This window comes from Dermacentor variabilis, chromosome 2 (genome assembly GCF_050947875.1).
Source record: "Dermacentor variabilis isolate Ectoservices chromosome 2, ASM5094787v1, whole genome shotgun sequence".
Taxonomy (NCBI): Eukaryota; Metazoa; Arthropoda; class Arachnida; order Ixodida; family Ixodidae; genus Dermacentor; species Dermacentor variabilis.
Window position 1 is genome coordinate 90,268,169 of NC_134569.1, and position 412,116 is coordinate 90,680,284.

The following is a 412,116-nucleotide window of genomic DNA, read 5'->3' on the forward strand; positions in this document are numbered from 1 at the left end:
AGGAGACGGCGGCAGCCGAAGCCGAACGCAGAAAGCGGTTCGAGATGAGGCGAGCGGGCGTTTGTTATACGTGCCAGAAGCCGGGTCACTTTTCGGCGCAGTGTCCGGAAACAACACCAAAAGTTGTGTTTTTTTCAATAGGCAGCACTGACGAGAACATGAAGCTTCTCGAGCCTTACATGCGAGACCTCCTCGTGAACGGGAAAGAGTGCCGAGTGCTTCGCGATTCCGCAGCTACGATGGATGTAGTTCACCCGTCTTACGTAGAACCCCATATGTTCACGGGCGAGTGCGCGTGGATCAAGCAAGCCGTGGAAGCTCATAGCGTGTGTCTGCCGGTAGCAAAAGTGCTTATTGAAGGACCTTTCGGAGCGCTTGAGACGGAGGCGGCAGTGTCATCTATGCTGCCCCCCCAGTACCCGTACCTATTTTCAAACAGGTCCGATCACCTCCTGCGCGAGAAGGGGCTTTTGTTTGGTGAAGCTAGTGTTCAGGCCTTAACCAGATCGAAGGTTCGGGAGCTCGCTGCAAAGGCGGTAGTTGCGGGGCCGACGTTATCAAACAACGAAAAAGGGTCAGAGGCGCAGCAAGCTGATATTCCGAGCACGCCCGAACTGAATAAACTTGAGTCTGTAACGTTAAAGGCGCCAGATACTGGAGAGGAAACGCCCGACGCGGGAAAGTTAGAAGAGCTATCTACTGATTTGCTCATCGCGCCTACGTCAGACGGACTTGATAGGTTGCTAAAAGTCAGCCGGACGGCTTTGATAGCCGAGCAAAAAAAAGATGGCAGCCTGGAAAACGTGCGCTGCAATGTCAAAGAAGGTATCGCCAGGAAAACTGCGCGTTTTGTGGAAAGAGGTGGAGTCCTGTACCGGAAGTATCTAGACCGCAGAGGAGTGGAGTTCGATCAGCTGATCGTGCCTCAATGCTATCGTCAGGATCTGTTGCGCTTGTCACACGGGGGTTCGTGGTCCGGACACCTTGGAGTTAAGAAAACTAAGGACCGTCTCTTGCAAGAGTACTATTGGCCAGGGTGTTTTCGGGACGCAGACCATTTCGTGAGGACATGTGACACTTGTCAGCGGGTGGGCAAACCAGGGGACAAATCGAGGGCGCCGTTGAAATTGGTACCTATCATTACGGAGCCTTTTAGACGGCTCGTTATTGATACTGTGGGACCTCTGCCGGTAACAGCCACGGGGTACAGACACATTTTGACTGTGATCTGCCCAGCGACAAAGTTCCCTGAAGCAGTGCCGCTTAAAGAACTCAGCTCAGTTGAGATAGTTAATGCACTACTGTCCATATTTGCGCGAGTTGGTTTCCCTGCGGAAATCCAATCAGATCAGGGCACAGTGTTTACTAGCGCTTTGACGACAACTTTTCTCGAAAGGTGTGGGGTAAAGCTGTTACACAGCTCAGTGTACCACCCACAGTCGAATTCCGTTGAGAAGCTCCACTCCGTCATGAAGCGCGTGTTGAGAGCGTTGTGTTTTGAACATCGAACTGACTGGGAGCTGTGTCTGCCTGGGGTGATGTTTGCTTTAAGGACCGCGCCGCATGCAGCTACGGGGTTTTCGCCAGCTGAACTGGTGTACGGTCGCTCGCTTCGATCTCCGCTTCGCATGCTTCGAGAATCGTGGGAAGGTAAGGGCGACGACCCAGTCGTGGTGGAGTACGTGCTTAAGCTCCTCGAACGCTTAAGAAGGGCACAGGAGTTGTCAGGTGAAGCAATGACAAAGGCCCAGCAGAGGGCCAAGGTTTATTATGATCGGACAGCCAGGGCCCGTCGTTTTGAGGTTGGCGATGAGGTCATGATATTGCGCACATCGCTAAACAACAAACTAGACGTGCAGTGGGAGGGCCCAGCACGAATTGTTCAGAAACTGTCGGACGTTAACTACGTGGTAAGTCTGCCAGGAAAGCGGAAAGCACAGCAAGTTTACCACTGTAATCTGCTCAAACCTTATAGACAAAGGGAAGCAGTGGTGTGCATGATGGTAAACGTTCCTGAAGAGCTTCCGGTCGAGCTTCCGGGACTAGGCTCAGTGACGAACAGGGAAGACACCGGTCAAGTCATTAGTGACCTTATCAGTAAAGCACCGCTGTCGCCCGAGCAGAAAACCGAACTACACCAGCTATTACAAGAGTTTCAAGGTCTGTTCTCTGAGCGGCCTGGTAGGACTTCTGTACTTACTCATGATATAGAACTTACCTCCACAGAGCCAGTACGATCCAAGGCGTATCGGGTGTCACCCCGCCAGAGCGATATTATGGAGGCTGAGGTAAAGAAAATGCTACAGCTCGGTGTTATTGAGGCAGGTGAGAGTGATTATACCTCCCCTTTGATTTTAGTTGAGGTACCGGGCAAGGAACCTCGTCCTTGCGTCGACTACCGCAGGCTTAATTCCATCACTAAGGATCAAATTTATCCGATCCCTAACATCGAGGAGCGCCTTGAGAAAGTTAGTAGCGCTCAGTTTATTTCCACCCTAGATCTTGTCAGGGGTTATTGGCAGGTTCCACTTACAGAAGAGGCTAGTAGGTATGCGGCGTTCATTTCACCAATGGGAACATTCCGTCCTAAAGTGTTGAGTTTTGGTTTGAAGAACGCGCCATACTGTTTTTCAAGCCTCATGGATAAAGTGTTGCGGGGACAGCAAGAATTCGCTTTACCGTATCTAGACGACGTAGCGATATTCTCCGCATCCTGGTCTGAGCATATGGCACACTTGCGGGCAGTGCTAACCCGCCTGCGCGAAGCGGGCTTGACAGTAAAGGCTCCTAAGTGCCAGTTAGCACAGGCCGAGGTTGTCTACCTCGGTCACGTGATTGGTCAGGGTCGTCGCCGCCCCTCTGAAATAAAAGTGGCCGCTGTGCGAGACTTTCCGCAACCGCGCACCAAGACCGATATTCGGTCGTTCTTGGGTGTCGCCGGCTACTATCAGAGGTACATCCCTAGGTACTCTGATATCGCGGCTCCCCTGACGGATGCTCTAAGAAAAACAGAGCCTCAAACAGTCGTCTGGGACGAGACAAAGGAAAGAGCTTTTAGCGCCCTAAAGAGTGCCCTAACAAGCCAGCCTGTGCTACGATCGCCAGACTATACAAAAGGGTTCGTTGTTCAGTGCGATGCTAGTGAGCGAGGCATGGGCGTTGTACTGTGCCAACGGGAAAATGGAGAAGTAGAACACCCCGTCCTGTATGCTAGTCGTAAGCTGACCAGTCGTGAGCAGGCGTATAGCGCCACCGAGAAAGAGTGTGCGTGTCTCGTGTGGGCCGTTCAGAAATTGTCATGCTATCTAGCCGGCTCAGGGTTTATCATTGAGACGGATCACTGCCCTCTCCAATGGCTGCAGACCATCTCTCCCAAAAATGGCCGCCTCCTGCGCTGGAGCCTCGCTTTACAACAATATTCCTTTGAGGTGCGTTACAAAAAGGGGAGTCTCAACGGTAACGCCGATGGCTTAAGTCGAAGCCCCTAAACGTAGGAATCAGCCTCAAAATTGTTTGTTACTGATGTTTTTCTTCCTGAGGCAGGATTTTTTTTAACATATTGCTTTTGTTTAGTGTTTCAAAGTGATGATATGCTTTCTAGTGCAATTTTTCAATTTGTGGACGCGTTCTGAGTGATGCTAGACTACTGTAAGGAACTAGGCAGTGGTATAAAAAGGGGAAAGAGCCTGGCAGGGCTTAGTGAGGGTTGTGCCGTGCTTGCTGACTGAGCGGTTGAGTTTCAGCGTAGTTCTAACGCTTGCCGGGAACGAGAACAAAAATGTGAACTCTCCCGAAGTCACTTTGCAGTGTCCCGTGCGAACCTGAACGAGAGAACGAGGCCTTCTCTGTGCGCTGCGCTCAAGAAACGTCGAGGGACGCCCGACTTCGGTTATGAGCATCATCGAGCGACATCCCTCCGGACAGCGGATGCAGTCCCCTGTCCATCGGGATCTCCTTCCCCCGGCGGGGCGGTCTGTTGCGTTTCGCCTGCGACACGTGGTTTTGCCGGCGCGACTGCGGCGGGGCGGCAGACATTTTGGCCCGATCGTCGTCGCCGCAACGCTCATCGGCAGGTGTTTCCAGGCGCGACTGCGGCGATGCGACCGCAAAGGATCACCCTCTCATTCCAGTCATTGTGCCCGAACCAGGCGATGCGAAAGCAGGGATCATCCCCTCATTACAGTCATTGTGCCCGACCGGCAGCGCTACAACAGGGTGCTACGATATCGTGCTCGACATGGTGCTACGGCAGCGCTACGACAGGGTGCTACGAGATCGTGCTCGACATGGTGCTACGGCAGCGCTACGACAGGGTGCTACGAGATCGTGCTCGACATGGTGCTACGGCAGCGCTACGACAGTGTGCGTCACCATTAGCCCATTGTACATTCACGTGCTCGTCTTTTGAGGGGTTCCTTCTTGCCCTCAACTGCGAGAGTATAAAAACAGCTGCCCCCGGACGCCAAAAGGAGGGCTCCGATTTCTTCTGTTGAGTGAAGTGCTCTCCCGTCTCTCTACTTCGGTCAACCTGACCGCCAACTCTTTGCGATGTTAAAATAAACAAGTTGTTTTGTTGTTACCAGTCGACTCATGCTTTGCCGGGACCTTCGGATGCTTCCAGTTGTACCCCAGGCCGCCAGGCCAACGCTACCCTTGGGGCTTGCGACCCAGGTACAACCACGGGCGTCAGCGCCGAGTTCCCAACAGGTCGTACCATCGGTGCGATCCCAAACACATTATATGCTTGAATTTACTCATCTGTTCTCAAACTCCATCGCTTACTGGGATTTTCGTTTTCTTAATGCACGCGCGAGATGACACCATGTATATAACTTAATTTGCCTGACCAGGCACTGCGTACGTAAGCCCTCGTGCATAATCATAGCCAGTGTCGTAATACTTCACATGTTTTTGAGGATAACTTAGTATATATGATAAAAAATGCTTTCTTTTTGTTCCTGCGTGGGGAAGGCGTAACTTTCTCTCACTTCTTTATTTACCAGTTTGAAGGTTGCACCCGTTTTTGCACATATAGGCGTTACATACACTATTTCAAACACGAGGAATTAGGTCAAACTTTGAGAATTCCTCTCTCTCTCTCATTAACGACTGTTACGTCCATACGGTTGAACCGAGAGCTCCGCCATCTATTGGGTGGCAACACGAATCTATAGTAAATAAGCGAAGTTTTCTCGCCTGTCGTTATATATCAATAATGGAAAATGAAAACTAAAGAAGTAAGCTTCCTTACAAACTTCACAAAGGGAGGATAAAATTGAAGCCTGCTTATAGTACAAAATGCGATAACAGAGAACGGCCGGTTCGTCTATTCGAGAGTGCAAACACACTCGAGTAAAAACCTCGATCGCTAGCTATATATATATATATATATATATATATATATATATATATATATATATATATATATATATATATATATATATATATATCAGGGGCAGCTCGATATTTGTCTTTGCTTCATTCACTTCAGCAAGAGCGCTAAGCTCAAAGACGTGTTGTATTTTCTGAACCTTTTGCTTTGTACTTCGGTATAGTAATCTGCTTGAAATCTCCCGTATATATATAAGAACGAAAAAAAAGGCATTCGCCGCTTCCGGCTCTGTGTTCTCTGTCTGTGGAAGCCATAAAATTAAGAAACGCGTGCAGCGCAGTCCTCCAACGAAGTGCACATCTTGTTCCGCGCCAAGTCGAGCGCAATATCCCGGCTATATGGAGCGCCGAGCAGAAATCGATATGGTTGCAGCGCATGCGCAATCGCAAGCGGCAGAAGCGCTGTTCCGATTCTATCGATCGCGCTCCTTGGCAGAAGGAAACAAAAGGAAGACTACGCGCATTAGTCCATGATGGAACCCAGGACAAGAACGAAATATATATAAGATAACGTGGAATAGGGCAGCTTCAACGCGGGAACGACGCCATCGGGCGCCGCTCTGGCAAACAAGTGCAGCGGCGGCAGTGGTTAAAGCCCGCAGGGCTAGGCGCAAGACGGGAGAGGTGTGTTAGGCCTAATCTGGAGGAGTAGTTGGTAAGGCGGCGAAGGAACGAGCCGAGAAAAGTGCGCGGCGAACTACCGCCGCGTATGGGCGTAAAGAGGAGGAAGCGTAATTGAAGGGTGAGGATGTAATTCCGACTCCCGCGGCCGTCTCCTCTTCTTCAACGCTCCCCCACCAACGCCCGCCTCCCCTTGGAAAGGCTATCTTCGAAGCGCTTGCAAAAGCGCGGTAGAGAAAGAAAAGACGCACATAACGGTGCGCGGCTCCGACGAGCCCGACACGATCGAGTATCGCCCGCTGGGGCATCCCGTGCGCTGGCAGCGTACGCACGCGCGGAAACCGCAGCAAAACCAAATAAAGAGAAAGGCGCAACAAAACGGAGCCATCGTTCGGGCACGCCGCCAGACCTTCCTCCGCCCATTGGACGGCTCCAGATATGGGGCCACCATGGCAACGTCGTCTCTGCTCGCGCCGCACGATGACGGCTGCTGCCGAGCATTGCTTCCTTCCTGCTCGGCGGCCGATCGATTGCGGTCTGCGCACAGCTCAATCAGGCCGCCTTCGAGCCGTTTGGTTTCGCCTCGATTATCAATGGTGTTTCTTTTTTTTTTTTTTTCGCCGTTGCCGCACGCGCGCACATGCAGTCAAGAGAAAGGCCTCCCGACTTCCGTGGAGCTGGCATTCTGGGCTAATTTAATTCGAAGGCGGAAGCGTTATTCGTGCCTGTCGAAAGTGTTCTTCCACGGTACTTAGGCCGCAGTTACGACAATGTTGAGAGGGAACGAGCGCGCTTACTGTGCTGACACGATTTTTGAGCTGCTCGACGCTTCATCAGGTGCAATAACTTGAGAGGTGACTTTTCCTGTATGTCCGCGTAGACAGCCTTCGATATGATTGTCATGCTACCGCGCACTATGATTGGTCGCTATACTTGTCTTGCGGGAATGCTAATGAAGGTGGCCAGCATCAAAAGCGGAAGAGTAGAGTCAGAGGGGCACAATTACAGGAGGAGCCCACCGCATACTTTTTGAGACGCTGACTCTCTGGGCTGTCATTCTAGCGAGTGAGTAAAAAAGTAATCTTGGCCAACTTGCCCACAACGCAATGTACCGGACAACTCTAGTGACATTCCATGTTTGTCAGTTTTCTAAGTTATGATATCAAGTTCCGTTTTCGTAAGTTCTTTCATTATAAGAAGTCGTTCGAGAGTATTACGTAAAACTAAGTAAAGTTGCTAAAGGTGTTGGAGTTACAGTGATCAGTACAATAATATCAGACGCTTTCTCCAATACCAGCAATTCAAAAAAATGGTAGCGGGCTGGTCGAGGACAAGAACATACTGAAAAGAAAAATTAATGACCACTTCAACTGAGGTACATGCAAGGCACAAAAGCAACTCTGAACAATCGTGCAACCCCATTCGGCTGAAGTGACGACGACGAAAGCCACCGCTCCTATAAAAAAGAACAAAAATGAAAGAAAGATAGAAAAAGAAGGAAAAAAAAACCAGCGACGAGGGGAACAATAACATAAAAACAAAGAGAACACGGACAACCAAGCAGAACCGAAGCGTGACCCGCTTGTGCAAATGACAGGCTAACGCTACTGGTGGCGCCATCTAGAAGAAGGCGCCACAACTCAGAGCATTTTTTTCATTTCATCGCTTTGCAGGTTTGTGCTTGCACTGCGCGCACGACGCAAACAAGGCGAGCAGGAGGAGGGGGATCGCGAGTTAGTTGGGGGTTGCATGTTGTGCCGCTGTCCTAGCGGGGTTCCTCCAGTTCGGGTTAGCTAGCTGCACGGTCGGTCGTTGCGATGTATGCGTGGTGCCTAGTACAAACAACGAGGGCCGAAGCGGAATGAGAAAGCGGTGTCGAGAGGTCAGGGGGTTGGGGGGCTTGGTAGTGCAGGGCAGAAGCTGAGAGGAATTCGCAAGCCGTGCGAAGCCCGATGGTAAGAGGATCCCGCTGGGGGTGTTTCGGGAGCCTCACAAAAGCCCCGGCGAAGAACGGCGGCGGTAGCCCGAGTGCAGTAAAGCCTAAAAGGAGGGGAGGGGGGGAGGGAGGTGTACCGATCCTTTAGCGGTTGCCCCGATGGGGGGGGGACGGGGAGCGTGGAACACGCCTTCTTTGAAGAGTGCCGAGGTGCGCCTTTTGCTTGCTGCTCCCGGCGTGGTGGTGGTGGTGGTGGTGGTGGTGCTTTCGCCCACATAAGTAGGGTGCCCCCCCTTGTGCCACTGTGCTGGGCGCACATTGGAGCCCGGGGGGAGGACGCCGCCGTCGGTGGCGGGGTGGCCGCGCCTCGCGGCGGCAGTTGAAGAGCCCCATTTGACAACACTTTATGACCGCGCGAGGGGAGAAGAAAAGCACATGGGAGAATTAGCGGGGCGAGTCATCCCGACCGTCCGCCGGCAATAACTCACCACTCAATCGGCGTACAGTGCGCACGGCGCTTCGGCGGTGGCACCCGAGAGCACACAACGCAAAAGGATGTGGGAGGTGAGTAAAAGGCGGTCTGTCTGCTCAACCTGCTTCGCGACTTCTCCGTCCCCATCGTTCTTCGCTGGAGAAAGGGGTGCCCGTGCGTTAAATAGGACTGTTTCAACGTAGAAGAACGCTTACTGAAACGGCCAAGACCAGCGGGTCGTTCGTGTAAGGGATCGTGGTGAGACGATGGTAGCCTTTGTTCGACTGGCCCTGCTGGCGGCGCCGTTATCTTGGTCGGGAAGTCGTTCACGATCTTTGAACGTGGTCTTGTGTAGATAACGCTGCGTACATGAAACACACACAACCTACGATCGCGCGCGTAGGTTTTAGATTTTGTAAATATGCATACCAACACAGGAGTTTAATCTTTCTCTACAGACGTCAAAAACCTACATTTCTGCCACAAACTAATTACTTGCGTTCAAGACAGCATTGATTAATTCGGTGCGCTTCTATTTCAAAACAAAAGCAGCAATTTCTGTGTAGGGCTTTTTAATGCTTCTCAGATTTTATTTCTCATCAACCTTTGTACCCCGTATCTACTGAAGAATCGTGTGTGTACTGGGGCTTTGCTAGCTCCGCTTATGAATTTGTTCTTGACCATGTAGCACATATACCTTGATGAATGGTTAAAGATCTCGAAAGCTCTTGAAGGGTGCCTGCAACACATTTTCTTCGAAACTGAAAACACATTTGAATGAGTGCGATACTTTCTATGAATACATTCCAAAGGAAAGTTCTGAAGAAGCATCTAGTATGATTACTTTAACCCTCTGTCCCCCGGCCAACACACAGTTTTCTCTATGTGGGTCAACACATTGAGGAAACTAGATGATCGTCCTCTTAGTGAACAGACCATATTAGAGCACCGTCCCGACCGATCATCGGCTCAGAAGGCAGTGAAGGCACTTTTGTGTTTTCTCAGAACTTCTGGTTTGCTCGAGCGACTCTAACTGAAGTGCTGTCCGTACACGTATCTACACCTTCTCTCTCCCTTCTTTCTCTTCCCCTTCTCCCATCCCCCAGTGTAGGGTAGCCAACCAGACTATTGACTGGTTAACATCCCTGCCTTTCCTGAACTCTCCTCTCTCTCTCTCTCTCTCTCTCTCTCTCTCTATGTGGGTCATCGCCGATATCAGTGCCCTACATACTGCTCCTTTCTTACTTTTAAATGCGTAAGCATTTCTTGCTTACCCAACGAGGAAAAGTGTCCGTCCCTCCCCCGGTCCATCACGTAAGACGATCGCTTTCAAGATAGCGCCCGCAGCAGCAAGCGAATTCGCGTTCGTGCTGTCTCTCGTTTCAACGCGAACTCAGCGGCGAGAACACAGCACTCAAGGTTCCAGCATTGGCCACACTTTTCCCCCATTGTAGGTCGCTTTCAACGTAGAACCCGCGCGGTGTTGCAAATGGGTCGCAAGCCCCAAGGGTAGCGTTGGCCTGGCGGCCTGGGCCACAGCTGGAAGCATCCGAAGGTCCTGGCAAAGGATGAGTCGAATGCTAACAGAACAACTTGTTTATTCTAGCATCGCAAAAGAGTGGCCGGTCAGGTCGACCGAAGTGGAGAAACGGGAGACCACGTTACTCGACTGAATAAATCGAAGCTTCTCTCTTGGCGTCCGGGGGCAGCTGCTTTTTATACTCTCGGAGTCGAGGGCAAGAAGGAACGGCTTGGAAGAGGCGCACGTGACGGCGGCGCACGGACACGTTGTGACAAGAAGTGACGTATCCGCCGGGCCGGCGCCGTTCAGACCTCCTCGCTTCACAGTTGGGGAGCTCCTCTCCCCGGCTGCCGCGCTTTGACAAGCGTAGGCACACACACACACACACACACACACGCGCGCGCGCGCGCGCACGCACACACACACACACACACACACACACACACACACACACACACACACACACACACACACACACACACACACACACACACACACACACACGAAGACACGTGGCATTGAAACATGCCTGGACGTGCTTAGCAGGAGGCGTTGGGACAGCGCTGAACTGGCCAAAATGTCCGCCGCTGTGAACGAAGCCCCGGCGTCCGTTGCATCCGCGCCGGCTATACCGCACGTCGGAGGCGAAACGTAACAGCGGCCGTGCCATACGCACGCAGCCGCCGTCGGAGTACGGTTCAACGCGGTTGATAATGTTTCGACGTGGATGGGCAAGGCGCTAAAAAGTGATAATGACTTATAATGATCGGAACGTCATCAGCGCGCCTGGCGCCGCCACCGAAAGTACTTTGCTTCCGTCATCGATTCACCTTGCACCGCCATCCGCAGCAGTTCGTGTCGCCGCAGCACTGTCGGTCATGCTGGTCGAATCAAGTTTCATAACATTGATAACGACACCGGACTGCGTGGAGACGAGCAAGTGGTGCAATGCTTACGCATATATTCAGACAACTCCCAGAGAGTTTCTGTGCGAATTTTATTCTTCTTTTCGCGATGCACTTCCTTTCGAAGTTGGTGTCTGACAGAGGTACCAGAAGGCGACAATAGAAGAGGTTGCAGGCCGGTCGAGACCCCTTAACAACCGCATCTTCTCCATACATGCTAGAAGACCGGAAAAGTATGCAATGGTGCGCGCGAGGCTTCTCTCGGATATACTCGTTGTCATGAACAATTGCTCAATGGCTGGCGTATATGAGCAGTTGTGCAGTCCACGATGTCATTGACCGTGGTAAATAGAGAAGGCCTCAAAAGTCGCAGGAGAGAGCGAGCACTCCTTTATGCGAGATTTCGAGCTCCCTGTTTCAGGCGTCGGGATAATAGTTGGCTCGAACGTTCGTGGCAGTATATTGTCATACAGATCACGTTTTCCATACGTTTAGAAGACGTTCGTAAATTGCAACAAGTAACTACTCAAACAAAAATGATGACAACAGCACAAACGTGCGTACAATAAGAGCTTAAACGATAAAAAAAGGCATGTTTTACAATGTCACCTGTGAACACATCTTCAAAGCACAATGATACAAATGAAAACATAGAATACAGCTTTTGCAAGTGGTAGAAAGAAATTTGGGCGCATGCAGAGGTATATATATATATACGTGTTCTCATTTCGCGATATATTGACTGGCGCGGACAATCTGTCTCGTGCGGCACGTTGCAAACGGAGCGATGTGTGGCGCGATCCTCGCTAATCGGAAGATCGCGAGAGGCGGTTCGTGGGCGACACGTGTGGGCAATTTAGAGCGGCAAGCGCAAACAGACCTCCGCTCATGCAGCGCTTTGTTTCTATGTAGGCGGCGCGCGCTACTATATGGCGCCATTCCGTAGCCATCGCCGCCGCAAAATCCCTCTCGCACGGCACTAAGCTTTTCTCGCGCTTTCGCCATGCCCTCTTCATCCTCTTTATTCCGCCTCATGGTTCCGTTGCACCCTCCGCCTCCGCTTTCCTCCTCGCGCTCTCTTCGCTATCGCATGCTGCAGTCATCCCCTGCTCCGCATTCGCTTTCCTCCTTCGCTGTGTTCGTTCGCTCGGTTACGACAACGCCGACGCTCGCCGCAGGATCGGGCGCCTATATAGCTGCGCTCTAAAAATACGGCAAAACTCACCTCACTATTGTTCTTGAGGGTAATGCAAATAGCAATTGAGCAACTAGCGACAGACCATATGCCTGAAGTCACGTTTATCTAACACGTGTATAGTGGTATATGTTCGGAGACTTTCGTTGCTGCGGCTATATTGGCGGCGAGGAGTTACGGAGTCGCCATCTATCGGAAGCGCCTCGCTGGCGTAGTATGAGGGATCATGCGGCGCGCTCCTCATAGGTTTTGCTGTCAGCGCTCACTGAAAACACCACGCGCGAGCTCTCCCGCACATTTCTATAAGTACTTTCGAAACGAGAGAAGTTTCTTACTGTTTAAATAATAATCTTGGGCAAACTGAAAACACACAATCGTTTACAGGCGCTATCTCCTTACCGAATACGTACAGTGAACGCCACTGCGCGCGGTCGCCGCGATGGAGTCTCCCGAACCGGCTTCTTGCGTGAAAGGTAGTGTTGCGTTTCGCCTGCGACACGTGGTTTTGCCGGCGCGACTGCGGCGGGGCGGCAGACATTTTGGCCCGATCGTCGTCGCCGCAACACTCATCGCCAGGTGTTTCCAGGCGCGACTGCGGCGATGCGACCGCATAGGGATCATCCTCGCATTCCAGTCATTGTGCCCGAAACAGGCGATGCCAAAGCAGGGACCATCCTCTCATTCCAGTCATTGTGCCCGAAACAGGCGATGCCAAAGCAGGGACCATCCTCTCATTCCAGTCATTGTGCCCGAAACAGGCGATGCCAAAGCAGGGACCATCCTCTCATTCCAGTCATTGTGCCCGAAACAGGCGATGCCAAAGCAGGGACCATCCTCTCATTCCAGTCATTGTGCCCGAAACAGGCGATGCCAAAGCAGGGACCATCCTCTCATTACAGTCATTGTGCCCGACCGGCAGCGCTACAACAGGGTGCTACGAGATCGTGCTCGACAGGGTGCTACGAGATCGTGCTCGTCATGGTGCTACGGCATCGCTACGACAGTGTGCGTCACCATTAGCCCATTGTACATTCACGTGCTCGTCTTTTGAGGGGTTCCTTCTTGCCCTCAACTGCGAGAGTATAAAAACAGCTGCCCCCGGACGCAAAAGGGAGGGCTCCGATTTCTTCTGTTGAGTGAAGTGCTCTCCCGTCTCTCTACTTCGGTCAACCTGACCGCCAACTCTTTGCGATGTTAAAATAAACAAGTTGTTTTGTTGTTACCAGTCGACTCATGCTTTGCCGGGACCTTCGGATGCTTCCAGTTGTACCCCAGGCCGCCAGGCCAACGCTACCCTTGGGGCTTGCGACCCAGGTACAACCACGGGCGTCAGCGCCGAGTTCCCAACAGATCGTACCAGCAGTCCGATCCAAACAACTGGTGGCAGCGGTGGGATCGCCTCCGACTTCAAACAACTGTCTGCCAGCGGTGGGATCGCGACAACGGAGGCCAGCAGCGAAGAGATGCAGTTGACTGTATGCTGAGCAGCTCAACGACGATCCGGGAGCAGTGCAACGAGCCCTGTGTGATGACTGGTTGCCTGCAGCGGAACGACTGCGCTGGACTCTTGGCTGCGAGGTTTGGTGAGTGCGGGACTTTCTTCTTCTGAGCTTTGCCAGGCTTTTTGTTAGTGTCAGAAACAGAGCTGGTAATTGTGGTTGTCGTTGCTGCCGGGTTAGTTTGCGGCAAGACAATAGTAAGCAGTAGAGAAAGCAGCATTCAGAGCAGCCATGGATTTGAAGTCGTTGCGCAAACCGAAATTGTTGGAGCTTGCAAGAGAGTTGGGTCTGGATGTCTCGGACAAACTCAGAAAACCAGAACTGATAAAGGCTATTCTTGAGTTAGAGGCTGAGGATGACGAGCTGTCGGAATGCCTTGAGACCATTGAAGAGAGAGAGACTGCAAAAAGACAGGAGCGCGAACTTAAAGAGCAAAAAGAAAAAGAAGAGCGCGAACGTAAAGAACAGAAAGAGCGAGAGCAACAAGAGAAAAAAGAAGAGCGTGACCGTCAACACGCTTTGGAAATGAAGCGTCTCGAGATAGAGATGGAACGCGCTCGTAATGGAAGTCAGGCACACGGTGCAGGAGAACGAGTATTGTTCAAAATGACTGACCTGATGCGGCCGTTTAAGCTTGGAGAGGACATTGGTTTGTTCCTGGTTAACTTTGAGCGAACGTGCGAGAAGCAGGGGTTCTCTCGGGAAACGTGGCCACAGCGCTTGCTCACTTTGTTACCCGGCGAGGCGGCCGACGTAGTCGCTCGCTTGGATAGAGAGGAAGCAGAGGATTTCGACAAAGTAAAATCGAGTCTGCTAAAAAAGTACCGGCTGTCTGCGGAGGCGTTCCGTCGGAAGTTTCGGGAAAATGAGAAAGGCAAAAGTGAGTCATATACAGAGTTTGCGTATAGGCTTATGTCGAACATGCAGGAGTGGCTCAAAGAAGAGAAAGCGTTTGGTGACCACGATAAAGTTCTGCAGTGCTTCGGGCTAGAACAGTTTTATAGTCGGTTACCGGAGAACGTGCGATACTGGGTCTTGGATAGGCCAGACGTTTGTACGGTGGCTAAAGCCGCTGAGCTAGCCGAGGAGTTTGTGACGCGTCGGGCTCGCGGAGCTAAGGACGGTCAAAAGGGTGAATTTGGCTCGAAGTTCGAGAGGCCGAAGTTCACACCCATGAGAGCAAAGGGGAACACGCGTAGTGCGAATGCGAGTGGAAGCAGTGCGACCGAACCTAAGGAGACGGCGGCAGCCGAAGCCGAACGCAGAAAGCGGTTCGAGATGAGGCGAGCGGGCGTTTGTTATACGTGCCAGAAGCCGGGTCACTTTTCGGCGCAGTGTCCGGAAACAACACCAAAAGTTGTGTTTTTTTCAATAGGCAGCACTGACGAGAACATGAAGCTTCTCGAGCCTTACATGCGAGACCTCCTCGTGAACGGGAAAGAGTGCCGAGTGCTTCGCGATTCCGCAGCTACGATGGATGTAGTTCACCCATCTTACGTAGAACCCCATATGTTCACGGGCGAGTGCGCGTGGATCAAGCAAGCCGTGGAAGCTCATAGCGTGTGTCTGCCAGTAGCAAAGGTGCTTATTGAAGGACCTTTCGGAGCGCTTGAGACAGAGGCGGCAGTGTCATCTATGCTGCCACCCCAGTACCCGTACCTATTTTCAAACAGGTCCGATCACCTCCTGCGCGAGAAGGGGCTTTTGTTTGGTGAAGCTAGTGTTCAGGCCTTAACCAGATCGAAGGTTCGGGAGCTCGCTGCAAAGGCGGTAGTTGCGGGGCCGACGTTATCAAACAACGAAAAAGGGTCAGAGGCGCAGCAAGCTGATATGCCGAGCACGCCCGAACTGAATAAACTAGAGTCTGTAACGTTAAAGGCGCCAGATACTGGAGAGGAAACGCCCGACGCGGGAAAGTTAGAAGAGCTATCTACTGATTTGCTCATCGCGCCTACGTCAGACGGACTTGATAGGTTGCTAAAAGTCAGCCGGACGGCTTTGATAGCCGAGCAAAAAAAGGATGGCAGCCTGGAAAACGTGCGCTGCAATGTCAAAGAAGGTATCGCCAGGAAAACTGCGCGTTTTGTGGAAAGGGGTGGAGTCCTGTACCGGAAGTATCTAGACCGCCGAGGAGTGGAGTTCGATCAGCTGGTCGTGCCTCAATGCTATCGTCAGGATCTGTTGCGCTTGTCACACGGGGGTTCGTGGTCCGGACACCTAGGAGTTAAGAAAACTAAGGACCGTCTCTTGCAAGAGTACTATTGGCCAGGGTGTTTTCGGGACGCAGACCATTTCGTGAGGACATGTGACACTTGTCAGCGGGTGGGCAAACCAGGGGACAAATCGAGGGCGCCGTTGAAATTGGTACCTATCATTACGGAGCCTTTTAGACGGCTCGTTATTGATACTGTGGGACCTCTGCCGGTAACAGCCACGGGGTACAGACACATTTTGACTGTGATCTGCCCAGCGACAAAGTTCCCTGAAGCAGTGCCGCTTAAAGAACTCAGCTCAGTTGAGATAGTTAATGCACTACTGTCCATATTTGCGCGAGTTGGTTTTCCTGCAGAAATTCAATCAGATCAGGGCACAGTGTTTACTAGCGCTTTGACGACAACTTTTCTCGAAAGGTGTGGGGTAAAGCTGCTACACAGCTCAGTGTACCACCCACAGTCGAATTCCGTTGAGAAGCTCCACTCCGTCATGAAGCGCGTGTTGAGAGCGTTGTGTTTTGAACATCGAACTGACTGGGAGCTGTGTTTGCCTGGGGTGATGTTTGCGTTAAGAACCGCGCCGCATGCGGCTACGGGGTTTTCGCCAGCTGAACTGGTGTACGGTCGCTCGCTTCGATCTCCGCTTCGCATGCTTCGAGAATCGTGGGAAGGTAGGGGCGACGACCCAGTCGTGGTGGAGTACGTGCTTAAGCTCCTCGAACGCTTAAGAAGGGCACAGGAGTTGTCAGGTGAAGCAATGACAAAGGCCCAGCAGAGGGCCAAGGTTTATTATGATCGGACAGCCAGGGCCCGTCGTTTTGAGGTTGGCGATGAGGTCATGATATTGCGCACATCGCTAAACAACAAACTAGACGTGCAGTGGGAGGGCCCAGCACGAATTGTTCAGAAACTGTCGGACGTTAACTACGTGGTAAGTCTGCCAGGAAAGCGGAAAGCACAGCAAGTTTACCACTGTAATCTGCTCAAACCTTATAGACAAAGGGAAGCAGTGGTGTGCATGATGATAAACGTTCCTGAAGAGCTTCCGGTCGAGCTTCCAGGATTAGGCTCAGTGACGAACAGGGAAGACACCGGTCAAGTCATTAGTGACCTTATCAGTAAAGCACCGCTGTCGCCCGAGCAGAAAACCGAACTACACCAGCTATTACAAGAGTTTCAAGGTCTGTTCTCTGAGAGGCCTGGTAGGACTTCTGTACTTACTCATGATATAGAACTTACCTCCCCAGAGCCAGTACGATCCAAGGCGTATCGGGTGTCACCCCGCCAGAGCGATATTATGGAGGCTGAGGTAAAGAAAATGCTACAGCTCGGTGTTATTGAGGCAGGTGAGAGTGATTATACCTCCCCTTTGATTTTAGTTGAGGTACCGGGCAAGGAACCTCGTCCTTGCGTCGACTACCGCAGGCTTAATTCCATCACTAAGGATCAAATTTATCCGATCCCTAACATCGAGGAGCGCCTTGAGAAAGTTAGTAGCGCTCAGTTTATTTCCACCCTAGATCTTGTCAGGGGTTATTGGCAGGTTCCACTTACAGAAGAGGCTAGTAGGTATGCGGCGTTCATTTCACCAATGGGAACATTCCGTCCTAAAGTGTTGAGTTTTGGTTTGAAGAACGCGCCATACTGTTTTTCAAGTCTCATGGATAAAGTGTTGCGGGGACAGCAAGAATTCGCTTTACCGTATCTAGACGACGTAGCGATATTCTCCGCATCCTGGTCTGAGCATATGGCACACTTGCGGGCAGTGCTAACCCGCCTGCGCGAAGCGGGCTTGACAGTAAAGGCTCCTAAGTGCCAGTTAGCACAGGCCGAGGTTGTCTACCTCGGTCACGTGATTGGTCAGGGTCGTCGCCGCCCCTCTGAAATAAAAGTGGCCGCTGTGCGAGACTTTCCGCAACCGCGCACAAAGACCGATATTCGGTCGTTCTTGGGTGTCGCCGGCTACTATCAGAGGTACATCCCTAGGTACTCTGATATCGCGGCTCCCCTGACGGATGCTCTAAGAAAGACAGAGCCTCAAACAGTCGTCTGGGACGAGACAAAGGAAAGAGCTTTTAGCGCCCTAAAGAGTGCCCTAACAAGCCAGCCTGGGCTACGATCGCCAGACTATACAAAAGGGTTCATTGTTCAGTGCGATGCTAGTGAGCGAGGCATGGGCGTTGTACTGTGCCAACGGGAAAATGGAGAAGTAGAACACCCCGTCCTGTATGCTAGTCGTAAGCTGACCAGTCGTGAGCAGGCGTATAGCGCCACCGAGAAAGAGTGTGCGTGTCTCGTGTGGGCCGTTCAGAAATTGTCATGCTATCTAGCCGGCTCGAGGTTTATCATTGAGACGGATCACTGCCCTCTCCAATGGCTGCAGACCATCTCTTCCAAAAATGGCCGCCTCCTGCGCTGGAGCCTCGCTTTACAACAATATTCCTTTGAGGTGCGTTACAAAAAGGGGAGTCTCAACGGTAACGCCGATGGCTTAAGTCGAAGCCCCTAACGTAGGAATCAGCCTCAAAATTGTTGGTTACTGATGTTTTTCTTCCTGAGGCAGGATTTTTTTTAACATATTGCTTTTGTTTAGTGTTTCAAAGTGATGATATGCTTTCTGGTGCAATTTTTCAATTTGTGGACGCGTTCTGAGTGATGCTAGACTACTGTAAGGAACTAGGCAGTGGTATAAAAAGGGGAAAGAGCCTGGCAGGGCTTAGTGAGGGTTGTGCCGTGCTTGCTGACTGAGCGGTTGAGTTTCAGCGTAGTTCTAACGCTTGCCGGGAACGAGAACAAAAATGTGAACTCTCCCGAAGTCACTTTGCAGTGTCCCGTGCGAACCTGAACTAGAGAACGAGGCCTTCTCTGTGCGCTGCGCTCGAGAAACGTCGAGGGACGCCCGACTTCGGTTATGAGCATCATCGAGCGACTTCCCTCCGGACAGCGGATGCAGTCCCCTGTCCATCGGGATCTCCTTCCCCCGGCGGGGCGGTCTGTTGCGTTTCGCCTGCGACACGTGGTTTTGCCGGCGCGACTGCGGCGGGGCGGCAGACATTTTGGCCCGATCGTCGTCGCCGCAACACTCATCGCCAGGTGTTTCCAGGCGCGACTGCGGCGATGCGACCGCATAGGGATCATCCTCGCATTCCAGTCATTGTGCCCGAAACGGGCGATGCCAAAGCAGGGACCATCCTCTCATTCCAGTCATTGTGCCCGAAACAGGCGATGCCAAAGCAGGGACCATCCTCTCATTCCAGTCATTGTGCCCGAAACAGGCGATGCCAAAGCAGGGACCATCCTCTCATTCCAGTCATTGTGCCCGAAACAGGCGATGCCAAAGCAGGGACCATCCTCTCATTCCAGTCATTGTGCCCGAAACAGGCGATGCCAAAGCAGGGACCATCATCTCATTACAGTCATTGTGCCCGACCGGCAGCGCTACAACAGGGTGCTACGAGATCGTGCTCGACAGGGTGCTACGAGATCGTGCTCGTCATGGTGCTACGGCCTCGCTACGACAGTGTGCGTCACCATTAGCCCATTGTACATTCACGTGCTCGTCTTTTGAGGGGTTCCTTCTTGCCCTCAACTGCGAGAGTATAAAAACAGCTGCCCCCGGACGCAAAAGGGAGGGCTCCGATTTCTTCTGTTGAGTGAAGTGCTCTCCCGTCTCTCTACTTCGGTCAACCTGACCGCCAACTCTTTGCGATGTTAAAATAAACAAGTTGTTTTGTTGTTACCAGTCGACTCATGCTTTGCCGGGACCTTCGGATGCTTCCAGTTGTACCCCAGGCCGCCAGGCCAACGCTACCCTTGGGGCTTGCGACCCAGGTACAACCACGGGCGTCAGCGCCGAGTTCCCAACAGATCGTACCAGCAGTCCGATCCAAACAGTAGGTAAATGCTGAGAGCAAACTATGTGAAATATGTTCTTATAGTGTTTGTATAACTAAATGGAGCGTAATAGAACGAAGCCTCAATGCAGCGATCGCGCAGATTCGCAGCGACCGACTGCGCGTCTGCATGCTTGTCCGCGCACTATTTCGCTTTCTCCGCGCGCGCGTTTAGGCCGCAGAGTATGAGCATTTGACAGTATACAAGCAACCATTGTTGCGTGGGCGCTATCAGAGCTGTTCAAAAATAATTTCATTGTAGAGACTTCGACGCCTACGGGGACTGTGATGTCCCGTAGCGACGATTCAATCTTTTTTTTTCTTCTAAATTCTTTGACCTTTCAATATTATTTCTCGAGTTGCGTCGCACTGTATGTTTATCGGTGTTCTCAGCGTGCAATTACCCGCTGCTCCTTTTTTGTAATCCAGTGCATTAATTCATAACACACGCATGACCATATGCCATGCTTTTTTTAAATGTGCTTCTTACCGCTGCCTTTCCACTCCACTGAACTTGCGAGTATCTATAGTATCGACAAGTTCATAGACCAAACCGTCATGACATTAGTCGGGCAGCGGACTCGGGCGAGCGTCACAGTGCGCGTTTTCAGAACATCGCAAACCGGGCGACGTAGCAGAAATCTTCCTCGCGTCTGTGCTTCCTGCATACCCGAGTTGTAGCCGATGACTGTTTGCCGGTTTTATGTTTCGCGAGCCAAGCTTCACGCAGCTTCTTGTCCTGCGGCTAGGCTGACACCGGCCTCCGTTACGTGCGTCCAGCCCTGCGGAACCGAGCAGTAGCCTACCATGTTGCGCGCCTTCAAAGGCAGCCACTACCTATTGTAGTGCTTTGAAGCGTTGTAAAGGAGACGCTCGAAGCGGGAAAATTTCGCCACTAAATGAGGACCGCATCGTACGAGGGAATTTAAACTCGTTTTCAGCTCGCTTCGGCGCGCCCGAAGCAGCCGACGCGGCCGCCACTAAATGAGGACCGCATCGTACGAGGGAATTTAAACTCGTTTTCAGCTCGCTTCGGCGCGCCCGAAGCAGCCGACGCGGCCGCTATGTCCACGTGATCCCTCCTAGCACGTCACGCCGACGGTGGCGCCAGCTTTTCCAGTGGTGTATCTCGAGGCCAATATGCCACATACTCCAATATCGTCCCAGTTTGCTGTGCCACTCTGCAGTGTACCCGCCGTGGTAGCTCAGTGGTTGTGATGTAGGGCTGCTAAGCACGAGGTGGCGAGCTCGAATCCAGGCTACGGTGGTCACGTCTCGATGGGGGCGAAATGCGAACACACCCGCGGTGCTTAGGTTTAGCGGCACGTTAAAGAACCCCAGGAGGCCCACATTATTTCGGAGTCGCCCACTATGGCGTGCCTTATAATCAGATCGCGGCTTCGGCACGTAAAACCCCATAGTTTAATTAATTTTTATTACACTCTGTCACAAAAGTTGCATTACTTCTTAAGTCTGCACGTCTTCACCTCCTATAGTTATACACACCTATTAAGCATCACTCCTCTGGAATGGAATGGACCGCAAGCGTATACGTGCACCGCCTTTGCGTGTATAGAAAGTATGGAACGTGACATTATTTGGCGTCCGTGACAGGACTTCCGGCGCAAAGTATAGCCCCGTTGAACGGGTGAAGAGCCTTGGCGAATGATTTTTTCGGAGAATAATTTATTGTTAAAAAAACACGAGATGAAGAAGCTTCCCAGCAGAGTTCTTTTTTAAACGCTTGTTTGCAGACGTTTGCAGACGCTTGTTTGCAGAAGATTCTTTTAACCATGAAGTTAGAAAAGCTGTTATCGATCGGCAGTCAATTCGGTCTGTCAGGAACGGAGCTGAGGAAGTGGATAGAGGAGGAGCAGGCGAAAGAACTGGAGGAAAGGGCTTTGTCACGAGAGACAGCAGAAAGAGAAGGAGAAGCAGCGGGAGAGAATATACCGCACCACTTAAAGCAAGCGAGCGCGAGGTGGAAGCGTCGCGTCTGAAACTGGAGCTTCATAAGCTGGAGAGGGAGAATACAGGTAATGTTATAGCAGCACTGAAGAGAGGGACGCTGACATCGGTTCGAGACTGAATGTGAGCAAGCTTCTTATCGCACTCGGCGAAAGAAAAGATCTTGATGCACAATACACCGTTTTGAGGAAATCGGCAAGAGCCAAAAGTGACCGCAGGAGCAGTATATGATCTTGAGCACATGTCTGAGCAGAGAAGCGCTAAGTGTTTTTGGAAGATTGTCACCGGAAGACGCGTCAAGCTGCCCAAAGTCAAGGCCGCTGCCTTCCCTTCGCGAGATTTTAAGGAACAATATCTTAGCACCTGCCACCCAAGCCTGTCGCTTTACTTTAAACAGAGGAAAGCTAAGTCATCTGATGAAACTGGCCGATCGATTTCTCGAAGCACAAGGAGGCGCTAACCTGGGAAAGGCGAAGAAACATTGACGAGAAGGCGGGGGGTATTGAAAATCACGACGGGAGAGTCAGCCTTCGCGGTATAGGAAAGGGCACCATGCCGCTCAGTGCAAGAGCAATTTTTGCGGGCGGATATGGACCTGTTTGCATTAAATGTGGGAGGAAACGCCACAAGGCAGATACTTGCCAACAGAGATGGAAGGAAAACACTCACGCTTCATGTGTTTATGCACCTGGCAAGGCAGACAACCAGGAATGCATCCGCGACGGATATATTGAGTTAAAGAATGACAACAAAATTCCCGTTGTAAAGGCGGCTGTGATGACACGGCCATGATTCTTATGTACAGTTGAGGAAACGCTTGTTGTTGCTGGCACTCTGACTGTCACTGCATACTATGCGATACGGGAAGCAATATAGTCAGAAGAAGTCTGCTCAACGACGGCCAACTCACAGGGGAAAGCAGTCCAGTCTATTTGTAAGAGTATAAATGGCACCGTGAAGATGCTACCTGAAGCCCGAATTCACGTCGAGACTCCCTACTTCTGCGCCAACACCACGGCCCTTTGTATGCAGGAGCCTCTATACGACGTAATACTAGGAAACATAGAGGGAGGTAGAACACCTAACGACCCGTATAGAGCCAGGCAGGAAAACAGACGGATGATTTACCGGCAGGGGATAAGGCGACCACGCTCTACAATGATGCCATAAGAGCCCCTGCAGCGAAGAGCACAGGAAATAAATTTGAGACGCTGTAAACGCCCGACGCGAGAGCTGACCCTGGAACGACGGGCGCAAACGCTGCGCGATGCCCAAGAAAGGGGCGATATGCGACACTGCTTCTTGCAAATCGGCAAAAGGCTAACCTCCGTGTGGTAAAGAGAGCAAGATTGGAGTTTCAGCAAGAAAACGGCCTTCTGCATCGCACTAACACAGAGCCAAATAGAAGGAAGGAAAAAGTGGAGAAGGAAAGGCAGGGAGGTTAACCAGTTTAGCTTAACCGGTTTGCTACCCTACACATGGGAGCGGGATGGGGGGGATGAAAGATAGGGGAAAGGAGAGAGAGAGAGCACATAGCACAGCACACACATCGTCCGTTAGAGTCCATCACTCTTGCGTGGTACGTGATGTCACTGTCACAGCCGCTTGTCCAACCCCGGAGCCAAATAGAAAGTACGTGCAGCAGCTATATATAGCTGCTTTAGACTATATACTATCTTGCTGAAGGAACATAGAGAAACATTACTAAAAATGGTCCATGATTGGATCATGTCCGGGCATCTAGGGGCTCAGAAAACGAAAGACCGCATCTTGAAAGAATTTTTTTCTTTTTTTCTTTTTTTTTAAGCCAGGGCTTACTGCTGACGCGAAGATCGAGGTTTGTGACCTCTTGCGATATCTTTCAGCGTGCGACACCTAAGAGAAGAGTATACCTCATGCGCTACTGGGGAGGGCATCGACCATAGAAACCGCATTTAAACGGGTATACGTGGCAACTATTCAGCCACCATCCAGAAGCGAGAATCGTTATATGTTGACCCTAATTGACCACGCGACAAGATATCCAGATGCTTTTCGCACCACCGAGCGTCGAGACAGATTGGGTAGCTGAAGCCTCGATGGGAGTGTTCTGCGGCATGGGAGTGCCTAATGAAGTACTTAGCGGTCGCGGAACTAACTTTACATCAGTACCGATGAAAGATGTTTCTTCACTTTCTTCAACTATGAGGCTTTCCTTTCAAAGAACCCGTATGGGTTTCCTTTGTAGCAATTGCTACGAACGGGTGGATGTCTGATTTTCCCTTTATTCATTACTTCTCTCCACCTTGCGGGTTTCCGCAGAACTACTACGTCAAAGATGTTGCCAGTTTCTTATCGGTCCGATACTTGCACACAACCCCGTACCATCATGCCAACGGCCCGGCGGAGCAACTTAACGGGACTCTGCAGCTCATGTCGAAAAGAAAGTGGGCAGAGAAGTCGAGAGGCTGGCACCTTTATCGGGCGCTTTTATAGGGCACATTTGCTTCTTTTTTTTGCACACAAGGAAGTACCCCATGCAAGCCAGCCTTGGGTTTTTCTCCCTTCGAGTTCCTGTGTGGTCGCCACATCAGGGAGACCCTATAGCCATTCTAAAGGAGGTTTGGACGAACCACGACCTCGATGAAGAAGCAAAGACCACATACCATGGAGCGCGTGATCCACGTTCGCAATCGCTTGGAAGAAACCTGCTTATTGGCACACGAGCAACTCGAGAAGGCCGGGGCCCGCTGCGCCAAGAAGTACAACATGCGGCAAATCAAAGCAAATATCGTTTCAATCGGGAGACAAGGTCCTGTGTCCTCATATACTAACGAACAAAACAAACAAACACACTTCCAATTCGAAATATCCCGTGACCGAGACTGCGGGAGAGTCCAAGGTATTTCATGACAACGTTTTAAAAAGAAAGATATGAGGATAGAGATGGCACACAACCGGCAAAACATAGTAACGCAATATTAAGCGTCACAGAAGAAGAGGATGGAAAAGGCATCCCAGTGCCGGAATTTCTGAAGAATGAATCCGTTAAAAACGTCATGCCCGTGTCTCGCCTGCCTGTGTCACAACGAAAGGAACTTCAAGACGAAATGGAACAGCGTGCTTTCATTTTCTCTAATGTTGCAGGAAAGACAGATTGGACAGTATGAAATGGCATATATATACGGTCGGGGCTTCTAAGTACACTTAGAAACGCCGACCACGGCCCTAAACGTCAAACATCCGCTGCCGCTTTACGCGTGAAGATGTAGAGGAAGAGGTGAAGCAAATGGAAACGCTCGGAATAATCGAAAAATCAGAATCGCCTTACAATTTGCCTGTGCTGCTGGTAAGGAAGCCGCGGACCAAACATTATGCATATATTTCCGCTGCTTGAATGATGTTTTAGTGGCAGATTCCGAGCCCATGAGGGCTGGCGCTGTAGTATTCGTCACAGCAGGAGGCAAAAAGTATATTTCTCAAAAATAGGCTTTACGAAAGAATACTGGCAAATTCCTCATATAAAGGAGGACTCGAAACCCAAGATGGAATTCTTTAAAACAACAGGGCTTTATCGGTTTAGTTTCATACATTTTCGGTATAATGACCGCACCCGCCGTTTTCGCCAAATTGATGCATCGAGTCGTGGAGGAGAGTTCATGGCGTGGAGTATTATTACGACGGTGTGCTTGTCGCTGTCGCAACGTGGGGAGACCACCTTGCCGCGATGAGCCAATTTTTCGACTGGATCCAGGCAGCCGGTCTGACAGTATATATATACGCCCGAGTAAGTGCGAATTTGGCTTGGAGGAGATTGATTTCCTGCGGAAACCGAGCTGGAGCAGAAAAACTGGAACCACTGGGGAAAACTTTAAACGTGATATATATGCAGCTTCTCAGCCAAAGATTGAAGAGGCAGGTGCGCGCTTTCCTTGGACTGACTGGCTACTGCAGCGACTTTATCTCTGTTTACGCATAATCAGCGCACCGCTTACGGAGCTATATATAGCCAAGAATGGGTGAGAAAAACTGAATACATTGGACACGCATACACGAGAACTGAGGCATCACTATGGCGGTGTGACAACGACTGTATGACAACTGTATGACGACGACGGTATGGCGAGTGTCGGATGCAGGGGCGTAGCCAGAAATCTATTTCGATGGGGCGCTCTCCGCCGACAATTAGCAGTCCTCCACCTCTCTCTCTCTCTCTCTCTCTATATATATATATATATATATATATATATATATATATATATATATATATATATATATATAAACGAGAAGAAAGGGGTTAACAGAGAGGCCCGGTTTTTATTAAGGAGAGAGCACTTGGTGCTTAGTAAATGAAATCAAGAAACGATAAATTAATGGAAGTTAAAGTGGATGAAAAAACACCTTGTCGCAGGTGGGTGCCGAACCCACAACCTTCGCATTTCGCGTGCGATGCTCTACCAATTGAGCTATCACGGCGATGTCTCCCCATCCACTGTCTTGTGTACTTATGTGTCATAGTAGAACCCTGGGAGTGTTAAGCCAGCGCCACCACTCACAGACCTTGGCAGCGGACGTGGAACGTCCTTTTTGCCGTAGGCGTCACGAGAACGTGATCTTTTTGGGTGAAGGCAACTGGTCAAAAAACCCACACAGTCTACCTGAAGGCATCAATATTGCCGGATTCGAGACCCTCGTTCACGTTGACAACAAGCAGGAGCAATCGCTTTAGTCCTGGAAGAGGTTATTAGGTCATGCAGATTCCTATATCGACGATATACCACTCTTGGCGAACGTGTGTTTAAAGCGGTCGCTGGGGGTTAATTGAGATGGATGAGATAAAGATGGGGGTTCATTGAGGGACCCGATATTTATGAATCCCAGGAAGTGGATGGGAAGACGACGCCGCGGTAGCTCAATTGGTAGAGCATCACACGCGTAATGCGAAGGTGTGGGTGTCACGACTCAGCGTCGATGCGTTAGCTCCTCCTGAGTAGTGGCATAAGGGGGTGGAGTCTGGTGCCTGGCTTTCGCCAATTACCGTCGTGAACGAGACAAAGGCCTGATGAAATCAAGCAAAAGGCGGTGGTTTAATGCGATTGCTCAGCAACAAAAGAAACTGGCGTTATTAAGTATAGTGGATATCAATATGTTAGACGGAAACAGTATAAAGTTACAATTCCAAAGAACAGGCTTAACCAATTTAAACAATTACTATGTGCAATCGCAACATGAACAATGAACATCAGTTCTAACTAGATTACTAAACAGTAATCGAGAAGGCAAATATTTGGAGTCCACAGTCCACAGAATCAAAAGCGACATACAGCCAACCGGGCGCTCCGGCAGTCCGTCCCAACCGATGTAAGTGACCCTCGAAGTCGGCGCCTCGACGTCGGCGGCTGGCTTTCACGGTGGCTGGCGGTGTTCGGTGTCGGTGCGTGATGTCGGCAGCTTATTTGCCCGGGAGTTGCTCAGCGTTCGTTTATCGTCGCCGTTGCAGTCTGGTGAAGTGTAGGATCGGCGCGCTTTTATAAACCTCTCGAGGCCCCGGCGTTCACCTCTTGTCGTCCAGACATGGATCACACACGCGCACACCGCATGGTTCTCGCCGTAGTTCAGACTCCACTGGCGGTCATCTTCACCGGCAGTCAATTTAATCACACACAAAACAATAGCTGCGGGCGAAGACGGCTTCACGTAGGCCGGGCTTGCTTCCACCGTTGTTTAGACTCTGCTTGCGGTCACCTTCACTGGCAAGCAATTTAATAACACGCAAAACAACAGCCACGGATTCACCCGGCCTCACGTAGCCCGGGTGTGTAGCCACCAAGGTTTCAACCCTACCAGCGGTCACCTTCTCCGGCGAACACATTAATCCCACACATTACAGCAGTCACGAACGCACATAGCTCCACGTGCTCTGGATGCACCCAAGATCACGTACTCCACCGTTTGCGAAACTGTGCGGCACGTAGGCTTGCGGCCCACTCTTAAAGAAGCGATGCTTAATAGGCGTGTATACATAGGATGCGGGGGGCCGAGAATTGAAGAAATAACGCGACTTTTGTGACAGTGGGATCGTTCCCCACCTGCGTCAAGTTGTTTTTACAGCGAAGTTATATATGGCTCCGTGCATTTTTGTTTTCCGTGAACAAAAACCATCATCACCAATGGCTCATACGCCCGTAAGCATTCCTACTCTCGCAAGCCATCAAATGCAAATGTCCAGGCGAGTTGGCTGCTACTGGACGACAGCCCGCCGGCACCGCCTTGGGAAAGCCACCTCGCCAGGCTGTGCCTCCTGTGGTGAACCAGAGACTCTGGAACAGCTCCTGCTGGCCTGCCCTGCTCACCTGCAGCACCGCGGTCGACTTCTGCAAGAGTTCCACTGCCTGGGGCTCCCATGTTCACGACAGGAAGGAAGATATCCTCTTTTCCTGTCATAATCAGCTACCAGCCTTCCTAAGTGTCGTCGAGTACTTCGACTCGTCGGGGCTCTCGGCGAGACTATAGGACATTTCTACAAAGACGGATGGCCTAACGGCCATCCCACCACCTCGGGCTTCCTGATCGGCCACTACTTCGCTTCCATCTCTACGACCCTCTACCTTTCTCCCTCCTACCCTCTCTCTCTTTTAACCCCATCCCCTCCACCATACTGGCGCTGAGCCGTGCTCCCGCATGGGTTGCAGAAAATAGCGCTAGCCTTTTCTCCTTCCGCTCAAGAACCACTTGTCCAGGCAAATTAAGTTATACATATACACGGTGTCATCTTGCGCGTGTATTAAGAAAATGAAAATACCAGTCAGCGATGGAGTTTGAGTATGGATGATTAATTTCAAGCATATAACGACTATATACACAGCTACATCTTGATGAACGGGCATGCGAAATACTTTCAGAATATATGCACAGCGTTCGCATAAAGTGTGTATACAGAAGAGCCTATAGCATGACGCCCATTGATTATAGCTATATTTATGGGGAACCAGCGCTGGCCGGGAACTATAGGCGCTACGGCATTTTGAGTGCATGTGCATGCATCTGAAATATGCTGAAACCATCAGATAGGGAGGCCACGAAAATGGTACGACATTTTGGACGATAACAGACGCGTGCCTGCATATATCAACGTTTGCTTTATATCTATGCGACCAGCCAAGCTCTGGCCGTACCAATGCGTGTTGCAGGACCGCACGCATACACACGTTCTGGCACGCCGCTTCTCAGTCAGGCCAGAATCCGGACACATGTTCCTCAAGATGAGCGCTGTGAAATGGTTGACGTGAAATCACAGCACTGTGCCAGCATGCATTTTCTATATAAATGCTTGCCCTGAGAGCACACTTTTTGTGAGTACATTGGCCCTTTGAATGACATTGTTCTTGAAACCACTACTTACAAAAGAATTTCTGAATATCTTATTTACCGATATGTCTATCATAATTAACGAAATGTTTAATTGATATTTAATTAAAGTGCTAACAGACACATGTGTGTACTGTTATTCCATTAATTTTTTGCCGCTAATGTGTATTTCCACGTCATCTTGTTTCTTTTTTCACTTTCTTTTGTCGGCGTGAAACACATCACGGACTCGTATCTCAATTTTATTTTTTCTTACTAATCCTGTATTCTTGCTTGTATTATGCTGAGCTTTGTGTCGTTGCTGTCAAACTCTATGTGAATGTTTATAGTTTACTCATATTTTGCCTGACTTCATGTGGCTGAGCAATGCACGCAGCGAAAGTCTCATACACTGTGTGCGCGGCTTTGTCAGGCTGTCGAGAGATAGCTTTTACCGGGGGACCCTCGGCTAACGTGTTGATGTTTTGGCGAAATAAATTGAATTGAATTTAGCTGAATTTATTTATTACTGCGAAGCCGTATATGTCTAGGGTGCCATGCATTTTTGTTTTCCGTAAACAAAAACTATCATCACCAATGGTTCGTATACCCCCGTACGCATTCATGCTCCCGTAAGCAAGCAAGAAATGCAATGGCTCATAGCCCCGTACGGCAGAGGCTTCAAGCACTCAGCAAAGTGAAGCGAACAGATGCTTAAATTCTTTCTAATCACGTGTACAACATACAGAACAGCATGTCGAAAGCTGTCATCATCAATGGCTCATACCCCCGTGAGCAATTTTTATTATTATTTGTTTTGAACACATGTACACAGTTAACAGGAAAGGGAAGGTGAGGAGCAGGCTGGCAACTGCCACCGGAAGGGGCACAACGCCGGCCTACTCTTCAGAAGGGAGGTGATAATTCTCTCTGTTTGGTTGACCAACATGAAAGATCCATCTGCACGTTTGGCACGCTGGAGCTTACGGCTTCAAGAGTACGACATGACAGTGGTCTATAAATCGGGAAAGCAGCACTTAGACGCAGACTGCCTTTCCAGATCGCCGATCGAGTCCTCAGGCAGAGATGATGACGAATGCGCAGGCTTTTTATGAGTTGTTGATGCGACCACCATCTCTCAACAACAGCAAGAGGACCAGGAGCTCGCGTCACTAATAGATTTCTTAGAAGGCCGCACCACAAACAAGCCCAGATTGTTCTCAAGGCATCTGTCATCATTCTGCCTACGCAACAGTGTTCCCTTTAGGAGGAACTTCAACAGGGAATAGATATCTACTAGTCGTCCTTAAAACTCTCCGCAATGAAATTTTGCAGGCCTGTCACGATGAAGCTACCTCAGGTCACTTAGGCTACACAAGAACATTATCACGGATCAAAGAGAAGTATTGCTGGCCACGGCTCGCAGCACAGGTGAAACACTACGTTCGAACGTGCCTTGACTGTCAGCGACGAAAAGTGCCACCTACGAAACCTGCCGGACTATTACATCCCGTTGCAGTGCCGGAAACACCGTTTGCACAAATTGGGTGGACCTTTCGGGCCCATTCCAAATATCTGCTGCCGGAAATAAGTGGATCATAGTCGCGACAGATTACCCCACGCGATATGCTGAAACCAAGGCACTTCCTAGTAGCACAGCAGCCGAGGCCGCACAGTTCTTCATCGAAAACGTCGTCCCGAGGCACGGTGCTCCAGCGGTCATCGTAACCGACAGGGGAACCGCGTTCACGGCTGAACTTTTGCGAACTGTACTCACCCTCAGTGGCACGGCACACAGAAGGACGACAGCCTATCACCCGCAAAGCAGTGGACTTACGGAGCGCCTCAGCAAGACTCTCGCTGACATGCCGTGCATGTATGTCGATGTGGAATACAAGAACTGGGACCAAATATTACCCTACGTAACGTTTGCTTGTAATACGGCTCGGCAAGAAACAACAAGAATGACGCCATTCAGTCTCCTCCACGGTCGAGAAGCGACTACAATGCTGGATGCTATGCTTCCTCATGATTCCAGCGATTCAGAGACTGACGCCGCAGATTTTACAGAGCGCGCCGAAGAAGCAGGACAGCTCGCGCGCGTTCGCATAGCTAGCCAGCAAGACCGTGATGCCCGACGTTACAATCAACACCATCGATGCGTCCGTCGTCTACCAGCCCGGCCAAAGAGTCTGGGTTTGGGCTCCAGCACGCCGCCGAGGCCTCGCGGAGAAACTTATGCCCCGATACTTCGTACCGTACAAGGTTCTACGACGCCTATAGCGACGTCAACTATGAAGTCGTTCCTGACAGCCCATCCTGCTCGAGGTGCCGTCAGGACCTGCCTGAGACTGTGCACGTGGTGCGCATGAAACCTTATTTTTCTGAGTGACATGGACACACTCTCGTTTGCTGGACACCGGATGCTACCCGCCGGGCATCGGGACGATGCTCGTTCTGGAGGGGGACAAATGCCGCGACGCCATCTGTGCTCAACCATGTTGACGATGAAGACGACGACCTTGTGTGTGCAGGCGCCACCACAGAAGAAGAAGCCTGGACTGAGCGCTTTCCCTAATTCTCTCAATTAAATACCGCTCTCTCTCTCTCTCTCTCTCTCTCTCTCTCTCTCTCTCTATATATATATATATATATATATATATATATATATATATATATATATATATATATATATATATATATATAGCTATATAGCTATATAGCTATATATATATATATAAGGCTGGTCCACCAGCCGAAAACGTTAAGTAAAAGAAGTCTTCCAAAAAGTTCGTCGTCTCTTTCCTGCGTATGTTACGTCGGGTCCTGCGTGCTGAACTTTGAAGAAAACCCCTATATATATATATATATATATATATATATATATATATATATATATATATATATATATATATATATATATATATATATGTTTGTGTGTGTGTGTGTGTGTGTGTGTGTGTGTGTGTGTGTGTGTGTGTGTGTTTGCCGCATTTCGATGGGGGTGTAGTGCAAAAATCCGCATGTCCTGTGCACTGGGGGCACATTAAAAATCCCCTGCTGGCCAAACCAATCCGGAGCCTCAACTACGGCGTGCTCCATAAACAAATCAAGGCCTTGATACGTAAAACCCCAGAATTTATTCCTTCCTACATCTTTATTTTTGCACTTTGACACCCCCTAATGCTAACGCATTGATATCATTGTCGTGGTGCCCAAGGTAACTGAAAACAGTTGTTGATTTACAAGCTCCTGAACATTCATTTGCGCATATGCATGTATAAAAAGAAATGTGTCTTTTTTTTTTTTTTGCTGCTCTATCTCTAAAGAGGCTCTAGAGGCGTACGACCAAAAATTGCAATTGATGCTCTGACAGAAGTTGATGATGTGACAAATGGGTATAAGAAGTTATAACACTGGAATCGGCATATACACTTGTAACATCACGCTTGAAGCCTCGGACATGTAAATAATAATAATAATAATAATAATAATAATAATAATAATAATAATAATAATAATAATCTGGTCGTTAAGTGGATTCGAACAACGAACCTCATGGTTATCGCTTTGATGCTTGTGTCCCGTGCACTGGGTAACCCCATGTGGTCGAAATTAATCACCATGCCACCCCGCACAAGGGCGAAAAGAAAAAAAAATGAGTCACTCCACTCTGTGGAGGTAGATGACAGCGAAGCTCTTTAGCGCATGACACGTACAGAGGTACGAACTAATTTATTGTCGTGATCTGTGGTCATCGTGGTGATATAGGTACGCACACACATTCGCGTATCAGCTCTTATTAAATGTGTCCGTCACGTAAGACAATGAATGGCTCATACTCCCGTAAACGCGGCCTCCCCATTACGACGGCAGAGAGAGAAAAACTTTATTGATCGGTTAATAGGAGTTATGGCAGGCCTGGGTGGGGCCCTCAGTCCAGCGCTCCACTGGCTCTTGCGGCTCGCTGAGCTTGGTCCAGGAGGGCCAATTGGCTCCCCTGACCCTCACTTGGTCCGCGACCTTTAGAAAAGGTGAGTTGACGTCGCTTGGCCGAGCTGTACATTCGCACGTTACCTGTGCCAGCGTGGGTTTTGCGCCGCACCACGGGCAGGTGTCTGTGGAATATATCGGGTGCTTCTTGTGTAAGAGGTTTATGTGTGGGTATGAATTGGTTTGTATGCGACGCCAGTCTTGGGGTTGTCTTCTATTTAGTTTGGAGTGCGGAGGGCCGTAGGTCCCTCTCTTCCTCCCCTGATTCTCTAATATGTAGCGCACTGCGGATAGAGGTTCCTCTAGGGTTCTGGCCGCTTCTCGGTCGTTGCTTCCTCGAGCTAGGCGGTCTGCCCTTTCGTTCCCGTCCAGTCCGGAGGGCCACCACGTAATGCCATGGTCCAGGTCCAGGCGTGAGAAGAGTATTCCTTGGGCCCTGCGCGATAGCATTCCCCGCATGAAGTGTCGATACGCTTCTTGCGAGTCTGTAAGCGCGTGAGCCGACTGACCCTTGAAGTCGGCGTCTCGTATCGCCAGCGCTGTTGCCGCTGCCTCTGCTGTGCATAACGAGGTAGTCTTAACCGTATAGTGGTCATCGTGGCGACTCTTTTGGTTGCCGCGATCGCGTAGAAGCCCCTCCGAGTGGTTGCACTCGCGTCCGTACAGTATAGACGGCCGGATCCTTGTCGAATCGCTTCTGCAGAGTCCTTGTCCTGTCTGCGGCCTGCGTGGTACCTGGCACTCATATTTCTTGGTATGGGTGAGACATGGACATGCTCCCTCAAATCTCGTGACAAGTCTGTTTCGTCTCCGCAGAACAGTAGTCGGGCGTTGTACCCCAGTCTTCGGAGAATAGAGCGGCCCTGGGGCGCAGAGCTCAGCCTTCCTCTTTGCGATGTCAGCAGAACTGCAGTGGCATGTTCTTCACATTTGTTGCAAATATCCAACCGCTCCAGGCGCTCCGTGCTGACTGTGTTCGGGAGTCCCAGAGCAGATTTGTATGCCGTTCTGATAAGAGTGTCCACCCTCTTCATTTCAGTTTGGTTAAGTTTTTGGAACGGCAGGCCGTAAGTGATGCGGCTAATCGCAAATGCTTGCAAATAGTTTCTTCTTCCGCGAGCCCGTTGCGGCTGCGTCCAACTCACCTTATCATACGTGCCACACTCTTAACGGTTGGTTTTAAGCTCCGAATTGTGGCATTGACGTTGCCGTTCTCTTGGATAAGTAAGCCAAGCACTCTCATTTGGGTGACTTCACGAATGGCCTGACCGTCGAGATGTAGGTCTATCCTCTTGGTGTGGCAGCTTTCTTATGACGTTTGCTGCGTACTCGCATGAACTCTGATTTTTCGGGTGCGCACGTCATACCCGCGTGCTTGGTGAAGTTTACTACCTTGTCTATGGCCTCCTGTAATAGGTCTTGTTTTTCTCCATAGGAACCCCGGTGTGCTCACAACGTTATGTCATCGGCGTAGGTAGTCCATCCGAGATCCCGTGCTTGCTCGTGTTCTAGGGCCAGTCGCCTCATCCCGACGTTGAAAAGAACTGGTGACAAGATTGAGCCCTGTGGAGTTCCTCGTTTGGGCATCGCAAGGACGTCAGAGCGCGTACTGCCCAACGCAATCGTTGGCTTCCTGTCGCAAAGGAAGGTAAGGACGTAGCGAAGCACCCTTCTTCCGCAACCTATGTCTCCCAGACCTTCGAGGATTGCTTCGTGAGAGATGGTGTCAAACGCTTTTTTTTTTTTTTAATCGAGCGCCACAACTACCCTGGCTTCTTTGCTTCGTGGCGGGTCCAAAACTTCGTCGCGAAGCATAAGGCGTCCTGTGCCGACACGTGTGGCCTGAAGCCGAGCATAATGTATGGTCCGACGACGGGGCACTGCCAGAAGAATGGAAAGAGGCTACTATCATACTCATACCGAAACCGGCTAAACCCAGAGATCTGCAAAACTTGAGACCAATATCGCTCACGTCGTGTGCAGGGAAGCTTTTTGAGAAGGTGACCCAAACTCGACTGAGCAACTACATCGAGCGAAATTAACATTGCGACGACAGAAGTGAAATTCTACGCTGGAATCACGAGCGGCAACAGAGCCAGCTGTGCAAGAAGACGACGACGACGAACGCGCGAGCAGTGGCACTAGCGTTCTTTTATTCTGCTACTCCCCCCCCCCCCCCCGTTTTCTTCTTCTTTTTTTCTCGTACAGAGAAGCTGTCTATGGCTAGGATCTAGAAAGTAATGTGACCGCGGTGTTGACAAAAACAAATCATGTGGGCCGGTCCACTTGACAGTGCAGAAAGGGTCCAAGCTCAATGGCACATACACCTGTGGGCTCGGGGACCTGTAACGCGTCCTTGAACTACCCTTGGCATACGTGGGACCCAAAGAGGTCCCAGGCACAGGGGCAAGAGTAAATGTTTTTGTAAAAAGAATCTTTTGTACATTTTTCAAAAACGACTGCGTCATCAACGGTGTACGGGGTACATCGTTTCCCGAAAGCAGCAGGCAATGCGCACCGGCGAGCGGCATGTATAAGAAACTTGCGGATTTGAAAAAAAGCTGGCTGCCGCTATGCTGGTGTGTTCGAAACACTTGACTCGGGACGATTTCATCGTTCCAGGCGAGAGCGAAATATAAAATTTGAGTTCGGCTTCACTGGCTCTTACTCGACGCGAAGTTTTGCGAACGAGCCCTGAAATCTTGCTTTGTCCGTAAAGCTGTGAATATTTTAATTTACAACTCGGCATGATGTTTTATGACCGAGTCACGGCATCGTGTTCTTGACCGCAACGGCTGCGTTTAGTTGGAAGATACATCAAAGAATGATTGTTTGTTGGTCAGCTGCCAACTGCAACGAAATTTTGCGCCACGTAAGTGGATGTGTCACGAACGTCTCTCAGAAGTAGGCATTTCCAGTACCTTAAGTTCTAAACTGAGAAAAACAGGAGAAGAAAGAAATAAGACGCCACCTTTAGCACTCAGCGGAAGTGACGCATGGCTTAGATCACGCGACTCCTCGGCACGACCTCCGAGATTAGCCGCTCGCGGCGCGATAAAAGATCTCGGAGGCTACAGGCTGGGAGTTATGTCATAGCCGCAAGTTAACCACTAGGTGCATGCAACGTTGGCTTAAGCGTTATTAAGCGACTGCGAACACAAAATTAAATGAGGCAGTTACCAGACCTGCAACTTTGCTAAGGTTGGTTCAGTAGTATTCAGAATCAGTCTATTCTTGTGTCCACTGCAGCACGAAGGCTTATCCCAGTGATCTACAATTACCCCTGTTACACTTTCTCGGTTTACGTCGTCCTCAATCATTTCTTGCAATTCATCTCCAGTGTTGCTGAACAGGACAATGTCACCTGCAAACCGAAGGTTGAGATATTTGCCATTGATTCTCACTCCTAAGCCTTCCCAGTCTAATAGTGTGAATACTTTTTCTAGGAATGCAGTGAGTAGCATTGCAGAGATATAAGATAATATAATAATCAGTAGCGTATAATACTCATTAACAGTTTAGCCAAAGTGAAAGTTCATTGCAGTCAGCCTTTAATATGCACTGCTTGACTATACCTTCATTTCACATACATTCCAACATATTTGTTGGATTTGCATATTTTTCGTTTGTGTGTGTGAATGTGTCTTGCCACTTAACGGAGGGGAGCAAATGCCAGTAATCTCGCTCGCCCTCAATTGTGCTAGCAGTTTGCACGAATTCACTAGAGGTGACTTCACCTATGTAAATACCCTAGGATGGCTCCTTGCATTTCCTGTCTTCTATTTCTCTCTCTTTCACTTCAGGCTGGTGCATTAAGGTGATGGCCTAAAACATCATCCCTCTTTACACAATTTTGAGATAGAAAAATGACGCAATGCATTAATTTTTCATTCATGTCAAAACAGCCTCTGCTGTCAACATGGCAAAGAAGCTGACTAGCTGGTGCTGAGGCATCATTTGTGTGAAGGGAAATCAATTACAGCCAAAACCACGTACCAACATAAGGTGCAGGTTTAACAAGGAATATATTTTCAATGCTTAGAATGCCCACTGAGATTTGGGTGTCCAAGTTCAGTTAGTTGTGCCAGAAGGATCAGCTAAAGCTACCCCAGTCCACTTGTTACTGCTACATATTTTTTATGTAGTACAAGAACATTTTACTATTCAAATGCCTAATATTCACATATTAAAGTGCCTTTGCAAGCAAATGAACTGCAATGTTTATATGTGTACATGTCTATGTAGAAAACACAGCGAAATGATGTTTTCATCTTCTTATGATGTGTCACATAGCTAAGGCTAGTTGAAAACCACATATCTTTTCTCTGGCCCAAGCAAAGTTATCCCCGTAACCCTTTAAAATAAACATCTGGCTACACAATGTTTTGTTGTATTACTAGCATGCACTAAAATCCTGATGGGCTAAAACAAATGAAGACATCTTACATGAGAGTTCATGGAAGCATAATATGGTGTCATTGTAGAAACAGTTGTTAGACAGCCTCTAGTAGGAAAATTTCATGCCTCAGCCTGCACGATATCACTGTAGCAATTACCGATGGTAATTGAAATGCAACAGACAATGACCTTGTTTATGGTTGCCAATTTATGCGATCAGTGTAGGCCAGGATCAGAGTAGGCCAAGAGGCCATGTCTGCATGCATTAAATGACAGTTGTATCAAGCAGTGAACCAAGAAATCTGACTGATTTAATAAAATGCACACAAGAAGCACCTGCATAGCGTGGAATGATGGTAGCAAGATAAGAACTTTACAAACATTATGAATGGCACTACATACATATCACCAATATTCCAGACTTAAACTTTCCAAGTTTTGCACATACAGTTTTAAATATTCAACATAGAGGAATTATATTCTAAACAATAAAGATCAACATAGACGCTTCGCATGTTTACAGGAGCTTGAGAAACGATCTCACCTTACAAAGCATACACAAGACATGCCTGATGATGTTTCTGCTTCATTCAGGCCAAACTTGCGAGGTTGTAAGAATTACGAAATATGACTTAGATATTTATACAACGCTGCTTGTGCACAATCGTGTGGGTCAGATACTACTTGGAATATACAAAAAGATATGTTGCTCGTCTAGTGCATGGGATCAAGGGCTGCACAGTTACACAAATGCACAACAGTTGCAGAATCAGTATATCTGTGCCTGTGTATCAAGTCAAAAATGTATGCATGTAGTTTATTGAGTGCAGTAGAAATGGCAGTAGGAAACCTGCCTAATGTATTAAAACACAGAAAATAATATTAAAGAAATGACACGTGACATGGCATAATGTTGCAAATGAGTCGGGTGAAATTAACATTCACCTTTCGTACTTTTTTATACGCGCGACATATCTGTAAGTTCGACCAAATGAGTAGACTTAAAACGATAATGCAAAAAAGTGCGCACTGAGGAGAAATGCCACCTGGTCCGTCAAACACAATAAAAGCGCTCGTCAAAAGCATATTAGGCTTGTATTTACTGAGCTATACCTATTGCATGTCCGGTCGTAAATAAACTAAAAAAGGAGAAATCGATGCAGGAACATGGCAGTCAACTTAAACACTGGGCTTTCGCAAGGGGGTATATTTCATACGCGCTTTCTTCACGACCGGTGGTTTCGTAGCCTCCGCCTGCTGTGGAACGGTCTCAGGACTCGGCCTTTTCAGGCTCTCCACAGGCGTGCTGCTTTCTTGTCCAGGTTCCTCTCCTTTCGTAACACTCGGACCAGGATTCGAGGCTGTCTCGTTACCCTTGTCGCCGCCTTGGAGCTCCTGCCTTTTAGACTGCTTGTCCACGAGAGAGGAAATAACCTCAAGTTCAGAGAGAGTCCGGTCTATCAAACTGCCGATCATGTTTGCAAATTCTGGCGACTGGTTCTGGTTCTGGAGTGATTCAATCGCACTGGGCCACTGCTCCAACGCGTACAGGGACTTGCGGAAGGAACTGTTGGTGATCTGTTGGGGTTTGGTCGCAGATGCTTCGCCCTCTGCCATGGTGACGCCGTGTGGCTTACAAATCCCTTCAGCTTCTGCAGCGAGAATTGGATTGATCCCGGTTTGCTGCAGCCACTGTTCGGGGCGTTTTTCACAGGATTTCGTCGTCTTGACACACGGAAACCATTATAGGCAACAAAACAACAACAGCCACAACATACACAGCGTTTCCTTTAGTGTAGTTTTCTTTTCGGGGCGACTTCGGCTGGCCAGAGGATTGGCTTCGTTTGACTTCAGTTTCATCTGGAATTGTTATAATGATGTTGTTGTCGATAGCAGTCGATAGGCTGAATAAAGGCTTACACTAAGATCAAAAGCGTTAATAAACAAATATTAAATAAGTTAAAATATAATTATAATTGACAAATATTTTAATTAACATTTTGTCATACTAATGCCGACTATTTTTGTGTTTGCGAAAACGAGAACAATCCACGAGGGGGCTTCTTACTGGCCTTCTGCTTCAGATTTGTTAACATTAATTATAAACAACTGCGCCTCGCATATGTTTGTATTACATACGCGAAGGTTAGAGCTTCTATTCTTCCTAAAGCACCGCCACTTGCTAAATGACGGCTTTTCATCTGTTTAACTGTGACGCCGTATGACCCAGCTTTAGTAGGTGTAAGCAGCCATTTTATCATCGGGGTGTTTTCCTTTTTCGCGGAAAGTTGGTCACCGCCGACTCATCGCGGCCGAAATGACATAACGATAAGGTAAGTTGCCTTCCTATACAAACACTCCTGCGTCACTTGATCTAAGAAATACTTCAAGAAGCAGTTTCGGTGTCTGTACATAGTTTTAACTGTAACAGAAACCGTAAACACGCGCGGACCAGTTCCCGTGCGCACCCAATGGGTTGAGCGTCGAGTTTTCAAAACCTACTGAGAGATTCGGAATCGTCACTGCTTCACATCAAGCCATATTCGTTCAAACGTTTTGAAGAGTTCGTTGACGCTCGTAGTGACGTGAGAAAACGTTCGCCGCTAGCAGTGAGCTCAGGAAATGCGTACGGCTTCGCTTGCCGGATGTAAATACGTGACATCTTTTCGTGCTCTGTGCGGCGTGAAGGGTCAGTTCGGCCTAAAAGCGCGAAATCGCAAGTGCGTAACAAATTCTTTATTGGAATGTTGACGCATAGGCAGCCGCTTGGAGACATCGATCATCTGTCAAAGCTTCGTTTTGTGGGCGGCCACGGTTGGGTAACGTGTTCACAGGTGATCCTGTTAATCGCGCGTCATCTTTCGTTTCCTGCTTTTTATTTTCGCCCGTGCGGTGACGTAAAGTAAAGTGATAGTGGTGATAGCGCCAGCGCCCAGCAAGTACTGCAGTCCTGCTGTTATCCGCTTGAAGTTAGCGACGGAAGGGGCAATGACGGCGAGTAAACATAGCTGCGGCAACACTCCCTGTATGTCCTCGCAGATCGCCTCCGTGAGCGTTTCACATCGCTTCCGGATATGCAGGCCTTCTTCTGTATGGTATGATTAGTTGCAAGAAGTATTGTCGCCGGAACGCATTGGCTCCGCTATTTTAGATAATGTTTTGGTTCCGACGATGGTTCTGCGGCCTTGAGCGTTACTGTGTTTTTCGATCGAGGGTGAAACATCTTCACTTGCGAAAGGAATCAAGTATCGAAGTGTCTTCGGCGATTCAGCGCAGTGCTTGACTGGTTGTGGCGTACGTTATCAGTCAGGATACTGAGTTCTGGAAGCATATTGGCCTCGTGTAACTTCGTTAGGATAATGTAGTACACGGTGCTTCATTATGAAAATAAGCACCAGATTTGCGTTTAAAAGATCGGTAATTTTCTTCGCGCTTGCACTGCAATCAAGAACACTGCAAATAAAGAACGTTTATTAAGGCAGATTCCTTAACATGAGAACTGCATAGAAGGTAACAGCAAGTAAGTTTCAAACTTGCAAGTCTGCAGGAATTGTTTGAACTCGGGTCAAGTTTAGTGTTACCTTTCATACTGTGTACCTCTTACGTACGATGTTCAGTGCATATTTACCTAACTATCTTCTGATTGGTGGTTTATAATGTGCAGTACGGTAAAATAGAACGTCTGATTAGCATTTACCTCAAGCTGTGCCGAAAGAAAATGCTTGATGCCGCATGTTAAGTAGATCTCTAAATGCAAAAAAATTATTGCTGAGGCCGTCTCTTCAAAACTAAGCTGCAGCCAGACTTGAAAACTAATTTGATGCTCAATTTCAAGAGTGGACCGTACTAAACATTCAGCTGATCATGTGGCATGGGTGCAATAATTGCATGAAAGGTGGTGTTGGCATTCCACATTTTGTGGTAGCATAACATTTGATTTGTTATTGTAGCTACCACGTGCCATTAGGTGTAATTTTCTCATACCATTCTGAGGCATTGCATAAACTTGACTAAGATTTTTTTCCAGTTTTCTGTAGGGTTGGCACTTATACTGCAATGGCCAAAGGATGTACTAGGATGGTTTATCATCAATTTTGACACATGGACACTGGATAAATAACAGAAGCAGAACTTCTATGGTGTAAATGTCAACTTCTTGCGAAACGAAATGCAGTAGTTGGAAAAAACTGACTAAATGATAACTCACCACGCAAAAGAGCTTATGGCCCCCTTAAGAGCAGCATTTCCGACAAATTATTCCAATAGCAAGAGAGCCAGGTTCAATGTTTTTCTCACCTAGTGTACAAATCCACTCCAAAACTACTGGGAAAGGTGAGCAAACTATATGTGTGCGTGTAACAAACACATGCAATAAACTGGACACTGAATAATCTTCCCGAGATATGCTCGTACACTCTGTGTCACTTAACACATAATCTGGCTCCCTCGTGACCCTCTTCATTGTGAAGAAGGGACCTGTAATGGCCCCAAAATGTCAATTATATTTGTCTGTCAACCTTAAGCCCTTTTATTTTGACCATATGTATGGTGGGTGTATGGGCAGTGGCATTTGGAAAATATGTGCTGGAAGGATTGGCAATATACACTGCACACTCAACAATGAGAGCGGTAATTACATTTTGTTGTGTTCTTTTTCACTGAAGCTGTTGTCTGTGTACAGGCAATTTGCAGACTGAATGCACTGGATGTGCAGGAGCTTGCATGTTCTTCTCACTATCTTTGTAATGTGCAGCTACCTTTGCAACGAATTTTTAGCAATTTGTGCATGTTTAAAACACTGCAGTGTGATAACATGCGAAACAGAATTCCGATATAGTTTCTGCCAACTTAGCGGAGTCTTGGAAGTGCCCAGCTCACCTCTGTCTCTAAAGCTAGTCTAATGTCAGAAGCCTTCTACCGCTAAGAGCAGTGTTTATCTAGGCTCTGCTGTTGAGAGGTTGAACTACTGAAGGTGTGTTCAGTGCTGGCCTGGTCCCAACTATTGAAACTATTCACCATTCATGGTGTAAATAATACTACATACACAAATTGCCATGACCATGAAAGGACATTGATTACATCTAATGGGGAGTCTGCATTTTTCTTTAAAGAGGTAGTCTTTGTTTCAGTGGATTTAGCTGACAGGTAATTCGACTGGAAACACATTACTATTTTGCCATTGAGCCTTCAGTCAAACTGAATGTGACGTCAGTGTTGGAAGTGTGCATTGCATGTTGTGATGTAAACACACATAATGTGCCAAGAATAGGCATGCAATATGTAGCTGAACTATGTGCTGAACCAAACAGACTACAGTCTGACGGTTTTAGTCTTCAAGCTTTGCTGTCATCTATCCTCATATGCATTGAGTTCAGGGGTTAGAGCAGAAGTATCATCAACTTGGCATTAATAAGGTGTCACAGCTTCTTTGCTATGTCAAGTGGTATAAATGAAAGCTTATTCCTAGTGCTTGTTCTTGCATTCTCTTCCTTGCACAAGCCAAGTGTAAAATCAGTTTTAGGAAGGACGTCGTACATTGGTCCCTCTTTTTACAGGGAACCTAGATATGTGCCACACTTTGATTGCCAGTAATCCTCTCTCTGTCCCAAAGCATTTTACACAAAGACCAAGCTTTTGTTGTTAAAGCTCAAGAAGTTAGCATAATCCATGGCATGCCACTGTGCATGGTGCTACTGTAACCCAACACTGGTAAAGAAGTCAAACAACACTAGTTGTTGTTTGCTGTGTATTATGTTTAGCTTCTGAATGTCGCACAGATCTCTGGAATTTGTTTTTGTTTTCTGTGGACAGTGCAAAGTCTGTTTACTTACTTATTGTATTTTTACTTTCAGGGGCACACACATTAGTTAGTACAAGTTTTTAGTTACGCAACTGCTACCATAGGAGCGACAAGCTGCTGTCGCCGTCAGCACGATGCCTCCGCCACCACCTCCCCCGCCCCCGATGGGGGGACAGGGGCCGCCTAAGCTTGGGAACACGATGGCTACACCAGACCGGTCTGCCCTACTGTCACAGATTCGTGGTGGCGCCATGTTAAAAAAAGCAGTCACCAATGATCGCAGCGCACCTATAATTGATGGTAAGGCATCTACATTCCTGCCGCATGTGCACCTGCCTCGCTCATTTACAGCTGTAACTGTTCATACTGACCCTGCCAAAAAAAGAAAGAAATGAAAACATGGCAGACAAAGTTGTGAGAAATATCAGCAGTCGACTGACTTGTAATGACATGGCTGCATGGCCGCTTCCATCAATTTTTGAAATTCAGTATCTGTAATGACAGTCATCTACACCAATGCAGAGCTAGGTTCGAAAAAAGTTATTGGATTTAAAGAATTTTGCATTTTTAATTTTGCAGACAACTAGCTCTCGTTCTGCAATGCCCAAGATGTTTTGTAACCCAAGGTCAGCAACATTTGAACCCCCATCGTTGTCATCATTGCCATTGTCAGACTTACTAAAGGTGTCTTGGGTGGCCTTTCAGGCCTTCCCTTAAGTGGTCCTGTACAGTCTTTTCTAATTGTTTCTGCAGTTGCCTTCAGGCAGCCATATATGTATGCCACTGCTGCCAACGTAATGAATTTTTTCACCCTAGATCTAGGGATTATCAGCATTGTCTACAGAGGAAGCGAATGTCTTTGGAATCTAAAAAAAATTTTGAAAACTCCTCATCAGCAAAGGTTATTGACCTCATTTCAAGTTGCCTTGTGAAGTGCATCCATTGAAAATGTGGCTTGACGCAAGGCACAATGCCGTTACTAAAACCCTCTGGTGTTAACCTGGCCTGTCTGCACAGCTTCTGCCTGCAGCCTGTGCTGTTGCAGTTTTTCATTGAAGCCAAAAGCCATACCCTTGCAAAATTTACATAAAAGAACTGGCATATGGAAAGGCTGGAGGCATGAAGTATTGGAAAGGCATGGCTGCATGGAGCGAGAAAGATTACATGCTGGCCATACTCCGCTGTCTGGCCATATTGTGTTGGAGCATGTTTTATTGGACATCCATTCTGAAGACTCGAGCATCTAATGAAGTCAAAATGATAGACATTTGGTGCTTGCTGTGTGGCTGAGTTACTGCTTCTATCAATTCCAAACTTTTGGGAATGAGGTAAAAATTTTCTTAAAGGGGATCTTACAAACATTTGCTCAAATAAAACATTGCACTAGAGAGTTTTACGTGTGCATAGTGCACCAACTTATGCATGGATACATTTTCAACCTAAGATAATTCATAGGGCTGTGAAGATTTCTGAAAAAAATTATTTTAACCTTGCCACTCAAAAGACAAATTTCTCCAAATGTCTTAAATATTCGTGTTGCATCTTTATGCAAGAGAACTGAATTTATTGAACTGTCTTGTCCATCTCATCTCACTTCTTGATTAAAAGATGACAACTATGTTGATTTATGTGAGACATGGGATTCCACTACGTCCAGGCTAGATTCCACTGTTTCCTGATCTATAGGGCACACATCCTCCCTTTTACTGTGCCGACACTGCTGTCTTCACAACATTGTGATCTGCCCCACTTTGGCACCTCTCACAGACATAAAGTTGGAATACAAGGTGGCACACACCTGCATTTCTCTGCATAGAAAAGTGCAGGCACCAATACCCTATTCTGCAGTGAAACTGACAATCTGACAATATTGTTTGGCTCATTTCCTAAGAGGAGGGCAGGCTGCAGGTGCTGTGAAATGATTGGTGTCAGCTTGTCACAGTAGGTATGTTTTCTCACGAGCTCTGGCCACAGGCTCACACCATGAAAACGGAACACTCTCATGTAGCACACACACTGATTAGGGTATGTGGCAAGCATGTGTGAATTTAGTTGCTTCAATATAGTCATATTTATAGTGAGGGTAAAGAACCGAACACCGCGAAAAGTGCAAGTTAACGACTCTAGATTTTTATTGGGCGACTTTGTTCCCAGAAATACAATCATCACTCAAATCAAAACATATTAGGTTGTCAAACCTGATAACACGAATTGAGTTGGTTGCTATTTATACATTTCTCACCGTGTATTCCAGATTAATTACTTGTGCTCACGTACATTCCAAAATGTGCAATTGCATTCATTAGGAGCTGCAACAAGCAACCACTTTGGCACGTGCTTTCGCATTGCAACTCATATTGAATGCCACTGTACAACACTACTTACATTGCAAGTGCAGCCTGATTGGACAAGTTCCATTCGCTTTACAAATTGGCAACAACATTAAAGAAATTTTGGTTACGTGAAGTATGTCTTGCACTGAGAGCTAACTTCATATCAGTGATAACCTGGATGGAAATTGGTCACGGCATAAAGTGCAACAATGTGTGCCTGGCAATATGCTCCCTAAGCTCTGCATTTGGTTATTTGAAAACCTGCCATAGAAATTCTCAAGGTGAAACTATAAACTGTAACTTAAAGCACACATTTGTTTAGGACTCCACGTGCTACTGTACTCTTTCATTAACTACAGTCGGGTACACTTTAGAAAAAAGGGGCGTTTACTCCTCCAAGGCGAATGCACATGAGCCTCCACCAATGGGTACGCACTCTAAACTGATGTCATGAACCAGACAGCCAGTGAACCCGCTGACGGAGAAGATGGCCACCCGCGCTTTGAACTGGGCCGAGTTGCGTCAGTCGTGTGCATCTGCCCCTTGTCAGAGTGAATCCCCAAACTGTTTGTGGTGGTCTATCATGACAGAAATATTATTGTGAGCCTATGATGCACCATTTGGGCTGCGTACGTTTATTCTGAGCTGTGATCCAGCAAAGAAAGATTGCAGCGTATATCGCTGACGCTGCGTTATGCTTCGTCTGAAAACAGGATCCCGCGGTGACACACTGCTACAAATAAACATCCTGCATGTTTGTTCCAGAGTGTAGTAGTAGTAAATGTGCCGTGTACATGTAAACCGGCGCGAAAGCCATGCAGAGCTGCTCTTTCTACATTTATCCCTTGCAATGAAGCTAAAAAGCAGATGACGCACAGCATTTAAGAAGGCATGGGGTTATTTTTCTCTTGCAATGTGGCATGTGCTGTGGCATTCCAACCACGAGAGCTCTACCAAACCAGGCATCAAAATACAAAAGTCTTTATTTGGGCCGAATTTCGTGCTTTGGAAGCATGGCTTTCTGAGCGGGACTATTTTGGCACGGAGGCAAACGGCTGTCGCACTTCGGTCATCTTTGCGGGGCCTCTCCCCCATCTCCTTGTCTTCCAAGGTTGCACCTGACTATACACAGTGCCACTTGCCCCTTTCTCGTTTGGCTTTGCTGTCAAGGGAATCTGGTCACTTCATCATAGAGCTCCTCTTGGATACTTATGCAACGTTTTACAGCAGAGCTGTTAAAAAGGTAGTTTCCTGTTTTTATTCGGTGAAAGCCAGTGTGCAATAATGTGTAGGTATCAGCCAGCAACATAACCTGCATCAGAGTCCTGAATTCTTGCTTTGAAACGGAACTACCTAATAATTCTAAAATAGAAGTTGCCTTGTGTACACTTTCCTGAAATAGACAGCAGCTTATTTGCTGCATTTTCTTGAAGAGTAATTCGTAATTATTTTTCCTTGCCTTGTGTTTTACCGGCGCCATGTTGGAGGTAGCAACACAGCTTGCACGGGAGCCCTGTGGGAGTATGACCAGAGTGTTGCATTGCTAAGAACAGCCAGCAAATAGGACCCTAGCACTTAGAACTCATTTATACAGCTTCACTGTCTGATGTATTGGTTGCTTAGATTGTTGTACACGTGCGAAGCATTTTTGTTGTGTCTCTACCACAGGTACGAAAAAGGGAGGCTCCTCGGCATCATCAAACAGCTCTGGAAAGCTGGCTGCTCCTCCTGGGTTGGCAGGGCTGTTTGCTGGAGGCATGCCAAGGTTACGACCCACGGGAAGTGGAGTATCTGGTGAGCCCATTTGTTAGTTCGGCAGTGGTTCTGTGACACTGCCCTGATGTGCAGGGATTCACTTTTCTTGCACTCATATTCTTTTTCCTGAGTTGAAATTGTGTTTTCTGCACCTGATATTTATTTATTTTGTAAAGGGAATTATTACTATTAATCATAGTTAAAAAGGCAGTGCAGCAACAGCAGTCTTTTTACCAACAGCTCTCAATCAATCGTCATGCCCTAGCAATGACAATGTTTCCGGTGCTGCTTTCATCTTCTTCATTACAATTTATTTATTTATTTAATAACCTATTTACTTACTAGCTTACTTGAAAACACTTTACGTGTGCTATTTAGGGCATTGAGTAAGCGTTGCATAACGGAATCAATACCAGTGCAAATAAAAGAACTAGAAAGTGTTTTAGAAGGAGTGTAAATAAGCAATCAAACATTACATTCAAATATACCAGCACAATTATTAAAGCAAGGCACAGAAGTACAAGGTAAATGATCTTGCTGCATTGCTGCCATTAACTCTTCTTAAAGGCCTGTATGTTTGCACTTAACCTATTCGACCGAAAGTTCAAGAAATCAATCTATAAGTGCAAAATAACCCTACATAATGCAGAAATTTTCAGAGATACAATCTGATCCAAGATATATTCAAGGGTGTATTTTTTTCTTTGTGCCTTTCATGCTCCAATAACTTCATTGGACAGATAAAGGTTGGTTTGTAAACATATAAACCTGCCATGGTTGCCTAGTGGCTATGGTGTTAGGCTACTAAGCGCAAGGCCGTGAAATCTAATCCTGGCCACAGCAGCCGCATTTTGATGGGGGCGAAATTGTTTGTAAGTTTTTTTTTTCATTGTGAAGTGATGGACAGAAAGGAAGTCACAAAAAAAAATAAAATACACAATTGACAGTAAGCAAAACGAGAACAAAATGAAAATGGGAGCCAACGTTTCGCCAAGTGGACTTGTCTTCTTCAACGCCACGAAAAAGACAAGTCCACTTGTTGAAACGTTGGCTCCCGCTTTTACCATGTTCTCATTTTGCTCATTGTCTTAATTTCCATCTCCTACCTTCCACGTGCTTTCCCAAAATTGGTAGTGCATATTTTAGTATTCACAAGAGCTTTGAAATGCACTGCACAGAAACCAGATGTTCTCTTTTTCTTGTACCAAAGGGCCACCACAATTGGTGCCATCACATTATTGAGGGAATAATTCACATAGGCCTTTTCAATTGTTTAGGCGCCTACAACCGTGGGAAGTATATAGAGTTAAACCTTGATATAAAGAAGTTCTACATAACGAAATTCTCTATATAAGGAAGTATTGAACTTTTCATAACCTCTTGTCCATAAAACGCCATGTAATTAGAACCTCAATATAATAAAGTGTGTGATTTAAATATAACGAAATTTCGCTTCCACAGGAAAAAATGCCGAGGCAATAAACGGAAACTTCCACGGACTCGGATGGTCAAATGATTGAATTACAAGCGCCTGCTTGCAAATGCACCTTTCAAATTGTGTGAGGCGCGACAAGAGTGACCGCCGTAGTGTTGCCGCATCATGTTCCGTATAAAGCACAAGTGCGATAAAATCCTATCGCGCCTCATGCACTTAGTGCTTTAGGTGGGAGTGAAAGTGTGCGAGGGTGAGAAAGAAAGATGGTGGCTTCACGCACGAGTGCCGCCTACCTGCGTAAGCAAAGGGAAAGAGGGGGAGGGGAAATAGCTCGCGATAATGTGATCACGCGTGCGTGAGGGGTGGGGGGATAAGTTGGCGCGCATCACGATATTTGGCGAGCTTCTGGTCTTGACCGCGTATGGCTGTAAGCATGGCTGAGTGCATGCGCAGCTACGCACCCTGTTTTAGAAGTAATCTGCTGCGTGTGCAAAGAGTGGGCGTGCCGAGATGGCATGGTATCATTCTTCCCGCGCATTAAGTATTGAAGGTTGTGTAATCTCGACTTTTGGTGACCCCTTGGAGCGAGAGGCAGACAAAGCATTCGCTCCCCGTTGCCGGCGCTTTTCATGATAATGTCGTCCCAGTGCGGGCGACGCTATCAGGTACGGGGGTGGAATGCATGCAAAAGCGTGGCTGGCTTCGCTTAATTTGTACCGTCAATGTGAAAATCTCGTCGACGTGGCATGAAACCGTACCATTCGTCGCCGACTCCCAAATTCATCAAAATTAATTGTTTTCTCATTCAGATTTGCTTTTTGCAATTGCCCGATAATTTGCAAAATTCTGTGGCCCCTCTCCATGTAAGAAAAATTGATTGGCGACTGTACTTGTTTGCATAAAAGGTCAAATTTTAATACAACGAAATGGCGATATAATGAAGCAAATTACCGATTTTACCTACTTCGTTGTATCGAGCTTTAACTGTATTCGCTGTGGATCTCAAAGGGTTAATATGCATGAGGAGTCTGGTGCGCTTGCACAACAGCCTGCACGCTGAGAGCAAGTTGCCTAAGTCTAATTCAAAGTGCAATGCTTTGTAGCACTGTCTTGCTTGCAATGTGAACTGACTGTTCTCATGGCTTCTCATAGGTCAGTGAGGTCAGTGGAGACATTTGTGCGCACTCATTCCCGTTTGTAAGACCTGTTATTGCTAGCAGACTTGAAATACAATGTTCACAGGTATGAAACAAAAAATGAGAGCTACTATTGACAGGTCTTTATCAGCGGAGTAATGGAACATGTAGATTGTTTTATCACTAAGAAAGTTAGTAACTGCCCAGCATGGCTGTGCTTCACTGGTGCTTTAAGAACGGATAGAAAGCTGCACCTACAAAGAAACAAGTACTTCGATGAAGCTGCTGCACAGCACCTAGGGATGTGGAGCAGCTGGGAACGTTACTTGGTCTCGTTCATTCCTTCTGCTGGGATTGAGCCTCCATTTTGTACATATATATGGCACATTCCATTGGTCACTTCAGAGCACTCCTATAGTGCTGTGATAGCCATCTAAAGTAATGAAGCAGCTTTATTACACAGACAAAGAATCATTATGGCTCTGTTAGCCATAATGTTAGCACTATAGGAACATATTTACTGTCTCAATAAAGCTTAGTAGCACTGTTCAATAGCTCTTGAACCTTTCCAGAAGTGCTCAGAAAGGGCCAGCGTAATGTGCCATTGGTGTTCACTGTAATGTAATCCATCACGCTTGCATCTGTGATGCAGGGACAGGACAGCTACAAGCAACCAGTGCACCTTCTTCTGGACCTCGACAGCCCCTTTCTTCTTCTAGTCCTGCCTTGAGTAGCTCGCACAAGCACTCTGTACAGCCACCGCTGCCCAGCGAAACCCCGCCTGTGCGCCGTGCGGCGCCCTCGCCCTTCCCCGCTGACGTGAGCCCTCGTGGTCCACCTCCTGCTCCTCCCCCGTCAAGCCACAAACCCAACGTAGGTGCCGTGGCCACCGCATCAGACGCTGCCCCGGCGGCTGGCCGTAGCAGGACGGGCCCTCCGCTCCCGAGCAAGCCCCCGGGGGTGACAAGGTCCGCCTCCCAGTCGAGCCTCGGGGGAGGCGCCAAGCAGCGGCCGCTGAGGGCACCCGCTGTCAAGCCCCCGCCACCGCCCAAGAGCCCTGCAGTGGTCACTACAGCGGTGACTGCTGCGGCTTCCAAGTTTGGCACCATGGGACCGTCGCATCACAGCAGTCGGCTGGCGGTACCTGGTGCCGCCCCTCCCTTGGCCCGTAGGCAGAGCTTCGGTGCTCCGGACTCGCGGGACGGTGATGTTCCGGGGCCCCAGCTCAAGCCAACGGGTCCTCCACCCCCTCCACGCAATGTCAGCGTGCCTAGCAATCTTCACCAGGTGCACAAGGTACTTTGCATCGTCCATGTCTCTAGCAGTGGAGCTAGCCTTCATTTCATCTGGATTGATCCAAGTTATTTAGCCAGGAGACTAGGGACTACAGACAGCATCTGATCTTTCAGACCCCCTGGGGCCTGCAAGAACATCAGAAAATTGGGGAAGTCTGAAAAAATGAATGCATGCCATTTTACTGCTCCTATGTGCTCAAATCGCCACAGGCAGGTCAAATAGCTCTGAAGGCATGCTATTATACTTATTAAATATATTGGTGCTTGTTCTGTGACAAGAGATTGCGAGTGCTCCGTGTGCTGCAACAGTGGCCTCCTTCCTCTCTTAATGTGCTTCTCCGCAATACATTGCGTGTGCTTCACCGCGTAACACTGCCGTACTGCGGCGAAGCTCACTTTTGGGAACTGGTTTTATGCATTGTTTGACTCTTGCCATGCTTTCTGCGCTTCGGAGCCATCGACGAGGATGACAAAGGTTGCTATTGCTGACAGCAGCGAATTTATTCAAAGATCAACACAGCAACAAACAGCATGAAGCTTGGTAGTGAGTGTCGAAGCAGCTAGCTAGGCCTAGCATTGGCGTGGTGGTCGCTACGGCTGCTAGTGGATCAGTGTGTGAGAGCACTGGTTAAAATCTGCGAGCTAGTCAAAATGGCGGTGGTGGTGTCTTCAATCAATGTAATTTTGATACCTGCATCCACGACATAAAGTCCAGAAAATAGGTCAACGAAAGTTTTGAGCATCCAAAATATACATTGGTGCTATGGGGTTAGTTGTCCAAATTATCAACCATATCCGAAAATTCGGTCATTGGCTGTATTAAACATAAAGTGTCACTGAGTTCAGCAATGTAGTATGTTTAATTTGGCAAGCACATTCACTTTGCCTCATCTATAGCTGAGGTTTAGCTTTGCGGCAGTAAAGACAGTATGATTGGGTCCAGCTAGTTTGGCCAGTCATTCAATCGCTAACTTCTGAAGATACTTTGGTTTGTATCGCCAAACGGCAAGAGGTTCAGAGACAGACGTAGTAGTTCTGCGGAAACCCGCAAGGTGGAGAGAAGCAATGAATAAAGGGAAAATGAGACATCCACCCGTTTTGTAGCAATTGCTACAAAGGAAACCCATACGGGTTCCTCGAAAGAAAAGCCTCATAGTTGAAGAAAAATTCGTCCTGGTCCGGGACTCTAACCCGGGACCACCGCCTTTCCGGGGCAGCCGCTCTACCATCTGAGCTAACCAGGCGGCTAGCAGATGGTAGGGCGAAGTCGAATTTGTCGACAACACGAAGCAAAGGCAAGAGTTTGACGTAGTAGTTCTGCGGAAACCCGCAAGGTGGAGAGAAGCAATGAATAAAGGGAAAATGAGACATCCACCCGTTTTGTAGCAATTGCTACAAAGGAAACCCATACGGGTTCCTCGAAAGAAAAGCCTCATAGTTGAAGAAAAATTCGTCCTGGTCCGGGACTCAAACCCGGGACCACCGCCTTTCCGGGGCAGCCGCTCTACCATCTGAGCTAACCAGGCGGCTAGCAGATGGTAGGGCGAAGTCGAATTTGTCGACAACACGAAGCAAAGGCAAGAGTTTGACGTAGTAGTTCTGCGGAAACCCGCAAGGTGGAGAGAAGCAATGAATAAAGGGAAAATGAGACATCCACCCGTTTTGTAGCAATTGCTACAAAGGAAACCCATACGGGTTCCTCGAAAGAAAAGCCTTATAGTTGAAGAAAAATTCGTCCTGGTCCGGGACTCGAACCCGGGACCACCGCCTTTCCGGGGCAGCCGCTCTACCATCTGAGCTAACCAGGCGGCTAGCAGATGGTAGGGCGAAGTCGAATTTGTCGACAACACGAAGCAAAGGCAAGAGTTTGACGTAGTAGTTCTGCGGAAACCCGCAAGGTGGAGAGACATCCACCCTTTGTAGCAATTGCTACAAAACGGGTGGATGTCTCATTTTCCCTTTATTCATTGCTTCTCTCCACCTTGCGGGTTTCCGCAGAACTACTACGTCAAACTCTTGCCTTTGCTTCGTGTTGTCGACAAATTCGACTTCGCCCTACCATCTGCTAGCCGCCTGGTTAGCTCAGATGGTAGAGCGGCTGCCCCGGAAAGGCGGTGGTCCCGGGTTCGAGTCCCGGACCAGGACGAATTTTTCTTCAACTATGAGGCTTTTCTTTCGAGGAACCCGTATGGGTTTCCTTTGTAGCAATTGCTACAAAACGGGTGGATGTCTCATTTTCCCTTTATTCAGGTTCAGAGACAGTGTGGCTTCAGGGAACGCTGCCAGTTTCTAAATAGTGGTATTGAGTAGCAACTTACTAGCACAGATGTGTGGTGATCCTGCAGCTATCAAGCTAGGTACCATTCTCTAGAAACAGCGCATTGATGGGAAAACAACCTCATATGCTTTAACCTCAATTCGTTTGTCCTGTTATTTGAATATAGGGGCACTAAATAACTGGCCGTTCCATATAAGTAATTTTATTGTGTTTTTTTCTTAGCTGAGACAAAAATTCGCAGGACGCTTAAGCTTCACCTTTTAGAGTGGAATGCGATAGCATTTAAGGACCCCTGACTGCTTTTCATGCTTCCCGGCAACTGCAGCTTATGTAACCATAACGTTTACCGGGAAATGCTGGTGGCAAATGCTATGCATGAAGGCAAGCTTTCTCGTAGAAATCTCCTGTTATTGTTTCACACTTTTAATATTTCAGTCTGAGAAGAGCGAACGTAAAAGATGTGCTCTGTCGGTATTTTTTTCCCATTGCATTTGTTTCTGGGCTGCTGTTCTCAGAATTCCGAGGAATAAGTTTGTAAGGAATGAAAGGCTGAACTTTGCAACTTTGGAATGAAGGAATGAACTTTGCTGGTAGAAGAGTGGTTGGGCATGCCTGGTTTGGAATTTGGTACAAAATTCTTTTTGCCAAAGCGATGTCTGATGCTGGACGTCGGATTTTCTGTGACACGGGACCCTTAGCGCTATCGTGTTAAATATTGGCACTTGTCTATAAAGGCACCGGTCTAGTGTTGGCACTCCTATGTGCATGTGTGTGAAGTGCTCAAAAGCATGGTTGTCCCATGCTGCCTTTATTACGTCATTATACCCACAATCATCATTTGTTCACATCAAGAGTCCACCAAATCTACAGATCGGCTCAGTTCCCCCGTAAGCTCCCACAAGTTCACGTCTTCTGCCACTTTTTTCCTGACCATTTCCATGACCATGAATTAAATGCATCCAGAACGGGTGTCAGCAATATGCTGAGCTGGCAATGGCATACGTCCTTGCCAAGGCTGTGAGAGAGCAAGTGCCATGTGCAGAGCTTTCGTTAAATTGAAACTGGTTTTTCAAGTGCCTGATTTTTTTACCAGTGTGATAACAGTAGAACCTCATTCACACATTTTGGAAAAAAGAATGCAAGAAAAACATACTAACCGGGAAAACATGGGATCCAAAGTCAGTAAAAGATTCGGCAGACTCTGCTGTAATTTAAATTTACGTTATGCAAAGCGTTGAGCCGATCTGGTGCGGCCTAAAACGTGCATTGATGTTTTTGTGGTTTCAGCATGCTTACGTTCACGTTGCTTGAATTTGGCCTTGGTAAGCAGCTTCATTTGGCGGAGCATTTTGCCGGGACATCTTGATGTGCTCACTCGGCAAAAATCGTTGTGGCACGAGATGCTAACGCGCATTGAGCTCATGGGACCAGAGCGACCCAAGATCTTATGCGTAAATCTGGTATGGTCAGAGACATGCGTTGACATTTTCGTGGTTTCAGCAAGCTTACATTCGTGCTCCTCCAATTCAGCATGCGCCAGCAGCTTCTTTGGACGGAGCATTTTAGCAGGTAGTTTTGATGTGCCCACTTGACGAAAATCGGTGTGACACAAGCTGCCAATGCCCATCAAGCTCGTGGGGCCTGAGCGATCCGAGACATACATTGTCATTTTAAGATAGCGATGGGAAACCAAAACGAAATCGAGCTGGTTGGCAACACTAGAACATGGTGCCACAATGCCTCCAAAGCAAAAGGTGATGCTCACTTGACATTGCCTGTACCAAGAAACAGCAGCGCATTTGGGTTACTGCTTATTACAAGCGTGCATTATGTTTTTCAATGCCACATGTACGCGCTGTGAAGCAGTTAAGTGAAGATGCCTATCGCAATTGGTTGGCGGCGATAACTGCTAATGGCAAAATGCAATGATCCACGAGCAGGTTTGCTGGTATCAGAATAGGAAACCAAGTGTGGTGGCATTTTCACGTGACATGGGCAGACAAGTAGTGTGGAGAAGCTGCCATTGTGGGTTCGTACTGTTCTTGATCGTGTGTGCCTCTAACCATTTCTTGTTTACATGAGATCTAGCGGCCGGAAAATGCATCATACAATTGCACTTTGGTGATATACCGAACGTTGGTGCTGAAAAATGGTGAATTTCGGGAACTTATCCAGCAATAAAAGAATATCCAGATCCCACATACCGTGGGTATAGATGTCAGCGAAGCTTTCTGTGCTGTTTGCATTCATTGACGATTTTAGGCAGTGATGCTGATAGCATATGACAGTCGTGATGGGATGTTAAATGTTATCTTGCCTGCACTACTTGTGTTTGTCCATGCAGTGCACAGAGCACAGATAGATGTGTCGTTTATTCACTCATTTCTTTACTTAAAGAGACACTAAAGGTTACTATGAAGTCAAGTTAAAGTGATAAATCAATGCTCTAGAACGTCTAAGACGTCAATATAATCGCAAACAGAGCTTTAGTAACCGAGAAATTCAGGTAAATGCATGACATGATTTGACACCCTCCAGCGACATTCCGGTACTAGCCCGATGACGAAGGCACTCCTCATCATAATTTATGTCACTAGTACTCAACTACCGTATAATGCGGAATATAGGTCGAGGTGGAATATAGGTCGACCCCCTTACATTGAAGCAAAGAAGTCAACATAAAAATTATAAGGCACAAAACTTCGTTTTATTTAGTGGTGCCGCCAGACTCGTCACCTGCTCATTCGTTTGAGCTGTCTGAACTCTCGTCCGAAGACGACTGCTTTTCACTGGCTGCATCCCACAACATGTCATCCTCGGTGCCGTCCAAGGAGTTGCTAATGTAACACTTCTTGAATGCCTGCACCGCCATATCGTCGGGCAGCGAGCGACACCCTGTGGCCACAGTGGCGAGAGGCGGCCTGCGCAGCCGGTCGGTTAGGGTCGTCGGGTTGTCGCCGGCCATCTACTGATTATATTGTTCACGGACACGGTCTTTAAAGGGCTTGTTGAGCACGATGTCCAGTGGCTGAAGTGTTGACGTCGTGCCTCCCGGAATGACGGCGAGTTCCGACCTCCCGTCGCGGAGTGCCTGCTTCACACCTGCGGTCAAGTGCCCGCGAAAGGCATCCAAGACGAGCATGCTCGGACACCGCAGGAGTGCGCCGGGTCGCCGATTCCAGACGGTCTTGATCCAATTGAGCATGAGGGCCTCGTCCATAAGCCCTTTTCATTCACACAAACGACATCCCGCGGGAAAGCCTCTTTAGGCAGCGTCTTCCTCTTGAATATTATGTATGGGGGCAGCTTTCTGCCGTCTGCAGCACACGCGAGCATCACCGTGAAGCGCGAATGCTCGTTCCCCGTAGAAAGAAGCTTGACTTCTTTTGCACCGTGTTCGCACACGACGGCATGTCGAACCACACCGGCGTTTCATCAGCGTTGCCGATCTGTCCCAACATGTAGCCATGCTGCTGCCGGAGACGGATAACATAGCTCTAGAATTCGACCAGCTTGTCCTCGTATGCCTCTGGCAGCTTCTGGCAGATTGATGTGCGCCGTCGAAGTGCGAATCCCTTGCGTCGCATGAAGCGACGAACCCAATAAATGGAGCCCTTGAATTGTTCTTTGGGCAGTCCGGATTCTCGGGCAATCTCAATAGCTTTGATGCGGATGAGTTCTGCTGTCACTGGCAAAGATCTGGCTTTATGCTTGCGGACGAAATCCGCCACCCTGTCTTTGAGCTCCGGGTGCACCGCGCCATAGAATAAAGAACCGTGTGGCGCCCGTGAGTTGGGCCGCGTCGGTCACCAAGGAGATGATAACGATTCGGATGCCGAAAGGTCTGCGCTCCTACATGTTGCCAGACGACTATTCATGTTGTGCCAAGGGCCAGTATATAAGTCGAGGGGTGAACTTTTAGTGATATCTTTTGGCAAAAACCTCAACCTATATTCCGTACTATACGGTACTCGTATTAAAAAAAATAATTTCATTAGGTTATAAGACTGAAGAAAATGTTACTTGTCTACTTCTGTTCGATTCTAAAAAAAATAACATTTTGACGTTACCTTTCAGTAGTAGTATGGGTGGTCGAAAGGTTTCGTTTTCGCTCGACTCTGCGCTGTGCGCGCTTTGGAGTTTCAGTTGTTTCGTTATCGCATCATGCTGCACTGGTTCTGCTGGCTCGCGAAACTTGCATTTGGAACAAGCAGCGAGAATGCCACGTCCATGTGATGTCGTGGGATGCGCGAACGGTCTGCGGAACTTGGCCAAGGGCAGTTGCAGCAGGGAATGCAAAGTTACTTACCACTGTGTGCCAACGAGTGAACCTCTCCGTTCGCAGTGGTTAAGTGCCATACCTCTGCCACAGCGCGTTGGCAAAGAGCCGAAAAATAGCATAGTGTGCTCGCAGCACTTTCGTCCAGAGGATTAAGAGTTCAATGCCGACTTACTGAAGTAGTGTGGAGTGCCTTTCAAAGCAATGCTTTCCCGTAGTGCTGTTCCGTCGGTCTTGCCTGCATTCTCCGAAGCGCAAGAACAACTGCAGGTCGGAGACGGGCCGGTGAGTGCGGCATTTGGTTTTCACAAAGGAAACGCTACAAATGCGCGAATATGTACAGCCACGACATACAGTTGCCGTCGTAATAGTACGCAACAACGCCGGCAGCGGGAGCCCTCAGCAGCAGGTCACGTTCATCAGTGCTAAAATCACTGAAGTCGAGCCGAGCATCGCGAGCTAATGTGTCGTTGTCAGGGTCATCCATTGCAACGAGCGTCAATGTTGGCGTCATAAAATAAAGAACCAGCTTATCGTCGTGCGCTTTCCCTTCCGCTAGCCACCATATAGTTCCGCTTTCGCACTGCTGTCGGCTCTGTCTTGGCTCTGTTTCTGGCCGTGCATTTGCGTTTTGTGCAGAAAAGCCGTTGCGCCGTCTGCGGGCGCCGTTTTACTCACCGACGGCGCTTTGTCACTATGAGACCATGACGCCACCACTCCTCGATCGGAGCGTGGGCGATTTGAACTGCGCTAGAGGTACGCGGACGCTTCAGAACGCATTTTCTCTTAAAATAAGTCTCTTCTTCGCATGAAACAAGCATTTCAAGGTTTCTGGGATGGTATTTCAACAGTTCACATTGACTTAATGTTAACCTTTAGTGTCCCTTTAAGAGAGGGCAAATGGGTAATGCTTTCCGACGACGCATTTTCTTTCTCCCGCATCATGTTAGGTGAACTGCCACACGCGCAGAGGGGTAAGGTTAATCAGCTGTTTCCAGACCGCATCAGTACGAAATCTGGTTGTACCCATTTCCTGCCTCCTCAATCTCTACTCCCTCTCTAACATTTTCCCTACCTCCACTGTCGTTCCTGTTGCATGTGAGCATGGAGGCAAGTGTGGCAGCTCCTCCGATGCTTTTGTGGGGAGTCACACCTAATTACGGTGCCAAAAGTGCATTGTTGCATTCCCCAGGCCTCATCAGAGGGCATTGTGGCGCCGCTCTACTGAAACGTCTTTGATGTCGCCTATCTCATCTCCCGCACACCTGCTTTAAGCTCTCAACCACCCTCCAATGTGGCATGCAAGGCAGCAGCAGTAGTAGAAAAGAAGGAACAGGCAAAGAAAACTTCACTTTAAAATAAGTGTAACTGTACTGGGTCATTTCTTGCATTCACAATTGTGAACATTGACGCTGGAAAATCATACGAAGCAAGATCGTATCACTGAAGTTCTACTATATTTGTACTTTCCCGCGGCACCACCGCCTACTCCTAGAAACAAAGGAAAATTTCAGATGCTGCAGAATGTACCGCTAAAATTTTCAGACATAATCTGTGCAGACGATTCTGCAAACATGGTGACGGGCAACGAAATTGCTGTCCTGTCAACTAGGCATCAGATAGCAATTTTGGTTGCCAATGAAGCAGTGCGGGTTAAGACTAGTGGGCTTGGCAGTATGGCTGTAACAATAATTTGCTGACAACCAGTGGAGTGTGTGGTGACAAGTCATCACAGAAACCTTGCTGTGAATATGTTGGCACTATTAGACCTCATAACACTGTGCGGGTAGCAGATTTCAGGTCTTCATTCAACCTGCTTCATGTGCAAAAAATCATTTAATGACTGTGTTAAGTAAGGGCAACTTGAAATAGCACATTCTGGATGTGCATGTGCATTTTGGCAAGCGGCTTGGATTGGTTGGACCACAGCCATCAAGCCAATATGCCGATCCTGTGTGATCAGTGATTGCACGGTTGCACATTAGTGACTGTTCAAAATGTGTGTGTAATTTATTGCTGTTCCTATGCCATGCCATGTATCAGCACCCAGCAGGCTGCTCAAAATATGCAAGCCATGAGAATTGGCAGAAGGCCTGACTTCTCTTCTTCTCCTCTCCCCCCCTCTCCCTTTTTTTTGCCGATATCAGCAATGATGTATATAATGAATATTGTATATAAACAAGGCATTTTCGTGTTGGATGTGGCTTGCTTGTAATGATATTCGACTACGAGGAAGGCATTCCAGGGGAAGGAAGAAGCTTTGATGGTTTTAAAGCTTCATTAAATGAAAATTTGATAAAGGGACGCTTGAGTCTTCCTTGTGGCAAATACAAGTGGTATGGAAGTTCCAATTGCAGTTGAGAGTTGCAGTACGTTCCAGTTGTTGATTCTGTGCTTTCACAGTGAAACAAGCAGGGATCTGCTGCAAGGCGTGTTGATGTAAAGTGGCTAGTGAAAAGACCTGAACCTGTTCCAGATCTATAGTGAAATTCACTGTTAGCTTTTTCGCATTTATGGAGGCATGTGTAGCTTAGTGCACCGAACCAACTGTTAGAATTGTTTACTTGCATTGTACTTAGCTCTTGTTGCTTTTCATGGTTGAAACCTGCTGTATTTACTCATGCAAGTCCAGCTGTGAAGTGAAGTACCCGTGCTCTACTTTGGAGCTCAAGAAACTTAGAAAATAAGGTTGATTGAAGCTCTCCGAGTCTCACATTATTGCACACGCCAGTGTAGGCTGAACTCATTGACACTCAGTGAAAGCGGAGAAAATGCGCTAGTGGGTCATCTCTGTAATGGTTTTGCCGTAGTAAGCAGTGTCAGCAGTTATCCTGACTTGTTTAAGAAACTGCCCTGCATAGATTATGAAAAATATGTGTAAGTATTGGACAAGTAGGTTGTAGTTAAGACGACAAGAGTTCACTATAGAAGGCTGGCTTTGGTGTGAAGTTTATGTAAAGAGTAGTTGAAAATTGTCAGAGCAATAGTGAACTGTATGAAATTTGGTTTTAGAATTACCTCTTTTTTTTTTTTCTTCTCTGCTTGTGTTTGTGGAATTATCATTACTCGACGCTGGGAGTTGAAACTGTTTCATGCTAAGCTTCTCAACAAAAAAATTTCATTCAGTATGTGCACTGTGCAACTGAACACACATGAAAAGAAAATAGTCGCCATTTGCATCCATTGAGGTTCTGGCATTTTAAAGATTATGTTGGGTTTCTTTCGTAGTGTGGAAAGCAAAGTAAATGCATAGGTTTCGTAAGAGTTGGCACTTGCATTTGCTGTGATGAGAGTTTTGCTCTATGCAGAGGTTCTGAACTTAATGGTTGCTGTTAGTTGACGCTCTCTGGTTCTTTTCTCAATTGACCACCAGGCCCGTGCGGTCCCTCCTGCACCCCCTGCGCGGGGCCAGGCGCCTGTCGGGCGCCCACCACCTCCTCCAAGGGGCCGAGAGCCACCTCCTCTGCCAACCAGTGCGCCTCCCCCTTTGCCTAGCAGTGGGCCTCCTCCCTTGCCGACCAGCATCCCACCCCCTCTGCCTACTAGTGCACCACCTCAGCTGCCCCAAAGAGGTGCCCCTCCCCAGCCACCCCACCAGACAGCAAAGCCCACAGCCATGGTGGCCCCCACGCGGCCATCACCCACACCCCCACAGAGGAGCTCCTCAGTCAGGAACCCTGCCTCGGCCTCCTCTTCAGGTGAATGCAAAGGCTGTGCCATATTGTTTGTGGAGTTGACCACCTTATAAGCAAAGTGTGAGTGTGTGGAGTGTGACCACCTTATAAACTGCAATCCCCATTTTACAATTGCCATCGAAGTGTAGCACAAGTCCACCATGCCAGACCTTGCTCATTTAAGTCATGGAAACAGCATGAAAGCACGAAAAAATTTTGTAGGTCCCACTCACTGTGGGAACCAATGTTCTGGGAAGGATTTTGCAAGTAGCTGACTATCCAGTATCATTTGTGGTTCTGTAAAGCATCACCAGCTGGACCAAATGCAAGTCCTGGCGAGCCCTCATGCATTTCTATGGGCCCAAGCTTTCGTTATTTTGATCCTAGATTTGGCCTTTGCCGTATAATTCGAACCTGACCAGTCAGCATACATGTACACAACTCCTATGGTGACCCCAGCAGCAACCCTTTAGTGGCAGCATGTTTCGGCAGAGCTTAGGGGACAGTGAAATTGTTGAGCATGATTTGTCTATTGAAAACACCTATTTTCGACCTGCCCTAGGAAGGTTTTCAAGCAATAACGATAGCTCACAATGTCTGATTGTGGTATTTACTTGATTCTAATGTGCACCGTTTTTTTCCTCAAGAAAATAATTCGAAAATTGCCTGGGCAGTGCAGTCAGATATGAAACCAAAATCGCTTTCACAGTGTTCGTATGCTTTACCGCATAACATGATTGTATAGAAGTTAACCTTACTTGAAGAAACTGTTTGGCAGAGTTGATTTTAGGAAACCACTGGCTGCCATTGTGCAACACATATTAGATCCTTGCTCATTTTTCATGCTAAAAAATAGGGTGCGCGTCGGATACTTACTTCGTTTAGGAAGTTTAATGTCATTTCTATGTTAGTTTTCTACTTTGTACATATAGAAAGCAGGCGTGTTTGCTTCAGGCTGTGTTACAATTGGGCAAATACTGTGAAATGAATCGAGAGTGTGTCTTGGCGTTTTTTCTGTGTCTGGTTTAATTCAATAAATTTTGTCACTCCCGTCAAGGTTGAATTAACGGAAGTTGACTGTACTTGCAATCCTCTTTGTGATTACTTTCACTGTTCATAGGGCATCAGCGGCCACAGCTTCTGCGGTAACCTACTTTAGTTCAGAAATCAAATATAGTCGACTTGCGTTAATGCGATCCTGTCAGGACCGACGAGTTGGTCCAAATATCGGGCCAGTTGAGTAATACAAGAGGCAGAAAAAAAAAATCCGATATACACTCATTTATTCAGCAATACAGTTAAACCTCAATATAACGAACTTCAGTAGAGCGAAATTCTCAATATAATGAAGTATTTAACTTTTCATAACCTCTTGTCCATAGAACACCATGTATTTAGAACCTCAATATAACAAAGTGTGTTTGTATGAGATTTCAATACTATAACGAAATTTTACTGCCACCGCAAAGGAATGCTGAGACATATGCAAACTTCCGCGGATGCAGATGGTCAAGTGATTGAATCTCAAGCGGCTGCTTGCAAACGCACCTCTCAAATCGCACACCTGTGACAAGAGCGACCGCCAAAATGGAGCCGCGTCATGTTCCGTATAAAGTACAAGTGCAATAAGATCCTGTTGCGCCCCACACACTTGTGTGCTTTAGGTGCGAGTGAAAGTGTACCAGGGTGAGACAAGAAATGTGGCAGCTTCACGAGTGGTGCCTTTCCACGTGAGCAAAGAGAAAAAGGGGGAGGGGAGCGAGTACACAGTAACACAATGGAGCGGGCAGGATGCAGAGTGGGGGGTAAGTTGATGCACATCTCAACCATGGCTGGGCACGGCTGTAAGTGCGGCTAAGTGCATACGCAGCCGTGCACCCTGCTTTGCAGGTAATCTGCCGCGCATGCACAGTGGCCATGCCGAGACAGCATGGCACCATGTAAGCTGACTTACCGCGTGTTTAGTATTGGAGGTTGCGTAATCTCGAGTTTCAGTGACGCGTTAGAGCGAGATGCAGAAGAAGCATTCACTCCCCACTGCCGGCGCTTTTCCCAATAGCGTCGTCCCAGTGTGGACGACACTATCAACCGTAGTGGCTGAGTGCACGCGAACGTGGCTGGCTTCACTTAATTCGTAGTGCCGAGAAGATATCGCCAACATACGTGGCATGCAACTGTATCATTCGTTAAATAAATTGTTTTCTCACTCAAATTTGCTTTTTGCGATTGCCTGATAATTTCGAAAATTCTACGGCCCCTTTCCATGTAAGAGAAATCGATCGGCGGCTGTACTTATTTGAATAAAAGGTTGAATTTCTATACAATAAAATTTCAGTATAATACAGCAAATTGCTGATTTTACTGACTTCGTTCTATTGAGGTTTAGCTGTATATGCTATAATATAAACACATCTCCAAATCAAATGTGTACCCACTTTTTATGAATTAAAAGTAGAGAACTAATGTAGAAATGACGTTAGAGAATCTAAATAACGTAGAAATCAAACGTGCACCTGATGTTTTAGCAAGAAAAACCTAGCATGCCTCTCATTCTGGCATCGAGAAAAGGAGAAAACAAATGGACTTTACCTTCACAGTATGACAAACGTCTGCTTGATTACAACAGAATGGAAATTTATTTACTTAATGAAGTTAATGTGCATCTTGATCACTCTCAGACAGCACTTTATCGCTTTCTACAATATGTCCTCTGTACGGTCCATAGCGCAAATTATATTCTGCATTTATCGAAGCAACTCCACAACTATCACAAACGGAATGGTGACCCATGCCTAGACTAACCACTACGCCAGTTTGTCCCTCAACGTGTGCAATTCTGCTGAACGCCAAGAACACGTGACACGACTTGCTGCTAGCTTAACGTGTAAAACAACTTATCACTTAATGTGCTTTTGTGATCAGACTGAAAGCAGTTAGTTGTCATCGTGATTCTATGTGAGTACTTGTTTCGCTATCCAAGGTCGCTATTTGTGATGGCACTGGCAGTGACACTGGCTAGGCTGGTCTGAAGGTAGGCTGTTGCGAACGCGGTTTCGGTTTCATATCGAATTACACCATACAAGGCAATATTCAGACGAAATTTCCTGGAAAAAAAATTTGCATTAGAATCGGGTAAATACTGAATTTATTGTGAGCTACTGTTCTTGGTTTAAAATCTTTCTGGGGCAGGCTGGAAACAAGCGTTTTTAATAGGAGTTGACATGTGTGATGAGGCATTCAGTCTACCCTAAGGGCTGTCAAGACAGGGGGCTGCCGCTATTGGGCTCGTCACAGGGGTCACCATTGGGGTCAGGCACGTGCATGCTAACCAGCCAAGGTCAAATTATTTGGCAAGTGCCAATTCTGGGATCAAAACAACACAAGTTTGGGTCATAACGGAATGAATTAAGTGTAGCCGAATAAATGAACGTCTACTGTTGTCTTAATTTTTTTTTTCTTCTGTGTTTCAAGCTTCACGAGCAACTGGGCATTCATCAACATTTCAGTGACCAGTGCTCATTTTGCTATCTGCATTAACTGGTCAAGAAGCATGTGCTCAATTCTAAAGGAGCTGTAGCAAACACACTGGTTTTATATGTGCAAAACATACTTTTTCTTTTCTTTTCAGCATTTGAAAGCCGTTTCAGGTTTAATTCCATTGACCAGATTCCTGCACCTCACTACGTTGCAACAAAAGATAAAAGGTACCCTAGTAAAGGTAAGCAGACCCTCTGTGTCTAGCTGTTATTATTTTGAGTTGCTGTGTATGGCAAGATGCTTCTCAGCAGAAAAGGTGTCTGTGCTAAAAATTGAGTATGACAGGTGTAATTGTTTGTTGGTATTTTCTTAATGTGAAGCATTCTCTGCCTAGTTATTGGCAGTTCATGTTAGGTTGGTACGTTCCTGTTTCACCTCGCTTTAATAAAAAGAAAATAATCTGCAATCGATGATGCAATCGAGCCTCTGCAGCGGAGCACAGCAGCCAGGTGTTTTAAAGCCACTAGGCTACAGTCACACACGTACTTCTATCGTTCGAAATGCAGCCCGCTCTTTGAAAAACTTGACACGTGCACCATGTGCCACTTTCTCGTCTTTCCTCGTGACAGCTCCTGCTTTGAGGCACAGTGTCAGACTGCACTATCCCTGGGACTGGCCCACTTATCTCAGCATTTTCTTCGTGTGTACCAGTTTACGCTACGTAGAAACAGTGTGACGTTCTGCCAACTTCATGATGGCCCAAGTTAACCATGTTTTAACATGTCTTCGCTGGAGTACAAATGCCATCGTCGTTTCAGCATACGCCACATGACATAGCCAAACATACTGTATTTACTCGAATATAGGCCGTCCCCAATTCTAAGCCGACCCCCTAAAGTCCGAAGCCAACAAAAGAATATATATATTACCTCAAATGTAGGCCGAACAAAAAAAGCGAGGACAGCGTTCACAAAAAGCAAACGGCATTTATTGAATCTGAACGTGCAGAGCTCATTCAACGTCATCATCGTTGCTAGACTCGTTGCTGTGTTCCTTCTCACTGTCACCTTCAAACAGTGCACTGTCTTCGGTACTGTCAAGCGCATTAGATATGCTGCACCTTTTAAAGGCGCGCGCGATCAAAGTACCTGGGATGTCGTCCCACACTGTAGCTACCCAGCCCGCCAGCTGCAATAGCAATGCACGTTTGATGCGGCCCGTTGCCATTAGCATGTGGTCTTCGTCAGTCATCCAGTCCACGTAATATGTCCGCAGACGATCCTTGAAAGGTTTGTTAATGCAGACATCAAGTGGCTGCAACTGGCCCGTCATGCCACCCGGTATGACAGTGAGGTCCGTGTTCGCTTGGGTGAGCACAGCCTTCACGTTGTCCGTCAAGTGCCCACGGTAAGAGCCGACGACAAGGAGCGAGTTCTTTGTCAAAACGGCTCCTGGACGCTGTCGCCACACAATCTTAACCCACTCTTCCTCCATCGCACCTGTCATCCACCCGTTCTCATTTACCCGCACAATGATATTTCTTGGGAAAGTTTCTCGAGCAGGCAATGTCTTTTTTTTAAATATCATATAAGGAGGGAGCTTATGCCCATCAGCTGTGCAGCACAGCATCACAGTTGCGCGCTGCTTCTCGTAGCCTGCAGAGCACACCTTCACCTCCTTGGAACCCTTTTCATTCACGGTGTACGCCACTGGCATATCAAAATACACAGCCGTCTGGTCGGCTTTGCCGATTTGCCCGAGGTTGTAGCCTGCCGCTTCTCTCTTTCGCAGCACGTAGCACTGAAAAGCTATCAGCTTTTCTTCGAAATCGCTTCACAGCTTCTGGGTGATTGAAGTCCAACGTCGGAGGCTGAAGCCGAAGCGCTTCATGAATTTCTGAAGCCAGCCTTGGCTGGCGTTGAAATCCTTTGGCGTTAGGCCTCGCTCCCTCAAAAGTTCCCTAGCTTTCGCTTGGAGCACTTCTGTTGTCACTGGAAGGGCAGCTGCTCTCTGCGTCCGAACAAAGTTGGCCAAAACTGTCTCCACTTCGTGGTGACGGCCTTTCTTTGGTCCGCTAAATGCCATCCTCATTGCGGCGCATGTAAAAAGCTACTGTTATTGTCCCCTCCAATGACGGACGTGTTTGTCGTCGACGCCAAAGTCCCGCCCGGCTTGAAGGTTTGATGATGTCTCTGCGGCTATCACAACTTTTCGCTTGAAAGCGGCACTGAAGTGGCATCTCCTGCTTGGTGCCATCGCAATAACACCACGCCGCACACTGATATGGCCGACACGACACAGGTCAAAATGGCGACCTCGCTTGTGTACGGTTGGCTACTGGCACGGCTAGTAGCGGCTGCGATACTGACTTTTCAAGATGGCGCTAGTTATGCACCATATTTAGCAGTTTCAATGAAAAACTGGCATGTTTTTTAAAATCCTCGAATCTAAGCTGACCCTAGAGTTTGGAATATGATTATCTGAAAAAAACTATCGGCCTAGATTAGAATAAATACGGTATGTACAATTGTACAGCACATAGTTGTGACATCACAATCCGTGTTTCTCTCGCTTATACTCGCACTACCCATCCAGAACCCAACAATCATCGTGTCGTAAGCTTGTGTTGAACGGCCGGCATAGATGTCAAGCCTTTGCTGCCATACAATCGTCTTCGACATGGTCGTCATTCTGCTGCTTTCATCATACGCATGTACTCTCATGACCTCAACTACTCAATTGACACAAACACATTCGTTTGCCTGGTAACGGTTTGTGGAACCCCAAACAATGCTGGATAGCCAGATACTTGCAAAATGCTTTGCAAAACATTGATTCCCACAGTGTGTTGGATCTGCACAATTTTTTGTATTGGCAGCATTTATGGTATGCTAAATTCCTGGTTAATTTTTCAGGTGTGCTCAATTCGTTTTCTTGGGACATGGCCATTATGTAATGGTGATCAGAATTTCAACTTAAGTACCATGCGCTGCTGGCAGGGCATATTTTTGTTAGATAACGCCATGATTTCCATTTCTGTATCAGTCATTCCAATTATTCGAAGACCAATAAATTGGACGTGTGATTATACGGACAGAACCGTGGCACCGTCACTAGCCCCATAGAATGCGCGAACTTGCCATGGCCGTCTAGATTTCAGAATCTTTGACTGGTGACAAATCATGTGCTGAACCTGACAATGAAACTTTGCAAACGGCACGTGCTCTTTATCGTCAGTGCTGCTACGTGTGTGAGTGATGATTGAGTCATGTGATGTGCGTTCATTTCGTCTGTCATGCATATTGCCCTTACGATAACCTACCTGCCACTAAGTTGGGACAGCCCTTCTGTATTCTGGAGAAATACTGGAAAAGAAAGCTTTTTATGCAATAAATTACTGATTAATAAATTACTGATTACCTCATTGGTATTCAGTACAAATGAATGTCGCTAATTCATTAGTTTCAGAGGGAAAAAATCACATAATTCTGTTCAATGGAAATTCTATTGATAAGAAAAACATTTTCCAGACGTTCGTTTACTAGAACTGAGCTGATACCAAATCTAGCATACTAATTTAGAGTTCCCTTTAATAAACGTAAACTGTATAACTGTATAGCTTGATTTCTATGTACCTAAGTTAGTGATAGCTTGCCACATTCTTGTTATGCAATTCTAGGAGACTCGCAGGCATGTGCAGCACTGTGTTTTCTTGCCCAAAATTTTCAAGCATTAAATTTTATTAGTTTTTGATATTCAATATTTTATTCAATATTCGTCTTTTTATTTCTTGAATCAATTCAATATTTTATTTGAAATCTATATTTGGTATTCACATAACCCTAATTGTGACCACATTTTAATGTGCACCTAAACGCATGCGCCAGCGTTCTTGCATTTCGCCCCCATCAAATTGTGGCTGCTGTTGACAGGATTGAACACACGACCTTGACACGCCGTGGTTGCTCAGTGGTTATGGTGTTAGGCTGCTGAGCACGAGGTCACGGGATCGAATCCTGGCCACGGTGGCTGCATTTTGATGGGGGCGAAATGCGAAGACACCCGTGTACTTAGATTTAGGTGCACGTTAAAAAAACCCCAGGTGGTCGAAATTTCTGGAGTCCTCCACTACGGCGTGCCTCATAATCAGCAAGTGGTTTTGGCACGTAAAACCCCATTGTTTTCGAACACACGACCTTGAGGTAAGCAGCGCAACACCATAGTCACTAATAGTGAATTCAAATGATGGAGTCGGAACAGTCAACCAACTCCTCAAGCGAGTGCCTCTTTCTGGCCCAGAGCGACGCCTCCAAATCCCAAATCCGTGATTGGAACACAACCCATGCCACCGAAGCACGTAGTGTGCGAGGGGAGGTGAAAGTTATCTGCCAGATTCAGGGTTACCCAGGATACTCTGCGTATTGTCGTCTGCTTCCTCTATTCACTGCCAGTGTCATTTGCCAGTTGCATCGGAACTTGAGGAATCTGAATTGGAGTCCTGACTGTCAAGCATCAAAAGCAATGCAGCATGCTGCAACAAGGCGTTCGTGGTGTCTGCCATTAGCACGCAAGTGATGACTGCCATGGCAACACCGAGCACAGTGAGCAGGAAACAAACAAAAATGCACGCATCAAGGTGATAACAGTCAATCACAGATATATAAAACTCGAATTTGTCGTATTATTGTCTATATGAAACGATTGTGAGATCCCGTTGAAAATCCCACGCAAAGGTATAGCAATGTACCTACTATGCATACGTCGAACTCCCATCTACCACCACATTTGTTATATGAAATGCTGCCCCACGCCACATGCCTGTAGGTCTACTTCTTATGGAGACTCATTGTCTTGTCGCATTGTCGGACAGAATGCTGACAAAATTGAAATGGCACTGTTTTGGCAAATGCTGTGAAACAAAGAGACATTGAATATAGAAGGCAGTACATGCACGTCGTGGGGGCAAGATGAGCAGGGTGCTTTGAGCGTTGCTCGGTCTGCATACCGATTGCTCGTGCAAACTGCGGCCATTCTGCGATGGGAGTGTTAGCGAGCGCCACTTAAGGGGCCCTGAAACACTTTTTGAACATAGTAAGAAAATATTGCCAGTCTGTTTCTGTGAACATGTTAGCCAAATATTATTGCAATGCGTGCAGGAGGGAATTTACAATCTTGTCTCAAAAGCAGTGCAAGATCGCTTGCTCTCGCTTCCTCAGTGTCATTGTGCAGCGTCATCACAAGCAGCTGGAACCACAAGTATGGTTTCGTAATTGGCCCGCATCCCATACCCCTGTATACCCTGAGGCATTTACCCTCACCTTTAAAAAAAAGAAGACAAGAATATTTTCAGTAACACAATTATTGCTCATTTGAGTTAAACAAATGAAAAATACATATTTATGCGATTTCAAACAAAAGAAGAAGAAAAAAAGGAAAACCATTTCATCTTTTAACTGCCATTCTAAACACAACAGTTGTGTGTTACTGCGTCTGCTGTGCATGGCCTCCAAGAAGAAAAGCACAACGTAGATACTGCAGCTGCCATAGGGTGCTGCCACGAGCCGTCTCACTTTCAACCTTTGGGAGGGGCCACCGAGGCATTGCTCCCAGTGCAGCTTCCAGTGCACTAGTAGAAATGAAAAAGAGACAGAAAGCCGCTGTCAAGTCCGATAACTATCTCTAACTTTGCTTGTGTTTTGAAGGATAAAAGAAATTATGGTAGGTGATTCATGAGGTGACATAAGTTAATAGTGATATCATTCTATGATTACCAAGCAAATTCCAAGCAAGCTGTCCTCCCCCTCCCCCCTCCAAGCAAGTCAGTTACTGGCAAAGTGGCGGGGGGGAGGGGTCGCTATTCCGGAACGGCACCAAAATTCAAGATGGCTACCAAAGTTTCCCACCAAAGAAAAAAAAAGCAGAGGGCATAGATTTAAAATTCTGTTTAACATGAGCTTTATTAAGCCAAAGATTTGTTAGTGCTGTTAACTCTCAAAACCATCAAAAGACTCCTCCGAGTCGGTCGCAAGAGTAACTTCACAGCATTCCCCTTGAAGTCTTTGGTCAACTTTTAGCACTAATGAGAGTTCAGATACAAGTCAAGCCCAGCTGCAGTGCGCGGCTACCGACAGAGACAGTGAACCGTGGCTCAGCCATGCTCGCATCGCAGCTGGCGGCACCGTAAATATCAGCATGTTTTTTTCTTTGTGTGAAATTATTGTGATGAGAGGGTAAAGCGGCAACAGCAGTAACAAAACATTGCTGCTTGAGAGCGTTGGTGGTTCATTCTGAAGCGCCATTTGCAATAGATTTGAAGTGAACTGGAAAAGGCCTAGCGACAATATTGGTGGCGAGCGATCAGCGGCGGCGAGGCTGCCCTGATGCCAGAACATAGCTGCAACCACTCCTCTGTTGCTGAGTGGCCACGCTGCAGTGCTGCAGGGAGATCTGTACTGTTTGCCAGCAAGACCGCTGCTGGCCGGCGGTCTGCGAACTGCAAACGGAATGTGGCGAGTTGCCACATCGCTAATGGGGCACACTTACTTACAAGAAAAGAAAAAAAGAGAAAAAAAAATGCAGATCCCACGCACTGTGGGAATCTATGTAACGAAGCTTTCTGTGCTACATGCTTTGATTGACGATAATTAGCAGTGATGTTGACGGCTAAAGCTTAATTTCTTCAACGCTTAGGCTAACATGAGAGTGGTGAGTTGATCTTAAATGTTACCTCGCATGCACCACTGCTGTTTGTCTGCGTAGTACACAGAATACACAGAGAGAGGTGTTTGCTTGAGGCGTTGTTGTGCGCTATATTTTATAACCTCTGAGAGGGTTGAGCGTTGTCATTGCCTCAAATGGCATATCGCATTGTGGCAGAAGTATTAAACTTGAATTGGATTATGGGGCTGTACATGCCAAAAGCACACTCGAATTATGAGGCATGCCGTAGTGGCGGACTCCGGATTAATTTTGACACCATGATGTTCTTTAATGTATCCTGAAATCTAAGTGAACATGCGTTTTCTATTTCGCCCCTGTCAAAATGCGACTGCCGCGATTGGGATCAAATCCACGACCTCTAGCAATGCCATAACCGCAAAGCTGACGCGGCAGGCACAGAAGTGTTGATTTGACGGTCGACTGCTTCCGTAGTGTCTTCTGGACCCTATGGTGTGCTATAATTAATGCGGCTCTGTTTCTGCACACCCTGCATAAGTTGCCCGCTTGACGTATTTGCATGGAGTTTATTTTTCAGAAATAGCAACATACGGTACGGTACCTTGAACTCAAGCTTATCCTGTGTCCCCACAACCTCTGTCGATGGTAGTGGGGTTTCCTTGGCTTCTCACGTCACCTCTCCCCTCTCTTGTATGGGAACTGCCTCTTCTCCTTCCTCTCCTTCTCCTTTTCTCCTCTCTCTAGTTCTAACTGCGTCCCCTCAGGCCTGGCACATTAGTCGAAAGGGAAGCAAAGTGGAAGCGCTGCAGTTTCTGCAATGCTTCTGAGGGTAGTCACGGATTACTACAGCTGTCAAGTGGCTAATGTGGCAATGACCAGGGAGCTCCAGAGGGTATTGTGCACATTTGACACAGTGGGGTAAAAACGCTCTTACTTTTGCCTGTCATCTATATACACCTGGTGCTGGACAGCAGCCTGGCATGTTAGTCGAAAGGGAAGCAAAGTGGAAGCACTGCAGTTTCTGCAATGCTTCTGTGGGTAGTCACGGATAATTACAGCTGTCAGGCGGCTAATGTGGCAACGACCAGGGAGCTCCAGAGAGTATTCTGCACATTCGACGCGGTGGGGTGAAAACGCTCTTACTCGCGTCTGTCATCTATATACAGGTGCCCTGTGCCCCACAGCAGCAGCAGCAGCAGTGGTGGGAAAGTCAAAGGAAGAGGCAAAGAAAGCTTTGCTTTAAAAAGAAAACATGGAAACTTTTTGTGAACTGGATGTAGCAGGCCAGTGTTGCCTGGGTGTGGTGCATGACAAGAGCGTGGATAGGGGGAGGGGGCACACTTTCTTGGAATGGCACAAAAATTTGCAATTAGCAGTAAAGTAGGGGGGGGGGGAGCTTTTGCACAGGTGGGGGTGCTTGCTCAGAATTTTACAGTAGTTAAAAAAGCGTTTCAGGGCCCCTTTAAGACAATGGTGCCATGTATGTGCAACTGGAGCCATCACAAAGTATGTGAACTTATGAACAGGCATGTGCTTGTAACAACACCATCTTTCTGGCTTCATTGCCTTTGGCTTCATGTGGTTTTTATCTGAGCAAGCCTCAGAGATGATCAGTTTGTCCATTTACATGTACATGCTGCTCTGCAGATCAGACTGTTGCATTGATCAAAGAATGTGCTTTCAGGTAATGTCGTGTTTTCTGACTTTTTTTTGGGAAGAGTACATGCAACTTTTAACTTCTGCAACAATGTTGATAGCGGCTTTGATTTAGCTCTTAAAGCATCTACTTTCTTTGGCTCTTTCCCCTGTTCTTCTGGTCACCTTTAAATTTTGCCGCGTGTCCTATGTGTGCATTCTGCTGTCATCACGACATCTTTTTTGTGCCGCCATCATCATAGCATCGTCATCATGCTATCATCATTCAGCTGTCATCATGCCATCTTCATTACACTGTTGTCATGCGGTCATCATCTTCATTGTTGTCATTTCATGTTCATCACACCATCATCGTTGCTCTGTGATCATTTCGTTGTCATCATGCTGTTGTCTCACCATGGTCATTTCCAGCACGTGTAGGCGGCTGCCATGTTTTTGTTATAATGATGTTCAGGAGGACTGTGGAAACGGTCTGCATAGCAGTGAGCCACAGCATGTTTGCGGTTATGTCTCCTGCAGTGCCTGGTTCTGAAAGTGCTGCAGCTGTCTAGTCACTGAATGACAACAAGTGTGTCTTGTTTAAAGCATTTCAGATCACAAAATATACCACAGAGATAATTTTGTGAGAGTACCATGTAGCATTGTCTGCTTCAATGGAGTTGCAGCGTAATCTGCTTCACTGGAGTTGCAATGTCATGCAGTTGGTCAAGCTTTTTTTCTGCAAGATCTGTCTAACTATAGATGTTTTCTAGAACTTGAGGCAACGTATGAAAGATACTAGATGACTTCTAGTGTGCTATATGTTGTTGCTTTGAAGATGAGTATCATATTTGTGCTGTGCGCTATCACCATAAATTGTGCTGAATTTTTGCTCTGCTTTGTCCTCTCGATCGCCTTGTGATATTAGCATACCATGATTGATATGACTACAGTAGTTATTTTATGTTTGGCAAGCTGTACGCAGCCACAGAGAAAACTCTAACTCTCACATGTTTACGTAAAGCTTCGGCATGAAGCAAATATGAGCAGCATTTCACACTGACAACGCACACACTCAGCAACATAACCAGTTAGAGGGCCACTGCAGTGTGCACGAGGTGGGAGCACTAAGTTTTATATTGCGTATGCTGCTAGTTACAAGCGCTTTGTTATTTTCTCCCTCACAGTCAATAGAGAGCACACAATAATTTGTGTATCCATGTACGACATACCAGCTCTGTTAGGAGTGGCTGAACATGCTTCTCGTGTGCCTGAGTGTGAGCATCGCACAATTCTAGTAGCTTAAGCACCCACACAATGTGCGAAATAAATTTTTAGAAAGTCAAGTGAGCCTTTGATGCATTCGCAGCCCTGTTTCTGCATATGTTAGTCATGTATTGCTTTCTAATTTCGTGGTCATGACTACTCGAATGCCACTCATTCATGTGCATGAAAAACACAGGACGTGAAAGCCGTAAAGTTTCGTGCAATCTTGTTTATTTGCCGTAACTGAACAATCACTGCACAAGTTACGAAGTCAACATGCACACCCAGAATCTTTCTGCTTACCTTTCCTGCGTATCTGAAATACATTTTTGGGTCCAGATTGACCTCTGTAAGGCTTCTGTCAGGAAAGTGAGCCAAGCAGACCCAAAATAAAGACCGCCAAAGGTTTAAACAGCACTGTTATGCTTTTATTGCAGGACTGCAGCGAGGGAAGGTAAGATGCATACTATTGCATAGTTTACGACATCGATATGAATACCCACCTGAGCAAGCTTGCTTGGCACGAAGTCTTTTCTATTTAAAGCCACTATTCCTATAGTGTTGTTTCTCAGGAGCCGCAGGAACCTTGTGTGTCTCCACGAACATCAACCGCAGGGCTCTTGCGTGAGCAGCTCCCTCGTTCGCTGATTGTTGGTGCAGTCAACGACAGCATAGTGCTGCTCCGATGAATAACCTTTGTACATCCCGCTCAGAAGATATGGTAAAAACATGTCTAAAGCAAACACCTCAGCAGGTGTGACAAGAACATGTTTAAAAACGCAACAATATGCGAACACACACATCAAGTGCAGCCACTTTCTCCTGTCTCTCGCAGTCCTCGCCAGAAGGCAACATCTGGTGTAGAGACTAGCGGCATGGCTGACACTAGCACAACGAGGCTATAAGAAATCTGCTCTATAGTCTCCACTCTATTATTGTCACACCGTCATTGTTATAACACTGTTGTCAATGCAATGTCGTCGTGAAGTCAGTCTTTGTCCTGCTGGCTGTCAACGCACCGTCATCCTGTCATTATAATCTCCAGTGTCACAGTTCTACCGTTGTCACACCGTCTTGATCACTCCATCATCGTGACCACATTTTCAGTGATGGCATTTATTTCATTTCCATAATGCCATCTTTGTCATGCTGCTGTTGTCACATCGTGACGTGGTTGTCATTCCGTTCTCGTCATGCTGTTGTCACTCCATTGTCGCCATGCTTTCGTTACACCATCGTTGCCATTTCGTCGCCGTGCTGTCACCTTGTCACTGCATATATGCTCATATGCTCACACCACACACAACTGAACATCTCAGCAGTTTTACACCACAAAGCTATCGATTGGTATGGACACTCATCCCCGATGGCTTTTGCCAAATTTTCATATAGAACATTTCTGGGACATGTGAAAGATTCCCCAAATTTGATGTTTCCTGTGGTGTACTTTGTAAGGAAGTAACTTCATTGATGCTTCTTCACCACACAAAGGGCGATAACAGGAGTATCTTCTATTACCTGCCAATCAAATGGCTGATGACATGTTTGCCTGAACATCTTCCCTTGAGATTATGCTTTGACGCTTTTTGTATTATGGAAGTCTGTGGATTCTATAGACGAGAAACTCCACCACTGTCAACTTGGGGTGTTTCATCTGTTGTTAATTGCTTCCTTCTTTGGTCGGAACTGTCACATTGCCACTTCCATTACACTCATGGCGTAAGGCGCAAATCACCGCCGCAGTGGCCACCATCGGACACGCCGTGTTTCCTTGCATTTGATGCAGGCTTACTTGAGTAACTGTTCAGGCATCTGTGTGATGCCGAAAATTGCTGATATTGAGCACTTGTTGCTTGGGAATATAACATGGAGAATTTCTATTCTTATATTTATGCGTTTCCACTATCTTGCATCTTAGCCTATGAGTTGAAAGAATGGTGAAATGAGAATCTTGTTTGTGTTAGCCTGGTACAAAGGAATGCATAAATGTCCAGTAACGATGCTGCTGCTATTTATTTGTACATACTGCAACCCACAGCAGCAGTTGGAAAAAGATGGACAAAATAGCAATATGTATGCTGGGAACACAATAAAAAATTCATCATAATACTGACTGTGTATAGTGCAGAACAGTTGTAAGGGACATTCAGTAATAAGTGTTTCACAAACCAATTCGTACAGCAAAAAAAGTTTTTAAAAAAGTAAATAGTTTAAGAATATGCACTCTAGTGGCTATGGCATTCTGCTGCTCATCATGAGGCCACAGGTGCAATACCCAGCCATGGCAGCTACATTCGAATAGGGGCAGAATGCAAAAGTGCTTCTGTACCATGCTTTTGTTGCACATTGAAGAACCCCACATAGTCAAAATTAATCTGGAGCCCTCCACTGCGGCATCACTCGTAACCCACTGTTTTTGCAAGACGTTGGACCCCCCCCCCCCACAATTTAAGCACCATTGTTCCCGGATATACCGAACTCAAAAGAGATCGCGAAATAGTTTGATATATACCGTATATACTCCGTATAATGGCCGCAGGTCTTTTTCTGAGATTTGGGGTGAAAATCGTGGCTGCAGCCATTACACAGAAGAAAAAAAAATAATTTTTTTTTCATACATATTTTTGGTGGTACGTACTTGCTTTTATTGAACTACAGTACTCGCTTGTACTCGCTGCAACTATTCTGAGCTATTCCCGTAGCACGTCACCTGCCAGTTGGAATAAATGGTGACGCCCAACAGACCAGTGATGGCAGTGTCTCGGAGGCAGCCGCTAAATCCCAAAGGCTGTGCTTTTGCTAACTGGAGGCACCGAAAACTTGGCACGGCTGCCGTGTTTTGCCACCAGTTAAGAAAAACAAAGCTTTGGAATTCTCGCACCACACAACAGGCAACAGTGCCAGCGTTCTCAAAAAATCAAGGGTGCTGTCTATTCACAGGTGCAGCCATTACACGAGTATATATGATAGATAATTCCGAATACAAGATACGCCTATCTGAAGCTCATCTCAAACCTCCACTTGTCTCATACAGTTTTCTTGACCCCGTGAAAAGCGGGAATTTATGGATTTCCTTCTCTAAGGCCTTGTCGAACCTACAAAAGTTCACTTACTTTTTTGTGCACAAAAGTTGAAAGTCGCTTGGACTGCGGACTAGTCTTTGTTATAGACCTTTTGCATCCGCGATGTCGCAGCAGTGCGTTCATGACCCCAGGAAACTTCCGGTCAGCCAACTTCGACAGTCCAGTCAGCCAAGAAAAAAGAAGTATTTTGTCGCATAGTATACTCCAGGCACATATTCTTGGTGTTTTCAGATATAAGGAACGTGCGCTGATCATCAAGCTCATGTAGGGGCTTTTTTTCTTGCACTTAACACTACAATTCACCTGTCAAACGTTCCAACTCTGCAGCAAAATTGGTGCCAGCTGGAGGGTCCAATAAGTTTATAGGCTATTGTAACATATGCCGCTACTGAGGGCTTAACCGGAAGTCTTTTGGGAACTCTGTTTGTAAGCATGAAAAGGGTCTATAGTGATTGCAACGCTGACTGTAAAAGCCTGCGTTGTCCTGCCATGAGACCACGATGCATCTTGTGTGCGTTGAAGTGCTTGTTGCGTGTTTTTTTTCAGAGAAGGTAGAAATGGATGCAGCACGGAAATCAAACCAGCCTGTGTGGATAGGCACTATGTTGCCATCAGCGCACTTGTACTGCGAATAGTGTACAAATGTGCTCAGCCACGTGCCCGCTACAGTGCACCGTTTAAACAACTGGTTGTCATATGTCTGCAACAAGTCTACCAGCCAGACTATATTGTCTGGCTTTTTGTTTCGGAACCGATTTCCTGTTGGAACCAGTCGTCATTGTTTCCCATCCACCCGTCTCTTGCTGCCACTTGGCGTTCTGGCGCCTCCTAGTCCATTCGTTCGTGGCCCTTGCACTCCAACGGCTGCACCAGTGTCTGCCGACACTACATAGGTGCTGTTAGAGTCAAGAGTGTCTTTCAGCTTGAAGAACATCTGAGACCATTCCCATTCATGCATAACCCCGAAATCACAAGTGAAGTGCACTCAATACTGACTGTGGCACTGTAAATTACAGTGATGAGTCTTGCGCATCACTGACCTCGATAGACTCCGTGTTAAATCTAAGCTGTGCTTGGAAAATTTGTCCAAGTTGGGATTGGTGCCGAATTTGTTCTGGCTGCTCATGGAAACCTAAAATTTGCATTTGCGAGAAGCCCTAGTCTACAGGAGGGCAACCCAGTGGCACAGGCATTTCCTGTTCGGCGTGCCAATCCTGCGGAGCCGCACATTAAAAAGATAGTGTCATCCACGCTTTCTCGTGCAACACATATTGCATCGAAAGGCCTTTTTCGTTCTTGAAGCAGAGTGGCGATCTGCTCTTGCCGGTTATGGACAGCTGCAGTTTGCGCTAGCCATCCATATGTGCAGTGAGTAAAACTGAAACACACACTTTGCTCATTTTTCCTCCAGGACATGTACCGCCTCTCAGATGCAATGTCTTTTTGGCCAGCATCAGCCAAAACAGTGCCGTTTCGAAATTGTTGGCGTTAAATATTTCCGGTGGTGCGAGAAGTGATTGCATACCTATAGGAGAAGCACACTTGCAAAGACGCGGCGCATCGTTCGGTATATAGAATGTGGCGGTGTATGGTAGTTTGATAAATGCTTAGTGCAGCACTATATTTGTGTATGGGATTTTCAAGGGGATATCACAACTGTTTGATATAGGCAATAATTTGATATATCTGAATTTGACGTAACCAGGGTTGACTAAATGCACTATAGGATGAGCTATATAGTTGATAGCTTTTAGATATGCACGATCGCATTATAGCACATGCATGATGCGTACGCTATGTGTACTGACTTATCACTTGTCTTCGGTTACAGTCGCGCAGAAGCAGAACCATCAACGCCAGGCTCCTCTGCCCCCAATGTCGCTGCACGCAAGTGGTTTTGTAGCCCACCAGACCCCTGTCTGACCGCAGGCCAGGGGCCCTGGGCACAACGTGAGTCACAACCACCCAGAGATGGCGTGCAAAATGCAGCTGCCAGGGCAATCCCTTCTTCACCTGTCGGGGGCTCAGGAAGCTCGACGTTACGTTGGTCCCGCTCTGTTGGACGCCACGAGAAGAGGGAATGACAGGGATGTCCAAGAACAAACGCACCCTGCCACAGACAGTGCACACTGCTGGCATTGCCACTTTTTGCTGTGACGCCATCTTTTCCGGTGTTTTTTTTTTTTTTTTTTTTTCTTGAGTGTCATAGCATCGCTGTGTTGTGGTGCCAGGTGCTGCTCTGGCCTTGTCATCTTTATAAGTTGTATGACTCCTCTTTCCTTTCTGCTTTCTTTGATGGTTTGCTTCTGGCCTCTGAGTTGCAGTATCACACTGACAAAGGGAAAAGGATGTTCGTCCTGGTGAGCTGTGGCTGCCATCTGCTTAAAGGAAAAATATTTTGCAAGTGGCGTGCTTGTGTTCAAGCACGTATGACTGTGTTGTTATGCTTATGTATTTCTTTTCATAAGTTTGCTTTGCCGCACCTCTAGAAATGAGGCTTATGCTTAAGAATATTATTATCAGTGTGCCACTGCGAGCTGAAATATTGAGCGAAACATCCTGTATTCAGAACAGCAAGCATTATCCAGCTAAACAGCCGAGAGAAAGAGCTGAGGATTTTGTGTTTTTGGCGTTTTGCACAGGCCTGCCGTTTATACGTGAAATCACTTTTATTATTATTATTATTTTTTTGTAATGCAATAACCAAAGCAGAATATGCACTCTGCCTGACTGCTTTGCCTTTTCATGTAGACATGCTGGACATTTTTACAACACCTTTTGCATAATTTTTATGTCTTACTTTTGCTTTTCCATTCCTTTCAAAGTATACCTGCTCACACTTTCTGCTATTGCAATTTTTAATTTTTGATCTTACCAGCAGATGCGTGGAAACATGTGCTACCTGGAGTTGCCTTTTCAGTTGTACATACAAAATGAATGCTGCTACACAAGCTGTATAGAATCAAAGCACAGGCCTATGATGTACATTTGTCAGCAAAGGTCTGTTTCGTTTCCTTGCTGTACATAATTATGATGCAAAAGAACCGTTGCACTGTTAAAACAGGCTTGTAACGTCTACAAAGAGAGAACGATTAAGAAAGTGCTGCTGTTAGCTGTTGTTTCCTTTATTGCAATTACACACTTGCTTCGATGTTGTTTAGTTTGCATTTTCTTCCAGATGTACCATAGTATCTCGAGCCATCACTCACTCACCCAGCCCTACTCCCTCAAACTTGAAGGAGGTCAGCAAGACTGCCTGACGGCTTAGCTTTTTCACCGTCTTGCGATGCTCGACCAGTCATGAGAAACTATGCTTAAATGCACTTTTTAATTTCCTTTTTTTACCAGCCAGTCCTGTTGAATTGCTTACACAAACCTATTGATGGTAGCTTTATTTATTCAGTGATAGTATAGTGTGCTTCCTTGAGCAAAAGTATACAGACCAGGGATTCTGTTATAAAGCCCATTTCCTTCTCTGCCTATGAGTGTAACTTGAAATTGAAAACTGCTGTCCAAATTTGGCATTGTGAACTTTCGAGTGCACTCATCAATTTCAGTTTACGTGTCAGAATTATAAATAAATTCAGTTTCTTCAGCTTGTGGTTTGTACACTTTTGCTTACAGGTGTTCATTGTGAAACTGTGAGAAAGAAGTGGTATAAGAACTAAGGCACAAAAAAGGGCAAGGAGGGATGTTTAATGGCTCCTTTAATTTGAGAATGGGGAATAGGTAGGGTAAATACAATAAATGTTCATAAGCCTAGTGAAAGGAATCGCCCAAATCTGATGTCCTTTGTATCGCTCACATAGCGTGTGAACACGTGTTGGCAGCGATGCTCGCGTTACTAGCAAACATGTTCTTTTGTACGAGACATTGAGTATAAAATGCTGTTCATAAAATTGCTGCAAGTATGGTGCGATCTGTGCGATTTTTACCAGTATGAGAAATATGTTGTCGCTTACGTCATTGACACCTTAATAGAAAACAATGACGTGCAGGGTGTTGGTGACGGGCGACGACTCGGGCTACTGTGGTAGATTTTTTTTGTTGCCCCTTGCCAAGCCTTTTTATTTTTACACGGACAGCAGCGAAGTTTTGTGCAAGCAACATTCCTTATCATTTGTTTTTGATTAACTGTGTGCTGAAGAAGAGCTCACTGCAAATAGTTTTTTGGGGGCTCTAAGACAGAATCCCTGGAAACCTTTTCCTGTTACTTTGCTTAATGTACTTTAAAAAGAATTTAAATGCACACTATGTTTTCAGCTGCATCCTAGCTGATTTTCATCCTAATTTAGAGTTAATGCATTCTTGCCATTTCATGAGAGGAGCTGGGACACCGTATGGCATCACGCAGATTGTTTTGCATCTAGTTGGTTTTTATGCAATAGGAGTTGACTGCTGCCTTCCTCTGGGCCCTGTGAAAAACTTGGCTTCTCTGCACAGCAATGCTCTTTCCGTTGCCATGGTTACAAAAAAAGTGGAAGGGGAAATTTGCTGCTACAGTGGCTGCATCTAAGCATGACAAAGGTGCATACGTGATTCTACTATTGCACCAAATTTTCTTTCTGTACAGATGTTAGGCATCACAAATAGTTTTTGTTGTTTTCTTTAATGACTGATAAGTCTAGTTTACCAAAGCATTATCTGTCATTTATGTAGCAAGGGGGATCTCCATGGCTGCAGCACTTTCAAGATATGCGCTAGAATGTGAAAAAAAGAAAGAGAGAGAGATAAGGGCTAGGAGATTGCATATTCTTGTGCCTTTCCAACAACACGCCTACAGGACACTTATTGTAACAAGCCCTGTTAAATTGATACAACATCATGCAGATGTCTCGTTCAGATTGAAGCTTGGGTGTCCATTGTTGGCTTCCACCATAGTTTGTGACCGTAAATGCAAAAGCAGCAACGTGAAGAAGTATTTCTTGTGAACTGTGAACTGGAGTGAACTGGAGTGAACTGTGAATGTGAACTGGAGTACACTTTTGCTGAATTGCAGAAGGAAGATCTGAGTTCTTACGAGTGTAATCTTCCTCACAACAGCTCAAGTTCCACACATTAGTGGATCAAAGTTAGCTGCTCCCGCGGCATAATTATGAATACTAGACAGCTCCAGAATCGCCATTTTACTTCTAAACTAACACTTGAGCTGTCTCTGAAGGAGTAAGTATGTGTTTCCGCTATAGGAGCTCTTGTTGAAGACATACAGGCAACTGGCGTTTCGCAGCAAAGGTCTTGCAGAGAAGCTCACTATGGGTGCTTGAATATGACACCGGCAAACCTATGTGCTTCATAGCGGGTATTTATTATCAGCAACATTGTTTTGTAAGAAATTTCTTGAGAGCTGTTCTCCAAATTAAAAAGAAGGGGGGAAATTACCCCAGATATTTGCGGGCTTGTATTGAAGCTCTAAATAAATTTTTTATCTAAAGGGTATGGGCAAGGCGGTGTACATCTCTAGCTCTCCCTCTCTCTGTGCAGGCAACTGGGATGCACTAGATGGGCTGCACCTAAGTTTTGCCTAGATGCTAGGCTGTACCGCCATGCTGAAGCGCTGTGCAGGGAAGCCGTCTTGAGAAAAATTTGCACAGTGTTGGTAGGCCTAACTGTCGAGGAGTGGTTGCGGAATTGAACAGCTTTTCAGTTATGCATGCTGTACAATTGTGCAAACCCTTTCTGAACATGTTAGCTGTGACTCCATTGACTCATGTTGAAAAGATAAGCAGGGGCGATTTACGTTGTAACATATTTTTCCCCACTTTGCATGATGTTGACTGTCCTTGTGTGCATAAATTTTCACTTGCACTGTGCTCACTCCAACAGGTGTGTAAAAAGCTTTCACGCAGTAGCGTCTATAAGAACAGTGAAGTACCTAGGCACATGGTAAACTAGTGAGGGAATTGAGAAGGAAACATTAGTTTGTAAAAACAATTCTTAAGTTCACAATGTACATGTTAAGATACCCAAGGCTGATTGGGGCAGATGCGGAGGCTTCACTTTCAGCACACAAAATATGTGTGCAGTTTTGCAGGTTGTGCATTTCCATGCTTTGTCCTCGCTTAGAAAAACCTCATGCTGGATCACTCATGAATTTCCATTTATTGATACTGCCAGAATTCTACTCTCACAACTGCAATAATAATAATAAAAAAAAATATGTTTAGTCTGCCAAAGCAAAGGAAGTGTCAGCCAATAAATAAAAATAAAAAGTTTAGGCCACACCATTTTCCATAGTGTTAAATCCAGTACAGTAGAGGTCAGCAAGCATGTAAGTGCATGTGTGAAGAATGACAGAATTTGGTTAAGTTTTGTCGCAACCTTCTGAAGAAAGGAAGAAAAATATTCGTTTGACAATGCTGTGGGTTTTTCGGCCACCAGCAGTCAACCAGCCAAAAGTAGTTATCTAGATGCCACAGCTTTTAAAAACAGTTGAATTTGTGGTTTTGTTTTAGACTTTCTGTAAACAATACATGGCTTGTACGAGATCACACACATTATGCTGTTGTGCTTACTTAAGCACCTTCTCAACTTAATTCAAATGATGAGTTACTTTTTCTGTGAGAAACCTGGCAATTTTGATTACTGCCGTTCACCGCAACCAAAACGTACTGATTGGTTTATTTCCATTTTTTTTTTCTTTCTGTGCATTATGCTCTTATTTCAGCTATTTCCAGGGTACAAAGTTTTTTGGGTGCCATGAAAAAAATGTTTTAATTTTGGGGAAGTGATTATGTGGTGTGCTGTGATTCTGAAGACGCGGCGTGGCTTTTCTTTGATATGGGGAAAAAATGTGTAAGCTCATATTTCTCAATTGCGCACATTCTTTTTTGTACTCTTTACCTCAAACTGCAAGTCCTAGATAAGCTTGTGTGGGAGATAATCTGCCGTGAGAATGCCATTACCTGTGTGAGTGTTTTTGAGAGAGTTTTAACTGTAGAGCTTGTGTATATATACTATGTAATAGCACAATGGTATGATACAACAAGGACTGCTGTAAAGAAAGAAAAAAAAAGGGAGGTCTCCTCAATGCAACGTTAAGATGATGTGCCTTTTTGAGAATCGCATGAATTTTTAAAGCCAGGTTGAGATTTCTGCACTTTCCACAACATAGAGAGTATATATACTGCAAGCGCGCGAGTGCATTTATTCCCGACTACTTCCATCGCCACTGCCTGCTGTGAATGCTTATTTAGCAGAACAACCCTCTCCTTCTTATCGTAAGACTGCTGCTGTTGCTATGAAGAAACAAAGTGTGCGCTATTGTGTACTTGTTTCTGTCAGCTGTGACAAGCTGTAGAAATTTGCTTTTGGCATATTTGTTGATTGGCTCAATGCATTGCTTGAAAATGTCATATAGTCTTCCATGATATTGCTAATAGTGCAGTTTATGCAAGTAAACATAAGTGCACAGGACACATGTCACCATTTTTTTTTTTTTGCTTTGCATATCTAGTTCATTGTCCTTGTGAAAATTAAAAAAAAAAGAATTATCACACTCACCTGTAGCAGGGCTTCCTGTTTGCTGCCAAAAAAGAAATTGAAGAAAATCTCCAGTGAGAAGCATGCCTGTGCATTCTAAACCTCTCCTCACCTGAGTTCTCATTTGCCTGTGTAAAGAACAATCTGAACATTTCAACTGTAGATGAAGAGAACACTCACTTTATAAAATGCGTAGCTGTGAACTAATACTGAAGTCTTCAAATGCGTCTCAGCTCAATATGCTGCGTCATGTCAGTTCAGCCGCGCCCTTGATGCAATCTCGTCGAGGGCAGCAGTTGCGTAGACTCTTTCACTCTTTCCACTGCTGCAGGCACGTGCAAGAAAGGACTGCTTTGAAATTTGCACTTATATTTATGCGACAGAATTAATATTCTCAACAAATTATAATTGTCCTATTAGTGGTCACGCTGTTTGTCCTATTACTGGTCGCATGAAATGATTTAGTTGGTTCCACATTTGATCCTTTTTTCTTTATGTGCAGTGACACTTTGCGTCTACTTTCAGGAAAATCTTATGCGTGGAAATAACAATGCTGCTTTGGCATTTCACCTGTATTATGTTTTAAGAGTGCAACTTGCATTGTATGCTCATGCACTATCACACTGGGCTAAACACTGGAAGAGGCTTTCTTTAATCATGATGTTGCCTAGATTCTACATTGGTGTTACTTGACGTGCACACAGTCACTTAACCTGTGTTGGATGAGTGACAAGGATTGAAAAGAAGAATGAACGTTAAGACAAATGTAGTGCAATTCTCTTGACAACTAAATTTCCTCTGTTGCAGCTGTTAGTGGATGTTCAGCGTCGTGCAAGTTGCATGTGATCGTGACTTTGCCCGCTTAGTTCTATTAAACATTTCAGTGAAGAGGTGTTGTCCCTGCTTTATATTATGCATGTGTTCCTTTGTGCTCATGGTGTTACGGGAGTGCACACCCATCACAATTGTTCAGTGCTATTTTCCAGTGAACTGGTGGTTAGTGCTACATGTCTGCTTGCTTGTTTTAAGGCTAATCATTTTGATTGTAAGCCCGCCTTGAGTCTGAATTGAAACTTTTGGCTCCAAAATAAAGATTATTGATTTGTACAGGCTTCAGCAGCAGTGTTTATCGAACTTCTACATACATTTCGTTCAGGGGACATATTTTATAACAATTCTTTCCGTCCGTCATGCTAAGGAGCTGATGGCGACAAAAACAGTGTGAGACTGCACATGTGCCAATGACAGTTACGCCGAGTAGCTGAACTGGATGAGAACAGCATCTGGTGTCCTGTGCAGGCCAATGACAAAGTTGAAAAGAAAATTAATTGGGAGGAGAATCTCTACAATATCTGGCCCCAGCATTCCACTTACAATTGCCTGAGAACATGCCTATTTATCGTGACATGTTTTAAATTGTTTTTATTAGGGCTGCATTAGCAGTAGAATCTCCTATGGGAATCTCTTGTAGAGGTTAGGTTTTGTACAGGTGGCACTTTCGGTATCTGTACTTCCCTGTTTTGACTGGCAGTAACTAAACGTGGCTGCTGTTCATAGCAGTGGCACTTGGAAAGACAAGATGAACATGCCAAGACAGAGTACTGTTGTCTCCAGAAGTGGGCTAATGCTTTAATTTTCTAGGTTCCCTCACCTTGTAACACTTACATGCCCTCCTTTTCCCCCCACTTGCAAAAACGTGCCTTTCCTCACTCACCTGTGTTTTTAAAAAAATCTTGCACCTTCTATGTGTACTGGAACGCTGGTGAGTATGCATACAGTATGACACTGTGTTGTTCAAGAGAAATAATATATTTACTATAGTAGTCCGTATTTGCAGGCAGTGCTACAAAATTTATGCAAATAGTTTGGTCCTTTACTCTGCAAGTTTTGCAATGCAATTGTTTATCTGTGATGCTTTCTATAGAGTAACGATTTTATATACTTCAACAGCAACTTGTGGACATATTGGCACGTAAAATTCCATATCTGTGCACACTTGTGCATCCAGTATATGCCTCGCCATGCTTCTTTCACAAGGGCAAGTGGAGCACTGAGGCCGCTTGGTCATAATCATGTGCCAGTCCAGTCGTTTGGTGGTAAATGGATTCATATAAGCAATGCCTTCCGCATAACAATTGCATCATATTTTGCAACATCAAAGTACAAGACTTAATGTTACGTCAAATTATATGTCAATAGGAGAGTTTGCTGTTGAGCTAGTTCGTACACGATTTCAAGATTTCTTGGCAGTTTCTAAATTTCAGAAGTTGCGTCTCATATGTAATGCACTATTTCTAGGACACAAATGCGGCTAATTGTGTGAGCTTCCAGCGATGTATGAATCTGAGCATAGTGGTTGGTAACTTATATCAAAAATAATTTTTGTGATGTTCCTTATGCATTGCTCTTTAAAGCAAACCATAAAGCAAATGTCTGAGGGATGCAGCCACTGCATGTGAGTGAAGGAGGCAGCAAGAAACTACCATGCTTTTCAGGTGCCAGACTGCATAGGAGCAGACCACATCGCTTTGTTTATCTAATGCCTCTCCATACACATTTTCGCCGACCAGGTTAAGTACTGCCAACCTACCGTCCTCCTCTGTGCTCCTCCCTCATTCACCTCATGAGTTTCTGGCTTCAAGCTGAACTCGTGTAGACCCAGCTTCTAGTTTTAGGCAGAAGCGACATCATTGCTGCATAGGGGTGCGAGCATGCAACAAGTGAAAATTCAGGAACCGGAAATCCCGAAAGCAGAACAACTGGAAACCGAAACCCTGGAAGCGGAACTAGTGTGAGCGACGAATCAGGGAGCAGCGGTGCACATCAAAGTTTCGTGCTACTTAGCAAAAGCTGAAGTGGCGTGCGGATGGAGGGTTTATCTAATACTACAGATACGAGTTCGATATTGTTTTGTGTCCAAGTGAAATGAATAAAGAATGAGCCAGGAATGCATTTCCAAATGAATGGACTTTGAAGTACAAAGCTGCCAAGAATACAACAGTCAGCAGCAACAATAGTGAATTAAATTGCACACCTGCACAAAACTGATCCAACTGTTTATCCCATCCAACCTGATCTCGTCATAACAAACTTCCTAGTCACACGAGGTTGACAAAAAAAGCCTATGTTACAGTGCAGCGTGTGGGAGCGTGCTTTTCTGCCCACTGCTGTTGACCACTCTGTTGGCAACAATCGGCAAGAGCCACTTGACATTGGCAAGACACAAATAGTGCTATTCAACTTTTTGTTGACAGCTGCCCGGCAAAAAACAAGAAGCGAGGAATGCTTTCTGCTTTAGGAACTTAGTCTTGCAAGCGACATCATACTGTGGAATCTTAAATTTCAAGCCTGCCTCTCGGCTATTGTGTTTGAGCGTGTTCACGATTAGTGTTTGTTGTACGTTGTTGTCACGGCATTGTGCATTGGCAGATAATGGGAATGGCACAGTCCATGGCTTCTTTCGTTGCCCTTGCCTCTCAATTGCTGGCCTCCCTTACCTTCGCCAATTTGCCAACACTACTCCTGACTTGACCTTAGATGATGAGAAAGGATGGTGTCCAGGCCCGGCCATTACCCATCCACAGTGCCTCTCCACTGCCCATCTTATACCCATACCACACGGCCAACTGCAATGAAATTTTGTACTGTGTAAGAAGAGTAGTTTCAGGCAGTGGGGATGAACACCCTCTGAGCAAGATTAAACTTTAGTAATATGCATGAATGCATTGTGAAAAGTCAACAGAAATACATATTTTCGATAATGAAACTTTTTAAAAGTGCCACCATTTCAACTATGACACAGAACTCCAAATGTTGAGAACCAGCGTGGTGCATAGGCATGGACCTCCAAGATTAGGCGGCCATCTGAATTGCACTGGCAATCACAAATGCAATGTGCTGGTATCTATATTGCATCCACTAACCATCATGTGCATGCATCGTCTGTTGATGTACTATTTAAAGGTTGTTAATAAGAAAAGAAAATAGACAATTACCAGCCCTGCAACTTTGCAAACATTGCTTCGGTAGTATTTACCATTCAAATAATACAACCAGATTATCCAAAGTGAAATTTTATTTGCAACCATAACTGTTAACACTGGGAGAGAGAATGCATTTGAATGCCAAATGAGTTACGAGAACGCATTAATTCGAATGTTTCATTAAATTATTAAGTATGTCTGTGTGGCACTGTGCAAATGGCATTCAACTCTAAGACATTAAGCAGTTGTGCGCTCGTGGCATGGGTATTAGTGTACAAACTTGCTTCCCGTTAAGGAACCAAAGCAAATAGTAAAACGAAAATATGCAGATACAATGCACATGTTGGAATCTATGTGAAGTATATAAGTGAAACGGTAAATGAAATGCTATACAACTAACCACAATGCGTACACTTTACTTTCATCCTATGCCACATGTAAACTCAGGTAATGTTTACCTTTATGTATTGTCATGTTGACAACTTTAATCTTGCGAAGTGTTTATGCATTACACTGCTCACAAGCTATGCTGAATTGCCAACACCAAATCAGGTGGATGCACACTGCAAGATGTCACAAGGATGAAGGTGACGTACGAAGCTTGTCGAGGGAGAAATGGCATTGACAGGTATATGCAAACAGAAGTACGACACATATCTAGCTACATTTAAGGATTCTGTATGTCTTATGCCACATAACCATTATGGGGGATAGACCAAGTATAAGACAGGCCAAGGATATGCACACACCTAGTGGCACATTAGAATGGTCAAATCAAATATTCAGTTCACTATAATGCGCAATTTCATTAAGAAGTCGATGAGCTTTATGGATACCTAGAGGCTGACGTTGTGTGTTCAACAGGCACTACTTTGCAGATGAGCACACAGGGGTTTGCTGTAGGCCAGTTTGCTGCTACCTACATTTGATGCACTTACATCTTTAATATATACATCCACAAACATTCAAAGCATGCTTGCAAACTATGCCAACTGGAAGCAACCCAGTCCAGTACCTCAACATTTACAACAGGCTACATTCAGAAATATTTGCCTTCTTTTGAATCTTAACTTTGCACAATGAGGGTCGACTTCTGCTGGAATCAATATATTGTTCTATGTGACACAAGATCTGCTTTCTTGCAGGCACTCTTGCTTTTGGTGTGTTGGGACATTCTGCTAGACTTGTCATTACTTCTGCGAAGTCAATATAAAATGAGCTCACAAAACAATCCATATGGGTACAGGCATGCTTGGGGTATACTCAGGCCGCAATACGTATAATGCCTGCGAATTAAAGCAGTGTCAAATGAGATGTGAAGCGTATACGACCCACTAGAAGACGTAGGCCGTGGCAAAGGAGGCACGGCTTCTCTTGCAAGCAGGAGGCCAGAGCGAGCACTGACTAACCACGAATCCTTTATTAGTGCTTCCTTACACGAGCCAATAAGACGTCGCCACCTGCTCAGGCCTTGGCCGCCAGGGATTTGAGGTCAACGATGCACTTTTGCAACGCACTCTCCTCCTGCTGTGGTGTTATGTTCTTGAGGACGTTGTTGACAATCCAGTCGACCATGTGTTTTTGCTGGAGCCTTCGTGTCAAGTTTTGTACCTCGAGATGGTAGTCGAGCCTCTTCTTCACTTCCGTGTACACGGTCATCTGGCGCTGACGGAATTCCGCCTCGAGCTGCAGTGCCACGTTCTCGCGCTTGGCCTCGAAAAGGTAGTGCTGTCCTTGTGCCTGCCACTGGGCGACTTCTTCGTTCTTGATGGACTCCTTGAATGTTTCGATACCGCTCAACCGATAATTGTCGATCTCCTGCTCCTCCTTATCGACTTCTTTCTCCAGGTAGGCCCTCACCCCAGGCCCGAACTTCTTGACGGCATACCACGCCATAAGAGCCAAAGTAAGACCGGAGGCGAACTCGTGTTCCATGATGAGGATTTCCTTGGAGTACAGGTAGACGACCAAGCCGGTGCCGAACAGGTAGGGGCCGGTGACGCCTGTCTTGTTGTAGAACACTTGAAACCATTCGTCCGGAATGAAGCCCATTCGAACTTTGCCCGGGTACAGCGGCCTCTTCAGTCGGGGAAAGTTCACCAGGTCCCTTTCAGGAGGCTCGTTGGGGACGTGAAGGATTTCGCGGCCATCTTTAGTGAAGGTAGGTTGGGTACTCGTCGTGCGTGTTGACGCTGTCGGCAGCGATGCTTTTAGAACGGTAGTCGCAGATAGTCGAGGCAGGTGCCTAAGCGCGGCAAGCTGCATTTTACTGGTGTTTTGAGGTCAAATACGGGCACAAAATCTCCGAAACAGTTGACCCCAAACGTCCTCTGCCAGTGAGGAAACGTGAAGTGATGTCGTTCGCGATGCGGTTGTGACAGCTGACAATACCGCTGAGTGTCGTACGTTGTCAGAAAAGAAAATAATTACTGTAATATATGTTTGGCTTTCACGAGCCAAAATTTGGTGAACTAAAAACAATATAGTAAAAACATTCAATTGAAGACAAGAAAGAACGGTTGAACATCGCCAAACGGAGCGGCAGACGCGCCGGCACATTATAAAATGGTTAGTCATTCAGCGTTATCGTGCGCGCGTTCTTACCGTTGGACGCAAGAAAAAACAAAGTTTCACCAATAAATATGCACCTTTGCCTTTGTTGCATTGCTTGATGTGTTAATCTCAACATGGAATCGCACTTGCAACATGTTCCATTTATTGCTTGTTTGCCAGCGTAAGCATGCACGAAAATGTTGACTGCTTCGTAGCGTTCCGCAGCACGAATTACTCGTAATGGCAAAATGAATGTTTACAGGTATTCGCAGAGTTTATTGCGCAAGCAGACAGCATGCGGGTAGATCAGGGCAGACTGCTCGGTGCGACACACTGCGATGCAAGCATACAAGTACAAGCTCCCTTGAAGGAAAAGTAATCATACAGGAGAAATCACACTTTACTGCATACGCGCTCTACTCGTGCTGCATTCCTTCGGAGCTTCGTTTCCCGGCGTCTTCGTAGCATTTCTGACGCCCAGAGCATTGAAAGCCGATTTTTTTCATCCGTGCCATCTTTCATGTTTGTTCGTTTTGTTGTTCAGCCGGTTCGACGAAAGGGCACATTATTGTGACGTAACCAGTTTCTGCGCTTCCCCAGAGCTCCGGCAGACGTACACAGACGGAGTTACCTTCGCGCCATTCGGACTTCAGCGAACGTAAGTTCACTATTCCTGACACGGAACCGTTTCCTTTCGAAGCGTGATATTCCTCTTAACCCTGCTGCTCCAACCTCGCTAACTCCCCGCCCCAACAGAGGCCGTGTAGCGTGGGCCACCCGAGCGTAAGGACCTCCTCGGTCCCAGCGATATCAACAAATGCTCGCGGTGGTCCAAAGTGTGTGCGTGTGTGCGCGTGCCTTTGTGTGTTTCTGCGCTGTGCGTAGTCTCTGCTAGATCGGTTTCTTCTTTTGGTGTTTCGGGCTCGTCGGAAGAGGCTCTCGGAACCACCGAGTGTCCGCGCGCGAGCATGTGACAGCGTTTTCGCGCCGCATCCTGCCCCTAGGATCGCCTTCGATCCTGCTGCGCACGCCTCATTGAACGGCCAGCACGGAACCTGGGAGTCGCGGAAAGGGGGAAGAGGAGGGTGGGGGGATAATACGTGCTGCTGCGATGGGTCACAGCAGAGCAGCTGGGGTGTGCGGGCCGAAGCGCGCCACCGATGCTGCATACGCGGGTCGCGCTGTGGCATCCGAATGCGCATTTCAGCCGAAAAAAGCAAATAGAAGGAAGCGCATCACACGTATGCAGCAGCTCGTGATTAGCACCACGCACATACTTTATTACAGGTCCAGCGTTAAGAAAAAGAGAGAGCGAAATATGGAAGTGTGGGGCCACTTAGTTTGGCAGGTTGACCACTCCCCGTAGAGCGGACTCGATCACGTTTCGAGGAACCGCTTAGCGGCTGATATAGGCTGATTCACTGTCGATGAGGCGCGGCATTCGGAGTCAATTTGGGGCACATGAACAATCAACCGGTTCTTAGCGCCGGCCCGCCGTACGCGCGCACACGCCGCCGACTCGCCCGATGTTTCCGGGCGATTCCTTTTGCAGACTTCGGACTGCGCCCACTGCTGGACTGGGCATCTGTTTGGTCGCCGGACATTGATTTTGTTCTAATCACATTGCTCTGAATTCCTTAAGGTCAGGAGACCTGTCCTTGGTGATCTTTGTCGCACCCATTTGGCCACTGTGGAGGTTTACTCGTCACTCCGAAATGTAAGCCCTTATCGGCTAACCTTCTCAAACCTTGGATGCCTAACTAGTGTGCATTCTGCCGTGTATACGCGTCGTGTTTCTCTCCGCCGGCTTTAGCCGTCGAGCGCACATCTTTACACCTACACTTCATTTTTCATTGATTGCATTACACACACAAAAAAATAAGCTATACAGAAGGAGAGACACGAGATAATTTTGCTTGAACCAGTGTATCGACCTGCATTGGTCTCTTGAGATTCCTCATGAGAGAGAGAGAGAGCTGTATATTTATTATGAGAGAAAAGCTGAGAGGTCGGCCTGAATCAATGTTCTGATCTGGTACTCGGCGTTGGTGGAAGGGAAAAGGGTGTAGAAAGAAAGGACAGAGAAGACTTTGATTATGAGGATGAAGATGGTGGTGAAAAACTTGCACGGTCCAAGACTCTTCAGTCTTTTGTCCAGTCCTCTCTCATGCAAAAATTTGTTAAGTGCCTTCAGGCTATCAGGCTGATGACGAAGATAAGGCGAAAGTCCCAATAGAACCTTTTCAGTCAGTGGTGCATCGACAAATTTCGACAAGATGTCTACCAGCTATTTTTTGTGTACATCAAATCGCGGGCAGATAGATGCGCAAGAGGTGTTCTGTCGTCTCAGGAACACCGCATTCCTCGCAATTTGGACTGTCCGCCCGGCCGATGAGATGCAGGTAGCGCCGAGTGAAGGCCGCACCTAATCGTAATCTGTGAAGAAATCTTGCATTGCACCTTTTCATGGTGGGTGGTATTCGTATTTTATCTCTCGGTCGAGTTCGTGAAGGCGGCAATGACGATGACCTGGCGAGGCCCACTATACTGCGGTATTATCGCGCAGAAGTCTATACACTAGGGCAGTCTGGTTGTGAAAATGGGATGGACATTGGCGCGGCATTAATGTGGGCCATCTTTGCTTCCACATCGGCGAGCTCTTTTTCCATGTAACCCACAGTGTCCCGGAATCCATTAAAACCTTATGCAATGGCCAGCTTTTAGGGCGACGTCGTGTGATTCGATCACCTCTTGAGCAATGACAAAGTAAGGTCCTCGTCTATGTGCAGAATCGATCACTTGGAGTGCCGACTTGGAATCGCAAAATATAGTCGCAAGTCTGATGTGGCTCCATCGATATGTAACGAATTGCCTCCCGAATGGCAACAATCTCTGCGGCATCTGATGTAGTTTGGTGGTCGAGGAGGAAGCGCTTGCTCGTGTTAATATTTGGTAATGAGTTTCGTACGCGTGCCTATGGCATTGTTTGTTAGGCTAAACTTTTCTGCACAGTGCTAAACGTAGGCTCCATTTGTTGGAGCTTCGAGCCCTTTATCACTGAGCCTGTTTCACCACGCGGCAAAAAAAAAAAAGAAAAAGAAAAGTTAGCTCTTCAAGAAATAAGTGACCTGTTAGAAACTTTCGTTTTTTACGATGGTCTTGTACTTGTGAAAGGGAGAGAATTTTCACTTATAGCTGCAGTTTCTGGAGTAGCAGCTTGGAAATCGACTATGACGAACTGGAAAAGTGATAGGTGCCACGTCGCACAGAACAGCTGCAATTCAAAATGGATCTGCATTTGCAGAACCTGTTTTGTGCAGTTCTACGGTAGAGAGACACCGTAACAAGGTGGATTCAGTGGATGCATGTCATTCATCGCGTACAACTTGTGGGTGGCCGGAGGCACAGGAAGGCGGGGGAGGGGGCCTATACTTTTCTAAATATTCTAAGTGTGCGTTGAGTATGTATAACTCTACTACTCGAAGTAAATCGAAGTTACCAACTCTGGCGTCTTGGTCAGTCGCGGCGGAAATCCGCTTGTTGATGTCGCAGTATACTGTTCTCCGCTGCACGTAGCCACCACGAGTATCAACTTTGGAGCGTGTAACCGAGCCAACCTTTTTGTTATTGGCTTAGACGCAGCAGAGCGGGGAAAAGCGAACGTGAACGGAAAAGATAGCAGTCTATGAAGGCCCCGCTGAGTCGATCAGATCTAATCGGTTACCTGTGGCTCCCGCACTTGCCCGATGATAAGCATGCTTCGTTGCGGAATAACGTATAGCGTCATTTTAGTCTGGCTCCCCTGTCTTGTTCCCGTGATAGTAACGGCGGCGCCTTCTTATCAGCAGGATAAGCCTTGTATCAGTACGAGGCTCACGGATGCGAAATGGTGTTACGAGCGCTGTTAGTTGGTTAGGACTATACGGAGGGAGAATATTGAGGCTCGTTTGGCGTGAGCATCGGATCAAGTTGTGTCGCATATAAATCGCGGTTAAGCCATTGCAGTCGCTTGACGACGTGCCAACGCCTTGGACCCGCGCAAAATAAATGGTGTCTCGTTGCGTATAGTTGGCGGTAGAAGCCAAAATTAAGTTCTATGTGGTTTAATGTACCAAGAGCCAGTGGACCAGGAGCAACTCACCCAAGCACTCCCTTTACTGAGATCTCAGTTTAGAAGTATACAGCGACTCAGCCAGGAGCAGTGAATGCGAGTTATTTTTGGAACCGTGTGTAAAACCGAGCTGTTGCTCGAAAGCTACACGCGAAGTTGGGCACATTGCTGCCACATAAATAAGTAAATAAATAGAGAAACATGGCAACCCGCCAGTGTTTGCCTATATACCTGACGATCTCTTCGAAACCGCGAAGTAGAAACTTCCAAGGTATACCACCACCTGACGGTGTGCGGAACAAAGACACACACAGAGAGAAAGCCATGCTGAACAGCTTGCAGCCGGGACAGGACTGTATATTACAGAAACCACGTGCGCTGTAATTGCGTCTTGCCGTCGGTGTCTTGTCGTCGACGTGGCGTGCGTTCATCGCGAGTGAGCAATGCGCGATCAATCGACCAGACAACGCCATCGGTGCATAGCTGTGGCGTTCCAAGGCTGAGGGCGAAATGCGAAGAACACCCCCGTATGTAATTGGATTTTCTAGCTGGTCGATATTTGTCCGGAAACTACGGCGTATCTCATAACCGTTGCAGCGTTGCGTTGCTGCGTCCAAGTCAAAGCGTGATTGGTTTGTGTAGCTCTGCTAGATTCTGTTGCTCTTGCCAAATTACCCCGACAGGTGAAGCATTGCGCCTATACATAACGGATTCTGCATGTGTGCGTTCGAATCGCACAGTGCAGACTTCGTGCAGGACGGGTGCTTGTGGAAGAGAGAAAGTGCTCGCTCCGTGCGGGATCAAGACGCCGTGCTTGTTCGGCGCGAGTGCACGGAACTGGCACTGAACCGCCTGGAACCAGTTCACCGGCTACAGACAGGCGGACTTGTTCCAGAGTTGGACGATGAACTCTGGTCACGAAATCCGTAAGGTTCCGCATCTCTGCGAGTCCCCCTCCGATGCTAGAAATTTGTGTCTGCCGGGCGTCAAATGGTCGTTGCAGTGTTCCTCGCAGCGGTCTCTCGATCACGGTGGTAGTGTCGACAACTCGCCCGCTTCGCCTTGACAGCGAGAGTTCGCCTTTTAAAGCGTGTGTAACAGCTCCATTGGCGCTTGTCCCCTGCGTTGCTTTTTCACGTGTTGAATGAAAGTTTCACCAAATCTTGGGAATGTGGGCATCTCTTCGCCCAAACGACGCCAGTAAGAAGGATGAATTTAATTTTTGAAAAGGCACATAACGTTGGCCTATTCCCCTTTTCGAATCGCAGAGATAGACGAGAAAATATATTAGGAGGAGCGACGGTGTAGACTGACAGTACTTGGGAACATAGTGTCCGAACCACGCCCACGCCATTCACGAGCGCGATCGATGTGGCCGACAACATCCTCTGGGATTGTGACCAATCGGTGGACGACACTGCTAATGAGTCTTGTGCACATGGGCCGAGATACCTTTTTAGGAAGGTCTGTTCACTGCTACGAGTAGAAGACCCGTGTTTCCGAGTCGTCCGTGCCGTTCTTTTTTTTTTCATCGAATTTTTGACCGGTCATCTGGCCACGTAAGTCGCGCCGAAAAACCAAGAGAGGTTCCGGCGCCCGCTGGGCGCTTCACCGCATAGCGACATTCCTGCGCTCTCCTTGGGGCCCAGCTGCGGGTCACTGGCCGTCACCGGCCGCCCATCAACGCTGCGTGAAACGGGCTTGTCTGTTTCACGGGGGAATCCCCGGCTCGGTTAACCCTAAAGGCGTCGACCCAGACCCCACGTCGTCGGGCGCTTTTTCACAAGAAGGTGCATGTATAACAGTAGTTCCGTCGTGGCATGAACTAGCAGCATGCGCGCCGCCAGGCAAGCCTGCCTGGCATTGTTCCGACACTATAGCGCTTCAAGTTGCGCGTTTGCGTTTAGTGCAGTCGCCGAAACGCAGTCATTGTGGCGCGTATCGAAACTACTGATGGAACGAGAGCGGAAGCGCCTGCACGCGCTCTGTGTGAATCGGTGGGAACTGACTAGCGCGGTCCCGTGACTAAGCCCTTCTGCGAGAGCCGCCTTCGGTGAGTGGATCCGGTTTCATGTCCGAGCTTAGGTACGCGCGGACGTTATTGCGTCTCGAGTGCGATAATCGGCTTGGAGCAGACCGTTGCCAGAACACCTGTAGCATATGCAATTTCTTGTCTTATACTGTATGCAATTTATAAATCCGCGATCTTTTGCTGTAAAGCAAGTGCCATCCTTCCACAGTGAATTAGCGGGCTTATTTGTGAGGTGGAAGAGGAGGCCGCTTTGTGAGCTACGTATGTAGGCTCCGTCTCTCAGCACTGGAGTGGACGTCACGCGCCATGATGAACGCGACTGTGCCCTCGAGGTTAAATGGACGTGGCGCCGAGGAACGCGTTGCGAATATACGGACACGCATGCTAGCTCTCTTGTTTGGTTGACGTCAGCTGTACGTGGCCCAGCGCCCAAGGAGGTTAAAGAAAAACTCCTGGAGTGGAAGTCGCCTATACCAGTGTTCCCGTACATGCCCCCGCGGCGAGCAGAGTTGCGCGTAGGTCCGACATTATGTTCCAGCTATGCAGTGAAGCCACTCCTCGCGCGCGCAGAAGGCGAATGCCGCTCAGTGTTCCATTTGCTTTTTTGTCTGCTGGTCGCGAGCTACATGCGGCATTGTTCGCAAGTGCTTAGCGAAATGACAATCTTTAATGCAGGCTACGCTCGAACCATTGACGTAGCCGGAGGGGAGTAGTGTTCCAATCTTCCGAAATATTTAGTTTGTATGTACATATATACACACACGAACGGGAATGTAGGGCGTAGGACCCCCCCCCCCCCCCTTACATCCCCTCAAATAATATCCCGACTACGCCCATGGCTCGAACAGCTCAAAAGTTCGCGTCCAAACCCGCAGTACACCTTGCAACAAAAAGCGGTGCAATGTTTTTCAGCATGCACATGAAGTTTTCTCGCCGAGGCCGGAAGGCAAGAAATGTTTTAAATGATGTTTAACGAAAACTTCATACACGTACGGTGTAGAATTATGTGAGCGCATTTTGGATACCGAAACCAGCTGATTAATGATCGTCGCCAAGCGAAATATCGTTAGTGCACTTATGTCAGCGATCGTTAATAGAGCGTCATTTATCACTAACCTTACTAACCGTCGTTCACAGTAGCTTTTCTATATATGCGGTACAGACACGTAGATTTAAACGCATTTCAAATGTTCACATACGCACACTTCGTGCATAGCCTATTTTTACTATTAATTCACACCGCAGACTAAATAGCTGCTTCGTATCATCAAATTTGCAAACGGAAAAAGATTCGAGATACAGGAGTTTCTAGGTCAAATTTATTTCGTACGAGGGAATGGACGACCAATGGCTGCTGGCAGCAGGGCAAGAGTACTGGTTCTTCGAGCCTTGGGAGGCAGAATTCAAAGCAACTGGAAAGGCAACAGGCTATTAAGAGTAACAACAGCCTATTTTTATTCTACTAATCACACCAAGATGGCAAACTTGCAAAGCAGTTATTCGCACACTGCAGACTGTAATATGAGAACACATTTTTCTTGATCTGTTCATACTACGCAGGTCAGTTTACTGTAACACAGCGCTTATTAAGCATACAGGCAGAATTTAACAGTCCTCAAGTCGACTAAAGCCGATCGAACAAGCAAGATAATTGCGGGCGGTAAGTGCTGAAGCTATCGCAGCTGCCTAATAAGCGGGAGCGCTCGAGGTTTTCGCTTACTACGCACAAATAAACACTAGCACATCAATCAACGCTACGTGAAAATCATAACGCCTACAAAAAATAAAATAAAGACAGAAGAGAGTAAAACCAGGGTGCAGCGGACAAATTGTACCTGCTAGTATTGAACGCACTGTTCGAGACCGGCACAGTCAGAACAATCGTGCAAGCGACACAGCAAATTGGGCTAGTTTGTAAGTTAACATTCTTAGCGTATGTGTGAAGCGCGACACACACGTGTCGTTCATCCTTCGTCCCGCTTCTGTGTCGCGCTGCACATATGCGCCAAAAATCGTTCAAAAAGTGAACAACCTCTCGTGCCAGGCGTACGCATCTCGGCGTTAAAAGTGGTGTTACTCGGGGTGAATGTTGCTTCGGTGTAAACAAGGCGAACGCACCTCGCGTATGCTGGTCCCTTTCGGAGCCGGCCGGTCTCAGTCCGTACGCAGTAGGCATACGAGTCGCTGGCTCACGTCTGTCCGTTCGCACGGCACCGCGTAAGAAGCTGTGCCACCTTCCGTGCGGTTTGTGCAGTTTGGTGCGCTGCACCCGGTCATACTGGAATACAAGTGTCACTATGATGTGTTTTGTATCACTTCGCCAAGGTCCTTGACTTTAATCTCGTCGCATACCATACCTGCGACCCGCAGCCGATTAATGCAACGCATGAGCACCACAGTTAGCAACGCTCGACGGTCCGCTGATTGTAATGTCGATGGCGCCGACAGAAACGACGGGTAGGCGTCGCGCGCGTAAAGTTGGCTTCGCAGCGGCGCGGTTGAACATTTGACGTCATTTTGCGCCGCGTGATACCGCTCGGCGAATAGCGATGCGAGCGGCGCCGGAAAAGTTATGCGCAACTCTGCTTCCTGCGGGAGCACATACAGCAACACTATATAGGTACCGGCCTACGGGCTCGGGTGAAACCGGCGGCGGCCATCCTACGGAAGGCAAGAAGTGGCTTACCAAGAGCTTCGCAGCGCTGTTCGCCGACTTTTCCGGCCGTTTTTAATTGCTTCACGGATTTTCAAGTTCTAATGCAACACTGTGGGCTATGAGGAGAGTTATATTGTGAAGGTCTCCTGATCGCAGATATCCGAGTACTGGGGCAATTTTTCATTTTATCGGCATCACTATGCAGCTGCCGCCAAGTAGAAAAAAAAAATTCGCGCAGTAATTAGCGTTTATTCACCTTTAATGCAGTGTAGAAATTAATCAATTGTGAGAGCTGTCGCTACAAAAAGAAACAATTAAGAACAAAGCGTGGCATGAGAAATAGCAGTACATGCAACAAACATAAGTGCTCATTATTATCTTCAGTATCATCAGGTGTTACCCGTGCTTTAGCATGCTCATTGAATGGAGAGTCTCGGAACGTTGGTAGCGGCCGTTTCCTTTCAAGCACGAAATATAAATGTTTCCTTTATCCTAGAGCAAGTCAATGCTAATCTGCAACCTTATTTAAACGAGAAGGATAACGCTAACATGTCAGCTACTTGTATGTCATCTACCCTAAAAACACCCGAGCGCGCTATCGCATCTTAGGATCCGCACAGCCCCGCGCACGGCAAGTTACGAAAACACGAAACACACAAGCTGCGGCGACTGGCGTGATTTTGCGCCCCCCCCCTCCCTCCCTCTGCAAGATGGCGACGATGCGGCGGCTTCACTTGACGGGCGCTTCCTCCACTCCAGCAGTTCTTCTTTAACCTCCTCGCCAGCGCCCTATTATTACACTTGACACGTAGTTGACAGAAAATGTGCCGTCGGTGCGAAGAATGGCCGTCTACCATTCGCACACGGAAGTAGGTGTTTCTCCGCTGTGCCGCCGACCTGCGTATCGCCTTTCCAGTCTCCTACGACGCACACAATCATCCGGCGTGCCGCAGGATGTCAGCAGCGCAAGGTCGTATACGTGTTTCGTTGAGAAAACACTGCCGCAGTTGTGCAAGCCCATCTTCCGCTTCGAGCCAAGAAATAAATACCTACAGCAGCCTCGAACGGGGTCAGACACACGCGGTTTCAATGAGAAAGCTCCGTTTTACGGCGAAGCTGTATATGGCTTGGTTCTGGAAAAAAAAAAGATTGCGTGCATATATCGAGCCGCGTAGATCGAGAATTTCTCCCCACACGTGGGGCGATCCCGAAGGTAGTGCAGTACCGGGCCGACCCGCGCGGCGGAGGTGAAGCAGGCTTAAAGAGGGAGCTTTAGCTCGGACCCAACTCCCACGCGGCTTATTCAGATGCATGTAAAACGCTGAAACGCTTTTCTTAGAAGCGGAATTTCTATTTGGGGCCTGAATTTTGGTAAAACTTTTCAAAAATTTGAAAGTTCGAAAGAAAGAATGGAAGCACGAAGTTTACAAAGTGATAGCTCTGCATCAAGAACAAATATCGCGGTTCTGTAAACGGCGTCCATTAGATCATTTAAAGCGGACAAACTCGATATGTCAATTTATACCTTACGTGAATTCGTTACATTGTCTACAAGAGTTCTGCAAAAGCTGCATTTCCATATTACTAAATTTTTTTAGATTCATATGTAACATAATAATTTTGTCCGCTTTAGATGTACTATTAAATGCAATTCACAGAATTGTGATATCACTTTTCATTGCCGAGTTAGAGTTGTAAACTTCATAGTTTCCTGAAAATTTGCGATTCTTGCCAATTTTTAATAAAAAAAATGATGACCGAAATCAGAAATTCGAAACCAACAGTCACTAGATTTTAACTTTTTCGTTTAAATGCAACAAACCTCGTCAAATTTGGTGCAGTGGTTGCCGAGGAAAACGATCTCTCACATTTATTTAGACAGAAGCACCCGAGGTAAAGCTCTCTCTTAATTAAGCACTCCGCCAACTTGCAAAGGTCCGAATGCAAGCCCTATCAGACATTAAGCTGATAAGAACAGATACTACCCGCGTCGGCCACGTCTCCGTTCGCAGCGCCCTCAATTTGTCGGCGTTCCAAGCGATTGCATATCTCCTTTCCTTTCCCTCCGCTCTCCCGTGGTGGCGGTCCCGTAAGCGCGCTGCCCGCCAGAAACGCGAGGCGGAAAGAAATGCGACCCGTCCATGTGGCCCCGATCCCGCAAACATGGAACTTTTCACCGGGGCAACGGCCAGGTTTCAGAGGGAGTTCGTGGGGAAACAAATTTTGTGTGGCCTGTGTTGTGTGTGACCCCTTGGGGTTTTAGAGTGACCTCACAACCATTAGAGCCACGGTGGGCGGATCTGGAACACACCTTTTTTGCCCGATGCCGTCACGTAACACCTGACCTTAGGAGAGCGGGCACGTGGCTAATAAACCCTCGCATGCTACCTGATGACATCAAGGTTGACAGATTCGAGACTCTCGCAATGAATGAACGACAGAAAAAGTAAAACCGAGGGGCTCGATTTTTGTTAGTCGTGAGCATATAAAGCCAACAGACAATGACACCAAGGAAAGCGTCGGGGAAATTAGCTGTAGTTGAAATAGAAATTTAGAAAAATAATAAATAAAGGAAAATGAAAGTGAACGAAAAGATAACGTGTCGCCGGTGGCGGCCGAACCCACAACCGCTGTGAGTTCGGTATTCCGCAAACCCACTGTGTTCCGGTATTCTTTAAACTGTTTCATAGACATGTCTAAAACTCTCGATTCATCTTGTCCGCCCACTTCTTTTCAAGCCTCTGCCCTAGGATCATTCAGGTCAAGCTTGCGCATGCCACCGCTGCAAAGAGTCGCAAAGAAAGGGACCGTGGTGTCGTTTTTTACAGTGCTAGTACTACAGTATTATTCACGTTTTAGCTTGTTCGTATAACCCGAGTCCTTCATGGAAGGACTCTGGTATACCGAAGGACTCTTGTGTAAACATCTTACCATTTGCGGATTACTAGGTCACCGAGACGTGGACGCGTAAACGTGAGTAGCCGGGTTGTTGTAGCCACTCGGTGATGTAAAGCTCAACCCCGGACAAATACAGAGCAGTTATTGCGTGTAACACAAGAACGTTGCTAACGCGTTTTTTTTTTTTTTTTTTTTTTGGACGAAGCGTCGTGAGATGTCGCCACCAGCGTTGTTACTGCCGTCCAGGTCTGCGATAACCCGGTATACACACTAAAACTCTGCAATATCGCAGTGTGGTGGAAACATTGTAACTCTTGTTTTACGGGAGAAAGAGAGAGAAAAAAAGTGAAAGTTCGTTTTGAGGTGCATCTTGTGCTGGGCCAAATTATGTGTCGAAGTATGGCCTCTAGAATACTCATCTAGGGACCATAGTTAAGGCGAAGCTCTCTTAACGAATATTCGCGGCATCTTTCATTTGCATCGCGTCATAAACTCATGCTCATGGCATAACCTGGTCAGTATACTTTCTCGAACACGCAGGCTTTGCATAGGACTATTTGACGAATATCTGCTGCTGATGAACGCCTGACATCGACTGTGACGCCTACACAGGGCCGCGACTCTAACGTGTGTGACGCTCTTCCAGGATCAGGATTTTGTGAGGGCGTACTAAAACACTTCTTAGGGATGAATACGAAGTGAAGTCTTTGGAACAACAAAGAATCTGAAATAACGTTTCGGTCGATGTGCCTCTTCCTGGTATTTGCGCTTCGATCGAGTTGTCGATTAATTCGGCCCCGCTTTGCCATTTGCTAGCCTCTTGCTTAAACACCGTCCGCGGAGAGGCGCTGGTCCCGTGAGTTGGATCCTCGAGCCAAGGCTAATTATTCCTCAACTGCGAAGCTCTCTATCTGAGAAACCAGCACGGGTAGTTTTCCTTTTTTCTTGTAGCTTTGAGCTGATGTCGGGTGGATGATCATTTTTAACCCTTTCATCTATATACGGGCTCCGGCAGAACTGATTTGCCGGTAAGCAAATTCAGGAGGCGCTGCGCTGCCCGAAAAGCGTGAAAGTGCATTCGTGTATACTTATGGCTACACTGCGTAACTGCGTAGCGAAGTATAGCCTCTGCGCCCTTCGATCGCAACCACTATCATTACCAGATTTTGAATGCGGTCACGCACAATAAGACTTCACGTACCTCGCTACAACATAGATTTAAGTTGAATGAATTAACCTAAAATCTCCGCGCGCATATGCATTAAAATTATATTGTGAGGTTTAACGTCCCTACGCAGCACAGTGGCGTATTATAATTATTAGAATTAATTTTGACCGCCCCCTCCCCCCCCGGTGTTCTGTAACGGCGCCTAAATCTAAGTACGCGGACCCGATATATATATATATATATATATATATATATATATATATATATATATATACGGACCCCATCGAACCCGCGCGTGCTCGTGCTCATTAGCACGACGCCATATAGCCACTGCTGTAGGTGGACATGTATACGCTCGACCCAATGTAAACAAAGCAAAAAAAAAAAATTACACCTATATTCTTATGGTTATAGGTGCACGGTCGAGCATTTGAAAGAATTGATGTCAAGTGCAGGTCGTCCTTTGTATACTGTTTGCCCATATCTTGTGGAAAAGTAAACATCGGCCAAACGGGTCTGCGTGTAAACACGAAAAAGTGTTGGAGCACAAAAGCTCACTAGAGGGAAACATTCATTCCCGCACTAAAGGGCATTGCTCAAAACATGGGTGCTGACCTCTTTACAATGACACTACATTTTTATCGCATCATAAGGATCAGCTGACCAGGGAAATAGTGGAAGCTTTTCACATTTACAGGAGAGGAGAGGGTTGTATCAGTCAATCATCTGTTCTTCTGAGCCATCGTGAGGTTGCCTTTTTGGAAGAACACCAGGAAAAAGAAGAGAAAAGAAATTTTGCAGTAAAGAAAGATGTGTTAGGGGTGCAACAAATGGGATGTGATAGCACACCGTGATAGATAGGTTGTCGATCTTTGACGCACGAGTTTGCGCGAGCAAATGAATTTGAAAATGCTTTTAATCTTGCCTTGCTTGCTTATCTTTGACGTCTGAGGATGCGCAGGTATATAAATATGAAGTGTTTGTTCCGAGATAAAGTAGTTGCGAGTGAAGCGAGTGTCGTGATTTCTTGTGCGTCTTCGCTTTGTCCTTGTCAGTGCGCTGCTTCGCCACTAAGGTATGATTAATCACCAACTCGCCCAACTTTTCACATTACTGAGGTGGGGGTGTTTGCGAGTTCGCGAAATGCCGTGAAGACTTGGATGAGAATGAGCGTTCGGGGAGGCCGCATGCGTCGCTGACTGAAGAGTCTGGACCACCCTCCGTACACTCCGGACCTCAACCCTAGTGATTCTCACGTTTTCGGTCCGCCGGAATAAGTTCCTGGCAGTTCGCGTAAAACGATGAAGCCGGGACAGCAGTCCGAGGTTCCACAGTCAGCCGGACGAATTCTACCACAGGGGCATGCCAAGTTTACACTGTGTGGAAAAATATTGTGAGATACGTAGAATAGTACTGTATACGTAATTACCTGTATGTACCTTATTTTGGCCCTCGTCTTTAGATTTTTCGTGCAAGTAATCTCCGCCGCTTCGAGTAATCCAGCTTAATGACTAGAGTCAGGCTATCTGTCCCAGATCATTATTTTTTAATCCTGTATGTTCCGTAAACACACACACACACACACACACACACACACACACACACACACACACACACACACACACACACACACACACACACACACACACACACACACACACACACACACACACACACACACGCACGCACGCACGCACGCACGCACGCACACACACACACACACGCGCACACGCGCACACGCACACACGCACGCACGCACGCACACGCGCACACGCACACACGCACACACACACACACACACACACACACGCGCGCGCAGGCGCGCGAGCGGTATAAGCACGACGGCCACGTCGTTCAGGAAGAAGTGCTGCCGTGCGAGTTGTTTATGGTAAATAGTGCGTGTGTGGAAGCAGCGCGAGCACACTGGATGATATACTTGACAGGAAGGGTGCTCGAGACACCGCGGCAGGTCTTCCCCCGTCTCGCCAGACGGGTGTGAAACGCAGGAGTGCACGACAAGAACACCGAGGAGTTATATATCGGCTGCAGCCCTGTCCTTTGCTTGTGTGTACGTGTCATAATCCTCAGCCATCGCCGTTTGTTATTCCCAGCTGACGTCTTTATCGCAGAGGTGGTAAAGAAAGCGGTAAATTTCGAGCTCGAAAAATTTGCTCTAGCTTTCTTCTCTCCCTCTCTCGTGGCCGTAGGGAGGTGAGGGGAGGGGGAGAGAATCTTTCCTCTTATTAGCAAACTCTAGTCGGCGGGGAATGGTCAAACCTTCGTAAAAAAAAAAAAGAACAATCAGAAAAGAGCAAGGTAGTCGCCCGGCAGCTCTCGTATAGCTCGCGAGAGCCCGTTCCCCTGCTCCTCGAGCCCCATGCAAATCGCCCGAGGAGGTCGACGGCGTCCGTGACCTCGCCAGCTGTCGGCACACGGTCTGTATACGTGTGCGCGCGTCCGCGTCATCATCTTCCGACACTTGTTCGGCGTCGCGGCAGCAAGCTCCGCGAGGTCCTCGTCGTCCAACTTTTCTGTTGCGTCCGTGTCTGCGCTGTTGGCATCGGCGCTCGCGTAGTCGGCGGAGTCCACGCGCCCATGGCGGCATTTTTAGCTGTTTTCCCCTCATCTTCGGTCGGGAGCGATGACAAATTTTCCTTAGTAAGATCGAATTGGTAAATGCGTTGTATATATATACAATCGGGGAAACATTTTGGGAACTATAATTTCTTCGTAAAACCGGGTTTCGTAAAACCGGGGTTCACCGGCGTGCTGGTGAAACTTCAAACTAAAGTCAGTGTACAATTATGCACCGGGATACGGACAGACCAGCACACACATATATATGTACGAACGGTTAACTATGGACAGACAATTCCACACGGATCAATGGAGCCGTAGTATGCTTTAATGAAATGCTTTAACGATACGCATTAATGAAACCATAATATGCGGCGAACCGTGGGGTTAAAGAACATAAATATAAAAGGAATAGTAAAGCAGTTACTGCGTCAGCGTTTTTTCTTTTCTTTTTGCGTTGTGTCAAAGCCTTAGCAGCGCGACAGTTTGTTAATGAGACTTTTTACCAGGCTGCGTGCGCACCGTCGAGTTGTCAGGCTTCCTCGCGCGGTTCAAACCGTTTTGAGCGCGCCTGTACTTGTGCCGCTGCTTGAAAGCGCACTGGACGCTCTCCGGACTGCAGCGACCTGCGCACGCAGCTCTTTTTTTGAAGCGCTTCCGCGTCCTTTGTTGCGAACGCAGCTTGTACGCCTGGCTGTGCCCTGTTGCTGACCGCCGCAGATCTCGGTTGCGTAATGGCCCGGGAGCGCCTATATTGCGCCGTCAAGGTCGAGCGCATAGGCCGACTGCGAAACCGGTGGCCATGCGATGATCGCGCGGAGCATTATGTTTGTTCTTCAGCCTCGCCAGGTCCAGTGTCCGCGCTGGCTCTGGACGGGAAGGAATGAGAAAGCGACTGTTGGACGTAACGGAATTGCTGCTACCAACTTTGGGCAAAAGAGAAAAAATTACATCATTTTTCACTCTTTCTAATGATAAGTAAACGCATACGTCTGTTTATCGGCTTATTTATTTGTTTATTTAGAAACACCTTACAGGTTCTGCATCCAGCAATGAATTAGGGGGCATCGCAACAATAAACAGTAGATGAACGCTCACAGCTAAAGTAAAAGTCAACATCAGCAACGTACAAAAAAAAAAAAAACAAGAAACCACGCGCAATCTCATCTGGTAGTGTGCGTAGGCGGTGTGCCACTTGCTGATCCCTTTGCAGCCCGGTGTCATTACTGACGTTATGAAACCTGATCCGACCAGCACGAACCCTCATCAACCCTTATCGATCGTTCGCTTATCATGTTCGATAGCGAACATGATAAGGCAGGTTTAATTAAGATATAGAGTTCATTACGGCACTCGAACCCACGACCATTGGTGTTAAGGTGAAGTATAATTAGCCACAGTTCATTAAGATAGTTTAATTAAGGAACTCGAACCTTCGACCTTCGGTGGGAGTAGAACCCCCGACCTTTGGTGTTAATTAAGGTGAAATAGGGTTACTTTAGCGAAGCTGTTGCAAAACCACCACTACATTTGCTTAGGGGGGTATGCAATGCTTTATTGATGGTTCGGATGCTTGTCTTGAGCTTGTTCTTTATTGAAACGAATGCTGTTCTGTATGCTGTATGGGTGATTTCAATGAATGTATGCACTATTCGCTTCACTTTTCTGAGCGCTTGTAGCCTCTGCCTTACGTGGGTATGAGCTATTTATTCGTTGTCTTAGTTGACGGACAAATTTCTCGTTGGGGAGGCATAGAAATGCTTACGCATTTAAAAGAAAAAAAAAGGAAAAGAAAAGTTAGCGGAGTACATGAGTTGGCGTACATACTTGCACCGCGAAAGAATAATCGCAGAAAAAGATTTAAGTAAAGAAAATAGTACACAGAAGCGTAAGAGCATAGCATAAACACACAGGGCACATTATGTGAAAAGCGCACACAGGTAATCGCGGAACCTGGCGCCGTCTGTTGTGGAAACAATTTCATCGGGAAGACCATTCCAGTGAGTTATGGCACGAGGCAGAGCAGATAAACTGAAGGCTCATGTCTTACAGAAAGTAAGCTATGCAAGATGGTTTGCCTAAACGTGATTAGAGTTTTAAAACTTAACTAAATTTTGAGACGCGTGAAACAAACCTGATTTCTTTCGTGTTTCCTTCTTCAGAAAAATGCGAAAAGAAAGACAATTGGCGCACAGAGCTATGAAAAACTCGACGCTTTTATTTTTCTAACACCGAAACGAATGTAATTGTTACATTATTGCATCACAAAAGTCCCAGCAGAGCTTCCGGGTTCAAAATCTAAGCGCGATTTCGCGTCCAGGCGTCGATTTCACATCGAAGCGTCGAGACCGACATTTGTGTCAATATGCGTCCGATTCATTTCCGCTTGACGCGTCAATGCTTCGCTGTGCAGCGGACGAAGCCTTCCGGACACCGAGGCTCGAGTGCACGTACGCCAAGTTATTGCACGCGGCACCCTGCGAGCCTGTTGCGTAGCTTGGTGCGCACATTGCCAAACTAGGACCGGTTTCTCTCACATGCTGCAGAACAAGGGGGAATCTGCAGTACGCGACAGGCGAGGGGGCTCAAGGGTTGGTTGAAGCGAAGTCCTTGCCACCACGTGGTTGGATCCAGGTACTTCGCAGACTCCCTAACTCCTTTCATTTTTCTTCTTTTTTTTTTTTTGGGGGGGGGGGCAAATTTTTGAACACGTCGAAAGGAGTCGCATCGCGACAGAAGAATTCGGCGGGGAAGCTCTATTTTTTCTATTTTATCTTGATTGAAAAAAAACAACGAACCACCCCCCCCCCCCCCATCCCCCGTTTCTTTCCGAAATGTTCAATGTTTTTTTTTTTTTTTTCGACCGCTTACACCTCTACTCGTGATGAGGTGCGTCCGGGAGATTCAAGGGGCAGCGGGCATGGCCTATCGGTATCAACGCACTTGTGAAATAGACTCAGCAGAGTGATTGTGCTGGGAGTTTCCAGAGGCTGCAAACAGATATCAAGCTTAATGTGTGTTATACTAGAGTTGCGATCGTTGTGTTTCTGCAAGTGTCCCGGGCCGCTCTATTCTGTACGCATTCGAGCGTGGCAGCCAAGTTATTTTGATATGCCGACCATCATCATCACCGCATCAAGCTTGCACGAGAAGTGATGTATAGAAGGCTACGAGTCTGGGTAAGCTTATACGAAGCAAATACACGAGATAAACGCGCAAGGGGAGCGAGTGGGTAGTAATATTAACATCTAATTGGAAAGTACGGGTTGGAGAGGATAAAATGAGCAATACTTGATTTTTTTTTATTCATGACGTTTATGCGTCCCGAAGCCGCAGCGCTGGGTCTAGGAGATTGATTTCGACCACGTGGGGTTCTTTCTCACGAACTCCGTATATAGCCATTGAGCCGCCGTGGCGGGCGGAACTGCATAATGCTGGACACGCATGGACACCGCCTATCCATCGACTTCACACTATAGAGCTTGCCCTTCCTTCTCTTGTTTGTCTGCATTGCGTGTTCTTCCGCGCCTGTGATTGGTTCTGCTCGCCGCGGTAGCCCATTGCTACACGGCGTTGCCCTTCCGAGCTCGAGGTCGCGGGTTCAATACCGGCCACGACGGCCGTATTTCAATGCGGGGGCGATATGCAGAAAAAAATAAAATAAAGAAAGAAAGCTCGTGTATACTTGCATTTAGGTGAACGTTAAGTGCACCTAAAGAACCTCAGGTGGTCAATTTTTATTTATTTTTTCGTAGTCGGCGTGCCTCGATATCTGGTCGTGATTTTGGCACGTAAGAAACCGCAATTTAATTTATTTTGAATTAGTCTTCTCTCGCTTCTGGGTGTCTCGGAAACGGCGCTCTTTTAGATCGCCCTGGTTGTGTCGATGTGCTTGCTGTTTATACAAAGGCCGGGAGGACGTGTTCTTGACCCACTTAGCCATAGGGCGTTTAGCGTAACAGGAATGCAAGCGCTGCTATTGTTTTTGTCTGCGATCTAGCACGTCGTTTTCCTCTCTACGTCTCTCTCGTTTTCGGTCCGACTTTTTTTGTCTTTATGCGGCAGTTGACTTTGCGCCTTCCGATGTAACCGGTAAGTATGCCGCCCCGTTCTATCTCCTGTTTCCCTGCTTGCGGTTTGTGCGAATTCGCGCAGTTTGTTCTTCAACTCGCTATGGTCGTGATGGAAACGATTGATATAGTGCGCGATGTGCGTGCTTCGCACGAGAATGAACAAATTATTTCTTTGGCACGGATTGACAATTTGCTCTCTTCCGAATGAGTAGTTTTGGGCGCGTTGAGTGAACGCCGTGCTCGCGTATAGGCATTTGACGCCTGTGTGTGCTCTCCTACGAAAAAAAAAAAAAAATTGGAGGACGCTTAAGCTTCGCCTTCAAGAGTGGAACGCGACAGCGTTCCCGTCGACCTGCCAAGGGGTGTAAGACAATGGGCTACGGCGCAGAGACTACGCGCCCCGCATGGGACGCGGTGAGCGTCGAGCAACGCAGCGTTCGGCGCGAGAACGAAATGTGCGCCTGAGCAAGCGACGCACGCCTGAGCCTTAGAAACAGCTCGTTTCTAAGGCAACACCGCGTTCACTAGAGGCGCTTTTGTACCGCTTCGAAGCATCGAACTCGTGGCTCAGTGGTAACGTCTCCGTCTCACACTCCGCAGACCCTGGTTCGATTCCCACCCAGCCCATCTTGGAAATTGCTTTTTATTTATGAAGTGCCTGCTGGGATTTATCGCTCACGGCCAACGCCGCGGACGCCGACGCCGACACCGACGCCGACGACACCGGCTTTTCTGCGACACGAGCTCCTTAACGCTATCGCGTTAAAAACAAAATCGTTATGCGACTCCAAGAAAGCTCTTTCAGTTATCGATGTGCATGAGCGGATTTCGTCGTTCTCGCCATAGCCATCATGATTCTGTACTTTTCCTTTCGTCAATACCTCCCCTTGCCCCACATGATGAGCTGCTGCTAAGCGGTGACGCACTGATACGGGGCCGACCTATCGGCGTTCTCTGCACAATCAATTTTTCACTCTCGCTCTCTCTGCATTTCTGCCAATTCTCCCGAATGTTCTGTCGAATTTAGGCTCGATCGTTTCATGATTTTACGAAGGTTGCGTAAAGCTTTACGAAAAAAATAATTTCCGTATTCGGAAGAAAAGTTCGCTCGTTGGTCTCCAAAGATTCCGCTGAAAGTTTTATTATGGCGAAAGGTCGCTACAGAGGGGCACGTGTTGCTTCGAGCATGTTCCTGAAGTAGGTGAAATCGGCAATAACAAAACTGCTGAAAAAGTCTGTGTGATCTAATGCTGTTCCAAGTTTGTTGCTGCTTGTGTGCTGCACCTATAGGTAAACCATCGTTAATAAAGTGCGTATGTATCCCGAAAAAGACGTATGCTCGGGGCAAGCTTCCTCTCTCCACTATTCCTCTCTCCACTTTCTCCTTGGAGTTCGTGTCCGCGGTATATCTACGAATTTTAATGCTCACAGGTTGGCAGGTATGCGCATCCATCTGTGCGTCCTGTGTGTACACGTGAGTGTGCATGCGTGCGCGGGCTTTGAAACTAAATGTATAACTGTGATAATAATACGATTTACCTTGTTATATATGCTTGCATCTGCTGGCGGTTGATGCTTAACGGATGTCGTACATACGCAACGCCTGTTTAATATAACGGGTTTTGGCTGATAGCGGCTGAGGTTCCCGATTGTCGTCTTCGCCATGCGGGCCGGGAGGCGGAGGTGTCCAGACGGAGCGGGCATCTGTGACGTCATAGTAACGACTCAATTACGGTGCCAGCCGGCCTAAGTAGAGCCGACGGATGGTTATCTGTGTTCTAAAAAGCGCGGCGAACGTCGCTTCGGTCCCTTCTACGCGACTACAGTATTGCCGTCAAGGCCTCGAGCGGTTGGCCTGCGGCCGTATCGGCAACCACCGGATGTCGCATGCACCAGGTATACGCATGCTGCACGGCGCGTGTACATGTGTGCACGTGCGGCGCACACCATTGCAGTAAGCCCAGCGCTGCAGTAACCCAGCAGTTGCAGTAAGCCCAGCGGAACGCTTAACACGGAACGATCTCTTATACATGTTGTGTCGGATCCGCTTACTTAAGGGGACCCTTTGTAGCGAGTTTAGAGAACGCTGTCTGCACCAGTACGGTCAAATTACGAGAAGGCACTGTGAAACCAGTGACGTCGCACTGACGTGTGTGTATTGTTTCGTATAATTTCGGTGTAAGACGCGAGGTAGGCAAGCTCGGTGCATTAATCTTCTTCTGTATCAGTCGACCAATTTTCCCGCCAGATGAATCAACATAAATATGTTTTAAGGGAATATATTACCAGTTGACAGTTATTTAGCGTTTCTCTTTCATAACCATACTGAGTTATTGTGCGGGTGAGTTTTCTGCAGGCCATGCTTTCATCGGAGGCCGTGTTTCCAGTTTGCACGATAGCGGCGAGTTTGCACTTTCCGTGCATGACTCGTAGTTATCGGCCCTAAAATGGAACGCGATTTGTTCGTTAGTCACTTCGTTTTCTTTTTTTCGTCGGTATCTTATATGCCAATGTGTTTTTCGCCTTCACATTGTTCTATATAGCGTGCGGAGGCGCACGCCGCGCGAACATTTTTTTCTTCTTATGCTTCCTTTAATGTCGCACGTATGAGCGCTGCTTCTTCGTTGTGTGGTATTCACGACATGGGAGCAGCGTTTCTCACACGCACGTGCCGCCATTATGCAAACCGTCTTCTCAATAATAATAATATTTGGGGTTTTACGTGCCAAAACCACTTTCTGATTATGAGGCACGCCGTAGTGGAGGACTCCGGAAATTTTGACCACCTGGGGTTCTTTAACGTGCACCTAAATCTAAGCACACGGGTGTTTTCGCATTTCGCCCCCATCGAAATGCGGCCGCCGTGGCCGGGATTCGATCCCGCGACCTCGTGCTCAGCAGCCCAACACCATAGCCACTGAGCAACCACGGCGGGTAACCGTCTTCTCGGAGGCGGCTATATTACACACGAGGCACGTAGTTATAGGCTTCGGCGTTTTGATAACTCCTCGGATACGCGCTATCGACGTCAAACTGACCGTTTGAGTTTTACTGGCTCGTTTCAACTTGGTATCTTACGCCGGGTACTTCTTCCTCTCCTTTTCTTTCGATTTCTCAGGTTCGCGGTGATGCCTTAGCGCGAAGCTGGTTTTAAGCCAGCTTCGCGCCTATGTAATTAAAGCAGTGTTTACACGCCATTCGCGGCTTGACTGGCTTTTTTTTCTTTTGATTTTGCACAAAATGAGGGTCGGTACTCTTTATAAATCCTAGAATATACCGACAATTGCATCAGAGCGCCCTAATTAATTCACTGTAGTACTTGTTCGTACAAGCCAGTTTCGGTTTCTATACCCAGGAGGTGGGTGCATCATGACGTCATGAGTTTTAGTTTGCTCTCAAACTTCTTGCCGTCTTGCTGTTTATCAGAGCCGGGCACGGTAGTTGCGTAAGCAGTAGCGAAGCTAGGGTCGACACAATGTGACGCTTTGTGCGACTGCGATGTGTCAAAAAAAAAAAGAAAAATCCGTCGCGTGATGGTTACCGTTTAAAGAAAATCATTAAATCACTACTCCTTAAAGATTATGTCACTACCAACGCTCTAAACCAGTACTTAAAAAAAAAAAAGACGCGGTAGTTTACTGCATTATCAGCTTTGTGTTCTTTCTGGTTGAACTCTGTGTCATAAGACGTCGCTACCAGCTTTGTAGCAGTAAAGCCCCCTTTATGTTGCATCATTACACATTTCCGGTGAACCGCAAACGTTCAGAGTTCGCGGACACGCTAGAACTCTCTCTCTACTGGCTCGCTGCGTTGCTGCGATTGTCGCGGCTGCCACACGCGAGCGCGCACCCCGGAAAGAAGCGTGCGCAGCGCTATTCGCTATTTTCGGTGAGCGACGCCATCATACCTATAGCTTCATCGCTGCTGCTCGACGTCGGCAAATTGTTCTCCGTGTAACGACGTCGCGATGCATGCTGACGACTCCACGGCGTCCATTTCGAGGCCCGCCTTCAGTATAACAAACAGAAATACCTTACAAGCGTTTCCCGACATTCCTCCTTGGTAAGCAACATTATTTTACACGCGAGAAGCGCGTGGTGTATGTACAAGCCTCTGTAGCTTCGATAAAATATATATATATGCATGTGTCAGTATTTTCTCCCTGCACTGCGACCCGATTACCACCACAACACCATGCGGCCGCTGCGCCGGCGCACGTGACATTCGCTGGCCCAGGCTAAGGTCGAGCGCCAGCCAGTCGCGACATAAGCTGTGCACTATACAACAAGGAAATTCGGGAATGCAGCCTCTCGTGGTTCACACACCACTGGGGCCGCTCTGTAGGTCGGCGCTTTGGGCAAGAGAGAGAGAAAAAGAAAACATTTATTCGGACCATCGAGGTGGTTGCTCTTGAGGTCGAGTGGGTGGTGTCCTCTTTCCAGGACTCCACTGGCCATGGCTGCTCGACGTACTTGCTGGACGAGAGCTTCTTGTCCCGCCAGGGTATCGCCGGTCAGCTGTACCTCCCACCGCTCAAATGACGTGCTAGCAGTCTTTAAGTGTTGAGGTTTGCCCTCGCACCCCCACGAGATGTGAAAGAGTGTAGGGCGTGTGTCGCCGCACCAGGGGCAGATGCCGCGATATGTATGTGGGAACATTTTACTGTATCTGTGTAGGTTTGGAAATGTGTTGGTCTGTATAAGTCGGAGAGCTACGGCATCTTCAGTGCAAGCGTCTGTTCAGTGCGAAAGGAAGACAAAGAGTGGAAGGCTTGCGGGGATATACTGGATACCGCGGAAAGCCATTTACTGTATCTGTGTAGGTTTGGAAATGTGTTGGTCTGTATAAGTCGGAGAGCTACGGCATCTTCAGTGCAAGCGTCTGTTCAGTGCGAAAGGAAGACAAAGAGTGGAAGGCTTGCGGGGATATACTGGATACCGCGGAAAGCCATTTACTGTATCTGTGTAGGTTTGGAAATGTGTTGGTCTGTATAAGTCGGAGAGCTACGGCATCTTCAGTGCAAGCGTCTGTTCAGTGCGAAAGGAAGACAAAGAGTGGAAGGCTTGCGGGGATATACTGGATACCGCGGAAAGCCATTTACTGTATCTGTGTAGGTTTGGAAATGTGTTGGTCTGTATAAGTCGGAGAGCTACGGCATCTTCAGTGCAAGCGTCTGTTCAGTGCGAAAGGAAGACAAAGAGTGGAAGGCTTGCGGGGATATACTGGATACCGCGGAAAGCCATTTACTGTATCTGTGTAGGTTTGGAAACGTGTTGGTCTGTATAAGTCGGAGAGCTACGGCATCTTCAGTGCAAGCGTCTGTTCAGTGCGAAAGGAAGACAAAGAGTGGAAGGCTTGCGGGGATATACTGGATACCGCGGAAAGTCATTTACTGTATCTGTGTAGGTTTGGAAATGTGTTGGTCTGTATAAGTCGGAGAGCTACGGCATCTTCAGTGCAAGCGTCTGTTCAGTGCGAAAGGAAGGGTGGAAGGCTTGCGGGGATATACTGGATACCGCGGAAAGCCATTGTTTGCGCGCTCAGGCGCTGCGGAGTTGCTTTTGTTCTTCCTTCCTTGCCTCCCCCCCCTCTTATTTATTGTTGTTTGGAAGGAGCTTTCTGCTCGCCGACTGTCGATCCCTGTGGCGAGCGCATGCATACGATGGGCGCGGTCGGATATCGTTCTTCGAAACGCACGTTCAGTTTGCGTTCAATTTCGCCTCACGCTATTGGCAACCGTGTGGTAGTCTCTCTAAATATTGAAAATATATATGTCGATGTACTTGCATCCGCTTTCAACAACGTTCCCAACGCCGACCTTGTGAGTTCTATTGCGCTGTCCATGCACCTGTGCGAAAATTTGAAAATATGCAAGTGCCACGTATACAGAATAATCATGGTAATGTTGTTTGCCGTCGCTTGGAGCAAGTTAGACTATTTCTCGTGTTCGCCTAATTACACAATTAATTAATCTACTTCTCAAATATTATGTTCAGAGCAAATGTGTCAATGAGAAAATTGTAGGTCGCGAGGCACTTTTTCGTGTTTCGCAAGCTTTCTTCTAGGTTTGGAAAAAAAAAAAAAGCTTTCATGTAGCACGTATTGAGCAACAGAAATAGATCGGGAAATTTTCAAGATGGTGTACAATTTTCTCATTGACACCTTTGCACTGAATATAATATCTCAGAAGTTGATCAATGAGTAATAACTATGTAATTAAGCGAAACAAAAAAAAAATGGCTTGGCTTGGTCCAAGCGACGACAAACAACCTTGGTTCTGTCCAGCTACGTGGCGCTTGCAAATTTCTCTTAATTTTGGCATAAGTTACGTGAGTTACATGGGTTGCGATCGGAGATCGTTGCTCGAAACGCACGTTCAGTTTCGCCTCACGCGATTGGCCTTGCATATTTTAAAATTTTGCCACAGGTGCAGGGACAGCGCGACAGGACTCACAAGGTTGCTGTTGGGAAGGTTGAAATCGGATGCAAGTATATCGACATATATTTTTCAAGATGTAGAGACTCTGCTACACGGTTGTCGCACATAAAAGGATATCTCTTGTCAAGCGCAAGGGCCGGGAAACACTTATAAATGTGCTTTAATTTGACATGTAAGCTATAGTCCCCAAATGCCGTCTTGGGATCGTCGACATTATCGTGACGTTATAACCAAGAGCAAATACTTGCTGACACGACACCGTTGCTTACAAAAAATATATATACGAGAGTACTGCGCGCTCGGATTCCGAGGTTTTAATGTTCCTCCTGGACGCCTGATTCTACTCGCTACCAGGACGATTTTCGGTATCTTCGAAAACGCTCTCCCAGCCAGAGTCGCTGTTGCGCGCCGGAGGGCTTCGAGGAAGAAATTTGACTTGCATTTATTTTGCATATTTACATGGCAAGTGCCAGAAGAAGTGCCAGAGAAGCAGAAATGCTCTCGAAAAGAACGAAATCGAAATGCGAGTGTCGAAGCCTTCGAGGCCTCAGTTCCTCGGTAGCAGGGAACACAGACCCGTTCACTAGAGACGCACCTCACGAATGAAAGAGCCTTTCCTTTCCGTCGCTTCTCTTGCAGGTGGCATCGGCCTCGCTGTCATGTTGACACCCAGCAAAGTTCCCGTCCGTGGCCATTCCTCCGTAGTTGTCTTCTCCCAAAAGATGGTCGTCGGCTCGCCACCTCGGAGACGGCGTCGCGAAATCCGTTGACAACGGGAGAGGAGTCTGGTTCCCCCACGCCGTCCGTTTACTCTTTTTCGCACCTAGCACGTACGTCTGGTACGCGCACACTTGTTGATGCGACCACGACTATACACACCCTCGTCACGTGGGCACGCGCGCAGGTACGGAGGTAGCCCATTGTGCGCGATGCGTCGGGCCAACAATACAGCCGCCGTGTTGCTCGAAGGCGTCGCCCGTTATAGGTGGCTATTTTTCCTGGAAGAAGCATGAGCAACGTGCGCGTCGTTGGCCGGATCTGCCAGCGGTGTGCGTGGCAACTGGCGAGGCCATTATGCCATGACGTCACGACGCATCCACCTCCGGCGTACCGTACAGTTAAACTATCATCGTCAGCGATCGCTCGAGGACCGTCGTCTTCCACAGCTGGCTCGCTGGCGCCCCTCGGCGCTACCCTACTACCACGATTACTACCTCGCGAACGCGCTCGTGCCACTGTTTCCGCGTTCGTCATCGTCGTCTTCTGCTACAGCTGGCTCCGTTACCGCTCGTCATTCCAGCGTAGAATTTCACTTCTCTTTTGTCGTCGTAATGGGGAGGCTGTGTTTACAGGGGTATCAGCCATTGCTTAGGGGGTATGAGCCATTCATTGTCTTACGTGACGGGCAGATTTAATTTAGAAGCAATTTAATTTTAAAGAAACGCATGCGGCAATGCCGGGCGAATGCTGCTAATAACCACGCCACCGAGCAAGCTCGAGACATCGAACGTAAGCGACAACGGCGGACTGCGGGCACACTGTCACTGACGTCGCGCTCTCCGTCGCCGCCGAAGGTGTGTGTAACCTCATTAAGAAATACAAAGACGTCAATCGTCAAACCAATCCGAGAAATCGTCAAAACGATTGCAGCGCCCGCATCTCCAGTGGTGGGCCTTGCGCCCAACATATACGGAGCTTTCGATTAGTGGTTCCGCACATTCCATCCCAGCTACATCTATGGGAAGACCACGAGGTGGAGCAACTTGCACGCGAAAAAGAAATACAAAAACTTCACATACCTTACTGTATCCTCGGTGTTGCGTAAACTGTTCGTGGGACCATAATCGCTAAATCTGTAACTTCCTCCCCTCCACAACGTCATCGATCCATGGCGTGGTCAACTGTTCGTGGCTGGTGCGCGGCACTTTTATACTCGTCTGAAGCTTCTTATTGAATGTAAAAGGAGCCCAAGTTGGAAGATACTTGTAGCCACCGGGTGAAGTAGCTTCAGCAGCAAGAATAGCGCATAGACGTCACATAGGGCTTGTAGTTACGTACCATGCACGACGTCTACTCGACGGCGATGCGATTGAACCTAGTTGCACTGATAAATAACTGTGCCGCAGCAGTGTTCGCACTGCTTCTTTTCTCGAGCTACGCTTTAAACAAATAAAATTATGGTGTTTTACGTGCCAAAACCACGATATGATTATGAGGCACGCCGTAGTGGGCACACCCAGCAAAGTTCCCGACCGTGGCGAAGTGCCCGTCCGTGCCGGAAATTTTGACCACCTGGAGTTCTTTAACGTCTCTTTATTTAATTTTTTTTTTTTTTTACGTGCCAGAACCAATTTCTGATTATGAGGCATGCCGTAGTGGGGGACTCCGGAAATTTCGACCACCTGGGGTTCTTTAACGTGCACCTAAATCTAAGTACACGGGTGTTTTTGCATTTCGACGGAGGCGAAATGCGACCGCCGTGGCCGCGGGATTCGATCCCGCGACCTCGTGCTTAGCAGCCCAACACCATAGCCACTAAGCAACCACGGCGGGTAAGCTATGCTTTGGCGGACAAAATGGATTCGCGACCGTATAGCACAGTGCCAGATTACGAATAGCACGGTGCCGGAATTTACGAATTCCAGATGACGCGGAGAGTGTGGACAGGAAAATCAAGGAGGCCGACAGAGGCTTATATAGTATAGGTCTGCGACCAAATACCGAAGATTATGAAGAGAAAATTCTTAATATTATTGCGGCGTCAGCCTGAGGCGTCTGGCCACAACATGACAGCGTGGCAAGCACAACACTGCGTTTACGTAACCTTTCTTCTAACATCATAACAAACTGAGTCCCCCACCCCAACCCCTTCTCCAATTTTCCTGAACTGCCAGAGGTGAGGCCCAAAACTGCAGTGCCCCCCCCCCCCCCCAGCGTCCGCCGTAATCTGACACTAGGTGTCCTGTAAAACTTGATCAGACTTCTCAGCTCACTTAGACTGCTAAATGGGGCATAGACACGAACAGAAACGCATAGAAAGGACAGACGAGACTTTACATGTGCGTCTGCTGAAGCCTGCCATCCATTTAGTAGTTTCACCAACCTCAATAAAGTTATTCATCCACCAACTGCAGCCCAGCAAACATTTCCCCTGCCTTAATTCTTAAGTCAGTGCGTCTTATGCACACTTCTCTTTAGCGCGTATAGCAGGATCAGCTTCATCTTAAAGCCATCGTGCAGCGTTGTCTGTCCGCCTTTTTCTCTCCTATCCCGAGTGTATAACTAAACCGGGCGGATGTCTGCATGATTGGCTCCCGTCTTTCTGAAGCGAAATGTGGACGCTCGAATCACGCAGGGCACGTGCCCTCCGTTTGAGCGGTATACACTGTTCCGACGCGAGCCCATTTACATCGCAGCCGATGAACGAGTTGCCGCCACGCGCCACGAAATGAGTTGTCCGGCCTGCGCGAATTGCAGCTCCGCGCCTTTCTAGCACGGTGTACCTGAATCGTCACAATACGCGGGCCGCAATTAACGCAATTATGGGGGTTCTGTTATTTAGTCGGGCGGCGTCTGACCGTCGCGTCAGCGCCCCTCCCCCCTCCCCCGGCCTTGCGTGAACGCAGGTTCGACGCGCGTGGTTCGCCGGGGGAATTTGCGCGTTTATATTTAAGGCGGCGCGTATCGACTTATCGATTGCCGCGGTCGGCCGCGCTCTGTTCGCCCGCCTTCTGTATATACGTGTAATATCGGAAAGCCCTCGTGGCAGCTTCCCTCCCCTCCCATACACCGCGCGCACATATTGTCCCCTCGTATATACACACACCCGCCCGCTGCCTTTTCGCCTTCCTCATCTATCGGACTTTTCTCCTCCCAAGTTCGTTGCTAAGTGAAAAAAAATTTTTTTTCCGTCTTTCGCGGTTGTGTCTATTCGTTATTCTGTACTTCTCCTCGGCGTACTGCAAGAGGGAAACGTGGGTTTCGTCGATGCGTGTGGCGTAGACTTCGCCTGCGGATGCAGTTGCTGCGTATACAGCTAACGTGGGCGCGATCTCGTTCGTGTGTGCATTGACGGCAGGTGGGCGTCCCGCGCCGGGTGACGTTGGCGTCGGGGTTCCGCGAGCAAAGCGGCAGTAGGAGCCCCTACGCCGTGTGTTCCCGTGAACCGGGATAAAGCAACTGCGACGTGTAATGGGCCGCGGCGCCAACTCCGTGTTGCGTGCAGCAGAAGCTGGTGCGACCGCCTACAGCGTGCGGCCTTGTACACGAGAGATCCTACACGGATGATGGATAGCTCGTACAGCGTGACATGAGCCAACACGAGCGTCGCTGAGAGAGAAACGCAGTAGCAGCGGGGCGAGTGAGGTGGTGTCTTCTACGGAGCATGTGAACTGGAATCGCGTCGCTTCTCAGATATTCGATTTTCCAGCTGTTGAACGGGTAAACGAAGCCGCCGTGTTTAACTGTGGCTCAGCGTTGTTTCTTTGATTCCACCTCACCCTCCCCCGTTAAGCTAACTATTCTCACACCTGACCTGCGTCGGTGCGTGTTTCAGTAGCCACCCCTTTGACAGCGTCGAGAAGAACTCATTTTCTAAACTGCCACTAGTTGACCGATGGGCGGGAACTCCTTTTACGCGGGAGACGCTAGCCTGTTGCGACTCTCCTACGTTTCATCCCCAATAGATGTTGCGAAGGTCTCCCCATGCCTCCAATTCGGTCCCTTCCCACCCCCATCACCCACCTCCGCCCCTGTTTTGCTCTTCTTCGCCTACGGCTTTGACTTTTCCGCTCGGAAGCCGTAAAAAAAGCATTCTGTTCGTTGTTTGGAAAACGCTGTTTGCGGACAGCGTCGGTGGCGCGATCCTTTTTCGTTCGTTTCTCTCTCTCTCTTTTGCAATCTTTAGTTTCCCACGCGGTTGCATTTCAAAGCGATGCGCCGCCGTGTCTCGTTGCGCGGCTGTGGCAATTATCGGCTTGTTAGCCCCGAACAGCTCGCTGCCGTCGCAACTGCGGGTTTGCTGCGCCGAAGAAAAGGACGGCGCCGCGGGACAGAGAAGGGAGCGCGCGGGAGATCCGGGGGTAAAAAGGCAGCGCTTATCTCTGCAGCCGCGGCCTTTTCAGATTTCGTGGCCTTGTCGGCGCAGGACGCGGAGTCAGAAAGCTGAGCTGTCCGAGTGACACGACCGCTCACCTCCTCCTGACGAGAAGGCCGTGCGCGCTGTCTATACTCTCTCTCTCTCTCTCCCTCCCTGTGTGCGCACTTGTCCTTCCTCATTTCTCGGTTCAACTCAGTGTGCACTGTCGTCCATTTCCCGAGCCACTCGCAGAAGTGGCACAGGCAGAAACTTCTGTTCCTGTGGCCAGCAAATCATTGACGCGGCCGGTTTCGCTACTGTTGTCAATCTTTCGTCTCCTGCTATCGTATCTCTTTGTACTCCCCCGACCTACCCCCTAGCACCCATTCGTCCCTTTCTCTCTCTTTTTTCCATCGTGCCGGAAGCGTTCTCTCTTCGCGGCCGCCTTTATTGTCAATTTGTGTTCGGAATGTGTGTTGGGCGGGGTAGTTCGTGAGGGGGTCGCGGAGGCTTTGGTGCGGCCTGTGGTGGACAGCAGTGGGCCACCATAAACGAAGGTGTCGGCGGCCATAACCCACGTGACCGAAACGACGTAGCGACACGACCGACTTGGCAGTGTCTTCTCGCGGAGCATCAGCGGCGCTTCGAAGGACGTCACCGTGTTGTTGTGTTCGCGGCGGTGGCCGCACCTTGCGCTTTTTTCGGCCGCCGGACCGTGTGACGCACTGTCTACAGGAAGGAGCTTTCTTTCGGTGCTGTCGCCCGCGCGTCAGGTTGCGCGTGTGGAAAGCCGAATAGCGTACACGGAGGTTTACTACGACGCCCATTCCACCTGGCAATGGTCCTGTCGGACATGTTCGCCTTCAGGTCCTTCAGGCTTTTCGGTGAGTGACTTGACACTTGACTCGTGTTTAGCAGTCGCGCGAGTTTCCATCGCCGGTGACAACAGCTGTGTCGCTCCGTGATTTGTGCGGTTTAGCCACCGGTAGGCGATAGCTAGACCACATAAGAGTGCGCTGGCCTGCGCCTATAGTCGCGTTTTTTTTTTTAATTTTATTGTTTCATTCTTACGTTTGTCTCCGCCTAAATCGCTGCTACAGCGAATCTGGGGAAGATTGAGACGAATTATTTGTTAGTGATTAGGAAAATTGACGGTAACAAGCACGTCGTCAATTTCTACCATTACTGCACGGAATGTTTACCACTGAGTCACGTGACACGCTCGACTCCCGTAGCACAGTGGCGCAGCGGCGTAGTAATTGTTTGCTCGATTACAATGGGAACCTTGGCGCATCACAGCCGTAGTTGCTTTTGCGCCATAAGACTCTACATAACTAACTGAAATGGAAATCTGGAAGGAAGGAAATTCCTGGTGTCCGCATGCGCTGTCTATAGCCTAGCTTCTGACACTTCAACGGCTGCCAGCAGATGGTGTGCGCGATTTGGCGTTAAAGTCGATGGTTCACTGTTATCGACTCCGGTCATGTTGGATGACGTGGAGGTCCTCGCCGCCTATCAAGCGCCGAGTCATCTTCGCTGTCTATTTGTATATGCACCGGCCTCAACCGCGCTGTCTTTGTGTTGGTAGCATTGTCATTTTCTTAAGGGCAAACAAAGGCTGGCGGCTGCGCAGTGATCGCTGTTGTATAGATCGCATACACGGGCACCGTTTCTTGAAAACAAAGTTCTGCAGTGCGGCGCTGAAGACGCCTTCTTTTTCGAATTGCATGCGATGCCGTTCTTGGGAACGTCGGTACATCTGCTCCCTTCAGCTCGAGTGCTCACAGCCTTCCTCCATCCCTGAGGAGAAATATATTCTTATTAACAAGAAAAGCGCAGTAACTGTCTCATTTATGGTAGACACTTCAACTGCACTGAGGAAGATCGAATTGAACGGCGAGGAAGTTACGGGAGACAAGATGTTATTAAATTGCGCAGTAAGAAAAGGTGAACGGGGAAGCTTCGATTGGGAGTGAAAAGTCTTCGTGAGAATACATGGGAGGCCACAGAAAAAAAAAAAGTTTCATAGAGGAGTAAGAAATATTGGAGAGATAAAGTAATACCCGTGTCACCCGGGCGTTTGGAAGACCTTCCAAGCGATAGTCAGTTAACTCAAAGGTCAAGTTCGAGCTGCTACGCAGGCGGTTTCGAAGGCCGCTGAGTCTATAGTCTATCGAGTCAACGGAGCACCCTACAAGTCTATCGAAATCTCGATAGCCTTTGAGCAACGGAAGCGGAAACAGCGCGAACATGCGCTCTCGTTCACAGTGTGCTCGTACTCCCCACTGTTAGAAAGAACAAATGTAACCAAAATGCTCTAAAAATACTATATATGAGTGTTATTAATTATTCAATGAAGTATTTTTGCCACTTGATATGTGCAAACTGCACATACTCTCGGCTACAGCTACGTGCTTGTGTTCATTCCTTCCTCCATGTTGTCTAGTACACTCTCCCTCTACTCCATGTTTTGCCGGCGGCCGTCATACCGCCGCCATAGCGCTTTTAAGTGATTTGAATGTTGTTTTGCTTTTCGTGACATGAAAACGAAAATAAAGATCCGCAGCGCCACACAAGTTTGCGAGAAACGCCTGAACCACTCAACGGCTTTCAAAAGTGCCGTGTAGCAGCGCGACAACTCCTTTGAGTCGATAGAGTTGTGGCGTTCCGAAGGCCGTCGACTGGAAGGCCTTCCAAATGTGCCCGTGTGACACAGGTATAAAATAATTTGCGAGGGAAATGAAATAGGATGCCATCACGATGTGCGGTCGACTCCCGCGTCTGTGGCACGGCGTCTGTGGCAAATATTTTAGAGTGAAAGCTGAACTCCTCGGAAGTACAGCTTCCAAGGTCAATCTCGGCGCGCGTTTAAAGGGACACTAAAGCGAAACAATAAATCAGTTTAGACTAATGAAGCATTGTTTGAGAACTCTGCAGGCAGTCATTTCAAAAAATAGTTTGATTATTAGATGAGAAAATGAAGGTCCAAGTATCAGTATTTGAATTTCGCGCCGGAACCCCCAGCGCCGGTACGTGAGCGTGACGTCAGGGATTCCAAAGTATGTTTTCGCATTTGGACCGCGTTGGCTGAATAAAAGTTCCCGAAACGTGCCATGTTTAGTATTTGGTTCCCTTAGAACACAATGTAGTCAATCTGTACCGCTATATATAATTATTAGGCCCTAGAAGATGCCATCAAAATCCAAGACGTCACAGTCCCCAGGTGCGGGAACCTTAAGTAGGCGTCGCCACCCGTATTTCGTTCTTGCGCTTTTTTTGGCTTACCAAACACGTCTTATCGTTGTAGGAGTGGTGTTTTTGGTGTTGTAGAACGGTAATTTACTGATGCAGAAGGAATCATTTTTCACTTTAGTGTCCCTTTAACCTTCAGCGGCCGGCGCGCAAGTGTCAAGGGTTGACGTCACGTCACGTGATCCGCTGTAGAAAGGCGTCGCAGCTGCGCTCGCTCGAGCCGAACCGCTGTGTACCACGTGACTAGGTGAGGATTTTTTCGCCGGCTCCTGCTGGCTCAGTCTCGCCATAAATGAAGCACGCGCCAGTGCGAGCGCGTCAACTCTTCGCCGCATGCGCCAAGCTGGGTGTGAGCACCCCTGCCGATGTAGCTCGCCGGGAAGAAGCACTGAAGAACCGCATCTAACCACGCTTAACAGAGCCTTCGCTCGAATAACTAGCTTCAAGCCGCGTGGAACCCCAGTCTTTTTTTTTTTTTTAAGAATTTTAGTTGAGCGCGAGGTCTGGAGCTCATGCCCACCGTGTCGTCGCTCCCGTTTCACTATTTCCGATTACCAGATCCGGCCTGTCACATTCTGAAAAAAAAAAGGGGGGGGGGAGCTGCCTATGGTTAGGGGAAGTGGTGTATCAGTATAGACTGAGCTGACCACGAGTTGCGCACAAATGAGAAAAATGGAAATGAAAGCGGGCCAAAAAACGGGAGTTGCCGCAGGTGGGGTCCGCACTCGTATCTTACAAGTGCGGTGCGTTACCAACTTCTCGTTCATTTATGGGTATTTGTGTGTTTCTGTGAAAATGTGGGGAAAGCTGCAAGAGGTACTGAACAGACACTGAATCAGCGTAGCTTCCACATACGGTGATTTCGCATTTGCTTATACGCGGAAGAGAAAAGCAATAAGTGAACTTCAACAGTCATTTGTGCGTTTTGTATTGCTCGTGCGTATGGTAATTTTTATTTATTTATTTACTTGAGTATACAGGGTGTCCAGGGTGTCCCAGCTAACGTAGCCAAGTGCTTACAAGAAAAAAAAAATGAAAAGAAAGGTGTTTACAAAACACGGTGCAAGATACAATGTTCCGTCAACGTACCTTTGGTCAGCGAACACCGCAGGTCTTTTAATTGTATTTTGCGCCTTGTTGATCTAAATCTTTTTTGTTTTCTTTGATCAGCTTGGCTAACGTTAGCCTGGGACACGGTAGATGTAGCCCTGCGCAACTTACGGCGGCAGATGTGGAACATCCTTTCAAGCGCAGGCGTCACGTAGTGCTTGAATTTAGGACATGTTTTAATTTTTTGCATTTATTCAACTTCATTTTTCAACTTATTTTTCATTTCAATGAAAAATAAGTTCGTTTGCCCCGTGGCTCGATCTCTGTTTGCTTCATATGGTTTCTTCTTATTTTTTTGACGAAACCGGCTTTGCCCTTCAGATTCGGAGGCAGAGAGATGATAAAACGATTCTGCAAATAGCTCGTGTGCATTTCAAATAGGTGTAAAAGTAGACGCCTCCCCCCCCCCCCCCCCCCTCCAAAAGAAAAAAAATACTGAGAAAACAGCAGTGGCCTTCTAGCGAGCATTTCCTTCAAGGTTGCCTTGAACTTTATGTTCAGCGAGAGAACAGCTTTGGGCGCGGACACGGTAGGCGCGCGTGCGCCGTGAACTTGGTGAGAGCGGTCTGTTGTTAGCGATTCGAAGAATGTACTCGTATGTCATATGGAAGACAGCACACTCGTGTAGAGCGCGTGTGAGTATTCTGAACTTGTGGAAGTAAAACTCCCGTTCTAGCGCACTGCGTTTCTCTCTCTGCTAGGAAGCGCGAGCACGAAGGTCTCTCCTGCAGAAGTATTTCAAAAGTTTCATGTCACCACTTATTTTCTCCGCAGCCAAAGGAACAGCTAGTACTGTTCCAATTTCTGGAATTTATCATGAAGCGCTGAACCCAGCCCTTGCAGGCGAATTGACAGTTCTCGCTCGGCCCAGCAAACCCCGAACACTGTATTGCGGCCTTACAAGGCGACTCCACGTGACTTTTGTAGGATTCAGGTAAACGTAGCGGCAAGTGGGTATGTGCCCGAATAGACAAGCAGAGTATGAGGTCAAAAAGCAGCGAATATGTGTCGGCGACTAAAGTTGGAGTGTTTGGCTACAGAAGCAGCGGAGTGTGGAAGAAGGGATTGAATGAAGTGAGGGCAATTAAGGTTGCAACGAGTGCGGAAAAGAGACGGGGAGTCCCGAAGGACCGAAGCGTCGAGCCAAACGGCAACTTCGTAACTAATGGCGACTCCCGAGAATATGTAGAAAAAGAAGGTCAATGGATTCCCTTCGTTTTCTGGCACACAAATCGCACACTATACAAAATGACAAGTTCTATTGATCGTTGGTTCATTGATTGTTGGGACGCAGTATTTGTTTTTTTTTTTTAGGGGTGTGGGTATGTTCTTCAGAGAACATGAAAAGAAAAAAACACACACACACTTCGTACGTTACTTTCCAGTCAGTATCATCAGGTATACTTTCACGTCGCTTTAGAAGTACACACAACAAGAATGAAAAAAAAAAAATAGTGAAGGAGAAAACGTTGTGGCACAATTTTGGAATAACATTTTTCTTACTAGTCATTTTCCCGAACATCGTCTCGTCGTCGTGTCGATTGCACGCAGTAAAATCCAATGAGTTTCGGTCACCATAGCCTTGCTTCGGACCTCCAAGCTTAGAAGCAGGGCAGCCCCTGCTGTCATATAGCCGTGACCGTAAATAGCCGAGACCGGGGAAACGCTTGTCTACAATGCTTTCTAGGAAGGCGTCGTCTGCGTGCCTTGAGAGAACGCGGTCTTAAGAGCGGTTGTAGAATCGGCAGCCCGTCATGGGGGGGGGGAGGAGGGGGCGAGGGGGCGAGGGAAAGCGCACCCACATGCGTTCCGATACCGCGGACCGATGCGCATGAACGACACGTGCCATTTATCTTCGTGAATTATTGTTTCTTTGATTTGCTGCATTGTAGAGGTTATCAAACTTGCTAGATAATACCGGACAGTGCCCGCGGACAGGCTTAAAGGACCACTAAACAGGGATGAGGAGTATCGATTTAAACTGTATTAGTAAATTACGCTGCCGCAGTTGCGGTCGCACTTAAGAGAGGTCTTTACAAGAAAAGACGCCAGAACGAAAGGCCGTAGACGGCGTCGCCTCCTGAAGTTCTAGCAGCAGCTCGTCTTGACGCTGTGGATGTTGACAATGTTCTTCGGATAAATAGTTAATTGTTTTACTGGGAAAAGACTCGATTATCTTCTAAACCAACGAACGTTTCAACCTAGCAAGTTTGGGAACAGAAAATGGTACGGCACCCGCCGTGGTTGCTCAGTGGCTATGGTGTTAGGCTGCTGAGCACGAGGTCGCGGGATCGAATCCTGGCCACGGCGGCCGCATTTCGATGGGGGCGAAATGCGAAAACACTTGTGTACTTAGATTTAGGTGCACGTTAAAGAACCCCAGGTGGTCAAAATTTCCGGAGTCCCCCACTACGGCGTGCCTCATAATCAGAAAGTGGTTTTGGCACGTAAAACCCCATATATTAATTAAATTAAAATGGTACATCGAAAACCTGTGACGTCACACTGACGGTAGGTTTTGTCTAGGAAAAAAACGAGCAAAAAAAAGGACGCGCTGAGTAGAAAGTGTCTTCATTTTCTCCTCTAAGTGAATATACATATTTCAAAGCATTCTTTACCAGTCTAGATTGATTTACGTTGATGCTTAAAGCGCCGTGAATACAGTTGGATAAGCATGCCTTCGGCGATGAAACTATTTCAGCAGGCATTCAACCTCAGGGAAGCAGCTTTTTTCTTTTATTGCGATAGCAATTATATGGACACTCTAGGCGAATCTCCGCCGTTGCCGTAATGTTCTGTGTAATGTCCCAAGTGCTTTAAGAAGATCGCGGCCGCGCACTATGTGCTGTAGGTGCGAGAGAGGATCGAGAAGTATAGCGGCTTGCTGCCGCGGCGTCTTGCGCACGCAGGGAGAGGGGGCGAGGCTAATGCGCGCCGTCTCTTCGTGTCTGCGAGGGGAAGGGGAGGAGGCAGGCTGCCGCGCGTTTCCTTTAGTAGGAGGGATGAACACGACAGCGCGCCCCCTATCGTGGAGGTAATCTGCCGAGGGTGCATACAAAGGCTATGCTCGCCGAGGGCTGATGGCTTTGTGCGCGCTGTGTTCTCCCGGGCCTGCTTCGCTCTGCAGCGGGAGGAGGAGGAAAAAACTTTATTTTGCAAAAGAATTTGGGACCTCCCAGGCCACCTGGGTCCCCGCCCGGACCTCACTGCACTCAAACGTTTCATGTTTAACATGTCCATGATGCTGGCAGCCCGGTTGGCGGCGATCTTCTGTCTTGCCGGATCCGTGGAGCGTAGTGAGGTCTCCCAGCGGGAGGCAGCTCGATGGGCAATTTGTTGGCCGAGGCTGCCGCTCTTCATAGTGCCAGTGTTGTTGTCATAGCGAGTGTTCGCGGTCGTCGAGTGAGGTCTGCTTATGTTTGACACGTGACATGATGCTTGGTAACCTAAATAGTACGTTAACGTTCACTGCAATTTATGCGACCAATGAAGTTACGAGCCTTTCTTCGCATTGTGTAATACTTTTCTATCGCAGCCAACGGTTCGCTTTTCGGGCGAAAGGCATGACTGCCGCACCGTCCTCTTCTTCGTTATGATATATATATATATATATATATATATATAATATCTGTGTGTGTGTGTGTGTGTTTGCGTTAAAGGAAGGTCTTAGACTTCTAAACCATAGCAGAAGTACCGGCAAGTCTCGGAGCGCCTATGATAATTTTTATGGATCTTCTACTGCCAGTTTCAGTTTCGTTTCCTAGGAGACTAGTGTGTCGCAGCACTAGCCGATCTTCTAGCGTTTCCGGTCACTGTTCTCGACTTCTGAATTTTCGAACTGAAATAGACATCGCAAAGCAAAATCAATTTTGCAGCACTTCACGGAGTGATTTTCAATAATAACAGCACTTTGCTGTTCTATAGAGGCGCCAGTTCACGTTGCGAAGTGAAAGCGCACCTTCACTTTCCACGTGCGAAGTGCTAACGCCACCGTGGACACAATTTCTTACTGTTTACACTACCAGTGGCGTAACCATATTTTTTTCGGAGGAGGGAGGCCGGGACACGCGGTCGATCGGGGAAGGGTGAGGGGGGAGCATAAGCCTGCGGTATCCTCTCTCCCCCAAGGCTACGCCACTGAGTGTAACAGCTTTCGGCGTGGCGCAGCTGGGCGGCCGTGGTAGTGGTAGAAGATCCGTGTTCGTGTGTTTAGTAAGTCGAATCCCCGACAGCAAGGAATTCTTCGGTGCGATTAGCATTCTAAGCGTAATTGACCACTTTGTCTTGACCATCATTGTCTATCTAGCCTCCTTGTCGGCGTCGCCGTGAGCAGCAGTCTTGGAGCCCCTTCAACCCTGGGCACCGTGTTGCAGCTCGTATTGAACTCGACTGTACGTTTTTAGAGCGCAGCTCTTTGGCGTCCGTTCCTGGGTTTCGCGTCGTCGTCGGCCTCGTAACCAGCTGCGCCCCCCTTTCATCCCCCCAGCGCTAGCAGCGACCGACTGATACCGCTGACGCCGCTAGAGAGTCAAGATAACGTGACTGCATAGAACACCGTCGCCGCCATGCAGAAAGAGGAGGAAAGGGTCCCCCCCCCTGTTCTTGTGTGGCGGATAGGGTGCTCTTCAGTTGCCGACGCGCCGGTTATTTCACGTAGGCCCCGGCACGTCGACGAATACGTGACCACCTTACCACGGCTAGACCTGGTTCTTAGCGCTGCGGAAGCGAGGGTATCATATTGTTTGTGTCGGCATCGGCGGCGTTGTCCCTGAAACCAACTCCGCAGCTGGGGTTGACTCACTATCGGCGTCAGCGGCATCAGTCAGTCGCTGCTATCTCTTCCCTCCTCCCTTTATCGTGTTGTCCGCTTGCTGCGCGCGCTTCTGCCCCCATCGTTTGCCGCTGGGTGTACACGCCGCCCCCCTCCCCCCTCTTCCTGCGAGTCTCCGGTTGTCAAAGCGCCGGCTCGAACTTAATTCCTTTCTTCGCTCCTCCTCCAATGCAACCCCTGTGCGGTGGCAATCAGAGAGCCAGATCGGTGGCGGCGGATCTGTATATGTGCACCGCCCGAGCCGAAATTGCCGCTGCCGTTCGCCCTGTGCGGTGGCAATCAGAGAGCCAGATCGGTGGCGGCGGATCTGTATATGTGCACCGCCCGAGCCGAAATTGCCGCTTTTTGTTAAAGGAATACGTGTGAAAAAAAAAAAAAATTCTGTGATAGCGCATACATGTGTTGCTCGATTTCTTTGCCTCAATCTATCGAAAAGGTGAAACAGCTTATTTGCTGCGCTCAAATTTCGCATTAGGAAGTAACGTAATCGTCGGTAATTTTTTTATCTCGCGGAATTCCTGCTTGCAAAACCAAACTTCACAACCCCACCATAACGTGTCGCACCGTGATCGACGGAGCGGCGCGTTGCCGCTTTGGGATCCCCACCTTCCAGCCCCGGTAACAGCGGCGCCGGTGCGTTAACCCCACTCCTCCTTCCGGCTGCCGCCGAAACGCCGGTGCAGTGCCCGCGCGCGGTGCCTTCGGCGTTTCCTCGGCCCGGGATTCGGCCACTGTCGTCGCACTCGCGCCTGCTGCTGTCGGCGACGCTGGGAGACCGCCGGCGCCGCTCCGCGGCGTAGCTCCAGCCACGCTAAGCCACGCAGCTGTGCTCGGTGCCCTGGCGGCGAGCGGTGGTGGGCGACTGGCTCCCGCGTCCCGCTCTTCGGAAACCGTGGCGGTCGTCGTGGCGCGGCGCTGGCGTTTGCGTGGGTTTACCTTGGCACCATCGGCTCCGCCACTGCCAGCGGCGCGGGGAGGCGTGGCGACGTTGGCCTTGCGTGCGTAGCGGCGGCGGTGCCCGCAACTCCCGCACGCCCTTCCTTTGCTCTGACGTCGGCTCCGGGGTCACTCGAGAGTGCTCACTCACTCCCCCCCCCCCCTTAAATCTGCCCTCTCCTCGCGTTATCCCTTGTTGTGGGGCGCTTCCTCATGGCTTTTTCGGTGGAAGTCTTGTTTTATTTTTATTTATTCTCTTTTTTTTTCTCTTTCGATTGTTGCCGCGATTGGTGCCCCGATATTCGTGTCCTAAGCAGTTTGCACTTTCTTTGTCGAGAGGGGCACCGTATAGCGTTCGCTGCCAACCCGACGCTTGTTACTGTTCAGCAACTTCCAAATCTACTTCTTTCCGATCCCAGTAACTTAAGTGCTTTAGAATGAGCTGAAGTGTGTTGAAGACTGCTGAAACGCATGAAAGAACAAATGCGCGTTCGTTCGCAGAAAAAAAAAGTCCACCGACGATTACGATACTACATTATGCGAAATTTGAGCACAGCTCTGTAGTGTTTTTGTTTCGCGTGTCAATAGTTTGTATTGTGATTATATGGCTACACGGTTCATACCAGGAAGAGAACGCTGTGAGTAGCATGGCTGGCGCTGATATTTGTCTCATGTGGCACATTGCAAACGGAGTGAAGTGTGGTGCGACTGACGCGCTTGTCGGGATATCGCGAGAGGCAGCGCATCGGCGACTTGGCGCGATTCTCGGCAGCCGCCGCAGACAGACCTTCGCTCATGCAACGCTTTGCTTCCATGTATGGTATCGGTAGACGCGCTCGCCGCATGCCTTATCGATGGGTTCATCGGTGAACGGACGACGGCGTGCTACACTGGCGCCATCTCGTAGCGGCCGTCGCCGCAGAGCCCGTCTTGCGCGGCACTACGCTTTTCTTCTCACGCTTTCGCTTCTCCTGGAATGATTACGTAATTTTTTGTGTGTGCGTTTCGTACTGTAGCATTTTTTACACTAAATATCCTATAATTACTCAGTTTGTTTTATACTTTTGTTTGGTTTTAGTTTCGCGTTCTTATATTAGCTGCAACACGCGAGTCGTCGCTGCAACTACGCTCTCGAGAAAAAAAAGTGGAGAGCGTGTGTCTATTTTAGCAATGCGCATACATAACCGCCCTCCCTTGCTTTCCGGCGTCTGCATTTTGCGGAGCGATAATACACTGACCTGCCGAGCAGCTATCGCTCCATCGCGGATAAGAAAAAAAAAATCACCTACGATTACAATACTTCCTGATGCCAAAATTGAGCGCAGCTCTATACGAGTTTTCATTTTGTGATATATTGGCTGGCTCGGACAACCTGTCTCTTGCGGCACGTTCGAAACGGAGCGAAGTGCGGCGCGTCTGCCTCGCTAATCGGGAGATCGCGAGGCAGCGCTTGGTTGACGCGTGGGTGCGATTAACAGCATGGCGTATTTACAATTGCTAGTAGGTACAGCGGGGCGTGGCACTTTCAGAGGCTGCGGACGTTTGCGCGCATGCGCGAGTAGGCCGGGACAACATCCAAGGGGGAGCGTCACATACTTGTAGCCGCTCGCCGTCGCCCCTTGCAGGAGCAGCGATCCCCGTCACACACGCTCGTACCGTGGACTGACCTCAGCAGCTGACGCCGCGGACGAACGTCGCCCCAAGGTCAATTCACATGGTCTCGAAGGCGAGGCTGAAATGCGGTGCGACCTATGGCCGCGCGATTGGCGCTACTACATCACGCGGGGCAAAATACTAGTTCGTAAACGTTATGCATCCGATGTGTCACTAATGGAAACATCTTACAAAAGTACAGACAGTGCGATTAGAATAAGAAAGTGTGAAGTCACAGGCTGTTTTCTTCCTTACGCGAATAATCATGAGTACTAAATTGTGCAGTATTTCTGAAGTTCGCTCGTGGCGATGCGTGCTGAGATGTGCCGAGATTGGAATTTCCGTATTTAACACTGTAATGTCTTCAGAACCCTCTTATGCGTAGCCATAAAAAGTAATGGCAATATATACGGTATTAACCCTATAAGATTTGATCTGTAACTTTACTTTTTAACTGCCTTTTCACTAAATATTATGTTTTAGCTATGTCTTCATAAATAAAAATAACTACAGGTGGCACGCGTGCCGTGCTAGTGAAGATTAAAGTGTTGTTTTCGTGAATGATCTCAATGTAATGTTGATATTATCTTCACTTTTAACACCGAAATAACAGATGTGTGTTGGTGCCAAGGAAACGTGATATACGTACTTAGTTCAAAATGTGGGTGAAGCCATTGCTATGGATTCATGCAAAACTCTCAAGGCTCACCAGTGTAATTTAAATAATTTAATTATGGGGTTTTACGTGCCAAAACCACTTTCTGATTATGAGGCACGCCGTAGTGGAGGACTCCGGAAATTGTGATCACCTGGAGTTCTTTAACTTGCACCTAAATCTAACTACAGGGGTGTTTTCGAATTTCGCTCCCATCGAAATGCGGCCGCTGTGGCCGGGATTCGATCCCGCGACCTCGTGCTCAGCAGCCTAACACCATAGCCACTGAGCAACCACGGCGGGCATCTCAGCAATGTAATGCTTGCCGTTATAGAATGAGGTCTATAAATACAAATGAGTGTATTCAGGTTTTATTGTGACGCGATGTTGTGGCGAATATTCTCACGCTTCATTTTGTACTCTAGTGTGCTCTGTGTATGCGACATGTGAGCTGGCGCAGTAGACGAATGGGCGCAACAAGTCTCGAACGGCAAATTTTTAAATATTTTTTTTTTACTGAGAAGTTGGTCCCGCGAAATGTAGATGGCGCTGCCGGGTATACACTGAATGGAACAAATGAAATCTAGTTTCTCAACGTCGTTGTCTGCGCAGCCGGTCGGGCTCTATGTACAAAAGAGTGGGGTCGGCCCTCTTTACTCTTTCTCTTTTCTTCCTCTTTCTTCTCCTCACCCCCTTTTTTAGACAGCTATATATTTTCTCTGGCTAGGGTGCTTTAAGGCAACCCGCCCATTACAAAGGGACTAGCCACAATTCATCATCATCAAGCTGCCATTGTAGGACGTATGGGCTTCTATATATGGCACCTTCGCTACCATGTGTACATATATACCTTGGCAGCCCTCTTCAACTCAAGGCATCCTGTCCCCAATGCCACCTTCGGAAACGCAGATGAGATCGCCCACGCGGCTGCGGATGCATTGGCCGCCGGCAACTCTGCGCATGCGCAGACCGTCTCCCTTCCGCTTTCCGTATCATGGTTCCGCTGCACCCTCCCTCTGCGCTATCGCCTTTCTTTCATCTCCCGCTGTGCTCCGCGTTCGCTTGGTATACGCCGACGTTTGCCGCAGGAACGGGCGCCTAATAATAATAATAATAAACAAGAGTAGTTGCGAAGCTATTGCAGCGTGCGCCATGACGAAGCAAGCTGCGCTAAGAGCTAAGGACTTAGGGTCTGCGCTGCGAGCCACTGTATATCCCTCCTCCACCCGCCGCTATGGTGTTAGGCTGCTGAGCACGAGGTCACGGGATCGAATCCCGGCTACGGCGGCCGCATTTCGATGGGGGCGAAAACACCCGTGTACTTAGATTTAGGTGCACGTTAATGAACTCCAGGTGGTCATAATTTCCGGAGTCCTCCACTACGGCGTGCCTCATAATCGGGAAGTGGTTTTGGCAAGCGTAAAGCCCCATAATTTTTCATTATCCCTCCGCGAAAAAAGAAAAGCAGGTATACCGTAAAGCACGGTGGTAAGCGAATTTATGCAATGGCGAAACCGTCTCCAGTTCTTTCTCGAGAGTGTAGCTGCGGCCACGGCTCGCGTATGGCAGCTCATATTGAGCGCGATAGGTACATTCGAACGCCTCTACAACGAAATCACCCTTAAAACGAATTTTGTATGTCCCAGTCGATTTTCTATATTTCGCATGTATTATGAACGCCCCTACAGCGAGGACTGCTGCAACAAATTTGCCCATACAAGGAAGGAATTTAGGCCCGCCCGACTGCTAATTTCTTGCTTTACAACAAACGCAGGTATAGAGGCGCCGTCCCTCAACATCACAGCAATGGTCCGGACTTTGCAGTAGCTAAAGTAGGCACTGCCCCCCTCTCTTCTCTCCTCCCCCCCCCATCCCAACGAAAAATAAGTCGGAAATGGAGATCCAACGCGCATGTTAGGAATTATGAAGCGAAGCTTATCGTGAGACATGCTGTAGTGTGTACAACTAAATGTGAAGTCTACAAATGCCTTCATTTTCATTTTATGCAACGTGTATAATCTCATGCAATGTTTATATTTATGCGTCAGGACCATCGCCGTTCACGAGCTATTCTGAGATGCGACCACCAGGTCAGGTGGATGCACATTTTGAGACGTCGCTGATGCTTGATCCTTGTCGGATGAAAAATGATGCGGATAAGTGTATGCAGGGAGAAGAACGACAGATATTTAATGCCCTCTTTGTCACAGTGGTGCATACCCATCTCGGGGGGGATTGGCAAGAACGAGCACATTTACAGTGCAGCCCGAGAACTTAGGGGTAGGCTTGAATCGTAAGACATTTCGAAGGAAGCGTTGAAAATTATGCGCTATTCCATTTCCACGGCTTTGAGCGACGAAACGAGCCGTCGCTCGAACAGATCGCTCGTTCTTCTCGCTCGAACGCTCGTTTCTGGAAATCTACAATTCGTCGCTCGTCGCCCGGAAATGCTACTGTGAGCGACTAGCCAATAGCGCGAAGCCAAAACAGGAAGTACGTCAGTCGAGTACTACCGATTGTCGCTCGAAACGAGCAAGCGACAAAATTTTTATATGCGCAAGGCTAAGAACCTACTGCAACACTTTGAGAAATATTTTATGTTGCTCATTACAGGGGGTAATATACATCATCATAAATAAATAAATAAATAAATAAATAAATAAATAAATAAATCTTCTCAAATGTCTCTTGTTGAGACATTACATGAGAGAGTGGGTGGTTAATGGCAAATAAAGATACTACAAGTTACAATTGAATGTTTTGTGAATTCGAATGCAAGTGGGTCGGTGATAGTGGCAGCTTCGGTGGGCAGGCCTTTCCATACTCTTTCTGTGCGCAGGAAAAAAGAATGATTGCTGAACAGTCACGGTATGGGCTTGTGGGGGATACACTATGTTAGAGTGACTGGTGCTGGCAATGCGACGAGCTCTTCTTATGTACGGTTTCTCAAAAGACAAAGAATGGAAAAAAATTATTAAAAAGGTTAAGACGTACTATTCTACGGCTTGAGGCTAGATCGGGTAAGCTTATTTGGGCTTTTAGTGCTGAGATGCTTGAATTTTACGAATAATTAGACAGAATGAATCGTGTTTCGCGGTTCTGAACCGATTCGAGGGCGTTAATATGGTTATTGTGGGGGGGGGGGGGGGGGTCAAAAATAGCATTGGCATACTCGAGCTTGTTGCGCACAAATGTTTGGAAAGCAAGTTGTTTAATTGAGGAAGGAGCGAGAAAAAGGTTACGGCGTAGATAACTTAGAGCGCGATTAGCAGAATTTATCATGTGGTTAACATGACAGGTCCAAGTTAAGTCACGCGAGATATACAGAGTAAGATGTTTGAATTAATTAGTTGTTGCACTAGCGTATACGAACTGCTGACGGTTAGTTAAGAACCCTCGAATCAAGCTTAGAACACACGGATGAGGGATAACTTGATTAAGAGACGACCATGGGGGACCTTATGGAACGCTTTTCCGAGATCTAAAAAAAATATTGTATCAGTCGGGATGCTGCGATCTAGGTTTAAGTGTAAGTCGTGCAAAAAAAAAAAAAAGAAAGAGCAAGTTGGGTGTCAGAGGAATAATTTTTGCGGAAACCGTGTTGACTTGGGTGAAAAGAATCGACGGATTTTAACATGCGAGTATAAAATATGTTACATTATTTTACAAGATACGCTTGTTATGGAAAGAGGGCGGTAGTTACTCGGTGACGATCGGCTTCCTTCCTTAAAGACTGGGATGACCTTGCCTACCTGCCAGTCATATGGAATTGACGCGCTGTTAAGTGGTTCCTGGAATATGAGAGATAGAAACAGGCTACACACATGTTTTAGCATTTTTAGCGCTTTGGCGTTGATACCGTCTACTGCCGTGGATGACGAGTTCTTCAACGATTAAATTACCTTGGCAATACTGATGGGATCTAATGTGATATTTTGCATAAGCGGATGCGCGATCGAAGTATGGTGGATCGGGCAAGCCGTCACGCCAGTTTCGCGTCGCGCCACTTTCGGCGCGTGTTTGTTGCCGTCAAACCGGCACCACCGGAGAGGCGTCGCTCAACGTGGTCGCTCGCGAGGGGTACGTCGTACTTGTAGGCGACGAGCGAACGCGATAGCGCTCTCCATCGCTTCGCTTGTCGCCGTCGGTCGCGCGAAAGATCGCTTGCATGTGGTTTATACTTTACTGTCTGATTACGCACGGCAGAGGTGCGCGCACTGGCACTATTAACGCGTCAGCGTTAAGGACCCCGTGTCGCCGAAAACCCGGTGTCGGCGTCCGCGGCCGAGAAAATCATCCCGGACCACGCATATTCTATACGGCACTGAAGTAGTTGTTCTACCACTGAAGTTGGTCACACCTTGTTTTACGGTCTTTACAATGTTATTCCTCGGAATTTTGAGAATGGCAGCCCACAAACAAGTGCCATGAAGAAAAAAAAAGAACAACAGCGCACGTCTTTTACGTTAAACAAAACAAAAATTCAGAGCTCTTCCCAATATGGGGGGGGGGGGGTGGGGCATGTGAAGATGGAAGATCAGCGAAGCTGTATTAGTCGATAGCTATATTAAGTTCTATAATGTGGTTATGCTGTATTGGTTGAGTGGCTATGATTTTGGGCTGCTAAGCACGAGGTCGCGGGATCGAATCCCGGCCACGGCGGCCGCATTTCGATGGGGGCGAAGTGCGAAAACACCCGTGTACTTAGATTTAGGTGCACGTTAAAGGACCCAAAATGGTCGAAATTTCCGGAGTCTCCCCCACTACGGCGTGCCTCATAACCAGAAAGGGGCTTTGGCACGTGAAACGCGATAGTTTAAACTTTTATATTGGTTGAATAAAGGCACGAACACGTAACTTCGTTGTTTGTTTCGACCTTTTTTTGTATGATCATGATTACACACACACAGTTTGGATATGATGGCTAGTTTGGGCAACAGCATTCATCGCTCCGGCGCATTGTTTGTTCGGTCTTTCTTTCTTGTTTTTTTTCTTTTCCTTATTTCTTTATTTTCTTTAAATTTCTTCTGTTTCTCATCTTTTTACTTTTATTATTATTATTTTACTTTATGCCTATACGCTAATGTTACGACACGCGTCGTCATAATAGATTCAAGGGCGCGTTACAGGTCCCCGAGCCCACAGGGGTATGCGCCATTGAGCTTGGACCATTTCTGCACTATCACCAGGATCGGCGCTCATGATGATTTGTTTTTGTCAACATCTAGGGGGGGAGGGCACATTTCCCCCGCCCAGATCCTAGCCATATGCAGATTCGCCGTAATAACAGGATATCGGCCCACGCAAGAGGCCGCGTTTCTGCCAGAAAGCTCGCCTTCGTGCGTAGATTTCGCCGCCAGCGTTTCCCGGTAAACATTACGATTACACAAGCTGCAGTTGCCCGGAAGCGTGAGATGGTGTGGGGGGGGGGGGGGCAGTCAGGGATCTTTAAACGATCTCGCGTTCCGCTCTTAAAGGCGACGCTTACGTGTCCTCCAAAAAAAAAAAATTTTTTTTTTTTTTTTTGGAAGTCAACATGCGGCGCCTATGCAGGCCGGTGTTCCAGTTACTGTAGGCCGGTGCGCATGTAATATGTTTGTGTGAGTGTGTATGCCATCCGATTTACCGACAAACGTAAAACCGTGGTGGACTAGAAAGATTCACCCGAACAAATAAATAAAGGATTCATTGGCGATTTAGCGGTGAATGCGAAAAAGCGATGCGTGTAAAACTCCCCAGGAATATTTTTATCTAGTGTGTAGTTTCTTCGCAAATCGTTTTCGACTGCGCGAGATTTCCGTAGACTCCCATACATTTATAACTTGTCAGGCAATTTAAAACGAGCTTTTTTTTTTCTTTTCGCGACGAAAAACAATGTCGCTCATTTCGTGTGAAATCAATTTCGTAGGGACACTTAAATGGTGGCCTTCTTGATAAGTTATTCGTAAAAAAACGACCCTTTCCCGCAGAACTTGCACATGTTTCCGTTCCCGGCCGTTTATGTGAACTAGTTGTTGCTTGCCTTCGCACGTAGTACGTGTTGTCGGAAAATAAGGCTGAACCTGACCCCCTACTGGCCACGACTTATGTTCACATCAAGCGTGTCCACTAGGAGATTTCGTATGAGCTCGGCGACGCTGGTCTGCCGATTCGTCTATACCTGCTTGGGCAACGACCCGACCAGCGTGTCACATCGGTTCCTCCCCGTGTTCGTGGCCCAGGCTTGCACATACTTGCGTCGCAAGCCGAATGGTTGGCCCTGCTTCGGTGTCTGAGCGTTTACGCCGACGCGGGGATAGTCTGATCGCGTGCCTGTGGTTTTCCGGTGGTTCCTCGCTGTGCAACGTCGGAGCACGTGACCTTTGAGCACTCAGCCTTTCTTGCAACAACACACCTAGCTCCTGAGAGAGCATCGTTCTGCCTTGGAGTGGAGTCAGTGCAATGTGTGGCGAGCCGTTTGTGCTTGTTTCCCGGTACGCTTTAATCGCTGCGCACATTTTATCCCGGTATGCCAGCGCAACTTCGGTCGTCAATTGCAGCGTATTCATTTGTATCTTCACTGCAGCGTGCGAATTCGGCATCCGCTTGTGTTGCTGTCGCACCCGTTATCTTTTTCAGAAGAGCGTGCGCTAGCTGAGCGCGGGTGGCGCGAAAAATTACCGTGACGTGGCTGCGCTTTACCTTGGAGCGATGCTTCCGCTCGATTCAACTGTACACTCACTCCACAGCTTCAATTTCATCGCGCTCCCTCCTTTCCTTCACGCTTTTCTTTGCTTTCTTTCTTTTTTTTTTTTTTGAAGTGGATGCAATTGGCGATCATTTCAGTCCGATTGCAACTATCGCGAAACACGAGTTTCTCCGAAGGTGTACGTCGCATGAGAGCGCATCCACACTATGGTGGCTATCCACACCACTGCGGAAAAGGAAGCGCGCAGCGTCCGCGCCGTGATTGTGATTGGTGCATGCGCATCTTTGACTCGAGTGACCGCCTACACGCACTGCGTGCCTGTCGGTTCATCGACCGCCGCCGTTCGGCGTCGTTGATGCCTTCGTGGCAATCTTAGTGTATGATGACCTCGAATCGTTGGACGGCTGAACGATGGCATACACTCTAAAACAAAATAAAATAAAATAAAGTTTCATGGTTATATTGCGCTTAGTCTTACAGTGACGATATTAAGTGAAGGACGTCCAGGACGTGGACGTACGTAGCGCAAGTACGTCCACCTCCTGTCCTTCACTTAATATCGTCTCTGTAAAACTAAGCGCATATAACTATGAACGTTCACCAACTAGCCCCCTTCATTGCTTTACTAAAAAATCAAGTTTGCACCCTTTCGGACATATCTCAATTGTCCCCTAACAATAACCTCCATGCGCGGCGTGCGTGGTATCAGAGAGCGACACATTGCGTTCTTGACAGGAAACAAGAGTGCGCCGAATTAAAAAATAATAATAAAAATAAAAAAAGGAAACGCAACCAAGACGGATGACGATCTTAATATTTGTGGACAAGCTACGCCCCAGAGGGCGTAAATACTTATTGTAGAGTGCGGGGGGAACTGGTCCAGCCAGCGCGGTTAGCGCGGTCAGTGATATACGTACTATGCACGTACCTCATTCAACGATACTCCGCGACTTCCGGTTTACGGCAGCGCCATGTTGGGGAACCTACAAGCCCATAGAGACCTACGCGCGCGCCTTTAGTGTACTAGAATAATTATTCAAGTACACTATACGCGCGCCTGTTGATAAGGTACCCCAAGATGACGGAAGGTAGCGGAAGCAGACGACAGCAGCGGATAGAACGTCACGTGCGTACTATGTATATGCGCCAACAGGCGCCAACGTTGGTCCGTGGTTTTCGCCGCATACGTACTACCTACGTACAAACTCCACTGCTGGTGTCCGACTTGTGTTCGCTATGGGGCAGACCTGGCCGTTGCCCCCTTCGTACGCCCGCCGTAGAGCTACAGGTGACGCGACAGTTCGTGTAGTGAAATTTCAGTTCAGACGTCGCGCCGGTCTTAAATGCGGATCCAAGGTTTGTGAAAGGAGCGCAAGACGTGGACCCTTTCGCGAGAAAGCATAGGGCATGCCCACCCATCGCCAACAACGGCTAATTGGCCTTCACGTTTTTTTTTATTATTATTGTTTGAAGTAGAAACTTCTGTGCCCTTACCTGCACGATGCCCGCGACAGCGTAAGCCCCGGTAAAGCGCCCGCGTGCTGGCCTGGCCTGTCGGGTAACTGAATATCTCGAACTTGCAATTTATCAGTGGTATCTATTACTTCTAGTAACTTGTTCAAGCGTCGCGAAAGGTTCCATAAGTTTGTCCTGTTGAATCCACTGTGTTTTTGTACGTGGCACAATTAAGTGACTATGTCTGAGAAGTGCAGTGTAGATACAGTAACAAAGAAAACGTACTTTTCTATTAAATTAAGTTGAAACTTCAGCAAACTTGAAATTTGTATTATGACTATTCAGCTTTGCATTTGTGCAATACCATTGCCCATAGGAGTCGACTACGGCGGGGCTCTGGGGCCCGAGCCCCCTCCGAACTTTAGCGGGGGGGGGGGGGAGGGTGAGCCCCCCCCTGGCGATGCCGAAGCCTACCCCCTCCCCCCACCTAACGTGTCATTGCCAGAGTTTTGTCAACCACATCATTTCAGGTTACTTTTCACCTGGCTCGACCTTTTCACTTAAAATTTTATTGTGGCTAATAGCTTACTGCATCATTATGCGGGCATGCACAGCTTTTAATTCATACTTTCGCTATATTTCTGCAAATCCTGACAACAGGAGGACACGCACATTAGAAGCACTAGTGGCGGCTGCCTCATCCGTATTTTCTCACTTCAGCATTGTTTTAAATTTCCACTGTAAACAACTTGCACACACGCAATATATTAGATATACACACAGGACAAAGTTTATATTTTTTAAAGAGATGGAGATAGCCACTTAATAATTATTTCTAAAGGTATGGATAGCCTATACCTAGATAATGTATATGTTGCTGTATGTTCACCATGCTTCAAATTGCTTTGCGTGCTTTTTTGACCATGAAAGAAACCTATAGACTTCAGTGACCCAGCAGTCTTCTATCAATGGTGTGTGAAATGCACGTGAATGTTGTGTGTCTCAGTACTGCTTCTCTTTTCAGTAAGCAATGCTAACGACTCGGAAAAAAAAAAACATTTCTAATAATTTACGACATTTATTAGGGATGGAAACATCGTCAGTTGCGTGCAAAGGTCATAAATATATACAGTGTATCCCAATTAACTATCATTCACCAAGATTTAAAAAAAAGAGCGAGGAGTTACTCGGAAGACAACCTAGTGCATATTGTTTACAGTACAGTGCAGTAGCTGCAGGTACTTTTTCGTTGCTGAGATTTAATTAGACAATTGTGATTCATTATCTAACTCTAGACATACTATCCTAATGATCAAAGTGTTAATGAGGCATTTAAAGGCACATCCAAGGGATGTCTTACTGTGGTGTTTTCATAAACTAATTGTACTAATTCTATACTAATTGTTTTTCCGACTGATACATAAACCCCACGAAATATGGAGAATACCACGTGACTGCTGCTCCCACCCTGATCGTAAAACAGTGCCCTCGAACAGGCTCCCTCCGAGTTATCCAGAACGAAATAAAGGAAATAAATAAAAACATTGTGATCAAGCTGGTGCCTTATCTGCCGCACCCCGGCCGAAGTAACATTTCGCCTTTGGTGTTAGTTGGAAACAAGCTGTGATAGCTTTTGTCTTAGCGTAGATAATGTGCACGGATGGTCTTTTTTTTTTTTCCACAAGACCTATCGCCACAAAAGCAAATTGACAACATCAGTGCAAAGTTTTAAAGGTGCATTTTGTTTCGTCCCAGTTGCCATGTGTTTCTCTAATCAGCAGAAGGTAAACATGATCCTTGCCTTGGTATCTGCAAATGGCAACAAGAGGAAGGCCACAAATATATATGTCAGTCATGGAAGTGTGGCGGTAGACCAAACGCATCGACTATCATCAGAAATAATGAAAACCTGAGACAAACCGGCAGCTTCAAGCAATAGCCGGGGAGGACTCCATCTTTGATTCCTAGCCTACGCCTGGATGTTCTAGCATTTATGGCCTAAAACCCTCATGCTAGCGTGCAGGATGTGGCCGCCGAGGTACCGATTTCCAAGTCATCAGTTTGGAGGATTCCAAATGGCGACCTTTCGCCCGTACCACCTTAAGCAGCACCAATCCTTAGAAGAAGATCTGTAGAATCATCTAGGTTTTTCGAATTGGGTCCTCACAAAAATCGATGAGTTGCCGGACTTTTTGAACAACATCACGTGCACAGATGAAGCCAATTTTTGCAGAAACGCCTAGGTAAATTTGCGTAATGCACACTATTGGAGGGACTCCTATCTACAGTGGGTAAAGCGCAATTGGCACCAGTACCACTGGTCACTCAATGTGTGGTTTGGAATTTACGCCGGTGCTACAATCAGTCCAATCTACTTCGATCACACACTGACTGAACAGCGTTATGTGGACGAAATCCTTGAAGGAGTGGTGGATGAGCTTCTCAGCAAAGTCCCGCTGTCACGTCTTCCACTTCTGTGGCATCGGCAAGATGGGGCTCCAGCACACAGCAGCAGCTGGGCACAAAACTGGCTGGACGGGACTTTTCATGCACAATAGATCGGAAGGCACAGGCCTGTAAATTGGCTGGCTCGGTCACCTCTCGCCGCTCGATTTCTTTCTTTGGGGTTATGTGAAAGATTGTGCTTACATAATTGAGACGGACACCAGATTAGTTCAAGGCAAGGATAACGGATGTCTGCCGTAGAATTCTGGCATTGGTCATCAAGAAAGCCACTGAAAATGTGATAAAACTGACACAGTACTGCGTGGCTGCTAAGGGAGATCTATTCAAACATGTCCTCTTGGCTGGTGTTCAGCGGCACTTACAAATTCATAGATAATAAGGGCACACTTAAATCTGTTTTTATGCAAGATTGCCAATTCGGCTCATTTAGAAGTAGTATGCTTACTTGCACCAGTGTTGCCGTTTCTCTCCACATTGGTCGCTTCCCGGTCTGTTTTTTTTCACTTTTATTTTTTTGGCATGAACCTGTTTTAGGAGCACGTATACACTTTCATGAAAAATGAAATGGTCACTTTAATTTGGCCTTGGTCCGAAGCAAGTTTCTGGCTCGAAATATAGCTTTGCATGCACCCTTTTGATACGGTGTGAGGTGTGAGCAATGCCGGGATTTTGAAACATTCTATGCCTATACATTGCTTTTCTCATTTTGTGCATCGTCAGAGCGGCACTTCGACCGTGTTATCAAGGGGCTTTTGTTATCAATGTGATTAGTCACCTTTGAGAGACGGAAAATAAGTGTGACGTAGAAATGAGAGGAAGGAATTGCTGCGAAGCCACGAAACCTGCTGTGGGTGCTTCTTCCATACCATTATCAAGTTGACGCGCCATCTCTTTGGATTTACGAAATGCAATGCATAGTAAAATATTTAGCGTGCACAATTGACAAGGACACACGAGCGCGCTAAATATTTTACTATGAATTCGTAGCTACTCGCCCAACTATCAGTTCTGCTGCAAAGGCAATACAGTTGCTTTCAATCAGCTTATTTGAAGGCGCTGCTTTATCGTGCGGGTGGGGGCGCACTAAATGGTATTTTTCATACTTGAGGTTTCTTTGCCAGTCGGAAAAAATTGTATGCAATTAGTATGTCACTGAAAACACCGCATGTAGATGTCAATTTAGGGTGCCTACAAATGCCTCATTGACACTGAAAATTAAGACAGTACTTCTCGTGTTTGATAATTGCAATTACTGAATTAAATCTCAATAACGAAAGAATTACTGGTGGCTACTCCCCTGTACTGGAAACAGTATGCACTAGGTTTTCTTCGAGCAACGCAACTGCTCTTTCTTCAAGTCTTGGTGCGTGATAATTGGGGGAACACTGTATAATTCACTCAATAACCGAAATGAGGCCAAGCTGGATTCACTTGAAGTCAGAATCAACAGCGGTCATGCGCAGCAGCGCTTCTACTCGAACTCCCAAAAGAAAAGGAGAGAGAGAGAAGCTGCAGCTTCACCGGAAAGGCGAAGCAGTACTGGTGATAGCCAAGTATGTGACAATTACACGACGGAAGATTACACCACGGAGAGGATTCAGGCTGTGACATTGAACTGTCTCCTACTATGAAGTCTTGTATATACTCGTATGACATCGTCACTTCAGTGCTCGATTCTTCGAGGTCACACAAAGTTTCTTCAAGTGCAAGACACACACACACAAATGCACGCACACACACACGCGCACACACGCACACTCACATGGGGTTCGGAAAGCGTGCCCCCCCCCAGATAAATGAAAACTCTCCGCTTATGCCATTGCCCATAGTAAAGTATGACCTGTACAGCACTCACGGAATTAAATGCGACATTGAAGCTTCAAGTAGTACACTCCATATGTGCAATTGCTCAAGCACCCCATGTCATATAAAAATGCATTTGCTCGCTAAATGTGATGCAGACTTTGATGTAAGTGTGCATGCAAAAATTGTGCCGTTGCACACGAACTGCAGATGGTAGAAACATAAGTAAATGCAAGTTAGCCCTAAAGTGATGCACTTCATCCCATGAGCACTGTACAGTAAGCCAAGAATGAAACAGTCAATACCTTGTACTGTATATGCAATTATGAGAATGTAGTGTTTCCGTGTGGTTTTCGTACCTTAGGTGCTTGTGCCCTGCACCTCTCCACACTTGTTTCTCAGTCGACACTGTGATGATCTCGCGAAATTCACTGAGACTAATGATCTCAGATCTCGGGCATATCGGAACTCTCTGAAACCTTTATAATGTTCCTCTGTCAAAATTATAAAACAGTAATCCAGTGAAAATTTACACTGGACAAAGCAAGGTACACAGGACAAATGCCGATATCTGGATTGGCATTTATCCTGTGTATTTCACCATGTCCCTTCTAGTTTGGACAGTAAAACCATGTTTCCTGATACTTGTAACCAACTGGCTCACCTTAATGTCTTGAATTTCCCCTATCGAAAGTTTGTCATGTGCGGCCTTGACGTCGAACACTGCACTTTTGACTTACTGTGTGTGCCACTACATAGTGTGCACTGCTGGTTAACATCGTGTAAATGTGCTCATATCCTCTCCTGTCATTTGCAGAAGTGGGCCCCAACATGGCTACCTGCAAGCGCAGGCTGTCGTGTCCGCAGACAGTGCAGCATCTGTGGGACGCCATCGACTCCATACGACAGCAGAAGCAGGTATGTGGCTCCTTTAGCCTGAGCAGAGGCCTCCAATGCTGTGTGCTATGGAAGAGACAAGGAGTCAATAGGACTGAGGCTCTCCCTCTTTTTGAAACTCGTAAAAAGTTGCCAAGTTCAACTTATGGCCCTTATGATAGGGCCGGAATGCCAGAACACCTGCATGTGAACACTTTGGCACGCATTACAGAGTCCAGCATAGTTGAGATTCATAGGGAGCACATACTCTTCTAATAGAAGACGCCTCTTGCAGACCATGCCTGAATCTTGTATATAAAATCCTAAGGAAGGAATGAAACAATCCATCACTGTCACTCGGTCGCTTCCACAAACGGCCATTGTTTCCAGTCTCTCTCTCCTCTAGCCCCTGTCTATCTTATATAAACTTTCTTTGTGTGTGTGTGTGTGTGTGTGTGTGTTTTTTTTGTCCGTGTAATTACTCTAAGGCTAGTTGGGACTAGCGGAAAATTGAGGAGCATAACACCTTTCCAGAAAGGAAATTTTAAAATATGTAGAAAAAAAGGTCTCTTTAGATAGGGACAATTAATAATGACATCTTGTTTGTGTAATTTTTATACGAAATGCTACAACAAACCATACTCTTCTCTGAGGCACGCCAGAACTTTTGTGTTATAGCAGCGCTCTCCTTTCTTTTACATTGTTGCTGTTTAAACAGCATAGCCAAGTGATGTCCAGGTTGCCTTTAATGTGGGCAGCCTCTCTTGCCCATACTAGCAGGGACAGGCAACCATGAGCACCGCTGGCTCTTGTGCATGTAGGTCACCCTGAAGACTGCATGCAGCCATGCTCATACTTTTCCTTTCAATGCTGGGACCCAGGTGAGCAACCTGGACCGTGTGGCCAACTACATGCGGCGCAAGCACCAGCTAAGCGAAGCTGACACAGAACGCCAGCTTGGGTTTGCCGTACGAGACGGCCTGCTGGCCTCCAAGAAGAAGATGGGCTCCAAGGGTTCTAAAGTGGGCGTCGAGCAGGAGGCCTTTCAGCTCCCTCATGAACCAGTGGTGTGTTCCTTTATCACATTCTTGTTTGTGTGCATGTGTTGCAGCTTCTGGCAGGAAGCATCCTACTCTATTTCAAACTTGCTTGTAGTGCTAAAGAAACTGTTCAGTAAGTAGATAGGAGCCAGGAACAAGTGCATTGACAGACTAGACGAGACCTTCGAGCTTTTCACATACAAGTGAACATTATTGACTTGCCCTTTAAAGTGGTACTCACCGTGTTTGATGCTGCATATTCGTTGTGGTCTAGTTCGGCCTGTTGCAGAAGTTGTTTGTGTTAGATGTCGTCTGGCATAGGATAATTCAGGACATGCATAACTGTGGCTGCGTAACCTACTGTGTATCTTTTCTTATTCTTTCCTGGCTTGCTGTCAGTGCCCCCTGGCATCTGATCAGATGTGGGTGCTGCACCCTTTTTTAAATTATGAGAGTTCTGCAGCTCTTGCACTAAAAGTAGTGTTGTACATGTGCTGGCTAGCTGAAGGTAAATGCTGCTTTAGCAACTATAGACCAATGAAATGTGACACATTGTTATTACGAATTTCTGTTTTAAAATATTTATTATCAAATTGTACTGAAGCTCGTGCTCATGGCACAGGCACTAGAGACTCAAAATATCAAAAGTAGAGAAGGGGCACCATGAAGCGGCAAACCTTATGCTACATGCGCCCCAGTGACACGGGCCAACCACTGACGGCTGAAAACTGCTGCGTCGCCATTATGGAATCTTTATTGGCCTCTATGAATCCCATTTGGACGGCTGCTTTAGCAGCAGTTAGACGGAGAAAAATGCATAGTCTTCCGTATCTAGGCAAACAGATTTTTAGAAGAAAAAGTCCCCAGATTGCTCTCTGGGGACTTTTGGATCGGGCAAACGTGAGAAAGAAGCTCTTGTGGTGTTTTGGGCATGAACCGTACATGCCATGCCGCAAACATTGCAGCCATGACCAAAGTTGCCGCCATGTACTGTAGACTGGCACAAAACCATAACATTGGTTTCTGACAAAGCAGTGCTGGTTAAGCCTAGCGGCAAAACTTAAGCAGTGCCGCCAGCAGAGTTGCCGGTGACAAGCCGTCACGGGAAGCTCACCAGCAATGTATTCTGATTTGTAGGCCTTATTGGTGATTGAGCGTGAGATCAGACATGCACGGGCCATAGTAGCTGAGTGCAGATCCAAGTGCAGTCCCCTCCTTGCCCGAAAAAATCTGCCGGCAGTGTACACATTTTGGTTGTTGGCTTGGCTGAATTAGATTGCATCGGCACACTGATGTGCCGATCCCGCACAATAGCACTGATCGCATGGTTTCGTATTCATGGCGGTGCAGAACACTTGTATGTATGTTGTTGTTCTCATGCCTCGTATCGGCACAGCAAGGTGTTGATGGGCCATCAAAATCCACAGAAGACCCTTGCTGCCCCGTCATAGGCAGGCCACTTGCATTGCTTTCACACAGACCTGATCCCGATTTTTTCTGCAGCAACATCGGCGAATATTTATAACGTTTATCGGATATAACAAAAGTATTTTCACGTCCTACACAACTTCGTTACGACAAGGTTTGACTGTACCACGACTGTAAGTTCCAAATCTCTTTCCATTGTTCAAAATTCTGGCCTGAAAAAACAGGCACGCAAAGCACAACGACAGTGGCAGGCACAGTCATTTATTGCTGGAATCTGATGTCCCAGTCAAGTGCTTCGGCTATTCATACACGATTCATGGTACATTCCAGCATAGTCGTTGGTTCTCACGTACATTCTAGAATGTGCACCACTATTCACATTGTGCACTCAATCAGGTTAGCAAAATTCTTTCGCTACGGGATGGGTGACAACATTCAGGAAAGTTCCGACACATGTAGCTGCGTCTTGCGCCGAGCGATAACATTACAAACAGCGGTTAGCTAGTGAAATATAGTCACTGGAAAGAAGATGCGCAATGTATGCATGTCAATATGCACTAGTTTCTAGTGTTCATTTTGGTGTCAGCACACAGAATGCGAAATTAATTGTGCTAAGCTGTGCTATATATCAATCTTAAAAACATGTTACAGGTGACTGAAGAAAGCCGATAATGATGTGATAACTTTATTTGGAATCTGGCGATTGGAGGCCCGGGCCTGGGGCCGCCTAGATGGCCACTGGGAGCTGCTGCTCCCCGAGCACTGCAACATTTTTCATTGTCAAGTTATGCTGGCCTTTTACAAGTTTGCATAAAAGAATATCTGTTCTGTTGAAAATAAAGGCATGCTTCACACCACACAGGATATAGCTAATCCTGGAAAGCTGGAATGATGAAAGCTGCTGGCTGTCCACTTGAGTCATGAGGAATCATCTGCATTATAGCTGAATTGCTGTACTGAAGAGCTTTTTGAAAGTTTTCTTCTTTAGTTTACTATGTCATTTAAATGCTACATATAAGAGTGTTCGTTATTAACAAACTGGACACTTGTCTGGGTGACCTCCCTGCCTTTCCTCTCCTTGCTTTCTCTCTCAAGTTGAAACATTGTGGTAGCATGCCGAAGTTCTATTATTTCCCCCAAAACATGCCAGATGTTATGGTTAATGTTTGGTTGTCATTTTTCGCTACCATAGTCTTTAGGCCAGTAGTGTGCGTTGCAACTGAAATTGGCTCCTAGAGTCCTCAAGAAAAGTTTCAATAAATACAACTGAAGTAATATTGTATTTTTCTTGCCCTTGGTAGAAGAGAGACGACCACGACTGGTACTGCTTTGAGTGTCACAGGGGTGGTGATGTGCTTCTGTGTACCACGTGCCACCGAGTGTACCACGTAGTGTGCGTCAAGGAAGACCTCTCCAACGAAGACAACTTTGTCTGCACAGTCTGCTGTGTGAGTGGATGACGTCTTATTGCAGCATGGCTGCATGCCGGAGCTATTTATTTTCAGAGATGCTGCTTTTGGCACACGGTTCATTAGCCTAAGGCAATCCAAGTGATAGGACAAGAGTTTTCTGCATGGTCTTTACATGGCTGTTAGATAGACCCTAATGCATTGACAGAGATAACATAGAAGCACTTTTCTCACAGTCTGCATGCAAAATACTGTGATATACTTTCAATTAATTTTTATAAGTTCACTTCAGCTATTTCATTCCATGTCGTAACTTCAGGATTATTCGTGAATAGTATTGCTATATAGCTGTGCTGTGACAGCTGTAGGATAAGAATAAGTTTTACTAAAAAGTTGCGTATGAAACATCCTATTTTTGTGCAAATAAATATTTTTCATAATTGTAAAGCTAGCTTTCCTGTGAAGCAGTTTGCCTAACTTATTACGGAGTAGTCATTCTTGCAAACAGCATGTAGAAACAGTTTGCTTGTATTAAGACTAGGCAAGTGTAGACTTTGTCCTCATTTGAACAATAATCGGTGCTGCATTAGTCAGGCGAATGTGCACTACAGAGAAGCGTGTTTACGAATTACGAATTAGGAAAAGGGCCTATTGTAGATAAATTGTAATAACTGAAAAAGTGAAGTCTTCTATGACAGCAGCATGGCTGTTGTACAATGCAACCAGTAGTAGCAACCAGCAAGGAGTGTTTTCCAAGCTCTGTGAGCCTCCATCATCCAAACTAAAATCTTTTGATCTGATATTATCCTCAAAGTCACTACTACTAAAAGCATCCAAAGAATCGCTCTAAGGCACAGCTGAATCGTGAGAATGACAGTGCTCGCACAAAGATTCAGAGTGGCTGCCATCTTCCCAATCGAACGATGCGTACCGCAGTTCGGGTACTGCCATTAAAGATCGCCACCGCTTGGGTGTGGGTGGGGGGAACAAGCTTTTCAGAAAACAAAACGCTAGTTCTTAGGCAATCCACTGCATGGCGCGGCAAGTGCATAGGAGTGGTCGTAGTTATAAATTTTCGCGCCGTGCATTTTGGTCACCGGTGAACTATGTTCAAAGGGCACGGTAAAAAAAGAGTTAAAGGTTCGTTGCAATGAAATTTCGCTTAGGCTAAATTGGTTATAAATAAGTAGTACACATGATTGAAGTAATCTTGGCTAAGCTGCAGGTCTGTTAGTTGTTTATTTTTTATTAGCAGCCCTTAAATAGCATTTAAACAGACAAAGCATGCACCTATTGATTAGCAAATATGGCATAAATCCTAGCAGTGCCGCCTCTGAACTTTTATTTTATGTGGACACTCCAGGTGCATTTCTGCCATTGCTGTGAGGTTCCGTATAAAGTACAAGGGTGATCAAACTGCTGCGCACCGTGTGCCGTAAGTTTGAGTGAAAGCGTGCAAGGATGAGCCACTGATTGTGGCTCAATCTTACGCATGCAAGGGAGGCAAGCGGGGAGGAAGCAAGCCGCCTTCCATCGCGTGAGGCTCCTGGCAGAGGGGATGGGGCGCTTCCTACTCTGGGCAGCCCGGGCAGCCGCGCACAATAGCAATCGACATAACGAAGGTCAATTCGCTCGCTGCTGCTGCTGCCACAATTCCTCATGCCAGTGTTTTGACAGCGAGTTGCCACAGTCATCGAGTGAGATGTGTTCATGTTTGCTTCTGGACGCGTGACACCATGCTTGTTAATTTAGCTAGTATGCCCATGTTTACAAGGTTATATGACCAATAAAACCACTATCCTTAGTTCGTATAGCTGTCCACTGATTTGCTATCACAATCAATGCTTCGCCTTTTGGGCGAAACTGTGACTTTTTTTTAGCACTCTGCAGGCAACATCTTATATTGGAGGTCAAGCTGAGAAGCCGTGTTGGTTTTAAATGCTCTGGGTCGCGTGCGACTTCTGGTTAGGGGTAGTTGCATCGCTCCCCATCCCTCTTTCCCCAAAATTCGGTATCAAAAACATCAATTTCTGCCAAATTTTTGTGATGGTTTACTTAAACTTCAAACAATATTTTGCGCAGGGGCTGCTCTATATTTATATTATCTAAAACTATACACTTCTTGCGATCCAACATTTCACGTAGATTCGCCTTTAATCTATGGTCCTTTTACAGGAAACAATGTGCCACTTGTTCAACCTTTGCGCTCCCTATTGATTGCTACACTTAAACTTTGCACAATTAATTTTTTATGCTAGCTTCGGTGGGTTAACACTGCCACATTGACCAGTTAGCTCTGTTGTCTTTTTTTCATGTTGCTGAGACAAACCAGAACATTAACATAGCTGTTTGCTTTTCTAGAGTGATAAAAGGTAATGCACTGGATTACGTTTTGTGCTCCTCGTTGCAACCTTCAGTGCTTTCATTAAATATCCCTTAATGCTTCGGGATAAATGCACCTAACATCACTGCACTTTTGATCGTCTCATCTGGTGCACATGGATAAATTTTAGTGCAATTTTGGTACTGGAGACATAGAAGGGCAGAACAAGTGTTAATCCTAGAAGTTCGTGAAACGGAAAGTTCTCATGGCTATATTTGAGCATTTTGTTGAGGGTATGCGAGTTGCTACAGAAATTTTGGCATTCTTCTCAGATACCAGCACACCAGCCTCCTGACTTGCCTACTATTTAATGGGAGCATTGATCACCTTCTAAATTAGGCAGCAAGACTGCCAGAACTGCATTGCCTACCACCTGTCCTGTCCTTCAATCCCTTTCCTGTCCTGTCTGTGCTATCCTTTATTAAATTAGCACTAATTTGCATTATTTCAGTTGTAACCAACTTGCCCAGCACCGATTCCTTCTGAACTTGGAACATTTAGACGGCATTGGTGACCACAACTGAACAGTTCATTGCATCTTGTCTGGTGTATACAGCCTCTTTCTTTGCCTTTGTGCACTGTTGTGGGTGGCATAGGCAGCGGCGACATTGCTTATTTTAAGTTTGATCAAAGAAATCGTACAGTTGCCAGTGCTTTGTTGCCGAGTGGAGAATTTGACAATGGTTTTCTTTCTCCTGCAGCAATTGAAGGAACGGGATCCACTGAAGCTGAAAGTGGATGACATGAATATCCTTCTCAGCTACACATGTCTTCGGCTCAAAGACAAGGTGGGATGATCACTTCCACACGCGTGGTACATTCTTGCATGCCTTCTCATTTTCCTGCAATTTTTTTTTTGTTCTAGGAAATGTCTCGTCTGTTTTCCATCACAGCATGTGCTTTTGTAACATGTGCACCCCAGGAATGCTAGCCTGCAGGGCATTCTGCCTTGAGCCTAGTTTCATGACCTCTGCATAGATGTCATGTAAATTCCTGAGGGATGCTACTGCCAGCTGGGTGGGGGGGGGGTTGGGGGGAAAAGAAAGGCTTTGTATCTGGCCTGAAAAGTTGCATTCACTGAAGCACCAAGCAAGGTATTTGTTAACATAAACACTGGGTAAATGAGCAAGGTGTCTATGCTCAGTATTGGTGTGTAGTAATGTGTTAAAGCATGAAATGCTTTCTGATAGTCATTCCTATTATAATTTGCTGGTATTTTATTGGAGCCCTGGGAGTCCCATGGCAATCTGACTGGCTGTTCGTGAATGGAGATTGTCGGAGCTACCGTATTTACTCTATTCTAACGCGCCCTCGATGGTAACGTGCACTCATTTTCCATGACAAAAAAAAAAAAAGAGTACAATACCGTGCACCTTGTGCTATCATATAGAAATACCATTTTTCTCATTTGGAAAAAACTGATTTATTCCCAATACACTAAAGTTGTGATGAGTAAAAACACAAATGGAAACTGCGTACCTTGCCGCCAAGATTTTTACTGCGCCGGTACAAGCGTGCAGCAATAGATATAGCTCATCGTCATCTCTATCAGACAACTCCTGATCGCTATCAACAGACCAAAGCATTTCATCCTCAGTGCCGTCCATGGCAGACGGGATTGTGCACCATGCATCTTTCACCCATCCAGCAAAGTCCTGCAGCGAGGCATGCTTCATTTTATTGGTGGGCGTGCATTCGTGGCAGCCACTGACAAGCCATTCGGTGTAGAGCCCCCGAATTCTATCTTTCACTGGCTTGTTCAAACAACCATCAAGTGGCTGGAGCTGCCATGTCATGCTGCCCGGTATCACGACAGAGTTGGTGTTGCATGCAGCCAGCTTGTCCTTGATGCGCTGATCAAGATGGCATCTGAACGTGTCAAGCACAAGCATCTCGCGCAGACCCAAACTGCCGCCGGGCCTCTTCCACCAAACATTATCAATCCAGTAAGCGACCAAGTTTATAGCCAGCACTTGCTCGCTTTGAAGTCGCCCCACATTAACCCTTTCTGTAGCGCTAACTGCATCACCCATACTTTGAGCAGATCGGTCGTCACAGGCCGCTGTGCCGCTCGCTGTTCTTGCACATATTCCGTGAACAGCTCTTCTATTTCGGCGAAGCAGCCCTGCTTCGGTCCACTGAAACCCTTCCTTGTTGCTTTGCTGACGAAAATATTCTCCTTCCGTTTGTGCCAGTCCCGCACGCAAGCTTCGGGGACTCCGAACGCCCGTGATGCAGCGCGATTTCCGTCTGTCTCCGTGCACATAACTTTCCTTTTAAATTAGGCATCGTGGTGGACTCCGCGCATCTTTGCAGTCGGTGCTTCCATGCTGATTGAATAAATGCAGAAAATGGGAAGACAGGCAGTAGACTAGGTTACACCACCACCTGGTTACACGTACAACATGGAGGTATGCACATGGAGGAAGCTATGGCAGCTAGGCTAGAAGCCGCGTATGAGGCGGCCATTTTTCGAATGCTGATGGCGATATGGTAATGCGGATTTAGGGTCGTACTCAATTCTAGTGCATGCAATTTTTGGACCAGTCTTATCTGAAAAGAGGTGCACGTTAGATTCGAGTAAATACGGTATTTTTCTAGTCGCATTGCGAAAGTTGGATTTGGGAGATTGTCAAAAATTGCAAAAATGCCAATACGCATTACTTGTGGCATTATCATGAGCCAGAATAGGATGCAAGATAGGAAAGTTGAACCATTTTCCCAAGCCACAATGTATGTTTCACCATTTTGTGCTCCTAGCTCAGATTAATTGCCAAAAGTACTCTATTTACATTTTGGCTTCTGTGCAGAATTCAAGTTCACGGATTGTGAATGGAGGGCCGCATGGAACTCAAAATACTGAAATGTGTAGATTTCACTTTGGTCGTTGGGTTTGCCGCAACTTTTCTCTAACATGCTTTTGCCCTACCAGACAGTGTTCAGTTCAATAAAAACTTATTACATCTCATTTGCATGTTAGCAATATTTCACAGACTTATTGTACCCTTCTAAGTGTGAAATTTAGACTAGAGGCACTGTTAGATTAGAAAGAAGAAAAAAAAAAAAAGCCAATTTTGTTACTGAAAGCAGAAGGCACTTTATTTGACGCATTGAGCTGCATATTCAACCGTCAAACAGGCTATAGATTTGCTGCGGTTTCACATTTCAGTTTCATATTTTACTGAACGGCCGTGCTCATTTAGTGCTGCCATGTTTTTCTGCAGACCTGTTTCTTTGTAGTCAATTGCAGACCCAGTAATCTTAGTATCAAGGCTCATTTCCTTGAACATTGAACAGATCAATAATTCTGTGATAATCTATTGCAACCAGTTCTAAATGTGCCATGTGCAGTGCAGCTTTAGGTACAAAGCAGTCCACGGATTTGCAGAAATTGGAAGTGGTGGTCACATGGTGTAACAAGTCACTGATGTAACATGTCAGTCGGCCAGGCCAAGTTATAGGCCACACCATGGCCGTATTGCCTAAACCTAGGCATGTGACACCGGATCACCACTTTCATCATCCCAAGGGTATTGAAATTAGTTCGGAGTCCCCCACTATAGCATGCTTAATAATCATATTGTGCTTTTAGCACGTAAAACCAGGGAAATGAATTTTTTATGACGTGGGATAAGCTTGGTCCTATGTTGTCATTTCCCTGGGAACTGAAAGAGCGGCTCGTTTTAATTTTGTTGAGGGCTTAGTGTGACCGACTTCCAGTGTTGCAATCACTAAACTGGGCATTACTGGTGAGCGGTGTGGCATGACCAGCAGCTCCGCTTTCTGTAATGTAACCTGCAGGCTCCCTCACGTTCAAAGCCAGGCAGCACTTGGCAAGCACGTTGAATTAGGTCTACAAGGCAATGTCACTATTGTCACAATTTCTTCTTATTTTTATAAGCAACTCCAAAATGGTCAATATTTGAGCTGGTCGCCTTCATCTCTCCCCTGCCCTGATGGACGTGCATCCTGAGGGTGGAAACTTATTTTTCATTATTTTAATAAACTTTTCAACAACGAATTGGGGCTTTGTACCGTAATTGCTCGGCTAACAGTTATCCACAAGAAAAAAGAAAAAGAGAAAGAAACTTCTTGCCATCAGTATAATTTAAACTTGGAAAGTTTGATGGTTTTCTAAATGTAGGAAGTGATATTGGCTCATACTCGCCATAGGACAAGATGGCTAGATTGCATTGTGCAATGTAGCTGACACGAGTGAGATTTAATTTGACATTTGAATCAGTCCAACTTGAGATAAAGGGATGTTCTATCCAGAGCGAGACTATTAGCAGATCTGTTCAGCTTGGCTTTGACTGCATACAGACGTGGTTTGTGTCTGATGTCATTCAAGCATGACAGCAGTGGTCGTAAGTCTGTTCTCTATCCCACTGTGTCAATGGGAAGCCATTTCATGCTTTAATGTTCTGACAGGGGCTATTTTTGGGAACAAAACCTGTGATTGTAACTTAGCATACATGGACTAAACAGAAATACAATTTATTAATGGTGCTTCCAGTAAGAGCAAAGATGACAACTTTTGACATTTTAATACAGTGTGCTTAACTAAGCTGAAGTAGAAATACTATCGGTACTAAGCAAACTGCTAGCAAGTATGGGGTCTTGTTTATTTTTCTAGTTTTCAAGCTATGTTCTGCTATAAACTTTCCATGAGCCATTGTCTTCAGTAACACTGTGTGAGCAAATTCATTTCGTTTTATTTGGAACTGTCACTAGATTTGTATTGTAGCCTAACCAATGCCTGCTTGGTGTTAAGGAAGCCTTCAGTAGAGTCCTTGATCTCGTGTCTATTTTGTGGAAACATCTATGCAGCTTAATTGCTTGCTAACTATTGTGTTACAACAGTCGCTGTATCTCCTCAAAACAAATGTTTTTGGGTGCTCTCTTTGTGTCATCTTGATCTCTAAACCAAAAGTTGTTCTTTTGCTCAAAATGGTTTGTAATCATTTTGTCATGTGCATACATGTGCATGGCACATGAGTGCACTCAGTGAAAGGCAGAATGCCCAGTCAAGCAAGCAGGCTACCTTTCTATGTTTAAGTTTACGTAATTTTCTTTTCGCAGTATGAATTGGGCATAGAGCATAAGCAGTTTGCCATGTATGTATATTTAGCTCGTTCTGCAAGTTTTAAGCTGCGACCACATGCAATGTGTCTGCAACATATTTTTAGCACGGCATCGCCTGGCACCAGTGCATCCATTTCACCTTTCATGAGGACCACACCGTTAGTCCCGGCTCAAACGTGTTCCACCTAGTCACCAATTCGAGTATCTACTTCTGTGGTGCACGTTTTGACCATAGCGAGTGTTTATCATGTGGTGTGAAATGAACACGTTGAGGCCGGGCGACGCCGTGCCAAAAATACTTTTCAGATGTGTTCCACGTAGTTGCTGCTTCATGCAAGCCTCACCGTGAGATAGCTGACATGTGCACTTTTCATGTGGAATTTGATAGATTGCCCCTCAAAGCCCTCATCTGCCACGGCAGGCCCAGGTAAAGGAACCACCTCAATCAAGCATCCTTCCCCAATTCCCCCTTCCGCCACTTATTTTGCTATGCTAGTGCTGCTTGCTTGAATGTGGTTGCTGGCTGGAATGAATGTACTCCTTTGCTATTCAATTTGCTCTAGATGTCTGCTTTTACTTATTTGTGGGCTGTTTCATTCTATTTGCTCAAACATAGTCATTGTTTTTCACGTTCTTAATTTATTTGTGCATGCAGTTTCCTTTTTTCTTTTTTCCTGGTTCATGCTGTCTTCCATGTTAGACAGGGTACCGATTCTTAAAAGTGATGCCTGAACAGTACTGGTTTATATGAGCAGGCTGTTGGCACTGTGTACACTGCTAATACACTACAGTCACCATCGTCATAGAAATTTGTGGGAGGTATAGTATTTATTTGTCTACTATACCTGCTACAGATAGGTTGAACCATTTTTGCAGTATAACCCCACCTATGCGTTCTTTGTTCATATGTATTCTTCCTGGCTCATAATATTACTGATGGCTGTGTGATAATCTAAGTACATTACAGTTTCCTTTGATACAATTTTGGCTGCAACTTCTTTTTCTGTGGACTCATTAAAACTGTGCTTGAGGGGTTCTGCTAGACTTTGTATTGGTAACATCAGTATAACATGGCCCTTCTGCTCAAAACTGAATTACTTAACTTTTTTGAGGCCAGGACGAGTGGATAAACATGCAAACCTTCGTGTACAGTGGCTTATGCCTGGAATGATTGTGTAGAAAAAAAAATATGAAATGGGGGACTATAAAACACTCGGCACATAATTTAGTTGCTACTTGGGATAGGCAATGCTAGAAGCCAGATGGAGTTACGCAGTGTATACCTGCAACTTCCCATTTATTTACAGCCATTTCCTACAGATTGGTAGAGTAATCTCATCTGGAAAAACATGGATCTGTGGCTAGCCTTAAAAGGAGCATTGACCCAGAATGTTGTACTTCGCTCCTTACCCTTTCTTTCTTCAATAGGTAGCTGCCAACATTGTAATCACGGTATCAAGCCTCAGTTGCTGCAGCATGCTACAAAATATGTCCTACGTTAAGTGTAGCCACATCACCACGAGTGCAAATTCTGATTTAACTACCCCCTCCCCCCTCTATTCGTTCAATTTTGGCAGCTTGCTCTTTCCCAGTACTTTTTGTATGTCTTGCGTTCCCCTTAATCTCACTCAAGCAGCATCTTGGGTTGCACAAGTGAAGCAAAAAGGAAGGACCCATATGGCTCAACACTCTCGTTTCAGCTGCATTACAGTGTAGTGGATGCACTACATTGGAATGACTGGCACATCAGTGGTCTGCGATGCCACGTGACTGCCAATTGATGTCATGTGTGACTTGGGATGTTATAGTAAAGGGACACATCTTAATTCATTATTGCGCACAGAAGCAGTTGATATCTTTTCGAAAATCAAAAACGAGGACACATTAATTTCTTATTGTGCACAGAAGCATTTGGTGCCTTTCCAAACTCAAAAACAAGGAAATACAAAAAAGTTTCTCAAGGTACTCCTTTAATAGGTTCATATATTATCTTTTTCATGGCTTTAGGACCTTCTGCTAGTTGATGTTCCACTGTGCCTTTACACATGCCTCACCTTCATGTCCCAGAAAATTTTCTTGCCTTTGTACATGAAGGAGCCTTCCAGTTGCAAGCTTTACTGCAATTTATATTAATATTAACATGGCCAGTATTTAGTAAAGCTTCATCTAATAAGAGAAATATCTGGTTATCATGAAGAAAGGCAAAAGGCATAAAATGAAAACATGTAGGTAATTGCAATTATTTTTTCTTTTTTCTTTTTTGAAATCCGCTCCTGCAATTTACACATATTGTGATTGTCATCAAGGAACGTCATTGTATCCGTTTGATGTGGGCACATTTCACTAAACTGAGCGAGTGAGTGACTAAACTTTTGTTTGGTCCAGCAAAACGCGATCAAACGCGCACTCGGCTAATCTCACGACGGGACTAACAGATCTAGTCTGCCGGCCTGGTCGCGGTCGCGCTGGACGGCCAGGATTTGGTCCTCAAAGACAGGATTTCGCAGGAGAGCGTCCTACTCTTCCTCGGTGAACTTCGGGCCCAGCGACCCGCACTCCCAGAGCATATGAGGCAAAGTAGCAACCTCACCACAGGCCACGCAAGAACAATTTGGATAAATCTTGGGATATATGCTATTATGGGACGCTGTATTTGGGTAGGAGTTCATTTGTAGGAGTCTGAGTGTGACCGCCTGCAGCCTGCTTAGCTTGGAGTGAGGCGGCGGGAAAAACCTTCTCTCGAAGTAGAATTTAGTGATTTCGTTGTGCGTGATAGGAGCGTCTCTGTGTCCGGGGAGAGAGTCGCCCGATCCGAGGGCAGCGCGGTCGGTAAAGCCATGCGCAGCCTCGTGGGCAGACTCGTTAAGGTTCAGAGGAACCCCCGCAATCGCCCCGACATGTGCACGGAACCAAAGAATCGAGTGTATGGAGGTGTTGCCATGTTTGGTGCCTTTCAGAATTTGGAACTACCTGCCGAGCTACCTGGCTTTTCTGGAATGCCCCGACGGTGGCTTTCGAATCGCTGTACACCCTGTCTCTCTGACCGTCTTGCATGGCAAGTGCTATGGCCACTTGCTCGGCCACCTCCGGGTTCGTCGTCCAGATGGAAATACAGTTGATGACTTTGCCCAGTGTGTCCATTAAGGGCATTAAGCTTTTCCCGCTCGGGTCTGAGCCAGTTGTGCATGGCCACCGTGTAGGTGAAGTGACACAGCACAAAGGCGATGAGCCGAAGCACGTTGTCCTCCTTGAGGCCACGATGTCTGTTCGTGACCCTTTGGATGAGGCGAAAAGCATTGTCGGTTTTCGCAATTATCTTGCGTAACGCAGTGCTGTTGCCGCCGCGTGATTCGATGAACATACCCAGAACTCTGATGGTGTCGACCCTGGGTATCTGGTCACCGCTCTGAGTGAACAGGCGAATGTCACTTTCCGAGACCGGTTTCCAGCCCTTGGGCCTGCGGCCATTTTCTTTTCTATTAAGCAGAAGCTCAGATTTGGTCGGGGAGCATCTGAGCCCAGTGGGTAGCAAGTACTGCTCCTTGACGTCTACCACCTCTTGCATGGCGCTTTCCACTTGCCCTTCACTACCGCCGGTGCACCAGATCGTGATGTCATCTGCGTAGATGGTGTGTTTGATACCTTCAACTTGGGCCAGATTCCTCGAGAGGCCGATCATGCAGATGTTGAAGAGAGCAGGCGAAATGACCGAGCCTTGCGGCGTGTCCTGTGGGCCCAGGAGCACCTCGTCGGAGACAACGTCGCCAATCCGCAGCTTCGCTTTGCTCCCCGTCGGGAACGAGCGGACGTAGTTATATAGTCTGGGGCCCAGCTCGAGGTCTGCGACGGAGGCCAAAATGTATTCGTGGAGAATGTTGTCAAATGCTTTCTCGTGGTCGAGTCCGAGCAGGGCCTTGGTGTCTCTGGTACTGCCATCGATAAGTTGATGTTTGATCATCTTCATGGCGTCCTGCGACGAGAGGCCGGCATGGAAGCCAATCATGTTGTGAGTATAGATGTTCTCTTCGAGATAGCTGTTTAGTCTGTTGAGGACGATGTGCTCCGCCACTTTCCCGACGCAGGAGGTGAGAGAGATGGGTTGAAGGTTGTCCACGTTCGGAGCCTTGCCGGGTTTGGGTATCAGGATGACGTTGGCGGTCTTCCATTGCTCTGGGACGCTGCCGTTTTTCCACGTCTCGTTGATCTTCTCGGTGAGGTATCCGACCGAACTGTCGTCATGGTTCTGCAGCATCTTGTTGGTGATTCTGTCGGCACCTGGTGCACACTTCCCCTTGAGCACGAAAATGGCTTGTCCAATTTCCCCCATGGTGAAGCCTTCGTCCAATTCTGGATGGGCTGGGCTGACAAGTAAAAGTATTTTCCGCACACCGTGAATGAATGTGTGGGGTTGCTAGGTGTCAAATAGGGGAGTATAATTTGAAAGTAGAAAGTGATGTTAAGGTTACAGTGTCACTAATGGCAATGTGCGATTTTCGGCACCATAATTTAAAAGAAAAATGTGGTTTCATGCCTTTTCCCATGATATTGCCTACAATGTGTGTACTCTGAGAAAGAGGCTGTTTTTCACTTCAAACCCTTCCAGCTTTGGTCACTGAATTTGCTATGTCATTAGAAAAAAATACTTCCACAGTTATAGTTGTACCACTTCCATTAGACCATGGTAACATTCATAGACCCACAATTCCTTGCATAATCCAAACTTTGGGCATCTTCTGAAAATTTGTAGGTGTAACTACCAGCATGATTTGGGAATAAACAGCTTCAAAAGAGGAAGAGACAGAAGTTGTGTACTGCCTGTGTTCTCTACTTCCTTCTGTCTCTTTTTCATCTTGCACTGTTCATTTTCTAATTAAGTAAAAAAGAATGTGTGCCTGTTGTTTGTTGTTTGCAGCAATCTTTGCGTGTATGCACTCTTTCGTGTGTTCTTCTTGCTGAAATGCCTCTGACTGGAAGCAAAAAGCCAAACGCTACTTGCAGCAATGCTGACTGGCCACATATGTAGCTCTTTAGTGCTTTAAATCTGTGGCCTTTGAGCACCACCACCACTGCACCGCTTGCTTGAACCAGAGCTTGAAAACCCTGCTTCACATGTTCTGTACCACACCATGTTGCAAAAAACCTTGTGCCACCTTTGCTAGAATAGGGTAAGCAAAGTGGCAGCAAAAATAGCAAAAGATTTGGAGAGACAGCAAGTGAAAAAAGAAAAAAGAAACTCCACATTGAATTGATGGCATTTAAACACACAGCCAGTTTGCAATCCTAGTGAACCTTTGCATGAATATACGAGGGTAACCCGGCAACGGGGCATGGTGACAGTCGCCGTACACTGCCATTCACTCAGCATCAATCTCTTTGGAATTGTGTCCTTTGAAATTCAGAAAACAGATCACTATTTGTGCTTCAACCAACTTTCCCAGTGGATGCCTTGTTTTGATGCTCTAGCTGGTGGCGTTCCGTGGTGCCATATATAGAACACAATTTTTATATTCTGCTAAAACTAGAGACGTGTGTTCATTTTGATGCCTATCATGTACATCTGTTCTAAATTTACAGTGCCAATAATACAACCTTTATGAGCGCATCTGATATATTATTATACATTTAAGTGAATCTGAGAAACCGCCAAGTTTGGAGCAAGGAGTTTGTGAGTGCTTATGCCTGTTTCTATGTGCTTCGACAGATGACATTTGTGTCCCATGTGTGTTGGGACATAAAATGTCCTATCATCCTTATCAGGCAAGAGGCATCTTCTAGAGATCTCTAATTACTCCAGTCTTAGAAGAAATGTGGTTATAAAGGAAGTTTTGGTTTTGGGAGTGTCACTGAGATCTCCGCAGGTTAGCTACCCCTCTCAAGCAAAAGTAGAATGTGGAGCATTGCAGCTATCATGTCTTCACCAGTTTCTCCATTAGCTAGTCATCGTCATATTATGCATCATCCGAATGTCGGGGCACCCAACACAACACTCAACTAAGGCGTGGCAGAGTGTACATTTACGGTGTACGCTAGTTCATTTCCCACTCTGCATTCCACATACTCGTGCTGTTTCTCACACCTGACTGGCAACATGTGCGGTGCTCACGAAGTTGCACGGCTTGCTTGTCTCACTGCTTAGACGAAAGACCTACATCGGCTGCTGTTGGCTGAAGGGGATGCTTGGAAGCAGGGCTATCTTATCTACCAGAAAATGGACCTCATCACTATGGAAGAGAAAACGCGAAACAGCGAATATACGAGCCTGGAGGAGTTCCATGCTGATGCCCAGACCATTGTGCACAACGTTGTCATCTATTACGGCAGTATGTATGCAGCTCTGTTTTTTTTTTTTTTTTGTTTTTTCTTCTTTTTCTGTTCTCTTGCATGCTGGTTTCCATTCTTAGAGCAATGGCTCTGTTAGGTACAGTGCTCACAGAATGAAACGTGACACGGAGCATTTAGTGGAACCTTGCATACATGCAAAGTACTCGAGTACCATGTCATGTCGCTAGGAATCTGGTCACCAAAGGTGAAGCGTACTCCGATTTAAGTGTACACGCCATAATTACATTGGTGTGACACGAACTGCAACCAGTGAAAATGAAAGTATGCGCATTAGTTAGCCCTAAATTCACACGTTTCATTCCTTGAGCACTGTACATGCATGTTGGCAGTACACTGAAATCTTGTTATAGTGAAGTGAAAGGGGGAGCTGACATTACTTCGGTATATCTGTTACTTCGTTACATCCATTTATGTCATTTACTGCAATGTATGCACCAATGGGGTGCACAATTGTAAATATGGAAATATGAAGACGGCCTTGCAGCCTGTGGAACCGCTACACAGCCACACATACAACAAAATTTGAATAAAACCACAAAAGAATCTTTGGCGTGTGCTACATGCGACTTGGCACCTGACATGACAGCCTTTAGACAGTTGCCTTCTGTTCCATTGTGATGCTCTTTAGCACCCGCTTTCCACTTGTCTCATCCCGGTCGAGCAGTACATGGCACACAACACAGCACTCCGCTGTGTGATCAAGGAGGCACGTGAACTTTGTTGTGCTGGCTTGGCACAGCCGGCTTGTGGCCTCCGAGATTGCGCTGATGCCAGTGCAATCTCGGAGGCCATTCCAAGCTGCACCTGCCTTTGTGGAGGCATTCCACGCAGTAGAAGTGGATGCACTAATCTTTTGCACCGCCACACGTAGCCGTGCAGTGTGGCATGGCTCACACATCCAGGCATAGGCAAGAGAAAGCGGTTAGTGGAGAAGCGAAAAAGTGAGCTGCTGCTTTTGTGTGCAGGTGCTTGTGCTACACGCGGCAGTGTGAAAGACCACTGTTGCTCGACGACGTATTCGATGCAGGAGTTTTGGAACTACCATGTCTGCCGCATACAGCATGCCTGTGTGGGTGCCTTATCTGGAAAACAATATGTGATGTCGACAAAGTGCACAGAGTGCTGGTAGCTTGGTATGCGCTATGCTTTCGACGCTTAGTTTGCATTGAAGCAAGAGGCAGCACGAAGGTCAATTTGCTCACTGCTGCTGCTGCGCTTCCTCACTCCAGTGTTTTGGCAGCGAGTTTCCACGGTCATCGAGGGAGTTGTGTTCATGTTTACCTGTGTGCGCGTGACACCGTGCTTGTTAATTTAGTTAGTAAGCGGATGTTACAAGTGTATATGGCGATAAAACTGCTATCCTTACTTCATGTAGCTGTCTACTAATTTGCTATCCGAATTGATGCTTCGCCTCTTGGGTGGAACTGCGACATTTTGGAACACACTTCTTTATATTGAGCCTTTAAGGCATTCATGGACATCTAGTTATAAAAACTAATATGATTCATTACTTTGAGGATTTCGTTATGTTGAAGTTCGTTGCACCAAGGTTTTAACTTTATTCCAGTAAACACGTTTGAACTGCATAATCTTTTATGCTGAAATGTAATTGTCTTTTCATTACCATAAGAAACTTGTGCATCTTTTTTTCTCAAGAGCAAGGCATTGAATATAGTAATGCATTGGGTAGGTGGCGCTACCATTATTACATCCAAGGCATTGTTTTTTTCCCCCTCTTTATTATGCAGTACACAGTTGCATGGCCGACATGGCCCGACAGATGTTGCGTGACTGCAGCTACGACTTGAATGAAATGCGGCAGTGCAGCGCCTGTTACCGCATGTCCAACGAGAAGCGTGACAAGTACTGGTTTTGTCAGCCATGCGACCCGCCACACGATCTGGTATTTGCCAAGCAGAAAGGTTTTCCCTACTGGCCAGCCAAGGTCATACGTGTCGACGACCAGTGCTACGACGTCCGCTTTTTTGGTGGCTACCATCAGAGGTTTGTACTGCCTATACACCGGTGTGCATTCGAGATGTCAGCCACAGAGGCCACTCTCAGCTGACATAGAAAGCTTTTTATTAGCTTTGCTTACTGGATACATTGTCCTTAAGGTCAAATGTACAATATAAAGTACATATTCTTCCTAACCCAAGAAAGCAGTTAGTATTGCCAGTCCCTATGTGTGTGTGTTAGCATTACCAATCATCCATGTGAAGGCAACAAAACAATATGTCGGCAAGAACTTGAAAAGATCTTGATAGCGCCAGATCTTTGTGCTGGGCTTGCCAGGTTAGATTGAGACTATATACAGGGTGTCTACCAAACGGGAAAACCGGGAATTGTCAGGGATCTTAAGTAGTCTGGAAAAACTCGGGGAATTTGTGCTTCTATTGAGGGTTATCGTTACCGGGTAACCTTCGATTTTTCCTTCTATCAGGGAAAATTAGCTGTAAATTTATTGAAAGGGAACAAAAGTTGCGCTAATGCTGGCTCGAGTAACAGACAGCAATCATAACTAATTATCTTTGACGGCCTTTCATTGGCTGGAGGAGTTGCCAGTCTGCAGTCAGTGACTGACTTGCTCAATTCCCGATAATTCGGATAGTTTCGTGGCACCACAAAGTTCCCCATAGAGTCACTGTATCAGAACGTCTAAAATTTCGCACGCAAGAACCCTTCGCCGTCTGATTTTCTGGACTTTTTGTTGTGACCACAGGTCCAAAATGGCATTAATCAAAGCCACTACCGCTGCCGTTTTGATTACCTTGCTGGCTCGAACCGGTGCTCTCGCACGCAGATCCTCTGTAAGCTGTAGCCACCACTGTGGCAACGCTAAGCCTAACTGTTTCGGCATTCGCTATTAAGCTTTTTGCCATTGGGCGCCATGTTTTTCATTGAAAGAATCCGGCACTGTCAGCAATGGCATTGACTCCGCCTTTGTGGTCCTCGCGATGGGCTTTGAAACTCTGAAAGCACTGTGCGTTGCATAACGCCGGTTCCCGAAAGTCAGCTTCGCCTTTGTACAGAAAGTTACTTGGTGAGGCGTACACAAAAGTATTGCGGTGAAGCATAATAAGTGTGGAAAGGGGCAATTGCCATGGGACACAGTATGTATTCCTTAATTATACAAACGTGCACCCGGTGTCTCCTGTCGCAGTATGAGCACCAATATGCCTAATGCGTGTACCGACAGGCCTTCAGAGCTTTTTCGAATGTGCCTGTGGTGGTTTGAGCCCTTAAGGGAAGTAAAAGACATGCATTCATTCTTTTCCACCTGGCCGATCTTTCGGACGTTTTTGCGGCCCCTAGATACCAAGAAGATGCTTCAGATGGTCCATGGGGCGAACGAGTGGCAGAAGGAGGACAAGAACAGAAAGGACCTATGCATTGAGGAATGAATGGGAAAGGAAGTGTGCTGCCACCGCTTTGAAGGAGCTTGAGCTCAACAAACAAAGTTTTGGCTCCTTAGTATTCCTTAGTTTTGACTGCTTAGCATTCAAACTGGATTAAGTCATTCTTTTTTAGAGCATCAGGCGACATGGTTTCCCATCTTGACATAAAACATAGTTTTGTGTCGCTCAGGAAAATTTGCAAAGGCACTAGGGGAAAACCTGGAAAACTCGGGGAATTTGGAAATGTCAACTTGGTAGACACCCTGTATCTAAATATTCTAGATTCAAACATACAGCTTTTGAGTTGTAGTCCTGAGAGTACTGTGTTTGTAGTGATAGCCAGAGGAAAGTTAGACTGATGCAGGTTACTCTCGCTGACTAGTAGGTTATTGCTTATCTACTCGTAATAATCCGCCAGTTAATGTACCCCAACATGGGATGAGGAACGCCTCAACCTTTTAAACTGGTGCCTAGCGGAATCTCCCATTACCAATTTGGTAAAGCACAGGCTGATGTGTTGTCCATTTGCTTTTATGTGAAAGATCACTGTTGAGACGTTTTCAGAAGGCTTGGGAAAGCCCATTTCCTTTTTTTCCTTCTTTTTTGCCTATAGAGAAGTTTCAGTAAAATCGCTCTAAATTCGAGTGCTGACATTTTCTGAATTCCGAAGCCATGATCAAAGTTTTCATAGCGCGATCTTAACATATGTGTAAGGAATATTAAACAATAAAGGACTGCCAACAAATATTTTTGAAGTCGTACAAACTAAGGGTGTGCCAATACCAAACACAGTCGACTCCCATTAATTCGACTCTTGACGGGACCAATGAAATAGAGTGAATTATCATGTGGGTCGAATTAAACAAGATGCCGAAAAAATGTCAAGTCACACTGCTGATTCATTTGTCAGTATTTGCCCGATTATAACATGCCCCAAATCAAATGCACGCCCACTTACAATGTGTCCAAAGCCGAAAACTAATGTAGACGTACTGTCAAAGCTCCTAAACAAAGCAGAAATAAACTCTCATGCATTTTTTTTTTTTTTTCAGAAGATGGGCAGGGATACGTGTTGCACATTGGTGGCTGGTTTCCTAAAATCAACTTCACTGCATGCATAATGGGTCAGCTTTGCCACAATACATGCGGAAAAGCATACGATCATTGTGAACACGATCTTCCGTTCAATTTTCTTGCAAAAAAGAAGGGGGGGGGGGGGGGCTTGCATTAAAATCGGGTTATACAGGGATCAGACATTGTGAGCTACCATTATTGCTTGAGAATCGTCCTATGACACAATGAAAATAGGCATTTTTTACTGGCAATAATGTGTGTTCAGTGTATTCAGTGCCCCCCCAGTTTTGAGCCAACAGACTGCCAGTAAAGGGGCCACTATTGGGCTCACCATATGGATCGGGTGCATGCATGCTGACTAGTCAAGTCTGAATTATCAGGCAAAGGCCAATTTTAGGATCAAAATAATGGAAGTTTGGACCCACAAAAATCCATAAGCAACAGCCAGCACTTTTAGTTGGGATTGAATTAACCGAAAAATCCAATTAAACGTAGTCTACTAGTATAGTAGATCTCAAATTCAATGTCAAATAGCCGAAATTCGAATATCGAATAGCTTTATTTATGCTTGCAAATTTTTCAAAAAAATAACACTGCTGTGCATGCTCAGGAGGCTAGTCACATTAGGCAGCAAGAATATTGCTAGTTCTGAGTAACTTAGGCACCTAGTAATAGAGATGTATAGTATACTCTGCTCTTATAAAAGGGAACAATAAATTGATATGCCAACGCTGACAACTGCTCAGTTCGTATCGAAGGTCTGAAAAATATTATTTATCGACAAAACGTCTGTCGAATAGAATCAGGTGTTTTTTCCCTCTGAAGCTAAAGAAATAGAGAAGTTACGTTTTCATGAATACCAATGTTGTTTTCTGTTTAATGGCAGACCTCCATTTCTTATAAAGATTTGCTTTCCAGTTTTCTTCCAGAAAACAGAAAGGCTTTTCCATCTTTATGGCGGGTGATTTCTGTGGATTACTGTCGCCTCGTTAAAGCCAGTCTGCGCTACAGACAAAAGCTGGGACTGCACATCATGTGACTTAGCACCACATCGCCTATTCAACAACGCACAGGTCGACCGTTGTTGGGGCCGGTGATAAAAAGCGGCCGCCTTTTCACTTTCGAGTTCGGTGTTGGTTGCGGCCTGTCTAAGTCCCCCCCCCCCCCCCCCCCCCCCCTTCTTCTGTCTGCATCCATCTGCCGTCCATGTAAATGTGTCTGCCATGGGGGGCCAGCGCACTAGTTGCGTGACATTTCCAAGCCCGCCGCGTAAAGGCATTCGCAACAAGGGGTCACTGTACAGTGTTTCGCAAAGATGGTGGCCATGAACTGCAATGTTCCCACATACTTGCTTTCGTTGGCAAGGTGGTTTGTTGGGTTTTTTGTTGTTTGATCACTGTGAATAGATCTGCATTGGTTCAGTTTGAAACCATAACTTCAGTTGCTGACACCTGACAACACAACTTCGATTAGGCCTAATAGGCTACACGGCAACCTAGTTGTGCCAGACCTAGTTTCATCAACATTACCGTGGCATGACACAGCTGAATTTGCTAGGACATTCCCCATTAAAAAATAGCAAACAAAAGTGCTGGGCACATTTCTTCTAGCTGTGCTCACGAGTGGCAGCCGCACCGATTGCTGGAATCAAGCGAGCCAGCTTTATAATCATGATGTCATGACGCATCCACCTCCTGTGTAACTGAAACCGGTTTAAAGAAGCAACAGACGACATGGGCCCAGTCAAAAGGTCCTGCGTCATCTGTTCTCGTAATTTTCGGTCCCATTATTGTGCGATTTGCTATATGATATCATCATAGCAGCAAGCCCCGGCTACAAACATTTTGCAGCTCCAATGGGGGTGACAGAAAGAGGCCTTGACTTGTTAAAAGCATAGTGATATGACTTTTTCAATTCCTCATTGTTTCCCTTAATCCCGACCTCTTAATCTTTTGTCCCATTTTTTTGCTGTCTGTTGTACAACATTGCAGCTGTCAATCACAGGGTTTTGACTGGTTGCACTTGTTCCAGGGCCCTTGTGGACAAGGCGAGCATCAAGCCAGTCACAACAAGCCTGAAGGTGATCGCAGCCAAGCGCACAACTGCCCTCAACAAAGCATTGGACGAGCTGCGCAGGCATCAGCAGCTCCTCGAGCAGCAGCGGAGAGGCAGCAGTGGCCATGCGGGCGAGGGCACAACGTCAACTAGTGTACCACGAAAGAGGGGCCGACCTCCACGTGTTGTGCAGCCTTCGCCACCTGCACCCACTCGCTCCATTTCCGGCGATGAAGAGGAAGAGAAAGATGAGGATGATGATGAGGAGGAGGAAGAAGACAAGTCTGGTTCTGAGGAACAGGAGGAATCTTCTGAGGAGGAAGCGCCGTCTTCATCCTCACCCATAAAGAGGCTTCGACTGAAGGTTAGCCGTTACTTCTTGTTGGCTGCATGTTCAATGTGGCTAAAAAATATAGCTGGCTTGTTGCCTGAAAAGCTGGCTTAACAAGCCAATGCCTTGTGGATTGCCTAATACTGGGGTCACAAGGCCACTTTCGATCATGACGAGCCCAATCTGGATCAGCATTCTCAACCGCAATGGGCTCCCTCTCACAGGTTGCAAAAGAAGGCGCCAATCGCGACAGAGAAATTAGACCCGAATCATGATCAAAAGTGTTCCATGTGACACTCGTATAACATTTGCGAAAAACTTGCAGGTACATTTATCAGCCTGTTATGCGGTCATAGGTTGTCAAACTTAGTCATAAAAAATGCCCACCTTGATAATAGAAAAATATCAAGTTGGCGTTTGTTACGACTTAGTTTGACAACCTGTCACTTGGCTTCAAAATGACCTAAAACGGCTATTTATAGCTCGCGACACACTATGAACATTCAGAATCAATTCCGTGCCCTGTATGTTGCCGTGCAAGTTAATGTTAATTTGCTAATTAGGCCCTAAATAAAGATCTTGTTTTGGATATCATCAGAAGTATTTATCATAGAAAAAAAATGCATTTTTTGAAATATGCTAGTAAAAATACATTCACAGTGTAAAAAAAAAAAAATTCATTCAAATTGTTTAAATATAGTGCCTAGTCCCCCACTCGGGGGACGAAGTGTCTGTGGGGGACAAAGTGTCTATGGACAAGACTTTGCAAAAGGGGGTTTCACATCATTTTATGTCACATTTGAAAAGGGGAAGATTACAGGCCTGCTCTCATCAGCTGCAACTGTCTGGCCTTAAGTGAGGCTGTCATGGTCCCTCCATTGGAGGAAGTTTCTTGTTATCAGTGATTGGATGATGCAAACAGGTTTAGGAATTGAAGAAGTGAGGGAGCAATGACCATCCAGATTCCAGGAATTATGTTCAAAGCAGACCTTAAAATTGCATTTGGCAGTAGTGCCAATGCATTCCTTTAGTATGGTGCTGTGCTGATAGTACAGTCGAACCTGGTTATAATGAACCTAGAGCAATGATAGAGCAAATTACATTTTATATTGAAAAAAAAAACATATATAGTATCTGTTACGAAAATACATAAAAAAAAATTCCTTATAGCGAACTGTACATCTGGAACTCAGTGTGCTTATGACTACCAACAAAACATGCCAGCCGAACAAAAAGAAAAGAAAAAAAGGCGCATGCTTAAGCTTCGCCTTTAAGAGTAGAAGGCAATAGCATTCAAAGATCCCCAACTGCTTCTCATGCTTTCGGGCAAATGCAGCTTATATACCAATAATGTTTACCGGGAAACGCTGGCAGCGCAATTCATGCACGAAGGCGAGCTTTCTGGTAGAATTGCGGCCTCTTGCGTGGGCCGATCTTCTGTTGTTGTTTCGCACTTCTGTTATTTCACCCTGAGAAGGTTTAACGTAAAAGGCATGCGCTTTCGCTGTTTTGTTTCATGACATTTGTTTGTGGGCTGCTATTTCAAAATTCTGAGAAATAACTTTAAAAGGAATGTAAGGCAGGGTATGAGCAACTTTAGTGCTGTATAAGATATGCATGGTTTGGAATGATTTTTTGCAAGGAGACAGTTGACACAGGACACCGACACCAGATTTTCTGCAACACGGGGTCCTTATCGCTATCGCACTTCTCTCATGGAGCAGGAGGGCAGTTGACCATGAGCACATTGGGCAGAAAGGGCTCGCTTGCGCGCCAATCACGTGAGCCCACACCAAGCCTATCCAGTCCGTGCAACCCTCAACCAGTCTCAGCGCAGCTAGCCCCATGCATATACATAGCACTTTATTCCTTGGGAGTGAAGACTGTGCCAGTCTCTTCCCTCACTGACATACCCTAGTGCAGCCACACATGGTGACATGGCTACTACCAATGTGCCCTCAATGTCACCAAATTATTCCTTGTAAAGTGAACATGTAACAAATGTTTGCTAATTTGTTATATGCGGGTCCAGCTATATCAAGCTATTAGATATACATGTATTGAACTAATTGCAACGCATATTGCAATTTGTTATAACTGGGTTCTACTGTACTTGTGCATATAGTTGAATGCCTTGCAACGAAATGCACGGAACTACCAATATTTTCCGTCAGTGCTTACCATTTCTGTATGCTTTGTTTCTCATTGAACTGCATTGGGAAGCTGTTGTTGTTACAGTGGCATGGCCAAGTCTGGGGCATTCTCCAAGCCTTGTGCTGTGTATACCAAAAGGCTTGACGTTTTTTGCTGTATCTATCATACTGCCATTCTCTAACCTTAGTCGTTGTTTTACTTTAGTCTTTGTGATCTGTCATGTTGTTCTTTCTTACTTCTTTCCTTCCCTTCTTCCCATCTTTTGTTTCTCTATTTCTGTCCCCTCCTGCCTGAAGAGTAGGCAGGCAATGTGCCCCCTTTCGGTCACCATTTGCCAGCCTGCTCCCTACTTTTTTGTCTTTCAATTATGTATGTTTTCAAACTAATAATAATAATGTCTGCCTTGATTGAAGTGGGAATGAAATGACAAATGTTCAGTCAGCTATGCAAGCTATAACTACACTTCATAACAGTGCCATGGCATTTCAGCACGTGTAGCATGACTGTTAAAATGTGCTTCACACAGCACTTGTGCTTACTTTGGCAGTTGAACATATCTAAATATGCATTCACATTTGGTAGATGATGCATCATGCCTTGCTTCAGGCCCTAGAGTTGTGACTGGTGTTCGAAGTAGAGATTTAGGTGAATTTACACATTGAAATGTACCTAGCACTAATCTGCCAATTTTTCTGCACAAAACTTCTGGTGGAGCAATTTTATGTCCCACCATTACAATGTCATTGTTAAGCAGCGGCCGAGCTTTTCTTTCCAGGATGAATCGTCTTCAGAGGACCACAATGTAGTATCATCCTCCTGCCAAGAATCGCCCAGTAGTAGGGTTTCCACATCAACACAAACACACCGAAAGGTTTGTTTACTGCTTTCTTTAAAGAGTGGTTGATTGAGACGAGGTCTTAGTGCTTATTATTTCTTCTCCAATTGCATGCACACAGTAAAACTGAAGCAGGGTGTCTACCAGCGGGGAAAACCGGGAATTCTCGGGGATTTTTAATAGTCTGGAAATACTCAGGAAATTTGTGCTTCTGTCAGGGAAAATTAGCTGTAATTTCATTGAAAGGGAACGAAAGTTACTGTAATGCTGGCTCGTGTAACGGGGGAGGAATCGTAACAAATCGTCTTTGACGCCATAACCTCGGCTTGAGGAGTTGCCAGTGTACAATCAACGACCGACTTTTTGGACGCCCCCTAATTTGGACGGCTTCGCTGTACCACTACGTACCCCATAGAGCCTATGTATAAGAACGTCTGAAGTTCCAGATGCATGAACTCTTCGCCGTCGAATTTTCTGGCCATTTTACTGGGACCGCAGGTCCAAAATGCCATTAATCAAAGCCACCACTGCCTCCATTTTGATTACCTTGCCACCTTGAATCGGCGCTATCACACACACATCCGCTGGCAGCCATAGCCGCCACCGCAGCCACTCTAGGCCTAGCTGCTTCGACGTTCGCTATTAAGCTTCTTGCTGTTTGGTGCCGTGTTTCTTCATTAAAAGATTTCGCAGCTGTCAGCAGTGGCACCAATTCCGGTTTTTTAATCATCACGATTGGTTTCAAATCTCGGAAAGCACGGCACTTTGTATAGTGCCGGTTCTTGAAAGTCAGCTTTACCTTAATACAGAAATGCTACGTGGCAAAACATATGCAACAGTATTGTAGTGAAACATAAGAAGTTGGAAAGAGGCAAATGTAAGGGAAATGGTATGTGCTCCTTCATTGTACAAGTGTGCACCCGCCATCTCCTGTTACAGTACGAGCACCGATATGCCTAATAAGTGTACTGGCAGGCCTTCAGAACTTTTTGGATGTGCCTACGACAAGTTTAAGGGCAGCAAAAGACATTCATTTTTGCTGGCGTTTTTGCGGCTACTAGGCAGTCTGAAAAATAAGACAATGACTGTACAACTGACCAAGAGGATGCTTCGAAAGGTTCGTGGCGCAAATGCACAGCAGAAGGACGAGAACAGAAAGTACCTATGCATTGAGGAATGAACGAGAAAGAAAGTGTGCTGCTACTTCTCTGAAAGAGCTTGAGCTCAAAAACAGTGTTGGCTGATGCCGAGATGTGGGTGTCCCTAATACAAACCAAAATAAACTCCTTAAAGCAGTGAAACGCGACACTGAAGCGCTGCGGGCAGGCTGAGAGTAAGTCAGGACAGTTGTGTTTACTAGCTGTTGAGAGAGAATCTCGCTTGTGACAAAGTTCGGGTCTCGCACCAATGAGCTTGCTATCAGGTGATAGAAGTATCTCATCTTCGAAAATATTTGCTTCTGTATGCATCTCCTTTTTATTCGTATTTGGGAATGTTCGACAATGGATTTTATTCTCTTCGAATATATTTTTTTTGCTGTGTACTTTACTAACCCCTTGCTTCTGTTTTCTTTTTGAATAAGATAAACACTACTCTTTGCTATTCAAACTGGATTAAGTCGTTTTTCATTTTAACATGCTTACTAGAGAGTGACACTATAGGGGACATAGTGTCAGCCCGTCTTGACATGACACAGTTTTGTGTCACTCGGGAAATTTTGCAGAGGCACTCGGGGGAAACCCTGGAAAACGTCAACTTGGTAGACACCCTGTGAGGAAAGTGCAGCTGGCTCTCAGTATAATGCAAATGATGAGCTGCTGATGCATGTGAATGCACGCATACACCAAGATACAAAACAAAGAGAAACTAGAGCAGATTATGTTTAGATGAAGACACTATAAGAAAGCATTTTATTTACAGTCCGTGATTTTACGGCCGCGTACAACACTTTTATGCTTATAAGCGATACCAAGAATTTGGTCTTCAGGCACCAGTCTAACAGCAATGCAAACCACACAGCTCCAAACGTCATCACACCTTCAACCAAAATTTTCTTTGCTGTGAAGCTGCATCGAGCAGCAGTGATGAAATCTGCAATTACTAAGCATACAAAATGGCATCGTTTCTCAAGCTTTGCTTTGGGCCGGCAACGGTGTTGCGTTGCTTTGACAAGTATTTGAATGTTGCCATATGCAGTTATTCGTTCGGTCTGTCTCACACATTCCGTGGGTTTGTAAATTAAAGCATGGGTTAGATACAGGGGCAAGTTATACGCATGAAAACATACTATAAATGCTATGGCACGTTTGTGTTCTTAAGAGGCAACCTGGCTGCTATGCAAACTGTTTATGCAGATGCTTGTGCATGGTGCTTTCGTCTAGGTTTACAAATAAAGCTTCTCTGGAGAACATAAAGCAAAGCAAGTGAAAATGGTGCAGCAGCACTGTACTTACATAGTCAGTCACCGCTTCATCAATTCTGTTACGAGTCACTTGCAACGAACAAGAAAAGTATCTAGTGATAAACTCTGTGGTGTGGATTTTTCTTTTTATACGCGGTTGTGTTCTTGTTCAATTATTTTGAAACATTATTGCATAGAGGCCTACATGATGGTAGCGCATGGATGGATATTCACTGCTGGAAGCTTGGGTCTTCAGTCTGCACTTCCATCATTTTAGTCTGCACTAGCGAAATGGCTGCTGCATGTGCACAGGAGCATAGTTGTTTGGGCACGACGGAAGAGATGGGTCGTCGAGTCTGTAAGGAAATGTTTCTGTGCTTTGTTTCTGGCACATACAGATGCTTGCGGGAGTTAATAAGACGCCAACCTTGGAAGAGCCTCCAGCTAAGTGCGACTGTGATACCAAGTATCGGCAAGCCTTCAGGGAGCTTCGGGAAAAGCTGGAGACCAAGTACAGAGAGGAGAAGGAACACCTTGTGCAGCAGATCCGGGAAGAGGTATGCATCTGCGTACTGCCTCTCTGGTGTTTGAATTGCGAGTAGCACATCACGAGACTTTGCAACAGCAGTGACTTTGGAGTGATGGTGTTTGAAGCATCATATTGGTAGCATTTCTACCCATGTACGTGCAGAACTAGATGTACGTGCAGAACTAGATGCCCCAAATGCCGCCTGCATACTGTGCACGCGATGTCTGTCCGCCATCCTAAGACCAAGTAAATTAAAGCCAAGTAAGACCAAGTAAAGCCAATTAAGCTTTTCAAGCTTAATTGGTTTTCTAGATGGTTTTGCAAGACAAAAACCCATCTATGAAACATGACTTTGTGGCATCATGTCTCCGATTTTGCTGGGGGGAGGGGGAGTTAGGGCATACGGTGTAGAAGCTGCTATTGCACAGCCTCTACATTTGTATTTAAATGTTGATGGTATTGGTTTTACAGAGAAGTTATGGCAAACGAGTTCTGCGGAAATCTGCAATGTGGAGGAAGTATTGCGAAAGGAAAGATTGCCCTCCATTCGAGAGCAGTGTCGTGCTACTCTTGGTGGATGGGAAATTTTTTTTGGCGGAGCAGTCTTACGTCTGCGTCCATAATCTTTTCACCCCTCAAATGTTTGAATTTTTTGCGTGAAATGGGGCCAGAGTAGCTCAGTACACATTCATCTTGCTGTTTAAACTACTGCATAGGGTCCCCAAAACATAGTTATATTAAGCAATGCTTTGGAAAATAAGCAGTGCTTCGGAAATTTTGAGGCTTTATTACTACTCATCGCGAGAAGAATCCACACAGAGCTTCACCCACCGTGGTTGCTTAGTGGCTATGGTGTTGGGCTGCTGAGCATGAGGGTGCAGGCTCGAATCCTGGCCATGGCGTCCGCATTTCGATGGGGGCGAAATGCGAAAGCACCCGTGTGCTTAGATTTAGGTGCATGTAAACGAAACCCAGGTGGTCAAAATTTTCGTAGTCCCCCACTACAGTGTGCCTCATAATCAGATCCTGGTTTTGTCACGTAAAACACCATAATTTAATTTTTTTCCACGCAGAGCTTTAGGAATTATCTGAAATGGTTGTGGAGGAGACCTGACATTGAATGTGATCCCAGCAAGTACTATTGAATGTCACAAGTTTCACTCTCCTCGAACCTGGTTGCCCATTGTCCTGCTGTTTTATCTTGTCTACATGCTTTTTTATTTTTTTATTCAGTAATTTGCAAGACCAATCCTCAGCCATGTTGCTTGTGACACTTGCTATTAGCAGTGTATCGTACGTAAATAGCAAATGATGGCTTTGTATAGTGAGTTCACTTCATCACAGATCACATGAAGAGCACCAAAATATATCAATCATATCCTATTTCAATCAATCATATTTATTTCCTTTGAAAAGTAGGAGTGCAGGACTAAAAGCTCAAACAGCTTGACGAGGTCTCGACCCCTTACAAGTTCGCAGAACAGCAAGATGACGGCCAGTCGTACATTATAATTGCAAAGTGAACAAGCGTTAAGAGTGACAAGTAATACAGAATGAAAGTAACAAAATGGCAAACGATCACAAGGAAAATGGCAGTACAAGGAATCAACAACATGAACAGCAGCAGTGAACAAGAACAGAAAAAAAAAAGGAAGGCGTGTGCTAGTCCTTCAAATAATTAAGCTGGCAAAAACCTTTGATAAGACAGTTTTGTACACAAAGGATTGAAATCTTGTCGGTTCAATATGGTTAGTAGTGAAGGTAGTGTGTAAGACAGATTGTTCATCAGAGGAAGTTCTAGGGGTAGGTACATACCATAGCTCTTTATGTCTGGTCTGACGAACACTTGTATTTACTCGCAGTCTTGCCAGATGAACTGCATCATAAATGCCAAATTTAGCGAAACATTTAATACAACATCAACCTATAATTTTAAAAACAAAACACAGGAAGAGTTTCATAATTAGAAAAATGGGGTTCTCTGGAGTAAGTATAATGTACATCAGTATGGCTCTTTTCTGCAGCAAATCTAGCTTGTGCAAATTTGTCGCACCAGTTGTGCCCCACACCAGGATGCACTACTGCATGATAGATACCACTAGAGCATTATGTAGCATTACCATCACCGTAGTAAGGATAATGCATCACATAGGGGCAATGACACCAATGGCAGATGACAATTTGGACTGAAGGTAATCAACATGCTCATTCCAGGTAACGTGCTCTGAAAGATGTACTCGAAGGATATTAACAGAATCTACCATTTCTAAGTGCTGAGAACCCTGATGCAAATTCATATCAGTGGTCAACGTTTTACCTCTAGGCATGTACAAAATTACTTTCGTTTTCTTAGGGTTGATTTTTAAACAGTTCGTCACAACCCAGCATTCTAAATCGGACAGCGTCTTCTTAGCCTTTAATTCTATATCTGATTCCAAATTGCCTGTAATAAAAATGGTTGTGTCATTGGCATACGAAACAAATATAGCATTGTCTGTGCAGTGTATGATGTCATTTATGTAAGTCAAAAATAAAAGTGGCCCCAAAGTGCTTCCTCGCAGCGTACCAGTGATAAATGGCTTCCTTGAAGATATCACGTTACTAGTATCTATAAATTGTGACCTGTTGGAAAAATAAGAGTTCAGAAGTGAGTGGGTGGTTCCGTACACACTGTACTTTTCTAATTTGTTAAGAAGGATAGAATGATTAATTATATCAAAGGCCTTAGAGAAATCTATATATATGCCTAGTGTCATATGTTTATGGCGGAATGCATCTATAACAATTTCTGTTAGATTTGGGAGGGCTGTTTTTGTAGAACAGTGCTTTCTAAAACCACGTTGAGTCTTCAAGCAAGTTGTAATGGTTAAAATAATGATGGTAATCACATATGCATTATTTTCTCAATACCTTTAGAAAAGACTGGAATTATTGAAATAGGCTGATAATTATTTAGGGTAGTTTTATTACCCCGCTTAGATGGGAACAACATGCGTAATTTGCATTTCCTCGGAAAACGTACTTGTAGACGTAGATATGGGTGATGACTGAGAATAGCGCTTATAATATCGAGCACATACTTTATAGGGCGAATCTGGATGCCGTCGGCATCTAGTAACTTGTTATTGCTTGTAGCGCTGATACAAAAAAAAAAAAAAAAACTTTAGGGGAGTTAGTTGGAGCAAGGAAAAGTGATGCACCATTTCTGTTTACTGGAAGAAACTGCGCGTAATTGTTGAGGTTGTGATCGACGTCCTGGTAGGGCACTAGGGTAAAGACTTCATTAAACACGTATGGTATTGCATCTCTGGAATGTTGCTGCCCATCATGATGCAAAAATATTCTGGAATACCTGAGCTGGAGTTAGGCTGTAACAATGCATTCAATTTACGCCAAAGTACATCAGTATGTTAATAAGCAGGGTCAATGAATAGTGCTAAAAAATCTGCATATTTGGCCCCTCTAAGCTTATTTGTTGGACTGTTTCTATATTTCTTAAACTCTATAAGCAAGGCTTCATCTCTAGATTGCACAAATTTGGCATATAAAGCATGTTTTTGTTTAATCATATCGAGAAGCTCACGAGTCAGCCAAGGTTTCCAAGCTCTAGATGGCCTGGTTATTTTTTTCCTTGGGAAGCGTCTATAATATAACGGTTTGAAAATACTGAGGAAAGCGGAATATGCAGAGTCACTTTCTTGTGCCTGGTAAATGCTGTTCCACGCTTGCTAAGTAATGGCATGGCAAAAGGCCTCAAGATTTGATGACTTAATGGACTGAACATAAACTGGTTGCTTACTTTTCCGAGTCACATGTAGGATATTACTCACTAGCAAAATGATACCTAGATGGTGTCGCTAATATCAGTGTACACAATGTCGGCCTCTAATGACTCAATATTTGTTTGATATGAACACGTCTAATAAGGAGGCACTGTCAAGTCACACATGTCGCTCTTGATATTGTACTTGAAAATTCGCACTTTGTAATTTAAGTCTGGAAATCCTTTTGCAGCTGGGCAGATGAGAGCATGTTTATATCGACATCACCTCCTAAAACAACATTTTTTGTTCTGTTGCATAACCGAAAAGCTTTTCAAGGAATGCAAAAAAGCGGGTTGCATCACTTCATGGTGGCCTGTACACAAAAGAGAACAAGTTTGTACAGTTTTGTACTGTTAAAGGACCCCTCACTAGGTCTGGCCATTATGAGCCGACAAGCACAGAACATACAATCCGCGTTAATGATCGTATTTGCAAATAATTGCATTGCTACGCGCTGCAGAAAGACCTGAAATTTCAAACCGAACACCGTTTTTCCTTCTCGCAGCGACCGCGCTCCAAGCTGGACGGTGAGGCACTCGTGTCCCTGCGCCTACGTGCTTGTCGCCGCAGTGTGACGTCGCTCGTGATGACATGTTACTTCGAGAATTATTCAAGGCAACATCTGTTATTTGTGTGATCTGTTGCTTGAATTGACAAATTGAAGTTTAGGGAAATAATAACACACAAACAGAATGCCTGCATGTTTTTTGTTTTACTTCGCGTCAAAGCAAGAGAGATGTACTTCCGCTTCATCTGCTTGTTCCCACAGACATGCAGGTACCGAAACTGCCATTTTCTACCGTGTTCCAGCACGTGATCACACTCTGCAATCCACTTGTTCTGCCTCAGTATTCATGTAGCACTGAAGTATACCGCTAGTCATGTGTACTTGCGCACAGCGTGCTAAATCGTCCGCTGCGCAAAACGAGTCAACCACAACAGCTTGTGCGCAACGCCATCAGAAGTGTGCAGCACTACAAGAGAAAAAAAAAAATGAAGGCGGGGCCCGTGACGTATGCGTTACACGATCCTTAAGGTCTGGCATGGGAGAACGCAGGGAAGGAATTTCGCTTGCGGAGGCTAGACGGGGAGAGTGTAGAGAGTGTCTCACTGTGCAGTGGAGCTCGCCTCCAGAAATCACGGATTCGCAGCACTGAAATATTTCTATCTCGGCTATTCATGAGCCGATGTGAAAAATTTTTTACGGCGGAACGCTCCCTAGAGGGACACGTAACAGCTTCCAGCATATAACCAAAATTTGCTATGGGGCCTGGTGTGGGGCCCTTTGACGCCTCATAATCGGAAGTTATATCTGTAAAACTGTCGACAGGTTCAGCAACAATATCATCTTTGAGCAAAATCGTAGCATTTCCCCCTTGCTTACCCTGACGACTACAGAAAAAAGATTGATGACCAGAAAGCTGTAACAGATACAATGTGGGCGTTAACCAAGTTTCTGTCAACATTATGACAGTAATCAGTGTTCTGAAGCTGTGGATTAACATGGTCAGTTCATCTGTCCTATTTATGAGAGACCGAACATTTTGATGAAAAAGCTTCACTGCTAGCTTTTTAGCTGATACAAAATCCTTTACTTCAGAAGCCACATAACTCATATTTCAAATAAAGAACCACAAGAAAATGCTCACATTTGTTATTCCTGCGTCATTTCTGGCAAGTCGTCAAGATGGGCAATGGGAACAATTGAGCTGCCTTACGATTTTTGGGGTGAAGATCTTGCCATTACAATACCAACCATATTTCCAGCCAAGTGCTTTATTTTTGCCATTCACCGCTCCAGACAAGCGCTTCCTAGCTGGACATGTTTGTTGATGTAAATCCTAGTGCCGGACTCCAATTCTATATCTTCAGTTGTCAGTATTTTTTTTTTTGTCTAGCTTCCTCTAGAAAACAGTTGCGCTTAGCCCTGTGTGTGTACTGTACTACAATATTAGGGCTATCAGCAGTGCCTGTAGTCCTCACCCAGTGGCAAGCTTCAACATCACCATCCTCAAAGGGTACATCAATTGCATCTGCAAGTTTTCTGGTTGTTTCCCGGGTGTTTTCTTTTGGCTTCAAAGGTGCACCTTTCATTTCTATGTTGAAACGCCTGGTATATCGTACATGTTGCAAGAGTCTTACTTCATTATCCTTGAGGTTTGCGAGCAGGCCATCTCGGTCCTTTTCCAGACCCATCACTGTATTCTTTTAGATCAGTTTTCATTTTCCATCTTACTTGCAGATGTTTTCATTTCCTTGTAGTTCTTGTTTGCAAATTCCAAGAATCCCTGTGCAGCGAGGCACACTTTTCATCAACCGGAAAAGCAACTGATGATTTAGCCGAGTTGAGCTCACCACTGGGCAGGCGGCTAAGGAGATGTCAAGCTAGTGTTCATGAAACAAATGACTGCTTTCTCAGAGTATTTGTTTTAGCACTGGAAAAAACTAAACTTTTCTTCAAGATCTAGGTGTAATTTATGCTATAAAAGCAAGTGGTCTTTTGGATATTGAGAATTCAGCAAAAGTATGCATGTGAACAAAGGTGATGAGAGTATCATTGTTGTCTGCTGGGCTGTTCTTCTAGAAGGCACTTAAATCTCGAATCCTCTGCTTGACATGCCACATGCCTTCTAAGAAGAGGTCTATAAAGACTGTGCACAGTTCCATTCACAGATGGAAAATCTTGTGTAGAGTCTACAACACGTTTCACTTAACAAATTGCACTCTTCCTTGTTTACCCACCGTGATTGCTCAGTGGCTATGGTGTTGGGCTGCTGAGCATGAGGTCATGGGATCAAATCCCGGCCATGGCAGCCACATTTCGATGGGGGTGAAATGCGAAAACACCCGTGTACTTAGATTTAGGTGCACGTTAAAGAACCCCGGGTGGTCGAAATTTCCGGAGTCCTTCACTACGCCGTGCCTCATAATCAGAAAGTAGTTTTGGCACGTAAAACCCCATAATTTTTTTCTTCCTCATTTTTGCTCGCACTTGTTTCTCATGGTTGCACGTATCTGCTTGGCAGTGAATTGCACTGCTAGCTGATATACAGCGGAGACTGCGGTTTGCTGGAGAGGAAACAGGCTAGCTGATGTTGCCCTGTCATTGACATTGTGCACAAATTCTTAACCCTCATTCATTCGTAGTTGCAATCCATTGTACAGTGCTGACCAAGCAGTCGGTACCACTAGTGCTTAAGATTGGAAGAGATGTGTGGAGGTATTCACTAGCAGTGAATAATGCCAGAGCACGTGTTTTCATTTTGCAGGCAAAGCTGGGTTTCATTTTTTTACACTCTTGGCCCTGTTTGAAGCTCTGCTTTTGATTTGATATTTTTGAAATGTTGAGGTTGGGTGAGTTCATAATTCAAAGTAAGGAAATGAAAAAAAAAAATAGAAACCAACGATGTCTTTCTTCACATCATTGTTCCAGTCTCCTATGCTATTTTCCTAAGTCACTTGAAAGTCTCGGTCATGTCTGAAAGCATTGCAAAATGTGCAGATACTTCCCAGTTGTCGCTTGATGAATAACTTGCACCTCTCGGGAGAGGCTGAAACGGTGAAATGAGCATTGAAAGCCTGCATATGTGCGACACAAACGTTTTAGGGGTGCTCAAAATGAAAACATTTCAGCCAGTTCTTTGTCAGAAAGACATCAATTTGACAGATGTGCAACTAATGCAATCGCTTCCCCTCTGCATTTCACCTTTTCCTGAGAGGCACCAGAGGTGTCAGTGAGTGCTTGTGGTGTTAAGTTTTCTCAGTGTCTTCTTCTACTTCTTGTTTTTTTTTGCACTCTTGTAATTTCACTTTATACCATGAACCTAGCACAACAAGCTTTGTCAAAATCAATTTGCACTTGGTGGCATGCAGGTCCAGAAACAGTGTGAAGCAGAGAAGCTGAAGGAAGTGAGCGGAGTTCTGGAACGCATGCGGACAGAACTGGAGCAGCACAAAGCTCGGGACAAAGAGGCCCGCGAACAGGAGATTGTGAAGCTGCAGGAACGGCACCGGCAGGAAATCTCTGAAACCAAGAAGAAGCAGTGGGTGAGTGTCCTGGCCAGCTGTGCGATAGCGTTTACCAAGCAGTCTTAATTTTACATCCTGCCGTTTCACCCCTTTCGACCTTATATCCTTGTCACGTGGGCACCTGCAAACTCCGTTGAACATGAAACTGCCTAATAGAGATTTACAACAAGGGAGTTGTGACTGTGTCACATGGCACAGTACGAACTTTCAAAGGGAGCCGCATGGGACACAAATGGCGCTGTTGCACTTATCTCCGCATGCAAAATTTCACATATGTAGTCTCACTCTTAAAGCAATCTATACATATAGAAAAGCTGGGAAGTACTTAGCGCGAGAAAAATGAATCTATATATAGTTTTTTTTTAACTCTTTCGTTACCACACCTATTGATCACCGATGATTGATGCTTTAGATTGCCAATTTCGACATGTTGGACCCGTATCTTAATTTTTGACGGACCTTTTTGCAAAACAATGAACGTATGTTGTAGCGAAAAGAGGCGTGGCTGGAACCAGATATGCATGGATGCATAATCTTGTAGTTGCCCAGCTGCGCTGAGGGCGATCAGACCTGGAAGAGGCGCATTACTAGATGAACTGGTGAAGTACGTTCTTTGGACTTCTCATCGAACCATCCTCAGGGGGTGCCGAAAAGGCGGAACTGCAAGATGTGTTACGAGGACCGTAAAGTTGAACAAAAACCAGACATACTGTGGGAAAAGTGTGGAGTGCACCTATGCTTCACAAAATCCAGGAACTGCTTCACTGCATGGCATGAGCGATGAACTGGTGTTAGTTTCTTTTTTGTATCTGAAGAACAATGGGGGTACCGAGCTTTTTTTTTTTTTTTTTTTACACACTATTCCCGAGTTAGTTACCTTTGAAATTTATTGTGAATTGCCTTCGATTAAAATGCTTTTGTAGATACTTTTTAAAATATTTTTGTGTTTATCAACTGGCAGCGAAAATGGCGCTTTCTAGAATTTCTATTTTGCCTAATAAATTTTTTTGTTTGGCAACTTACGTTTTTGGAAAGAGCATTCATTATGCACAATATGGTATGTCACAATGTGTGCTGGAATATTATTGTAGTCATAAACCGGTGCGCAACTGACTACAAGTTGTTGCATGCTGTGAAATTGTGGCTGCATAGGGTTACTGCCACTGTGCTCCTCTGATGCTAGTGCGTGCGACAAGGACAGTGAGATGCCGATATCGCTCATTGTGATGTGCAATCACCCGGAGCACACGAACAAACGAAGTGGCAGAACATTTCCCCATGCGGCACATGCTGGTGAAGCATTCTTGTAGAGTGTACAGGCGCCGATTACCTTAAAAACAGATTAAGAACTTCCATTATTTGGTCTGTTAATAACTCAAGAAAAAAAAATGTAGCATAGCTAAAATTTATTAGTGATCTAGTTGTGACAATTTTGTTCGCGCAGTTTTCATTGTAGCTGTAGCTATCTGCAAGCGAGTAGCAGATATTATTTGATAAAGACAACAGAGTTCAAAGGAGTTTGCAGGTGCCTGTGTGACAAGGGTATCAGCACACTATGGAGTTTGTTTAGCATGACAAAATTGCAAATAATTCTTGAATCATTTGCAGCAGTAGCAGTATCGAATGGCAGACAAGGCAAGGTGGTAATAATTCATAATTGTTACAAACATTGCAAACAAACCAAGATGAAAATTAACTTGCAAGTGCAGAGGAATGCGGACAGTTTTCTTCTTCTATACTGTCACCTTTTCTTTGCATTGGAACATGTCTTCCGTCACAACAGCGGAGTGGCCTCCCTCGTCTGAAGCAAGAACATGCAACTTGCTGGTGGCAAGCCAGTCTCTTGAAGGCTCCAGACTCTAGTATCACTCGAGGGGTTAGGTTGCTGGTCCTTGATACCACTTCTACTTACTCCAAGATAAGATGCATTAGGTCCCTACTGCCTCACAAAAATATTTGTTAAAAATTTTTAAAATTAAATTCTGGGGTGTCGTGTGTCTCTACTATGATCTGATTATGAGTCGCATCATAGCGGGGACTCCGGATTAATTTTGACCACCTGGAGTTTCATGCACCTAAAATTAGATACACAAACATTCTTGCATTTCGCACCTAGTGAAATGGCGCCACTGCGGCTGGGATTTGAACGTGCAACCTTGAGCTCAGCAATGCGATGCCATAGCCGCTAAGATACTGTGACAGTAGACATGTTTGTACTTTTTCTGTTATACTTTTATTTCTTTCATTCATCTTCATTGTGCTGTTTTAATTTGTAAACACTTTTGTTGTTTGTTGCCGAAAGTACAAAGTCCATCGTGATGTCCTGTGGTAGTTCTTGAATGGTGCAGGGGCCTTAAGGTGCCCGTGCATTGGATAGCTCATTTGCGATGACTGCCCAACGCTTAGCGTCTAATCTTCTCTACTTGTGCACAGGAAGATCTCGCAGCAACGCCAACCACAGCACATTATTCTGGAGGCTGCAGTAGATGTTGCTTTGTAAAGCTGGCTTGGCTTGAGGAAGAGGGCAATTTTGATGCGTAGTTGATGGCATCAGCACGCACAACAAAATTGAGTACCTTGCAGCACTTTCTAACAAACTTGCAAAGCATCTCGGACATGGCGGGAGCGTCTCCTCAAGCAAGAATTTTCCAAAAGCATTTTGTGTCACTGGAGATAAGTAGAGCTGCAGAGAGCAGCAAGAAGTACTCCTTAACGCTTTCCTCTAGTTTACGTTTGACCTAGCTTGCCGACAAATGCTACATGCTTTTAAATAAATCTGAGGAAGCTTTTTATACCCAGAATTGTTATTAACGTGTTAAACATGGTTGATGTGCATCAGTCTTGGTCACAGCACACCGGTGACCATTTCTGTATGCCTTTTGGCTTTCACAACTCTGCAAGGTTTATTTTAAACATGGCTACATTATAACACGGGTGCTTGCACTTGCATTTAAACACAACTGCAAAAGTGCATTATGTGACTGTCTTGTTTTCGTCATTTCTCTTTTTGTGCATTGCGTGTTTGTTTTTCATGCTGTGTTACTCACCGAATGGCGGCATCTGGTGCTCATGGGCTGGCAATTATTGGTCATGTTGGCGAGTAAAGGAATCTGATTTATTCAGCCTACAACCATTGCCTGTTTCTGTGATGTCATGGTGCCAATCAAGATATGGTGGAAATAAAGTAATTAAAGGCTGCAGAAAAGTACAGGTAATCTTTAGGCAGATATTCCAAGTTCTCTGCCTTGTATAGATAAATTAGATTTGACACAGGTGCTTGCAAACGTTTTCTACTATGGAAGCATGTTTTAGGCATTGGTATAGCATGTCTGAAGGTGGTTGATAGGGGCCATTTCATTCGGTAGCAAAAAATCATACTGTAACCTTGTTACTTATGGATAAACACAGACAAAAGGGACTGTATGCAACGTTATCTACAGGAGCAGGACAGCCAGAGGCCATGATGGAAACCAGCTCGGGCCCAGAGCCCAGATACTCTTCTCCGTTTCTTCTGTCACCGGTCTCTTAAGATTCTGTGGCATCGTAACAATGCATTGTTCCAGTACTCTTTTTATGTAATTGGAGCACATCCATGGCACATCTGTGATTTTGTATTAACCGTAACATTCAGCGAATAAAAAGATAATTATTTTCAAACAAGTGTTTTCAGTGCTCAAATTTAGCATTACTAACGCAGAGTTTGCCTTTGCAGTGCTACAACTGTGAAGCAGAAGCAATCTACCACTGCTGTTGGAACACGTTGTACTGCAGTGTAGAATGCCAGCAAGTTCATTGGCACAAAGAACACAAGCGCTCCTGCCGACGCAAGCAGTGATTGTACAGCAGTCATCATCGTCCCTTCTTCACCATTTGTGAATCTTGCACTGGGACCGCTTCACACCACACCACCATCATGCAGACACCATCTTCCTGTACTTTCCTAAACCAAAAGAAAAAAAATATGGTGTTCTTAAAGCAAATTTTTAGAAAAGTTGACGGTGAAAGTTGTAAAGAATGGGTAACTCACAATTTGTTTTTTAGTGGTGCAATACTAAATTTGACGGCGATGCAAGCATGACTTATTGTCACATCTTGTTGCGGGTTTTGATGCAAAAGTCTGGACGGGTTGAGATTTTGCTGCAAGACTTTGCAGTAGTGGAAGAGGTTCATATACCAACCGAGCCTATGTCGCTGGGTGCATGTTTTTTCGGTCAATGTACATGAAGTGTGGTGTTGAATGTAGAATGCAGGCAAGTGTTGAAGGTTCTCGTTCTTGTAATGCAGTGGAGAAGGCAATGTTCGACTAGCGCCGCACCGCTCCTTGACAGGTGAAGACTTTGAAAGCTTGTTACTATGACAACGTTCATGAAGACCAAACATAGCTTTAGGGCATAGATCCCTCTCCACTTTGTCCGGCCCTTTCTAATGACCTCGAATGAATATCTCGCTAACCTGTACACAGATACGGGTTCGACGAATTTTGATGATGACACGCACACACACTGACATGCGACAGTTTAACACTGTTCGCTACTTTTCCTGTTTTCCTCCCTCCTATGTAAAGCCTAGATACTCGCTTCTTCTTCTTCTTCATTGATGTTTTCCTGACACTTTTGCTATGCTTATATATGTAGAGCAAGGAAAGTGTGTGAAGAGGCACGTAGTGGGTTATGCTAGACTTGAGTTGGTGTGAGCAGTTTGCTGCACATTTAGTAGTACCATGCATAACTTAAGATCGGATGCTGAAGTTTTCCCTAATTGCAGAAAAAATATTTTTTCACCGTGTGAATTAGTGTGTGTGCTATGCTGTTTGGATGTATATAGATCAACCACAACGTGATCTAAAGGAAGGCTGTTTCTGAGGTATCAAGGAAAGCGTAAGATGTTGGAATGTAAAGCATATGCCAGGGGGCTAAGCAAACCATGTCTGAGAGCTCGCAAGAAGCTGATGACATGCACAAATACTTTTGCAATTTTTTTTGTTCATTCTTGGTGCCAAGCTGCTACCTGCTTCCCGAAAGTAACGTACATGGTCTTGCAGATACTGAAATCTGGCCCTCAACATTTGCATTTGTGACCCACTTCTGTGGCATTGGGATGGTTCCATATTGTAGCACACGTCCAGCACAACTTCCCACACCCTCGCCCCTGTGCACATAGACGCATGCAATCTATTGTACATTACTTCTTCAAAAGGGCCCTTATGCAATGTTCTTTAAGTTGGCTTCCCCATAGTCCTGGAGATCATGGCAAAAATGACCAGAGAAAAAAAGCTGGTGCATTCAAAAGTGGAAGTTATGAGCTGGGTTGCCTGGTCTGGTGTAATTGGGGTTGGTCAAAGGATGTCGGCAGACTAGTTGGTTCGGTGTCACGATTATGATGTGCAGTGCGATTGGATGGGGACAGGCAACGGAAATGAGAAAGAAAATCCTGCAGCTTTGCATAGTGCTGCCAAAAGGCGTTTGGTGAGGGTTAGTCGTATATATTGTACCAACCAGTTGAGCGGCATTATCTAAGGCCCCTGCAGATAAATTGAGAAAGGCAGCACTAATGTTTTATTTTCAGTGCTAAGCAATGTGATGACAAGCTGTTTTTCTCCCAGAAGGTCATAGTATGGTGTACCTATGCTTCCCCAAAAACCCTTTTTGTCTCTGGTCGGTGCAAGCTCTGGCATTGTTGCTGCAGTATTTTAAGTATGTAAGGATGCATGCTTTTAAAAAAAATTGAGCTAAAGTAGACCTCATTTTCTCTTCCTCCCTCCACGTCTATTCCCAACTTTGTGTTTAAGCATTCTACTTTAAAAAAATGCAAGGTGTGGTTCACCAAACATAGCAGGATGTGCACATCTGAGCTGTAGAGTGCTCACAGATGACTTGCTTTGTATTTGCATACACACAGCACATTCCTAACGTTACTTTCTTTCTACATACTCGATAAGTTGCGACAACTGATTGCACATGTCATTCGGTAGTTTACGAGCTCTATATGCCTGCACACCTGCAAGGCAATGCATGTTGTATTGCCATCAGCCTTCTGACAGCCTGTTGCAACAAATTTTGTGCTCAGAAAAGGCACTTTAGTCCAGTGCTGTAAATAACAGTGTGACCCCTGAATGTTTTTATGTATGCGTGCTTTTTTTTTAGTGACTGTAGATTTTTATTTGTTGTGGTATTTTTACTTGGCATATGTACAGTTCACTTTTTAGCACTGCAGCAATCCTGGCAAAATACCAGTGACTACAAAAGTATGCTGCTGCACTCTTGAATTTGTGCAACATTGTAGAAACCAGTCTGCCTTCTCCAACCTTCTGTTGTTGTTTCTCAGTGGCTTCGGGGCAAAGTGCTTTTAACTGCGCTGTAGCAGAGGATTTTGAAACGTTGCGAAACCGTGTCATTGTGATGCAGAGCTCATGCCAAGGAAGTTCGTTACATGGCAGGATACAGCTGAAGCATCGTCATCCTAGTCATTTCATGTTGCTCACTAATGTTATAGGAAAATATTGAAATTTTTCTCTCATTTCATTTCTTCTCTTATTTCTTGCTCAGTAAAACTAATTTGGTGGCTTTTTCCCACACGAACTTACTTGTCAAGTGCGTCACTTTAATGCAGTTTTGAACCACAGTGACCCAGAAACCTTTTGCAAACCTTCTTGGTGCTAAAATTTTTCATGGAGATTGCATCCTGTAACCCTCTTCAAGACATGCATTTGATATTGAAACCGTTGTTTTGTAACCTGGCTCTGAGCAAGACCAGTTCCCGTGTCAGAACGTTGGCTCCAGCTATATCCCTTGTTCAACCATAGTTGATTACCTTGTCTTTATCTTCTTGTGAACCTTTGTCTTGTTTGTATTGTTACATACTCGTCGTTTATAGGGGGCGTGCGAATCTTCAAACATTTTGAATAACAAATCTAGTAGTGTGCTATTTGATGCGGTCTGCAAATCGAATAGTTGGTATTCATAAATGCGAATATTTTTTAATACTCTTCAAATATTTCAAAACGTCTGCTGCACCCAATTAAACATAAAATTGAAGCATGACTACGGTAAATTTTCACCCCAGCAGGGTATAGTACAGACATAAAACATGAGAACTTGCGTAATGAAGCAGGTTACGTCGCTTAGGTAGCCATACTTTACAGGCTGTAGAACAACCGTTCTCATTTTCTCAAGTCCTGTGAATGTGTACATACTGTTTGCTTCTAATGGCCCATTTGTGCTTACAGTAAACAACGCTTCACAATCTACTATGTAATGACAGAAACTTTATAACTTTAGGACTACTAGGATGTGAACATCGTTTTATATTGTGATAACGGCTGTTCATTATTAGAAAACTATTCAATATTCAGTTCGATTTTTGTGTGGTGTTGTTCGATTTGCATTCAATTTGGTCTCAAAAATTGCTATTCACCCCTATAGTCATTCATTTGAGGAGACTATACTCTGACCTCGTAAACATGCCGCAGTTCAGAAAACGAAAGCAATGGGTGACGATTCGAGCCAATTGCCAAAGGCAACCGGCTCAGTGACTTGAGGAAAGGAGGAAGGCTGAGCCATCCTGGGCTGCTGGTTCTTCTGCGACCAGTCCATTAAGACAGTTTTGGGCACAAGGGGATTAGTGGCAGACCAGACCAGCCCTTCTAGTTCGCTGTCCTAATTGGTCGATGGAACCAGTAGCATTCTCTGCATTGGTGCACGTGATGTTGGTGAGGTAGTGTATAGGCTGCTTGGCCAGCAGAGTTTGCCCCCTTTTTGGAGACTCCATTTGTGTCGGACAGCATTTTTTTCCCCCTCTCTCGTTGGCACTGGACAAAGTGGGCAGGTACAGATGTTGAACATGTTATTATGCAAGACAGGCTGTAGTGCACAATGTCAGTGTGAACAAGGTTTAATTCTCAACAAGATGTTGGTCAGCAAAAGAGATATTTAAAGGTTACTAGCCATTCACTAGCGAGTGCAGTCTGTGCCTATTCAGGCCTTTTTAAAAAAATTTTGCTGCAAGGCATGGCTACCTAAGACTTCGTATGAGCCTCTGTTTCTTCAAGCCCTTGAAATGTCCATTCCTAATGCTATTTACGATTCTGTTTCTTTTGTTGCGTGCAATATTGTGAATGGATAGAGCTGGCAAGACTGATTTTTTTATCCTTGACAATTGTGCGAAATTTTCCTGACAACCAAGTGGGTGAAGTAACCATTAAAGTGAGGAATTAATTAATACTATGCGGCTGCTGGCTTGTACAACATTGGTTTGAACCAAATGCAAACTGACACATGTTTTAATTTCTTAGCTAATAAGGGGGTGAGAATGAAATTGATTATCGATTTTCTAAGTGTGGACTCCCGGTATAACATAGTATTTCAGTGGTTAGAAATGCCTGTTCAAGAAATGCAACTTTTTTTTTAGTTTGTGTGGTTTAGGGAGCGTTGGTTTCACCTCGGGCACGTGTGTGGATGCAGGGAATTGCAAGGATGCTGGCTAAATATTAATAGGGTCAAGGTGTTTGTTGTCAATATCTGGTTTGTGGTCTGCACTTCTTCTTTTTGTGTGTTTTAGATCAGTTTAACACTCAAGAAAATTCAAATTGTATTCTTAACGTCTTGTTGGCAGGTGCTCCTTAATAGAAGCTAATATGGCTGTGGAAATTGGCTCGGAAAATTGTGAAATCTATATCTGTTTGATTGATAATGCAGTTGTCTCCAAACAGTGAAAGGATGAAGGCAGACTGTACCACAGGAGAGCGAATAATGGTTATCAGGACTTCTTTGTAAAACAAATATGGATGCAGATCTTTCCTGCAACTGCGTACAGCCCGAGTGAAGAGGTGCAACACTATACAAAGGAAACGGGACAGCCATGTGTCTACTTTCCTATCTTGCATTTGTCGCACCTCTTGGCCGAAGATCATAGCATACACCTTGACCAAAAGATGTATGCCAAGATGGTTGCAAACCAGTGAGCTCGGACAACCTCTGTCAATGCAAATCTTTCTCTCTAGGAAGCACCATCTTTTCCCCACAGTTATGCTAAAGTATGCATGTGATTATTAGCACTCCTAATTGGCATAAAGTAGGTTACAGATAATAAAACTGCAAAGAGTGGCGTGTGCTTGTTTATATGCAGTGTCGCAGCATCCTAACCATAAAGCTTTCCACTTATGCAATAGAAAAATGCACGAAGGTAGCCTTAGCTTTGCAACAGAGCCTTTATGTGTCTGCATCGCTTAAGCTATAATTGACCTTGCGTGTTTGTTATTGTAAGTCGCAAAAAGTTCATTGCATCTGTGCTTTCTGCTTCTAAAAAAGTTTTGACAGACATTGTGCTTGTTTGTACTGCAGGAATGTTGGACACCGTGTGCGCTAGGACCGTGTTGGCTATGAGTGCGCGCAGTGTGGTTATCTGAACCGTCGTTGTGCTAGCTTGTGTACTTCCAGACCGTGCTATGGGCACACGTCTTGGAATCGTGCTTGAACGTGCGCATTGGATGCATGCTAGAGATGATTATTTCTTTCAGTGTGAAGTATTTGAACTTGCTTCTAGTGTGCTGGAACTTTGGGTGATCAAGTGCATCCCCTTCAAACTGTTAGTTTCTGTCAGCCTGCTTGACTATTGGCATTGCTTGTTTCTGTAATTGCTACTATGCCAGCATTCTAAAGATGCTTCCTGCCACATGGGTACTCTGTCGGGCCTTGTTGCATCTAACTGGAAGCAAGAGACAAGTTGACAGAGATGGCTAAACTATATGTTAGCAGTGTCACTTATTTTCAGTCTATATATGCTTCATTGTGTGCCACTTCTTCAATCCTGAAAATCTTTGCTACTGAAAAAATGCAGTTTTCATTTATGTGATGCTGGAGACACAGCTGTGCATGAAAACTACTCTGTAGCCTCATATTTAGACCTGGGAGCTGGAAGGAATTGATTACATGTCGCTATCTAGGCAGGTGGACTGACGGCAGACAACATAGTTTTTTCTTAATCCAGGATTGCTTTGTGCTATGCGAGGACCATATGCGCATTGCATTTTTTGTATCTGAATGCGTAGGTTGTAGGTCGAGTAATGGTGCACGAGATGTCTTGACTGAAGTAGCGCATCAACTGATGCAATGGTGTGGGTTACATCAAGCTTTCTGATGACCTCTCATGAGCATAGATGTTTGCTGTGTTACTTTGCATTTTGCACAGCAGGTGTTTGATAAACTGAGCATGCATGGTGGGAACAATTATAATGGTATCTAGTAAAAAGTGCAATGTCGCTTATGTACCCTGCACTGAAGGGTAGGCTATATATATGTGGAATAGTTTGTGTAAGTTCGCATTTTGAATAATGAAGCAGTAGTGAGGTAATATAATGTAGGATTCCTTTTACTCGATTCTATTTCTTCCTTATCATCCACTGTTCATGACCAGCTGATCCTCGATAATGTGCACGGAACACTGCTCCGACCACTTCACAAAGTGTAAAGAAGGTATAGCGTTAAAATAGAATTGTTACATTATACCAGCCCCCGTTTTGATTACTGTTCCTTTGCTATATGCAACTGAATAGGGACCGCATCTTTGAAGAAACTGTTTATCAGGTGCATACATAGGCATTTAAAAAGCAGTAGACCAGTGGATAGTACCTTTACCATAGTGGTTACTTGCCACTTCACGATTTCTTTTCATGCAGTCTTGATTTTGCCACTGGTAGCACTCTGCATGCTAGTTTTGTTTCAAATTTTCGTACGGCTGAATCTCCAATCGCATTGTTGTTTGGAGATTCAAGGTCATGACCCAGCAGCTGTTATCTTGCCGGTAATAAAACATTATCAGGTTGGAAGAGGTAGCACCACCGTGCTTTGGCCAAGGAACAACTTGGAATCGCAGTTGACTGTAATGCCTTCTATTTCTGCTTTGAAAGCTGCCCGGGCAGTAAATTTTATTCTTGTCCATGGTTTCATGTCAATAGTTAAGTCGTGGCTACGCTCTCTTATCAGGTAAATGGGAAAAGGATGCGCAGCATTTGACGGAATTCCTAGTTTGGTTGCATTTTTCAGATTTGCCATCGGAAATGGTACTGAAACCACCACTTGAAGGCTTCTCGTGTGTTGTCGAAGGTCTTCTACATGCTTGGCACTGCTTGGAAAATTTAGATGTATGAGTGGTGGTGTTTGGTGGTACATGCCATAGTCATCATGGGGAACTCGGTGTTACGTATACGGCAAACTCATTTTGTATAAATTATGCACTGGTTTTGTTCTGTACACTTGTTTATTGTGTGTAGGGCATGCTCGCTAGACGTTCATATTATGCCATTATTTGGGCACATAGCATTAGTGCTTGTAAACTGTTATGTAGTGTGTTGTCTAGTGATGTATGCTTTGTCCCCATGTTCTTTTAGACTGTGTGGACAAATTAAGGATGTTTGCTGAATGATGCTATTAAACTGTCTTTTGTGGGATATTTGTTGTTTCCTTTCAATGAGCTATACACACTTGTAAAGCTGGTGCACCTAACGTGAAGACACTTTAAGCACTATCACAGCTTCTTTTCGCAGAACTGCAGTTTTCTGGTAACATGCGCCACCTTGCTAATGCTGCAAGAGTACAGTGGCTAAAACTGCTAAAGTAGCAAATTTTGGCCAGCACAATGGAAAAGGCAACTGTGCAGGACTGGCCCTGCAAAACTGCATGCAGTTCCAACAAATTCGAAAAATCTCACTCGTGCATGTGTCGTCATCAAGGCTCGGAGTGATTGTGCATTTTGAACAGCAAAATATTTTGTTGTATATTGGTTGTTACCCTGCTTATATGATAATGGCTGTCGGCTGCGCTAGATAATGGCATAGGTATACGTGGTGTACATTGTGCTCTCCCGGCATAATCGTGCAATTTCGGCCTGTTTGTCTTTGAAGGTTACCCATTGCCCGTGGCTACGTGAGGAGGCCGCCCAGCTAAGCTTGCTCGGAATAAAAGTGTGTTATGTATAGTGGGCAAAGAGCATTCGCCGAGGGGCAGTCGGCGATTTCTCCGTACATTAAGGAGATAAGTTGGGTTTCAAAGAAAGCGCGCTTGTGTGCAGCATGAGAATACAGAACATGACAGAGATCATTGCGGAGCAGCCACGCGCAAAGGGCTTCTCGTGGAAGCCGCCGTCACATGGGTCGGCAGAGGTGGCATTTTCACAAAGCTCGATGGACGCTGCCCCAAGTTCGAGTCTGGATGGTGACGAAACGCTTTAAACGGAGCAGCTTCGCGAAGCACCCGCGCGCGGCTGCTTCGGGCCAATAGAGCGGACGTCACCGGCGCTTTTAGTAGGTCCGTACGACGTTTTCACCTTCCAGCGGCACTGCTGTGCTAACAACGCGTTGGTTGCCTGAGGGGGCATTCAAGGGCTGATAAGAACTCTGGCGCCGGAGAACCGGCCAGGGACGGGCCTGTTATCACCTCCCACAATTTGCTAATGGCTTTCGGAAGATGCTCAGTGTCACTTTTGCCACATTTACTAGAAAGCAACCGTAAGCAGCCTATCTCTTGAGATAGAGAGAGGAAGAAAGAAAAGCAAAATAATAGAGTGGTATACATCTGGAAAAAGCATGGGAAAAAGTATGCATGATGCCGTGCTTGGAGAATCATTGGTATGCACCACTGCCATCTGCACAGCTAAGTAGCTTTGTGACGTGGTTTGACAGGCTCAACGCCGGACTAAAGCCCATCCCACCAACCCAGTTTAAATTTAAATTAAAAAAAAAAAGAAAAACACTAGCAACCCAAAGCACGATTGATTTACGGCGCCAATGCCTGGATGGCGCTGCCGTCACTTGACGCTTCGCGTGTGTTACAACCCAGGCGGCGCCGCTGCCGCTGCTACCTGTGACAAGGTTCACTAGCAGACGATAAGCGTAACAACCACTTCTATATGTAGTAGCCCTTCCAGCCACCAAAGAGCCTGCAACGTTTCCAATTTGCACTTATCCAACATGCGTACAAAGATCGTGGAATGCGTGCCCAACTTTTCTGAGGGCCAGGACCAAGAGGTAGGTGCTCCTAAATTTCCAAAGGTGTGGTCGGTTTCACAGTTTGCGCATCGCTGGCCCGTGAAGTTGCGTTGGCTCGGTGATTTTGCACACACACGATGTATGTTTAAGTAACTGGCCACATCCTCGCGCGACTACTGTGCTTCAGGTATGCTCAGCACCTCGCGTGGTAAACGTTTGTGCGCAGGTGGGGTTTATATGCATGCTTTCGCGTATACCCTACCGGGTCGAAACCGCGGCTTTTCGAAATTCATCTGAAAGTCAAGTAGATTTCTCCCTACGTGATTAGCTTTAGTTGTTCGCGTGCCCGACAATTTACTTTTGAAAATTGCTAAACATGTGTAGATATGCTTAATCTAGCTCAGTGCCAAAATTATATAGGTCGATCAACATATATATGTCTCGATCATGTCAAACCGACCCATCTCTACAGTGCTCTCAAGAAATTTGGAGTAGTGCGGAGGTTTTAACGAAGAGACGGGAGGAGAGGTCGACCAGAAGATCCGTTGACGAGAGTGCATTTGCTGAATAAACGTATTCAAGAGCACTGCAGTGAAAAGTTGATCAGGTTTCTAGCATATACGTAAATTTAATTGAATGCTGCCTTAATTTATGTCAACAAAGAGCCAGCTTGATGCTTCCCTTAGGATTTGTTGTGCAGGCGCGCTATCTGTGGATTGTCGTTCTGAAAGGCTCCATGTGCGAAGAAGTACTGCAGCATCGTGAAAATAAATTAAGATGGGCAACGGAATATCGGTATCCTCGCTCGACAGCAGAGAGAGAGAGACAAGGCCACCATGGCCAAGGCTATGTTAAAAACAAAGTGGCCAAGCTAACCCAGGCAGGATGGAAGAGATGATAGGATATTTGCTTCATTAACCTTTTTTGCAACTACCAGCAACATTGTAAGCTAGGCAAAGCTTACAAGGCACGTACTGGTAACGAAGCACAATACAATTCATGGAACAAAGGAACTCCAATATCTAGAAGACCCAAGTAGCCAAAATTGAGCTGCTGACATGAGTTTGTATAGTGACAGTAAGGAGACAAGGTTCAATAGAGTCGACTATAGTTTAATTTGCAGTGATGTATGACGAGAAGCAACAAAGCAGCATAGGAACAATAACTGACAATTGATACTGGTGGCAAAAGAAAGGAAGGTCAGCCTAAGAGGAAAGGGTGAAATACCATCCATAAAGGTATACTGCATGAACACCATGAAGTTAACAAAAGATTGAGTGGATAAGTGACAGGGCAAAGCGCAGGTGAACACTTAAAGCAGCAACCCAACATAGCAAGGGACAGAGCTGACGGAGAAAAACCCGGCCATATTGAATCATAAGCATATACCTGAAGGAATAGGCTGGTAGTCTTAAAGTTACAACAGTGCATCGATTAGACCAAAAGTGTAATTTCTGGTGACTTGTTTCTTGTGTGCAGCATGTGTATTTTAGCTTTATCAAGTGCATATCTATGTGCAAAAGTAACAGAGCACACTTGTACCAATATTTTATATGCAATTGCACAGCATGCGACATTGTCACTGTTCTTTATTGCTTATGGTGTAGAGCCGTTCCTAAATATTATAGTAAAAAGGCATCAGTAGAGTTCAGCGATTTCTACAGCTCCGGACTCATTTACCACAATGGCAGGAGGCTCTCACAACAGGACATTGTCACATTCACAAGGACAACTTTGCGATGGGCATGTTATCTTCACCCGCTACGTTATTGCCCGCTGTGGCTCCTGAAATGTACACACAGACATTGCCACTGTCATAGTCTGCGTAGCGCACTGAGCTTTGCAGAAATTGCTAAGATCCAAAGATGCGTGATAGCACAACCATAAGCACATCCAGTTCACAACTTCGCATTGCCCCAAAGGCACGAGTTTGACTCCCAGTGGCAGCAGCAGGCTTTATTGTTTTTCTTTTGCCATATGATCAGGTCGATGCTGAGAATGAGATGGTGACCTGATGATTATGATGACACTATAGATGACAACGGTGTAATGAAAAGTACAGATGAAGAAGGCTAACCCAGTTTCGAGATTTCAACTGCTGTTGCAGTGAAAAACTATAGCAATGGTAATAATTTTGCTGGTTCACTTGATAATTAAATTGGAAATGAGAGATAATGGATTCTTAATGTTTCACGCTGGTGCATAAGAAGATTGAGTGCTGTTGTGCTGTTCTTAAGCGTGGTCAAATGGCGACAAATCGCTAACTGCATCACCCCTTTTGTCAACTTAATTCCAGGTTATTGACGAGATAACAAAAGCCATCAAGTCGACGCAAGGCGTGTCTTTGCTGGGTGTCGATCCAGGTTCTTCAACCAACCGAACTGTGTACACATTTGTGGGCTCACCTGATGCAGTCATCCAGGGAGCACTCAATGCTGCTAGGGTTGCCTACAAACGCATTGATATGACAAAGCATAAAGGTAAAGTAGCTGAGATGTCCACTGATTTACGTGCCAGACTAGTTTTGGGAATATATGCAGAATTTATGATTAACATTAAAACAAAGATTCACCCAACAAAGGCCTAGGATGGTGAACTTCTCCTCTTGCATGAGCTGCCTGCTGCCGGGTGTGCAAGGTATTTGATTTAGGATGACTTCATGAATGACAATAATATTTCAGACAAGAACTGAAATATTCATTCTAAATTTTCTCTGTTGTTTCTTTCACTGTTGTTTTGTAAGACTGCTGAATAAAACTATAAATAGTCTCAATTACTGAGTGAATTTGGCTCTGATAATAGCTGAATTCTCGGATCAGATAATTCATGTTGATATTGGGCAGTGGTTCCACAAGAGCTGTCTTTAGTGGGTTTTCAGCATTGTTTGGGTCTTTGTTAGACTTTGTCTCAGTGACGCTCCCCATACAAAGCAGTGTAGCAAATTTGTATTGGGAACGAGGATGTCACATTGGGGGGGGGGGAGTGGGCATAAACTTACAGCGAGCCACTTTTGGGACGCATAGGCCCTGTGGGAACAAGAAAATGTATTACTTAGGAGTAGTGCCTAACGACATCGTGCGCCAAAATCTTGGCTGTTTACTCTACCACTTGAAGCTGCTCCACAATAGTTACAATTGGCATTTCAGGGTTCTCACTCATCATGGTGTTCAGCTGCTGGAGAAACTCAACCACCAAAAATGGCATATGACCACTGGCAGTGCTTATTTCTCTTTGGCAAATATGACAATTAGCTATAAACTGTTCTCACCCAATAAGTAAAGGATTTGGCGACATTTAATAAGGTCACGATCTCAAAGTCCACTGTAGTCAGCGTATGAGGTGACTAGGACAGTGTACAGCTTTATCCTGTGTATCAAATTGGAGGCTGATATCATGAAGAAAATGTTCTGGTTAGGTCACAAGGGGGTGGCTGAAGACAAAGTTGAATGCCTAGACTGATATAATAGGAATATTACGTCTATGGTGGTTCAAAGCTGTGGCCTCAAATACCTCGCATACACAACATATTAGGCAGAGCTGCAATTTCTTTTGTAACTGTACTTTGTAAATAATCTTCATCATAACTACTGCTTCACTTGCACAACATTGTAGCAATTCCTTGCCAATGCTCACACAAAATTGCAGTACTGGCCCATATGGCTTGTGGCCCATGTAAAAGGGCCAGTTTGTCATAGTCCTTATCAGGGTGACTGTGCTCGTTCTTCAAAACACTCATTGCATTATAAAGCCGCATATGGCATGTCTTTACATCTTATATGAGCAACTTGTACCCTGTATCTTTGTTGCGATGTAGTCAACACTGAAGCATTATTTTCAACTATAAATATAGATCTTTCTGTTTAATGTACCACTGTTTAAGTGCAGCAAGGCAATTACAGTTGCTCTTTGGCAATACTTTATTCCTCCTTGTCTTGTGGGGTCAATATGTTAAATGACCTTTTGATTCTAGCATTGGGTGTTTCAGCTGGAGTACCTTTTCACTATAGCAGCACAGTATGTTATGTTACTTGGCCAGCATGTGTTACAAGTGTTAAGTTAGTTTATTTTTATTGTGCTTATACAGGAGAGCATGCCAGGCTTGGAGCATTAGATGTGTGCCCATTTATTCCTGTTCAAGGCGTTGAGATGGAGGAATGTGTCTATTGTGCCAGAAAGTTTGGAGAGAAGCTTTCAGCAGAACTGAATGTGCCTGGTATGTATCCCTTATGCTGATTTATTGTGCGTGTCCACTTTGCCCAGAAAAGTAACTATATTAGCTGCCCACTTCTTTTCTTGCAGTTTACCTCTATGGCTTTGCAGCACAGCAGGACTACAGGCGTAGTGTGCCACAAATTCGTTCAGGCGAATATGAAGGACTCTGCGAAAAGGTAATAGACTTCTCTGTCGCATACCAAACAAAAATGTTGATGTTTCCAACCTGAGTAAACAGTAGCATGGGAAACCACATGCTACAGGCAAAAATACAAAGAAGAGCTTTGAGGAAGGTCTGTGAAATGGCAGACTGGCACCAATGTAAAGGGTTCCTCAGCATGTTTCGGCTCTGCAAGCAAACAAGTGTATAGCGTGTAAAATATATTGATATAGTCTGCAAAATAGTACACCAAGGTACACTGCAGCAATGGCTGGAAATGCAAACAAAAGCGCGTGCACACCGTTATTTTCAGAGTAGTTAGTTTCCTTGACAGCAGATACGATGTCATAACACTCGCTTACGTGTCTTAGGTCTAACCTGCAGTACACGAATGGCCAGCAGTAACAGGAACTACATGGGGATTGGATTACCATCAAACACAGAGTGCGCAAGACGACCACCAGAAATTCTCAGCACGACAAAATAAGAAGGTTGTGCCCGCCACAATGGCTTAGTGGCTATGGCATTGCCCTGCTGGGTATGCTGGGTTGTGCGTTTCACATGGTCGAAATTAACCCAGGGCGCTCTACTACAGCGTCCCTTATAGTCCACTGCGCAGCTTCAAGATGTTGAACCTGCAGTGTAGGCTAGGGAGAGAGAAAAAAAAATGGGGGGGGGGGGGAGTGAAGTAAATGTCACATGGAAGAAGGCAAGAAAGGAATATCACTTGGAGATGCTGGCCGAAGAAATGGGAAAGAGAGCTTCTGCTGCAGGAAGGCTAACCAGCCTTGATAAAACATTGCCTCATGATGTTTAATTTGGTTTAACTGCCACTGTTACTGAACAATCTGTAATGGTTGGAAGCTCCCTGGACTGTGATTATGATTTTCAATGCAATACCTGGCGAGGGATCCTTTTAGTGCAAATGGTTGGTATTGAAATTTCGCAAATTAATACGAGTAAGAGGCTGCTGGCATACCAACTCTAGTTTTCTCTGAATATGTCGTATTCCTTTTGTGAAAGGTTCAATTTACACAGCTCGAGTGGCATATTGTGATGATTCATTTTGTTTTAAATCATTCGTATCAATATTCATTACGCCATGAGGCCAATCCGACTGATAACTATACACTGTAGTGGCACCCAAGTCAATGAACAAAGGTGAAAAAAAAAATGACAAATGAATTGTGTCATTACAAAATATGGTCTTTTGTGACTTCCTGTCAGTGCATCAGACATTTGTGACCTAATCTTTTGCCTTTGGCTTTGGCTAGGTTAAGTTAGTGAAACATGTTTTGTGGATTTTGAAGGGCCTTTGAAAAAGTAAGCATTAGAGATAGCTGTTACTATTGTAGATGACTTCACTCAGCAAAGCCGAAAATTCAAATTAAGAAAAGTGTGGTGTGTTTTATCAGAATCAAGCTCTGAGCATGCCAACCATGATCACCCGTGTCACATATGTAGACAGTCACAGTTTGTGTGTTCAGCATCATAGCTGAGACACTAAAGCCCTTAGCAGCTGTTTTATAACAAAACATGCAGGAGCGTCAGCTGCAGAATTTAGTAGCAACATTATTTGAAATGCAGCTATCTCGGCACATCTAGTGCATTTTGTAATTGTTGTTGGTTCACACACACTCACAGCACTCTTTGAAACAAGTAGGCAAGGTCATTTTACTCTTTTACTGTGTGCAACATGTTATTGAAGCCATAAGGAGCAAATATTTGAATGCCAAAATAACCTAAAATAAGTGCTCTTAAACTTTAAATGACTTGACAACCACCCATTAATTTGGCTTAGGGGCTATAGACTGCTGTTCCGTAGAATGAGGATTCAGTTCTTTTTCCAGTTACCACATTCTCATTTAGGCATAAAACAAAAATATTTGTGTACTATTGCAGTCCTGGTGCACCTCAGTATCACAGATGTGGATTTTTTAATGTTAAATACAGTCCTGCCAACTTGACAATGTCCCTATACTAGCAGAGATTGCTTAGTGTTTTCCGGGAAAGATCTGCTCCCACATCTCATCACTGCTTTGTTTTGAAAACATGAGTCGTTTGAGAGTTATTTCTTAATGAAAATGAGGCACCATTTGTATGTGGCATGCAGCAACTGCTGAGTTCTATGCTTACACAGATCCTAAAGCCTGAATGGAGACCCGACTATGGACCAGCAGAGTTTGTGCCACAGTGGGGAGCCACCATGTCAGGGGCTCGCAAGTTTCTCATTGCATACAACATCAACATCCTCTCTACCAAAGAGCAGGCACACCGCATTGCACTCGACATACGAGAGGAAGGAAGGGGCAAGGGACAGGTAAGAAAACTGGTAACTAGTAACTTATACACAATTTTAAAAGCATAGGTTTGTTTTTGGAGTTGGATGGATTTTGATGGTGTAAATGGTGGTCGGACAGCATTACTGAAGACGTTAAATTTAGCATGAATATTTATTTGTGCTGTTCAGTGGGTTCAGATGCTGTGGAGAGGAGAGAGTGGGCGATGAGGAGAGGGAGAGATTTTGGTGCAAGCGGTGATGGGCATGCCGGGAGGGGAAGGCACGCTGACAAATGATTGGCACAAGCAATGACTTCTTTAGGCCACCGTGATGGTGTGGATACAGCACGCTTGAAACCCCACAGTGCATGAGATCTGCAAGAAATGCTGTCATATGAGCTGTTGATATAGAAATACTGTAACTATGCTGTCAGGCCACAGTGGTTAGGGCCAGTTTTGAAACAAAGAAATGGTAAGGACACATTTGGCATCTCGGCAAGCATGTTAACTTGGCACCATTGCATGAAAGTTGTAAGGACCTCCTAGTAATGGCACAGCTCTCAAAAACTTAGTTTTCTTTCTTTTCAAAATTTGTTCATCGCTTCCAGACTCATATGTGACCAAACATACCACTTCTCCTTGCAGCCTGGTCTTCTCAAAAGCACACAAGCTGTAGGCTGGTGGCTCGAAGAGAACAACATTGCACAAGTGTCAGTGAATGTCCTGGACCATGACATAACGCCAGTTCATACTGTGTATGAGGAGGTAAGAGCCACTGTTGCATCTTCCAGCAGTTGTCCCATACGCTGAACGTGTCATGACGCACTGCAAGCTTTCGTTTGGGGACTCTAATTTGCAAGTGCGCTAGTGTCATCATAAATTCTCCAGGCTTAGGCATGTACAGGGTTAGTTATTGGTGTAGCATAACCCTCATCACAGTGATACTTTCCCTACAACAATGCCTCCTCTGGATGCTGTTCGCTTCATACTGGCTAGCTGCAAAACCAGCAAATCTCCCAAACAGCAATGCTTTTTAGAATCGTGGCTGGAGGAATTAGGCTCTTGCGCCCACAATTGGGTGTGCTTAAGTGCATGAGCTTATAAGTGCTGCCTGGTCTTCTCAAAAACATACAGACAATGGGCTAGGTATAGCTAGCTTGCAGTCAAACATGACCGTGATGTCCTTATGTTCAGTGCCTGCTATAAGATGGAACTTTAGGATGAAAAGTCTTGCTGTCCTCAGCTCCCATCTTTGTATTATTTTTGAGACATCTAGTGTCCTGACGTTCACTCACGATCAAAATACTGAACCTGTGCACACACATTGTGGAGCAGCTGTTCAAAATTACCTGTTTTTCTTTTTTGAAGGTCACATTAATCTTATGAATACTTGGTTGTGCGAGGCAGGTTTGTGGCAAGCCTATGTCTGTGAGCACTGTTCTCACACTATATGACTTGTCTTGTTGTGTCATGATTTCTTTGCACTCTTTTTCAGATCGCAAGAATTGCAAAGTCGTTAAAGCTAGCAGTCACAGGCTCGCAAATAGTGGGTGTCGTTCCTCTAAAGGCCATATTGGCAGCAGCCGAGTTCTACATGAAGAAGGAGAACCTTTTTGTTCTCGAAGAGGACCAGAAGGTCCACCTGGTGAGCAGCTGTCTCTATAATCGAATGTGAGCAATACATATGTGCTCACATTCATCTTGACATGCACTGCAAAGTATATATGGCTTGTGCTCTTAGTTTTCACAAGCACTTGTTATTGATTTGATGTAATTACTAGACTGCTTCTATAGCATAGAAATTTTGTGAACTTTGACTTAATCATCCTTTTGGTTAGATACGTCTGATTAATTTTGACAAAATGTGTTAGGATGAGCTCATAACTTTTTCGTAATCTGTGCAATCCTTTGTCTAAATAAACAAACGAAAATGAAAAAAATAATGAAGGATGGTACATGGCATGCTATGACAGCATGCACATAGAGAAGTAGGTACAGCACAGAGCATAAAACATACACCATAAAACACAGACCATCCAAATGTCTTTGTGACCAAGCCTTTATGAACTTACACTGTAGCAACTGGAGCTGCCTATTGTACAAATAAGCACAATTATAACCTACATTATTATGATAACAGAAATGTAGGTGCAGTGAGATATTAGAGCACTGACAGCAGTTGTCGTGTGCTGAACTTGCTATTACAAAGTAGTTGGAAGCATGTGTGGAGGGTGAAGCAGACTGATGCCATGCTTCATGCTTCTCTGCATTTTTTTCCTTGGCCACACGTAAATGCTTAGTGCCACAATAGCAGCAATAATGTATATAGGACAGTTAACAGTTTCTTTTACGGCGAAGCCTCAGTAGTGGGACAGTGTAAGCCACAAGGAGAAATACTGGAGAAAATCAGACCACAGAGAAGAGCAACTATTATTTTTTGATAAAGATGGCCTTGAATATTGCAGATCAGTTTTGTAGAAGTCTACAGTGAGGAGGAAAATACAGGTAAGGGAAAATTGGCATGATCCTGAATTCAATCCTGAGACCGGGATGAATTTCTTTACAACTGCAAACATTTCCTCCTGAGAAAGAAGTACGGGTTACCTTCATAGTTTTGTGCTACAGTCGGGTGGATGCCAATTTTCCCCTTTCATCATTTACAAGTGATCTATGGGCCATTCCATTAATCAGATGGCAGTTAGGTTTGTGTCAGTGTCTAATGAAACATAAGCTCAAAAACCTCATAATAAGTATTGGATCTTCTTTTATTGAGCGTACACTTCAGACAAAGCAATTTTCTGCATGCCACTGATAGTTTATTTTTCTAAGCAGCTGGGACTTCTGACAAGAAGAGAGACAGAGGGGAGATGCATTCGAGAGTGAAGAATGAGCAGCAGAATAAGAGAGAGCAAGCTTGCATTGTTTATTCAAGGCATTGTGTACATTTCATGCAGTGTAGAGTGAGAAGCAAAGGGAGATGGGAGAAGAATGTTTAGGCTTTGAGGCGATCCAACGCATGCAGCTCGAGTAACACTACTGCTGGTCAAAGTGATGAGCTGGCACTACAGTTTTAACACTGTTCTTGTGTGCAGCTACAATTATTGCATACTTCTGGTGGTGAAACGGATGTGTTTCTTAACACCAGCTCTACATTCTGTTCATTGTGCAGGCCATCAACCGGCTCGGCCTCAATTCACTTGGCCCATTCGAGCCGTCGGAGCGCATCATTGAATACATGCTGCCTGATGACAGGCTGGGGCCATTGGCGCAGAAAACCTTGTGCCAGTTCATCCACGTAGTCGGAGCCAGGACACCCACACCGGGTGGCGGTTCTGTTGCTGCTGCTGTAGCCTCTCTCGTATGTACTCAGTGACCTATTCGCCTGTATTACTAGATGCAATCTTCCAGAGAAAGCTTGATCTGTGCAGGCTATTTAACACCTTGAGATGGTTGTTTCAGTGCAAAGAGCAGCACTTGAGAAAAAGTAAAGAAAAATGCTACAACTTTGTGTTGTCCTTTCTGTGTCCCCATATTTTGTGCCTTTAAATATCTCATAATTGTCAGCCGCGTTAGCTTTATGACCTACATGTCACAGTGGTTGTAGATGTAGCATTTCAGCTGCTGATAATGAAGTTATGGGTTTGCTTTCCGACTGCTCTGGCTGAATTCCACTAGTAACAGAGTACAGAGTGCACTCAAGGTCTGGTGGTTGGAATTATCGAATTTACTCATATAAGACCTGCATTTTTTACTGAATGTTAAAAGGCCCTTCACCAGGCCCCATAACAATATTTGGTTTTACGCTGGAAGTTGTTAACTATCCTCTAGGGAGCGTTCTGCTGCAAAAAATTTTTCAAACCAGCTCATTAATAGCCGAGATAGAAACATTACAGTGCTGCGAACCCATGATTTCGGGAGGCCAGCTCCAGTGCAAGCGAGGCACTCTCTCCACCCGCACCGTCTAGCCTCGACAAGAGAAATTCCTTGGACCCTACCATGAATTTTAGGCTACCACCGAAAATTAAACGAAGCTGTGCCAGTCTTCTGCACAGACTAAGGCTGGGAGTAGCGTTTACGCGCGGATACGTGCACCTCATGCGATGCACCAAGTCTCCACACTGTGAGGTGTGCAATGTGACTGAGACTATAGGTCAGGTGCTTTGTGACTGCCCTAAGTACGTGGAAGAGCGTGAAAGGTTGGACAACGACCTTACGCATCTCCACAGCGCACCGTTGTTGGAGGACGTTATTTTAGGCCCTTGGCCAGATGCTCAATAGAGTTTCAAGGCCATCCAGGCATTACTGAACTTTTTAAAAATTATGGGCTTGGATTGCAGACTTTGAGCATGCCAAACTGTTTGCCATATGTTCTATATCTTCCTTCTACCGTCATCGTCACCCATCACGCACCTCTTTCTTCCCTCTTTCTTTCCCTCTTCCCTTTCCCCCAATACCGAGTAGCTGGCTAGAGGAATATACCTCAGGCCGACCTCTTGGCATTTCGTATCATTAAACTTCTCTCTCTCTCTCTCCTTCCCTGCATTATCCTATACCGGACCTCAAGGATCGCATGACGCATACATCGCGAGCCCCACCTTCATTTTTTTTTTCCTCCTCATTTCTTTGCGGCACAACACACTTCCAGTGACGGTGTCGCACATGAGCTGTTGTGATTCTCATTTTGTGCAGTGCACGATTTTGCTCATTGTGCACGAGGACGCCTGGCTAGCCATATGTCAGTGCTACACGAATACTGAGGCAGACACAAGCAGGTTGCAGAGCGTAATCACATGCTGGAACACGGTAGAAAATGGCATAGTTTCGGTACCTGTGCGCACGATTGCACGTCCGTGAGAACAAGCGAAGCACACCTCTCTTGCTTCGGTGCAAAGTAGAACAAAAAACACTCAGGCATTGTGTTTGCGTGTCTTATTATTTCTCTAAGCTTTACTTCATCTATTCATGCAACATATTACGCAAATAACAGATGTTGCCTTGAATAATTCTTGAAGTCACGTGTCACCACGAGTGACGTCACAGTGCAAACATGTGTACATAGGCGCACTAGCACGTGTACGTCATCCTCTGGCTTGGAGCGTGGCAGCGGCAAGGCGAAGGGAAAACTGTGTTCGGTTTGAAATTTCAGGTCTTTCTGCGGCACATAGCAATGTAATACTTTGCAGACACAATCGTTATCGTGCAATGTATGCTCTGCGCTTGTCAGCTTAAGATGGCTAGATCTGGTGAGGGGTCTTTAAGTGGTGCAGTGTGCAGCATGACAGAGGAACTCAGAAGTCTCTTTACTGAAGCTTTTACAAGATAGGGTTCTTGTATTACACAAATCAGATTTAGGACTGCTTTCCATCACAGCATGCTTAACTGCTCATGAAAGCTGCTGCACAAAATGTGTAAGCACTGCACGCTGTAGTGATCCACTGTAAAATGTTAATCAAGATTCTCTGCTGGTACAAGTACCTTTCAGCGAAACTACTTTCATTTATAAAATGTTTTAGCTCCAAGATGGGAAGTGTGAGTCTTACATGGCCGTAGGCCTTGCATGAGTCAATACGGTTGTCAACCTTCACAACAGCATCCCTCGTACATTTAGAGCAGCCAATTTTAAAGAATATGAACTCAGATGCCCTAAACTTGTATACCGTAAACAGTATGCCACTAATATCTAAACTGAGGAAATAGTCTTCAGGTAACCTGCAATAAATGCATGGTGTAGGCCATTATTAAATGAGGATCAACCCATTAACCACAGATGCACCATTGGTATTGTGGGGCATGCATTGCACTGATGCTTTAAATCTAGCTAATTGATATTGAGTTGCTACTAGTCACACTTAACGAGAGCTTCGGTAGAGTAGTTGACAAAGAATCACAGGCAGGCTCGTGTGTATTGTAATGTGTGGGTGTGGGTATTTTCACAGACCCTGCTGTTGCACGTGCTTCCGTGTTTACAGGGTTGCAGCTCTGTGAATGTAGAGGGACAGTTCATTCTTCCGCTAACTAATGAACTTTATTCTTCACTTGAGTCTGCTGCTTTCATATTTGTGTTCTTACATTTAGATGGCTACATTATTCTTCAAAAAGTGTGAGTGATGTAGAAACAGAATGTTGGATTTTGTAAGGTTGCAAGTTGAGGAGCAGTGGCATGGGGAATAGGCGATGTCCAAAACCCGATGTCTGTGAAGTGCTTCCGACTCCTTAAAGTGCTTCCACCTAATTCAGCCAGCAAAAGCATAGCCTTTAGGATCCGCATATTAAATTGAGAGGGTGCCACTCTGTGGGGGATAATGGGACTTCTTAAAGGGACACTAAAGGCAAATATTATGTCAAGCTATAGTGATAGATTAGTGTTTGAGAGTCTCTAAGGTGTCAATATTATTACGAACAGAGCCTTCATAATAAAGAAATTGAGATAAATGCAGGACATGATTAGAGACTCCCCCGGGACATTCAAATCCTTGCCCAATGACAAAAGCACTCCCCAGTTAAATTCTGTCACTAGAACTTAACTACTCATTGCAAAAAAACATCCTTGTATTATAGTATAAGATGAAATAAAATGCAACTTGTCCAGTTCTATTCCATTTTTAGAAAAAAGAACTCATTGAAATTATTCTTGACAGCGACGTGGGCAGTCGAAAGGTTTCGTTTTCGCTCGACTCCGTGCCACCCACATTTCGCATTTCAGTAGTTCATTATCGCGTAGTGCTGCGCTGGTCTTGCTGGCTTGTGAAACTTGCACAAATTTCAAGTAGCAGAGAATTCAACTTCTATGTGATGTGACGGGATGCCCGAACATTCTACGCCACCTGTCCTAGAAGCAGCTGCAGCTGCGAATCCACCGCTCTGTCTTGGCTCGGTACCACCATCTGTCGTGCGCTATTTTACTCACCGACGGTAGCAAAGGGTGGTGATGGCGTATGCAACTTCACCACTCCGCCAGTTGGGTAGTGGGAGATTTGAATTTTGAAAAAGGTGTTCAGACCTTTCATATGCAATTTTGGCATAAACTAAGCCTTTTCTTGGCATGAAACAAGCATTGTGAGGTTTCTAGAATGGTGTTTAAACAGTCCATGTCAACTTAGTATTTGCCTTTAGTGTCCATTTAACACATACAGCAGTGAAATCAGTGGCAGGACTTTGCAAGGTTCTGAAAGGCTATGCATTCCAGTTTGATGCTGTGCTGGATTATCCTTACGGCTGCTCATTCTTTCCTAGTGCAGGCATACGTCTCTACAGGTTTAACCTTGCAACTGTCCTTTTTATTTTTGTTTGAACAAACATGTCATGGGGAGGTCTCTTTTGACCACAAGATAATTGCATCGTTTGAACAAACTGTCACACAGCTGTATACACACCCGACCAGGTGGGCTGCCAAGTGCTGTTGCATTTTGGAGCTTCTGTGGCACATCTGTTCGAAGCTGTGGAGCATGAAGGCCAGAAGGCCATGAAGGCTAGCCGTGACTTGGCCTGGTGGCTTAGTGGCTGTGGAGTTCTGCTGCTGAGCAAGAGGTCACAAGCTCAATTCGCAGCCATGGTAGCCACATTCCAACAGGGGTAGGAACACAACAACTCTCATATACTTAAATCTAGGCACATGTGAAATAAACCTAACGGATTGAAATTAATATGGAGTCCCCCATCACGGCATACCTCATAGCCCACATGTTTATTTGGGATGTTAAACCCCACAGTATGATCAGATTTGATTTAACTCTGTGTGCTGGAAAGACAATAAGAGCCCTGCTGCACAACTGGGGCTTAGATTTAGGCATGGTAACTGTGAACTCACATGATGTCTACAACAGATCTCACTTTATGAACCACGCTGACCACGTGTGTTGTTATGTATGGCAGGGTGCTGCTCTGGGAGCCATGGTGGGCAAGATGACTTATGGCAAGCGGCAGTGGGAGCGCTACGACGAGCAGATGCGTCGACTCATTCCCATAATGCATCACACTATGGATGAACTGCTGCCCATGGTAGATGCTGACACAGGGGCATTCAACGACTACATGGTGATCTCATTTAATCCTTACGTACTCTGTTTGGCTGCACCACCATGAATTCACTTCAGTGCTTATGACGCCTAGTTATCGTTATGTATGCTTGCCACGCATGGTTTATTGCACTCGTGATGAGCAGTGGCAAGCAGTGTTGCATGGTTCACATTATTACTACAGTATTGGTAGTCATTATGCTGGAAACTTACAGAGTTGAGCCTGTCTCACACACAGTGACCTCGCACTGTGTTTTTTGTAGCTGCAATTTCCACAAAATTGAACTTCACACAATGTTGTTCTACAAGCCCTGATCATGGCAGCTGTGGTTTCCAAATTTGTGAGCACCTAGTGGAAGAGTGAATTATTTTTGCCGTCAGTCTGCTTCAGTAAAAAATTAAGTAAAACAAACTATAAACCGTTATCATGAAATATTTTTTGTGTTTGAACTTGTTACTCAACCAAAACAAAATATAAGCATGTGAGCCCCCATGACGTGTCGACGATCCACGCTGTTATTGCTAGTTCCCCGCCTATGCCTCAAGTGTTATTTCGCAGAGAGGTTCAGCACTCTGATCTTCGAAAAATGATATGCACAAATAGACTGATGGCATATTTGCTGTGCCTGGGAATTCGCAAGTGAGAAATTACACCATGTGAAACAGGCTTTATATGTTTTGTAATTGGCAAAGCCCAATTGTCATTGTTAGTACATTTCAAATGCATGTTACATTTTACTGCTGAACAAACTGCCACACGGATTGAAATATAGTGCATGAAATATGGTGCACTTATATTGCTTGCTTCTAATGTCATAAGGAACGCATTGTGGTGGCTGATGGGCCAGAGGCCACATACGATAGGCGAGGATGGCGCGTGCTTCTTACAAGTACATTACCAACTTTGATTGACAGAAGGGCTGTCTCCCTCCCAATGACCGACAAAGCCTAGAGCGCCTTTCTAGAGCGCCTTTACTTGTAGTGACCTGACTGGAGCAGCATATTCAGCGTCACATTTATTAATCTAAATAATTGATTAATTATTTGTAACATCAGACTTCATAATTGCAAGCTTTAGCTAAGCTTCTTTATAGCTATTGCAGGAGTGTGCACAAAGTACAATGCCATCTGCGATAGAAACAAAAGAACTGCGTAGAAGCAGATACAGTGGAATATCATTGATACGATTCTGCAGAATGTGTTTTTCGGGAGAAGTTTTTCTTTCCCCTTTTCCCTGCCAACATTCCATAGGAGGAATGCATTTTCATACCATTATTGTGATTGCGTTTTCATTAAAACTCGTAGCTTTATATTCCAGTGTACTAGCTTAAATAACATTCCAACAAACCAAAGAAGAACGTGTTAAGCCCCAGCCACACTGAAGAAAAAATGCACGCAGTGTGCCACCAGGGTCAAATGCTGATGTGGCAATGCCTCCACATGTACTAGCAGTACGCCGCTGCTCAATTGAGTGAGGAAACGGCGGCTTCCTTTTTTAACTTCCAAAAGACATTTTTTGTGGACATTTAAAAGAAGGAAGTTCAGTGCAAAGTGTCGTGCTATTTCATCATTGGTGAATAAAAGTCCCTTTGTTATTGAGTTTGCCAATGCGTACGCCTATTTTCAGACTTCGTGGGGACTGCTTTGGGTAGTACATTATTCGGATGATACGTCTTATTTTCTGGCCCCCATGAAAATCGTATCAACGAGATTTCACAGTAGTATATAAATAAAGTAAACACGGGTTCAAAAGTTATTGTGCCATAACTTAAAAGGATACAGTGTGTACAGTTCTTGATCACATTGCACCTAAAGAAATTTGAAGGAGTTTAAAAATTCTGGCAGGACTGGTTTGAAACCACATTACAATTTTCTCATTATTGATGCAGGTAAGTTTGACTGGTGACATAAAGGCTTACTGCATTTGGTTTGACTGTGTCAACAGACAGACAGATATTCGTGTCAATTTGAATACAGTAATAAATCAGACCTACCAAAACCTCAAAGGGCTTAAGTTGAAGCACCTGGCAGAAGGCAAACAATGACAGAAATGTACAAAAAAGAAAATACAGACGTTATACAGTTAGTAGTTGTACGTTATTGTCATAGCTAGCTTCTGCCGCCTGACGCTTCGTCGTGCTACTGTGCAGGCTGCTCACAAGTTGCCCAAGAACACCCCCGAAGAGGAAGAAGTGTGAGTACCACTGCATTAAGCTTACCTGTCAATTCAAATCATGGATGCATATTCACTGCTGTAGGCCAAGCGGGTCACTTTAACTGGTGTCACCAGCAAATACCATATTTGGATAAATGGAGGTCCTGTAAGGTAAATAAATAAACTCTTGTTTAAAGATCAAGGAAGAAAAATAGAAATTCTAATGTTTCTGTGCTAATAAGTGCCTTGAGTTTTAGAGCATGGAGCATACAACGCTGTGCACAACATTAAGGAGGAAGAGCATGAGCTTGGCACTGAACAGGACATTAGGGACATGGCTGCTTAGCCTTTGTCTTGTAAATAAACTAAATAGATCTCCCTGTTTGCTTCCTTCTTGTGTCACATCAGAGACTGTTGGCTTTGGTTGCTTGTCTTTACTTGGCTGCAGTCTGACAAAAATCGATGGCTACATTCTGGGGCTGTAAACATGGCTGCATTTTGATAGAAATTATATGCAAGAATTCTGGTGTATTTAGACTTGAGCACACTTCTGGAACGAGAAGCTTTGGAGTCAGAACTAATATGTAAGCTTTGTAGTCAGAACTAATATGTAGCCATGCACTACAGTGCTCCTCATAGCAAAGACGAAGCTTTTGGATGTTAAAAGCAACCACTCACTCTGGCTGCTTGCCTTTTTGTGCACCTAATGGGGCCCTTACATTCTAATTCTGAGCTAGTTGAATAATGAAAGTATCAGTTTGGGCAGCCTTTTGTGCCATAGATAGCACATGGGAGCATACCAGTGAGCTAGCGCTGCATGCTCCAGTGACTGTGGACCACGTTGCATCTTTCATGTTCCATAGTAGGACATTTGGTTTCTTGCCTGCTCTGTGGCCCTCGATGGCGAGCGCGTCCCACCTTCATGAGAAGAGAATTCATTTGCTTCTTTTCTATGGTGCAGATTGCAGCCAAACTTGGTGATGAGCTTTTTTCTACATCTATAAATCCAAAATAAACAAATTGGGAAATGTGCTTTTCTGGCGAAAATGAAGATTTTAGCCCCACATCCACTCTTAAGGTCTTTTTATCCAAGAAAATTTTTTAAATGTTACTATTTCCCCCTTCACTTAAAACAACATGACTGCCTTATATTTTTCTTTGGTTCCTTGACACTTTACCTCTTAAATTCAAGTAACATATGGGGACTGAGACGGCCCAGCAATATGCGGCATAATGTCAATCATGAAGTGATCTGTTTTACTTCAGCCACATTCACCCCACAATAGTAATAATAATAATATTTGGGGTTTTACGTGCCAAAACCACTTTCTGATTATGAGGCACGCCGTAGTGGAGGACTCCGGAAATTTTGACCACCTGGGGTTCTTTAACGTGCACCTAAATCTAAGCACACGGGTGTTTTCGCATTTCGCCCCCATCGAAATGCGGCAGCCATGGCCGGGATTCGATCCCGCGACCTCGTGCTCAGCAGCCCAACACCATAGCCACTGAGCAACCACGGCGGGTACCCTACAATAGTCAAAGGAGTCAAAGCAGTTTCATAAGTTCAATTTCTCGCCCTCCTATTTTTACTTTATTGTTTCTTAGTCGTATGCACTCTATGTTAACCATTTTCTTAGCCCCTCCATTTTCCCAGCAGCCTGACACATTAGAAAGAGATCTCTGTCTCTTTTCTGATTACCTAACAATTTCTCTTTACAATGTGTGCATCCCGTTGGCCAATTGCTTAGTCTCTTGGCTGATGTGGCGACTAATTGGGTCACACCATGACTTGTGTCATGTGCAGCCGTGAGGCTGCAATGCAGGCTGGCTTAAAAAAGGCCATTGCTGTCCCACTGGGGGTGGCTCGGTCTGTCAGCAAGCTGTGGGACACCGCCAGGGAGCTGGCCTCCATCATCAACATCGGGGCAAGAGCAGATTTGCAGGTAAGTTACTTTCCCTATGGGCAATGAGCACCGAAAATTCGCATATCAACAGCACCACCATAACACACAGCCTAGAGAGCAGAGGAAACAGTTTTCAGTAGCGCACGGTGTGTTCACATCAGCAATGCTCATGTTAATGTGTCCAGTTCCTGGACTGTCTGGGAACTGACGTGCCAGAACGTAGGAGCACATGCGCTCCTCGTAACGTGCATGGACATGGACAGAGCTTCTGTGCACACTGGGTTAAAGTAAACGTTGAACAGGTGCACATCTGTTATCGTTCAAAGTGTCATACCATTTTCATAGAGTCCTTACTGGATGGCGCCAGCATATTTTAGTTGCACTCTAAAACTGCCGTAGTGCTTCCTGGCCAGTGCTGGTCCCCCACCAGCACTGTGGGCATTGTGGGACTTATAAATTGCAAGTGGCTGCTCTGTGTTCTCAGTCTGTCTCATGGCCAGCTACATGATCAGGCACTCAATGTCCATTCCAGTTTCAATATGCACAATATACGTAAAGTGCTAGCTTTTGTCAAAGTTGGCAGTTTTTGAAAACTTTTGCATCTGGCTGTTCCGGGAAACTAGACTAGTGTTCTTAGCAGGAAGGACAAGCAATCAAAAGCCAGCCAATGGCATTAAATGCCAACTGCAACAAAATCTTGGGATAGCATAAAAAGCCTTTTTTCTTGTAGTCTAGATATGGAGTAGCCTGCGTGAAAAGTTTTGTGTTTGAAATATGAGTGGTTGCATTACAAAAAGCTTGAAACAGTCTATGTTGCTGATTAAAAAAAAATGTTCATTGCCGTTAGCGTGTGCCAGCAATGATGCACAATCCAGTGAGTGAGTGAGTGCAAACTTTATTTAGGTCCCGAGGAGAAAGAATTAAATCAATCTGGCGGTTGTTGTATTCAAGGCCACAGTGTAGGCATTCAGTAGAAAGGTCTGGATTGATCCTGCTTAGTGTCGCTGGTGTGATGTATGTTCTAGTCTGCAACTGTCTGTAAGTGACAGCCTGTGCTTTTTTGAGGTTTGGGTGAGGAGGAGGAAAAATTCTTCGCCCTAACCTATGATTTGAAGTGATTTCGTGGTATGACACAAGCGGGTCTTTGTTTTCTAGGTCCCTCCAGGCTGGGTCAAAGCGAGGGGGCGGGCCGCAGATGCGGAATGCAAGTTCTCGCGCCAGTTAGGGTGCCCACTCGTTCGGATTACAGTCAGGACATCCAGAAATGTTGCCCTTGTGGGCCGGGAACCATGTGATATGTGGGGACATGAGGTTGTAATCTCCCGTTTCTTGGAAGAAGAGTTTGTTGACAACCATAGCTGCTTTCCAAGAGACGCGGGCCACCGAAAAGGTTCTAATGGCTGTTCTTGAGTCCGAGTAAATGACGGAGGCTTCTTTGTAGCTTCGAAGGGCCACTGCGATGGCCATTTCTTCTGCTTAATGAGTGGAGTTGGTAACTATCGTGGCTGCGTTGATGAGTGAGCCATGGGCATCGACCACTGAGACTGCGTAGGCACCTCAATTCTAATATCTGGCCATGTCAACGAAGAGGACTTCCATTTCGTTAGGTTTTATGTTGTCGAGGATTGCCTCGGCTCTTGCTGTTCTCTGCCCTTCGTTGTGAGTCGGGTGTATGTTTCTTGGGATTGGATCAACTTTTATTGCCCTCTTGGTGTTTGTGCATAGTTACGACTTCTCTGGTGGCATAAAGAGAGGCTGTATGCCTGCTTCTAGTAAGAGCTCGGTGCCCGCCTTTTTGAGTGAGAGCCGACTAACTTGGGTTTTTTGCTGTGCCTCATAGAGTTTAGTTGCCATGTTGTGTAGCCCCAGTTGGAGGAGCCGTTCCATGCTAGTGTTGCTAGGGAGGCTTAGGACATTTTTTAATCCTGTTCTAATTAGTGTGTAAATTTCGTTCAGCTCCATCGTCTTCCAGTTGAGGAAGGGGCGGCACAGGTTACGTGGCTGATGAGAAAGGCGTGAAATGCTTTCATGAGGTTGTCGTCTTTCACAGTCCGTCCCTTCTGCTGGCGACCTGTGATATGATCCTGGTGAAATTGAGGATATGATTCCAGGATATGATCCTGGTGTAAGATTGTTACTGTAAGATTGTGTTTGTTTCCATATCTTTGTAAGATCGTTTTTGGCTAATCGAATTTCACCAGGATATGATCCTGGTGAAATTCGATTAGCCAAAAACAATCTTACAAAGTTATGGAAATTTACTCCCAAGATTTATTTTGTTGAAAATGTGTTCATGCCTGACCGTGTTGAAGGCCTTGGTAAAGTCGAGCACCAGGATGCCTTTTACATCCCTGGATTTGTTGTCTGTGACAGCGCTACTGATGAGTAGCATGGTGTCCTGTGTGGATAGTGATTTTCTGAAACCTACGAGATTGTGGCAGAATAGGCAGTTCTCTTCAATGTGCTCTCCAATTCTATTGTGGATGGCATGTCCCGTGACCTTTCCGAGACACGACGTAAGGGAGATGGGTCTCAGATTCTCTGTACGGAGTGGTTTTCCGGGTTTGGGAATGAGGACTACATTGACAGTTCGCCATTCGTGCGACACCCAGCCTTCAGCCTATACTTCATTAATTTTGCTCGTAATGAGTCGTATGGCTTTGTCATCTAGATTTCTGAGTAGTTTGTTTGTGAGTCCATCTGGGCCTGGGGCCGAGCATCCGTTTAGGTTGTGAAGGGTGTGCGCAATCTCTGAAACTTCGAAAGGACAATCCAGCAAGAGTTGAGGTGTCCCCTTGTACTTACATGTCGGGTCATCCCACGGGACAGATTTACGCTCTACTGGAAGGTAGATATCTGCCAGGGCATCAGCAAAGTCCCGCGGACTTTTGCCTTCTTTCGTGTGGAGATGAACAAGCCTTTCGATTGTTAGCTGGGCATTATTCTTGGTCGGTTTGTTGCTGTCGGCGAATAGGTGCTTCAGAAAGCTCCACTTGTTGCCCCTTCTCATTTTACCGTCCGCTTCGTTACACACCTCGTCCCATTTCCCATTGCTGCGAACTCAACTTTTTGGAGTGTTCTTTGATCTCTTTGTTGATTGCTGTTAATTTAGACAGAATCCAGAACCTAAAGAACCGGTGCTCATCACAACCAGGTGCAACAAGGAGACCAAAATGCACCTGGGCACCTAGGTGGGACACTGCAATCAGCACACATGCGCACTTCCAGGAACTGAGTCATGTCTGCTTACTAGCAGGTGTCTACTTCATCTGCTTAGGTCCCAGTTAAAGGCTGTTAACAAAAAAAAATATTTGGTGATTAACAGCCCTGCAGTTTTGGCAAGATTGCTTCAATGATATCTGCTACTACTCATTTGTAACCAACTTAGCCAAAGCAAAATTTTGTTGCAGTTGGCATAGAAGGCCCAAAATTCTGGTGTATTGCTGTGGCTCTTAAATAATATGATAAGGTCTTTTGGGCCATATATCTCTCCAGCCATTCCTGCTCTGTGCCATAGCCGAGTAGTAGTGTACAGTAGTAAGGTTGTAAAAGCCTGCTGCTGACTTCAAACGATTTGTAGGCTTCTAGGCAAGACATGTGTGTGGTGTACGTGGTGAAGATGTACATTGCATAGGGGATATCTCAGCACACATAGCCTATATAAATACAATTGCTACAGGCCTCTGCATGCAGCTGCATAGGCTGATCATCTTGTGATTATGGCAAGCAGGAGAAAAATTATGATCATATGGAAAAGGCAGAAAAGTAGACTAGAACGCTGTAACAGTAACTGTACATTTAGCAAATTTTCACCTAATATAAGCATGAGCATTACCACCCATTGGATGTGCATGCTTTCCATGGCTAAGAGACAGTATAGAAAATGTGGTAAGCGCCTGCAAGTATGTAGTACAGCGAAATGGCACTGTCACAATGCAGCATTACTCGAGTCAGCGAAGCACCGATCAACGGGCGCCAAAAGGTTGTGGGAATAGGAACTGGTGAGCAAGACGGATATTGCCGGCCACTCGGGCAAGAGGCCGAAAAAAGTCGGAGGCATGTTTAGAGATTCTTTTTTTGCCGTTGGCACAACCGTGACGCCCCGACAGCTTTTTGTAGGAACCCCTGCATATTCTCTGCCTCGCACGTGCATTGAGAAGCTTGCTAAAACGGCAGGGGTGCAAATACCCTGCAATATGTGGCGTCTCTGTGCAACCCCGTGTCCATGAATTGCTGACAGTGTATGTGTGTCAGAGGGTTTGGCGCCATATGGCCAGCTGCCATCATTTCTTTCGTGTCACACAGAACGGACAATAGAGGCCTGCTACAGACTCAAGGGTGTGCGTGTGTGGTGCAATGCAAGTGCGCCACCTCTAACAGCAGGGTGGACTTATCCATTCCCTCACCCCTAATTAAAAGGGGCACGGCCAATGCCTTGGGAGGAGCTGTGACACAATTGCATGGACTTGATTTGATCGTCACCAATATGTATCGTTCCCTGACACAGAGAACTAGGGAAAGGAGATGTTATTTAAATGCAGGTTTTAGTCTGAGCTAAGCAGTCCAGAAGCTGAACTTGTGATCTACTGAGAAGCGTCGAGGGGCTAGTGCCGCCCAGTATCGCCTGGGACGCCTAGCCGCGTCTGAACTGCGAGTTACTAGTTGACGTAAGAGACAACAAACCAGTGTCTGCAACCAAGCTCACGGCAGTTCCCCTCATATTAGCTCAACCTGCTCGAGGGACGTCGTCAGATCTAGACTTCCGGGTGACCCAGCACAGCAATCACATAAACTGCAATGAGATTGGCTTGCCTGCGTTCTTCGGGAAAGCTCTGCCATTGACTCCACACTTTATGGACTTTCTGCTGCTGCCCAGCCATGCGTGTGCCATCATTTGTTTTCTTTTGAACTCTGTTTAGTGGACCACCAATAAGTGTATTGTTGTGTAGTGTTAATTTTTATATCCACTGTTAATTGCTCATTATATTTCTTTTGTCGTCATCATTGATCTATATTAAGTGCATGTGTGTTAGGGTTCTTGGGTTTTTGTGTTTCTTTTAATTTGTGTATTGTTGTCAGTCGATAAATTTTTTTTTCCCTCTCTTTCTCTTGACTCTGACTCACCAGAAGGCCACAGCACCTGCCTCTTGTGCCTGCTTGAAACAAAAACCGTGCTCTCACTCCTGAATGTAAATAGTGGCAATGTGTATAAGAAGCACTCAGGACTGGTGACTTGGTTTCACACTAAGTTGCACATTTTCGGTCAAGGTGAAATTTAGTTATCAAAAATTTCATTTTTGCCAAAGCGGTCAGTACGTAATGGCAATATGGTACATGAAAGCAAAACTCACAGCAGCTTTGCCAAGGAAATATGATATGATGAACTTTCATTACATTGAAGCAGTATATGCCTGTTTATAGTGCGTTAGGATGTGCATTCTTGTTTATTACACAGGTCATTTGGTTTTTGTTGGAATGAACAATAAGATAACTTGAACATTTGCTGCATTCAAGGCTAAGTGAGTGTGTTATCATCTGTTTCAACTCTTTTATTTGCATTTTGAGCATATTTTATGACATACTGTCAAACAAGCTCATCATAACTTGTGCAGTGCTCATCACCATAGTTTTAAGTGTGTTCAGTTAAATTGCATGATTTCTGTATGTTATGATTGTATGTGCTTTCTGATGGCATTTTCTGAGCAATGCTATCTGTTAAATAGCTTCAACTGCCTCAATTACCCCTTGTAAAAGCAAACAACTCAGTCACAACTCATTCCAGTGATGTGAGGCATATCTGTGAAAACAGCAGTAATTCATCCATTTATGGGCAGTTACCAAAAAAGCTGCAGGCAATCTTTTCACGCACACACACGCACACACACGCACACACACGCACACACACGCACACACACAGTCACTGAATCCAGGAAAAACAAAAAACACAAACAACAAGCATTGAGACCTAAAAAACACAGTAAACTTTGCCGTGCTCAATTTCAGGTTGGTGCACGCTGCCTTGAAACTGGTGTGTTTGGAGCCTACTGGAATGTCATCCTGAACTGCCAAGGACTACAGGACGAGGCCTACAGAGATGAGGTACCTTGTTTGTATATGTGCCTTTTATGTTCTTTTGTTGTGGATTAGGACAAAGGACAAGAACAGTGTACAGAAGTGCTGCAGCCTGTCACATTTATTCTGAAACAATAAACACAGAAAAGGAAACAAATCACAAGTGATGGAGATCATGCTTCATGTACAAGAAAATCAAAGGGGCAAAAGGCAACAACCAGATTATAGCTCATCACACATTTTATGCATCGATATGCAGTACAACTCGCAACATCTGTAGTTCCCTCACTGATAAGAATACGTAGGGTATGCTGACGCACGTACAGTTGCTAGGTGCCAGTTTTGCCATTTCAGCTATGCAACAGTCTTGTCCCTCGTCCTAATTTATGCTATAAGAACAATGGTGTCTCAAGTACCTCATTTACTCACCTTTCTACGTTATGTGCTTTATTATACTTTGCTTTTTGTGTACAGGAAAGGAGTGTTACTTGTCGTCCTCTTTAAATGTTCAGAGACAATCTTTAGTTTTTTTTTTTTTTTTTTTTTTTTACATAGAACTGGGTTGGACACATGGCCTCAGTAATTCTGTACTTGTGCACTATGTGTTTCTGGGAAGACCTTAAAGAGAAGAATTATTTGAGCTGTATAAGTAAATTAGCCTTCTGCAGTATCAAAAAAAGGCCATTCATACCTTGAGGGGAGGCTCGATAAGCCAGTAACAATGCAAAAGCGAAAGGCAGGTGGTACTACTGCCTTGAATTTTCCACAAATGCTCACCGTGACATCATAGATTTTGACGGATAATGTTTTATCGGTAAGGATGGGCTACATTGTATTATAAATGAGCTAAAGGCTGAACTTGGCAACTTTCAGGATGTTTGACTGAGCCGCAGTGACCTAAATACGAAAACATGCTTTGAAATTTCTGATGTCACGTTGACGCACTGATGCTGGGGTTTCAGCGCAAAATGTTAAAAATGACGCTTTGACCTTCATTTTCTCATTGAGGAATCAACCTATCAACCAAACTCTAAACTGACAAATTTAGTGTTTTAAAAGAATGCTTTAGCACTCTAAACTGATTTAGTGTTTCTCTTTAGTGTATTTTTAAGTGATAATTGGAACACAGTACAGCAGTGATTAAGATAGTTTTTTTGGCAACGCATCGTTTGCAGTGGCACACATCAGGATTTTCATGATAATGTCTGGTAGGTGGATTAAATAACTAGGATTTGTTAATGAACTTAGCAACATTACAGGCCATATTGAAATTGAAAGGTTAAAGGTAACTAATATACAATGTACATATATGCATTACATAAAAGTTCTGTGCCTAGCACCATTTTCAAGAAATGCGTACTAGATTGAGTGGGAAAATGACTTTCTGTTCAGCTCAACACATTTCTAAAGTGTCTTTATTTGCAATACAATACTTCATATTGCAATGTGCCATACTGTCCCTGTACAATATGCTCCTGCAACATATACAGGGACACTATTATGCCATGGATTGCAGCACCATATTGACGCTTTGACCTTCATTTTCTCACTGAGGAATCAACCTATCAACCAAACTCTAAACTGACAAATTTAGTGTTTTGAAAGAATGCTTTAGCAGTCTAAACTGATTTAGTGTTAGTGTTTAGTGTTAGTGTTTAGTGTTAAACTGATTTAGCGAACAACAGAATTAAGTAGTCGGGTGCTCAAACAAGAAAATGGACATTGCTTGTCAATGTACCTTGCCAAAATTGTGGCTTTTGAGGGCCAAGAGGCTTAGAAAAAATCAAGGTACTGGAAATCACCAAACTAATATCAGTTAGCTTCTGTTAGACTCATATAAACAACATTTAAAAAACAGCACAATGTTATTGCTGATACTAACGAGGCAAGATGATGTGAAGGAAAGGCCACTACTGGGGTGGTATTCTTGAAACTGTCATAGTTCCCTATGTCATCAAATTCTCCCATGTTGGCATTTTGATCCAATCAGAGACGGTGTAGCCATTCTGTCAGCTAATCAGAGCTGACGAGATTGAAAATTTGTGAGATTGAATTTTGTGCAGAATAGCAACAGTGGTATTTTGGATGCCTCTGTCCACCAATGTATTATGTAGGGCAGTAAATTGATGCAGTACGACAAGTTGATTGGTATAATGCTGGCAGCTGTCACCTGCTATCTGTTTTCACAACATGTCAGCTGGCTTTGCGTTCCATGCATGTGCAGCGAAGTCCCACTATTTCATTGCATGTTGTGTGGGGCCATTTCATGTTACACTAAAGCTCTCTTTGTCCTATGTTGCAGGTTTTGAAAGAAATTGAACAATACCGGGAAGATGCAATAAAAGGTTGCGCTGATATACTCGGCATTCTAGAGAAGCGTATATCGTAGGTGTGGAGATGCCCACCTACACTACTTAAATCAAAGCATTCCTGAATTTCGCTGTCAACGAGACATACTTTCGTGCATGTCTACATGTGAGAGACAAGTTTGGATCCTGTTTACAGTATGTTTATACATTTATACACTTTTATACCCTGTAGATTTACCCTATACACATGTATTGCATCTTACAAGGCTCCTTGGTCATAAATGGAATCATGTTAATGGATGCTTGAAGTGACAAAACATTTATATTTCCTGGGTATTTTGTGGTGAAAGGCTTGTAAAGTCTCACTTTTGTGATTGCAATGTGAGAGTGAAACTTCTGTTCAGACAAAGTCTAGGATGGACTATATTGATTTTATGTTATCTGCAGGCGTTGTTCCCTAAAGAGCTGTTTTTGCAACATTATAAATGTTGTTTAAAGCATATTATTTCAATCTTATTTTTCTTTAGCATCTTATTTTCTTTATTGCTGTTTCATGACATGTAATTTGCAAGAGTATTGTGTTTCTTAAACATTTGTTTGCATGCTTAAAGGACAAATGCTAATGAAGAATTTCTGCTTGAATCTAAGACATATACATTGGTCTCAGTGCATTTAGTGCTGTTGCAACAAAAATATTGTAGCAGCACAAGTATATTGAATGTTTTGCTCATGGTTTGAAGAAATGGCAGCTTCAAAGAATTCTTATATGTACAATCAGTAAGTGGAGCTCTTCTTGTTGCAATGTGAATGCATCAAAAGCTTAAATTAAAGCTGGTTAACTTAGAATTTCAGATCATTTCTGATGTCTGCACAGAATTGGTGAATATGTATTTAACTATGACATCGAAGTACACAAACTAATTGAACGGAGTGCCGCTTACTGATTGCATTAGCTAAACTAGGAATAAAGTACAAAGCATTTTTACCATGTCTTCATGTTTCTTCTAAGGCACTAAAGCACATCTGAAAGCTGGGCTAATGAATTATCCTGTGAGTTACTTCAGAACTTAAATATTCATCGTTCTAAAGAGGAAGATTAGAAACAAATGTGAACCACTGAACAGAGGCCTTTGACACCTGCTGTGACACCTTGTTGCCAGCTTCAAGAGCTAGGCACATGTTCCACTGCATAAGTGAAAGTGCAGCTGTTAAGATTTTCCATTACATTAGAGAAATGGCGATGGTCTGCTTCTTAGTTCACAGCTTTCACACTACCATAGCTGAGGAGCACAAACATTCCATGTTTGTCAGTCTGTGAGCCATGTGTGCCACTTTGAAGTGGAGCGCATGGTGAAAAAATTCTGGACATGTGGTATGCTTGGGCATTAGGATAACTGATAAACATACCTGTCTGGCATGTCTGGCACAAAGCAGGACTGGCATTTTTATTACCCAGACTATGGTAGTGACAATAACTGGTTCACTGGCAGAGCAGCTAGACTGTGGGCTGGACCAACATGTCCTAGATAAGTTGCCATGCCTGCACATCATTTGAAACGAAGCCGTGAAGGCCCATGTAAACAACAGAACACTACTATAGTGGCATTTTGTTTGGTTCATCTTTACAAAGCATGGTGTGCAGCTGAAGCATTGATCTTCCTAGGGGGCATTGTGTCACATGATGTGCTGGCTAGGTAGTTATCTGAGGTGCTTTGGAAGGGCCTGCTCTCAAATGCCGTTTAGAAGAAATTCTGTGTGCAAAATTTTGAAGGTGAGATCAAGAAGCTGCATGTTCGGGACAACTACTTGGTGCTTGTGTTAATTTCTATAAGCATATTGGTGCCTTAGACAAAGGCATCATGTGTACTGGCATGAACACACCTATGAAATGGTGGAAAAGTACAAGCTTTAGCAAAGAAGTAGCATGGCTTTCCTCTAAATGAATAAATTAGTGACCATGAGTTGTCACATATACACTTTACATGTTACCACAGCTGTAGGTATCCGAGACTATGGAGCTGTAAGCATTTTTTTTACAGCATGCATTTACTGAAATTGCTAAAGTCATACTTTACTGTCTGTTTGTGGTGGTGAATTGTATATTAGGAACATCTCAAGTCTTTCAAGGACATGTCCTGCCCTTCATATGTCATATCACTCCCATGCTCAACAAGTACAATTTGTACCAAATCCACAAGCCACATGGAGACAGGCAGCAGGACTGTAGCAAAGGTGTGGTGAACAGTAATGGCATAATCATGTGGTTGTGAACAAAGTATAGTGCTGTATATCCTGAAAACACACTCCTGGTGATAAAGTATTTTGTCAAGCATGTTCCTATGTGTAGAGTGTCGGTGCTGTATGACCAAAAGGTGTAAGCTGCTTTTCTTGTCACACTGTGTGATCAAATGTAGAAGCAATAAAGCTTTTAAAAAACATAAGCAGCCTATGTGAGTATTATTTGTGCTGTTTCCCACTTCCACCATTGTGCACAAATGTGTCCAGTATGCACGAGTGATTACCCACCATGGTTGCTTAGTGACTATGGTGTTGGGCTGCTAAGTACGAGGTCGTGGGATCGAGTCCCGGCCATGGTGTCCGCATTTTGATGGGGGCAAAATGCAGATACAGCTGTCTACTTAGGTTTAAGTGCACATTAAAGAACCCCAGGTGGACTAAATTTCTGGAGCCCCCCGCTACGGCGTGCCTCATAATCAGATCGTGGTTTTGGCGTGTAAAACACCATAATTTAATTTATGCATGAGTTATTTAGATGAAATATTAAAGCACTATCACAAACTACACAACATACTCGTGAATGGACAGGCGACATGTTGCAATGGTATTTGCGCTCATGTGCACATGAATATTGGTGATGGAGACTCTGTTTTTCACTTATTGCTAGCCAGCAGGTGAACATGCCAGAGAGCACTTCATTTCAAATGTAGCTCACAAGCGCTGTCGTCACTTCCACCCCTCTAGTAAACAGTAGTGCATGCTGTGCAACACCTGTTGTGAGCCCACCTTTTCTTTCCCGTCTCTCCCCTCTTCACATCTTCCATTCATCACGTCTTCTATAAAGATATCCTTAGGGCTTCCACCTCCTAGGCTCCCTGCATAGCCAACTAATGTGCTACACACAGAAGCCAAGAACCTCTGTCGAACCTTGCACATATTCACTGTCGTCTGCAACATTGCTCTAAATTGTGCAGGAAACACAGCCGGTGGTACACGTCGTTATGCATACTACTGCCTCAAGGTGCCTTTAAGATTTGTTGTGGAAGTATGCGTGTTCTATAAGGGCAAATCGGCACATTCTTGATTTCCTCATTCAAGCAAATTCAAGACTCAGAAATTCTCTCGTATAAGACACCCACTGAGCTGGTTCGAATAAAGTCAGTCGCATTTAATAAGATGAGAAGGTAAACATATGGTGGCTATTGGGAGATGATTATTTATCAGGTCTTCAGTGGTGTGCGTGTGCACGCATGTCTACATCTCTCTAAACATTTTCTCAGCCTTTCTTGTGTCCCCTCCTTTTTGTTTTGAATTTGCCTGTCTGCTCGAAAATTGTTACGATTCGAAAAGTTTTACTTCCATATTAGTGCGCAAGTTGTGTTCGCCTCCTGACACAACCGCCTAACAGCGAAGCCACCTTTGCAGGCGAATACAAAGGTTGCGATTGCGCCAAAACAAAAATAAACCACTTTAAAGACCGGCTTAAACTACACCAGCCAAGCCTCAAACGGTTCAATTGCTCCGTTTAGTAACAGTTGAGGCTCGCGGTATGTTCAGTTTCTGTTCATGTTATGTAAATTCGGTCAAACTGAACCTACTGTCAAGGCCCCCCATCTCGATCACTTCATCTGTTCTTTTCTAGCATTTGGAAATTCAAATTTTCCTGTTTGTAGTAACTGAAGTTCATTGGTCTCAGTTATTCAGAACTTCTATCATTATTACACTTGAACGGAACAAGCTCGAGGAATAGAGAAAGCGGAAAAGAATATTAAATGCATAAAGCAGCATAAAACTACAAGTCAACCACAACAGGCAGAACAGTCTTCAGAAAAGAGGTGGGGTTTGACAGGACACAAGACGGGAACGGACCGGACCGTCCAACCAAATTTAAACCGAATCGCCAAAGCATAGCCGCCGAGTCCGGGAGGCGGGTGACAAGTCTGTCTGACCTGATCTAATTTTACTTCTACATAATACACAATTCTTGCAATTCCGCGAACGAGGCTCTCTGCCATATTACGAAGAGCCGCACGTAATAGAAATTTATTCTTCACACAACGTTCAAAATAGTAAAAAAAAATATAATAATAGGCAGAAATCCGGCTTCCTTGTTCGTCGCCGTTATTCGCCCTTCTGACATCACTTCTTGACTTCTTCGGGAGGCAAAAGTACTATTTTGCCCACATTTCTTCTCTCCACTATTTGTTCCATACCCTTGGCAACCTGTTTAAAATAAAAAAAGGCAACATTTAGTTTAGAATTAAGGCTGCCTAAAAAAGTCGCAGTTTCGTCGGAAAGGGGAAGCATTGATAGCGACAGCACTGTATTAGACAACTACACGAAGCACGTAGTTTTATCGGCTGAGTAAAATGCAGTAAACATTCGCGTACTTATTAAATTAAGAAGCATGGTGTCATGCGCGCACAGGAAGACATGAACAGATCTCACTCGATGACCGCGAACACTGTTTCAACGCTGGCGTGACGAAGATCGCCGGAAGCGAGCGAAAGCTTCGTGCCGCCTCTCGCTTCGACGCGTCTCCGAAGTTGGAGGTTACGCTGTCTCCGACACCAGGCGTGCGAGAAGAGAACGTACATGTAACCAACAGCCATCTAGGCTCGGCCAGTCTTTGCACTCACCGCAGACTACCTCCGAGATGGGGCGCGCGGGCCACGTATGCGCTTATAGTCACGCCATGCGCAGCCACGGCCGGGCTGAATGAGACGCACGTTCGCCTGGCCTCTTGGCACGCGTTTGATCCCGTTACCGCGCGCTCACAACGTTCTGCTCCTACGTACGTAACCAGCTTCTGCGTCACGATTTCACGACACGTACACCTCCTGGGAAACGAAACTGGCGCACAGAAAAGCTATCGTAGCAAATTATACTAAATTATATAGGGCGCTCTGAGACTTGCCATGATTTATAGGGTTTCCGGGCCTAAGACGTTAATTTAGATACACAAATTAAAGTCGAAAATATCGTGTTATCACTCATTTAATAGGTGTTGAATATGTTTGTCTGGCTATACGCATATCATGTATTCTATATGATCAGGGTGATGCATGAAATGACGCGCTCATAGTAACAATCACGAGTACACGCAACAACAGGCAACTGAAGTGTCTGGTTCAGGCCATGGTCGCGGTAAATTCTAGGAAAGCAGGTTATCGAATGACCCAGAGACATCGATGCGACCTTGTAGGACTTCGAGCGAGACTAGGCCAGCGAGAGACGACAAAAAAAAAAAAAAAAAAAAGGAGGTGAGGTACCTCGGCAAAGGGCCACTCGGAATCGATGTGCGGCTTGATCTTTCCCTGTTCGTAAAGCTCGGTGAGGTGCTGCATGACGTCGAGCACGCGCTGGGGCTCCCTCTCGGAGACTGTGGCGAGGCTGAGGCCGCACACGGCGTGGCTGTCCTTGGACAGGTGGTACACGTTCACCAGCTTTGTCTGCCACCACGTCTTGAACGTCTTCCACGGCCGGAAGTACTGGCCCCACACCATGCTGCTCACGCCTGCGATCGGCACACGCACAACAGCGAGTGCGCGCGCAATGAGCGTAGCTATAGTCTGAATCGAGGGCCGAACGGAACAGAGCTACCCGTAGCTGCCCCGTTGCTGTTTATTACGGGGTTAAAGCGTGGGAAAACATGCAATGGTTTAAAGCCGGTTATCACAAGATGACTCAATAATGAAACCTCATCAAGGTCGTAACCACGTGCTGCAGCGGAAGCGTTAGGGGGTTCTGACATCCCCCGAAATTATCGCTGCGGCGATGCACTGCTTAGCCTAACTTACATACAGGGTGTCCCAGTTAACGTTAGCTAAACTCTTAAAAATAAAATATGGGATGTACGAGGACGCAACCAATGGTATTCTGTCAGCACTGACGTACCGCACCAGGAGAATCTTTTTTTCATAATTTAACTATCCATAATTAGATGAGAATAATAAATGAACTTTCTAATTACTGTATTGACGGCGCAAATGTTGATATCAGTGTAATAATTGTTTTAAAACACCCGATTCAGTTGTTTTCAGTGTGCTATGTGTCGCCTAATTATTTTTGCCGCGTTATAAAGAAAATGCGCGAAATATGAAAATAGTCGCATGATCACGCGTCCGCGCGCCGCGACATCCAGGCGTTAGTTGGAAGAAATGGCGAGCTTTAGAATAGGGGCCCCAAAAGTTCGGGTTTCCGAAGAGCTTCACGGGTGTTAGCGTTGGGGCACGCAGGAGTGAAGAGTTTTAGAATAGGGCTTCGCGTCTGAGGGAGGGAGGGAGGGATGGATGGATGGATGGATGGATGGATGGATGGATGGATGGATGGATGGATGGATGTTATGAGCGTCCCCTTTGGAACGGGGCGGTGGGTTGCGCCACCAAGCTCTTGCTATTATACTGCCTCATAAAGAATAACGAAATTCAGAAAAAGAAACAAGATAATTTGACACACACACACATGAGAGAGAGAGAGAGAGAGAGATGGTTGACAGCTTCAGGTGCCAAGCCGCGATCCCGCGAATGGCGTGTCTTAATTTCCTCTATGCAACCTCTGTGTCTCTCAGCAGCTTCACCTACAGCAACACGTTACCGGATAAAACCGGTTGTCTCAGGTACTGCAATCTTCTAATATCCTGCAAGGTGATGAACCTTGATTGTTCACTTGCACCTTATAATTGTGTTCCCTTTTACATTTGTTCCACCTGTGCACTCTGGACGGTACAAAATACACACTGGGTCCAATATGTGGGCTCACCCTGGAAGTACGCGAATGTGCAGTGCTCGCGGAATGAAACGCGTCAATTTAGGGATAAGTAATGCGCATACTTTCGTTTCCACCGGCTGCAGTTCGTGTCACAACGACGTAATTCTGGCACATACACCTACGTCGAAGTCCTCGTCACATTCGGTGATCAAATTCCTTGCGACATGACATGGTGCCTCTCGCGTACTTTGCACATTATGCAGGTTTCTACTAAATGCTCCTTTTCGCGTTTCGTTCCGTGAGCACTGTACTCCTAATGCTCTCGCATTCATTAGCACTCGTTGCAAAACGCTCGTGCTGACTAATCGATCACAGACTATCACTTCACAAAAAGCTCAGAAAATACAGAAGGGCTGAACAACCATGGAGTCGCGCGCGGAGCACCGCAAGACACATTCGTCGAAAGCAAAATGTGAAGGCGCCAGTTCACCCATGAAGCTACGGTTACCAGGTAGCTTTGCGAAGCGAATCCTTCTGTATCGCTCTATAGCCTATAAAACAGTATATGCGTGCATGCTTATGAAATCGTGTACGATGCCTTCCCATTGCGGAACGTATGTGTCGCATTCCCACCGTAAGCGGCTACAAGAAAACGAACGCTAACCAATATGGATGGCGCGTCCCATGGGCTTGAGCAGGGCCCTCGCGCGGGTAAACTCTCCGCCGGACAGGCAGTCCATGACGATATCCACGCCTGCAAAGGAACACTGCAAGTCAATCTCGGGGAAACACATTTTAAAGGGAAGACTATATATCTAAGAGGGCACACGTAAAGTTAAACCGCATTGGTAAATTACACTCCTATAAAAAATAAAAGGAAAAAAAGAAGGAAAGGTCGGGCTTACCGTGAGCGGAGGCTCTGTAAGCAAGAAGGGACACAAGAGCGAAAGCTAGCGTGGCGATGCCTGATCAACCTGACGCCCCGTTCAAGTTCCCGCACTATAGCGTCTCGTGACGTCACGGATTGTCGACAAGGAAGGATTACACTGTGTCCTAAATGAACCAATGGCTCAACCCAGCGACTTGGGAATAATATCCTGTGCAGAAACAGCCCGAAAAACAGCCTGAACACGCAAAAATCGTTGGAATCTGTGACCCCGCACTGACACATCAGCGCTGTAGGACTTGGACGCGAAATTCAAAAGGGTGAGCTCTGGCGTCCATTTGCTTCGCTGGTAAACAAACATTTCTCGCAAATAAATGCAAACAGCATCTTGAAAGTATACTTATACCCACCTAAACTGGCTTATTGTTGCTATTCAGCGTCCCTTTAATCTGTCAACGCGAAGTGTACCGTATTTTTGCGTGTTTAACCTGCCTTGCATGCATACAACCCTCAAGGTGGTATTCAAAATTCCGCTTCTCAGAACATATAGTTTGACCCACACAATATGGCGGACGTCGCGCTATAGAAGAGCGTGCTCACGCAATAGCGCCACCAGCCTTGTCTCATTAGCTTCCTCACTCCATATTTGCTGTTTACACACGACCCGCGGCCGTGTTGTAAGCAATGCAGTTTCGTGAGCGTGAGGTTCGGCCTAAAACTAAACACGTGAGAAAGTCTGCTTAGTCGCTGAATTCTGTTACAAGCGATAAAAGAAGGGGGGCGGGGAGGAAGAGGATGGTTCTGCGTTCTATCCCCGCACAAATAACCGGACACAACAATTAACAGTCAGACCCTTATTAAGCGACCCGTGCAACTACCATCACATAGCAGAGCTCCGGGGACAATGTTGTTTAGCCCGTTCTTATCTCCCTCGTAGCTGCTTTCTGTTGAAGCACGTTGGGCATCCGCAGCGTTGCGCTCTGTACCGCATTGTCATGCTATGCGTATATACACAACAAGCGCGGAAGAGCATACGTACCTTTAGGCTCCATCTTCCTCACTGCGGCGATGAAGTCCTCGGTATGGTAGTCTATAGGGTGGGTGACACCGTTCTGCTGTGTAAGGGAAAACTTGGACGCCGACGACGTCCCGTAGACTGTCACGTCTTCCACTGTGTGACACAACTGGGTAGCTGCCCAGCCCACGCCACCTTGCAGAGAAACACGCTCGGCATCAGAGGCTTGTGAACGGAAAGCCTTGAGCTACGCACACCTCCACATAATATGCAGTGGCGTCATTGAGGCCACCATATTATAATACAGATAGCACGGCGAAAAGCTGCGCGTTATCTAGATTACCTTATCTCCAACAGCACGCTGGAAGCTGTGAATCGGACTGCAAAATGGCGTACGTGACGTTATGTGAGTACTTCCCACAACTTGCTCTCCCGCCTTCAGCGTGCGCGCGTGCGTTGCCACTACTCGCGGGCGACGATTACACAGTTTAACTACAATCGCATAAGGCGTACGACGGCGGTGCACCCACCTCCGGCCGACTGGACGAGCACCTTGTAACCCTTGCGGAGGCCCCCGAAGTCACAGATGGCGAGGTAGGCCGTGACGTAGTTGATGGGGAAGGCAGCGGCTTCACTGTAGCTCATGCCGTTCGGGATGGCAAAGCAGTTCCGCTCGGGCACTGCGGCCAGGCTCGTCCACAGGCCGTAAGTGAAGCACCAGCACATCACGCGGTCGCCCTCCTGCGCCGGTCACACTAGGCATTGCTCAAGGCCAACATTTCCCGAGGAGCACGCGCCCTTCGAAGTGCTGACGGCAGTAGCCTACTTAGATCCAGTCTTTTCCGCACATTGGAGAACGTTCGTTTGTGTGATTTGCGGTAAGCTGAATTTAGGCGAAGCGGGGCACGTTAGCGGGGAGCAGGACTAAGTTAACGTTAGGCGCAGCATATAGACATGTGAAATCGATAGCTCTATACAGGGTGTCCCACATATCTTGAGCCAAGAATTTAAATATGAAAGGCGCGTCGGAGGCGAATTGAACCGAACCCATATTATTCCCAATAGCCTATAGTAACCCAGGCAATGTTTGTTTTCCCCATAAATCACTAATTAATAAAGTTTAATTACCCAACTTGTTTATTATTGACTGGGGACCCCAAGTATGAAACGCGCAGGTTTGTAGAGCATCTTCAGAAACCACTGATCGAGGCCACGTGACAGAGCGCTTGCGCATTGGTATCGTGCTGCTCTCAAGCGTGCGTTCGGTGAACAAGGTCATTATTAAATTCTTGGCTCAAGTTATGTGGGACACCCTGTATAATGCTTCGCTGGCGAGCTCAACAACAAGCTTTACGTTCTTTGTCGAAAGTAACCAAGTATTCAAGTCCAGCATAAATATGTTGACGCTTGCTTTCTGATGTTTCCGCTGTTTCGTTTTACAGGCTGCACTCTGCATATGGAAGTTTATACGGGAGGTAGTTCCGTGATAATGTCCATGATTGCAGTTGGCGGCGCACCAAGACGGAAGGAACAACTGAAACACGCAGAGGGGGACAGAAGGAGGAAGAGGAGAGAGCAGAGCGCGCTGGCGCGCGAAGCTGGCGTTTCATTTCCCCGCGTGTTCATAGATCGGTATCACTTGCTCGAAAAGGAGAAAGGCAGGTCGAGGTTGGTAGAGGAAGAGGGCAAGCACAGCTGGCGGTGCGTCGTTCCTCCGCGTGGTGCAGTTCCTAGTTCTGCCGTTGGGCTCACGCATGCGCACACAGAAGGTCCGTGGAAATCGGCAGGCGGCAGCGGAAATGCGGCGACGACGGCCTATGAAAGAGGAAGCTCCAATTGGAGCACCATTTGAGGACTTCACCAGAGGATGGCAGGAGAGAAATACAGTGAAGCGAAACGGAGTTGAGGATCGGGAGCGAAAATGAAAGGAGACACAAGACCATGGAGGAGCACCAACAATCCAACATGTACGAGGAAGCCAAGAAACATTCGTCGAGCTTTACATACGGGTGCACAGGCTGTCACCTTCAGGTAGCTTGTGCAATAGTTCGAAAAAGAATCAAGGGTTTTCTGATAAGAAGGGAAGCTCTAGACGCTGGAGACAATCATACACGGCAGTCAAACGGTTGTACGACAGCCTTTCTTTTTTCCTCTTCGTGTAAGCATATATATATATATATATATATATATATATATATATATATATATATATATATATATATATATATATATATATATATATATATATATATATATATATATATATGTACTGCCACACTATACAGAAGCCCTAGCACCTAGCGATTCATCAAGTGCGTTATCATTTTGAAGGAAAGTGTACGAGCCTCCTTTCTGAATGGTTGAGTCATTTATTAGTTACGAAACCAGAAAGAAATAACAAATAAACGACAGAGACCCATTAGCAAGATGACCGTGAACACGATATACTTGCCTCTCCGCAATGCGGCCACCCGAACTACATCCCGCGACCAGAAAAGAAGTTGAATGAGGCCACAAAGGTCTAGCCTTAAACGAATATGCAGATGCACTCGCAGTGTAGCATACGATGGTCCTACAATCCCCATTTTACCTATACGTCAGCTTTCATCACTGTGGCGCGATTAAGAAAATATACTAGTGCAAAAAAACTTCGCGCAATCATCGTTATCAACATCTGATTCCCCATATCTCAATTTTCCATCGAACAACAAATGGTACTCCAGTAGAAAAATTGAAGTAACGATTAAGAGACTACGGTGCCGAGTCCTCCCCACTGAACTTTTACCTCCACAGGTCTGGTCTGGCTGCATCACCTTTGTGTTCTTTACGCAACAAGAGTGAATCTCTGCACCACTTCTTTTTGACTTGGCGCCGTTGCATTATTTAACAGAAAATATTTTTGGAAGAACTTTTCTAAAAGCTTGGCTTGAATTTGAATCTTCCTCTAATTCTTTCCTTTATGGCTACTGTACTAGGTTACAGCCACAGGAACGTTTGTGAAGCCATCTGCATCTTTCTGCGTGAAACAAAAAAGAATTGCATGCTAGAATACTTCTTAATGCTTAAAATTCTTCTTTACGTAATACTTAGATAATTGATTATTCATGTTTGTAACAGTAGACACTTTAAATCCCATTTGCAAGATACTTATTTCATTTCACCTCAACTTATAAAAAAATTATAACAGTTTTTTCACCACCCGATTCTTGGCCCATCCCCAATTGTGGGTACGTGCCATGTTTTGAAAGCACAACAAGAAAAAAGATTATAGGAAAGGAGAAGTTTACTTCTCTTTTCCAAAAGCCTCCTTTCCCACCATCTACGAGGACTACATAGTCCTCGTGGGCGTCGTGTCCTGGCTGTGCCTTTTGCTGTCTGGTCGCGCGACCATCTTTTTTACACGCAACAAACGTGCTTTTCACCTCAGAATCCCAAGCAAGACTGGCCCTCAACTGTTATACGTACAGAACGTTTTAGTTTCTACGTATGTATACACTCTACTAGTAATGCGTTGCCGTGGTAAAATGCATTATTATATACATTCCCTGCCATAAAAATTACGACCCTTCCCACTGAAGCATGCGTCGTATAAGGTTACTTTGCTTATTTGAATTATATGCCGAATACGGCGCTCCTCGTCACAGCACAGAAGTAAATCCACTGCGTTTCTGTTCTCCGGTGGAATAGCTCAGGTGACGGCCTTGATCGGGGGACCGAGGCCGTCACGGAAAAGGCCCGCGACCCGCACTATTTCTCTCTCTCTCTCTCTTCAGCTGAACTGAAATTAGCGTGCCCTTGCATATTAGGAGGACTCCGGATTGACAACGCCACTGGCACCTGAAGAGTTTTAATTGCGTCGCCAATATATACCTTGAAGCGGGTGACGGCGCTGCCGACTCGGATGACGTCGCCGGCGGCCTCCATGCCCATGACAAATGGCGGCCGCTTGTGTCCGTGCACGTACAGGCCCTGCCGCACGTAGTTGTCGGCGAAGTTGGCGCCGCACGCCCGCACGCGCACCAGCAGCTCGTCGTCGAGCAGCGAAGGCACGGCCACCGTGGCCTCACGCACCGCCAGCTTGTCGTAGCCGCCGAAGCCGGTCAGCACGATCTCGGAGCGCACGCTCGGCTCGCTCATGGCCGCTCGCTGTGTCTACACGAGCTCACTCGACCTGCAGCGAACGACACGTCAGTTAGGCTGGGCGAAGGCGTCGGCAGTGTTTTTACTGAGGCGATATATAGGGGAGGCGATCTTGTCCGAACGGCGCGCTGTAGCCTAAGAGGAAATCGGTTAAGGGAAGTGACCGCAAGGAACACACGAAGCGACACGAAAAGGACAACCGCTTCGTGTTGTCCCTTTCTTCGAGCCTCGTCTGTTCCTTGCACTTACTTCCCAAAATCATGAATTGCCAACTGGCCTACACCCGCACTGTGCCAGGAAATTGGTAATGAGGAAGTCTCAATCCCACGACTATACGGCAGGATTGGCCATGACTTGGTCATGATTGGAGGCCGGATGTTTAGGCACTAAGAAATCCCGTTTTAGGCGCCTATAAAAGGCAGCAAAGCTGTCATATATAGGCGTCAAATACTGTCCTTGAGGCGTGTTCGTAGGCTCAATTGACAACGGCCGCTGTGCATCTGAGGATAAATTATGACTGTCTAAGGAACACAGCGCACCAAACGCCTGTTTCGTGTAATTCACTTTATCTTCTCGATAGAACGGAATGAAGCAAGTTGCGTAGGTTACAACACTTATCTGAAATTGATTAGGCACTATGACAAAAGCCGTGAAAGCAGTGACGAACAAGCACCATCTCAAGGTTCTCATGTTGCGCTTTTTTCACCGACTATTGGTTTGTGCGCAGAAAAAGAACACTCAATGTCCACCGAAAGGCGCATATACTTGTACTTCGGGAATTTCTATGATCCAACACCCTGCGGAATTCCACAATGTTCGCAGGTCAGAATATTTTACAGTTCTTTCAGTACCGATGAGTACTGAAAGAACCCCAAGAACACTCGGCATTTTTGCCCGAGACACATTGAAGTTCCTAACTCCACCATTATTTCTGGCTGAAAAGGTATAAAACGGTATTTGAGTAAAACTTAGCAGTATAGTAATTAATTTGGTTTGCTGAAGTATCCACAACAGGAAATCTCGTTCCAGCGTGTCAAAAGTACTACCACATATAACGGCTTTGCGTTATGTTTGTCCAGCGTGAGTTCAGAAATTGAATGTGGTTGTGGACGTAAAGGGACACTTATTAGTATAATTGTCACATAGTTCAATAAAGCAATCTAATGTTATTCTAAATGCGTGTTGCCCAATTTAGCGCAAACATTTCTACCATGACAATGCATGTCACGCCATTACATGCCGAGGCAATCATCGACATGAGACGTGACAGTTACAACGCTAATAATGTCAGCACAAGGGGGGAAATGCGACACGGGCAAGGACATAATATGAACACATGCCAACTCGCTCTTTCTCTTGCTGAGCGACTCTATCCACGCATAATGCGCTTGTGCGTACAGATGTCCTAATTCACGAACGCACAACAACGTGTTATAAATGTCTAAGAGCCCGCCTTCGACTCCGTCGCTCTATGTACACTTCGCGGTTTTGAAACCAGCGACATCCAGCGTGCCACGAACGGAAGAATTTGGTAGCGCTTCATTTTACGCAGCGCTGACAAGTGTTAACTGGAACATCAATGCAGTTCGCCCCATTTTGAGGGCGTATTTCTCGAAGTTGTACGGTCCTATAAGCGCGGGATTTTTACTAAGTGAATAACGCATTTTTTTTTCTTTTGCTGTTGGGCTTGAATTCTGCAATAGCGATCGACATATATTCTAATGTGAGAAATTGCAAGTTTCATCAGGGTAACTTGATTAGCTAACGTAGCACCGTGATATTTGTGCAAGTCGACTTCTTCGAGCAATCCAGCTAGATGTGGCAGAACGTATTTTTCTGTCTTCCACCCCCCCCCAAAAAAAGAAGAAAGAAAGAAAAAAAAGTCTCCATATAGGCAAGCTCTTCAGATATCAACTTCATGACTGCGACATACTTGATGCCCACAGTGACAACATGTGAGCTTTTGACACAGCCCCGAACAACTGGTTTGCTTGAGTTTTCCACGACAAAACGCGAACACATCACGCGCATCTATAAGGCTAAGCCTCTTACCTCTTCAATGGGACAGCGGCAATGATGAGGGGGCTGGCATTTCTCTGGCTCCTCGTTTATTGCGGACGAGTTGTGACCGGCAGACATAGGAACGCTCATACTGCTTCAGCTATCACTTGCCGCAGCACGCGTGAATAATTGATCGTTACGGTTGCCACCATAACATTACCTCACAAAAGGCACAGCTGCTCGTATAATGGATATAAACGTCTCTCGCTTCACGTTTTCTACCTGAAGAGTAATGGCTAGAATTAACACGACTAATACCCATGATACCCATGAGTTAGAGACGATATATATACAGGGTGTTCCAGCGAACACTTGCAAAAATCTTTAAATCTTGCCTGTGGCATATATCACAATTCTAGTTCATGAGCTGGTCTACTCGAAGCGGCGGACAATACTTGCACAAAAAAAAAAAAAAAAGAAATTAAGATCCAGAATTGACTAATGAGTAAAAATTCACTAATTAAGTATTTAACCCATTACGTTATGGGCCCATATTGCAATTTACAAATTCTAGCCGTGGAGTTCGCAAGGCGGATCCACTTGGAACGAATTCTCAGGACGACACCGGTTTCGAGATATAAATTCCCGAACTTTGCGGAGAAATGCTTTGGCGTTGCAGTTAATTTGTTAACAAAACGTCGTTTCACGCACTGAAGCACACAAGTAACTGGAACGCCAAAGCATTTCTCCGCAAAGTTCGGGAATTCATATCTCGAAACCGGTGTCGTCCTGAGAATTCGTTCCAAGTGGATCCGCCTTGCGAGATCCACCGCTAGAATTTGTAAATTGCAACATGGGTCATAACATAATTAGCTAAAAAGTTAATTCGTGAATTTTTCTTAATTATTCGGTTTTGCATTTCAAATTTTTTTTTTTTCAAGTAGTGTCCGCCGCTTCGAGCAGACCGGCTCCTCATAAACTAGAATTGAGCCATCTGCCACAGGCAACTTTTCAAAAACTTTGAAAGTGTTCGCTGAAACACCCTATACATGCGATGTTTCAAGGAATCTGACATTCGCGCTTAACTGCGGTTTAATATGGATTATTCCAGTTCCTCCCCCCCCCCCCCCTCAAGCTGTGGGCCGCGCCGGAATCGGCACGCGGCCGCGAGGCTTGAGAACTATAAATTGTTTGGCGTCGTTGGAGGGCAAACTATACTGGTTCCAAGCATGAAACGGAACCTAGAATACGAAAGCACGAGGTCCAAACTTCACCTTCGTTTGAGAAACTCTGCGTCAGCAAGCAAGCAAGCAAGCAAGCAAGCAAGCAAGCAAGCAAGCAAGCTCTTTCTCATACATGGTGTCCAGCCAACCCAAAAATCTGCCTATAGAAATTTCCAAAACGAAATTTCCGATTCGCGTATAGCACTCATTTGCTCCTACTGAATATCTCGTGGCATTTCAAAAAGCTGGGAGCGAAGGTCACACGTTGTAATTCATATTTTGCGCGAGGCCTCCCTACCTTTCATTTATCATATGCTCTCTCTCTCTCTCTCTCTCTCTATGCGAGGCCCAGCTATCGTTTGAACTAAGTACTGTAACTTAAATTACTGCTCACAGCAGAATGTCACATTTATTCAAACTTTTGACTGGACTTGCAAAATTAAAGAATTTTTGTTCACAACACAGGGCTCTGCGATGACGAAGAAGACACAGGAGCATGGTGAGCCAGTGACAGAGGGCAAGCAAACAAGCAAAACTAATTATTCTTAGCTGATCCTCGAAGACCTTTTCACCTAGGCCAGCCAACACCAAAGGTGTGTTCCACTGCAGTTGCTAAGGCCGTCATCATCTGCAGCAATCAAGCACATCACACAAATGACGCAGCGATGCGTTCAGCCCTTGCCATGTACCTTACATGCACATGTACATGTTGTATTCACGTGGTGAGTACAAACAGAAATGATAAATTGCGATGTTTTACTAGCGGCAGCCAAGTTGTAAAACGTATTTATATGCTTATTCATTTATTTATTCCATTGCTCATGCTTCGCGTTTCAAGTTTAACAAAAGGCCGAAATATAATATAAATTACTGCTTACAATTCCTCGTTTTCTGTTGTCTTGAAGGCTGGACTGGATGCGACCTACGAGGTGGTCGTAGTGAGTACTCGGGGGGTGCTTGTTTTTTTCTGGCTGCTTGCCCTACGGCATATATGTGTACATAAATAAATACAGTGTGTTCGTAAAGTCATGGTGCACTTTTGACCGGTCGCATGGAAATCAACCAAATAAGATGGAAACGTAAATTTTCTCCAAATAAAAGGGAAGCTCTCCGAAGTTTCATATCTGTTCAGTGAAGTTCGATGTGGCCTCCATTTGGTGCCCTATACACACATTAAATTATATTCAAGTTCTACCCACACACGGTTAAGAAAGTCTGGTGTAACAGAGTGAATAACGTCTGTGATTCTCTGTTTTAAATTCGCTGTACACGCGACGATATTCACGTTGCACTTTGGTCAGTCACGGATTCGAATTTAACAAGCCCACAGAATACACTGAACGTTCCTCTGTACCGTCCACGTCTCGACTGGCGTGGGCTGATCCGCTGCTGCGCAGTTCGTGGTGCTGCGTCATCACCTGTGTGCGCACGCCCTTGCACATCATACTACGAAAACTTTGAGAGCTTTCCTTTTATTTGGTGAAGATTTAACATTTCTGTCTTGTATCGTTGATTTCCTGTGACCGGTCAAAAGCGCACCACGACTTCACGGACACACTGTATAAGCGCGTATGCACTATATATTCACGCAGAAATTGCAGTAGTGGCTTAGCGAACTTATCGTCCGCAAGCCAAGCCTAAAACTGTCTGCCTGATATATAAGGAGTTTCGCAGCTCTTGGCAAATGTTCTCGACTATGCCTCATTCCTGGGCAGAGCCAGAACAGATGATGAATGTCCGCTGTAGAAACTGGAGCAGCGTACTTTGTACAGTTCATTAGACAGTTTTAGTATAGCGTACGCTATTCCATTGCGTACGCTAAAAAACAGCGGGTCGTCACTGCGCATGCGCTGAACGCTAAACGAAATAGCGGGTATAGCGGGCGTACGCAACGCAAACGAGTTAGCGTTAGCGTTTTTGCGGGGTTTGCGGAGCTTGCGGGAAACATGGCGGCGGTCCCGGCTGCCCACTTCGAATTGAATTTGGCGTTGCTTTTGTAAAATGCACTTCGTTCGTAGCAAATGACTGTGTAAACGGCTTTCGCTTAGTCTCAGGCCGCTTCGACGACAGAGTATTATGGATAACCTCGTGGTGTTTTCGAGATCGCTTCTCGTTTCGAACGAGTCGAAGCCTAACGAAAGAAACGTTCGAGATGTCAGCGCCACCTGTCGCTAAAGGCGCGAAATAGCCGCAGCGACGGCATATGGCCTGTGAGATCCGAAGATATCGCCGGCCAACTAAAATTGTAGAAAACGTGCGCTGCTTAGCGTACGCTATATTATAGCGTATAGCGTACGTTATAGTTGCGGACGCTAAACTAAAACTGTCTATTGCACCTTCAGGAGTTGGACCACAGGCCCAGGTGACGGAAGTTGTAAGTGCAGCCCCAGCTAGCCTGCATTCTCCGAAAAGAGACTTCTTCCACCCGAGAAAGACTACGGCGAAGGGAGCAGACACAATGAAGGATTGAGGCGTGTGTGTGTGAGGCCTCGGCGGAAGCGTTTTTGCACCCCGGCCCCATTCTCCGTCTGAGCTTGACCGGGGTTGTGCGACCTTGCGCTAAGCAGGAATACCCCAACTGCTACGTAGAAATCGCGGAACGTCGCCGAATAGGGAACAATCTTATTCTGTATGAACCAATAAGAAACCGGTGGTGAAGTTCAGCCTAGGACCCTACCGCAGGTTTAATCTACAGCAGAACTCCAGTGAACGACCAGAAACAGAGGGTATAGAGGCTGTTATACACACCAAAGAAAAAAGAAAAATGCGTTCCAATGCACACGTTGGAATCTGTATATATGCGATGCGGTTAGTGAAATGCTATGCAACTAAATGGGATGCATACAATAATGTCACGGAATGTTTGCTTGTGCACTACACGATTTTATGGGTGGAGGTTATTATTGAATTTCAAGGTTGCCAATGGATCATAGCAGTGCAACTACCCCCAGCCCCTCTGCCCCCTGAAACACAACCGAATACACACGTGCAGGCAGGCCACCGGCAAAACAGGAAAGGCTGAAGACATGAGATAAATAAGAATAATTTTATTACAGAAGTAGGCATTCACTGCTAGCTGTGGCTCCTAGTCACGAAAAACACACAGCTAACTAGACTAATAGAAGCTACAGCTGCTCAGTGTCAGAGTCCTCACTATGTTTTTGCCTCTCTAGAAATTGCCTTTTCAGTTCACGCAATTTTTCGTTCTTCCGGTCAAGTTTTCGCCGTTTGTCCATCTTTATTCGCAGCTTCTGCGCCGAGACGCTCATGTCTCCGTTGAGGTGATCGTCCAGTTTTTCCAAAAGCATCTTCCTCGCCATCTTCCGGTTCTCGTGGAGCAGACGGCTCTCATGGCACCGGACCACAATGCCTGTCGGAACAAAACAACGGTCAGCATTGTAGGGGAAAGAAATACGGGATGCTGACGTCCACCAACGACATTCTAGATTACGCATAACACAACCAGTTACAGCTCTTTCTGACGTCCCTTTTCCATCCAAGAGAACTTTCATGTAATGATGTGTCCTTTCGAGATAGAGAGAGAGAGAAGGAAGGAAAGGCAGGGTTGTTAACTAGGTGCCCTTCAACAATCATTAAATACTGTGTTTTAGCCTGCCAGCAGGTAGCGACATCTTGTGACGCTTTGTTTACTGACAACGCACTAGAAACATATTGTGTCACGTAAGTGTTCCTGTGGGAAAATAAAGGAGTCATTATACTTTAACTATAATGTAGCTGCCGACGTCTTTACGCCAGAAGCCAGCATCCCACACTGTTCCCGCAGGGAAAAAAAGATACCCTAATGACCATGTTGCCTTTATGTCAGTACTGTAAGCTATGGTAAAACTAAAAAAAAAATTATGAGGTTTTACGTGCCAAAATTACGATCTCATTACGAGGCACGCGTAGAGGGAGACTCCGGATTAATTATGACTACCTGTGGTTATTTAACGTGCACCTAAACCTAAGTACACGGGTGTTTTTGCATTTCGCCCACATTTAAATGCGGCCGCCGTGGCCGGGATTCGATCCCGCGACCTCGTGCTTAGCACGCGCAACATCAAAGTCACTAAGCAACCACCGCGGGTGATGGCAGAACTCATGCAGCGTCAAAAGATGACGCCACCACGGCGATGCTCGCGCCACCGTCTCCGGGATGTTGTAGATAGTAGAGTTTTAGCTTGTTCGTAGATGTGTACGGCACCGGAGAAGTGCACGGCAGCAACAATGCTGGTAGCGACGCTTTGTGACGTAGAGTTTAACCAGAGAGCACACAAAGCTTATACGGCAGTGACATACCGTACTTTACATAACTGCTCGTGTAAACTCTTCGTAGCGGTATAATCGTTAACGTGCAATCCTTTTATGATCATCTTTCGACAAGAATACTCACGCTGCACAAAAACGCTTCAAAAGCATTGTAGCTGGAAAAAAATGACAAGATGACGCGACCATGCAGCTTTGCAACTGCCGTTCACGGCTCCAGTAACTAGGTGTTCGGTACACGGTAAGAAGTATACGGATAAGCAAAAGCATTACACATCAGAATGCAGCGACCAGTACCGTCATTCGATCCCGCAGTCTCGCGCTCCCTGCAGGAGAACGCCACAGCCATTCATCCGTCGAGGCGAGTTTCAAGCGAAGCAGCGAGGAATTATATGAACTGTTACGGTGGCATTCTCGACCAACTAACCACGAGGAAAGCTGGAAAACTGAGTTACCTCGACGGGTAAAAGAGAGAGAGAGATAGAAGAAATTACCGCCCAAGCACTCCGTACAGATGGTTAACCAGCGAAGCTGAAACGCGCGGCCCCGGTGTTTATCACTGGGTTAATCCCGACGGTTCATTAAACGACGGCATGGTAGGCTGCCGGATCCTCGGTGCGCAGATGTTGCTTGCGCTCGGCTGCACGAGCCTGTTCTTGTGCCCAGGCTACAGCATCGGCACGGCGTAGACGCGTTCGTTCCCGGGTCTGCTCGCGGCGTTGCTGATCGAAAGCTGCCTGCTTCTCAGGAGTACCTATGACCCGTGGCATACCCATTTCGGAGCCGGAGAGAAACTGACGCACGCGCTCTCGGCTGCGACGGAGAGCAACGTCCAGTACTGGCGCTGCTAATCCAACACGACGTAGATAGCACAAGCCTTTTTCACTCCGGTCCATGACGTCATGTTACCTGGCCCGACTGCCATAGAATCTAATGGGGTTGCTACCGAGTTGGCAACAGTGATTTAAAAAAAGATTTAAATTATATAATAGTATTTTACGTGCCAAAACCACGTTCTGATTATGAGGCATGCCGTACTGGGGGACTCCGGAAATTTGGACCACCTGGGGTTCTTTAACGCGCACCTAAATCTAAGTAAATCTAAGTACAAGGGTGTTTTCGCATTTCGCCCCCACCGAAATGCGGCCGTCGTGGCGGGGATTCGATCCCACGACCTCGTGCCCAGCAGTCTTTGACGTCACTGCTTTCATCACGCCAACCTTATCGATGGAAATTTCAGGCCAGGGAGAGTGACGCCATGGGTAGGAGTAAACAGGGCTTATGCTATGTAAGTGGTGTTGGCTAATCTCGCGCCTCTCTCTCTTTTTTATTTTTGCGCATGCGCAAGGGGTTGCGCCGAAAGAGTTTTCGGCGTACAGGCGACGGACGGACAGACGAACCAGCTAACCATATACAGCTTCGCTGTAAAAATTTACCGACGATTACGATACTCCCTAACGCGAAATTTAAGCGTAGCTCTATACGTGTTTTCATTTCACGATACAATGAGGCATCGAACCGATTACCGCACCGGCTGGCAAAGCCGCGACGCGCCGCGCTAGTGACCCTTTCCGCGGAGCGGTTTGTTCTAGAGAAACGAGATAGCGCTTTCGGCGGCGCGCCGCACGTCGCCTAAGTGACAGCGCACAAATACGAAACCATTACCGCTTCCACCTTGCTTCTGCGCGTTAAGCTGTCGGAAATGCAACTGAGTTTTCGCTAATGCACTGTGCTCCAATCATCCTGGAATCATGTGGATTAAAGACGTGTGTAGTAGTTGGCTGCCAAAATAGTGACTGTCATATTAAGGAATGGAATTAATCTGTGGAGCCAAATTCGCGGACCATTGCTGTGACTGTGTGTGCGTGTTACCGGCACTTTCTTCGAGGATACAGAAATTTGCTCATCCGCCAGCGTTGTATCGCTAACCTTCAAAGAAAGTGCTTCAGCCGCACCGGAACGTCGACAACAGTGAGTATACCACTCGTTAAACAATGACTGACAACGGGAGTAGCACCGCTTCCTGTCGTAGTACGTTTCGTGCACAGTATCTGCACACATCTACCCCAACTAGAAGAGTCTGCTGGGCCCGTTGGTACATACTTTTGGAAACGATAGAACCCAGCCTTTAAGACGCAACCACCAGGAGAGAAGCAGACAGACACACGCTCCCGGCGTGTGTCTGTCTGCTTCTCTCCTGGTGTTTGCGTCTTAAAGGCTGGGTTCCATCGTTGCTAAAAATACCCCAACTCGTACGGAATCTTACGCCCACTCTATTGCCAACGTGTCAATAAGTGAATGACGCACACTTGAATACGCACCATATACGCACAATAAATGACGGACCACACCGATGGCGCACGAATTGCCGAAGCCGAACGTTTCGTGACCACAAGAGTAAGCTAGTTACTAACGATAATACATCTTTACCGCAAAGTTTTACAATGTACAAAACGGCTACGTTTCAAGCCTTGCGCGCAGCAAGAACAAATCTGTCGAAACTGAGCACACCCGCGAGAGATTAGGCAGAAATAATCGAATTGTGGACCGCACCAAGGAAATTTACTGTCAGAAATGTGACAGGCCGCTTCTTCAAAATATTTGCGAAATAAAGAATGAAGAGCAAAACACTAATCCTGATTCGATTCATGAACGGAACGTTTGGACAGCTTGGAATACATATTTAGCCTCGCTTTTAAAACAACCACCATATACGCTGCTCGCGCCGTTTCGACATAGCCTAATCAGCTTCCAAAGCGCTTTTGCATGTTTTCTGTAGCTGTGGCCAAACTTCGTGTCGTTCACCCAGTCACCGTCTACGGTATCCCCTGAAACAGAAGTTTGCCAAGCCGCACCGGCGTCATACACACCCATTGTAAACGCGCAGGCAACGGAGGCAGTTGAGGCAAGCAATGGAGGCGTCACCACGTGATCAAACTTGGCAGCGCCTAGGGGATCGCCGCGAAAAGGGTCAATATATAGACCGGCCGCAATGTTGCTGCTTCCCTGCAACTACAGCTTATGTAAGCGTAACCTTTACCGTAAAACGCTTGCGGCGAACGCTATGAGCGAAGGTGAGCTTTCTGGTTTTTTTCTTTCCCCTGGAGGGCCGGCACCGCCGTGGATGCGCGGACGTGAGCGTCATCTGGTTGTGCTTCAAGGTGGCTTCTCCCGTTTTTCCACATCGCGCTCTCTTCGCTATCACAGCCTTTCATCCCTCGTTGCCCTCCGCGTTCGCTCTTTCATCCTTCGCTGAGCTCGTTTGCTTGGTAACGCCGAGGTAGGCCGAGGCACGCCGACGCTCAACGCAGGAACGGGTGCCTAAAGAGCTGCGCTCTAAAGATTAAGCAGATCCAACGCACGTCCTCGAAGCTACGTGAAGTGATTAAGCATATGCTATAAATATGGCTATTTTATTCTAACGTCTTTGGCGCAAACTGGCGCGCGCATGTGCTCTCGCGTACACGTGCTGCGCAATGTGACAGACACGGCGGTCTTCTGAAGGAGCTATGTCGGCGTTGGCATGATAGAAGCATACATGTGACTGTGTCCTACAGGTTCGGGCTGTTCTGCTAGGGTTCGGTCTCACGATCGGGCACGCATTTTAAACTTTTTTTTTTTAATGCGAGCTATTCGGCAGAACAGTAGCAGTATTCAACAGCCGGCGTTCAGGCAAGTCTGGGAGGGTTTGCAAAGAAAGCTTCGCTTTAATAATAATAATAATAATAATAATAATAATAATAATAATAATTTGTCTGAATGTACTGTCCAGTACACAATTGCCTAACGAATTATTCACATTTAGGTGCTGAAAGCTTGCCTTAAATCAATGTTTTCTTGTTACCCAGCCTTCTTGTGCATTTCACGACGCACAGCCGGAGGATCGGCACTATATATGTTTCCTAAATTACCTTTTACACGGCAGCTTCTGTTAATACCGCTGATTCCGTTGCAGACCATCAACATAATTTGGCTTGCTGCATATTCTATGCAAATTTCATAAGGCACCAATAATGAGTTCACCACACAGCTTGCATTACTTCAGCAGGAAGACTCAGTACTAATACCCAACATACTAAGCGCTTTGATATCTCGATCAACTCAAAAAAGACAAGGGAGTGAAAGACCAGTGCGTTTAAAAAAGCTGCACAGCTGTGAGGAAATCAGGGTCTTAATATCACGTGATCCTTCCTTGTCACGTATAAAGTTGGATGAGTGACAAGAAGTGATGACGTCGCAATTTTGCAAACGACGAAGTAATAATATGTACAAGTTGAACATCCAAAGGCTCCGCAGAGGAGAGAGTCCTACCTGTAGGAGTGTGGCAGAGCATCACGCAGTTGGACAGTTTGTTGACTGCCTGACCCCCTGGTCCACTGCCGTGGACGAACTGCTCGACGACGTCTTCTTCCTTCAAGACCGGCACTTTGGAGCGGTCGATTCTGTGGGCACATCTAGTGCACTCGATCGTGGCTGACGCAGTTGTGCGCGGGCGGGGTGCGCGAAGAATGACCAGCGTCAGCCTGCCCGCTGTCCCCACAAGTCCGGCTAACATCTCCTCATATCAGCCGCTTCCTTTCGAGGAATGATTTTCCTTTCTACAAAGAGGATGACGATGTCACTAAACGCTGCTCAAGTGTGGCAATCGATTTTTAGCAGAAGCATCACACAGCGTTTCGACTGTGCCTCTTGGCACAACTATCTCAATGCAGTAGCTGGCGCTTAGAAAACATGTCTACTTCAATGTTCAAACTATACTAGTATTGTAGTTCACTGCAGTTCAAACGCAGTTGTTTCGGGAATAATACGTGAGAGTAACAGCCGCACTCGTGTCGTCACGCAAGAGTAAATTAGCGCGAACCAAAAGTAGAGAGTGCTGTCTGGGATTTAGAGAATTCCCATTTGTGTCATTGCACTATCACAAATCTCGCTATATATATATATATATATATATATATATATATATATATATATATATATATATATATATATATATATATATATATATATAAACATTCATGGCATTTGCAACGTGTACAACATAATGACCGCGGCAAACGGGATGCTCTAAAATGTAAAAATAAGGGTACAGCTGTTGTCATCGCGTTCACACCCCTCTTTAGAACCGATCTCGTCAAGTTTACTCAAAACAAAAGAATATACTTTCTACTCACGTTGAAGTAAAACTGACGTTCCTCTGGTTCCGTGAGCGTTTTTCGCGCTTCGAACTCTTCTCGGAGCCTCTTGAAGTAATAATTTTTATCAGACAACTCTAAACGGTGCCCGTAACGTACCAAACTTCGGTACAAGCTAAGGACTGCTTGTTTGCTGGGTGGCTGCGGCATCACCTAGAAATATAAGATTTGTCTAAAACCCCACGCGCGAGTTCGGCTGTGATAAGAGAGAGCAGGCTGACTTGCTGCTAGATGCGAAACGCTGTATTATCGCTTACAAATGCCGTCAGCCTACGCAGCACTGAGGAAAGAAGAAACAGTGAAATGCCACTTTGAAAGATAAGATGAAAGCATCGAACGACACAAATAAATCACACGCAGGCCCCACAGAAACCAACGCGCCCTCCCGCATGCATACTCACATGTTTTCGGGAAGACTTGCTCGACTCAGTACTTGACTTGGCTTAAAAACATAAACGTGCAAGTCAGAAGTTGCCTTATTGCTCAAAACACAATCCTTTACACCTTAACAAAAATGTCAACGAGTAATTATTTTGTACCGTTAAATGTTTTTATTTATTTTGTTACTTTAAAACGTAGATGTAGTTTAGAGTAGGCGACAGCAGGGGTCGCAGAGGACGGTTGCACGGTTACGTTTTTTCAGCATCATGGCCGTCGCGCCTTGTGGCATGTAGCAGCACGTGTATAATACAACGTGTTATACTACTGTAGATTCTACAAGGCCTGCAAGGTAATACCATAGAATAAAGGTAATACAGCGTCCTAGTATATTCGCCATGGAATACGCCACCGAAGCGAGCGGCACCGGAGGCGAGTGCAGGATCCTCTGCTGCCAGTGCGGTGTGCCGATAGAGCCGAATCCATCGAACATGTGTGTCGGTTGTCTGCGCACTCTTGTTGACATCACCGAAGATATACCGAAGCAGGGCACCATTTACTTTTGCCGTGGTTGTGAACGCTATTTACAGCCTCCAGCTCAGTGGGTCTATGCTACGCTCGAGTCGCGAGAGCTTCTTGGCCTGTGCCTTAAGAAGATTAGGGGCCTAAGCAGTGTCAGGCTGATAGATGCCAACTTCGTCTGGACGGAGCCACACTCCAGGCGCATTAAAGTCAAGTTGACCGTTCAGAAAGAAGTGGTAGGCGGCACCGTGCTACAACAGGTCTTTGTGGTCGAGTTCATGGTCAACCACCAGATGTGCGACAGGTGTCACCGCCGAGAAGCCAAGGATTTTTGGCGGGCGCTTGTGCAGGTTAGGCAGAAAGTGCAGCACAAGAAGACTTTCTTTTACTTGGAACAGCTCATACTGAAGCATCAAGCGCACAAGGACTGTCTCAACATAAAAGCATGCCATGACGGCCTCGACTTCTATTTTACAAAAAAGGATGAAGCTCGCAAGCTGGTTGACTTTTTTCAAGCCATGGTGCCCTGCAAGTATATCATGTCGCAACAACTGATTTCGCACGATATCCACAGCAACGTCTTCAACTATAAGCATACTTTCTCAGTGGAAATCGCCCCAGTCTGTAAAGACGATATTGTCTGCCTTCCGCCTGCTGTTGCAAGGTCCCTCGGCAGCATGAATCAAATCTGCGTCTGTCTCAGAGTGACGAGTGCCATACACTTGCTAGACCCGGCGACACTTCAGGTTTCAGAACTATCTTCGCAGCAGTTCTGGCGGCAGCCGTTTAATGCACTGTGCACGCCCAAGCAGCTGACTGAGTACGTCGTCATGGATATAAATTTTGTGAAAGATGTAGATAGGACTGTTTTTGCTGGCCAAGGGAAGCTATCCTATAGGCACGTCCTAGCTGATGCATGGGTCATTCGTGCTTGCGAACTGGGAACTCATGAGAACTACATCCACACCAAGACTCACCTTGGACACCTGCTGAAACCAGGCGACTCTGCCTTGGGCTTCGACCTTGCCAATGCCAACGTCAATGACGCTCACTTTGAAAAGTTGAAATCTGAGAAAATTCCAGAGGTGGTTCTCGTGAAGAAAGTGTATGGAGATCGCATGTCTCGTTGCCAGAGACGCCGCTGGAAGCTCCAACGCCTTCAAGTTGACATGGAGACAGACACGAGCAGTGTGGCAAGAGATTACACAGACTTTCTTGAGGATCTTGAGGAGGATGTTGCCTATCGTCACAATGTCAACATTTACATGGATCGTGAGAAGATAGCTGTTGACACTGATGATGAAGATGGTGATGCACCACGCATCACTCTCCAAGAGATGTTAGATGACCTTCAATTAGTAGATGATCCGATGGGAGATGGAGGAAACTGTGAAGACGTCGAGGCTTAGGGTATGCCAGGCAAATGCCACTGTATATTCAGATTAAATACAACCCTGTTAGTCACAACTTGTCTGCATTGCGCCTAAACTTTGCCTACACTCCAGGAGAATCTGTTTGTGCCAGCAAACAGCGAGGCAAAATACAAGGCGGAGAGGTTCTTTCTGTTCTAAAAATTCACCTTCACTGTAATCTGACCATTCCTTCCTTTTTGTACAGGCAAAGCGATTGTCTTTCAGGGTGCTAAGATGCTGAAAGGTTGTGAAGAAAGAGCGGTGCCCTGCTTTGATGAAGCAATGAATGTAACTTGTAGAGTATTTGCTATTTAGTGCATCAGCGTCTTATCCCTTCGATAGATGATCACAGTGCCTTGTCAGACGGACGTGACATATGTCACTGCCAAGATACTGTAGATTATGTGCTTTATTGGAAATCCAAAACCTCAGCTGTGCCTTTGGCCACCTACCATACTTGTTCCACCATTTTGGCATGTTCTTATCATTGCTTGAATGTTTATACGGATGGTCATAATGGCTTTACAATCAATATACTTGCACCTTATTGAAGTGGCAGATCAATATTAGCTAGGGGATAGGTGCCTTAGAATGACTTCAGTGTAGCATGATTTAGGTTCTTGGGGTGTCACTGAAGCTGTGCTCACAAATGTTTTGTGAAAATTATTTCTCCCAAACTGAGGCATGCCTCCTCAGCTTGTGTTTTGTGCAACAGCTCGTGTTCTACTTTCCCAAGAACCACATTATCCTATGATTTGATAATCATCCTTTTCATGGATGTAAAGACCATTCCCATAATGCCCCTTGTATGAGGCACGTGCTCAAACTGGTGCAAAACAAAACGTGGTTGAACTGGCAGGACACGTTTCGTTACTCTCTTGCATTTGCCTGCGTCGCCCATTACTGTCTCATCTAGCAAGAATTATCGCACCTCACGAGACACAGCGAGCACAAAAGAAATATCTCTTGCGCAGCTCTGTTGTGATGAATCCACGTAGCATTGTTTTCTTCCAAAGTGGCAGAGGCATGAGCTCTCGTGAAAAAGGCTGTCTACATGTAGTTGATTTACTCAGGCACTTTCCCATCTATTTTGCCAGGTATAATTCATGTTGAAGACTCCTCTGCCATTTGTGTTTTATCACAAATTCGGGACTAACCACAGTCAAGATTATTTGTGAGCTGCAGGACACGTGCTGAATTGTTAAGTACACTTGAACATGTGGTGAAGTCCTATTCTTTTGGAGTCTGTACACTGTATCATCATCATCATCAGCCTGGTTTCGCCCACTGCAGGGCAAAGACCTCTCCCATACTTCTCCAACTACCCCGGTCATGTACTAAATGTGGCCATGTTGTCCCTGAAAACTTCTAATCTCATCCGCCCACCTAACTTTCTGCCGCCCCCTGCTACGCTTCCCTTCCCTTCGAATCCAGTCCGTAACCCTTAATGACCATCGGTTATCTTCCCTTCTCATTACATGTCCTGCCCATGCCCCATTTCTTTTTCTTGATTTCAACTAAGATGCGTCAGGCAGGGAGGTACGATCTCTCCAATGCTATTCACAGCGTGTTTACAGGAGGTATTCAGAGACCTGAATTGGGGATAAGAGTTAATGGAGAATACCTTAGTAACTTGCAATTCGCTGATGATATTGCCTTGCTTAGTAACTCGGGGGACCAACTGCAATGCATGCTCACTGACCTGGAGAGGCAAAGACGAAGGGTGGGTCTAAAAATTAATCTGCAGAAAACTAAAGCAATGTTTAACAGTCTCGGAAGAGAACAGCAGTTTACGATAGGTAGTGAAGCACTGGAAGTGGTAAGGGAATACATCTACTTAGGACAGGTAGTGACTGCGGATCCGGATCATGAGACTGAAATAATCAGAAGAATAAGAATGGGCTGGGGTGTGTTTGGCAGGCATTCTCAGATCATGAACAGCAGGTTAGCATTATCCCTCGAGAGAAAAGTTTATAACAGCTGTGTCTTACCAGTACTCACGTACGGGGCAGAAACATGGAGGCTTATGAAAACGGTTCTACTTAAATTGAGGACGACGCAACGAGCTATGGAAAGAAGAATGATAGGTGTAACGTTAAGGGATAAGAAAAGTGCAGATTGGGTTAGAGAACAAACGCGAGTTAATGATATCTTAGTTGAAATCAAGAAAAAGAAATGGGGGCATGGGCAGGACACGTAATGAGGAGGAAAGATAACCGATGGTCATTAACAGTTACAGAATGGATTCCAAGGGAAGGGAAGTGTAGCAGGGGGCGGCAGAAAGTTAGATGGGCGGATGAGATTAAGAAGTTTACAGGGACAACATGGCCACAATTAGTACATGACCGTGGTAGTTGGAGAAGTATAGGAGAGGCCTTTGCCCCGCAGTGGGCGTAACCAGGCTGATGATGATGATGAAGATGTCATTAACTCGCATTTGTTCCCTCACCCAATCTGCTCTTATCCCTTAACGTTACACCCACCATTCTTCTTTCCATAGCTCTTTGCGTTGTCCTCAATTTTGAGTAGAACCCTTTTCGTAAGCCTCCAGGTTTCTGCCCCGTACGTGAGCACTGATAAGATACAGCTGTTGTGCGCCTTTCTCTTGAGGGATAATGGCAACCTGCCGTTCATGATCTGAGAATGCCTGCCAAAAGCACCCTAGCCCATTCTTTTGATTATTTCACTCTCATGATCCGGATCCACGGTCACTACCTGCTCTAAGTAGATGTATTCCCTTACCACTTCCAGTGCCTCGCTAGCTATCATAAATTGCTGTTCCCTTCCGAGACTGTTAAACATTACTTTAGTTTTTCTGCAGATTAATTTTTAGATCTACCCTTCTGCTTTGCCTCTCCAGGTCAGTGAGCATGCATTGCAATTGGTCCCCTGAGTTACTAAGCAAGGCAATATCATGAGCAAATCGCAAGTTACTAAGGCATTCTCCATTAACTCTTATCCCTGATTCTTCCCAATCCAGGTCTCTGAATACCTCCTGTAAACACACTGTGAATAGCATTGGAGAGATCGTATCTCCCTGCCTGACGCCTTTTTTATTGGGATTTTGTTGCTTTCTTTATGGAGGACAATGGTGGCTGTGCATCCACTATAGATATCTTTCAGTATTTTTACATACGGCTCATCTACACCCTGATTCCGTAATGCCTCCACGACTGCTGAGGTTTTGACTGAATCAAACGCTTTCTAGTAATCAATGAAAGCTACATATAAGGTTTGGTTATATTCTGCACATTTCTCTTTCACCTGATTGATAGTGTGAATATGGTCTATTGTTAAGTAGCCATATGGAATCCTGCCTGGTCCTTTGGTTGACAGAAGTCTAAAGTGTTCCTGATTCTATTTGTGATTATCTTAGTAAATGCTTTGTAGGCAACGTAAACTGATCGGTCTATAATTTTTGAAGTCTTTGGCGTCCCCTTTCTTATGGATTAGAATTACGTTAGCGTTCTTCGAACATTCTGGTACGCTCAAGGTCATGAGGCATTGCATATACAGGGTGGCCAGTTTTTTTAGAACAATCTGCCCACCATCCTTCAACAAATCTGCTGTTACCTGATCCTCCCCAGCTGCCTCCCCCCTTTGCATAGCTCTCAAGGCTTTCTTTCCTTCTTCCGGCGTTACTTGTGGGATTTCAAATTCCTCTATGGTATTCTCTCTTCCAGTATCGTCGTGGGTGCCACTGGTACTGTATAAATTTCTATAGGACTCCTCAGCCACTTGAACTATCTCGTCCATATTAGTAATGATATTGCCGGCTTTGTCTCTTAACGGATACATCTGATTCTTGCCTATTCCTAGTTTCTTCTTCACGGCTTTTAGGCTTCCTCCGTTCCTGAGAGCACGTTCAATTCTATCCATATTATACTTCCTTCTGTCAGCTGTCTTACGCTTGTTGATTGACTTGGAAAGTTCTGCCAGTTCTATTCTAGCTGTAGGGTTAGAGGCTTTCATACATTGGCATTTCTTGATCAGATCTTTCGTCTCCTGCGATAGCTTACTGGTATCTTGTCTTTACCACCGACTTCTGTTGCACACTCCTTAATGATGCCCATAAGATTGTCATTCATTGCTTCAGCACTAAGGTCCTCTTCCTGAGTTAAAGCCAAATACCTGTTCTGTAGCTTGATCCGGAATTCCTCTATTTTCCCTCTTACCGCTAACTCATTGATCGGCCTCTTATGTACCAGTTTCTTCCGTTCCCTCCTCAAGTCTAGGCTAATTCGGGTTCTTACCATCCTATGGTCACTACAGCGCACCTTGCCGAGCACGTCCACATCTTGTATGATGCCAGGGTTAGCGCAGAGTATAAAGTCTATTTCATTTCTAGTCTCGCCATTTTGGCTGCTCCACGTCCACTTTCGGCTACCCGCTTGCGGAAGAAGGTATTCATTATCCGCATATTATTCTGTTCTGCAAGCTCTACTAATAACTCTCCCCTGCTATTCCTAGAGCCTATGCCATATTCCCCCGCTGACTAGTCTCCAGCCTGCTTCTTGCCTACCCTGGCATTGAAGTCGCACTTCAGTATAGTGTATTTTGTTTTGACTTTACCCATCGCTGATTCCTCGTCTTCATAGAAGCTTTCGACTTCCTGGGCTGCTATCTTGTACACGTTCGAAGAGCTGACGTTCGATTTCGCCTCACGCGATTGGACTAGATTGCCCTAGGCCGCGATACCCGCTGTAGTTGCTCAGTGGCTATGGTGTTGGGCTGCTGAGCACGAGGTCACGGGATCAAATCCCGGCCATGGCGGCCTCATATCGATGGGGGCGAAATGCGAAAACACCCGTGTACTTAGAATTAGGTGCACGTTAAAGAACCCCAGGTGGTTGAAATTTCCTGAGTCTTCCACTAGGGCGTGCCTCATAATCGGAAAGTGGTTTTGGCACGTAAAACCCCATAATTTTTGTTTAGGCCGCGATATTGGCGCAGCCTGGACAATCACGCGAGGCGAAATCGAACGTCAGCTTTTCGAACGTGTACAAGATAGCGGTCCTGGTCATCATGACTGAATGTAGGGGCATAGACCTGTACGACCTTCAATTTGTACCTCTTATTAAGTTTCACAGCAAGACCTGCCACCCTCTCGTTAATGCTATGGAATTCCTGTATGTTACCAGCTATATCCTTATTAATCAGCAATCCCACTCCTAGTTCTCGTCTTTCCACTAAGCTCCCGTAGCACAGGACGTGCCCGCTTTTTAGCACTGTATATGCTTCTTTTGTCCTCCTAACTTCTCTGAGCCCTATTATATCCCATTTACTGCCCTCTAATTCCTCCAATAGCACTGCTAGACTCGCCTCACTAGATAACATTCTAGTGTTGCGAGGTTCAGATTCCAATGGCGGCCTGTTCGAACCCTGTACACTGTATACAAACAGCCAAAAAAGAAAATGCAAATATCAGAAAGCAAGTGATTTCGATGTTGAACTCGTTCATAGCTACAGCAGCAAGCCAACACAGCTGACACTGCCACATTCCGAAGAACAATCTTGTGATGCATACATATTCCTCGTCTGCTACACTATTGCCTATTGTGGCGTCTGAGCCACATTGAATCTGTGCCAGGTACAACACACCAAGCGCTAAATATTGCACAATGGTGCAGTGGTTTGTGCATCGTGCTGCAAAGTACACATTGCCACAAAGGTATGAGTTTTTATCAATGGGTGGGCAAAGTTTTGCTTTGTGTATGAAGGCTCTTATTTGACTTCCCACTGTGTTTTGTCAATGTTGGTGTGTACAGTAGAACCTCACTGATACATTCCTGTTTGTTATTTCTCTTGCACTCTAAAGCACTGGTTCCATTTAGTTTCTGCAGAGTCACATGTATTAGCGTCTCTGTAATGTCCAAAAACTGCCGCGGCGTACCACTGACATAGCACGTCTGTCGGCAGTGCCTACGTTGACAATTGCATGTAGCCGCTGAAACAGTCACTTATCAGAAGCTGCAATGTGGCACAGAAGGATTGCCGTCGCCATGTATAGATTATTGCCAGTTGCCAATCTTAACATGGCTTATAAAGTTCAAAGCCAAGCCTAGAGGAGGCGGATGAAGGCTCAAGTGGTTACTACCCCACACCCATGTTGGTAAATGCTGTCGTAACATTCAATAACTTGTGTGGTTACTTCGATTTACAAGGCTGCGTGGAAACTGAAAAGCGGCTTTGAGTGTTTGGAAAGAGGCCGTTATTATTGAAGATTCCATTTAAGTGTGAAATGGAAATTACAAACTTCAGTTAGTGTGGCTCATAGCTACAATGGCTCCAAAAAATGTTTAGCATTAGATCTATGACCACCAGGCAGCAATAACGAACTTTACTGAATAGATTTTTGATAGTTTGTTAGCTTCCTCTTCAGCTCGAAATAACATTTTGTGTGGGAGCAGCTTTATGTCTCGTCAAAAATGCTGCCAAATGCGTTATTGGATGTAGCGTTTTCCTTGATCCTGCATTCTTTTTCCATGGTACCTTTAAAAAATGTGTCAATGGGGTTCTACTGTAGCACAAAACGTGCTGAAATAATGGAACCATTGAATATCATGCTCTTTTTTGCTCTTTTTTTATTAGCAAGTCTGTGTGTATTTGAAATGCCCATAAGCTGACTATATATAACTGCTTTGTCATGATTTATTGCTTGATTATACAAAGTTTGGATGCACTCACTGCTATTACTTGGTTGCTCAAGAGGCCATGGTAAATTAGCCAGTTTGCTGGGCTTGTATTTGTGTCGGCATAAGTAATGCAGTGGCAGTGGTGGGTGAAGTTTTAGAGTGATAACTCTACTACTCAAGGTACAAACCATGAAAATGCCTGGTTCCGTAAATGTCACCTTCGAGCGCAGCCAAGGTCAGACTGAGACTTACACTGCTGGCAGCTGCTGTGTACGTGACGTGGGTGCCCATATTTTGAAAGCGATCTGCGATGTGGACAAAGTGTGCGGTTGCGCAGGCCTTGTCTTCAAAGCGATCTGGGATGCGTATAAAGGGCGCTGAGCGCTGGCAGCTTTGTATGCACTGTGCGTTAGTTCGCTTAGTTCACTTTGAAGCGAGACGCAGCACGAAGGTCAATTTGCTTGCTGACGTGCAATTGGAACCTTTGTTCTGGCACATCTATCTTAAGTTTGTTAGTGCTACATATGGATAGAGTTATACAAGGGCTGTTCTGGACTACTTGGAAAAGTACTGGGCTAGACGAGGCTTTAAGGAAACCACTATTTTATGTGGTTATTGTACGAGGGACATTCCCAAGTAAGTTTTGTCATTTATTTTCACATGGAAGCTTAATTGCCCTAAACAAAGAAATGCACCGTGGCATCATAAACCTTGCACTATTTCATCACACAGTCGCCACCGACAATGAGACATTTGTCATAGCCTGCAATCAGTTTGAAGAAACCACTCTGGTAAAACTCGGTGCCCTGTGATGCAAGGAATTATTGCACTGCCTTGCTGCACCTCAGCATTGTTTTGGAAGTGATGACCCAAAAGTGCAGCTTTCAATGCAGGGAACAGGTGCCCATTCATGCTGGATAACAGCATGCACTTCCATTGGCGACCACGTTGTCGGCACACGTCTGCCATCGTGATTTGTATTTGAGTAACCTCGGGCACGCCGGTCTGCTTCTACTCTCTCTTCTTCGGCGCTCTGTACATGCATCATTCCTCCTGTGCTAACGCTCCTTCTGTCATTGAACCAGCAACGGGCGTGGATTCTTATGGTGACTGTTTCACCTGGTGTACCATCTTCTCTTTAAAAAAAAAAAAATGATGAAACTTACTTTCGGAACGTCCCTTGAATATATGCATCCTCTCCTGTCCTCATCATCTTTCATCACTCTTTTTTTGTACACTTTCCTTTTTCTCCTGTGCAGAGTAGCAGGCCAGATCACACCAGCTTAGGCTGACCTGTCTACCTTTCCTCTAATAAATTCTTTCTCTCTGATAAAAGTGATTCAAGGAATTAACAATTAATGTTAGTGCCCTTGAACAATATCTTGATACAACTTGTGAACAGCAGCATATAAAGGTATTTTGCCATCCAAAGCAAAGTCAAGTTATTGCACCCCCTCTCCACTCTTATATCAAATTTAGATGTATCCTACTGAAAAATGTAACTCACTTTTTGTGAGGCATAAGTAATGGTGATGAAAAGAGTTAGTGCACTTTATTGTTGGTAACTATTGGCCATAAAAATGCAACATGGAATCCAGTTTGTATCTAATGTTGCATTTCATGGAATTTCATATTAAAATGCTGATGAAACATGCTGGTAAATTGGGGTGGTGGGTGACAAGGTGCTTTGCACCCCTCCCGAAGTGTTACTCCAGGTGACCACCTGTTCTGCTTACAGGGCAAAATGCTTTTGCTTGGGATGCAATTTGCAAGGCAACTTAAAGGGCACATCAGTTTAGCTTTCAGTAATGACCTACATTATTTGCCTACTTCCAAATTCTCTGTTTGATGGTATGATTAACTGAAAAGTACGATGAAACCAAGGCTGATGCTTGTGAATACAGGATGTTTTCTCCCTTCCTCAAGCAGCTGCAGATGCGGCAACTAATCTTGCTTACAGTAAACACAATATAGTATGAGGAAGCCAGGCACCAGGAAGATACAAACTGCTTTGCTTTCAGTTTAGTAATGGTTTTATGCAAGCATGAACTGTAACCTGAAAATTAATGGTGCTGTTAGCCTCAGAGCTGAGGCGAGGCCTATCTCTGGCCATTGTTTCAAGCAGAGAAGTGCATGCACAGAATAAATAGCCATATCCAAGATTCACACATTCTTGGCTTTAGATTGTCTGCTTTCAGTAACAGTAATAATTAGTGCAGTTAAAAAGATATCGACATCGGATGTCAAAGCCCATACATCTCTGTTTGGTTTCTATACTTTCGACCAGACGTGAATATTCACTTTGCGGGACACTTCTTTATTTCATCTTAAACCTGTAATGCCCAGCATATTTAATGCCACATTCTCGACTTCAACACTGGTGATAAGCTAGAGAAAGTGCTGAAGCCTTCTAACTAGATTTTTTTCGTACCCAACTTTACAATTATATTGTGGCATATTGTGTGTGACACAAGGCATATTACAGAGTTAATGACTGCAGGTGACCGAAAACTGCAGCGCCTTAAAACGTACGCATCAAGGCAACTTGAATGAGACCCGTTGCTGACGCCCAGTGGCTATGGTGTTGTGCTGCTGAGCAGGAGGTCTTGGGTTTGATTCCCAGTCGCAGCAGGCACATTCTAATGGCAGTGCAATGTAAAAGCAGTAATGGTCCGTGCTTTGCATGCACGTTAAAGACAGGTGGTCGAAATTAATCTGGAACCTCACACTACAGCGTCCCTCATAAACCAATGCGCAGTTCCGTTACATTAAAGCTCACAATGTAATGACTTGAATGATGCCACAAATTAAGGCATGCTGCCAAGACACTTCCATTACAATCTCCAAAAGCTGCTGACACCAGAATCAGATGTCTAAGTGAGAGACGGCAGGCTGGAATGAATTCCAACTGAATCTCTACTGTTGCTTTTTAGGGAACATGCAGCACATTCTTCCATTTGTCTCCGCTAGTGAGTGGTGGCTCCTGTTATTTCACACAGAATGTAAAACAGACTTAATGAATAAAGCAGAAGGGAAGAACCAGTTGGGTGAAGCGGAAACTTGCTCAGAATACTTTGAATTTTGACAGTGTGCGGTGCAACTTGAGGTTTCTGCACCAGCCTGGCCTTTGCTTGTCAGTTGTTTTGAAGTCCCTGTCTGTGTCCACCACCTGGAATTACGAAGCCATCACGCCCGTTTTGTGTTGACTTTGCAACGAACATGGGGGCCCAATGGAGTCGAAACTAAAAGGCCTCAATACATTGTAATTGGGACAAAGTAGTAGTGTGTACTGGAAGGTAATGAAGAAGAAAGAAGGTGCATAGTTTGGAGGCTGGCTGCTGCAATATCGGAACTGAGTGATCCTAGCAGCAACATTCTTTGGTAATAAGTCTCGCTGAACGGAATTGCGGCTTACAGAAGGGATACAATTATTGCACTGAGAGTGACAAATGCTTTATACAGTTGTTTGACAGCTGCCTTTTATGGCAAACTGTGAAACTGTTTATAGTGTTGGGACACATTTTTCTGGATTAGTTTAGCAGAACGTTGTATGCAATCTATATTAATGCTGTAAAATTGAGATTTTTCTGCATGTGTTTAGTACCATGTTTGGTAAAATGGAATGCAGGAGCCATTTTTTCTACAAGGCTTCCATAAAATCATATTTTACACACTTCTCACTATGTGTGTATGTATAGTTTTTCCTCTGTGGTAGTCGTGATGGTAGTGTTTAAGCTCCATCGTGAATTAAGAGTGTTTACATCACTGTCAGCTAACTGTAAAGATTATTTTTTTTCGAAGAAAAGTGTGCATATCTGTTAACGTCACATAGTTTTTTATTGAAATAAAACAATCCTGCTAAATACATCCCAAGGAGAATGTAGCACAGACATTTATGAAAGAACGAGATGCATAAATCTATTTCATGAGAAGTACCCTTTCTTATAATACAGAGAGCACTAGTCACACTGATAGATGTCAACGATTAAGGCAAGGAACAAGAAACATGACTAGTATTTGAGTCTTCTATTGAAAATAGGCTGCACCACTAATAGTGAACTCGCATAAAGCACTCTGCTTAGATGTCTGAATACACAAAGAGACATCAGCACCACCCATTCTTTCTTTGCTTCTAGCCTAAACCCTGACTACTGACTGTGCTATAGTTGATGCTCGCCATTATACACTTGATAAAAGTTAAGTATTCTTCGTTGAGAGTATGGACAGACATTGCTAACTTCAGTGTCACCACTTAATACAGAAGAGCAGCAGCACAGACTCGTCATGAGAAAGAGTTTTTCTAGGAGACAACAGTATTTGCTGTCAGGAGTACAATAGCTACAGGACAGGTACTATTCCAAGAAATACATGTGTAATTGGTATACATGTAGTAATACACATGGAGTTAGCGTTTCCAGAAACGACCCCATCACAGCATGAAAGTTTCAGTCGTTCTTTAGGCAGTTGAAGGCTCACTGTGTCAGCCCTACACATCTTGCATCAGGGGCTTTGCATAATGAATTTAGGATTTCATTTAACATGTTAAGGCGGGCTTGATGGTAATTCTTACAGCACTTTTCACAGTGACACACACGTGGGCTAGAAGAACAGACAGTGAGAGCTCCGACTACCAACAACCTTTATTTCATAAAGGCCACATACTGATATAGGGAGAGCAATCACATGACCTTCACAGACTGAAGTTGTTTACAGGGCAAGAGCGATTAAATAACATTTGCGAAGCACCAGTAGTGAAAGACCTCTGAACATGATTATTGCGTGAAGCATAAGTTGGGACATGACCAAGATACTGCACTTGAAAGCTTAGGTTCCTTACTTGCCAGTGCAATTGATGGAATGCATAGGCACTGAGCTATTGTTGCCTGGCTATCTCCGCAGCTTTGATACTCTCACTTACCAATCTCTGGGTATGTTGATTTAGAATTGTTCTGCTTGCAGATCTGGCATGCAACTACAAGCAATGGACTTCAAATGTGTGAAAGTCTGCAATTACTCTCCATATATAGCCATGTGGTTGCTTGAAGTCGGCGTTCATGTTTATTTCTCATCCCTGTGTCACCTATGCTTCAAAAATACAGTAGGATTTTGTGCTCCAAAAACTATTCCATCACCGGGTTTTATCACTCACTTGTACATGCTACAGCCTAAGCAAAAGAAGGACAAACAAAAAGTTGATATGCATTACAGGTGACTAGGTTCTCATTTTGTAAGTACAGTGATTATGTAATTTAGCAGGCAGACAGTGCTACAGATAACTGATTACGAAGCTCATGGCTGGATCATTTACTAAAGGAAATGGCACATGACATGCAATTATCAACAGATTTTTGCACTAAATTGGAAAAAAAAATTTTCCACAGCACTAGTTGCTTAACGAAATGTAAAGTTACCTCTGTTGCTGTGTCCAGCATAATTATTACATTATCAATCTGCTCAGGCACTTCTTGCATGCAGTCTTACGCTTGTTGAGGACACACCATTGCCTGTGAAAGTTGAGTGCATCAGCATAGAAGTTCACTCTTTATGAGAATGTCTATCGTCTATTTTATTAATTGCTACATTATCTTCATGATAACTACTAGACCAACAGGGGCACTTACTAACAGTTCATCAGAAAGGGCCAGTTTGTATTAACTAAACTCAGCTATAGTATGCCACATAAATGGAAACATAATCTCAAACATCACAGTGTATTTCCATGAAAGTTCACAACCATATCTACACAGAGTTCCTCAATTCTGAAACAGTCATTATCGAAAAGGAAACAAAGAAAACGGTCACATGAGACTGGCTTGTATGATTGCAAGCAAGCTACCATATAATCTCTATACAAGCTTATGTGCAGACATGGTTGGTTGCAAATGATATTCACAAAGATATACTACACACATCTGCAGTAAATAAACATAACCTCCATAATGGGGGTCACACCAGGACAACATATTGTGGCTGTGGATAAAAAAGACAAAGTTGGCCTTCTGAAAGTGGCAGTATTACAGATAGCACAGGCCGCTTTCAGCATTGGTTATTACATCTTTCTTTACGTTTTGCTCGTTGTATGCTGACAATGTGCACAGAACTTGTCAGAATGGGGATTGTCTTTTGGTGAGACTCGGACACATTTTACAGCACTTTTAGTGTTGCATCCGTATGAAACAAGACTGGAGCACATGATCGTTCATGGCAACGGCTGTGGTAAATCCCAGTACCATTCATCTTTGCGACTTTCATGAAGCACTTAATCTGTAAGGCCTGCAGAAAAACATTTATTTGACCTAGTTTTACTTGTGTGCATTTTTGAAAATCTGCGACTGGTTGAAATAACTCAATATGGTGCTGCTTACTCATCCTCTGTAGCATATGCTTAAATGTGTTGCTGACTGCTACGGCAATATTAAACTATTATCTTCCGCTGTTGACAGTATGAGCGTACTCCACACAGGTTCTGAATTGCAATAATCTTGAATTTATGCAATAACAAAAAACTAATTGAAAAATAAGAGCTAGAAAACGCAAAACGGAAAAAGGAAATGTGACACCTTTGTAAGACTAACGTCACACCCGTACATCCGGGACAAGTACTTCAAGGAAAAAAGAAATGTTAGTAAATCCCTTCTCCTTTGCCTGCAGTGGTCACATGCTCATCTGTGAACTGCACTTGCAAACAAAATTCCAAGCTTGCTCGGAACAAAGGTGGAAAGAAAAGAGAAAACAAGGAAGAGTACACTAGCTAGATTCCAGGTTCAAGTAATACGCTTCTACCTCTTCGCGAGTTGTCCACGCTTCATAACCGACGGTGCACAGTGTCAGTCACCGGGTCAGCAGCCAACATGCTGATACGAATGGCTCCTGCCGGTCGCTGGTTACCGCCACGAGCAAGTAAAGGAACAGTGCTGGAGTGAGGGTCTTCTTGGAATGCCACCTCAAGAGCCAGTGCCCTCGCACACGGTTCTACTGGGATTCCATGACCTCTCTGCTGCCGTCGACGGCAGTCTGGTTGTCTGTGTTGGGTCCTCCCTGCGCTCCAGCAGCGGTAGTGAAGTCGGCACCACCCTTACGTGTTGGGATGTAAGACTTGATCTTGCTGAAGAGGCCACCCACGGAGGCCAGCACCGATGGCTGTTCCTCTTGTGTCTCGATGCCCATCTCTGCGAATTTGGAGAGAAGGATTTGAAGAAAAGCACGCGTCCTCACTCTACTTGAGTGACCGCAATGCGGTAGCATTGCTAAATCCTATAATTTGATGATTATCTATCAACGTCCGCACGTCTTCCGCTACCTCGTAATCGTTTGTAAGGTATGACATAATCTACCGCTGCCATCTACGAGTCTACGTGGTCTGTAGTCAACATAATAACAGATTTTTGTAGCGCAGCTCCCAGGTGGCCGTTCCTGCGGTCAGCGTCGTCGACGTAACCGAGCGAACGAGCACAGCGAAGAATGAAAGAGCGAATGTGGAGCGGGATATGAAAGACGCGAGCCGTGAACGGCGGAGACGAATGAGAGCAGCCCCTTCAGTGACGTGCGCGCGGGAACTGTGGGGAGGGGAGGGGGGTATTCTTCAAGTGTCCACCTAGTGGACATGTCCATTTCGTCTGCTGCTGAAGTTATGATTGGCCGTGCTTGGGTACGTGACAGAAGGAAACAGATACTTCAACCAATCAGCACTTCAACAGCAGACAAAATCCAACATGTCCACTAGGCGGAAATACAGAATAGGTCTCCTGGTGCCATGCGGACCCGCTCAACCGCTCGATGCATGCTCACTGGTCTCAGCCGGACCGCTTGTTTCGTTATCGTCTCCTCGCGTCAGATTAAAAAAAAATTAAATTATGGGGTTTTACGTGCCAAAACCACTTTATGATTATGAGGCACGCCGTAGTGGGGGACTCCGGAAGTTTCGACCACCTGGGCTTCTCTAACGTGCACCTAAATCTAAGTACACGGGTGTTTTCGCACCTATCGAAATGCGGCCGCCGTGGCCGGGATTCGATCCCGCGACCTCTTGTTCAGCAGCCCAACACCATAGTCACTGAGCAACCACGGCGGGTTCCTCGCGTCAGATCTCGCTTGTGCTTGTTTGGTTTGCTTGGCTTGGCCTCGTTCGCGCTTGTTTCGATTGTCATAGTTTGCGATTGTTTTGTAATCTGATTGTGTGCGCGACGCGAATCGTGCAGTACTTTCTGAAAGTGACGCGGCACAAGCGATTACACTGGAACCTTCGACGAGTCATGTATAAAAGCCGACGCGCTTGACCCGCAGATCAGATTTTAGAGGACCACCGATTCTGTTACGTGTCCCGCTCAAATTCTTTGCCTCAATGTGATGCGAAACGAAAACACGTATAGAGCTGCGCTCAAATTTCGCTTTAGGGAGTATCGTAATCGTCGGTAATTTTTGTGTTTTTTTGCTTTTAACACATGAAGTACACATGCGAGCTTTTGCTATATAAAACATATATCATGAAGCTATGTAAACTCGCTACACGCTGACCATACATATCGCACAGCATGTAACCACGGGCACATACCTATGCGAACCAGCATTCGGTTAATTACAGCCGCCTATGTACAAAGAACACAAGGTAGTCAAGAGCATAGCGCGATCCAGCGCGCCAGCCGCACACGCGCTTTTCGACGTCACAACTTTCTGCCGCCTCCTCCTTCCTCGATCCATCGCTCTCACCCTCCAGTCACCCACAAGAGTTCGGCGGGATTTTCGCGGCGCGGGCTGCTTTCCCAGAGCGATTCACCCCTAAAGGAAGCCGAATGTCAGGCCGGGGGAACGCCTGTGCCCATTTAGGATAACCTGTGGGTAACCGGCGGCCGCGGGGTTTCGAACCCACGGCCTCCCGCAGCCGAGGCGGACACTCTACCACGAGGCCACGGCTGCGGTCCCGCCGGTAGTTTGGCGCCTACATCCGGTGACCGTCCCGAAAGGTGCTTAGCCGCCTCTTTTTCCTTATATATATATATATATATATATATATATATATATATATATATATATATATATTCTTTTTTTGCATCGTAAGCCAAACGGACGATCGTGTACCCTGTATGCACCAGGCTAGCCAATCATGAAATAACACTGCGGACATCGCCTGAAAACTGTTGCGCGCACTAGCGCCGCGCAAGGAATATGTCTGCTGCTATGCACAGTTACAAAGTTGGGTGTGTGTGTGGTACACTCGCGACGGGCTTCAGAAGCTGTCCATGTAGTTCCGCTAGCTAACATTAGTCAAAGCTGGCTTCTCCGCAACAAGAAACCTTGTGCGGCAAAGCCCGCCATCTACAAAGAGAGCCTTCGTTTTGCAGGCGATAGCCTGCGTATTATTAAAAATATTTCTACGTGACTCAGCACGCTAGCTTGGAAACGGTAAGCAAATAGTGAAAGCCATCAACCGATGCTGAACCTGAGCCGTAAGAGGACGTAATGCGTCGGGGCATAAGATCCAATGGCGAGAATTGACCGCAGTGTCCAGCACCGGCAAACGGGGCATGGATGGTGAAGAAAGGCGCATGCGAAAACAGACATGGTTCTGCATTACTAGAAACAGCTAGCGTGCAGTTATAGATTACAGCAATGAACCCTGGAATTGTAATTTCAGGGGAAAAACAAAGAGAAACAGTCTCCGCCGTCAACTTCTATGGGGCCCGGAATACATCTTTAATATTCCTAGGGTGCCTCGATGCCAGATATGTGGTATTGAGGCACTCTGAATATTCCAGAAGTGAAAGCAGCTTAACTTTCACGTGAAGGTGTGCATTCTAATCTTTAATTGCATTCAAGTGTCACATGAATCACTACTTCCTTCGTGAAAGGAACCAAGGCTGTATTAACCTGAACAATAATTAGCTGTTACTCATAACAGTGATATGATCCATTGTTTTTAGCCTCTACTACACTGTACGTTGATGGTCATATGGGATTACAGTGACTGCACGCACAACCAAGACACGGGAAGCCATGCAGTGGAGTGACGCACATATGCAGGAGTGTTCGCGTAGTGCGTGGTTTGACTGCTTGTACATTGAGCCATATATGAAACGTAATCGCTGCGAACGGATACACTTTGCAGAATGCGCACTGCGTGAATCTGCCACCGGGCAACAGCCCCCAGGTAGTCGGGTCACGTTGTGTGTGACATGCATGCATGGCGGTTTATAAGAGAAGCCTGTACACCGTGACTCTCTCTGGCGACGGTCTTGAATAAATTGCCTAAAGAGAGCGCGAATGGTCGCTCACGGTTTTTGTCGCGTTTCATTCTTCACCGAGGCACTGTGTCTTCCACAGCAGCGCACAGGACTAGTAAGACAAAGTACACAGCGCTCTATTCACAGGCAAAGCGAATGAAATTAAACCGACGGGCGTTAACGGTAGCTGGTCGCGAAAGAAAGGTAGCCGTCGAGCACACGGGCGAACATGCATGGACACACCTAAGTTCCAGACGAGTCGCGGCTGCCTCGCCACGAGCTCGAGCGCAAAAAAAAAAAAAAAAAAAGGAACCGGCACGCGACGCTATATTTAGTGCCTCACGCAGACGCGCGCGAGAGCGCCGATGTCACGGCCACGTGGCCCGCAGCTTCACGTTACTGGTCGCTTCTTGGTGAAGGAGACTGCGGGAGGCCGCTCACCCTTGCCCGCCACTCCGGCGTTCGTTACATAAATATGCGTCCCCGGTGCGTAAAAATGGCATGCAGCAGGCGTGGCAGGCGGTCCCGAGTGAGAAACTGCAGCTTACCAACGTCGCTAGAACGAGCAGATGAGTAATTCTGTTCTGCCAGCGCTATACTAATCTACTGGGCCGAAACATGGATATATAAGAAAGTTGAAATGACCGCCCAACGATCGACAAAGACGACAGTGCACTAGAGACAAAACACGGGTAGGCGATATTATAGATAATAGGAAGAGTGTGGAGTTGGTGTGGGTCGTGCCATGCGTAGTGAAACCAACTGCCTCGTAGTCAGTTAAAATAAGTGACATAATGGATGCCAATTAGATGGGAAACCCAGTGAAGTGTGGGATAGAATTAGGCACAGCGACGAGGAGACCCGCAGCCATAGAGTTACGCAAGACGAACCTATATACAGTAAATACTCGTTATAACCAAATCGCTTTATTCGATATATCGCTTTACTCGAATTATTTTGCGGACCCGACAGCAGAGCGTGTATTTCGGATCAAATTATTCGAAGTGCAGTAGCACCGGACTCCGTTTAGTAGGATGCGCGAAGCGGGAAATCCGCATGGGACCGCTTTGGTGCAGCATACATGGTGACACTCTGCGTTTCTTCGTGCTAACCTGCCGAGACAAAGAGCGTTGCCGAGGTCATACCGCCACGTGGTGGCGGCTCCTTGTGACTAACCAATTGTATCACGTAATGATAACCGACAGACGAGGCAGATGTTCGCGGACGTCAGAGCGACTTTGTTTCAATGAACTCGCAGGCTGTTGAAGCGTAACACATTCCGCGTTGCTACGACTCTTATAGCTACTGCGCTTTTAACGAAACCGTTTATAACAAATAAAATTTTCTGTTTCGATGAACTGTGTGTGTGTGTGCGGGGGGGGGGGGGTGAGGGTTTACTGTAACTGGATATTCCTTGGATTTCTCCGTCGCGCAGTGTACTTAAAATATGCTAATGATTAGGATGCACTACGGTCATAGCGTTAACACAGAACACTACTTCAGCTTCTGCTTTATTTTAAGAGTATGGATTAGTTAACACCTCATACGTTGCAGTGACACTGGTCCAAATTGTAAACACAGCCGCGTACCAGAAGCACTTGTACACGTGTTCTGCGTTTGACCCTAGTACGCGCGAGAATGGCAGAATCTGCAGTCTCTCCGATCGCACACTTTGATAGCAGTCCACCACTATGATTACTTATTTTGGGTCGTTAGCCTGACGCAAACAGCTCAGCTGCGATAATAAGGGCTGCTCTAGCCTTCTTACAAGCTACTGAACTAGATACACGGCTTAAGAGATGCCGAAACGTATAGTGGACTTGTATATAGTCACTTCTTCCTCATCGTAACGCATCTTCTTCCACGTAGTCCCACGTGTGTGCTGCTTCGTTCTCGTGTGTGCCTTTCTAACACTTATAGCGTAGCTTTCACGATATCGGACCAACTAGCCTCATTTCTTGCTTTCCTGGAAATGACTACTTCATCTTTCTTTCTCTCTATCTGAACTAGCTCGGCAAGTTGTTCTACGTTCATGCTTAAAACCGAACAAGGCAACACGACACTGCGTGTAGCTATTTTTTTTTCACCTTTTTATCCTTTCGTGCTATATTTACGTGAAGCATTACTCAGTTTCAATCGGTTCTGATGTCCCGAGGCGGAACATGGACTGATAGAGAAGCCGCAGTGGTAGGGGTGAAGAGTAAATTAAAACGACTTAGTTTCCTCAAACGTGCACCGAAATCCGAGTACATGCTGCGTTTTGCATGCCGCGCCCAACTAAGCGCGGATGTGAGTCGCTAAGCAAAGGCTCTTAAAGGGATGCTGAAGAGAAAACTTATTGCACCTGTATTAGTAAATTACCCTTCTAAAATTTTACTCTTACCGCGAGAAGACGCTTGGTAAGCCAGGGAAGGCAACACAGGTGGCGACGGCGCCTTGGGTTTACCACGCCAATTAGCCGTGACGTCGTGCATTTTCACACAGCCTCTGCTGAGGCCTATAGTTAAAACGGTAATCGGTAAAAATTGGCAACATTGTGTTCCAAAAGAACCAAAGAACAAACATGGCAAGTTTCCGGAACTTTTACTCAGCCGACTCGGCCCACATAAAAAAAAAATAAGAAAAACCGTTGAAATCCGTGACGTCAGATCGAAGTTCGAGCGCGGGTTTCTGGCGCGAATTAAAATGACCTTCATTTTCTCTTCGAATAATCAGTTTATTATCGCGAAGTTCACAAAAATAGAGTTTTCAAAGAATACTTTATCAGTGTGAACTGATGTCGTGTTTCTCTTTAGTGTCCCCTTAACACATAAAGTAAGCGATCAACATTCTCTCACTAGTTAATTAATTCATTCATTCATTGGCCGCTAAGCACCGCAGCTTTCTGTTACTCTGTTTATAATAATGTAACGTCGCAGCTATCACAACCCATACCGACATATTAAGACTCGTATTCTCCCAGCCGATCCTTATGTCCTCAGGTGTCGAGAGTGCACCCGAAATTTCACAAACAGCATATTTTTTAACTATTAGATACGAAACCTGCCACAATACGGCTCGGCTACAATATGATGCCGTAGGCCGCTCGGTGCTCAATGTTCGTGGCACTCAAACTTGTACCACGAACCAACCAGCGTATACGGTGCCTTACACAGCGTGCTGTTCCGCATGCATGGTTCAAGGCGTGATGCGCGCATTCGGTGAATGAAAGTGGAGATAGAACGGCGTCAGAGGCATTGCGAAGGCCTGACGTTAGGACCTATCTCTTTTCTTTTTTTTCTTTTCCCTCCAGGCCGCGTGCTGTCTTTGGGGCAAGCGTCTCCGTGTTGTTATGGGCGGCTGCCTATATACGTCGTGATGTCACGGTACAGGTTCCCGTGCACATGTGTTGGCTGAGCTCGCTTCTGCCAGTGCGGTGCGCACACGAAGCGACAGACGTAGTGTCTCAGAGACTTTGCGGAACGAACTTATCATAAGTGAGGAGTGAACAGGGACGATGCAAACAGATCACTAAAGTTCATTAGTATACTATACAAATTTTCTGAGAGACGCCGTGCAGAACACTGCAGACCAGTTTTGACCGGCTGGAGTTCTCTAACTGCAGTTCACAAACGATTTCGCGTAGCCCCCCCCCTCCCCCCCCCCCATGCATACGTATGGCTGGGTACACTATGGCAGGAAATCTATGTCGGGGCCTTGTGCTCGCCCACAGAATGTCGTAGTGGCATGACCGCACACTGTATGACAGAATGACAAATTGCATGACTGGATTACACTTTATACTTCCCCGCGCGAGAATGAATCAAACTTAAGAAAGACCTCACGACACTGCACTCCCTTTCCACCCCCCCTCACTAAAGAAACACACAAAAAAAAAAACACACAGAAAATTACAAGATATTCGTTTGCACATTATAAGGTTGGGTTTCATGTTTTCAAAAATGGTGTACTGCGCGTGCTGTCTGGTGTCAAAGGCCTAGTCAGGTGGCTTTTAGTGCCGCCTTTTGCCTTGGCACCAAGACAAACCGCTCTTGAGCGTTGTTTTGTCAATAAACAAATAAACAAACAAACAAAGCATTGAGATTGACTATGAGAGACGCCCAATAGGGGGAGGCCACCGGTTAAATTGTTTTGCGCACCCAAAGCTTGGTTTTGGTACACGTGCATTTATGCATGTTGCACCCCCCCCCCCCCCCCCCCACACACACACACATAGGAATGCAGACAGCGCGGATGAGAACACAACCCACGACTTGGACAGCGCAGTAGCAGGACGCCACGGCCGCTGATCCACCACGGCCCGGCCGTTGAAGTTCAACGCATAGCATCCTGTCTTATAAACGATGTTAATTCACACCGCCTGGTTTTTTAAAATAAATTTGCCTTCGTGCTGACAACTACGGCATCAAATGAATACAGCGAGAAAAGCGGTGGTGCCGAGCTTCATATCCACCGGACCAGGAAGAGTTCCTTAGAAACGTTCGTAGCTTGTGCTGAAAAAAAAAATAATATCGTAGACGCATTGCTTTCAGCTTCGTGCTGCATTCAGCTGAACGTCAATCCCTTCTTTCACGAACGAAGACAATGAGGCGCGGTAGAAGCACTGTCTTATACCCGCTAAACGCCTACTTTATGCAAGAAATCTGCTAAGTTCACCGAGCCAATGATCGCGCTGTCAAATTTCGCCGAGCCGTATACAAAAGCTTGCTATCCGCCGTGGTGACTTATAGCGGTTATAGGGCGTTGCGCTGCTAATCACGAAGTCGCGGCTTCAGTACCCGGCCGCATTTCGACGGGAGCGAAATGCAAAAAGAAGCGCTGGTGCACTTAGATTTTGGTGCACGTTTAAAGAATCCGGAGTCAAAATTATTCGAAGTCCCCCACGACGGCGTGCACCTCGATCGCAATCAGATCGTAGTGTTGGCACGTAAGAAAGCCGGAAGAATTTATTATTATTTTTTAAATACTCGCTGCTTGTATGGTCTACCACGCCGAATATACGCTGATGCGACACGTTACAAGATATTTCGACAGCTGAGGGCACGCGGTCGCACAGTGCACTCAAGAGTGCGTCATGCCGGGCATGGAAAGCCCGGCACGATGAGTAAACGAACTAGAAATTCGAAAAAAAGCCCCGAAGTAATGGTCAGGAAAACCAACGCGCATCGAACACGCTCTTCCGTAGCCGCGTTTGCGTGAATGCGATAGTGGCGCATCGCATGCCACGAACTTTTAGCGGTGATGCGCTATAGGAAGGAAAATCTCATTAACGCTCTGAAGAGGGTATATCGAGATCGGTAAATCGTCTCGCGCGGTGAACCTAAAAAAAAAAAAAAATGAACGCTGGCTTATCGCATCGCGTTGGGGAACAAAATTGAGGCGTCTGGCGGCGTGTTCTCTGAACTGAAACGCGCTCGCCGGCAACAAGATTCCGGATTCTTTCAGACGAAGGGGGGGATGCGTAAACACTGTCGTACGTTAATACCGCGTGATGCCCTAGAAAATGCGATACGCTACAGTCGCGTTCATTTAAACGCGGCTCATAACCTTCGGGTGTGAAAGTTGGCAGCGCTTTCTTTCCCTGCCCGCCTTGGTCGGATATTCGATTCCCATATTCCGTGATAACCATAGCACAACATATAGCTTAACCAGGTCGTCGCAAATCTGCGTCCCGCACTAGGCTTCACGTATAAGCTCCATGTAGAATTTGTTCGCTGTAAGCGAGTTCGCCGTGTAAGTGGAGACGTTACAAGTAGGCTCGCGCGAAATTCTTGTCCATAATTTATCTCGAAAGTCGTACGCGCCGCAACCCGCATTCGGAATAAACGGCGCGCGGCACTTTTATAAGCTCTTTAAGAGATAACCGTTACCAGCAACGTCTATCGATCTGCCCCCGTTCCTTTCCGCGGATCATCTCTCGCATCGATTATTACTGAGTGTGCACATCGAGCTGCGCGCGCAAGAAAAGAAAAAAAAAAGGAGCGAAAAAGATAGACGAAAGGCAAATCCGTTTGCAAGCGGAGATCAATATCGGTATGCATTCGCGAACGTCAGCAAATAGCGTTTCAGATTCCATACATTTGGACGCACAAGGGGGTGCCAAAGCACGGCCCTGCGCCTACTCTTTAGTGCTGCATGCTGTCCAGCTTTAATATGAGAGTTGCCGTTCTATTCGAACGACGCCGTTAGTTCGAGATAATCCAGTCCTCGACATCACGCTATCTTTTTTCTTCTGTCCGGTGCACTGCGCTGCATGATGTAGAGAAACGGAACGCGTGGCGCGCTGGTATTTAACGACAAACAAACCGTATTTATGGGAAGTGGACAAAGTGAACCGTGGGATCATGTGATAGTGTGAGCTAGATCAAATGGTTTTCCTTGCCCCCTTGCTCTCTCTGTCGTTTCATATCTTCAGCCCGACAGCAGTTAGAGATACTTTCGGGCTCGGCTTATCCGTTGAGGCCATGAGATATATTCGGGATTCGCCCACCAATTCCTACGAATCAGCGCACTGAATAAGCTTAGCGCACTGAATAAGCTTAACAGAGGCGTCCGGATGCCCTCGGTCAACTTCGCGCAAGTCAAACCGGGTTGGTGTACACACAAAGCAGTTGGCACGCAATGGCTATGGCGGTGCCAAAGAACAAGCCAGCTTTGCTATAATGGACGTAATAGCGGATGTGATCTGTCGGTTACCAAAAGTTCATGGAAATGAACGAAACTTTTTGTGAATTCCGCACAAGAAGGCGGAACGCGCAGCTTGAAGAGCCCGAAATTCAGTCGTAAATAATTCCAACATGGAGGCTTGTCGCAAGAGGTCGGTCTCTCTCTCTCTCTCACACACACACACACACACACACACACACACACACACACACACACACACACACACACACACACACACACACACACACACACACACACACACACACACACACACACACACACACACACACACACACACACACACACACACACACACACACACACACACACACACACAAGAAAAAAATCTGGACTGCTCAGTTTGATTTTTGGCTTTTGTATGTCAACGATATACATCGCGGCTTTACTCTCGACGGTATACGTAAGCAAAGACGGCGAATGACCTTTCTCTTGTATTTGGACGAAACTGCACGGACTAACATCACCTCGACAACGCACATTTTAAGATATTCTGAGAGTTTGACGTGCACGTGCGCGATTTAACTTGTAGTTAACTTGGTGAAGACGCTCCATGTAAGGCCAATACAAAGATGCAATATATATATATATATATATATATATATATATATATATATATATATATATATATATACATATACACACACATATGTCGTGGCTGGTCTGGCATCAACGTCTGAAGTGGCCATACCTATGGCTAAGGACCTTATAGCTATGGAGTCATAGCAGCACCTGTTCAATTCATCAGCCAGCATATGGCGGAGATTAAGAAGCAAATACCGAGCGGCCTGGATTTGAACGTGCGCATCTGCGAGGCTGCTTCGTGGCACGACCGCGGGCATCACATACCGTATTTAATTACGGGAAAATGAGACATTCGCACAATCGTAGCAATTGCTACAAAGAAAACCCCTACGGTTTCCTCGACAGAAAAGCCTCGCAGTTGAAGAAACATTCGTCCTGGTCCGGGACACGAACCCGGGATCACCGCCTTTCCGGGGCAGCCGCTCTACCATCTGAGCTAACCAGGTGACTGTACTGTATGCATACTGCATAGCCCCACCAAATTCATATGCTCAAGGCTGCGTCGCTTGTTGCAGCTTATTTCGCCCACTAGCCAGCTCTTTTGTTCCATAAAGTTTTCCAGTCAAGCAAGTAACTGGTTAGATGTAATTGGTTGCTAAAAAAAGTAATTGAATTACACAAATTTTACCGAGCAAGAAAATCAATGCATCAATTACAAAGTTATGCAAACATGTTACTGATTGCAAGTAATTAATTACATGTAATTCGTTACGTACAAGCCTGAAAAAGCATCAAGCAAGCCCGCCCAGCCTCCAAGGCTATTCTTAAAGCATGAAGCTATCGATCTCCAATCTATCGATCTGTTCAGTTGGAAATGGTGCCTCGATCGCTTCACTTGACCTAACATCCTCGATTAGCCTCAAAAGTGTTCGCCCTGGCGGAACTTCATTCGGTTAAGCGATACACAATAGGCGAGCTTGGTGTTGGCACTCAGATTTTGTAAGGGTTGCTGAAATGAGGGTTCGTTGAATCAACGCTCGATATGTAGAGTCATATTTCACTGATTGTTGTTGGCACAACTGGACAAGCAATAGCAACGCGGTCAACTCGACCGATATATTTAATCCTCTGCCTGCCTAACTAAGAACCCAGTTTTCTTTCCTCGTCTGAGGCGAACTCTAAGCCCCATTTCTCACACGTGCGCTGATGTTGTGAGAAACTTGGCGCTGTGACCCACATCGCAAGGGTTTCATTGTCTAACTTGCGCGCTATCCTGCGAATGCAGGCCAGGTCGACGAAATGTCTTTCTCGTTGTATTTCCTAGCCTTGTCGGTCGCTTTCCGGCGTTCGCTCCATGCCAGCTTCCTGCATGTTCTTGTAATTTCACCAATTCAAAGTAACTGGCTATCCTTAGCCTGCTTAACTGAACAAGCTACCACGCCAAGCGTGCTTGACGCACGATGGTTGATTGGACTGCAAGTCGCATAGGCACTACACTGCAATTCTGTCTTTAATGATTTTAGAATGGGCGACAGAGTGAGCCAAGTGATGCTCGTGGATTGCTGCCGGCCCAAATTGCCTATGAAAAACGTCAATCTGATGACCAAGGAGAGTTCATCGTTCTTTATAAAAAAATATTGTAAAATTAAGGCCTCGTCTGCCCACATTATAGACTTGACGCCTTGCTCCGTACTTGACGCTAGCTATTTGTTTAATAATGCACCTGTAATTTAAATGACGACGGAGTCAACGACGTATTTAAAGGTCAACGTACACGAAGCAACCGGTAAGCAACAGGTTGACTTCAACGATAAACCGCGGAACACGACGACCCCTAACAACTAAGCATGCTGGACGCACTACAACCAAAACATTTGTTCGTGTCCAATTCTGTGCCAAGCTGTATCGCGAAGTTATGTCTCAGGAACTCGTCCAAACCTACACCCACTCAACTGGTTGAGCAAGCATGCAAAGATTCCAAATAGCCGGTTATTACAGTTTTCATAATTGCAGCGTTAACTTTTCCACAGCGCGTTTTTCGCTTCGGTTACATGTCGCATCAGTCGAACACACATTTTGCGAAACTTCACCGTCGTTTGCAACTAGACAGGCACGCTTTTTGTTTTATATCATGCGCCTGCTGCATGACGCGGTTCCAGAAGAGCAGTTGGATTCGATCAGTGCACTGAAAGGCGTATCAATAGCAAAAATTTTGTCGCGTTTTAGTTTTCTCTCGCGGACAGCGCTGTCGATTCAGTAAATCAAGGTTGTAAAACATTCTCTCCTGCGCGCGACAAATATGTCGCATTCCAACGAGGGATGCACTCTCAAAGCGCGCGTTAGTGCAGCATGGCTTGACATCACGACAACGTGACATCACGACAATCGAAGGTGTTGACCACGTAGTTTATCGCCCACTACAGACACGTACGCTAGTCAGTCCAGCGTTAGGGTGGCTAGAACTGGTAGCGTGGCCATTCCAGCCCACCTACCAGTGCAGTGGACGCGCACTTCGCCATGACTGTCGTGCCACCGAAATTCTGAGAGCGTCGAGGTTGTTGAGCCACCCGCAGCGCGCCGCTAAATTCTAATGACCCCTTCCATTCTGCCTCGCATCGACGCTTAATTCAACGGTTTCGAGACAGGTTTCCACGCCTGATGCTCAACATTAAAAAAAAAAATAAAGATGAAAAGGTAAATGATGGAAAAAAAAAAAGAAAGAGTGACAGCGCTGATCTCTATAATCCATGCACAGGGTTAGTCACTTTTGGGAGAAACACTACGTAGAATTCAAGTGCTCATAGCAGCTTAAGTTTATCACGAAGTCCTGTAGGATAATTGTTGCTTGAGTTCATTATTATTGATCAATGTATATACACACACTACAGGCGTCGTATGAAGACACTTTTATCCCATAAACTCGAAAAGATACCGAAGTAATACTGGATTGAATAGTAATGAAGCGTTCTCACTAAGAGTATACCACCACGCACGTGCTGTATGAAATATGGAGAAATGGCGAGTTGAGATTAAAGTGATAGGACCGATTCAGCGGCGCATAAGGTGGTTAGACGTGCGCGGTCAGAGTAGCTGGCCTTACAAGCTTTCCACGTATCAATGGTGTGAGACCACTACGTGCGCCTGGTCAGAAAACAGTCTATAGTTCACTGCAGCCAGAGTGTACTGGTTCACTGTAACCTGAATGGCATGGCACCCGCGTCAGCGGTTTGCATACGTGCCATTTTCGTCACAAGGCTACGCATGCACTGGCGCGCGTTTTCAAGCGCTCGCATTAAACGATGGTATCATCATTTGTAGCTTGCAGAAGCAGCTGAGGCTGCATGCCGTCGTGACCGAGTCTACAACTACGAATTTGAATATCAAGTGTCACCACTCCAGTTAACGCCCTCGCCTTCACTGCGAGGAACAGAAAGAGCGTGGAAGCTCATCGCGTATCGTTAAAGAAACCAGCAGTGCTTGGGCATCGTAGACAATAGTTGGTTATTATCAGAAGGCACGGATCTGAGAAAGACGAAGCCTGTAGATGGTCGAGATTTAAGATAGCTCGGCGACAGCGCGTTCATCGTATACATATATCTAGCTGCCTTCGCTGGTAAGCCGAAACCCGTGGCCTTGCCCGATAATGACCAGGCGGCGGATGCAAGCGAAGCATTCCACTGATTCCGTTCGCTGAAACAAACCAGTCGCCAGAAAAGATTATCTTGCAAGCATGGCGGCAGCGCTTTCCCCGCCCCATTTTGTGCTTTATGTTTCAATATCGGTGTCGCTTCACGCTAAAATCGGGGCCTTGCGGTATGAATACTCGTAACAGCGTCGTTTCACCCGTCGTCACATCACCACCAGAACCGCAGATTCGCGTTTCTTTGCAACCTTTACTTATCTCAGGAGAGAGAAAAAGAAAAAAAAAATTGTATAAGCTCACTTGCTTCAGCACGCTATACGTCTCTCAAGGGGCAAAAAAAAAAAAAAAAAAAAGGGGGGGGGGAGACGACAGAAAGGGGATGTACGCATATATAGAAATACCTAGAGCAGCTACACGTATATATAGTATACGAGCCTTAAATGCCACGACGGAAGCGATCAACGTTCTTTGGCAAACGTCTACGCCTTGAATCGGCTATATACGGGGGGTAAAACCTTTCTGTCGACATTCGTACAGCTGAGAAACGGATAGACTGCGAGTTGTTGCGCCGTTTTATGTATTGGATGCACGACAGACCACTAACAGCGAATACTGCATGGGCCCATGAAGCAGGCGTGCGTTGGTGGGCGTTGGCTAAAGAAAAGAGCTGCATGCCGCGAACGCCGCCGGGACGAGATATAGGCCAACTAGGGCTTTTCTCTCGGACCGCCTTATAATAAAGTTCAAGGTGATGCGACAGCGCAATGCAGCCATAGTGTGCTCTTGCGAGGCACATTCCTTCTCAGAGGGAACCCATACAAGCAGCACACTATAGATGTTTTCATTTGTACCTTGTTAGGCCCTTCAAGACATCTTACGCTAGATGAAAGGTGGCGAGACTCTTTCCAGTCATCCTCCTAACTTTTTTTCTTTAATTCAGAGCGGAAACAGTGACATACTCGCAGGAAAATGAGGCGTCAGAATTTCGACATATTCCGAGTAATTCCGATATCGGTTAAAACTGTGCTGCAAAGCGCAGTGGAAGGTCGTCAGGCATAAAATGACATTTGTTTATAGCCGGCGACTATTCATTCGGCATCGTCGCGCGTTCTGGATCGAATGGCGGTTATTGCGACAATTTCGAAACAGAAGCTACATCGTGCCCACGCATTGCAATTACCTGCGACTAACAGACGCGCAATAAACCGTATGCGCTAACGGAAGCAGCATGTTCCAAGCGAAATCTGCCGGGGATGGTTGCTCCTCGTGATGATGCGCGTGATAATTCAACTTGTTCAAATGTACCTTGCTATTCCAACTTCACGCAAGGCAATGGACCGATGTAATGGGCCTCACATAGCGTTAGAATTTGGACGTTGTGACGATAGACTGCACCGTATATTACTGCACTGAGAGGCGGTATCAAACGCGGCGACAGGGCATTAATCAAGCATCTATTAAGCAGACAGCGGTCACAATCGGATGTAATTGCTCCACAAATCTTGCTCGCGTCGCTTGAACGCGGTCGCCTTGTCGTGCAGGTGATAAACGGGGAGTGACCACTCGCCTGCTTTGCTTTCGCTCCGGCTATTTTTCTTTTTTTCTTCGCTCTCTCGTTCACGTTTGCGGTCATGAGCTCGCGTTTTACCGACAGGACCGAGCGCAAGCATTCAAAACACGTCACCTCGTTGCAGCAAGCAGCCTACGCGGACACATGCTCGACTCACTAAAGTAAGAGCGCACGAAAAAAAGCGCTACCTGGGCTGCCGCAGCCCTATACAACTCATCCCTTCCCGCCCAGCCGCACTGCAATACGCGCAGGCCGCGGATGCGAGCCCCGAGCTCCACGGCAAAGCGGCCCGCGCCGCGTCGAGAAAATTGAAAGTCACCTCGGTTCCTCTTCTCCTCCATCTTCTTCAGGATGATGGCCTCCCATTCGGCGTCACTGGAGACCATCTTCCGCAGCTTATCCATCCACGTGAGGTCGATCTCGCCGAGGTCCGCATTTCCGCCGAACGACGCATCGCCCTCCGCCATCTTTGACAGAACCCGCGGCTTGCTGCAGTGCCGTCAAGCCCGCCTCGCCAGCCGCCGGGGTCTCTCTCTCTCACCCACACGCTCACCCTCTCCGCTCTTCTCGGGCCTTCCTCTTCCTCCTCTTTTCTCGTCAATCGAAGCGCGGCGCGCGAAATCCGCGCAGCGGCTAGCCGCACGCCGGCTTTCTCGTCGGCGAAGCCGCGCTTTTCGAGCGAGTCGAAACCGCAAAGTGCGATTGATGCACGCGTTTATCCATAAAGCTCCGGCGCCACGTGGTTTTCTCGTCGTGGAAGTCGACCGAATGCGCTGCTTTCGTTTTCGGATCGCTGGCAAACCGTTTCGGGTTTTGGAGGGCGCCGGGTGACGGAGCTGCACCTGCGCCCGTGCTCGCGCGCCTGCAGGAAAGCGCGCTCTATTGGTCTCAGTTGTGCTCGAGCCGTGCGTTGCGCTGAGAGCAGTGCGAGCGGATAGCGTGTGACGCTTGGTACTGCTAGATAAGGATCCTATTCAAATCGGGGAGCTAGAAAGGCCCATCCTAAGCGAGCATTATCAATGCAACGCGACACTGAACGGGAGGGAACCAGCAAACATAGATTGGATCCCCCGCAAAAGTCCTATTGTACTCTTTTCGATAAGCGTCTGTCGCCTTGAGATTACAGAACTAAATAAAACTGGGCTCAGCGTCGTCGTTACTTTTCGTTCATTTCATTTACTCCGGCGAGACGCCACAGCGTGCGGAAATCACGCCATCCGTAGTGAGGTGACTGGCGTGGGCGTATCTGCAAATACGAGTGCTACGTGACAAAGAAAGACGTGCACCGACCAAGTAAAACTTGTTAAAAGACGAGACGGTTCGGCTTCCATAAGAAAGCCTTGTTCACAATGATGGTGCTACAGCCGTTTTGCGAATGGGGGAACGCTGAACACCTATATTGATTTCGGGTGGTGAGATTCACACCGAAGACGATCCCGTGAAAAAGTAAGAGGGAAATGTAGGTATAGCTCACGCGCGAAGCTGCGCGCTACCGCCCGTTAAATTCAACCTTCGATATGCACCGTATATATTTGAAAGAATCGCCGAGTTCAAATCGACGGCTGTTTGCGCGGCGCCATCGTCGCGCATTTCCGGATCTCGCGGCGGCGGCTCCTGGCGGCCAGGCAGGCGGAGACAGCAGCTGGCCGCCGCGTTCACGAGCAGCTGCTCTCGTGCCGCGCAAGCGCCACAAGCCACGCCCGGTGGACTCAAGGACGCCCACAGAGAGACACAAACTCCACTCATTGTTTCACAACGCTTCCTTGATCCCAGTCCGAGTGCGGCCTTTCGCGGCAATTATGCGTGCCACGTTCCCCCCTGGAGTGCGGGCCGTAAACCAGCTCGGACATACCCGAGTAGCGTGTGCGCGGTGCGCTTTATCGCGTCTACCGCTAAGTACTACGTTTCTTCGAGCCAAACAATGCGCCAGTCGTCTTTGTCAAACGCTCCCGCGGGTCACAGTGCGCGCGACCTGAACTGCCACGGCTGTCGTTGGCGTGCGCAGCCGGGCTTCTGTGGCGCATATTCACGGCGCTGCGAGGTTGTAGAGGGTCAAGACGACAGTTCGACTGCCCAGACCCAAATTACTCTAGAACGTTACGGGGACACAATGCGAGCCTCAGTGCGCGCCGCGCAGGCCTCCAGTCACCTCCGGTCGCACACGCGCGCTGCGGCATGGGAATTTCGTCTTGACAATGGCGGCACGTGTGAAGACCTGCTGCGTGCGAACGAAAGTGAGGGAAGCCAACTAGGGCCTTCGTGCTTGAAGCGGCTTTCGCGCACTGACCAGGGCGGACGCTTGGCCTAGCGGCGGATATACGAGAGCGCGGCGAAGCTCTGGGAAGACAGCTGAAAAAGAGTGCGAGATAACAGCCCGCCTTTACCCGCCGTGGTTGCTTGGTGGCTATGGTGTTGGGCTGCTGAGCACGACGTCGCGGGATCGAATCCCGGCCACGGCGGCCTCATTTCGACTAAGGGCGAAGTGCGAAAACACTCGTGTACTTAGATTTAGGTGCACGGTAATGTACCATTTGTAGTAATTGCTACGAGCGGGTGGATGTCTAATTTTCCCTTTATTAATAACCTCACTCCACCTTGCCGGTTTCCGCAGAACTATTTCGTTAAAGTACCTCAGGTGGTCAAAATTATTTCGGAGTCCTCCCCCCCTCCTCCCATTTCGGCGTCCCTCATAATCATATTGTGGTTTTGGCGCGTAAAACCCCATCATTTAACCCACTGCCTTTCTACCAAACACATGCTCACAGAGGCACTGACTGTCCTCGTCGGACCTACAATAAAGTTTTTTCACTCACTCACTCACTCACTCACTCACTCACTCACTCACTCACTCACTCACTCACTCACTCACTCACTCACTCACTCACTCACTCACTCACTCACTCACTCACTCACTCACTCACTCACTCACTCACTCACTCACTCACTGACAGGTGACAGCGCAAGTGCGCATAAATACAGAAAACCAATAATGAGCGGAATGAAGAGACATTGGAAGACTAGCGCGCCATTTTCGTGCCAAACACGCAAACAACGCCAAGTGCGATTCGTCTTGCCCTCGCACTTCGGTTCGCACGAATTTCACGAAGTACAGACGAACCGCGTTACGGTAAACATCTCGTCAAAACAAATTACAGCGGCACGACAGCGTCGACCGTTGAATATTAGTTTAGGTATCTCCCCAGCGGACGCTTTGTACGTAAGGGTGCATTCCTAGCTAGTAATATATTGCGTCGTATAACAGGTATAATATGCCTGACCTACCTATAGCCACTATGCCATAGAAAGACACAAGCAGCAAAACTTAAAGTCTGTGTGCCGTTACGGGGCGAAAGAAAACAACCTTCGAGAAGTAAGAAAGGCGTTCTTTCTATGGAGGCGCGCGCGCCGCCGCAAATGTGTGTAAAGACCGCCGCCCTGCATGCACTCCCGAAGTGTGCCAGTCTCACGCTGCGTTCGCCTGCACGCGCGCCTGCACCGAGTCTGCCGATTAATCTTGCTGCCACTGAACTCGGGCCAACAGCGGTGGCTATGCCGTTCGTGTACGCTGAGTACGAGCGAGGTCGCGGGAGTGGTTCCTGGCCGCGGTCACCGCATTCGATCAAACGCGGGGCCGAGAGCAAAAGCGCTCCTGTGTACTGGGTCCGTACTCACAAAAAAAAAAAGAGAAAAAAAATAGAAAAGGTTGGTGCGCTAAGGAACTTTTCGTAAAAGCAAGTAGCAGGCTTTGGTGACGTTGGACGTGTTGTTCTAGATGGCGAACAGCCCAGATAGACATTATACGAATGAAGAGCTTTGTGAATTCAGCGCCTGAAAGTTTCGGTGCACGCTATAGAGAGCCCACGAGTGGCCACAGTAGAATCCAGAGCGTTCTAGTGCCCTCCTGCGATCAGTCAGTTAACCAATCAATCAATGGAGTCATTCCTAAAACAGAAATAAACTAAAAAATATATTAAAAAGACGTTTCCTATCGTTGTTACGTGCCCAGAAGGCTTGCATCAAAATAAATTATGGGGCTTTACCTGCCAAAACCATGATCAGATAATGAGGTACGCCGTAGTGCATGGGACCTTCGGATAAATTTCGACCACTCTGGATTCCTTAGCGTGCCTTAGCGTTCCTCTGCAATTCTCCCCCATCAGAATGCGAACCCCGTGGCCGGCATCGAACCCGCAACCTTATGCTCACCAGTGCAATGCCATTGCCACTGAGCTATACCGCGGTGGGTCGAATGCCTGCATGACAAAAAAAAAAAAAAAAAGGGGGAAGCGGACCCTAACTGCAGTTGACGTCTATGTGATGCGAGGCATTCGTAATTTCTATAGAACGCTTGTGTGAGTAATGTAAATGTTGTTTAGTTATGTTAAAAACGGTTATGTAGAGATTCAGTAGGGCGTTTATAAAAAATCCGGCAGAACCCTTCTAACGATGAATGCCGAGGTTTGTGCGATTAGTATTGAGGCAATGCACCGTACACACCGTATTGCAACCACCGAAACGCGTCATGCATGAGGCGTGTATATGCATGCAGCCGGACTGTTCTTTCGCGGCCCTGACCACACGCGCATGCCAACTACCATAGCCGCAGTGAAGTCCCCGTATGAAGCGTGTGTGAATGCACATTCAAACGAAATTGTCTGAATGTGTATGACGCGGGTTCAACTCAGCCTAGCACCGGAGAAATTGAAATTGTTTTCACAGCGCATTATTTTCGTGTCCGCGTGTGCGGTGCTCACACAAGAATGTGGGCCGATCCCGGAGACAGTGAAAAGAAGCGCATGCAGTGTGCTGCTTCTCCAACGCGCATCACATGGCGTCATTAGGTGACGTCATCACTTGGCGAAAACGTCATCGGGTGACGTCACGTTTGACGTGATGACGTCATCCTATTACATCATCAGGCGACATCGCCACGTGACGATGGCGTTATTCTCGTATATTCGAATTACAACCCGAAACTACCATGCCTGCAGTTTCTGTGCAAGTTGCACTTACGAATTCTCTGAAGCAATTTACCTTGAAAATTGAATTGGTTCAATAAGGCACTCGCGCTTGGCGGAGCTTGCACGCTGCACTTCCGCACACGTGCGTGCGTGCGTGCGTGACGTACGTCTCTTGTTGTCGTGGTGCTCGTCTAACGTCGTCTCACGTCAGTCGTGCTTGTCTAACGTCGGCAACAGCTTTGCTGTACATCCACTTTCACAGGGTGGAATGCAGGCAGATTTTTTTGTCATTGAAGAGCGGCGCCTACCCAGTGGCTGATGCCGAGTGACTCAAGTTTGCATTAAAGACGTTCATTGAAGAGCTGTGCATATCCAGTCACCCTTAGCTAGAGGCCCAAGTCGGTGCAAAAGGCGTTCATTGGAGAACGGCACATATATCTTATGGCACATACTCAGTGGCGCAACTAGGGGCGCTATAACGTAAAACTATTCCAAATTTTTCTATTCCAATTCTGCAATCAGCCCTCCAAGTTTGGGCAAAAAATTTTCGGGCCAGCCACGGAGGCCGAACGGGAGCAGCAGCTCCCAGTGGCCATCTAGGCGGCCCCAGACCCGGGCCTCTCAATCACCGAATTGGCAAATAAAGTTATCTCGCTCGCACCCCCGCTTCGCCTGTCTCTCACGCAACGTCACGAAAACCGCGAAAACGTCCCATCTGATATGATGTATGCACACTGATTATGCATGATTAGACTGAACGAAAGAAAAATAATTTTTTCTCATTCGACGCCTTTTTCGCCATATTACTCTGCCATTGATCAAACGTTTTCGGGATGCGGCCACTTCGCCTATCTGTCACGCGACGTCACAAAACCATGGAAACTCATAGCGTCAAAGACGCGTACGCGTAAAAGACGCATTAACATGCCCAACAAAACTGAATTTTTTTCTGAATAGCCGGAGGCTGCCCCGTTACGAAAGGAATAGAAGATGGCTGCCCCCCGATTGCTCTGGCACTAGCTACTGGGAGCGGCTGCGGAGCATGGATTTATTTGCGCATAATGAGCATCTTTCCGTGGCACTATAAGGTTATCGAGCCCTTTCGGCACGTATGCGACATCACTTTGCCGACTACTCTGTGCTGAGGATCCGTTCTGGCGTTATATTTAAGGTTCCGTTGCACGCCGCCGCTATTTTCGACCAGCCACCGCAAGCTAAGCATAAGGGGAAACGGATCAATCACAGCCGCCGGCACCGCCCTCTTCAGCCGGTTATCTACTTTCACTGTTCTGGCTTGGCCTCATCGAATCCCTCTCCACTTGAGCGTGCTCTTCGCCTCTTGTCGGCCAATTCGATAAGGAAATCTGCTCAATGTAGGCAATGCTATTCGGTCTGAAAGCAAAAAAAAAAAAAAGAAATAAATGTGGTCTCCTATAAACGAGGAGCGCGTTTGATTGGGCTTTTCAAACAAGGCTGCGGGTTGCCGCTCGGTGCTTGCGTCGGTGGTTACGTAAATTTGACGTCATACGTAAATTTGACGTCAGGAGATTGGAATAAAACAGTTTGGAATAGTTCTACGTTATAGGGCCCTAGTTGTACGTAAATGGGTTCATTGAAGAGTGGCGTATACCCACTTGTACATACACACTGGCCCATACATGACATGACAAGAACTTTATTGAGGTCCCGAAGAGCTTACGTTCGAGGGGACCCGGGATGAGCCGATCGCTTCACCCATGACGGGACTGGTAGGCCGAGACCCAATCATCATGGGTCTTCTGGACGGCCTTAAGTTGTTGTAGATGTACTGGCCCACACATGCCTGCTTTGACATACCCAGTGACCCAAGTTGGGGTGCAGGAGGTTCATTGAAGAGTGGTACACAAGCACCGGTATATGCCCTGTAGCACAAGTTGGCTTGAAGCATGTCTTCGAAGTGCTCCACATGCGCAGCGGCACATGCTCAGTTACCCAAGTCGGCCTCGAATAGATTCATTGAAGAGCGTCACGTACCTCGTGGCACATACTAAGTGCTTCACGTCGGCGTCAGAGAGGTTCACTGAACGGCAAGAAGTTCACCAAGAAAGAGTGGGACGCGCTCCTGCGAAGTCCCGTCTTTGAGGACGAAATCCTGGCCGTACAGCGCGCCCGCGATCGGGCCGGCAGGCTAGACCTGTCAGTCCCGTCGTCGGATTAACCGGGTGCGCGTTTTATCGCGTTTTGCTGGACCCAATAAAAGTTTATTCACTCACTCACTCACATATCCAGTGACGCAAGTTGGCGAGAAAACAAACAGATAGATAGATAGATAGATAGATAGATAGATAGATAGATAGATAGATAGATAGATAGATAGATAGATAGATAGATAGATAGATAGATAGATAGATAGATAGATAGACATACGCCGGAAATAGCGTGAAGTACCCTAAGAACGCTAATCGCATTAAAAACTAAGGCGCAATGTTTGTAATGACAAGATATAAGATTGAAACTAAAAAAAAAACCAGTGGAACATACCTAGTCGATCCTATGGCACGTAATTTTAGGCTGCACTATCATCGGGACCGGTATACTGAAACAACACGATACCCCGCCCGTCCTAAAAAAAGTGGCTGTACTCGGAGAAGAATAATTCGCAATTAAAGGATTCAGCGCACGTCCGCAGTGGCGAAGGCATGACGCTGCCGACCAGTAGCAGCTGCGGGCGACTGCTCTTCGGTTTCGGTATTTTTCAATCGCGTCTCGTCGAAGCCGCACTCGTTTTCCATTTGCGAATAACAGACTGGTTATAACTTTGGCCTGTTGGTTGTCAAGACCCTCTAGACCGTCCCAAGGTATATACCAATGCGTGTGTAGTGCTTACTATGTGCCCAGGAGGCGGACTGCATAAGAAAGGGGGCGGGAGAGGGAAGCTTCATCGGGAGGAGTGGTTAATGCCCGACTCACTCGGCAGCACGACTGCTGATAATGGAAAATTTTCCTCTTTCTTGGTTGTCGGGGCCGTTTCCCGCTAAGATATCTCCTCTAAACCTTCTTCCTTCATCAAGCAAATAGGCGCAAGAACTGCAAAAACACATTACAGATCGTGCAATTTCCCTACAGTTGTAATATCACCTGCACTCAAACCTTGTTGTTAATCTTCGTCACTCATTCATTATTTGCGAACAGTGACTCCGCTATATCCGTGCAGCACGCACAAGAGATTCACGCCTTTCTATATCGTACACCCCGAAGCATGTCCATTCGTTTACCATGTGCAAATAAAAGTCACGCGCGCGCGTACACTTTCGCTGGCACCGTCTTCTATACGTGGAAGCAGAACACGCATTGCTTGGAGATTCGTGAAAGCGCTCACTGCAATTGTTAAAGAGGGTGATTGCATATTTTCCTCACTCTGTCATTGTACAGCGTATAAACGTGGAAAACATCGCTATGCATGGCAGACAGAACGAAAGGAGCAGTCTTCAAACATTTGCTTCGCGTATTGCATTAGTGAGAAAGTTTCCGGGCAATGATCCCGCAGTGACGAAACTTTTTCCGTTAGAAAAGCACGATATTCGAAGGCAATAGAGCGTGAAATCTGCTTGGCCAATCAAATTCCTGCCCCCCCCCCCATTTTGCTAAATTTGATCTCAGAAGCCAAATTTGATCTAGGGCAGCGGGATAAATTTTACGTTGTTCGTAAAAAACAGATACAACGTTACGTATCGCTTTCGTACGTAATATATTATGTATGATGTATTAGGCCACATGCACGCTTGGAAATTCGCTTACACAGCACCCGTAGCCTGCTTCTAAATTTAAACAAATGTAAACAAGGTGCCCTTTTTACTTCACCAAGGGAACTGGGGATACCTACTACGAACGTCGTATAACGCATAAAAAAGGAGAGATAAGAGAAACAGAAAAAGAAACGATGGTTCAGTAATTACTTGCTACACTTCCAATTAAGTCAGGAACGCTAAAGTTTCGCCACACAAAAGCAATTAACATGACTCGCATTCCCACAAAATATAAACTTGGTCGCAACGTATCTCGGGACATCGGCAAACATAGCTGAATACGGCTGCGCGGCACTTTTGAACAATTGATTGGGAACTTTTTTTCTAAAGGCACCCACAGGCATTTAACATCGCACAGAGGTTTGCTGATAGCCTTCCCCTAATTTTCGCTAAGGTGGAGTTTGGCGGCGTTTGTAGTTTGTCAGGGCAACGAGCTAAACTTTGCGCCGCTCGTAAAACACACCCATAAAGTTCCAGAGCGCACGCTTACGCAATTTATTGCAAAGTCCGCAATTAATTAACCCACTCGCTTTAAAGTTTATCTGCTTATAATTCATTACCTGGCCTTTGCATTCACCAGTTACCGAGGACACCGGGAGAAGGTAATATAAAGCATGAAGAAATAAAAATACCGGGAAAGAACGATTGTAAAATAATTATTTGTAACACTCATAATTAAGCCAGAAACATTCGGATTTCACAACACATTGCACTTAAAATGGCCCCCGTTCGTATTGAATCTAAAGTTTGTGTAACGCACTTCTCTCGGAAGTCTGGGAAACTTAGCTGAAAACGGTCACGGGACACTTCCTAACACTCGAATAAGGATTCTTTTGCAAAAGCTGTATTTGACCCACACACATTTAATTTCGCACCCAAATTTGACAGTGCTCAGCCCCATTTTGCTAAGTTTGATTTTTGTGGCTTTTGTAGTTAAGTCAGGGCAGAGTGCTCAATTTCGCGCCGCTCTTAAAATACTCATAACGCTCGGGAGCGCTTGAATACGTAATTTATTTCAAAGGCCCCAATTAATTTGCTTACGCTTTACTCATAATGCTACCATTATGTTCGCCAAGTATAAACAAGGTGCCTTGTTTAGTTCACCGAGGACACCATTGAAACCAACAACGAACCCTTTATGACGCATGAAAATAGGAAAAGGACAAGGGTTCAGTAATCACTTGCAAAAGCATTAGTTAAGCCATAAACGTGAAAGTGTCGAAATACATTGAACTTAAGATTTCCTCTATGATTGTTGAACTTGAAGTTGGTGCCTCGTACAGTTACATGTGAGGCACATTGTGGAATGAAGCAGTATGACACACTGGAACGCTCGAATAAGTAACTTTCTACATATACTGTTTTTAGCCTACACAGAATAAATATATATCATTTGTCACTCGCAAGATGCGTCCTACTTTAACGAAATATGAACACCGTGCCTCGCATAATTCACCAAGGAGGCCGGGGAAAATCAACTACATGGCTCGTATTGCGCATGAAATTTTGAAGAAGACAACTATCCAGTAATTGGCAATATCCAATAATGGCAGTAAAGCACATAACAAACATAGATGCTTGAAACTTTCAGTACGCATTATTCGTAGAGTGGCCGGCATTTTATGTAAATATGAAATCTTTGTCGTTTACTATCGTCCCATGAAAGTGGCGTAACATTTTAAGCGTTTCATATAATGTATCTAAACGGGTCGAAAATGACGGTTTAGCAATTTACATTTATCAAGTTCTTACGGCGCATCCTATTTTTTTGTTATCAGAAACCCCAATTTAACCCCTAATTTCCACACAGGCTTCAAAATTTACCTGCCTATTGCCCCTTACAGTCCCCACATTTTCTTAAAATATAACCTTGTGAGTTCTATACCGTATAGACTGGAGGTGCAAGGGCCACACCTTTTCTTCACAACTTTGACGACGTGCGGCCCTTACACGGGACGGAACGTTTTCGTCAAAGTGCTGCCGGCACAGTCAGCGACTACTCCACGCCCCGGATCCCCGAAAGTACCATTGCATCAGAGGTCAACACGCAGTTCTCCAAATCTTGTCTCTCTCAATAAATTCTACCCACACTGTTATGCAGATCGTTGCCCTGGCTGCGGCAGCTCGCCCACAATCTTCCACGTCACGATTGAGTGCACTGCAAACCTCTTTCCTCCCTTGCCAACTCTCCTTTACCCCCTACGCAACAAAGAGCTGTGGGACGATGCCCTCCGCGACGGACCTCCCGAGGTCCTCCGAGCTGTGATACAACGGGTTCGAAGCATCGCCGGAATCATCTTAGGGACCCTGGACTGAGGGTTCCTCCCACACTGCTCTCGCCATTCAAATATTGTTAATAAAGATGTTTTACTCTCTCTCTCTCTCTCTCTCGCCATCTAGTAGGGACACGCGGAAGTGTGTAGTGCGCGAAAATTAGCCGACGCGCGCGCGCGGCATCGGAGCACCGAACGTGATTGCGCTTCCGATGGAAAATCTTTTTTTTTTCTCAAAATTTTGGCTGCAAATTTGGTAGTGCGGCACTTACACGGGTGCGCGCCTCCTACACGAGTCTATACGGATAGACGTTTTTTTTTCTTTTTGGAAAGTCATAAGAACTGGAATATGACGTTTTTTCAGCGCTTCTATCCACGTTAGCCGCTCCGCGGTAAACGACGAGACGAGGCACATCATAACACATCACAGAGAGAGTCTGAGCACTACAGACATTGCTGAGAATTCTAGCTCGGCTCTGTGAGCCTCCTATTGAGACGAAGCACTACCTTTCAGAAATATCACTGACCGCAGTTTGAGAAGGAACAAGTTGGCTGGAACTTGCTCAGCAGCACTCGGCGACAACTGTAAAAAGTTGTCTGTAGAAAGTTGTCTGTAGAAAGTTGTCTGTAGAAAGTGCCTGTAGAAAGGGCTTAAGCGCTTCGTTGTAGTGTTCATGCGCAAGCTGGGCATGAAAGGCTCGGCGCACGCCCTTGCCAGCGGAGGCAATTTGCCATACATTCACGCATGCTATGCGTAATTTGAGTAATATGGGCCTTACACGGGCGGGTTAAAACACGGCTAGATAAATGTATTGGCGACAGATCCATCGGATGTGAGCGTTGTAGGTGGCGCGGCAGAGAATAAGCAGTCGAGCATAGTGGAAATCGCATAAGGTATCATCAGTGAAGTCAGCGTTGTGTGCTGAACTCACAACATCAGCTGCCTCATTTTATGAGTTGCCAATGTGGGATGGCAGCTACTGAAACATCAGTGCTCTTCCCTCAGAGGTTCTTTAATGGACCATCTTGAAAACTTCACATACCGGAGGTGAGTCAGCCTTGGTACTGGCCATTAGGCTGAGAGCCCCGCGGTAATCGCTTAGAAGAACAGTATCTAGCAATATCGAATTTTGGATAATATTCTTCAGCGCCATACTGATTGACGCTCGGCGGTTTCAAGACGCTGTATATCTTATTGGAAGAGAAGAAGGCTGTGCTGCAGACGGTCGCGGAATAAAACGCAGCAATTTCACTACCTTAGTGAACGTAAGCGTATGTGCAAACCTTGGTAAAATTTGAATAGGAGTATTCTATAGAAGGGTTTCTGTCAGTTGACGCAAACCTGCCAGGCATAAGTATTGCTGTTTTCTTTCGAGCACCTGGAACACTTAAGCGGTCGAGCAGCCAAGGGCGATTGTTTTCCCGCTCAAGGGTTGCGACTTTTCCGACATTCACAATCTCAAGGAAGGATGACGTCATTTTCCCCATGCGCGGCAGCGGTATGTTCAGCAGTCATAAAAAATAGATAGATAGATAGATAGATAGATAGATAGATAGATAGATAGATAGATAGATAGATAGATAGATAGATAGATAGATAGATAGATAGAGAGAGAGAGAGAGAGAGAGAGAGAGAGAGAGAGAGAGAGAGAGAAGAAAAACGAAACAGAAAAAAGCTTTCTGCCCCCGTGGGCCTGACGAAGGCGATCTATGGGGTGCAAGATCCTTTGATCAGCTTGTAGCCTCAGTGGTAGCTGTGTGGCTTCTGCAAGTAAAACATTAGATTGTGCCGGTCGTGGAAGACCTGGTGTTGCTCGAAGAGCCACTTGATGATCTTTCTCCAGCCGATCCATAAGTAGAGGTGGAACGTTAACCAAAAGTAAAAATGTATAAAGCGTAGAGTGCGCGTGTCAATGCTATAGATTGATAAGCTCTAGGCAGGTAATTGATCCCAACTACTTTCTGCGAGCTGTCAGTGCAATCGCTTATTGTTGGAGAGACCGGGATGACGTACACACAGCCCTATAACAGCAGGCCGCCAGCTGATGCGGTCATCAACGATATTGCCAAGGCGTCAATGTTGTTTTATTCCGAGGAACGTTCGTGCTCACTGTCGAGGATGATAAGGAAGAAAGCTGCCGGCTTACATACGGAGAAATATGAAATATGATTTCATCAATACATTCTGCCTTTGCGTGCGGGGCAGCTTGCAACAACGCATACACGTATATAGAGTGGCGGTCCAGTGTTTATACACAATAAGCCAGCCTATTCATGAGGCGATATCGTTCCCGTATACTGCGACGACATGGCGGACAGTTATCCCGCTCAGGTAAAGAGCGAGTTAGCCCAGCAATTAGGCGCACAGTTGGAAGAGGCGACGGAACGTTGTCACGAAGAACTTTACGAGTAATAGGCCATTCCTTAATTGTAGCCTGTCGTAGCTACATATTTAGGGAATTACACAATAATGAAAATGAGATAGGTCCAGAACCTGGAGGAGCAACAAGAGCAGCAGTGGCAGCAGCGGAGGCAGCAACGACAGCGACGACGACAATTAGGGTCGACGAATATTCGTAATTTTGCTATACGATTTCGCTATTCGAATAGCTATTCGATTCGTAATCAATTCATAAATTAACTATTCGTAATTGTCGAATATTCTTTTCTTTCGAGTATATAAAGGATAAAAACAGTTATTAGAGTCTCGAGGGAGACAGAGCGATGGCTGTGATGACTGTTACGGATGATTCTGTTGCAGGTTAACTGCGGCTGTTGACCATGGGACATAATTTCCTGAGCGAACTCACGGGGCTGATAACTTCAGCTCATCGATAAGAATGGGTCGCTTTTATGCAGCCTATATACGAATTTGTTCCAATTTATTATGTTTGCATCTCTTTAAAGCGATTCGCCATGATGCAGTATCGGCCTTCTCTCCTTCAGCGAACACAACACTGTACGTGCATTTGGTAACATTCTGTTCCCCCTGTTTCATTACAGTCATGGGTATAGTTCTCCAAATAATTGAAATCAGTTTATCATTTATAAGCTCTTCAATTGTCCTTATGTCTGATTGTGAACGGTATTTTATACCTGTGGCAACACACACACACACATGTATATATACATATAGTCATATCATAAGAAGCCAACAAACACTGACACCAAGGAAAACATAGGGGAAATTACTTGGGCTTAATAAATAAAGTAATGAAACGATAAATTAATGAAAATTAAAGTGGATGAAAAACAACTTGCCGCAGGTGGGAACCGAACCCACAACCTACGCATTTCGCGTGCGATGCTCTACCAATTGAGCTACCGCGGCGCTGTTTTCCCATCCACTTTCTTGGGTATTTATGTGTCCTAATAGAACTCTGGGAGTGTTAGCCAGCGCCGCCACTCACAGACCTTGGCGGCGGACGTGGAACGTCCTTCATGCCGCAGGCGTCACGAGAACGTGATCTTTTTGGGAGAAGGCAACTGGTCAATAAACCCACATACGCTACCTAAAGGCATCAATGTTGCCGGATTCGGGACCCTCGTTAATATATATATATATATATATATATATATATATATATATAGAACCCCGATTTTTTTTTACCCCAGCGGTACTCCGCGCAAGCTTCTTAGTTGATGTTGCTTGAGAAATGAGGAAATATTCGATATTGCATGCGATATACGGTGCTTGTTTTTCTAGAATATTCGTTTTCGATTAGAAAATTTCGCTATTCGAACCCCCCTGATAATAACGAAATGCGTCGTCTACTCTTAGAAGTATTTGTATTCGCATTATAGTATTCAGTTCAATACAACCTCAACTCTACGCGGATATTATGAAAATAAAATTAACTGATACATGGCGCCTAACAAGGTATGCCTCTATTGACAGTTAATTTGCAGGCGTTCATTTTACACTTAAGCTGGTGTGAGTGCTTGAAAACTAATTACATATTTTCATAACCCTCGTGCCGCGACTTACTCGAGATTCAAAAGTTTCGCGTGACCAAATTTACAAGCGTACAACTGTTACAGCATTAGGTTCGGAAACTCGGCAAGTTGGCGCGTAGTCATCTTGTCATTTATGCAGATCTCGAAAAACGGATACTACATGACAGTGCGCTGGCTCGATTTTAAGGAGCGTTATGCATATCTAACGCACATGATGAATGAATATATGAGAAGCGAAGCTTTCGCGAAACGGTTACTTAAACGCTAGACAACTAATAGCGACGTCTGCAGGGTATACTCTGATTTGCGTTTAGATTACAGAGTGGCAGTGGCCCCTGTCTTGCTGGTCTCGGATAAACTGTTGGGAACCCTTTAGCATTGTACGTCAGACTGCACAAGCTAGCTATTCGTTGCAGAAGTCGCACGTTCCGTTCGAATGAGCGGGTAGTCACATGTACGGACTAAGTATACACTGATGCAAGTGCACAGTACTGAAAGTACAACTTCACGCATGCAGCCTGATTTATTCCGAGCCTCCAGGTCGGGTAGCTAGATGTAAGTTTGAGTGGGTTGTTATTTCACGATTAAGTGTCACAGTGCAGAAAAGACGACATTCAAGGTAGCCGAATTAACGCCGAAGGGCTAAAATATATTATTCTATAGCAAATAACATACGAAGGCTTAATAAATATTGTAATGCATGCATAGCATGTATCGAAGTGACGCACGACGCAACTCAAATATCACGCCAGGCTGCACATGCCTTGCATGTCTGCATGCAGAACCTGCCCGATTCGACCCTGCGACCTTCGAATGCTAGCGCATTCGTATGCTCACCCGAGAGGTGCCAGTGAAAATCCAGGCACTGGTCAGCCTTCGGGTACGGCGTGCTCAGCTCAGCCGGCGCGCGTGCTCGAGGCAGGCTCGCGCGAGGCAGAACCACGCGCCTTCCGCGCAGCGCACTTGGGTAACCTGCGTGCCAGCACCCGCGCGGAGGCTGAGGCCAGGCACAGGAACACATGTGAGCACAGCGTCACCTCGGGCTCGGGCCGCTGCTTCACGCGATTCGCCGTCGGCACTCACGACAAGATGCTCGGGAAGGACACCTGGTCGCGAGAGGAACCGGTTTGCAATCAATCAGAGAGCGTGTTTTTAAAAAAAATAGTATTGATAAAGAAAAGAAAACAGGAAAGAATAGAAGGCCTTCAAGCGTCGCTTTTGAGCCTGCACCAATGATTCGAAGTTCGTTGACGTCATGCCATTTTACCAATGTCCCAGCATCGGAAGACGGGCGCTGGCGAAAGAGCAGCGACGCACGTATCGTTCATGTTCGACACCGCGTGCTTCGCGATGCGGACGCGCCAGGATGGCTGACGACGACGCGTCTGCTACGATCGGAGCCACGACGCCGATCGAAAAGAACCCACAACGCGACGACAACGCTACCGACCTATCGCAAAAGAAATCCCTTGACAACGGGGGATGGTTTACTGCAAGATACCACAACTCAAGGCTCATCGCCGTTCCGGAAACCGGGACCGAAGCGGTCTACAAATCAGCACCGAGCCAGCCCAAACTAAAGGAGAATCCCATTCGCCAAGAGAAGCTACCTCCACTGCCGAAGACCGATTTCAAGGTCATCATTAGACCGAAGAATGGGCTCAACATCAGTCAACTGAGCACGCATCAGATGGCCCGGGCTGTAACCAAAGCATGTGGAAACCCAGACATGTGCAATGAAGGCAACTTGCTTATACGGTTGCGCAACGGATCGAACATCGCCATAATCAGCACGCCAAGCATGGAGACTGCCAATGTAGTGCAGAGCATTCCAAGTCTACGTTTTGGTGCGAAAGACTATGCAGTGACGGCGTACGTGGCAGCGCCGGACAATTCGTGTAAAGGAGTGATTCACGGACTGGACGCCGGTACAACGCCGACCGAATTACTGGCCCACCTTCGGGTACGTACCCATGGAGTCAAAATACTTTACGCAAGAATGTTTGGAAACTCCCAAACCGCGGTAATTACCTTCGAGGGCAAGATCGTCCCCCGCTACGTTTACTACTACGGCGGCGAGACGCGTTGCTACCTCTATCGGTCATCGCGGCAAGTTTGCTATATATGCTTCAAGCCTGGGCATAGGGCGGATGTATGCCCGACACCTGACGCCGTTGTCTGCTCGAACTGCGCCGAGCCAGTAATTGAAGACGGACACACCTGCGAGCCCAGGTGTGAGCTGTGCAAGGAAGCGCACCCGACACGGGCAAAGGAGTGCAAAGAACGCCTCTGGAAACCGAGAAGCCCACGGGGGAGAAAAAAAACTGGAGGACGCTTAAGCTTCGCCTTCAAGAGTGGAACGCGACAGCGTTCCCGTCGACCCGCCAAGGGGTGTAAGACAATGGGCTACGGACTACGGACTACGCGCCCCGCATCAGACGCGGTGAGCGTCGAGCAACGCAGCGTTCGGCCGACAACGAAATGTGCGCCTGAGCAAGCGACGCGCGCCTGAGCCTTAGAAACAGCTCGTTTCTAAGGCAACACCGCGTTCACTAGAGGCGCTTTTGTAGCGCTTTGAAGCATCGAACTCGTGGCTCCGTGGTAACGTCTCCGTCTCACACTCCGGAGACCCTGGTTCGATTCCCACTGTTGCGTTTCGCCTGCGACACGTGGTTTTGCCGGCGCGACTGCGGCGGGGCGGCAGACATTTTGGCCCGATCGTCGTCGCCGCAACACTCATCGCCAGGTGTTTCCAGGCGCGACTGCGGCGATGCGACCGCCTAGGGATCATCCTCGCATTCCAGTCATTGTGCCCGAAACAGGCGATGCCAAAGCAGGGATCTCATTCCAGTTATTGGGCCCGAAACAGGCGATGCCAAAGCAGGGATCTCGTTCCAGTCATTGTGCCCGAAACAGGCGATGCCAAAGCAGGGATCTCATTCCAGTTATTGGGCCCGAAACAGGCGATGCCAAAGCAGGGATCTCGTTCCAGTCATTGTGCCCGAAACAGGCGATGCCAAAGCAGGGACCATCCTCTCATTACAGTCATTGTGTCCGACCGGCAGCGCCACGACAGGGTGCTACGAGATCGTGCTCGACATGGTGCTACGGCATCGCTACGACAGTGTGCGTCACCATTAGCCCATTGTACATTCACGTGCTCGTCTTTTGAGGGGTTCCTTCTTGCCCTCAACTGCGAGAGTATAAAAACAGCTGCCCCCGGACGCCAAAAGGAGGGCTCCGATTTCTTCTGTTGAGTGAAGTGCTCTCCCGTCTCTCTACTTCGGTCAAACCTGACCACCTACTCTTTGCGATGTTAAAATAAACAAGTTGTTTCGTTGTTACCAGTCGACTCATGCTTTGCCGGGACCTTCGGATGCTTCCAGTTGTACCCCAGGCCGCCAGGCCAACGCTACCCTTGGGGCTTGCGACCCAGGTACAACCACGGGCGTCAGCGCCGAGTTCCCAACAGATCGTACCAGCAGTCCGGATCCAAACATCTGGTTGGCAGCGGTGAGATCGCCTACGACTTCAAACAACTGTCTGCCAGCGGTGAGATCGCGACAGCGGAGGCCAGCAGCGAAGAGATGCAGTTGACTGTATGCTGAGCAGCTCAACGACGATCCGGGAGCAGTGCAACGAGCCCTGTGTGATGACTGGTTGCCTGCAGCGGAACGACTGCGCTGGACTCTTGGCTGCGAGGTTTGGTGAGTGCGGGACTTTCTTCTTCTGAGCTTTGCCAGGCTTTTGTTAGTGTCAGAAACAGAGCTGGTAATTGTGGTTGTCGTTGCTGCCGGGTTAGTTTGCGGCAAGACAATAGTAAGCAGTAGAGAAAGCAGCATTCGGAGCAGCCATGGATTTGAAGTCGTTGCGCAAACCGAAATTGTTGGAGCTTGCAAGAGAGTTGGGTCTGGATGTCTCAGACAAACTAAGAAAACCTAAACTGCTAAAGGCTATTCTTGAGTTAGAGGCTGAGGATGACGAGCTGTCGGAATGCCTTGAGACTATTGAGGAGAGGTCAAAAAGACAGGAGCGCGAACTTAAAGAGCAAAAAGAGAAACAGGAGCGCGAACTTAAAGAACAGAAAGAAAAAGAAGAGCTTCCGGTCGAGCTTCCAGGACTAGGCTCAGTGACGAACAGGGAAGACACCGGTCAAGTCATTAGTGACCTTACCAGTAAAGCACCGCTGTCGCCCGAGCAGAAAACCGAACTACACCAGCTATTACAAGAGTTTCAAGGTCTGTTCTCTGAGAGGCCTGGTAGGACTTCTGTCCTTACTCATGACATAGAACTTACCTCCCCAGAGCCAGTACGATCCAAGGCGTATCGGGTGTCACCCCGCCAGAGCGATATTATGGAGGCTGAGGTAAAGAAAATGCTACAGCTCGGTGTTATTGAGGCAGGTGAGAGTGATTATACCTCCCCTTTGATTTTAGTTGAGGTACCGGGCAAGGAACCTCGTCCTTGCGTCGACTACCGCAGGCTTAATTCCATCACTAAGGATCAAATTTATCCGATCCCTAACATCGAGGAGCGCCTTGAGAAAGTTAGTAGCGCTCAGTTTATTTCCACCCTAGATCTTGTCAGGGGTTATTGGCAGGTTCCACTTACAGAAGAGGCTAGTAGGTATGCGGCGTTCATTTCACCAATGGGAACATTCCGTCCTAAAGTGTTGAGTTTTGGTTTGAAGAACGCGCCATACTGTTTTTCAAGTCTCATGGATAAAGTGTTGCGGGGACAGCAAGAATTCGCTTTACCGTATCTAGACGACGTAGCGATATTCTCCGCATCCTGGTCTGAGCATATGGCACACTTGCGGGCAGTGCTAACCCGCCTGCGCGAAGCGGGCTTGACAGTCAAGGCTCCTAAGTGCCAGTTAGCACAGGCCGAGGTTGTCTACCTCGGTCACGTGATTGGTCAGGGTCGTCGCCGCCCCTCTGAAATAAAAGTGGCCGCTGTGCGAGACTTTCCGCAACCGCGCACAAAGACCGATATTCGGTCGTTCTTAGGTGTCGCCGGCTACTATCAGAGGTACATCCCTAGGTACTCTGATATCGCGGCTCCCCTGACGGATGCTCTAAGAAAGACAGAGCCTCAAACAGTCGTCTGGGACGAGACCAAGGAAAGAGCTTTTAGCGCCCTAAAGAGTGCCCTAACAAGCCAGCCTGTGCTACGATCGCCAGACTATACAAAAGGGTTCATTGTTCAGTGCGATGCTAGTGAGCGAGGCATGGGCGTTGTACTGTGCCAACGGGAAAATGGAGAAGTAGAACACCCCGTCCTGTATGCTAGTCGTAAGCTGACCAGTCGTGAGCAGGCGTATAGCGCCACCGAGAAAGAGTGTGCATGTCTCGTGTGGGCCGTTCAGAAATTGTCATGCTATCTAGCCGGCTCGAGGTTTATCATTGAGACGGATCACTGCCCTCTCCAATGGCTGCAGACCATCTCTCCCAAAAATGGCCGCCTCCTGCGCTGGAGCCTCGCTTTACAACAATATTCCTTTGAGGTGCGTTACAAAAAGGGGAGTCTCAACGGTAACGCCGATGGCTTAAGTCGAAGCCCCTAACGTAGGAATCAGCCTCAAAATTGTTTGTTACTGATGTTTTTCTTCCTGAGGCAGGATTTTTTTTTTAACATATTGCTTTTGTTTAGTGTTTCAAAGTGATGATATGCTTTCTAGTGCAATTTTTCAATTTGTGGACGCGTTCTGAGTGATGCTAGACTACTGTAAGGAACTAGGCAGTGGTATAAAAAGGGGAAAGAGCCTGGCAGGGCTTAGTGAGGGTTGTGCCGTGCTTGCTGACTGAGCGGTTGAGTTTCAGCGTAGTTCTAACGCTTGCCGGGAACGAGAACAAAAATGTGAACTCTCCCGAAGTCACTTTGCAGTGTCCCGTGCGAACCTGAACGAGAGAACGAGGCCTTCTCTGTGCGCTGCGCTCAAGAAACGTCGAGGGACGCCCGACTTCGGTTATGAGCATCATCGAGCGACATCCCTCCGGACAGCGGATGCAGTCCCCTGTCCATCGGGATCTCCTTCCCCCGGCGGGGCGGTCTGTTGCGTTTCGCCTGCGACACGTGGTTTTGCCGGCGCGACTGCGGCGGGGCGGCAGACATTTTGGCCCGATCGTCGTCGCCGCAACACTCATCGCCAGGTGTTTCCAGGCGCGACTGCGGCGATGCGACCGCCTAGGGATCATCCTCGCATTCCAGTCATTGTGCCCGAAACAGGCGATGCCAAAGCAGGGATCTCATTCCAGTTATTGGGCCCGAAACAGGCGATGCCAAAGCAGGGATCTCGTTCCAGTCATTGTGCCCGAAACAGGCGATGCCAAAGCAGGGATCTCATTCCAGTTATTGGGCCCGAAACAGGCGATGCCAAAGCAGGGATCTCGTTCCAGTCATTGTGCCCGAAACAGGCGATGCCAAAGCAGGGACCATCCTCTCATTACAGTCATTGTGTCCGACCGGCAGCGCCACGACAGGGTGCTACGAGATCGTGCTCGACATGGTGCTACGGCATCGCTACGACAGTGTGCGTCACCATTAGCCCATTGTACATTCACGTGCTCGTCTTTTGAGGGGTTCCTTCTTGCCCTCAACTGCGAGAGTATAAAAACAGCTGCCCCCGGACGCCAAAAGGAGGGCTCCGATTTCTTCTGTTGAGTGAAGTGCTCTCCCGTCTCTCTACTTCGGTCAAACCTGACCACCTACTCTTTGCGATGTTAAAATAAACAAGTTGTTTCGTTGTTACCAGTCGACTCATGCTTTGCCGGGACCTTCGGATGCTTCCAGTTGTACCCCAGGCCGCCAGGCCAACGCTACCCTTGGGGCTTGCGACCCAGGTACAACCACGGGCGTCAGCGCCGAGTTCCCAACAGATCGTACCAGCAGTCCGGATCCAAACACCACCCAGCCCATCTTGGAAGTTGCTTTTTATTTATGAACTGCCTGCCGTGATTTATCGCTCACGGCCAACGCCGCGGACGCCGACGCCGACACCGACACCGACGCCGACGACACCGGCTTTTCTGCGACACGAGCTCCTTAACGCTATCGCGTTAAAAGAGGAACCGGACGCCGAAGCCAAGGACGCCGGCGGACGTGGCCGGCCCAGGAAACGCTGGTTCAGTAGGGACTCCAGCTCGACATCCAAGTCTAGATCGAGGTCGAGATCCGCGTCCAAGACCAGGCAGGCTCCAGAAACGAAAAAGAAGCAGCAGAAGAAGACCATACACAAGAAGGAAGAAGACAGTAAGGTGAGCTGGAAAGCGCATCTTTTCTCAGCCTCTCCCACTGCTCCAAAGAACACGAACACTCAGAATGACGAAGTAAATGAGCTAAGGCAAACTATTCAGACTCTCAGGGCAGAAAATGCTGAGCTCAGACAGAAGCTCAACGAGCTCATAGATGAACTTAAGGCACTGAGAACAGGGCAGACAAACTCAAAGCCGCAAACAGCCGAAACCCAGTCGGCCACCATAGGGCGGCAGGAATTCACAACTGCCATGGTGGCCATGAATGATGCACTAGCGAATCTTAGCAACCTCGTTTCTAACATCCAAGAGGAGGCGCGCAAGGACAGAGAACGCCTAGTACAATTTACAGGCATGAAATCCAGAACTAAACCCTATACTAGGCCATCGGCTGAGTATGGCGAGCAACCCTAAACGCCCGGTCAAGTTGGAAACCCTCGATATATGGCAGTGGAACTGCCGTGGGATCCGCAGAAAGCAGGGTCTCCTTAAACAATACATCACTAACTGCACAGCTCCGCCAGACATAATCGCCCTACAGGAAACCGGCTGCTCACCCACTCTTGCGGGGTACACAGTCTATGAAGGGCTCAGCCAGAGTAAGGTCGCGACGCTGGTTGCCAAAGCTGTCACCGTAATCAAACACGACATCGACGCAACGGACATCGACCACGTCTTTATTGAAATTATTACCCAAAAGAGAAGCCAAGAAAGCATCTTTCTCCTCAACATTTACAGCCCGCCCAGCCAGAGGAACGCCAATTTTGGCTACCTGTTACGCAAGGCAGAACAAGCAGCAGGCAAGAAGGGTCTCGTCATCCTGGGGGATTTTAATGCCTGGCACAAAAGCTGGGGCTACGTTAAGGAAACTCAAAAAGGCAGGGACCTAGCCAGAGAAACGGATCGCAGAAGGCTTAGTCTCATCACAGACCACACCCAACCCACGCGAGTGGGGAACAGTATCAACCGAGATTCGTGCCCAGACTTGGCATTCGTCAGATGGGTAAGGGACGCTCGATGGGAAAACGACGGGGAAACGCTTGGCAGCGACCACTTCATTTTGCGCATCAAGATAGAAACCCTCCCGATCAGGAAAAGACTTGGCCGGGCTAGGCTCACCGACTGGGTAGCCTATAGAAAAACTAGGGCGGAGTCCGAAGACACTGAGATCACAGACATTACGAGCTGGGTCGCAGGAATCAAGGCAGACTGCAAAAGGCTAACCCGAGAGGTCGCCCTCACCACCAACACACCCGAGGTGGATAAGCATCTTTTACACCTATGGGACGCCCGACGGGGGCTACTAAGAAGATGGAGGCGGCAGAAGCACAACAGAAAACTCAGACTAAAAATCGTTGAGGTCACCAGACAAGCCGAAGAGTATGCGACAGAACTCGCAGGGCGCAACTGGGACCAAAAATGCAACGAGCTACAGGGGACCCTGGGCTGGAAAAAGACATGGGCCTTGCTAAGGAGTCTTATAGACCCAACCATGACCAAGTCCGAAAATCGTAAAACGACCCAACGGATCGCGCACCGATTCCAAGGCACAGACCGGGAAATGCTGAAGAACATCAAGCAGCGCTACATTGGGGATACAACGGACGTCGACTGCAGCTTGGCATACACGGGCGAAGCAAATCCCGCTCTAGATGAACCCATTACCATAGAAGAAGTAAGACACGCTGTGATGTCTGCCACAAAGAACACCACGCCAGGCAAGGATGGCATCACCAACGCCATGATAAGGAACCTGGACGAAAACTCCATCAAACGATTTACAGAATTCGTAAATAAACACTGGCAACAGGGGACTATCCCGGACGACTGGAGACATGCGGAAATAGTTATGATTCCGAAGTCCGGAAAAACTCCCTGCCTGGAAAACCTGCGACCCATTTCGCTAACGTCCTGCTTGGGAAAAGTATACGAGAGAATTGTGCTTCAGAGGTTGGAGACCCACCTAGAGGATAACGAGCTCATGCCACACACTATGTTTGGATTCAGAAAATGCCTCTCAACGCAAGACATCCTCCTGCAGATTAAGGAGGAGGTACTTACTACCATCCCGAAATATGGAGAAAATATCTTGCTTGCACTCGATCTTAAGGCGGCCTTCGACAATGTAAGTCATAGGGCTGTGCTGGAGGGTCTCAGCAACATTGGTTGCGGACAGAGAATACACAACTACGTCAGAGCTTTCCTCAGTGACAGATCCGCCACCATTGGTATAGGAGGCATCAGGACTGACACCTTCAACATGCCCAAAAAGGGAACACCGCAAGGCTCTGTGATATCCCCTACGCTTTTTAACATTGTTATGATCGGGTTAGCACGGAAGCTCGAAAAAATTGAAGGGCTCAGGCATGCCATATACGCCGACGACGTCACAATCTGGGTGACCAAGGGATCCTTAGGAGAAAAACAAGACCTTCTGCAGAGCGCAGCAGATACAGTCCATGCATACACTGAACACTGCGGGCTTGTCTGCTCCCCGGAGAAATCCGAGGTGCTCAGAGTCTACAGAAGAGGATACAATCTGCAAAACTCCATAGACATCTTCATAGGGGGGAAGAAGATTCCGGAGGTATCCCAAGTTAAGATCCTTGGCATGTGGATACAGAGCAACTGTCGTGTGGACCACACAATCAGACAGCTGGCAAACACTACAGCTCAGATCACAAGGATGATCGCAAGAATCTCAAACAGACGGCGAGGTATGAAAGAAGAGGACACATGTAGGCTAATACAGGCCCTCGTGATCAGTAGGATTGTATACAGTGTCCCCTACCAAACACCGCTCGCGCAGGAAAAAGAACAATTAGAGGCAATCCTTAGGAAAGCTTACAAATGCGCTCTCGGACTACCGGTCAACACCTCGACGGAGAAATTCCTTCAATTGGGCATAAACAACACAGTGCAAGAACACATCGAAGCTCACCTTCTCGCGCAGAAAATGAGACTCATGCTGACTCCAACGGGCAGGAACACGCTGAAGATACTGGGTATGAGAGATGCTTGCAGAGAAATTAACAGCACGGAAAGCATACCTAAAGAGATTCGAGAGATCATTGAGGTTAGCCCGATACCGAGAAACATGCACCCTAAATTACACAAGGCCAGAAGAAAGGCAAGATCAGAAGCACACAACAGATATTTCTCGGCGAGAAAAGACGTGTTATACGTCGACGCGACCACATACAAAGAGCACTCCGGGGTGGTAGTCAGCGTTGTTGATCACCAGCTTAGAGAAATCAATTGCGCTTCGATCAAAGGCAACAACATCCTGGAGGCTGAGGAAGCGGCAATCGCACTCGCCATCACCCACAAGGGCGAAGAGGCCACTACAACAATACTTACGGACTCGCAAGAAGCGTGCAGAAGGTACAGCAGTGGACGCATATCCACTGCGGCCATCCGCATACTCAAGACGAGAAAAATAACCTTTTCGAGATGCTTCATTACGTGGACACCAGGTCATGAGACTGTGACAGGGAACCAGCGTGCCGACGCCAACGCCCGAGCATACGCCAACCGGGGGGCGCACCACGACGGGGAACCGGACACAGTCACCAGACGCTATGGAGCAATTTTAGAAAACCAAAGAGCCCTAAGGAGGATCTACCCCCCTCCCCACAAAGACCTTAGTAGAGAGCAGTCGGTTGCCTGGAGACAACTGCAGACTAATACATACCCCAATCTGAGTCTGCTCAGCAAAATCTATCCGTCAACATACGACAATAAATGCCCGCTATGCGGTGAACACGCAACGCTTTACCACGTTACATGGGCCTGCCAAAAGCCAAAGGTAGCGCCAGTACACAAAACACCAACACCGGAGCAGTGGGAGGCTGCGCTATCCTGCTCGAAGCCTGAAGAACAGCTCAAGCTGATCGACAGAGCTAGCAAGATGGCAAATGCCACTGGGGCCCTGGACTGAGGGCTCCACCTTCGCCGGTATACCTTCTTTGTGAAAATAAAGTTTTTCATTCATTCATTCGCGATGCAAAAAATCAGTCAGCTGTTGTGACCACGGGCGTAAGTTCCCAGGATATATGTTATGCAGAAAGTAATTGTTCCCCATCTGTACGTGACTTCGTCGAGGTGGATTGGTTGGAGAAATCGTAAAATGCCGTCATTTAATTAATTAATTAAATTCTGGGGTTTTACGTGTCAGAAACCGCGATATGATTATGAGGCACGTCGTAGTGAGGGACTCCGGAAATTTTGACCACCAGGGGATCTTTAACGTGCCCCCAAAGCACGGGACTCGGTAGTTTTTACATTTTGCCCCCACGCATCGAAATTTCAAGAGCAGGAAGTTAAAAAAAATGGGGTTGGGGGAGTCGTTTTCATTACCCGAGTCGGAAATTTATAGGAAGAAGTAAAACTGAAGATGGCAATTGTACACGGGGGCGTGGTACTCGTCGGAACATGCGTCGAGACAAACGACCGAAGTTACTGCCTGGCATGGTTATTTGCACAGAGCAAATAATTAGCCGCCTTAATGCAGCCGGTGTTTTGAACAATATGACTTACCCGCGTGCGCTCCACCAGCAAAAAACCCGTGACGTGAAGGTCGGCGTCAAATACACGCCTGTCCTGAAGACGTAGGCCTCCGTAGTGTTGCCGGCGTTTCGTGCACGACGGCGTGTCACAGATCGAGGGCAGGTGGGGCTGTTCCGATCCGCGCGGGGAGCCACGTAATCTTCGGGGACGGACCTTATGCTCGGAGGCGAGGCTCACCAGGAGCAATTCGTCGTCGCTCCAGAGCGAGGCGCTCCTGTGCAACCTGGTCTCCGGTCTGGGAAACAGACCGAGCCCAGGATAGCGAGTCTATCCTGAATTGAGCCGGGACGGTCTCGCCGGTCTGGCTGGGGACGTCTGTCCCGAGTCGGATGTTCCTCCTGCGACGTGGTTAGCCCCTTCGAGATGGATTGCGCGCTCACGGCCAGTTTGGTCCAGGGTCCTGGTCCCGTTCGTGCAGCAAGCTTTGCTTCTCGAAAAGAGAGCATCTTCGCCGACGCGGCCGTAATAGACGAGGTACCCAAGCACTGCGAGCCATGCTCGTCATGGGTCACGGGCAGCTTCGTGCTTCGGCTTTTCACACGTGATGCAGGGGCTTCGGGACCAGAAGGACAGTTGCCGAGGAGGCTGCTGCTGCTGTCTCGAGAAGCTCGCATTCCAACCGGAATGCGCGAAGGAATGCTGCAGCTCAAAAGCATGGCGTAGAGAGTCGCTCCCCGTCCACTCGGGCGTTAATGTGAGGTGCCCTCCTAGGTGGTTCAGAGACAAGCTCGTTCTTGTTCTTGTTGATGATGATGACCTTGATGTGCTTGGCGCATATCCACTCACATCAAGGTGTCCAAACACTGGTTCCTACCCACAACGGGGTATTTGGAGAATGCAGCCCACGTCGATGACGTTGTTTTTTTTCTTTAGTGAAATGGAGCAACCCACTCTGGGGTATCGGCTACGATTCGGGCGGTGAAAGGACTGTTATCATTTTTTTAGGAAGATCAGGTGAAATGAAATAAGTATCTTGTAAATGTGAATTAAAATGTCTGCTGTTACAGATTGCTGTTGTTTGCTATCAAGCATAGTCCTTCTTTCTCTTCTTCTCCTCCTCTTCCTCCAATGTAAACAGGGGACATGGTCACGAGAGGAGATTTCGTGAAGGAATAATGCTAACATATAGCACACTTTCGGTCGTTCTTGAAATTTTTGACTTAATACCTCCGAAAAAAAAAAAAGACAACCAAGGCGTATGTCCTTACACCAGGGCTTCTCCGAATGGAGATGCGTAGTCTGTAGAAACTTTATTTATGTAAATAATAATAATAATAATAATAATAATAATAATAATAATAATAATAATAATAATAACAATAATAAAGGTAAGATGAAAGGTGTTAGTTCCCTATACGAAAAAGAGAAATCATTCTTCAGTGGGGGTACGCGGTTTCTTCTCTTCTTACGCATTTGATATTTATTTTGTTTCATATCGTTGTCTTGCGAAGATGGCGGTAGTTGTTTGGTTCGGCCAGCTTGGCCTTCCACTAATTTCACCAGTAATTCTCCGTCCATGAGGCGTCTTCGCTGAGCTTTCGGTCCTTCGAAAGGCTTCAGGCCCAAGCTCTGCGAACATTTTTAGGCCTGCCATGGTGTGCATGGACTTCCGGCACCATAGGGGAATCCAGTTTTGAAGTTTACATGTCTTGTGAGCCACTTCGAATTCGCCTCCGACTGCTTACTCGACACACACGTATGTTGTCTTCAATTCAGCAAAACTGCCCAACTTGAGTAGGTGAAGACCTACTCAAGATGTCTCGCTACTCACAGGCGTATCATTCCCTCAGGCTTTCTTCCGCTGGCCTTAAACAACGCACCTTGGCCCATTTGGCTGGGCTATACGGTGGCTCGGTGCACATATACACAGACGGATATGTTGCTTCATGCGCCTCGACGCGGTCTCTGTGATCCCTCAGCTGGGCATATGGCCTGTCAATACAAATGGGACCACAAATCGTATTCAACAGCTGCAGAACCTATTGGAATACGGGAAGCTGTCCGTTTTGTCTCTTGCCTGACACTGCGTACTTGGACTATACTTTCTGACGCAAAATCAGCCCTGCAAGCCATTGATTCTCTGTAGAGGAGAGGCTATAGTAGCACGTGCTATCATTAGATGTCCTACAGATATTTGAACCTGTTCAAAGGAACGGACACTCAATTATTTTCGAATGGGTATCAGTATGGCTTAGATGACAACGAGCAAGCTGATGCGGAAGCAAGAACCGTTGTTTCTAAAGCCATCGACGTAAATAATCCAGACTCGCGAAGTGATGCAAACTCTTCGTTGAATGCGCGCATGCGTGATTGCGCAGTAGATTCAACCAGACCATCGGTACAGGCGCCTGCGGGAAATAGTCTCCGGAAGGACTTCTAGCCTCCCGGCTAAAGTCAAGCGATGCCAAGTTAGCATGCTTCACCGAAGTCGCTTTGGCGTCGCCTTCGCTCGGTGCTATGCACATATCGGCTGTGAGGACAGCCCGAACTGTGAACGTTGCCGAGTGTCTGAGATTATTCAACATCTGTTTTGCGACTGCCCTCTCTACGCCTCACAGCGGAAGACACTGGCTTCTGCGCTATAGCAGGCCTTGGCAGGCAAATTTTAAAGTGCTATTCTGTTCGCAGAGTGTGACCGTACAGTAACAATAGCTACAAGGGCTATTCTGGACTACCTGAAGATCATCGGGCTAGACTCAAGGCTTTAAGAAAACCACTCAGTTAGTGTGTACAGGGTGTCCCAACGATCATGCAACAAAATTTAAAAATATGCAAATGCCACGTAGCTGGATAGAGCCGAGGTAACGTTGCTTGCCGTCGCTTGGAGATACTCAGATGACCTTTTGCGTTCCGCCTTATTACATAATTAGTCTTAATTGCAATCAGCTTCTCAAATATTATAATTAGATGAGAAGTGTTAATGAGAAATTTGTAGAGCAACATAAGAAACGCCCGATAAAGCTTTCTGTTTCTCAATGCGTGCTGCATGAAAGTGTTTTTCTGAGCGTGAAGGTGGCTTGAGCGGCCAGTCGCTTCTTTTTTTTTTGTGGTGGGGGGGGGGGGGCGCTACGAATATTCTGTGCGTGCACACAAGCACGCACTCTACATCTAGCGTTTCGTTACAGGGTCACGCGCAAACTTATTATCCAGTCCTTGCAGTAATCAAACACAGATATGCATTGATAATGCTACTGAATAAATACTGTTCTTACTGCTAAGTTATATTTAAGACAGTATTCATTGCTTGCTTTTTGAGTTTATCATTCCTAGAAATTCTTTATCTTAAAATCATTTAATGTCTGCAACACTTTTTTTATTATGTCTTACTGCCAGTTCATCGCACCCATAATTTGATACTCGATGTTTTTTGATGAGTTACAGTTTCAGTTTTTGTTCATCTTAAGTTAATTATATATAAGCGCTTGCTTCTTGGCTGACCTTCCGTAGTGGGTAAGGGCCACTTATTGAGAACAAGAACAATAAATAATAATGGCGAGGTCGGTGTTGTTCGCTTCGCTTTTGTGCGCCAGCACCGACGCATGGATAGCCAGCATGTGGAAAGTTTACAGCGGGTGAGCATAGAAACATAGTCTTCCAAGCCGGATAAAACAACGGTCAATGTGGAAATATACCGAGCGGCGCGTTTCGCCTCCAAGCTTATCATTTTGTTCTTGGTGGCTGCCCTCATAGGCTGCACTGTATTCAGTGACTTTGGTGCAATGTGTTCTTCAACCGCGAGGGTTCTATTCCGTGCCTCAGTAATCGTTTACGACTCGTGCGAAACCGGTGTCGCGAGGCCTGCGTTTTGGAAGTGCCTATCAACGTTCAAGCATAACAAACGCCCCATCAACGACAGAAAGTTAAGCTACATTTGTCTGTTCTGCCTGAACGAGCTCTGCTTACCTTATAGCAAGATGGCGTTGCTTAATTAACGTTGTGAATCAAATTATGCATTTCCGAGCCGTATACGTGACTGCTAACGTGCTGTATACTTCAAGTAAGAATATGTGATGAAAACTCTCGTGTACGCAGTTAATACGCATATAGCTCAACAGCGTGAGCTGAGAGCGAACGCTTAACGCCCTCGAGGATTTTGAAACGCCAACTTCAGCCAATTCTGGAGTCTTCACAGAGCGCATTCGACCCCGCAGCAATTTACGTGAGGGCCGTTGGAAACCTTAAGAAGTCATCGAATGCTGCAGCGCGCCTGTCCACTTTACCGAGGCCTTGCCGCAATTTGGATACTAATCAGGGGCCTGGGAATTTCGCGGCATCCTGTGTCATGACTCTAACCGGTATCCAAACGAGGACTGCAGTCAGTTGATACAAAGCCTCGACACGTCTCCTCTCATCTGCCTGTATAGCGGTATTCGAAAATCGCCCGCGCATTCGCGACACGTGACAGCCTCCTGAGGGCGGAGGAGGGGAACGAGCGTGCATGGACGATATTTTCGCATCTCATTGTGAAAAATTCTCCCCACCAGTGACGTTGACGCGCACGCTGACGGCCACCTCGGCGAAGTTGGTGGCCCGCTGTTCCTGACGCCGCTTATCAACGCGGGCACGCTGGACAAGGCGCGACACCTGAGCCGCGTAGGCAGCCTGCTGGGCGATGCCAAGGCCACCGAGATTTTCCCCAGTTACGCGGGCTTTCTCACCGTCAACAAAGAGCTGTCGAGCAACATCTTCTTCTGGTTCTTTCCTGCCAAGGTAACACTGGCGCGTGTCCGCCGCCACACAGCGTGCCCTGCGGTCCAGCTTGCTGCCCCTTGTCGCGCCTTAGGACAATCATTGGCGCTTGCGCCGTCTACATGCACGCACAGCCTGAAGGGGGGCAAATTTCACGGACGCATTGACGGCAACGTCGTGAAGACACGTGTGCGAGCAAACAGCTGACGGAGATGTGTAGTGTTTGTCACCAATATGAGGCAAAGGAAAATGGTGTATAAAACCGCGTGAGTGCCTCGATGTAAAGATGCTACGCTTGCGCGGGGATGCACAATTGTGTGAAAAACCATGCGATCCATCGCATAGCGCCTTGAATATACGGCAGCTCCGACGGCAGAAACCTGTGCAGGTCACATCGGGTGCAGTTGTTGCTATGACTACTCGCGCACGCCGGAGCACAAAACGTTTGTCGCAGATGTGCTTCGTGTTTACGCAAGCATGGACGCAAATTCGAAAAGTTCAAACGAGCTAGTAATCTGAATATGGTGCATCGGACATCTTAGCCGGAGCTTGTTAAGGGGTAACCAAGGCGATTTTCGAGTGCGCGCGTACCGGCTGCGACCATGCAGACAGCGTGGTGTCGTGGGCGTTGGGCAGGAGATGTATCAGCTAGGCAGCGTGACTGCGTTGAGTGCGAACACGTTAATCGTTGCTTGGTGGTCTGTATAGCTGCTTTCTTTCAGCGCCTTGTGGGCTGCCAATGACCAAAAGCTCATGGAGAATATACATAAACTATGCGAGCAATTTGGTGCTTTCAGGACCGAAAAGCCATGTGCTAGGGTTTTCAACAGGCCTTCGGTAACAATGCCATGTGTCTATTCAACGCACTGCATTATGGGCCTGTCCGTATACTACTGTGTGGTAATTTCGGGGAACTCCGCGAGCGGTACGTGTATGGGGACTCAAGCGGTCTGGTAATAGTAAGCTTTATTAAACATAGGCGGGGCAGCGCCATCGATAATTCAGTGCGTAATGCCACAGGTAATGTTCCATATCTGTCGTGGTGGATATGGCTGAAGAAGTTAGCCACAAGAACCGCTTAATGCATGTGGGATATCTACACAGGATCCAGCGGGATCCCGCCCTGAAATCAAGGTTTATATGAGCTTTTCGTATTTTACTGACAGAGGTCGGCCATACCCTAGCTAACAAAGCTGTGTGCATCGCGTGGTGGTGCTGACTGGCTGCTGACGTCGCAACGATGTTCGTTGCTTGAACGGTGATGACGAAGCCTGGTGTGGTGCGGACGATGGCGTGAAATAATCGGCTGGTGGACTGCCAGTGGTCGTCACCCTGTCGCTCTCATGGACTATAACGTCCTGTCGTTTACCGCGGTCATCGTGGTCAAAAATACAAGCACTGCTACAAGGCGGAGTTGAAAAGGTATAGTGGTGCACACAGATGTCAAAATGAAGAAAACTACGCAATAACTTACGAATTAAAATGATAAGGTTTAATGTCCCAAAACTGCACGGTGAGTTATGAGGGCTTCTCAATAACGTGAACAATTAGGGGTTCTTTAATGTGTACCCAAAAGACGACAAACTAACATTTATTGGATTCCGCCCCCATCGAAATGCGGCTGCGCCGTGGTCGGACACCGAACCCGCTACCTCGTGCTCCGCAGCACGACGCCGACGGCACTGGGCCACAGCAGTGGCCAATTTTACAGCTTGAAGAAGTTTATAGCGTAAAGAAACGAATGTCTGGCAATAATAACCGTCCTAACTCATCGATACTGCACTTATCTGCGCCTATGAATTGTACCTCCCTGCAGGAGAAACCTGACGCGGCCCCCGTGATTCTGTGGCTTCAGGGAGGTCCGGGCGGTTCGTCTATGTTCGGACTGTTCCTGGAGCACGGGCCGTACCAAGTTGTCGAGGGTGGCTCCATTAGGCTGCGAAACACCACGTGGGCGCAACGCTACTCGATGCTTTACGTGGACAACCCGGTGGGCGCCGGTTTCAGCTTCACTTGGAACGAGAACGGCTACGCCCGGGACCAGCGGCACGTGGCACGTGACCTGCACGAGGCCCTGCAGCAATTCTTTACGCTTTTTCCTCGGTTCGCCACGAACGATTTTTACGTCGCGGGCGAGTCGTACGCAGGTACGCTTATGGCGTCACCCTATATCACAGGTCCGTAGCCTTACTATAGCTTAAAGGACACGACACAAAGCTTTGCTGTGTACCTGACGCACATCCTTTCTCTCATTTATTTCAACGTCGTCTTCCTTTCTCACCTCTCCAGGCTCTTGCGCTTCTGGATCTTCTATCAAAAGGCTCGTAGCGCTTCACCCTTCCAGATTTCCTTTGCTAACTCCCGCTGGTATAATACTTGAAAACGTTCCCTATTGAAGCACATTCAACCTAGTCACATTCACCGATATGTCAGACAGTGTTCAATATTCCTCTCTGGGTGACTGTTTGTCACAAAGAAAAGACCATATTATTTGCCATTGGAGTCTCTTAGTTTCTTCCTATGTTAGAACGAGGTCTGTTACTTGGATGTCTCGAATGCCTCAGCGATTTCTCTTGCCAATATTTCCTTTCATTCGTTTACGGTACCCCTCCTCTGGGTTTCTTTCTTTTCCTCGGCGATCTTTAAGTTTTCTAAAAGCCACGTCTACCAGTCTGAACTTGTTCGTCTTAGACTCACCAACGGATGAAGTTTACAAAATAAGTGAAACACTCTTCATTAATGTGGAGCCGTCTACTTTGTGCTTCAATGTTCCTTTTAAATTTACACATTTCAATTATGGCAATGTTTTTAAGGAATTCGAGTCCATAAATGCCAATTAACCCTGCTTTCAATAATCACTAGAGTTTACCTATCTCCTTTAAGAGCAACAGTTTTCATTTATATTGGTTTGGCGATTTTCTTATGAAAGCATTTCTGCGTTTCACATATATTTGAGTAGGAAAATTGGAGTTGCCCGTTGAGATCAAGCTTAAAGACAAGTGGATCGCTGTGTTGGTCATACCTACTAAGTGCACTTTTAGCTCCGAATTCGAGGTTATGTAGCTGGATCTCGCGGATATTGTTTATTTAAAAAATATATTTCTCGCCCTTTCGTAGATCCCGCGCTCTGTAAACTTCGGGCTCAGAAAGCACATGTATCATACGTGATTTGAGCACATATAATATGGACGACTTGAGTGGTATTGCTTGTGAAATATATGGGCTTGCCTATTTGTATCCAGATGCTGTTCGCAGTCCTTCCCGCAATAATGTAGCACGTATGTCATATTGATCACAACAGACTGAATCCAACTGAAATTTGCAAACGCAATTAGACAACAATTCAAGAAGGAGAGTGACTAATCAAGATTATACAGTTAACCCAGCGCCGATCCGAAGCACTAGGCCGAGTGGGCATGTGACCAATAATCGACACCCATGTACCATCACAGGTAAATACGTCACAGCTGTCGCGCACCTCATCGCCACGACCCTTTACTCGCGAGTGCACATCAAGCTACGAGGGATCGCCGTCGGCAACGCCTGGCTAGACCCGGAGACGATGCTGGACTACGCGCAGTTCCTGTACCACGTCGGTCTGGTGGACCGAAGGCAGGCGGACCACATCCAACGGGGAACTGAGAGGGCGATCGTTCTCGCCAGGCATGGTCGCTTCGTGGACGCTTTCAACATAATGGACCACCTGCTGGAAGGCTTCGAGGCGGCCACTTCCTACTTCAGGAACGTCAGTGGCATCGTCACGCCCTACAACTTCTTGCAGGTCGAAGAGCGGGCGCGACGTGACATAGAACTGTACAGGTATGGTCAGGATCGACATCATGTAGTCTGTAAACCGAGATACAGCAACAGCAAGCGATGTAGACATCGAATGTGGTCATTCTCCTTTATTAGCCGGGGTTGCTGACAGTGACTTTGAGGTGGTTGACATGTGACTGAGTGATCACAAACGAGGCAAGGGTAGATGCCTTGCGTCTGCGGCGGCCTTTAAGCGCAGAGTGCGTGTGCCGCGACACGCCACGCCAAAGGAGAATGCTTGCACTAGACAACCTCACAGAGAGAAGGGCTATATTATCATTTGTCTCATAGCCGTAAATATTCATGAATACTTAATTACATTTGCGCACAAGTATTTGCAAATAGATTGGGGGGGGGGGGGCTAGACACAGCCTGGCCTCACTTCACGTACACCCTGTCTCTGAATGTGCACTGTGTCGTTATGCAGGGCTCGAGACGCTGACACTCTGGGTAGAGTGCGATGTACTTTAAAGCCACGTATTCTAAAGAGCAGTCATGAATGGCTCGATGCATGAACCAGTATTTGCGACCTGTACAGCACAGTGCGTTGGCGGGCTAGTTGGCGCGAATCCATGAATACTTTGTTTAGCGCAAAACGACAGGCACAAGAAAGACGAAAGACGAATGCTCGAAAGTGATCAGTAGAATGCATACAACGGGGAAGCCCCCGCCTCCAGCCAACGTTTCAACAACTGTCAGCATCAGCAGCACCCTATTTTTATGTCCACTGCAGGACGAAAGCCTCTCCCAGCGATCTACAATTAATTCTGTCTTGCGCTAGCTGATTCCAGCTTGCGCCACAAAATAAATTTCCTAATTTCGTCACTCCAACTAGTTTTATGCCGTGCTTGACTGCGCTTTCCTTCCTCTAGAACCCATTCTGTAACTCTAATGGTCCACCTGTTATCTGCCATACGCATTACAGGGTCTGCCAGCTCCATTCGTTTGTCTTAGTGTGAACTAGAATATGGGCTATCCCGTTTGCTCTCTGATCCACACCGCATTATTCCTGTCTCTTAACGTTACGCCTAACATTTTTCGCTCCATCACTCTTTGCACGGTCCTTAACTTGCTCTCGAGTTTCTTTGTTAACCTCCAAGTTTCTGCACCGTATGTTAGAGCCGCTACAATACAATGATTGCACACTTTTCTTTTCAACGGTAGTGGTAAACTCCCAGTCGGGATTTGGTAATTCCCGCCGTATACACTTCAACTGTACGTGCCTTCATAAAATCACGACAAAAAAAAAAGAATATTTGAGTTTAAGGCCCGAAACTGCACAGCGGATTATGAGGGACGCCGTATACGAATTAATTTTCACCACATGGGGTTCTTGAGCGTGCACACAAAGCACGGTACACGAGCGTCTTTTGCCTTTCTTCACCATCAGCCGGTAATCGCGAACTCGCGGCTTCGAGTAACGCAACAGCCATTGAGCCACGGCACAGGGTGCCCCGACGAAGCCCCCTTGCCTAAAACGTATACGCTCCGGGCTGAGCTACCACCCGCAGCGTTGACGCATGGCTGTTGTGCTGCTGAGCACGAGGTCGCGGGTTCGATTCCCGACTGCGGCGGCAGCATTCCGATGCAATTTGAAATGCAAAGGCGCTCACGAACCCTGCTTTGCGTGTACTCTGAAAAACCCCAGGTGGTAGAAATTAATGCGGAGCCCCCCGCTGCAGCGTCTCTCATACCTTCGGCAGTGTTTCCTTGGGACATTAAACTACAATCAATCAATCAATCAATCAATCAATCAATCAATCAATCAATCAATCAATCAATCAATCAATCAATCAATCAATCAATCAATCAATCAATCAATCAATCAAACTGAGGCTTCTCTTGTTGATCTGTCGATCACTGTTGGTCCCTTCGTATCTTCGTCTTGCGGTGACACCTCTGTCTAGTATTCGAAATGAGAGCGGCCATACTTTGTACCGGAGCGTCTCTCCTCGGGCGCTTCGTCACCGCGGCCGCTCCACTGGGCGCAGGTCGTTCGTGGCAACGCCCGAATTCAGGAGGGCCGTGCACGTAGGCAACGTGGCGTTCAACAGCGGCCGCGAAGTGGCTTCGCATCTTCTGGCCGACGTCATGCGGTCAGTGAAGCCCTCGTTCGTCTCGCTTCTCGAGAGGGACTGCCGGGTGCTCGTCTACAGCGGCCAGCTGGACGCGGTCGTCCCGCACTCGCTCGCGGCCAACTTCCTCGGCAGCCTCCAGTGGTCAGGGACGGAGTCCTTCGACACCGCCCGCCGCAGGGTGTGGAGGGCGCACGGCGGCTCCGGCGTGGCCGGCTACGTCAAGAGAGCCGGCAACCTGTTCCAAGTGGTGGTCATGGGCGCGGGACACTTTGTGGCGTACGATCAACCGAAAGCGGCACTGGACATGATGTCGAGGTTCATAACCGGCAGTTCTTTTGAGTAGCACTCAATAGCTATAGGAAGGGACGCCGCGCGCGCTTGACATTTGTAGAGCGCTCATTTCGTTTATTCGACCTTAAGGGCCCGTAGGCCTTACATAGGGCATTACGCAATTTATGCCTATATTTTAGCATATATCTATCATATATTTCTATGCTCGTAGCAATAAATGATGCCATTGAATGACGCATGCGGTATTTTCTATTTGTCGTCTGCATGGTAAATCAATCGGAATGGCAATGTCGGAGGAGATATTTCTGAAAGCTCTGCCCGTAGTTACTTGACAAGAAAGACATGTCAGGGTGTCTACCAACCGGGAAAACCGGGAATTCTCAGGGATCTTGAATAGTCCGGAAATACTCAGGAAAAACTCAGGGAATTTCTGCTTCTATGAGGGAAAATTAGCTGTAATTTTATTGAAAGGGAACGAAAGTCGCGGTAATGCTGGCTCGAGCAGCAGAGAGGAATCGTAACGAATCTATCGTCGGCTGGAGGAGTTGCCAGTGCACACTCAACCACCGACTTTCCAGACGCCCGATAATTCGAACAGCTTTGCGGCACCGCCATGTACCCTATAGAGTCAATGTATAAGAACGTCGGAAATTTTCGGACGCAAGCGCCCTTGGCCGTCCGAATTTCCAGGCTTTTTGCCGTGACCGCAGGTCCGAAACGGCATTAATCAAAGCTTAACAGCTGAATACCGGTAAGCACAATTCCAAGACGGGACAGAAGATAGACACAGAAGCACAGGACAATCGCTCACTCTCAACTAAATTTTATTCTTAGCACTTTACCTACATAAGTAAACAGCATACCAGAATCGCACAAGCGTACTGTCCATCAAGTATTCAGTTGTTAAGCATGAACCAACTAGCCCAGCAACAAATTTTATTAATCAAAGCCACCACTGCCGCCGTGGTAAACGCTAGGCCTGGCTGCCTCAACGTTCGCTATTAAGCTTCTTGACTTTCGGCGCCGTGTTTTTCATTGAAAGAATTCGCCGCTCTAAGCAATGGCACCGATTCCATCTTTGTGGTGCTCGCGATTGGCTTCGAAGCTAGGAAAGCACGGCGCGTTGCATAATGCCAGTTTCCGAAAGTCAGCTTCGCCTCAATAAATAAATGTTACGCGGTGAAGCATACGCAAAAGTATTGCGGTGCAGCATAACAAGCGTGGGAAAGGGTCATTGTCACGGGACGCAGTATTCCTTAATTATACACGTGTCCATCCGCCATCTCCTGTCACAGTACGGGCACCGATATGCATAATAAGTGTACTGGTAAACCTTTTCGGATGTGCCTGCGACGATTTGAGCCCATAACGGCAGTAAAAGACATGCATTCATTTTTTCGAACTGCCCGATTTTACGGACGTTTTCGCGGCCCCTAAGGAGACCGAAAAATCGGACGTTGACTGTACAATTGACGAAAAGGATGCTTCAAATGGTCCATGGGGCGAACGCGCGGTGGAAGGAGGACGAGAACAGTAATGACCGACGCATTCAGAAATGAACGGAAAAGGAGGTGCGCCGTAGTTTATTTCAAGTAGCTTCAGCTCAAAAAACAAAGTTTTGGCTGACGCCGAAATGCAGGTGTCCTTCATCCAAACCAAAATAAACTCTTTACAGCAGTGAGACGCAACACTGAGGCGTTGTGCGCGGGCTGACGGTATGTTAGGGCAATTGAGGTTGACGCACCAGATGTTGAGAGAGAATCTCACTTGTGACAAAGATCGGGCCTCACACCAATGAGTTTGCTTATCAATTGATAAAAATAGCTCATATCCCCTTCAGTCACGGCGTCCACATTTGTGGACGCGACCTAGGTTTGCTATTTTTGTGCAGTGGTAGCAAGGATTAGAACACAAACATTAAGCTTAGGGCAAGTTGAATATATATGATAACCTAAAAAACTTCCACTTTGCTTCTGAGTGATATGTATCGTTACAGAGTATCGCTTTGGTGAAGGCACTACCATGTTTTACGTGACGCTTGACGTGGGGCACGTTGGTAGCAACTTTGAAACATTTTTTTCTTTCTTGAAATGCTTGATGTCAATGAATAATTTGTGCATGTAATTCGAGCGGAGGATTTCATCCTTTTTATGAAGAAACGTAGCATCACTGACTTTACGATATTCAAACATTTAGTTACTCTGTAATTATGACTCATCATAATATGCTCCGAGTCATTCTGCCACCTTGATTTGCTTTCAGTGGAGTCTCAAGCATCCGGTATGTTTCACGCATATGTGTCGACAGTCGATCATAATTCGTGACTGAAGTGGATATTCGAAAAATATTTGTTTCTGTATGCATCGCCTTTTTATTCGTATTTGAGAATGTTAGACTCGATTTGCGATGAGTCGTTACCATATCTTTTTCAAAGATATGTTATTCGCTTTGCATTTCACTAATCCCTCCCTTCTGATTTCTTTTTAATAAAGCAAATGCTACTCCTTATTATTCAAACTGGATTAAGTCGTTTTTTTCGTATTTTTTTAACGTGCTTAATATAGCCGGATACAACTTTAGTCTGCAATGAAGCCCGGGCAACTACGGCGGGCGCAAATTCATAAGGAATGCGAGTACGTGGCAGGAAACAAAGCTGCGAGGCACGTACAGCCGCCCTGATTTTTAATAATATAGCGCGAGCGTCGACTGAACTGCTGGTGAGCGCCTTATAACGGCGATAAGCGTGCAACAAGAGCGTGCAACAAGGCGAGTGCAACAAGGCGAGTGCAACAAGGCTCGTGCAACAAGGCTCGTGCGCGAACTCTCGCCTTGTTGCACGCTTATCGCCGTTATAAGGCGCTCACCAGCAGTTCAGTCGACGCTCGCGCTATATTATTAAAAATCAGGGCGGCTGTACCTGAGTTAACATGTAGGCAGCTGTCAATCCCGTTTCGAGCAATTTTTGTCAGATTCGCCTTTTAGGTGGAGCGTAACGTCCCACTGTAGTGCAATTTCGAAGTCATCGGCTCGGCTTTCCTGAATCTATGGAATCAGCGCCGTCATAAGACGTTTTCACAACACACTCGGCAACTGTAGAGCCTGTCAAAATACGTCAACATTAGTTCAGCGTTTCGATGTAAGTGTGGATATTGGTTAACTAATACGTAGGCCAATGAGCAATACGATATCGGCACATCGTCATATGGTGATCCGAGGTATCGAATGTTTTTTTAAAATTAATATTGCTCGATACAGCGTAGAAACATCATCACCGAGAGCAGTAATTTGCTAGCTATATCATGCCTGTAACTGTTACACGCTGGGAGAAATTGATCTTCTCTGAGTGCGTCGACACTTGAAAACTGCCCTTGGCTTTCTATATAGCCGCCATCATGATAACAGCAAATTAGCATTAGAATAATGCGACAGTCTGTGCCTCACAGTAGGTCTGCAGGTATTTGTGGCTTCACAGCCAAGGAAGCTGTGAGCGGCAACTTAGCACCAAGAAGCTCTCTTATTCGGCGACACGCAACAGCAGTCGTTCGTGTCTGGCAGCGTTTTGAGCAGAAACAGAACGGAGTGGCCAGGAAAAAGCTCACACGTGCAGTGCGCACAAGTGTACGCGTTTTGTGCGCGCTGCCACGTGACTTGCCTGCAAACAGTTCCAGCGACGGTGCAATGAGCAGGCAGGCAGGCAGGCAATGAACTTTATTTAAGTCCTGAGGAGCGACTACGAAACCCCCTTATGGAGGAGGAGCCGAGCGCCCTCCTTGCACCGCGACGGCCACTTACAAGGAATTACACACTTCTTCAGGAGAACGTTCCCTCACAGTTACCGTGTTAATTGACTCAAACATGCATCGGCTTATAGTCTGCGTATCTTAACGACGAACAAATTGTTTTTTTTTTGCTGCTTTCTTATTTCTGAGTTAATGCTTGCCTTTTCTTGCGTACACTGCTGTGTTATTTTCAGTTTTTTTCCTGTTTCTTTTTACCGATACAAAAAATAAAAATAAAAAATAAAACGCAGCGCTGGTAAGCGTTTCGTGCTCCGAAATGTCCGATTCAATAAATTTTGACTGGTGTTTTCTCAGCTCTGATTTCTTTAATTATTGCCCAAGATTATGCCGAGCCATGTTTACCATTGAACGTCCTACAGGCCATTGTAGTACACGTACAGGCGGATCAGCTTGAAGGGATTCCGGCGACGGAGTGCTCTTAGTGTTTATAGCTCCTATATATATATATATATATATATATATATATATATATATATATATATATATATATATATATATATATATATATATAAACGCCGACGCCGTTGATAATTTGTTCTACCACATTAGTGCATGAAGAAAGGACGCCGTTCTGACTTTCAAAAACAGACAAAAGAAAACAACACTAATGGCGTGTCTGAACGACATATTGATCCCATGGTTTCGCGGAACCCCTGTTGAGACCGAGTGGTATATACCATGGAAGGTAATAACACACCTGTCTATTGGCTAGCGGATCCGCATCTATATTTATATATTCTTACGATGCACTTACAATGTGGACATAAGCGATAGCCGAAAGAATAACCGCGAAGAATAAGTCTGCATGTGTCGCTGCGTGTGTGTATTCTTTATGGGCCTTCTCGTGTCCTTGTTGGCTGTCCACGTTACAACTCGCTCGTTTCAAGATAGACAGTGTTTGTGTCTCTCTAGACATTGCTGTCGTTATGAGCGGGTATACTATTGCTCAAAAACACTCAATTTATGCTGAAACTTATTGAGTAGCGATCACGTGAGAGGGCTGAATCGTTTTTACAGAGAAGCTGGGCGTGGCTAGGGTGCCATGTATTTTACGTGCTTGGGCGTCAACAATTAAAAAAGGTGAGGCTGGGCCGATCCCGGAGATAGTGCAACTGCCGTAGTAATAATAATAATAATAATAATAATAATAATAATAATAATAATAATAATAATAATAATAATAATAATAATAATAATAATAATAATAATCATCAGTCAATCAGAGGTGTTTATTAAACTGCCTAGAAACAACCTCGAGGGTTCTGGTGCTGGCGCACTCAGCAAAACAATGCGCAGGAAGAAGAGTGCACGCCCACACACACATACACGCATATCCCACACGCGCGCACACGTAATAATAATTTCGCGAATAGAGATTTTAACGGAGCACAAAATGTGTACACGAAGAGAATACAAAGCAAAAGTGGAGAAACAGAAAAAGGATTCCAGAAGGACGGAACACACAACAGATGTGAGAGTTTTTTGTTCCGTCATTGAATTCCTCTGCAACTCCTTTTAGGAAAATATTAAAGTTAGGCAAGAAGATATCCAGGCACTCTGAATGGGCGTTATATGTCGCCTAATCTCTAGGTAGAGGGTCACACAAATCTGAAGGCTGAAAGGCGCGCTGTTTTCTTGTGCCTTTCTGCGGAATGTAAAAGCACACATAAGAAAGCAAGTGCGAGCAGCAGATTCTTCCATGTATTCATTTGTGGAGAAAAAGAACATCCAATTTCTTGCGCCTACAGGTGAGGGTAGGTAATGTGAGTGTATGTGTTAGCTCTGTGAAGATGTAAGGCTTTTGACATAATCGATGTTTAAATATAGATGTGAACTTTTTTGCACATTTTCGAGAAGTTCACAACGTGACCTACAAGTGCCACTCCAAACGACGGAGGCGTACTCAAGAACCAGAAGGCATACGCTCTTACATAATGTTACAAATGACCCAGGTTGTTTGAAGTCTCTTGTCACCTGACGTAATGTGCCGAGCGTTCGAAGTGCATGCTGCCTCGTCTGTTGAGCGTGGGGCGAGAAACTTGGAGAGCTATCGAAGTACTCCAAGGTCCTTTGTTCCTTGAGCTCTTGGCAGGAGAACTTCTTTAACGCTATAGGGAAATAAAGTCCTGTCAGTCTTCCGCGTGAAGCTTACAACTTTAGTTTTTGATGAATTTATGACCAGGTTGTTTCCAGCGCACCATGACGCAAAATTCACAATGTCCTTCTGAAGAGCGGCGCAATCATTCACATTTTTTACCGCTCTGAAAAATTTCGCATCATTAGCATATAACAATATTGAAGAGTTTAGAATGACTGCCGAAACGTCGTTAATAAACAGCGTGAAGAGAAGAGGGCCCAGGACCGGCCCTTGAGGAGCTCCACTTGTAACTGCATAAAGTTCTGACGAGTGACCATTTACGCTAACGCAGCAGTACCGGTCGCGTCGGTAGCTTCTTATCGGCGCTGTGACAGAGTGGTTCAGATCAAGTTGTGTCAACTTTTGAAGGAGTATTGTGGCATACAACATCAAACGCCCTATGGAGGTCAAAATAAATGACACACAACGGTCCTTTCTTATACACTGCTTGACAGGCATGAATCATAAAGCTAACGAGGTTGGTAGTTCTAGAGCGCCCCGATATGAACCCCTGCTGCTGAAGAATGATAGCATTTTTAATAGAGGATGCAATTATTGAGTGCGGAGCTGAGTGGAATAATTTAGATGCTGCACATAGGAGAGAAATAGGTATGTAGCTACTCGCAGCCGCTTTTACCCCTGACTTAAGGACGGGAACGACCCGCTCTGTTTTCCAAGCCTTTGGGAATGTACTCGTCTTTAAAGCAGAATGAAAATAACCAGTAAGCACTGGAACAAGCAAGGACCCGTGCGTCTTAATCAAAGCAGGTATACATCTCAATATTCATATCAGGCGCAACATAGAAATTCCCTACTAATAGCATATTACTTACTACCAGCACCGAAAATTTCCGTCCAGACACATTCTGTTGCACAATCTAAATCAGGGCGCCGAACGGATCTGAATGATTCACTGATCGCAATAAGGACTCCACCGCCCTTTTAGTCAGGTGAAGAAGGATCGCGGTCTCGTCGGAAGACTTGATAAGTGGGCGGTAAGAATGAACTAGATGGTATTTCAGGTCAGAACTAGGTCTCTGTTAAAGCAATGATGGGAAAACAAGATGAAATGACGTTGGAGAAAAATTCGTTCACCTTTGTGCGTAATCCACGAACATTCTAATAGAAAATTGTCACATCAGTGATCTTTCTTTTCATCTCACTGAACATTTTTCAGTATCACAGTATCGTTCAGTTCTTCTCTGAAGGGCTTGTAGAAGCAAGAACGCGGCCACAGTGATGGGTCCCTTAGACGCTGATAGTCCTTTAACAGACACATGAAATGACGCGTAGGAATCGTACTTCAAATTCAAATTCAAATTTTATTTTGCCACCATGGTACAGATGATGGCGGGGACCCGTAGTAAAAGCTGCCGTTGGACAGCTTGACAAGGCCACGGGCCCCCACTTTGACAGCAATACAGTGGTTGTTTTTCTTTCCCTTTTTTTTTTCCCCTTTTCCTTTTTTTCACACACACGAAAAAGAAAAGAAAATACAGGAAATACAGATAACAAAGGAAAAAAAAAAAAAAATACATATAGCAGAGTTGTTATCCGGTTACAGTAGTCAGCATAAAATCAACAGCATTGTCCTGGCTGGAAAGAAAACTTACAATGATGGTGAAAGAAAGAAGAATTGGGTAGACAAATCACAGAAAAAAAAAAAAAAAAAGGTTAGGTGTAGTGTAAAAAATACTCGAACAGTTTGTGGCGTGTTGTGTTTTGGAGATCAATATCGTTTTGTGCGAGTTTGTTAAGAAGTCGTGGTAGTTTATTTTCTAATGTTTGATTACCATAGAAAGTTCTGTATGTTTTTACGTTCCATTGTGCTATGTTTCTTGTGCTGTACATTGCATCTCGTTTTTCTAAACCAGCTAATTTTGATAGAAAAGATATGTTCTTCAACACCTCGTTTTTCACACACTTGCTCAGACGATAGTCATAAAGTTTAGTAATTGGTAGTAAGTTATACTTTAAGAAAAGTGCGGCCGTATGGTAGGTATGCGGAACATTTTCAACAATTCTTAGAAATTTTTTCTGTAACAAGTGTAGTTTCTGAAGATTGCCTGCTGTTGTTGCACCCCAGGTTAAATGGCAATAGCTGAAATGCGATTGTATCAATGAATTATATAGCATTAGCATTACATTTCGCGGTAGTATCTCACGGTTCTTGTAAAGAAGACCAATAATACGTGAACATTTATTTGTTACAAAGCTAACATGATCATCCCATGACATTCTTTCATTAAATAATATACCTAATGTTTTAAATGAAGGCACAACTTCTAAGGGTACGGACTGAAGGAATATATTCTTAGTGAGACGGACCTTCTTGTTTCTACCTCTGAAAACAACGACTTTAGTCTTTGCTGTGTTAATTCGCAACGCATTTCTGCTACTCCAGTTTTCTATTTGCCTCAGTGCATTGTTTGCAGTATCTGTGAGTTCGGCTGCATTATCTCCGGCAAGAAAAATACTGGTGTCGTCAGCATAGATGATAAATTTAACGAATGGAGTTGCATGTACAATGTCATTGATGTAAAGATTAAACAGAAATGGACCCAAAATGCTACCTTGTGGAACGCCACAGCCTACAGATTGCATATCTGAGAGGAGACCATTTATTGCTACTGCCTGTTTGCGATCCATGAGGTATGACTGCACAAGCGATAGTGCATGGCCGCGGAAGCCACAACGCTCAAGTTTACGAAGAAGTATTGTATGGTTTAATAAGTCGAATGCCTTCGAAAAATCAAGAAAAATACCAATGACTATCCTATTATGTTCGAGTTCGTTCAATATATATTCTCGTTGATCTAATAGTGCAAGTTCAGTAGAGCGGTGCTTACGGAAGCCATACTGAGCTGCTGTTATAATTTTGTGTTTTTCTTCAAACTGCAAAAAGTTTTTAAGTATTACTTTTTCTAGTAGCTTAGAAAACACGGGTAAGATAGATATTGGCCTGTAATTCCCGAGCTGGTTTTTATCACCCTTTTTAAAGATAACTGTTACACGTGCAATCTGCATTTTACGAGGAAATACAGCGGTACTGACACAAAGGTTTAAGATATGCGTGATGTATGGTAAAATAAGGTCAAAAATATACCGTATAGGCTTTATCTGGAGGCCATCAATATCAATGGATGTGCTATTGTTTAGTTCGTGGAAGGCTGTCATTACATCTGCTTCTTCAACTGGTTTGAGAAATATAGTGTCGCTTATATGAACGACATCACTGAGATTGTTATGTGGGACTTGATTTCTAGAAGCGCAAATAAAGTGCGTATTAAACGTATCTGCTAATTCTTTTCCAGTTATACTTACACCATCGATATTTAGCATATTTAATTCACCTGATTTGCTGTTTCTCCCCAAAATTGCGTTTAGCCGCTTCCACATAATGTCGACACGACCACAAGTTGACGTGAATTGATTTGTGTAATAGGCGTTTCTGGCTTTCTTGAGCTCAGTATTCAAGCGGTTTCGATATTTTTTAAACGCTGTCAGATCACATTCAGCTCTCGATTTAATAAACTTATGATATAGGATGTTCTTTGTGTTTATCTTTGCCACCAACTCCGGTGTGACCCATGGTTTGCGACTGTGACGCCTTTGTTTTTTTGTTAATATTGGGAAACAGGCCTCGTAAATCGGCTTCAGAATACCTAAGAATGCCTCGTAAGCATTATTGGCGTCATTTTCTAAAAGGACAGGCCTCCAGTTGTTCTTTTCTACCGAGTTTCTAAATGTCGACAGTGTTTTTTCAGATATAAGTTGGAAAGAATATGTTGAACTACGTTTCTTTTTAGACATGTTTTTAACACACATAAATATTGGCAAGTGATCGCTGATGTCAGAAATTATTACTCCAGATGTGATCATACTAGGGTCATGGTTAGTGATAAACAAATCGATCAGCGATGAAGACGTGATCGTAACACGCGTTGGCATTTTGATTGCATTCAGAAGTCCATGTGTTCTAAGCAATAAATCTAAACTCATTTGGGATGCATCAACCGATAACATATTAATGTTTAGGTCACCACCAAGGACAATGTTTAAATGCTGACTGGTTGCAAATGAAATCAGGCTTTCAAGAAAATTCAAGAATATGGCTACGCAACCCTTTGGTGGACGATAGCACACTGCAAAAATAGTGTTGTTCAAACACATAGTTAAGATTTCATATTCTTTCACAGAAACTGTGAATCGCTCTAATATTTCAGGCCGCCACTTCTTCTTAAATGATATGGATACGCCACCACCAATACCAGCGTAACGATTCAGAAAAAATGTCTCATAACCAGGAATTCGAAAGACATCATAATCACTTGTAGACCAAGTTTCGCTGATCATGATAGCGTCAATGGGAACATTTAGTTGTTGAAAGAAAGTGTCGAAATATGCTTCTTTACGTCTGACAGATCGAGCATTGATATGAAGACATTTGAATGACGTCTGGAAAACCGGGCCAAGGTAATCTTTGAAGTTCTCTGGGAGTAGATAATTCTTTTCTGTTACAGTCTGCATTTTTGGCAGGAAACAAAAATAAAAAATCAATTCTCCCTTCTTATTGCAGCTTGCCAAGGTCGCAAGAGTGCTGCACTAGCATTGCTGACGCGCCATCAGTCTTTCTTATCAGAATCTTGCCGTTGCTGTGCCAGACATACTTGTACTGATTTGTTTTTGCCCATTCCTTCACTTCCCTCAGCAGTTCTCGATTTCGCCTGGTCAGGTTTTCCAACATGTGAACATTGGCATCCGCAGTGGTCAACTCCCGCCTGCTAGCCCACCATTTGTCCCTCATGCTCTGTCTCGCGAAACGGCAGATGATGCCAGGCACTTTGTCACGCTTTGCCGGCAATCGATGAATTGCCGTGATGTCGTGTTCTGATAGCTGGGGCAATCCACTTTCACCGGCCAAAGCATTAAGTTTGGACAAAAGATTTTCGCCTTCTGTTTGTGGTACACCATGAATTTCTAAGTTCAGTTTCCGGTTGCGCCACTCGAGGTCATCGAGTTGGACACTGAGCGATTCAAGCTGCTCTTTGTTCATTTCTGTTTTTGCGAGCCTAGTCTGGATTGCTTTAATATCTCGCTCATTTTGTTCTGTGCGCGTCAACAGGTCTGTCATCTGTTCGGACATAAACTGCACCGATTGCTCAATTCCATCGACAGTTTCTTTCAGTGGCAACAAAACATCAAGTTTTCGGTTAATCTCCTGAAGTACGACCAACATATCTTCTACGGTCAACGGTGCTTTTTCTTTCTCATCCTGGTTAACATGTGAGGTTGGTAGCCCACATTTCGGGCATTTCCATTTCTGGTAGGTTGATTTCTTAGATTTTATTGTTGCCTCCGACACTCCTGCGCAGCTTCCTACATGGTACGAAAGCTTACAAGTCATGCAAGATATACTCTCTTTGGGATCCAAGATTTCTTGTTCACACTCAACACACTCCATACTGACATAAACAAGGTTCGCTCCTTTGGCAGCAGCAGTGGCAGCAACACAATAACACCCCCCTTAAAAAAGCCACTAACCTGTAACAGTATGCAGGAGCATTTAGGCAAACGCTCTTCCGAACACTGCTGCTGCCAAAGTGCCGTCTTGGATGCGATGCCGTAGCTTTATAGCAGATGCGTCGATGCAAGCGCCACGCCAGGTGATGCCAGCCGGTGACGTCCGTCCTTGATAACTCTTAGTTGATAACCGGAGTCGAAATGCAGCCTCAGAAAACGTGCGCTTCTCGGCTTATAGTGGTGTCGTCCTAGGATCCAGGGTTATCTGTAACAGTATGCAGGAGCATTTAGGCAAACGCTCTTCCGAACACTGCTGCTGCCAAAGTGCCGTCTTGGATGCGATGCCGTAGCTTTATAGCAGATGCGTCGATGCAAGCGCCACGCCAGGTGATGCCAGCCGGTGACGTCCGTCCTTGATAACTCTTAGTTGATAACCGGAGTCGAAATGCAGCCTCAGAAAACGTGCGCTTCTCGGCTTATAGTGGTGTCGTCCTAGGATCCAGGGTTATCTGTAACAGTATGCAGGAGCATTTAGGCAAACGCTCTTCCGAACACTGCTGCTGCCAAAGTCTTGGTTTTTGGTCGAGTGCAGGACAGAGGGTTTTGCACCAAGTGCTGATATGTGGGCGTCGAGCTGTAAGGGATAGGTGTCAAGCACAAGCTTTGTCACAGAGATAGCCCGAGGGCGCACATAGCGAGAAGCAGCAACAATCCCCATGGTGTCAAAGCCTCCAGCACTCAGTGTTGACTATCGCTTCAACGTTGACTGACTGGCAGGTGACAGGTCCACTGAAGCATATAGGCGCAGCAACTGGTCAGCAGCGGGAGTTTTCGACGAAGCCGGCCGATCCAGTGCAGGAGGTAAGCGCGGCAGATGGTCAGCAAGTCTTCGGCGAAGCCGTCCGCACAGCATGCGTCGTTGCCTTGGACGGGTGTGCCGGCGGCGCAGCAGCAGAAGTGGGCGACGACGGCTTGCGCTCTTTGGCAAGCTTGTGTCGTAGAACGGGCACGTCGGCTGGAAGAGCGCCCATAGCTTCGGCTTACTGTGCGGATGCCTGCGCGCTTTCGCTGCCTTATCATTCCGCAGCTGCGCAGCTGCGCCACTGCGTCGCTGAGGTATACGGTATTCTCTCAAGTGCCTGAAGGAGAAGGCCGCGAAGGGGGGTCAGGTCAACGACAGCGTCGGAGACACGGAAGACGGTCAGGTGAACGACTGCATCGGAATCCGTCTCGTTGGGAGCACAGCAGGGAGACGCGGCCACCGATGGGGAGGCTAGCATGTTGATGCCGCTAAGCCTAACCACGGAAATGTCGGTTTCCTCGCACAAGTTACTGTTGAATGCCTGCTCACCCGACTTCAGCAGCTCGAGTTCGTTGTCCGGCCGCACAATAAACTTCGCGTGTGTACGTTTCCCGCAAGAAATAAAGCGAAAGAATTGCTATTTGCCGAAAGAAGGCCGGGAGCACAAAATAGAGGTGTCCTTACCCGGCGCCATCTTAGAAAAAAAAATAAATCAAAATGCATCCTTTCAAGTCGGTGTGTACACAGGAATAGTTTGTGAACAGAACATGGACTCACGAGCAGGAGGCGTTTGCCATATACGCAAAGGACAAAATGCATGTAGTACAACCACACACCCTTAACTCCTAAGAGCACAATGTGTGCGCCGTACAAACGAAAGACAGAATTGTAATATCCACTATGTATATATATCCAGGCACACCAAAGTGTGATATCGAGAAGTTCATGGCCACGGACTTTGCATGGGCTAGCCGTGATGAAACTACCCCTGTGATCACCACTGCAGACTTCAATGTGGGTATTTCAAAACCAGACAAGAAATAGTTCCCTGAGTTTGTGCTAGAAGAGTTTTGTTTGAAGTGCCACGCCAGTCCAAGTCAATCAACTAAGCAACAACGGTCGTGTATAGATTTAACTTTGGCCAAGATTCTGCGTAAGGCTGTAACCGAACTAATCTGTATATAACATAGTAATCACAAAACTGTTGTCACAACCATTACCAAATGATGAAAATAATACATGTTGCTTCCTACTTCTTGGTTCCACTGTAAGATCCCGGGGTCTAACATTTAGGGCGACGTTGAATCGATGGGACATCACATTACGTAGTCGAATGCTGCGCATGCTTAAAAACAAAGCCCAACAATACTAGCTGAACAAGGTTATGTTTCATCGCGGCCCTCTGACTCTGTACACTCAACTTTGCGTGAGAACTCCGCGATTAACTTTCTTCTTTCAGTAATAAAAATAACTCTATAATACAAACAATAACGTAATTTTTTTTGTGTATGTCTAGAAGTGAATGGAAGCGTGCAAGGCTTGTTTACTCGAACGCCGTTAGCATGCACATTTTATTCTAAACCTTCTTTCGCATGACGTCTCAGATACAGGAAAGCTTGAAGAGACGGATGAAGAAAATAAGAAGTTGCAGCAGGGAAGATCCATAAGTGGAGGGGGGGGGCGAGGGGAGGCAGCTGAACTCCCTATATGCACTCTCCTCCCCCTCCTCGCCTACCATCGCTTCCCTTCTACCACCATGGAGTGCCACGTGGCCCAGTGCACTCGTCCATCCCCATCGAAGGTTGCGAATAATGCTCTGTAATGCTTTAACTACTGCACTGTGACGTTACAGTGGCGTGAGAGAGCACAGACCTGTGCGACTTTCAATTTGTACCTTTTATTAGGTTCCACAACAAGACCTGCCACCCTCTCGTTAATACTATAGAGTTCCTGTATGTTACCAGCTATATCCTTATTAATCAGGAATCCGACTCCTAGCTCTCGTCTCTCCGCTAAGCCCCGGTAGCACAGGAGGTGCCCGCCTTTTAGCACTGTGTATGCTTCTTTTGTCCTCCTAACTTCACTGAGCCCTATTATATCCCACTTGCTGCCTTCTATAATTCCTTCAATAGCACTGCTAGAATTGCCTCACTAGATAACGTTCTAGCGTTAACCGTTGCCAGGTTCATATCCCAATGGCGGCCTGTCCGGACCCAAGGATTCTTAGCGCCCTCTGCTGCGTCACAGGTCTGACCGCCGCCGTTGTCAGTTTCTTCGCAGCTGCTGGGGACTGAGGGCCGGGGTTTAATTGTTGTATTCATATTGGAGGTTGTGGCCAAGTACTGCACCAGAGTGTCCAATTCTGCTCTGGTGAGGGAGTGCGTTACCGGTTCTGGTCACCGGGATCAGGCCGCACTCCAGGCCTGTTTATGCAATTTTATCAACACGTGAATATTTTTTATTCCGGTGGAAAATTGCGCGGCATCGGGATTAAAACCACGGTCCTCTTGCACGTGAGGCGGATGCTCTACCTCTACGCCACCGCTGAAAACCCCAAGTCAAAACAAAATACACTATATTAATGGGCGACATCAATGCCAGGGTAGGCAAGAAGCAGGCTGGAGACAAGTCAGTGGGCGAATATGGCATAGGCTCTAGGAATAGCAGGGGAGAGTTATTGGTAGAGTTTGCAGAACAGAATAATATGCGGATAATGAATACCTTCTTCCGCAAGCTGGATGGCCGAAAGTGGGCGTGGAGGAGCCCGGATGGCGAGACTAGAAATGAAATAGAGTTTATACTCTGCGCAAACCCTGGCATCATACAAGATCAAATCAAATCAAATCAAATCAAATCAAATTTATTTCAACATACAACTGATGCTGAGGACCGTGGACTAAAAGCCAGCAAGGCTTGACGTGGTCCGTGGCCCCGTTTTACAGGCAGCAAAAAATACAACAAAGGATTAGCACGGTTAAATACAATAGTAATTGAAATAGGATTTCCACACTAATAACTGCGAAACATTAATCATGATAACTATGAGCAAGTATTACAAAAAAGTAAAGCGTACATGATGAGTAATTCTCATAAATACAGTTAGTCATGAAATACATCACGAAATACACAAGAGATCATAAAAAAAATGCAGCACTATGTGCATCTCTATTAAGACACAATATATGAAAATATTTCATACAGTAACATATACAGAAGGATTCGATACGCACAATACGAAAAAACATCATTATACAGGAATTGAACCTGTTCAAAGAACATTCATACGTCTATATACATATTTGCATCTAGATATATGTTTATCCTAGCACAGAAATAAGCATTACTTTATGTTTGCCTTACTTAAATGGTAGGGTAGTCGAAAACGTAGCATTTGATCAATATAATTTGTTCTAGGCCTTGGTAGTTCCCATATTTCAGAACTCCTTGTACTGACCGCCTCATGTTTTGCTATTAAGTTGAAAATACGTTTTAGGGTGTCGTTGTTTGTTTTAATACTGGTCATATAATTTCGTAGTAACATATTTTCATAAATGTTAGGCATTGACAGCAGATTGAGCTTTTCAAATAGAGGACTAGTATGTGTTAAGTAAGGGACATCGAGTATACAACGTACAGCCTTTTTCTGTATTCTATGCAGTACATTGATATTAGAAAGCGTTGTAGTGCCTCAGACAAGATGGCAATAGTTCATATACGGTAGTAACAGTGATTTGTACAAAATAAGTTTAATACTTTCTGGAAGAAAAAAACGCAACTTGCATAGTATTCACTCGAGATAGCTTACCAATTACCATTTCCACGTGAGCATTCCACGACAAATGTTGCTCAAATATACCTCCAAGACACTTAATAGAAGGAACAATAGGCGAAATGGAGTTGTTAAGCTGTAAAAGGGTACAAGTGTCAATATTTCGATTTTTCGGCCTAAAAAGTACAGCCTTTGTTTTATTAACATTTATTCTTAACAAGTTCGCGATGCTCCAAGTTGGCTCCAAGTTCGCACCTCGTTGGCTTTAATTATGAGATCTTCAACATTTTTTTAGGTTACAAGAATTGTAATGTCGTCTGCATATGCAATAAATTTTACGTCTTTGTCAATAGTCACTGGATCATTAATATAGATACAAAAAAACAAAGGGCCCAAAATGCTGCCCTGTGGTACTCCTGCGATAAGTGGTTTCAAGTCGGACGCGTAACTGTTTATAACTACGTGTTCCATGCGGTGGCGGAGATATGATTTTATTAACTTCAACAAAAAAAAACGCCTCGAAAACCATAATAGTTAAATTTTTCTAGTAGGGTAGCATGATTTATGCAGGCGGATGCCAAATGTGTGTCAACGCCGGAGAAATGGGGACGTGCTCGGCAAGGTGCGTTGCAGTGACCATAGGATGGTAAGAACTCGAATTAGCCTAGACTTGAGGAGGTAACGGAAGAAACTGGTACATAAGAAGCCGATCAATGAGTTAGCGGTAAGAGGGAAAGTAGAGGAATTCCGGATCAAGCTACAGAACAGATATTCGGCTTTAACTCAGGAAGAGGACCTTAGTGTTGAAGCAATGAACGACAATCTTATGGGCATCATTAAGGAGTGCGCATTAGAAGTCGGTGGTAACTTCGTTAGGCAAGATATCGGTAAGATATCGCAAGAGGCGAAAGATCTGATTAAGAAACGCCAATGTATGAAAGCCTCTGACCCTACAGCTAAAATAGAACTGGCAGAACTTTCGAAGTTAATCAACAAGCGTAAGATAGCTGACATAAGGAAGTATAATATGGATAGAATTGAGCATGCTCTCAGGAACGAAGGAAGCCTAAAAGCAGTGAAGAAACTAGGAATAGGCAAGGATCAGATCTATGTGTTAAGAGACAAAGCCGGCAATAGCATTATACTAATATGGATAAGAGAGTTCTAGTGGCTGAGGAGTTCTATAGAGATTTATACAGTACCAGTGGCACCCACGACGATAATGGGAGAGAGAATAGTCTAGAGGAATTTGAAATCCCACAAGTAACGCCGGAAGAGGTAAAGAAAGCCTTGGGAGCTACGCAAAGGGGGAAGGCAGCTGGGGAGGATCAGGTAACAGCACATTTGTTGAAGGATGCATGGTGGGCAGATTGTTCTAGAAAAACTGGCCACCCTGTATACGCAATGCCGCATGACCTTGAGCGTACCGCAACCTTGGAAGAACGCTAACATAAGCCTAACCCATAAGGAAGTAGACGCCAAAGACTTGAAAAATTATAGACCAATCAGCTTACTGTCCGTTCCCTACAAAGTACTTACTAAGGTAATCGCAAATAGAACCAGGAACACCTTAGACTTCTGTCAACCAAAGAACCAGGCAGGATTCCTTCCGTAAAGGCTACTCAACAATAGACCATACTGATACTATCAATCAGGTGACAGAGAAATGTGCGGAATATAACCAACCCTTATATATAGCTTTCATTGATTACGAAAAAGCGTTTGATTCAGTCGAAACCTCAGCAGTCATGGAGGCATTGCGAAATCAGGGTGTAGACGAGCCGTATTAAAAAATACTGAAATATAGCTATATAGCGGCTCCACAGCCACCATAGTCCTCCATAACGAAAGCAACAAAATCCCAAAAAAGAAAGGCGTCAGGCAGTGAGATACGATCTCTCCAATGCTATTCACAGCATGTTTACAAGAGGTATTCAGAGACCTGGATTGCGGAGAATTGGTGATAAGAGTTAATGGAGAATACCTTAGTAACTTGCGATTCGCTGATGACATTGTCTTGCTTAGTAACTCAGGCGACCAATTGCACTGCATGCTCACTGACCTGGAGAGGCAAAGCAGAAGGGTGGGTCTAAAATTTAATCTGCAGAAAACTAAAGTAATGTTTAACAGTCACGGAAGAGAACAGCAGTTTACGATAGGTAGCCAGGCACGGGAAGTGGTGAATGAATACATCTACTTAGGGCAGGTAGTGACGGCGGATCCGGATCATGAGAGTGAAATAATCAGAAGAATAAGAATGGGCTGGGGTGCGTTTGGCTGGCATTCTCAGATCATGAACAGCTGGTTGCCATTATCCCTCAAGAGAAAAGTGTATAACAGCTGTGTCTTACCAGTACTCATGTACGGGGCAGAAACCTGGAGGCTTACGAAAAGGGCTCTGCTGAAATTGAGGACGACGCAACGAGCTATGGAAAGAAGAATGATGGGTGTAACGTTAAGGGATAAGAAAAGAGCAGATTGGGTGAGGGAACAAACGCGAGTTAATGACATCTTAGTTGAAATCAAGAAAAGGAAATGGGGCATGGGCAGGACATGTAATGGGGAGGGAAGATTACCGATGGTCATTAAGGGTTACGGACTGGATTCCAAGGGAAGGGAAGCGTAGCAAGGGGTGGCAGAAAGTTAGGTGGGCGGATTAGATGAAGTTTGCAGGGACAACATGGCCAGAATTAGTACATGACCGTGGTAGTTGGAGAAGTATGGGAGAGGCCTTTGCCCTGCAGTGGGCCTAACCAGGCTGATGATGATGATGACGAAGAAGAAAAAGATGATGATCAGAGACATTGTGACGTTGGCGAATACGTAAGCTACATCGAGTTGAGCATCGATGCTTAAACAGCATAGCTTTTTGTTCAAGGCGCTTTGTCACGCTGTATGTGAAAAGGTTATCGCAACCAACTATGGCTGACGCGTCCAGAGCACCCTGCGAATACTTACGGATAAAGGACAACGTCATTATTACTATACGCACTGTCAGAAGCATGTTAGAAGCGCTGAACTTTATTAATCTATAGTCCAACTGTTTTCAGGTTTTCAGCCACTTAATTTCAAAATAATTTTAACCAGTGTAATAAAAGAATGCAATAAACCATGTACAACAACAATGTTGATGCAGAAGTGCGAACAACCCGACTGGCCGTCACCGGAACTCCAGCAGTCTTGCTCGCGAACGTACGTTAGACGAACTCGGACGACATTTCCGCTCGAGTCCTGCTGTCTCGTTTGGTATTCGCATAGCAGACGCGAATGAGTGTATGATTTCCAAATGTCACATCTTACGCGTCGGGCCCTGAGGTGACGATCACTCTTCGAGAGAGAGTACCATCTTCTTTTAATTGGGCTCGCAGCACGAGCCGCTGACACGACAGCCAATTTAATGACGCACGTTTTCTTCTTCTTTTTTGAACTTTTCGCTCGGAAACAACTTCGAGGCAGCGGAAGCTTTCCTCGACGCGAGCGTCCCCGCACACTTAAGCTTAAGGTGTTCGTGACGCCCAAGCAGTGCCGGGGGTCTTCGCGTAAAGACGCGTGCACGCAAGTACACCGCTCAATAGGATTCTCTTGATTATCGCGACCTGCAGAGCAGACGTGAAGGTTGTTTCCTTATCTATCCATCCTGGCAGCGCGCAGGTGAACTTTAATCGGGCTTTTCAACTGCGACCTGCAGTTTAAAAGAAAAGTTGAAAGGGCAGGCGTGAGTGAGTCTAGAAACGCGACAGGGAAGAACAACGACTCCCCGGCACTCCGGAGGAAAGTTCAGTGCGATGGCTACTCAGAGCAGGTAAACATCGCAGAAGCTTGAGAAGTCAGTGCCATACCGGTGCCACTGGCCGAGTAGATAACCTGTTGTTATTCATAACCTGTCGCGCTGAACCGTCGGCAAATCTGTCTGTTGACGTCCGTGTTGGTCCGAAGAAGGAAGGACGCGTTGCCGTCACAAAAGTGAGACCTTTAGGGGTTTCTCTCTACGTGCATTCGTCGAACTCAATAATTTGTGAGGCCAGCTAGCACGGTGAAGCTTGAGGGAGGATTTACCCACTCGTGTCACGGGAAGTACTGCAAAAGGAACAAGCATTGTTCATCCTGCTCGTCTCAGTACTGTACATGTGACGAAGTCGCAGTTCCGATTCGCCGTAGTCAGTTAACCAACCGCTAGCCAAGTCTCCAGTCTTGACATCGTGCCGTCTAGGTTCGCGAGACGAGCCACGGATACGCTTGAAAAGTAAGCCTTCCTCCGAACGAACGATCACTTCAACGAATCGTGCTATCCCTGCAGTTAGCATAGGTAATCCTCGCTGCGGTCATCTGCATAGTAGATAGTTCGTAACTGGTGCTTCAGGATTCGCTACGTAATATGGCACGCGGCATGCGTCTCCGCTCTGTGTAGGGTAGGTCACGAAGTCTTGACATAGCACTATCTCCGAGGGTGCGTGCGCCAAGCAGCCAAGTTACCTTATATAGGGACAGGGTATTAGACGCAAAAAAAAGAAGAAAAAAAGGTCCTAGCCCGAGCGGTTCGTCGAGCAGCACAAGTGCCATGGTAGCGACGGTGCACGTGGCCGAGTACGTGGTGTTCGGCGTGCTCATGTTGTCGAACCTCCTGGTCGGCCTGTACTTCTCGTTCGGCCAACGCGCTCGGGACGGCGGCACCAGCGAGGCGTTCCTGGGGGGTCGCAGCCTGGGTGCGCTTCCTCTGTCCCTCTCTGTGCTCGCGTCTCTGGTGACAGCCGTCGGCGTGGTCGGCCTGACGGCGCACTTCTACCGCTACGGGCTGCACCTGCTCTGGGCGTCGGTCACCGTCTTCTGCCTGGTGCCGTTCATCGCTCGCGTGGTGGTGCCCGTCATCTACAGGCTCAGGGTCACTTCCGTATTCGAGGTGAGCAAGCACTTCTTTACCGGGAGTACGTCTTCTGTTTTGGTGGCGGCAGCTAGCGAGCCCTATGTATGTATGTATGTATGTATGTATGTATGTATGTATGTATGTATGTATGTATGTATGTATGTATGTATGTATGTATGTATGTATGTATGCATGCATAAATGTATGTATGTATGTATGTATGTATGTATGTATGTATGTATGTATGTATGTATGTATGTGTATGTATGTATGTATGTATGTATGTATGTATGTATGTATGTATGTATGTATGTATGTATGTATGTATGTATGTATGTATGTATGTATGTATGTATGTGTGTGTGTGTGTGTGTGTGTATGTATGTATGTATGTATGTATGTATGTATGTATGTATGTATGTATGTATGTGAACACGGCCACCACAAAGTTTCCGCTGAGGCATTGCGTTGGATCAGCAGCTATAGCGTCTTTCCTCTGAGCACAAAGTTGCGGGTTCGGTTCCTGGCGATCGTGTGCACAAAGACGCTCGCGTGCCGTGCTTTGGGTGCACGTCAAAGTAGCTCAGACGGACAAAATTAATGGTGCAGCTCTCCACTACGGCTTCCCCGATATGCCACTGGTCAGTTTCGGGACGTTGAGCCCCATGATTCCGGACTGCGGTCCGGCAAACCAGACTGCATCCCGACAAACAAGGTAACGTATATTCAGAAGAGTTCTCTTACGTAAGTACTGTCCGCTATAAATCGCCAGTTCCACGGCGATCATCTTATGATTATGCGTACCGCTGTCCTGACTGATCGGAGCCAATGATGAAAGCAATGACAAAACGAATGATAAAACGCTCTTACGTAAGACTACTTTCGTGAATGCGGGCCCTGAAACTCTAGGTTCGTGCTGCCACTGATCGAGGCACTCAGCACTGCGCAGCCCCTTGTGTGTCTATATATTCGTATACGCAATGCCTCTTTCGATTGTATTGCGCGCAGGTCGCGAAAGGAGCGCTTTTTGGCAAATTATGCGCTCCTTTTGTTCATAGATGTGTTTTTGTTCTGAAACGTCCATGCTTGTATGCGCACGCGCTTCTCGAGTAGCCGGTTGCCTCAGGTTTCTACACGGTCATTTTAATAATGGCATAAGATCCGCGCTTTTTCCGTCCGCAATGCACGCATGGTCAGGTAGTGCCAATAATACTTCAGAAGTCCTTGCTTTTATGAAAACGAGGGACCATTGATCAAGCAGTGAGTGCAGCATGAAAAAATGAGCGCACTTTTCCGTTAATCTAAGAAAGAGCTATAGCTTCCCGAAGGGTTTGCTATACGCTAAGAACCAACCTCCTGCCTTTATTACCCAGAAGCATTCCCTTTGTCAAAAGTTCACCCAGTATGCTGCCACTGACTTTCAAGTAGTTATAAGGTAGTCGATCCTGATTATAATTCCCGGTGACCCGACAGTACGCAGTGAAAAAGCAGGGTTCTTCGTATTGTCTCGATCTGCGGAGTGGAGTCGCTGCTTCGAAGGCACTCCACGCCGCTTCAGAAAAGTCACAGTCACTGGCGGTGTGCCCTTTAGACACCTGGCAAAGAAAGTATAATACATTAAGAACGAAGTGTTCTCCGCGACATCTCTACACAGGTTTAGAAGGTTTAGTCTGCTAAAGCGTTCTATATTTAAAAAAAAAACGTGTTTGCGTCAATTTCGAGGTGATACGTAGATTACTAAAAGAGAACATAAATTTCAAAGTTCAATTTCTGAATTTCGCGACAAAGCTTCCTCGCCACTACGTCAGTGTGACGTAACGAACTTCAAAGGGAGTTTTCTTCGTATTTGGTCTATTGTGAATCCGTATATCTTTTTGAAACTTGCTCAGTTCAGTCTTCGATGCGTTAGGATACAATGTAGTAGCATTCTTGCCGATAAATGATTACAGCTAGGCCCGAGCTGACGATGTCAACATCCATGACGTCACGGCGTCCGCTCCATGACGCTTTATGAAAATCCATGACGTCACGGTTAGCCGTTGCGGGAACTTCGAGGCGGCTTCGCCACCCGTCATTAGTTCTTGCGCTTTTTTTTTTGGGGGGGGGGGGGGTGTTGCCAAGTTTCTGTTCGTGGTAAGGATGGCTTTTTTTGGTATTGTAGAAGGGTACATAACTAATATAGCTGAAATAACTTTTAAGGCGAAAGCCTTAAGTAAGGTCGACCCAAATGGGTCGCGAAGCTTCGGGCGAAAAGTGGTTCAGTACAAATTGTCACCGACATCAACAAGGGTGGTTATGGGAGCAGCGATTGAAACGCGACTATGTTTGGAGGGAACAAACATTGGGAAAGAAAAAAGCGTTTTTTTGTTAATTCAAGCGAGACAAAGTTAGATCCATTCAAAGAAAATAAAATTCCTGGTCATTTTTATATATTAGCGACAAGTTAAGAAAATACAAGTTAATTTAATTTTATTATAATTAATAAATACGTTTCATTTCAACGCCCATCGTTACAGGGGGCGTTGACGCCGCTATCACTCGCAATGCAATGCAGCTCTTGAAATGTGCAGAAAGGCGCGATCGTAAAGTTCACCTGTTGTAATACGCCCCCCTCACACGTCGTGCTATTTTGCATGTCGAAGTTTGTTTGAATCTGGTGACCCGGGTAGCTTCATCGCTTCTTAACCTGCTCAGTCAAAAGTAGTGAGTTACGACCGCCAGATAATTGTTTAGTCGTTTTCGTGCGACTGCGCTGGCCGACGGCCTTGGTAACCGACGATAGGATCAGCACTCTTCACCTAAAGCTTTCGTCGGCCTCCAAAGAAAGTATGTTCTGTGCAGGGTTGCGATTTCGACAACCGTGCGGCTGACCTTTTCCTGCGTCGCTTTCCAGGGCATTTGAATATATAGCTCTAAAGGCAGGCCAACAAAACAAATTTCGCGCCTTCGGAAACGAAATGACGTTACTTCTGTTTTTAACGGATATGGCGTCACATTATTTTTTCTTCCACCGGAATTGTTCCCTCCGCATACAGATGGCGCTAAGACCCATGAACAATCGATTAACTGCCATGTTTTGAACGTATGGGCACCTATAGAAGCTTCGCTGCCAGGCACATTTACCTTGCCTTAAGTGGCTCGTTGCAATGGCTCATACCCGAAAAAAGCGGCGTCTAGTCCAGTGATGCAAAAAATCAGTGAAGCAAAAAATATCATCATCAGGAATGGCTCATACCCCAGTAAGCAAGCAAAGGTGCAATGGCTGCATATGAATGAAGAAACGGAAGAAAGAACGAAAGAAAATCATGAGCCGTTCCATTATGTGAAGGTGCTTGACCAGCCAAGCTGTTTAGCACACGACACGGAGGTGACACATAATTTTGAACAAAGGTATGAACTCATTTATTGTCTTGATGGGTGGTCATCGTGACGAAAGGTACGCACACTCATTTATTGTCTTGATCGGTGGTCATTATTTCACACGCAACAGCAATCACATTCTTTGATAATGCCAAATCGATGCACGTACGCCGCTGGGTGGTTGGTTGGGCCGGATCGGTGTGGCATCGCAAGGGGTATGTCTGCAAGAAGGAACGCGTAAATCGCTCTCTTTTCGGTACCGACACATCCACACTGAAATCACCGACAACGATAACAGGAGTAGTGTCACGGCAGCTAATTCACGCAAAGGGAGTAGACCAGAACCTTACGGGACCATGAGTCATTGCATTTTTTGCTTGCTTACGGGGGTATGGGTGATTGCTCATGGGGGTATGAGCCATTGCTCACGGGGGGTATGAGCCGTTGATGATGATAGTTTTGTTTTCATGCAGAACAAAAATGTATGGTGCCCTAGCCATACACAGCTTCGCTGTAAAAGGAAGAACAAAAGAAAGAGAAAAGAAAAAAGAAATAAAGAATGAGAAATAAATAAATATATAAATAAATAAATAAGGAAAGAAAGAGTGAACGAAAGAAATAACGACAGAAGCATTAGGTAATGAATTAGGTGCTCGCAAGTGTCGTTGAGAAGGTCAACCTACAGCGCCAAACGTTCACTTCACACAGCAGCTCGTTATGCCTTGCAAGAAGTCTGAACCCTACGATCGCATAACTTAACGCTTTACCACGAGTGGCAGCAGGCTTTCACCTTCACGTGTTACAGGAGTATAACCTGCTGCCGAACTTTTCTCTCTGCAGTGTTCCTTTAAATAACGTAATTAATGTATTCCTTTCAAATACGTTAAATAACAGACATGCATGTTCTTGTGAACCGATCTCAAGCGTACTCAAAATATTAATTAAGGTCTCAGTTACTTTTACGTAGGTTATACCATATCGCAGAACCGCTGCACCTGCAGTGCACAAGATCGACTTTATGGTTTACGTGGTGCACGAAAATTGTTTAGTAAAGAGGCAGCTTTAGCTCGGGCCCAACACTGACTCCACTGATACATGTAAAACGTAGAAATGTTTTTCTCAGATAACTCCTGGGTTGAATTTAATGAAATTTATTGCATTTGGAAGAGAAAATTAAATTATAGTGGGCTGTTAGAAGCGAAATTTTGGTTTAGTGCTTCAATTGTTCTTGCCGAAAATTGTTAAGGGTGAAAAAAAAATGGAAGCACGAAGTTCCGAGAACAGATATCGCAGATTTTCAAGGTGAATCCGTTAGGATATCCAAAGTGGGCAAATTCGACATACTAATGTATATATTATGTGAATTCCTTACGATGATCACGAGAGTTTTGCAAAAGTCCTACTCACATATTAGTGACGTAATTAGAGGCCAAGTATAATAAATGAATTTTGTCCCCTTTGGATGCCCATCAGACACAATATACAAAAGTATAATATTTGTATCAGATTTGTACCAATACCAATATTTGTATCAGATAGTATTTGGTAATCAGATTACAAAAGGTTTGGTGGCAGCAGCCAACGGATAGAGCTATCGATAACATTGGAGAAACTTCCAATACATGCAGGCACGTCCTGCGCCAAGCCATAACGTTTAACATTTGTTAGCCGGCGAAAAGTCGTGACCGCAGGAAGATAAAGTATGCGTGACAGTATATCGAGTCAAATCAACATTCAAATCAAACCTTGAAAGCTCTCTCTATCTGTCTGTCATTTGGAACAAGTCACTTTGAATATCGTGAGGGAAGCCTTCATGACGTCTGCTTCGAAGAGGTGTCGGAACCGGCACCGAAGACCGCCTCATTAGCGCGGTGCTAGTTGTATTCACGTGTCTTTCTTAACAAGCAGCGCCGAAGCTATATTGCGAATCGACTATAAATGAGACATTTACGATTCAAGCTAAATGCTAGTAACCATATAAGTAAAGTTCACTATAAATGAGACATTTACGATTCAAGCTAAATGCTAGTAACCATATAAGTAAAGTTCACGCATCTGCAGGAAGCACGTGAAAGACACAACACTAACGCGTGATTCGTCGTTTGAAATTCCAAACGGCTACTAAAACACACGTAATGCATTGCAATACGACGATATCAGCGAGACCTGGAAGGTCCAATAGCCGCCACATAGGAAGATTTCTGATTCGATCAGACAGCCTCAACAGTGCCGGTACACAGATTCAAATTCGAAGCACGCAATATTCATAACAACCATATATTTTTCTAGTTCATAGCAATGATTCCAAAACGACCTGGCGTTGGTTTTGCTGGCGACCTTCAGAACTGAACATGTTGGGCGCGAAGGGTATCCTATCTTGTTTTGTACAAAAATCTTATTGTTTCAGTTCCCCTTGTGCGCAAATTCTTGTATATATTTTTGCTGGTGAACAGGCTGTAATGGCGATGATTCCTTCAGCAATGGCTTAAAACCACTGTGGGGAACAGGCCACGAACCGAGTGGTATTCAGATGAAAAAAAGAAACGAAGATATGAAACGATAAGACCACGTGGTAGTAGCGCTCGTTCTTAAGTCTTTTGCTGTGTAGTCTCTATTCTGAACAACAACAACAACAACAACAACAACAACAACAACAACAACAACAACAACAACAACAACAACAACAACAACAACAACAACAACAACAACAACAACAACAACAACAACAACAACAACAACAACAACTCTATCTTGCAGACTGCGCAATTCCACCTCCTCGGATGGATTTCTCAGAGACGCGCACATTATTTGAGCAGAGAGTCACATTGAGCAATTGATTAAATATTGTCTTTTATAATTAAGCCTGTAATTTGTTTTATATTGGGTGCACGTTAAAGAACCTCCGGTGGTCAAAATAAATCCGGAGTCGCCCACTACGGAGAGCCTCATGTTCATATCGTGGTTTCGGCATGTAAAACCACAGAAGAGGAAGCTTTAGCTCGGGCCCAACTCCGACGCGGCCTATTCAAATACATGTAAAACGCAAAAACGTTTTTCTGAGATAAGCCATAGACCGATTTTAATGAAATTTGTTGCATTTGAGAGAGAACGCTAAATTGTAGTGACTTTTGAAAGCGGAATTTCGATTTGGGGTCTGAATTTTGTTAAAAGGTTTTCAAATATTCGACCATTTGAAAAAAAAATAGGAGCACGAAGTTTACAAATTCATAGCTCGGCATCAAGAGCAGATATCGCGGTTCTGTAAACGGCATCCATTAGATCATTCAAAGCGGACAGATTCGATATGTCATTTTACATCTTACGTGAATTGGTTACGTTGGCTACAAGGGTTCTGCAAACGCTGTATTTCTATAATACTAAATTTTTTGTAATCATGTGTAACATATAAATTTTGTCCGCCTTAGATGTACTATTAGATGCAATTCCCGGAATTGTATTATCCTTTTTCGTTGTTGAGTTACAGATTTGACAACTTAACAGTTTCGTTTTTTGATAATTTTCGATTTTTGCCGATTTTTAATAAAGAATTGACGACCTAAGTCAAAACTTCGAAACCAACAGTCACTATATATTAAGTTTTTCTTTTAAATGCAACAAACCTCGTGAAATTTGGTGCAGTGGTTGCCGAGAAAAACGAATTCTCCTTTTACATGTGTTTAGATAGGAGCACCCGAGCTAAAGCTTCCTCTTAGTGCACGAGAAGAGAGGGGGTTCACCGAGGTGCCCCCGATTTTTATTAGTCATATCATAAGAAGCCAACAAACACTGACACCAAGTACAACATAAGGCAAATTACTTGGCTTAATAAATGAAATAAGAAAACGATAACTTAATGGAAATGAAAGTGGATGAAAAAACAACTGAAAGAACCCAAGGTTGCAGGTTCGGTTCCCCCCCCCCCGCCCCCCCGCGGCAAGGTGTTTTTTCACCCGCTTTCATTTCCATTAAATTATCGTTTCTTTAGTTCATTTATTAAGCACAAATAATTTCCCCTATATCGTCCTTGGTGTCAGTGTTTGTTGGCTTCTTATCATATGACTAATAAAAATCTGGCCCCTCGGTAAACCCCCTTTCTCGTTTATTACATAACGAGGGTCTCGAATCCGGCAACATTGATGCCTTCAGGTAGCATGTGCGTATTTATTGGCCAGTTGCTTTCACCCAAAAAGATCACGTTCTCGTGACGCCTGCGGCAGAAAGCACGTTCCACGCCCGCCGCCAAGGTCTTTGTGTGGTGGCGCTGGTTAACACTCGCAGGGTTCTACTAGGACATATAAATACTCAAGAAAGTGGATGGGGAAACGGCACCGCGGTAGCTCAATTGGTAGAATATCGCACGCGAAATGCGAAGGTTGCGGGTTCGGTCGATGCCCATTTGCGGCAAGTTGTTTTTTCATCCACTTTCATCGTTTCTTATCCATTATCGTTATCGTTTCTTATCCATTATCGTTATCGTTTCTTAATTCCATTTATTAAGCACAAGTAATTTCCTCTATGTTGTACTTGGTGTCAGTGTTTGCTGGCTTCTTATGACTAATAAGTTAATGCAGTTATTTTGCGGCGTATGTTATAATTACGTGGCATCAAAGCGGCTCAGTGCTCAAAGCACGTTCGTTAAAGTAGAAGTTTAGTTCTCACACTAGCATTATTGCCTTGTCTTATGGATGGATGGAATAACTTTACTGAAAGTTCCTGCGAGCTACGGGGCGCAAGGCTCCATAGAGCGGGCTACTCCCACGTTGGGACCGGGAGTTGTAACTCCTTGGCCGCATCGTGGGATCGCTGGACGGCCCAGAGCTGCGCCGCCAGGTCCGTACTGCGCAATGCTTCTTGTAGCCCGGCGGAGTCTCGATTCTTGTTTGCGTGGGTCCGACTACACGGCCAGAGCAAGTGATATACGTCTAGTGTGCTACGGCAATCTTCGCCATATGATGTTGTGTATAGGTCAGGCATGTAGTGACGTAGTCTGTTCTGCGTGGGGTACGTGTTGGTTTGAAGCATACTGAACGTGAGAGCTTGAGGCCTGGTGAGCTTATTGTGAGGTGTGCTGTATATTCTGCGGTCTTGATAAAGGTGCTTTGTGATCTCGTTGTATGTGGAGGGAGTGTCCCGATTCTCGCTGGGATGGTCACGACCAGAATAGGTGGCGTCGCGGAGGGTTAGGTCTCACGTGCTCCTGTGAGCCATCTCATTGATATCGGGAGGGGCGTCCTCGATCTCTCCGAGGTGTGCCGGGAACCAGCAGATGGTGTGATGCTAGAGCGGTGCGGATGTACTGACTATTTGTAGTGCTTGTCTTGCAGCGGCTCCTTTCTGAAAGGCTTTGACGGCTGAGCGTGAATCACTGTAGACGTGGGTGGTGGTCCGGTCTGTGAGCGCGACTGAGATGGCGACTTGTTCTGCTATCTCAGACTTGTGGGTCTTGACTGTGTGAGCGTATGTGACTTGACCTTGCTTATTGACCGTGGTGGCAACGAAGGCCTTCCTGAACGGGTACTTTGCAGCGTCTACGAAACAGGCTAGGATCTTCTTATCACGTATTTCGCGCAGGATCAACGATCCGCGTGCCAGCCTTCTGGGTTGATGGTGCGCAGCCGTCATGTTCCGAGGGAGTGTCCGAACCGTGTAGGAGTTGCGTGTGTCCGTCGGAACGCTTTGGTATAGATTCTCGATTGCTATGGTGTCATGACCTAGTTTGGCTAGGATTTCTCTACCCGGTTTGATTCCAGAGAGTATTGTCAATTGAGCCCGTTCTTGAGCTTCCGCGATTTCTTCAAGTGTATTGTGTACCCCCAGTTGCAGCAGGAGCTCTGTCTCGGTGTTCTTGGGGATTCCCAGCGCTAGTTTGACTATATACTATAGCTTCCTCAGTTGCACATTGAGTTAGTCCTTCTCCGTTACCTTTCATTTGTGCATGAGCGCCTCGTATACGTGAAGTGGCATAGTTCAAAGGCGTGTTAGCTTGAGGAGCTTGAGGAGCAGGTCGTGTTATCTGTTTGCTACGCGTCGTATATTATTCAAGGCATTATTCGACTTTGTCACGATCTTCTCCACTGTCGCGGCGTTAGAGCCGTTGTTCTCAATAAGCATCCCGAGGACTCTGATTTTGCTGACGTGTGGAATGGTTCGTCCGTCTTTTGTACTGAGAGTAATGGCTTGTGTGTCTCTGATTTCGCTCTTTCACTTGGGACCGCTTCTCGATGGTTTGTAGACGAGGAGCTCCGACTTCGCGGGCGAACATCGCAGGCCCGTGGGAGCGAGGTATTCCCCGATCGCGTCGATCGCTTGCTGTAGAGCGTTCTCAATTGATCCCAGACTACCTCCGGGGATCCAGAGCGTTATGTCAACTGCGTATATGGTGTATTCAACGTTCTCGATTTGATCCAGTCTCTTGTCTAGGCCAGCTAGCGTAAGGTTAAAATGCGTCGAAGAAATGACAGAACCTTGCGGGGTGCCCTTGCTGCCCAGTTTGTATTTCTGGGACTTGATTTCCCCTAGAAGAAGGGCGGCCGTTGTGTCGCTCCGGAACGATTTTGTATAAGCCTATAAAGTCTAGTGCCGAGGTCGAGGTTAGAGATCGTGTCGAGTATATAGTCATGTGATATATTATCGAAGGCCTTTTCGAGGTGCAGCCCTAGAATTACTCTCGCGTCTCTCGTATCTGTGTCAATGATCTCATTTTTGAAGAGCTTCATGCCATCTTTAGTAGATAGCCCAGGTCTAAAGCCGATCATCGTTGCGGGGTAGATATCTTCAAAATGTTTCGAGAGCCTGTTTAGGACCGCGTGCTCGGCTACCTTGCCGACGCAAGACATCAGCGAAATCGGTCTGAGGTTATTGATGTTGGGCGCCTTGCCAGGCTTTGGGATGAGCACGATGAAGGCCGTTTTCCAGTCCTCGAGTAGTGCTCCGTTCCTTCAGATTTTGTTGATTTCCTCTGTGAGGGTTTCGATGGAGGTGTCGTCTGGGTTTCCAAGTGCCTTGTTAGTCACGCCATCCGGCACGGCGCTGACTTACTGCTTAGGTTAAAAAAAATTAAATTATGGGGTTTTACGTGCCAAAACCAGTTTCTGGTTATGAGGCACGCCGTAGTGTAGCTGCTGAAGCGCCGTGCATATCTCTTCGATTGAGAAGCCCCCATCTAGCTCTGGGTTAATGGCCTTGCCGCGATATGCTTCGGCGGTCGTGCCTCTAGTATTTTTGGCCAGTGGGAGGTACTTGTCGGCGATACGGTCAATGAGGTCATTTACAGTGGTAATCTTGAGTTCCATGATCCTGTTCAGCGCGCGACCCTGGTCCGCTTTGGTTCTGATTCTGTCTAAATGGTGTTTGAGCAGGTGCCACGTCGTCCCGTTGTTGATACGGCCGTTCGCGGCGTCGCACACTTCGTTCCATTGCTGGTTAGGTAGTTGCGTGCAATATTCTGCAATCAGCCGGTTGAGGGAAGAAATTCTTTTTCTCAGCCATCGATTGTGTCTGTTCTTTCCATCTCCTGGTGAGCGATTGTTTGGCTTCGAGCAAATGAGCCAGCCGGCTGTCCATGCTTTGTACGGGGAGACCTGTCTCTATTTCCTTCGTGGCCGCCTTAATGTCGGCCTTTAGTTGCGGCGTCCAATGTTCCATTGATCCTTTGCCTTAACTCGCGGAACTTGTCCCAGTCGACGTATGTCATTTTTCTGAATCCTCTGGATGGGGTGTCAATCGTTGTTTCAACAATGTTATGATCGCTGCCCAGATACTCGAAGAGGTTGTTCCACTGATAGTCTGAAACGTTGCGGACGAAAGTGAGACCCGGCGTTGTGTCGTGGTTGACCTAGTTCCCCGCTCTTGTGGGGCATGCGGCGTTCGTGATGAGCGTTAGGTCAAGTTCATCGGCGTCGTTTAGTAAGTCCATGCCCTTGGCCCTGCTGGCCACGTATCCCCAGGCCGTGTTAGGGGCGTTGAAGTCCCCGGCCATGATCATGGGGTTGTCGCCGGCACGGTTGCAGGCGGGCTGGAGTATTTGCCTAAATTTTTGTGCTCTGTGCTTGGGGCTGCTGTAATCGTTTAGGATGAATATGCTCTTGGCGTTCTTGGCTCTAGGGAAGACTTCCGTGACAATGAATTCGCAGTTGCTGCGGTCGTGATTAATGTAGTGTGTCGTGTGGGCTAGCTTGTTGCTGACCAACGTGGTGATACTTCTCCATTTGTGTTGCGGTGTCATAGCGGTCACGTCATAGCCAGATAGCGAGGGTGTAGCGGTATTTGTCTGTTGTAGGAGAATCACTTGGGGTTTGTCTTTTTTGGCTCGAATGTATTGTTGCAGGGGGGCCTCTTTGCAGGCGTAGCCATTACAATTCCATTGTCAAAGGCGAAACGGTTCAGTTTGCGCAACCATCTTTGTTGTTGGCGTTGGGTGGCCTTTGTGAAGCCAAGTTGTTGCTTTGTCTATCGAACGACAACGCCCAAGGTAGCTTGGTGATAGTAGATTGTGACATCACAGACGGATGGTCTGCCATTTCTAGCGCGTTGAGCCTTGCCCCGTGGCTGTTGTTCGTCTCCATCATGCGGTTGATTTGTAGCGTTATCCTGTCGTAACCTTGCTTGAGGGTCCCTACTGTCGTCGCAAGTTTGTCTTGCCCTTCCTCATGTGACGCAACGGTAGTTGCAAGCTCGCCGAGCAGTTCCTTGATTTCCTTAATAGCTGACCGTGCTCAAGGGATGTGTGTTTGTCACGGCTTTTCTCTTAGCGGATTGCGTGTGGATTCCGCAACCGGTACCTCCACTACCATGGGTTCTGATGTGGTTTCGGCTTGATTACAGTCGGAGGATGGTGGCGTTTTGAGTTGTCTGATTTCCTCGACAAGTTGTGTGATTGTTTGCCTTGACTCTTTCTTTTCGTGTTCTGGTCTTTTAATCGTATTTGCTATTTCTACTTGCTCTGGCCGTGCCGTCGGACTCACCTGGCTGGCATCCTGCTGTTGGTGCTGCTGCTGTTGTCGCTCCTGTTGTTGCTGCTGCTGAGCTCGTTGGGCCCACGTCAACCGGTCATCACCGCCAACTCGTGGGCTGGGGGGCGAATAGTATCCTTGACGTGGATCTCTGGCTCGAGTTCCTGGAGCTCCCTCCGGACCGTGACGACGGGCGACCGCGGCTCCTCGATCTCGAGCACCCCCGCTCGCCGGACAAACGAGCATATGCGTTGGCGGCCACATTGTCGTTAATGGCGCTACTCTCGCCGTTCTTGAGCGGTGGGAAGTCTTGCTGACTCAGGGCGATTGGTCCTGACCTCGTGGTGCTTTTGCTTGTGTTTGCTGCGATTCTTCTTTCAACTCGTCTTCTTCGGGCGACGTAGGGGAGTTGGAAGCGGTTCATGCATTCCTTGCTGGCGGTGACGTGATTTCCCTCGCAGAGCGCACACTTGATCATGGTCTGCGTTAGGGTTAGCTAGTCCACAGCCTTCGCAAATGGCGTCGTCGGGCGAGGGGCATACGTCGTCACGATAGCTGAGTCTGCCGCACACATGGCACATGGCGATCTGCTTGCGGTAAAGAGAACACTTGATCAAGGCATTGTCGTATCTGACATAGTTCGGGACTCGAAAGCCGTCGAAGGCGTTGATGACCGTGCCAGTTTCCTTGATTCTCTTTGCCGCCAGTGCGAGCGGGTTGCGTGGGTTGACGATCTTGCGGTTTATGGAGTCCTGCGTCTCATCGAGCGGGACCCCTCTGATAACGCCTTTGCACGTTTCGTGCGGCGCCGTCCTTTATGCAGTGGTTTCAAACGTTTGTTCTCCTATGGAAATGTTGCAGATCCTGAGGTATTTCGCTGCGTTCACTTCGGACGGTGTGCTGACCACCATGATGTATTGCTTCAAATTGGGACATATCGTGTCCTCGCTTCGCTCGTTAGGTTCGATGCAAGCAGCCATGTAAATTGCTTTGGTGACCGTAAGTTGGCCTATTTTGGCTATGTTGATTCCGCCACGTATGAATAACGATCTTGATGTCGTCTTGGGGCAGCGCGGTGTTTGGATCAGACTGCTGGTACGATCTGTTGGGAACTCGGCGCTGACGCCCGTGGTTGTACCTGGGTCGCAAGCCCCAAGGGTAGCGTTGGCCTGGCGGCCTGGGGTACAACTGCAAGCATCCGAAGGTCCCGGCAAAGCATGAGTCGACAGGTAACAACGAAACAACTTGTTTATTTTAACATCGCAAAGAGTTGGCGGTCAGGTTTGACCGAAGTAGAGAGACGGGAGAGCACTTCACTCAACGGAAGAAATCGGAGCCCTCCTCTGGCGTCCGGGGCAGCTGTTTTTATACTCTCGCAGTTGAGGGCAAGAAGGAACCCCTCAAAAGACGAGCACGTGAATGTACAATGGGCTAATGGTGACGCACACTGTCGTAGCGATGCCGTAGCACCATGTCGTGGCGCTGCGCACGATCTCGTAGCACCTGGTCGTGGCGCTGCGCAGCACACTGTCGTGGCGCTGCGCAGCATACTGTCGTGGCGCTGCGCAGCACACTGTCGTGGCGCTGCCGGTCGGACACAATGACTGTAACGAGAAGATGGTCCCTGCTTTGGCATCGCCTGTTTCGGGCACAATGACTGGAACGAGATCCCTGCTTTGGCATCGCCTGTTTCGGGCCCAATAACTGGAAGGAGATCCCTGCTTTGGCCTCGCCTGTTTCGGGCACAATGACTGGAACGAAATCCCTAGGCGGTCGCATCGCCGCAGACGCGCCTGGAAACACCTGGCGATGAGTGTTGCGGTGACGACGATCGGGCCAAAATGTCCGCCGCCCCGCCGCCGTCGCGCCGGCAAAACCACGTGTCGCAGGCGAAACGCAACAGACCGCCCCGCCGGGGAAAGGAGATCCCGATGGACAGGGGACTGCATCCGCTGTCCGGAGGGATGTCGCTCGATGATGCTCATAACCGAAGTCGGGCGTCCCTTGACGTTTCTTGAGCGCAGCGCACAGAGAAGGCCTCGTTCTCTCGTTCAGGTTCGCACGGGACACTGCAAAGTGACTTCGGGAGAGTTCACATTTTTGTTCTCGTTCCCGGCAAGCGTTAGAACTACGCTGAAAACTCAACCGCTCAGTCAGCAAGCACGGCACAACCCTCACTAAGCCCTGCCAGGCTCTTTCCCCTTTTTATACCACTGCCTAGTTCCTTACAGTAGTCTAGCATCACTCAGAACGCGTCCACAAATTGAAAAATTGCACTAGAAAGCATATCATCACTTTGAAACACTAAACAAAAGCAATATGTTAAAAAAAATCCTGCCTCAGGAAGAAAAACATCAGTAACAAACAATTTTGAGGCTGATTCCTACGTTAGGGGCTTCGACTTAAGCCATCGGCGTTACCGTTGAGACTCCCCTTTTTGTAACGCACCTCAAAGGAATATTGTTGTAAAGCGAGGCTCCAGCGCAGGAGGCGGCCATTTTTGGGAGAGATGGTCTGCAGCCATTGGAGAGGGCAGTGATCTGTCTCAATGATAAACCTCGAGCCGGCTAGATAGCATGACAATTTCTGAACGGCCCACACGAGACATGCACACTCTTTCTCGGTGGCGCTATACGCCTGCTCACGACTGGTCAGCTTACGACTAGCATACAGGACGGGGTGTTCTACTTCTCCATTTTCCCGTTGGCACAGTACAACGCCCATGCCTCGCTCACTAGCATCGCACTGAACAATGAACCCTTTTGTATAGTCTGGCGATCGTAGCACAGGCTGGCTTGTTAGGGCACTCTTTAGGGCGCTAAAAGCTCTTTCCTTTGTCTCGTCCCAGACGACTGTTTGAGGCTCTGTCTTTCTTAGAGCATCCGTCAGGGGAGCCGCGATATCAGAGTACCTAGGGATGTACCTCTGATAGTAGCCGGCGACACCTAAGAACGACCGAATATCGGTCTTTGTGCGCGGTTGCGGAAAGTCTCGCACAGCGGCCACTTTTATTTCAGAGGGGCGGCGACGACCCTGACCAATCACGTGACCGAGGTAGACAACCTCGGCCTGTGCTAACTGGCACTTAGGAGCCTTTACTGTCAAGCCTGCTTCGCGCAGGCGGGTTAGCACTGCCCGCAAGTGTGTCATATGCTCAGACCAGGATGCGGAGAATATCGCTACGTCGTCTAGATACGGTAAAGCGAATTCTTGCTGTCCCCGCAACACTTTATCCATGAGACTTGAAAAACAGTATGGCGCGTTCTTCAAACCAAAACTCAACACTTTAGGACGGAATGTTCCCATTGGTGAAATGAACGCCGCATACCTACTAGCCTCTTCTGTAAGTGGAACCTGCCAATAACCCCTGACAAGATCTAGGGTGGAAATAAACTGAGCGCTACTAACTTTCTCAAGGCGCTCCTCGATGTTAGGGATCGGATAAATTTGATCCTTAGTGATGGAATTAAGCCTGCGGTAGTCGACGCAAGGACGAGGTTCCTTGCCCGGTACCTCAACTAAAATCAAAGGGGAGGTATAATCACTCTCACCTGCCTCAATAACACCGAGCTGTAGCATTTTCTTTACCTCAGCCTCCATAATATCGCTCTGGCGGGGTGACACCCGATACGCCTTGGATCGTACTGGCTCTGTGGAGGTAAGTTCTATATCATGAGTAAGTACAGAAGTCCTACCAGGCCTCTCAGAGAACAGACCTTGAAACTCTTGTAATAGCTGGTGTAGTTCGGTTTTCTGCTCAGGCGACAGCGGTGCTTTACTGATAAGGTCACTAATGACTTGACCGGTGTCTTCCCTGTTCGTCACTGAGCCTAGTCCCGGAAGCTCGACCGGAAGCTCTTCAGGAACGTTTACCATCATGCACACAACTGCTTCCCTTTGTCTATAAGGTTTGAGCAGATTACAGTGGTAAACTTGCTGTGCTTTCCGCTTTCCTGGCAGACTTACCACGTAGTTAACGTCCGACAGTTTCTGAACAATTCGCGCTGGGCCCTCCCACTGCACGTCTAGTTTGTTGTTTAGCGATGTGCGCAATATCATGACCTCATCGCCAACCTCAAAACGACGGGCCCTGGCTGTCCGATCATAATAAACCTTGGCCCTCTGCTGGGCCTCTGTCATTGCTTCACCTGACAACTCCTGTGCCCTTCTTAAGCGTTCGAGGAGCTTAAGCACGTACTCCACCACGACTGGGTCGTCGCCCCTACCTTCCCATGATTCTCGAAGCATGCGAAGCGGAGATCGAAGCGAGCGACCGTACACCAGTTCAGCTGGCGAAAACCCCGTAGCCGCATGCGGCGCGGTCCTTAAAGCAAACATCACCCCAGGCAGACACAGCTCCCAGTCAGTTTGATGTTCAAAACACAAGGCTCTCAACACGCGCTTCATGACGGAGTGGAGCTTCTCAACGGAATTCGACTGTGGGTGGTACACTGAGCTGTGTAGCAGCTTTACCCCACACCTTTCGAGAAAAGTTGTCGTCAAAGTGCTAGTAAACACTGTGCCCTGATCTGATTGAATTTCTGCAGGAAAACCAACTCGCGCAAATATGGACAGTAGTGCATTAACTATCTCAACTGAGCTGAGTTCTTTAAGCGGCACTGCTTCAGGGAACTTTGTCGCTGGGCAGATCACAGTCAAAATGTGTCTGTACCCCGTGGCTGTTACCGGCAGAGGTCCCACTGTATCAATAACGAGCCGTCTAAAAGGCTCCGTAATGATAGGTACCAATTTCAACGGCGCCCTCGATTTGTCCCCTGGTTTGCCCACCCGCTGACAAGTGTCACATGTCCTCACGAAATGGTCTGCGTCCCGAAAACCCCCTGGCCAATAGTACTCTTGCAAGAGACGGTCCTTAGTTTTCTTAACTCCTAGGTGTCCGGACCACGAACCCCCATGTGACAAGCGCAACAGATCCTGACGATAGCATTGAGGCACGACCAGCTGATCGAACTCCACTCCTCTTCGGTCTAGATACTTCCGGTACAGGACTCCACCTCTTTCCACAAAACGCGCAGTTTTCCTGGCGATACCTTCTTTGACATTGCAGCGCACGTTTTCCAGGCTGCCATCCTTTTTTTGCTCGGCTATCAAAGCCGACCGGCTGACTTTTAGCAACCTATCAAGTCCGTCTGACGTAGGCGCGATGAGCAAATCTGTAGATAGCTCTTCTAACTTTCCCGTGTCGGGCGGTTCCTCTCCAGTATCTGGCGCCTTTAACGTTACAGACTCAAGTCTATTCAGTTCGGGCGTGCTCTGAATATCAGCTTGCTGCGCCTCTGACCCTTTTTCGTTGTTTGATAACGTCGGCCCCGCAACTACCGCCTTTGCAGCGAGCTCCCGAACCTTCGATCTGGTTAAGGCCTGAACACTAGCTTCACCAAACAAAAGCCCCTTCTCGCGCAGGAGGTGATCGGACCTGTTTGAAAATAGGTACGGGTACTGGGTTGGCAGCATAGATGACACTGCCGCCTCCGTCTCAAGCGCTCCGAAAGGTCCTTCAATAAGCACTTTTGCTACTGGCAGACACACGCTATGAGCTTCCACGGCTTGCTTGATCCATGCGCACTCGCCCGTGAACATATGGGGTTCTACGTAAGACGGGTGAACTACATCCATCGTCGCTGCGGAATCGCGAAGCACTCGGCACTCTTTCCCGTTCACGAGGAGGTCTCGCATGTAAGGCTCGAGAAGCTTCATGTTCTCGTCAGTGCTGCCTATTGAAAAAAACACAACTTTTGGTGTTGTTTCCGGACACTGCGCCGAAAAGTGACCCGGCTTCTGGCACGTATAACACAAGCGCGCTCGCCTCATCTCGAACCGCTTTCTGCGTTTGGCTGCCGCCGTCTCTTTACGTTTGGTCGGACTGCTTTCGCTCGCATCCGCACTACGCGTGTCCCCCTTTAATCTCATGGGCGTGAACTTCGGCCTCTCAAACTTCGAGCCAAATTCACCCTTTTGACCGTCCTTAGCTCCGCGAGCTCGACGCGTCACAAACTCCTCGGCTAGCTCAGCGGCTTTAGCCACCGTACAAACGTCTGGCCTATCCAAGACCCAGTATCGCACGTTCTCCGGTAACCGACTATAAAACTGTTCTAGCCCGAAACACTGCAGAACTTTATCGTGGTCACCAAACGCTTTCTCTTCTTTGAGCCACTCCTGCATGTTCGACATAAGCCTATACGCAAACTCTGTATATGACTCACTTTTGCCTTTCTCATTTTCCCGAAACTTCCGACGGAACGCTTCCGCAGACAGCCGGTACTTTTTTAGCAGACTCGATTTTACTTTGTCGAAATCCTCTGCTTCCTCTCTATCCAAGCGAGCGACTACGTCGGCCGCCTCGCCGGGTAACAAAGTGAGCAAGCGCTGTGGCCACGTTTCCCGAGAGAACCCCTGCTTCTCGCACGTTCGCTCAAAGTTAACCAGGAACAAACCAATGTCCTCTCCAAGCTTAAACGGCCGCATCAGGTCAGTCATTTTGAACAATACTCGTTCTCCTGCACCGTGTGCCTGACTTCCATTACGAGCGCGTTCCATCTCTACCTCGAGACGCTTCATTTCCAAAGCGTGTTGACGCTCTTCTTTCTCTTTCTGTTCTTTAAGTTCGCGCTCCTGTTTTTTTGACCTCTCCTCAATAGTCTCAAGGCATTCCGACAGCTCGTCATCCTCAGCCTCTAACTCAAGAATAGCCGTTATCAGTTCCGGTTTTCTGAGTTTGTCTGAGACATCCAGACCCAACTCTCTTGCAAGCTCCAACAATTTCGGTTTGCGCAACGACTTCAAATCCATGGCTGCTCTGAATGCTGCTTTCTCTACTGCTTACTATTGTCTTGCCGCAAACTAACCCGGCAGCAACGACAACCACAATTACCAGCTCTGTTTCTGACACTAACAAAAAGCCTGGCAAAGCTCAGTAGAAGAAAGTCCCGCACTCACCAAACCTCGCAGGCAGGAATTCCGCGCAGTCGTTCCGCTGCAGGCAACCAGTCGTCACACAGGGCTCGTTGCACTGCTCCCGGATCGACGTTGAGCTGCTCAGCATACTGTCAACTGCATCTCTTTGCTGCTGGCCTCCGTTGTCGCGATCTCGCCGCTGGCAGACCGTTGTTTGAAGTCGTAGGCGATCTCACCGCTGGCAACCAGATATTTGGATCCGACCGCTGGCGCGATCGGATGGGAACTCGGCGCTGACGCCCGTGGTTGTACCTGGGTCGCAAGCCCCAAGGGTAGCGTTGGCCTGGCGGCCTGGGGTACAACTGCAAGCATCCGAAGGTCCCGGCAAAGCATGAGTCGACAGGTAACAACGAAACAACTTGTTTATTTTAACATCGCAAAGAGTTGGCGGTCAGGTTTGACCGAAGTAGAGAGACGGGAGAGCACTTCACTCAACGGAAGAAATCGGAGCCCTCCTCTGGCGTCCGGGGCAGCTGTTTTTATACTCTCGCAGTTGAGGGCAAGAAGGAACCCCTCAAAAGACGAGCACGTGAATGTACAATGGGCTAATGGTGACGCACACTGTCGTAGCGATGCCGTAGCACCATGTCGTGGCGCTGCGCACGATCTCGTAGCACCTGGTCGTGGCGCTGCGCAGCACACTGTCGTGGCGCTGCCGGTCGGACACAATGACTGTAACGAGAAGATGGTCCCTGCTTTGGCATCGCCTGTTTCGGGCACAATGACTGGAACGAGATCCCTGCTTTGGCATCGCCTGTTTCGGGCCCAATAACTGGAAGGAGATCCCTGCTTTGGCCTCGCCTGTTTCGGGCACAATGACTGGAACGAAATCCCTAGGCGGTCGCATCGCCGCAGACGCGCCTGGAAACACCTGGCGATGAGTGTTGCGGTGACGACGATCGGGCCAAAATGTCCGCCGCCCCGCCGCCGTCGCGCCGGCAAAACCACGTGTCGCAGGCGAAACGCAACAGCGGGCATCCTGCTTGCTTTGACCACGGAGTTTCTCGCTGTTGAGACGGTTGCGTTTGTATTTCCTCCCTTTCGCTGGAGGTTGGCGAGGTCGGTCTGGCTCAACGCAGTCTTGATTACTGACGGGCGCGGCGCCACGATAGTCCAGCGGGCGTCTGCGGCGAAGTCGTCCGGGCTCATGTCTTGGCCATTGACTTCGTATGCCATCGCTGTATAGGGTCGTTCTTGGATGGGGGGCTCGTTTCTTGTGATCGCTGGAGGCCCCCACAGCCGGGGTGGGCGCGCGGAGGTCTGAGGTCGGCGACGGCTTGGTCGGAGTCGAGACGGGCGTTAATGGCGGCGGCCGTACTCGTCGTTAGGCTTAGAGCCCATGGCGCGGCGGCGAGAGATGAAATCACTCGTAAAAAAATCCAGAAGTCACGCACTTGCCGAAATGTGGTCTCCCCAGGCGGAAAAGAACTTCAATAATTCGATTCCGAGTAGAAAAGGCACAAAACTAGGCAAAAGGCACATTTAAATTGGCGAGAAAGCGGGAGCCAGCATGGATCGACGCCGCCGCAGCAAGCACATGCTTCTTCTTGCTCCTGCCTTGTCTTATCAACCCCCCAAAATGTGCAGCGAAATGTCTCGGCCTGTTCCACGTACTATATTTCACCCCCCCCCCCCACACACACACAAGAAGCACTCCTAGCACAGTACGTGGTTTTGCAATTTTCGGTAATTTGTGTGAAATTTCTTATGGCATAAATATGGCCTAGGGAGGCTCAGACCCAGGATGAGGAGGAGGAGGAATAAACTGTATTTGTACACAGCAGATTTGAGACCTAGGCCTCTACCTAAATGACGGCCTCGAGCCCTTGGGCCCTGGCGGCATCTTCGGCCTGCTGGATTGCCTTGAGTTGGTTTTCCGGTGCACAGCTGAGCAACGCGGTCTCCCACTGCTCGCTGGTCTTAATTATTTTATTCTGTATTTCTGTATGGGTGTACGAGGACAAGCCCAAACCATATGTTGTAAGTCCGCCCTTTCTTCACAGAATCTACATCTATCCGTGTAAAGGTCCGGGTAGTAGCGATGGTAGGCCACCGGGTTCGGATATGTATCTGTTTGTAAGAGGCGCCATGCCGTCGCTTGCCGTCTATTTAACGAGGAGTGTGCCGGGGGGAAATGGGCCCTTCCCAATTTATAGTGTTTGGTGATCTCGTTAAAGCTGGTCATCCGGTCTCTCTCCGTTCCCAGTATTTGTTGCGTGTCACCTGCTCGGCCTGTCAGTTCTCGAGCCAGGTTGTGCGCTATTTCGTTCCCGGGAAGGGAGGAGTGTGCGGGTGCCCATATAATGTGAATGTCGCGATCTTCACGAAAGTTGTTTAAAATTCTCAGTGCTTCCGGCGAGATTCTTCCTTTTGCATAGTTCTTGACGGCTGTCTTGCAGTCGCTTATGACGATGTTAGCTTCCGTGGAGGCTATTGCCAGTGATAAGGCAGCTTCCTCCGCCACCTCTGCCTTCCATGTGTTTACCGTCCCACTAACTCTGCAGTCACCCTCTAGACTCGTAGCAACTATCGACATACTCTGTCCATTTGCGTACTCCGCCGCGTCCACATAGACCACGTCCCTGGCACTACGGAATCTTTTGTGGAGAGCTCTCGCTCGTGCGTTTCTTCGATCTTGGTGAAACTCCGGGTGCATGTTTCTGGGGATTGGGGGTATTGATAGATGTTCCCTTATTTTCCTTGGGATGTCTCTCCGCACTCCGTGCTGTGCTTCGTAGGTTATTCCGATGTCATCTAAGATGTGTCTCCCCGTCAAACTCTGTGTAAGCCTTTCATACTGCGCTACTCTCTGGGCCTCAATAAGTTCGTCTAATGTGTTGTGCACGCCGAGCGCCAAGAATTTCTCGTTTGGCGTATTTGCCGGAAGTCCCAAGGCTTGCTTATACGCCCTTCTAATAATGCCGTCTATCTTGGCTTTCTCCGCAGCATAGAGCTTGAGGTAAGGAACCACATATACAATACGACTGATTACGAATGTTTCTATTAATCGGATGAGATTGTGCTCTTTCATGCCATAGTGCCTGGTGGATATCCGCTTTATTAGTCTGATTGTTTGTTGAACACTATTGTCAAGTAGTCTAATGGTTTCTCCGTTATGGCCGTTTTCGGATATGCGGAGTCCCAGTATTCTCAGGCTCTCCACTATCGGTATCGTGGTAGAGCTTCGTTATTTAGTTTCGGGAAATGTGTATGTCGAAAACTGTATTACAGAGAAGCACTTGTCGCGGTTGCACTGTGTTAGTAACAGAGAAAGGCAGGCTAGTTGGTGGTCGATATTTGAATGCTTAATGTAACCATAATGAATGCATAATATAAACTTCGTCCATTGTCGTTGGCGCGGTGACATTATGCATGCAAAAAGCACTGTATTAGACCGAGAAAGAAAGAAAGGGAAAGGAGAATTTTTAGCATTATTCAAGCCCGTTTCAACTCTGTGATTAACCGTGCGATTGATAATTCATTAGAGAGAGCGGAACGAGCTATATTCTCCTGTGACACGTGGCTTATAATATTACGCAATATAGTCCCCTTTGAACACTAACTCCGAAGCGATATTATAAAATATCCATCACGGCAAGTCGCCTGCATGCAGAAGCGTATGCATGCGGTTTGATCATTTTTTTGCAGTCAGCTCTCAAGAAAGACTACAATAATTCGACCTAGACCTTTGGGTCGTTACAGATGATGAGGAACACCCGTGAAGTCCTGTTTCGAGTTCCGTGAGCTGAAATGAAAATCCATGATGCAGCACCGACAGGGCAACTTACTACACGACGTTGCATCTTCGCCTCTGTGTCCAGGCAAAGAAAAATGGCGTTTGCCAAGGCATACCTGAGGAAACGTTTACTCTGTCCGTGTACATGATGATGTTGCTTTTAGCACCCAAACTTGGTACTCAAATAAATAAAATTGGAAGTTGACGTCGGCGAAAGACCAATGTGTTTCTGGAGAAGCTGGGGGCGAGAATGGGGCGGAGTCACTGCACATGTGACCCTATCACGTCACCACTCGTGTGAGGGGTGTAGGAGGATCGCCGGAGTGCTTAAATTTCTCGACTGCACTACCGCCGCCATAGTACGCAGCCCTGTCAGTGTTTGAGGGAGTCACAACCCCGTGCCCGAAGCAATGGCGTGAACCTCAAGACATAGCGTGTTTGACCGTTATTACCTATACTCGGGTACGACTTTAGAAAAAAAAAAAGGAGGGGGGGGGGCGTTTACTCATCTAAGGCGGATGCACACGAGTCTCCACCAATGGGCGCGTCCTCTAGACTGACGTCACGAGCCCGACGGTGACCGGTGGCCGGTGACCCCGCCGATGGAGCAGATGGCCGTTCGCGCTTCGAACTGGTACAACAGGGCCGAATCGCGTCAGTCGCGTGCGTCTGCCCCATCGCCAGAGGGAATTCCCAAACGGTCCGTGGTGGTCTACCATGCCGAAAATATTGTTGCGAGCTTACGATGCGCTATTTGTGCCGCGCGCGTTTATTCCGAGCCGGGATCCGGCAACGAAAGACTGCAGCGAGCATCACTGACGCTACGCTACGCGAACTAGCGAGACTGCAGGCTCCCCCCCCCCCCCCAAAAAAAAAAAAGAAACGTAAGAAACGAAAAAAAAAGCTATCACATTCTTGAAAAGAAGTTTGCGAAAACACAAAACTAAAGAAGATAAACCTTGTGATATTTAAAACTAAGAGTATTTATTTAAAATTATGAGTGAATGGATTTTTGTGTCTTTCCTGCCTCGATCGCCTTCTCGCCTCAGGTTTGTAATGGTTTCGATAAATGCATTGTTTATTTTGTAAGTACTTGTTAAATAGCAACTGAATCATTTTAAGCTTGGAAAACGAATAGTAAATGTGCTGTGTCCATGCAAACCAGCGAAAAAGCCATGCAGAGCTGCTCTTTCTTCTTTTGTCCCTTGCAATGAAACTAAAAAGCAGACGACGCGCAGCAATGTAGAAGGCACGGGGTTATTTGACTCTCGCGACCCGGCATGTGCTGTAGCATTCCAGTTACGAGAGCTCTACCAAACCAGTCACCAAAATGCAAAAGTCTTTATTTATGCCGATAAATATGGTTTTAGAAACACGGTTTTTTCAGTCGGACTATTTTAGTCGCGGAGGCAATAGGCTGTCGCGCTTCGGTCATCTGGGCGGGGCCTCCCCTGTATTCTTAAGTTATACCCCACTATATAGAGGGAGAAAATAATATGGCTCCATTGTCTATGCGATTCACCTCACTGGCGCTGTGCCATCTGTCGACACATCACAATCATCACATTCTACGTATGCTATCGCATTTAAAGATTTCGCGGTGCTAAGTTCTAGCCTAGTTCTTTAACCTATATACTTTATTGAACGTACTGCTATTTACAAAATTATGTAATTGAGTTCTCAAGGCACACCCACTTGAAACGTATTTACTAGGAACAGTGTTGAGATATTCGCCGTCGATCTCGCGCAAGAAATGCGCTGTTGTCCCACTTATCTTTTTTTTTAAAACAAAACACCTGTTGTGATGCGTTGAAACACAATAACTGGAACAGCAATGTATTTCGTCGTACAGTTTGGGATCGCGTATCTCGAGATTGGTGTCATGCTAAGAATTCATTGCCCAATGTATGTACCTTGTGATTTCCTCATCGGGAACAAATTGTAAGTCATTCAAATTCCACAAAACAATCAGTTAAACAATTAATCAGCGAAAATTTGGTACTTAGTCGATTATGCATTTTGATTTCTCGAGCAAAAAAAAATACAAATGTCCGCCTCTTGCAGTAATGCAGCTCAAGGAGTACAGTTGTGAAACTTGTCACAGTTGATCTTTACATGATGTTTTAATTGCAAAATAAAACATCTTGTCACATTACCCTATGCGAACTTCATTTGAGAAAGAGAGAGGGGGGCAAAGGAAAGAGACAAGGAGATCAAACAAGTTGCACCCGGTTTGCTACCCTACACTGCGAGAGGGGAAGTAGGCAAAAAGGAGAGGAGACTTGAAATGGATAACAAATTTGGAGGACGCTTAAGCTTCGCCTTCAGGAGTGGAACGTGATAGTATTCAAACATCCCTAACTGTTTCTCATGCTTCCCGGCAACTGGAGCGTATGCAACCGTAATGTTTACCGGGAAACGCTGGCCGCGAACGCTATGCACGAAGACGGGCTTTCCGGTAGAAACGCGGCCTCTTGCGTCGGCAGCAATGCGATGCGGTGGAGGCGAGTGCCATCTGGATGGTGTCGTTGCAACAAACCGGGCGCGCCGCTCCGTGGCCCCCGATATACTCGCGCGCCGGCGTGCTCAAATGGCGCACGCCTTGGCGGGTCTACGAATGGTAGAAACGCTGGAAAAGTTTTTTTAGTTTTCGCGTAACATAATTATGTTTTCTCGTATAGTCAAATTACAATCCGACGATATCATGTCTGTAGGTTGTAAGCCGCCCTTTACGATTTTGCTACGAGTTTTAACGCGAAAGCGTTAAAGGGCCCGTGTCGCAGAAAATCCGGCATCAGCGGCCTGCGTCCAGCGTCGGACGTCGTTTCGGCAGAACAATTTCCAAACCACTCATACCCAGTCCTTCCGTATGGCGCAAGGAAGTTACTGAACTGAATTTCTCAAGCTAAAATACATAGAAAAATCGTAAAGTACGACTTACACACAACCTACAGACATGATAGCGTCGGATTGTAATTTGACTATACGAGAAAACATAATTCTGCTACGGGAAAACTCAAAGAAACCCCTTTTTCAGCGTTTCTACTAGACATAGACGGGCCACGGCGTCCGCCATCTGCGCCCGCCGGCGCGTGGATATCTCGGAGGCCACGGAGCGACGCGCCCGTTTCCTTGAAACACTTCCAGATGGCGCTCGCCTCCACCGCATCGCGGCCCACGCAAGAGACCGGGTTTCTACCATGAAGCCCGCCTTCGTGCATAGCGTTCACCCGGAGCGTTTTCCGGTAAACGTTGCAGTTACATACGCTGCAGTTACCGGGAAGCGTGAGGAGCAGTCAGGAATCTGAGTGCTATCGCATTCCACTTTTAAAGGCGAAGCGTAAGCGTCCACCAAATTATTTTTTTTCTTCTGCTTACGGCTCTGGCATCCAGTCGGCTTAAAGCGGTATGCAAAGCCTGCCTTTCATTGTCAAGAGAAAGTCAGTAGACAAGGATATGTTCTATGGTCTCGTCGCAATGACAAAAGTTGCACGAGGCATTGTTCATCGTGCCAACGAGATAACAGTAAGCGTTCGTAGGCGCTGGCCTAGAAATTTTTGTTATGAAACCGCCAGTTAGATACATTGCACAACGTTAACAAATTTCTCATATTATTCGCAGTACCTGCGGCTCCGTTTCGGGAACAAGGTCGGAGTCACTGCGTGTGCCTGCTACTTCGTCTTGAACGTGAGTTGACCTTATCTTCTTACAGGCTTGACATTCAGCTTGTAGTAAGTTAAAGAAGCTAGAGAAAGAAAGAAGTTTGTCAGTACAACGGCCATATAAAACATTTTGCGGACAGGTTACGTGCGCCTTGGCTTTTGTTTTATTACGCTGATATACAAGTATAAAGTTAAAGAGGCGAGGCGCTAGCCAGCAGTGTGACATTATTTTATACTGGCAAAGTAATATTTCATTTCCTTTTTCTTTAATGAATTTATAAACTCGAGCGGATTCTCTCTATATACATGACGTCACGGCGAGCTAGTGCGAGAACTTTAGGGCGTCATCGACCCCCCCCCCCCCCCCCCTCACCGCCTTTCATAGTTGTGTCTTTCTTACGGTCTTCCTTTTCTGGTATGGCCTGCTCAGACTAAAAAAAAAAGTGCAGCAATCGTCGACGATGGTTGTCAACGTAAGCGAATAGCCGAGCTCTTCTAGAAAGCTATTAGTATTTTTTAGATAATTGTTGCGCTTGAAGGCCTATGTTTCGTGCAGTGAGAACATTTATTGCAACGTTTGTTGTTCCATTGCGTAATCCCCTAGATAACAGAGCCGTTAACCAGCCCATCTGTGGCGGTCGGTTAGGAGGACTATGCTTGTCTTTCTCGCCTTTCCTGTGTTGTGTACCCCCTCTTGTGCTGGTTAAATCATCATGGAAAACCAACTAGCCCGCTCTCACACCTTGCTTCAGTATACTTGTAAATTGATTCGTCATGTGTTTGTGTGTCGTCTCCAACGGCGCGAGCGCCGGCGCGGAAACCCGACTGCCGCCATCTTGCTTTCGCGCCGCCGGAGCCCTTCTCCGCAGCAGCCACAGGGGAGAGGTTGGAGGGAGGAGAGGAGGCGGAGGAGGGCTCTCCTGTCCGATCGCTTCACCGCAGCGCATTTGCGTTGCCGCTTTTGCATCGGCGGTGAACGTGCGACCTCCAGCGACAATAAACACGAGCTGAACAGGCGAAGAAGAACAGACAAAGAATTCGCTCTAAAGAGCCTAGCGACGCGATACCCATATAGTCAGTCCCAATCACCAAGCGGTGTCTTGCGTACTAACATGAAAACTCATTGTTTGGTCAAATGGCACGTGTACATGCGCACAGTAGCATTTCCGTATAGGAGTACAAAATTAACGATCTCTCATTTTTGTTCGAGCTACTCTCTTCTTTGTTTATTTAAACACGGATAAAGCCAACTTAATGGCTGGGTTCGTCGTGTTCCTTCTTCTGCCTCGGATAGCAGCGCAACGTAATGGCGTTAGAAATGTACAGAGTGATCGTTTTTAAATTTTATGGAATTAAAAAAATAAGATCGCCCGTTGCAGATAAAACAATTATTGTCGTTGAGCTGGATTGTTCAGATAGGCGTACATTACTTGCACAAGAAATCGAAACACAAACCTAACTAATAAACAGAAAATCACTAATTAACATCCAAGTTAATTGATTTAAGGCACATATTGCAAGTCACGAATTGTAGCCGGTGAGTTTGTCAGGCGTATCCACTTGGAATAAATTTCCAGGATGGCACCAGTTTGCACTGTTGGTCCACTTATCTTCTTTTTTTTTTTTGACGAAACGCTATATTATATATTGAAACACAGAGGTAACTGGAACGCCCATGTATTTCATCTCGCACTTCTGGAAATAAAATCTCGAAACTGGTGTCAGCCTGGAAATTAATTTCAAGTGGATGCGTTTTGCCCCCCCCCCCCCCCCTCCATACTGATCCCGTTGCTTTTTTCATATTTCGCGGGCTTTCTTTGCGACCCGGAAAAAAGGAATACGTAACACGTATCGTAAAGGAAAGAACTCGATCGGTGGTTTCTGAAGGTGCTCTACAAATCTGCGTATCATAATTGGGGTCCTCAGCCAATAATTAAAAAGCTGCGTAATTAAACTTAGTTAATAAGGAAGTTATGGGGAAAACAAAAAAAAAATTGTCTGAGTTACTATAGGCTATTGCGAATAGTGTGCGTTCGGTTCGATTCGCTTCCGACGCGCCTTTCATTTTTGAATTCTTGGCTCAAGTTATGCGAGACACCCTGCATATGTAACGTAGCTTTCAAGATGACACGCGAACAGCTGTCAGCACAGCATAAAAAACACAGCCTGGCCAGCGCATTTTCTTGAATCTATTTGTGCTCGAGTCTCCCACGCGCTGGCTTGAAATATGCAAATCACATCGCCACCTCGAGCACTCTAATATATGCGAAACGCTTCGATACGCGTGCATTTCATCGCGCGAAATGTAGGAGCCGTCGGTGAAACGAGGCGTCAAACTGAGCCAAAGAATAACGGAACATTGACATTAGCTTTAGCCGCCGCGCTGCCTTCGACCTTTGGCGCATCGTAATTAGAGGCCAGACTAAACGGCGCCTGACGAGTGTTGCACAGTGACGTCAGGTTGATTACGCACACGGTGTGTTTCGGTATTCGCTACATTTCCTTGTCCGTTTGCACAACTGCGCACTTTGAATTGAGGCAGTAGAAACTTGTTGAAAACCTTGCAAACTTTTTTTTTTAGTTTTGTCTTCTGCTGAGCTTGGACGAAGGCAGCCGGCTGCTATTCTTAAAAACTACTTATTTATTAACGTGCGCACGTGGTCACTTGTGTAATTTTAGAGACTTTCCTTTTTCTTTTTCGAAACGCACACAAAAAAAGTTATCTTTACGCGTTCCCTGGCCTGTTTAGAAGCACGACATGATTTATGCGATCATACGCGAAGAGAAGTGACGTTAATTTCTTGCTTATTTCCGCGTGGGATGAGCAAGCCCGGAGATAACGAAGCCCGGCGTCTTGCTCAACAGCTATGACGCAGCTACGGAATCATTGAGATCAGGGTCGGGAAAACGTAACGATTCTATTTATTTATTTATTTACTTATTTATTTATTTATTTATTTATTTATTTATTTATTTAAAATACCTTAGAGGCCCATTTAAGGGCATAGAGTAGGGGGAGATACAAGGTAAGCGTTTCTGCAGGCGTAATCAATATAAACATGAATACAGGCAATCACAGTATACGAAAAACAACGTTCAAATATGTTTGTCCAGGGTAAGTTTTAGACAGCGTAATCACAATAATATATTCATACACAGTAAAATTAAAATGATACGGGTACCCCAGGAGGAGGAGGAAATAAAGATAGAAGGCAAGATCGATGTTAACCAGGAATGCGTCTGTTTGGCTACCCTACTCTGGGGGCGGGAGAGAGTGAATAGAAAGATGAGATATAGGGAGGGGAGGACAAATAAAAAGGAAGGAAAGCAGGTCAAAGAAACATCCTCATACAACGTTACTACAAGCAGCTTTGTAATTTTTCCCGAAAGGCATCACGATTTGTTAAGCACGCAATGTTATCAGGAAGACCATACCATACTGTTATGACACGTGGCAGCGCTGATGCTTTAAATGACAGTGCATTGCCAGAGATGCGCGTGAAACTACGGCTATGGTTAAGGCGACGTGACGTTCCTGCTGGTGCCTCAAGAGGCAACACATGAGAACGATTACCACGAACGTATATATGGAAAAGGCAAATAAGACCTACCGTGCGACGAATTTCAAGTGGCTGGAGAGAAATATCTGCTTTAATCTGTTTTGCGCTGCAAGTTCTGTCGTAGTTACTTGTGATGAAGCGCGTTGCTCTATATTGAATTGATTCTAGCGCGCAAACTAAATAATTTTGACGTAGAAACCATGCTGATAAAGCAAATTCTAATTGTGGGCATACAATAATTTGATATGCCAATTTAAGAACTGTAGCAGGGGACTTACGCAAGTTCAGTCGGAGACAACCCAGAGTTTATGAGGCTTTCGCGCAGGTAGGCGTTATGAGTGCACTCCAGGAAAGATATGTTGTAAGTTCAACGCCAAAGTATATATAGGACGATGGCAGGGGGAATGGTGTTACTTATGACGTAAGAAAGCGAGAATTAGAAAGTTTTCTCGAGGAGGCCATAACATTACATTTGTCTGAGTTTAGGGTCATTTGCCATGTACTGCACCAGAAACTGACAAGGATAAGGTCATTCTGTAATAATAAATGGTCGTCGGTTGTTGTTATCGTAAGGTATAGAATGAAATCGTCTGCGAAAAGCTTTATCTGCGATGATACGTCTTGTGGAAAGTCATTACTGAAAATTACGAAGAGGAGAGGACCAAGGACACTGCCCTGCGGTACGCCTGAAATAACGTCAGAAGGAAGCGATGAGTGGTTATTAATGACAGTGAACTGTTTCCGCAACGACAGAAAGTTTCGGAGTCATGATAAAGTTAATGAATCCAGTCGGAGTGCGGATAATTTTGAGATGAGGCGACAATGAGCGACACGATCAAATGCTTTCGAAAAATCCAAGAACACGCAGCCGTTTTGCTGTTTGTTATTCATGTCGGAGCGTAATTCTGTTGTAAATTCGAGCAACTGAGTGTCACAAGATAAGCCTTTTCTGAATACATGCTGGTTAAAAAAAAAAGAAGTCGTTTGATTCTAAATGGCGGTATATATGCGATGTTATGATATGTTCCAATAGTTTACAGCAGATGCAAGCTAAGGAGATGGGCGGTCATTTCGTGGAGAGTACTTGTTATCTCCCTTGAATACAGGGATAATCTTAGCGATCTTCCAGTCCAAGGTTAGTTCACCAGACGACAAGGACTACCTTAAAGATATGGCCTAAATTTGACTTGAAGTTCTTAAGGTATATATTAGTATTTTTGAGTTAATATTGTCAATACCGGAAGACGTGGATAACTTGAGGTTATGTTTATTAATGACGAAATGCCATCTGTTGAAATTTCTATTGGCTCCATAAAAAGGTATTCAAAGTCAGGGACTATGGGAACACTGGAACAGACTTCCTGTGTGAAAAGAGGTGTGAAAAAAATTGTTAAATGCTACTGGACAATCAGCGTCAGACAGAGGGCTTTCGTCATCATCATGTAGCACAGCATTGCGCATTTTGGTATCTGAGGATATAATTTGCCAGAATTTTCTGCGGTTATTGTTCAGAAGAGACGGTAGGTTACGTGCAAAATATTTGTCTTTGGCTGGGCATAGCTCTGGGCAGTAAGATTTTAGGAAATCACTGTATGCCGCCAAGATGAGGCTTGACTGTCCCTTCTGGCTGCCCTATACAGGCGCTTCTTCTTGTTTCTTAATGTTCGAAGGTGTTTCGTAAACGAAGGATTAGGCCCGTCAGTTGTTACAGAGATTTTTCGGCACGTAAGTTTCTGCCAGTGCTGTTAATTATTGCTTTAAAAATTCCAGCTGTCATTCATCGATCTTAATTGAGTAAAGGTATAGTTGAAATTATTCATTGAAAAAGATAGCGCTACGTCAGTGATAAGAACGGCGCCCTGCTCGACCAAGACCGGCTGGCTTTGAACAATGGGCGATAAAGAAGTAATAGAATCGAACGAAAGTAACTCTTACGCTATACCGCCCCGAATATTTAACCACGCAGGGGAGCTACAGGACTCGCATGTTACACAGGCTACGAAGACTTACACGTCGAGTTCCACGGAGTCGCTTCCAGGGGCCGTTTCTGTTCATTGATTACCGTGCGTCCGTCCGTCCGTGTTGTACAGGTCCCGAAAATAGCGGAAGGCGGTGCTTCACGATGAAGGGTGGAAAATAATGAGAGAACAATGAAATCAATTGTTTGAAAACATGGCTTATAGGTGGTCTCTCTTGTGGGGACGTTCGACCTTCTCGCTTCGCCTGGCGTTCGCCTTGTCCGCAAGGTTCTTGGCGCATATCGTGAAGTTCGGTTCCCCGCGTTACACATACATGATGGTGGGAGTCGGTACAAGCAGTGGCGTAGCCAGATTTCTGTCTTTCTCTCTTTCTCTCTCTCTCTCTCTCACTCTCTCCTTTTTTGAGGGTCAGGGGGGGGGGAGGACACTCACTTGAGTAGGGCGGGGACGGGAAGGAAGGTATAAGGAGGGCTGGCAAGGCTACGTACTAAAGCAAATTTCGGGGAGAGGGGTGGGGGCACGCGCCCCACTGACGACGAGGAATGGAGCGAACGTTTCGATGCGAGCGCAACCTGATGGCGTGGATACTCAGGCGCGGGAGGAATTCGCTTCCCTCTTTTCGGCTTCGTGACGGCGTCGCACGCTCGTCGGAGACCTCCGCGGGGCTAAGCTTGTTGGAGGCTTTCCGTTCGTCTCTGGAGCGCGGCACCGGCATGTGCAAACGTGATCGTTCGAACGTTTTTCCGTTCGCGGGAGTGCACACACGAACGGCTTAGCCCCTGTAGTGTACAGCATGGGGGAACATTATTCGCCCGCTATCCTTGCGCAAGGAGTCGAGCCCCACTCGATTGCTCGGCGTGTTCCATATCCTTGAATTTCGACTGTCTGGCTTATATGGCTTATACTTGCCTGGTTTTGAAAGAAAAATGCCGAATGAGCCGTTCATAATGTCCTCATCGTAACCTCCCAGCGAAACCATACCTCGAAGCTTCTCATGACCATTCTAAAGGCAGCGCACTTGTTAGAGGCGGACGAATACTAAACGACACAAGCACGAGCGCTCGTGCTTCTGTGAAGCACAGTGTTCGTCTGTGTTTCAAACAAGTGTGTTGCCTTTACAATGATCGCGAACGACCAATTAGACCACCTCCTAATCGGAGGCCATCCTTCGCCGTACAGAAAACGACGGAAGTGACCACGTGACTCCACAGAAGCCACGTTTTGGAAACCGTGCACTTACCACAAGGTGCCTAGACGAAGGCAACTCGGAATTTTTTTTCTTGAAAACCAGGCGAGTAGAAGCACGTCAAGTGTTATACACTGAACGATACCGACAATAAAAAATGCAATCTTGCTTCGAAATATGTGAAAGAATAGAACAGCAGTAAGCGCTGTTGCGTTTGGAGGCGATCCCACCGCTGCCACCAGTTTGTTGCGTTTGGAGGCGATCCCACCGCTAGCAACCAGTTTGTTGCGTTTGGAGGCGATCCCACCGCTGCCACCAGTTTGTTGCGTACTCCAGGGTAGCGTCTCGCCCTTGCTTGGTCGCCATGATCTACCGGATGCCTGCAGCCCGCCGACAACGCCACGCTACCGAAAAAGTAATGTCGGTCGAGCTTCGATAGGCAGGCGTCGCTACTTCTCGGCAGCAGTACGGTACGCTACCCTGGAGTACGCAACAGCGCAAAACCTTTCTATTATGTGCACGAAAAGAACGCACATATCCGTGTATGTTCTTTTTATTGTGCGTAATGAAAGAAGCGATAAGCGTTCGCAGATATTATGCGCCGTGGAGCCTCGACGGATCGTTGAGGACGCGCAGAGGCCTCATGACGAATATGCCAAACGGTATACGCTAAGCGATAGAAATCACCTCTCCGTGGGCAAGCGAAATAGGTACAATGAAAATGGGGAAAATTCCTTTCGCGAGCACGAAGAGGAATGCTCAACCAGCAGCTTCATGTGTTCGTAATAAATGTCAGCTGGAACTTTGAACGATTGCCGCGAAAGACAGAACACGAAAAGAAAATACATGCAAATTCACGGAGTGTCTCGTCCCATATATCGTATTGGTTTCGCTTGACCGTTATCACTACTACACAGCGATGTATACGAACTGGATCAGATTCAACCGCGATTTCCTTTGTGTTCTTACGAAAGCGACATTCGACTTTACATAACTTGCATGGCAATTAGAGGGACGCTGGGTCGTCTCTTCATTATTATCTGCTATTGCAATTAAATTGTTTGCAGATGGTTTGGCTGTTGTCGTATATCGCACCTAGCGCAATCACCATTAGCACATGGGTGGTACGGAGCGATGGACACGAAGTAACACGCACCTCAATTTGGTGCGATATCTCAGCTGATTACAAAATGACACTAACTATTTCATTGCTGAGTTTATTTCATACGTCTACAACGCGAATATGAAGCGCATAGATCTTTGAAGCCACGACTTTCTGTGAAATTATTAGAGCGCTGACATTTAGTTAATCGCTGAATTAATGGATTACTGAATTTCGTTGCTGCATTTTAGGACAGGCGTGTCGCGTGTCTTCGCGGAGGCTTGACGCAAGTGGGCGGGGCATTAATGTTCGCACGTCCGTATGTCCGCGTTACTTGTTAGCCGAATAGTGTGCTTACGTGATTAATCAAATTAGATTCGCGGGTCAACTCCGGGTACGATTTCTGGGAGCATGCAAAATTTCTATCATAATTATAATACAAGCGCCTTGACGCACGCACTGACAAGTAGGTGCGTCAATTGGTTATTCTAGTAGAATGCTGGTTTTCAACTATCTGTCATTTAAACCATAACACACCAATCTCACTTAATCTGAAGGCAACACCAAAGCGCACTTAGTGAACAAATGTTCACTAGTCGCTTCAAAGCTATAGAAGGTTACTCTTGCGACCTCACAGCCTCCTGTCCACATAATTGTGCTAAAGAGCTGCAATAACGTTTTGTGCCAGAGGAGATGTTCAAGAACGTCGAGTGATATAAAAAAAAAATAGTAGCTGCATTCGCACATGTACGCGGCTTAAAGCAAAAGCAGTTTACCTAATGAGGGACTGCAGGGTTAATAAAGCGATCGAATACTGGTGACCACCTTATTGTTAAGGCAGTCAGGCTTTGAGTATTTCTGATATGCAGCACTGAAAAACGAAAACACAAAACAGCACCCGTACTGTGTGCTTCATGTGTATTTCCGTTTCTCAACGCTGTAAATACGTCAGGATCACGTTATTACCGTTTCTAAGAGTATAGACAATGCAGAGTTTGCCGTTCTATGGAAAACCAACTTTATATATATTGTTATAGTGAAAATGAATGCCGTTTGGTCCTGTCGTATCGCCATCCATTTGCCACTGAAAGAGCTTGGGGTGTTTGGGAGTCGAGCGGTTTTTGCCAACACTGCTTCACACCGTTCTTCACTAGCCTTGCGTTCATTCGTTGGAGGTACTGGGTATCGATCTGCGTCATCTTGCGCCAGTGCGCAAGCACTCGTACATTACATTCGGTCGTGCCCACAGTGCCAACGTCACAGGACGCCTCCTAAGCGTACTTCCAGTCCACAACAGCCTCAGCTAGTGCCATGCCCTGCTTAGCCTTTCGATCCCGTCGGCATCGACTTGTACTGGTGCCGTCCCTGCACAACTACTGCCGGATAGCTTTGGACAATTGCTGCCATATAACAACTGACACGCTCCGCGGAAACAACGGCTCTGCCAGCGGCCACAGTCAGCGACATATAATCACCCCTCCTGAGCGAACAGGACGTGCGTTTTGTTCTATAGTCATGACGACGGCTGACTATTCCGGCTGTGACCGCGTCCTGACTTTAATGACTTAAGTCTAAGGCAGAGCACCGCAGGCGACCACCGGCTTTTTTGCCATTCTTGCACTTGTATATGGGCGCTAACCTTCAACCACACTGGACAATACATTACACTATACGCATTACACATTACACATTATAGGGGACGCAAGAGGCTTGCGTTCCGCTGGCGTACTAAAGCCACTTGGCTCCCGTCTAAACCCACGGAGATTCCGTACCGCCTGACGCATTCGAGTGTGCGCAACTGTCTCAAGCTTCCCGCAACGCTGAGGAATGCCTCAAGGTCACCAGTCTCTTCACGACCGCCGATCAATTCGGCACAAGAAATCCCGTCGTGATTATCACCACCCACCTTGTTGCTTTGTCCAAGGCTCTCTAACTGTGTGACTACAGATTCCAGTTATTCCAGTCTAGTCTTTTATCCCAGCTCATGCCCAATTGTATCAAATCAACAGCACTTGCTGTTGGTATAGTTGGTACTTGACGAGTAATAAGAAATTTAGCAACAAAACACGACCACAGAGATGGGAGGACATAAAGCGCTCGCTCTGTCTTTACGTCCTCGGTCCCCTCTCTCTGTAATCGTGTTTTTACGATAAATTCGTGATTATTTACGAAATCGGCGTTGTGGCGCATGCGTCGCCTGTGAACGTCGAGCCCATCATGCCGCCTACGGACAAGTGCCGTTATAGTCGCGAAACAGTACATGTGCAGTGCCTGAATCCGCACTAGGAACGATCGCGCTATCTTTCCTTTGAGTCGCCAGGTTGACTCTTTTCTTTTCCTCCTTGGTGAGGGCGGAATGATTGCAGTGAAGACGAATGCCGTGTTGGGTACGAAGCCGCATCGCCATCAGTCTCCCGCTGTTGCGGACAGACTTCGTCGTATGTGGTTCCTCGACCGGGTTTTCTTTATTTTTTTTTTTTTGGGCGGAGCTTTCGTTTCGAACGCTACCGGACTTTCCTGACTGTGGCTGCGGCTGCTGCCTCCATTTGAGAAAACCAGCGAAAAAAAATTGAGGCGCAAGCACGACAGAAGGAAGAGACATTGTCATGCTTGCGTCTGAAATTTTTTCGCTGGCTTTCTCAAGTGTCAGTATGAACCAAATGACCCAGCAAGCAGCACGTAAGCTTCTGCTGCTGACCCAGCCAAGCACGCCGGAACGAAATGGGAAAACTTGCAGAATTGGATTGACAGCTTCGGGAAGGCTTCGCTTCACATAGATTCCAAGATGTGCGTTGAATACGTGTAATCTTTTTTTTTTAATTTTATACCCGGCTGTGCATCGCTCAACGCTTGCAGTGTATGAATATACCAAAAGGCACTGTTATATGTGTGAATCAATAGGAACCGAACCCGAACCAAACCTGTACCGATGAACATGATAAAGGTTACTCGTTTCGGAACAAAATGGTTCAAGCATATACATGTTCACAAAGGAGACAAAAAGGGCATTTGGCTAGACAAAAAAACCTTCCTTACGTAGTCGACCCGCCTTGCAAGCAGCCTGTTCGACTCGCAGTTCATGCCGAAAATTGCGGACCCATTGTGGCTTGTGACTGCAAAAATGAGCACCTGCTTGCTGAGTTTTATAGCGCTTTTCGAGGATCTCCGAAGAAACGTCCTTCGTGTTTGCAACTTTATGGTTCGGGCGATAGTTTAGAAAAAATGAAACAACAGCTGGAAAAGAAAAAGAAAACTTTACTACACTTTAACTAACAAATCATTGAAAGGCCGCTCCCCGGTTTGGGCATTGTAAGCAAAAAAAAAAAAAAAAAAATGGAGGGGCGTGTGTACATCACGCGCTGATGATCGTGCGCGCAAAATATCAAACCGCCGAGCGGAAACCGCTGACATTTCCAACGAAGCCCGGACGTCTTTATCCTCGAGGGAGCTTCGCTTCCTGCCGGAGAACTAGAGGTCACGCGCATAAGTATATCTACGTGCCAGCACTGCATGCAACGTCGCCGATTAAAGCGTGTGACTTCGGTAAATTATCCAATACAGAATGCACAAAGCCACCACTGGAAGTATGTGCGCAGAAAAAAAAACAAGAAAAAAATAAGGTCTGGCTTAGGGAGGGGGGGGGGGGGAGGTGTCAAAGAGCAGGCGCTTGTGGCTCAAACGTGACGAGGGCACTCGGCTCCGCCATGGGAGAAAAGTAAAATGTGTCCCTTGCAATGGGAGAAAGCTTTAAGGTTGCCAGCGAAGATCGCCTCCTGCAGCAAGGCAACGCGACGTTTCAATTTCTTCTATCACCTCTAACAATGAAGCAATTTGAGAAAAATAAAACGAAGTAGCTGAAACTCTCGAAAATGATCGTCCCTGTGTCATCCATGCATCATGAAAACCATAGGGTAAATCAGCAGACACACGAAATGGCAATATCACTGCCAACCGCAATGCCATATTTGGCATTCTGGTTGACAATGGCACTGCGTTAGCATTGAACGACATAGTGATGATTAGTACTGCGATGGCGCCTGTGTGGATTGCTTTGTGAATGCAGAATTCGCAGGCACGAACAGAAACAAAATTAATTATAGGGTTTTACGTGCCAAAACCACTTTCCGATTATGAGGCACGCCGTAGTGGAGGACTTCGGAAATTTCGACCACCTGGGGTTCTTTAACGTGCACCGAAATCTATGTACACTGGTGTTTTCGCATTTCGCCCCCATCGAACGCACGCACGAACACGAAACGTGGTCCTGCGCCGCCACCTCAGAAAAGTTGACAGTTACGTTAGCATAGGCTAAAGAGGAGGAAGGCAAAAGCCTCTGAGCTCACGAGAAATTCATTAATTTACCTGACGTTATCATTGACTGCGTTGTTACTTTTATTGCTTGTTTTCTCCCATCAAAGTTCACGGGTTCGAGTGCCTCACTTAACTATATGTTAATTAACTGTACCTTAATTAACATCACCTTCATTAGCACCAAAGGTCGTGGGTTCGACTCTCACCAAAGGCAGTGAGTTCGAGTGCCTTAATTAACTTTATCTTAATTAACTGTGCCTTAACTAACTTCGCTTTAACATCAAAGGTTGTGGGTTCGACAACCACCAATCGCCGTGGGCCAATAGAACGACACTTTCAGTGCCGTAGACTGCCCAAAAAATGGTAGGACGTTTGGGTCTGCAGGCTACCGTGTCTCGCCAGGAGAGATCTTTAAAAAAAAAGAAATAAAACACGCAAAAAGATTCTGATTTCTTAAACAGTTCAATGCCTTCTTCTTACTCTTTAGCTTATTTTCCTTTTAGTTACACGTCTGCACTATCTTAGAAAAAATATATAACTAACGTGCATTTTCTTGTTCCTTTTTCTTTCTTGCCCCTGAACAGCAAATGCAAGGAGCAATCAGCATCTTTGCGGCGGGAGTCGCCGTGTCCATGTGTAAGCACTCGTTTGTTCAGTGTGTCTCTTACAGCGGTGCGATGATCCCTGCCACTTTAAGCACTAAACTTCAAACGAATGAATAAAGAACTGGCCACCATAGCCACTGAATGTTCATTTCCACAGAATGTACCTGACCAATATAATATTTTAATTATTAATTAATTAATTAATTAATTATATTACTCACAGCCCCTCTGCTTCGTCCGCGTTCTTGACGTGAAGTCGAGTTGCCTTTTGAATAATCCTGTTATTCCATAAAGTGCCACTTTGCCGGTGCCCTGTAAAAAGCAAAACACAAAGTCTATCGTTCCCTTACAGCATTTCACATACCGCTTGTGTGGAGCTGCGTGGCCATCGGTTTCGCTGGCACCCTTTACACTGCGTTGGTGAGCTTGTCGTTCTTTTTTTCGGATGTTTCCTGCTACTTATCATTATAGCCATCTTTATTAATTACCAAGTTCCTTAAGCCGAGAGAAACCTCTAGCTACATACGTTTTGCACTGCGTGAAGCCGGAAACGCCTGCTTTGAAGTTTTCGCACCCCCTGCGCTTCCCGTTCCTTAATGTTCAACCAGGCCCAATAAAGCATGCATGGCGCTCCACATTGCTCACTTCCTGGCGAGTCTCTGAATTTTCGCGTTCTCGTTAATTATGTTGACCTAAATTTTTTGTCGACATGCAGAGCGTAAAAGTTGCCAATTTCTGTACATCAACCGTGCATGAACGTTTCATTTCGGGCACTGGACGCGATGTCGACGATGTGATCCCGCTGCACGCACGCACCAATACGCATGCTCACACTCACACGCATGCGCAGAAGAAACACGCATGGACGTACCGAGATGCATGCGCAAGCACATGAACGCATGTGCGCGGAAGCGCCCTCTGGCTGCTGGCGTATGTACGTGTCAAGCCCGCACGCGCAGGGTGGTCTCCGTGCCGTGGTGTGGGCTGACGCCGTGCAGGGCGTGCTCATCCTCGTCTGCCCGCTAACCATCCTGGTGAAGATCCTGTACGACTCCGTCTACGACGCCTCGGCCAACGCGTCAGTCGCCAGGCGCCCCTTCAGCGACATCGACATAAAGCCGTACATCTTCCGGTGAGCCTCGCAACACTTATAGCTTCGGTGCTCGTGGATGCGGTGCTGGCCGAAAAAACCAGTGCTGTGGCGGTCTGGTCTAACAAGCCCCGCAGAAGTCGCTTTTGCAAGCAGTTAAACCAGTATAACGCTTCGAAAAAGAAAAAAAAGACGAGAGAAATGAAACACCCTCTTTTGTAAATTAACATAGACAAACAAATGTGTAACTATATTTTTCGTGGAACGCACGTTTCACCAAAGTTTGTTGTTGGGCTAGTTAGTACACGGTATTTATAGAACGAAAACAGCGCACTCTTGTTATAGTTCGCGCTGTTTTTGTTCTAAATAGCAGGTTTCGTAGTGCGCTGTGCGCTGATAGAATTACTGGTAAATTCTTTATTCGTCTTTCTCGTCGGTCCCTTATCGGCTATTAGGTCGCTTAAGTGTGTTGTGAAACTGACCATGTTGTACTAAGCAAAAACTTTTATTTCCATGCATAGTTTAACTTAAGATTTCAATCTGTAAGGAAAAGAAACGGAAAAGAAGGGGAAAAACATATGTCTAGCTGAACCACCATTCCAAATGTAATGACAACACGTGTATTTTTATACAAGGTCCTCACATTACTACGCAGACTTATCGGATATCAAAGTTACGGTGCATAAATGCCCTTTCCAACTCCACAAAGCTCGAACACCGTTCAACTTCAAGGAAAGTTAGAACAAGTTGATCACTTTTATTCCTCGCCATGGAGAGTACATTGCCAAAAAACAGTGGAATGCTGCTTGAGTTAAAACTCAAAGTTAATCAGTGTAGTAAGCAAATAATTAATAATTGGTTTTGATGAACTATAACCAACTGGAGCTTCGCTGCAGCGTATCGAAAACACTATACCATGGGCATTGGGTGACGTTGCCCGCTTTTAAGGAGAAATTTTGAAGCATCAAACTCAGCGCATCGAGAAATTGCAGCAGCATTCATCTCATGATGACCGTCGACAGTAATGCGTTAGCGTTGAATCAATACAGCGACACAACGTATTGCCACCGCCGAAACTAGTTATGTGTGAGGCGTGCACGACTCCTTTTTGGCGCTTCTATTATTATTATTATTATTATTATTATTATTATTATTATTATTATTATTATTATTATTATTATTATTATTATTATTATTATTATTATTATTATTATTATCATCGGCATTTCCTTTGAAACGGGGCAGGGTCAAATAATCACCCAGTAGGTCCGATTTATTAAGGTATGCTTACGTGTATTTTCTATTTTATTCTAGCATTTTTGCATACATCACCTTATTTTTTTTTCTTCCTCGAAACTTCTCTATCTTGTACCGTTACCATGCCTGTAACGTATCCGGTCGTATCAATCTCTTCTCTGCTTTTTTCCCCCCAATACTCCAAACGCCTCTTGATTATCGCGACTACTGACCGGTTGGTGCTTCCGTCCACATTAAATTCAAGCGCTTCTGGAAGATGCATGTACGTTGCCTACTGCTGTCACTGGGCGAGCCCTTTCGCATTCGATTAGAATGTGCTGAGTGGTCTCCGCATTCTTGCTGCAGTATACACATACCTCATCTTGTTGCGAATATTTGCTCCGGTATGTTTTTGTCCTCAGGCAACCAGCACGAGCCTCAAATAGCAAGGCACCGCTCTTTGTGTTATCGTACATAATTTCCATTCTCATTTGTTTCTTCCCATTCTTGTACATCTTCGTGGTCTTTTCTGTTTGCATTCTTTGCATCCAATTCGCCGTCTCGGTTTCTCTCACTTTCGTTCTGAAATTCTGACGACTCCTCGCTCTCTGCTTACACTTTCAATTATACTGTACTTGGACGCCAACTTTCTTGACCTCTTCTTCCATTATGTGTCCACGATTTTCAGGTCTATGTATACTTGGGCGCTTTAGTCGACCATTTATCTTGATCCATGTTCCTGAGCCTTTCTTCAAAACTAACTTTGCTCTGCATTTCTCTGACATCAAAAGTTGCCCAATCCATGTCATCTTGCACTGCCTACTTTTGGGTTTTTCTGTGGGCTTCCAAAGCCAATCAACATACTGACCTGGTTCATTTCCAACCCCGACAAGACATCGATTGTAAGCACAGATGTCATTTGCTAACGTGAAACACTGGCACCATCATTTCTTTCCAGATTCATCGCACCACCTCATATTTATTGTGGCCCCGAAGTGACCTGCATTTTATTATTTCTGCATTCCGCTCCCCCTTTATTTTCAGAGTGCCTTGGTGGCTGCTTGAGTAAGTATTTCCATCGTTGATGTATACGCCGAGGTACCTATATTGCTTGACTATGGGTGTGACTTGGTGTTGAATCGACACCACGTAAAGGCACTCAGCGCCATCTAGCGCTGCCACCGATAAGCCTGTCCGTGGCCTCCGAAACGCATGGCGCGCCAGTGCGTGCTAACGCTGAGAAACGCGTTGTTCAGCAACAGGGCTCCTCTCACGCGCTTCTTTCCGGAGGCGCTACCTCATCTAGTGGCACTGCCGAAAAGTCCACACGTGGCCTCCGAGACGAGAAGCGTGGCGCGCCGGTGGCTGCGGACACTGAGAATTGTGCCCTCGCTTACCGCACGCTCAGTGACACATAGTGCCGAAGTTGGCGAGCCGTGCTGTCGTGCGAGTAGTTCAGGGTCTGCTGGTGCACTGACCGCCTGTGCGATTTCGTCGTATAAACTGCGCTGCAAGTCTGCAAGCGCCGACGCCCTCCACAACATCGGCAAGTACTGTGAGTGACCATCTTACGAAGATATTCTTAAGGCTGAGCGCCTCGTCAGCAAGACACGCGCTGTAACAACTCGTTTGAACTGTGGACTGCGTGGACCGTTATAGAAATAGTTCATTGTCTTGTTGGCCTCATCGTAAGTGTAGCGGTTGCTGTCTGTCGATCATAAATGTTTGTCTTGTCTGTGACTTTGCTACCTGTATCTGAGTCCGTGGGCCCACGAACCATCACAGGCACATGCTCAGTACTTCAAGTCGGCGTCGAAGAGTTTCTTCCATCAGCGGTATGACCTACCCAGTCCCGCATCTACAGTGACCCATGTCCGCGTGAAAGACGTTAGTTGAAGAGATGCACGTATGTACACATTGGCACATATGCAGTGACCCAAGTTGGTTCCGAATCCTGTTCCCTTAACACAGCAGGCCCGATGCGTTACCCGTTCCACCACGGACTAGCCAGTGACCAAGGTAGGTGGGAAAACCGTTAGATACATAGATACACAGCCCCTGGAAAGTGAATGAAGTGCCCAAGATTTCGAACGCATTTAAAATGATCCGTTGAGCTTTGTAGGGTTAATGGAGAAGTTAGCCTTTGTCTTGCATATACATTCCTTTCTTCTATCGCCTCGTTCCGCTCTGTAGTGTGGTAAACATACGCGCAGGGCGAGCCTGGACTTCACCACCGACGAGAACGTGTGGGCGTGCTCGGTGGGCCTGCTGTCGGGCCACATCTACAGGATGGGCATGGATCAGATGGTGGTGCAGCGGTATGCAGCTGCCAGGTCGCTGCCAGAAGCACAGAGGTAGGCCTTCCTGGCGCACCCTTGATAGCGATAGCCCTGTACTGCGATGGCGTTCACAGGCGAGTAGGCGCGCGTCTACCGGAACGATACCATTCGCGATATTCCTGCGTCCGAGCTCCTTTGCCTCGTGATTGAGAAATCACTTCTACGCGTAAACTGATGCATAATGTTAGTGACAAAAAGTTTGTGTGATACTAACGAAATTACGCCATGACTATTAAAAATGGGACAGAAAAAGAGCAACAACAAACGATACTATAGTGCCGACTCTCAACTTAAATGTAGAACTTTCTTGCGCGATATTGTTCATTTTTCTGTTGCGCTCTTTGCTTTTTTCAACCAGCGACCAATGGCTTCAGATTTACGTACTCAACGAAATTTGACATGTGTTGCTCGGATTCGGACTTTATGTACATTAAAAGAAACAACATTGGCTATTGTGCATGAGCAACAGTATTGTACCATTTGCGAGCGACCCACAAATGCGCATAAGCGCATTTGCTGACATTAATATAACCAGCTTGATGAACACTAACGCGACAGATTTTGAAGCTCAGAAATTCGTCGCAGGACGGTGATGGCAGGAAGCGTGCTACTGGTGGTATCTACCACTTTCCTGGCAATCGTGGCCATGGCCCTGGTCTACTGGTACCGCGATTGCGACCCTATCCTATCTGGCACCATCCACAAGATCGAACAGGTAAGAAATATATAGCCAACTGTACCCTATAAGAAAATGGCAATGTGAGTCCAAAATAACAATTAAAAAAACCTATCTGGAGGAAAACGGCGTCATAAGACGTGGAAATGTATCCCCATATACATATATATATATATATATATATATATATATATATATATATATATATATATATATATATATATATATATATATATATATATATATATATACGCGCATACAAGCGCGCCCATCATGTGCAAGTAACAACCAAACACGCTAACAAGCACCTCGCGAGCAATGCACTAGGCGGTGATTTTTTTACTGCTCTTGTGGCCACAAAGCCCGTGCAGACGCACCAAAAATGCTGTAAGCCCTTGCGCACACTACACAAACTACGCAGTGACAATCGCATCAATTGCAGTTTGTGTAGTTGATGACGCGGACTTCTATGTTCGACATCAGTGCATTTCATGTGTCTCGGCACATGTACACAAATTATTGAATTGATACCTCGATTGCAAACACAATATTTCGTCTCGTAGCCAAAATATCGTATATTCACGAACACTTATACTGGTTGACAGCCATCACTTCAACCCTATAAAAACAGGATAGCGTTAAGGGGCCCGTGTCGCAGAGAATCCGGCGTCGGTGTCCGCGTCGGTGTCCGGGCTGGCGTCGACGCCGGCGGCAATATCGGAACGAGAAAAATCATTGCGAACCACAAATCCCGGATCCACCTAGGCCCCCCGCGTGGCGCAGAGGCGTTACTGAACTAATTGAATTTTTCAAAGTATAATGCGTCAGAAAATTCGTAAAGTACAACTTACACACAACCTACAAACATGATAGCGTCGGATAGTAAATTGAATATACGAGAAAACATAATTCTGTTACGCGGAAACGCAAACCCAACCCCTCTTCCACCTGCCGTTTGAGGTTTGTCTTATTAGGAGCGGCGCACCCCGCTCGGTTCCTTGCACCAGCAGCCAGATGGCGCGCATCCGCGGCAGCGGTGGCACCCGCAGTGGGTAGAGACACACAAAGAACCAGAAAGCTCGTCTTCGCGCATAGCGTCCGCCACCTGCGTTTCCAGGAAAACGTTACGGTTACATAAGCTGCGGTTGCCGGGAAGCATGAGAAGCAGTCATGGATCTTTGAATGCAATCGTGTTCCACTCTTAAAAGCGAAGCTTAAGCGTCCTTCAAATTTTCTGGTCCTTGTCCTTGACGCAGCTGATCCCGCTCTACGTGCACACGAGGCTGTCTGGCATTCCTGGCTTCTCGGGACTATTTCTCACCGGTGTCGTGAGTGCCACACTCAGGTGAGACCCTTTTGTTTTTCGCACAAAGGCGTCCATGTTAAAATCTACGAAGGTGGAAGAGAGATAAAAATTAAACATATTCAAGAACTTGGCAACCGAAAGAAAGGCCACATTCTGGTGATCCAATGGACCAGGCACTTCAGTACAGTCTCTAACAGCATTGAACAACTCAGCATGAGGGAGGGAGTAAAAACACTCTTAGACGTCAACTGAAAAAGCATAAAATTGTTCCCCTGTGTTTTCATGCCCGAGCAAGCAGAGATCGAATCAACTCACTGGAATTGCGCACCAAAAAGGGTCGTTGACAGACAACAGCTCAAGGTGTTTTTAAGGAAACTTCGACATTTCTCCTTTCCAAGAATCTTTTTTCGGTCACAGTTGCTGTCATAAGCACATCTACTTTGTGTGTCTTTGCGGAAAAGAACGGGGTCAAAGTATCTTTCATACTGGCACGTGCTTCCTAATCCTATCAAGGTTCATTTCCTGACATAAAGTCAAGGCCCTCTACATTATCTGAGCGAACGAAGTTCTTTTCAACAGCAACGCAGGCCTTAATTCTCCTGGAAACAAGACTGAATCTGTACAGATTCCTTGGTAGTCTTGCTAAAATTACCGATACGTCAACCGGAAGGGAGGCAGTCAACATATACAGAAATACATTTACTTTATTCAAGGATGCAACGGCTCTCTACGTTTCTAACAAGGCCGATGAAAGAGTCCTCGTTCTTTTCTGCTAAGACGCACAAAGCAAATGTGCTTCTGGGAGCAATTGTCACCGAAAAAGATTCTTGGCTAGGGCAAATGTCAAAGCTTCTTCAAAAACCACCTTGATCTGTTGCCTCTCAACGGTCCCTTTTTGATGCGCTATTACAGTGGGGTGATTCACTTCTTGTCCACGCAGAGAGGAAGAGTTTCATGTTTTTTCGGTTGACGTCGAGGAGAGCTTTTACACCCCCCCCCCCCCCCCGCCCCACCCCTATACCTCGGACCGAGTTTCTCAATTAGCGGCAGCATTGGAGTGCCTGGCCCTTTGGGCTTCCAGAATGTGGCCGGAGTATCGGTTCACAATTTTCTGGAAATGATTAGCTTCTATCTCTCTTCTACCCTTGTTGATTTTAACATTTTCGCTCAAAAAGACGGAGTGTTCATAGGTTCCCGTATAGCGCCGTCTTAAGTCTAGCGCTCTGTCCTGCCCCCTGTCTTTCTTTTGTTAATTTTCTTTTCGCGTTAGAGAATATGTCGCAGCGAAGGCAAAAACACCAACTAGCTCAGCTCTCTTCTTTAGTTGCCCTAAAGAAAGTGAGAGAACGAATCGTTGACGCTTCCTAACCGAATTAATCAAATTGAGAGAAAAAAATTTACGGCTATAGGGATTTCAGATTTACAGTTTGCGAAAAAGGCAATATCGCGAAGTTTTTCATGCCGCATATCTCACTTCATTTCTTGCTTGCAAGACTGGTCGGATTGCGGGGGCGGAGGGAGTGGAGGGGGGAGGGGGGGAGGGGCGTATCCTCGTCAACATCATCAGATACCAGCGCAAAGCTGAGAGGGTCAGCAGCCTGCTTCTGAAAGAAATCTTTTTGCAGCATATGATTTTTTATTTATTCTATTTCAGACAACAATACATGGTGTCCGCGGGGAGAGGCTTAAGGAGACTAAGATGTCTCCTGACGAGGCCTAACACCCGCATTACACGTCGGTGCATATGGCGCAGATTAACATGTCAGTGAGAACAGGGGTACATCAAACACAGCGAGACGGGAATTCAACATCAGCAATTATACAAGCACTGGTCAGGCAGAAAATAATACTGAAGAAGTCATCAACAATGAGCGATAGTAAGTGGTAGAAAAAAAAGAAGAAAAAACACATTCGCACAGAGCAGTAGGAATAACAATGAAATACAGCAGGTATGCATAACAAAATTTCACACGGGGCTGTTCAAAAGATGACTCATTTTCTTCTTGAATTGATGAATGTTGACACTCTCCTGGGCACAAGCAATTAATGTTGGATATGTGTAGCATAAGATTGTTATTTGGGGATCTGTAGTCTGGGTGCCGTAATTAGTGCGAGGCCTAGAACCAATCAAAGAAATTGTGCACAAGTTATGGGTTATTTCTCTATTCAAATAAGAACGAGAAAAAGATTCAAAGTCATGTTTTATTTTTTGGTAGATTAGGAGTGCTAAGTAGTGTTTGTAGCATAGAAAAAATGGTAACACCTTACAAGAGGTAAACATGACATTAGTACTAACAGGATATCTACCCAAAATGCGTAAGGCTTTTTTTTGTAGAGAGAACACCCTATCCGAGTCAGTTTTATTACATGTTCCCCACACTAAGAGACTGTACACAATATGAGAATGAATAAGAGAAAAATATAACTTTTTTTTTACATGGAATGTAAGAACATATAGACGTCGTTGAATTATCCCAATTGATCTTGATATTCGTATCCACAGACTGTTGACGTGATCGGTCCAGCCCAAGCCACTGCGGAAACGAACTCCTAGAAACTTATCAGAATTCACCTGCTCAATTTCTGTGTTATTAAAATATAGTCGGATATTATGATCAAGAGGCTTATTTTTAGCGCGGAAAAGCACATATTTAGTTTTTTATGTTTAGTTCAAGCTTATTGGCATCAAGCCATGTCCGCAGTTCATTGAGCCAGGTATTGGATCGATATTCAAGCAAGCTAAGGTTGGGATCGGAAAAGAATACATTGGTGTCATCAGCGTAGAGGACCATATTTGAAGTTGAGTGTATATTTACTATATCATTAATATATAAAATGAAAAGTAGAGGGACGAAGATACAGCCTTGTGGTACATCGACTTTTATTATACCTGTGTCGGATTTAAGCTCCTGTAGCCATGTAGACTGCCTCCGTCCTGTAAGATAGCTTTCCTACAATTTGTGTGCAATACCGCGAATTCCATATTTATCTTGCTTTAGTAATAAGATATTGTGTTTAATTGAATCAAAAGCTTTGCGAAAGTCTAGAAATATTCCGATGGTGAAAAGCTCTTGTTCGAAAGTTAGAAAGAAGGCAATCTTTTATGTCCAGTAGAGCAGTCTGCGTGGATTAACCAGCCTGGAATCCGTACTGTTCCTTACATATTATGTTTTTTTTTATCTAGGAAGCTTTGTAATTTTTTATGTACCACACGTTCTGCGATTTTATAAAACAGTGGCAATATCGAGATAGGGCGATAGTTGTTCATATCATTTTTGTCACCTCCCTTGTAGATGACTGTAAGTCGAGCTGATTTAATCTTATCAGGGAAGATACCAGTCAGGAGCATTCTGTTGCATATATGCGTTAAAGGTGGACTAATGCTTCTGATAGCGGCTTTTACTGGTTCCGTACTTATATCGTCATCACTTGGTGAACATTTATATTAAAGGGAATTAGCGATAGCTACGACGTCTTCTTCAGACGCGGGGGTCAGACTCACAGCAACTAGCTTTTATATAAAGCTCTTTAGGTGATGGGCGACACGCGCCTGCTGTGATATGACAAGCGAGCTCGTGACAATATTTGTGACAATATTTTTGCAGTACCGTGACCTCTGCCGTGAATTCCCTCGCGGCTACCGCCTACGTGGACATGATGGCTCCGTACATGAAGATTGAAGAACGCTGGGTCAACGTGATCACCAAAGGACTGGGTGAGCACACTTCTGAAAAGACGTTCGCCCACAGCACAACCACGTCGGATACAGCACGTGTGCTGTCAATTATCAAGTGACAGCTAAGAGCCTTCTATACGACGTTATCTATAGAGTGTATTTAATATTGAACTTGTAGACGTGGAAGATGCAAGTCGCACGATGAAGATAAATAAACGATCCCCCGGGTCAGGACTCAAATCTTGGTATGCGGTGTGGGAAATGAACGTCTACACACTTGAAGCTACGGCGCAGCTCATAAAGTGCTACGCACAGTGGCACAGCTATAGCTGTGATGTTGTCTTTGAAATATCCCGCATGACGAGCTGGTCAACACCGGTGCTCTACACGAGGATATACATGCGCCCATGCCTGTGCTTACGAGTAGCGCCGAGCTCGCCTACGCCACCACGATGCGACACGTCAGACAGCAGAGCTGAAATGAAGGCAGCTAATGTTGTCCACAAACAGTTTCCGGACAATTATGATTCATGTGAAGTGTTTCGAAATATCTATGCTGCAGAAGCAGGTTATTCGTTAAGGTGAACAGCTTGCTAAATGTTGCTAAAAGCTTACTAAAATTCCACGCAAATATGTGGAATTTCTTTATTATTTTTCGAATTTGTAATTTTCTTGTTAGTACATTATGAAAGTGCGTCCTTTTGCTATGACGCTCTGCTTTATTGATGCACGCCGACTTCCAATGGTACACATCCAGCGTGCAACTAAATAAAATATTTGAGACAACGTGAAGCTTAAAGCGGCGCCGGTGTTCTGCCGCCTCAGTTTTCTTATCTGTTCATCTGTATCTTCCCAGCTGGCGTGTGACTCAGTGCCAAAGGTGCTTTTTTCCAGCCTTTGCCTCCGGACTCCTGATGACTCTACTGGCGCTCGCTATACCGTACATTGGTTCTGCTGTGCGGGTAAGCAAAATATAAGTAGCATTTCACTTTGTTACGCTACCGAAGACAGTCGAAAGATACTTGACCCGCGAATACACGTCACCAGTCATGTTAATTAGATAACACACGCACACACGCTCACACGAACACACACACTCACCCACATGTACTGCATGACGTTGATTCGCGCCTTTGAAAACTTCATATTCCTTTTTTCGCGCGAGCAAGGCCGGGTAGAATATTTGTACTTTTTTAGGCCAGGTAGGACAAACAGCACAGAAACTACACATAAAAAAGACGAATGAAAGTTTTCGAAATAGTCGATAAACCTCTAACATCGTGTTCGGCTTTACAGTTCCAGTATGATAAGTGAGAAACAAGGGCTTACGGAAATGGCCTCTCCGGCTAGCCATAATATATGCTAAGCTGGACGATTACTATAACAAATGTTGATGATAATTTCGTATTTCCTGAGTGCACGTCTCTGCTCCCACATTTTTTGTGAACCTATCGCTTGGCACGATGAGCATGGACATGTTTAAAGCATGTGACTCTGCCTGGTCTAGCCATTGATTTGGTCGTGATCAACGGGTGAGCTGTTTTGGCCCCAAACCACATTATGACCTGGTTAAAAGGTTAACAAAAACCCGGGGCACTTCGCCGACACCTTTATCTTGAGCCGACACGCCTTTATCTTGAGTCCCTCATGATCCAGACTACGCCACACACTCTGAACAGGAGCGATGGCAATCTGCCGTCAGTGTATGCGCGCTGCCTGCGTCACGTGTTCTAGACTACTTAAGCGAGCTGCTCGAGCACTTTTGTTTATTTTACCTGTGAACAAGGCTCCCGTGTGGGAGCCGAAACGTCTTCTTTTCTTTTATATCTTTATTTGGTCGGCGAAGTGCCCCGGGTTTTTGTTAACCTTTTAACCATGTTTCATCCCGACCAGACGGGCTTCCGTCAAACACTGAACTTCACATTATGACCTGAGTAAGTACAGTAATTTCGCTACATTGTTTTCTGTCACTAAATTTCACTGCAAACAGTCGTTTTTGCCACACACTGTTTCAGTTCTGTTCTTTCGTCTAAACGCCAACATAGACAGAACCTGAGAACGTGAAGAATTTAAAGTATAATAGTCGTACATGTTAGAGAAATGAAGACAAATAACGTAGTCATCGTTAATAGCTATTAGCTGTGCAAGTTCTGATGTCTTCGAAGGATTGTGCAGGATTGTCATAATCTTTAATTGTGTATCGGTGCACTTCGTGCTCTTGAGCATTGCTTAAGCCGTCGAATAGGTCATATATGAGCAACAAATGAAATGCTTCTAAACATAATTATCGCCCGGTCACACAAGAACTACAACTATACCAAGAGCCTCTGCGGCGGCGGTGACTTGGTTAAACCACATTAAACTCGCTGCGAATTCGATCTCATCTAGACCCGCCGTGGTTTCTCAGTGGCTATGGTGTTCGGCTACTGAGCACTAGGTCACGGGATCGAATCGCGGCCATGGCGGCCGCATGTCGATGGGGGCGAAATGCGAAAACACCCGTGTACTTAGATTTAGGTGCACGTTAAAGAACCCCAGGTGGTCGAAATTTCCAGAGTCCTTCACTGCGGCGTGCCTCATAATCAGAAAGTAGTTTTGGCACGTAAAACCTCATAATCTAATTTTTAATCTCATTTAGCTTGCAGACTATCACTCCTATCATAAGTACTGCTATATCAACTTGTTTAAGTACACACACACACACACACACACACACACACACACACACACACACACACACACACACACACACACACACACACACACACACACACACACACACACACACACACACACACACACACACACACACACACACACACACACACACACACACACACACACACTAGCGTGCGCACACACATTGTGCAGAGCCTTTTATTAAGCAGAGGTGCTGACTACTAGCGAGTACGACGGACTCCTTCAGTCTGTTATGGTTTCACAGGCAGCATGCGCATACGTACCTTGAGCAATTAAAATTCATTCTATCCGCAAGAAGCATTTACTTCCTCATTACCGTGCAGCCGCGGATGCGCGAAGGTGAGCTTTGTAGTTTTTTTTTCTTTCCTCCGTACCACCAGCCTCGCCGCTGCCACAGACGCGTGGAGGCGAGCGCCGTCTGGTGCTGGTGGTGCAAGGAACCCAGCGGCGCGCGCGTCGTGCGTGCTCCGCTCTGATTGGTTGACCTAATCGGCAAGAGAACAGCCAGACCGCAGCCACGATCGCGAAACCCGCGAGGTTGGCAATAAAAGGCTTCGCTTTTAAAAGTGTCGCCTTAACGCTACCGCAGGTATTCATGGTGATGCACAGCAGCGCTTCGGGACCGTTCATCGGCGTCTATCTGCTGGCACTGGCTTTCCCATGGGCCAATACAAAGGCAAGCATCTAAGAGTTTGTTGCAGCACGTCTTTACGACTTCTGAGCTAACGTTGCACGACTGGGTTAAGCTAATAACGAAGTTAAAGAGTGTACGCTTATGCTGCACATGGTACACAAGAAAGCAGTGTTTTGAATGAGCACCGATAAATGACTTTGTTTTTGTAACCCTTAAAAACAACATATATTCATTCCTCTTGTTCTTCACTCATGATTACGCTCTCCGTGAAATCTACAAATCGAATTCATACCGTATATTTAGGATAGCGCACATGGGACACTCAGAGTAAGGATGAACCACGGCTGGTTTGACATGTGCGAGAGTACTGCAATCCGGCCGTGGATGAAAATGTACTACAGAGGTTAGAATAATAAAAATAGACGATGAAGCAAGGTGGAAGACAGGAACATTAACCAAAGTACACATATGCCTGGGTGGCTGCGCTAACAGCGGAAAAGTACAAAATTGGCTATGTAACTAAGTATCTTCCAGAAGGTGTGGAAAAGCTTACTCAGAACAAGACTATTTTTAAGGTTTCGTGAGCACACAGTAATTTCTACAGCCATGCTGGTCTAAATAATAGTGAAAAACGGCATGCAATCAGCTATTCCAAACTAATCAGCTAAAGTGAAAAGCACTGGGCCGCGTAAACGCGTCAGAATGATTATAGAATGTCGTAGCCATGCCAAGTTAGCGGACTATATATATATATATATATATATATATATATATATATATATATATATATATATATATATATATATATATATATATATATATATATATATATATACGAAGATGATAATAATCCGCTGCCGTGTATGACCGTGTGAGAGAAGTTATGCACTGGCATTCGTCGTTCCAGATGGAATGTTTTAGCGTGTTTATACGGTGATGAGGGATCGCCTATAAATTGGCCTTCTTAGTGCCATTTAGAAACGACAGTGCGGCATTTACAATGAAACAGCCGCTCCATTTTCACTTCAGCTCCCGAACTGAGTCACTCAGAAGCAGGGGATGTATTCTGCGACGATCACTCTCGGTGCTATTACTGCCTTGGCCACGCCTTCGCCATCGGCTGGCGTGAATTGGCTGTTTTAGCAAAATCAGATGACCTGATCGGCTGGTTGAGCCCTACGTCATCCGATTTTGCTCAAGCAACAAATCAGTGCACGCCTGACGACGATACTATAGCCGAGGCGACAATGTCGCCGAAAGTGAAACGTCGCAAAATACGTCCCCGTATCCGCGAATTTGAAAATTTTCAGCACGCTGTTAATAATGCGCGGACCTGCGCTAAATTTATGAAAAAGAGGCAGAGTGATCTTGCACATATACAGCTAAAACGCATACGCTCTTGTAAATTTATCATCCTCCGCGATCGCACGTCGAGTTGAAGGATGTACAGAGCAGTACAATCTGCGGAGACCGCAGTGCGCATTCTGTGACTCGTTACGTTTGCGTGCCAGGTACAACGAACACGTTCTTCTGCAGTTCTGTGACTATATATACTGACTGCGTCCATTCGCAGGGCGTCATGGTGTCGGCATCTCTTACCACGGCCTTCCAGCTGTGGGTGCTGACGGGCAAGCTCTTCAACGGCGTAAAACCAGCTGCCATGCCGATGACGCTCGACCACTGCCCCGGAAATGCCACGGTGCACGCCGCTACCTTCGCATCAAAGATGGCAGCCGCTGCAGCCGCCAAGTACGTCACTCAAAGTGCAGGGGCGGGGCGGAGGGCAGAGCCCAAGGCAAAAAAAGTGTTGGCTATTCCGTAATCGACAGTAGACGTAAGCATGAAATGGCAACTGGCAAAGCAGAGTGGTTGGAGATGGCACTAGCCACAATCTTAAAATGGGTGTATTGCCTGTTCGCAACGGCACAGCCCACCACACCGCACCACGCCATACTGTACTGGTCCATATGAACGCTGCCAAGCTAGAAGAAAACCGGCTGAAGGTCGCACGGCAGGCAGCAAAAGACGCGAGGGAGACAGAGCGCACTGCCCAGCTATAAGAATGAATTACGTGTCAAAACCACGATTTGATTACAAGGCACGCCGTAGTGGGGAACTGCGGATTAATTTTGACCACCAGGAGATCTTTATGTGCCCTCAATGCACGGGACGTAGGTGCTTTTACATTTCGCCCCCGTATAAATGCGGCTGCCGCGACCAGGATTTGATGCCGCGACCTCGTGTTTAGCAACATAACCCCGTAACCGCTATGTCACCGCGGCAGCTAGAAGCGCCTGCGCCATCTCTCGAGGTGATGCAAAACCCGTGCCACGGAACTCACGGATCGCTGGCGTTCAGCGATCAGCGTCAAAACAGAACAATTAAGTGTATGGTGCCCTGTATCTGCCTTTATAACGTCCCTATTGAAAATGACAAATAAAACTTAAGCGTACTAGAAGTTACAGCTTGAGTGATATTGTGATCGAACAAACATTAAGAACTCAGAAGCAATATTTTTGTAACTTGTTTGGGAAGTAACTACCTGATCTGATGCGGTCCTGTACAAAGGGTTTGGGACAAAGTTTTGATTGGTTGCCCGGATGATCTCGTTTTGTTTTCGCAACTTGCCCGAGTGTTCCCGTTAGAGTGCCCGGATAACGGCGCTGATTTCTGGCTTAAGGTTACTCGAAGGTCGCCGAGAACGGGAGCTAAAAGCATTTCGTGCTTAATATTGTATCCATGGCAGGGTCACGTTATTACCAGTGGACGAAGCTAGTACGAACGCTGCTTTCTCAACCCGTGCGAATCGTGCGAAGCCCACTTCGTCTGTTCGACGCTTCGCCGTGCACCCTCAAGGGTTGCAGGATTAAGCGTCGCCTCCCATCTATAAATCACTATCATCTGTTCGTTTACTGAGCAGTGCGCTGCGAGAAAATGCCGTGCCTATCAGTACCGACACGCGAGTGCGCGCGATGACGGTTTCGCAAGCGCGCTGCATTCTCGTCCATATCAGCGGCGGGAGCATACTTTGTCATAGTACAAGCAGGCCTTAATTGCCTGTAAGCTAGTGGGAACAGAGCCTGTTAACAGTTGTAGAACGGCGCGGTTGCAGACATCTTTTCTCTTGTCTCCTCCATAGCCATTCGAAGAGCACAGCGTTCCTGCTTTTCCCCTTCAAATCATCCTTTACGAGCCCTGGTTGCTTAGTGGCTATGGTGTTGGGCTGCTGAGCACGAGGTCGCTGGAACGAATCCCGGCCACGGCGGTCGCATTTCGATGGGGGCGAAATGCGAAAACACCCGTGTACTTAGGTTTAGGTGCACGTTAAAGAACCCCAGGTGGTCCAAATTTCCGGAGTCCCCCACTACGGCGTGACGCATAATCAGAAAGTGGTTTCGGCACGTAAAAGCCCATAATTTTAATTTAAAAGATTATCCTTTATCTACCTCTCCGCGTTTTTTTTTTTTTCGTCTGTGTTGCATTGGCATCATGCGTTCTCTCATGTCGTATACACCAAATATCGCGTCTGTAGGTTAGCGTTGTTAGGGAGTCTCTGTGCAAGCACTGTAAGCGTTGTGCTTTCTGCGCCTGGCGTTTCTCTTGATGCGAAACATTTTTCTGACACCGGGCACTTTGCAGTCGATCGATAACTAGGTCTCGGCGCGCTTGGGACCTGTTCAATAAAGAGAAACGGTATATGTCCCCATGGCGCGATTTAAACCGGAGTCTCCCAATAGAGTAGCCCGATGCGTTGCCCGTCATGCCGCAGAAGCATGCTTGGTACGAGAGAATAATTTTACGCCTCCTTCAGTCGTGCATGCTAGCTATGTAAGACGCTCGGCGCCCTCGTCGCGTCGCATAGCGACAATTAGAAATGTAAGCCCGCGTCAGTTTCCCCCATTCTTCCCTAGTGGCAGCTAGCGCTTCGAGACACCATGTGATATTTCACCGCCAACGGGAAAAAGAGAGAGAGCCAAGAAATGTTTAATGGTATGTCGAGAGGTTAGCCTAGCGACAGGCTTGGCATATGCATGCTACACCTCAGGTAAGATAGTGAAGGATGTAAGAAAGAAAGTGAGAGAAGAAAATAAAGCTCACGCACTAACACATTCAAGAGCGCAAAATACACTAGCACAGAAGTTATTTACAGAGTCTCATTGCGGTACTTATCCCGTGGAAATGCTATAAGCGTCTTAGTGGGGCGCAGTTCAGATTCAGAACGCCTTTGCCATCCTCCCAGTGTACCAGCGCGCTACCTTCGGTACCGGCCAAGGTTGTAACGGAACAGTTTGCAATATTCCTTCACGTCAGTGTCATAAATCAGTCGTTATGTAACCGTTGCCGCATTCGTCACACACACGCTTGCATCACACGTGCGCAGACTAGTCCGACAGTAACATCTCGCTCAATCTGATAGCGCTTTACCTCGAACAACACTGGATTAGAGTTGCCTTCGGCACTCTCTGGCTATAGCTGCAGAATATTCACTCTAGGGTGCTAATTTAGCTAAAACACTTTCCGAGTATATTATTTATTTTTTATGTTATTAGGCTGCTACTTGTGCGTAAAACAAACTTCTTTGCGACCGCCGCTACATGGTGTTGTGTTGCTGAAATAAAGTCAGCTTCCTTTGTTTTCTTTGCTACCTCAGAAATTTCCATCTCAGTTGAAATAGGCGGTGTAATTTTTTTTCTTTTTCTTTCATCACTGGTCCTATAGCAAGCGCGACATCTTCCCGCTCTACCTGCTGTCCAGCTACTGGAGCGGCCTCATAGCTGCCGTGATGACCATCGCCATTGGACTCACAGTCAGCGCCGCCACAGGTTGGTAATTTCATAGCATTTATTAAGATGGTAAGGAAGGGATAAAAAAAGGAGATAAACAGTAAGAAAGGAAGAACGAACAAAAGAAAGAACTAAGGTATGACTTGAACAGTTAGTATTATTTCCGGTCAAAAACAAACTGCACCTAACGGACACGATGTCCTAGCCAAGAAAAAAAGAACTTAGTCATCGCAATGCCGTTTTACATGCGCCATTGAAGCGCGAACCGGGAAAAATAAACGAGACACCCTTACGCGATATTATATGAGTATGCGGTGGTGCTGCATCTCTTAATATGTTATCGCCAAACGCTCTGCGGCCCTTCAGCTTGTAAGGGTTGTAGGTCACAGGGAGGAACTTGGGAGGAACGAGGCGTACAGGGTTTATTTACAGATATTTACATTCAAACAGGGGATACATCCGACAGTCTAGCGTGGCTCCCAAATGAAGCACGCAAGACGAAGCATACAGCGAACAGCTCCAAGCAACCCGCTTGTCGAGCACGAGCACGCAGCTCACGAGCACCCCCTAGCAGCCGTCAAACAGCTGCTTATAAACACTCCGTCCTCCCTAGATCCCTAAGTGAGGGAAAACGGCAGTTCACCGCCAATTCATAGCGTCCAACGTCATTGTAGTTGACCCGCCTTTTTGGAGAAGGAGGGCTCACACACCACGTACGCACTGGTTTCACTGCCCCCACCGAGGTCAGAAGGGCTTCGTAGAACTCGGGGCTTACGTCTTGAAGGGCGCGTGGGAAGGTGCCGCCAAGTACCTTCTCTCGAGAACTCCCCCGCTCACGGCAGACCAGGTCGGCGGTGGCGAGTTCAGTAACAAAGCCTGGTTCGACGATCGCGTTTATTCATAGCGGCGCCGAGTGGGTGTTGACGCGGCACCTCGTGGTCCCTACGAAACGAGCCACCGCAGCGGGTGTTGAAGGCTTCCATGGTCTCTTCTGGGAAGCTCGCCACGCTCGCAGCCGCAGCGGGCTGAGAAAAATTTGCATGTCGGCACCTCTGCAGGCCGTTCCTAACAAGCTGTATAGCCTCCAGCGGATAAATTATGCAAGTGTCTTAAGTGCTTTATTGGACGCAGAAGCGAAAAGGCTCGGTTCAGTCTGTTTAGACATTTTCTTAGCCGTATGAAGTTGATCATACGCTTACATCAAGTGACAGCAATGTCATAGACTTTCGAAGTCTGCTAAAAAAATAGAACAATAACAAAATATAAGCTACAAACAAACTGTAGACAAGACACGCAATGGCCCGTCCGTCCCTCTACTCTGGAAAGAAATCACACAATGCCATTCTGACTGGACATTTCCGGCAGCAATGTTTCTCGCAGAAGTGTGACTTTGTTCGTCTACACTGTTAGGGCTGCAGTACCAGGGTGTCTACCAACCGGTAAAACCGGGAATACTCAGGGAAAACTCAGGGAATTTGTGCTACTATTAGGGAGAATCAGCTGTAATTTTATTGAAAGAGAACGAAAGTCACGCTAATGCTGGCTCGAGCAGCAGAAAGAGATCGTAACGAATCGTCTTTGACGCCGTGTCGTCGGCTGGAAGAGTTACCAGTGCACAGTCAACGACCGACTTTCCGGAAGCCCGATAATTCGGACAGCTTCGCGTCACCACCACGTACCCCATAGATTCAATGTATGAAAGCGTCTGAAATTTCGGACGCAAGAGCCCTTCGCTGTCCGATTTTCCGGACTTTTTGCTATCCGCAGGTCCGAAACCGTATTAATAAATGCCGCTACCGCGGCTGTTTTGATAACCTTGCCTCGTCGAACCGGCGCTCTCGCACGCAGATCTGCTGGCAGCCGTAACTACCACCGTGGCAAATACTAGGCCTAACTGCTTCGACGTTCGCTATTAAGCTTCTTGTCTTTAGGAGCCGTGTTTTTCATTGAAAGAATTCGCCGCTATCAGCAATTACAGAGACTCCGACTTAGTGGCCCTCGCGATTGGCTTCAAAGCTCGGAAAGCTCGACGCCTTGCATAATACTTGTTCCCAAAAGTGAACTTCGCCTGAATACAGAAATGTTACGCGGTGAAGCATACGCGAAAGTACTGCTTTGAAGCATAAGTGTGTGCAGTGGCAATTGTCACGGGACAGAGTATGTATTCTTTAATTATACACGCGTCCACCCGCAATCTCCTGTCACAGTACAAGTACCGATATGCATAATAAGGGTACTGGCAGGCCTCTTCGGATGTGCCTGAGGCGATTTGAGTCATGAAAGACAGTAGAAGACATGCATTCATTTTATTGAACTGCCCGATTTTTCGGACGTTTTTGCGGCCCCTAAGGAGCCCGAAAAATCGGACGTTGACTATACAACTGACCAAGAGGATGCTTCAAATGGTCCGCGGTGCAAACGCACGCTTGAAGGACGACGAGAACAGAAAGGACCCGCGAATTGAAAAATTAACGGGAGAGGAACCGTGCCGCCGCTTCTTCCAAAGAGCTTGAGCTCAAAAAACAAAGTGTTGACTGACGCCGAGATGCAGGCGCCCCTCATAAAAACCAAAATAAAGTCTTTAAAGTAGGGAAATGCAACATTGAGGCGTTGTGCGCGGACTGAGGGTACGTCAGGGCAGTTGAGGTTGACACACAAGCTGTCGAGACAGAATCTCATTTGTGACAATGTTCGAGCCTCATACCAATGAGCTTGCTATCAGTTCATAGAAATAGCTCGTATCCCCTTCAGTCACAGCATCCACAATGGTGGACGCGACCTATTTTTGCCATTTCTGCGCAGTGGGAGCAATACATAGAGCACAGGCATTAGGTTTAGGGTAAACTCAACATTCTGATAACCAAAATTACTTCTATTTTACTTCTGAGTGATATGTATCCTTACAGAGTACCGCTTTGGTGAAGGCGCTACTGTGTTTTACGTGACGTTTGACGTGGGACATCTCGGTAGCAACCTTGAAGTATACTTTTTTCTTTCTTGAATTAAAGCGGGGGTTTCAATCCTTTTTATAAAGAAACGTAGCATGACTGGCTTTACAATATTCAAATATGTTATTACACTTTAATGCTCGTGATTCATCATAAAATGTTCAAAGAGTCATCCTGCCACCTTGATTTGCTTTCAGTGGAGTCTCAGGCACCATCTATGCTTCACATGTGTATCGACAGTCGATCATAATTCGTGACTGAATTCGATACTATTTCTGTGTGCATCTCATTTTATTGATATTTGAGAACGTTCGACTCGATTTGCAATAACCATTTTTTTCAGATATATTTTATTCACTGCGCGTTTTACTAAACCCTCCCAGCTGATTTCTTTTTAAATAAAATAAACGCTGCTCCTTACTACTGAAATTGGATTAAGCCGGTTTTTTTTTTAATTTTTTAGCACGGTTACTAGAGAGTGACAGCATTGGGCGACATGGTGTCAGCCAGTCTTGAGAGCCCGTCAGCCCGTCTGGGTCAGTCAGGGAATTTTGCAAAGGCACTCAGGGAAAACCCGGAAAACTCAGGGAATTTGGAAATGTCAACTTGGTAGACACCCTGAGTACTTTCTCTTATAATCCTTAGTGTGTGGTGTAACCACAACATTGCGTAATGGCGTTTTGAATCGTTTGGCTACCTTTGAGACACACGGATGAGTTTCGGATACAAGTTACTAGCGGTGGTGTCTTTGTGAAGGACTGCAGTGTTTCGAGTTTGTTTGCTCAAGTTGCAGTAACACTTGCCTTTTGCGCATCTCCACGCGTTCAGGAGGCAACAAGAACACTGCAAAACACATCCCCCTCACCAGTGAGGTCTTCCTCCAACTCTGGGCTAAGGTAAAACTTCTCAAGGTGAGTCTCACTTGCCGGTAACACTTGTCTTGAAAGTCCGATCTAGTGCGTCGGGCGCACGTACGTTTTATGGTCCCGAGAATTTACTACCTTAATGTCTCGAGTCGTCGCCCCACATCCTCGGCAGGCGTAATAGCGCAAGAAAAGGGTGGTGGGCGATGTCTAGGTGAAAACTTGAATAGACGACCGCGAAAAACATTTGAGAGTGACCCATTTACTTCGTAAAACCAACGCACCATGTATTTTTATAAGTGTTATCCAGATACATAATAGCAGGTTTACCCGTCGGCGTCTCAATAGAAACCATAAAAGAGCTGTCGTTATCCGAGTCGAAAGTGACACAAGGAGCTCAGTACCGATAAGCTCTCTTCGCTCGAAAGCGCTGAAATTACAGCATCATCACTTGGCGATGATGCATGTCACCGCTTCAGCCCGTTATCTACGGTGTTATCGAGGACAGTTGAAATGGCGCAGTGCTAGAAAAAGAAAAAAGGACCACACTTTCAGATATCGAAAACCACTGTTTTGATTATATGATGATTACAAGTTCTGTTACAAAGGCGACCTCAGGTGGACGGTTGGATTGTGTTTCTCGGAAATGGGCGATGACTCGAGATACATATATTACGGCACCTGGAAGCCAAATCCTGTAGCTAAGCAAGTCCTTTCTCACGCAAAACCTCGCAGCCCGCTCACGATGGCTGGGATCGCTGCAGACACGCTACCACCGAGTCCCATCAACTGCGAACCATAGCGGCGAGGGTAGAGAGTGAAGAATGGATGAGACGATGCAGCCATCAGTGGTGCTCACCACCGGACCTTGCGTCTCAGTGCTCTTCGCAAAACGAATAAATTGTGTAAGGGCAGACAGACAAACAAAACTGGCATTGATGTCACGCTGGCAGTTTCGATATTCACTGGAAACGATACGTATCAAATCTATCCTCCAGGATAGAAGTGCGCGAAACATGAGCCTCTGTACAGTCGGATCGAAGACAAGCAGCATGAGAGAAGCATCGGGTGCAGTTTTCTTATTTCCTGTTACTCGAGCATATTCGAATGTGCCCGTGTGTTATAAATGTTTGACATTTTCTTGCGGCTTTTCAAGAGTCTCCCACCTAAAGTAATTGTTCAACGCGGTGAACATATATCAAAGAAGCGGAGCGCCGACGTATATGTCATTTCTTTCCGCCTGTTGCCCTTCTACGCTTAAGACGCATTTCTTACATCATGCGTCTACCGCCTTTTTATTTGCAGGCGAGCAGATAATGGCTCTACCATCCCTATTAAACGAACTTCCCTCTATAATGAAAAGGTTGCTTATTTAAACGCTCCCCACCATGATGCGGATTTTTGCATTGTAGCCTTGTACCCATATCCTTAGATTTCTGTCTGTGAGCTCACTTTATATTATTTATGTGTGACACACTTTTGATGCTACGCTATATGTACGCACATTTTAAGAAGCTTTTGCTCATTTTAAAATTTTATTTTGAAGACGTGTAATTTGACACTACTGTAAGAGCTATTCTGCTGTCTCTGCTGGTGTACATGGGGCCAAATTCTCCTCAAACCATCCTGCGCGGCTTTTTCCTTGGCTCCTTTTTCACTGTACTGTGAAAATAAAATAATCTGAACTGTACTGAACTGGTTAAGCGCTTTGTTTGTATGTGTGATGAACAGTTGTCATAACAGTAGAGACCACAGTCTGGAGCCGACGTTTCAACAAGGGGCTTGCGGAAACGTTTGACGTGGGGACTTGTGTGGGGTTTTGCCTCAGGGCGCCCTAACAAAGACAAGCCCCCTTGTCGAAACGTTGGCTCCAGGCTCAGGCGTCCCTTGTCTAACCACTCTTGATCCATTCAAGTCTACATCCTCCTTTGACCTCGTATCTTGTCTATGCACTGCCGTTAGTTCTTGCTCCAATCATAAATATACACTCTACGTGCTTGACGCTCATTTCTTTGCAATTTGGAACAGGCACGCGCGATGCTACGTTTTTCTTGCCACCGGCACTAGATATTTGAAGCGTAAATGCGAGTTTGACTGGTTGCATGGAAAACATCCATGGCCCTATTTTTACGCTCCAGCTTCCAACAAACAAGGATCTGCAATACCTCATCCTGCGGGTCTCCATGGGTGCTTCACATGTGTGCTGGAATTACAGGCCAAGAGAGTTAAGCCTGAAGAATATTCGTGGGAGTTATGGTGTCAACGTGTTTTCTACAATATATGGCCCTCGGTTGACAAGGGGGTACCTGACAGGCATGTAGGTCTGACAAAACGATGTTCTCTGTGAACCACGCGAACAAGACGTCGCATGTGTAACCAGAGTGGTGTATGCTATTCTTCCGTCGTACCGTGATGAATATATCGGTCAAATGTGGCAGTGCCTCAGTGTGTGCCTCTAGGAATAGGAAAACATCACGTATACCCTCATTTTGACTTAAACAACCTACTTTGTCCCACATATCTGAGGAATATGCCGCTTCCGTACATATATTTACTGACGGGCCGGTGTCAACAACGTCCTCAACCACGACGTTCGTAATACGGAATATCAACATGAGTAAGCGCTTCGTTCTCGTCAACCAAACTACACCAAAGGCCGCAGAGAATTTTGCCATACGGGAGGCAATTCGTTATGTCTCGATGGAGCCACATAAGACTTGGACTATATTTTGAGATTCTAAACCGGCATTCCAAGTGATCGATTCTGCACTTAGGCGGGAACCTTACTATGTCCTTGTTCAAGAGGTGGCTGAATCACACGATGTCGCCCTAAAAGCTGGCCATTGCATAATGTTTCAATGGATTCCGGGACATTGTGGCTTACATGAAAAAAAGAGCTCGCCGATGTGGAGGCAAAGACGGCCCACATTAATGTCGCACCAATGTCCATCCCATTTTCACGACCAGACACGAATGTCCTAGTGTACAGACTTCTGCGCGTTAATACCGCAGTATAGTGGACCTCGCCAGGTCATCGTCGTCGCCGCCTCCACGAACTCGACCTAGATATGAAAATACGGATACCACCCACCAAGAAAAGGTGCAATGCAAGCTTGCTTCACAAATTACGATTGCCTGCGGCCTTCACTCGGCGCTACCTGCATCTCATCGGCCGGTCGGACAGACCAAATTGCGAGGGATGCGGTGTTCCTGAGACGACAGAACACCTCTTGCGCATCTGCTCGCGATTTGATGTACAGCGAAAATCGCTGATAGACATCTTGTAGAAATTTGTCGTTACACCATTGACTGAAAATGTTCTATTGGGACCTTCGCCTGGTCCTCATCATCAGCCTGATAGCCTGAAGGCTGTAAACAAATTTCTTCGCGAGACAGGGCTGGACAAAAGACTGAAGAATCTCGGACCGTGCAAGTTTCTCACTACCATCTTCACCCTCATAATCAACGTCTTCTCTATTCTATCCTTATACACCCTATTTTCCCTTCCCCCAACGCCGCGTAGCGGTTGGTTTATGAATAGTAGCTGTGGCTTATGAATTCCCTTTCTCCTGCGGCTGTGTTTATGTCGGTCAGACCAGACGCTGTACTTACAGAAAGATGCAGACTAAGACATACATCACACCAACAACACTAAGCAGGATCAGTGCTGACCTTCCTACTGAATGCCCACACTGCGGCCACGAATACAACAAACACATGCTCTGGCTGTGCCCTGCCAACGCGAGCACGGACTTTCCCGACCAGTCTTCCTGGGACTCAGCGCTCAGAAGCACAGAGCTCATCGCTCTGCTCAAGGCTGTCCAGAGGGCCCGGGCCGTCGCCTAAGGACTCTGTCTACCGGCCCCGACCTGGGTGGAGCCGCCGGATTGATTTCCCCTCAGGACCTAAATAAAGTTCTAACTCACTCACTAATATCCGTTTAGAGGAACATTTTAACAATCGATCACCTGATTGGCGTTCCCATGTAGCAAAACATTGCAGGGCTTGAGAAAAAAAGACAAAGAAGGTGTGCCTTTCGCTACCAGAAAAAAACTAAAATTTTATACCGTCATAGGGACCGTCGCACACGGGAGCTGCTCGAGGTGTATGTTATAAAGAAGGAAACACGCGTATGTATTAGCGATCCGATCCTTCCGTTGTACTTGCTGATTGTTAGGTGCAATTTCTGGACGCAAGATTGTGATAGCAGCGCTTTTGGATGGCCTATCGGCATGATGAGGTCTTTTTATCATTGTATCCCACTTCTACTTCTGTTGCCCATGTGCTTACAGCGCTGTACCCCCCTAAATATAAAATGGACTTCCACCAACTAGTCCAACTTGCCGCTCTAAAACAGGTCAGTAAATATATATACATATATATATGTATATATATATATATATATATATATATATATATATATATATAGTTGAGTTTAATGGCGCATAAGCAACTAAGGTCATATACTGTCTCTATAAGAAGTTGGGTACCCTCAGAGTCCTTTTCTGATAGAGGGCCCCGTTCCCAACCAATATAAAGACCTCAGCCTTTTTCTCAAATATATATATATATATATATATATATATATATATATATATATACAGACATGTGTGTGTGTGTGTGTGTGTGTGTGTGTGTGTGTGTGTGTGTGTGTGTGTGTGTGTGTGTGTGTGTGTGTGTGTGTGTGTGTGTGTGTGTGTGTGTGTGTGTGTGTGTGTGTGTGTGTGTGTGTGTGTGTGTGTGTGTCTCGTCGAACACGAATTGTCCAGGGGCTGCATGTCGCATTTGGTGGTAAACCGCCGAACTTGTCGATGCAAGCATCGTTAAGAAGACACACCCATCATTTTCAGGCACCGACAACCAGCTAACCCGAAAACTCGCAGAGGTGCCGCAAATGCATTAGTCAACCATCATAAGAATTTGCATTCTTAACTCTAAGGTGGTATACGTTACTCTTTTGTGTGACGGCTGATGCGCACGCGCGTTCGGTATTTAGCCGATCTTAATAAGTTTCGTGTAGTGCATATATATAATTTGCCTTCGTATAAATGTAGTTGTTCTCTGCACGTTCGTCTCTCTTCGTGGCACTTGATTCTCTTCCTATTGTTTGCAGGAGCCCGAAGAGGAAAAAGCGCAAAAAGAGCCCCTCAAACTCATCAACGTATCGGAATTGGGGGCAACGTCTTTCGCGTAGAACGGATCTTTTTAATCTATCTAGACCTACCCAGGCTGACCGAAGGAAGCTCGCTAAGTTCAGACAAAGGGTGCAGTGAGAAGTTTTTGACGCAGCACTTTGTGCGCATGAGATTCAGTGAGGCAATCTGAAAGACAAAGTTCACTGACAATAAGGCTAAATTTTCGCAGGTGCTAAACTTAGGCTTTCGCAGCGCGATAGATTTACCATAGCAGACACACACGTAACGTAAGTTAATTATATGATAAAAATACGTTAACGACTTTGCAACTTTAATTAAGCATTATACGCACCTTTATTCATAAAGTGACGTTTATTTTTTATAAAAGCACGCACAAAAGAGTGTCACGAAGTCTTCCAGCGTTGTAGAGTCCTTTATAACTGGGCTCCTCAGACGTATGACTACATGAAACGATTGCAAAAAGTTTTGTGGGTGTCTGATAACTACCTCGGTAGCGGTCTCAGAGTTGGTGTCGCATTTTAAGACTACTTGTGCGATGTTCTTCCTTCAATTTTTATGATATAAGCACGAAGCTTTCATCTGTTCTTAGGTTCATTCCCTCTCATAGTCATAACCATCATCGGTACACCACCGCCAGCACCAGTGTGAATGCAAGGATAATGAAAGTAACCAGGTTACTTAGTATAATGTTCCTCTTGATTGCACGCAACCCTGCGAGAATATTTAAAGCGGTACACCACCTTTAGCGCCAGTATAAGTGCAAGGATAATGAAAGTACCAGGGCTACTTAATATTATCTTCCTCTGGATTGCATGCAATCGTGCGAGAATATTCAAAGCTCCACCTTCAAGCTGTCTGCTGTTAAAGATGGTGGATCTGACAGAACGAAAAGACATTTCCAACCAAGAAGTGCACTCGGAAAATTTTCCACAGATCTGCTGCTTATAGTCATCTCTTCCTTCCCCACATATTCGTAGTCAAAGGTAATTAACCATGGTAAATAAAGTATGCGAATTGGACTAAAACGACGTTGTTGTTTTTCTGCTGTTCTTGTCCCTTTAATTTAGTTTATAATAAAACAAAACCTATGCGAGGTACACCTTGGGACATCCTCGGCGTTGTATGGTAGAGTTGTTAATAAGTGTGATACATATCGTCATTTCACGTGAACGAAGCTTTTCTAAATATCCCTGGATACCTGGGGAGCGTTAAGCAGATAAACATCTGAGACGGCAAACGACTGCGCAGCGCCACTCAACTTCTTTTACTTAGTAGTTTACGGCGGCATGCCTTGTGCATGCCAAGGTGCGAATATTCCCAGAAGCAATGATGTATAGTGGGCACTACTCCAAAGAAGGGACAGGGGGATGGGTAGTGGGAGGGGTGGAAGAGGTGAACGTTAAGAATGCGTGGGAGGGTAGTGTCAGTCGTCACCACGCGACAGCTTCTTCTAAGGGAATGGTGCGGTGTGGAGATGTGCCTCCTGCTTTGTCTGTAATGTTCTAGCGTTTAGAACAAGTTGAGTGGCTCTGTTGAATCGCCTGTTTTATACAGCTCTCCTAGTGGTGCCCGGTCAGCGAGCTCACGAGCCGCCGCTTGGCGCGTTTATTGCCGTGGAGTCCAGGTGAATGTAATGCGCAGCCGCACAAAGTACAGAACACCGAAACTGCACGCTAACGCTTAGCGCGTCCAGTTCCCGAGTATACACATTGCCTCAGGGGCATGAGCTTGGATCCAAGTGGCTGTGGTGGGCGAAGTTTTTTGTTCGCCCTATGATGATGACGAAGCTGAAAGGATAATTATGGGAGTCTGGTAGCGATAGGACGAGAACGAAGACGCTTTGGCCACGGCGGTCCTCGGTGGACAGACTCAGTTTCGAGCCTTCAACTGTTGTCCTACTGAAATCTTTGTATTAAAGGAAAAGTCGTAGCAAATGTTCTTTCCTGCCACATTGCAATTTTTCTTTTAATCCACACCTTCGTTGGGCTTCTTCGTGACGAGAGTCGCAGAACGCCTTCATCTTCAGAACACAGGCTTGGCAATATTCCGTAAACCCTTTGTGAGTTTTGGCCGTTCTGTTTGGGAGTTCTAGCTAGTTTTCCAGGCACCGAGCTTTCCACAGCATGCATTGCTTGGTTTAACTTTAACCGAACGTGTGCAATCGCTGAAATGCGAACAGTGGAGCGCGTGATCTTTGAGTAGTCCTGATGAATAACAAAGGGCGGGGAGATGTACGACGAATTCCTGTGTGTCACGGAGACCATTTTTTTGCGCATCACAGTTGGTCGCACATCTCCGCGGTCTTTGTTATTTCTATATAGGTACGCAAAAAGCAAGCGCTTTGTCGCCGTGAGCAATATTTGTCAACGCTGCAAGCTCTCCATCTTTGTATTCATGCACAAGTTTTAGCCCAGGATCCTTTAAAAAAGTTTACCAGGTTGATTAAGGGACTATGCGATTCAAACACGATAATTCAGCGTCATGGCTACCGGTGTCTTTTTGCTCAATGACGCTGATGAACGAAATCTAGCGATAATATTTTCACTTTCAGTGTATATATTCCACAACGCATCAGCTCGACCGGCGTCCGCAGTACTGGCCGGTGGCGCAGAAAAGCGCCCGAAGCCATGCGCTCCGAGTATCGCACTTGAATGGTTGAGTGCGCTACAAATATGGACAAGCCATACATAGCGCAAAACACAACTGTACAAAAGAGCAGGAATAAAATATCAAACGAACAGCCAAATGAAGATTCTCGCACTGCTGCAAGGAGCGCGAATCTCGAAATATCGTCGTCGCGCGTCTTGCGCTTACGTGTCCAATT

General features: G+C 46.4%; 12 protein-coding genes and 1 non-coding gene across 25 annotated transcripts; 6 read left to right on the plus strand and 7 right to left on the minus strand.

The window, feature by feature from the left end:
• Positions 1-37,621: 37,621 nt before the first annotated feature.
• On the minus strand, positions 37,622-39,075 carry LOC142572265 (uncharacterized; the record flags this gene model as incomplete). Its single annotated transcript, XM_075681240.1, has 1 exon — positions 37,622-39,075. A coding segment is annotated over one exon (564 nt), but the record flags the coding sequence as incomplete, so codon positions are not given.
• A 305-nt stretch (positions 39,076-39,380) lies between these two features.
• LOC142572269 (uncharacterized) lies at positions 39,381-86,042 on the plus strand. 2 transcript variants are annotated; one of them, XM_075681248.1, is made up of 7 exons: positions 39,381-39,665; positions 43,185-43,432; positions 47,134-47,259; positions 50,444-51,087; positions 61,017-61,341; positions 64,946-65,035; positions 79,288-86,042. In XM_075681248.1, the coding sequence occupies exons 2-7, from the start codon at positions 43,267-43,269 to the stop codon at positions 79,377-79,379; spliced, it is 1,443 nt and encodes a 480-aa protein (XP_075537363.1). In that variant the 5' UTR covers positions 39,381-39,665; positions 43,185-43,266; the 3' UTR covers positions 79,380-86,042. The 2 variants fall into 2 exon arrangements, with proteins under 2 accessions (XP_075537363.1, XP_075537364.1); XM_075681249.1 differs by lacking the exon at positions 39,381-39,665 and adding an exon at positions 40,333-40,427.
• Positions 52,820-52,894, minus strand: TRNAS-GGA (transfer RNA serine (anticodon GGA)). Its single transcript has one exon. It is a non-coding gene; the product is annotated as a tRNA-Ser (tRNA).
• Positions 86,043-90,319: 4,277 nt separating the features above from the next.
• LOC142572272 (ATP synthase subunit b, mitochondrial-like) lies at positions 90,320-91,279 on the minus strand. The gene has a single exon (XM_075681253.1). It carries the CDS (start codon positions 91,181-91,183, stop codon positions 90,383-90,385), a length of 801 nt encoding a protein of 266 aa, XP_075537368.1. The 5' UTR covers positions 91,184-91,279; the 3' UTR covers positions 90,320-90,382.
• Positions 91,280-91,854: 575 nt separating this feature from the next.
• LOC142572267 (zinc finger MYND domain-containing protein 11) lies at positions 91,855-197,987 on the plus strand. Of its 6 annotated transcripts, none has more exons than XM_075681245.1 (13): positions 91,855-92,129; positions 148,169-148,269; positions 149,109-149,294; positions 151,997-152,143; positions 155,189-155,275; positions 159,961-159,999; positions 165,709-165,892; positions 167,663-167,918; positions 172,418-172,805; positions 175,702-175,797; positions 178,561-178,719; positions 186,389-186,562; positions 190,257-197,987. In XM_075681245.1, exons 2-13 carry the CDS (start codon positions 148,183-148,185, stop codon positions 190,377-190,379), a joined length of 1,926 nt encoding a protein of 641 aa, XP_075537360.1. In that variant the 5' UTR covers positions 91,855-92,129; positions 148,169-148,182; the 3' UTR covers positions 190,380-197,987. The 6 variants fall into 6 exon arrangements, with proteins under 6 accessions (XP_075537360.1, XP_075537358.1, XP_075537361.1 ...); XM_075681243.1 differs by lacking the exon at positions 91,855-92,129 and adding an exon at positions 96,379-96,508; XM_075681246.1 differs by lacking the exon at positions 91,855-92,129 and adding an exon at positions 109,529-109,547.
• A 1,339-nt stretch (positions 197,988-199,326) lies between these two features.
• On the plus strand, positions 199,327-229,074 carry LOC142572268 (formimidoyltransferase-cyclodeaminase-like). Its single transcript, XM_075681247.1, has 13 exons — positions 199,327-199,562; positions 201,820-202,003; positions 203,608-203,736; positions 203,823-203,911; positions 206,036-206,215; positions 206,821-206,940; positions 207,671-207,820; positions 209,345-209,533; positions 214,048-214,209; positions 216,341-216,384; positions 218,153-218,291; positions 224,256-224,351; positions 226,627-229,074. Exons 1-13 carry the CDS (start codon positions 199,506-199,508, stop codon positions 226,711-226,713), a joined length of 1,626 nt encoding a protein of 541 aa, XP_075537362.1. The 5' UTR covers positions 199,327-199,505; the 3' UTR covers positions 226,714-229,074.
• Positions 229,075-230,861: 1,787 nt separating this feature from the next.
• On the minus strand, positions 230,862-252,800 carry LOC142572271 (synaptic vesicle membrane protein VAT-1 homolog). 3 transcript variants are annotated; one of them, XM_075681251.1, is made up of 7 exons: positions 252,709-252,800; positions 239,353-239,653; positions 236,013-236,223; positions 235,507-235,677; positions 234,246-234,335; positions 232,144-232,388; positions 230,862-231,094 (listed from the first exon to the last, which is right to left on the minus strand). In XM_075681251.1, exons 2-7 carry the CDS (start codon positions 239,617-239,619, stop codon positions 231,011-231,013), a joined length of 1,068 nt encoding a protein of 355 aa, XP_075537366.1. In that variant the 5' UTR covers positions 239,620-239,653; positions 252,709-252,800; the 3' UTR covers positions 230,862-231,010. The 3 variants fall into 3 exon arrangements, with proteins under 3 accessions (XP_075537366.1, XP_075537365.1, XP_075537367.1); XM_075681250.1 differs by lacking the exon at positions 252,709-252,800 and adding an exon at positions 252,287-252,421; XM_075681252.1 differs by lacking the exon at positions 252,709-252,800 and adding an exon at positions 241,675-241,693.
• Positions 245,972-251,667, minus strand: LOC142570366 (mitochondrial translation release factor in rescue). The gene is made up of 2 exons (XM_075678755.1): positions 251,424-251,667; positions 245,972-246,216 (listed from the first exon to the last, which is right to left on the minus strand). Exons 1-2 carry the CDS (start codon positions 251,665-251,667, stop codon positions 245,972-245,974), a joined length of 489 nt encoding a protein of 162 aa, XP_075534870.1.
• Positions 252,801-252,924: 124 nt separating the features above from the next.
• Nmd3 (60S ribosomal export protein NMD3) lies at positions 252,925-254,678 on the plus strand. Its single transcript, XM_075681254.1, has one exon. The coding sequence runs from the start codon at positions 253,084-253,086 to the stop codon at positions 254,614-254,616; it is 1,533 nt and encodes a 510-aa protein (XP_075537369.1). The 5' UTR covers positions 252,925-253,083; the 3' UTR covers positions 254,617-254,678.
• Positions 254,679-265,068: 10,390 nt separating this feature from the next.
• Positions 265,069-328,808, minus strand: LOC142572276 (uncharacterized). Of its 2 annotated transcripts, XM_075681258.1 has the most exons (3): positions 328,598-328,808; positions 299,707-299,975; positions 265,069-268,423 (listed from the first exon to the last, which is right to left on the minus strand). In XM_075681258.1, exons 2-3 carry the CDS (start codon positions 299,888-299,890, stop codon positions 268,227-268,229), a joined length of 381 nt encoding a protein of 126 aa, XP_075537373.1. In that variant the 5' UTR covers positions 299,891-299,975; positions 328,598-328,808; the 3' UTR covers positions 265,069-268,226. The 2 variants fall into 2 exon arrangements, with proteins under 2 accessions (XP_075537373.1, XP_075537374.1); XM_075681259.1 differs by lacking the exons at positions 299,707-299,975; positions 328,598-328,808 and adding an exon at positions 284,213-284,666.
• LOC142570367 (putative serine carboxypeptidase CPVL) lies at positions 316,571-321,983 on the plus strand. The gene is made up of 4 exons (XM_075678756.1): positions 316,571-317,527; positions 318,833-319,228; positions 319,624-319,651; positions 321,104-321,983. The coding sequence occupies exons 1-4, from the start codon at positions 316,996-316,998 to the stop codon at positions 321,615-321,617; spliced, it is 1,470 nt and encodes a 489-aa protein (XP_075534871.1). The 5' UTR covers positions 316,571-316,995; the 3' UTR covers positions 321,618-321,983.
• Positions 324,508-388,331, minus strand: LOC142572277 (uncharacterized). Of its 2 annotated transcripts, XM_075681260.1 has the most exons (5): positions 388,211-388,325; positions 382,106-382,196; positions 343,811-344,052; positions 336,549-336,604; positions 324,508-324,664 (listed from the first exon to the last, which is right to left on the minus strand). In XM_075681260.1, exons 1-3 carry the CDS (start codon positions 388,248-388,250, stop codon positions 343,878-343,880), a joined length of 306 nt encoding a protein of 101 aa, XP_075537375.1. In that variant the 5' UTR covers positions 388,251-388,325; the 3' UTR covers positions 324,508-324,664; positions 336,549-336,604; positions 343,811-343,877. The 2 variants fall into 2 exon arrangements, 1 of the variants encoding a protein (XP_075537375.1); XR_012826035.1 differs by lacking the exons at positions 324,508-324,664; positions 336,549-336,604; positions 343,811-344,052 and adding an exon at positions 369,102-369,224 and having other exon boundaries at positions 388,211-388,331.
• Positions 341,081-410,317, plus strand: LOC142572274 (sodium-coupled monocarboxylate transporter 1-like). Of its 3 annotated transcripts, none has more exons than XM_075681257.1 (15): positions 341,081-341,839; positions 369,101-369,166; positions 381,864-381,915; positions 382,237-382,304; positions 382,844-383,016; positions 386,424-386,564; positions 387,135-387,264; positions 388,482-388,570; positions 392,137-392,246; positions 393,102-393,169; positions 395,497-395,583; positions 397,115-397,290; positions 400,261-400,364; positions 404,102-404,184; positions 404,872-405,794. In XM_075681257.1, exons 3-15 carry the CDS (start codon positions 381,867-381,869, stop codon positions 405,034-405,036), a joined length of 1,443 nt encoding a protein of 480 aa, XP_075537372.1. In that variant the 5' UTR covers positions 341,081-341,839; positions 369,101-369,166; positions 381,864-381,866; the 3' UTR covers positions 405,037-405,794. The 3 variants fall into 3 exon arrangements, with proteins under 3 accessions (XP_075537372.1, XP_075537370.1, XP_075537371.1); XM_075681255.1 differs by having other exon boundaries at positions 341,081-342,493; positions 404,872-405,792; XM_075681256.1 differs by lacking the exon at positions 404,872-405,794 and adding an exon at positions 409,250-410,317 and having other exon boundaries at positions 341,083-342,493.
• Positions 410,318-412,116: the final 1,799 nt, after the last annotated feature.

What these genes read in the sequence shown, in the direction of transcription:
- LOC142572269 (XM_075681248.1), top strand. Translation starts at nt 43,267, where the DNA reads ATGCCTCCGCCACCACCTCCCCCGCCCCCGATGGGGGGACAGGGGCCG. An exon ending in CAGCGCACCTATAATTGATG is followed by an intron (nt 43,433 to 47,133) that starts GTAAGGCATCTA and finishes TCTCTACCACAG; the next exon opens with GTACGAAAAAGGGAGGCTCC. An exon ending in CACGGGAAGTGGAGTATCTG is followed by an intron (nt 47,260 to 50,443) that starts GTGAGCCCATTT and finishes TCTGTGATGCAG; the next exon opens with GGACAGGACAGCTACAAGCA.
- LOC142572272 (XM_075681253.1), bottom strand. Translation starts at nt 91,183, where the DNA reads ATGCAGCTTGCCGCGCTTAGGCACCTGCCTCGACTATCTGCGACTACC.
- LOC142572267 (XM_075681241.1), top strand. Translation starts at nt 142,864, where the DNA reads ATGGGGCAGACCTGGCCGTTGCCCCCTTCGTACGCCCGCCGTAGAGCT. An exon ending in TAAAGAGGCTTCGACTGAAG is followed by an intron (nt 172,806 to 175,701) that starts GTTAGCCGTTAC and finishes TTTTCTTTCCAG; the next exon opens with GATGAATCGTCTTCAGAGGA. An exon ending in AAACCAAGAAGAAGCAGTGG is followed by an intron (nt 186,563 to 190,256) that starts GTGAGTGTCCTG and finishes TTGCCTTTGCAG; the next exon opens with TGCTACAACTGTGAAGCAGA.
- LOC142572268 (XM_075681247.1), top strand. Translation starts at nt 199,506, where the DNA reads ATGCGTACAAAGATCGTGGAATGCGTGCCCAACTTTTCTGAGGGCCAG. An exon ending in TGATATGACAAAGCATAAAG is followed by an intron (nt 202,004 to 203,607) that starts GTAAAGTAGCTG and finishes GTGCTTATACAG; the next exon opens with GAGAGCATGCCAGGCTTGGA. An exon ending in TTCATACTGTGTATGAGGAG is followed by an intron (nt 206,941 to 207,670) that starts GTAAGAGCCACT and finishes ACTCTTTTTCAG; the next exon opens with ATCGCAAGAATTGCAAAGTC.
- LOC142572271 (XM_075681251.1), bottom strand. Translation starts at nt 239,619, where the DNA reads ATGAGCGAGCCGAGCGTGCGCTCCGAGATCGTGCTGACCGGCTTCGGC. An exon ending in GCGCCGTCACCCGCTTCAAG is followed by an intron (nt 236,224 to 239,352) that starts GTATATATTGGC and finishes TGACCGGCGCAG; the next exon opens with GAGGGCGACCGCGTGATGTG. An exon ending in GCTCGTCCAGTCGGCCGGAG is followed by an intron (nt 235,678 to 236,012) that starts GTGGGTGCACCG and finishes TTTCTCTGCAAG; the next exon opens with GTGGCGTGGGCTGGGCAGCT.
- LOC142570366 (XM_075678755.1), bottom strand. Translation starts at nt 251,667, where the DNA reads ATGTTAGCCGGACTTGTGGGGACAGCGGGCAGGCTGACGCTGGTCATT. An exon ending in GCTCTGCCACACTCCTACAG is followed by an intron (nt 246,217 to 251,423) that starts GTAGGACTCTCT and finishes TTGTTCCGACAG; the next exon opens with GCATTGTGGTCCGGTGCCAT.
- Nmd3 (XM_075681254.1), top strand. Translation starts at nt 253,084, where the DNA reads ATGGAATACGCCACCGAAGCGAGCGGCACCGGAGGCGAGTGCAGGATC.
- LOC142572276 (XM_075681258.1), bottom strand. Translation starts at nt 299,890, where the DNA reads ATGTGTTCCTGTGCCTGGCCTCAGCCTCCGCGCGGGTGCTGGCACGCA. An exon ending in TTTTCACTGGCACCTCTCGG is followed by an intron (nt 268,424 to 299,706) that starts GTGAGCATACGA and finishes CCAAATTCGCAG; the next exon opens with AGATGGGCATCGAGACACAA.
- LOC142570367 (XM_075678756.1), top strand. Translation starts at nt 316,996, where the DNA reads ATGCGGCTGCGCCGTGGTCGGACACCGAACCCGCTACCTCGTGCTCCG. An exon ending in CGCGGGCGAGTCGTACGCAG is followed by an intron (nt 317,528 to 318,832) that starts GTACGCTTATGG and finishes GTACCATCACAG; the next exon opens with GTAAATACGTCACAGCTGTC. An exon ending in GGATCGACATCATGTAGTCT is followed by an intron (nt 319,229 to 319,623) that starts GTAAACCGAGAT and finishes GTCGTTATGCAG; the next exon opens with GGCTCGAGACGCTGACACTC.
- LOC142572274 (XM_075681255.1), top strand. Translation starts at nt 342,155, where the DNA reads ATGGTAGCGACGGTGCACGTGGCCGAGTACGTGGTGTTCGGCGTGCTC. An exon ending in CCATCCACAAGATCGAACAG is followed by an intron (nt 387,265 to 388,481) that starts GTAAGAAATATA and finishes TCCTTGACGCAG; the next exon opens with CTGATCCCGCTCTACGTGCA. An exon ending in CGTGATCACCAAAGGACTGG is followed by an intron (nt 392,247 to 393,101) that starts GTGAGCACACTT and finishes GCTTTTTTCCAG; the next exon opens with CCTTTGCCTCCGGACTCCTG.
- LOC142572277 (XM_075681260.1), bottom strand. Translation starts at nt 388,250, where the DNA reads ATGCGCGCCATCTGGCTGCTGGTGCAAGGAACCGAGCGGG. An exon ending in GGTGCAAGGAACCGAGCGGG is followed by an intron (nt 382,197 to 388,210) that starts GTGCGCCGCTCC and finishes TGCTTTTTACAG; the next exon opens with GGCACCGGCAAAGTGGCACT. An exon ending in GCGGACGAAGCAGAGGGGCT is followed by an intron (nt 344,053 to 382,105) that starts GTGAGTAATATA and finishes TTTCTTTGCCAG; the next exon opens with GTGTCTAAAGGGCACACCGC.